Source organism: Rhinolophus hipposideros (genome assembly GCF_964194185.1).
Source record: "Rhinolophus hipposideros genome assembly, chromosome: 5".
NCBI lineage: Eukaryota > Metazoa > Chordata > Mammalia > Chiroptera > Rhinolophidae > Rhinolophus > Rhinolophus hipposideros.
Genome location: NC_138051.1, coordinates 90,539,079 through 91,055,074, shown reverse-complemented (window position 1 = coordinate 91,055,074; position 515,996 = coordinate 90,539,079). Strand labels below are relative to the sequence as shown.

Sequence of the window (515,996 nt, the reverse complement as noted above, 5' to 3'; positions counted from 1 at the left end):
TCACAGATGGTGACATTGAGGCCCAGAAAAGTGTCTGATCCAAGATGACAGAGAAAACTGGTGATAGAACCAGGAGGAGGGTGCTGTTTGCATGACACCTTAATTATTCAGACAGTGTAATAGTTAGAGTAGGCTATCTGCTGTAACAAATAGGCCCAGACATGTAACAGATCACAGAAACAGACATTTTCTGTTCACACTAGTCCTGGATAGGTATTCAGGGTGGTTGGTCAGCTGTCCCCCTCAGTGTCCTTCAGAGACCCAGGCTCCCTCCACCTTGTGGCTCTGCCATTCTGTCGGACCTTGTCATGATCTGCTTCCAGATAACAAAAGGAGAGAGAGCCCTAGCCTGGGAAAATCCTACTTCAACTTTGCTGAAATTAAATGACTTTTTTCTGGCTGTCACTGCTCCCCTCACCCTGCCCTGGAGCCATTCCTCCAGGCTTCTCTTAGCCACTGTATCCTATGCTCAGCCCCTCTACCCATCCGGGAAGGGCCTGGTCTGAAGGCTAGCCAGGTGGGCAGGGCTGCAGTCCAAGTCACCAAGCAGAGGCTGGCTAGGTTAATTGAGCAGCTGGTGCGCATACAGTAATCGTCCATTCTGCAAGGAGGAAAGGGGGCCTGTTTTCCCCATACTGTGGCAGGAGGGAACAAGAAGCAGCAGCTGGCAAGTTCACAATTGGAGTCTGCCTACACAGAATCACAAATCCTTCTCTCTGAATTTACATGTGCCTGGTGCCATGGCACAAGATGCAGTTTTTATCATGAGGAGAATCTTTCAGGCTAAGGTGTCTGCCACCCAGGTCCTCTAAGAGGTGGCCTTCTTTGTCATCTCTGCTGTTGTGGCTGAATAAGATTTTGAACCCCTGGCCCCAATTCTTAAATTCTGTGTCCACCAGACCCTTTCCCTGCTAGTAGATTTGTGGGAAATCTATGCTGGTAAAGTCTGAGCTCTTACTCCTAGCATTCGAAGTCTTATCCTTCTGGCCCACCTGAATCTCTTCTCTTCCTACATCTCCTCTAGCCCTGCTCTTTCCTGAGGCAGCATGGCATCGCAGGTCTTTGGAGTCATGACATTCCTGGTTCTGCCACTTGCCAGTGGTATGGGCAATCTCTCTGTGACTCAGTTTCCTTATCTGTAAAATAGAACCAGTAATAAGTAGTTAGCAGGTATATTGTATCAATTAAGTGAAATAAATATATGTAAAAAAGCCTAGTACAGTGCTCCATAAATATCGGTCTTCTCTGTGCCTTTCTCACCTGCGTTCCCATGGCTTCCTCTTCCTCTCTGCCTAGCCAGCTGTCACTTGCATCTTATGCTCTACCTCCAGCACCTTCCAGTGGTTCTTTGAGGTAGACCTTCTCTGACCAGCCCATTCCCCAGCCACCTCTTTGTTGTAGTACTAGATGATGGGGAGTAGTTATACATGTGTAACCTGAATAAAGGGCTCCATGTGAATTAGTCTTTGCATGAAGTTGCACTCAAAGACAGTCTAGCAACCAAAAGTAATTTTAAGACAGTCAATCTTTATTCTTCATTCTTACAGAACAATGAAATTCATAACCCATAGCAGACTTCTCAGAAGTTCCTTTCCAATTCCTAAGTTCTCACATACTCTGAAGTGGTAGCTCCCACAAGCCCACCCCAGCCTTATTCCCTACAGATTTTTTTTCCATTCTCACTCCTTTAGTTCTTCCTTATATACATTGCTGGGTGAGGGAGGAGAACATGAACACACAATTAGTGCATCTTGTCCTCCTCATATGTGTTTGGGTTTCCAGTGGGTAGCTCCCTCATCTAATTGTAAACTCCAAGAGAAAAAGACTGTGGGTTTACGGGGTTGACTTTTTATTTTATATCATTTCAAACAGAATAATACAAGGTTCTCCCTTCTATCCTTGACCCAAATCATTCTCTCTCTCTCTCTCTCTCTCTCTCTCTCTCTCTCTCTCTCTCTCTCTCTCGCTCTCTCTCTTCTCTCCCCTCTCTCATTCTCTATATATATAATAAATTTTTAAATCATTTGCAAGTAAGTCAGAGATATCATGCCCCTTTTTCTTATAAATAAAGAAACAAACAAACAAACAAAGAAAAAGAAAGAAAGAAAAAAAGAAAGGACATCCTCTTATGTAACTACAGTGTGCTTATAAAAATCAGGAAACTAAACATTCCAACAATACACTATTATCTATTCCACAGTTAGAGAATTTCATCAATTGTCGCAATAATGTCTTTTGTAGTTCTTTTATTTTCCCAGTCCAAGATCCAACGCAGAGTCTCGAATTGCTTTTAGTTGTCATATTTCTTTAGGAGGAAATATTTTATGTTTTTTTCTCCCTGAATCCTTACTCCTACCCAGAAGTGCTTAGCACAATGCTGTGAACTTAATAGCAATTCAGTAATTACTTTGAATTGAATTAGAAACAAAAGATTTAATAATAATAATTGCAGCTTCTCATGTTCTATGGCAAATACTGTTGGTTATGTACCAGACATTCCCCTGGGTTGATGGATGTGGTTCTGGTTGGGAGGAAAGATAGGCAGATGGATGTATGAGTAGATGGATGATGGATAAGATGGTGGGTAAATGGGTGGATAAGGAATAGTTGGATGGATGATGGGTGGATGATAGATGGGTGGGTGGATGAGATCAGGTATATGGTTGGATAAGTGGAGTAATTGGTGGATTTGTGAATGGATAATGGATGGTTAAGTGGTTAAATGGGGGGAATCGGTGGGTGGGTATTATTTGTACCCAATATTCAATATGATGTAATGCATCACAAGTACTCAGATGGGAGTCAGAAGTCCATGGCTCAGGCTCACCTCCTACCAGCTGGGACTCTTGGAGAGCTGCTTCCCCACCTAGGACCTCAGCAGCATCCTCTGTAAAGCGAGGTTGCTGGACTAGTTGGCTTTTCTGATCTCTTCCAGTTTGGACCAATTCCTGTCTCAGAAACATTAAGTAATTTCCGCAAGGTCATGGAGCCAGTTCATGATAGAGCCCAGATTGGAATCTGGGCAATCTGGCTCAAAACTGCATGTTTTTTTAACTATTCTGCTTCATTGCCGCTAGTGGAACATCAGAAGAAAAGCTGGAAGGCCAGCCAGGGGCTCCTCCTACCCCAGTACCAAGCCCCCCATCGCCCATCCCACCAAACCACCGTCCCAGCCAGTCACTCTGAGGCCTTGCATGAGGAAGCACCTGGGTTTGTTCCACATACTCGGCCTCACCCAGAGCCCAAGGGATGACGCAGGGGGCATTTTCCACAGTTCCCTCCCTGCTCGCTTTCCTCCCTGCTCAGCTTCTCCATTCCCAGTCCCCAGCACCCTTTGTCACACCCTCACCCTCACACTAAGCAGTTTGCAAGACTCTGCCTCCCCCAAGCACCAGAGGAACTGGGGAGAGGACACCTGGCTCCTTTCCAGCCACGTGTGAGAGAAGTTTAGCACCTACCCACACAGAGAGGAATGGGGCTCCCCTCCTACGGATGCTGGGGATGCGCAGTTTTCAAGGTGCTTTCAGGTGAGTATAACTTGCCTCCTGGATCCTACAGCAGGGGGCCCAGCAGGTGCTGAACATGACAACAGGAGCACCAAAAATAAATGAAAAAAAAGAAAACATTTTTAAAGATTTTGATAGGTAACATTGTAAAAGCACTATCAAAGTAACAGTCATGAAAAAAATCAGAACTCAGTTGGACTATGGTATTTCCGGTACTGTTTTAATTTTGTCTGACTTGTGGGGTAGTGGCAGCCCCCAGAATCTCTTCCAAATATAGTGCCTCAGAATGCCTCTGTGTGGCTCTGCCTTTGGCAAGTTCGGTGCAGCAAGGCTGACTGGGCTCAGGTGGCCAAGGCAGGTGGAGCTGAGGCCTAGGTCCATGATTGTGACATTTTAGGAGTCTGCTGACATGAGTCACGGGACCTCAGAGAAGCCATAGGGCTACCTCTCCCAGCCTCAGGTCCCTGCAATTCAGCTTCCCTAGGGCCACCTTCAGGTCAGGAGGATCCCCCCCTTCACTCCAAGATACAGCTCTCTGAGCCAGAGCAAAGGTGTGAGGGTGGGGAAGGGGGAGGTGTGTGTGTGTGTGTGTGTGTGTGTGTGTGTGTGTGTGTGTGTGTGTGTCTGTCTGTCTGTCCAAGGCCACATAACCAGTTCCAGATAGAGCCAAGACTTGAACCTTATGTGGTAGGAAATGAAGGTCCCATGCAACTTACGTCATTTGCACCACTGCAAAAACAGGAGCCTTTTCTAAGAGCTGTCCCTGGCTGTGACCCAAAGTTGTAACTAGGCCAACAGTTTGCTTTGAGACTTGAAGTTGGATGAGAAGGTTAATGCGTTATTGCAACACCCTTGTGCAGACATCCAGTCTTTATTAGAACATGTGTTTGATGCATGTGGCTACTGTGCATTCATTCCTCATGCAAACCACTAACCTTGCTGAACACCAGCTCTGAGCTAGTCCTGCAGAAGATGTGTAAACAAAGAATTCACAGCCCAGTTTGTGACTGGGACAGGGTTTGTGCTAAGTGGCCTGGGAGCACAGAAACAGAATGACCCATTCATTTTGCCTGAGGAGGTTGGAGAAAGTCTCTCCAGGGAGCTGGCATTTTGAGCTGGGTCACAAGGGATAAGAAGGGAGGAAAGTAAGAGGAAAAAGTCATGTTTATTGAGTATAGTATTAATTAGGGAAATGCTAGTTGCTGTAACAGGCAAACCCTGCAATAAACAATGGGTCAAACAGGATAGTTTACTATTTATTCATATGAAGTCCCGGATCATGTTTTTGATTAGAGAGGCCTCTCCTCCCCATGCTGATTCAGAGATCCAAACTCCTTCAACCTCGCAGCTCTACCATCTTCACCTTCCTTGTTTGCATCAAAGTAGCAGAAGGATAAAGAACGTGGACAATTACATGTGGGAAGTTTCTTACGGGCCTTAGCTAGAAGTGGCACACATCATTCTTACCACAGTCCATCGGCTAGCACACAGGCACATGGCCACACGTCACTGCAAGGAAGGGTGGAGAATGTTATCTATATCTATGCTCAGGAAGAAGGAACGGGTTTGGCGAGCAGCTACAACAAACACTTGTATAGTCTCTAATTGTGTTACTTATCAATAGCCCCGTGAAGTAAAGCATTATTATCATTCTTATTTTACAGAGAAGAAAGCTAAGGCTGGAAAAAATTCTGCCGTCAGCCCAAAGTCACAAAACGGGTTGGTCTGTGCGAGTCCAGGTCCTGTTCACTTTCCCAATACCATCAAGCTTCATCTATGTCCAAGAAGGAGAAAGAACAGGAAACGAATATGAGGATGAATGGAGGATACTGAAAGAGCCATGGAGCATGAGGCAAAGGAAGCAAAGAGTGGGGGGTGTGGGGAGGGCATATTCTGAAGGCGATAACATCAGCCAGTATGGTGGAAGAAGAGAGGGAAAATGCAAAGTGAAGTTCCTGAGAATCTTCGTAGTTCATGCTCTCACCCACATATAGGTCATGGCTACCACAGAAGGGCTTAAAAACAAGCCCCACCAAGCTCATGAATGATGCAGATAGAAAAACCTTAAGTAAGATATTGGCAAACAAACAAAAATACTACCAAACCAAAACTAACAGTATGTTAAAAAATAGGACGCTGTGACTATTTAATATATGTTGGAGGTAATAGCCAATGCAATTAGATAAGAGAAAGCAAGTAGAGGCATAAGAATCAGAAAGGAAAAGGTGAAAACTATCTTTATTTTCTGGTGATAAGACTATATATGTTTGGAAAAGCCAAAAGGATATGAAAAACTGCTATAAACAATGAGAATTTAGAAAAGTAGTAAACTAAAATTAACATGCAGAAACCAACAGTCTTCATGAATATAAAAAAATTATAAGTTAAAATAAAATGACAGCAGAGCAGACTCCATTTGTAATAGCAAATCTAAAATAAAAAATTCAGACATAAACTTAATAATAAATGTGTGAAGTCTATAGAAGGAATATTTTGAAATTTCCTGAAAAGCAAATATGTACACTTGAGAAAACTGATATATATGCCATGTTCTTGGGTGCAAAAATTCAACATTTTAAAAAATGTCAATGCTCTATAAGTTAATTTGTAAATTTAATAAGATTCCCCCTCCTAAAATGCCTTTTTTTTTTTCCTGGTGATCGGAGGTTAATCATAAAATTCCTATGGAAGAAAGCTTGTATAGATAGCCAGGAACAAAATCCTTAAATAGAAAAACAATAAAGCATCCTAGCCTTAAAAAAATATTAAATACATTTTAAAGCCTTTCTAAGTATAATAGTGTAATATTAGTACACATGGATGAGTACACATTGATGGTGCATGGATTGAAAATACAAAAATAGAGCAAAGTGCATATGGAAATTTAATACATGATGAAGGCAACATTTCAAGTCTGTAGGAGAAAAGAACATTTTAACAAATCATGGAAGGGGGTGGCCGGATGGCTCAGTTGGTTACAGCGCGAACTCTTAACAACCAGGTTGCTGGTTCAATTCCCACCTGGGATGGTGGGCTGCGCCCCCTGTGGCTAGGGATTGAAAACAGAGACTGGACTTGGAGCTGAGTTGCGCCCTTCACAACTGGATTGAAGGACTATGACTTGGAGCTGATGGGCCCTGGAGAAACACACTTTTCCCCAAAATTCCCCAGTAAAAAAAAAAAAAAAATTAAAGTCATGGAGCTACAACTGGACAGCTATAAAGAAAAAGATAAAATTGGATCCTGTCATGTACCATATGCCAGGATAAATTCCATTTGAATCAGAAATTTAATTGTAAAAACTAAAACAATACAAATAATCTTTATGACCTGGGGTTAGAAAAATATTTTCCTACCTATGACTAAAAATGCAGAAGCAATAAGGGAGGAAAATGGTAAATTTACTATATTAAAAAAGTTTTTAAAGTTTTACATTAAAAAAAACCCATAAGCACAGTGAACAATAATAAACTGGGAAAATATTTTTTAACTTTTAACACAGAGTTAATATCCCTAACAACTCAGTAGAAAAACGGATAAAAGTTATTGAATAGACAGTTTCCAGAAAAAAATGCAAAAAGCCACTAAACCTATGAAAATAGAAAAATGTAAATTAAAATTAAACCAAGATACCACTTCGTACCTGTCATATTGCCAAAACTCCAACATTTAACGACATACTCTATTGAGGATATCTTAGGGATATAGGTACTCTCGTACAACACTGATAGGAAAGCAAAAATATATAATCTCTATAGAGAATTTGGCAGTATCTAACAAAATTACATAGCCATTACCCTTTTGATCCAGTGATCTCATTTCTAGGAATCTGTCCCAAAAGTAAACTGAAAGAAATACAAAATGATATAGGTACAAATTCATTCATTGAAAATTTTTTGTAATAGAAAAAAAACAGGAAATAACCCAAACATTTATCAATGAGAAATTGGTTGAATATTTACTTGTAGACTATGCGCATCCAGACAACGGAGTACTATGCAGCTATGTAAAAGAATGAGGGCTATCTCTAAATTGTGCTACAGAGCAATTTCCATGACATGTTGTTATGGGAGGGTGCAGAACAGAGTACATAGTTTGCTGTGTTTTATGTAGAACAGGGGGAAATACACATACACACATATGTGTGTATTTATTTACTTATATTTTTAAAAATAGACAATTGAAGGAATTCTAAAAACTAACAAAAACAAGGGAGTCTGTTAGAACCAGACTTTCCTTAATGTACTTTGATTTATAGTTTTGATTTGGGATCAAGTAAATAAAATGCTTTTGAGAACTTCATGCATTTCTGAGCACGTGTTTATTTAATCAGAAATTACCTGTAGATATTTTTAAATGCTTATTTGATCAACCATAGGTTTAATCTGTGTAAAAATGGCTGAATTGTGTGTAAGAACTCTGGAAAACCACAGAATGTTAATAAACATTAGAGGAGCAAAGAAGTAAACTATTATTTTTTTGCAAAGGCTATATCGTTTGAGAACAAGAAGACAATATTAGAATATTTTTTTTAAGATCTTATGTAAAATTTAGGAAAGAAATGAAGCTTTGTGAAAGTTTCATTTATCAATTAACATCTAGGTCGTCCAAGGTCAGGTGGCCATAGTGTTGGGGGCAGTTAACAGAAGTACCTTTCTCATTAGTGTTTCAGTGTTTGGTAGTTGGGGTTTGCCCAGGCAACTGGGTTTGCAAAGTCTCTATTTTTCATTAAGTCAACTCTCACCAGGTGGGCAGATGGCTTTAAGAGACTCCTGCAAAGAATCTATAGGCTGAAGATAGTAGTAATCACGTAAGCACAGGAGAAAAACAAGCAAATGACCACGCTGACCCGCCTCTCACCTGCCTCTTTTCTGAAGACAACCTTTACTTTCAGCTGCATTGAGATAAAACCAGTGACAAATATAACAAGCAATTATCTTTTGCCCCTAATTTGAAATTCTCAAGGAGACTGTTTGAAAAGTGGGTTTACTTCCATCGTTGTGAATGAAAGCCCTTGCACTAAGTCTCTGTTGGGCCTTGAGATTTTAAGTCCTGTGCAAAAGTCATTGCGGTTTTTGCAATTCTTTATAACCTTTTTTTTTTTAAGATGTTATTGGGGAAGGGGAACAGGACTCTATTGGGGAACAGTGTGCACTTCCAGGACTTTTTTTTTTTCAAGTCAAACCGTCAAACCGTTGTCCTTTCAATCCCAGCTGTGGAGGGTGCCGTTCAGCTTCAAGTTGTTGTCCTTTCAGTCTTAGTTGTGGAGGGCGCAGCTCAGCTCCAGGTCCAGTTGCCGTCGCCAGTCGCAGGGGGTGCAGCCCACCATCCCTTCTGGGAGTCGAACCAGCAACCTTGTGGTTGAGAGGACACACTCCAACCAACTGAGCCATCCGGGAGCTCAGCGGCAGCTCAGCTCAAGGTGCTGTGTTCAATCTTAGTTGCAGGGGGCCTTCAGAGTTAGGAGCATGGAGCTCCAACCTCCTGAGCCACCGGGCCGGCCCCTCTTTTTAACCTTTTAAACTGCAATTACTTTTGCATTGACCTAATAGTTTATAGGCACTTAAAAGTATGTATATTGGGTGGGATGGTGCTCAGATATTTTGACTGGTGGGGGTGCGTGACCAGAAAGTTTGAAAACTACTTTATGATGATCCAGGCAGGCATACAACATCAGAGAATGGGAGGAATGGTTGGATCTGAGACGGCCAGGAAAGTCAGCTTAGCTGAGGGTCGCTTACTAGCAGCTTTACTTAACCTCTCTGTGCTTCAGATTTCTGTAAAATGCGGATAATGGTTGTACTTACTTCAAAGGGCTATTATAGGTTTGGATGAGTTAATAACACTTAAAACAATGTTAGCTCATAGTCAACGCTCCCTGAGAGTTTGTTACAGAAATTGCAAAATCCCATAGGATTTCAAGTGGAAATACTGACTATGAATAAACAATAAGCCACAGCATAACCTAGCATGTCACCAGTGTGAGCTAGTGGGAGCAAGAGTCAAACACGAATAGCAGATGGATGGTAGATACCAGGCTGGGTACGGGGTACTGGAATCATAATCTTTGGGCTCTCCCCTCCTGTGGAATGCGCATGACATCACCTATTCTGTCAAGCCCCACACTGGCTCCTGGGGTGACAGAGATGAAGAAAAATTGGGTATTGCTGGAGCTGCCAGCCTGATGGTGGGGGTACTGATGTCAACAGACATGACAACCCAATGAGACAGGGCTGGGACTGGGGAGGGCCTGGCCTTTGACAAGCCTTTCCATGGTTTATCTGCTTCCTTCACTGTGGCTTGGATAACTCTCCTGCTGACGCGGGCTCCCTCCCCTCTCCCCCGCCTGAATCTCAGGGCATCAGCTTCCATAGCAACCAGGGTCCCTGGGAGAGTTCTGACCTCAGCAGCTGAAATCGCCAGATGAGGCAGGCACCCCATAAGAAAGAGCCCACCTGAAGTCAGGTGAAGGCGGTTGGTTGCCAGGAATAAGGGACACAGGAAACAATGGCAACCCAGTGCGTGCACCCAGGCTTTCCAACGTGCCGATCTATTATTTATCCAGTGGTGTGGTCTGGAAGTCATTTCGTTCTCCAGGAGCCCAGAGGGTGGGTGCCCTGTTCTATCCATCAAAATAACAACTAAGCAATTAGTACATAATAGAATGGAATTGATTTTGTAAAAGGCAGACAGTTATGTGGCCCAGTGGGCTGGGACGAGGAGTTTCAAAGCCTGGAGCAGGAAAGGTCCTAAAGAGGGCTGAAATCCTAAGAGGCTGGGATGGGAGCGGGGGCGGGGAGGAGGTTGTGAGCAGAAAGGGGCAGGGGCCCCAGGCTGCTCTGCCCGCCTCCTGTCCAGAGGCCCATGTACCTTGACCTTCCCTTATCCAGTCACACGCTCGGGCTGGGGCCACATGTTAGGAGCTGCTCATCAACATGGATCTTGCAGGAGGAGCTGGCGTTCCCTGTGGGATGGCCAGACAAACCAGGGGACACTCCAGCTACAAAGCCCTCCAGGTGCCTGTTCAGGGCCCATCTTTGGGCTCTGTCCTGGGCAGTGACACCCTTGTGTTCCCAGCCCCCGACCTTGAGCCTGGCTCAGAACAGGCGCTCACCAAATATTTGGTGAGATGAACAAATAAATGAATGTGTGCCGACTCAGAAACCAGAGGGACAACATGGTGAAGGGGTTAATCACACAGTGTGGAACCAAACTGTCTGGGCTTTGTCATTTTCCTAGATGTGTGGCCTTGGATGTGTTACTTAATTTTGCTGTGCCTGTTTCCTCATCTATAAAATGAGAGGGCGATTAAGTACGTTACTAGAAGTCTAAGTGCCTGGCACATGGTAAGCACGAGCTTTATGATCAGCAGGACCATGGCACCCTGGTGCCACTGCACATACACAAGCACTTCCACCCCCTGCCCACCTCCTGTGTGCCAAGTGTCACCACTTCCTACCCATGCGTCCTCCATGACTGACCTCAAGTATGACCCACCTCCCCACCTCCACTACCTTCCCTCACCCTTCACCCTTCCTTTCTGACCTGCTAGCTTCCAGACCTCCTCCTCCCTCTCGGTGGCAGTGAATGCCAGGCCAGGGATGGGCGAGATCAACTAAGCCCCTTCCACTTAAGCCATGGTCCACGGACCAGCAGTATGTTCATCCCCCAGACCTACTGGATCTGACGATCCCAGGGGATTTCTGGGCACATTTAAAGCCAGAGAAGCACTGAGAGTGGTCTCAACACTGGCTTTGTGTTGGCATCGCCTGGGAACAGTCGAATCAGAATCTCTGGGGGTGGCTCTTGGTCATCGGTAATCTTTACAAGGTTCCCAGGGTGAAGAACCACTGACTAGACAACACTTTCCCTGCACAGAGAGGCTGGCCAGGGCCCAATCTAGCCCAGGCCGAACAGACCATAGAACACAGGCTCCCTTCCTCCTGGCATGACAGTGTGACTGCTTGGCCACTGTTCTGGGCCCCATGGGAATGATCACAGATGCGATATTGTCCTGACCCTAAGGTACTTGCGGTCTGGGGAGGGAGACACTTGAGTAAAGAGCCACCAAGGCCGTGGGGGAAAGGAAGGGATCTGGGTGCAACTCGGGGAGCATAGGAGAGGAGAGAAAGACGGGGACACCTGGAAGGAAAGGATGGGATGGAGGTTTCTGAGCCTCGTCTTGAGGTGCTGGGAATTTGGCAAATGAAAGAAAAGAATAACGTGGCAGAAAGAAGGAACAGTATTGCAACAGCGTGGACTCCCATTTGGGCTCCTTGGTGAGTGAAGGGACTGGTGAGAAGCTCAAAGGGACTGAAGCCTAGAGTGTTAGGAGCCACAGATGGGTAAGAGATAACGATGGAGATGTGGTCAAACAGAATCAGCCTAGAATGCCGAGGAGGGGAGTCTGGACTTTATCCTGTGGGCAACACACAAACACTGGCAAGAAGGTGCAAAGACAGAACCACATTTGACTTTTAAATCACTGGCAGCAGAGGAGAGAGTGGACGGGGCAGGCTAGGAGTGGGGGGCAAGCCAGACTGTTTTCCACAGTGGCTGCACCATTTTACATCCCCACCAACCATGCACGGGGTTCCAATTTCTCCACATCCTCACCGACACTTGTTGTCCGGTTCTTTGACAGTAGGATGTGGCACTGTGCTTTTGACTCGCATTTCCCTAATGATTAGTGATACTGAGCATTTTTTCATGTGCTTATCGGCCATTTGAAGAGAGAACTGGTTTCTTAAGTGCGTGTGTATGTGTGTCTCTGTGTGTAGATATCATTGGACATACCATCAAAGAGGTGAAAACAATCAGATTACAGAAGACTGTGAGAGGCAGATTCAGAAGAATTCTTGAATCGGAGGCACCAAAGAGCATTGGTTGGTTTTGGGGTGAGTGAGGGACCAGGTGACCACTGGACGTGGGGAATCTTGGCTCTGCAGTGCCACGGCAATGTAACCAGCCAGCCCTGTTCAAAGAAATCAGGAGTCTATCCAGACTGGTGTCCCCACTCACAGGGAAGAGTGTCAGGTCATAGTGCAGAAACACATGGGAGGTGGGAGACACTGCGCAGCCATCTTTGGAAAGTATACCTGACACAGGTATATCTCTTCAGCACTTGTCTTGTTAAGAATCCCTTTAGGGTACCGCCTTCTCTCTCTTAGCAGTTCCAGCCTGTTCAGACATATCAGGAGGCCTTCACTGTCTTCTAAATGGGATACACAGTGTGAACCTAAATTATTTATGGAAGTCAACTATATCTTTGGTGGGAATTGTCCAAAAAACAGCTTCTGTTCGTAACTCACCATGCTTCACTCACCCTCTAAACCTCTACTCAAGCTGTGCCCATAACCTGAAAGCCTTCTCCTTGTCTTTTTAGCTATTTCCAATCGTTATTCATTGTACCATTTAAGGTTAGACAGGGCTGCTGTTCAGCTGGTTTTTAGCTGGTCTGCATTGATACACCGTGGACTGGTGGTTAAAATATTAAAATCCTTCCATTCTGGTTGGTAAATATCTGCTTCTCCAAGACCGCTGCTACTTCCAATCCCTTCCTCTGCTGCTCTAACACTATGGCCAGAGTCTGTTCTGATTAGTCAGTTCCTGTGCCATTTGGGTTGTTAAGTATTTTTAATAACACCCCTGGAATTAGGTTCAGCTGCATATAACAGGAAAAGGGGGGACTTAAACAAGATAGAAGTTTACTACTCTTACTCAAAAAAGTAAAGAGACAGGTAGTCCCGGGACGTTATAGTGGCTCCACTGTGTCATCAGAAACCCAGGCTCCTATCATGCTCCATCATCCTCAGTGCACGTTTTCTATCTGCAAGGTCAACTCATACTCCAAAGCGGATGCTGGAGCTCCAACCATCACATCAGCCTTCTAGACCAGCAAAAGAAAGAAACAGACACAAAGGGACTCCTCCCAGCTGAGTCAGATCCTTTTAAGCAGACTTTCCAGAAGTCCCGCCTAACACTTGTGCTTTCATTTCTTTGGCCTGAACTTAGTCACCTGGCTATGTCTAGCAGCAAGGAAGGCTTGGAAATGCTGTCTCAGCTTCATTATTATGGGAAAGGGGTAGAATGAATATTGAGGGGGCAGTTATTAATTTCTGATTCTCTCATCCTTCAAGGGTTAGTACTAGTTTAGTGCAAGGCTTCCCTGTGACACCAGCCTCCTAGATATCTTATGAATCATCAGAACCACATAGTTTATATTCACTGTTAAACACTCAGGGGTTTATGTCAAAATAATAATAGTAGTAGTTACCGTTTATTGAGCCCTACAATGTGCCAGACACAAAGTGCTTGAGCTGCCTTATCCTATTTAATCCTCACAAAATCCCTACGAAGCAGGTATTAACTGTCATTATCCCCAATTTACAGGTAAACTGAGGCCTACATGGAGGTTAAATACTTGCGTAAGGCCACAAAGCTATGAAGAAATGGAGTCAGGATTTGATTCATGAGCTTGTTAAGACAAGAAACTCTGTCACCTAAAGTACGCAGCACAGTGGTGAGCAAAGAGAAGACATTAAAAGCAAACAAATGAAATCTGTTGGTTGGTCAAGTGATTAATTTGTGATGGAGACAGAAATGGGAATTAGAAAGGAACTTAAAGGAATGACCTGGGCCTTATCCAGGTATGGGAAACTACAAGTCTGAAAAATAGGCGGGTTAAATGCCATGGCTGCAAAAGCTGGAAGACTTGCAGAAGCCACAGAAAGAAGTAGGACTGAAGTCCAGGGCCTGCCCCTGTGCCCACTGTGGGGTTTTCTGGCCGACATTCCTCTAGGATAATTTATGCCCCAAGAACACTCGAGTGCCTTCCTCAGCAAGAAGAATTTCCGTTTGATGCCTGGTCTACTGCTTGTTTGGATTCCTTTCATTTTTGGTTACTTATTGAGCAATGAAAACATCAGTGACACCATCTTCTGCAGCTCAAACATGCCCAGGCAAGTTGTTGAGCGTTTGCTGTCAGTGACCAGTAAATTGTTATTATTACTAGTATTACTAGTTCAATAGAAATCATTCACGCCGATGACAGCTGCCTCCCTGAGTTTTCGTCTTTTCCCATGACAGTACTCCAGATGGTAGTGCCAGCCTAGGATACCACTTTCCTGGGGCAGAGACTCCTAGAAAAGCAGGCTTGCACCACTCCTTTTGCTCTAAATAAAGGAATAAATAAATAAATAAACAAATCAATATTTTATTATGAAAAATTTCAACCATACACCAGAGGATTTTATTTGCACCCTAGGAAATTGCCATTTTAAAGGTAAAAAAATGGTCAAAAATCAGCAATTTCATATGAGCCAAATTAATAGCATAGTATAACGACCTCGTGTGTCCATCATCAACCAGCGACAAATATCAGTTCAGGGCCAATCTCCTTTGATCTAAACCTTCACATCCTCCTGTCTACCATAGATCATTTTAAAGCACACTCCAGACGGCTTATTATCTCATCATGAATATTTCAGTGTGTATTCCTCAACAATGAGGGTCTTTCTAAGCATCGTCCCAATACCATTTTAAGGAGGTCAATGAATGCTTTTCAAAAAATTAAAAATCATTCATTGACATCATTAAATATCCAGTCAGTGTTCAAATTCCCCCAACTGTCTCATGAATGTCTTAATTATTGTCATTGTTGTTTTTCACTTTGTTGGTGAGAATCAGGATCCAAATAAAGTTCATTGCTTGATATTTCTCTTGAGCTTCTCTGTGAATGTATAAGTTCCCCTTCTGTGTCATTTGGGTTGTTTTATTTTCTTTCCTTTTATTCTTTCTCCTTGCAATCTTTTGTTGATGAATCCTGTAGCATTTTTCCCTACAGACAAAATCTGGCTACATCCCTGTAACTAGGAGTTACTTCTGGAGGCTTGATCAGATTCAGGTTTGATTTGGGCAGAAATATTTCATAGGGGGTACCATGAGAAAAAACATCATTTCCAGCTGTCTATCATTTTATGATGTTAGCTATCATTGACGATCACTGTCTAGATTCATTGTATTCTAAATGGTTGCAAATTGGCCTTGGTGACAGGCAGGTGGCATATTCAGTTAAAAGACTACCCTTGTCCCTTCATTCCCCCATCCCCTGCTGTGTTGTTTGAGAGAGAGTGATGAGCCTAGATGCTACACTTCCTGCCCACCTCTCCTCTCTTCTCCCCGCCCCGCCCCACCTCCCATCCCTGTGAGAAGCACACCATTAATGGAAGACTAAGGAATTGGAAGGAAACTTGAGTCTGGGCCTAGGACTGTGGACGCCAGCCTGGGCGGTTGCTAGGATACGCAGCTTCCAGTGCCTCCTCAGAACCCATCCTTCTGGAGCAGCTCAGACCCTGGATGTGCTGGTGTGCGGTGGGGAGAGGAAAGGAGAGGTGGCACCCAACAGATAGGCCTGCCAAGAAGGGGGAGGCCCAGGTCTCTCCTGGAGCTCCATGGAGCTGGGGAAATGCCCCCACCAGAAGCATCTCTATATGTAGATTAATTCTGATCCCCCCCCCCCCCGTGATAAAAGCCAATCTAATTTTAAAAGTCCTCAGTCCTATCCTCCCCTGACACTTGCATTTCTTCTACAATATGCCCTTCTATATATACTTCAGAAAATATAACCTGAATGAATAAAATAAATGCCAGCCCTTTCTGCAGCCCCCGTCTGCCTAGCAAACCGCTGATCCACCTTCAGGCTCAATAAAGGGGTGTATCCTCATTCTCAAAGCAGGCTTCAGACTCCCAGATAGACTCAGATACTCTCACCCTGTGCTCACACTCACCTACAGGTTGCAGTTGTTTGTTAAAGTGCTTGTTTCCTCACTAGGTCTCGTTCTCCTCTGTACCCCCACCACTTAGCTCAGTGCCTTGCATACGGTAGCTTAGTTTGGATGCATGAATAAAAGGGATCTGCTTGCATGCCTCTGAAGACAGGGAGCTCACTATCACCAGACAGCTCATTCTGGGCAGCCTCAAAGCTCTTCTTTATACACAGCTGAACTCTACCTACTGGAAACCTCCCCCTGGGACACTTGGTGAGCCTACCAGTGCCACACTGAGCAAACCACCTGCCTCTTTCACAAGATCACTCTTCAGAGTTGGACCTTTCTCCATTCCCCTAGGCAGCACCCACCAAGGAATAGTGGGAAATGGGTCATAAATTCACATTCTAAGTCACTGAACACTTGACTTCACGGAAGCTTTCCCTAAGGTTTGATATGTCCATCCTATTAAGCTCAGAACGTTCACCCTCTCCCTGGTCCCACTGAGACAGCACCCCTCCCCCAGAGCCCCAAACTGTAGGGCACAGACATGGCTGCCAGAAAGCTCAAGAGGATGGCACAGGTTGGGCCCACAAGTTTCCTGGGCGTGAGAATATCCATCCTCACCTTTTCCTGGTGCAGTTAGGGGACACCAAGTCCTAGAGAGGAGGCACAGTTTTCTCAACGTCACTCAGAGAATCTGTACAGAGCTCAAGCTGGTGGGGAGGGGCAGGCAGGCAGCAAAGAGGCTGCGGTGAGCCAGCATTGACTGCCACAGCTGGCCTGATGTGAGCCAGCTCACTGTGATCTAGGCACCACCACCCTTGGGGTGGCAGAAGAGCTGAAATTCTTTCTGACATCTCAGGACCGAACTCCTCAAATCCCTATCATCACACAGGCTCCCTGATGACAGACAGTTCAGCTGAATAGCCTGACCCTGACAAGCAGTCCAGGGAAGGCTCCTGCCAAAGACTGCCCGTCAGGTGGGGGAGCTTGAACCAGGCACGGAGGTGACAGCTGGCTATTCATTCCAGTGGCACTGGGATTCGGGCTCTGGAGCCAGCCTGGGTGAGAATCCTGACTTTCTCATTCGCCAGTTCTATGACCTTGAGCAACCGGTTATCCTCACCCAGCCTCAATGTCAGTGGGAAGCTAACGTTTACAACATGGATAGAATAATATATAAGGCTTAGCAGTGTCTGCCGTTTTGGAAACACTCAGTTAACACTACCCATTAGTATACATGTGCACATCCTGTCAGGCTCTGGGAATGAAAAGGAGAGCGAGCCAGACAAGACCCCTGTCCCCTGAATCTGGTGGCCGGGCGGGGGTGGGGTGGGGAGGTTCAAGGGGGTGAATGTGTGGTGCCAGAAGAACTGGGGCAGAATCTGGTCCAAGGGAGTTTTATAAAATAGTGGCAGTGGGGAGGATGCAGGAGTAGGAGCCCTGTCCTCTGGCACGTGAGGAAGCCGACGCCTGCCAATACCGTGCCTCTCTCTCCTCTAGCTAGGGGCAGAGCCTGGACCTCCAGCTCCTTCTGGCCCAGCGCCCTGCCCCACAAGGGCCTTCTCTGGAAACCTGGCACCAGAGCTTTGGGAGCCCCGGGCGCAGAGAGGCCCATCGTCAAGGCTGGGATGAGGGGGTCCGGGGGTGGGGGGGGGCCTTGCTCCCAACCAATGGGAGCCCACGGTGATTAGGTAATGCTCTAACTCCGCCGTCATTGGCTGCCCTTCCTGCCACTCCAGGGCCTGTTCTGGCGCTGTGTTTTTCACCGCAGGAGGTTTTTCCGCAGAAGGGGTCATAGGTGGGGGGGTTGGGAGGGAATTGGGGAGCTGTTGATTGAGCTGGGAGCCCTGGTTCCACCCTGAGAAGACCAAGGGACTGGCAGCTACCAGCTGCTGCCTTTACGGAGCTCAAAGCTCCTGGGGGAGCGCGGGGAACAGGTTCTAAACACCCCCATTCCAGCACCCCCTGGAGCAGAGCTAGCGTCTTCGCGACTGTGGGCCTGCAAATCCTAGAGAGTTAGGAGGAGAACTGGACACCAGTCCAGCCGCCCGGGGGAACAGCTGGGTGCCCCGAGGGAGGAGAGCTGGGCTGAGAGTGCGGGGTGCGGGTCTGGGCTCAACAGAAATAAAGCATGAGATTCGGATACCTGGGACCTGCTCTGGACATATGGGGAATCACATGTCTGAGTCCAAATTGTGGGACCTGCAGCCTGGAGCTGCCCAGGACTTGGCTTTGCCTTGGAAATCGCTGTGATTTTTGTAAAAGGATCATTCAAATGGCCTGAGGGAGAGGGATTGGGGGAGTTGGGGATGGTCCCCAAAGCAACTTTCACTTCTCTGAAGAGGGGATGAGACACCGACACTAGGAGCACCTGTGGGAGACCCCTGAGGGCCCCCTCTTGTCCTCTGCTCCATGAATCAAAACCATAGCAACCAGCACAGGAGGGCCCTGCTCCTCCCCCCGTCCCGTGAGGTAATCGCTCTCCTTATCCCCATTTCACAGAAGAAGAAACTGAGGCACAGAGAGATGGAGTGACCGAAAGCCAAAACCTGACTCGGGGCTACCTGACTCCAACACCAGTAGTCTTTAGCTCACACAGGTGCCGGACCAAAGTGATCCCGACTGAGGGGAGGGTTCCAAGCTGGGCATGGGGAGCAGCAGTAGGAATCCTGGGATAGGGGGCCAGCTGGGTGGGGAAGGGTGGAGAAGGCAGACCTTGTGAATGTACCTCCAGCTGGAACCCCAAAGTCAAGACACAGGGTGCTTTTCCTCACCCTCCTCAGCAACAGAGCAAAGGCCTAGGACCACTCATTTCTCCCACCCAATTGCACTTCCTGGTGCAGGGAGGGAATAGAGCCTCCCTTCCAAATCCTCCCAGAACCCTGGCCCTGGTCCTCCAGCCTGGGTCTGAAGTAGCCCACTTCCTACCTCTGCTTTTGCCAGAGATGGGTGTGCACAGAGTATACTGTGCGCCCTGAGATTTGGGTTCTGGCCTTGGCCATTTAGTAGCTGTGGGATGTGGGCATGGTCTTGAAGTGTTTCTGGGCCTCCCTCCAGCTCCTGGGGATTGCACCCACAGGGCAGGTGCAAAGGGCTCCTGGCATGCAGTAAGCTCCCCTGGATTCTCTGTGCCCCACTTGACAAATGGAGATCCAGAGCCCCAGAGGGACGGTCTTACCTGCGGTCTGCAGATGTTGAGGCAGTGCCTAGACTGCTCTCTGGACTCCTGCTTAGGCTCTTTCCATGTCCACAGATCTCCCCCTGTCACTGTAACCATGGTGTGAACCAGCTACAGGGACTCCTGTGCAAGGAGTCAGCGAAGGGGCAGGACAGGCTGGAAGGGGAAAAGGGTGAAGATGGACCGTTTGTGGAGGTGGAGGGTGGGGAAGAGGGAAGGAGGGACTCTATCTCTCTCTTCAATGGTCCCTCTTTCTTCTCTAGGGGACAGGCTGCCCCACCCGAGGCCTTCTGAGCAGCCTTAAGACAGAAGTGGGGGTTGGTGGGGAGAGACCAAATAAAGAGAAAGGAGGAGGAGAAAGACTGATGACTATAGTTATGAGTGAAGGGCCTTTGGGGGCGTCCTGAGCTAGCATAAATGAGCTCACCATCTACCAGGCCAGCATGCCAGACTGCCTTCTGTGTGTTCCACTCCCCTCACCCTTAGAAAGGAGCAAAGAAGGGAAGAAGGGGAAGCTGTTTTCTCCTTGTGATCTCACATGGCAGAGAGGGTGAGAGCTCTGTAGGCATCTTTTACAAGGGCACTAACCCCATTCATGAGGGCTCCAGCCTCATGACCTAATCACCCCTCAAAGGCCCCACCTCCTAACACTGTCATATTGGAGGTTAGGATTCCAACATACGAATTTTTTTTTTTGGGGGGGGTGCAAACATTCAGTCCATAACAGAGGGCATGAGTGAGGTGCCTAAAGTTACCAGTGGGCAGAGCTGAGGTGCAGGTTCCAGGACTTTCTGGAACTTCTTACTCAACCTCAGGAAAACACTGTCCTATGAGAAGACCTTCCACCAGGATCCACCGGGAAAGGGGAAGCAGTCTTTTGATAGGAGTTTCAGAAGTCTGGCCATTGGCAGTAGGAACAAACAGGTGGAGGAAACATCCCACAGGCCATCCCGTTTGTCAGTGAACCTGGCAGACGCCCAACCAGTCAGCTCAGAAGACAGCAGTCAGGCTGGTGGCCAGTCAGCTGGGACATTCATCATTTACCAGCTGGCTAGGTCAGCCTGCCCTGTAGACCGCAGGGCCGCTGGCTGGAGGGCACTCTGAGGCTACCCTTTGGAACAGGGCCCTCCCTTTGGAACAATTCTGGGCCACTCCCCCGTCCCCAAGCACCCCTCCCATTCCCACCTCTGCGTCCTTGTCTTTCCCTTCCCTCTGCCTTTTTTAAACACTGAATCGGTTCTCTGTTGTCACAATAATGTTGCATAACAAATGACAAAACCCAGTGGCTTAAGAGTATGCGTTTCTTTAGCCTCGAGGGGGTCAGCAGAGCAGTTCTGCTCTTAGCTGGTCATCTCGCTCATGCGTCTGCATCTGTGGTCAGCTGGCACACAAGCTGGGGGCTGGGCTCTCTCACATGCCAGGGCCTCAGCTGGGACAACTGGGCAACTTGCCTTTGCTCAAGGTGGTGTGTCAACCTTCAAAAGCCTAGCCTGGGCTATTCGCACTGAGAAGGCAGGGGTCCAGGAGAACGAGTGGCAGCACACAAGGCCTCTTACGCCTTGTGCTCAGGACTGGCACGCTTCTGCTGCATTCTATCAGCCAAAGCGGGAAGCTCGGGCATCCCAGAGTTGGGGGTGAGAAGGAGCTACAGAGTCTCATTTCAAAGGGCGAGGGGACAGGGAGGCCATTCACTGGGGCCAGCGATGCAATCAGCAGCAAACACCGTCTCTGCCCCTCTTCCCTCCACTGTGGGCCTATTTCCTTCTCAGTCTCGTTCTTTGAAGACTTTCCGGAATGTCCCCCTCCCCATCCACTCCAGTACTAAAAAGGGGGCTTCTCTTTGCCCTCCTGACATATTTGGGTGCGTATGTTAAAGCCTCCAAGTCTCCCCAAAACTGTGGGGTGACTTTCCCAGCTGCCATCACTAGAAGGCGTTAAGTCCAGGTCTCGTGAGCTGCAGTGGAGTCCCCTTCACACCTCAAAGACAGAGTGGCATCAGGTAGAGACATGAGCTCTCCCATGAGAGCTGGGAGGCCAGCCTGGTGCAGAAGCTCTGTGAGTCCTGAGCAGCCCACCCTCCTCAGAGCAGGATACCATCTGAGACACTTGTGACCTTGGGCAAGTCAGTTCATTTGTCTGAGCCTCTGTAATCCCTACCTCCCAGGGTCACTAAGAGAGTGGCTGCCTCAGGGCAGCAGCAGGCGTAATGCATGGTCGCTCCCTGTCTTCTGCCCTGTTTTTCCAAGCATGATGCAGATCCAGGCAGTGACTGCCTCTCCACACTCTGCTGCTGGGTCTCCCACAGGCTCAGTGCCCACTCACGTGGATGTGTCCTCATTTGAACACACAGCCTGGCTACCACGGGCTCACGCACGCCCGCTTTCCTCCAGCCGGCCCAGCTGCCCCTCATCCTCTCTGCTCCCCTCCCTGCTCCCTTACCTCTCCCCAGGGGATGCCCCTGCGGAAATGCCCAACCAGGCCATCAGGGCCTTCCCTGGGGGTGTCTCCAGAACCCAGAGGCAGCCGAGGGTTCCCACAGGGCGGTCTCGGCAGGCACCACTATATGTGCCCACCGGGTGCTCTTCTCCCAGAGCCTCGCCAGCACTGGGCGCTCCGCCAGGGCTTCCAGGTGGCATCGTGACTTGGACAGGAGGGTCTCAGGCTGGCCCAGATGATGCTCTGCTGCCCACCCTCTCTCTGGGTTTCTATTTCTGCTTCTATTTCTCCTCCTATTCTGCTCTCTCTATTTTTGCTTCTATTTCTGAGGGAGTGCAGTGTCCTGTCCCCCTTCCCCTCAATATGTGTGTGGTCCCTCGAACTCTGAGCTTGTGAAATCTTGACCTACAAAGATCGTGAGTGTGCAGCAGTGAGCAGCACAGGGCTCGGTGCTGAAGAGTGTGAATCCTGAAGTCAGACAGTCTCTGTCACTTTCCAGCTTTGTGACCTTGGGCAAGTTACTTAACCTCTCTGTGCCTTATCTGTAAAACGGGGATGAAAATTAACCACCCTGTAAGTTGTTGGGAGGGTTCAATGAGTTCAGTTTACACTTTGAACAATCTCTGTCTCTTTTTTTCAATTTATTTTTAATTGGAGTTGACATGCAGTATTATATTAGTATCAGGTGTATAACATAGTGATACAACATTTATATACCTTACAAAGTGATCACCATTAATCTAGTGCTCATCTGTCACCATGCATAGTTATTATGATACTACGGACTATAGTCCCTATGCTGTACATTACAACCCCATGACTTATTTGGTAACTCCAAGTTTGCACTTCTTAATCCCCTTCCCTTTTTCTGCCCATCCCCCCACTTTCCTCCCCTCTGGCAACTATCAGTTTGTCCTCTGTATCTAAGACTTTGTGTCTGTTTCATTTCGTTTGTTAGTTTGTTTTGTTTTCTAGATTCCATATACACCGTGTTTCCCAGAAAATAAGACCTAGCCAGACCATCAGCTCTAATGCATCTTTTAGAGCAAAAATTAATATAAGACCCAGTCTTATTTTACTATGAGACCGGGTCTTACATAATATAATAATATAATGTAACGTAACATAATACCAGGTCTTATTTTTTTTTGGGGGGGTGGGAAGGGGAACAGGACTTTATTGGGGAACGGTGTGTACTTCCAGGACTTTTTTCCAAGTCAAGTTGTTGTCTTGTCAATCTTAGTTGTGGAGGGCGTAGCTCAGCTCCAGGTCCAGTTGCCGTTGCTAGTTGCAGGGGGCGCAGCCCACCATCCTTTGCGGGAGGTGAACCCTCAACCTTGTGGTTGAGAGCCCACTGGCCCATGTGGGAATCGAACCGGCAGCCTTCGGCATTAGGAGCCTGGAGCTCTAACCACCTGAGCCACCGGGCCGGCCCAGGTCTTATATTGATTTTTGCTCCAAAAGATGCCTTAGAGCTGATGGTCCAGCGAGGTCTTATTTTCAGGGAAGCACAGTAAGTGAAATCATCCCATATTTCTTTTTCAGTCTCTGTCTCTTAATTCAGGATGCGAGTCCTTTTGTCAATATAACTCTCTAAAAACTTTATGGGTTCCCTGTGCCTTTGATTCCATTCTACTCCATGTGCCAAAGCTATTTCTACACAACAGATTCTAACTTCTCTATAATCCATCTAATGCTACCTGCAAACTGGGCAATTATCTTCTGAGCTCATCTCTTTTTTGTAGTATTTTATCAAATATAGCCATGAAGCCAACTGATGCTTTCAACATTCTGCTTGGAAATCTCTTTGCCCAAGTCCAAGAGTTCATTTGATAAACTTTGTATTTTCCAAGTTACTACAGACAACAGTTTTACAAAATGATTCAGCACTACATAAAGTGGGTTGCCATTTTTCCAGCCTCCAATATGTAGCAGTTTTCTTACTATTTTTCCAGCCTTCCCTAATAGTTTACTATTGCCACCATCCAGTCCCTAAAACCAAAGCTACATATTTTAAGTTTTGTTAATGGTAGCACCCCATTTCTGAATACCAGTTTATGTATCGGTTAGTTATTGATACATAACAAAATATCCCAAATCTCACTGGTTTAAGATGAGAACCATTTATTATTTCTCACATGTCTGTGAGTCAGCAGGAAGTTGGCTTATCCAGGCTGAACTTGACTGGCTCTGCAGGTCTCAGCTGGGCTAACCTATGAGTCTGCAGTTGGCTGGGGCTCAGCTGATCTAGGCTGGGTTCAGTTGGGGACAGCTCTGCTCCCCGTGTCTCTCATCCTCCTCCTGGGACCTACGAGCTAGCTTGGCTATGTCCATCTGAAGGCAATGGTAGCAGCATACGAGAGCAAAATCAACTCTGCAAGCCCTATTCAGGTGTGTGCTTGAGCCAAATCTGCTATCATCCCAATTGGCCAAATCACAGGGCTGAGCTCAGAGTGAAGAGGTAGGGTCATAACTCCCACCTGCAATAAAGAGGGTCTAGGGAGGGGTGACAAATTGGGGCCATGGATGTGACCTGCCACTGTGGTCAAAGACAAACACTCGTTCGTTTCCAATTCTTTACACCTGCTTTTTCCTCTTCCTGGAATGTCATCCTTATAATAGTGGTGCAAGGCAATATCCTCATCCTTCAGATGAGCAAGGTGAAGACCAAATCAGAGAGGGGAAGTCACTTCCTCGGGATCACAACAGCTAATAAGTGGCAGAGCCCACATTTAGCCCAGGCCTGTTTGGGCCCATGTTCGTGCCTATTAAATGTACGTGTATACAAAGTAAAGCAAATCATTTCTGGGATGTTTGTATCTTGAATTGTAGAACTTGATTCTGGCCAACAAGCAGTGGGGGCTAGGGTGGATAGCTCACACTGTGAAAGAAAAGCTGAAGACACGAAGGCGGGTCCAGAGAATTCTGTCAGAAATGGGCTTTGCGGGGGCACCACTGTGAGGGTGACTCAGGGCCCTTTGTCACTCAGCGTAAAAGTCAAATGCCTGGAGAGTCTGATTGGCCCAGCCTGAGCACTGCACCAGCCCTTTGGGTGGGGCCTGGTGACTGACAGGCCTGGGCCTCATGGAATGGGGCAGGGTGGCTTCTTAACAGAAATGCGGAGTGAAATTACCACAGCAAGGAGGGAGGGGTGGCCTGGGTGCAGTGGGTGGGTCCATGGACTTGGGAGCCAGGCTGTCTGGGTTTGCAGTCTTGGTTTTCCCACTTACTAGTGGTTCTTAAAAGTTCACGCAGGGTACTTAACCTTGTTATGCCTCAGTTTTTCTCACTGGTAAATGTCATGGCACAATAAAGGGTCAGCCTCATTGGGTTGTTGTGAAGTGTCAATGAACTCTCACGTGCAATGCGTGTTGGCTGGTTGTATCACGGTGTCAGGGGCCTGGGAGGGTGGAGAGCTCTCCTCAGACAGCCACAGTGGGCAGCTGAGGCCCGTGACACGCTGTGTCCCTCCTGGTCTGGACAGACTCACACTGCTGCTGGCTTCCTACTCCTGGGCTCTGTTTGTAGATGGAGGCACTCTGAGAACTGAGAATGTGGGTTCTGTTGGGTCGCCGTCACAAGAGGCTCCCTTAGAGAACGGGACAAGCTCACTGTCACATTTCTGAGTCTCATGTTTGTTGGCATGGCCTTCTGGGTACAAGTCCATATTAGCAGAGCATATGGCTTCCTGGGCTGGTACCGATGAGAAGGCAGCAAGGTGAAGTGGACCGATCCCTGCACGTGGCCTGGAGAAACCCTGTTGGAATCTTAGCTCCACCCTCCCTCGCAGTGTGAACTTGGGCAAGTTACTCCAAGTGGGTTCCATCAGCTGTCCAGGGAGGGGGAGGTAGCGGGCTCCCAGTGCCATTGCAATTCCCTGATTCTGCCACTCAGAGCTTCACCCCAGAGCTGGGGCCAACTTTGCTCCTCTGACCACGGGGCCTTGTTTGTTTCCAGCAATGACTGGGTAGTTCTTAAGTGCCACCCTCTGTGGCTTATCTTTGCTAGTCTGCTTAAGCAGGCCAAAGAAAGTTGGAAGCAGGCTTCCCAATCCTGTATAGGTGGACCCCATTTTATGACCACCCAGTGTTACCCCACAGGGCAAAGATGAGAGAGGCCTGTCTTCTTCAATCTCCTGCACTGGTCGTACAAGTCGGGCACTGTGCTGAGGTAGCGGGTGGGGTGATGGGAAGAGGTAAGGCCAGCTTGCTCGACATCAGCTGAGCGAGGCAGAGCCGATTGGTCCAGAGAGACACGAAATGCAGGCGAGGTTCGAGGGACCCCTGGCTCATGACCGCTCTCCACAAACTGCTGGGCAGGATGTGCCCCCAGCCTGGCTGTTCTCTCATAATCTCATGATCTCAAGGAAGGAAATTAGGTTAGCCTGACAGGCTCATCTTTTACAAAGCCGCTTGTTTTTTGTAAGCTTTGTTCTGTTGCCCTGTGTGACCCCAGACTCTGCAGTCAAGTTAGCAGAGAAGACCCACTGTTCTGATGGTGGAATGGGAAGGACCATGGACGCCACCCAGTATCATCCCCTCATTTTTTTAAACTTAATAAAGAGAAAAAAATGAAGTCAGACGCCAGTGTTCAAATCCTGGCTCCACCACTCGATGGCTTCAAGCATGTTATTTAACCTCACCGTGCCTCAGTTTCCCCATCTGTCTAAAGGGAAGAGTAATGTTCTCTTTTATGATAAAGTAATGGGATGCCAATCAAATGTGTAAGGTCCTTGTGAGCCTCAAATAAGCTAACACAGGGGCATGCTTAGAGCAGAACCCAGCACACCCGAGGTCTCCCCGACCCCCACACAGTGCTCGCTGCTCTGCCCAAGGCTGGGGGTTCCTGCAGAGAGCTCTGTGCTCTCACGGAAGGGGCCCAGGGAGTCAGTCACAAGCACCCCAGAGGACCTGCCTCAGGCCAGCGGCTGTACCCGACCTTTGTCCTACCACCCTGTCCCTTCCCCAAGCACCGCCACCCCTGCATTGTGATTTTTTATTTTTTATTTTAGTTCCCATACAATATTATCTTAGTTTCAGGTGTACAACATAGTGATTCAACAGTTGGGAATATATACCTCGCATATACCTTACCAAGTGGTCACCATCATAAGTCTCGTACCCATCAGTCACCGTACATTGTTATCACGATATTGACTATATTCCCTACGCTGTTCATTACATCCCCGTGACTTATTTTAGAACTGGAAGTTTGTGTTGTGATTTCTAAGCTGCTCTACGGGGTCTTCACCTCACTGCTTTGCCCCGCGGTGGCAAAACTGAATAAAAAAATGGAAAGGCTCTTCATAAAAGCAAAGCAATGAGTGCCTGGAGGAGAGGGGCGCGCGTGTGAAGGGGAAAGGGCCCTCACGGATGCAGGTTCCTATCATTCGTTCTATCTTGCGCTGGGTCGTTTGTTACACAGGTGTTTGCTTTACAATTATTACAATGATTCGTGACACCTTATATTTGTTTATATCCTTTTCCCTATGTCTGCTATGATGATAATGAAGACGACGCAATGGACAATGTTTTTAAAGAGGCTTATAAACTGTGAAGTATGTGCACATATCAGGGCTCATGCATTCCCTCTCCCTCCTTGTCCTTTTCTTTAGGTTCATAATCTAGAATATTCAAACTAGAAGGGACCATTCTAGTCCTGCCTTCCATATCCACGTACCAAAGGGCAAAGTGAGGCCCCAGAAGGCAAAGGCATTATCTGCTCTCCCTTTTCTCCTACCCTCCCAGGGTTTCCAGCCCTGGGACCCATGCTTGCCTGGAACCTGAGGTTCCCTCCTTATCCTGAGCTGCCGAAGTGTTGTGTGTGAATCCAGCCACATCAGAGCATTTCCTCTCCGTAGAAACCTGTTCCAACACCCTCCATCTCAGCCTGAAAAAAACATTTGCAATTTCCTCCCGCCCACGACTTCCCTCAGATGTGCTCAGCCTCAGGAGTAGTAGGGAACTTTATTATTTATTAAAGGACGCATACACACCCTCCTGAGCTCACAGAAACCCTCTGATCATCCTTCAGCAAATCAATCCAAAGGAATAAAAACCGGCTGGGGAGAGCACCAGGCCTGCTGCAGGTGCAGCTCAGATTCCTGCTCTGACATTACAAGCTTCCAAGAGAGGCTCCCTCATCTCCCCATCACCTCAGCAGATGTGGCCCTTATTTCCCTCTGAGTAAATTGCCTCCAGCTTGGAGCGGCCGTGAACTTTACAAGCAGTCCTGCTACCAAGGCTGGTAATTGGCCAGAAATTAGCAGTGACCAAGCTACATCAGTCTGCCTTTGTTCTGGGCAGTGGGGACCAGCTTGTCCCTCAGTTTAATTTTCAGCATTGGTCAGAGAGCTGTGGACATAACCATACAGAAGCTGCAGGCCTGGGAGTGGGGGGGGGGAGCTGCTCTTTGCCAGACATTTGCCTGTGTCCTCCTTGCCTCGTCCAGGTCGACAAGGAAGTATCATCAACTTTCGGTGACATTTGTTTGTCTTCTTTGTTTCTTTTCCTTCCCCCCCGCCCACCTCCCTCTCACTCATCTTCCAGAATAAGAAAGAAATAGAGTGGGCAGACTGAAGGCCATTTTCACTGCTTTGTCAAAAACAGGCAGTTTTTCCAAGGATTGTGAGATCCTCCAATGCCCTGCCCTCTAAGAGCCGGCGGGAAGGGCCACTCAAATGTGTGGACTTGCAACCTGTCCGTGGTCAGGCCCAGCTGCAGCAACAGGACCACCACCCCATGGAAATGGACTCGATTTAATGGCAGTCCAAGTTGGGGCCTTGTTCTGCAGCTTACATAAGTGAGTAATTTTGTACAACTTATTTCACTTCTGCATGCCTCAGTTTACACATCTGTAGATTAGATATGACAATGCAAAATAGGTGTATTCCACAGGGCTACATGAACAGGCAGTGCTGACTACATAACTTGCAGGACCCAGTACAAAATCAACATGCAGTGTCTGTTGCTCAAAAATCATGAAATGTCAAGATGGCAACAGCAGAGCATTAAACCAAGCATGGGGCCCTATGAGACTGCCCAGGTCACATGCCCGTGACACTGGCCCTCGGTGGGGGTATTCATTCAGCAAATAGGGGGGATTTTGTGTCAGGAACAAGCCATCTGAGCTGACAAGTGTCGAGAGCTCAGATATGGGACCCAGTGGGTCCTCAATAAAAGTGACCCAGTGGGTCCTCAATAAAAGTGCCTTTTGTTTCATGTAAAGAGGGACCCAGTGGGTCCTCAATAAAAGTGCCTTTTGTTTCATGTAAACCTCATAATATAATACAGCATGTAGTATAATCTCCATTTCACATATAAGAAACCCGAGACTGCAAGAAATGAATCCAGGTCCATAGCTACTAAGGAAGAAAAGTACAAGTTGAACCCAGGTCGGACGCCACGGCTGAGGCCGAGGTCATGTCCAGTTCCACAGGCAACTCCAGCAGGCAGCCCCAGTTCCTGCTGCTGGAGAACCTCCTGGAATCACTCACCTGGCTGAGAACCAAATGCTCAGGGACAATTTGAGTGACTGCTTGGCAGCCTGTGGGTCACTAGGGTAAGAAGGGACATCAACAGGGCCCCAGGGAAGCTCTTGGGTATCAACCTCAACATCCCAACCATTCTTAAAGGTGCAACGGCAGGCGACATTGCAAGCCAGACTTGACTACAAAGCTGACTTTTGAATTTTGAAAATGAACCATCTGCCATTGAGAATATAAACATGGTCATTCCATGAATAAACCAAGTAAATTTCTTCCCATTCAAAATGTAGTAGAGATTGCACTGGGAAATGGAGAGGTTTGAATGAGAAAAATTACTTACTGTGAGCTTGCCACTGAATAGGAGCTCAGTATGTATTAGTTAAATCTAAAATTGACTTGGTCACAAAAGTGGACCAAAACCAGCCTTTTGGTTCCCAGAGCCAGGATTTGTTGGTGTCAGGCTGTTTTTGCCTCGACATCAGGTGCTTTGCCTTCACAGACCAGGCTGTCACGCACAGGAGTATAGGTTGTACACTGCACAATAGGAATGGTGTCCCCAGAGTTATGCAGTGCACATCCTGCCAGGGAGGCCAGATGAGATGGACTTGCTTCCTAAAACCACTGGTAGACCCCAGAATAGATAGCAATGGACTAGTGTCTCCACCCGTACCCCATAACCTGCCAAGCCCACCAGCTTCAGCTCCCTAAATAAAAATCTTACTGTGACCCTTCAAAGCTGGCAGTAAAGGGATTTTCCATGTGGGGAGGGTGCCTGCAATTGTTGAGGGCCTCCCCACCCCTCCTCAGGGAGTCCTCACTAGTCACCATTGCACCACGCAGTTCTGTTCTGGGGTGGGGTACTGCTCCCCCTTTACCATCCCTCCTCAGTTCCCCTTAATTCCCCTTTGCCCATCCAAGAGTAGAATGAAACCCTTAACCAAGTCTTTGTCAGAAGCCCTAGGATGACAAAGGGGAAATAAACAGTTGCATGCAGCTGGGCCATCTGTCTGGCTTGTGAGCTACAGCTCTCTCCCTCAGGCCCCGAGAGCCCTCAGGCCACGTCCCAGCCCCTTGGGTCTTACCCACCAACTGCTCCCCTTCTCTCTCGCCTTGGGAACTTTTACACAGGAGGAGGAACCTCTGAGAAGCAATACAACTTTTCTTCATGAGGGAATTTTCTCACCGCAGCCCAGAGAAATAGAGGAGGAAAACAGAGTCAAAATTCTAAGCAACCTGCACCCTGTTCCTCCTATTCTCTCTCTGCCAACATTTTCCCGAAGCTTCCATCTCAACAGGTCTCAGGGAAGGAGCATCGGGGCTTAGGGTCAAGAGTCTTGACTCTATTCTGAACAAGCTGTGTGACTGACCTCCGTTGAGTCACTTACTTACTCTGTTCCTCGGTTTCCCCATCCATAAAATGGGGACAATATTGACCTCTCTCACAGAGCTGCTGGGAAGATCCTGAGAATGCTGAGGGGAAATGGTTTTGTGTCTTAGCGTTAAGGTCACTGAGATACCCTGCCCTGTCCAGTGTGGGTATTTTGGTTCTCTCTGGAATTGGATGTTGTCCCAGAGCAGGCAATTGAGGCTCAGAAAGGTCACCATTAGTTGTCAGCACCTTGTTAATGCTTCCCATGGAGAAACTAGCCACTAATGGCTCCCCTCCTGTTCCTATGGAGAGAGGACTGCAGGCCTGGCCCTGAAATTGGCACAAGGTCTGTTCCCTGTGATTATTGGTCTATTGGTCTATTGATCCTGATGGTGCAAGTAGTAAAAGGGTAGCAACTCTGAATTCAGAGCAGCCAGCTCTGTTCCTATTAATAAAAAAGGAGGAGGAGGGGAGAACATCAGGGGATTTCCTAACCCAGAGAGAGAGATGGAGAAGGCCATAGAGGAAAACTGGGGCGTCAGGGAGACACACAGAGAGACAAAAAGAGACACAGAGAGCGCCTGGAACACTTAGACTAGAAAATGAAGATGAAAAAGAAAAACAGAAATCAAAATTTGCTTTCCAGCAGGCCTGCTGCCTTTCCCCTCCGTGTCTCAGGCAGGATCATTTGTGTGGTCCATGACATTTGCATGGGGCAAAGGTTTCACGAAACATCAATATAACTTAAAAGAGATTCAAGGTTGTCTCCCTCAGAGGGTCGCCCTCACTAACTTCCCTTCCCTAGGATTTCTGGAGCAGGACTCAGTGTGCCAAGAGCAGCACCCCCCGGCAGCCAGGGGGTGCCTATCCTCCCACGCACCCCGTGGAATTCCCCTTCCTCTGAGCTCAGCCCACTCACTGCCTGCCCTTCGTGGTCCTCAGGCAAAGTGCAGCCTTCCTCCCGCCTTGGTCTGACCTCCCCCTCCAGTCTTGGGCTCCCATGAACCCTCCTTACTGGCTATGGTGACATGCAGGCTTGTGGGCCACATGTCTGGGTGTGAACAGGGTTCTGCCTTCCTGCCTGTGGCCCCTGGGCGCGTATCCTCTCTGGGCTGCAGTTCTGTCATCTCTCAACGGGGATCCTAATATTATTATTGTTGCTACCAACATGGGTGGTAGAGACAAAATGACTTCTCATCTAAAGCACTGACTATGCCACCTGGCACCCAGGGAGTGCTCTCAGTAACTGTTAACTCGTCTGTGCTGTGGCTTTGTTTTCCCAAAGGTGAAAGGAAAAGATTGGCAAGTCATAGTGAGAAATAGATTTTTACATCACAGTCCAGTAAACACGTAGGTGCTTATGTAGCAGAAAGAAAACCGATACAAACCAGCCCTCACCCTGACTCTGCGATAATGTAGTCAGTGATTTGTTTCATGACAAGTGGTCTGTCACAACGGCAGTTGGAAGAGCATTGGGCAAGGGTCCTCAGAGATACTTAGAGGCCCACATTCTGGGGCGGAGAGACCCCCATCAGGCGGGACTTTGGGCCTTGTACCACCCACCTCCCCTGCCTTACCCAGAACAACCCTGCTCTTCTGGATTTATTCACTGGGCTTCCCCATAAGGTTTAGCTAGGAAATAGTGTTCTCTGGTTAAACTCCCAAAAAACAACAAAAGAGTAAAACTGACTAGACTGGCAGATGTTGGGTGATTTCGAGCTTTAATGGTCTATGATTCTGTGGTTTGAACTGAATTAAGCAAAGTGAGTAATTGTGAAAACAGAATAAAAATTTCTGGGAAAAGATGGGGTTAGAATTATTTCATCTGGAGAGAAGGATTTGAACTGATTTCAAGTAAATACATGATTATTATGCATTAAATAAAATGATTACCTACATCAAGTGTCTTCTATGTTCCAGACATTTACATTACTCAGTGTGGTCTTCACCACAACCTTGTGAGGAAGGGCTTGTTATGCCCATTTTATAGATAAGGAAACTGAGACTCCGAGACAGTCAGAACTTGCCCAAGATCACACAGCCATAAAGAATATCTCACTCTCCCAATAGGAGATGCTAAGAGGAGATACTCCTGAGCAAGAGAAAGCACCAGGGTAGGCCCCGAAGGGGGCTCAGTTTTCTTATTTGTAAAATGGAGGAATCTTAGCATTTACCTCTCAGGGTTATTATGAGGATTGTTTAATACAAGTGCCTGGCTCATAATAGTTGCTCAATAAATGGTAGCTATTGTGGTTGTGGTCCCTCCATTTGAAAAGCTAAACCCAACCCACAGAATACCACCACCCTAGCAACACACACATACACACCACATGCTGGTGCTAAAATCCTGCCCTATAGCTCAATTTCCATGAGAAAGGGCTACAATAAACATGGTCTCTAGTCAAACAAACATCACAGTATGAAACTGCTCATACTACTTTTAACACAGTTTCTAAAAGGACAAGTCCACTCCTCCTTCACCATACCCCACACTCTACACTCCCCACACTCTACACCATACCCCACACTCTACCCTCTACACTCTACATCTACACTTGCAGATGACAAGAACTAAAAGAAAGACACTTTCCTTCCAAAGCAGGAATCCAAAGCTCCCCGCATCTCTGAAATGGAAGCCACCATAAAGATCACCCAACCTCATCCTCCAGCCCATTTTACTGGTGAGGAGACTGAGGCCCAATGAAGGCAAGGGGTCAACCTAAGGTCGCACCACATGCCTGTGGAAGAGCTGGCCCCAGAACCTCAGAAATTCACTTTCAAGCTTTTAAGACTCCAAAGATGAGGCATTCCTGAACATGCGTGTGTTTCCCAGCATGTTCACTGTCATGATTTGGCACCTCACCATCTGTAACCTCACCATCCCCTGATTTCCTAACAGCCTTCAGCTCAAAGAGCTCTGCCTGCAAAGAAGAGCAAAACAGATTTTCCTACCCAAACCACAAGTCTTCCCTTTTGCTGCCTCACCACAGAACCAAACTTAGCATTAGTCCAGTCACACAGACAGGAACAAGTGTTTGCCATTAACGTGTCCTTCTTTGCCAGACCAAGCTTCCTTAGGGCAGGAACTGGGTCTTCCCAGCCAGATGATCTGTGGCAGGTTGCTTACACTCTCAAAGGCTTAATTCCTTCATTTCTTCACAGAAATGATGGGGAAATGAAATAAGATAAAGAGCTGAGCACGATACCTGGAACCTAGTAAATGCTTACTAAATGTTAGTTATTGTTTTCATTGTATTAATTTCTGTTATTTTTTGTATCCCCACCACCATATCATAGTGCCTGGCAAAAAAGTAAATGTTCAGTACACTTGTAGGAAATAAACATGCCAGAGATGGTACCATTTATTAATCACCTACTATCTCCAGAATTTCTACTAAGTACTTGTATCAGTCAGCTATTGCCATGAAAAGCTGTGTAACAAACTACCCCACAACTCAGAGAATTACAACAGCCATCATTTTTCTCACTGCGGGGGAGGGTCTGCAAGTCAACAGGGGCAACTCTGCCCCCAATGTGCTCATTCTGGGGTCCAGGTTAAAGGGGTAGAAGCAACCAGGGGAAACTTTCCTTGTGGAGACAGCAGAAGTGAAGAAGAACAACTGGAAATATGCACAGGCTGAGAACTGGCCACTGTCTCTTCTGTCTAAAAGCCAGTCATATGGTCAGCCTCAATGTTGTTGGGGTGGGGAAATCTACTCTGCCTCTATGAGGCTATGGCAAGTGGGGGATGTGTTACACAGGGGAGTGAAAAATCGCAGCCAGTCATCCTACCTGCCACCGTGCTGACCCATCAAGTCAATCTCTAACTTGCAGGTGACTGAGGGCAAGTCACCCTACCACTCTTTTCCTCCAATCTATACCCAGGCATCACTAGAAGGATGTGTCCCCACTAGGATCTTGGGGAGAAAAGAAATCTGAGACAGAAAATGAAATGTATTTTGAAGCATTTTGCAACTATAAAATGTAAAGCATTAACAAACAGACAATAATTCCTCTCCTTTTGTCCTCCGCAGTTAGGGATGTTCATACAAACCCTTCCTAACAGAGTGTTTAATTTCCAGAAACTGGAAATCAAGCTGGCAATGTGTTGTTTACAAGCAAATTCCAGAGTCTGGAAGTAAAAAGAAAGCATAGTTCAAGCCCACGGGTTGTTTTGTTCATTAAGATCAAGGCTCCATTTTAACCTAACAACACCCCTCCTTTCAGAAATGTCTCTGCTTCTTTCAGGGCATTGGGCCCAATCTCATGGGAGTGGGGAGAGTCCAGAGGGCAAGAGGCCAAGGGCACTCACTGATAGGGAGACAGAAGCAGCAGGAGCTCCAGGTATCCCCACGGCCAGTCTGTGGGACACCCTCCATCCTTGGAGATTGGTGCTGTCAGGCCTCCCCAGGGGACACTGAACAGTGCTGGAAGGAAGGAAGCAGAAGTGTCGAGGTGAGGGTTATGGAAGGAAGCCTGCATTTGCTCCCTCGCAGCAGCAAAGACTGTTTACCTCCAAGTCTGTGTTTTTCAAGGAAGTGGAGACCAGCAGAGGAAAAACGCCCTTGTGAAAACATTTCCATGAATTTATGTTGTTCATCTGGGGGACACAGCCCCTCAGAGAGGCCTCTGGGATTTGAAGTGGTCAGGATGAGGCTGGTTGCCTCTGGCGGCTTGGAATCCACAGCCATCTGGTACCCGTCTGCTGGGTCCTCGATGGAAGAACACTGGCCAGGCGGTGGGCATACCGGTGTCACCCTGGGCTCTGTGGCCTCCTTCCTAGAACTGGGAGTGGAATTAGCTCTACACAACCACATGCCTGAGACTCGAGGCTGGTGGTCTCCTGTGGACACTCATGGAAACGTCCCCAGAAGGAGAGGACAGCAAGTATGTCCCACAAACTCATCCTGCCAACAGTGGGAAACTGCAGCAAGGGGCCACTGGAGCAGCGTCCTGAGGGCCCACGTGACACCTGACGGCAAAACCTATATTCACAGGACTGGACCCAACATTTAGGCAGTGGCTTAACGGCCTCCACAAAATAGAAAATTAGCTCAGTTTTTACTCACCCGCACCAGCTCCATGCAATACTAGAGATGCCTTCTTCCAGGGGCTTACCTCTCAGGAGTGGGGGTGGGGGATGGGCCAGGGGGCTGGAGTTACGGCCCCGCCCAACACAGGGGTGGGTTCTGGAAGGAGCAGTGGTCCCCTGCCTCCCCCAAGACCAGACGAGACGCCAGCTCCCAGTTGATGCCATCAGCCCCCCCTCGCCCACCCTCATGTCTTCTCTCCCTTTTAATCCAGCAAAAAGCTTTTATCTTTTTTTCATCTGCAGTGGAGCCTGAGGGTGTAGATCTTTCGCATTTCAAATGTTTATTCATGTTTTAATTGAAACCCCTAAAACTAATTCTGGGGACTCCATGCACCACGTGGCCCCTTGAGATCCCGAATCCTTTTCTCATCCTCGTCCCCAGTCTCATCAGACTAATGTGGTACGATGGGATTTGCACGTTAGTGTGTGTTTTTCAGAGAGGGGAAAAAGAAAACAACAAAAGGGTTTTTGAGATCTTAAACTGTTGTTTTAGTCTTTTAAATTTGGGGTGGTTTCCATAGTAACTGGTAAGTTTGCGGCTTTATTCTCTCCAATTTTCTAAAGAAGCCAAGACAGCTCTGATAGCTTCCCAAGTAGGTTTGGATCAAAGTCTAGGCGTCCTGGCGTGGGAGGAGTCCCAGTGGCAAGCAGCTGCTCCCCTGAGGTGCGGTCACTGAGTGCTAGGAAGGCCCCCATGTTGACTCCACTCCCCTTCCCACATCTCGCTGAGGTTCGGCTCTAGCCCATCGAGGTCCAAGAGGTCTGTGTGCTAGAAGCCCAGGTCCGTCCCCTGCAGGCTGCAGTCCCCTGGGGGTGGGGGCGTTGTCATGGGGACTGCCTGCCTCTGCCTTCCCAGGCCCCCCAGCGCCTTCCAGGGGTGCCTATCGCATGCTCAGACAGCCCTACTGCCTGGGCCACAGGAGAGCCATCTGGGGCTCTTCCTCCTGGGAGCCAGGCCAGAGTCACCCTCACTGTGTCTGGGCTCAGCTGGTTGTCCGACCTCAGCCAGGGTCTCTCTGTTGAGTCTGGGCGACCGCGGCGTTCAGAAGTTCTGCTCCCCATTGCAGCCTATCCTGGGGGTGAGCCTCTGAGCCCCCTTCTTGCCTGAGACGCTGGAGTCCCAGTTACTGTCATTTCTGCTTCAGGCCCTTTCCCCTCATCTTCTAGAACTGTGCTTGTCGACTGGGGGTTGTAACACACAGGGTGATGAACCCAGCCAGGGGCCTGGCAGGAGACAGAAGGCCCCTCAAAACAGGAGAGTTGCGACTATTTACAGGGTGTGTGAAGGGTTAAGGAATCCAGCACAGGGTATGGAAGTACCCAGGGCTGGACACAGCACCAGCCCCTAGGCCTCAGAGAGCAGGAGCTGTAGGAAAGGGCTGTTCCACAGAAGCTGTGTCCCCCTACCCCCTTCACAGCCACTGGGACACAGCCACTGCTGACTCGTGGCCCAGCAGCTGCCCTTCAGTCTCCATGGACCCTCCTGTTGGCCAACCTCAACCAGAAGCCAGCTGGCAGGGGGCCCATTGATGCACTAAAGACAGATCAGCCTCATTCCAGGCACTGCGCAGGGCAGAGGAAGGCGGAGATGAGTCGGGAGGTAAATGAAGAGCAGTCAGCACGATAGACCCCCAGGCTCCCCACTGCCCACCCAGGTCAAAGGACTCCTCCATGCCCTGAATCTGGGGCTCTTCACCAGTCGCCAATCTATTCAGAATCAGAATACTCCCAAGGGGTCCTTGAGGCTTTGCTGCAGCTGTGACCAGCACCCAGCCCATCTTCAGCAAGCACTTGCCAGCACCCCACAGCTCTGTAGCCCAGGCAGAGCTGGGTGCCCAGTGGCTGCCCTCCAGGAGCGCTGAGTGGGCCCCGTGAGTCTCAGGCCCCTAAGGCCGCCCTCCACAGGCTGCTCCCCTACCTGCTCCCCTCCATTCTAAGCAGACCGTCTTTTCAGCCTCCTTCAACAAAAGTTCACCAAGTGCCAGCTCTGAGCCTGTCCTGCGCTGGGCTCTGTGAAGAAGAGACCATGGGATGTGCCTGGGTCTCCACGAAGCTCTCAGCCGAGTGTGTTGGGGTGGGCATGGGGGGTGAAATGTAACGGGTTAAGGCCCCCCGACACACCCAGGAGAGGGAATTCATTAAAGTGCACCAGTACGTTTGTCAGCTGGCCAATCAGGTGGACCCATGTGACGTCTGAGCATAGGAGACCTGGCCACAGGACAGGTTAGTTATGGCAGCTGACAGAAGGCCTCCGGAATGGCCATGGAGCAGAGTCTGAGGAGAACACTGAACCAGGTAGGCCGTTTCGCCTGGGGGACGCTGCCTAGGAGGTAATCTGTGTGGGGTATCCAGTCACCTGTGACTTGTTGGGGTAGAAGATGCCCGTTGGGCATTGGGAGGCCTGAGTGCTGCCTTGGTCTTACCACCCTCTCCATGTGTTTGGTTAGTTCTCCTTCTCCGTTTGGGACCAGACCCTTTACCTGTTAAGTAGAGAACCTGAACAGTCAGTCACAGCGCCTTCCCAGGTCCAACTGTCAGGAAAGCCAGCCTCAGTCCAACCCATAGGCCTCTTCCCAAGGAGGACTCTGGAGAAACCCTGCCTAGGGCGGGGTTTTCTCCCTGCAAATGTGTTTGGCAGGAAGGGAGAGCAGGGTGGAACCATAGCCACCTGCTGTGACACCCGGGCCAGGAGGCCTGCAGGCCTGCCGGAGCAGGTGAGAGTTCAGGATGTGCGTGGGTTTTCCCCTGAAACTTCTCAGGCCAGAGCCCAGAGACAGATCAGCAAGTTGGCAGTGTGCCACCTGAGTCAGGCCAGCTCTGACCTCATTTGAGGAAAACTAACTGCAGGAGGTCAGGAAGTCTGGTGTCAAGCAGGGCGTGCGTGCGTGCGTGCGTTATGTGCTTATGGATCGCGAGTGTTCACAGGTGTGCAACACTGACATGCATCTGATGCATGATACCTGACACGTACCTTCATGGTCCCAATAGTCTTGAGGCATTTTAAAATGTTCTTCCCTGCTGGTCAAAAGCCACTCTCCCAAACAGCCCGAGTGCCCTCTTGTTGCCTGGACCCCGGGACATCCCTATGAGCCTCCCATTGAAGGGTTAACTCCTGCTCCTGCTCCAGTGGAGGACAGAGAGTGTTCCGTCGGTGGAGGGAACGGTGACCCTACCTGTTGTCAGTATCTTAAGCATTGGCCTGCATGCATGTGCATATCTGTATGAAGATTTATACCTACAGGCTCACATGGGTTGGTTTTGCAGAGAGCCCATACATCACCTTTCCACAGCAGTTTTATAAAAAGTGTCCCCCTTCCATTACTTCACAGGAAGGAATCTGAAGTTTGGGGCCACGTGAACCAAGTATTCAGCCCAGCTCAGCTCAAGGATCCAGGAAGGGAAAGTAGCTCAGAGATGCTGAAAACCTGCCTAAATCACTGGGCCGGAAAACTGAGGTGCCAGGATTTGGCCCCAGGCAGTCTGGGTCACCTAGGTCTCCTCCCATCTCCCACCATGACAGCAGCCCTGTCACACAGGGGCCACATTGTTAAGAAGTGTCCCCGATGCAGCCCACCTCTGCTGACTGTTTGGCATTTCTGTCCTGTGTAACCTTCTACCACTTCAGTGGTGTATCTTTCACCAAATATTTATTCGATATTCAACAATTACTTATTTATTGAGGACTTCCAACATCCAGGCCTGGAGCTGGAGGCGAGGGATATTTTGATGAACCAGACCAACCTGGTCCCTGCCCCAGTGGGCTTTATCTTGCACAGGAGACAGACAGTAAACAAGGGAGTCATGCCAATTATGCCAGTGTGAAGCAACCAAACAGGTGCTGTGACGGAGGCTAGTGAGTGGGCGTCTTATAGAGGGTGGTCAGGGAAGGCCTCTTGAGAAGGAAACATCAAATTTGAGACCCAGGGGCTAAGGAGGAGCCAGCAGGCCCAGAGCGGAGGGACAAGCATTGTGGCCAGAAAAAACAGCCTGAGCCAAGAGGGAGGCCATGAAATATAAGACTCCTCTTTGTCAAAAAAGACAGAAGCCAGTAAAAGAGAGGCCACAGGGGAGCCCGTGCTGGAATCTAGAAAGAGCCTCACAAATGGGATTTCGAATTCTGGACTCAACACTCACCCTTTCCTAGCCTTGAGTCACTCACCGAATCTCTAAAATTCTCACATTGCTACTTCGTTTGCTGCCCTAAAAACTGTCTTCCCTATGCTGTACATGGGCAATGCATTCTGGAACCTCCGTAAGATGTTACATAAATTGCCTGTTAAATTCCTTGGAGCGCATCTTGCCAGCCTGAACTTTCCATATCCCAATTACGTGATGCAGGATGTTGAGATGTCTTCATCAACACCAAGCATAGAAACATAGACCAGGACAGAGCCCAGTGGCAATCTAGTCAAGACCTTCTGCCACATGGGAGTTGATACCTGACACATTTTTGGAGTACAGCCATATGTACATGCCAGGACTTGGGGATTCCGACATGAGTAAGAAAAGTCTTTGCTCTCAAAAAACTCACATTGAATGGGGCAGGTTGTAGGTGAGGGAATACATGAGCAAGTTGGTTTCGCCACAACGTAATGTGGCAGCGAAGGCAACTGGAGAGGTAAGCATCGCAGCTGATGGAAGCCCTTGAAAATCGTGTTAATGAGGCTGGACTTTTCCACTGGATAATAGGCAAGGAACCCTCAACTTCAGGGTTTCAGCAGGAGTGGCACAGTCAGATGTGCATTTTATGCAGATTAGTGTGGCAAGTGTGTGATGGATAGATTTGAGGGGGACAAGCCAGAGGCAGTTAGACCAGTTAGAAGGTGGTGGCAGTCAACCAAGAGAGACAGAGTGGAAGGTCATAGGATCAAGGAAACAGGTCAGGCCCAGGGGGCTTTTTAAGAGGTAAATTGTCAGGACTTTCAATCACAGTTATCTCAAGGATTAAATAAGGTGGTAGGGAAGAAATACGGTGTTTAGTAAATGCTCAGTTGGCAAAATAAGGAAAAAGATTGAGGTGGCTTACAGGGTGTTTAAGAGTATAATCTCTGCAGCCAGTTTTTCTGGGTTCAAATCTTAGCTCTCAGCTTTCTGGTCGTGGGAACTTGGGCAAGTGTTGGAGCTTCTCTGTGCCATAGATTCCCTTCTGAAAAATGGATCTGATAAGAACTATTTCATGGGGCTGTTGCGAAGCTTATATGAGTGACTCTGTGTCAAGAGTTTAGACCAATGCTTGGCACAGAATAAGTGCTATGTAAGTATTGGTTAAAATAATATAACCAATATTGCACAAGGGGGATGGAAGGAATTGTAAATGACTCCCATGTTTCTAGTTTGGGTGTCCAGTGGATGGCAATACCACTGAAGTGGGAAACTTTCATCCCTTCTGTGCAATGTTCCCATTCTGAGAACTCCCGCATCCCCGTGGTTCCCGTGGGACCTGGCCTGACCTTCCAGTAGCCCAACTTCCTAGTGGTGGTTGATTGGTCCAAAGGTGAACACCTGACCCAAGCTAAGCCGATCACAGGCTGTGGCTAGTTCCTGGAAACTGTGACTATGTCCATTACATGGCAAAGACTTTGCAAGTGTAATTAAGTTAAAGATCTTGTGGTAAAAAAGAGTATCCTGGATTATCCAGGTGGGCCCAATGTCATCACAAGGTTCCTTTTAAGAGGGAGGCAGAAGGGTCACAGTCAGAGGAGAATCAATGGGTGGAAGCTAAAAGGAAGCAGGTTTCAACCTATTAAGAACGTTCTCACTTAGAATAGCTCAAACTGGAATGTGCTAAATGGCCTTTATTAGAGAATGTTAACTAAATTATGCCATGTTGATATAGCCAATGTAAGTATGTGGAGAAATGTTGGATATAAAAAGTGAAAAAAAGGTTTAAAAATTATGAATACATGATTCCACTTATATATATCCAGAACAGGCAAATCCATAGACACAGAAAGTATTCAGTGGTTGCAGGGGGCCCAGGAAGGGGAGAATAGGGAGTGACTACTAATGAGTACAGAGTTTCTTTTCAGGTTGATGAAAACGTTCTAAAATTAGTGTTAATGGGTGCAAAACCATTGTGAATATATTAAACACCACTGAATTGTATACTTTTTAAAGGGTTAATTTTATGGTACATGAATTGTATCAAGAAAAAAGTATAAGGAATAAAAAGATTATAATATATATACATGCACAGTATGTAATTGTATATAATAATGTTATTCTTAATTTTTAAAAAATATACATACAGATCCCAATTTTGTCAACTATATCTCTGTATCCATATGGTGAGAAAAAATTCTGGAAGGAAATTCAAAGTGTTAACTGTATTTTTAGGGTAGTGGGGTCATTTGATATCACAAATTTTATACAACAGTATTTCTTTTAGAATCAGGAAAAACACTTTTGTACAACTATGACCAGGCTGCCTGGGTTTTATATATATAAAACCCAGTCCTATAATATATAACCCAGTCCTTTTAACTAAGATCATTTTACAATTACTTTTTCATTTACTATTATTTTAATAATCCATTATTTCAAATCTTGACTCTAGTACCAATCTATGTGGGGGGGAAAAAAATCCATGTTTTATTATAAAGCACAGTTAACTAAAAATGATCAGTTTGAAGGGTATACGAAGACTCAGAAGAGGAAAAATGGTTTATAAGCAGCCAGGATAAAAAGATTGTTGTTAACAAAATATTTAAGAAATTACCTAACTAGAGGAATGGGATCGTCCCTTTCATCTTTATAAAAATGAAAAATATTAAATGTTTGAAGTACTATCTGAATATGTAAATCCTCACCCCAAAGGTTGCTGACATGCAGGCAGAACATAAAGAATTCCTGAGAATTGCCAGTTTTTTAACCCAAGTTCAGGGATTGTCAGCCATGAGATGGGAAAGACAGCCAGCTCTGGCGGCCTAGTCAGCTTCCCCATGGGAAGCTGAGCATGAGCTAACTCCTCCCACTCTCTGGCAGAGGGTTGGGGGCAGTGGGAGAGGAGATGCACCAAGCTATTTAAAAAAACTTGTTTTATTTCCTTCTAAGGCGTCCTGAGTCACTGGGTACTAAGGCCCTCAGTGCCCGGGGAAGTTCAGTTCAAATCGGAAATTTGTTTTCTTCCTGAGCCAAAGCTGCTGAAAAACCAGATGACACTGTCACTTGGACTGAATCTCTTGCAGGCTGAGTGGTAGGTTCCTACTTCCGTCCTGGGAGGAGGATGGAAGTCCCTTGATGACCAGTTTCTCTGACCCACTCTCCAGTATTACATCACAGTCTTAATAGCAAGCTTACACTCCACACCACCCCCCAACGTGGAGCTGCTCAGACGTTTTAAAAATTCCATTTGTCACCTCAAAGCATACAGCACTCCTACACTATTTTGCCTCCCACCCTTCAGGCTGCAGTTTCAATTTAAACACCACGTGATGCCAAGCTTGAGGTGGTGAGAATCCTAGAAAGCCACAGGTGGAAGGTACCTAGGCTAATCTTATTTTACCAAGGAGGAAACTGAGGCTCGGAGAAGGTAAAGAACCTGCCCACACCTACAGAGGGGACAACCAAAAGTAGGAGTGAGGTCTGAAGTCAGAGCAGAGGGCTCTGTCCCCTTGGTGGTGCCCATCCTTGTTGTCCTAGTTCCTGTATACAGAAGGGGCTACTTAAATGCTCTCTGGAGATATGGCCAAAGCGGGGGGCTGATCTTGTGAATGTTCCCCTCTTCAGTCCTCTCTCTGCTTCTGTGCAGTGGGGAAAAGATCCTTCTGGAAACAGGCAGCCAGGAGGTGGCCTTTCCGGCTGGAGCAGCTTGTCTGGGAACCCAAGTCTGGGACAGGGCTGATGAAGGGGCAAGTTTCAACTCCAAGGTTCTGAATGGAAGTTGCAACCCACTCCATTTTTCTCACCTGCCCTGCTCTTGACATGGCAGAGATATGTGCTTAGGTAATTTAAAATTCCCATCTTGTTTTAAAAAGTGTTTCTTTCCACAATTCCTAACGAGATTTGGATTGAGGTTAAAGAGAAATCAGTCTTTTTTATGGTGTACCTTTACTGAATTAAGCAAGCCTGGCAAGAGATTGTGTTAAAATGTCAGATTACCACCCGAACTACTCTAAAACTAGAGTAAGGCTGCAATGGGGTGTGTCTTATGGTGTTTCTGGCCCCTCACACTCGCCTACCAAACAAACTAGGGCCTAGGTGGAATTACATCCGAGGGCAGGTATATCTTGTTCACTGAGCAGAAGGGATTGAAAGCTATGCAGTCTAAAAACCTACACAGTTCGCAGTTAGAGATGAAAGGCTGCAAGAAATGTTTATTGAATACAGTGCCAGGTTTATAAATAAAACTTATTTACAATTTCCATAGAGTTGGTCCCCCATCAGAGAGGTGGTTAAATCTCCAAACAGTTTATCTCAAGATTTACAGAAACGTTCAAGTACATCTCCTTTGCAAATCGCCACGGTGAAGGGTAACTTCGGTTACAAAAGAACTACCACCATCTTTGCTACAGACGTTGTTTAATGAACATCATAATAGATCTGGAGAAAGAACACACACTCCACCCATGCCACTCACTACCTTCTTACTCCAAGGGATACAGACAGCAAAGAATTTCTGTCTTCTACAGGACAACTTCAAGGGATCAAAAAAAAAAAAAAAAAATAGTAACTGCCAGCTGAAGAGAGAGATTAAGACACATTCGTGGAATCTAGTCACTGCCAAAAGGATCAGTTTAGGATATACAACAAAAGGATTATTTAGGATATACAGTAATTAATTCAAAAATGTTTAAAGTAATTGAAGGAACGAAGAGCAGATTGACCAAATTTACATTCTTTGTTTAGGAAGAAATTCCCGGTGCTGAGGGGCTAATAATATGCTGCTACTCTGACGGGCCACAGCAGCACTAGGCAGACTGGACAGCCACTCATTACAATATGGTTATAAGTACAGTCAGACATGCATTTATAAAGAGAATATAAAAATATGTACAGTAGCTAATTTTCAATGTGTTTTAAGTTGCCAAAAGACACTAATTAAAGTGTGCAAAAATTCACTTGTCAAAAAAATCAGAAAAAGCCTTCCTTGGCAACAGTGCATTAAAAGCCCATCTGAAATATCAAGATGCATTCACCTTGCTCAACACCTATCCCAAACAGATGGAGAACAAAACTATGAAAGTGTTTGCCAAGTACTCAGCAGTTTTTTTATGGCAAGTCTCAGGCTCAAGCAGGATGCCAGTTAAACTAGTCACTTTATATATATATGTATATATATATATATAAATATATATGTATATTTATAGAGCAGTTAGAAGTAGGGGCAAGAGTTTACAGAAGGTGCTAACCACTTAAAGAGTACTGCCACAACATCCAGCTACTTGCTCACCAACTCATGCGTACATTGCGAACCCAACCCCTGGGCTGGTCGTCCCTTCAAATGCCAGAGGACAAAGACGACAGTGGACTCGGCTGCACCTCGGTGCCCAACTGGAACTCAGCATTCCCTGGGGGAAAGATTTCTGGTTCCCATACAGGTTCCTGGCCACATTAAGAATCTGGTTTTAAAGATTAAGTCTTTTAGACAAGACTGGGACCCCTAAAATGGAGTCCACCCAGCTTCTAGAAAAAGACTTCGTTGAAAGGATAAGATAGAAGGCAAAGTTTTCAAGAACAAGTCAAGTCACCCCCAACTGTCTTTGAGCTACGAAGAGGTCATCTACCATAGGCCTGAGACTGGGTCAGCAGTCAGGCCATGGGATGGACCTCCCTGCAAGAGAGACACCCAGGTCGGTAACTTGTTCAAACCAAGAGCCCTCGGTCCTCCTATCTCACCAGGACCCCCAAGGTATTCTTAGGTCTTCCTTCCAGATTCAAGGAATTACAAAAGCCAACCCTAACTCCGGACTTTAATCTCTCTTCTACCAACCACTGAGTCTGAGCACAAGCCGCAGAGGCAGATGGGTGAGCTCCTCTCCACTGCTCTGACCCACCCCTCTGGCAGGAAATCTAACAAGCTGCAAAATGCCAGAAGGACAGGGAGCAGGAGATGGAGAAGCCAAGGGTCTCTGTAAATCAGCCCTTAATGCACCCACTTGGCTGCCAAGAGCTTCTCACTGCCTCGCTAGCAGCCTGCCACTGTTCCCTGGCAAATTAAAACCTCCCACACAAACACTCAACACCCAAATCTCCTTGTTAATAAGATACAAGCAGTGAACACCCTGAAAAATACACATCCATCCTTCACTTCCAAGAGTTCTGCACTAAACGCAATATGCCTTTAAGGGGGCTTTTTAAGTGGACCAATCCCGCTGCAAAGGCCAATACCAGCATCTCTTAGTTTTGACTACAGGTTTATAATTAGATACAAAATTCCCTCAGGGCTACAGTTTGACTTTCAAGCTGAGGGCTACGATTATTTCTACTTGAGGGGAAAAAAGCAAAGTCAAGTCAACTTAAAAAACAAAAAAAAAGTAAAAAGGAGGCTAAGGTTAAGTACAATCCTAAATTAAAAATCGCAAATCAACAAGGTGACTGGTAGTGTCCTTTAGGCATGAAGAGACTGGCTTAGAAAAGTGACTACTGCTTCTAGCACACACAGCGAAGGTTGAATTACAGACACACTAAATCATGTCTCCTGCACAGATGGTCTCAAGTAGTTACATAAAACAGGTAATCAGCAGCACAATTGAGAACCCCTAAATACATGCTTGAGAGAAAGTGTTTTTTTTTCGTTAAGAGCCCTACTGCCTGAATAATCATTAAGTTACCATGATTCACTCTCCCCCTCCCCCCAGTGAAAATACAACAGACCTGCATGTCCACAAACATGACGAAGCGGTCGGTATCTGCCTGGTTTCAGGCGAGGTCTCAGGCTCAGAGGTTGGTGCTTGGATATGGTGGGGGGGGGGAAGAGAGGGAGGGAGAGAGGAAGAGAAACCCAAAGCTGGGCTGGGAGCCTTTCAAAGTGCCTCGTCCCCATTTAGATCTCAGCTTTACAAAGCATTTAACACCACTTTAAGTTAATGGTCTTTTTATTGGAAAAAAATAAAATAAAAAGACTAGCATTTACAACTTGGAATGGACGTAAATTGTAATTTCTTGAACAGCAATGTTGATGGTTGTGCTGATGTCCACAGCCACAGCCTACCTCTGCTGGCTCCAAGTCATGGTTCAGAAGGTTTTAAAAACAGAGAGTCCAAAGATGCTCCCTTGGGGAAAGGGTCTTTAAAAATTTGTGTGACCGGTGACAGCCTGACACCCATTGCGCTCTAGTACAATGCAGACAACGCTAAACCCACATACGTGGCCATGCCACCAGGGTGTGTCACCGTCACCACGGGTCGGGGCCCACAGAAGGACAAGAGGCCCATCCTGTTAGTGGGGCTGCGTCTAGACAGTTTATCCTTCACCCATGTTTCTACACACATCCTGAGGTAAACCAATTCTAAAATGTTTGCTTTCACGAAACCAGTGATGACCATTTGTACTAACAGACTGAACCTAGAACCCATTTGAATAGGTTTTGAAGTTGTTTTTTTCATTTTTCGTTTTTAATACAAATGCCTGACTGTGCTCAATTGTCAAGCTGCATGCATGAAAAACTGGCCAGCCCAAACAGTGTATTAATCGTTAGCAAATGGAACTGCAAGGAGCCCACTAAGTCTTCCCTATCATTAAGGTAGTACAAGTATTGATTCTGTAAAACGGATGTGTAGCTTGATCTTTAGGGGACAGGACCACCAACCAATACATGCAGATTTGTTTGTGTGTGTGGACAGAAGGTACTTTTGACATTCAGTTTTGCTATATAGAAACAGAATGAGTAAATGATTTTTTTTTTTTTTGCAAGAGGTAAGTAAAAGATTCAATTTGATTCTTCTAGAGGGGGGAAAAGGAGTTGAAAGTAGGTCTTCATTTTGCAGTCATCATCTGTACGAATTCTGAAAAGATAAATGACCATAACTCAGTTACATTCAAAAGCAGCTTTAATGAACACAACACCTCTCTACTATGCATAAAAAAATCAATCAGTGAATGTCTGGTGGAGCAGTTAACTTGTTTCTAGATCCTACAAGGAAGACTTAAAAACTGAGCTTAAGAAGCAGTGTTTTACCTTCATAGTTGACTTGTCCATCTCCATCGATATCTGCTTCTCTGATCATCTCATCTACTTCTTCATCTGTTAGTTTTTCTCCTAAGTTTGTCATGACGTGACGTAGTTCCGCCGCACTGATGTAACCATTGCCATCCTGTGAACATTCAGCAATTGTTACTGACAGTGCCTGGTAGGGGCTTGGTGTGGGCATGTAGGTCTCGGACTTCGTTATACCCACTCGCTACTGCCACCTCTGCTCTCCAGTTCCCACCTCTCCCCACTACACACATGCAGTCAGCGAACTCCGAAAACACACAGGCTTTCCAAAAAACGCTAACAAACTGAACTTAACAATCAAGAAACCTGGTTCAAATTTTCTGTTATTTATTACGCTGACCCTCACTCAGCAAGTTTACTGTGACAAGTCAGAGTATTGGAAAGTGAGATTTCGGAGGATCAGGCAGTTAGATAAGCGCTCTAACTAGAACAGATTGTTGAAGCTTTCAGAAACGATGGCAAAACAGCCACACTAACGTACCCTCTGCAAAGCAGAGGCGCGATTACCTTGTCAAAGACTCGGAATGCCTCGCGGATTTCTTCTTCACTGTCTGTGTCTTTCATTTTTCTAGCCATCATAGTCAAAAACTCTGGGAAGTCAATGGTGCCATTGCCTCAAATTAAAAAAACACAAAGCTCATGTAAAGGAAGTGCTCCAGGAAAGCCCCTCTGCAGTGATAAATCTTAGAAGCGCTTTACAGAGTGGTAAGCACTTCTAGGACAAACTGGCAAATCATTTTATTAGGCTCAACCGTTTATAGGTCTAAACTATTGAAATACTTCACAGGGCGATTTCATATGGTTCACAGAACTCAAACTAATAATCAGTGCCCTGGATAGCATTTAACGATGCAAAGGAAAACTGCACACACCGATTCCTGACCACTGAAGGGGGTTATACAGTTCAAGGGAAAAAAAAGCACAGGATACTGCAGGCTGAATCTTTCCACTCCCAAGGGAAGCATTAGAGATTATCTCACCAAGCCCCACTCCAAGTTAGGGCGATCACTCCAGTCTACCTCTGCCTTGGCCAGTGATGCTAGTCAAGGCCTAGATTTGTCCCCCTCCCCGACCCCCCCCCCAGTACAAAATATTTTTAGGGACGAAAATGATCACGATGGGAAAAATTGACCCTAGTCTTAGAAAGTCTTCTTCAGGGGCCATTGCTCAGCCATGTTATCATAAGTTACCTAATCATTTTATCCTCAACTCGGTATCTTTATTTCCCATTAAGGGCAAAGCTCAAAAGTGTTTTCAGAGCTCAGCTCAGACTATTAACATTTATGAAACTGTCAGAAGAATCTGTTCTATGGCCAGCATTCCAAACAACTCCTCCTCTAAAACTAAGAGATAGATGAACACCCCAAAGACAAGCCACCGCTGAATAATGTGATTTAAATTAAATGGAAATACAGTTAAATTAGAAGAAAAAAGCCTTAGGCTAAATTACTCGTTTTCACCAGTACCTTTAAATCAAATTAGTAATTCAGAAATCCTTTCAAGTCCTTCTGGCCTCCAAAACTTGACAGCATTATTGATATTCATGCAAGTCAAAATTCATTATGTGGAGTGCTAGCTCACAGCCACGCAGAGATGTCCTCAGGCATACTTATTCTCTGCAAACACTAGATTCTGTAGCCTGGGACAACCTCTCCCCGCTAATTCCATACAATCTGAGGGCCTCATACATTTTGCCAGTTCCTACGCCATGTCTCCCAGGATTCACACAAAACAGGAGGAAGTCACCCCATGTTCCCAGATGGCTGATCATCTTAGCAAATGAGGGAGAACTATGAACCACCTTTTGTTCCAAAACAATTATTCAGTATGAAAAGCCTTTAGAAGTAGTTTGAATGGACTGAAACCATTGTGAAAGAGATTAACAAAAACCCCTGAATCTATTAGGTTAGTGCAAAAGTAACTGTGGTTTAAAAGGTTAAAAACAACGATACAAACCACAATTACTTTTGCACCAACAAATGTATGTGACCAGACAAGTATAACTCAACTTTACTCCCTTTTGATACCGTAATAGCTTGTAGTAAGGACTACAATCAAGTCAATCTAGAAAGTAGTCTAGATCCAAATTGTTTATTCTTTGCTCACCTTTTAAAAACCCGCTCTGTTCTACGTTATGCAATAAATTTACTAGTGCATATACAGGGTTTCCAAAAATACGTTTCAGCGAGGGAGGGGTACTCAAAAACTGTTTACTGATGGAAGTGAGCAATAATAGGTCTGCTGTCTACTCGAGTCCAGAGGAAAAGATGACCGATTGGTGACCCACTGCTACAGGGGTCACCGCTTCCTCTTTCTTGCTCCATGCCTTATACACCTTCTCCTTCTGTTAGGTTCTTTACATCTATTCCCTGCAGTTATCATGTACCCCACACCTCTAAGCCTCACGTGATCTTCAAAATTCTCTTCAATACACACATGTACAGCTCGCAATGTATCCAATTCTACGTTCACAGCTAAGAGTGCTCTTCACCCACTTCACTTGTGGTTTCTCTTCTCCTCTTAGGAGACAATAAGCTTTTCAAAAAGGTCCACGGCTATTTTGAACTTCCCCGTAGAACTCAGTGTGGACTCACGGGCCAACTGACAAATGATTGAGCTGTAGGTCACAGGAGGTAGAGAAGAACCACACCGTGATCCGATCCAGGAAATGTTAAAGACAGTGGGGGGGGGGGGGGGGGGAGGCAGGCCCATAATCTTCTATTTTAATTGTCAATGGCCGTAATTCTGTCAATGACAGAAAGGCTCTTTGCACATCTGCTTTGCTCTGGGGACCCGAAAGACAATCTTGTGACATGTCTGAACTTGAATTACACAATACTGGCGCTCATTCATAGTTCTAAAGCCCTTACCGTCAGCATCCACCTCATTGATCATATCCTGCAATTCAGCTTCTGTTGGGTTCTGACCCAGTGACCTCATGACAGTTCCAAGTTCCTTTGTTGTAATGGTGCCATCACCATCTTTGTCAAATAGGGAGAAAGCTTCCTTGAATTCTAAAAAGAAAAGTTTACCTTTTAGAATGAATGTCTTTACCCAATCCAGCCACAATCCACACTTCCCTGGGGCTTGCCAAAGCAAGCTGTCCAAGGTGTACAGGTTATCAGAAACTGCCTGATCTTTATCTACTGAAATAAAAACCACAATAGTCCTGTTGGACTGGCCTTTATACAGCAGTCCATAAAGCAAACATTGCTTCTGGTAACCGGCTCCGTAAAACTACAATATTCTCCCTTTTTTAAGGAAGACTAAGCTTGAACACATTTAAATTAGACCTAAATCCAATCTGACAAGTGAAGATTGGTTCATGTATTCCCTTAAGGCCCCTTCCTGCTACATTTCTACAGCCATTAAGAATGCCTTGTTCCACAGCAACATGAAGAGGTTATTACAAATGTCCATTCCCAGGTAACCAGTGTTCTCTCTGCATGGCATTCAGAATTTTCCAAAGGCATTCCTGGTTTCCTAAGGAGAAACCATCTCAAAAAAGTCCTCCAGGGAATACTAAAAGCTAAAATCTAACACAACTCCCTTACCAATTGTAATCGTCCTAACACTCATTTTCACCCATTCCCACTGATTTTAGAATAGCAAGTCCAAGCTTTCATGATGGATTACTGAAAGACCTGTGGCATAAAAATTCTAAACAAAATTTTTGAGTGGCAGACTAAGTGCAATCTCATTATATGCAAAACCTCACACTGAAACAGCTGGCTACTACGGAGTGTAACAAATGGGTCTTCTTACGTTATCTCCAAAATACCGGCAAGGTGTAACATCTGACCTAAATATTTCTGCTTACCTTCATTTATATAGAGTCTTAGAAAATTGTTCAGATTATAGAGGCAAGGGGACAAAGAAGTGATCAAAACTGAGTCATGCCTAGTTCTGGCCTACTGGGGACTTCGTGAAGTCATCAACTTACCCGCAATCTGTTCTTCGGTCAGCTGATCAGCCTACATGGAGAAAAGAAAAGGTTATAATTCAACCTACAACACTCTGAGATCAACATTGCTTTTCCAATTAAACTTTCAATAGTGACCTTTCCAAAATCAATTTAAAACATATATATATATATATATATATATATATATATATATATACACACACATATATATCAACTGTTTGAAAACTCTTGCAGTGTCATTTAATGAAAACAATTAGAATAAAGGGAACTCTTTATGACATTTTAAAAACAAAGGATGACAAGGAAGTGACAACATCTCACTTCAGGTATTCTTTTCTGGGCCTTCGGCTGAGTGCTAAGAGGTCTAACTAGGAAGGGTCAGTTCGTAATTTGAAAAATGGCACCTCTAGTGGCAAAGGGTCCCACAGCATCGGCTGCAGCAGCAGGCTCTGAGAAAGAAGAGCGCCACCTACTGCGCCAGGGAGTCCGCAGTCCCTGCTTCCATCCAAGAAGGGACCCAGCCTGACGCTGCTGTCACCGCAGCTAGGATCTCGTCCAGGGGCAGGCTTTTAGCGCACCTTGCGCATTGCTGCGGGCGCTCCAAATCTCCAACCGGCATTACATAATAGCATTGGGTTGGATTAACAGGCTTTTCTATCCATTTTATGATACAATTAAGTGGGAAAAATATACTGCAATGTGTTACCCCACCGACTTCATTTCCATGTAATAAATGCTTTCAATCATTTAAATTAAGCAGTCATTTGTTAAAAGCCTACCATTTACAATGGCTTATGCCTTGGTCAAATTATCCAGATTCAGAAGCCAGGGGGAAAAAACGGACCCTCCTACAACTGAGCTGTTAACAAAACTGAAAAAACTAAGTACACAGAAAACGGCACAATAATTATGAGCCTATACCCTTTTCTGGAGAGGAGAAACTTTCCTGGAGGATAATGTACTCTACCCACCTTAAAGATGACATAAGAAATGCTCATAATCAACATGCTTTACTGAAAGTGATAACGGCCACGAAGGTAATTCTCACTTGCATTATTTGGTTTCTGCAATACTGAACCTGTGCCTCCAGCCAGGGGAATTAATAGAGATCCCAAGGAGAACTAATATGTATTTTTATTTTAATGGAGAACGCCTAATGAAGCCAGTAACAAAAATCAGTCCTAACAGGAAGCAGAAGGTGTTAAGTTTATTCTAACTCTTAAATGGAAACTTTCACATACAGCAACGGTGCTCCATTATATTGAAAAACTTTCTTTTTCTTCAAATTATAGCTGGGTCTTCCTTCCTTTTTATTTTTACCCCAGTGAGTGCAAGTTGGTTTTCTTTGTATCAAATGAAGGAGACACAATGATTTATGTAACGCCAGGGCTACGTCTGTCTTGCACAACAGAAAGCGCTGCCACATCTCGCAAGAGAAGCAGTCACCTTACCGGGGAGAACAGTCCCACCTCGCTACAAAACTGTCATATTAGAGGGGTTTATCAAGAGCATCAGCCTTCCTCGACAAAGAAACATCTCCCAATCGCGTTGGCCTTGGGGGTAAAGATACTCTGAACCTGATGGAGCCATCTCCCCACCCCGCCAAACCATAAAACGCTGTGGGTGATGTCAGCCCTGCCCGCCGAGAGAGGAAGGGGGCTGTGGAAAACACACCCAGTGAGGCGCACAGGCTCATCTGGCAATCTAGAAGCTGCAGAGAAAGCGGAAACGTGGAGGGCATCTCCCTGCGGACTGGGAAGTGGCGCGGAGTAGGGAAACGCCAAGCGCGAGGTCTGGCAGGGGTGCGTGCCGCGAGGGCAGGCGAGATGCCAGGGGCGAGGCGACCCCAGTGCCGGGATGGGGACGCCGCCCCTCCCAAGCCAAGGCTACCTCCTACTCCTACCCCCACTCCGGGGCCGAGCAGCGGGTTGGGGCCCAGCCCGCCCCGCGCCTCCCACCCGCGTCAGCTCCCCCAGGCGGCGAGCCCGCCGCGCCGCCGCCTCCTCCCGGAGCAGAAACTTTGCGTCTCTAATGGAAACCGAGCCGCGCGCCAGCTCCCTCCTCCCCCGCCCCCCCCGCCCCAATTAGCGCCAGCCCAGTGCCTCCCGCGGGAAGGGGCCTCGGGGCTTATCAAGGCTCAAGCACGCCTTTACTGCCGCACTGAGTAGGGGGCTGCGGAGGTGCAACATGGGGAGACAAGCGCCCCGGCCACACCGCATTGCCCCACCCCGGCGCAGAGCGGCCAGCCCGCCGCTTCCGCCCTCTCCGCCCCCCACCCCTCGCCTTCCTGCCCCCACTCCACCCTTCCCCGGCTCCTTCCTTCCCAGCCCACGCCCGCGCCGCGCCCCCCGAGAGGGAGGAGGGGAGAGCAGCTGAGAGAGGGCGGGGGAGAAGCTGATGGCGACCCCCACGCCGGGGCCGGAGCGATGTGCGCCACCGGCTCGCTGTAACCCATTCATTCTCCCCGGCACGCCAGACCCGACGCCTTCCAGCCTGGGGAGAGGCGGGGGGGATTGGAGGGAGCTAGTGCCCTGCCCCGCCCGACTCCCCCGCCCCCCGGGGCCCCGGCCCAAGCGCAGCGCTGCGGGCAGCCCGGGTGCGGCGCGCTGGATGCAGTGGTGCGGGGTTGGGGGAGGGGGTGGATGCGGAAGCCCCAGTGCAGCTGCAGCCGGAGCCCGTCCCCGGCCAGCCAAGTCCAGCTCCAAGGGGACCAATATTTAAATGAGAATCCCTGGCCGAGAAAACCGAGATGCAAATCCGGAATGCATCCTTAACTGCAACTGCTACGTAATACCCGGAAAACAGGAACCCCCCCCCCCGCCGAAAAAAAAGCACAAAAAGGAAAAACCGGACTGAACTAAAAATGTGTGAAGAAATCATGGGCAGGGAGCTGCTACGCCGGCGTTTTCCACTCCTGACCTACCATGGTGCGAGCGAAGGGTGGCAGAGCAGAGGGATCGAGGGTGGCTGCACCAGCGCAGGGGCTGTGACGGCAGGGTGCCTCCGCTGCTGCTGCTGTTCTGCTGCTACGGCGCGGTGTGCGCTGAGCGATGTGCCGCTGCCACCGCCGCCTGTGCCGCCGACCGAATGCGAGTAACGGCGCCGCGTCCACGAGACTCCCAGCGCCAACGCCGAAGTGCGAGCCTGCGCTCCGTGCAATATATACGGCGCTCCGTATCCCTCCGCCGCGGCCGCCTCGCTCGGAGGCGCTGCGAGGGCCGGGCCTTGCCCGCTTGGCCCCACCCCCCGCGCGCCCGGCCTCCCGCCGCCCTCTGCTCGCCCGCCGCGGCTCGCCCAGGTCCCGGAGGCGGGCGCGAAGCGTTCGGGGAGAGGTGCGGGGTCGCCGAAGCACGCTCCATCCTGGGCGGGAGCGGGGACAGAGCGCCTGCCCGGTCCCGATCCGGCGCGGCCCTGGGCTCCCGCCCCCCCCCCCAGCCCCACCCCACCTGTGAGATCCTGTCTGCTCCCGCTCCTTTGGGGTGGCGGGGTCCTGTGCCGTGAGCTGCGGGAGGTCCTGGGGCTCGGGGAGGCCGCGGGGAGCTGGGGACAGAGGAATTGACCGCACACCTTCAGCTGCCGAGGAGCGGGGTCTGGAAGGGAAGGGGCAAAGCTGTTTTCCTCATGCAAGAAATTGATCGGACATTTTTCTTCTCAAAATTTGAAGCGATATGAGATCAATTATATATGCTCAGTTGCTAAATCTGTCGTGCTCATATGCTTTGCCATTCTTATGTTTTTAAGTTTCCTCTGGGTTGTTTTTTTTTTTTTTTTGTATACTTGAATAATATCTCTCCCCAGCTATTTTGTTCTTTTTCCTATGGAAAACACTATTCAACCTGGCTCCAGTCTTAACTGAAATTAATGCAGCTGTGCATCTTTTATAGCCCTTAAAATGCACGCTTTGACTTTTTTCTCTTAATTTTCCTGGTCCTGAGAGGGATCAGATCTTTATTCAAAAATCCCTAGAAACAAAGAAGGAAAAAATAGGTACTTAGAATCCCCTAGATTACAGTTGGAACACAGAGCTGATTGGCTCTACTCTGAAGCTGGACCCTATTTTACCATACAATCTTGATTATATTCATTTTTAAATAGTATTTTAATCTTTACATTTACTGTTTCCAATTTATTTGTAAACTTAAAAAAAGGACAATCAATTCCAGATACTAAGTGGAAGCCCAAAACTTAAAAGAAAAAAAGTCTTGACAAAGTGCTGTAGTTTCTTTTCTTGCCAAGGCTGCACGCAGAATTTGATGTTTTGTTTACAGGGCCTGGACAACAGTTGCAAGTTATCATTTGCTTCCTCTTTCAGAAAATGTGGCAAAGTGTGTGACTGACAAACTCTGCTAGAAGGGGCTTTGCTTATATTTGTGGCTTTGGTAAAGTCCATAAAAAGACGTTTTAAAAGAATAGAAAATGTTCAGCACATTGCAGATGCCACAGGACTTCTGGGGTCACCTCAGACAATCATCTGTGGAGCTGCTCTTACTATGGTCCTTCTAGAATGCTGTAGAAAAGGTGAACCTGCTGTTCAATTTAAAGAGAGGCTGCAGCAGCAAGCCAGTGAATCTTCCCTCTGCAGATCAGAAAGACATTTCACTTCACAAATCTACCAATCATCATCACCATTCTGTGCTCATGGAGGGAAACCTGAATAGGAGTAAAGTGTATAGATTAATGGGAGAGTTGGAAATAGAGAAATAGAGGAAAGAGGACTAATACAAAATCCATTTAAAGGACATTCAATGATCCAGTGAGTTATAAATGTAAATGGCCAAACAGATCATTAAAATTGTTTCATTCCTAAACGAATTTGTATTCTTTTGTCAGGTTTCTCATATAGTAGTTATGATTAAATACAATTTAAAACATGGTATATACATTGTAAAAGTAGGGAGAAATAATGGCCTAGAAAAGAAATGTGTTTAATTATTAAGGATTCATTAGCTTCCAATATTTTTCCATTTCTTAACATTTTGGTTAAATTGCTACAATCTCTAGTTTCAAAAACCAGGCATTCTGTAAAATAATATTTCTCCCTCTGTCATTTAAGCTATTTCACCCAAATGCTTTCCATGATTTTACCCGCTAAAAACTACATTTCAGAATCATTTTACTTATAGGAAAATTCATTATTCTGATTCTTCATATTTACCAGCTAGAGTTATCTTTTGGTAATTCTTTAATGTATCAAAGCGCATCTTAGATTTCAAGTCTGTTATGTTTATAATGAGGTCATTCTTTATTCAGTTTTATGACTAGTTTGACACACTGAAATATAAGAAGGTCAAGTGACTTGCCCAAGATCTTACTGTGAGTCAGTGATGGAACATCAAATAGAGTGTGAGCCTTTGTTCAGGGCTCTAATCTTAGGTTTATTAGTGAAATCAGTATCTGAAATTTTAAAACATGCAATGTGGGGGATTTGCCTATTTCATGATGCAGATTCCTTTGACTACTTGGATGATCACTGGGTTTTCATTAACGTCAAATAAAGTTGACCCTTGACCAATATAAAGGTCACAGTTGGAACTGCGTAGGTTCACTTATGTATGGATTGTTGTCAATAAATACCTGTACTGTTTTGTTTTGTTTTTCACTTTTTTAATTGATTTATTTGTGTTTTTCCAGGATCCATCAGCTCCAAGACAAGTAGCTGTTTCAATCTAGTTGTGGAGGGTGCAGCTCACAGTGGCCCAGGTGGGGATGAAACCAGCAACCCTGTTGCTAAGAGCACGGCGCTCTAACCAGCTGAGCTATCTGGCTGCCCCCTATCTGTACTGTTTTTGATCCATGTTTGGGAGTCAGCAGATGTGGACAGAGGACGTATATGCATTGTTCTACGCCATTTTATATAGGGGACTTGAGCATCCTCGGATTTTGGTATCTGTAGGGGGTCCTGGAGCCAATCCCCCGCAGATACCGAGGGACAGCTTAAGTTTTTAGGGCATCAAAAATTACACTCGGAAATAAGTCAGACAGAAAAAGCAGAGAACCCTATGATTTCACTGATATGTTGTATATAATCCAAAAACAACAAAAGAACAAGACAAACAAATGAGAAACAAAAACTCATAGACACAGACAATAGTTTAGTGGTTACCAGAGGGTTGGGGGGAGGGGGGAGGGAGATGAGGGTAAGGGAGATCAAATATATGGTGATAGAAGGAGAACTGACTCTGGGTGGTGAGCACACAATGGGATTTATAGATGATGTAATATAGAATTGTACACCTGAAATCTATGTAATTTCACTAACAATTGTCACCCCAATACATTTTTTAAAAATTACACTTGGATTTTTCAGGTGCCTGGCACCCCTAACCTCTGTGTTGTTCAAGGGTCAACTGTACAGTAGCCCCCCTTATCTGCAGTTTTGCTTTCTAGGCTTCAGTTACCTGTGGTCAACTGCGGTGCAAAAATATTAAGTGGAAAATTCCAGAAATAAACAATTCAAAAGTCTTAAATTGCATGCAATTCTGAGTAATGTGATGAAATCTTGCACTCCCACTTTGTCCTGCCTCGACATAAATCATCCCTTTGTCCAGCATATCCATGCTGTATACGCTACTCACGCTTTAGTTACTTAGTAGCCATCTGAATTATCAGATTGACTCACAGTATCACAGTGCTTGTGTTCACGTAACCCTTATTTTAGTTAAAAATGGCCCGAGTGCAAGAGTAGTGATGCTGGCAATTCAGATACACCAATGAGAAGCTGTAATATACTTCCTTTAAGTGAAAAGATATGTATGTATAGGAAAAAACATATATATTATGTTGGTGCAAAAGTAATTGCAGTTTACAAGGTTAAAAATAACTGCAAAGCCCCAATTACTTTTGCACGAACCTAATAGAACTTGGTGCTATCTACAGTTTCATGCATCCACTGGGGGTCTTGGAACAAAATCCCCACAGATAAGGGGGGGTTACGGTACACTCTTTTAAATGAATAAACTTCCTAACTTATGGAGAGATCAGCAATCAGGAAAATAAGCCACATTATTGTGATATCTGAGAACCAAAAGTCTATGGAATATATCATGATATTGAGAGAAAATGGTTATTGTTGTTATCTTAAAAATAATGTCGATCAGAAAAAAAGTAAAAAGAATGCAGCCCAAAAACAGAAATCTCAGATTTGAATATAATTTCTGTTACTAACAAGATCACTCGACCCCTCTGAGTCTGACAGAAAGCCTACAAATGCAATAATTGTACATATTCATGGATACAACAAGAGGTTTGAATTTGATCTATAAATTCCTTCTAGCTGTAAAACCCTGTGCCTGAGATTATAATATATGTAATTATAAAATATACATATATGACATACACATCAAAAATGTCATATACATGTGCATACATACAAGTATATATGTATTGATGATGAAGAGGGCAAATGGAGAAATGGAAATAGTTTAAAATAAAAATAACATTTGCTGGGCTCAGTTGGTTAGAGCGCGGTGCTCTTAGCAACAGGGTTGCCGGTTTGATCCCCACATGGGCCACGGTGAGCTGCGCCCTCCACAACTAGACTGAAACAACTACTTGATTTGGAACTGATGGGTCCTGGAAAGACACACTTAAATAAATAAAAGTTTTAAAAAATAATTTGCTGAACATTGACTATGCTAGGTCCTATGCTAAACATATTATTTCATTCTTCTGCCCATCCTGTGAGGCAAGTATCCTTATGTGGAAACTGAGGCACTGACTCAGTGATTTGCCTAATTTAAGTGGTGGAACCCAAAAATGTAGCTCAGAGGACCAAGCACATAAGAATTACATTATATCTATTATTTAATATAATTTATTTTTAATTTAATTTTTTATTGGGGAAGTGCGAAGAATAAGATTAAAATTTGACTTTAAAGAGATACTTCTTACCCAAGGATTTGAAATTAAAATCAGATCACAGGAATGTAGTAATAGCTCTATCTCCCACACAAGGAGTAGAATGTTTGTGAAAGAAAACTCAAAGCAAAACATTTGCTTTGTGATGTTTTCTAGCAGGACATTTCTCGTTTTGCAGATGAGGCCTGCAGAGTTGAGGAGATGTGCTCACTGTCAACCATTCACCTGATGACACTGTGCTTTCCTCAAAAGAGGTGACGGGGAAGGGGGCGGAGACTTCGGGAATCGTAGTCCTGCTCCATGCTTTATCTCCAGGACTTGGCCTTTCAAATTTCTCTTTTACAAAATTATCTTGGAGCAAAACCTGATTTTAAGGCACCAATTAATACAAAACAGAAGTATAGCTCTGATTTTTATTTATATTCAGAGAATATATTTACATATCTAGATCTGCCTCAGAACAAGGCTCTATTTAAATATTTATTGTATCCCACACTCTTCTAGGCACCACGAATATAGCACAAAGATAGATAGGTAGGTAGGTAGCTAGATCTAGCTCTCCCTTGCCTCTATGGAGCTTACATTCTTTTGAGAAAATGAATGAGTGTGAGAGTGTGTGTGGGGGGGTTTGGGGGGATGTTTGATGGTTTCTACAAAGTAACCTGTCTAAATTCATTAACTGCATATAATCTACAGTCAGTTGTGTATTCATAGATGGATTATCTAGTTAAGAGTATTTTCCTCAAGAAATTGGTGATTCCAAACTGGAGCCCCTCTCCTGAGCTATGTCCCAGGAAAGACATCTGGTCTTCCCACGCTCTGCCATGCCCAACGCCCAGCTCTCTGCCCATGGTCCAACAGCACCTTGATGATTATCCACCATTTGGGATTCTCTACCTCACAAGTCATCTCCAGTAGCAACAGCAGTCTCTTGCTGTTTGTGTGTAGATTTACATTTCATTAAATATTATAGATTTAAAAAGCTTTATTATCTCTCAATAACAAAATACTTCATTATTTTTTCATTTAAAATTCTGCTATTATCTTTTTTTGCCAGTATTTTTGATGAATGACTAATATAGGTAAAGAATAGAGTGGGAATTCTAACATTTAAATTTGAAAACACATTACCATCAGAACATAAGCAAGTGTTAAGCCATGACTTTGTACCATGAGAAAAACATTATCAGTTTTAGCGTATAGGGCGTCTATTTCGTGTCCCATAATTTTAAGTGAATCGTAACCAGACATGTCCAGCTTGTGGTGTTAATCATCTATTTAGTTAACAGTTGAAAGTACAATCTCCCCAAACAATACCATTCAAAGGAAACGTGTGTCCTGTTCTTGTTTTTTTCAAATGCTTTCCTTTGTGTCGTCGAGAACACTTCTTGCCCTCCATTCAGAGAGCTTGTGCTTGTTTTGCTAGTAGCTGTGGTGATGGATTTGCACTATTCCCTCTCTGGCCTGGTCCACCCTTGTGACCAAGGTCATGAATATGCAACACAAAAAGCTGGGGCCAGGGACAGAGAACAGAGCAAAATAATTGGCCATTAATGAGACTGGACCCATGACTTGGGCCTCATTAGCTCTGTGCTTTAACCAACTGAATCCTTAAGTTACAGGCAGCTAATGGTTATTCAGACTTAGGGACCAAGTATGTGAATTCAAATTCTAAATGCCCAATGGGATAAGATCATAGTTTTTGTGCTTTAGTCATTTACACTAAATACAAGCTGATTTTTTTTTAAAAAGCAGCTGACCTACTAAGAAATGGGATCTGTTATATTATTTTAGAAATTCTTGAATCACCATTTCCCTCAATCCAAAAATCAAGTGCAAAAGTAACTTTAATCAACATCAAAACAATAACCAGCAACTTCTCATTTCTATCGTATGTTCTAGAGTGCGGAACAAACCAGAGAGCAGGTCTAAGACATCCAACAATAGGCATTTAGCAGCTTACAAATGATTTAACAGCTATCCAGTTGAAGGATATGTGGTCACAGTGGCAAACTAGAATGGCAGGTTTGAGGGTGACTCAGTTTGCTGAAGAGCAGAGCCACTGAGTGGCACAAATTGATATTTTCACTGAGGTCTTGATATGCAGAAAACTGGACCATAATGATAAATCAGATAAACTGATGTTGATTGTGGATTATGCCAAAAAATGGGACTCACCAGTTCCAACAGAGAGAAAGGCTAGTTTGGTAACTGCTGGTTCTTGGGTGGCTGGTTAGCTCAATTCATTAAGAGCGTGGTGCTGATAACACCACGGTTGCTGGTTTGATCCCCGCATGGGTCACTGTGAGCGGCACCCTCCTTAAAAAAAAAAAAAAGCTAAGTTCTTGTGTCTAGCATTTGAAGCCCTTCAACAGTTTGTTGACCTACTTTTTCAGCATTATTTTTGTTATTCTACAAATATGAATTGTTTCAGACAAATTGGTTTACTCTGTCCCCTGAATATATACTGTGCCCTCTCGTTGCCTATTGCATGCCATTCCCAGTGTCCACATGCCTGCCCACATCTTTACCATCTCCCTAAATCCTACGGGTCTTTCATGCCCAGTTTAAATCCCCCATTTTCAAACATTCCTGATTATCATAGCTCTTTGTGAACGTCTTCTCTCTGAATTCCTATATCTTTTATCCATTTCTACCTGATATTATCTTTTCAAGTATCTTACCTCCTCAACCAGATAGTAGCAGAAGTTACCGTCTTACACTCTTTGAACTCATCATAGGACCTGAGTCAATAAATACCAAAAGATTATGTAATTGATCAGCATTGCGCTCAATTCAATCCTGGGAAAGAAGATATTAGACATGAATTTACCAAAGTAAAGAGAAAAGGAAAAGCAAGTCCTTTCCTTTAATGCTGAACTACCTCCTGAAGCCAGTCTCCCTAGATCTGGGGGCAGGCCACACGTCCTCAGGAACATGCTGGACTGTTCTTGCCTGGATCCCAACCTATACCCTATACGACCTGTAACCTCTGAGCAAGCATATACCTAAGCTGAGCCTTCCTGCTTCGGCAATTCTCTCCCCATTTTCACATAACTGGATCCATTCCCTGCTTCCTATAACAGAGAAAATATGGCCAAAGGCAAGTTGTACTTGAACAGAAAAACTGGGACTCTTTCTAAGCTCAATGGGGCTTTTGGAGTTTTATTCATTCTAAGTAGAGATTGAGTCATTGCATAATAAACCAATTCCAGGCATCACAACAGGATGATTGGATCATTTGGTCAGTGAAAATACTTGTCTCAGGAGAATTTTCAAGTTGTACAACTGAGTATTGGTTTGCCCCCTCCCTTCTCATAATCTCCTCCATAAACCAAGAAGATAGACAGAAATTTTGTTTATTTCAATGAAAGGTTACTCAAGGTTTTGTTGTTTTTATTGTTTTGAAAACATTTATTTCCCAAGAAATCTCTTCCCTAACACTGGAATATCATTTGCTAGGTTAAATGGCTGCTTCTTGGCCACTTAGCCACACAGACTCTGCTATCTCATTTGTAAAATGGTTATAATATACCTCAAGGGCTTGTGTGAAGGTTACATGAGAGGGAAAAAAATGTCCAATTAGTTTGTACACAATAAAACCCTAGACAAATATAAGGTGTCGTTGTTTATAATATTTAAAATATCAGTCAGCTAAATTGGCAAAGGTCAGATCAGATGTCAATTCCGAAGCAGTCAGGGAATCTGAGGCAGTAACTAACGTCTGGCAGTGGCAAGATCCAGAATGGTCTTCCACTGTTCGCGCCCCCAACAGGCTGGTGCCGGGGCAACAAGCCCTCCGCAGCCTCCTTCTTTTCACCACTCCAGCAGAATGCTGCTGAGTCATCACCCTCCTCTACAGCAGCTGAAGAGAGCTGTGACTCAGAGAACTGATTTATAGTTTCATGTTTCACTGCTCTAGCTCTTCCTTGTCACACGAAGTGTCATAACTACTACACCTGTTTTGCACATAGTTTGAAACTTCGGAAATGACCTCAAAACTGAACAAAACATGTAAGCTAGATTTTAAATGGCCTATTGACTGACACAATGATTCTAATACAGGCCATTTCTGATTCTCGAATCCTCAAGAAAGATGGAGAACAGACGCAAGCTATTCAGTACTGTGTACCTGTGCGAACTTTGTATTTTGGGACACTTTGAGGTTGGAGCATATATTAATACTGCAATGATACTTTGTAAGGTGATACCATGGGCTCCCACTGAGCCCTTCTTACTGGCTAAACGCATTTTGCTTGTGAACATTTGCTAGACAGCCAGCTAGGTTACGGGGCTTAGGTGCTGCTGGAGCCATGGAACAAGGTTTTATCTTTGTGAAAGAGCACCATCTCTTAACAAATCCAGTACATACTTGTTTTATCAGCTGAAGAAGAGAATCACATTTTTTAGGAGCAAGTCTGAAAGTTGCATAATTGGAAAATAGAACCATGATCATTTGTCATCAGCACTTTGCAATATCCTAAAAGAAGTACTTTGGAATGTTATAAAAGAATTATAACTGTATAGATACATTCCTTTTCATTTCTTTGTTACCCATCTCCAAACATTAGCTTTTGGGAATAAGAAAGGAAAACACTGCTAGACTGAAGAAGACCTAAGAAAAGAAACTATGATAATGCTTAACAACAAGAAATGTCAGCAATTTAAACGGGAGGTCAAAGATTTTAAACAAGTTGTATAGATAAGGCCTAGCACAGAGAACAATTCAGCACAGCCAAACCCTAAATGGAATAACAAAGTCCAAAGCAAAGTCATCTCAAGATTTTCTAGTCACTGGGAGACCTTGTGGATAGCATTTCTCCACTCCCCTTATTACGATTAATCTTTGATTAAAATGTTTTCAAAGGTCAAAGGAAAGATCAATTTAGTATAATTCCAAAGCCTGCTCTGTCCCTAAACTAGTCACTTAGAACTTACCTGAAAAATGGAAAAGGTAGATCAGATGGACTTTCTCTGGTTCCTCCCAGATTTAGAATGTTATGATCCTAAATATTTTGCTTGTGAATTTTGTGAGGAACTTCTGCAGAATCCCCTAGAAAATAGAAAACCCCTGGAGATGTGGATATAAATAGAGCTATGGTCATAGGGAACTTGACTCACGAATTACATCTTTTTATAAATGGTACAATTTAAGATCATTGTAGCATTCCTACCTTGTTGAATGATACTCAATTAAAATATTTAGAACAGACTAACCCATGGCTACTCAAACTGACTGATCAATCCTGACATTTATTTCCAAAAACTACAAAAAAAAGATCAAAAGCTGGGCAGAGGACATTATCTTTTTACAAAGAGCAGAAAAGCAACAATCGAAGGGGAAAGTGAGCAATTTTGAGTGAGTCAGGTTTTTTTTAATCATTTTCCTCTAAATGTTTGTATTCGTCAAAGAGTGTAATAGAAACCATACAGAGAAAAGCTTGAGGATAAGCCCTGCTATTTAAGAAGACATTATTAATGTCCCATAATGATATTTCCTTAATTTAAAAATAAAAAGTGGAGACAACTCATAGAAAAAAAATTAGTGTTAAAAAAAAACACCTCTACTTTCTACAATGTAGACTCTCAATAAGTATTGATAGGCTTTCTTGGAACTTAAAAGGCTCGTTCAATTCTTCTACCACAGTCCTAATTATTGTTCATTCATTCTTTTAATAAATCTGTTGAGTTCCTGGAATGTAAAATGAAATTTACTAAGCACTGAGAATATAAGGATGAATTGGCTAGGCCCTGTCCTTCAGGAGCTCACAATTACAATAAGCTAATTTGCTGACCACCAGAAAGCAGGTTTGGTATGTACTAGGATGAAAGTAATCAATAAGCCCAAAGGAACGTTTCGTGGTACACTGATTCACATTTTAGATAAATCTGGGACAGACTTTATAGTAAACTTAAGTTCTTTGTATATAAAAACGCTACCTCTAGAAATATTGTGAAGAGTGAACATAAAAATAAACATGAAAGTGACTTTAAAAGCCTAAAGCACTATAAGCAGAGGCAGGTAAGCTTGATTATAATGGCACAATTAAGTGAGAGTCCAAATTCTTCACAGCAGAATCAAATATAAGAGCTGAAAGGGAATCTGGAAATCACCTCACCTACAGACTAGAAAACCGAGGTTTTGAGAACAAAAGGACTTTCCCAAGAATTCCCAACTTCTTAGTGGCCCTGTCAGATCTCTTTTCTTACATCACCATCTGACTTGACCCAAAGAAGTCACAGGACACATGCCCTAGACCGGGTATATGGCAAAAGAAAGAGGATGTATCGTTTCTTTGGGCAGGTGTTTTTTATGGTGAGATGTTCGCGTGGATGTTCAGGTATCTGCTCGCTTGGCAAACACCTTTGGGGATGACTACTAGCCACCTACAGAAAGAAGACCACCGCTTTTGAACAACAAGGCTTTGAGTAAAAGTTAAAGAAGCGGCGGCAATACACAACTGGCAACCATGGCTTTCCCTCCAAGGACAACCTTTGCATGGTCCAGTGCAGTCACCCCTACTGGTTGTAAAACCTCAGGAGAGACCACTACTAGCACAATCTGAGAAACAGGACGTGACTCTAGTTCATTCGATTATCCAAGCTCCGGTTGTGCCAAAATCACAGACACAGGACGCTCAGTGACATGGCGGGTCTAGGAAGTCCACAAGATCTAACTGTCTTCGATTGTTACAGTGGTGAGAATAACCAAGTGACATTTCTGCTCTTCTTTCTCCTTAGGACACTGATTGGAAATTACGTCCAGAGGCAACCATTCCCTTCGCTCCTACACCTTCCTTCGGATTTCAATCAAGTTCCCCAAATGCTTGCGGAATGCCACCGTTGCAGTGCAGCTCTAGAAGATGGGTACTACTACAGTGGGCACACAGCTCTGGGGGACGGCCAGCCTCGACTCTGTTCCGGGCTTTGCCCTCAATTGCAGCGCGACGACGGTCAGCGTGGCGATGGCCTTCCCCGGGTCTCGGATGTTTCCCGGTACCGTTTGGGCTCGCCGGTACCTCCTCGCATCAGACAGACCGTGGCACCAGATCCGGCCCCTTGGAGAAGTTGGGTCACTAAACCTCCACGTCGGAGGGCCTTTCCCCGGTAAAGGCCAGAGGCTTTCCACGCGGGAGGACGCGAGGCGCTTCCCCGCCGCCCACGGAGGGGCGACCCCGGGCCCGGAGCCCCCCGGCCGCGTCTCCTTCGGGCCCCCTTCCGCTCTCCCTGGGCGAAAGCCCCAGCCCAGCGAGGACACGAGGAAACCACAGGGGGAGCTGGGAACGGGCCCTTCTGAAACAACAGTGCCCGTGCGGCTGCTTCTCAGGCGCTGGGCCTGCGCCGGGCAGGGTGGGCTCGGCAGCAGCTCGAGTGGGCTTTCGAGATAAGGGAAGGCTGTCTTACTTCTCCTGCCCGCAACTGTTTTCACCAAACATGCCGGATGCACGGCAACCAGCGCGTCCTCCCTGAGCCAGGGGGCAGGGTAGGGAGGTGAGAGCTCGCCTCTCCGGGCCACGCACCCGGCAAGGGGGCTTCGTATGGTTCCTAAGACAACCGTCGGCCTGCGCGCACTTGGCGTGGGAGACAAGGAGCGAGCCTCGCGCCTCCGCTTTTCAAGCGTGCGCGGGCGGGCGGGGCGCGGGCGCGGGCACTATATCTCCCGGCGGAGGAGCACACGGCAGCTTGCTCAGCACACGCCCCGAAATGCGCTCGGCAGCCCCGTGCTTAGTTGGCGCTGCTGAGGCTGCTTTCCTCGTTCAGTTTGACAAGGGCGCTCTCATAGGCCAGCGCGCCCCTGCAGTGGTTGGCCGGAAAGCGCGGAGCCTCCTGATTGGCCGCTCCGCACCTGCAATGCGTCAAGCCGCGGCTGGCGTGGAGGGCTCCGCGTGAGCCGTGCTGGCTGGCGGGGCGGCCTTGGGAGGGAGCGGCCCCGCCTGTGGCCGCCATCTTTACTAGTGGCAGCGCGGAGGGGCCCTCGGACTCAGAGGGGCTTTTCAGGGCGCGTGTTGACCAGTAGCAAAAGGCTGTGCGACGGAAGTTTTGTTCGGGCTTTCTTTTCTCTTTCTTACTGTGCGGTGGGTTATTTTGTGTTTGCACAGATCCGGAGGAGGTGGTGGGGGGTCGAGTTCGAGGGCTGGCGCCTCGGGGCTCAGGGCAGAGTGCGCCCCCCCCCCCCACCCCCCAGCAGGAGAGGGTCTGACAACAGTTTTAGCTGCTGCTTCAGTAAAACCGCGTGGTTTGCGTTTCCGCGGCGTACACCGAGAGCGCGATTTGACTCCTCTAAACTTGTAGCAGCAAAAATGAGATGTGCTCCCTGGGCGTCTTGCTGGAGCTGGAAGGCAATTGCGGAGAGCTCTGCCGAATACGCCACGGTTCTTGCGCTCGCTGCGCGCGGTCCCATCCGCACGGAATGCGTGGTTTTGTGTTTTTTTTTTTTTCTTTTAGAACTGAAAAATGAGACAGCCGTCTTGGAGACTGTTTTTCGGCTCCAGAAACCGTGGCCTGCAGGGGCAAACCTGAGCTTGCCTGACAGACACGCTACGAGACGTTGCCTGAAAACCTTTTTGATCCTAGCGAACTCGTTTGCCTTTTTAGGCAATGGTTCTGTTTGTGAGTGCATCCGGTTTTCATGCAGTCTCTACCCCCATAACACAGAGGGAGAGAGAGAGAAATCCTCTTACCGGATCGAAAGTGGTCCTGGTTCAGGACTCACTCTCCCTTGGGGGGGACATGGGGGAACAGAATAAAATAATGATTGTGTTCCCTGCATGACTTAGAGATGGGGAAACGGGAAAAGCCCTGGTTGTCTAGGGTTGGCGGGAGGTGATGACTTCGTTGGTTTTATTTGAGCCGTGCAGGTGCCGATTCGGCGGGTTCTGGATGCCCAAGGGTGAATTCTGGCCTCAATGTGGGTGTTGCCATGGCTACAGGGAGCGGTGGTTGGCGAATTGCGGGACCGATACACCCAGCGAGCCAGGCCTCTGGTTTATAAAGCCTTAGCAGTAATTGACTACTAGTTTATGCGTCCTGGCTTTCGCTTTTCCCATCCCCGTCGGAGATTCCGGTATTGATCCAAATCAGGCACACGTGGGCCTGTCGAGTTCTGTATTGACTGTAATGCATGCGCGTTCACTGCCTTGTGTAACTTTTCTGATTAGATGCTGGGTATAGGAGCGCAGTCTTTTGATTTGCAAGTTATTGCTACTCTTTATCTAATTTTACCAATTATGAATATTTAATTATTGGCTTTTCTGCTTTTCCCCATAGGTAAACCATCACTTTGCCTTAGGGTGTGTTCTGCCTACAACTAACACTCCATTTTACTGTGTATCAACACAATGTGAGAACGCTGAGTTCAGGGACTTTGCAAAAGAAAGAAAATTGCAGCTTTGCATGATCTCCATAGAGCAACAACCACTCGTGTTTCTGTGGAACACAAAGTAATTCAGTGTCCTTTGGCAGCCGAGGTGCTGCCTGTGAGATAGAGCAAAGGCCTGAATTTTCCAGAGCCTGGGTTTCTTCTGCAGCATGCAGAGAATCAAATCTATCTCACAGAGTTCTTGTGAAGATTGCATGAGAATTGAATTGTAAAACTATTGACATAATGATATTTGGTTACTAAAGCATTTATTGAGTGCCCATAACTATCTGACCTTGTGAAAGGATGATTTTCTTTCAAGATTTTTCTACTTTGTGGGAAGAACAGATGGACAAACTCAGATCTAAAATAAACCTTAAATGGCATAGTTTTTTCTTAATTGAAGGCATAATATTTACATAGTCTTACTGGCGTGTATCGCCACATTTAGGGGCTCTTGGGATCACTAGCTCACCACAATTTGCATTGGACTTTCCTGGTTTTAAAAAGGCCCGTGTCCTAGAAAGCCCCTCTGTCCTGGGCGAACTGGAACAGTTGGTCATGCTTGGACTGTTTCCAGTGCCACAAGATGGGAGGATGAACAGAATGGGAAATGAAGATTCTTACTGTATAGAGTGATTAGGGTTCACTGCAGCTGGAGGTTACCAGGCACAAGAAAATGGATCCCTGTAGGGAAACATATCCCGACACCTGAAACTCAGCACATCCAAAGTCACAGTGATAATTTTATCCATCTTTAGTCTTCCTTCTCTCAGTCCCCCCATATGGTTCTTTTTTTAAAACAAATATATACATGTATATATTTTAATCTTGATCTCTAGTAAAGGCTTTACCAAACTTTTAGTCACTTTAGAGTACAGAAGTTCTTTTTTTATGCCATGGACCCCTTTGCCAGATGAAGCTTAATGCTGCTATGGTTTGTTGCCCATATTCATAGCTGAAGGTATGCTACATTTCACTTAGAGGTTAGTAAAAACAAAGGTGTTCTACTTTTCCATCCAAGTTCACAGAGCCCACTGAATTCTCTGTAGGGTCCAGGTTGAGAAGCCCTGCTCCTCCATTGCCCCATCACAGTTCTCTTTCTACTCTGTACCCTTTTACATTCTTTCACCTTTACATTCCCACTGCCACCATAATCGTTCAAGACAGTCGCTGTTTTTCTAACTATTGTACAAATCTGTATCGGTTTCCCATGCCTAATTCCACCTTATCCTCAGCTGATGGAATCGTTTTTCTATAGCACATTTCTGACTACATCATTTCCCTATTCAAACCCGTGGCTTTCCCTGGCCTCTGGGATTAAATCCAGATTTTTCAGGACTTCTTTTGGGGCGCTCCATAATCTGGCCTTTTCAGTCCTAATAACCTACTCCCCTTTGCATCTCCTAAATTTCAGCCATATAAATTATTCTTAAATCTTTGCTTCCCCCCCACCCCGCCATCCTTCATTCACATTAGCCTAGATTAGTGATTTCCATCATCTCTGCCCAGCAAAGTTCTAATATCCTCAAAGGCTTTCTTCAGATGCAAAGTCAGCTAAAATAACCTCTTCCTCCACTGGGCTCCCTTAGCACTTTTATTTCACCCTCTTCTGTTACCACATTCTACTTTTATTATGTGTGTTTGATTACTCAATTCCATAAATTTTTATCAAGTACCTGTTATGAATGTGGCCCTGTACTAGGGGCCCGAGGGATATAAAATGAAACAGAGTTGTACCTTGGTTTTGAAGGACATATTTTAAGCTGGGAGAGAATGTGAATCTAAGCAACAATTTTTCCAAGTAAAAGAAACGGTAAGTATTTCAGGAATCCAGAGGGATGGAATCCCTCTCTCTGCCAGAGGGATGAGAGAAGGCTTTGTGGAGTTAGTACATCTGAGCTAGCTTGGATGATCAGTGACCTATATAGATATCTATAGGGAATGCATTCCATGCCAATGGAATACCAGCAACAAGGCAAGGAGGCTGAAAAGAGCAGGGGAAGGGGAAGGAGTTTAGTCCGTTATTAGGAGGTCTCATGAGAGACCTGGCTGATGTCAGGTTGGTTAAGGCTAGGAAGAGTGACCACACATTCTAGGCAACAAGATAAAGACTATACTGTATGCATGGAATCCACCGAAGAGTTTTGAGAAGAGACTTAACAAACTCAAAGGCGATGGGCTGGCTGGTTGGCTCAGTTGATTAGAGCACAGTGCTCATAACATCAATGTTGCCGGTTTAATTCCCACATGGGCTAGTGAGCTGCACCCTCCACAACGACTTGACTTGGAGCTAATGGGTCCTGGAAAAACACACTGTTCCCCAATATTCCCCCCCAAAAAAAGTTTAAAAAAATCAAAGGTGATTTAAGAATAATTATGTCACAGCCAAGTGGAGGGGAATTTTACACGTAGACTGATGAAGGCAATAATAAAATGGCTAATATTTATTGAGCACTTACAGTGTGCTGTGCAATATCTTTACTTATAATATTTATTGCTCACAAAACTCCTGTTATTGTACTCCTTTTCACAAATAAGGAAACTTAAGCTTAGGACAAATAACTTACCCAGGTTCACCTATGGAGACAGAGGTGGAAGTTGAACCCATTTATTGTGTATAGTAGTTTGGTCCACAAATTAGCTATAATCTGAGAGTGTTTGCGGAATTAGAGAAGATCCAAGAAATGATACTCTCTTTCAAAGACAGTAGTTTCGTACTTTATGTGAGAGGTGAAGAATGAAAAAGCAAACATCACTACGATTGGGCTCAATTCCTAGAGCCCAGTACTGGTCTCATCATGTATCTCCTACATACTTTTCTACAGGAAGGAAGACATCAATAAGCAAACTATTGCTCCAGTTGTACCTCACTTTACAAAAACATGTAATACTAAAAATGAGGAAGGATATAGATTCCAGTGGGGCTTGGCCTTCTGGGACTTCTCAGAAACCTCACAGAAGGAAGTGGCAACAGCACTGGCTTGGAGGTGTACCAGGTTTTGCTTCCAAATATTCCTATTGGGGGTATTTCCCAATTCGAATTAGAATTAGAAATTTGCAAGGCATTTGCTTCTGGATGAAAGGCCTTTCTTGGCCTAGTACCCGTTTGAAGATCAGTGGAATGTTTTCAGGGCACTAGAGAAGTGATTTTCCTGTGCTCTGATTAAATCAGCCTCTTCTACTTTCCCCTTGCCAATAACGGAAGGCTGTGAAGAGGAGCAGGGAAGGGAAAAGTCATTTATTACAAGTTCTTCTGTTCTACCTCTCCCTAACCTTTATACTTCTGGTCTGTTCCTGATTGTAGGTGGAAAAGTTAAACTTGTATTTGCCAAAACCTTCAAACCCAGGAAAGACTTTCACCTTTAAAAATTCTAGTATAGGGCGGCTGGATGGTTCAGTTGGTTAGAGTGCAGTGCTCATAACACCCAGGTCGCCGGTTCGATTCCCACGTGGGCCAGTGAGCTGTGCCCTCCACAACTAGATTGAAAGAAAAAAAAAAACTTGACTGGGAGCTGATGGATCCTGGAAAAACACACTGTTCCCCCATTATCCCCCATTAAAAAAAATTCTACTATACATTACATAATACATTGACTACCTTTTTCTCTTTGCTAATATTCTTACATCATTTTGTGTATTTTTCATCATTCTGATTAGACAATAAATTCCTTAAAAGCAGTAAATACCTTAAAAAAAAAAACAAAACCCCAACACCTGCACCACTGTCCTGCATGTAATAGTCTTGATTTGTCATTTTTCTCCTCTTTTTTCTGGTTTATCTTTTCTACTCAATACTTATCTCTGATGACAGCATCAGCAATTTAGTGATATTCTAGAAAAATAATGTATTCATTCAACAATGTTTATTGAACTAGTTCTAAATGTCAGGTACCTTAGAATGTGAGTTCTAATTACTCTTTCTTGGGGTCATGGTTCTTAGTATTTTGGGGTCATCAATGCCTTTAAGAGTGTGATAAAAGCCACAGAAAAACATAACATGCATAAAATAATTCTGCAACCCCTGTCACAGAGTCTAGACTTTCTGACTCCACCAAAACCAAAACAATTTTTTTTAATCCAAAAGATCCTCTTCAGTGTTGTGTGTTTAGTGTTTACACTGTGTAATCATACATAATCTATCTTTATAAGTAACTATATATGTAGGCATTCATATGTAGTTGATCAACCATATAGTGCTAAGGAAACTATTTCAATACTTGAATTGTTTTTTGTTTTTTTTGTTTTGATCATAAGACTTTATATTGAAAAATGGCCATCTTTCTGCTATAGAATTGGAAGGCAAAATACATTATAACATTTTTTTCTTTAAAGTAAGTGTTATAATTATTTACTGATAAAAGCACTTTTCAAATTATAATATGCCATATTGTTAAACCTAGTCTTTGAAAATTTTAAGTTACAGTCTCTTTTGTTTTAAATTTTATGCTACCTGAAACATATAAATAAATTCAACTACGAACTGGAGTACATAAATGAGATTTTTCATAGACTATTTTCCCATGAGATTTAGCACAATTGTTGTTTCAATCAATGTTTGTTTATTATCTGGAAAAAATATTTATTTTCCTTGAAGAGAACGAGTAGTAATTGCATGAGTTGTTATTTTCAGAACATTTACCAGTGGGTTGCTTTGTATTCTTTCCCTTGCATTGTTCTTCCTAATTAACGTCAGCATTTGCTAAATTTTATTGCAGAAAGACTGATAAGAAGGAACCCTGTGTCTGGAACTTGAGATCTCTGAATTTGTGTAAAACTTGTATGTTAAAGGAGACAGAGAGGGAACAAAAGTTGTCATTTGAGAATTTCTTCTCCATGTAAATAATTAATGATGGAATAACTGAACACAGAGCAAAATTTGCAGACATCCACAACTCCTTACCTCTACCTGGAAACCTGTTGCAATGATTGTTATTTCATTTCAGTAAGACAAGGCTGTTGGAGCTCCAAAAAGGATGAGATTCCAAGTAGCTGTTAGGAATCCAGTAGGACAGATTTCTTTGTTGCTGGATGAAGTCTAGTTTAAACAGTAAAATGAGCTGATTACAATGTAAAGCATCTCTGTAGGTGGTACAAGCATCATCAATATCATCAGGAAACATTACTGAGGTTCGTACATGGGCAAGGCACTCTGGGAGGTTCAAGGGTTGCAAAGAATTATACACAGATCTGCCTGCAATGACTTAGATTGTAATCTGCATGAGGGCAGGGACTCTTTTTTTATGTTCTTTTTTGTTACATTTATATTTGCTTACACCGTCAGTATTTACAACTCTGTCTGGCATATAATCATTACTAAATCAGTATACGCTGGACATCTGAATCGCCAACCATTAAATAGTTGGAGAGAAAAAGAGAAGTTACATGAAAGAACGAAAGCTCTCTTTTGTACGGTGGCTTTTAAAAAGAAAATATTATGTTCATGCTCTTTTAAAACACTTTTATTATGGGATATTTGATCCATACAAAATAATGTATGTAGTAAATGTGAAATTTTAAGCATAATAAAATAAGCCACAGTGGACCTACCACCTATTCAGATAACTAGAAAAATTAGCAATACTGTGGAAAATACTTCTGTACTCACCAGTATCATTCTCGGCCTCCTCCCCAGCCCATACGCATTCTCAATTCAGAAGTGTTTCACGTTGAGAGGTATAAATCAGAAACAAGGATGTACAGAAGACAAATCTATGTAATTATTAAGAATTATACATTTAGTAAGTGGCTGAAAAATAAATACATGTAGAAGATCATTTATTAAAGTCCCTTTGACCATGATCAAAAAATATTAAGCAAGGTTACTTCACTCTGCTAAATCCTGGAAACATCAGAACAGCCTATGCACACAGGCACATACTAGAATTCATTTTCTAGTGTCTTCTTTTGCCCTTCCCTTTGTTGGTGTTAAACGATTTTTAAAAAGTCATTTTTTAAAAAATCTGCTTTAAATTGTTTTTCTGTTTGTTATATACAATATTTTCTATTTCATAGTCTCAAAACTGTCTAATCATTTTAGGTACGTTTTCATGTAGATTCTGAGTGAAACTCTTCTGTGAATTGTCTGTGAAGAGACTTTTAAGTTTATAATACTGGCTATCAGTAAAGATTTACTCAAGCAGAACACTAAAGAACAATAAAGACGCAAGCTACAAACACAATGGCATTATAGCAACATTTATCAAATAAGAATTCTCCACCAATGTTTACAGGTGCATTCTTTTATGCAATATACAGCATAGTGTATTGTGTCTAATATCTTAAACTCATAAATTCCCAAGAAATATAATATTGTAAATGACAGGACAATTTAGTTCTTTTCATTAATCTTTCTCCATCTGGTTTCCAGTGCAGTTCTGTATGCAGCCATCAAACAAGTTGTATTTCTGATTTCTTTCTTTTTATTTTTTTATTTTGACATAATTTCACTTTTATAGAAAAGTTATAAGAGTAGTACAAAGAATTCCCCTGTACCCTCTTCACCTATATTTCCAAGTGTTAATGGTGACCACATTGGCATACCTGCCCATGTTCTCTTGGGTCTCTCTCTCTCTCTCTCTGTCTCTCTGTCTCTCTCTCTCTCTCTCTCTCTGTCTCTCTCAGCAGACATGATACCCCTTTTTTCCTAAACATTCCAGTTTATAATTCCAGAAATAAGGTTATTCTATTACATAACTATAGTACAATTATCAAACTCAGGAAAAGGACATAATAACCACTGTTTAATATTGTCTAATCTACAGTCTCTATTTGCATTTTGCAAATTGTCCCAGTACTGTTCTTTAAAGCAGAAAAATTCCCAGGTTATCCATTGCATCCAGGTGCCATGTCTCCAATCTCATTTAATCTGGAATCCTTCCTCAGTCTATCTTTGTTTTTCACAACATTGACTAATTTACTGATTTCTAAGCAATCAATATGCTGAGGATTTTTGAGGAAGGAAGTATATTTCAAGTAATTGAATTCATCACTAACAAGATACACAGGAAAAGTGTTAGGTACTAATTATGTTACATTCATTAAAAAAGCATGACCAAAGAAATGGTAGAGCAAACGGTGAGAAAAAACAATTTAGAATTCTAAACTTCCCCCCCATACTAACCCAATCCACTATTTTTATTAAAGATGAGAAATTAAAAGACAGGTTAGATAATTGATCAAAAGTCTAGCTGTCCTGATTCCTGAGTCTCTGTACTTTTCTCTGTAGTATGTAATGTTTAACGGGAAAAAAGTTATAAAACTCTGGGGGTGGACTGGTGGCTCAGTTGGTTAGAGTGCGGCCTCTCAACCACATGGTTGCCTCGATTCTGGGTCCCCTGCAGCTAACAACAGCAACTGGACCTAGAGCTGAGCTGCGCCCTCCACAACTAAGACTGAAAGGACAACAACTTGAAGCTGAACGGCACCCTCCACAACTAGATTGGAAGGACAACAACTTGACTTGGAAAAGTCCTGGAAGTACACACTGTTCCCCAATAAAGTCCTGTTCCCCTTCCCCAATAAAGTCTTTAAAAAAAAATAGCTCTGAAAGTAGTACGTGGTTTTTTTTTATTAATTCCATCTATTATGTTTGGTTTGCCCATAAGAATTCTGCCTACCAGTAGTCTCTGTTACATACCCTGTACGATAGTTGGTATTTGATACATATTATAATGTTTTTAGTATAATGCTTGTCATATACTCGTATGGCAGTTAAATTTATCTTAGGACCATCTACACAGTATTTAGACAGCAGTGTGACAATTTATCTAGGACACAGTGTAACATGACCTGTGTACTTCACGGAAGACAAGGTGGGCTCCAAGCAGTGTTCTGGAGAGGAACCTTTTAAGCAGATAGTGCTTTAAAATTTCCACTAAAGTATCTGACAGCACAGAGGAAACAAAAAAGGTTTACTGGTGCAGGCAGGAGCTGGTCTACCCTAAGCTACACATGTCTTTGAAACTATGTATTTCATGTTTAAAATTCAGACACATTTATGTTTATTTTAATTAAAAAGATGCTGCCCCCACACACACCCCAACAACAAAGACATAGGACTTATTTTTCGTGTGGCTTCAAATACCTCTGTACATCACCACACCCCAGTTTGAGAAATACATGAACACATTTATGAAAAGAATTGTGTAATTGCATGCTTGAGTCCAGACAGAGCAAGGGTGGTAACTCATGAATGACCCTGTAAAAGGCAGTCTGTGGAGAAGTGCAGACTCGAGAGCAACAAGTTAAGAGGGCAGAGCAGTCCTGTGGGCTTTCATGCCACCATGAGGAGTTAAAGAAACAGTGAAAAACAGGACAACTGCAGATTGGGAGGAAGGAAACCAGGATTCTGGTTCTCTCTGCTACTCCCTTTACCATTTGACCTTGGGCAAAGCACTGAAATGGGGACTCTGGGTTCCTCATATGGAGAAAGGCAGATGGTTGTAACTTTCCTTCTGGCTATAATATTTTGTGATTCATTGTGAATGAATAGGATGGATAACTTGTTAATAGTTCCCATGTTTCATAATTGACAAACTTAAGCTTATAGATGCCCTTAATATTATTACTGGCCACATGCTGCTGATGAAATGCAATGTCCATTCCGAGGCAACCAGTATATTTACGCTTTTGAGAACAGCGCTGTGAAATCTAGGCCTGCCATCTTATGGCTCCTAAAGGGTACTACCGAAATACAGGGTGGAATGTCTGTTAGTCTCAGGAGGTGATTTTTGCACAGAGCAAAAGAATCCCTGCTTATGTATATGTAGCTTATTTTCAAAGGAGTTTATACAGTATTTTGAAATGTATTTTCTTTGATAATTCTTAATTTTAACTCTCTAGGGAAGAATCCAAGTAAATCTAAGAAAACTCCTCCCCCCAATTTTAATTGTTTATGGGTCCCAGTAATTATTTTCTAGGCAACATTTTATTTCTTTGCTTTTGAAATTGTTTGGAACAAGAGAATGGTTCTTTGAAGTGATTGTGCGGCAGTGCTGGAATGCATGTTTTATGAAAGCTGTGATCAGCTACTCAGCATGATTGTGAAATATAACAGTCTTACTTTTTTCTTTTTATGTAGCTGGAAAATGATGAGGCTAGGTGGTTTTCCATTGCGACGAGGATGCGTGTGGAATCCACTCCTTCCATCCCCTGCTAATGCACTTTAACATTTATCTTCTGTCACATAAAGGATCCAAAACACAGAACTTTTGTTCACAGAACATGGGGGAGGTTAGACAGTAGGAAACATTTTTTCAACTTTCAAAATTGTAACTTTAAAATATTGCAAAGAAAAGATGAAGGAAAAAAAGACTGATTCTAAAGTGAATTATGGAACCTGTCTCTAATTAAACTTTGTTGGGTCCAAAACCGATCCAAACACAATTGTTTTGCCTTCTTTCCCACTAATATATTCTAAGGATTGCTTTTGATGGGCATCCTGAAATTTTATCTGGGGCAAAAATGGTAATTCTGTTTAAGGTTGCTGGTTTCATCAAGCTTTTTAAACTACACTCTATTTCCCACTGGTTTTCAATTTATTTTCACTATGCTTCAGTACGTATGGAGGTTTTAATCCCTTTCAAGTTGAGACGTGATGATTATAGTGCAGTAGAAGGTAGCTGTGGACATAAGAGCAGACAGGGCAAGCACTTGCTGTAACTAATTTTCATTGGTACGGATCCTTACAGCTGAATCAAACATCACCGTCTCAATCATAGAGAACTATGGGGACTTTTGTCCAAACCATTTTAGCTTCTTGGGGTTCCCATTTTGCTGAACAGAGGTGTTGACTGAGATTACCTTCTTCCTGATGCCTCTTGGAACGTTAGTACTTCTTCTAATCACCTCACAATTTAATTACCAGATCCCCTTTCTTTAGAATTTTCTCTCCTCTTGATTTGACTAAGTTATTATTATTGCCTTTACAAAACAATGTAAAGTATTATTTCCATATTGAGTTCTATCAGAAGACTGTCACTTCCATGTTTTTTGTTTATTTTGGTCATGTATTTTAAGATTTTTACAAATATTTCAAATGCTTTAAAATTCTGGTCAAAATTTAAAGTATTCTTTTGTAATCTGACTCTAACAGTTTACTTAAAATACATTGGAGATAACTTTTGGTTTTTACTTCCAGTTTGTTCAATTCATGTTTCAAAATTTCTCAATCATCTACATTTGCTTTTACTCTTAAAACACACCATCTTTTAAAGAGTATGTGACGATACCAAGTGTCAACAATATATTTTATAGAAATGAAATAATGAAATTGTTCACCAAAATAAATCACTATTGTAAAGGTATGTCGTGCAGGGTCTCAGCTCCCACTCCCCGCCCAAGAACGCAGGACACGGTAAGGCCAAAAAGGAACACCCACGGAGCCATAAGTAGGGGAGTCAAACCAATATATTCTCGCTGACGGCTGGGCTGGAGACACAGGAAGCAGGATCTACATAATCTGCCTAACAGCAGTCCGCGCTTGCCAGCCACCATCTTCTTGCTAGCCCCCATTCCATTCCTTTCCCTTTCTGCTAGCGTAGCCACAGCCGTTATATTAGTGGCCAATGGCCTACGGGTTACAGCTGACGGCCAACTAGCCACAGCTGCTGGCCATCTGATCACAGTTGATGGCCATTTACTACCCGAGCCAGCACCTTTCTATTGTGAGGCCGAGAGCCTGGAAACTGTTTTTGGGGGCTTTGTCCCCACACTCCACCCCTACAGGGTCTCGCCTCACAATCTACGCGACAAGCGTCTTCTGCGAGGGGCCCTGTGCAAGGAGCCTGGAGGTGAATGCACTATCCTGAACACAGCCAGGCTCTCTGGGCACAGCCAGGGTTTCTCAGGGCACCACCAGTACTTCTGGGCACAGCCAGACTTCCTGGGCTTCTTAGGGTACCACCTGTCTCCCCGGGCACAGAGTTTCTCAGGGCACTGCCACTCTCTCTGGACACAGCCAGACTTCCTGGACACAGCCAGGGCTCTCAGGGCATTGCCACTCTCTCCGGACACAGCCAGACTTCCTGGACACAGCCAGGGCCTCAGGGCACTGCCACTCTCTCTGGGCACAGCCAGACTTCCTGGACACAGCCAGGGCCTCTCAGGGCACTGCCACTCTCTCTGGACACAGCCAGACTTCCTGGACACAGCCAGGGCCTCAGGGCACTGCCACTCTCTCTCTGGGCCTCTCGGGGTACTGTGCTGGAACAACAGCGGCTCACATCAAGGTGCTTACATATTATCAATGGCGGCCAGTCAAGACACAAAAGCAAACATCAAACCAGTCCTACTACATAGTATATTCCCAAACAGTCAAGCGTCCATTAAATCAGGGATAGAAGACAATTACCCATAGTCCATAGTCATTTGCCAGGGCTGTCCTGGGGGTGAGGGATGACCTTGACCTCACCCTCATCTCCCACGGAGGACTCAGCAAGCGTTTCCTCCTGGGACTAAAAGTCCTGCATCCGGGCTGCCTCAGCAAGCAGTTCCCAGCCCACAGGGCGGCAACAACCTTCGCTTTCTCCGCTTTCTTCGGCCTCTGCTGGTTGGGAAACCATCCACATCTTTCCACCCCTCCACGGGGATCGAGCTCTCCGGCAGCTGCTCCTCCTGGTCTTCCTCAGACTGAGCTTTCATACGCACAAACTGCTCCACTGCCCTTCGGAAAGCTTTGGCCAGCACCGTATCCTGCCGGCTACGCCATGTGTCGCAGGGGACCCTGCTCGCTGCGCCATTTGTCGTGCAGGGTCTCAGCTCCCACTCCCCGCCCAAGAACGCAGGACACGGTAAGGCCAAAAAGGAACACCCACGGAGCCATAAGTAGGGGAGTCAAACCAATATATTCTCGCTGACGGCTGGGCTGGAGACACAGGAAGCAGGATCTACATAATCTGCCTAACAGCAGTCCGCGCTTGCCAGCCACCATCTTCTTGCTAGCCCCCATTCCATTCCTTTCCCTTTCTGCTAGCGTAGCCACAGCCGTTATATTAGTGGCCAATGGCCTACGGGTTACAGCTGACGGCCAACTAGCCACAGCTGCTGGCCATCTGATCACAGTTGATGGCCATTTACTACCCGAGCCAGCACCTTTCTATTGTGAAGCCGAGAGCCTGGAAACTGTTTTTGGGGGCTTTGTCCCCACAAGGTACCTCAAAAATAAGTATTTTGTGAGGTTCAAATTTCACTGAAAAAGGTAAAGCTTGAAATGATTCTAATGCTGAAACCTGGTTTGGGGGGAGGAACGTAAATGTGTAATTTACATGTTGAAACATAAGTGTATAGGTATCTATTAAATTTCTAAGTTTAGTTTATTTTCACTTCTGCCACGGGAATATTCAGTGGCCATAAAGCCAAAAAATAAATCATTACCAATTCTGTGCCTTTCACTGAAGTATGCAATCACAATATTTTTCTTTAGGCAATTACTTTTGGAAAAATAAGGTAGTAATGAACATTTAAATTGAGACAACTGGTTTATAGAGTCCTGTAAAAAGATATTTTTTAAAAAGCTTCTTAAGCAGAAATGTTTAATAATGGAATAAGTTGGATAGAAAAGAAGTAAACTAGATAGTTGTTTCTGTGAAAACTCAAGCATAAGTCGGGGTCATTGTTGGGGATTTTGTAGGATATATTTTTTCACTGGAAGGGAGGTTGGAAAAGATAGATACTCCCTTCTAATTCAAAAGTCTAAGATTTCAGTAAGTTTAGACTAATGCTTTATGCAATTAACCTGAACAATTTCAGAGCAGATGAATGGGAGGCATTGGGGCAGGGGGGTGTGTTTAATCATTATTCTTGAAATATATCCTGAGTTGGAGCAACGGAGTAAAATGTTTCCCTTTTTGTTGCCATTAAAGAAAGGTATGTTGACAGTAGAAGAAAACTAACTGAACTCCTGTAGCTCTAAAAGTGTTTAATACAAGCAATTATCCATTTCAATTTTTTCTTTTATTTCTGCAGATCTCCAGCAAGTCTGTTTTAATAGAATGTGAGGATTATTTCCTGTCATTATTGGGTTCTAGAATTTGAGCTCCTCCAAAATTCAACTGTCTTTGCTAACTTGCCGTGTATGGTGCCTTGTACCTTGTAGGATCTGGGATGTTGGGCAAAGTTCAATTCCAGCAGGAGAACCTTGTGATCAGAACCCATCGGCATGATTCTTCCCTTTTGGGAAGACATGATCATATTTGCATTTTGAAAAAAATCACCCTGGCTGCAGTGTACAGAATGGGTGGTAACAGCAAGAATAGATGAAGCAGGTGAACCAGTTAGGACGCCACTGCAGTAGAGCAAGTGAGAGAGGAAGGGATTTGGAATTGGTCATAGAAAGTAAAATCAGTGAGCGGTAATGATAGACCAGATATGGGATGGGAAAGGAATGGTCAAGGATGATTCATTCCTAGATTTCTGACTAATTTGCATGAATGCACGCAGGGGACCCTGAGAAAGAACCAGGTTAGGGGGCAAAATCGTGAATTTAGTTGGGCATGTTTGGCTTGGGTGCTCCTGTGGAACTGTCAAATACACGTTTCTGGATTGGGAGCTTAGAGGAAAGGTCCCAGCTGAAGATGAAAATTGAGTCATTGGCATGTAAGTAATAATTGAAGGTATGTGCCCTGGATGAGAGAGTCTAGAGGGAGAAGAGCAGAGGGTGTAGGGTAGCAGCAGAAAATAGGCCTACAAAGGAGATTGAGCTAGAGAGAAGAGGAGAGTGTGGCTTCACAAAAGCCAGGGGAAGAGGGAGTGTCAGACACAGCTAAGAAATCCATAAATATGGAAATTGGAGGAAGCCAGACTGGGGAGGAAGCCAGATTGAGGAGGCAATGTGGGGGATGGGGTGGGGGAGACAAGGAAATGAAGACAGTCTGTACAGACACTTCCACTTTCCAAAAATTTGGCTGCGAAATGGTAGAAGCAGTGGTTGCTAGAAGCAGGAAGTGGGATTGTCTTAGCTCGGGGTGCCATAACAAAGTGCCATAGATTGGGGGACTTAAACAACAGACATTTATTTTTTTTCAGTTCTAGAGGCTGGAAGTGTAAGATTAAGGTACCAGTATGGTTGGTTTCTGGTGAGAGCTCTCTCCCCGGTTTATAGTGGTCGCTTTCTGTCTGTGTCCTCACACACTTTTGTATTTTTCTTCTGAGGCAGTAAAAAATAGTTATATAAATACTTTCCTGCCATGGTCTTGTCAAGACCCACCTGGAACAAAATCCATCAGGGTGATGATCCATTTTGTTGTATTCATCATTTCTGGCTCCTTTAATTTTTTTTCAAATTCTGGATTCAATTGGTCCTTAATATAAGCATTCTTCGGACTCATCTATGTTTTCCCATTCCAATGTATTCTATTCTGCATTTCCTATATTAAGCTTTCTGTCCCGGGTATGCATGTGTGGGTTAGCATTCAGCTGTGCCTGCTCTGGCTTGTTGAAGCTACTGATAACGAAAGACTGAGGGGGGCCGGATGGCTCAGTTGGTTAGAGCGCGAGCTCTTAACAACAAGGTTGCCTGTTCGATTCCCTCGAGATGGTGGGCTGCGTCCCCTGCAACTAAAGATTGAAAACAGCGACTGGACTTGGAGCTGAGCTGCGCCCTCCACCACTAGACTGAGGGACAATGACTTGATGCTGATGAGCCCTGGAAAAACACACTGTTCCCCAATATTCCCTAATAAAAAACTAAAGCAAAGACTGAGTCCCAGCTGGTAGGTAACTAAGGAACACTAGTTCTTACTGGCCTAAAGGGGGTTAGGGTTTCCATGAAAGTTTTCCATTTATATTTTTATTTTTGTCTTTTACAAAAAAGCGCATGAGCATTTTATATTCTTATTGTAAAAGACTCAAAATACACAGAAGTATTTAGAACAAGACGTACAAGAAAAATTACCTGCCATCTCTCTTCCCAACACTCCATTCACTGTTTCCTAAGTGGGATTTGCATCTTTACAATACCTTTTCTGGGTACGTGTACCTAAATACCTAAATACTGTCTTTTCTCTCTTCTCTCTCTCCTTCTCTCTCTCTCTCTCTCTCTCTCTCTCTCTCTCTCTCTCTCTCTCCATATGTATGTATATGTATACTTATTTATTTTTATATATAGTGTTTACACATATCAATATTCACACATTTTGTATATATTTATATATTATATTACATTTTATATAGGTATATACACATGTATGCACATTCGTAAGATTTTTAACCTTAGCAAGATCATATCATACATAGTATTCTATGACTTGGATTTTCGTTTAATATGTTTTGCATTTTTTCCCTTCCTCCTCCCTCTTATTTTTTTAGTCACTGCAAAGTATTCCGTAACATCGATGTATCATTCTATAACCAAGGTCCTATTGATGGTTTCTGCTGTTATTGATAATGCTGCAGTGAACACAGTTACCTTACATCTTTGTCCATACATGAAAGTATTCTTTAGATTACAGTCAGAGAAGTGGTATCCTGGGCAGAAGCATCAAATTTGGGGAAATACCTGTGTGGAGAGCAGGATGTAAGCTGACAAGGTTCTTGCAGCCTGTGGGGTCATTCCAAGAGACGCCTCGCCTCAGCGTCCTCCCCCAGAAAGACCAAGATAGCACAATCACAGCCACAGACGTACAAGCTTGCAAATACACATAACAGAAAGTTCTACTAATACTTGCTTAAATAGACAATTGTTCTAGACAGTATAAAAACCGTGTGAGAAATAAAAACTGCACCACTGCTCTGCCATCCATGGACAGTGGACCTCCTGATCCCAACTTCTCTGTCTCTGTGTTTTTCTTAATCTCCCACCCTTCCTCCTCAGGCCTAGCCCTCCTGTCTGTGCTGGACGCCGCAGTCTGTGGTACCCTTTCTGCCTCCCCAGTTTCCCCAACTGGTATGGCCCTGGAACTCCAAGTGGCGGAGGGAGGGGGCTGTGAGGGCAACGTGGCAACCACTGCTGCAATATTCCTTTCAGTCAGAGAACCAAGAAAACTTGGAAATGTGGCCAAAGCAAAGGGTCCCAGGAGGGGCTGCTGATACCTGTGTCCCTGGGTGTCCAGGGGCACAGGCAGATTCCTTGCTCTGGAAAGCAGAAATCTAAAATTCTGGGCTTTGAAGGAAGACACAGCACATGTTGCAATTTTAGTTTGCTTAAATACACATTAACATCTTTTAAGGCTTTACTTAATGATGTCAGATGAGATAATTGGCTGACTTGTATTTAGCAAAAAAAAAGTTTGATTTCTGCCCTACATCATACATCAACATGAACTTTCAGATAAATAAAAAAATTAGATGTAAGAAATGAAACTAGAATGTACTAGAAGAAAATTTTGGTGAATATTTATATATTTATATATTCTAATCATGACACGAAAGTCAGAAACCACAAAACAAACTAATTAAACTAGAAGGAAATTATAGAAACTTTCCCATGACAAGGAAATCCCATACAAGCAAAAATTTAAGGTGAACAACAGCCTGAGAAAATATATTTATATACAATAGGCCTATGTAATATCCTGTATACCTATGTATGAAGAATTCTTACAAATAAATAGGAAAAGACAAATTCTCCAATAGGAAAATGGGCAAAGGCCATGACTAAGCCATTAATCAAAGAGAAATACAAAGGACCATACATATTTAAGCATAAATTAGTACATTTCTGGAGCTAGTGTACAGCACGGTGACTATGGTTTACAATTGTATACTTGGGAGTTGCTCACCACACACACAAGTGGTAATTATGTGAAGTAATAGAGGTGTTAACTATTCCTATTGTGGCAAACATTTCACAATGTCAAATCATCACATTGTACGCCTTAAACTTACACTATGTTGTATGTCAATTGTCTTTAAATAAAGGGAAAAGACAGTCTCCAGATCAACAGTTTATATAGTTCATCTTCTCTTTTTTTCATTTTTCAATTATAGTTGACATTCAATATTGTTTTATCTTAGTATCAGGTGTAAAGCATAGTGGTTAGACATAAATTACATAATTTAAGACGTGATCCCCAGGTTAGTCTAGTACCCACCAGCAGTATACATAGTTATTCCCTACGCTGTACTTTACATCCCCATGACTATTTTCTAACTACCAATTTGTACTTCTTAATCCCTTCGCCTTTTTCACTCAGCACCCCCATCGTTCATCCTGCCCTGGTTCTCAACAACTCAGTGTTCTCATCTACCTAAAAGAAGGACTGTATTTTCTTGAGATGTCAGACTTAATTAGTCCCAGTCTTCTCCCAATCATATAATTTTGCATTTGCTGCTTCTCCTGGACAAGTGCCAGGACAGGCCAACTGAGGGACACAAAAAGAACAATTATGACCCACTCAAAACCAGAGTTTGGTGAACGAGTGGATAGCAATGCAGGGGGTGGGGATCTTTAAGTAGTCGTAACAACAATAACAACAGCAAAAATACCTCAAATGACTTCTCAGTAAAGGACACTGTGGTTCCAACAGACCATGGTGCTTTTTAAACTCTTAAATGGCAAACCAACTGATAGGGTCAAATGTTGACAAGCATTCGAAAGGGCTTTTTCTTATCAAATAGAGAACCTTGTTGCAAAATCATTATCTAATCTACAACAGTTGGTAATCTTGTTAGGAACCTAACTAAAAGACCCTCTGGTCTTATTTTTTCCTTAACTTCTCTTCAGAAATGGGTAACGTGGAGCGAGAAGTTACTATGGGATACCATGACTAAGAAATTGGTTCACCCAGCGATAGCTAAAAGGGTTAGGTGTTTGATAACAATTTAGTGCCAACTGCCAGAGTAGTTGAAAATTAGAAGAATGATTTGGTGCAAGCTTATGAAATATCTCCAAACATGATTTGCTCGGGTCCCCTTTCCAAGCAAAGGAGCATGAAAGAAAAATGTCCCTGCACTTCCAAAGTGCCCCATTCAAGAATCCACACCTTGCCTGTCATGAGGAGCCTCAGAGAAAGGAATTTATCCCGAGTGGAAAGGTCATTGAACATGCTGCACTATTTGAAAATTACTTGTTCCAAAAGCTCTTCAGAAACCAGTAATCCTATTAGCTTGGTTTCTGGAACAGTTACCTACCTGCAATAAAAAGTAATTACAACTGTCAGCCAGCAAATAATTGCTCCGGTGTCTATGAATAGGGAATCTTCTCTGGAAGGAATTACTGTTCCTAGGTGAGCAGCTTTGGTTGGTATCCCCCACATCACTAACAGCTGGAAGAACTGGGATTCAGCAGAGCCTACTCTGTAGGGTTTTCAGGTCCAGCCGTGTCATGAACCAGCTGCGCAGTTGGGGTGTACAGCATGGTGGTTCAAAATCCAGCTCTTGGATTTTCCGGGCCTCTGTTTTGTCACTTGTAAAATGAAAGGAGCAGTTATCGTTGAGGGCTGTGGTACTTGGAAATTCTCTGCTGGATTTGGGGCACTGTTCGGTTGTGTGGTCTGAACGCCGGCAGAATGCTGAAGGCAGTCAGTTCTGGAGATGAGGATTTCAGAGCTCTAGGGAGCTTAACTGAGAAGTTTTTAAGGGGCTCGTGTGCATGGAGATCCAACAGGCACAGTTAAGCCCTGGGGGAAACTTACATATATCGGCTACAGATTTGCAAGGGAGTAGATTTGTCAGGTAGAGACCTGGACCCATAGTAGCTGTGTGCCTAGAGGCTGGGGCCTGGTGCAAGTGAGCAAACTTGCTCAGCCTTGATATTCTTACCCATTATCCTCTGAAAAGGAACACTGAAGCGCTGCGGGAATGTTATCTTGGTGAGCACCGCTGATGCAGAGAGCGAGTCCGCCCTCTGAGCCACGAGCTTCCTGCTTGGTCCTTCCATGTCAGTAGCAGCCAATTTGGCAACGCACAGGTGCCTGCGAAAATGACAGACTATAGGGTAGTTACGTAGCTGTACACCAGCCCCTGTGCTTTGTCCTCTCTTTAGCCCCAAGTTTAATATTAATATTGACTCATAATACGCAATGCCTAACTTAACTGCGGACATATTTACTGCTTAGAAACCAACAATATCAGTTTAGAAGGTGTTGCTAAGAAGACATGAATTCTTTCCTAAATAATTGTGCCTTGGGTTAGCTGCATAAGTAACAGTAATTAAGCAAATGCCTGAGATAATTATTTACTAATTGTTAATTCAAAGTGTATTTTCTTTCTATTTGACTTCATTATATCTATGAAAAATGTTAATAGAAAGGTGTATATTTAATGTGTACCTATTAAGGATGTCATTTGATATGTAGGGCACTGCTTATCAACTATAATGGTTTTATAAATACCAATTCCAATGCAAGGACTGGGGAAATAATTCAACTATTTTTTACAAAGCCCTTTGTTCGAAATATTTTGCAGGCAGATTTGACCCTATGAATCTCCCCCTAGCCCGCATCAGATATGTGTTGTTTTCAAGGGAACATTCCCCATCCATTCTGTCAGCATCTCATTGCCAAGGCCTGGGCTGGGCATCTAAGTGCTGTAGAAATTGAGGATGAGCGCTTGACTGCTTTCTGCTTTTGTTTCCCTTGGAGAGCTCTTTTCCTTCTCATTGCTGAAACTTGGAAGCACTGGTCCTTTCTAAAGATTTTGAACTCGATGAAGACTCTCAACTCGACGTTTCCAGCTCTACAGGCTTCCAGGTTCACACCCCCACTCAGGTATTCTGTCATCTGAAACCAAACTACGTCGCGGCTGATCTTCATCTGGATGACTTCTTTTGCTGGGCCTTGCAGTATGAGATGTGGACGGGTGTGGGGAGAGGGATGGGGTGGTGTTCTAGGCAGGGGAGCAGCAAACAGAAGTAGGAATAAAAGTGGTGTGGTGGCGCCACTGTCAGGCGCCTGTGGACACGTCAGACTGGGAGTGGGAGAGAATCGAAGCAGTGAAACCTTGGGTTTGGTTGATGAAACAGTGGGGTCGTGTCAGTGTCCCAAATGGGCTGGAAGGAGGCTAGAAGCAGAGGGTTCAGCCAGGAGACTGTTTTAATATTGCAAGTGTAGCATAATGATAGGATTGATTAAAATGACAGACTATTTCCGGGGTCATGGATCCTTTGAGAATAGAATGAAAGTTAGGGATCTTCTCCTCCCCCAAATACACACACATGTACCAAGTATTATGTGTAATTTTAGGGGGTTCATGGGTCCCAGCGCATGCTGAAATTGATGGATTTGGCATCCCCAAAAGAAATAGGAATATTTGCACAGTGTAACTGGTAGAAGTCAATGGGAGCTTGGAAAAGGAAGCTTTGAGGGTAAACAGGGAACAGGTCTAGTTTCATACAACAGGACACGTGGAGATGTGGAGATGTGCTTTGGAAAATTGGACATGTGACTGAAGCCGTGAGGAGAGACCCAGCTGCATGGCTGCAAGGGGAGATCGGAATCATTAGATTCAATTGCAAGAGTTTTACATTATAAGAATGAATGAGCTCCCTGGGTTAACAAAAAAGCAGAAAGCAAACAAGAATTTCCCAATGTAAATAATGGAGCAATAAATATGTGGGTAATATTTCTAGAAGAGTTGGGGATCACTGTTTTAAAAACCATACATTAAAAAAATAGACACTAGGTGAATTCCTAAGTAACTCATTTCATGAATACTCATTATAAAGCTTAAAAGTTAAGTGTAAGTTGTAAGAATCAAGATCAGAATAGAGGCTGACTATGTAAAGTGATAGTTATTAAAACAAGTTTAAGATGAACAGATACATCAAGATGTTTAAAGTTTTCAGAATTGTTTTCCGGTGTCTGTATGTTGCAGTGTAAATCGTGCTGTTTTTAGCATGCCTCTGCAGTCCCAGGTTCTCTACCTGTACCACCGTGAACAGGCAGCTGAAGTAGCAGCCTCTTTGACTGACCCTGTAACCTGAATTCAAGTGGGGGCCCTTCAGAGACTGATCTCCCGGGAGCCAATGCCAAGAAGTAGATGAGAGAAGGGAAATGATATGGTTGGTTCCCAAAATATCCGGGCTGCTGCCCACTTTATACAAGAAAGCATCACTCTGACATTTGGCTTTGGGAATTCACCAATTCTTCTACCTGCGGCCAGCGTGCCACACCTATTCCAAGTCTGAGGTGGCACACATCCCTGAATCTTCCCTTAGCCAAGCTCCTGGGCTGTTGCCATCTTCCCAACGGGTCTGGTGGTCCTTGGACAGGCCATGAAGGCGACTGCATGGGTCCAGGCCGGGACTGACAACACTATAGCCGTGAAACACCCCGGAATTGAGCACTGGGTATGACTCTATCAGAACCTACACCCTATTCACAGCAACCTACACTAGGTCTCTCTATGTAGGTTCTTCACATAACCTGAAAGCAGAGACTTTAGAATGAATTGTTGGGGTATTTCTGGACAGTGCTTTATTTACCAAAATAATTGTCGATGGCCCCAAATAATTGTGCTTTATTTACCAAAATAATTGTCGATGGCCCAAAATAATTGTGCTTTATTTACCAAAATAATTGTCGATGGCCCAAAATAATTGTGCTTTATTTACCAAAATAATTGTCCATGGCCCAAAATAATTGTTCAGAGGCCCAAAATAATCTTGACTTCCCAGGTGCTATGTAGCTTTTGGGACCCATTGGGGTAGTTATGACATAACAGACCTAAAAGACCTCCGCTCCCCCAGAACTTACAACTACTAGAACCCTGTTGCTTATTTATTTTTATAGCCCTTGTCTCTCATCAGAAAGTGTCAAATGACAAAAGAGGTGACTCCATCCAAGGATTTGTGCCTGGTCCTGTTAGCTGATGAACCATGTCACTGTGTAAACCATAACTCGATGTCACCTTTGCTGACATTTGGAACGAGGCTCCTGAGATACACACCTGCCCTCATCATTGAGGAAAGACCAGGCAACAATCCACTAGGTCTTTAGAGGTGTTATTTACAATAAGAGTTGAAGCAAAAGAAGATTTTCTCATTGGCTCCACAAAGCAAACTATCCAGAACTACCTTGGTCTGCTCAGCTGGAGGAACCAGGGCTGGCTTGTGGGGACCTGTCCTGGGTAAGGCTTATATGGGCCTCATCAAAGGAATGGGTTTAAATCAAGAAGGATGCAGGAAGAAAGGGTGACGGGCCAGAGAAGTGTCCTGAACATCAGGTCCAAGGGTCTCAGAAAAGCTGTAAGCAAGGAACAGGCTGGGTCACAAGATGTGAAGGGTCAGGCCACACAGATTCTTGTATGACAGACAAGTGAAATGGGACTATCCTGTGACAGAGGAGGCAATGGCAATAAGGGGACCTATTCTAACTGGGGGCGTCCAAAGTGGTGAGGGCAGATTGGCCAACTAAGATATGCAGGAACAGACTAACCAGGAAAATTCTAGAAAATTCTAGGAAAATTCTGTTATTTTTTTGGTTCAGAAATAAAATGCCTAAAATTAGAGCTTGAAGTCTCCTCGTGCAATGTGTATTTTGTATAACTTCTCAAAGGATGAATAAATGTTTATTAGTTACACAACTAATCTTCTCAAGCACAGGTTTCCTTCTGGTGTTTTGTGTAGTCTGATCCTGGCCTGAGTAGTCTATGGGCTCCCCAGCCTCTGAGAGATTAATAGTGCAGCACCTTGTCATTGGGCTATTATTATTATTATTTTCTTTTGCAGAAAGGCAACAGGTCTTTCCTTCCTGCATTCATCCATACCATTGAATAGTAGGTACCTTGTGCCAAGTGGAATGCTTCCCTTTCTCTTGGCACATCTGAAATACCTATAGATTTCAGGTCACCATGCAGAGTGTGTTGAGTTGGCTGGAATAAGCTGGGCCTTGCATGGTTGTGTGTTTGCAGCGTCCAGCTGGCTTGCTGGTGCTGAATCTGGACTCCCACTGAGCCCATTTGCTGCTTCTGTCACCTTGCCAACAGCTTCTTCTCACTTCCCACTGTGCTTCTGCTCTTGTGTGATGTGGGAGCAGTTCAGTGAGGCCCCTTCTAACCTTTCTCTTGCCTCCTCCCCACTTCTCTGTGAGTTTTCCAGCAGGGACTATGTTCTACATGGGTGCCCCTCCTGGGAATGACACAGGGTTTCCAGGAGATTAAAAAATACCGTAAGGGAATGTCATCTCTGTGTTAGGTTCCCTCAGTCCTTAGAGCCCAGGACAGTTCTAGGAATCTTGTCAGTGATTACTAAAAGAAATATGAAAAGAAATCAAACACATGGACACATTTGGGTCTTGGTGCAAAGCATCACTAACGATCACTTCTGGCGATTCTAAAAGTCTGTAGGACGATACAATAGGATAGTACTTCCAAAAATCTCAGCTGATTCTTGCTAATACTTGTGCACTAGATTCCAGAGATGTTTGCTTTTTGGTGCTGTAGCTAATGGGGGTTCACTGTGACTTTCACAGTTACTCGAGGGGAAAATACCGGGTTTTCTTGAGCATTCTGATTCTGAAAGATTTGCTTTTAGAAGGTTCTTCACAGCCCACGAACCTAGAGTCCAGTGTCTCTGGCTGGCATATTAGAGAGGTTAATTTAGTCTTCTGTCTTTATTACACGACCCCATTTAAAAGAAAAACTCCCCAGTGCTGTTCATCTGATTGCTCAGGGTCTCATGCCATGATGTATAAAGTTTTACTGTAATTGAAAAAGTAATAAATAACACCCCAGGCAGTAAATAAATCACAAAGTTCATTAATTCAAAGCACCGAACATCGATTTGTAGAACACTATAGCACAATGGAAAATATCATTACCTACAGGGTAAGAATGGAAAAGTGGGAATTCATTTTATTTTAATTTTTAATGTACTTATGACTGCTCAAAAGGTATTAAACATTAACATAATTTAATATATACACAGGCATTTATTGAACCACTGATTCGAGAACAAATTAAGCGTCATGTATTTTTTAAGTATTTAAGAGTCAATAGTGATAATTAACTTGAACGTCAACGAGGAAGCCATTATCAGCCTATTCTGCAGAATCCCCCAGAGATTGTGCAACCATATGCTGAAAGATTGAAAAAGTTGCAATCAGTTTCTTGATAACTTCAGGAGAGGTTGAAAGATGTTATGTCTTCACTTGTTCTGATGAATCAGTGAGCCAAACATCTGAAGGTAGTGAAACATGAGGAGATGAATTCCATCCTTGACGCCATCTTTTTGTCTAACTGGGACAAACCTGTTTCTCATGTTTCGGCAAATCGAGGTGCGTTATGGAGGCTCTGCCCAGGATGCAAGCATCACTAATGATGCAAAATGGAGACCTACACCCGGAATGTTGCTTAGTCTGAGCCACGGTCACCACTGTGTGACATTTCATTGATGAGGTCTTTGAATTTGAGGGACCTACCCTGATCTTTGACCCTGTAAACACAAAAACTACTTCAGAATAAGTAGCAAATTGGGATGGTTTTTCACTAAAAGGAAAGAGTTATCACTCTGGAGACGGCATTAGTTGATAAAACTATCAGGTGCTAAACCAACATATATGGTTGTGTTGGTATTTTTCCCAGTTGTAAAAGTGGGTTGGGTTATCTGTGGAATTCTATTTGGTCGGAGCTGAAATTGTACATAGGATTCCAAGCTGCTAAAAAAAATAATTGACTGTCTTTGAAGTTTGTCAGTGTATATGTCTGCTCTAATAGGACATTTTAGCTTAAATTATCTAGTCTGACAGGCTGCAGTGATCAAATTAACAAAATGATTGCCAAGTATCCACTAAGCACACCCATAAATTCTATTGGTTAACTAATATTTATTTAGGTTCATAGTTTTCCCCCAAATTAATCACTTCCACTCAAGATTGTAAACTGCCTCATCTTACTGGCCTCTTTGCTGGTGAGCCCTGTAGAGCCACTTTGGCTCATGGTTTGCAATGAGTTATGCAAAAAATTAGTGGTCAGAAATTGAAATTTATTTAAATAATCCTGGAAGAAATAAATTTGGGATTGAACTGTCCTTTTGAAAAGAACTCTTACCTCCTTTGTTACAAAGGTAAAAACATTCATTATATATTGTTCATAAAATATAAATTTAAATGTGTGTATTTCCCACAATTTCACTACCCGGATGTTACCTTGTTTACTTTGGGAAACTTTATTTTTCAAATGTGTGTATATATTTATCCCAAAAGCGTGGTCACACTAAGCCTATTTGTTTGAAAGCCTTTTAAGAAACATGTCATATATCATGGCAGCTTTCTATGTGAACAAATACAAATCGACTTTATCACTTTTAAGGCTGCGTGATACTTTACTGTATGGACCTTTAGATTGTTTCTAATTTTTCACTATGTTATGGACAGGACTGTGTTTCCCCCAAATTCGTAGATTGAAGCATTAACCCAAAATGTGACTGTAGTTAGAGACGGAATTTTTAAAGAGGTAATTAAGGTTAAATGAGGTCATGGGGTGGGACTTAATCCAGTATGACTGGTATCTTTATATGAAGAGGAAGAGACACCACAGCAAAGGCCATCTGAGGACACAAGGAAAAGAAGGCTGTCTGCAAGCTAAGAGGCCTCAGGAGAAACCAACCCTGCCGACATCTTGATCTTGACTTCTAGCCTCCAAAACTGTGAGGAAATAAATTTCTGTTGTTTAAGCCACCCAATCTGTGGTGTTTTGTTATGCTAGCCCTAGTAGACTAACACAAACTACTATAAAATACAATAAGATAAATTCCTAGAAAAGGACTTTCTAGTTCAAAAGTGTTCCTTTTACCATCTCCTCTTCGCCTCAACATGCCTTTATATTTTTTTTCTCCTTTGACTTTTTTACACATATTAGCAAATTCCCATCCAGAAGATTTCTACCTAGGTATCTTTCCAACATTGGTGTATTATGTATCTTCCCACCATTGGTGTCTGCTTTCTGCACATACTGGGATTTTCACTATCATTTATTGCAGTGAAATTTGCATTTCTTTGACCATTAATAAGAACAATATTTTTCCACATGATTATTTGCATGTCTTCTTTTGTGAATTGCATTTTCATTTCATGTTCCCATTTTATGGAAGAGAGGCACATTTTTCTTACTCATTTATAAGAGCTTTTGATAATTTTAAGGATATGTGTTCAGATGATGGAGTTTAAAAATTTTTTTGTTGCTTCATTTTTTATATTTACATAAGCTTTACATTTTAATCTAGTAAAATCTATTAACATTTTCTTTTCAGAATTTCTAGCTCTGGTGTCATGTTTAGAAAAATCTTATGTGCCCCAAGATATTAAAAATACCTATATTTTCTTCTAGCTTTTGCATATGTTTTAAAAATATTTAATCTTTGCTCCAACTAGAATTTATTTGATATTAAGGAGAACTAGGGATATAATACATTTTTTCCTCCAAATTAAAATTTATTTCAAGACCATTTATTGAATAATCTATACTCTTTTCACTGATTTGAAATACCATACTTATGATAGACCAAATTCTGTTTCTGTACTCTATATTCTTTTTTATTATGTCTACCTAGTTTTAAACCAGTGCCATACCATTCAAATTAGTATGGATTATTATAGCAATATATTTTAAATCTGATAGAGCAAGTTTACTTGACTATTTCAATGGAATCCTCAGCTCTTATTTATTACAAGGTTATAAACTATAGTTTGGGTGTGATGAAAGGGTGTTGCTATTACCAACTGAGTCTTTAATTTCATCGCTGCTGCAATTATGCTGAAAAAATATCTCTTTCATTGTCCCATCACATCATCTTATGAACATTATATGCTAATGTGTGCGTTTTCCATTCTGAACTATAAGATCCTTGAAGGCATCTTAAATGATATTTCCCTCACCTGGAGATGATATTTTATCACCAGAGTAGAGGACAGTACGTAGCATGCAGTTGAAAGATATTCGTGATTTTTTTTTTTTAATAGAAAATAAGGATCTGTTTTTTGGTCTCCATGTTTTTGGTAGCTTTTACTTATTTTACTTGATTAATGTTTTTGTTTGTTTGTTTTGCATTGAATCACTATTTCAGTATTAACCCAAAATTCTTATTAGGTGATTGTAACACAAAGATCTGTTTATAAAACTATGATTTGAATGAGATCATCTTTCCTTTATAAGCCTACCACCTTTGGTGATTCCAATAGATGTTACTAAATTCATCATATATTCTATAGAAGACTCAACCACGTGATCTTGTAGGATGGACTCCTAGTAGCAGTGTTAGAGGAGACTGAATGAAGGAAGGAATGTTTCTTACACTATGTTTTGGTCAGGGCTGAAGCACGTCTAGCCCTGTGTCTAATCTTATTTCTGGAAATGGTTTTTCACCGTCTTATTTTTCTACCACAGTGAATAAAGGAGAGTAAATAAAGGAGAGTTCAATCTCCTCTCCCATTCTTAGGTGGGAACCTATCCTAGCTTGAGAAGGGGGACAGTACAGACTAAGGGTGATAAGAGGATGAGGGTGTGTGTGTGTGTTTATTTGTGTGTGTGTGTGTAAGATGTAAAACTCTGTCCTTATACCGAATTCATGATAATAGTTGCCTTTGGGGAGAGGGTGGAGGAGACGTGAGTTTGGGTTTGGGGAGGGGTAGAGGGACTTCAATTTTAATCTATAATATTTTATTCCTTTTTTTTTAAATCAAAACTTTTCAGCCTCAATACTCTTGACATTTTCAGCCAGATCATTCGTTGTTGTGGGGCTGTCCTGTGCATTACAGGATGTTAGTGGCATCAATGACCTCTGTCCATTAGATTCAGTACCACTCCCCAGTTATGACAACCAAAAATATTTCCAGACATTGCTAATGTCCCCTGGGGAGAAAAATTGCCCCTCCACCCTTGAGAATCATTGATTTATAATAAAAAACAAATAAGCACAAATAGAACAAATTAAGATAAAAGAAGATATATCAACATGTACTACATTGGGGGCAGGAGTGAGCACACGATAATTTATTGTGTTAGTCTGTATCTTTAAACTCTTCTCAAAGACTCAAAAGGAAAATGTCTCTTTTAATTCTTCCTTTAAAAGGTCTAAATCTTTTAGCTTGGGGATAATTGAAAGTGATCTTTCCAATAAACTGCTATCTTCGTCCCACCACAGGCTGGACACAGCCTTACAGAACCAACCCCTGAGAATGCTGCCCTCTGATCTCCCTCTGCACACACTTAATTCACAGAGATTTGTGGTAATTCATCCTCACTCCTGATGCTGTCTGTTGGCTCAGTTTATTGCTCCTGCCTGACTTCCAGCAACCTGCAGCACACCCTCCTTCCTATTCTTCACTGTCTAATCCATTCTTTATACTGCCACAAAGTGATTTTTCTAAGACACAAATGTTTGACATTCTCTTACTTAATATCCATAAAACAAGGTCCAAATTCCTTAGCATGGGGCAATAAGTGCACTGTGGTTCCTATGCAAATCACCCGGAGGTAGCACAGACTTACAGGTTAAGGGCACTGTCCTAATAAGACTGCTCTCACTTCAGATACTAGCCACAAGTTCAAGGGTCCCCATACTTTTGACCAACTGGCTACAAATTCAAGGATTCCCTCAACCACCTAAGGGATGATGATTTGCTAGAACAACCCACAGAACTCTCAGGAAAGTCCTATGCTTATTATTATAGTTTGATTAGAAAGGAAACACATTAGGACCAGCCAAATGAAGAGACACACAGGGCAAGGTCTGGGAGCAGCCTGAATGTAGAGCTTCTGAGCACTTTCCCTGTGGAGTCAGGATGCCCCACCCTCCCGGCACACTGACGTGTTCACCAACCAGGAAGCTCACTGGAGCCTTGGTGTCTTAAGTTTTATTTAGGTTTCATTATGTATACATGTTTGATCGAATTATTGGCCATGTAATTGAATTCAATCTCTGGCCCGCCTCCACTACCTAGAGGTCAGCTGACTCAAAGCCCCAACCTTCTAATCATGTGATTGATCTTTCCAGCATGTTGGGTCCACATCCTGAGTCATCTCATGAGCATAAACTCAGGTATGGCAGGGACTTATCATGAATAACAAAGAATCACTCAGGAAATTCCAAGGATACAGTGTTTACCTCTGGGAAAGAACCAGGGACAAGGACCAGACAAATCCTTTATTGTACAACACATGACATCAGAGTTCTTCCGGACCTCACCTCAGCCATTCCTCCCAGGCTCACCACAGCCTCTTCACTGCTCTGGTTGAGAGTCCTTGAACACACCTTGCTGTTTCAGAACCAGGACTTCTGCACATGCTATTTCCTCTGCCTCCATTTGTTGTCTCCTTGGTCTATCCAGTGAACTCATTTGTCAAAACCCAAGTAAGCAGCTCCACCTCTGTGAGCCTTCCCAGGCAGTTAACCCCTCTTCCCCAGTACTGGAGTACTCCTTCTTCACTTATTGATTTTCTTTGCACTTGTGTCCTCAGGCCACAGTTGTTTGTTGAGATAGCTGTATGTACAGCTGGCACGCAGTATAGTGACTTTACTGAATAAATGTTTTGTGGAGCTTTGCCTTTATTGTTTGAAGGTATATTTGTCTTTTTTAGCAAGTGTCCTCTTGCCCTCTGGGCTGCCATTTTTGCCACCTCATTCCTCATGGTGTAGCACATCAGCAGATCATCATTACAAATGTCCCTCTTGGCTACTGGTGAATGAGCTACGATGTAAGATGTTGTGGCTGACAACCCTGCGTAGCCATTTGTGTTTGGAGAACTCATGGATGACACAAATACATGTCTAGACACAAGAAATGGTTACGTATACTGTGATCCCGTCTGTTGGATGAAATAGTATACATCTAATGCATGTTTATGAGATTTGTAATAAAACAGAGAGATGCTTGTGAAGAATATTTGGAGGAAAAGTAGTCCCAACTATGATGAAAAATAACCCATAAATTAAGACACTGGAAAAGCATAAAACAAGAAGAGGCCTGCATAGAAATACTCCAAAATCGTATTTGTCTTTGGGTAATGGAAATTGGGTGATTATTCCCCATCTTCTTTATACTTTCTTGTTTTTAAATTTTTTTTCTGTATGAAGCATGCATTGCATGCTTAAAATGGAAGGAGAGTCTACTTCCTCTCTGCGTTTCTAAATGGGTGGGCAAAAGGTGAAATCCATTTAACTTACATACTTCCACTTGCAACTGGAAATTTACAGGTAAAAAAAACTACACTTTTGCTCTTTTTGGCAATGAGAGGAGGCAGTGACAGGGGGAGGAGATAAACCAGCCACTCATGCCCCACTCTTAAGAGATGTGACCACAAGCCAGGAGAATCGCCAGAGAGACAAAATCAACAAGATAATAAAAAAGAGTTTTTAAATGGAGACTGAGACCAGACTAGTTCTCAGACTGTCACTTTCCTCGTCAAAGAAAGGTAGCCTGAATAGTGAGGATTAATTTTTGCTTATTAAAAATTATAAAAAAATAAAAAGTTTATGTTGTTTCATTGATCTCTTTCATTATCAATGTAACTTATAAAACATCCATCACTTTCTGGAAGAGCTCTAATTACAACAAAAGCTGAAAATTCTTTCAGGGCATTTTGGGGAAAAGCGTTAGTTTAAGGGTATACTACCAAGAAAATTCATTTAACCTTTTAAACCTCTGTGGTTAAAATCACTTTTATCCAAGGCTCTTAAGAAATGCCCTCAGCCTGACCACACCACCCTCCTTACAGGAGGTTAAACCTAAGTGAGATTCCTCCTGAAGATTTTCAAGATTGTAAACGGTAACATCATTATCAAATGCTGTGGCTGACATCCTTTAATTTCTGCACAGCGTCTCAAATCCTTATGTACTTTAGATTCTTGAGCATGTGAATTGTGATTAGGCACAAATAGGCTAGTGTAGCTACGATTAAAGAACTAGTATTTGGGATGGTGTCCACATACCAAAGGCATTTCCAACCTAAGACATTCCCACCCTACATATCCCCCTCCAAAAAAAGAAGAAGAAAAAAAAAAGGAAAGCAGATCACCTCAATGAAAGATGAAAGGCTCTTTATTTCCTTGTTGGTATCTCTGGTTTCCAAAAGCACATTTTCTTTCTTTTACTTCACAGGGACTACCAGAAAATTCCTAAGGCTGAGTGAGTTGCTAGACCTGTTTCTCAAGTTTGCCCGAGTTTGTGAGTGGGGATTTTCCTTCTTAAGATGAAAGGAGTTTGCTTTTACAAGTTCTGGGTAGATTCGTTTGAAAGTCTCAGTCAGCCCTGAAACTAGTTGGAACACCTCCAGACTTTGGGATTATGGCCTTGAGCGTGGAAATGGTGTCATTTACTTTCATTCACTTTGTCATTCTGTATTATTGAGGACACTTGGTTGTATATGACAGAAAGTCAGCTTTCATCTGTTTTACTTATGTGGGGAATGTATTATAAGGATATTGGGCTGTTTCCCATAGTGCAGGCAGAGGAATGAGGTTCCAGAAACAACTAGAATTAGAGCTCCAAAATCTCTGGGACCAACTTCTCCAACTCACACCTGCTTTCATCCTTCTCCCTCCACAGACAGGTTTCCTCTGCTCCTCCAATAGCTCCCAGGCTCTTACATCTTGAATCCCAGACACACAGAGAGACCAGCTTCTCTTTCTCAGTTCTAGTTTCAAAAACTCCTGGAAAAGAACTCAGCTTGGCGTGGCTTGGGTCAGAGCTGGGTTGAGTCCCTGAAAACTTGGCCAAGTTGGGTCACATACTTACCCTTACCAATCAGATGGGACCAAGTTAGTGAAGCCACACTGTACTAACATGACCACTTTGTAAATTCAGAAAAGAGGGTGCCAATTAAGCAGAACAAAAGGCATCCACTACCTAGTCTTTTTTCTATAATATCCTTCTCCAAAAGTAAATGGGAATTTGGTAGGTGCCATTCTGCCAACAAACATGTAATGAGCACCTGCCTGCTTTGTGTCTGACTGCCTCTTGGCAATCCTTTTGTTCCTATTGTGTTGCTTTTAAGCAATGGCATTGCCGAAAGGCTGTTTTCTGTAGTTTCCAGCTCCTGCTCGTGCCTACCTCTTTTTCATTCTTCGTGGCCAGTCTGGCTGCCTAATTTACTGAGACCAGGACTGTGCATCTCTCATCCAACTCCTCTGTAACATATTAGAACAAAGCCTCTTTTCACACATCTCCCCAGCACAATTTCTCCCCTTTTCTTTTGCGTATCTTCTCTTCCTCCAGCTTCACAGAAAAGATTCACTCTTGTCAGTGTCCAGAGGTGATCAAGAACGGTGAGAGGGATGCAGTCTAATAAATGAGAATACCCTACAAAGTGACGCTAGAACAGCAACTTACCAATTCAGAGTGAGTAATCTTTGCCACAAAGAACTTAAAAATGGTTGAGTAGTGCAGTCTCTTCCTTTAGGCAAGCTACATACCGAGCCAAATTATCATTTAAAACTGGTTTTGGTTTATTTTAAGAACTCCCTGCCATAGAGGCACTGGAAATACCCAAAGTGTCTGTATGGTGAGATAATAAAGTGAGTTGTTTTCATGCCCTCTGGGGTGATTTTCCCTATACGGAAAAAAAAATTATTCAAAAGTTTACTTTTAGTTTTGTCTAATGGTAAAAAGTTTGCAGGGGTCCTGCAAACGATGGCCCTGGGTCAAATCTCCCACTCCAATTTGTATGGTCCGGGAGGTAGGAAAGGTTTTTACATTTATAAATGTTGGAAAAAATAGAGGGGAGGATAATATTTTGTGACATGTAACCTGAGTGCTGTTAGTTCATCTAATAGAATTAAGAATTACTAGATGTCGTCTAATACTCTGTTCACCTCTTATTATTCCTCCATCTGTCTCCAAAAGATCTTTTTACAATTTGTCCAATCCGGAATCATAATGAAGCCATATACTACTACATTTGGTCTCGAAGGTCTTTTCATGTATTGCAGTCTTCCACTCCCTCAAAGCCACTGATTTGTTGAAGAAACTGGGTTGTTTTCTGTAATTTCCCATACTCTAGATTTGGCTGATTGCTTCTGGGTGGTAAGCATTCTATAAATTGTTTCTTTATCTCCTGTATTTCTGGTAGTAGGCGTGATTAGATTTTTTTTTTTTTTTTTTTTTAGCCAAGTATACTTGATAGGTGGGTAAAGGTATTTTCCAAATAGCCAAGACCTTTGAACTTGATAGGACCTTGCATTCTTTGTCATTTCTAAAATATTTAAAATGGTAAGCTGATTGAAGTTTGGATGGATATCCCACATTGCGTTGAGCTGGACCTGAAGTCACAACTCACATAAAAGCTAACTTTTGCTAAGTGCTTCCCATGGGCCAGGCACAATTCCAATTCAGCCCCTCACTTACATGCTCATTTAATTTTCTAACATTTTGCAGACGAGGACGCTAAAGCTTAGAGAGTTGGATTGATTTGGCCCCGGTAGTAAGAGATGGTGTGAGTTCAGGGGTGGAACTGGAATGTCGACTTCCTAGTATTTTCCGCCCTGAACAAGCCTACCTCCCGGTTTCAGCATTTCCCGGTTCCCACCGACGCGCAGGTACCAACTACGGGGAAGCGGTCCCGCCCCGCCCCGCCCCGCCCCGTCGGGTCTCGGGTCACGCCCGAGTGAGCGCTAGGAAAGCCACACTTCCCAGAGTGCACCGCGATCACGAAGCCCCCCCCCCCCCCACTACCGGCGGCCACTCGCCGCCGCCATTTATGTGGCGGGGAACGGCGGTGCGGCCTGTCATCATGGCGCTGTTCCCGGCCTTTGCTGACGTTAGTGAGGCTCCCGATAGCGGGAGCTCCAGGAAAGGTAAGCGCACAAAAGGGATGGAGAAGGCACTCGGCAAGCTTAAGACGTAGTTCCTCGGTCCCAGGTCTCGGTCGTCGCCTTGGCTTTGTTTATCCACTAGTGTCCCAGAGTCCTCCGCGGCGCTGCAAAGCCTCCTGGGAAGGGCTGCTGGCCTTCCGTGTCCCGGCCTCTTCGGGACTGGAGTTGTAGGATGGGGGAGGGAGAACGAGCTGGGGCTGGCGGCTTCCGTGACACCATCGCGTCTCTGAGCCCATTCCTTCTCTGAGCCTGTTCCTTCACCCGTAACATGGGAGTGATGGTAGTCCACATCTCAAGGGGACTCCTGAGGCGCATATGCCCTCTTCCTTACCTGTTTTACTTAACTTTTGAAATGCTGATTGGGTTGATACCTTTTCGCAGGCTTCAGATCTAGGACCCAGAGTCTAGGCAAACAGTTGCTCTCCCGACAGGCACAGCTGCTGGGAAGGAGAACTAACATTCATTTATGGAGGGCCTACTGTGTGCCGGGGGATGGCATTCCGTATTTTATTTAAATCTTAAGCATTGCCAGAAGATGTGTTGTTGAGCATTGAGACACACGCACAGTTATACCTCGTAGATGTCGTGGGTTTGGTTCCAGGCTGCCACAATCAAGTGAGTTGTATGTAGTCTTTTTGCGGGTGGAGGGGGGGTCTCCCATCTGTAAAAAACGCAACACCTGTGAAGCTCCACAAAGTGCAATAAAACGAGGTATACGTGTAGTTAATTGTAATTTAAAGTAATCCTAAAGCATGCACTTACCGTGTGTCCCCGAAAATAAGACCTAGCTGGACAGTCAGCTCTAATGCGTCATTTGGAGCAAAAATTAATGTAAGACCCGGTCTTATATCACACCCCACCCCACCCCAGCACAGACTGGGTCTTATATTAATTTTTGCTCCAAAAGATGCATTTAAGCTGATTGGCTAGATGTTATTTTCGGGAAACAGGGTAGTATGCAGCAGAGTCCAGTTGTGTCTGACACCTTTCTATCCACTCATGGCTCTTACGCCTGTTGGTAACACTTACCATAATTGTAATTTCTTATATTATTACGTACTATAATTTTGATCATCCTTCACTCACTGTAACCTCCATGTGATCAGGGATAGTGTCTGTTCATTGTAGCATACTTAGCCCCTAGCACAGGCCCAAAATGTTGTTGGCGTTCAATAAAAATTTGCTGGATAAGACCAACAGTAGGTACTTCAAAACAAAATAACAGTCCACGGTAGGATGTTACAGGTGTCACAGGTGAGCTACAGGAATAACGACTTCTGACGGGAGGTTCTAATAAGGCTTTATATAGGAGCTAACTTTTGGGATGGGTCTTCAAGAGGGTAGAATTCAGGCAAATAGAGTTAGTGGGAGGGCGCTCCAGGGCCTTCGTAGGCATGCAGGAAGGGGCTCCTGAGACCTGTGCGGAAAACTGCAAATAGTCCCATTTGTCTGAAAATACAGCGGCATAAAGAGCCATGGGATATATGGTTGGGACTGGTGGTGAGGGAGGATAGTGATTTGAATAACAGTCCAAAGGTTTATCTATTTTGGGAGGTCAAGATGGAGAGTTTACAGGGGAGCGGTGTTCTTGTCATTTATCCTGAATGCTGTTTACCAGACATCTCTGGGTAGCCAGCGTCAGGATAATGTTTGAGAAAAGTGCTCTTTATAAAGCACTGTAGTTCTAAAAATTTAAACACAACATTATCACTCATGATGAAATTAACTATAATTCTTCACTGTCACGTAATTGCTGGTCAGTGTTCAAAAATGGCCTTTTACAGTTGGTTTGTTCAAGTCAGGATCCAAAAAGATCTAATATTGTTCATATGTCTCTGTGATTTATTTTTTTATTTTGTGATTTATTTGCTGAATTTATTTGTTGTGGAAACTGAGTCATTTGTTCTATACACAATTCCCACCATATCCTCATGGTGTCATTTAACATGCTTTTCTATCCCAGTATTTCCTGTAAACAGGTAATTAGATCTAGAGAGTTAATTAGATTCAGGTCTAATTTTTTTTCAGTTGAAAATACCTCATTGGGGGTGCTCTCTACTTGCTGTTGGATCAAATTGGTAGGATCTGCTGTCCAGTGATGTTAAGATTGATTAGCGGACTCATGGACAACCTGATTCATCTATTATGAAGCTGTCAGCCTTTCATCTAACAATTTTTGCAGCCATTTATGATTATTGCTTAGATAATTATTTCTTTGGGGTTACAAAAGGGTTATTTTATAATCTTTGCATTCCTCCTATATTTATTAGCATCAGTTATTTTATAAAGAACTTTTTCTTGAAACTACGCAGTACCTTGAAATACAGTTTAGGCAGAAAAGATATGAAGAATGCTTGATTTGTTCCCTTTGTCGGTTTTCAGAATAATGAGTTGGGGGTCACTTTAGGAGGTGACCAGTGAGGTGTTTCTTTTCTTTTTTCCTTTTTCATTATGAACTCCTGAATTTTTAACATACTTCTGTTTCAGTCCATTGCAGATATAATTTTTCTAATGCTCAAATTGTCCCATCTTTGGCCAGTGGGAGTCTAATGCAGTTGGTGCCTGTGTCTTTTTGACATGGCCCAGTTGTGTCTAATCACTTCCTTTCTGGCCTAAAAGAGGCCCAGAGCTCATTGCTTACATGTTCTGTTATGGCCTGGAATTGGCTAATTCTCCAAGGAACCCTGGTTTCTCTTAGTGGAAAATGGTATGAGTATGTTAAAACCACAAATTGAGTGGGAGGAGTACTCATTGCACTGGGTTGTCACTACTTCCAGGTATTTTCATTCGTCAGAACCAGGAAGAGAAAAATATATCATGAATTCATATTGATATTCCCAGTCCAAATTTAAGATTGTGAGATTTTTAACTTAATTTCTTTGATTTAGTATTTTTCTTTCCTCTTACGCAGAAAAATCTTAGTTCCTGGTGCTGTCAGTACAATTATGTATATGTTCAAAATAACAGTAATATGACTAATACTAAATAATTTAATATTTCTTTATGGTACCATTTGTTTTTAGGACATATTCCATAACAGACGTACAGTCAAATTACTGTTTTAAAATCGCTTGAAATAATACTCTGTGGTTTTGTCACCAATTGATACATAATTATGTATATTTTCAATTTTTAGGGATTGCTTATTTTTCTTTTTGATTTATTTCCTCTTTTACAATGTTTTGAAATATTTACATGGTTCTAAAGTTGAAGATATAAACCAGGTATGTTCAGAGAAGGAAAAGCTTCCATCTCTATACCTCCAACTTGTTAGCTTCCTTCCCTTACAGGTTAGAGTTTTTATTAGTCACTGATACCCTTTCATTTTTCCCCCCTTGATATGAATAACTACATTTTCCTTCTTTCTTAAACATGTACTATTCTGCATTTCACCTTAAATCCCAGAGATCAGTGTTTATTTGCCTTCTGTTCTCACTGCCACTACCTGATTTTTGCCACTGACATCCCCACATTATTACAACAGCCTCCTGAATAGTAGCCCCAGCTTTAGTCCTACCTTTCCTCTCTGAACCACTCTCCACATGGTAGGCAGAATTTTAAAATGTGTTCATGACGTGTGATCAAACAATACGGTGAATTTTTAAATTAAAAAAATGTATTACAATAAAAGACACATTAGTCCTCCTCAAAATACTCCCTCTTGCTTTGAACACACTTATCCCATCATTCTTGCCACTTTCTGAAGCAGCTCTGGAAGTCCTCTTTCATGAGTGTCTTTAGTTGTGCTGTCGTAGCTGCCTCGATGGCCTGAATCAGTTTGACTTTGGAGAACAGCCAGAAGTTGCACGGTGCCAGATTTGGTGAATAAGGTGGATAGTGTTTTTATTTGATAGAAATTGCTGTACAGAAGCAATGTGTGACACTGAGCACTGTCATGATGGAGGGTGATGTATGGCAAACTTTAAAACACACCTTTCAAATGTAGCTCACACTCGACTACACAGAAGAAGTTGAAACTTGTCACACACTGTTACTAAGGTTCAACACAATGCTTTCCATATTGAAGATCCCTGCCTTTCTGTTGGATGACACTCAGCAGTAGCATTTACCGTATCTTTTGATCACAAAGGAAAGGCTCCATGTCACACAACATTTCTGGTACAGCAATTTCTGTCAAATAAAAACATTACGGGAGTGGCCCATGAGCTCAGTTGGTTAGTGTGGTGTTGGTAGCACCAAGGTTGCCAGTTCAATCCCTCCATGGGCCACTGTGAGCTGTGCCCTCCTTAAAAAAATAAAATAAAAGTATTAAATAGATATTTAATAAATAGGTATTAAAAACACACACACATGCACACACATAACGGTGTGTCCTCATCCACCTTATTCACTGGATCTGGCACCGTGCAACTTCGGGCTCTTCCCCAAAGTCAAAGTGATTCAGGACATCGAGGCAGCTATGACAATGCAACTAAAAGCACTCACGAAAGAGGACTTCCAGAACAGCTTCAGAAAGTGGCAAGAACGATGGGATAAGTGTTCAAAGTGAGGAGTATTTTGAGGGGAATTAATGGCAATGTGTCTTTTACTATAATAGTTCTTTACCCCCCTTTCTTTTGCCTCCCCCCCACTCCGGTTCAAGCCGTTGTTTCTCAGTCTAGTTGTGTAGGACACAGCTCCCTGCCCATGCTGGTGTTACGAGCTTTGTGCTCCTTCTGGCTGGGGCAGTTGGTTGCTGGTCCTTGGTTGGCCGCTCACAGCAGCTCTCACCGCCTGCCAGCCACTCACACTGGCCACCGGCCACTCATGGCAGCACACAGCAGCCCACGGCAGCTCACCACTCCAACCTCCGGCTGCTCATGGGCAGCCCACTGCAGCCCAGCTCCGGGGAGAGCTGTTGTTCACAATCTTAGCTGTAAAGGGCACAACTCACTGGCCCATGTGGGAATCGAACCGGCGACCTCAGCATTAGGAGCACGGTGCTCCAACCACTTGAGTCACTGGGCCGGCCCTAATTTTTTTTTTTTAAATTTAAACATTCACTGTATTTTTAAATCACACCTCATATTTAAAAACACTATGCCATTCACTGGTCTAAATCCTTTCAGATACTATCTTATTGAATCCATAACAACCCTATGAAGTCTATACTTACTAGTATCTGCATTTTTAAGGAGGAGGAAACAGGCCCAGAGCTAGTAAGTCACTCACCTACATCACATGGCTAGTGAGACTCAGCCAGGATTTGAGCTCAGGCAAAGTAGCTTAAAAAATGCTTGCTCTTAAACACTATTCCCTGCTGATCTTTCGTACGCTAGATCTGATATTCTCAGTCTTGCTCAAAGTTCTCAAGCATCTTCCCATTACTTAGGGTAAACCCAAACTCAAACATGTTTTTAAAGGCCCCTAACCTTTCCAGCTTTATTTTGCTGCACTTCTCCCTCCCACCCTCCTTCCCTCCTGGTAGTCCAGCCATAATAGCTTCCTGTTGGTTCCCAGAGAGTCATGCTTTCTCCCTTGCAGGCCTTTCTGTAAGCCATTTCTTCTGCCTAGATGCTTCTTAGGGGCATATCTGCCTAAGTCCTTTTCATCCTTCAGGTCTTAACTGAGATGTCCTCCCAGGCAGCTTACTCTGATCCATACCTAGTTTGGATTAGGGAACTAGTTATGTGCTATCATTATACCTTGTATATTTTCTCTATCTTGGCGTTTGTCACATTTTGCATATAAGTGACTGCTAGTGTGTTAGCTCCCTGAGAATCTTGTTGGGTCTATCTTGTTCGTTGTGTATTCCTAGCACTGACAACAGTGCCTGGCTCTCAGTAAAGTGCTGAATGAAAGAAAGAGACTCAGAGAGAAGTATTTTGTTCAGAGTTGCACAGCTAATAAACAGTAAAGCCAGTATTTGAGCTCAAATTTTTCTGACTCCAGCACTTGTGTTATAAACCATGCTGTGATATTAGAATGTTGGGCTTTGGGTTGTTTTTACATTACCTTTGGGATCCTTGGCTCTTTTCAAATTGTAGGTTAACTCTGTGCAAGAGCTGACTCTGCTTAGGTTCTGTGTAATCACCCCCTAAACGCAGTGCTTAGCCATGTTTGCCGCGGCTTTTTGTACGAATGTTTGTGCTCTAAGATTCTCGGTCAGAAAATGAGGACTATGATCAAAGTTAAAAGCTTGGCTCATTCTTTTTAAAGGAACAACCCCTCCCCTAATGTATGTGCCAGTTTATTTATACAATCAGCCTTAGAGATGTCTTTTGAATATCATCCCTGGAGGTGTGGTGCTCACCTGAATTCATTTGAACAAACTAGTAATCAGTGCTATTTTGTTGTAATAGAATGGGGAGTGGGCGTAGAACTTGGATGTTCTACCCAACTGGGATTTGAAATTTGTTTTTAAAAACTTAAATCTATTCATGGCAATTCCTTCCTCCCTTTATCTGTAGTGGAATTGAATTAAAGCATTTTCCCAAGTGATGGAGAAAGAGTTATAGAATAAATTTATCACAAAAAAGCATTTCAGCTTCAAGTATTCAGTGATAATTCATTATATTATTTTCTGTAAAATTACACATGCTGGGGTTCTTCCCAATACCTGCCTGGTTTTTGTTAGGCAGTAGTTCTAAAGTGGTTTTTCTGCCGGATATTTCCACCCTCTTCCTTTCTTAGATGTGTGTATGTGTATAGCAGAGTGCTACTCTCCAGGCGAATTTCAACCTCCGATTTATTTACTAACCTGCAGGGGCAAATGATTTGTCAGCCAGTCAGCTTCTCTATCTTAAGCCCTAGGCACGTGTCTTCTCTGCAATGTGTTACATCCTGCTTAGTATTGATGTTATCTAAATACACATTTGATTTCTATCAAGGGCACTTGTAAATTAGGTGAGGATGTGAGTAAATATAGAAAAGAACTTTGCAATCGGCTTAGTACAGCATCTTTTAGTCTCAGATAACTTTCTCCAGGATTCTGTGTTAACTAAAATTTAGTTTAACCGGCCAAATGTGTTATCTGAACAGTTGCGGTTATGATTAAGCTTAAGCACCATAAGAGCAAAGACTTGATCTATCTTGATCAGCACTGTACCCCCCGAGCCTACTGCTGTGCCCGGACACAGAGTAGATGTTCAATACTCTATTTTTTAGTGATTAAAGAATATTTACCATGAAGACTGGATGAATTGAGTTATAGTAGTTGTACTTTATACCTAGATAATGGCATGCTTTTGATAATCTTAAATTCCTTCAGTTTGTTCAGTAAATCGAGTGGTGGGCATACAAAGATGCAAAGATGTGGTCCAGATCCTTATTCATTTTATTTCTTTGACAAATGTTTATTGAGTCCAGTTACTTCGCGCCAAGGCACTCTGCTAGGAGTTGGGAATACAGGGGTGAGTAGTCATGGCTTTGGCCCTCACATTGATTTTATTTGGGAAGAAAGGAGTGGGGGGGAGAGGGGATGGGCTGGAAACTTGGATGTAAGAGTTGTAAACCAGTTGGTCTGTTCGTTTGGCTGGCAAAATATTTTTGTTTGTCTTTTTCTTTTTTCTGTTGTCACTCCCTATAGTGTCACAGTAATTACTAATCTGGTCCCTGTTAGGACTTGAGTTGTTGGCCTTTGACTTAGAATATCGTGAGAAGACTGACATGCAGATAATGAGATAACAGTATGAAAATTGCCATAGTTGCCGCATGTACTAATTGCAAGGCGACTTAAGGAAGAGCAGCTCCTTAGTTGAGGAAGTGAAGAGCAGCACCCCGGTGGAGAAGACTGGGTGGAGAGTCGCAGATCCAGGTTCTGATGGGTGCCCTGGGCCACGTGACTTAACTTCTCTGGGCCTCCACCTACTGATCTGGAGATGAGGGAGTGGCACCTAGGCCGGGCTCCTGAGAGCTTTCTCAGACCCACTCCCTCCAAATCCCAGCAAAAGACTTTTTGCTTTCTCCGGTTTGCGTTGGACTTCTTGACAGATTTTGTTTGGACAGTGTGTTTCTGGGTTTAAAAAAGTTCTAAAATCTCTGGACTAGATGATCTCCAAAATTCCTCCAGGCCTAACATCCAATGATGAGTACTTCTAATATTCCAGGCATGTTCTCCGCTGATATGCTGCCCAAGAAAACAAGAAGCAACCTTTTTATCAGTTGAAAATACCTTTTGCCCTGACAGAAGGTCATTAGATTGAGATGAAGGTCACAGAGGGTCGGTGATGGCTGGAGTTCCAAACCCGAGTTTTAGTTTCTTTAGAAAGTCCTCCTCCCCCTACCCCACAGTGATCCCATATGGCAAGGCCTTGATGGCGTCCTCAAAAACCCTTTCTTGCATCTTCTGAAGGACTTTGGAAAGTCACACACTTTATGACTTTTTTTGACATCTGCATGTTTTTACCTTTCCTCCAAGCTGTCATCATTGCGAAGAATATTTATGTACAAATATACTGGAATTATTTGAAAGCATCTCTCCTTGCATATTGTTTGTTCCATCTTTTCCCACTTTTCCTTTGTTCATTATAGAATCCAATTATTGTGGAAATAATTGTAATTTCAGCAATAGGAACTATTTTCACATGCCTTCTGCGAGGAATTAGGCCCAAGGGAAAGGAACCACCCTCAGAAGGAAAAAGACAGTAAAAGAAAGATGGTGTAACAGTGGTTTGGCAGTTGACCTTTGACTTAGAATTTTGTGAGATACTGGGTATGACCTTACAAATGACTTAATCCCTTTGAGCCTTAATTTCCTCTTCCATACAGTGGAGATCATAATATATCTCATAGAGGGTTGTTGTGAGGATTAAAAGATACAAGAATGCAAGGTGCTTAACCTGGTGCTTGGCCTGCAGTAAGCACTTAGTAAGTTAGAATCCTTCATTCCCTTTTGCCTGTGCTTGTGAATGTACTTTTCCTCCTTAGGAATTTTCCTTCCTCCCTCGCCTCTTTTCACAAGTATTTATTAAACTCCTTTCTTATGTATGCCAGGCACTGATCTCAGTGCTGGGGAGATAGCAGTGAATAAAACCACGTACCTGTCATCATGGAGCTTGCGTTCTGATACCTCCTCTTCACTAAAATGCACTTACCCTCAGGGACTAGAATACAGAATGTGTAACGAACTGTTACAACTCAATAATAAAGTGACAATCCCATTAAAACATGAGCAAATGGTTTGAATAGTTGTTTCTATTCAAATATGAATGGCCAATAAACATGCGTAGATGCTCAACCTCGTCAGTAGTCACCAAGGAAATGGAAATCAAAATTACAGTGAGAAAGCACATCATACCCACTAGTATGACTGTAATCTAAAGGTAACAGGTTGTCAAAGATGTCAAGAAATTGGAATCCTCATCATTGTTAGTGGGAATGTAACATGGTACAGCAAGTTTGGAAAACATTCTGGCAGTTCCGCAAAACTCTAAACATAGTCCTAGATACCTACCCAAGAGAAACGAAAACACATGTTCATATGAAAACTTGGACGTGAGTGTTCATTGCAGCGTTATTCATAACAGCCCCAAATAGATCATATATTGTACAATCTTGTTTATATTCAATGTCCAAAATGGGCAAATCTATAGAGGAAAAAGATTAGTGGTTGTGCAGGGCTGGGAGGCAGGGAGGGAGAATAGGAGATGGGGGAGGGGTAGTTACTGCTAATGGGCATGGAGTTTCTTTTGGGAATGATGAAAATGTTCTAAAATTATTTTGTGGTGATAGTTGTACAATTCTAAATATTCTAAAAACCACTGAATTATACACTTTATATGGGTGAACCTTACGGTGTATAATGTTCCAGTACAACTTTTAAAAAGTGTAATTACCCTTCTTTCTTCTAACTTTAGCCATTTCCTGGGTGCTTTGTCCTTGGCATATGAATGTGCTTTGGCCTCCCATCCTGAAACAAAACGGGACAAAATATAAATCCCTCCTTGGGCCCCCTTGCTATTACTGCCCAATGTTTTTTCCTTTCCTACATAGCTAAAACCCCTGAAATAAGTAATTTAGAAATAGTTCATTGTAGAAGAGTTAGAAATTAATGGATAAGCAGGAAAAAAAATTCAGATATTTATCTCACCACCCAGAGATAATCATTGTTAACATCTTATGTAATTTCAGCATTAATCAGAAAAGTTGACACCTTGTGTTTTTATTTTCAAAGACGAGTACTGTTTGTTATAAGGAAAGGTTTATGTTAAGTTGCTGTACTAAGATAGAACATTGCAATATTCTTTTAAAGAAAAATATCTTAATCTGCTGTAATAATATTAAACATGGTGGACTTTTATGCATGATTTGATTTTTTTTAACCTTTTGGAATTGTGTAAATCAAATTGGAGGTCATTAAAAACTAATGCTTAGGAAGCCTTCATGCTCATTAGCGTGTGCATGGAATGCATGAAGCCGTGTTGACTTTTAGGCCACACTTGTTATATGGCTTTTGCTTAAGCTGCAGCCTGATATCACAAGAGGATTTCAGCCTTAAATATTTTAGAGTGTGTTAAAACCCCATGCCCTGTGAATAAAAAAATTCATGGATTGATTCCCTTTGGCTTCTATGGACTGTTCTAAGTGTCTGGCTGACATTGGCTGTGAATTAGGATGTCAGCTGGTAAGATGGATTTCCTGCTTTAGAAATCATATTGAGCTAATTGCATTGATCTTTTTTCTCTTTCGCATGTGCAGAATTAGACTGGCTGAGCAACCCAAGCTTTTGTGTGGGAACCATAACATCTCTGAGCCAGCAAACCGAAGGGGCCACAGCTCTTGCTTCTGAAGGGTCACCACTGACAAGGTAGTATTTTGGATAGGTGGATGTTTAGTCTTTGGCAATGTACCGTCTATAGCTTAGCTGGAATGTTGCTCCTTAGAAAAGCCTCTGATAAGAGAGCTAAGTAAAACTCGTCCTTAGAGTATTGCGGTGACCTGTGACTATTTTCCCTTACCTCACTCTTAAGAGATTATTTCTCCCCCCTCCCCCCTATTGCATTGCAGTGACAATGATGTGACACAGGCACTGCCAATAATTAGGCCATGAGGGAGATGGCATCATTGTGATTCTTAAGTAACTTTACTAACCTCATTAGTAACCTTGAGACTACTGATAACTGTAGAATTCAGATTATTTCTTTAGTTGTATTTTCACCACTTTTGTAAAAATAGAAGGAGCTTGTGTAATATAGCATGGGGCAAGGGAGGAATTCCCTGCTCCCTCCTTCTGTTCTTCCTGGCTGGCCAAGTAATCAAATCAGCAGGAGGCAGATTGACAAGAGAAAATCAGATTTAATGTCCTGTGCATGGGAACCCCACATGCATGAGGGAGTCAGAGACCCCGCATACGTGAGAGGTTCAGAGATAGAAAGGGGGATTGAGGGATATAAGACATTCTGAGCTAGGCATGAGGTAATGCACCTCAGGGGCTTCAAAGGGTCATTGCAGGATGATAAGAGGAGCAGACCTTTAGTACATAGACCTTTGTCTTGCCCTATAGATAGGTCAAAAGAAATGATCTCTGATAACCTCTTATGAGCAAGGCCCTAATTCAATTCTTCTAGGTAGTTGTTGGTGATGGGGGGGTGGGTGGGGGTGGGGGCAGAAGTTTCTCTTGAGCCTGAAGCTAAAATTGCCTTTAGCTCAAAGTAATCGGCATACCACTGAGGCACATCTTGGGGTGGATCCTGCTGGACCCCATAGTAACATAGGATAAAATCCCGTGAAAACTTTGTGGAAAGCAAAATGGCGTCCATCTCTACCCAGCTTTGAAAGAATTTTGTTCTAGATCATTGAACTGAGAAATGAGCTCTCTCGCAAATATAGACTAGATGGTCTCATTAATATGATGAACCCCAGCAAGCCATGTACTCTACCAGTGTAAGAAGCCTTTGGATATTGAGAATAGTTGATGCATGTAGATATTTCTGTAATGAGGAAGAGCTCATTGTAACCTTTAAAAGCAAGGACCAGAATTGTTTGCTTTTTGTTTGGGAGATTTTGTGGGGGTTTTTTTTGGCATTAAGGACATGCTAGTGTAATACATAGGACTGAAAATAAACAACGTTGCTTTTAAATACACTATAGTTGATAAAATAACTGATAGATTACATTCATTTTAAACTGTATAAATATGAAGGTATAGGTTTAGAAACTATTAAAATTAGAATTTCTTCACCTGGTTTTATTTTCGATCCAACGCTTACATCTTTCAGGTGAATTGTAATCCAGGGAGATACTGTATAATATATGGGAAAATAGTAAGTCTGTGTGCACATTTCTAGAATTTCCTTTTACGTATTTGTTTATCTGATTACTCATTTACATATTATTTTCCCTAATTCTCTTCTAAAGATTCAAATGTTGATTTTCCCAAACAGGAGTCCTCTGAAGTCAGAGCCTTCAGATGAAAGTGACACTAATGAAAAGCTCAAACAAACAAGCAGAAAAAAGAAGAAAGAGAAAAAGAAAAAAAGGAAGCATCAACACCACAAGAAAACCAAGAGAAAACATGGGCAGTCAAGTAGCAGTAGCTCGGAGCTCGATACTGATTCTGGAAAGGACCAGTCTTCCAGAAGCAGAGACAGTAAAAAAGAACCAGAGAAAGTGAAGTAGGTTTTCTGTTCTCCCATACCTATGATATTTTCAGTCTGTAATTTTCCTCCCTCGATTACTGCCATGAGTTAGAAATTTAAATGATTATTTAACTCATTATTTAATTCCACTCAATCAAAATGTAGTCAATAAAAGTCTCAATAAAGTTGGGAATAAAAATAGAGTTCTACTATTAGGTCAACATAAAAAAAATGAAAAACAAAAAAACTTGCATTAAAAAGGTTAGGGCCATGATTTAATTTGAGAAATGTTAATTAGGCACAGAAATGATTGTGTAGGAATCTGATTTAGACAAAAAATCTTTGGGATTTTTGACAGATGGCAAGTGTGCCACATGTGGTCTATGGGCTAGTTCACGATACAGGTAAAGGTTCCATCTGTGGGGCTATTGGCCTCCACTACAAAGAGTAAGAGAAAGGTCTTCTCTCATGGATGTCTCTTCTTTTCAGTCACTCGCATTACCCCCCACTCTTTGGTTAAGGTTCATATAGTACCTAAAACAGTCATTGTCTTTGTCCTTATTTCACATTTGTTAGAACTGCGGGGCTGAAGGTGTAGACTAGCTTGGAACAACAGTATTTCCTTTCCTTGGGGCCTTTATTTCTCCCCACATTGTGTGCTGCTGTCTACCTGGAGTATATCCCAGTCACTATAGGGGGGTGACAGGTAGGTACTGAGAGAGCTTTTCCTCTGCTCAGTCTGACTTCCTCCTCCATAGGGAGGGAGGTGCTCTGCCCAGGGCTGGGACAGTCGGCATACGATGAAACTGCTTGGATTATTCCTCATTTAACTTTCGTTTTCTTTGTTCATGTGGTCTAGAAGAGAGAAAATTGAAGTACCCGTCCAAGACATACTTAAAACAAATTAGTACTGTTAAGATTTTGGGGGCTTCAGGGGTTGTGTGCTTGGAAGTCCCATTGATGTCAGTGAGAGCTCTGTGTTGGAGAATGTCTGGAATCTTGCCCCGAGAGTGTCCACCGGAGAGGCAGACACCATCATCTCCTGGGTCCTTCTGTGTCTGAGCAGTTGGGAGAATGCTGCAGGCCTCTGGCTCAGAGGATGCAGATTTCTTCAGCTTTCTATATGTCCCAGGTGCTATACCGGTAACCCAGACATGCTCTAGGAGGATAAAATAAAGGGGACGAGCAAAATGGTTCTGAATTAGACTGAATTTATGTGGGCAGGAACCATGTCTGCCTGGCTTGCCATTCATGGTACCCCCAGCCTTGGCACAGGGCCTGATACATAATAACATACACGGGCAACGTTTTTGTGGTGTGAATGAATGAATGAATATATTGACATTGATATTCTTGCTTTTTTGTATGTCTTCAAAGAAGATTATATTAATCGTTATATCTTCTGAAAACTTACCTTAGCTGCTTGTCCTTTTCTATAGCGAGGAAAGTAAGCTTTAAAGGATTTCCTAACCGAGGTAGAAACCACCATTAGAACTTGAAAGACAGTTACTTTCAGCCTGTGCTTAACCACGTCAGAGGTGATCTTTGCAGCCTTTGGGTGGTTTTATGATCCAGACAGCATGTTTCAGTTTGTTGATGTTTTGCAGAGTATCCCCAATAAGATCAAGGTAGAATGTTGTTGCTTTCTCTTTTACTTTCTTAGTATTAACTTCTGAGTCTCTTCCTGGGAAGAGACCTGGAAGACTTGTTTGTTTCCATATTGACCAGGACTAAGATATTAGTGAGTTGTGAGTCCACGATGTCAGGAAAGTGGGTTTATGGTGGGTGATGCACCATGTGGTACTCTTTTTCAGGGTGATGGAAGGACGATTTCCCCAGAGGCTACAGTTTCTAACTGACCTTCCTTTCCTAGGATGACCTCTCTTCATCTTCAGGTGGAGGCAGCTCCTTCCTTGCAAACAGCCCAGACCACATCCGCCTCCTGACCTCAGTACCCAATAGAGAAGGGGTGAGGGCTTGTTTACTCCCCAGGGGATGGTCTGCAGCTGCCCCTTTCTTTTTTCCCCCCAAGTTGGCTTCTCATTTCTTTCTGGAATGTATGGATCTTTCCCTCCCTTCACTGCCCTTTCCTGAGCAGATACCCCTCCACAGGTGTTCTGAAGGGGAATGTGTTAAAGTCCCATGTATTTTAACCTGAGATGTGTCATTCAACAAATATGTATTGAATAGCTACTTTGTGTCCCTGAAATACCATTCCCTTGTATTCCCAACCAAGAATAATTTAGAATCCTGCAGAATTTTTATTTCTACTTGGCCAGAGGTAAAAGATGGAACAACAGTTAATGGCTGTTTTGACCATGTTGGCGGCTTCTTGTGTCAGCAGCATTATGAACTGATTTTCGTTAGACGAGGAAAGATGTTAGATTCCAGAAAATCCTTCCCTCCTGAGGGGAGTAGTTGCATTTGTATCTGGCTAAATAAGGGTCTTGTCTTACTGGGGCTCTCTCTGCCCTTTGTGTAGGAGGTCGATAGATACAGGCAAAACACTGTCCACAGAGCCCAGACTAGGAAAACAAGCTTTAGGCCAGGCCTTAGTGACGTCTGAGACTGAACCATTCAGAACCGTGCTTTTGTTGTTGTTGAGTTGGAATAAATAATCTGAGAACTTTCAAATAAGGTGAAGTAAAGGCAACCCACTTTTTTTTTTTTTTAAGAAAACTTGTTTGTGGATTTATTTGAAATTCAAATTACAATCATTTCAATGAAATTCTTAAAAAGAACACCTGTGTCCCTCAGGTTACTTTCTGAGATGACCTCATTTTTTGGTAATGTGCTGCTTAGTGTCGACAATTTTTGCTTTATATTAAACCTTTTTTTGGAGCAGGGGTCCTCTGCAAAGTGATGCTGTGTGGAGTTTGAAATGTTTAACCTTTATGTTTCTGAAAATGTGAAATATGTAACTGGAAGGTTTCTAAGTGCCGCTCCCTTTTTCTTCTTCACCTTCTTTTGTCCCACAGTCAAGAAAAAGCTGCTGCTGCTGATATTGGACATTGCTTTATTTGGCTTGAGGACATTCAGGCTCTGACAGGAGAAACCTTCAGAACAGATAAGAAACCGGATCCTGCCAACTGGGAGTATAAGTCGCTCTACCGAGGAGATATAGCAAGGTATCCATGTCTATCCCTGGTTTTCACTGGTGGGAAGTAACTTCTCTCTCCTGCACTCTCTGCCTGTCTGTCCCTCCTCCCTTTTATAGATTCCGTTGGGCGTAAATCCATTGCCAAGTTGTTTAGGCATATGTCTTATCTCACATTCTAAAATGAAAATTTAAACCTTGAGAGTAGGATCCAGGTCAGATTAATATTAATCTTATTTACCCATGGTGCTTGGCACAGCCTGGCATAATAGGTGTTCAATAAATATTTGTTGAATGAATGAATCTAAAAATACCTTGAGATAATTGTGACAGAGTATCCGGAAAACATTTTATCTAATCTATATGTAATTTTAAAAAGTTTTGAAAGCCTTTTATTTATCCACTGCCCAGGTATGCCATTTAAAAAATGACATTAAATGGTAGTGACTTTTTCAAAATGTTTCCGTCATCCATCACCAGATTATCATAACAATAGGTGATGGTATTTGTTTCAGTAATGAATTTAAACTTTTCTCCTCTAATCTATGAATCATAAATGTTTGAATACTTATTAAAGCCTTTAGGCACTTAGTACTTTGAAGGATACTGTTGGGAACATAAAGAACAATAATACACAATATCTGTTCCTAAACGACTTACAGCAATGAAAAGGGAAGGTAGAGAATCATGGAATAAAAGGCCGAGAGGAGACCTTGAAGATCATTATTTTTTTATAGACTAATTACCTTTTAAAATAAATTTCAGTTTCCATCACTTTGCTGCACCTCCAAATTGTAATGATGTTTTCACTCATCATGACCTTATACCTCAGCACATAAGCAATTCCAACACAAAATTCCTGTATGATGAGTACTGTTCAAAAATACCAGATACACACCAGTTATTTTTCAGTGCACATTTATATCTATGTACTACCTACTAAAACCTGATGGCTGAAAGTAAATGACTGTCATATTTAAAATTTATTCATATATTTTAAAATTATTGAGTACTCCCTAAAATCTTGTTTGGTTTTCCAGGCCAGCTCAGTATAGTGCTGCAGGTGTGGTAGAAACCCAGTAAAAGATGGGAGGCCAGCAAATGCTGACTGGGCAAGGAGTGTGTGCCACGATCCTGGCTCGTTCTTTCACTTAGGTTCTCACGGCTGCTCCAAGAGGAGGAGAGCACTCCCATTTTCTGAATGAGGAAATAGAACCCCAGGAGGGTTCAGTAATTTCTCAAGGTCATGCAACCAGTGAGCAGCAGAGTGGGGATTTGAACCTGCATTTCTGACTTCAAATATTCTCTCACTGTCCACAGATAAAGATGAGACTGGTGGTGTGGTAGGTAGGACATTTTCTAGATTGGGAAACAGAGGACTCCGGTTGTCATTCTGACTTTGCCATTTATAGGTAACGTAATTCCAGCGAACCACTTAAGCTGTTGGAGCTTCTGTTTCTTCCCTTGCAGGTTGGGAATTGTAACTCTCGCTATGCCGTACTCTCAAATATCAGAATTATTTTATGTGGAGTTAGAAATGGGTGTGCAAATATAAAGGATTATCATTTAGTAATAGATGAGAAAAGGAAGCAATTGTTAATGATGAGTGGCTCTTGAGCTTCTGCTAATGAATGGCCCAGACCTTAGAAAGAAGGATTGGAAACAACTTCGTTATGCTGCAAAGGTGCTGGTCTGAAAGGCTTAGGGCATGAGTGTCATTTCCTAGTAATTTCTAAAGTTTAAGCGAGGTAAGTCTTGCCTGCATTAATACCTCGATGACTGGTCGTGTCCAGGTCTAGGCAGGTATTGGTCCCTGGGCACTCTGAGCTGGTCAGAGCGCAGTGGGGATAGTGTGTCAGGTCTGACTTTTCACCTCTGAAGAGGGACACTGACACACCAAGAGCTTTGAGAGGAGGGTGAACAGGTGACTTGGCTCGCACCCACGTGAGGACTTGAGGCTTACGGATGTTTGGCCCGCAGCAGGGCTGTGGTCATTGTCTTTGAAGCTTTGTCGGGCTGTCCTTTGGAAGGTGGGTTGGCAGCGTCCTGTATAACTGAGGAGCGTGTGTGGCAGTGCTGGGAAGTCAGATTTGGCTCATTGTAAAAGCAGACCTGGGGGCGTGCGCACTCGGCAGTGCTGTGGTGTGTGTGGGAGATTGTGGTAAGCGGGTTAGGTTCTAAAGTTAGTGTGTAATAGTCAGAACGACCTTTGGAAAACTCCTTCGGACTAATACACTATCTGTCTGTGAAGTTCAGCTCCGTCAGTTTTTTCTCCATTTTTGGAATGGATTGTTGTTTCTTTGGCTATCCACCAGATTAAATAGTTGGCTTATGTTTAGGAGCCAAGTTTTAAGATAAGAATAGTTTAAACTTATCTAGCCCTTACTATATGGATAAGGATTTTACATATAATTACTTTTTGGATCATCCCAGCAATTCTGTGACATAGGTACCATTATTATCCCCGTTTTACAGATGAGGAAACCGAGACACACGTGTGTGTGTGTGTGTGTGTGTGTGTGTGTGTGTGTGTGTATGTTTTTTAAATAACTAGATCAAGGTTACAGTCACAGTTAGTAAATGATGGAGTTGGAATTTGGACCCAGGCAGTCTGGCTCCATGAAAGGAATATGTGAATTGAAGTCATTGAAGGAAAGACCATTTTCTGTTCCCAGCTCAGCTCACTGTGGGGTTCAGACCCACTCAGTGGATTCAGAGCAGAATTATGTGCTTGATTGAAATACCCTCTTCTTTTTTTCTTCTTTCTTTGTTTTCTTATCTTAATTTTGGTGACCAAGTGCCTATAGCTGAATTCATTTAAATTAAATGTCCATATGTTATTTACTGAACCTCCGAAGTATGGGTTCCTACTTTTGAAATTAATTAAGTGAAGACTAGCTGATTATTTAATAAGGATTTCATAGGATAAATGCCTTGATTTGGGAGAATGTTACATTCTAGGTCATGTCCAATTATTAAGATTCTATGATAAGTGATAAATTGGCTACAACCTAAATGTCCAACAATAGGGAAATGGTTAAATAAATCATGGCACACTCCCTCTAATGGACCAGTTTGAAGCCAATAAAAATTATATATTTTTAAGACTACTGATATGTGGAAATGCTTAAAAGTAGGGAGGAAAGCCTGACGCTATATATCAACTATTTTAATACAGGATACGTGTGTATACATATAAATATATACATAACACACATACCTGAAAGTAGACGCTTACTAATATAGACCAGTAAGACCAGTCAGGAAACATTTTTTAAGAGATTATATGACTATCTAAACTACTGTTCATTTTTAGTGAAAATAAAATAGTAATTAAAGAGAACAAAACTAATTTTTTTACTTAAAATTTGTTCCCTAGGGAATGAGAGGCTTATTTAGAGTTCTTATAGCACTGTTTTGTCTCATCAGCTGTTTGTTCAAGTTGTTTTTGACCCATAAATGGAATGGAGAGAGATTATCCTGAGGCAGTCTAGGAAGAGTTAGGAGAGAGGATGACGAGAAAGGGCTTGAGAGAAAACTCGTACACATATGTGAGACTCGTACATCCATCAACCCGTCTGATTTTTTGATGCATTTCAAAGTAAATTGCCAACAGCATACAGTACCCCCTAAATACTTCAGCATGCGTGTCATTAACTAGAGTCCAAAATTTTAGTTTTTTTCTTTTGATTTAAAGTTTACATACAATGTAATATGCAAATCTTCATTTGCTGATTTTGACAAAGGCATACACCGAGATAACCCAGACCTCTATGAAAATACAGAACATTACTGTGACCCTAGAAAGTGTCCTCTTGCTCTTTGCCTGTCAGCCCACATCCCAATTCCCAGAGGCAATTACCATCAATTAGTTTGATCTGTTCGAGAACTTGATATAAATGGAATCATGTAATGTGTACCCGTTTATGTGTGTGGCTTCTTTCACTCAGCAGAAGGTACTGCCAGCTTCATCCTTGTGGTGGCATTTATCAGTAGTTTGTTCCTTTTCACGGCTGGCAGTACCCATTGTGTGGCCATCCCACTGTTTGTTTATTCATTCTTCTGTTGATGGACAGATGGACTCTTTCTGGTATTTGGCTGTTATGAATAAAGCTGCTGAGAGCATTTGTGCCCGAGTCTTTGTGTACACACGTGGTTTCCTTTTTCTTGGGTAAATACTTAGGTATAGAATTGCTGGGTCAGAAGGGAGGTCTATGTTTAGTTTTTTTAAGAAATTGCCAGACCTTTTCCCACAGTGATTGTACCAGTTTATATTCCCATCAACAACATATGAGAATCCTGGTTATTCCACAGATTACTCACCAGCATTTGGCATTGTCAGTCTTTTGATTTCAGCGGTTTGGGTGGCTATGTATCTCTTTGTGGTTTTAATTTGCATTTCCTTGGTGGACTAATCATATTGAAGACTTTCTCATGTGCTTTTTTGGACATTCATGTTTTCTTTTGTGAATTCTGTTCAGATCTTTTTCCTATTTTTTAATTGGGTTGTTTATATAATACACATATAGAAAAGTGCGCAGTTTTCCTTAGCTTTTGCGCAGATATTCATTCAGTGGTCATGTGTTTGTAACTCTGGGGACGCCTGCATGTTCCATAAAAGCATTTCAGAACCCAGCCTCTTTTCCTCCAGAGTAGAAAATAGCCAGATGTAATTTTATTTGACATACTTTGTTTCAGGATTAAAAAAAGAATCTTAGACCTATATGTTGTCTTTTGAAGTAGGGACACAGGACACTATTGAGGAAAAGGGACTGCCCTAGGAGACAGATGACTCAGTGTCACCTAAGGTCTCAGTGTCCTTATTCAGGAATGGTCTAAAAGAGTATTCTTTTACTCTTTTGATGATTTCCGCCTTGCCTGTCATATACGCTTGTGATGATCAAATGACGTGAGGTATTATGACAGTACTTTAACTACAAAGCTCCAGGAAAATAGAAATTCTAAGATCTGAAAGATAGGCATGATCTTAAATTCATGAGGCATTAACGAAGACTTGAAGTGCTAGAGGAATAAGTCAAACGGGCAGAAAATGTTAATTGCTTATCCTCCTATTTCTGTAAATAGAAACAGTTTGAAGGTAAGGGGAATTTGAATATGTGCAGTTGTGAGCTTGCGTGACGAAGGTTTAAGTCTGATGAGCCTTCACTCATTCAGAGCTGGTGCACAGTATTCCCTCAGTAACTTACTCTCTTTTTCAAATATCAGATACAAGAGGAAAGGAGACTCCTGCCTTGGCATTAACCCTAAGAAGCAGTGTATATCCTGGGAAGGGGCTTCCGCAGGAAAGAAGCGTTCCCACAAGCACGTTGAGCGCTATTTTACGAAGAAGAACGTGGGATTGATGAAGGTTGACGGAGTTGCCATCAGCAGAAAACCCGACCCTCCCTTATCTGAGCCAGTCTCGTTTATCCCAGTGACGGGCTCCGACGATGTGGTCCCTTCTGTGACAACCTGGTTGAACCCTCTGGGGATCTATGATCAGTCTACCACGCAGTGGTTACAAGGACAGGGTCCTTCAGAGCAAGAGTCAAAGCAGCCGGACTCACAGCCAGACAGAGAGAACGTGCTTCTCAAGGCCAAGGTGGAGGAGTTCAACAGGAGGGTTCGGGAGAATCCGCGGGATATTCAGCTGTGGATGGCGTTTGTTGCTTTCCAGGTAAGGGTGGCTGTCCCAGCTCTCTTACCTTACTCAGCATGACAGCCCTCGTTCTGGGCAAAGCCACATACTCCCTGGCACTTTTTGAGCTACAAGGAACTCTGGCAGTGAGCGTAGAGTATAGCCAGTGCCCTGAGATTGCCCAGAGCTCACTGAGGAAGACTGACGTGTGGGGAATACAAGCAGTGGGCTGCAAATGCTTTAATGTGTGATTTGGGGCTGGACTTGGAAGCGACTTGCCATAGAGAGTCGGAAAGGGTTCCAAGAGAAGGTGACCGCTGAGTAGAATCTGGAAAGAACAGTAGATGCTCACCAGGCATGGAGAGACATTTGTGAAGTACAGACGGAACTGGCAGAATGCACAGAACTGCGAAAGAGAAGGGGCTGCTCGTTAAATTACCTAATTAGAGCTGTGTGCTCCCTTTCTAAAATATGTGGATTTGTCTTAGTTTCACTTACTTTTTTTTTGAACCACTTACACAGCTATATTTTGTCCCACATTAGGTTGTTTTAATGATAAAGTTGACTCTTCAGAAAAGGTTTCCAAGGCATCACATGCCAGGGATACGTAAATCTAAATTTTAAATGACCAAGAATAGACAGGTAAATCAGGTGAAACAAACACGAGATCAAACATACTCAGTGACACAGGCATCTTGGGAATGGAGTTTCCATTAAAAGAAATTGTGATAAACCAATGGTTATCAAGAAAGAAATAGCAATTCATTTCGAGAGGTGGGAAACCCTTTGGGGCTTGCAAGTAACTCTGTGAGCAGTGTTAAAATTCTGAGGCTTCCCCAGTTCCCTTTGCGTTTGTAAATCGGTGTCTTTGTTGTTGAGGATGAGGTCATGAAAAGTCCAGGCCTGTATGCCGTCGAGGAAGAGGGGCAGGAAAAGCGGAAGAAGTCACTGAAGCTCATTCTGGAGAAGAAGCTGGCCATCCTGGAGCGGGCCATTGAAAGCAACCAGAGCAGCGTGGATCTGAAACTCGCCAAGCTGCAGCTCTGCACCGAGTTCTGGGAACCCTCCACGCTGGTCAAGGAGTGGCAGAAACTGATATTCTTGCATCCCAACAACACAGCCCTTTGGCAGAAGTACCTTTTATTTTGCCAGAGCCAGTTTAGCACCTTTTCAGTATCAAAAATTCACAGTCTTTATGGAAAGTGCTTGAGTACTTTGTCTGCTGTGAAGGATGGCAGCATCCTGTCCCACCCTGAGTTGCCTGGCACCGAAGAGGCCATGTTTGGTAAGGAGGAGCTGACCCAGATCCATTTCCGTGGGAGGAATTATACTTTTGGCTTTAGGTGAAAGTGAAGATTTATTTTAGAAAAGTCTAAATTGATAAAACTGGTAAATTGATAAAATTGATTAATCAAGCAAAAAACGATTGTGACTCCTTTTGATCATAACAGTTTCTGCCCACTCCAGCTTCTTGGTGGGGGGTGGGGAGGGAGGCGGGACAGCAGAGCCAGTAGAATTAGGAAAGGACCACGGACCAGAAGTTCCAGCTTCTCTACTTATTAGCCCGGGAAGCACAGGCTTTGGCTGTGGGCATCCTTATCCATTGAGAGGCCTGTACTGCTCTCACACCCACTTCTAAGGTATCAGGTGACATGTTTGTGGGGTGCCCTGACTGACTGGAAATCGTTGCATAGATACATAGGTTAATGATATTATTATCCTGTTAACATTTTGCTTGTTTTTAAGGAGGGTGCAGCTCACAGTGGCCCATGTGGGGATTGAACCTGCAACCGTGGTTCTACCAGCACCACGCTCTAACCAACTGAGCTAACCGTTCACCCCTCTGTTAACATTTTTGATGTGTCCCAAAGGAGCCTAGAATATAAATTTGGTCCGGTAATGAGATACCAGAGGCAGCATGTTATGCAGGAACTGGAGAGTATCATCCTTGGCTTGACTCCTGCCTGGGTGTGCCCTTCGTTGGTTCTGGTATGACTTTGGATAGGTCCCCTAATCTGTTTGAACTCCAGTCTCTCTCTCAGCAGCAATAGTGTAAATAATCCTGATTTACAGGATTATTGTGTGCATTGCAATACTATATGGTGAGTCTAGCTCGGTGCCTGGCACACAGCACACATTTATTTGATCAAAACCCTGCTGTTACTATTAACTTGTAAAGATATAAATATATTGCTCTAGGACTAGTAAGCCTTCACCTCCCTGACATAAAGAGCCTCCTATTTGATAACGTTTGTGATATGCTCAAATAGCTTAATGTTACTAAATGGAATTGTACCACAGTTAAGACAAAGTGAAATTTTCAAACATGGAACCTTGGTTTACAGGCTCAGATGATGAAAATTGCTGGTAAATGATGCCATCTAGTGATCAATTGAGTACAGATCTTTGTTCTGATTTAAAGAAATCTACTACGCCATCCTTTTGCTTAGAATTTTTCTTGTAATAATGAGCTTGTAGTGATAACCAATATCCAGACCAGCGTCTTGCCTTATGTTTATGTAACGTATGTAGTTTTATTGTTAATATTTGTATTCTGTGATGTTCTCATATAAAAGTTAGAGTTGGGGTGGCCAGTTAGCTCAGTTGGTTAGAAACGTGGAGATAATAACACCAAGTTTGCTGGTTCAATCCCCACATGGGCCACTGTGAGCTGCTCCCTCCTTAAAAAAAAAAATAATAATAAAAGTTAGAACACATATGACTTGATTACGTATTGTTGGGAATCCTTTTAAATCAGGACATGGAGGCATCACAGCTTTGAAAAGACAACAGTAATTTCAGGGAGAAGATGTTCTCGGTGTTTCACTGCATGTTTTTAGACGTTACGTTCCTTCCCTTTAATGGTGTTAACCAGGTTTTTCCCCCTTCGCTCCGCTCCCTGCTGTCAGCACTCTTTCTTCAGCAGTGCCACTTCCTGCGCCAGGCTGGCCACTCGGAGAAGGCTGTCTCTCTGTTCCAGGCCATGGTTGACTTCACCTTCTTCAAACCTGACAGCGTGAAAGATTTGCCTACCAAAGGACAGGTACTTCTCTCAGCTCTGCTTGTGTGTGTGCGCTCCCCGTCCTTCCCTCCCTCCGTTCTGTCCCTCCCTTTCCCCCGCTCCCTTCCTCTCACTCTATTCCTCCTTCTCTCTTGGGGAGGGCTGTGGATTATGGGACTTGATGGTATGGTATTTTTAAAATACCATATCCTCCTTTGTATTAGTCCTGCTGAAGATTGTTTCTTAGCAATATTCTGGCTATCCAAGGAAAATTCCATAATAAAAGTAGTGAAACTGGAGAAATCAAAGATTGTCCCCCCACGACCCCTAATATAAACACTCACTTATGTCCTTTTCTTTTTGTTACTTACTGCCCTTGTTTAAATGCTAGTTACCCCCACCAACCAGGGAAATAGTCATACCTTTTAAACCATGTGTCACTCTCCCCTACCTTTGTGCCTTCGAATCTGGGTCTTGTGTCACTTCCCCAGTTAACCTTTCCACTGGCTGAAATCTTTGCTGGAGTCTCAAGTGAAATGACACGTCAGTACTGATCTGAATTGGGGAGGGATTAATCATTTAGATTACAAGTGAACATTGCCAATATTTGTGATGGGAAGCAATAAAAATACCTTATCATAGAGCTGTCCCTGTAAGAAAGCCTTCTTTTCCCTTTTTCCACTAAGAAAACTCAGTTTCCTACTCTGCAGAGAGGGTCTGGTGGAAGATGGGTAGGATATCTGAATTTATGGCCACTTTTAGAGGCCTTTCTTGAGAGGCTAAGGTCTCCATCTTGTGGAATTTTCATGAATTACCTTTATCATTAATTTTCTCTTTTTTATTCTAGACAAAATTGGGTTAAACAGTATGGGTTAATATTGGTGTGACTGATTATTAGTACAATAAGCCAGATAACAAAGTTATTTTGAGATGTGCTTTGCTATCTTAAGAATATGCTGAGCGACAGAACTGATTCTTAGCCAACTCTGTGGAGCCAGGGGAGTATGGTTGGGGCATGAGAAGCAGAATCGCCTGCATGCCCCCCCTTTGCTGACACTCACAGTGTGGTGACAGCAGTTGCTCATGGGGGTGGCATGGCCCAGGCTGCAATCCACACTCTTGGATTGCAGAGTATTTACCTGACAACTTTGAAATAAAGCTTTCTATTCAGTGACATTCCACATCTTTATAATGAGACATTGCTACCATAAACATAGTAGTATAACATAAAACAGGCAGTCTGGTATTACTGGTCTGTGTTTCTGGGGAATAAACAAATTGGTTATAACCATTCATCACACTTTAAAAAAAACCCAAAGCCCTTCTGTTCCTTGAGTGCACTTTCTTCCATCCCTCTTATAAGAGCCAAACCTGTAAAGAGGGAGAACAGTCTTCCCAGTTGCCCTCACTTGGAGTCCAGGGCCCACACGGGACAGTCACCCCGCCCGCCCTTGGCTCTCCTGGACCTTCCTCTTCCTGGCGTGGGAAGCACTCCCAGGGGCTCAGGCTGGATAATCCTGTGGCTCCTGGCCCGTGCTGTGCCCCAGGGCAGCCTGCTCATCCTCCTCAAAAGGGTTCTTACAAAAGCTGTCATTGAGTAAGTTATCGGCTCACTTTTACTGTCCTAATCGTCAGTTGATAACCAGTCCGTTGCTGTGATCGCATTCTGTTCCCACGTGCCATTATTTACTGCCACTGACCTGGTTTCCACACACTGCTGAGCTAATGCCCACACGAATGAGGGAGGGAGTGTGACCAGGGGATCAGGCTGGAACATGCAGACCGTCGTCCCCATTGGGTGGCTGCCGTGTTTGGCTCGGTGCCTACAAGCATGTGCTGCGTCCCTACTGTGTGCTGAGCACTAGGCCAGGTGTAAGGACCGTGTGGTCAGTTGAGATGCACTCATGTCCTCAAGACCTCAGAGTCTGTCCTGTTGAAACATTGAATCCCCTTCCCCTCAAAAGGTCTTGAAAGGAACGTGACTTCAGGTATCAGTCAGGGGTCTCAGTGGCATTAGAGGAGCTGGCAGTGCCCCTGTCCTCTGTTAGACTGGCCTGCCAGGATCAGAACTGGGAATCCATTCCTCTCCTACCCTTCTCGGTGACCTCGGCCAGTCTTGTTGGAACCTAACCTTGGAAGTGTCATCCCATCACTTTTTGCCATATTCTATTTGTTAGAAGTCGTCATGGGGTCCAGTCCACACTCGAGGGTGGGGAGAGTTGGGGGGCTGTCGTGGAAGCTGCCTCTCCCACTAGATAATTTTGTTTTCTGTTTGGAGGTGTGGATCATATATCCACTTCAAGGACTGATGACAGGCAGGATTTCAAGAATCACAGCCCCTCTGAGGCCAGTCAGCACTGATTTTGCCCGGTGACTCAGCAGTCTGGCACAAAGCAAGGCTCATCTCCATGTTTTACACCTGAACAGGTAGAATTCTTTGAGCCGTTTTGGGACAGTGGAGAGCCCCGGGCCGGGGAGAAGGGCGCCCGAGGCTGGAGAGCGTGGATGCACCAGCAGGAGCGGGGCGGCTGGGTGGCCGTCAGTCCAGGTGAGGCGTCCGTCAGCATGCGCATGCCCTTTGCTTCTGGGACTTGGTTTTACAGCTTCATGGTTATTTGTTTATATGTACAGGCCATTTATCAGTAATGTAAGAACTTTGTACAAACATCAAACCGTCAGAAATACATGAAGTAGATGTCCTGGGAGGATAGACTGTTTCTTTTTTCTTAGAGCCTTTAAAATGAATGACCCACCCCCATCCCTTCAGCACGTCACACTTTGAGGGTTTCAGTTTTTTACCAGAGGAAGTTATTTTTCCTTTTTCCTTTTATGGGCTACTCTTGAAGTAATCTTGTTACTAATCCCACCTCTCCCACCTCGTTTTAGTGTGTATTTGAGAGTCTTTTTGTTTTCTTGGCAGTGTCCAGATCCTTTGGGAAATGCTTGCCTTTTTAGAAATACTATAAAATAATTATTAACTAGTATTTATATAACTGTCATTCTAAATAATCCCGATGTATTTTCCAGATTCACACTCTAAAACAGCACGGTCCAATGGAAATATCATTCAAGCCACATATGTAACTTCACATTTTCTGGTAGCCACATTACAAAAGCAAAAAGAAGCAGGTGGAATTAATTTTTCTACTTGTTTGGCCTATCATATCAAAACATTAACATTTCAACACGTAACCAATATTTAAAAACGAATGAAGAATTTTACTTTTTTTTCCACAGGAACTCTTTGAAATCTGGTGTGTATTTTTCCATTCATAGCACATCTCAGTTGAGACGAGCCTGATGGGTACATGACAGTGGCTGCCGCATCGGACGGCGCACCTCTTAGCTGTTCAGGAATTCCTTCACTGACTCAGGAGAAATAAAGTATAGGATATCTTGCGTTGAATATAAGTTACAATCATAAGGCCACTGGCTAAAACTTCTGATGAGTTAAGAAAATCTAAACCAATAGTGTCATTAATGTCATTTAGTATTCTAGAACTGTGTTGTGCAATGCAGTAGCCACTGGCCACTTGTGGCTATTTTAATTAAAATTAATTGAAATGAAATAAAATTGAAAATTCAGTTCCTCTACCAGCTCCATTTCGGGTGCCCAATAAGTCACGTGTGGCTCTGGTGGCTACCACGTTAGACAGAGAGACGGGACATTTCATCGTCACAGAAGATTCTGTTGGGCAGTGCTGTTCTAGAATATGTCATTCCCATTTTAGATGGTGTGATAACATTGAATCATTTGATTCCACCAGCTAATCCGTTTTTTCCCTAGGCATTGACTGTGTTTATAGGAGAGTCCCTAAATGCCACTCAGTGTTCCGGGAGGTCGGGCCTGGGGCCCACCCATTTGCTCTTGCAGGTGTTGCCCACCACAGTAGCTGGCAGGCACGTTGCTTGGGTGTTAGTGGCTTTATTTGCTGGTCACGTGAGCCAGAAGTGTTGTTCTTATCTAGATGACGATGATGACGACCCCGAGGGTGATGAACAGGAAATCAGAGACAAGACGCTGCCCAGGTGGCAGGTGTGGCTTGCTGCTGAGCGGTCCCGAGACCAGAGGCACTGGCGGCCGTGGCGCCCTGATAAGACCAAGAAGCAAACTGAGGAAGACTGTGAGGACCCCGAGCGGCAGGCAAGTACCCAGCCCAAGAGGGAGGCCAGCGGCGTGGGCTTCTTGCCTTCTCCGCATCCCCGCTGGGCTTGGGGGAGCCAGAAGAAGGCTGCTGGGCTCTCTGTACTTGCCTGGCGTGGGAGATGCCAGCCCATTCCTCCCTGTCTATGGAAACTTCCCTCTTACTGAACACCAGTGTGGGATTCTGTTGGCTGCTAGTGATGTGGGCAGTTGGTTCCTGTCCTCAGGCTCTCTCGGTCACCCTTCTGCAGATGGTCCTCCAGGTTATCCAGTTACTTTTCCACATGGAAGCTTGAGGGCTCAGGGTTTAAAAAGGCAGAATTACTGTCCCAGATTCTTTGTGTCCACTTTCCCCGCCCTACTTTTATATTCTCAAAAATGTAGCAGATAGGTTTGACTCCAGAGCACGCGGGACAGGATGTAGAGGCCATACAGGGACAGTCTCGCTGGGGAAGGAACTGGTATTTGTAACCTGTGCACCAGGCACTCAGCTTACATGAGTTACCTGATTCACTGTTGCACTGCATGACCCGGTAGGTACATGCTACTCTGTGTCTGGCGGCCAGCAGCTCGGGAAGCTTTACATTAAAATAAAGGAAGAAATGCTCTTTTGATACCTGGAATTGACCCAGGTCCACTAGCTAACCGACTATGTTGCTTGGCATGTGACATGTTACAGGTACAGACAGAGGTTTTGACAGGAGTGAGGCTTATGAGGCTGGTTGTCTGACCCTCCCTACAAGTTACATGCCTTCAGGGTGGGGATTTTTGTCTGTTTTCTTCAGTGCCTGGACCCTGCTTGCCCTTGGTGAGAGTTCAGTTAATATTCCTGGATGTTGAATGAATATGTGTTTGATGTTAGAGCTTCTGTTGTAGGCAGAGGGGTCAGCGTGAATTAAGGCCTCAGTACCTGGAATGTTTGAGTGGGATGGTCAGACAGGAATTAGGGCAGGAGAATTGGGAAAGAGGTGATCTCGGGGGCAGGAAAGAGGGGCCAACTTCCAGGGAAATCTCAGCTCTCTGGAATGCCCGGTGAGGGCACTGTCACAAGAGAAGTCTGCCTGTGAGCTCCCTTTCCTGGCTGAAGCTCAATGTTTAGGGGAGAGTGGGGTCTTTTTTTGTGGTGTTTGAGAGTTTTAAAGTTCACGACACCCTTCCAGAAGCTAATTCTCAAGGCTCAGAATTTCGGCAGTTTTCCTGGAAGCTCATTTCTGGAGTAAACTACTGCTGTGAGTAGTTTCTTGTCACTTAGCTTTTTCTCTACTCAAAGTCTAGAGGAGAAAAGGTTTCTGATTAATGGATGGTTTTGATTAGTTGAAGCCCAGGTCATCCCTCTGATTAGAGCCACGAAGACCAGTCAGATGAGCAGGACCTTGAGAAAAAGGGTAGTTTCCGTGCCTTACATTTTAAAGTTATTACATGCACTCAGCTACGAACATTTGCAGTTACTATTAGGCTCCCATAATTGCTCTTAACGTGGTCCATTGCTCCTGGAGAATCCTTCTTACCTCGCTGCTGTTTATTTTTGAGCAGATTTGCATTACCTGAAGCAATTTTGGACAAAGAAACCAAAAACTAGTAAAGTTCTTTTTTTCTATCTTGAAAGAAAACAATTTCACAATTGTAACTTATCAAAGTAACTACAAAAGCAATGATAACGTGCTTTCAAAGTGAATATGAGTCTAGGTAGCCTACACTCCATTAGGAGGCTTTGAAAGTTGTGGGCTGGGGCCTCCTCCCAGGCCTCCCTCCTGCAAATTCCCAGGATGGTGAGAAGGCCAATAGCATTGCAGGGCTCTCTCGGGAGGCCTCTAGCTTTTTTGCATCCTGCAGAAACCCTAGCTCCCTCCTATCTGTTTAAAATTTAATTTGAATAATGGTGAAGCATTCTATACTCCTTTGAAAAGAATTGTGGGACAAATTGCGAAGGCTTTTTTGTTTGTTTGTTGAAGTAAATAAATAAACCTCCTGAATAGGTCCCTTTATTTGGTCTTTATCGCAGGTGTTGTTTGATGATATTGGACAATCCCTAATCCGACTTTCCAGCCAAGAGCTTCAGTTTCAGCTGATTGCAGCCTTTCTGCAGTTCTTGGGTGTTCCTTCTGGGTTCGGCCCTCCAGCCTCCTGCCTCTATCTGGCCATGGATGAGAACAGCATCTTTGATAATGAACTTTGTGATGAAAAGCCATTGACTTCTCTCAACCTGTCATATTCTGGCGTCAGCTGTGTTGGCCGCACGGACCAGTTGGGCTGCCGGCGCTGGACCAGGGGTCACAACCGAGAGGGCGAGGAATTCATCCGTAACATTTTCCACCTTGTGATGCCTTTGTTTTCAGGCAAGGAGAAATCTCAGCTGTACTTCTCCTGGTTCCAGTACGAAATGGCAAAGGTAACCCCAGCTGCCTCTTCCCTGTGTGGGGACCTGTTTGCGTCCATGTTTATAAATGGAACCGCAGGCTCTTGGTCTTCAGGGTACTGGGCCACAGGACCTCCTTCTTTGGGGACCCTAAAGGCACCTGGTGTGGCTGCCTGTTCTGAGGGGCCTCAGTGAAGGGGAGAACAACAGGAATGAGTCTAGCTTTTTAGCGATTGGAGTGTTTATTGTGTTGATTTTTGTATTACCAGATGTCTGTGATTATATGAGCAGTTAGTGTTAAGAACCGAGCTTACGCAGGGTTAGAGGACTTAGGGGTTTATTAAAATATTAGATAAAATAAGCTACTTACCCTGCTCTTTATAGCTATCTGCTGGAAATTCATCTAGGATTGACTCTTCTGCCTTCTGCTGGCCACCAGTTAGTATTGGCTCTTAACACTCCAAGTGCTGATGCTTTAACTACAGGTTGCAGACACCAGGTTGTATTATTAAAATAATGTCTGATAAAATTTGGTGACCACCTCTCTTTGGAAAAGAACATTTGGAGTATATAAGCCTTGTTTATAGAAGTTTCAGATGGAAACCTGGATGTGTTAATTGTGGGGTACCTGTGGCCTTGGTAAAATCCTGATTGGTTTCCTGGCTCATGAAGCCTAAGTGTTTACCAGACACGCGATGAAGGAAGGAAATGCAGACTCCACAGTGTGGCTTTCTCAAGTTGGCAGTAGAAAGGGATTGCTTTAAAATCACAGCTCTTGGAGTCATTCTTTTCTTTTTAACCTCTAGGTCATTTGGTGTCTGCACACTAAAAACAAGAAGAGATTAAAGTCACAAGGAAAGAATTGCAAAAAGTTAGCTAAGAATCTCCTTAAGGAACCAGAAAACCGTAATAATTTTTGCCTCTGGAAACAGTATGCACATCTGGAGTGGTTGCTTGGCAACACAGAGGACGCCAGGAAAGTGTTCGACACAGCACTCAGCATGGCAGGGAGCAAGGATCACGAACTCTGTGAACTCAGTCTGCTTTACGCGGAACTGGAGGTGGAGCTGTGGTCAGACCTCAGGGGCGCCCCCCCAGCCCGAGCTGTTCACGTTTTGACCAGACTGACTGAGAACGGCCCCTATGGGCCCTTTACCGGGCCAGTGTTGGCCGTGCACATTCTGAAAGCTCGGAAGGCTTATGAGCACGCACTGCAGGACTGTTGGGATGAGAGCCGCATCTCCGATCCAGCTGCCTGTAGCCGCCTGATCAGCTTGGCCAAATGCTTTATGCTCTTCCAGTACCTGACGGTAGGGATCGAGGCTGCTGCACGTGTGTACGAGCAGGTATTTGCAAAACTGAAGGGCCGCGATGCCCCCGAAGGGCCCGGCCTGGAGGACAGCGCCAGCCCCCCGAGTGTGGGCGGTGTCCTCGAGGCCGTCACACTGATGCACACGAACCTGCTCAGATTCCACTCCAGAGTAAGTGTCTGCCCTCTGGCTCCTCTGCGAGAGGCGCTCTCCCAGGCTTTAAAGTTGTACCCGGACAACCAGGCTCTTTGGAGGTCCTATGTGCAGGTTCAGAGTAAGTCCCATGATGCCAGTAAGACCAGAAGATTCTTCGATGCCATCACCAGGTCTACGAAATCCTTGGAGCCTTGGCTGTTTGCAATTGAAGCTGAGAAAATGAGGAAAAGACTGGTGGAAACGGTCCAGAGGTAATTACAGACCGTCTTGTTCACGTGTTCAGTGCTGACAGAACGCTTGCCGTGCCCCGTGCTGCTAGACCTCAGGAATCAGAAATGAGTGTGGGCTGGTGCCTGGCACACCTGCTGTGGGCGTTTGGGGTTTTATAGGATAATGTATCAAAAGAGGAAGAGGACACTTACAGGTAGCACCATGTTGCAGAGAGGCTTCTGTGGCTCTCTTCGTAGGCCATGCCTTTTGGGATCTTGAGCCTTGCATGGTGCATGGTGGTGGCTGGCAGGCCTTTGGGGGTCTGCGGGGCTGTGCAGTACAAGCGTCATGCTCTGGAGCAGGGTTCCGGACTCAAATCCCAGCGCTTCACTTAGCAGCCGTCTGACCTTGCACAGGTCACTTCACCTCTCTGTAGGTTCCCAAGAAGCAAGGAGTTGGTGTGTGACTTGTAGGCAGACTCAGTGTGATATAGAAGCCCCAGAATCCTGGGCACTGCCTTCCCCGGGCCTTGGAGGAGCCACATCACATCTGCACTCTGCACGCCCAGCGCCCAGAGACCCGAGGGCCAGCGCTGCCTCGGACACACTCTGACACCCGTTATCACGAACGTATCCCTTCCTCCCGCGATGTCGGGGGCGAGGACTTGTCTCAGAGTTACATGGGCCTGTGTCTTGCAGGGTAGATGGCAGAGAGGTCCACACCACAATTCCTGAGACTGGCTTGACACATCGGATCAAAGCCCTGTTTGAAAATGCGATACGGAGTGACAACGGCAGCCAGTGCCCCTTACTGTGGAGGATGTATTTGAATTTTTTGGTAAGAAGATACTTAGCGTTTCTGTTTGTATGCAGCACTGTTTCTTCCTTTGCGAGTGAGAAAGTGCAGGCATCCAGGAGCCACTGTGCGGGAGAGCTGGCCACCGTGAAGGTGCAGGCTGCGGGGCCCATGCCCTCCCATTTGGGAGAGAATTGTCAGCCCCACTCAGATCTGGGCAGCTGGCCCACAGCACGAGGGCTTTCCGTCCTCATGTCATGTGTTCACGAGGGTCTGTGCTCAGTCCTTCGTGTGTGTGAGGCTTCGTTCCCAGGTTAGTTCTGGAGACTTGTTGGCGGGATCGGAGGCCAACTTGGTGACCGCTACCAGCTGTTTTGCTCCTGCATTAGCTGTGTCTTCAGTTCTGTGCGTGGTCCTGGTTGGTGCGCCGAGACGCTCCTGGTCTGCCTGAGGAGACACACTTTCACCCAGTCACCAAAACGGGGTTAGTGGGGTGCCGTGGGAGTTGCCCACTGGTTAGATTTCAGCCCTGACTTGGGGATTTTACAGGGAGTCGTGGTTTGTTAAGATGAGGACATTTAGGAAAGTGAGGAAGGAGGACATAGAGAGCAGGTAGTGGCTCGTGAACTTTTCTTCCCATTTCGGGCTCTGCTCTAGTGAGAGGGAAAAGGTAGCTACAAGGCCATGTCTTAGAATGTGAAATTCTGAACGGAAAAAACCAACGGTCACCACCGAGCTTGCAATGCCGTTGAGCCCCGCTATACCTGATGCAGCGAAGGCGTCTGCTGGTACCAGTTGAGATCTCAGAGCCGTTCTCATGTGAGGCGGCCAATTTACAGGAACCTGGATTTGCTGGGATCTGGGATTGTCTATCTCACAAACACAGTGGTTGAGAAAGTATAGTGATACAGTCCTCCCTCTTTCAAAAACGGGGTGAAGTCCTACGTTTAGTCAGTATTTTCGGCGAGGATGTGGAAGTATTAATATTTTGGTGAGCACAGGAAGGACAGCTCACACTGGCTCATGCCAGTGGGGGAGACGAGGGCCCCGCCATGACCCTGGCTGTGTGTGGCAGGCACTCGGGGGAGGTGGCGAAGGCCTGAACCTTGCCTGAAGCAAGGTTATCCCACATGCTGGTTACAGCCCAAAGATAGTCTTGGTGACTGGGAGTTAACCGGAAAAAGGGGAAAAGGAAGTGAGGCTGACCTTGGTAGATAGAGCTCCAGAGACATAGATTGGCGTCTCTGGACACCATTGCCAGGGTTTCTGGGAAGTCGACCAACAGCCTGACTAGCCCCATGCTAGATGCTGAGCATCAGCCACCTGACAGAGACCTGGCAACCACTAGAAGGTTCTCCTGTGGGAACGGGAAGTCTGGGGGGGTGTGGGTGGAAAGCCCAGAAACACTCAGCTCCGTGAGCTTGGCCTGTGCTAACAGCTGTGGATACTGGCCAGCTGGGGAGCTGCCTGCGTGGGCTGTGAGTGCCTGGAGGGGCCACCAAGCGACCAGTCCCTTCCTGGGACTTGGGAGAGGCCCCAGTGGGCACCGGCTTCCACAGCAGGCGTGGAGAGAGAGCACATGTCTGTGAGTTGAGACTAAGGATTTTATACTTACGGTAGAGAGAAAACCTGCCGAGTATCTGCCCACACTCAGACTAAAAGTCCTGACTGAGTATACTTTCAGTGTTGCAGATTCTGGAGTCCTGGTTCTCTCATTTCTGATAGTTTTCAGACAATGGCAAGTATGAAATACTTTCTGTTTCTGTGACATCATCAGCCTAATCGCACACATGGCCTCGGTCCAAGCACTGTTACTAGTGAAAGGCGTGAGGACCCACAGGAAAGGACATAAAGACGAGTCCAGAAAGGTCCCCACGCTGGGCCCATTGGTGGAGGGAAACCACCCTACTCAACAGTGGCCCCAACAGTGTCCTGTGGGCCATAGACACCCAGTAGCCACGGTCACGGTGCCAGGCTGTCCCCACAGGAGCCCCTGAGGAGCCACCGTGTGGGTCAGTACAGGGGTGGTTTCTATGGCCGTAGCCTCCCCATTTCAGTTACTGACTGGGTTTTTTCCCCTTACCTCAGGTTTCCTTAGGAAATAAAGAAAGAAGTAAAGGTGTGTTCTACAAAGCACTGCAGAATTGTCCTTGGGCAAAGGTAAGTTCTAAAGGCCATAGTACCTTCAGGTTTCCCAGGACCTTCCTGCCAAGTCAGTCCAGCCAGTGTCACCGGGGACAGGGCACATCCCAGGCCTTTTTAGTGAAGCTGCCCCGTGGAGCCTGACCTGTGGGCATGTTTCCTCTCCCTGCCCTGGAGCAGCCGATTTCCCAGATTTGCCCCGCGTTCAGCCTGGATGCTGAGTGTCCCAAGTCTGCCATGCAGAGCGCACGTCAGGAGACATTCAGAAATCAAATCGATGGCGTCTGCAATGTCTGCCAGCAGCTTCTGGTCCCACGTTGGGAAGAGGTGGCCGCACGTGGTCACTCCCTTCCACTCTGCTTTGGGGTTCAGTCCTTCCTGCAGCGTGCCGTTTGTACAGCGGAGGGCATTGCGGGCTGTGGAGGGGGCAGCAGGAGGGTGGGCGCGCTGGGGACCGGAAGTGGCTGGCTGACGGGCGGTGGCCCTCGCTGCCCTAGGTGTTGTACATGGACGCCGTGGACTACTTCCCCGATGAGATGCAGGTGGTCCTGGACCTGATGACCGAGAAGGAGCTCCGAGTGCGCCTGCCCCTGGAGGAGCTGGAGCTTCTGCTTGAGGACTAGGGACCACGGCGGTCGCCTGCCCTGTGGGAGCCAGGATGAGTGAGATGGTGACACACGCATGAGCGTGGTAGCAGACCCGCTTTTTAAGTTTTTCTAGATCATTTGTGTCTGGCTTAGCAGTCTCCCACCTCTTGCATTTTTTGGATGTGACACAAAGCTATCCTTTTACATATTGTATATGTGACTGTGTATATGTACATAAACAAGAATCGGGCCAAGAGAACCTGTTGTGGTTGCTGAGTGTCCTGCTTCCCTCTGCCTCGCTAGTGCCAGCCCCACCGTGGTGAGTGGTCCTGCCAAGTCCTTTGGGTTTTGCAGATAAGGGCTGGTTACTCAGCAGGACCTCCTGCCCCGGGGCTGGTTAGTGGGAGAGCAGATTTTGCCCTTCCAACCAGAACAGTGGGGAGTCATGTAAAACTCGGCATTCTGTCCTGTGTCGAGTGTAGTTTCCTGTTATTCCCTGAGCCCTACTCGGTGGTGCCTGTGGCCCCACAGCATCACATGGGAGCTTGTCAGAAATGCACTCAGGCCCCACCCTGCAGAATCAAAATCTGTGCTCAAACAGGACCCTTGGGGACTTGTGTGCACATTAGGGTGGCGAGCATGACCTGAAGAAACAAGTTTCCTGCCACAGCGGAGCCTGCCAGCGACCACTGACTACGGCGTGGAGAATGGAGCCAGCGGCTTCCCACCACAGCCAGCCGGGCCTGAGATGTGCGTCAGTGCTCAGGTGGGATGGCCCCGCCTGGCCGCCACCTTGTTTTGATTTCTAAGGGTATCCGGCTTCACTTGGGCTTTTAAAAATCATGATCTATAGAGTTGCTGAAGAAAAATTTCTTCGGCACCTCATCCAGGGAAGCCAGTGTTGTGGAATAGGATTTTGGCTAGAAACTGATGGACCCTGGGGAAAAGGAGGGAAGGCGACACAGCTGTAGCACTTGGTCGGGCGGTGTCTCGGAGCATCCAAGCAAGTGGGCCAGCCAAATGGACGCTTGCTGCCCACTCACTGGTGTTAAGACTAAACTCTAAAGCAAGGAAAGTGCAGGAAACATATGGAGAAAAGGGGAGAGGCCCTGACACATTTGTGGGCACTCCTGAGCAAAATGAAGTTTCTGAACCCAAGAACAAGGAGAGGCAGGGCTGATATGAGATTCTTCATCCCTGACCTGTTGAGATTTTTGGGAAACCTCAGTCTCTTAGCACTAATATTCTTTCCTGCCCCCAGAGTGCTGAGAACGCACAGCTCCACAGACCTTCAAGAAGGGAAAGCTGTTTCCTTCTGAAGCCACAGCCACATGAACTCAGCGTTTACTGCTAAAGAACCAAGACAGCTGGTTCTGTCGTTATGGTCATTTCTTTCCCATTAGCTGCTGTTGCACGACTCTACCGCCAGCTCTGGGGCAAGGCACTGAAGTCTCTGCACGCTGTTATCACCTAGAAGCTTCCCTGACTCCCAATCACCCACTGAACTGGGGCTGAGTGGCAGGTGTGGCGGCTCCAGACCAGGATGAACTGCTTGAGAAAGAGCGTGCTTTATTGGGCAGAGATAACTGCACATCATGTTCAGAAAGGTACACAGGATGTTTTGCTAATGAACAGCAACTGGGACGTGGATTCCTCTGGACACCTTCCCCAACTTCATCCCTCTAAGGGATAGGGCACCCCAACCATTTCCTTGAAGGCAACTGCGGTTTGCTAGAGATAGAGCCCCTCAGGGGTGCCTTCCTGTTTTTTATAGAGAACATTTTCTTTAGATTTTTTGAAGTCTTCATTTGTTACTTTCATTCTACGTTCTCTCAAGGCCATCAGACCAGCTTCTGTACAGATTGCCTGTAAGAAAGAGCAGGATATTCAGAAAGTGAAATACTTTTATTCTAATAATTCAGAGAGCTACTGTAAGACTCAGGTTAAATACAAACTGCTCAAATCAATTTGGGGAAAAGGTTAGATTTTTGAAAACATTTTAAGCATTCTAATTATTTTCTCAAAGGATCTGAGGTAGCTTCAACTGGAGTAATTAAGGAAGGGAACTGGCCAGGAATTGAGGCCCTTGTTTCTAGTACTGGCTCAGGTGTGAACAAGCTGTGTGGCCAGGCAGGTCAGTATGTTCTCACAGCTCCACTTTCGTTAAAGGAAGCAATACTTCTAGGAAATAGATGAAATTATACTCAAATTTAGAGGCAACATAAAGTGTACGTCCATTTCATATGCTTATAGTCATAAAAAAACACGTATTATGGTTATATATTGTAAGTTTCAGTATAGTATTCATTCTGATATATTTGTTTTCTCAATAATTACTTGCCAAAAGTAAAACGAAGAATCCATGCACATGAGATAAAAACAAAATGCTGGTACTGAAGTTTCTCTTTGGTTATGGCCATCAGGATATTTATTTCAAGTGGTTTGGCAGAAAACGAAGTGCATAGGAATATAAATGGGCAAAAGGGTAATACTTGGTAAATTAAGATGATGGGTCTACGGGTGTTTACTATTGTTGCAACTTTTCTGAAGGCTTGAGATTTTTCAAAGTAAAACAAGTTGGTGTAAAACTAAATAATTTAAATTTTAAAAAGAGAAGAGAGCTTTTCCTTCCTAACTAAGACACTAATCTAGTTCTATAGATTCCAACAATATGCAGTTCGGCGCCATCCCATCCCTACCGAACCGTGCTATTTATGCCTGATGGAAACCCAGGTCTTGTAAAAGGCAGGATGTACCCATATTCAGTGCGGCCAGGCTTTGCTCTGAACGCTGGTCAGGAGGAACCATCCTAACTTATACACGCATGTGGTAAATCCAAGAGGTACAGTCCAATCCGGGTTCTCACCTTGATGTCAGCACCAGAGAGGTCATCTTTAGCCATGATCAAGTCATCCAGTGTGACGTCATCAGCCAGCGTCATTCTGCTTGTGTGGATCTGAAAGATGCGCTTCTTGGTCTTTTCGTCAGGCAGCGGGAACTCAATCTTCCTGTCGATGCGGCCTGTAGGTTAAAGGTTCTCTCAGCCCCAGCCCTGTGCTGCCCCAGGCTCTGCGACCGGCAGAAGCCTCAGCCCGTCTCCTCACGTGCACTTTCAGTCAGCACTTTGGGAAGGAGGTTCAAATCTTAAAAAGTGAACATTCGTCTTGGGAGTTTGTAAATTTTTACATTTGAATTCATCCCATTTAAAAGAAATCCTCTCTGCTACCTTCAGAAAGAAATGAAAGGAACAGTTCCTGAATAGCACGGTTAGTGCAAAAGAACAGATCAATCCACAATCTAAGTGTCAACCACAATATTTCATAACAATATTATGAAAAAGAGTAAACAAATTAGCTACTGCTGCTTTTGGTGTTACATGGATGTGGACAATGAACCTGAACTATCAGATGAATTCTCCCGAAACAAGTTCTTCAGGCTTAAAAGGGAGTTGTGGGGAAAAAAAAGATCCCAACGTAAGATTGGAATTGAAAGAGCCAAGCTGCACAGACTACATCCCGCTCTTAACTGTAACTGAAGGGGACGTTTGAGTGCACTATTTGCTTTTATATGTGTCATTTTATAATTCTTACACAAATATGCATAAACACATTGATTCTCCATGATGAAACAAAAGCAAATTTGACCTGGTCTGATAAGTGCTGGATCCAGAGTTTCTATTCGGTTTGTAGCCATGATAACTTTTACATCTCCCCTTGAATCAAATCCATCCAATTGGTTCAACAGTTCCAACATTGTTCGCTGAATTTCTCTCTCACCACCGGAATTTGAGTCATATCTTTGGAAAAGAAAGAAGAAATGAAGACCCAAGTGATCTCCTGCTAAAGGGAATTATAATTAAACACCTCACCATTCTTATCTCAACCCATCACACCCTCAGTTATTCTAGCAGAAACATCAGCATACACTCCCAATGGCCAAGTTACACATCATGTTATTTTCTTTGTAGCAGTTTTCATGCCTGAAGTTACATCATTTATTCTGTCTCCACGTTGGTATCCCTCAACCTGACCATGAGCTCCTTGAGGGCACAGCGGGTGCTCAAGGCAAGATTACTGACTGACCAAGCTCCAACATTCACCACTCCTGGGTACTTGTTTCCCAGTACTTGGGAGAGCAGAGCATCGACGGAGAGGCACATATAGTAGGAACTGTGGCAAACCCATGTGCAGGCCACACAGGGAGTGTCCAATGAGCGCTCACTCAGAAGAGCTACGTGGTTTTTACCTCTAAATGATGCAAAACAGGTGAAAGAAAGCCTACCTTTTTGTCCCAATGGCATCAATCTCATCAATAAACACGATGGATGGTGCGTGTTCTTCAGCAACTCGAAACAATTCCCGAACGAGTTTCGGCCCGTCGCCTAGATACTTCTGAATAAGTTCAGAGCCAACCACTCTCAGGAAAGTGGCCGAGGTTTGGTTTGCTACTGCTTTGGCTAATAAGGTTTTACCTATTTTAGATTGAAAAAGACAAAGGGAAAAAGTCTCAAGTGCTGTTTTAATTTAAAAACTCCTCATTACCACATTAAATGGACATAAGCAACAGGCGATTCCTGGGGTGAAAAGTCACGCCACCACTCAGATGTCTGCCGTTCTGTTCTCCCAGGCCCTCCATGTGGGCCATCCCAGCACAGACCCTCTTGTGAACAGGGTTTCAAGTCACTCGTCAAATGACCGCCCTTCCTTTGTAATTTACGTAGCAGTGAAGTGCCAAGTCCTGGACTGCACAACTTCCTCCGCTCCGTTTATTGCATAGTGAGCCAAATACGTCTATGTATTTTTATCTTCATGATATTATATTGGATATTATATTATATTCCGATATTATACTCAGTACCAATGGGCCAGGAGAATGAACCTAATCTGAACACAGGATAGCTCTTAAGTCAGTGGCTGTCCACAATGGCTCTGGTGTTGACCACATTCCAGATGAATCTATGAGAATCTTCAGGGATGGGACCAGGCATCAGTACTGTTAAAGCCGTGATGCGAAATGGACAGCCAAGCTTGAGCACCAGGTGTTTTTCCTATACACTATTTTTAATAGACTCACATTACTCTTATAAACACCTGACAGTATTATGTTCCACAGCCTATACATCTAGTACGTTCACGTACAGAAGAGATCTCGTGAGTTATAAATGCATTCACACTAAGCAGGCATTTTGGGGGGGAGTACTCCGCCCACTGCTGTGTTTTGTTGTAATCCTTACTATTGTTTTTGACACAGTAACTCTGTGCAGTGTACAATTTCAAGTCTAAGTTCAGTTTTTTAGTGCATCTATTACACAGATAAATCTACTTTTACATAATAGGAATATTCCCTGAAGAGTAGCTTATTCAAAAATCCCAAAATGTTGCTTAGAACGCCTGTTTTAAACTAGGGATCCTCCTCAACAGTTAAGTAACTAGCTAATGCTGTTGCTCTGAGATGAGCCTAGTGCCTGCCAAGTGTCAACCACACAGCATACATACCTGTGCCAGGTGGGCCATAGAGAATGACCCCCTTAGGGGGCTTTATACCCATCTCTTCATAGTATTCAGGATGAGTGAGAGGAAGCTCCACAGATTCCTACAGAAAATACTCAGTAAAAATGAAAGCCTTTCTTACCGAAGCCATCATCAGATTCATGAATTGGCATCATAAGTGTATCTCATTTCCAAGAAAAATAAGCTAACATGTCAGTTACTCTTGTTACAGACAATGTACTTGACTTCCACAAGCAGCAAGGACACACTGAAGAGACACCTGGAGCTCCCAGCACCCATTCCCTTTCCTAACAGCACCCAATTTCCTTTGACTTTCCAGCAAAGTCAACCTTGAGCAACATATAAGCCCTTTCTCACAAACAGAACTTTAAAAAGCTAAAATTCACCCTTTGCAAATTTAAACTATAGACAGAAGCTGGCAAGACTTTTCTGCCTGCTGTTACCACCCAGGCCGTCTCCCAGCTGTCTGAGACGTCGGTCACAGTGGAGATCTGTGATAGCTGAATGCCTCCCCTACAGATGAAAAAACCCACAGCCATCCTGAACACCCACTTCCCCCAACCTCAGGATCAGGGCAGGGGCTGGGATTATGTTCCAGACCCCACCACTGTAAGTGCCACTCAGCCTACCCCATACACCACGGGCACTTTCCAGATAGCCACAGCTGAAGTCAACACAATTGGAAATGTTACATATTCACACAGGAAATTATTAAACATGTAAAAAATATTAAGTTGCAGCTGCTGCAAGATCATACAATTTATTATTTATATTACCTAACTGATTATCAACAAATACAAAACACAACTGGCAAGCTCTGAGTAAATTACTGATCTGATCAAAAACGAAAAAACCAAAACATGCAAAGCAAGTCCGATACCATAAATGAGACAGCAGTAAGAAACCAAAAGTTCAAACCCCCAGCACTGGCTCCTAGACATACCTTAATTTCCTGGATTTGGTTGTCCAACCCCCCAATGTCAGCATAGGTCTCCTGTGGGGCCTTTTCCACCTTCATCACTGTGACCAAGGGGTCCGTGTCATCCATCAGCACTCCTATCACGGCATGCACCTAACACGGAACGTTAAGCTTTAACACGGGAATGTGGGGATCACACAATTTGTTCATAGTAAAGCGGTACCGATCACCTGTGGAAGATCTGCTTCACAGGACGGTGGGCAGACAAAAGAGGAAAAAGCTTTCGAGACTCGACTCACCTTGTGGTTGAGCAGGACTGAGCAGCCTGGCTCCAGCAGATCTTTGTCTACAAATGAAAGGATGCTGACATAATGTTCTGAACCCACAGATGTAGACACAATGGCGTGATTGTCATCAATGATCTCTTCCAAGGTTCCTACCGACATTGGGGTCCCCCTAAGATCATCCACCTTTGATCTTTCCTCCTGTGGAAGGATGCGGAAAAGGAAAAGCAGATTAGACCTATAAAATGGACAATGCTGATAGTTCACTAGATTTACAAAGCAACTGGTGCTTTTAAGAGACAGCTAGTAATTCATAAAAGCCCGAAAGTTTCAACTACATGAATTTTGGGTTTAAGTAGAATTCAACTTGTAAAAATAAAACTTATAGTAATTTTTCAATTTACCTCTTGCTTTTCTTCTAAAGGCTTCATTTGTTCCTGATTTCTAATGAATTCTTCCTCCATGAGAAGAAAGTCTTTAATTCTCTCTAACTTCAATAATTTTAACCGGCACTGAGTGTGAGGTGTCACTGCAATTAAAATAAGTTTTATTATACTTGAATCTTGAAGTTAGCAATTAATGCAATTTATTCTCAAGGGGAAAAAAGTTAAGACTTAGTTGGACAGACTCTGAAAAATAAAGGTTGGTGACTCTAAGTATTTAAGAAGGTGCCTAAATGCCAAAGGGAAGGAGAGTTGGGCAGTTACAAGGAAGAATGTAAAAATGGGGATGAGGTCTGTGACCAAAACATAATATATATGAAATATGCTAAATGAATTGCCCATATATATACATATATGTGTGTATATATATATATATATATATATATATATATATATAATAAAAAAGTCATAGATCCAAAAGATAGTTCGCTTTGGCTTATTACTCCCCATAGGAGATAATAAAAATGGGTAGACGTGCTGTTACCTTGTTGCACACTAGCTGTAACACACCCTCCATTTGTAGGAAGATATTAACATATGTGGCAAACATTTTTTTCATACTCTTGTGTTTCTTTTGGCTTGCCTTCTCATGCCACACAGGAATTTTAACATTTATATAGAGCAACCTGTCAATCTTTTCTTTTGAGGTTTCTGGGTTTCTTGATTTCTTCAAAAGGTCTCTCCTTCCCCAACATTAATAAATTTATTTCTACATTTTCATTTATTTACTTATTTTTACGTGTATCTATAATCCATCTGGCAAAAAGCAAGGGGTCCAATTTTATTTTCTTTCAATAGCAAACATTAATAAAAGATGCCAGCTATTTATGTTAAATAACCCATCCTCTTCCCTCTAAAATGTCACCTTTACCATATAGTAATTAACCCTATAACTTGACTATTTTTAGACTTTTTATGCTCTTCTGGGACCTGATTGATCTATTCTTTATCAATACCATATTGCTTCATTACAGTAGATTAATGGCCATGTTGTTTTACTGACTCCATTCTTAACCAAGCAGTATTTTAAAAATTATTTCATTTAAGCAGGAAGGGACTTGTTTAGATAGGGGTGGGGAGGTATTTGAGCTGCAGCCTGAAGGGATGAGCAGCAGGCAGCCATGGGAAGGACTGGGGAAGAACATCTGGAAGCAGTGGGCACGGCCCTGACATGCAGAAGGGTCAAAGAGCACAAGGCAGGGCAGCATGACGGTCCAGCAAGGGCAGTGGTGGGGCTAAGGACGGGGACGGACTGGGTCGGGTCACATGGCCTGAGTTTTAGTCTGTGTTCAGTAGGAAGCCATTGACAAATTTTATGTTCAGGCACCCCATGATGTGACTTCCAATACAATGGCATTCCATTTCTTCATGAAATAAGTGTGTTTCTAAGTTATTCCAGCTCAGCCTGAGTTTTGTAATCTCAAACTGTACTTTTAATACACTAGAGGAGCTGGTTAAAGGAAACTCATGGAGTTTCTTAAAGTGAGACAGTCATATACTGTTAAAACCAAAATATAACCTTTGTTCTAACCTAGAGGAATGCCGCACACAAGAGTTAGAATAATCACACATCAAGTATATGGTGATGGAAGGAGAACCGACTCTGGGTGGTGAACACACAATGTGATATATAGATGATGTATTACAGAATTGTGAACCTGAAATCTATGTAACTACTAACAATTAATTGTCATCCCAATAAACTTAAAAAATATATATCACAGAACTAGAGTTTCAACCCCCGCCCCCCACCCCATTTCTGGTTTCCACATTCCCACCTCTAAGCTACATACACAGAGTGAATAATTAGAAAAACAGCAAGGAAGAACCACGTCATTACCCAGTGGCAGTTTGCTGGCGGCATCTGGCCCCTTTGTTTTCTTCTTCTTTTTCCCCACTCTGGTCGGGACGGGAGGTTCATATTTCTTTTTCTTGTCCTGAGTTATCATAACAGCAGGGGTGGGAGGGGAATCACACAGAAGTCATATTAAAACAAATGTTTTCCTTAGGACCATTACCAGATGATAGGATTTTCCTTTTAGGATGCTATTAAAAACTGTTCTTTCAAAAAATAAAACCTAGTCTTTACATTCCTACAATTCTAATATGTGAATGTAATCGATCTTTTTATTATACACAATGATAGATTTTTCAGGAAGGAATAGAGAGGTCATAATTCAGTTACATGCCAAAACTTTGAGTCGATATAATTTGAGACAATTCTTCACATTTCAGGATATTAAACACTAAAATTACAAGCAAGTTCTTTTCACACCTCTGTAATGTTATTACTTTCGCACATTTAAAAATAATTAGTTCATAAATTCCTTTTTGACAGGTGAATAATTTTTCTAAAACTATCTGTAGGCCAGGCTGGTTAAAGAACTACAGGATCATTTATTTTGCATTTTAAGATTCAGGAGTCCCCCTAGCTGAGATCTATGACATTATCCACAGTTTACTCACATCACAGACATAGCTGCCTTATTTACCTTGTCATCCTTCTTGCCACCTCCAGGACCATGACCACCACTCTGACTTTGACCCTGTAAAAAGGTCAGAGGTACAAATTCAGAATATAATCCCTTCAAAAGAACATCCCTTTGATTTTCCTGTGATTCTAGGATACTTCCCCCTCATTTCAACATTTCTGAACTCAAGGTGTACTTGTGCACACTTAGCATGGTAGAATTTCTTTTTTCCTGAAAAGCTGTTAGTAGAGTAATGGTGTACCTTGTAATTGATTGCATTTTAAATCAAGGACAACTCTATTAAGAAATTGATGTAACTAATGTATCATAATGAGGCTAAGAGTCTAAGATCCACCCCCCTCCTTGAGGGTGATGTATAGAGCGTGGCATTCTTTAATATAAACTACCCGAAGACCACCAAGAGCTTATTTCGTGGAATTAGGCCATCAAAACTAAGTCATTTTACCGATTCAACAATTATTTATCATTCATTTACTCCTTACTAAGATCACACCAAGATACAGGAGACTTTCATTTTAATAGCAACTTATAAACCACCCCCCTCCCATCCCTAAAGCCAGGGGCTCTCAGGCAGGTCTTTTTTCCCCAATCACCTTAAGGGATCAAGAACTTAAGTGTATTAATAATAAACTCAGTGGGATTTCTGGTTTTAGAATACCCTTCAGTATAAGGACAATACTTAACGCAATGTCTCAGAAATGATGGCATTCTAAACGAGTAACAATGAACTTACTTTATTTGGGGGGCTCTCTCAGTACCCTCAAATCACTTCTATACAGGCACCTCTAAATTAATACATTGCCAGCTTCACCATCAAGACAAAACTACCTTATCATGGTTACCTAAAAGAGTTAAGGTCAGTTATATTTCCCCATGAGCAGGATTAACACTTTGCGGTTTATTCTGAAGAAGGTAACTAAGGGCTCAGAAATGTTGGGAAAGTTATACTGCAATAGGCTGTCCAAATTGTAGGCCTTTAACAATTACTTACACCTCTTAGGGAAATACGCTGTTGACTGGGGCGGCTAAGGTTTGTGGGGCACTTACTATGTGCCCAAGTCTGTACTAGGCGTTTTCCTTTACTGTCTCATTAATTCCACATAATCCTTCACGGTAGAGCTCATTATTCCTGCCTGCTAGATGAGGAACACGCGTGTGTTCTCTGTCCTTAAAAACCTCCACCACCTCCCTACTGTAGCACTTACAGTGTAACATCCCGTCTCTTTCGCGTAGCATGCCTGACCCTTGCCAGACCGGCTGCAGGTTCATCTCCTTCCCAGGCGAACTTCCCAGGTTCATCTACCTTTCTCATGATCCGGCAAGTCTCGCCGCACCGGAGGACGCTGTTCTGAACGGGCCGCAAACGTTTTGACGTCTGGGGCATTTTACGTTTCTCAGTCTCCACTAACAAGTACGTCCGTCACTGAGCCCCTACTATATGCCACGCAGTGCACTAAACAGTCTCAGGGTTATCGTCTCATTCTTACGGACTCTGAGGTTGGCAGTACCATCACCTCTAATTCACATAAAAAGCCAAGGCCCGGGGAAGTAACGTCCGCTGTCACAAAGCTTGTTGGAGCTGCGCCGAGAAATCACACTCGTGTACCGGACACCAGTATCTGCGCGTTTCCCTACGGCCTGGGTCTCTAGCACACGACAGCCATGGCTCTAGGGCAGGCGGACAGGGTTGTGTTCTAGCACAGCCCCTCACCGTGTCTTGGTTCCTCCCTCGGTAAAGTGAGGGCTGTTGTGAGGGATACTGAGGCAATGCTGGGAAAGTGCCTGGCACGTGCTCATCCAAAGGCCTTACAAGGCCGCGCGGTCTGACCGTGGTGTTCGCCCCACAGGCTGAGCGCAGTCCCGCCGCAGGCCCTTTGCACCTGCTGTCCCTGCCCGCCCGGCCGCGTGTCCCTCAGAGATTTGCAGAGGCTGCTGTCCCCCTTCCTTCAGCTCCGTGCTCAGACCGCCCCTTCCCAGAGGCATCTCTGCTGCCACCCCCCCCCCCCACGCTATGCTTTTCTATGGAACCGCCGCCGCACGACCACGGCCACCCCGTCCGTCTCCACCCACTCCCCGACGCATCACCTACTTCTCATTTTTTGGTCTGCCCGACCTAGGACGTGAGCTCCGCGAGGGCACAGCCCGTCCATCAGCTCGGCCTCCAGATCCCCTGCCCGTAGCACCTGCAGCGGCCCCTCCCGTCTCTGTCGCTTAGCACGCCGCCCGACCCTCGCCAAGGACAGAAGGGGGCGGCCAGTGCGCCCCACGGGCAGAGCGCAGTGCTCACGGCCCGAAGGCCGCCCCCGGATTCCCCCAGGGGTCGGCGCGCCGCACCCTCCACACCCGGGCCGGAGGCGACGCCTGACCCGGAGCTGCGCTGCCTCCCCCAAAGCTAGACTGAGAAACAGCCACTTGCCATGGGGCTGGGGGGTCCTCCAAAACTACAGGTCCCCAACATTCCCCCCGATAAGTTTTTTCTGAAAAGTGCCGGTGTTCAAAGGCCGGCTGTCCTTAGCACTCCCGCACCGGGGGCCCCTTCGCTCCGAGCTGCTCTAAGAGCGCCAGTCGCCCCGGCCCCACTCGCTGTCCCCCCCCGGGCGGCTCACAAACCCTTCGTCCCAGTAACGAGAGGAGGCTCCCGTCCAAACTCCCCGCGCCGACCAGCAGAAGAGCAAAACCGGGCGACCTGGCCCGCTCTGCAGCCCCAGTGACCCGCCTGGGGGGCCCTTCGCGCCCAACCCCAACCCCAGGCCCGCGGCGGCCCTGAACACCGTCTCCGGGAGCCTCCGTACCCCAAGGAGACCGGGCGGGGGAGCGGGCGGGCCGAGTGCCTCGGGGCAGCCACCGCGTTCCCTCGTCTCGGGCCGCACCGACTCCGTCGCCCCGCGACCACCACCCGAAACCCCTGAGTCACTCACCATCTTGATGCTGCTGCTGGAGCCGCCGCTGCCGGAAGTGCATTCGCCCCGCGGTCCGTCAGAGCGGAAGTTGCGGCGGACGGACGCTACGGGGACCGACAGGAACCAAATCCCGCACGGACGAAGTCGTGCTCCCAGGGTTCGCGCGGGCGGCTTGGGGTAACGTTACCTTGGAAGATGTGAGCCCTATAAATACTTAACTGTTAAAAAAGTTAAATCGCTGTCATTAGACTGTTATAAACAACTTAAGACAACGACCTCGACTGTCAAAGTACTAGCACAATTGTGAAAATATAAAACATTTGAAACATGCAGAATTCACAACTGGGAAGAATTTACTTACGGCTCCAAAAATTGGAAGGGCGTTTGGAAGTGCGAAGTTGACATATACTTTTGCACCAACATTTAAGTTATTATTTGGCCTCGAATTGATCTGCTTATTTGAGACTATTTCTTTGTCTGATGAGTTACCTAAGTTTTGTTTTTTTTGCTTTTTTTCTGCTGACTTGTGATGATGCCAAATGTCTTAAAATCCTCCTCTTGCATCTAGTTGGTAAAGTTTGTCATTTATTACATCCATCAGGACACTGGAAAACCGGCAAGCATCCCTTTGGCCTTTGGAAACTTCCGTAATAGGTGCTCAAAATGCTGCAACTTGCTGAACTGGAGAGAGAGAGATGTTTGATCTTATTTTCTGCTGCTCCAAATTAATTTCGGCATTTTAGTTATGAAACACTAAAAATACTTCACTAATTAACACACAATAGGTGCAAAATACAGGCAATTGCTTCTTACTTTTCATTATCAATAAAATGCTGTAATGGAAAATCTTTTAAAAAAAAGAAAAAGAAAGTCCTGACACCCCATCTCCGCTAACAAATCTGGCATCTCCGTGATGGATGCGATGATATGATGGGTTAGGGGCAAGACAACTCTCCATGAATGCTGAAAGCAATGCCGGGTTTGTGTGGAAGTCTAGGCAACCTGTGTGAAACCTGAAGAAGTGTAGGGTTCCTGAGATTAAGAAACATAGGCTAATTATCAAAACTTAAGAAGGTTTGAATTCTGGAGGACATGCATTAACAGGTGGCTTCTTAATGCACAGCAAACATGTCCCTCTCTTTTCTCCCTATGGCTGACTTTCTTAATATTCTCCACCCAGCGTACAGCATCTCTGCAAGCCTCTCTCTTGCTACTTCCAATCTCCCTAAGTGCCCCCAAATAGTCTTTCTAACCCCCTCCTTGCTTTATCTTAGCAAGTTATGGTGTAGACTTAACTTCCCTGCTCTCCTAAGGTTTAGCTACATTTTATCAATCTCTTGGATTTCCCTGACAAAAGGGGCATAGGCTCTGAGCCAGCCATGGAATATCCTTTTGCCTTAGAAAGAAGGGGTGGGGCTGAGAAGAGGAAGGGAGGTTATGAAGAGTCACATTAATTACTTTTGTCTTGGTTGCATGTGTGGAAGTAATTTTTTTTTTTTTTGTAATTTGCCTAGGCTTTGTTTAGACTATCTAGGAATTTAAACAATGTCGAATTTCCCAATTATGTATATTTATAAATGCATAAGTTGTACATATGTTTGTGTTTGAGTATGTGTATGTATTCTATCTCTGTATGTATGTGTCTATGTCTCTCTATGTGCCTATATATCTACACACATATACACACATTCTACAAGTATCCAAACTGAACTTAGCATCTTCCCTTGGGACGTGTCCTCCCTCACCTATATCTAATTCTGTCTAATGACACCAAGCAGAGATGTAGTCCAGAAGCCTCCCATCTCCCTCTCTCATTCACAGCCAGCTCAGTGGTCAAAGCTCATTGCTTTAACTCCACCACGTTTCAACATCTCACCTCTCTTTCATCGCAGCCTAGTTCAGAGCCCATTATCCCATCTCACAATTCATTCATTAAATAATTTCTGAGCACTTACCACGGGCCAGGCTCTCCTCCAGGGTCTGAGGATACTGCAGTGAACAAGCGGACAAAAATCCTTTCCCTAATCGATGTTACAATAAACAAGTAAAATACATAGACTGCCACACGATGACAAATGTTTTGGGGGAAATTAAACAGAGAAGAAGGATAGGGGTCAGGCAGCGGTGGTGGCGGGAGTTGGGTTTCACTTTACGTAGAATGGTATGTGAGCAAAAACCTGAAGGAATGAGAAAGCTATTCAGATATCTAGGAGTGGAAGGCTGGAGAGAGCTTTCCAGGCAGAGGGAACAACCATGCAAAGGGCCTGAGGTGGGAGCTGTAGTGGATGGAGACTAGAAATACCCCCTGTGGTGAGGAAGTCAAAAGATACGCAATTCCGAATGGATGTTCAGGGGATAGAGTCGAAGCAATATTACCCCGCAATGAAGAGAGTAGCAGGTTTTGGCATCAGAACACCTGGATCTGAATGTGAACTTCATTACTTCCTAGCTGTATTGGTTTCCTATGGATGCTGTAAGAAATTACCACGAATGTAGTGTATTCCTTTCTGGGTGATCCGTTTCCTTGCCTTTTCTAGCTTCAGGAGGGCACCTGGGTCCCTTCTAGCCCCCTTCTTCCATCGTCAAAGCCAGCAACATTGCATCTCCTTGACTCTCCTTCCAAGATCACATCTTTTTCTCTGATTCCCCTTTGACTCCCTCTTCCACGTTTAGAGACCTTGGCAATTACATTAGGCCCACCCAAACAATCCAGGATAATCTCCCTATTTTAAGGTCAATTGATTAGCATCCACAATTCCATCTGCAACCTTAGGTCCCCGTTACCCTGTAACCTAACATATTCACAGGTTCCAAACATTAGGACATGGACGACTCAGTGGGGGTCATTATTCCACCTAACACACTAGCTATTCAAATGCAGGCGTGTCACCTCCCTCTCTGTGCCTCAGTTTCCTCATATGTTCAAGAGAATAATAATAATACCTCAGATTCATTCCTTGTCCTCTTCAGGCCACCATGTCAGCTGGTTAGGTCAACAATCAGCTCTGGTGAGAGAATGGAGGGCAGGAAATGGAAACAGCCTCCCTCTTGGCCTCTGGTGCCTGCGGCAGCAGCTGCATGTCCACTGCGGCTCCCGAGCTCACCAGTCAGGACTAGTGTGGATCCAGCATCCACAGAGTGCCAGGCGCCGGGGCTCCACACTGCCATTGTCCTCCCCCCCAATGGTGACAGTGACTTCTTGCTGTTGTTAATCTCCAGGCTGCCTGCTGTTCTGTATTGGCTTCTCATCACCTGCAATAAGTCAGCTGCAAATGCTCAGAGTGACTTCTGATGTCCTGGCTGGGCCCTGGCGGATACAGCTTCCTCGGGGAGGCAGGACTCCAATCCCAGGAGCACAGCCCTCCAGGCAGGGAGCTACTTCAGAGGTGACCTGCTAGGCACACATTCGGAGCTCCTGAAGTATTTATTGAATTGATTTGGTGGCCAAAATCGTTCCAAGCCAAGCCTAGTACAACAACAAAGGACCTAGTTTGGGGAGGGGTACTACTTGGGGTTAAAAAGCCACAGTCCATCTGTGACTGAATGTCTCTGAGCCAGGCCGAGTGTGGGAGGGCAGGTCCTGAGCCTCACGCCCAGTCTCAGCTGTGTGACCTTGGGAAGGTCCTGAAGACCCCCTCAGCCTCAGTTTTCTCATCTGTATAAATGGGATAATACCCACCTCACAAGTCAAAGACATCAAGAGAGGAGGACGATATGCTATTTTCAAATTCTCAATGTTTTTTTGCCACAAGTAGGCGGAATGAAGGCTGAGGTATGTGGCTAGAGGTCCCCTAGCACAGGCTGTGTTCTTCCTGCTCAGCAGCCCCTCTCAAACCTCAGGGTGCATCAGAACCAGCCAGGCCTCTGGCTGAAAGGCAGATTCTAGGACGACTCCCAGGGACCATGGTTCTGTAGGCTTCGGGCAGGGCCCAGACACCTGCCTTTTAAACCAACACCCCAGGTGACTCAGACAGGGCTGGTCCAGGGCATTGGTCTGCAAAGCAGGATGTGCACACCCCAGCAGCCTGAGGGTCCATCAGCCTGTCAGAAGAAACCATCAGAATGTCTCTTCACAGGATGCTAATTTTGTACTTAAAAAAAAAGCAACTAAATAGGCAATCAACACAGCAGTCAGAGCATGCCCCCCTCCCCCATGTCTCCTTTTTGGCCTTGCACTAAAAAGCTGTGTGGTCCCAGTAAGCTAGCTAGCCCCTTTGTGCCTCAGTTTTATCATCTGTGAAATAGGGGCCTTAATAGTTCCTCCCTCACAGCATCCTTATTTAAGGATGAAAGTGCCTAAAACAGTGTCTGGCATAGAATAATTACCCTACGCATGAGCTATGATTACTAGTAGTATTATTTTTAATACACAAATTGCTCCTGACTCCTTCATTCTGTGCATTTATCAGACGGTCAAATATCCTTCACAAAATATATAATCTATTGATACAGGAATCTTCGAAAACGTTTCCCTCATGTGTGCTCAAACATGTTTTGCAAAACCATGTATTCCATGACACGTATTTAAGTTGGCAGCAAAATTTCACCAGTTTAAATAGCTGCAAACGATCCAATTGCCAGTAAATTGAAAGGTTGACATTTTAACTGTCTACCCAGCGGAATCTATCATGATAGTTTGATCTCTAACATCATTGACGGGTTCTTCTTTAATGTTGAAAACTTGGCTTCCTTGTCTTTTCTTCTTGAATGCACATTTCCATTCCACTTCTCCCACATACTTTTATCCTAATGTCATATATTTTTGTGCTTGAAAGTATTTTTTTTATCCTCCCACCTCCTATACATCTCTGCAAAACTTTTATACATTGGTATTTTAAGATGTATTCTATTTTCTGTCTCCAAGGTGCTATGTGTTAAAAATTGTTTTCTGTATTAAGTTATGATCAATTATTAATAGTACATGCTTGGTCAAAATTATATAGTATGTTACGGTTTGTGATAAATTAATTCTAAGGAATTAAAAAGTAAACCTTTATTGGAAATGCATCTTGTAATAAGCTGGCAGACACATCTCCCACCATTTCATCTATTCATGGATGAATATGACATTGTTAGAATGAGGCAGGGCTTGCCTTCAATTATATTCTTATTTGTCATTTTCGTAGATGTTTGGGCTGAGAAGTCTTGTTTCCAGAAATGGGAAAGGAAAGAATTTAGTAATGAAAATGTCACTCAACCCTTCTGTGTAATATAATCACATAGTGGCCTGTCAGCAAAATCTATTATTAATGATAACTTGAATTGTCTTTCTTCCATGTGATTGCAAAGAACTAGAAAACACTGGAAGTACACAAGGATTTGTTTTCCCAGTCATGAAAGTCATTCACTCTCTCGGTTTCTGGGAAATGCACCCAAAAATCTTAACCATGACATAATCAAAAGATTATCCACTATCAAAAGTTACCCATTACCCCTTCACTCAGAGACACCTTGCGTCAAACAATAGTCTCAAAAAGATTTGGGAAAATTTAGTATAGATTTTATTATACTTTTGAAAATACTGTAATTTTTTTTCTAAGATTTTTTAAATCATATAACCTTTTAAATATACTTTGTGCAAATTGTGGAGCATCAGAGATTTAGAGCATTCTGCTTGTGGAAACTGTCTGACTGGCAAACAGTGCTCAACTTCAAGCCTTTCAGTGATGGTAGGAGAGAGAAGAGGGGGGAGGAAGAGGCAGGATGTGGTAAGTGCTGGAGCAAGTGCTGGAGCTCAGGCGGTCTTGTTGACAATGGCTGAGGCCTCTGGCCCAAGCGACAGCGACAGTGTAGCGCAGTGTGAGGTGCACTGGCCGTCAGTCAGAGACCCTGGGGTCGGATTCTGGCTTTTTCTTTAGTTTTCTGTGTGACCTAGAGAAAGTCCCTTCCCTCACTGGCCCATACTCAGTAGCCTTACCTTAAAAAATATGTCTTTTTTTTTTCAAATAATGAAAGAACAGTCTGGCAGTTCCTCAAAAGGTTAAACAGGGAGTTACCCTATGATCCAGTAATTCCATTGCTAGTTATATACCCAAGAGAAATGAAAACATGTGTCCACATAAAGCTTGTACACGAACGTTCATAGCAGCATTATTCATCATAATCTCCAAAACGGTGTAAACAGCCCAAATATCCATTGACTGATGAATGAATAAATACAATGTGGTCTATCCGTATAATGGAATATTATTCAGACATAAAAGGAACAAAGTACTGACACATATAACATGAATGAACCTTGAAAACATGTTAGGTGAAAGAAGTCCATCACAAAAGACCACATATTATGTGTTTCCATTCCTATGAAATGTCCAGAATGGGTAAATCGGTACAGACAGAAAGTAGATTAGTGGTTTCTTGGGGAAAAGAGAGGGGTGTGGAGGTGACTGCTAATAGGTATGGGATTTCTTTTTGGGGTGATGGAAATGTTCTAAAACTTACTGTGGTGATGGCTGTACATATCTGTGTATACAGGTTCCCTTGCTATCTGAAAGTAGAGCGTTCCTATGAAAAATTTCATAAGCTGAAATGGCATAAGGCATCTATCATCTTAGGACACATCATGCTATTTTCACTTTTTGCCCTTTTTTGTAAAACCAAGAATCCTCTTTGGATTTTTTGTGGTTAGTGAAAACAGATACTAATGTAGGTCTTTTGCAAAAGTGAAGTGGCATAAAGTGAACTTTTGAAAAGCCGGGCATAACTGTATACTAAAAACCACTAAATGGTACACTTTAAATAGGTAAATTGTATGGTTGTGAATTATATCTCAGTAAAGCTTATATTAAGAAATGAGGGGTGATGTAGTCTAATGTGAAGAGCACAGGCTCTGAAGCCAAGCAGCCTGGGTTTGAGCCCCAGTTTGCCACTCACGTCGTATATCAGTGTGTGAACCCAGACATGTTTCCCCACCTGTAAACCAGTTGTACTAATATACCCTATTCACAGTACCACCTGGAATAACACATTAGGTGACATTTGTAAAGTACTTACAGCAGCGCCTGGAACACGTACTAAGCATGACATGTTCGTTAAATAATGTGCATTAAATAATGTTCATTAAATAATTTTTTAAATGAAGCATTTGGGTAAAATGACTTGAAGTTTGATAACCTGCTACCAAAATTAACCCCCAGCTTTAGCGCCCAGGCTGCTTCTTACTGTCTGTGTGTGTCTCCTATGCTTGGTGACTAATAAATGGTGGCCAGTTTCTGGGTGGCTGTTGGGTACATGCAGTTCAGACACTCACCAGCAGAAGGAGCCAAACAACCAAATACTGCGCAGTGGCCCGATTAGAAGTTCCTTGTGGAGCGGGTGTCTCCTAAACGGCCCTGGGCACACTCCCTGAAACTCCTTGCTCACCCACTCCCGGGTTGGCCATCGTTTCTCATCGTGGCCCTTGAGCCCTTTGGCCGGGAAGGCTGGTGTTTGTCCTGTATTAGGTTCAAACCCTGGTCCCTCAGGCATTGCTTCCGGAATCTACTTGCTGGCATCACCGTGGCCACCTTTCTTCCCTCTGTCCAGGCTCCCCCTGGCTGGGCCACCCATGTGGGAGAGATACTGGCACTGCCCGAGCCCCTCTTGGTGCTGGAACCAGACCACTCCATTGTCCCTGGATCCCTAGAACTCCCCGGACCATCTCCCCTCATTTCTGCTCCTGCCCCCCATTCCTCGCCTTGGGCACTTGATCCTCAAAGATGAACTAAAGCTAAAGGCTTCGATTCTACCTGCATTTACCGAGTGCCCACAACCTACCATTTTAGACATGGGCTCAGATGACACAATGCTTTGCGTTTAGTGTATTACCCTCATTTTGCAGATGAGAAATGGGGGCTCAGAGAGGTTAAATGACCTGTTCGCAATTACACAGCTGATGGGCAGTTGGGTCTAACTCAGATACTCGGGCTTCCAAACTGTATTTTTCATCACCTTTTGGTCTCAAGAAAATCCAGAAAGTTTTAGGATGGGATGCACCCTGCAGTTCACTCTGCAGCTTCCTGCCCAGTTGTCCAGTGCCGCAGCCTGCCCCAGGGGGCCCCAGGACCTCTGCTTGGGACAGCTGCCTACTTTCAGGTCTCAGCTTAAATACTGTGGGGACCCATGCAGAACCCTAGAGTTGGTATGAAGATTATTTGAAAACATTTGAGATTCAACAGATAGAGAAAGATGCCTCTCGGAGCTCCCCTTATCTGACTAAAAACAGCGACTTCTGAGAAATGAGGCTGCCATGAATTCCCTCTTTGGGGCGAGTCTATTTCCAGGAGAGAGACCAAAAGTGAACATACCATGAATTCCATCTCTGGGGAGTTTTATGGCCCGAAGAAGACACAAAACCTACTCATACCTGTATAGACAAACATCATCACAAACTTTCTTATCTCCCATTTCTTCTCCTAAAAATCCATTTGTCTTTTCTAAAAACACCTATTTGTTCTTCCCTTAGAAGTCATTTCTCCCTCCTCCCTTTTCCCTACTAAGTTAGGTATATAAGCCTCTAACTTGAACCGCTTATTGGACTATTTCTTTTGCTAGCTCTCATATGCATATGAATAAACCCTTTTCCTCGTGTTAATATGTCATTTGTCAGTTTAATTCGCATGTCATCAATCAATAAACCTAAGAGGGTTGTGTTTCCTCTCCCACAACCACATTCCACACAGGTCATCTTCTCCCTAGCCCTCACATCGGATCCCTGCCCCCACCATACCTTCTCATCCTTTTGTCTGAGGCTTTTTAAGAACAGTAGCTCTTTATTGGTGAGGATGTGGAAAAAAGGGAACCCTTGTGCAGTTGGTGGGAATGTAAATTGGTACAGCCACTAGGGAAAGCAGCATGGAGGTTCCTCAAAAAATTAAAAATAGAACTGCCATATGATCCAGTGATTCCATGTTTAGGTAATTATCCGAAGGAAAGGAAAACTCTAATTTAAAAAGATATCTGTACCTCCATGTGGATTGTAGAATTATTTACAACAGCCAAGATAATGAAAGCAACAGAAGTGTCCATCGGGTGAATAGATAAAGAAAATGTGATATATATCTATATCTATCTATCTATCTATCTATCTATCTATTTATCTATCTACATAATGGAATATTACTTAGCCATAAAAAGGAAATCTTGCCATTTGTGACAACATGGATGGACCTTGAAGGCATTATGCTAAATGAAGTAACTCAGACAGAGAAAGACAAATGTCATATGATCTCACTTATATGTGGAATCTTAAACAAAAAACAAAAAGAACACCCAGACTCATAGAGACAGAGGGAACATTGGTGATTGCCAGAGGCAGCGGGTGGGTGAAATGGGTGAAGGGTGTCAAAAGGTACAAACCCAGTTATACAATAAGTCATGGAGATGTAATGTGCGGACAGCGTGTACTGTATTGTATATTTGAAAGTTGCTAAAAGAGTAGATCTTAAAAATTCTCATTACATACGCAAAAATTATAACTATATGAGGATGGGTACTAACTAGACTTATTGTGGTGATCATTTCTCAATGTATACAAATACAGAATCCTTATGCTGTACAACTGAAACTAGTATGTTATGTGTCAATTATGTCTCAATAAAAAATAAAATGCAACACACTCCCTTGAGGAATGCAGTTCAATAAAAGACTTTTGTAGCATCTCTTCTAATCCCACCTCCCCATGCCCTGATACTGGGGGTGTCAGGAGCAGTAGACTGGGAGGCAGAGAGGGAGTGAAAGGAAAGACTCTGTCCCTTTCCCCACTGTGGGGTCATGAGCCATGAATTGGGTCTGTCACTGTCGCTTGGGCCGAGGCTTCAACCATTGTCAACCAGACCTCCTGAGCTCCAGCACTTGCTCCAGCACTTACCACATCCTGCCTCTTCCTTCCCCCTCTTCCCTCCCCCACCATCACTGAAAGGCTTGAAGTTGAGCACTGTTTGCCAATTAGACAGTTTCCACAGCAGAATGCTCTAAATCTCTGATGCTCCACAATTTTGACAAAGTATATTTAAAAGGTTATATGATAAAAAAAAAAAAAGATTGGGGGATGGGCAATGCTTTGGCTTGGACTGGACTTTTTAATCAGGGTGAGTTTTCCAAAATGTGACTGTTTTTAATACTAGAAATAACCCAAAATGCTGGAATCTGCGTAAGACATGCAGTGCTGAGAAGGAAGATTTCTCAAGGCGTGGGTGAAAACACACGTTGGAGAAAATTAAAACCATTTTCGGTTTGAACTCTCTGAATTTTAGTAAACCAGTCATTCATTGGTTCATTCATTCATTCATTCATTCAATATTCATTGAGCAACTATTATGGGCCTGGCTCTGGACATACTGATGAATAGACAAAGCTCCTGTTCTCATGGAACATGCATTCTAGTTAGTGTTTCATTATACAGGCTGTTCTCTCTACCTGGAATTCCTGGTTCTCTTCATCTCCTTGCACGTGATGAGACTCTTCTTCCAGACTCATATCAGGCTTCACCCTGACCTCCTGGGGAAGCTTTGGGAATCCCTCCTTTCCATTCCCTCAGTTATAACAAGTACCAGCCTGCTCTAATCATAGGCTCCTGTACCAGTTCTTCTCCTAGCCTGGAGTCACCTCACTATCCACAGAGTCTCAATGAAAACATGATTTGAATCATTAAAGAAAACTCTGAAATGACTGTAAGGTAACCAGGAGACTTTGCCTTCCTTTACTCACCATTTGCCAGCACTTTATGAGATCCTAAACTTGTTCTCCACCTCGAAACCCTGGGCCTCACTTTTCCCACCTGTGAAGTGGGCTTATAATCCTTACCTCCTCAGGTGTTGTGAGGGTGGGATGAAATTGGGATGAGTGGAAAGCCCATTATGGGGGCGGGGATGCTGGGTGCTTCAGCCCTGTGGGTGCTGGTGTGCTCTAGCCACAGCCTTAGCTGGACCCTTGCTACGCAATTATCATGCCTTTCTGGGTCATCCATTACATTACAAATCGGGACCCCGATGACCTTGCAGGCATTTTCTAGTGCTTGTGTATTTATACACAAGGAGTGTATTTATACTCAGAGGAGATTATGGTTATGTATCATTTGTCTAATTGTTTCTTCCATAATGTCCTGCTTTTCAGCCAAATTGCACTAGTTCTTGTTTTTTGTACATACCCTGGAATTCCCACCTCCCTGCCTTTACTCATACTTCTAACTCTACCACTAGCTGTTGAACTCCTACTCTACCCTCAAGACCCACTCAGATGCCACCTGTCAATAAAGCTTCTCCTGTCTCCCCTGAAGGTTATCCTCCAGCTCTCCCTTCTTAATGAGGCCTTTTCATCCATTGACTTAATTAGGAAGGTTGTACATCACTCATCCCTTTTCTGGGCCTGGAAGCTTCTAGAGTAGGAACCAAATCTGCTTCCTGGGACCTGTGCCTGGCTTGTGTATGAGGGGAAATGAAAGGGACTTTTCAGAAAATGGAACTGAGATCATGGGGGACGTGGGTGGGTCTGGGGACAGGAGCCAAGCAGCCCATGTCTGAGCTGAGTTCCGCCTCCATCACAGTCTGCCTGAACTTGCCCCCATCATGCCAGCACAGCCACCCGCTCATGGGCATCCAGTGCACACCCATTCACTCCCAAAGCTTCCTCCAACTCCCAGGAGAAATCAGCTTCATGTCCTTGGGGAAGTCCTTGGGGAGATAAGATTAAGTGCAATTTATTAACAAGAGTGTTCACTAAACATCAAAACTTGGCTTTCTCTGTCTCAGCAAAGCCTTCTTGACAGAGCAAGCACCCTGGGGAAATGCAGCAAGCAACAAGTCCCTGTGGCATTTGAACAGCTGAAAAGCCAGCTGCCGGGAAGAGTCCAACCAAGCCGCAGCCAGCATATGTTGACTAATGTATGGAATCCAATCTGCAATATTAACAGTAAACACCAATACCCAGGTGTGTAGGCCCTACCTGCCGGGCAGTGAGCAGGGGGATTAAGAGCCGGTTTTGGACAGCTGAGAGACAGACAGCCACCTCGCGGGGTGAAGGTGGGGAAAATCCTGACAGTCAGAGGACTTGGGGTCCAGGAACCCCAGGTTCCTTCTGCTTCAGCCCAAGTGATCACCGGGCTCCACAGCTGGGTGTGTGCCCACTAGAGCATTTATTGAGCAAATACCATATGCATGGTACATTGGCTCAGGACGTAGGGAACCTGGCTCTGCTGTTTAAGGGATGGCAACCAATTTTGTCTCTCTGGACCTCGTTTCCTCAGCTGTAATGTGGGGACAGTGATGGTGACAGTGGGCATGACTGTTTTGACAGTAAGTCCTCACTTAATGTTGTTGACAGGTTCTGGGAAACGGCGACTTTAAACAAAACAGTGTACAACGAAACCAATTTTACCCTAAGCTAATTGATATAAACGAGTTAAGTTCCTACGACATATTTCTGATCACAAAACCATCACCAAACTTCTAAATAAAGACCCTAGACACTTCTACGATTAAACATTGAAATGAATGTGAACGATACAGACATTTCAGAAAGAGGAATAAAAACAAGCAAGATCATGATTTTCCAACCCACTTATTTTAGTTCAGGTCGTGGGTAGCCAGAGCCTATCCCGGCAGTTCAGGGTGCAACGTGGGAACCCACCCTGGACAGGACGCCCTTCCGTTGCCGGGCCACTCACACCCACCCTCACTCAGACAGTGTAGACACGCCAGCTCACCTCACATGAACAGTTTGGGGATGGGGGAGGCAACCTGAGTACCTGGCGGAAATGCACGCAGACATGGGGAGAACATGCAAACTCCACACAGATAGTGGCCCAGATTGGAATTGGATTTTTTTCCCTCATCAACGTTATAATGAAACAACATTGAACAAGGTGGTATTATTCGAGGACCTGCTGTATTTGATGAGCACTTTCAGGGTGCCTGGCTCTGTGCTCGGAGCTTTACAGCCATGCCTTATTTGATCCTTATAACAACCCCAAATCTAGAAGCTACTAGCAGCAGCATTTTATAGATGAAAAAGGAAAAACAAGGCTTAGAGAGTGTCCTGGTGTGGACAGTGTCCCTTGCCCGCCCTTCTCCTCCAATTCACGTCCTTCCTGGAACCTCACACTGTGACCTCATTTGGTTATTTGGAAACAGGGTCATTGCAGATGTCATTGGTGAAGTTGGGTGGGTTAACACTGGAATTAATATAGGAGAAGAGTGGGTCCTTGCTCCAGTATGACTGGTGTCTTAATAAAAAGAGGGGTTCTAGCCTCCAGAACTGTGAGAGAATACATTTCTGTTGTCTCAAGCCACCAGTTTGTGGAAATTTGTTCCGGTAGCTTTAGGAAACTAACACAGAGAGGTTAAGTAAGTTGCCCAAGACTGCATGGCTGGGGGCAGACAGCCTAGGATTCTGAAGCAGATTCAGAATCTGACTCCAGAGCCCCAGTGACGAGCAATTCTCTTTAATGAAATGAGTCAGTTGTGTAAATCAGTGCCTGGAACATAGCAAGAACTGAAAAAGTGCCATTACTGTTGTTATTAATTATACATGATCATAGGCTCGCTCCCTTCTCCGCACACTTCATGGAGTTGATGTGAGTGCCTTGTAATCTCTCAGGACCCAGACAACAGTGAATTATAGTATCATTAATATTATGAGAGACAATAAGGGGAAGAAAAACTATAGCTAATATTTTTTCACAACCCACTGAAGGGTGTTTCCTCAAAGCAAGACCAGTTCATCCTGATGAGAAGGAGGTGGGACGTCAACAATTCTGTTGTCTTCTGGAGAGAACTTGAGATTTTCCTGCTGCTTCGTTTATATCACCAAGCGCTGCCAGGTACAAGGAAGAGGAAGAGCACAATGACCCCCACATCTTTGGCCAGGTGGCTTTGCAGCTCCCCTCACTGCCGTAGGAGGTGCATATTTTGACGCGCGGTTGACCTTGTGACTTACACTGGTCAATAGAATGAGATGAAGTAACAGTATGCTGTCATGCAAGGGACCCTGCTCGCTCCGCCATTTGTCGTGCGGGGCAGTCTGTGGGGTCTCTAGTCCCACTCCCCACATAAGAACGCAGGACATGGTGAGGCCAAAAAGGAACACCCACGGAGCCATAGGTAGGGGAGTCAGACCACTATAGTCTCACTGGCGGGTGATTAGAAACACAGGAAGCAGGAGCCACACAATCCACAACCCACCATCTGCTTCTCTGCCAACCAACCTCACTTGCTACCTGCAACCCGCACTTGCTAGCTCAGCCACCATCTTCTTGCTAGCCCCCATTTTCCTGCTAGCGTAGCCACAGCAGTTATGTTAGTGGCCAATGGCTCACTGGTTACAGCTGACGGCCAACTAGCCACAGTGGATGGCCATCCAATCACAGCTGGTGGCCATTTACTACCTGAGCCAGCACCTTCCACGTGAGGCTGAGAGCCTGGAAACTGCACTCCTGGCTCTGTCCCCACACTCTACCCCTACAGGGTCTCACCTCACAATCTACGCAACAAGTGTCTTCCGTGAGGGGCCCTGTGCGAGGAGCCTGGAGGTGAATGCAATATCCTGGACACAGCCAGGCTCTCTGAGCACAGCCAGGGTTTCTCAGAGCAGCACCAGTTCTTCTGGGCACAGCCACACTTCCTGGGCTTCCCAGACTCCCCAGACACAGCCAAGGCCTCTCAGGGCACTGCCACCCTCGCTGGGCACAGTCAGACTTCCTGGATACAACCAGGGCCTCTCAGGGCACTGCCACTCTCTCTGGGCTTCCCACATTTTCTCGATGGCAGCCAGTCAAGACAAAAGCAAACATCCGCCAGTTCCACTACATAGTGGTACGTTCCCAAGCAAACATTCAAGTGGTCCATCAAATAAGGAATGGAGCCCATTCCCCATAGTCCACAGTCCTTCGCCAGGGCTGTGCGTCAGCCTCATAATGTGTGCCCCCCCCACAGGGCGAGGGCTCCAAGTCCTCCCCACCTATGGGTGAGGGCCTCAGCAAGCACTTCCCAGCCCACAAGGCGACAAGGACCTTCGCTTTCTCCAGCCTGTGCTGGTTGGGGAACTGTCCACATCTTCCCACCCCTCCACGGGGGTCCAGCTCTCCGGCAGCTGCTCCTCCTGGTGTTCCTGAGACTGAGTGTTCATACGCACAAACTGCTCCACCACCCTTCAGGAAGCTTTGGCCAGCACCGTACCCTGCTCGCTGTGCCATGTGTCATGCAGGGCGGCCTGCAGGGTCTCTGCTCCCGCTCCCCACATAAGAACGCAGGACATGGTGAGTACAAAAAGGAACACCCACGGAGCCATGGATAGGAGTCAGACCACTATAGTCTCGCTGGTGGCTGGGTTAGAGACACAGGAAGCAGGAACCACATGATCCACAACCCACTGTCCGATTCTCTGCCAACCAACATCACTTACTAGCTGCAATCCACCATGCTAACTGCAATCCGCTCTTGCTAGCTCAGGCACCATCTTCTTGCTAGCCCCCATTTTTCTGCTAGCATAGCCACAGCAGTTATATTAGTGGCCAATGGCTCACTGGTTACAGCTGGCAGCCAACTAGCCACAGCAGATGGCCATCCAATTACAGTTGATGGCCATTTACTACCTGAGCCAGCACCTTTCCATGTGAGGCCGAGAGCATGGAAACTGCACTCCTGGCTCTGTCCCCACAATGCTTAATCTTTTGCATTTCTACCTGCCCTCTGTGCTGCTATCATCACTATGAAAAGAGTGTTCCAGGGCAGTTTGCTGCTTCCAGGAGGAGGATGAGAGACCCTGGAGAAGAGCCACTTCCAGTGAGCACAGCCTACATCAGCCAATCCCCAGCTGTAGATGTGAGCAAAATCAACACTCACTGTTGCCATTAAAATTCTGAGGTTGTTTACTGTGCACCATTATTGTAGCTAAAGCAAACTGATATAACCCTCCTCCCCCAGACTTCCTCTTTTACACACTCAGGTCTGCAAATGATGCTACCGTCACCTGGACCCTTGGTCTGCTTGACTCCAGTGCCGGGGCTCTTTCACCATCTCACATAGATCCTTTATCTGGTGAACTCCTACACATCCTTCAAGACCCATTGTAAATGTAACCTCTTGGTGAAGTCATCCCTGATTCTCTGAGGCATCGTTTTCCCACTCCTGTACTCCCATTGTCCCTTTAATGTGATACTAGTTTGTGATTATTTGTTTACTTCTGCATCTTTCTCCCCCCGCAGTGAGCCCTCCAAAGGCGGGGCATGCCTGGCTATACTCTGTTAATAATCTTGCCTCTTCCTTCAGAGATTGGGGCTGTGTATATTTAACTTCACTTCTGATTTTAAACTAATTTAACCTGTTAGCCTATTTGTTCACTTACTGCTGACATTTGTCACTAACCCGATTAGTGTGGAATGAGGATTCAGTCCCAGGGGAGATAAAGGAACAGTGTTCTCAGTGTCAAGTCCAGCTCTTAGCAATATTGTGGACTCTGCCTTCAATCACTGCCTGGCCTTGTTAACACTGCCCCTTCCCCTGGGGGAACTGAAGGCTCTCTGACTATGTATCTTTTCCCTCTTATTCGGAACATTGGCTGATAAACATTCACCCTAAGTTAATGTCCCTGGAACCATCTCTTCAGGGCCCTGCATTCGATTCAGAAATAACTAAGAGTGGATTTTCACTTGCCTGCTCTTAGAGCAGCGCTGTGGTGTGACTTTCATGACTGCTTTGCTCCATGAAACATATTACAAACTATATTTTTTGACCGTATTGGTATAAAAACAAATATAATCCAGGGTGATCTGTATTCATTCCCCTCCCTCCTTTTCTCTTTTGACAGGAGATACAGCTTTATTGTAGAAAAGCTGAGTTGGCAGAAGTCTGAAATAGCAACAGAGGGTTGAACTCATCTAGTTACAATACACAGGGGTTTCCATACACAGCTGTACTGCTCTCCCTCAATCTCAGATGTATTTATCCCCTTCAACAACAATCATTTCCTGCTTCTGGCCCTGGACCCGCCATTGGCCACGAGATAGGCACAACTCTTCATTCAGGGTGACATCCCATCATGTATTTCTCAGGCACCAGCTCCTAAGCCCTCAGGCTTCCTTCCCAGTGTCCGGCCCCTCTAGCACTCTGGGTGTTGGTGACTGTCTCCAGTGGTGTGGTCACTGCAGTGGCGTGGCGGTGGTAGAGGGAGGGGAGAAGGCGAGAGAAGAGGAACTGGCAAAGCAAACCTTGTTTGCGGAAGTGTGGCTCTGAGGGAAGGAAAGACATGAGGTGGCAAATCACAGGATTTGTTTGTTTGTTTCTTTTGTACTTTGTTTTACTGGGAGTGACTTGAACATGGTTCAGTGGTTACACGTGTTACACAGGTGTTTAAAGCTTTGGCATCAACCAGACCTACATCTTCCTTCCTCTAACTTTGGGCACCTGTAACTTCCATGACCTTGGACAAGTCACTTCTCTGAGCTCCAGTTCCTTTGTTGCAAAACAAGGATCCTAATTGTTCCTATGTCATATGGTTATTATGGGGACCGCATAAACTAATGTATATATAATGCACTTGGCAGAGTTCCTGGCACACAGCAGAAACTCAGTAAGTGTTCATGGTCATCACAGAGGGAACTGATCAAAGAGATGAAATGTACAGGAGAGAACAGGGTAATGAGACCCCAGTCCCTGTATGGCCGTGCCTAACACAGAACGTAGATTCTGGTTGCCCGACGCTGACAACTGGCCCATCTGCCTCGTTGAATGTTTTATGCAGAGTGTGGCCAACGAATGTAGAAGGACGAGAGCTGGGACTTCATTGAGCTCACGAAACAGGCTGTATGAATGGGCTTGGGACCTGCACACCATTAAAAGTTTAATACGTGTTGAGACGTCCGGTGGAATTTGGTCTAAGACTTGCTTTCATGACTTCCTGGCAGCAAGATTTGGTGGGGGTAGCTAACTCTCAGCGTTTTCAGTAGTTGGTCACCATCATCTAGCGAACCTGGTCATCATTCTTAGAGAACCTGTTATGGGAAGTCTCGGTTCTTCTTGCCAATGCAGTGAAGAATCAAAGGTCAGCAAGCTGATTAGTATGCAAGCAGGGTTTATTAGTGGTATGTTCTCAGGGAAGAGAACGGGCCTGACTGAGGTGGGGGAGAGGGAGAGAAAGGGAGGGGGAGAGAGAGATAGAGACAGAGAGAGAGAGGGCGAGTGTGGGTGAGGGCCCTTGTCCGGAGGACTTACAGTTGCAGTGACCTCCTGAGATGGGTGGAGGTCGGTTGACTCAGATCCTTATCTTGCTCCAGACCACCTCTTGTCATCTATTGTAAAAACAGATGCCTGGCTAGAGGCAGTTAATCAGTTAGTTATGAGCTTTTCATGTAGGCATTATGGACCCGCTCTACTCTCCTCCTCCTCCTCCATTTTCTAACTTCTACCTAACAAACCTAAGAATTGTAAATGATCAGATTGGCCAAGGTCAGGTCAAACACCAAAAGTGGTCTTTTGAAGTGAGGAGATAAAAGAACTAGGAAATTAAGAGAATGGGAGAAGCGAGGGATCACAGAGATTGAGTAACAAAATGGAGTGTCCAAGGGTGGAAAGGTCGTAACACCTTCAAATCAGTCTCTTCATCTACCTCATAGTGGCAGCCAGAGGTTGCTCAGTGGCTGAAAGGCTACCAATTGACAGGTCTAAAGGGACCGTGGCACCTGTCCTGCAATGCGCTGTCACAGTGACTTCAACTAAGAAACTTATCAAGGAACTTAATTATGACTGTCCGGTGAGTGGCGTCCACACTCCCTGGCCCATTCTTTATACCTTCTGTCCGCGGAACAATTGAGCATTCTAATTAAGGGTCCTTTTATGTAAGGCTTTGAAAATGGAACTGATTGAGGGAACATCTCTTACATTTTGTTTTGGAGAGCCTGTGGGTCAGAAGCATTTCTGTAGCTGAAGAATAACTGTCTCCATACTTCCAGCACTGAGAATGGATACTTGAAACATTCAACAAGAAGCTGCCTGTCTGCTTTACATGAAGGGTTTCAAACCACGATATGATTCGATTCCCAACCCCCATCACTAATTTGAGAAAAAAGTAAAATAGGAAATGTTTTTGGGTCAAAAACAAATTGATATTTGTCACTAGATATTCCCATCCCCAATAACTCCATATTTGAGAAAGATCTTTGACTTTAACATAAAACGACATCCTTATCAGCAATAATTTAGAAGAATTCTCCTTTGTGAGGCTAATTAGAGATATTTGTTAGATTCAGTAACAGACCCTTTTCTCATTGAAGGGTTACAATTCAAAAGGGAAGGACAATGAAGAAAAGGAACTATTATAATTCTTCATAAAAGGTGAGAACTGGTAGTTCACCAGAAAAATGCAGGAGAGGACGAGAAAGTGAGGTGGAAAGGGGTATTAGTCCCAGGACTCTAGAGAACAGAACCAACAGGAGATAGGCAGATATGTAGGTAGATGGTAGGTAGGTAGGTAGGTAGGTAGGTAGGTAGATATGTAGGTAGATGGTAGGTAGGTAGGTAGGTAGATAGATAGATAGATAGATAGATAGATAGATAGATATACATGATAGATAGATTCTGATTAAGAAGGTCTGGAGAAAGGCCTGAAAATCTACATTAAAAACAAGTCTCCCTAGGAGATTCTCATAATTTTGAGGAAGGTGGTAAATACTGGACGCAGCACAGTGCCTTCCGAGAGGTAATTCTGTAATGACTTAAATTCCAAGGCCAGTTGCTAGGAAGGCTAAACAAAATCCAATCAGCAAATGCCCTAGGATGCCATAGAAATCTTCTACCCAACGGCAATCGTGAAGTGATGTTTTAAAAAATGTCCCTTACAAATAAAAAAGCACCACCTTCTGCATAAATCCAGGGTGCTAAATCATGACCTTCATCTAATACCTTAGCGGGAGCATAGTTTCCAGAGTAGTTGTTTTGGCGTCTGGGCAATTTAAGATAATCAGAAATGGCTCTGAGATGCAGAAAATAGATTCAGTTCTTGGAAGCACTGGGATCTGGCAACAGTGGCATAGCCAGATGGGGACACACGCTAGGCTCCAGGGGAGGACCTCTTTCCTCATCCTTCATAGCTCACGTTCAGGACAGCATTCTCTATTGGAAAAAACAAATCCCCTGGAGAACTTGTTAAAATACAGATTGCTAGTTCCTTGTCCTTAAGAGTTTTTGATTCCTTAAGTTGGGTTTGGGGCCTGAGACTTTGCATTTCCAATAAGTTTTCATGTGTTGCTGTTGTTGCTGCCATGTCTGGGGACCACTCAGAACTACAGCTTTAGATCAATGGCCAAGACCTGCTTAGGATGTGAGAACTGAATTGGAATCACAGGTGTATGCTCAAGTCACGGCCCAAGTCAAGGTGTGATTGGCTCTGTGCAATCTTGAGAAAGTCTTGGTGTTTTCCTTTTTCATTTTTTACTTCGAGATTAATTTTAGACTTAGAGTTCAGTTGTAAAAATAGTACAGAGTTCGCATTTACTTTTACCCAACTTCCCTTTATGTTAACACCTTACATAACCATAGAGAAATCATCGAAACTAAGAATTTAACCTTAGTCCATGACAGTTATCTAGACTACAAAAGTTATTGGATTTCACCCCAGTGTTCCCACTAATGTTCTTTTTATGTGCCAAGATCCAATCCAGGATCTCACATTGCATTTAGTTGTCATGCCTCCTTAGTCTCCTTCAATCTATAATAGTTCATCAGTCTTCTTGTCTTTCATGAGCCTGAGGCTTTTAAAGGGTACTTGTCAGTGATTTTGTAGTATGTCCCTCCCTTTATGTCTGTCTGTTGTTTTCTTATGATTAGACTGAAGTCAGGTGTTATTGGGGAGGATGCCACTGAGATGCTGTGCCCTTCTCAGTGCATCATTTCAGGTGTCACGTGATGTTGGTATGGACTACTGGAGATGTTAGCTCACTTGAGTAACGTGATAGCTGTCAGAATTCTACATTGGGAAGTTACCATTTTTCTCTTTGTGATTACTAAATATTTTGGTGAAGTTCCTTTGAGACCACAAATATCCTGATTCTGCTTAAACTTTTACATCACTAATTTTAGCCTCCATCAGTGGATCTCTCCTACAGCACTTGTCACTTTGACGTTCTCATGGTAATTCTCTAGTTCCCTAATTCCTTCTGTGTTTATATTCATTGGAATTCTTCTGTATAAAAAAGTTGTTCCTTCTATGGTTGAAGGTCTCTGACTTTGGAGCTGCACAGCCCTAAGTTCAAAGCCCAGGGCTGCTACTTAAGACACTTCTGTTGTCAGGCACTTCTGGCATTGTAAAGAAAATACTTGGGTTTGTCACATGAAAGAAAAGGCAACTGTTGGGGGAGGGTTCTGTGGTGGTGTGGGGCCTGGATGAAGAGCCCGACTTCTCCATATGGACACTTGGATTCTCCTAGCTGTACACAAATCAACCCTGAGAGCTCAGACAAAGAGCAATCCCTCCATGTTTTTGTTTCCTTGGGTAAAAAACAAGGTGGTTCGATGGGATGGTTCCTAAGGGTCCTCCCATCTCTGATGCTTCCTGATCAACATTTCAGTTTCATTTGGCATAGATTTTCTCCTTTATCTTCTTTGTCGCACCTGTCTTTCCTCATAATTTCTGATAGTGCTGTGTGTACACCACTCTTACCATAGAAAAACAACAGCCATTTCTTTTTAACTCTTCTGTCATCCCCAAAATGTTCTCTCCTGTATATATGAAGAAGAGCAATAGCCCTTGCATGGATGCTTTAACTACCTGGGAGTTTATGTAACTAGACATGTTATAATTCCAGAAGGCAGAACAAAAACTGATTAGACAAGAAAAGTCAAATTTCATTTTCTGGCCTAGAATGTTTCTCCAGCCACGAACCCAAGGTGATGCTCATCTTGAAGCAGGTTAATTTCCTTTTTCTCTGAGAGTAATAAATACCTGTTTAATAAGGCACCCCACCCCCACTATCCACAATGAGCACTCATGTACTCTTCATTAATAAAATGATAATTAATTCAATTTTCAGTTCTAATAAATAATCAGCCATTGTCTTTGCAATGGGCCCCAAGCCCTGGTAAAAATGAAATGGACTCTGTGACCACTCAAAGGGAAAATGTTAAGCTATATTCTTTAGTTTCAAAGGTGAGTCTCCCCAACCACTTTGTTGCAGTTTTAAAGGCCTGCAGCTGAATTCAGTTTTCTTGTCACACTGAGGTCCCACAGACATCTTAGCTAAGCATTAATATCTTAAAAACAAAAGAAAGGAAAAACAAAACATAGAGAGGCAGGTATGAAGAGTAGAACAGATGGTTTTCTCAGCCAGGGCGCCAGGGCATATCTGCTCTGAAGGCAGCCCAGAGCCCAGACACATTTTCAAATATGTTCCCCTGTTTTTTTGAAGGGGTTGGCAAAGGTGGTGAATTCAGAGTTCCAGGGGGAAATTAGGATCTTCAGGATTTTTATTTCCCAATGAAGAACAGAGTAGTGGGAAATCAAGGCTTACTGAAAACCCCCTCCCTTAGGCAGTTAAGAAACCTGGAGCAGGGTGAGTAAAGAAACAGTGCAATGTCTTAGGCTGCTTTCATGATTTGTTTTGAAAAGATTGAATTTAAACTTAAAAGAATAAAGATACTGAGAAAGGCATTGGGTCTTCAAGTTCCCACAGCCTGAAAGCTGCCTGTTTGTTGGTGCCCAATGAGATTTCTAAAGCTGTGCTTGAAAAAGCTAGATGGAATAGCTCCTGAATGAACCCATCCACAAGCAGAGCTGAGCTGGATAACAGTCCTCTTGGTGGCCTCTCTCCCCTCCGCCTTCATGCCTAGCGTCCACTCCTCACTCCTACCTGTCCCCACTCGTCTCTGCCAGCCTATTGTTCATTATCGCAAAGGCTCCTACCCCCCCTGAGAATTCACTGTCCCGAGACAGAGTGTTGGTCTGGTGGGGGCAGCCGTTGGCTGTCTCAGACAGCTGCTTCTGGAGGATGGCCAGCGAGACCTTGTTGGCTGCCAAGAAGTCCTTCATGGAGATCATCTCCCCTGAGGGACGCCGTCCATCCGTGTCGCTCTCCATCACCCCATCTGTCTCTATGGAGATGTTGCACCGGTTCTGGACATTGCCCGGCATTATCACATTCCTTCGTGACCGCGAGAGTCCACTTTGGCACTGCTGGCAGCACCCGCCACCCATTTTCCTCAGGATCCAGTTCATGGACTGTTTGATGAGGATGGAGATGACGTTGAACAAGGAGTAGATGCAGCAGACACCCATGAGGATGAAGGCAAAGTTGGCAAAGCGGTAGAGGCCTTGGCTCTTATACTGGGAGTTCTGGCTGCTGACCAGGTCCCCGAAGCCGATGGTGCTGAAAGCCACAAAGCAGAAGTAGAGCGAGTCGAAGTAGCTCCACCCTTCCATGGAGGTGTACATGGCCGATGCACAGCAGGAGATGAGAACTGAGGCCACACACAAGATCAGCATGACATAGTACACGGAGGGCTTCCAGCCAGCCAGGCCGTCCGCCTCGCGCTTCCCCAGGTTCTTCAGGCCCTCCTGGGGCAGAGCCCTTTGGCTCCGGAGCTGCTGCTGGTGGCACGACTTCATAATGTAGGCGATGATGGTGATCAGACGCTCCAGGAAGAGGTTGAAGAACAAGATGGTACTTGCGCACCCAATGAGGCCATACAAGATCAGAAAGGTTTTCCCTCCTACTGTTGCTGGAGTCGTCATCCCAAACCCTGCAGGAGACAAAAGTCAGAGGAGAGAAGAGTGAGGGAGGTCTTTGCGGTAACTGGCATCAGGGTCATGGCTTTCATGGCTGGCAAAGGACCTAAAGAAACAGTTTCACAAACGCCTGTAGTCCTAGCCTTTCTAAGAATGAGAGGGAAAGTTCTCATTTCCTTTTGGAGATACCAAGGGTTGTTCAGAGCTGGGGCCATTGCACAAATCAGAAAAAGGCACCTCAGCTTGCAGGTGGATACAGCTCATGAAAAATAGCTTGGTGATGAGAATGTGGGCTGCATTTCAGCCTCTCCTCCCCAGCCTGCTAGATGTCTTTGTACAGTACACAACCTGAACAACCATACGTAACAGACATTGTTCAGAGAGATAAACCTCACACAAAGAAAGGCTTATACAGTCTCACTGGGATTCATTTCACCTATAAAGTTATTGAGTGCCATTCCAGAAATGGGGGATATACCTGTGGAAAAGACAGATCTGGTCCCTGACCCCAGGGAGCTCTCGTGTAGTGAGGTGAGTACAGGCTGTGTGGTGAGTGCTGTGGTGGAGGGCATGCAGGAACCCGTGGGAGCTGCTCAGAGGGGAACCCATCTCAGACTCGGGGTTCTGGGAGGACTAAACAGGGAGACCGGACAGCTAAAGAGGAGTCAGGCAGGCAAGGAGGGTGTGTGTGTGTGTGTGTGTGTGTGTGTGTGTGTGGTCATGGTGGTGGTGGTGACAGGGTTGTTCCAGGCAGAGAAATAGCAGGTGCCAGCATAGGTAGAGATGAGAAATTTGCTCAACATAATTTCATTTTTAAGTAAAATTCTCCCAACATACACCTCACACTTTGGGAGTGAAAGCTGAGGTGTTGGTTGATAAAATATAAAATGGTTCTCGCACCTTTGTCTCTTACTGTTCACAATTTCCACCTTCTTGATCTTTCAACCCATGCACACAGACATGTGACTAAGAATACCAACTGTAGGACAATGGATATCACTAAGAAAAAGGACGAATAGAAAAGAGAGCAGTGGTATCCTTGGCAACAATCAGAAGAGAACTTTCTCATGTAGCAAATGGTGTCTTTTCCAAAATCTGCCTTTCTGATCCCAGAGGTGACAATTATTTTCCTCTTGGAGAGCAGAGCAGCAGTTGTTGTTATGAGTAGCTCTCAGCCACAGGTCATAGCAATAATTTATTGAGCACCTGTTAAGTTCAAGGGCCTCTACCAGGTGCTCGAGCCACACAAAACTGACCTGGACCTCAGGAGTCCAGTATCTGGGAGGACACAGGAAACTGCTGTCTACAAAACAAGGCACAGTGATTCAAGGGCCAAAATAAAGGCATGATGGGGCAATCCTGGCTTCAGGGTCCTGAGCACAGACTAATTGGGATGAGTGAGTTGGGTACATACAGGTGTGTGGCTGAAGCCTGCTGACAAGCCTGACAAGCTTAACAAGCTGAATTTTTCCAGTGAATGAGACTTCGGTGATTTTGTGACATGTTCCAGAGATTTACAATTTCTAGAGTCTATCTTGTTTATTTGGTTTTAAAACATTCAGTTTTATTTATTTGTTTGTTTTTAAAAATAAAATTTATTGGGGAATATTGGGGAACAGTGTGTTTCTCCAGGGCCCATTAGCTCCAAGTCATTGTCCTTCAATCTAGTTGTGGAAGGCACAGCTCAGCTCCAATCCCAGTCACCATTTGCAGGAGGTGCAGCCCACCATCCCATGCGGGAATTGAACCTGCAGCTTTGTTGTTGAGAGCTCGCACTCTAACCAGCTGAGCCATCTGGCTGCCCCTCTGGAAGCTCAGCGGCAGCTCATTGTCTTCAATCTAGTTGTGGAGGGCACAGCTCACCGGCCCATGTGGGAATCGAACCGGCAACCCTGTTGTTCAGAGCCCGTGCTCTAAACAACTGAGCCATCCGATGCCCCTACATTCGCTTTTATTAAAGAAAGGATAACCCATGACTTTTGCTTATCTACTGTACTTGGTTGATCACTGCCACCATTTCAATCCACAAAAATAACAGAAAATGGCTCAAGTGGTGGTGGTATCCATGGAGGCAAATGGGGACAGCCTCCTAATGTTTGCAGTTAGAGGTATTTCCATAGCTTTCACCACTCTCAGAACTTAAAAGTCTGTAAGCTAATAACACAGGCTTTTTCATAGAAAGTCTTCTCTTTTTGAACCCCATAATACTGAGTGTTGGATTGTCTTGGATTGAGAATAATCAGCCTCAGGGTTCTCCTGGTGAGGGACAAAGACACAGGCATTCTCAAAGGCCCACTCTCTACCAGGTATTCTTAATTACTCGTCTATTAAGTCCCATGTGACAGATGAGAAGACTACAGAAGCTAAGTAACTTGCTTAAAGGTGTAAAGCTAGAATCAGGACCTAGATTTGTTTTGTCGCCCAGGCATGTGCTTTCCGCGTGCCTATGCTATGTGAGTGCCAACCACTGTTAGGTGTACACATCAGAAGTAGAACTGAGGGAGGGAAATTAACCAAGCATCTATAGTTTCATGCTTTACAAAGACGCCCAGACTGCAGTGGCTGCCAAATCTGGTACCAAAATCAGGGGATTGGCTGGCATCGTAAGCTGAAACTTTACAATCTTCACTTACTACCAACATACGTTTCTGAAGAAATGCATGTCTCTTCCAAAAACTGATGTAAATAAATCAGTTTAAAAACCTGTTATGTCTCATGAATTGCAGTCTCCTTGTATTTCAGGTGGTGCTTTTCAGCATACTATTTATTCCCTGTGCTTCAAGCTTCAGGTCACCTGATTAGTGTCCAACCCAAGTCTGGGCGCAGATGAGTTGGCTGATTGGGGACCAAGGACACAGAAATTTACTTTGGAAGCTAAGGGAGCTCACCTGGCAGTCTACTCCAGTCTAGTTCCCTTGAGCCATGTCAGACCTGACTCAATGTGACTGTAACCACAGGCAGCTCCTGGGACCAAACCAGGCTCGCTGGTGTCTGTGGGGTGAGGAATGAAGCAACCAGGGGCTGCCAGGGTCCCAGTCAGCCCCGACAGAGCCCTTCATTGACACCATGAAGAGAGGGGGCAGGCCTGCAGTCTTTTAGGTATAGTATGTTGTCAACTACATATTCTTTTAAAAATGTAACCAAGATAAAAAATGTAAAAGCTTTGCATTATGGTATTTTCCAACCACACACAAAGAATGCTATAACAAACGCTAATTTCCCAGTTTCGACAACTACGTACCAACATTTTTGCCAAGCATATTTCCGCTATCCTACCCCACCCCCTTAATGGGCTGGAGTGTTTTAAAGTAAATTCCAGAGATCTCCCATTTCATCCGTTAATAACGAGCCATCTGTAACTGACAAGGACGTTATGTTCCCAAAATAACCACTATGCCATTATCACACCTAACAAAATTGACACTAATTTCTTAACACCCAATAATACCCATCCATATTCAAATTTCTCAAAATTATATTTTTACAGATCATCTGTATAAATCAGGATCCTAACAAGCTGCATGTATTTTTATCTTTTAAGTCTCTTTTGTTAACAGTCTCCGCTCTCATTTTTTATGCTATTGATCTGTTGGGTAAGTGTGTCCTGCAGACTTCAATCACATTTTTTTCTAGAAATATTTGAAAACAAACAAACAAGTGTATATTACATGAGTGCCCTCAGGTATGCAGCAAATCTCAAACAATGAGTGGGACGTATAACTTGGCATAAACTGTCTAAAAAGCAATTTGGGAGTATGTGTCAGATATCTTAAAAATATATCTTTCACTATAATTTTTTTGTTTTTAGGAATATATTCGAAAAAGTATCAGAAATGTGACTAATTATGTACACTGCTATTCACCACACCTTTACTTTCAATAATGAAATTCTCAGCAACCTAATAGGTAGATGAAAACCTAAGAAGATAATAGGAAAATGACTAAATAATGTAGTCATTAAAATGAACCCATTAAAATTATATATATATAAAGAGTTTTTAATGATTGGGAAAATGTGAAGTGGAAAAAAGCAGAGCCAAAGTGTGTCTCCAGAATGACTCAAGCCTGGTACTCCTCATCCTCATTAAATATTTGCAGAAGTTATGAGTCCTTCCTAAAGTTAAGAATATTTTTGGAATTTACATTTTTAGGGTTATGACTCCTCATTTTAACAGTAAAGCATCTTTGACAAAAAATTACGAACTCATATGTAGTGAAGATTTAACTGTTTTCCTGGTAACTTCTGAACTAGGGGACATTTATAGACTCTTTAGCAACAGTAGTTTACAAGTTAAAAATAAATTACTGCTATCCTAACTATAAAAGTTGAAAACTTGGGTGTGACAAATAAGAATTCTTTCAATAATGTGCGTAGCTACAAGTCAGTAATTTTTATATTCAGAAGGCAACAAAAATTAGCCTCATGGGAATCAGAATGTCAGCTCCCAAAAAGGAATTTTACAAATTTCACTGCCCTGAGAAATACACTTAGCCACGGGGGCACTTAGCTCTGTGTTTCATGCTTTCTCAAGCCCCTTTCCTCCTCACAAACATCTAGCTAGTATGATGGTTGGAATAAATGCTGTCATTATTTCTGATTTTGCCTTTATTTAAGAGGGGTGGGAATCATTTGATTTACTTATCTCAAATAGGTGTTCCAATTCCAGTGCTATTTAACTTTTAAATCATGAAACTACTCCCTAAAAGCAAGTACTTATAATTATGTTCTCTCTCTTCAGCTAGATTGCCCTTCCCCAGACTACAAAGAAATGGTTCAATTAAGGAGAATGTTACCACAACGCAGGGCACATAACTGATGAAAGGTGCCTTTTCTTCAACATGAATGAGAAGATCAGGCAGTAAGACATTCTGAGGAATTATGAGAATGATCTCTTTATTTTGATGGCTCCCAGCCCCCCTTCTCATCACCCTCCCTTCCCCCACAGCAGCCTCTTAACTCCTTTGTGGAACCATAGTGCTCCCAGAAATCTAGTTGGAAAGCCCAACAACTGGAGAATATCAATGGCTCTCTTGTCTGTTATGGTTTTGCTTAGATGCATGATGTCATAACAAGAACAAAGCAGGGCCTGGGCAAGCTAAATGACAGAATCATATATAAGACTTAAGAGGCCTGGTGGCTCAGGTGGTTGGAGCACCGTGCTCCTAACTCCGAAGATGTATGATGTTGTAACAAGAACAAAGCATGCCTGGGCAAGCTAAATGACAGAATCATATATAAGACTTAAGAGGCCCGGTGGCTCAGGTGGTTGGAGCGCCGTGCTCCTAACTCCGAGGTCGCTGGTTCAATTCCCACATGGGCCAGTGAGCTGCGCCCTCTACAGCTAAGATTGTGAACAAGAGCTCTCCCTGGAGCTGGGCTGCCATGAGCAGCCAGAGTTTGGCGTGAGCTGCCGCTGCTGGCAGCTCTGCCATGAGCTGCTGTGAGCAGCAGACCGATGACTGGCAACTGACTGCCTCAGCCAGTGGGGGGAGCGGAGGTGAAAGGGAAAGAAAAAGACTTAAGAAATGTGTTATTTATAATATCATAATCTATGTTCTTCCCCAGTTTGTATCTCTTCTCTACAAACTCATGAAGACTGAATGTTCATGCTCCCACCGGCCCCCCATTTGTACGTTGAAACCCTCTGTATTAGGAGGTGATGTATTAGGGGGTGGGGCCAATGGGAGGTAATTGGGGTTAGATGAGGCCATGATGGTGGAGCCCTCGTGATGGGATTAGTACCCTTAGAAGAGTCACCAGAGAGGGTTTTCTTCCCCTCTCTGCTCTCTGCCGCGTGGGTACAAGAACTTAGCAGTCTGCAACCCAGATGAGGGCTCTCGGCCAAAACCCCCAAAGCCCCTGATCTCAGACTTCCAGCCTCCCGAGCTGTGAGAAGTAAATTTCTGATTATTAGTCACCCAGTCATGGTATTTGTTACTGCAGCCTGAGTTAAGGCAGTGTGTTACTATTGCACCACTATGTACCCTGCATTACTTAGAATTTCCTAGAAATATTTGGCAAACATCCTCATGTTTCCTATGAAAATTAGCTCTAGGGAACCAAAGCTCTCTACAGAAAATCAAGTTTTCCTTTTCTCCCTTCTTTCCTTCTCGTTTAGTCTCCTCTCCCTCCCTCCTTCTCCTCTTCCCCCCTCCCTCCCTCCCTCCCACCCTGCCTTCCTTCTTTCCATTTCTTCACAACCGTCTTTAGAGACCCACAACTCAAACCTTGTTCTTTTTAGAGGCACCTTCTGAGCTGTGTCTAAATGAATCATTGCTCTGCAATAAACTATTCTTTGAGGGGGCCCTTCTGGGGCGTCTTCTTAAAAAGATTTAATTTTGATATTATTAGTTCCAGAAAGCAGTCATCACGTTCTTTTGCCCAGAGTCAGCAGAGAACCCATTTCAGAGAGCACTGGAGCACTTATGGCACAAATGGAATCGGTAGACTAATTTAACTGCCAGAGGAAATGTTTGAAAATATTGTAACACAATGCTATTTTTTACCTAGTCATGGGGGAAGAAAGGGCTGGTTCATTAGGATTTATTTTCCCGCTGAGAGAACCAACACTGAAGACAAACACCTCCCCTGAACTCAGGCTGTTAACCCAAATGCGAGGGTCTTTAGTAAATGACGTATACAAATGGAAACGTGCAGTTAGAATCAGAGAACAAGTTTGAGGCACCCGGTGCATGTCAAACCCCAGGTTCATCCGAAACCTGACGCGCTTCTCATCAATCATACCGTCTATGCCGAGTGGGGTCAGATTTGGTGGCAAACACGTGTGGCTGGAAAAGGACAGTCACTGTTGTCCTCTGGGGAATGGGAGAGGAATGAGCAGCTGCACACGCAGACCACAGGTTTAAACCCCAAACTTTATCTCAGAGACTCTCCTATCTCAGTGTACTCTCACTGGGAGCTCTTGGGAGTTGACACAAAGGGATTGTCTTCTTTGACGTCATTTCTAGTTTTACTGGCAAAACAGGCTCTCCAATAAAAGTTGACCTCATTTGCCCTTTTCCCCCTTAAGAATGTTCTATATACCTCTACCTTTCCCTTCTCTCTAACGGGCCTCTGAAGTGTTCCTTCTCCTTTTGCAAAACTATAGCCTAATATCACAACCAGGATGATGACATTGATACAATCCATTGGCCTTATATTTCCCGAGTTATTTGTACTCGCTACTCGCGTGCGCGCACTTGTGTGTGTTTAGTTCTATACAATTTGGTCACATGTGTAGGCTCGTCAACATCATTTTAAATAGTCCATTCTTCCTCCACTCTTTGGAAATGTCACTTTAATCAGAGGCAAAATTCTTCCATTTTTTTCTGGATTCTATATTTCATTCCATTGATCTCTCTACGCTGGGACAGGTACCAAAAACAGTTCTCCGATTTAATATCCATGAAGATTTTTTCCTCTTGCATCTCCCCTCTTCTCTACCTCCTCCTTTCTCTTCTTTTGTTTTAAAATGTCCCGAGCTTATTTCATGTTCAATTTTCCCAATGAGTTTTAGAATCCTTTGGTTAAGTTCCAGAAAATATATTTGGATTTTGACTGGGCTTGCCTTATATTTAGAGATTCATTTGTGGAGAAATGACATCCTTTTTCCACCAGGAACACAGTGTAGCTCTCCACTTATAGAACTCTTTTAAAAATGAGCCTTAGAATTTTGTAACTTCTTCATACGAATCCTGCACAAATCTTGTCACACCGATGATTCCTATTTCATGTCTTTTGTAAAAGATGATGCGAATAGAGTCTTTCTCACTACCACACATTTTTTGGTTATTTTATTAATTTTTCAATTGTGATAAAACATACATAACATGAAACTTACCATTTTAACCATTGTAAAGTATGTAATTCAACGGTATTAAATATATTCATATATTGTACAACTATCATCACTATCCATTTCCAGAACTTTTCATCATTCCAAAGAGAAATTCTATACCCATTAAACAACAATAACGTCCTAGCCCCTGGTAACCTGTATCCTATTTTCTGTCTTTAAAATTTGCCTATCACATAAATGGTACCTCATATAAGTACCTCATATAAATGGAATCAGACAACATTCGTCCTTTTATGTTTGGCTTCTTTCATTTAGCAATAATTTTCAGGTTCATGCATGTTGTAGCATGTATCAGATCATCATTCTTTTTTTACAGTTAAATAATATTCCATTGTATGTCTATACCACACTTTGTTTATCCATTCATCGTCGACGAACATTTTGGTTGTTTGTGTTCTGGCTATTGTGAATACTACTTCTATAACATTGGACAGGACAGCTCTAATGGGGTAGAAAGGGCCAGCATGAGTGAGTATTGCAGACTGTTTTTCCAGAATGAGTCTTGGTTCAATTCATATTCTGGTAAACTAAGGATTACAATAGATAGTAGACACACGTGCAATTACAAAGTTCATCAAAATGTGTTTCTCACATAAGTGCTGCCAGATTAAAGTTAAAACTATCTTTGATGGTTCCGGTGGTATTTTGGATTCTTGCAGTACATCACCATCCTCAAAATGAGTGCAAATTCTCTGGAGACAGCCCCGATGGACGTGTCTGATTATATGAGATTTCTTGCTGCTTGATATCCAGTAAATGCGTTTTCTACATTTATTTGTACACAGAATAAACCCTGGTTTGTCCCAAATCCAAACAGACAACATTCATGCAACATGAAAAGGCTGTATTCGACTGGAGCCAAGTACAGCCAACTGGAAAGATGCTCTATTGTGGTCAGCGCGAAAAAGATCCTGCTTGGGGAAAGAGGAGAGGGAGAAATGTCCCACACCAAGAGGCCTTGGAGTGATTTCACTCCATGGTGAAAAGCATGGACTCATTTCTGCCTCTGCCACTCATGTGCAAAGTGACCTGGGACATGCTATTTAACCTCCCTGTGCCTCAGTCTCTGCATCTGTCAAATAGGATAATAATAATACCCCACAGGCTGTTGACTAGATTAAGTAAAATGAAATATATAATGCACCCACCGCTCCTTATTGTAGACCCTTAGGTACCCTCACCCACATTTCTTGAATAGTTTAGTCCCTGGCTCACAGTCAACCTCTTCAACACTTCTGTCACAATTCTAGGTGGTTTCAGTATTCATATAGAATAGAATGCTCCTTGCAACACCCTGAGAGGCATGGCCTCTCAATTCCAGGACCTCCTCCTTTCACATGTTGAATCTCTTTCTTCATTTGGTTTCCAAGACACAAATCTCTTCTGGTTTTCTTCCTCATTCATTGGCTTCTCCTCAATCTCCTTTGCTAGCTCTCCTTCATCTTTCTGTCCTTTAAGTGTCAGAGTGCCCCAGTCCTCAATCCTTGGGCCTCTTCTCCGCTCTATATTCACTGTCAGGATGACATCATCTGATATCATGATTTTAAATACCATCTCCACGCTGTCTTCTAGACTTCATCTCTAGTCTGATCCTTTCTCCTGAACTCTAGACTAATAGATGCAGCCCTATCGTACCTTTCTACTTGGATATATAATAGTGATCTCCAAAATTAACAGGTCCAAAATGGAATTCCTGACCTTCATCTCCAACTTGATCTACCCAGTCTTTCCTATTTCAATAAATAGGAACTATCCTTCCCGTCGCTCAGACCCAAGACAGACATCCGGACTTCTCTCTCTCTGACACCTCTCATCTAAGCTGTCAAGAAATCCTGTTGACTCTGCCTTCCAGAATATAGTCAGAACCTGACCATTTCTCATCACCTTGCCTGCCAGCACCCTGGCCCAAGATATTCTTATGTCTTCCCTGGGTTCTTGTAGTAGCCTCCTCACTGGTCTCCTGCTGCTGTCTCTGCACATCCTACAGCAGCCAGCGCTGCCCTTCTTAAATACATCAGATCACGTACTCAGTGGCCCCAAACCTTGCCCTGGTTCCCATTCATCCGGCATGAAAACCAAAGTTGACCCAATCTCCCCCCTCCCCAATTCCACCTGCAACTTCTCCAACTCCTTTACTGTTCAGTCCCCTGCTCCAGCCACAATGGCCTCCTTGCTGCTCCTATATCCCAGGCCCCGCTCCTGCACCCCTTGTTGCCTTTGCTTTTCCCCTAGATAGCTACAAGCCTCACCTCATCACCTCTTTTGGGTCTTTGCTCAAAAGAAATTCCAACCACCTATTTATAATGGCACTCCCCACCCCAGAACTCCCATCCCTCTTTTCTGCTTATTTTTCCCCCATAGCAATTATTACTGTGTAACATTGTCGTGCAGGGTGTCCGGCGGGGCGGCCTGCGGGGTCTCTGCTCCCGCTCCCCACATAAGAACGCAGGACACGGTAAGGCCAAAAAGGAACACCCATGGAGCCATAAGTAGGGGAGTCAAACCAATATATTCTCGCTGGCGGCTGGGCTGGAGACACAGGAAGCAGGATCTACATAATCTGCCTAACAGCAGTCCGCGCTTACCAGCCACCGTCTTCTTGCTAGCCCCCATTCTTTCTGCTAGTGTAGCCACAGCCGTTTATTAGCGGCCAATGGCTTATGAGTTACAGCTGACGGCCAACTAGCCACAGCTGCTGGCCATCCAATCACAGTTGATGGCCATTTACTACCCGAGCCAGCATCTTTCTATGTGAGGCCGAGAGCCTGGAAACTGTTTTTTGGGGCTTTGTCCCCACAAACATACTGTGTGTTTTATACATTTACTTGTCTATTGTTCGTCTCTCCCCCATTAGAATGAGGACAAGTTTTTTGTTTGTTTGTTTTTAAATCATGATGGTAAAAAACACATAGCATGAAATCTACCCTCTTAACAAAATTTTACATGCACAATAGAGGATTGTTAACAATGTGCAAATTGTTGCACAGTGGATCTCGAGAATTTTTTCATCCTGTGTGGCTGGAACTCTGTCCCCATTGAACAACAACTGCCCATTTCCCCTCTTCCTAGCTCCTGGCAACCACCATTCTACTTTCTGCTTCTATGAGTTTGACTACTTTGGATACCTCATATACGTGGACTCATACAGTATTCGTCTTCTATTACTCAGGACCATTGACACAAGCAGAAAATTCCAGCGGTTTTAGGCCAAACTAAAGAGAAGTTGTGCTACCTAATTAGAGTCGGGTAGAAGCAAAGCACAAGAATCCTGACAGAAGCCAGGGCATAGGGTCAAATCAGAGATGGAGGACCAGGTAGAGGCCAGAATTCAAATGGAACTAATCATACCAGGTGGCACGGCCCATGCCGGGACCCACCCACCATCACCTGGAGATCCCAGGACGGACGCTGTTTGCCCTTCTCTAAGCACCTTCCTTGGTGGGCAGATAAGGGCCGCCAGGTGTCACTGCCCTTGGGAGAAAGGCTGGGCGCACAGACGAGTGCTGGGGCCGCCATACCTGAAGAGGGCTCCCTGCCTCTGAGTCTTCTTCACAACTCAGAGGCCTGCAGGCTGCAGCCTATGTTTTCTTCTCATGAGTCCTTTCTCAGTTCTGATGACATCAGCTGGAAGACCTCCAGTAAACAGGAGCTTTATCTATACCACAATGGTCCCTGAACGCCCACTGCATGCCAGGCTACGTGCTACACCCTGAGATCACAAAGAAATAGTAAATACTGTCCCCACCTGCAGGTGCAGCGGCGAAGTCAGAAACATCAAGTGAAAGTGAACGACGATGACGACGACGACGGTAAGAACAATAGCAACGCAGCATTTATCAGACACTTACTAGGTGCCAGGCTCTGTGCGCTGAGCTTTACACGGATTATTTTACCTAATCTTTAGGAGCCCGTGAGGTACTCACTACTGGTATTCTTATTCCCATGTGACACGTGAGACTTATGGGGGTAAAACAGATTGCCCAGAATCACGCAGCTACGAGAAGAGGTGAAGCCAGTATGAGCCATGAGCCTGGCCTCCTCTCACCATTGCTTCTACTCCTGCTTAGCAATAGATAAACCTGAAAAGTGTTTCCTGACCTCATTTCCCAGCAGTGCACAGCTGTAACACATCACTATGACAGCACTTTTACAGTGTATTCGCAGTTAAATGCAAAATGTTGTTTTCTGTATTTGACTGGAAACTCCTGGAGAGCAAGGACAGTGGGTTGTGATTTATTCACTTGTGTATCTACAGGATCTGACAGAGTTGAGCAGATCAACAACGTTGATAAACTTCTACAGAGACTGACAGAAAAAAAAAAAGACACAGAGCACAAATAGTAGGAATAGGAGAGGGGACGTTGCTACTGATCTAAGGATATTAAATCTAAGGGAATATTATGAACAGCTTATGGACAATACATTCAATAAATTAGATAAAGTGTTCCAATTCCACGAAGGACACAGACTACTAAACGTCATTCAAGAAGAAATAGATAACAGGAATTGAGGTTAAAATTTTCTCACAAAGAGGTCTCAAGCCCAGGTGGCCTCACTGGTGAATTTAAGGAATTGAGAATACCAATTCTAGAAAACTTATAGAAAATCAAAAAGGTAGGAATACTTTCCAACTCAGTCTATGAGTTCAGCATTATTCTAACACTAAAGGGCTGGGGGAAGACATAACAGGAAAACTGCACAGCAATCTCTCTCAAAAACACACATATGATGATTCGTAACATCATTTTAGCAAATCAAACCCAATCAAACATATATAAAAAAATAATGCCTCATGATCAATGGGGATTTATCTCAGGAATGCTCGGTTGATTCGGCATTTTAAAATCAGTGTAATTCACCATATTGATAGACTGAAAAACCAAAACCACATGATTACTTGGTAAATGCAGAAAAATCATTTGACAAAATTCAACATTCATTCATTGTAACAACTCTCAACAACATAGGAATAGATGTGAACTTCCTTAAAGTAATAAAGGGTAGACACACAAAAACGACAGCTAACACTGTAGTTAATAGCGAAAGACATGTTTTCCCCCTACATTCATGAACACGGCTGGGATGACCACTCTCACCGTTCCTCTTCCACATCAGACTGAAGGTTCTAGTGCAATCAGGCAAGGAAAAGAGATAAAAGGCATATTGCAAAGAAAAAAGAAAAACTGTTGTTAGTCACAGAAGACATGGATTGTCTATGTGAAAAAAATCCAACAGAACCTAAAAAAAAATCTAGAACTAACAGACAAGTTTCACAAAGTTTCAGGATACAAATACAACTATTGTACTTCTATATACTGGGTAAGAACATTCAAGGACTGAACTAAAATACCATTTACTGTAATACCAAAAATATAAAATACTTAGGGAAAATCTGACAAAAAAAATATGCAAGACCTATATACTGAAAACTACAACACATTACTGAGAAACAAAGAAGACCTAAAAAAAACGGGGAGAGATACCCCATGTTTATGGATTAAAAGAGTTTATATTGTTAAGATATCAATTATCCCACCAAAGATCTATAGATTCAATGCAATTCTAATCAAAATCCCAGCAGCATTATTTTTTTTTTTGTAGCCACCGACAAGTTAATTTTAAAATTTATATAGAAATGCAAAGGACACGGAATAGCCAAAGTAACTTTGAAAAAGAATAATGTTAGAGACTTGTGCTACTTGATTTCAAGATTTATTACAGTTACAATAATCTACACAATTTGGTATTAGTATAAAGATAGACATACAGATCAATGGAACTCAGTAGAGGGTCTAGAAATAGACCCACACATACATGTACAATTGATTTTTTACAAAGGTGCCTAGGCGATGCAATCGAGAATTGAAAATGTTTTTAACAAATAATGTTAGAAATATGGGACAGCCAATAAAAAGGAACAAATTATTGATATGATATAGATAAATCTCAAAATGATGTTATCCGAGTGAAAGAAGCCAGCCAAAAAAAGAACACAGACTGTGATGAGAAGCAGTGGTTGCCACCCCCAAATATGCCCTTTTCTGGGATACTAATTACTTTAAACAGGTTATTCTTAAGGAACAAAGACTCAGAAAAAAGCTTTGACATTCCCCTAACTTTTAGGTAGTTAAGGGATGGCCGAAGGATTTTTCAGACCTGAATTCTTTTCAGGACCTTCTCCAGGAAGGCAGTGATCATCATAGATAATTATAGTTTAATGTGAACCAGTGTGATAGATGGGGAGGAACCTAGCATGGGCCCTTTGATCAAAGTCCTGTCTGTGTCCCATTGTTAAAGAAGGTCCAGCAATCATTTGTTGACCAAACACTTGCTTTTCCATCTCCCTTAGTCCAGAATGGCACATAAGCCTCAACTGCTCAATATGTCCTCAGTCCCATATTCTTGTGGCCTGTATGTATATACGTAATGAATTTGAGTGTTTTTTTCCTGTTAATCTGTCTCATGCCAATTTGATTATTAGACCAGCCAGAAGAATTTGGAAGGGTAAATGTAAAATTATTTTTCCTCCCCCACAGCAGATGCGTGGTCACCTAGAGATGGGGAAGGGAGGGATGAATTACAAAGGGGCATAAGGAAACGTGTGGGAATGATGGGTGTGTTCATTACCTTAATTGTTTAGATGGTTTCATGGAGGCTTATATATATGGCAAACTCCAGACAACTGTACACCTTAAATATGTGCAGATTATTGTATATCAATTATATTTCAATAAAGCTGTAAAAGATAAAAATCTATGCTTTAAAGCGAATTGCTCTGGTTATGCTGTTCAGCCTTGAAATGCAATGCTCCATTGTTGTATGTGGTTGCTCTGGGGAAAACGCTCCTCGGAATGTGATCAATATTAGAGTCATTTCCTGGGGAAGCAGAAAGGACTGAGAGGGAGGGCCCTGGGAGGGCTGCTAGCAACAGCAAGCCCTCTTGGTTTTGACCCGAAGAAGCTAAGATGTCCAGGAAGACCCCATCGTTGGGGGACGGGGTGGTGGGTGGTGGAGTGGTGTCCTCCCTTTCATTCATGCTTGGTAGGAACTTCAATTGGTCCACTGAGAAACACCATGCCTTCCCCTAATGTGAAAGGTGCGTGGCTGAGAGCTGTGAGGAGTCTCAGCACCCCGACCCCAACCCCACTGCTCTTAAGTTGCCATTATTTACTTATTTCCCAGGAAATGTCAGAGCTCTGCCAAAAGTGACCAAAGAAATGATCATAAAAAATGCACTGCCCCAGGGAGAGAATAATCCTTTACTGATTTGTTTCTCATCACGGAACCTAAAACCTGCAGAATTCACTGGCAAATTTATCTTTTGTTTCCCAACTAGTATCCTTAACCCTCCAACTCTACTAAACATAATTAATCTTCCTCCGACAATTCAGAGGGATCTTACAGGGAATCTTGTGGGATTGTCAAAGGAGCAACATTACAATGAAACGGATTTCAATTTATTCTGTGCTTGTCCAGTTGTAGTAGCAAATTTCTTTCTTTGGAGAGAGGGGTTTGGCATGGAAGGGATAATGATCCCCGTTCCCAGCCGTCCACTGAGGTTTAACAATTAATAGCATCCATCATTCCTCGGCCCCATTTCCCCAGGATCCAAATTACTGCTTCATAGTAAGGTATGTTAAAGTGTTTAAGTTCATTACTTCTTAGTGGGCCTTCTTCAACCACCAGAATGTTCTTAATGGGAGTAGGTCTTCAAGAACCAGAAGTAATGAACAAGTCTGTGCAGCGTTTTTACTCCGTAGGTGAGACCCGGCACTGGAGAACCTAACTCTTACTTAAGAAGACCTACTCCTGACTCAGAGGCTCTGGGGTGTGGTTTCCTGCTTATTCTTATAACCACCCTCTCAGCGGGAACCCCAGTCAGGGGGTCTGTCTTGACCTTGACAGCCCTAGTCTTTCTCATGATAGCCTCCCTGATTCCCCTGAAACTGTGGGTCCTTGTAGTGTTAACCCTGACAGCTGGGTGTTTTTTCTTTTTTTTTTGTAATGCAAGTGACTGACTTAAGCTTTGATGCCCAGGCATCCACTTCAAAGATGGCTATCTTCCAAAAAGCACATTGCCAGCCACATGACTAGATAAAGAGCAAGTTGTCACCCGCCCCCTTACCTAGATCTTGATTTCAATAACTGACCATTTGGGCCATTTGTTTTTTTCTCTCCATGCATTAAATTCCCACTCTTATGTTTTAAATTCACCAACAAAGAGTGAGCCCATGAAACCCTAGGCCCCTATCCTCGACCCCAATAAAAGCAGAACCCCAGGCCCGCGCTCTCTTTCTCTCTCTCTGCCCACGACCTAGCTGTGTGGCTATTTTTTTTCAGTTTCCTGATGTAACCATGAGGAAGCGTGTTTTGCAATCACAAGAACCACAAGGGCTGTTCCAACCACCATATTGGTTATTGACAGGTTGAGACACAAAACAGTCCTGCATCCCTGGCACCTAAAATCTGACCACTGCTCATTTGCACGGCACCCCACAGCCCGGCAGGGAGGACCCCCATGGTCCAGCAGCGAGGCCCCGCCAAGGTGGAACAGCGAGGCCACTGACTGTGGGATGGCCGTGCAGATAGACACCCACCTACAAAGGCATTTTCTCCCAGCATCCAGAGTTAACTGTTAATTTTTCATTAGAACATTATTGTCTAAACATATAAACGGGATGTTGTCACTCCCTTGCTGAAAATCCTTCCATGGCTGGCTATTGCACAAAGGAAAATAGCTCCAACTCCTCACCTTGGCTTCCAGGGGCCCTGCAGGCTCTAAATTTCCTGTCTCCAAACTCCTTTTGTTACACCCTCCCCTTGCTCACTGCACTTGGGCTACCCCGGCTAGCCGCAGGGCCTTGGTACAGTAGTCCCCTCCCCCTGTGGCTTCACTTTCCACGGTTTCAGTTACCTGTGGTCAACTGAAGGCTGAAAATATTAAATGGAAAATTCCAGAAATAAAAAATTCACAAGTTTTACACTGTGTGCCTTTCTGAGGTGTGATGAAATCTCATGGCGTCACACTTGGGACACGAATCATCCCTTTGTCCAGCACATCCATGCTGTGGTTTCAGACACCCCTAGGGGGTTTCGGAACATATCCCAGCAGACACAGGGGATACTGTATCTGCTATTCTCTCTGCGTGGAATGCTCTTCCTCAGCCTCCATTCACACTGCTGACTTCAGGTCTCAGTTTCAATGTCGCCTCCCCAGACCTCTGGTCACCTGAGAATAGTCTGTCCCTCTGCCCATTTGCACACTATCATCTCAGTCTGCTTTTTGTTTATTTTTTTAACAGCACTTGCCCCGGTGTCACATCATCTCCTTATGTACTTGTTACAATAAAGTGAAATCTCCATGAGACGATGAACCTCACCGTCTTACTCTCTGCCATCTCTCCAGGGCCAAGCAGAGGCCTGCACCATTCTATCTCCCGTGAGTGTTTATCCTTCCAGCGTGCTCTGAGCCACACTCTGTGTGATGATGGAACCTAATCCTTATGCCTTGCTGGACCTTGCCAACCTCCCTTCTAAACACTGCCTCTCTGCCCAGATGTGCTTCTTTCTGGCCCACCCTGCCCCCTTCCCCTTCTTCTGGGGCATGTCTAGAATCCAGAGATCTAGGTCCTCCAAGTACTTAACATCTGGCTGCCTGTGCAAATCCATCTTGCAGACGTCGCCCAGCTGCACTCTGGGAAGCCTACTGGAGTGAGCAGGATCCCGTTTAGGGGAGTGCAAAGCTCCGAACCAGCTTCTTCAGGCTGATACTATGTTGTGTCCTAGGATATAACGCATCCTTCTTACTCGTAGTCAGATGGTTGCCAATAGCTGGTAGGGAAATTTGTGTGCCAATCAGAAGGAGGCTCCCCGCTGGGTGCAGGGTGTGGAGTACATGCAGGCTGGGTTTTAGTGCTCCACTCAACTCCTTGGCGGGGGGTCTTTGTGCAGTGTACACGGCACATAGTTGCACATGGCATCTTTCAGTGGTCATCTCAGAAATGCTGTGTCAAGCTCCATAGCACGGATTTCCAGCCTCCTTTCGGTAAGCCTCTCTTCTCTGACATTTTATATGAACTCCCAATTATCCATGGTAAACAGGGAATGGAAATATGAAAGTCAAAAACAACCTCCAAATCTTACTTTCATAAACCTCGCTGCTGACTGAGCTGTACCTGCTCGTATGTGCCGGGTGCTGGGCTAGACACGTTGTCACATTTTATCAACCATACGTCAGCACTTTGTGAAAAGAAAAAAATGAGTTATAGAGTTCAATTGCTATATGATCCTATCAGAAAATCAAAATCAATTATGTATGTATGAATAGATAGAACACTCTTAATAGCAGTTTTTTGGGGAGAGTCGGATTCACAATGGAAATTTACATTTGATGTATTTCCGAATTGTTCATTTTTTTTTTTTTACCATGAACACATAATTACTTTTATAAACAGAAAATAATAATAAAGATATTTCTATTCTGGAAAAGAACAGCAGGGATTAAAAACTATAAATATCAAGTCAAATTAATTGCTTTGAATTTCAGTTTCTTTTATAAACAAAATAAAAGTTAATATAAGTAAAACCTTTTACTTCCCGTCATGGGTACTGATAAGCAGGGAAATGACCCAAGTCAGAGGAGGAGATACTGCGAACGGCTGAATAATCAGGCCTGGAAATCTCCGCAGTCCACCGGGAATGACAGCAACTACTCAGGCAGAACCCAGCCAGTCTTCACACTAACAGTTAAACCGCTTGCCTAGCTAACAGTGAAATCAATCTCTAATTATAAGAAGCTACAGGCTTTTTAAATGCACAATTGTGTGTGTAAGCAGCTCATTACCATTGTGTCAAGTCACTGAGTGAGAAAATAAATTCTGACATTTGCTGTTCTAATGTGGTAAGCACGCAGCTGAGAGTCAATTACATTGTTCATGTTTTTACAACTCATTTATTTCCTCCATTTTTAGGAATAACTTAACAACTAATAGTTTTCTTTCATTTGTTCCCAGTGTGTCATTTTTTGAACAAGAATAGGAGCACTGGCCACAATGCAGAAAGTGGATAAAAAAGAAAATCACACTGTGGAGAGTGTTCCTTGTTACTGGCAGGAAAATCCAAGTGGAATTAAATAGCCAATGATGCCAGTAATCAATGAAGCAGTAAGGAGAAAGGAAACCAAAGGCCAGGAAGGCAGAAGAAGGTTTGCCACGTTCTTGTGTGTTTACTTTGGCTCTTTTTAAATGAGCCCAAACATTAAAAGAAGAAATATGAATCAGAAAAACTCAAGAACTGCTCTATGATCTGTGGATAATTCGTCCTATAAACTGTAGATTTCACTGCCTGTTTCGCTATTTTGTGACTTGTGCTTTGTTCTTCTTTTCATTTCTCTTTCACAGTCCATCTTAGCCAGAGAAATACACACGAAAGTACTAATGAAATTAGCCTTGTGGCTTTAAAAACCTAACTGGTGGTAGCCTTTCACCATCCCAAGAAGTATTTAAGAGCTGACTGGGCCTGCAATCACCCACAGTTCAGCCCGGAATGAGGGGAGCAGAGACTGGAGTACCTTCTCTCTCTCTCCGGCCCCCCTGCCTTCCCCTTCTCACCCCAGTCTATCCTGGAGCCGTCATTCAACGTCTATTCCGGCTGGACACTCAGAAAGGAGATGAAAGACTCCTGCCCTCAGCTCAGAACTTAGATGGACAGACAGCCAAGTAAGAAAGTACATTATTACATAATGCGATGTGCTGTGTTTATTATAATCTCAACCATTGGCATCGACTATTTTATTTCCACTAAAACCTTAGACAGTTCAGATTTTAGCAAAATTAAAACAACACAAAACTAACAACAAAAACCCCTATAATCAGTAAGTTTTTGTCCCTGCTCTAAGGGAGTGGCTTATGGAATGCTTTCTTGTTAAAGGCTATACTCCCTTCTGGGTTCAGCATTTATTTAGTAAGAGTCTCCAGATTCCCTGTCCCTAGACCCCCCACCTCCATCAGTGTCACCTGCTCCCAACTGCCTGTTCCTACTTAGAAGTGACCTGTTGCAAGGGAACCACAAGAGCAGAAGCAAAGCTCTGTGCTGGGCAAATGGGAGACCTGCAGTATAGATCAGGGGCCATGTACGCCATCTAGTCTGTTTGGCAGGAAGTGAGGAAATGGCAGGCTCGGATGTGCAGTGTGCACACCCAGTGCGCACAGACTTCCTTGGTTTCATCCGTTCATCCCCACCCCATCCACTCGCACCCACCTTCCGGTCACTTTTCATGACTCTCAGACCAACCTCCCTCGTGCGTAACACGTTTTTATCGCCAGACACCCCCTGGCTTGTCTGTCCATCCCATGCTGCCCTGGCCTTGGCTTCCTCAGGCCAGGTGTGCAGGTCCTGCAGGTGGCCCGTGCCCTGGCCCTGTACTTCAGTGTCCACGGAGTGGTTCCATTTGTGCCAGGTTATGACAGCTGGATGCATGTTACCTCTCCTAGAGGAAGAAAGTGGCTTATCCGAACCCCCTGCTATCACAGTGACCGTGGACCCTTCTGGTAATTATTTCAGGAACTTCGGGCCACTTCTTTAACACTCTGTGAACAGTGCCAAGTCCCTAAACTCAATTAGAACTTAAACAGGGAATGAAACAACTTCCTTTTCTTGAAGAGGCCATCAGTACAATTCAGAGTGAACTGCCAGCCAAGTACCCTCCAACTTGTCTCACAAGGCCAGACATTCCTCACGCCCACCTGTGACACGGGAGCCACACCCTTCGGAGGACTTAGGCCTTCTCTCGGATCCCATCGGGCGAGCCAGTGAAAATCATCCGCCATAGGTCGGTGAAGGCGGGAAGATCTCTCAGACCTGACACTGGGCAGCCAGTGGTCATCAGACGGAAAACAATGGAACCTCAACAGCTTAATGTTTTAAGTATCTGAGAAATCACTTATGTAGCTGCCTTTATCAGCCTTGATGCAGTGTGAGATGTCAGTGAACCTCAGCACCTCCCTTCCCTTGGTGCTGAGTGAGAAATGTTGACCACATGCCACGGCCGGCGACACGGGCTCTGCAGAGGCCCAAGGAGACGCTGGCTGGCAGCACACTTCCCGTCTTTCCTTTGCCAAGAAGTCATCAAACACATGGAGGGTTTTCTTTCATGAAACCCACTTTATCCTTATCTTTGTTTTCTTTTTGAATGAGTCCCAGTTGTAAGATTAGCATAGATTTGTGTGTTTTTAGTGGAAGACCTGGGTCAGCAGCAGGAAGGTGAGAGCCCCCAAATAAGCCATGTGGCCCAATTCTTCTGTGATTTAACAATGTGTCATGTAATATGCTCACCGATGACTTTAAAGGTACGTTGGGATGCTTTAGTAACAAGCCCTGCAGCTAGGTAAAACTCTCAGGTCAGTCCTGTGCAAGAGTAACAGGCTACCTTAAGCCCCACGACTCCCAACGCAGGTTGGCCCTGTCAGCCAGAAAAGCATTTCTCCTCAGCTGCTGCACATTCTTTGGTTTGTTCTTAATAAGGTTTAATATCAGTTATTCCTAAAAATACATATTCATTGTAGAAAATTCAGAACATGTAGAAAAGCGGAGACGAGAAATGAAACACCACCGTACTCCTGCCCCCAGAAAAGGATTCCCCATCGGTAAAATGGGGACAAACAAGAGTGTGAATCCGATTAAGTTGATAGTGTAAAGAACACAGCACAACTTAAGAGATAATGAATGTGAGCTGCTGTTATTGATAATGCGTCGATTCATTTCCTTTCAGATTTTGCATGTGTGTTTCACAAACTTTGGATCTTTCTGATGGAGAAATTTTTCTTAAAATTCCTACCTGTGCCCAATTTCAGTTGGGTTCTGACTAATGTTTCTAAGGCTATATATTTCATAAACTATAATGGGAAGAAAGATGGAGAGTCAAAATTAAGAAGTGTTACCTCCGTGTACAGAGGAATAATGTTCATGTCTAGCATTTGGAGAAGAGACAACAATGATTGTGCTATGGTGTCACCTATGGTCTGAGGACCTTCTCCAGTTTTCTTCTGGCTACTTGAAATGAACCTACATGACTAACCCATCAGCTCTCCTGACTGGTAAAAGACGTCCCGTTCAAGTTGTAAGAACTGTTCACTGTTTACTTTCCTTGGCAAACCTGTTTGAGTCCATTCTTTTGCTTGTTACGCCCAATGAAACATCCCCAAACAGTGTAAAGATCTCTGTCTTCTTTTTAAAAAGTGGAAAACATGCTTGTCTCAGTGGCTAAATTCTTTGCCTTCCTACAGTTTTAGTCACGTTTAGTGAATGTAGAGAAAGGACATGAATAATACCAAGGATTGGTGAAAATAGCTCAATGGAAGTGTTCTATACTCTCATGAGAAAATAAAATGTTATAAGTATGTAGGAAAACAGTCGGGCAAAAGAAGCACGATATGGAATGTCGTCAACTGCAGCAGCTTTCTCCTGGGCTCCAATATTATGTTTCAAAGAGTCATCTCTAATGTATGGAACCTATAAACGCAGTTCATTGGTTTTGGTTCTACATAGCATGCTATGGTCTGACTGTTGCACAGTTTGCTTAGCCAGTCTCCTGACTGGGGGCATTTGAGTTTCTTCCAGGTTTCTAGCGTGCTGATCAGTGGCACAGCGGACATTCCTGGTGACGTCCCCAGTGCATCACAGGAGTGTTTACTGTGTAGTTCTCAAACGTGAGCGCATGTCGAATTCCCTGGAGGCCTTTGTTAAAACACAGGTTGCACAGGTTGCTGAATCCCCTTCCCAGAGCTTCGGATTCAGCAGGTTTGGGGTGAGGCCAGAGGCTTTACGTTTCTAATATGTTTCCAGGTCATGCTGCTGGTCTGGGACCATTATTTGGGAACCACTGTCCTAGGGTAAATACCTAGGAGTGGGATTTACTCTCGTTACACTCAAAGCCAAAATGAAACAATACATTGCTTAGGGTTACATACTTATGTGATGAAAGCGTAAGTTTTGAAAAACCAGGGGAATGATTAGCACACAGTTCAGGGTGTGGTCACCTCTGGGGAAGGGGAGGTGGGTACATGTAGGTGTTGGTAATTTCCCATTCTGAGGGCAGGTGGGAGGTTCACGCGTGTCTACCTTATTAGGAGGATTTGTAAATTACATTTATGCTACACGTATTTTTCTGTATGTAGCAAATATTAAGTAAAAAAGGGGGGGGGCAGAGGGGATGAATTCTGCCAAGTACCAACCATACTCTCTCTTGCCTGATTAGGAGAATGATGTTCAGGAAAAGCATCCTGTAAGAGAAAGAATGAGAAAATTCTCCAGAGGGGAACCCACTTGGAAGGACTGCTGCCCTCAGCTGACCGGTGGAGAGATGAAGGAGGCCACGGGAATTCCCGCCTCCATCAACCCGTCTCCAGAAGGGGCATGCTGCATGTTGGTGCTCCTCCTGCCCTCATACCTTGTCTGGGTTATCCATTCATAACACACTGGCCCGTCCCCGATGTGCTGGGCAGTGGGAAGTCAGGGGCAGGGGGTGAGCTGAAAGGCAGTGAGGAAAGAGAAATCCAAGGGGCAGCGGCCTAGGAGGCCCAGGCCTGGGTAATGAGGCTTCTGAAATGGCAGGAATTAAATACTACATACAGGTGTTTCTACTGCTCACATTTTTATTTTTTATTTTTTACCACCAGTTAATAAACTGCTGCATGGAAAATTGTCAACCTTTTGGAGAGCTTTCATTTGGAGATAGAGAACTTAACCATCTCATCAAGTACCTGAACATTTGTGCCATCACGTTCGTAAAGATGAGCTACACAGTTCCTGTTCTTCCTCTGAAACAAGAGGGTAAAGAACCTATTTTCTATTCCCATGTGCAGACTGGTTTAAAATCGCCTCCCTATCCCGACGTGGAAAGCTATTCTAAATGCCATGGGCTATAGGGCTGGGTTCCTATGGGCCCAGGATCAAGACAGGTTTGCCTTCAACTCAGGCGATTACCAAACCTCCATCTGTTTTCTGCGAGACATATTTTTCCTTATTTCCCGAAAGCATATTCAAAATGGTCACAGAATGTACTTTGCTAAAGGAAACATACACTGGGAACATCAAATGGTTTTAATATACTAGGAGTGAGTTGTATGAGAAGTAGAAAACGCAGTGTACAAAAAATAATACAGTATGCTGAGTGCTTTTACTTTCAAACTACTTGAACAAATGCTCCTGTCCCCGACCCCCAAATTGTTGCCTCCAGGCCATGCCCAGATACACACACACAACACTGTTTTCTGCTCAGAAAAGGCAGAAAGGTTCTTCGTACTCTATAGCACATGTACGTACTCTGGAAGAAACACTTGTAAAGCATATGATTTTTTGATTTTCTTTCACTTAAAAAATAAGCTTTTAATTTTACAATAGTTTTAGAGTCACAGAAAAATTGAGGGTAGTACAGAGAATTCCCACATCTCCTGCACCTAGTTTTCCCTATTCTTAACTGCCTCTATGAGTGGGGTACATTTGTTACAATTAATGAACCAATATTAATCTATTTTTAATTAAAGTCCATACTTTACTCAGATTTCCTTTGTTTTTACTTAATGTCCCTTTACGGTTGCGGGATTCCCTGTCACATTTAGTCGTCCTGCCTCTGCAGGCACCGCTTGTCTAGGAGACTCACAGACTTTCCTTGTTTTTGGTGACCTTGAGAGTTTGGTGACCTGGTTAGGTATTCTGTAGAAATGTCCCTCAGTTAGGATTTGTGTGAGTTTTCTCGTGATTACACTGGGGTGATATGTTGTAGGGAGGAAGACCACAGAGGAAGTGCTATTCTCATCGCCTCATGTCAAGGGGAATCACTACTGACATGACTTATTGTGGATGAGGCTAAAACTTTGATCACCTGGCTGGGTTTCTCCACAGTAAAGATACCTCCACTCCCTGCTCCGATTTCTCTCCCTCCTGTGCTCTTGGAGGAAGTCACTGTGGGGAGCTGTGCTCCATCCACTCCTCAAGGTGGAGCATCTGCATAACTTATTTGAAATTCTTCAGGGGAGATGAGTCTCCATCATTTGCCTATTGAATCATTTACTTAAATTAGTAAGGACTCATGGACTTCATATTTGGCTTATTATCCAATACTACTTTATTTTATTGCTCAAATTGTTCCAGCTTTGGCCTTTTTCAGTGGGCTCCTGATGTAATCCCCATCAATGTGGGTTTTTGGGTTTTTTTAAATTCTTGAGCATTTGCTTACTTGGTGCATATGATTTTATCATGAGCTTTCATCCTAAAATTAAGGAGATTTGGCGGTTGAGGGTGGGAGAAAATAGGAATTCCTTTGAAGTCTCAGAGCCAATTATAACTATGATTTTTCTTTATAAAAAGCATACCCTTTCTAAATGATCAGTCCTTTCTATATTTTCACCACAAAAATTTCCCTTTTCCTTTAATCTACAGTAACATGTCCCTCGTTCTCCTTTGATCTGAAACTTCCATCAAAAAGTGCAGAATCTGGACCTCACATAGCACATAATTTCCAGGGCCCTCGAATTCAGAAACTTCTTGAGCCTAAGACTTGAGTTACCAAACACTTTGTTTCTCCTTTTAAATTTTGCAAATTTGAGTTGCTAAGCTCCATGACAACAGGGAGAATGTGTTATTTTTCAGAGTTCAGCCGTATTAGTTTTCTACTGCTGCTATAAAAAATTACCATAAATTTAGTGGCTTAAAACAACACAAATTTATTATTTCACTCTTCTCTAGGTCGGAAGTTCAAATAGGGTCTCACCAAGCTAAACTCACAGTGTCTGCAGGGTGCATTTTTTTCTTGGAGCTGCTAGGGGAGACAGTTTCCTTGCTCATTCAAGTTAACAGAATTCAGTTTCTTGTGGTTGCAGAAATGAGGGTCCCACATCCTCGCTGGCTGAGAGCTGACGGCTGTTCCCAGCTGCCCCGTTTTCCGTTTTGTTGAGGCTACCTAGGTTCCCTGGCTGGAGGTGCCTTGTTCCATCTTCAAAGACAGCAATGGTGGGAGAGTCCATCTCATGCTTTGAATCTCTCCTGCTCTTCTTATGTTTGACTTTTGCTAGGACCAGTCTCTGCTTTTAAGAGTTCATATGATTAAATTGAGCCCACGCAGATAATCCAGAATAATCTCCCTATTCAAGGTTCCAGGGGTTAGGGTTTGGCCCTCTTTGAGGGGGCCATTATTCAGTTTATGACATCAGCATACCTACCACAGGCCTTCAAGTAATGACGACCTTAATGAATGGAATGCTGCAAGCTAAATGTGCATGACCTAGAGACTTGAAATTGAGTTGCTGCTGATATTTTGTCAATTAGAATGTATTCTATATATAAAGCCCAGTGTTTGTTGAGCAGAATGCATGACAGTTTAGGATAATGAAAACAGTGCAGGTCTCTTCAGTATTTCAGTTACACAACATTCTCAGTCTTGGATACACATTCAAATCACCAAGGAGCTCTAAAAAAAGAACCACCTTTGCCAGGGCCCTCCACAGACGAATCAACTGAGACTCTCTGAGGGCACTGCTAATTAAAAACCTTTCCAGGTGATTCTAAAGTTCAGCTGGTTGAGAGCCAGTGGTGTAGAATTAGCCATATTTCTTAACTGAGGATTTGCAATCTTCCCGATTCTATTACCTTTTGTTATATTGAAGTCCTAACCCCTGGTACCTCAGAATGTGACTGTATTTGGAGACAGGGTCTTTAATAAGGTAATTAAGTTAAAATAAGGTCATTGGGGGCCCCTATTCCAATATGGCCGGTGTCCCTATAGGAAGAGGAGCTTAGGACAGAGACACACACAGAGGGAAGACCAGATGAGGACAGAGAGAAGGCAGCCATCTATAAGCCAAGGAGAGAGTCTCAGCAGAAACCAACCACTGACACCTTGATGTTGGACTTTGAGCCTCCAGATCTGTAAGAAAATTAATTTCTGTTATGTGCTTCCCCCATCTGTGATGCTTTGCTATGGCAGCCTGAGCAACTAATACATCTTTTGAGCATCTGATGCCTCTGAGCTCCCTTAGTAAGTGCAAGCCCCTGGGAGTGGGCCTTGCCTTTTCACCTTTGTTCTTCCTGAGGCTTATCGTGCTGTTTTGAATATAACAGTAGTGCAATAAATACGATCAAAACAGTCCCAACCCTGGGTTGATGTCCCCGCTCTGCCCCTAAGATCACTGGCTGTGAGCTTGGCTAAATCACTCAGCTTCAGTCTTCAACTGTAACATGACATGACCTTAGGCGACTGCTGTGATGAGAAATCTACCGAGATCTTTCCACAGCCTGTGTATAGGTACCTTACGTACTGAATGGATGGAGTATCACGGCGTTAAGTCCATGCAAACTTTTCCTTCTTTCAGCTCAGCTGCAATTTTAAAATTTAGCTCTAACATCAGTCTCCAAGTTACAGCAGCTTCTTTTCCCCCCACATGTATTAAATGCCTTGGGGCAGTTTGTGAATATCATGTTCCAAATAAAACCCAACAATTTCACACATGATCTCTAAAATATAAATGGATGCAGCCCTTTTGGAAAGCAATGTGAAATTATGGGTGAAGGGCTGTTATATTCATATCCTATTACCCAGAAATTTCATTTCTGTTAATCAATTGAGCAAAAGATGCTAAATACAGAAATAACTTTACTCATAAGTATATTACTCACAGCATTATATGTAACAGTGAAAAATCGGGAACAATCTAAATGCTCAGTAAGAGGATAAATAAAATATAGTACATGACCAAGATAGACTATTATGAAGCTATCAAAATGGTGAGAAAGCTTATATTATGGTGTTTACTTAAGAAAAAGATACAGAATACATAAGTGAGAACTGCATAGACATAAGCCTGAAAGGAAATCCAATGAGGTGCTACTGAAGTGGGTGCCTTAGGCAGTGGGAAGATGTGTGACCTCCCTCCTTCCTTCTGTTTCTCTGGAGTGTCTGACTTTTTTCCATAATGCATATACACTACACTTATCATAGGAGAAAATAAAATAGAGTTAATATAAAACAATCAACGACAAGTAGCAGGAACAGGTCCTGGGAAACCCATGTCGCCTGGGGTTCAGTTATCCTATGACAATGCATGCAAATGGTCGTATGCCTTTGAGCTAATGACATGGCTCTGGCATGATCGTGTCCCTCGCAGAACACAAAGCACATCCTAAGGAAGTCACAGCATTTATAGGAAGGCAAAGGCAGGAGCTGCCAAGTGCTGCCTCAGCAACTTCTCTTCTGTCCCTTTAACAAAACATTCTCCTTAATTAATTTAACAGAAACCTGTCGATGAAAGTCAATATTTACATAAACTTGTGATTCTGATAAGGCTCATGTATTATTCTTACACTGCAGCATGCATGGTGGTGAGCGGGACAGCCACCCACTTGGTTCTTGGTTCTGTTGGCTCATGCCTCCCTTGCCCTCTTTGCTGCACCAATTCTTCAAGTCCTATAGATAAAGGACTCCAAATCTCTGCGCATCAGTCCACTTCTCTGTGGCTAATGCCACCACCATCTCTCCCTGAAGAAATGCAATAACCTCCTGAGCTTTCCTTTTAAATGCATCCTCTCCTTTTCTATAGGAACAGAGCCTCCTATGAGAACTGGGCACATAGCCACTTAGGAAAAAACTCCATTTCCTTGCAATTAGGTGAGGCCAGTGACTAAAAGAAGGGATATGGCAACTTGTGGATTATGTATGTCCTCCTCTTTCCCCATCCCCTTCCCACAGGCTGGAATGAGGACCCAGTAGTCTTCAACTGTAACATGACATGATCTCAGGCGACTGCTGTGATGAGAAATCTACCGAGATCTTTCCACAGCCTGTGTATAGGTACCTTACGTACTGAATGGATGGAGTATCACGGCGTTAAGTCCATGCAAACTTTTCCTTCTTTCAGCTCAGCTGCAATTTTAAAATTTAGCTCTAACATCAGTCTCCAAGTTACAGCAGCTTCTTTTCCCCCCACATGTATTAAATGCCTTGGGCCAGTTTGTGAATATCATGTTCCAAATAAAACCCAACAATTTCGTGGTTTCCAACTGTTTAGTTCCTCAGAGGGTGTAACTAAGCTGTCAACTGATAATGCGTTAGGTTCCTTCTGTTGCCGTAACAAATCACCCCAAACTTAGTGCCTTAAAACAATAGTTCTGGAGGGCATTAGTCTGCAAGTTCCAATGAGCTAAAGTCAAGGTGTGTGCAGGCTGGTCACTTCCAGAGGGTCTAAGGGGAGAAATTTTTTTGTCTTTTTAGCTTCTAGAGCTTCATTCCTTTTCCTTCTTGGTCACGACCTCTGCTCCCATCTTCAGGACAGCATTTTCAAAACTCTTTCTGCTTCCATCCCCACTTCACCTTCTTTTCCTCAAGGGATTCTTCTGGTGTCCCTGTTTTATGGATCCTTGTGATGACATCAGGCCCACGTGGATAAGCCAGGATTCTCTCCCCTTTCAAGATCCCTAACTTAGTCACATCTACGCAGTCCCTTTAGCCACACAAGGTAACATCCACAGGTTCCAAGGGCGAAGAAGAGATATTTGGAGGGCGGGGTATTCTTCTGTCTTCCATAGTCATTAAATATGAGTTTGGATGAAAGTGCACATGTACTCTTTGGCATATAACTCAGAAGGCATTCAGAGAATTGAGTGGCGTTGCTAAACAAAATTTCCTTCCACTCTCATCTGCCTATTTATATAAACAAGGCTTCTTGGATGCTTAGAGTCAAATGAAAAACAAAAATAGAATTTATTTTAGACTCAATTCTTTCTAGTAACAAGTAGCATTCATTCACTGACATATCAATTGGAAAAAATATTATACAGCTCCATTCATCTCATTTAGAGATGTATTTTCAATAAAATTTCACTTCTTGTTTTTTTACCCAAATTTGTTACTTATTCATGTGGTTTTGATAAATTATGTACTATTAATAATTAAAGGATAACTCAATCAGGAAGAAATTTAAAAAAAAATTTAAACCTTATGATTGTAGGAAATTAAAAAGAAATTTCAATTAATCTATAATTTTTGTTGTAGGAGAAGAAAAGACATATACAAAATATGTTGTACTAGTATAAATTCCTTTGGGGAAGCAGAATGGATACACAGATTCCATAAGAAAATGAAACAATATAAAATTTCTGACAGTTAAAGAAAATCTTGTTTATGTATTTTTTAAATGGGTGGTGGTGGGTGGGTATCAAATTGCGATGGCATTTAGATTCCATTGGAAGACTCAGAATCCATTTAGACGACAGATATGATAGTTTTGCTTTAAATATCTACATCTATAACGTATCTAAAAATCTCTTTCCTATTCACATATGAAAAAAATTCAAGACGATGACTTAAAAATGTGTGAGTTTTCCCAAATTCTTTTAGGAGGTATATGAACAAAAAGTTTGAAGACAACTGTTCATGGGGCCTGCTTGTCAGGAGAGCACCATTCCTCTGTCCCTGCTGAGGATCTTTTGTTTGAGCCACAGGGCTGAGAAGCCTCCTTGGGCCCTGGGATTAGGTAAGAGAGTATCTCAACAGCTCTGCCAGCTCCATCAAAATAACAACAGAAAAATACCCAGACTCCTCTATTGCCCAGCTCATCCATTCTGTTCCCTATACTGCCCAGCCAGCGATATTTAATAGGTTGGTGCGAAGGTAACTGTGGTTTAAAAGGTTAAAAATAATTGCAAGAACGCGATTACTTTTGCACCAACCTAATATTTGCAGTTAATCAGACCCAAGAACCTCACACTCTGGTTGCTAGCATAGCGTGCCTAGTGGTAAGAAGAGACCTCCTGATGGCTACAAATGTTAAGTTCTGACCAGACATTACCACAGGGCTGAACAGATGTATTGCCAACTCCACCAGCAGAAAAACAAAGCAAGACTCCAGCGACCCATAATCACAGCTTGTTATGGGACTACTTTTATGAGTGTGAGATATATAAGGAGATTATTTTGAGTAAACGAGGAGTAGATATACTTTGAAGTAAACTCTTAGAGGGGATTACTTCGTTATCTTCACTGGAATGGTGTAAGCATGCACACACACAGCACAACACAACAAAAATGTATACATCTGAAGAAGGAGCAGAATCGAAACCAAGAATCAAAGTGTACCCAGCAAGGGGCCTCTGAGCACACAGTGGAAACACAACGCATACTTGGTTGACTTGAAAAACACATACAACAATGAATGAAAAGAAAACAGATGGCCAGTTATTTCAGTAGGAATAAAAAGGAATAAAGAAAGAGGGTGCAAATTTCCAAGCAAAGATAGACTTTCTGAATCGAACAGACTTCACCACCCACTTGATCAGGAGTGGAAAGGGCCGTGGGGCTCTAAGACAGCCTGTTTAGGCATGTATCTCAGCTCTGTCTTTTATAACCTCTGTGACCTTGGACAAGAAACCTAATTTCCTTATGCCTCAATTTCTTCAGATGTAAAATAGGACCTCTATTTCATAAGGCTGTTGTGAGGAATGAATGAAATAGCACTTAAGGCAACCCTAGTGATTACTAACTATTAGTCTTAAAAATGAATATTTCTTGAACACTGTATTCTCATCAGTGTCTAGGCCTTGGGATAGAGAAACAAAGAAGTGTTGCTACCTCCTACCGCAGGGCTAACCACCCAGCCCAGATGGGCATGTTCCAAAAGGCTTCCCTGAGGAACCTGACATACCTCAGAGGAAGCACAGCCAGGGGTAGGACCCCACTGTAGAGGGGCACAGAGAACACACTGATCAAGGGGCAGTATCTAGGGGTGTGATGGGGTGACAACATCTACCTGGCCAGGTAAGACGTGCATCTGGGGCACGTGATTCAGATGCATCTGGGTCAGGTGATTCAGATGCCCTGTACGGAATCTTACTCAAAGCTGTAAAATCAAGTCTGGCATTGAGCCAGGGAAGACGGTTGGTTGGGGGGAGAGGGAGTATTTTTGCTGCCTCTTGGACATCAGTTATAAGCCAGTTACTGTTACTGAGTTTAGGAAAACTTAGGTGAGCAGAAGACCACAGCTGTACATCACCACACTGCTCAGGACTCAATCATTTACAAGAAATGAACTCCCAATTCAAGCCAGTTTAACTGAAAAGGAAGACTGGCTCATGTGACTAGACCAAGAGAAAACCCAGCCCTTCTCTGGGACAGCTGGGTCTAACCCCTGAACTGGTATAAAGACTGTTTTCATCTACTTCTCTCATCTCAGCCTTCTTCACATGTTGGTCTGTTGGGAGATAATTCTAGTATTTCTGCATACCTTCAGAGCAAAGGGCAGTAACAGCTTTGTTTAAAGATGTGTCCAAAACTGCTCTGGGGCAGGGAGCAGATGGGCTTACATTCTATGATCTGGCAAGGGGATCTTCGATGGGACACCAAAATCATAAGCAAAAAGAAATAAAAGATAAATTAAACTCCATCAGAATTTAAACCCTTGGTGCATCCAAGGACATTATCAGGAAAGAGAAAGGACAGCCTGAAAGTGGGAGAAAATATTTGCAAATCATCTATCTCATGGGGATCTAGTGATTAGGGTTTTGTATCCAGAACATATAAAGACAAATAACTCAATCAAAAAAAGGGCAAAGAACTTGAATAGAACTTCCATAAAGATATATAAGAGGCCAATAAGCACACAAAAAGATGTTCAACATCATTAGTTACTGGGGAAATGCACATTAAAACCCAACGAGATCCCAGTTCATACCCACTCCGATGGCTATAATAAAAAAATGGAAAATAGCCAGTGTAGGTGAAGATGTGGAGAAATGGATTCCTTCTACACGTCTGGTGGAATATAAAATGTTACAGCTGCTGTGGAAAACAGTATATGACTCACCAATTTCACTCCTAGATATGTACCCCCAGAATCGAAAGCACATGGATACTCACAGCAGCACTATTTATAATAGCCCCAATGTGGAAACAACCAAATGCCCATCCACCATGAACACTGATACATTCTACAACATAGAGGAACCTGGAAAGCATTAAGTGAAAGAAGCCAGACCCAAAAGGTCACGAAGTATTCCATTTTTATGAAACAACCTGGGTAGATGAATCCATAGAGACAGAAAAGTAGATTGGAGGCTGCCAGGGACTGAAGGGAGAGGCAGATTGGGGTGACTCTTAAAGGGCACAGAGTTTTCTTTTGGGGTGACAAACATGTTTTAGAACTAGATAGAGGTGGGGTGGCACAACATTGTGAATGGACTAAATGCCACTGAATCGTATACTTGAAAATGGCTGATTTTATGCTATGTAGATTTCATCATAATTACAAATGAAACAAAGCTAATGTCTCCCTCTGGTAGAAAAGTTGAACACATTTGCTTGCAGCCCCTGGTAAGATGGGGGATTTCCTGCCCTCTGGGTTCCTGGTGTGACACAACCCCATGGGGTGTGCTTCATCCACCTGGGTCTGCAACACACTGCTTCCATGGGACGTGGGGACCTATGGGAACAGGAAGCTCATGCTGCCAGCTGTGCTGAAATAAGCTGTCTGAATTCACCTGGGCTTGTTTCCTTTCTGGAAGAATCTATGGACGTGTGGAAAGCTGACCCAGAAGAGGCTGGCTGCTTGCTGCTCGAAAGGCCTCACTGCCCCTGACAAACGTGGACCAACAGAGCAAGCTGAGCGCACTTTCCAAGGGTGCCGTGTGCCCTAGCAACGAACACGCGATAGAACATTCTAGTCACATCCTATGCATGCTTTCACCCTGTAATGCCAAGAATATTCACGGGTAAAACAAATGTCAAATACTCAGTGACTTAGTGACATCTACTCCAAGAGAATATAGATCTAAAAGTAGGCTTCCACAAAACCTCATAAGGCTACTGACTGGGAAGGACAACAAGGGCCGCCGGAGTGTCTTACATTTTGAGCTGAGCGGTGGCTCCATGGATACGATACATGTGAAAAAGAGTGCACAGTAAATGTGAGAATTCATCAAGCTGTACATTCAAGATTTATACACTTGACTGCATATTTGTCATGTCCCGATAAAAACACCTGTTTCTTGCAAGGCAGGTAGAGAACAGTCTTGGAATCCTTCCATTGCATTAAACAAACAACCAAGGCCGGCCCGGTGGCTCAAGCAGTTGGAGCTCCGTGCTCCTAACTCCGAAGGCTGCCGGTTTGATTCCCACATGGGCCAGTGGGCTCTCAACCACAAGGGTGCCAGTTCGATTCCTCAACTCCCACAAGGGATGGTGGGCAGCGCCCCTTCAACTAAAATTGAACACAGCACCTTGAACTGAGCTGCCGCTGAGCTCCTGGATGGCTCGTTGGTTGGAGCGCGTCCTCTTAACCACAAGGTTGCCGGTTTCAACTCCTGCAAGGGATGGTGGGCTGCGCCCCCTACAACTAGCAATGGCAACTGGACCTGGAGCTGAGCTGCGCCCTCCACAACTAAGACTGAAAGGACAACTTGAAGCTGAATGGCACCCTCCACAACTAAGATTGAAAGGACAACAACTTGACTTGGAAAAAAGTCCTGGAAGTACACACTGTTCCCCAATAAAGTCCTGTTCCCCTTCCCCAATAAAATCTTTAAAAAATCAACAACCAAGAGGCAGACTAAACATTTTATCAGAGCAAGACACTGCTCTTTAGAATGAGCTGTGCGACGATAGTCCACTATAGCAGTGGGTAATCCTACCTGACTGAAAACTTACCTGACGAGCTTTAGAAAACACCAATGCCTGGGCGCCACCCACAGAGAATCTAATTGAACTGGCCTGGGGAGAGAAGACAATTTTATAGCTCCCTAGGTGTCTTATCAGGGGTGGACAAACTATGGCTCACGCACTAAAAGCCTGATCTGTTTTTGGAACTAGTGTTATTAGAACCCAGTAATGCACACTTGTCTATTTACGTACTGTCCGCGGCTGCTTTCACACTGCCCTGACCAAAGCAGGCAGCTGTATCAGAGACCATCAGGCCTGCAAGCATGAGATATTTACTAGCTTGTCCTTTAGAGAAAAAGTCTTCCGGTTCCTACATCAGCTCAGGATTACTATCTGAATCACCGGGGAGTTTATAAACCATTCAAACAAATGTCCAGCACCACCTGGAACCTCCCGACACCAACTCTCCAGGAATGGGGCTTGGGCATAACTTCTTTGTCAATTCCTGATTTTTGTGAGGAACGCTGAGTTCTGAACATGTGCCTTTGATGTTGTAGGGTGATGAGGTTGCAGTGGAGCCTGAGAACCAGCAGCAGCGGGCTGGCTCCCCCCGCATCATCTGAGGAACTTGGTAAAACCCATTCCCAACCATCACTCTTCAGAGATTCAGAGTCAGTAGGTCTGGGGGAGGGTCCATCAAGGGATCATTGACATCCAGGGGTTGAGATGAGACCAAGTCCTAGCCCCAGTATTTTAAAGGCACAATTCCACCTGGCCACTGGAATGTGCAGTAGGTTGGTAGAGTCAAGTGATTTTGATCTGACTTTGGCTTTATGTGCAGACAAGAAGTAGGCTCTGCCCAGGCCACTCTGGGAGGGCACCTGAAAGTCTCTGTACAGGAAGTGATCCAGGGAGCACCAACTGCATGCAGAGCTAAGGACACCTAGCGGGAGAAGCCACTGGTGCCGAGGCCGTGCTCACCTAGCAACGAACTCCCCCAGGAAGGTCACGGCCATCTGATTCCAGAAGAGAAACCAGCAATCTAGTCCTCACTCTGGAGCATGACTCATGAAAATACCCCGAGCACCAGGAGTGTGCGCCTCCTGCTGGTGGAGAGTGGGTGCAATATACATATGCAGGCATCTGTCGTGGACCACGTGTGACCTCTGTGGTCCTGAGGACCAGGACATGGTAGGGCTGCTGTGATTAAAGAAGGGCTTAACGAGGCTTTTCAAGGACCAACAGGATTAGTTAGACACTAGCGGTTCTCAAACTTGGCTGCACATTTGAATCCCCTGGGGATGTTTTGAACAGCCAGAAGCCCAGGCCATGCCCCAGATCCTTACATCAGAATCTCTGGGGGTGGCAACCAGGCACCGGGAATTGGTAATACTCCTCTGGGGATTCCAATATGCAGCTGAGTTTGAGCACCCTGTTCCACACACTGGGGAGTCCAAGGGAGCTGATGCCAGGAATGAGCAACAGAAAACTGTTTGGAACCTGGGGAGAGACATGGGGAGATGCCAGTGGCTGGCGGTGCACAGGAATCTCCAAAGGGGTGCAGGTGTGGTAGTATCAGGTATGATTCCCTGGAAATAAATCGATGGGGCACAACCAAGGGGCATCACTGGGAAGTGAGTGAGCCGCAGTGCTCATGGGAGAGTGCAGTGGGAATTTTGGGTTGTTCTTTTTCCTGTGATCCAGGGCATTTTGATGCTACCATATTAGGGGAAATAATTTTAGACTTTCAGAAAAGTTGCAAAGATAATACAGAAAGTTCCTGTACACCCCTCACTCAGTTTGCCCTGATATTAACATTGTATATTACCATATGTTGGGGAAGGTCAACAAGATGTCACTGCTGGTTTGACCCACAAGTGGACCCAGGCCATTGGAGGTTCCCCACTCCTTCCTGTGGGCTATGGAATGTGCTTTCCACTTTCCCTGCTCCCAGAAGCTGCCCAAGGACACAGCCCTGACATAGTAATGCAGTGGTGAGACTATCTGGACTGGCCCCAGTGAAGGCCCCTTGGGTATGTGAATAATCCCAGTTAGGGCCTCCACACCAACTTTTTTTTTTTTAAAGATTTTATTGGGGAAGGGGAACAGGTCTTGAATGGGGAACAGTGTGTACTTCCAGGACTTTTTTTTTCCAAGTCAAGTTGTTGAACTTTCAATCTTAGTTGTGGAGGGTGTCGTTCAGCTTCAAGTTGTTGTCCTTTCAGTCTTAGTTGTGGAGGGCGCAGTTCGGCTACAGGTTCAGTTGCTGTTGCTAGTTGCAGGGGGCGCAGCCCACCATCCCTTGCGGGAGTCGAACTGGCAACCTTGTGGTTGAGAGGACGCACTCCAACCAACTGAGCCATCCGGGAGCTCAGCGGCAGCTCAGTTCAAGGTGCCGTGTTCAATCTTAGTTGCAGGGGGCAGAGCCCACCATCCCTTGCAGGACTCCAGGAATCCAACTGGCAACCTTGTGGTTGAGAGCCCACTGGCCCATGTGGGAATCGAACCGGCAGCCTTCGGAGTTAGGAGCATGGAGCTCCAACTGCTTGAGCCACCGGGCCGGCCCCACACGAACTTTTAAGATTTGGCAGGCAGGTGTAGAAAACTATAGTCATGTGTCACTTAATAACAGGAATACATTCTGAGGAATGTATCATTAGGCGATTTCATGGTTGTGCGAACATCCCAGAGGCCCTCACACAAACCCAGATTACTGTCTACTGCTCACCTAGGCTCTATGGTGTAACCTATTGCTCCTGGGCTACAAACCTGGACAGCAGGTAACTGTACTGAATACTGTAGGCAGCTGTACAACAACAGAATTTGTGTAACTAAAAATAGGAAAGGTACAGTAAAGATATGGTATAGAAGAGAAAACAGGGGACACCTGTGGAGGGCACTTACTGGGAATGGAGCTTGCAGGACTGGAAGTGGTCCTGGTGAGGCAGTGAGTGGTGAGTGAGTGTGAAGACCCAGGACATGACTGGACACTGCTGTGGACTTTATAAACACTGTCCCACAAGCCCTCCCCCTGCTTCCTTCTGACAGGGTCAGAAATAGAACATGGACGCTGCCAATTCTGTTCCATGAACGGGGCTGTGGGCTCGATGGCCTGGGAATGTCGAGGAGAAAATGGCTGGGTCAGGCATGGATCACTATAGCAGGGACTGTCAGAAGGGAGTGAGAGGTGGCCTGAGGCTCAGGAGGAATAAGAATCCAAGATGGAGAGCTGAAGGAATCGTCATGGCAATGTGGTTTGGGCTACTGCATGTTGACGCTGTGGTCAGATTAAGGAGCTTTGTGTTATTCATAAAAAAAGAGAGGGCGTTTCACGGAGAGGGTGTAGAACTGAGGACTGAACATTGTAACTTGGGAAATTTGCTTTGGTTCCATTGATCCTATCTGGCACAAAGGGCTCTCTCTGGCATTGAATCAGAAGAAATAAAACTTATCTATGCTTTACATCATCACAACCTGGTAGTATTTCCAAAGTACAGGGACAGGCTGGCTGCACATGACCACAGGAAGCTTTCACTGAAGTGGCAGTGACACTTAATACGTGTTAAGGGAGCTCCTGTGGCCCTGTGTCCTTGTACAGGGTCTTAGGTCCTCAACAAAGAATTTACAGCCACGCACTCTGAAGACCCGCAGACTAGATCTGGGAGGGCTGCTGTACCCTCTGAATATGTAGCTCTGGGGGCACAGGCTCCTTGGTGCTGAAACAGGCCAAGGGCTGACTGACTGGGGTGTAATCTGTGCACTCAAAATTCAGGTCTGTGAGTGAGAGGGAATCAGTTGCCAAACCCCACAGATTTTGCTTCTATTAGAGAGAAAAAAAATTTCCTGCTAAAACACACATCTTTCCATTTCTTACAGGTTATTCAGCCCCATTACAGTCTTCAGGGACCACCATCCTTTATGTGGTCCGTCACTGACTGAAATGTCATTCTGTACCACCTGACTGTACTTGTCTTGCGGTCCCCTGAGAAAAGCCTTGTAAGTTCCCTTATTAAGCCTGCCACGTACCAAGCTGCAGTGGTCTGCCTCTCTCTTCAGTCTCTCCCCAACCTCCGAGTAAGGGGACCAAATCCAGATTATACCTGGGAGGGTGCAAACCAACACCATTGTACATTTGTCAAAACTAAAAAATCAACATCAGTACATTACTATTCATTGAACTCCAAACTTCATTTGGATTTCACCAATTTTTCCACCAACACGCTTTTTCTGCTCCAGATTCCAATCTAAAATGGCATTTAGTCATCTAGTCATGATTTCTCATTTGGACCCCACCATTTTTTGCAGACTCTTTTTGACCCAGTTGGTGCTTTGTCCTTAAACATTTTTTGTTCTGTCTTGATGAATATATAGATTTTAATCTGAATTTTACCAACACTGAAAACATTTCATTGAGAAAGTATTTTCCTAAGCAAATTCCATTATACACCACTTTAATCCTCAACAATTTTTCCATTCTGTACTGTTAAACTGTTACCATGTTATTCCCATTTTAAAGATTTCTTTTCAATAGGATATTTTTTCTACCAATAAATTACCAAAAATATGATTCATCAATTATTTTTTGTCTGTCCATCATAGCTTCTAATAATCTGAATTTCCTTGATGACCACATTTCTACCAAGATCCAATTTCCAGGGTCAAATTTTGCATATTCAGATTTCGCCAGGTTTATTACAAAAAATTAATTTTACCACATGGCATTTTTCCTTCTGTTGGTTTTACTTTGTGTGGGTTTTTTTTTTCTATCACATCTAATTTTTTCCCAGTATAATTGTTGTACTTTTCAACCTTACCAAGTTTATATTCTTTATAGTTTCTCTTTGTGACAAATTTCATTATGCACATGTTAACTGTGGCCGGTTTCATTTTTCATTGATGATTTGTACTGGTAATATTTACAGATGACTCGGATAAAAGACAGATAATTTGTATTTTATTAGGTAAGCGATGGAAGAAGTGAGTGGTTCTTCTCAGATATTCCAGGAACACTCTACTGTCCAGGATTAATCTATTGTATTGCTCATCTAGTTCTTCTGAATGCTTGAACTCACTTCACATGCCGTGGACTGGCAGAGCAATAACAAATGATAGGTCAAATGCTTATTTTAAAAATAGTTTTGATTTCCTTCCTTCCTTCCTTCCTTCCTTCCTTCCTTCCTTCCTTCCTTCCTTCCTTCCTTCCTTCCTTCCTTCCTCCCTCCCTCCCTCCCTCCCTCCCTCCCTCCCTCCCTCCCTCCCTCCCTCCCTCCCTCATGCCTGTCCATCAGCAGGGCAGCCTTGTCCACAGAACACAATGTAAATGGCACCCTTGGAGTTGTGCAAGATGGCAGCCTGCTGTACACCCAGCTGTGGAAGATCAGCAAAAGCCAAGACACAAGCACAAAGCAGAATAAGCAGAATAGGATGGCGGGTGGAACACCAGGCAGAGACACAGGTACCAGGGCGGAGGCAGAGACTTGGCCCAAGACGTCTTGGAAACAGGGTACAAGGTCATGGTGGGACAAGCCCCAAGCTTGTTTAGCTGCTAAACTACTGACCTAGCTCTTTGGACCCGACCTCCCATGGAGGAATGGAGTCTATTTCAGAGTCTGGGGCAAGGCCCTATGACCCATCAATAAGGGCTACATGAATGCGGTGGAGCCAGGAAGTTTCTAGAGAAGATTCATCGGAGGAAATTAGAAGCCTTATATATGTAAAAATGTTCTCAGAAGGTTTAACTGTAATACTCTCGTGGTAGCCAACTGCTTATACAGAGGTAAGGTGGCTTTATTGCTGCAGCTGAGCCACCTGGGGCTGTGACGCTGTGGTGAGGGAGAAGGGGGACATTCTGTGTCCAGAGAGAGAAGGACTCAGCTACTTCTCCAGATGCCCTCAGATGGCCTTTTCCTGCTTGGTCTCGGAACAAAAGAAAACGTTTCACTGTGTCTTCCACAGCCCCTCTCCCACTCCCACGGGCAGATTAGAATAAATGTAATCAACAGGAAAAGGGCACAGCTAGAAAAGAAAGGACAACTGGGCTTGAGTAGTAAATAACAATTCTCTTCATGTTTTCTCTGGGCTAATTGATCTCATCTACTAGTAAGCTACTGAGGGGAGGTCTTATCTGTGTGTAGGGGAAACGTAACCCACATTCAGAAATAAGCGCATAAATGGCCTTAACATTTAGGCAGCCACCACCCAGTCAAGAAACTGAAAATTCCCAGAACCCTGGATGAGGGGTTCCAAGCTTTCCAACCTTTTTATGATGTTCCAGGAAAGGTTTCTGACTTGATAGCATCTGACATTTGGGTGGAGAAACAGGGCTTTGTTCCAAAAGATCCTTAAGACCCAGAGATATGTAGGTATGTACTTGGGGGTTCTCAGCCTTAGTGGTTTCAGGCTCACGCTCATATATTTCTGACAAGCACCACAGGAGACATGATAGCAGAGGTCTGTCAGAGACACCCCACTCTGGAAAGACACGCCCTGACTCGACAGAAGCTTAGTGCGAGAAGGTGTCATGGGAGTCCTTTAGATCCCTTGTTACTCAAAGTGTGGTCCTGGACCAGCAGTAGCTGGAAGGCTGATGAATGCAGAATCGTGGGTCCGACCCAGAGCTCCTGGATCAGATGGATCTAAATAAGACCCTTCAGGAAATTTGAAAGTTTTAGAACACACCTCTGGATTCACTGAAGACTGCGTTCTCAAGTGGGGCAATGCTGCCCCTCCAGGACATCCAGGAAATAGGAGTTTGACAGGTGGATTGGCTGTCATATGATTTGGCATTTCGTGGGCAGTGGCCAAGGACACTAGACATTCCGTGATGACTGGGCTAGTCAGCGCCTTAAAAGAGCTGTCTTGCATCTTGCACGACTTTCATGTATACAGAAAACCCATAGGTATTAATCCAACCCTAGAACCTAATTCTTGTCTGTTTTACAAACAAGCATATTGTTTTTTGCACGATTTTCATATATACTATTGAAGTTTCCAGGAATGCTATGGCTGTATAAATTGAGGGAAGATTCAACATTTACTTTAAATATTACCAAGGGTCGTTCACCATCTGTGATGGTTCATTTTATGTGGCACCTTGACTGGGCTAAGGGATGCCTAGAGAGCTGGTGAAACATCCTTTCTGGGTGTGTCTGTGACGGTGTCTCTGGAAGAGACTAGCACTTGAATCAATAGACTGAGTAGGGAAGATCCCCTCCCCAGTGTGGTGGGCACATCTAATCAGCTGAGGGCCTAAACAGAACAAGAATGCTAGGGATGAATTTGTTCCCTCTCCCTGATCAGAGACACCCATCTTCTCCTGCTCTGGGACATCGGAGCTGCTGGTTCTCAGGCTTTTGGACTCAGATCAGGAGTCTCTCAATTCTCAGGCCTTCAGACTCCAACTGAATTTCCCCACCGGCTTTGCTGGGTCTCCAGTTTGCAGAGAGCAGATTGTGGGACTTCTCAGACTCCTTAACTGTGTGAGTCCATTCCTACAGTAAATCTCCTCTTGTATGTATTTATCCAAGGAAAAACAAACTTTGGATTTGGAAGGCAATGGATTTTTTAGGTAAAGACCCAAAGCCTGAGATTTTAAGCCCATTAATACACTATCACCCTCAATGACAACAATCTAGGGCCACAGGGTAGGTGGCGCCTAACCTGCACACATAGAGTGTCCCCACGAAGTGTGTAAGAACTTCCATTGCTCAAACATGAGTTGTTCTGCAACCTGCTTTATTCTGCATATGAAAATGAAGTGACACCTTTTGCCTCTAACGTCCATCATTTCGGGTAAGGGCATAGAGGAGATAAACAAGGGGAGGGCTACTTCCCCAGAGGTGGTAAGTGAAGTTCTCATGTCTACAGGGGAGCTGAAGAATGGTGACCCGGTTTCATGAAGAGCCGAGAGAAGGAAAGGATAAGCCCAAAGGGCCTGAAGCAGGAAGAAGTTTGGGGGGTCAGAACAGAAAGGAGAGCAGTGTGGGTGAGAGAGATGGCAATGCTGAATGTCTTAAGAGGTATGGATGGACCTAAACCCAATACCCAACTTGTAAATAGCAAAATGTAATTGGAAAGTAGTCAATCCCCAAGTTTAAGATGACACCACCTAACAAGGGATTCCCTGGGATTACCCCACCTTCCTTGCCAAACCTGGATGGGCTCAACCTGGTCATCCCATGGGGACACGTGGCCCAAGATAGAAACAGAGGAGAGATATCACCCTTGTGAGACAGCTCTGGCAGAATTCTTCATATTCCCACACAAAGGTTTTAAAGAAATAAAAAACAGGATAAAATTATCAAGCAAATCACAAAAGTTCCCAAACACAGTAACGTATGTTGTGACAACGGGCAATGTGTCTTGTTGCCATCTGGGTGCTTACTATGCGAAGGGAGAAAACCGTTTTCAGAGAACTTGTGTTTTCAGTAAGGCTTCCAGAAACTCACCAAAGAACGGCCTATAGAATCATGGACTTAAAATAGTTTCTATAAAAAAATGTTACCACTTTCAGGGAAGTAAGGATCCAGAGAGAAAGCCCCAAAATGACTCAGTTCCTGACACCCAAGAAGAAGGTAGGGAGCGAGCGGCTAGTCAGCATGAAAAGGAGAAGGCATGTGGAGTTGAGCCAGGCTTTCATTCTGCAGTGTCTTTGAGGAGGAACAAAAGTAGGAGATTCAACTGAGAAGAGGAAAATTGATGTAGAAGGAGGAGCGAGGGGAGTTGTCAGAACGGGGAGAAATCAGGAGAGAAAGAGTGGAGGACAACAGCGGCTGACCCCTGCCTACCAGAAACGTGCAGAGACAAAGACGAGGTTGTAAGGGAGCTGACAGACTGGTCTCCAGCCTCTGGATAAGATCCATGCTTCATTTCAGCTAGGGAGAACGGAAGAAGAAAAGAAGTTTTCGGAGGTAGGAGATGCACTTAGAGCTCTCTCGGGCCCAAGGACAGGAAAAGGATCCCTTTCTCTCCTTGGGGTGGAGGGGGTCCTCTAGTTTCCACATACTTTTCAATCTCCAAAAAATACCTGCACTATTTTTCATGGGGAAAAGCTCCTGATGGCAACCCAGGTTGCCATTAAAATTCCCAAAGTGTTACAACGCTCTGACCGTGTCTGGGTGGGGCAGGGACTCTGGAGTCTGGCCATCCAGGATTGAGGTTTCTGCCTTTGCCACCAGACATTTTAGCACATGCAAGAGTTTTCCTTCACCCCTCTGAGCTTCAATTTTCTCATCCATAAATGAACATATTCTAGTAAACGGAAGAGCTATGCGCCAAGTCTGGCAACCAGTGAGCTTTCTCAACATTGGCAGGTATTTTCACCAGTACCACCACAGGTGTTCGTCCCCACCTTTAACCAGAATTAATGGAGCACCCACATACATCCAGGAGTCCATCTCAATGGGCCATTCCTGAATGAGATCCTCACCTCACTGTCTCAGTACTGGTTTTGCCATACGAGGACAAAACACTCTCCTGGGATGACTGATCCAGGGCATGGTACCAGAATGGAGACATGCGGGAACTTCTGATAAAGATCCCAGGAAAACTGTCTCCTGCTTGTTCTCCACTGGTGAGAAAGTGCTATCAGAAGTAATATGGACTGAGTGCCCACTGAGTGCGTGTGGTTCTAAATACCTTGCCTATGTCATTCTTTTACTCCTCAGCTCAATTCTGTGCGGTGTGATTACTACCAACCCGTTACAGATGGAGAAACTGAGGCACAGAAGAGTGAAGCACCTTGCAAGGTAACTCCATTGATAAGCTCCAGCCCACTTACTTGTGAAAAATGTGGAGGCATCCGCCTGAGTCAAATGTCTTACCTCAGAAGCAGGTAAGGATTTTAAAAGATAGGATTTTAAAAGTGGCAGTTCTTCAGAGTATTTTTCAAAATCATTCCACTGTTCCATGAGGATAAATCAAAGCTGTGAAAATAACCACTACTAATTCGATGAAATTACTGTTTTTCTTTGCTCAATCTACCACTTCACCCTTAGAGACCTAATAACCTTGGGCTGATTAGGCCTTTGTCTGCTCTGACGTCCGTAATTTTCTCTCCAGGAAATAGAAAAGCCGTATGTCCTGGAGGTCAACTGTTACAGCCACAAAGTGACTTATTAAGTGTAATTTCATTATGCAGAATCTACTTCCAGGGCAGGTTTCATTAGGCATCAACGATTACTGAAGTTTGAGACTTGGCCAATGACAAAAAGTTAAGTCACAAAAATGCAGCCGTGACATCCATTATGGGGTTTGCAGGGTGGAAAGTGAACTCCCGTCTTTGTATCAGGGTTCCTCCATGAAGCTCTTTTTAATTGCATTTAGTTTATGTTTTTCTTTTTTGCTGTGGCCAATCCTTAATTATCCAGGTGTAGACTGTCTATATTATTTAGAAGAGAGTGGGATTAACTCCAAAGAAACTTTATCCAAGCTGGTAGGTACTTTCTCACATAGAAAAAGCAAATTAATTTTAATATTGAGCTGCGAAGGGAAAGACGGGAGAAACCCAAGCCTTAGGGAACAGTGCTAATAGAACAGCAGCTCAAGAAAATTTGAAACTGCATGATTTGTCAGCTGTGGGTACCTACCAGAGAAGGAAATTTGTCGGCGGGAAGAAACTAATCTTCATGTCAAAGCCAAATATACACAATCTTTGGACCATTTGTACTGCTTGCTTCCCCGGAAGGAAAAAGCATTTGTTATTTTTGTTGTTGTTGTTTTTCTGGTAGGAGAAAATATGTGATCTAGAACTTTCTCCCTTAAGCAGATGTTCCAAACCCTTCTGAATAATTCTGTTAACATGCCCAACCGTTTTCCACTTTCCCGCTCACCGTCAGGTTTCACAAATGTTGACTTGCTGCTGCCATCACCCAGAGTTTACCTTGCTCTGTGACAGCAGCACTTTAAAAACTCTTAACTACAGTTCATCCTAAGCAATGAGGGCAGGAAATCACAGAGGGTGTGTGTGTGTGTGTGTGTGTGTGTGTGTGTGTGTGTGAGAGAGAGAGAGAGAGAGAGAGAGAGAGAGAGAGAGAGGGAGAGAGAGAGAGAGAGAGAGAGAGAGAGAGAGAGAGAAAGAGAGATTGTGTGCTGTTTAAATAAATACAAATTCAAATGAAAGAATAAATGCCAATGAATTACCCATTAAAAATACAGTGTTTCCCATGTATTAACTAAAATTATGTGTATCCCAGTGGCACTTGGAGAACCCTGCAGTAGAAATGTCCTCTGAATCTGTATTTTAAAGCCTACGTGGAGCCCCCAGGCTGGAGCCTGGCACATGGGACAGTGAAGAGGAAAAGGTGAAGGAGACGCAGGAGGCCCAGAGGGAGACCAAGAGACTCATCCCTCCTGAGGATCTCCTGATGCTTCTGTCCTGGCACAGTGAGAAGGCGTTGGCACCTTGTGATGGATTCTCCTTGTCTGCGTAAGTGTGAGTGGGTTTTCATACCTGTGCTTTAAGGAGACCCGTTTCACCTTCCTCTCCCTGGCCCTCAGGACACAGGATATGCTCTGTACCAATGGGTGATAAGTGGACAGCATACCATGGGTATTCCTATCCTATATTCCATTTCTTAAAGGGGAATTCTCTTAATTGCAGTTTTGTCTTGTTTTCCTTCCACTATTGCACATTGGATATGTTGGTGGTAACATACCTAATTAACCTAATAACCTAATTGCTTAGTCCACAGCTGGCAGCTGGAAGGCGGCCATACCTGGTCCAGGCACTGTGCTAGGTGTAGACGCACAGAAGTGAGTGAGATAGTCGTGGAGCTCATGGTTCCATGCAGACAGCAAGTCCCAAGAGGTAGTCCTGCCCTGCTCCACGGAGTGAAAGCTGCAGCAGAAGTTAGGAGGTGATGTAATGAGAGAAAGAAGCAGGGGTGGGGGGGAGAGTGGTACCCACCAAACCCCATCACAACAAACCCCAATACGGCTCAGCCAATTATGTAATAAATCAATATTCCCAAAAGCCAGACACTAGTTCATTTACAGAATAAGCACATTCAAGGTATTAAGATCCCGAACTGTATTCCAGAGTTCCATTACTGAGGATTTGACACAAACCTTCACCTGTGGGTGAGTAGACCTTTGAGTCTTCTGGGAGGTAGGATGGGAGGGACCCCACCCTACAGAACTGAGAGAGCTTACGATGTTCTTGACAAGTGAATGGGAGACAGGGATTCACAGGAAACATCAAACCACCAGCACTATCTGCTCTCCTTGGAGCCCCTGCAGCCTTTTAGCAGTATTCAAGCCAAATCTAATTTAGGCTGGCACATCCAACGGGTCAGGGCTTCTTGGAATACAGCCTCAAAAATCTCCATCATTTTCCCTGACTCACCCTCGATGTGTTGAAAATGCAAAGATGGCAAAGAGAAATCAGAACAATGGTAACAGCTTTTATTTAAAAAAAAAAAAAACTCTCAAGGAAGAATGAAATCAAGTGGAAATGGAGCTGACTTCATTGGTGTTTGGAGTATAGCAATTCTGCACCAGGTTTTTGGGGAGCGTTGTGCTCAACTAATTAATTAGTTCACAATGCAATCTGTTGCTCGTGACACAGCAGTCTAGAAAAAGCATGGGCTCTGGGGCCAAATGGACCTGCTTCCCCTTCGGTGGGCTGTGAGGCAAGGAGCAAGGTTCCTGTGTCTCAGTTTCCTCGCCTGTGGAATGACGACTTCATCGTCTATGTCACTATTGTTCTGAGGATCAGAAGGGAGAATCATAAACCCGCACTTAGTAGGTGCCTGGCGCACTGAAGGGCTCAACAGATTTAATTATTATAATCAGGGTGCCTGCTTGGAGTGTCTGCCCAGTCAGTGCCCAGAGAGTTGGCATGTGGTACAAAGGAGGTCCCTAAGAAATGGTAGCTGTTTCATCTCGCTCCCCTCTTTGAGTGCATCGTGATGCTTCTTTAAAACAAAGAAATAAAACTGCTCAAGCCTGAAAAGCTGGTGTTTGGTATCTTGCCTCCTACTCATCTTCTTTACTCCCTGGCAGGTTTTCCTGCCTCTTAAAAATGCTTCCTTTGACATCTATCTTCCTTATCTTCTGCCCGTAAACTTCAGGAGTTTTCTTTTGAACTGTGGCTTTATTGCATCTGTGTTTAATAAATTCCGTCAATCAGATAAACACCATCTCCTCTCTTCATTTATGTAAACTATTGGAAAGGAGAGCCTGCATGCGTGACTGCCATTTAGTCCTGGGTCCCTATCTTCCTCCCAAACAAACAGGAGGTTCTAAGAACATGGAGAGTTTTTACAGAGGAGTCATTAAACACGTTTTACTGGGTTAATGTTCATGAAAATTGTCTTTAAAAAACGGAGCCCCCTTTCCCAACATGAAAGTGATTTTATTTTTAAATAACACTCTTGCCAATATTTGAGTAAATACATACATAATGCAGTTCTTCATCCCACTGCTTTTCTGACTGACCTTCCCTCACCCTCCAGCACGAGAAACGACAAGACATCCACTTCGCCCTTCATCTGAACTTCATATTCTTAAATCATGTACAGAAGCATCCAACCCCACCCAAAACCAGGGTATTACAAGGTCTAATATCCTTTATGAGTCCCTCGATACCCATAAATAAGGAGGCATTTATGCTACCGTCTCTCTGGCCGGGTCGTTCTGCATTCCAGGTTTCAGAGCAGTCTCTACCCCAGACACTTGGGCATTATCCAAAAGCAACATGGATAATATCCAGCGAGACCTCAGATATGCCATTTTTCTTTTACTGTGTTGTGTCATCTGCCTACACACAAAGCTTGATACGTCTTTAATTACTCACTGAGTTTCCTGTGAACTTGTCACTTTTCACCATTTCCACTCAGTGGTCTTCATTTCCCACAGGAGAACCTTTACCTGCCACAAAGTTCATGCTTTTCTGGTTCACTTCGCATTTATTAAATATCTTAAAGAGAAAATATGTTTGCCTACTGATTTGGGATGACCAAAGGGAAATCAACGAGCATGGAGTAAAATCTTCCAGTATCTCATCAAGGAGAAACTTGACTGCCTCATGATCAAACTGTAAACAATTTTTAAAAACGAAATCATATGGGACCTAGCTCTGCAACTTTTAATTTTTTCATGAAAAGCCAGGGGATGAGATTCCTTGGTTCTTCTATCTCAAAGAGAAAAGAGGAACCTCAGTAGTTAAGCCAGGGGACAGGAAAGAAGTCAAACACAGTGATGAGTGGCAGGTGACACTCAGCTAGGTGGGTAAGACCAGGGTACCAGTGGGCTCTGCAAAGGGAGTAGCCATAGCTCTTCTATGAGGGGTTGGCTTATAGGAATGTGTGCCTCACATGACCAGATTTTCCATTTTTCTAAGAGAAATCAGAAATCTACGTTTTGACTGGGAGGTCTAATTTTCAAAAGTTGACAATTAATTTGAATTTTCTCAAACACTCTGAGGCCCAAGGAGCTGGCTGGTATAGGCTCACAAGAGTTGATTATGCCCATCTTTTCTGTACTCTGCCTCCTCCTGCCTTTGCTGACTTCGTGTTCAGAGCTTGCAACCCGCCATTATCGGGAATAAATACATCGCAGAAATAGATAGGCAAATGCTACAACTCAGGTTTTTCATTTTTTAAACTGGTATTTAAACATTTACCAGCATGTCATCATCTATAGGCCGAATGAAGCACGTTGCCTTTGACCAAAGCTACAGCTTCCGATTTAAATATTAAATAAGTAGTGTTAAATAGGCAGAAAGAGTACTATACATTCCCAAATCAGTATTTACAACAAAGAGTACATGTGGACACCGCAACCACAGGGGAGAGTCAGGGGCTGAGTCCGAGGGACACGGTAACCAGCTGGGAAGGCAGCTCTGAACCAAGTCTACCCCTGTAAGAAGAGCGCTCTGTAAGAAGGACATTTCTAACTGCTTGCTTCTTCTCCACTGCTCTGAAGAGTGCCAACTGAGGCTCCCAATGATGACCCTCCAGACACTGCAATGTTCTGAAATGTCTTCTGAATCATCAGGAAAAGATGAGATTATGCACAGTGATGGAGCAACTAGAAGAGTGTTTCAAGTCAATTCTCCAGAGACAAGTGGATGAATGCCTTTCGCTAATCACACAAGGGGGAGTGACAGCAGCAGTTGTTCCCCTTTCTCTCTTCCGTCACAATCAGCCTAACCGAGGTGTGGTTCTCAGTTCTTGTTTTCTGTTCCATGGAGCCATGGGCAGTGTGGGGAAGCTGATCGCTCCCTTCTCAGAACATTTTTTAAATGAAAGAAACAATATGCACAAAATTAACATAATCATTAAACTACGAAGCAAATGTGTGCTACAGGACTTGGGCTGCTTTACTAAATCATTAAATAACAAGAACGGGTCTAATAACTACCATCATTTTGACGTGGTGAGGCAGGAGGATCATGGTGGCATCTGCCACGCTGTCAAATAACAGGAACACATCTGTGATTTCTACTGTGACAAAGCCACAGGTTCTGCTCAGGCTACCTCTCGGTTGTTGCCTAGATTCATTATTGAAGGAAATGCTACAAGTTGCTTGGTTAGAAGTTAGTAAACATAAAGAGGGAATTATTTTCTCATCCAAATTCAGACTAAATTCTATCCATGGACCTGGGTTAAGAGCCCCTGTAGTCAGGTTGGGCACATAGTAAGAACTCAATAAATTGCGACTGAGCCAAACTGAATTTTATACTTGATATGAGATGGGCGCTGAGTATGGTCCTCGGGAGATAAGAGGGGAGAAAAGACACTGTTCAAACCTAGTGTGGGACACCTAGGTGTCTTTCTTATTGTACAGCCTGGCAGCCCAGTTTCTTCAAAACAATAGCTTATGAAAAATATTCATCAATAACATCAAATAGAAATCCACTGATGGCAAAAATAAACACAAAATTAGGGCCAAAGGTTTTTACTCTAGTTTTCACTAGACTTTTGACTAGGCTAGCTTCTCTCCAAAATTTAAATCATGGCTGAACAAAGTTTGAATCAGTTCTACCACTTCCTAGCCGTGTGACATTGGGTAAGCTATTTAACCTTTTGTGTTTCAGTTTTCTCATCCATAGAATTGAGACAGGTTAGTTAACATGTTGTTAGGTAGACAGGAAGGTCCCTGGTGGAATAAACAAAAGGCAGCCTGAAACTCCAAGTTCTGAAATGGCCCATTCACTCCAAGACAAAATGTAATGGTGTCCTGAGGTTAATAAATTATCTCATAAATCCCTTTTGACCGGACAAACAGAACAGATCTTAAAGACAAGAATGGGTTATTTCACTAATCCCTTCAGGGTGGGCAAACAGAACAAACCTGATAGACGAATTCCATTAAAAGAAGCTAACTCCCTTCTCCAAAGAGGCAAGGGAAGATATAAACGTAAGGACTTCTGTCTCAGTCACTGGGCATCCCATTCGGGAACCCCCTCCCACTTAGGAGCTGTAATCCTTTGCTTTTAATAAACTATCCTTTTTTACAACTCCTCGCCTCTCCTTGGTCCGTGCTTCCATTCTTCGGTTTCACGAGACATGATCCCGTCACTCAGAGAAATTTCCTTCATCATTATGAGGAAAATAATAGTCCTATCATGTAGGATGAAAGATTATGTATCTAGAATGTTTGGTATAGCACCAAGGAAGAGGAAGACTACAGTACACGTTAGCTGTGAGAGTAAGATTCTTGCAAATTGGTTAAGAGAATGTTTAAATTTTTAAACTCTCAAAAGTTTGGCAGTACCTACGCATATTTACAATGAAGGGTTTAAATATTAAAATTAATAATGTGCATTACAGAGCTGTTGTACTGACCAATAATTAGAAACAACCTACATGTCTTGCCATAGGAGGAAGATTTTCATTACCGGACACGCATATCACATGATGGGCAACCTCAGAAGGACACATAAGAACCATAGGTGAACACTTCCCAACTCATTCTATAGGCCAGTATTGTCCTGATGCCAAGCCAAGACAAAGATATCTCAAGAAAGGAAAAAAACAGATGAGTATTTCTTTTGGATATACAATCTAACCGTATAACATTTTGGTTGATGAGGACCGCATACAGAGGGTGGTTTCTTAAGATGATAATGGAGCCGAAAAATTCCTATTGCCTCGTGACCTTGTAGTTGTCGTAACATCCTAGTGCCCTAAATTCAACACTTTCAAAACTCAACTCAGGATCCCTCCAACTGACCCTCCTTGGTACCCTGTTTCTGACGACAACTGCATCGTCCACCAAGTGACCCACACTGGTGTGTGTCTGGGAACAATCCTTCGCCTTCCCAACAGGTCTACCAAGAATCTTGGAAATTCTTCCCTTCTTTACTTTCAATGGCATACCACTCTAACACGTCCCATCCACCCACACCAGGGGTGGGTGTGTGACTTGACCTTTGCTCTAGTTAAGTTTGTCATGCAAACATGACCATGCAGAGCCCTGTAAGGCTCTGTTCAGGGGCTCTGAGAAGACCGGGTCTTCTTCCTTAGATGCTAAGGATCATGCCAACCTGAAGCTGCTGGGGCCAACTTCACTGCTCTGAAGCGGGCTCCGAGACTGGCGCTCATAAGGAAAAGCAAAGCTGAGACAGCTACAGAGAGAGAGAGAGACCTAATGACAGGCTTTGAACCCATAGGTCCAGCTTGTCTGAGGTGGAAATTTCAGTTATATATGTCAATAAATTATCTTTCCATTTCCATTAAATATTTTTGTCAGAGAGCTGACTGTATTAATGACCTTAAGTTTAATAAGAAATAAAGAATTAAATATTCTTTTTCATTTGCATTATTGTTTTTCCTTTGGAGACTAATATTGGTAATAACCTTAGTTAAGAAAAGCAGGAAGGAGGGAAGGGAGAGATGGAAGGGAGGGAGCTATGAATGAGAGGGGTGGGGAGGGAGAAGGGGTGGAGAGGGAAGGGAAGGAAAGGGAAGGCTGGCCAGCCAGGTCCAGATGAAGCAACGGAATCTGCTTGCCCTGAAGGACCCCCATGATCAACTCTGCAGCCGGTTCTGCACCCACCCTGCCTTGGGTAGCTCCCACTGCATGCTGCTCTCACCACACTCTACCCCATTCCCTGTGCGAGACAGAGGCAATTCGGCATCCAGGCTGACCCAGGGGACCTGCCACCTGCCCTTCTCTGGCCCTCCTCTGCTGTTCCCTTGCTCTCCTGGCACTCCTGATCCTGGGCTGTAGTCATAGCCTCCTCACTGCGCTCCCTGCCTCTAGACTCTTCCTCTAAGAGACCCCACACACTTCTGCCGGATTAATCTCCCTGACATCGCACTTCTTATTATGCGATTCTGCCCCAGTCTCTAGCAGCAGGCCAGCCCCCCTGGGAAGAGCTCCCACCTGTGGCCTGACAGGTACGGCTCTTGGTGACTCATCGCTGATCATATGCCTGTGACAGGCACCCCTGGATGCCTCCAGTGTTCTTTCTCTCCTTATTCCTTAGTAATTGTTTCCTGACACATTACAGTCTGAAATAAAGACTTCATTTCCCAGCCACTCTTGGAGCTGGGTATGACCATGTGACAAAAGTCTGGATAATGAACTCTAAGGGAAATATTATGTGGCATTTCTGGGAAGCCCCCTGTTGCAGACACCGTTTGTGCCTCACCTAGATCCCCCTAAACCCCATGACTAGCTGTGTGTGTCCATCCCCAGCTGCTGCAGGACTGACTGCTAACAGCTGACACCTGTGAGCATGGAGAGCCATGTGGCCAGGAGTTTTAGGTCCTACCTCCCACCTGGAGTCATAGCCAATGAGTGACTGGTGTGGGAATGTAAAAGCTCAGTTTCTTTGCCTCAAGATAATTTATGTTCCAGAGCTCCATAAAATGAGCTTGGCTTCTACCTTTTTCTCATCCTTACTTCCCTCACTCTCCTACTAGTCTCTTCTGGAAGCACTTCCTTGATTATTTCCCACCCAAATCCTTAGTCCAGTATCTGCTTCTTAGAGAAACTGACCTAAGACATCTCCTTGAAAGGGAAAGGAGACAGCCTTCCCCTCCCTTTCTCGTACCTCTGGTGTGGATGTGATGGCCAGAGCTCCAACAGCCATATTGAGTCCTGAGGCCCAGGGCAACACCCCAGGGAGAGCAGCGCTGAAAAGGCCTGACTCCCTGCTCACACTGTACAGTCACCATGCCAGCCCTGAGCTGCCTACACGCAGTGCAGACCTATTTTCTGAGACAGAGTGAAGCCTTGTGTGCTTTTCGAGTCTTGTAATTTGAAGCTAAACAAAATTCCTAACCAATATACTCCCTTACTTACCAGCTGTGTGTGCTTGGGAAAGTTACTAACTCTCTCTGAGCCTTGCTTTCCCTAACTCAAAGGACTGTTGAGAGAATGAGCAGGCCATCAACTCTCCCCGACCAGGCCCCAGACCTCATATCCTTCAGGAAATTTGTCTTAATTAATTGAAGGAAAAGTGGTGGCTGTTCCTTTAAGTGATCAACTCTCAGAATTCAGCCTTCATACATCATTCCATTAAATGGAATACAAGTATATCCCTATACGGTCAGAGCTTTTCACACCTGTGTTTTTATAGGTGCTGGTATTGGGTCATAGGCTGTCAAATAAAAACAAACAAACAACTAAGTCTAAAAAATATGGTAGGTCAAGAAATAGTATAGCATTCCTCCATACCAAGTACCCAAAATACAACATCTGGAGCAGAAAACATCAACAGCCAGAATTAATAAAATAGGCGTTAGTGAGGAAAATGCTGAATGTAACATAAATTCAGTTTTAAAATTCTAAGTCCCAAAGAAAGTTCTCAGGATTCTACTGGAATGAGATTGGCTTATAAGAAAATAACCAGCGAAACTAAGAAGGGAGGAACTTCACAAACACACAAGATTGAATGAAGAAAATCTGCCTTAAGAGAGAAAACAGGAGCTTTTTAGTTTGGTATCATCCCATTCATTTATTTTAGCTTTTACTTCCCTTGCCTTTGAAGTCAAATTCATAAAATGCTCTTTGAACCCAAGGTCCATAAATTTAGTACCTATGTTTTCTTCTATGCAGTTTATTGTTTCAGGTCTTATGTTTAGGTCTTTGATCCATTTTGAGTTAATTTTGGTACACAGTGACATATGACCCTGATGTCTTCCTCCTTCATGAGCAAAAATTTTCAGTCTAATAAAATGTAATTAAAGTTTAAAGAGAGAGAGAGAGAGAGAGAGAGAGAGAGAGAGAGAGAGAGAGAGAGAAGAGAGATAGGAATTATAAACCACCAAAAGCAAAGGCAACAAAAGCAAAAATAAACCAAGTGGGATGACATCAAACTAAAAAGCTTCTGCACAGCAAAGGAAACGATCAACAAAATGAAAAAGCAACTTAGCAAATGGGAGAAAATATTTGTAAATCATATGTCAGATAAGAGGTTAATATCCAAAATATATACACAACTCACACAAGTCAATAGCAAAAAAACAAACCCCAAATAATCTGATTTAAAAGCGGGCAGAGGATTTGAATAGACATTTTTCTAAAGAAAACAGATGGACAATGATACATGAACAGGTGTTCAATACCACTAATCATCAGGGAAATGCAAATCAAAACCACAATGAGATATCGCCTCATACCTGTTACAATGGCTATTATCAAAAAGACAAGAAATAGCAAGCACTGGCAAAGGATGTGGAGAAAAGAGAACCCTCATATACTGCTGGGATTGCAAATTGGGACAGCCACTATGGAAAATAGTATGAGGTTCCTAAAAAAGTTAAAACTAGAACTACCTTATGATCCAGCAATTCCACATCTGGGTATTTACCCGAAGGAAATAAAAACACTTACTTGAAAAGATTACCTGCACCCCCATATGCATTGTAGTATTATTTACAATGGCTAAGACATGGAAACCCTAAATGTTCATCAACAGAAATAAAATGTGTACACATACACTTACATATACATACACACAATAGGGAATATTATTCAGCCATAAAAAGAAGGAAATCCTACCATTTGTAAAAAGATGGGTAGATCTTGAGGACATTATGCTAAGTGAAATAAATCAGATAAAGAAATAAGAATACTTATGATCTCACTTATATGTGGAATCTTAAAAAAACGAAAAACGAAAAACAACTCACAGATGCAGAGAGGAGATTGGTGATTGCCAGAAGTGAGGGATGGAGGAATGCATGAAATGGGTGAAGGTGGTCAAAAGGTACAAAGGTTTCCAATAATAAAATAAATAAGTCCTGAGGATGTTAAAAAAACAATTATAAACAAAGAACTATAAAGATGATAATAAAGACAGCAGGAGAATAGCAAAGAGCAACTTTCAATACTTATACCAGTGCCTGACATAGTAGGTCCTTAACAAATATCTTCTGGAAACACAGTTAAAACAGCAGACAGTAAGCAGACAGTGGAAAAAAAAACTAGTGAGCTGGGAGATAAATGCAGCGTCAAATCCAAAACATGCAATTAAGCAAATAGATGAACACAAAACAAAAGTACCTGGTAGACTTTGAAAAACAGGAATATCCAAACTGAGACTAATAAGGGTGCCAAGATAAACAAACAAACAAACAAACAAACAAAGGATCATTAAGAAAACACTTGAAGAAAAAATTCCCAGGATTGGAAAAACTGATCAAGACATCAACTACTCATAGTCTGTCTCCCAAAATAGTCCCCAAAGGAAAGATGCCCAGACAAAATGTGGTTTTAGAGCATACGCCGTTAGGTTGCTCACACAATACTGTTGTCACCAACACTGTCCTTCTCTTCTGCCTCAATAAAGGAACCGTAATTGTGTCCATGATAGTGACGCACGTCCAGGCAGATAGGGGTCAGGGCATTCTGATACGGGCTGGCCGACGAGATATAAACAAAAGTTGAGGCTTCCAAGAAAGTTCTTTTGGAGGGACCAATTCAGTGGGCACACACCATTGCCTTTTCTCTTCTCCCTTTCTTCCTGCCTTGGTGGTGGTCACAACGTGGGGAACTGAAGGAGCTGTTTTGTAAGCATAAGCGAGAGAGCCGCCATCTAAGCCTGTCAGAGCAGAAAGACAGAAAGGGCCAGGACACTGGTGACACTGGACTGCAGAGCTCTCAACTTCTTGCTGTGTGAGAAAAGAACACTTCTAGTTCTTAAGCCATTGTTACTGGGCTTTTCTGCTACACACGCCCAATGCAATCTGTAGTCGATATATTTGTCATTTTCTTTTTCTTTTTAATTACTCAGACAAAGAAACAGTAGTACAGGCAACAGAAAGGAACAATACAATGTCAAGACTGAAGTGCTAATAAAAGTGGTTACAGAATTAGGAAGAAGAGCAGCACCAGAGCACAAAGCACAGAAGAAACAGGTGACAGATTGTTTCCTTTCTTTTTCCCTCTCCACTCAGTGCTAACTAGGGCATTATTGTCGGAAGCCATAGAAATCCCCAGGCCTTGCCTAGGCAGAACTTCCTGGTCACCAAACCCAGAGCCCGCGCGCGCCAAACCCAGAGCCCGCGCGCGCCAAACCCAGAGCCTGCCCATTTCCTTGTACCTCATATGGCATCGCCCTGTCCTAGCCTATCAGCCCGCGACAAGTACCTCGCCACCCTATGACATAGCATATCCCACCCCCATCTGACATAGCTATATATATAACCCGCCATCGTAATAAAATTTTGAGGCTTGATCAGATCCCTGTCTTGCCTCCATTCTTCGCGTCTCCTGTCTCCCCTTTTTTTTTCACCCTCAACAGGTTTCTTCCCCTCGTCCCACGTTGCATTGTCCTGCCGGTCGGGACATTTTGGCGCCCAACGTGGGGCCCGAGGTACGAAGATTCTATGAGGACACCTACTCTGGAAACCGCCGCGGCCCCCCCCCCCTCCCTGAGCCTCCACGGGCTGGCTTCTTTCGAGCCCACGCAGTTTTCACTCGTGGGACAAGACTCGAGGGCCTCCCCGGCGCGAGTGTGGCTTGTTTCGAGCCCGTAAGGGACAAGACTCGACAGCCCCCTCGGCAGTAAAAAGGCTCGTTTGGAGTTCACGAGGTATTCACCCGTAAGAAAAGACTCCAAGTTTGCCCGACGTTGGAGTAGCCGCCCAGCGAAGGACGAGAGATTGGTGAGTAGGTGATTGACATGGGACAGGAGTTGAGTTCACATGAACTCTTCCTTAAGGGTATTAAGGAATCTCTCAAGATGCGGAGAGTTAAGGCTAGAAAAAAAGATTTACGTGAGTTTTTCAGTTTTGTCTCTGATATCTGCCCCTGGTTCCCCCAAGAAGGAACGATTGATCAAAAATATTGGAAGAGAGTTGGAGACTGTTTTAATGATTACTATCGGGTTTTTGGACCCAACAAGGTCCCTGTATCGGCATTCTCATATTGGAATCTGATTAATGATATCCTAAAAATACATTCCTCAGACCCAGATGTTAGAGAGATCTTACAGACAGGGGAAACAGTCCTAAAAGAGAGTTCCCGCCCCCCTTCTGTCTGCCAATCTGTTTCAATAGACATGCCAGAGGAACCTAAAAAACAAGCTGATAATCAGGAAGCCTCTGCCTTAGAGAATCACCCATTAAAAGACCCCCCTAAAATCTACCCTTCCCTTTTGGCCTTTAATAATCAGGACCAGCTCTCCCCAAGAGACCAGATAGATTTAGAGGAACAAGCTGCCCGCTATAATAAAAAAGAAGATCCCTGGGGCCTCGCCGCGCCAACCTTGCGCGCCCCTTCACAAAAAATACATACCCCTCCCCCTTATGTCCCCCCTCAGGAACTCCCAACATTCTATAACCCAGTCTTAAACCCAAACCCACCCCTATTCCCTCAAGACACCCTAGTTCAAAACACCCCATCCTTAACCGATCCCATTAGGCAGGCAAAAATATCTTTAACCCAAGAAATTTCTTCTCTTAGAGAGACACTCCAACAAAAACGCGAACATATGCAACTCCTAAAGGAGCTGCATGCCCTTGAAAAAGAACTTAAAACCTTAATGCCTAACCAAAACCCTGAAAAACCTCAAAAAGGCCCAATACTTAATAAAAAGACCCTAATGACCTTTCCAGTTACCCGCAGCCAAAACCGTGGCCCACCCTCTCAAGAGGATACAATGGAAGAGACTGACAATGAACCCCCCGACTCTCATAATCCCCCCTCGGCCGATGAGGCCTCTGACACAGAAGACCCAGAAGATAACACTCCCAACTCCAATGATCCCACTGGCCAAAAATATCACCGGCTAGGCATCAAACATATTAAAGATTTAAAAGGTGCAGTAAGCTCTTATGGCCCGACAGCGCCCTACACCTTGGCAATTCTTGAAGGTCTCAGTGACCGTTGGCTCACACCCAATGATTGGTTTAAATTAGCTCGTGCCACCCTTTCTGGGGGGGACCACGTCCTCTGGCACACAGAGTTTAAAGAAAACTGCCGAGAGATAGCACAGCGCAATAGTGAAAATAGAACAACAAGATCATGGACTCGGGATAAATTACTAGGAGAAAAACCCTATCATACCAATGAAATCCAGGCAACTTTTCCCCCGGGGCTGTTAGCTCAAATTCAGAACGCTGGTCTCAAGGCGTGGCGCCGCCTACCTCCAAGAGGCTCCGCTACCACCTCCCTGGCAAAGATTCGTCAGGGCCCCGAGGAGCCATATTGTGAGTTTATCAGCAGACTCACCGACGCCGCCGAACGGTTGGTCGGAGAAGGCGAGAACGACAGCGCCTTTGTTAAACATTTAGCCTATGAAAATGCTAACCCCACTTGCCAGGCAACCATTCGCCCCCACCGTGGAGGCAACCTTGCTGACTACATTAAACTATGCTCAGGGGTTGGAGCCTCCCATACCTTGGGACTCGCTATCGGAGCCGCCCTCCGAGACTTTGCCTCAAACAAGCCTCCTAATCAACAATCTAGATTATGTTTCTCCTGTAAACAACCTGGACACTTTAGTCGAGATTGCCCAATAAAAAATAGAGGTCCACAACCCCAAAATTCATCACAGCCCCCACCGACACCCTCCAGACCAATGCCTTCCACCGTGTGCCCAAGATGTCGACGGGGCAAACATTGGGCCTCTGATTGTTATTCTAAAACAGATATTGAAGGTATCCCCCTTTCCAGGAAACCGGGAAACCCCAGTCGGGGCCAGCCCCTGGCCCCTCCATCGGGACACAACCTAGGGGCTGTCAGGTTTGTTCCCCAACAACCAAGTCCTCAGATCCTCCCAGCTCAAGTGTCGGTTCCCTCCACCGGGCTACCCCCGGAAGCGCAGGACTGGACCTCTGTGCCGCCGCCGACTCGATACTAACCCCAGACCAAGGGGTCCAACTCGTTCCCACCACCACGACGGGACCTATGCCCCCGGGAACATTTGGCCTTATATTGGGACGGGGCAGCTCTTCCCTCGCCGGCCTGAATATAATCCCAGGAGTCATAGATAATGATTATACAGGACTCATACAACTCTTAGCCTCGGCCCCTCTGGGTCCTGTATCCATAGTAAAAGGCCAAAGGATAGCACAGCTTGTGCTTCTCCCATTAGACACCTCTAATAAACAATATCTGACACCAAAGAGACGGGAGTCCGCCTTCGGCTCCTCAGATGCCTATTGGATACAACAGGTCACTTTAGAGAGGCCACTTTTAACCCTGTACTTAGATGGAAAAAAATTTCAAGGTTTAATAGACACGGGAGCGGACGCAACAGTCATCTCAGATAGATACTGGCCTTCAACATGGCCCTCTAAAGCCTCATATACCCATCTACAGGGCATAGGACAATCAGCCAATCCCAGACAAAGCTCTAAAATACTCTCATGGGAAGACGAAGAGGGCAATACTGGTAAGGTCCAGCCATATATTATTTCTGGAATTCCCATTAATCTGTGGGGCCGTGATATCCTATCACAACTCAAACTTATCATGTGCAGCCCCAACGAAATAGTTGCTCAACAGATGCTTAACCAAGGCTATCTCCCTGGACAGGGACTGGGAAAAGCTGGTCAAGGGATAAAAAATCCCCTCTCTATAAAGCCCAACCCTAACCGACAAGGATTAGGCAGTCAGGATTTTTCCTAGCGGCCATTGATCCTCCTGCACCCCATGCGGAGAAGATAAAATGGAAAGATAATTCCCCCGTTTGGGTGGACCAATGGCCACTACCTGAGGAAAAGTTGTCCGCAGCTTCTCGGTTAGTGCAGGAACAATTAGCGGCAGGACATATAGAACCAACTACTTCGCCATGGAATACACCCATTTTTGTTATTAAAAAGAAGTCTGGGTCTTGGCGCCTCCTTCAGGATCTCAGAGAAATTAATAAAACCATGTTCTCCATGGGAGCCCTCCAACCAGGCCTCCCTTCCCCGACAGCTATCCCAGCTAACTATCACAAGATTATTATAGACCTTAAAGATTGTTTCTTTACCATTCCTTTACACCCCCTGGACAGAGAGCGTTTCGCATTTAGCCTGCCTGTAACCAACTTCAAGGGTCCTATGCAGCGCTTTCAGTGGAAAGTCCTCCCACAAGGCATGGCCAATAGTCCCACCCTATGCCAAAAATTTGTGGCACAAGCTGTGGATCCTGTTAGAACACAATGGCCCACTATTTATATTATTCATTATATGGACGATATCCTTCTAGCAGGAAAGACCACCACAGAGGTACTCCAATGCTGCCAACACTTAACTCACAATCTTACCACTTATGGACTCCAACTTGCCCCCAATAAGATCCAGCTCAAAGACCCCTACTACTATCTGGGATTTGAGCTACATAATCAGTCCATAACCACCCAAAAAGTCCAACTTAAAACTAGTCATTTATACACTTTACATGACTTTCAAAAATTTTTGGGAGATATTAACTGGCTTCGACCATACTTAAGGCTCACTACAGGAGACCTCAAGCCCCTCTTTGATATTCTTCAGGGAGACTCAGACCCTCTCTCCCCTCGAGAGCTGTCGCCTGAGGCAAAGGGCTCTCTTCAATTACTAGAAAAGGCAATTCAACAACAACAAGTCACCTTCCTATCATACAAACAGCCCTTCTCCCTCATTATTTGTGCAACCCCTCATACACCTACTGGGGTCTTATGGCAAGATAATCCCCTCTTCTGGGTTCATTTACCCTCCTCCCCGTCTAAGGTCCTAGTCACATACCCATCCCTGGTAGTCAAACTTATTAAGATAGGAAGAGAAAAAAGCCGACAACACTTTGGCAGGGACCCTGATCAGCTCATTCTCCCCTACACTAAAGAACAGCTTAATTGGCTAACCCAAAATAACGATGACTGGATCATTTCCCTTACATCATTTCAGGGCAAGATAGATAATCATTATCCCCCTAATAAACTCCTACAGTTCTCCAGACTACATCCCTTTGTTTTTCCAAAGATAACAGCCACTAAACCATTACAAAATGCCGCCTTGGTTTTCACGGATGGGTCTTCTTCTGGCGTAGCAGCATATGTCATTAACTCACAAAGATTTCAGGTGCAGTCTCCATTTCAGTCTGCCCAACTTGTTGAACTTTATGCCGTTATAAAAGTGTTTAAAAAACTACAGGAGTCACCCTTTAACTTGTACACTGATAGTGCCTATATCGCCCTGTCTGTGCCCCAACTAGAAACAGTGCCATATATCAAGCCCTCTACCAGCGCTGCCAAACTTTTTCAACAACTACAACATCTCATACTACAAAGACAGACCCCATTTTTCCTTAGTCATCTTCGGGCTCATACTGACCTCCCTGGACCTCTTTCACAGGGCAATGCTATAGCAGACAATCATACCCGCTTAGTATGTCCCTTAACCTTAGATCCTATAACGCGAGCCACCCAATTCCACAACTTACATCATGTCAATGCCCACACACTTCGCTTGTTATTCAAAATTACCCGAGATCAGGCTAGACACATTGTTAAAAGTTGCTCAGGGTGCATAACCTTTCTGCCTCTTCCTCACCTAGGAGTTAACCCAAGGGGCTTACTCCCTGGACAAATCTGGCAGATGGACATTACACATATTCCTGAATTCGGCCATTTAAAGTATGTACACGTAACTATAGATACCTTCAGCGGCTTCATGGTTGCCACCCTTCATGGGGGCGAGGCTACAAAAAACATCATAGCCCATACCCTCCAATGCCTTACCACACTAGGAAAACCTCAAACTATAAAAACAGACAATGGACCAGGGTATACCTCCCAGGCATTTCAAGCCTTTTGTGCTCAATTCCAAATCAAACACGTCACTGGCATCCCTTACAATCCCCAAGGCCAGGGCATTGTAGAGCGAGCCCACCAGACACTCAAAAACACCATCAACAAGTTAAAAACCACCACTGCCTATCCGACCAAAGGATCTCCTCGTAATGTTCTCAGCCATGCATTGTTTACCCTTAATTTCCTACAACTTGACGCTCAGGGAAAATCGGCTGCCGATCGCTTCTGGCACCAAGAAACAAAAAATCAATATGCTACAGTTATGTGGAAAGATCCATTAACCTCCAAATGGAACGGCCCCGATCCAGTCCTCATTTGGGGACGTGGGTCAGCCTGCATTTATGATTCTCAGGAAGGCGGCGCGCGATGGCTGCCAGAGCGTCTCGTTAAGCCTGTCAACACCCCAAATCCAAATAACACATAAAGACTCCAGGGATATCTTCCCTGAGAAAATCTCTCTCTCTTTTCACAGGACATAAAGTTCTTCATGGAGTCCTTCACTTTGACACTCTTCACATTCCTCATCATCCCCGTTTACGGAGGGTTTGGGCCCCCCGTAAGCCGCGAGCAGCTATACAGACAGCTCTATGGCAACCCATGTGACTGCCCGGGAGGCACAGTGCCCAGTGGATACCTCCGTGCCCACACCGAGGAGCCAGCCCCACAAGGACAGGTAGATTTAGCATACTTAGCATCCACTGATTGCGGTAATAAAGTAGCCTACCTCGCCTATAATCCTAATATAAAGGGGGGATTCGGACTAGGAATAGATGAAACACAATGGACCTGTACCAATAAGCCCCGCATTATTCCCCCCATTGCAGGACTACCACCGCCCTGCCCCAGCGAATGCAGCTATTTTGATCAAATGCATTCTTCCTGCTACACAACCACCCAAATTTGTACTGGCTCAGACAACCAAACTTATCTCACAGCCATGTTATTGAGACGTAGGTCCGCCACATTCGGAGGCGATTGGGACTCCACCTCCCTCTCTGACAATAACAAATATAGTCAGGCGGGCTGCAGTGGTACAATTGGAAATAAAGTCTGTTGGCCAACTAAAATGCCTGTCCACATTTCAGATGGCGGAGGGCCAAATGACATATTAAAAGAGACTCTTGTCACTGAGCACATTCAAAAAATACTCCACCACCTATTCCCCCCTTTAACTTACCACCCCTTGGCTCTCCCAAAATCCCGGGATATGGATTTAGACACACAAACCAACAACATTCTCGAATCCACCTTCTGGGCCTTAAATCATTCCAACCCTTCTCTTGCCCAGGACTGCTGGCTTTGCATGACTATGGGAACTCCCATACCTACTGCAATCCCCTCCAATATCACAGTAAACACACAAATCTCTAACTGTTCCCGTCTCTCCCTTCCTCTTAGAGTTCAACCTGTAGGATTTAATACCTCCCCCTGCTATCAGGGACAATTTCAAAACAACACTTTTGATGTAGATCTAGGGTTTGTCACTTTTACTAACTGTTCTGACATCATTCAAGTTAACGGAACCTTGTGTTCTAGCCCTGGACAAGTTTTCATATGTGGGAACAGCCTCGCTTACACCACGTTACCCACCAACTGGACTGGACTTTGTGTCTCAGCTAGTCTCCTCCCTGATATCTCTATTATCCCAGGAGACACACCTGTCCCTCTCCCCAGCCTAGAATTTGCCACCGGGCGCCACAAGCGTGCTATTACAGCCATTCCCTTACTCGTAGGGCTAGGAATTACTGCTGGAATAGCCTCGGGTACCGCGGGAGTAGGTGTTGCAGTCCAGTCCTACAATAAACTATCACGCCAGCTGATAGATGATGTCCAAACACTTTCTGGGACCATCAATGATCTCCAAGATCAGATTGACTCTTTAGCTGAAGTAGTCTTACAAAACCGTCGAGGCCTAGATCTTCTCACTGCAGAACAGGGAGGTATCTGCTTAGCTTTACAGGAACGCTGCTGCTTCTATGCTAACAAGTCTGGGATCGTCCGAGACAAGATCAAAAAACTACAAGAGGACCTAGTAAAAAGACGCAAAGAACTCTTCGAAAACCCACTCTGGACGGGTCTCAACGGACTTCTCCCCTACCTGCTCCCCACCCTTGGCCCCCTCCTATGCATCCTTCTCTTAATAGCCTTCGGGCCATGGGCTTTTAGGCGCATTACTGACCTCATTAAAAACCAAATCGATGCTGTTTTGGCCAAACCAATCCAAATCCATTATCAGCGGCTAGCAACAGGGGACGGCCTCGAAGAAGGCTATCTTGGCTTCCTCCCCACGGGGACGACATAATACTAAGGGTATGTCTACTGCCCCCACGAGTTGGGGAGGGGTATGGGCACCGAGGTGAGTGCAAAGCAAAGCATTTGCAAGGAAAGGGCTCGACTCACAACGGTCGGCTCCCTTTAACTTTCCTGAGAACATACCTGGTTTGCATAGAGGTTGGTATCAAAAAATCTCTACCTCTCCTCCACAAAAGATACCCAAAACCATCCAATAACGAGCTCTGCTCGTTGGAGGAACCAGGCCTCTGTTCCCTCACTCGGTCAAGGCCCACCTCCTTAAAACAAACAAAAAGGGAGGAGATGTCGGAAGCCATAGAAATCCCCAGGCCTTGCCTAGGCAGAACTTCCTGGTCACCAAACCCAGAGCCCGCGCGCGCCAAACCCAGAGCCCGCGCGCGCCAAACCCAGAGCCTGCCCATTTCCTTGTACCTCATATGGCATCGCCCTGTCCTAGCCTATCAGCCCGCGACAAGTACCTCGCCACCCTATGACATAGCATATCCCACCCCCATCTGACATAGCTATATATATAACCCGCCATCGTAATAAAATTTTGAGGCTTGATCAGATCCCTGTCTTGCCTCCATTCTTCGCGTCTCCTGTCTCCCCTTTTTTTTTCACCCTCAACAGGTTTCTTCCCCTCGTCCCACGTTGCATTGTCCTGCCGGTCGGGACACATTATTTTCAGAACACATAGGAAAATAAATCTCTTCAAGTTTCATTATCTTGCCTTTACTTTCTGTTTGAAAGCAGAAGGCTTGAGATAATGCAATGGTGTTAAGTAAATTATTGACCAAAGCCTAAAGGTCCAGAGGCATGAGAAGAATGGAACTTAAATGAAGAGGAAGATACCAAAAGGAGAAGTGGTAAGATCACTAAAGAAAAAACGTTATGGAGGTGATGTGTACTCAGTTATCTTAGAACACAATGCAGGTTCAAAGATAAAAAAGAAAAGAAAATGTAATTGCAAAAAGCTTTTCCAGAGAACAAGATACAACAACAAGAGACCTTGGAGACAAGGACAGGTAGAAGGAATGGGGCTGAACCCCAAAATGCAAGATTCCATATCATCCAGAGAAAGGGGTCTTAATTTTATTTACAAACATGAAAAATAGTGGCAAAATTGGTTTTTTATGCGCAGGAAGTTTAGATAAATGTCATTCTGATCACACATGTTATAAAATGACAAAAAGGATACTCAATTCACTGTAATAGAAGGCACAGAATTGAAAATAGGAAAACAAGAGAAGTACAGAACAAGAGAGGATGTAATATTAAATGTGCCAAATTCCCCTACAAAGGGAAAAGTCTAAAACTGATTTAAAAATGTATTAAGTGGTTTACTTAAAAAAATTACTAAAAATTACAACTGGAGAGATGATCTAAAGTCAGCAAATATCTGCTAATATATTGCAGGTATTTCGTATGTAAGTTTAAAAATAGATGTTAGCATATAAAGCACTAAGAGGTAAACAACAGTATTAATAAAATGACAAAAGTTACACATGTGATGAAATCAATAATTGGATTTATATGTCCCAAAACACACAACTGAAATGTTATTTTGGGTGTGTTTACTAGGTTTGGAGTGTGTTTGGAGCTTATGTTCTCTCCTGCTCCAAAATTCTATAACATAAGAGAAAACCCAGCTGAACTATATATGGATATCAGGCTACAAAGAAACACTCAAATAGAAAAGAGAATTCTGCAAAATGCATATTCCCAAATAATTATGTGATAATTTTAGATATAAATCAAAGTATAATCATAAAGACAATCACACAAAGCCATTTAAAAAGCAGTCTTTTTGAATAAAATCTGAGATGAGTTAGAGGTAAACAAAGAATGGATGAGACTATTTATCTCAACCATGAAGAGCACCTGAATTTATCAAAAAACATAGAAAACATTGCCAGTCAAAATGACTGCATTTGGCTATATAAAAATCTATTCTAGATACCAAAATAATCAATAAAAAGGTGGCAGAATAAGATCTAATTTTGGACATAAACAAAAATAACAGAGATAAGAACTTGAGGGGTTCCCTTGGCCCTCAAGGCAGCCTTGAGATACCACAGAGAAACCCAGGGATCCTTGGAGCAGAATTTGAAATCCACTGCCCTGGGTGATAAGAGCATCAGACGCTTAATAAGACCCGACTCAGATAACCTTGGCGCTAACATGCCAAGAGCGCACAGGCAGAGTTAGGACGTGACTTCTGGGACCAAATATGTCTGATGTGGACAGACCTCGAGGTTATTATGCTAAGTGAAGTAAGTCAGACTGCGCAAGACAAATACCATATGATCTCTTATATGTGGAATCTAAAGAACAGAATAAATGAATAAACAAAACAGAAATAGACTCATAGATACAGACAACAAACTGATGGTTGCCAGACGGGAGGGGGTTTAGGGGATGGGGGAGAAAGGTGAAGGGATTAGGAAGTACAAATTGGTAGTCACAGGGATGTGAAATACAGTATGGGGAATATAATCAATAACGTTGTAAAAATTACGTATGGTGCCAAATAGGCACTAGACTTACTGGCGGGAATCACTACATGAACTAAATAAATGTCTAACTACTACGCTGTACACCTGAAACTAATATAAAATAATCTTGAATATCAACTATAATTAAAAAAATACATACATAGTCATGGGATGTAAAGTATAGCAAAGGAAATATAGTCAATGGTATTGTAACAGCTACGTATGATGTCAGACGAGCAGTAGACTTGGTGGGGTTATCACTTTGTGAGGGGGGTAAATGTCTAATCATTATGTTGTTTTATACACCTGAAACTAAGAATAATAAAATAGATAAATTGAAATGAATTGAAAGAAAAAAATATGTCTGATTTGGAGATGAAAGTCCTGGGGGCAGGAACATTAGTTGTCATGGTGATGGGAGAAAGGTTGCAACTGTGAGAGGACCGGGAAATATTATAAAAGGAGGTATAAGCCTCCATTTCCATGGACTCCTGGTTGGTAAGCACAACACTACCCAAACCTTTTACCCATGGAATTGTAGACGTTATAATATCACAAAAGTCCTGAGATCTGCTAACCAGACCATCTCTGTCTTCTTAAATTATCCCATGTCACCTAAGGACCACCACAACTGAAGAAAGAGATCATGGTCCTTTAGTTAGCAACTCTTCCCACAACAGGCCCCCAAAGGAAGAAAAATGGCAAAGGAGGGGTGGTTCAAAGTGTTCAGCTTTGAAGGCAGGTTCCACACTACCACCACCTGGGTAACTCCGGACATTGCATGGAAGCTCTTTGGGGCGCAGGATTCTGGTCTGTGACATGAGAATATTAATAGTACCCACCCTCCTGGGGTTGTTAGAGAATTAAACATATATAAAGATGTGTACTGGCTTTAACCACGGTAAATACCCAATATATTTCATAAATTGTATTATACACAAGAGCAAAAAAAATCATATATAATCCGCAAGTCCAACAATTTGAGGTTAAATCAACTATTCCATATTAATAGGAACACACACAATACTTGAAAAGTGTATAGAAAATAATGTAAAAGGAAACAAAAACCCAGAATAGCGTGTACTACGGATTATAATGTGACGACATGAGAATCAGAAGAGTTAAGAGAATCTAACTGCCCTTCGCTCCTTTTATTAATTAGTGGTTACACAAGGACTCAGCTAATATGCTTGGTTCAGAGTCATGCACAAACAGGTAACTAAGTGAACTGAAAAAATCAAGATGCTTCTACTGACCAAGAAGAGTTAAGAGCTTCTTGTTCTTCTCGCTCCAGGGAAAGAAACCTGGATGGAGCTCCCAGATCAAAGCTGTACCTGGGGGACGCCAACTCTAGTTAAGCTGTCATCAGACCTGTCTGGCCAGGACAGTGCTGTGTTACAATTAGAAGCTGAATGTCTGTGGTGGGGCTGCTCTCTCCAGGGCACAGGCCTAGCTGCCCCCTAAGTCCACTCCTCAAGTTACACTCCTTTGAAACATGGCCTGACCTTTGGATTCGCTGACGACAGGGTTTCCCTTCCAAAGCGGGGTGATCAATAGAAGAGACATGGGGATTGATCAGAGAATGGGAACAAGAAAATCTGACCACTTAATTATGCTTCTAAAGGTGGCTCTCTGGCCAAAGGAAGATGCAGTGGCTGTGCTAAAGGTGCGGCATTTCAGAAGAGCGTTATCACGTCTGACAATTCAGACTCAACAGAAGGAGGCAGAGCCTGGAGGATGAAGGGGAAGCAGTGTCATGATGGAGATGCCTCCTGACAAGGTGCATTCCCCGCTGTCCTCAGCAGGAACGTGTGCTTCTGGGGCTGACACAGTCGTGTCCTCCTCCACAGGCTGAGAGTGTCCCCATGCGTGAAGTCACCAATGTACTAGTGATCACAATCTTCCCTGGCGCTTCCTCCTTCCTCCTAAAGGGAAAGAACTGTCGCTTGCTGGGCCAACTCCCAGAGCTATCCTTGACTCTGGAGGAACCAGGTACAGGCTGAATGAGAGAAAGGTAAAGAAGCTGGAGAGGTTAAGTCAATCGTGATAAAAGAGAACAGAGAGAGCTGCGGGTGGGGATGAGGAGGGACAGAAAGACTTTTAGGGCTGCGAGGATTTGGGGAAGGTTTAGTGATGGCAGGCCCCAGAACTCCTTTGAGATATGAGAGACTGGGAGAGAAGAAGAGAGGGAACTTTCCTTTGTTTTATACATTGAAGATTCTTTTAATATGCTTTAGAGATATGCAGGCAAAAATTAGGTTTCCTTTTTCACTGTATTGGGCTAAGGGACCGTGCTTCTTTGAATAGAACACGACCCTTTGGCAGAGTCCCAAGGCGCGCAAGAATGAGTGGGGTCATATTTATACCAAACTCGTCTCTCCTTCCTAGAGAAAGGCACAGAGGGGAAGAGAGAATAGGATGGAGTTTAGGATAAAAAAAGAGGAAATCACCGTGTTCTGTAGTCTAAACAAGAATTTTTAATGAAACAAGCTGAGATTAACATGCCTGTGTACTGGGACGCTAGACGGTGGAGAGTGAGAGCTATGTCCTCCAATAAAGCTCTGATCTCCAGATACTGAAATGTTCCAAGTAGGGAACAAATAGCTCAACAAACCCAGCGTTCACAGAACAGACAGTCTGGGCTTCCCCATGAAATTTTATAAGATAGATCAGAAGAGAGATGGCCCTTTCACCCTACCTCGGGTGAATGCAAATTCCTACTGACCACTCTTGCTGCTTCTCCTTTCCCTGTGACCACGCATGGATCCTTAGCTATAACTTCAACAGCACTCATTCATTGTGCACATGAAACGGCACGTTCAAGTGCTATGAAAACTACCGCTGTATCTGAAAGCATAGACCAGTTGGAAAAACGCTGAACACAAACTAGCACTCTTATAAGAGCTGGATGGGAAAATATTTTCTGAGCACAAAGACAAGGGAAGACACCACAATAGGAAAAGACTGAAACACGACACTGCACAGAAATTTAAAATGTTGCGATAGATAAACAATGAACAGGGACTAAAAAACAATAATGGATGGAAAGTATGACACAAACATGACAAAGCTCTAAAACCCTTTAAAGTCCAAAGCACAAGTACACAATGACTAACACAATATCCCCTTGCTCCCATCAGAAAAACGGGGAGAGGATTAGCTAGTGAATGAGAGAAAATGAGCTGTAGGTAACTCTAATATTTAAAATTAATCAGCTTGAGCATAAATCAAATACATTCTAACTGTAATGAAATTCATTGAGCCTAATGACAACAATAGGCTCATGTTGTAATGGTTATATGGAAAATAATCAAATTTTAAAAAATGACATAGTTCAGTGATTTTTGAGACATACCTTTTCCAACAGTATAGCATCTTTTAAGTCAAGATGATTTCACAATTGCTAGCATATTAGAATTTAATTGGCAGCATTCTTTTCTTTCTTAAGGGTATTTAAAATAATGATGCATCCGATTCAGTAAAATCTTTAGCACCAATTAAATTGATATTATATCAGGTTTAATATAATATGAGGCACCAAATTGTTAATAGCGGTTCTCACTGATTGGTGGAATTATGGGTGATTTCTACTTTCTTCTACTTTCCCAGATAGTCTTCTATAAAGAGTATGTATTTCTTTTAGTAACAGAGGGTAAACAAAACAAAATCTGGTTCTAATCCTGACTTTCCACTTTGTAGCTGTATAGTTCTACATTTAAGATATTTATACTCTCTGTACCTCAGTTTCCTTATTGCTAAAATGGAATTAATAATAACTTCTACCTCAAAAGGTGTGTGTGCAAATGCTTTGTAAAATGTGAAGTGCCTTTTCAATGTGTGATTAAAATCTTGACACACATATGACATCCCCTAATGTGTGACATCCATTAATGTGTCTGTGGGATGTTTTATTCTTTCTGAGTGCCTGTTCTTCATATTTGATGTCAATTTCTAGCTTTACACTGTGAAATGGTGTTTTCCAGTACTTTATTGTTTGAACCTGATACAATTTGATTTCAAAAGCTCTTTCTTTAGTCTTGTTCCCATGCGGGGGTAAAAAAAACAGATCCTGAAAACTATCAGTTCTGAAAAAACTGAAAAAATCAGATTCTGAAATATCAGTTCAATCACACATAGACTTGCACGTTGGCTAGGCTAAATCACATGCCTGTCAGCCCAGCTCCTGAACCCCACAAGAACCGTGAAGAATACTGCTACACAAGCACTAATGGCGAGCCACATCATGGGCCCAAAAGGGGCACCAGTATAATTATTTGCTCCATGAAAACGAATCAAATCTGGTCATCTACTTTGAGCGGTCCCCCACGGAGGAGGGGCTCGGCGTCTCCGTGCCCGAGCTCCTCAGACCCACACGTGGCCAGGTTCACTCTCTCAACCTGAGCCCACTGCGTCCCTGCACCTGGGCAGTGGTGCTCTAGGTCAAGTTGCTCCTCACTTACAGCTTGTAACTACCAGTTGACGAGGAGGTCCACCAAGGCCACAGATGAGCTCATCTGCCCGCCTCTCCGTGCCAGCCTGGCCACCACACGTGTGTCTGGGCTCTAAGCACAGAGGGCTTGCCCTCGTCAGCAACATCCCAAAACAACAGCCTTCTAGACTCCAGGCCTCTCTGCCACGTGCCTAGCACTCGCCTGGGTATTCTGTTCAAGAGCAGATTGATTCGGCTGGTCTGGGGTTGGTCTGAGACTCTGCCTTAGAAAGATGCGCGGCGATGCTGACAACAGATTCATGGACCAGCCTTGAACACCGAGGGTCCTCAAAGGCAGTCTTGATTTTCAGCCCTGTGCCTGTCACACACACCTGCAGCGTGCTCCCTGTCCCGCCTACATCATTCGGGGAAATTTCTTAAAATGCAGCTGTACTGTATTGGGAGCTTTGCAAGGGGGCCCAAACACCTGCATTGTAACAAGCACCACACTCACCTCAGGTGAGTGACACCAAAGGATGGGAACAGCTTGTAGAGAATTTTAAATGTCCTTCCCCGCCCATGCCACCGAGGGCTGTACACTTGCCCTGCATAGCTCTGACCTTTACTGAATTGCACATTGCACTGAGGGACGTAGCGGCACATGATTTTCTTAGTTATGGTCCGGATGCTGTGGAGATTAGTCACCACTTTATCTACTCCTCTTCAGGATAATCTGTAGGAGAAACTTTTATTCAAGACTAAAAAAGTTTGTGTCTTCCAAGCAGCCAGCCTGGCAATTACACAGGCCCTTTTGATATAGTGTATCAATAACTGGTGGCTTAATTGTCCTCTCCTACTCAAGGTTTCTTATCTCCCCTATGTCTTCAATCCATTAGTATCCATTTCTAGTGCATTGTACTCATGTATGCGTAGCAGACATCTGTGCTATTCACCAGGATCCAGTCTCACCCATTTCTGGCTCATGGGAAGAATGTAGTTCCCTAAGTCCTTGAAGTCGGGTGTGCCCATGTGACTTGATTTGGCCGATGAAACATGTGTGGAGGTGACGTATGTCACTTCCAGGTGGTGGCCACGTAATTGCTGGTGTTCCACTCTTCAGCACTTTCTCCCCTTCCTGGGCAGTCCTGGAAGTGTGAGCTAATGAAGAGGAGCCACAAAATAAAAGAAGCCTGGAACACTGGGCCCACCCAGGGGACAACTGCCCTGGGAGTCACTGAGCTCACAGTGGGCCGTGTGTGTTCAAGTACTGAGATCCTGGGGTAACCTAAAGCCTAAGCCTACCCTGACCATATTACATGCAAATGACTTCAAATCCTTTTTTTAAAAAAAATTTTATTGGGGGAATATTGGGGAACAGTGTGTTTCTCCAGGGCCCATCAGCTCCAAGTTGTTGTCCTTCATTCTAGTTGTGGAGGGCGCAGCTCAGCTCCAAGTCCAGTTGCCGTCTTCAATCTTTAGTTGCAGGGGGCCCAGCCCACCATCCCATGGGGGAATTGAACCAGCAACCTTGTGAAGAGCTTGTGCTCTAACCAATTGAGCCATCCAGCCGCCCCCTCAAGTCGTTTGTAAACAGAGTTATAAAAAACCAGGCAAACACAGAAACAAACTCCTAACAAAAGCATATTGAAAAAAAGATATTTACATAAGATCATTTACAGGATAAACTGTCAATCTACTTCTCTGAGTACTCTAAATTTATTTTTGCTTCAAGTCTGATCACCAGCCTCTTTTGGAATTAACATCCCTGAGTTGTGTTTTAATATTCTGCTCTGGTTTTTGAATTGTGGTTAAAAACACGTAAAATTATCATTTTAACCATTCATCAGTGTACAATTCAATGGCATTAAATACATTCACGCTGTTGTTTAAACATCACCACTATGTATATCCCAAAGTTTCTTATCATCCCCAACAAAAATGCCATACCCATTAAACAACCAATCTGTTCTTCTCCCTGGCCCCTGGTAACCTCTATTCTACTTTCCGTCACTATAGAATTTGCCTATTCTAGGTACCTCATAAGTGGAATAATATATTTGTTCTTCTGTGTCTGGCTTATCTCATTAAATAACATGTTTTCAAGGTCCGTCCATGTGATAGCATACATCACACTTTTATTCCTTTTTATGGCTGAATAGTATTCCATTGTATCTACGTATATTTTGTTTATTCATTCATCAGTTGACAGACACTTGGGTTGTTTCCCCCTTCTGGTTATTGGGAATAATGTTTCACTAGCGTTGTGCTTTTTGCAAATGGAAGGGAAGACCCTCTACCAGCGAAAAGATTACAACTTGCTTTACTGCAACACTTGCTCTATTACCGTGGTCTGGAACCAAACCCACAGTATCTCTGAGGTATACCTGTACTCGTTGCCCACTCTGGTTCCTGCCTAATAGCATACCTATACTGACTTACTCTCCCTCCTTGTATCAATTCCTCCTTCATGGGCTTGTACCCCTTGCGCCTGCCAATAAACTGCTTGCACTCAAATTCTGGGCTCCACGTCTGCTTCTGAAGGAACCTGAACTAAGACAGAGCTCCTGTCTAGCAACTTTCTAGATCTTTCTGGTTTCCACTTTTTCTCTTTGTGTTTCCCTGGTTCTGAAGTTTTATTTACATTTTATGATTATTTTACTGTACGCTGTCTTGTTGTTTGTTATCTCAAAGTCTTTTCAGGGTAAAGCAGAGTGGAACTAATTTTTAGAAGAAAAACACCATCATGTAATATTATAATTAAAATACAAGATATACATGGTTTGTAGAATGTGATCCCAATTTTAAAAAAAGACATACACATATGTATGTGTGTGCATAGGGAAAAAAGAACAGAAAGAAATGTACCAAAATGTTAACACTGGTTGACTTTGGGTGATGTCATTATAGACGGCTTAACTTTTTCCTTCTTTACACTTTATTTTACAAAGACCATGAAACCTTAGTTTCCTCATCTATACAATGGGGATAATCAACCCAGCTCAAGAAGATGTGTCAACAAACTGTGTGAATATAATATAGCAGTGAGCTGTATCATGTATTTACAGAGTAAACCCAGTATGTGCCTAATATGTACTCTAATAAAGGGTAGCAAGTGCTGTTATTACAACATCTATTAATGAAATAAATTAAAATGTTAGAAAGGAGAAAGTCAAAAGTAAGCCCATAAGGGCCGGCCCGGTGGCTCAGGCGGTTGGAGCTCCATGCACCTAACTCCGAAGGCTGCTGGTTCGATTCCCACATGGGCCAGTGGTCTCTCAACCACCAGGTTGCCGGTTCAATTCCTAAAGTCCCGCAAGGGATGGTGGTCAGCGCCTCCTGCAACTAAGATTGAACAAGGCACCTTGTGAGCTGAGCTGCTGCTGAGCTCCTGGAATGGCTCAGTTGGTTGGAGTCCGGGCTCTCAACCACAACGTTGCCGGTTCGACTCCTGCAAGGGATGGTGGGCTGTGCCCCCTGCAACTAGCAATGGCAACTGGATGCAACTGGACCTGGAGCTGAGCTGCGCCTTCCACAACTAAGACTGAAAGGACAACAACTTGAAGCTGAATGGCACCCTCCGCAACTAAGATTGAAAGGAGAACAACTTGACTTGGAAAAAAGTCCTGGAAGTACACACTGTTCCCCAATAAGGTCCTGTTCCCCTTCCCCAATAAAATCTTTAAAAACAAATAAGCCCATACTTACATAGTGCCTTGTACTTTTTAAAGAACATATATGACCTCATTGTTCCTCACAAGAGGGACAGGCGCAGGGGGAGGCGGTGGGCAAGAGACAGGACTAATATCGGGGTGCCAAAAAAATGTATACAAGTGGACACTTTGGTCAACGTTGCTCAAGCAGTAGTTCACCATAATCAGAAGTGTCTGGATGCTGATGGTAACCACTTTGAGCACCTCTTGTCATTGCAGAAGTCAATTGGGACTTGTATTCACCTTTTGTTATCAGTATATATTGAGTATTACAGTTTTAATACAGTTTATTTCTTTCTTAAAATGTGTCTACATTTTTTGGGCACCCTCTGTATTTACTAAACAGCTACGGTGTGCCAGACACGAAGGCAAACCCTTTGTAGACATCTCAGATGAGATAGACAGGGCTGAGAAGAGTGAAGATCCTTGCCCAAGTTACACAGGCAGGATCAGTAGCTTCCCCTTCAGACTCTCAGTCCAGATTTCCTCCTATTCCACCAGGCTCCCTTATTATATTTTGCCTCTTACATGCCCACCCATCCATGACAGTCGCAGTTTCTATGGCATTCATGTTCACCCGTCTATAACACCCACTGCTCCTTCCTACCTCTGTGTCCATGGAGAGTACCAAGGAGTGGCTTGTGGGGGTGGTGATGGGGGAGAACTTAGCCCCCTACTCTCCCATAAAAGCCACTCCGCATAAATATTCGATCTAAATAAAACCCGTGTTTGCCATGCACACACAAGATTCAAGGCAAGTCCCGAATTGGTTTGTTCGCCCTTCGTCCTCCCTACATAGAAAGTCTGGAACCATCTTCTGAGACATGGGAGGTGATACAATCAAGAACTTAAGGAATTCTGCTAAGAGAGTCCAGTGGGGAATGTGGGTTGGGGGAGAGAACTTCAGATGGTATGACTCCTTCTCTGTCCCCCTCAGCGTCCAGTGTTCTGGTCATCAGGTTTTTCTTGCCAGATACCCAGTTATTGTGGTATCTTAATGGTTTGCTGATGGGCAGGGCCACCTGGGATGGGATGGGATGGGGCCTGTAAGCCAGGACTCCCTAATAATGCCAGTCCTCTCCACCTGGCCTCCTACTCACCAAATGAAGCCCTGGGCTTCCAGACGAACTTTGGGAAATCTTTCTTGACTAATCAGGCCTAAGGCTGATTTGTTATATTTGTGCTCTTTCTTTTGGCAGAACGTTTACCTAAGACAACCCTGTGTGGGAACTTCAAGGATGCGTCCTGTCATCCCGCCTCACTGACAAGCTCTCTTATCAACACAGGGCCCACAGTTACAGAGCACCTGCCCCCTGTGCCATTTGCCACTCACTGTAAGCCGTGACTGCTCCTGGAGGCTGGTACCTGGGAGCCACTCCCTTTCAGCATAGCCTTCAAAGTGCCCACCTCTGCTCCAGCTCTCTTCTTTCCTCAGAATTTCCACATCTTACCCAAACCCCTTATCGCTCGATTATGTTTCAAGAGTGAACAATCCTTAGGGGTGTGGTGCAAAGACTCCTCACTTTTTCCTTCTGCAGGTAAAAAAGGTGTCACTGACAGCAGCCACGCCACTCTCTTGTTCAAAACCTCTCAATGGCTCCCAGTTGCCTCTACATGCGGTCCAGCTCCTTAGTGTGACAGTAAAAGCCCCCCTCCACCGTTACCAGGGGACCTCCCCAGCCTTCCTTGCACTAATCTATAGATCAGTAGCTCATGGGGCCTGTCAATGCACTTCTCTCCTCCTCCAGAATGCAAACCCAAATCACACCTAACACTAACTGGTTATGCCCAAAGGCCACTTCTCCCCCATTCATCCTGGGAGAAAACAGTTTCCATCCTCATTAGCACTTTTGCCTCCTAACTTCCAACTTGGTTGGAAAATTCAATCTGATTTTCTCCCCGTAAGCTTGAAGTCAAGGACCGGCTCTTTTTAAATTTGTGCCTCCCCATCCGATCAGTGTGCCTTGTGCGTGGTACGACTCCACAAACGTTTACAGGTTCCTGTCCCAATTTGTAAGCTTTCTCCGGAAAGTTCCATGAACTCAAGCAATGGCTCGCTCCTTAACTAGACTGAAAATCTCCCAGAGCAGAGCGCCTCCAATTTATGGATCATTCAAGTCCTCTGGGGAGTTCGTTAGCTGCAGATTCTGACTCAGAAGGCGCGAGGCGGCGGGGGTGGGGGTGGGGGTAGGGGCGCGCGGGAACTGCATTTCTAACAAGCTCCCCGAGGATCCAGGGGCCACATTTAGAGACGCGGGGAGGCAACAGCTCACATCTGTGCAGCCGGGCTGCGCGCGGAGGCGGTGCAGGCAGGGCTGAGAGGCGCCGTTCTGCCCTTGGAGCCCGCGCAGGCAAGTGCCAGGCCATCCTCCCGCCCCTTCGCCCGCCCGTGGGGCTCACTTACCTATGGTGGACACGACGGTGCCCACGAAGTAGAAGGCGCCGGTGAAGTCCCAGCGCTGGCGGGTGTTGTCCACGCGGATGCCGGCCTTGGCGGCCTCCTCGTAGTGGCGGAGGAAGCCGCGGAGCTCGTCGCGGCTCAGGTTGTGGCGGCGGCTGAAGTTGGCCAGGCGCTCCTCCCAGCGCTGCTTGGCCTGGAGCTCGTGCGCCAGCTCCAGCGCGGAGAACACGGCGGCGCCGCCCAGCAGGTAGAGCGCGATGAGCGCGGCGAGCAGCAGGAAGCGCGCGTTGTCCTCGTTCAGGTGGCCCGAGCCGCAGCCGCAAGCCCGGCCGGCCATGGCCCGGCCCCCGGGGTCAGCGCCGCGCCGGACGGCCGTGACCGCGGGCGGAGCGTCGCCCGGGCCCCCGGGACGTCGGGGCTCGCCGGGCGCTCAGCCCGCCCCGGGACGCCCGCCGGCCCGCGAGCCCATGGCCACTGGGTGCGCGCCCGGGCCTCGACCGCTCCCGCGGAGCTAACAGTGCACGTCGGCCTCGACTCCGGGTTTCAAATCGCTTTTTCGCAGACGTCTCCGCTCGCCTTTTAGTTCTCACCCTGAAGGTCCGCGCGACAGGGCGCGGAGTCCGCCGCTGCCGGGCGGGAGGATGCGGGCGCTGATTCCACCGCGGCGCCCGGTCCGGCTCAGGCCGGTTGAGCGGGCGTGGGGCGTCCTCACGGCAACGCCCCGCGGACTTGACTTTCCCCCAGAGCCAAGACCGGGGGCCCTCGGTGGCTGGCGGGGAAGCAGAGCCTCGTGGACCCCGTCTCTTTGACCATCACTTCCCAAGCCGCCGACGGCGAGGACGCGGGGTCGCAGGCGGCTGGCTGCGCTGGTGGCTGCGCTGGTGGCTTCGCTGGGGACGGCTAGCCGGCTGGCTGCGCTGGTGGCTGCGCTGGTGGCTGCGCTGGGGACGGCTAGCCGGCTGGCTGCGCTGGTGGCTTCGCTGGGGACGGCTAGCCGGCTGGCTGCGCTGGTGGCTGCGCTGGTGGCTGCGCTGGGGACGGCTAGCCGGCTGGCTGCGCTGGTGGCTTCGCTGGGGACGGCTAGCCGGCTGGCTGCGCTGGTGGCTGCCCAAGGAGATCCGCGGTGCCGAGTCCCAGTCGCGGCGTCGCGCGAAGCCTCAGGCCCCTGGGGGTCCCGGCCCCGCCGCCGGCGCTGGGCGGCTGGAGCAGGTGCCGGGCGGGCGCACCGTCAGGGCCTGCGCGGAGCGGCGTTCGCACGTGTCCCCCTCCCGCCCGGCCCCCACGCTGCGCGGCTTCCGGCGGGCAGAGCGGCTGGGGGAGGACACCAGAAAGAGATTGGAATAAGGGAGCGACGGAGGTGCGGGCATCTTCCCCGGGCAGCCTCCCTCGTCTGGCCCCAACCGGACGCCCTTGGCCTCTGGCTCCTGCGCGGGGGCGTCTCCTGTCCCCACGTGTCGGCTCCGCGGGCGCGAAGCGCGCGCCGCGAGCCAGCTCCAGGTCCCGAAGGGGCTGCCAAGGACCAGGGGCTGGAGGGGCCCCGCGGCCGGGGGATCGTGACCTCGGAGCGTGCGCTCTCCTCCACCGGGGCTGGGCTGCCTCGGTGCGTTCCGGAGATTCTGCGCCGACTGGGCTCCGCGCGGAGTGCTACCCCCACCCCATGCAGACCCGAGGCAAAGCTCCCCAAACCGCGGGGGACCCCTCCCTGGGACCCGCCTTTCGGGGGTTGATGGCGCCGCAGCCGCGTTCGATCCTCACCTTCCGGGGAGCGCCCCTCCGCTGGGACTGTCCCCAGCTTCCCTCCTCGCCGCGGCCCTGCCTTGCGGAGCGGCTCGGGGAACAGAGGGCTTTGCCTTGCCTGGTCGACGCGCTCCGACACTGCAACAGGTGGAGCTACTCGGCGGCCTGCGGCTGCGACTCCACCCCGTCTCTCGCCCCACGGCCGCGCGGGGCGGCCCCCAGCGCTAGTCTCCGCCCGCAGATGCCCGGTTTTCCCGGGTCCTCAGGGGGCCGCGATACTCCCACCCCCCGCGCGCAGATCCGGGAAGTGGGTGCTGAAGAGGCGGGTCAGGTGCTTAGCGGGCTGTGTGGGCCCCTCCCGGACAAGAGGGTGCTCGGTCCCCTTCAGACACATCTCGCCCCCACCTGTGTACCCAGCCACACACTGCCCCTGCGAATCACCAGCCCCCAGAGTGTAGGAGTGAATAAGAATTCAGAAAGGAATGGATGCGTGGGCATCTTCGAGCTAAGAATTGCCCCGCCTGCCCAGAGAGTGGTCCCAGGCTCCAAGCCCACCCACCCACCTACACTCCCCAGGAGCAGAGAACAAAAAAGCCCCACTCAGCTCTGGATTCCAATATTCAGGCACCAGAAACCCTGATGCTGCTAATCTTCTCAGCTCCGGTCTCCTCCCCCAGTTTCGAATGCCCTCTTTTATGTAGCCTATTGGGGGCCAAGAGTTACAGGGGGTAGTGCATATGGGGCCATGTGAATACATCCACGGTGAGTCCTGCAATTACTCCTCCCCACCATTTTATTATGAAAAATTTCAAACAATGTTGAAATAATATTATTACAGTGAACATTTTACTTGCTTTATTATATATCTATCCCACCCTCTTTCCATCCATCAACCCATTTGGTTTAAATACATGTCAAAGTAAGTTGTAGGCTTTTGTACACTCCCCCTCTCCCCAATACTTCTCCCTTTTTATCATTCACTAGAGTTCAATATTTACAGAGTTTTTTTAGGGTAAAATTTATATACAATGAAATGCGTACATCTTAAGTGAATCATTAGATGCATACAATTTTGCAAATTAAAAAATCTACCTATCCAACCTCTCAACCAAATATCACCAACAGGTCAGAGTTACCACATTCCTTCCCAGCAAATCCATGCCCACACACATTCCTACACAGGAAGTCACTGTTCTTCATTTTTTTGTCACTGATTGGTCTCGCCTTATTATAGCACTGTTTTTTTTTTTTTTGCTTGTTTTAGATCTTGATAAAATTTAATCAGTTATACACATTTTTTTTTGTGTGTGTGTAAAACTTTTTTGTTTGATTGGGGAAAGGAAACGGGACTTTTATTGGGGAACAGTGTGCATTTCCAGTGTGCATTTTTAATTGGGGAACTGTAGTGTGTTTTTCCCAGGACTCATGAGCTCCATCCAAGTCAAGTTGTGCTTTCAATCTTAGTTGGGGAGGGTGCAGCTCGCTGGCCCATGTGGGAATCGAACAGGAAGCCCTATTGCCCAGAGCTCACCCTCTAACCAACTGAGTCACCTGTCTGCCCCTTAAAACATTGTTTTGATATCCATCGATGTTATGTCTTAGAATTTGTTCCTTTTCATTCCTAGTTTTTCACTGTTTGACTACGCTATAGTTTTATTTATTCTCCTCCTATTGATAAAAACTAGGTCTGTCAGAAAATTTTGGCTATCATAAATAATTTAGGAATGTTCTTGTATAAGTACTTGTGGATATGTTTTCCTACCTATTGGGTAAATACCTAGGAATAGAATTGCTGTATAGGGGAGGTGTGAATTTAATTTTATAAGAAACTGCCTAACATTTTCCCAAAATAGCTGTACCAACCAAAAATCCTTGTGAACATGTTACTATCAATCATTTTAACTTTAAACATACTGGTGGATGTGTAGAGGAATGTGCTTTTTGGTCATTTGTATATCTGCCTCTGTAAATTATGTTAAAATATTTTTCCCATTAGAAAAATCAAAATTATTTTCTTTTGAATATAAAGGGGTCCTTTATATTAATATATCCAGGACACCACTCCTTTCTTGTATCTCACAAATATTCACTACCAGTCTCTGGCTTGCCTGTTTATTTTCTTAAAGATTTTTTCTGATGGATATGTTTTAAATTTTGGTGTAGCTCAATTTATCTTTTATGTTTGGTGCTTTTTATGTACTATGAAGTCATTACCTCCCTCAAGGTTGCAAAGGTTTTCTGTTATTTTTTTCCTCCCCTAGAAATTTTTATAGTTTTAGCTTTTATATTTGGGTCTAATTCGAAGTTTGTTTCTGTATGGTGTGAGGTAAGGGTCAAGTTCACTTTACCCATTTGAATATCTCATTATCCCAGTGCCATTTGCTGAAAAGACAAAAAAGAGTGAATTTATTTCAGGAATCTGTAGCTTGCTCATTTGTCCATCCTTATGCTAATACCACAGTGTTTAGTTTACCTGTAGCTTTATTGTAGGTCTTGAACTCAGAAAGTGTGTGTCCTTCAACTTTGCTCTTCTTATCAAGATTGTCTTTGGATATTACAAGACATTTATTTTGATTACAAAATTGTATAATCAGCTTGTTAATTTCATGGGAAAAAGCCTTGTGGGGTCTTGATTAGGATTGTGTTGGATCTGTTTTGGGGAGAACTGATATTTTAATTCGTGAATGAGGCATATCCCTTCATTCCAGTCTTCTTAGCAGGTTTGCATGTAAAGATTTTGCACATCTATTCTACATTCATCTTGAAGTTTGTGGGTTTTTTGGCTATTGTAAATGAAATACCCAAGTTTCATTTTCCAATTGTTTGCTGTAGTATATAAAAATGCAAATAATTTTTGCAAATTAATTTAGTTCCTACAACCTTGCTAAATTCACTCATTAGTTGTAGTAGATGATTCCTTTAGGATTTTCTATGTAAATACTTATGTCATCTGAAATAGGATTTTACTTCTTTCTTTCTTATGTTTATCTTTTCTTGTTCTTGTCTTACTGCAATGGCTAGGACCTCAGTATAACATTGAAGAGAAGAGGTGGAAGCAGATATCTTTGTCTTGTTCAAGATTTTAGCGGAAAGCCTTCAGATTTTCACCATTAAATATGATGTTAATTGTGGGTTTTTCATAGACACCCTTTCTGTTTCCAGTTTTCTGAAGTGTTTTTTTTTTTAAACATGAATGAGTACTGAATTTTGTCAAGTGCTTTTTCTGCATCTAATGCAATGGTCATATAATTTTTTTTTTGACTGTTAATGTTGAATTTTATCAATTGCTTTTCTAATGTTAAGCCAAACTTGGATTTTGGGCATAAATTCCACTTGAGATTTCTACTCTTATTTTTATTCTGCTACTTCCTTTTGGGTTTACTTTCCTTCTTTTTCTAGATTCTCATGTTGGATTCATACATCACTGATTTCAGACTTTTCTTCTAATGTTAGCATTTTAAAGCTTTAAATTTCCCTGTTATCTGTATAATTTGGGTATCTTTTCATATTATTTTGTTCAAAATATTTTTTGTTCTTTGACCCATTAATTATTAAGCAGTGGGTTGCTTAATTTCCAAATATGTTTTCTAAGACAAGTTATTTATTGCTAACATTTTCAATGTGGCCAGAGAACCATATTCAATGTCTCATTCTAAATTTGAGACTTGTTTTATGGTCCAGAATATGGTTGATCTTACTGAAATGTACCACATGTACTTGAAAATAATATGTGTTCTGCAGTTGTTGGGTGTAGCGCTCTATAGGTTTCAATTAGGTCAAGGTGTTTAGAAAATCTAATACAGTGACGACTGAGCCCTTGAAAAAGGTGTTTAGAAAATCTAATACAGTGACGACTGAGCCCTTGAAATGCGGCTAGTGGCTACCATCTTAGCATAAGCTGAGAGCATTTATGCTTAATGTAGTGATTTATGTGGTTGGATTTAGGTCTCCTTTTACCATTTACTTTGTTCCCACTGTTTTTTGTTCCTGTTCTTTCCCATTTCTTTTGGATTGATTTTTTTTTTTTAATTTCACTTTACCTATTGACTTTTTAGCTCTTTGCATTATTTTTTAAGTGGCTGCTCTATGGATTAACTTTTCACAGCCCTCTGAGTTAATATTGTATGACTTTGTGGAAAATATAGAAAGCTTGCAGCTGTAGAGGTTCATATCCCACCTTCTTCTCCACATCTGTTATGCTGTGGTTGTCATTCAAATCACATCTACATATGCTAAAATGCACAACTTTTTTTTACTATTTAAACAGTAATATACATTCTTAAAGAGAAAAATGTCATCTTTTATATTTATAGATATTTGCAATTTCCAATGTTTTTTTTTCCCCTTACTGAATATTGATCTCTCTCTGGTGTACGTTCTCCCTTTAGTCTGAAGCATTTCCTTCAGCATTTCTCGTAATGCAGATCTGCAAATTCTCTTAGTTTCATGAGAAAATGTGGTTATTTCATCTTCATTCTTAAAGGATACTTTCATTGGATATAGATTTCTGAGGTGACATTTTTTTTTTTTTCTCTTAGCATGTGAAAGATGTACTGCCTTCTGGCCTCCAGTTTCTGAGGAGTCAGTGGTCAGTGGACTCATTGCTCCCAGTTCCCTCTAGCTGCTTTTAAGGTTCTCCAAGTTTGGTCTTCAGTAATTTGACTATGATGCACCCAGTGGCATTTCCTTTGAATAATCCTGCTGCTTATTCACTGAACTTCTTGAATCTGTAAGTTTGTCATCAAATTTGGGAAAGTTTTAGTTATTATTTCTTCAAATATTTTCTCTGCGCCACACTTTCTCATCTTCTCCTAGGATTCCAATTACACATTAAACTTTTTTGTATTATCCTACAGGCCTCTAGCCATCACCCCCCTCTTTTCTTCAGTTTTCTTTTTGTTCTTCAGATTGGATAATTTCTAGTGACCTATCTTCAATTTCCCTGACTCCTCTGTCATCTCCATTCTGCTATTAAGCCCATTTAATGAAGTTTATTATACTTTTCATTTCTAAAATTTCCATTTAGTTTTTAAAAAATAATTTCTAAAAATAATTTTCTATTAACCTGAAATTAATGTCTTTTTACTCAATATGAAAATCTGTTCTACACTCTTCAACATAATTTTAATGACTGCTTTAAAATCTTTGGAAATTCTTGGGGTTAGTTTTGTGTCTTTTCTTTTGAGAATGAGCTATGTTCTTCTGTTTATTATTTGTGTATTGAGTAATTTTGGACTCTATCCCAGACATGGTAATTGGTATATAATTTACAATGTATTATAGAAACTTTGGATGCTGTTATGTTCCAATAAAAGTAATTTATCATTATTTTTAAACAGGCAATTAACTTGGCTGAACTTACCTGCAAAACTCTCTCCCCCATAGCAGGAAGTAGCTCAAATTTTAGTTCAGTTCTTTTAGCCTTAGCTGTGTATGCACGGTTCAGTGGTCAGCAGAGATTTGAGCAGAGTTTATACACAGAATTTGGGAATCTACTCTCTGGTTCTTTTCTATTTCCCTCTTCACTCTGAGGCTGTGGTTGCTTCAAACCCTGCACTCTGGATCTTCAAGCCAGCAAGACTGCAGGTTTTTCCACTGGAGGTTTACTTGCCTTGCATGGTGCAGACTGAGACTTGACCTCAGGCTAAAAGTGGTAAAAAACCAAAATAAAACAGGAAACTCACTCACTGTGGTGCCTTTCTTTATTGAAACTCCCCTCCAGTTTCTGCCTGCTTCTGGTCACTTCAATACCTTTAAGCAACTAGTTATTAAAGAAGTTGTTTTCCAGAGCTTTTACTTTTTATTTGTGAAAGAGCTGGTTCAATAGTTCTTTGGCCCTGACAGAAACCTGTTACTTGGTTTCCCCTACATTTTATAATGAAAATTTCATACACACTTTGGTTTTTTTGAAAGAGTTTTATAGTGGCAACCTTGATTATACTTAAATTTTCCTGTTTGCTTTATCATGTCTATCCATTCATTAATGCTTTATTTTAATGCATTTCAAAATAAACTGCAGACATCAATACATGTGTCCCTAGATCCTTCAGTGTACATATTACTAACTAGAGTTCAACAACTGTTTAGTTTTTTCTTTTAATGTAGAATTTATATACAATGAATGCATATTCCAACAGCACATTGAGTTTTTAAAAATCAGCTTTATTGAGCTATACAGCAGATCCCTGAATAACGTTATTTCGTTGTAACGTTGATAAAATGCTATAGGAACTTAACTCTTGCTTACATCAGTTAACCTATGGTGAAATTGGTTTCATTATCCATCGTTTCACTTTAAGTCCCAGAACCTATCGATGTTAAATGAGCACTTACTATAATTTACATACAGTGAAAGTTACCAATTTGGTGTGTAATTCAGAGTTTTATGAAATGTAACCAATGCCACAATCATGATAGGCACATTTCCATCATCCCGAAAGTTCCTTCATGCAGCCAATCCCCTCTCCCCACTTCTGCAATTATTTTTAAGGCCACCCAATTCTGCTTTGAGCAGGTGCCAGGGTGCCACCCAAGAATAGGAATCAGAGACCAAGGGGAGAGGCCCTCTGCTGCCAAGTGTGTTGTGGAGTGCCAGAGAGGAAAGGAATGGAGATGTGGAGCCAAGGCTCAGGGTGGGCTCTTCCGAAGTGTTTACAAGTTGTCTCGAATGGTGTTGAGTGGCTCATTGAGACCACATGGTCCATTCCTGTACCTAAAGGCAGACTCTGCCAATCCAAGTACAAACATGCCCATTTCTTGAGCCCATTATGGTATCAGAGTTTAGGAAGCAGGAACATGCTCTTATCATCTTTAAGAATGCAACTGTATGTAGGTAGGTTCACAAACCTCTTTGAGCCTGTTCCTTCATTTGTAAAATGGACTTCCTCCCAGGGCTGAAGTGTCAGCTCACCCCTGGGGCTCATATTAACATGTACTCCCCAGTCCCATTCCACCACCAGGAGGACCCCTCTCTCCTGGAGGCGGCAGGCACAGCAGCATGTGTGTTCAGGTGTTTTAACACTGGGCCCAGGGATGGAGACTTCTTTGCAAACAGAGACGCCCTTCCTGTGGAATCCAGAGGCCCACTGGCCACCCCGCTGCAGCCAGCACTCGTAAACCTACCTCAGTCTTCTAGAAACAACCTGCAGTTAGAGTGTGGAAGCAATATTTGTGTGAAAACACTAACTTTTCCAAAGACATGGGGTTTATTTTCTACACTTGACTTACCATTCTCTAAGTGCCCCAAAGACAGACTGCCACTTTCAAGCACTTTTACTTACCGAGAATAAAAAGCATTGCCATTTATACCGGCAACAAAATGTATGCACATCACTCGTATTCATTCATCTTTTGTTATTGGTATATATTATTACAATTTTAATGCATATTTTTCCTGTCTTAAAATGTGTTTACATTTTTTTTTGGCATCCTCTGTATTTATGCAGTTCTTGCCAGTGTTTACAAGCACCATTTCATTTGCTTCTTACAACAATCCCACGAGGCAGCAAGGATATTAGCCCCACTTAACAGATGAGAAAATGAAGACTCAGAGACATCACATGACTTGTCTGAGGTCTCAGTGTGGAGGGAGCAGAGCTGGGGAGCTGGGACTAGTTCTGATTCGTGAGTACCCTGGGGCTGAGTCACCTCTCACATTTTGGTCATATCTCCAGCTGTCCCCCAGGTGACCATCTGTTTTCATTCAGGGTAAATAAACTAGCAAACCTGGGATGGAATACATTTTATATTGTAACCCTGACCACACGCATGCAAATTGAAACTAAAATCTCACTTTGTGTTTCACAGACATTTTCTACTATATTTCATTTAAAAGTGCTGGTCATGACCCCCTAAATTAATTTCATGATTCACTGAAGGGTTGTGACTCACAGTTTGAAAAGTCGCTGTTCTAGAATACTTAGACTACAAGGGTTTACTGATTCATGCAGCTTTTCGAGAAACTTGCACTTTAAAATTTCCTTCTTGGTTTCCTTTTGCTTTTCAATAAAATCTGCATGCTTGCACACATTATTCAAGAATGAGGCATAGAAAGGTTCTTCTGGCACAATATTAAGAGTTCACCTAGAGATGCTTCTTTCTCTATAATGAACCACAGGCATTTCCTGCTTGTCTTTGGAGAATTCTGCACCTGACCCCCACTCCTACTCCCACCAGGGGCAGTCCCATGATCTGGACACATGACTCCACCTGGCCAATTTGCTGGAGATTTGCTGGAGCTACTGGGAGAAAAGTACTTTTCTCTGGAATGACAAGGCGGAAGTCATGTGGGATCCTGGGGGTTGGTGGTGGGGAATTTCAGCCTCTAGGTGGAGAGAGCTTGCTTGACAATGATGTCCATATTCCGGAAAGCAGAGCTGAGACTTGGCAACAGACGTTACATTATGACCCTCTGGCTCCAGCATTCGTGATATTTATGTTAAAGCCTCTTTCATTGCTTAAGGCTCATTCATCTCATTTCTGCGACTATAAAAGCATCCTAATGTATTCTTTCATAAAAATATTGATGAAATATTATTGAATAACAAATATTTAGGGGCTTTTAAATTTTAACGTCAATTATCTGGAAAAAACAAAACAAATAAAAACCCCACAAAAAACCCACCCAAATCAGCATTCAGCTGTCATGTTAACTTCTAAAGAACCTGTGAGCAGAGTCACCCAGAGTATACATGCACAGTGGCATTATCTGTGTCCTTGGGGCCAGAAAGGACACACACTAGTTGTGTGACCTTGAACCTTATATTTTTCCCTCCTATATATGAGGTTAGTTGGTATCACATGCCCCATTGTGTGATGATGTGAAGTTACCTACGATCATAACCTATAATAATAATAATAAATTTCCCATGGATGCAATTTCTCCTTTGCTTTTCCTTTCTAAGCTTCTCTTTATTCGGGTGTATTAAAAAGACTGGTCCAGGTACCTTCCAGCTCTTGATAAATTGCAGCGGGGCTCTTGCTACAAAGGCAATAGGAGAGCTGCTGAACCAAGTATCTCAGACCGGCCACACTGAGCGTTCAGGGGAGCTTCTGGTAGGCCCAAAGGGAATAAAATGTAACTTAAATGCAGCAATTGGATGCTGCTTTGAGACGGGCTTGCTTGGAACTCTGTAAAATATGGACTACAGATCATAGCCAGACTTGCAGTGCTGTGGCCCATGTTTGCCTCCCCGTTTCATTATCTCCCGGCACCTCATTTCCTGGGCAACCTCGTCCCCCTCCCCCCACCCCGCAGCATCTTCTGTGCTGCCTTCTCTTCTGACACTCAGCCTGACCCTTTCTGCTCTGCGGTTTAGATCTAGTGTGTTAATGGAAACACCGGGTTTCAGTCAGAGGATTTAACAGAACGTGCTCACCGTGGGAAAGCGTTCAGCCCCCAGTGCTCTCACTTGAAAGGAACCTGCTCCACTCGCAGGTTCTGGCTTTACTGATTCAGTGGCCAGTCCTGCACACGAATGTGACACTTCGTGGTTGATCTCATGTGCCCTTGTTGGTCCTGTCATGCCAACCATGATTTGCTGTGACAGTGGATGGAAGGCACTGGTTTTGCAGCCACAGTTACATATTAATACACACAGGCGTCCTTGGGTGGAGCTTGGGAGTATCTGCTACACTGGCTGTGTGGGTTCAAACCCAGCTCTGCCACTCACCAGCTGTGTGCCTTTGGATCAATACCTTAATTTTACCAATCTGTAAAATGAGAATAGTACCTCCTTCACTGGGCTATTATGAAGATGAAATCAGTGAATATACATTAAACACTCCAATGCATAGCATAGCAAAGACAATTAAAAAAATATCTTTAATATTTTTTAGTGAGAAACGTTAATAATGACTACCACCAATATCCGTGTTCAAAAAAGTGACCTATGCAAAGAGTTAGGGATGCAGACAAAACTTTAAGGGAAGTGAACACCAAATACAAATGAGAACATCAAATATTTGCTGCTCAATGTCTTACAACTTAAGCTTCGTAGAACTTCAGCACTCAGGATGGAACCCACATGTTCCCGTGTGTATCTGGGGCTTTGACATAAGGAATGTTCCAAATCCATGGCCGATCTGGAGGAGGGGGAAACACATTACATATGTATAATACTGATTTGAACAGGATTAGAAAGAATTCACCCACCATACAGAATAAAATCACTCACGTGCTGGAGTCTACAAATTATAAAGAACCTGTTTTGAACCAACCCCAGATAATAGCCCATTTTAGACGATGGTTTTTAGTAAAGGTTCAGTTTGACAGGAGTGATTGAACAGGGAAGCAGGCGAGCAGAAACCTGGGGTGCATTCTGGCTTGCCAGTTACCTGGACAAGTCACTTCACCTCTCTAAGCCTCAGTTTCCTTATCTGTACCTACATCGTGAAGCTGTCAGGAGGACTGAATGAGATAAATCCGTGTGGTGTGTAAGACAGTGTCCAGCACAGAGAGCCTAACCCATGTGCATGACCTGACTCCATCCTTCTCTGCACCCTGCGGAGACATTTGGAATGTGGCCTCAGGTTCCTAATCTGTGAAATGGAACCTGATCGCATTAGCAACCTCCCGAGATTATTGTGAAACATAAACGAGAGAACACAACGTTCCTGGCATGTTGTAAGTACTCAATAAAAGTGAAGTTTTCTTCCTTTTACTGGATGTTTCAGAAACTGAAAAAAATCCATACTACTCACTTTTAGCATGCATTGCTACTATTAGAGTCAAATCATCTCAAAAGAACCATAAGAAGATGGGCAGGGAGTCAATACATGGTGGGGAATAAAAATAAAGCCCCCTAGGACTGTCCTGATGGGTATGAGAAATAACTTAGCCTGAGTGTTGATAGTAAACTGGGCCCGGAGCAGGTCCCTGAGCTGGACCAGCCCATGAAACCCTGTGCTCAGCACAGCCACGGTGCCTGGCGCAGCCTTCTCCTCCTGAACAGAGGCCGATGGCAGCAAACATCAGCCCGGCTTCATCCCCATGGCAGAGGACACCCGATTCGTGCAATACGAGTAGCTTCTACAGCGATTCTTCACCACTGCAGGATTTGTGATGCAAACATTTGCCAGTCAGCAAGTAACGTCAAGACCATACTGCAGTTACTCCTCTCCCTTGAAATTAGGCCAAGCAAGGACCTGGTAACCACCCTACCAGCACATCCCCGATGCAAGTGAGCGAATGTCTGCACCTACAGGCTGTTTCTTGTGCTGGCGGGAAGGGCCTCCACTAGCTTGGGGGAAAGCCACTAAAAAGGCCAACAGTAGGTGAAAAGAGGGTGGTTATGACTCTGCTGTGTCTTTTTTACCCATCACTGCTGGAAATCAGCATTAATACTTACTGCTTAGATGAACGCCTGTTTTAAGCAATCTGCCTAAATTGTCCCTTAAGAGAACAGCTTGCCTCATGATATAGTCGTGCACGTATCTGAAATATTTGTTGAGTGCTGGGTAGATGCCAGGTACTTTGCCAGGCAAAGCTGAGGTCCTCTGACAGTTCACAGTCCGGTGGGGCAGAGAGACAAGCAGGCATGCCATGAGGCTGGAACTCTGAATGTCACCACGTCTGCACAGTAGCTCCCTAACTGGGCTGACGTGAGAAGTGCTCCCCCCAACCCCCAGAAAGCCTGTTTCAGTAGGTCTGGGCTGGGCCTGGTGATATGCATTTTACCAAGTTCTAAAGGTGATCTTCACAATCAGGGTTTGGATCCAAGGCTAAAGGGAATGGGACCTGTCTTTTTTTCTGGAATATGACATGATCGATGTGCATGGCAGCTGTGTAGAGGGTGTCAGTGGGAGGGGGCTAGAGCCAGGGAGCTGAGCAAGCAGTACAGTCCAGGTGACACATGACGAGGCCTACCCTGAGGACGTGGCACGAGGCTGGGGGCGAGCGGCCAGCCCGCGGGGTTTTCTGCGCGTCTCCCTAGCCTGTGGTCAGGGACTGCATGCACCTAGCACGTCTTTGTAACTCCCAAACTTAGCCCTCCATGGGGAGGTGCTATAGTGTAAGGGTCAAGGAGGCATTTATCTGTGAAGTTATACTGGTATAACTTCATGGGGTAGTGAGCATTGAATGACTCAATTCATGTCAAGTGCTCCACAGCAGTTCCTGGCACACTGTTAAGTACTTAGAGTGCTAGGTGCTGTTATAATCTATTATAATTATAATTACCACCACCTTCAATTCATACTGGGTGAAGATCGTCATTATCCTATATGCTGTGTAAGTCCTAACAGGTTTTCCAATAACCAGATAAACCCAAGTAAAGTAAAAAAATCCTGTTCTATTAAGCTAGGAAATAAGCTCTCTCCTCTATTCCTTTAAGAAACGGCCCTTGGGTGAAGGACTTATGACTATACCACTTGCCCCCGGGCCCAAACACCCATATGTACATTTCTCACTGTCTTTTTTCCAGGGGAAGTTGACAGACTACCCCCAGGGGCCACTGTCTCATCTGAGCAATCACTGTCTTCTTTCCTTATATTGGGCGCAAGCAGATTGTGTGTGGTGTGTGATCCCAAAGAGATGAACCAATTATCTTAAGATTTCATTTCACTTTAGCCTACTCTGAAATCAAGGAATGGCTGAAAAGACTTGCCAGCGTGAAATACAAAGGATAGCTCCAAAATATTTTACACTGAGTTACCAGCCTAGTAGAATTGCAATCATTTGTAACTGCAATGTGAAAAATAACAGAAATGGTGCCACTTCAAGATGGAGTCAGAGCTGCCATCCCAGAGGAACTGCCTGGCAAATCTTATTCCTCAGACCTTCGGAATGTTTAAACTGGGCAAAATAACCTTCAGACTGGGCCTAAAGCAGCATGGTACTCCAAAGAACTGTTTGCAAAGCAGATTGAAAATTAAAGGCATTCTTTAGAATTATCATGTTTCCCCGATAGTTTCCCTTATAGTAAAATCAGACCGGGTCTTATATTAATTTTTGCTCCAAAAGACGCATTAGAGATTGACTGTCCGGCTCGGTCTTATTTTCGGGGAAACCCGGTAGCATCACTGTGTTACTTTATTTGCACCTATAGAGATTCCTTACCTTATTAACACCCACAGAAATTCCTTCCTTCTACTTGCGTAATTGTTCCCCTTCCCTTTCTCATAAATACCCCTTGCCTTCACCTCCTAATCAGAACACTCTTTGGGTTTCTGCCTGAATGAGTGCTTCCAGAATAGCTCTTCTATTGGGTGTCAAATAAATACTTGTTGCCTCTCACTTTGGCCTTTTATTTTTAGGTTTACAGCACTACCGGTGTTATCTGAAACCGATTAACACCCTTCTTTGTGAAGAACCCACCCATATTAATCTGTGATTAAATAAAGTAGAACAGAATATTCTTTTTCTTTTTTAATCAAACCAGCAATGTTGTGGTTGAGAGCCCACTGGCCCATGTGGGAATCGAACCGGCAGCCTTCGGCGTTAGGGGCACCGAGCTCCAATAGCCTGAGGCACGAGGCTGGCCCAGAATATTCTAACCTAGTGGGAGGAAGAATAATACAAATTGCTAAAAACCAAGTACTTATTTATTTCAAGGTAATCTGGTAAGTGACTCTTTACTTTGATAATTCTAGATTTCCTCAAACTTTCTGATGATGAAGTCATTTTAAAAGCTAAGCTGGTATATGGCGATGGAAAGAGAACTGACTCTGGCTGGTGAGCACACAATGTGATATATAGATGATGTATTACAGAATTGTACACCTGAAACCTATGTAACTTTACTAACAATTATTCCCCCAATAAACTTTAATTAAAAAAGAAGCTAAGCTGGAAGTTTAATTTCAGCTTTCTGTTTGTGCTATAATATAAAACAAAAACAGATCATCTTAAAGGACATGATCAAAATCATGTCTAAAAAATTTTGGCTGGCTCATTAAAACAAAAAACAGCTCCTTAAAAATTAAAATGAAACATACCAACAATGATTTTCAGTGATTTACCTCTTGTATTTTCTTTGGATTAGAATATTAAATCAACTTCTGTTTCCCTTACAAAGATATGAATCTGGACTCTACTATTCAGCAATAATGCTGATAGGTCTGCACCAAAGTTTATTGCCATGCTGTCTAAATGCAAGAAATTAATCAAACAGTAAGGGGAATGATTAAACCATTGGGAACTGAGGGGGAGCAGAATTTGCCACCCCAAAATATGCCTTTTGGATATTGATTTTAAGCTGGTATTTTTAAGAAACAAAAGACTTGGGGAAAACCTTTGACTTTCCCCCAAACTGCCTCAAAGAATTCACAGAGGACCTGCTCCAGGAAGGGAGGATCGTCACAGATAACTAAAGTTTAATATGAACTAGTGTGATAGACGGGGAGGAACCTAGCACGGGCCCTTTGATCAAAGTCCTGTCTGTGTCCCATTGTTAAAGAAGGTCCAGCAAACATTTGTTGACCAAACATTTGCTTTTCCATCTCCATGTAAATTGTGTTCCTGCTCTTTGAAGTTCAGACACTCACCCCCACCCTCCTTACTCAAGATGGCACATAAGCTTCAACTGCCTAGTTTGTCCTTGGGTCTCAAATTCTCCTACAGCACCCCTCCCATCCCACGTACATACGTAATTAAATTCCCTTATTTTCTCCTGTTAATCTGTCTTACGTCATTTCAAGTATTTGACCAGAAGAACTAAGAGGTGAAGGGGGAAAATTTCCAGTTCCTCACAGTACTCTGGTTATGTAAGAGAATGTCTTTATTTTTAGGAAATATATATTGAAGTGGTTAGAAAAAAAGTGACTTCATGCTTGCAACTGTCTCTCCAATGGGTCAGAAAAAAAATGAACATATGAGCCATAGATAGAACTATGCAAATATGATAAAACATTGATATTTGGGGAACCTGGGTGAAAGGGTATACAGAAATTCATTATACTTTTCTTGTAACTTTTTGTAAATCTGAAGTTATGTAAAAATTTTGAAAGAATACTATACATATACCGTGTGTATTAAAAAAAGATCACTCAATAAAGTAAAACCTTTGAAGCTCGTATGTTTAATTACTTCTTAAACTTGACATATAACTTATTCTTTAAATCCAAATAAGATAGGCTTTACTCTCTCAATAGTGTGTCAGATAATGAAAGAACATAAGCTAAAAAGGGAGTGCAAGCAGATGCCTTTGGTATAGAGCTCAGGAGAGAGTGAACTCTTTAACTATTTCACTTTCTTTTCAGGCTCAAAGTCACACATCAAGTGGGACTTATGGGAATAATTTACGTTAGATTTAAAATGATTATTTTGCTTTATAAAAGTTTTCTTTTAAGAATACAACTCCTATTAGTAAAATGACTTCGGTTAAGTGTAAGCTTACAGCATAAGAGTAAATGTAAAGTCAGCGAGAACAAGGATCTGGGTCTGTCTCATTCACTGACATATTCCAAGCACCTAGGCGGTGTCTGCACACAGTCAGGTTCTCAATATATACTCGTGGAGAGAACGAACAAACAGTGAACATTGGGCGAAGCAAGGTATACCCATAGCCCAGACGTTGTTTCTGCTTTACTTTATTTGACCAGTTTCTTTTCAAGATGTCTGGAAGCCTCTTATACTGAACTGCAACTGTGTTTCCCTGAAAATAAGACCTAGCCAGACGATCAGTTCTAATGCGTCTTTTGGAGCAAAAATTAATATAAGAACGGGTCTTATTTTAACATAAGACCCGATCTCACATAACGCAATACCTATAAAACTGGGTCTTATATTAATTTTTGCTCCAAAAGACGCATTAGAGCTGATTGTCCAGTTAGGTCTTATTTTCGGGGAAATACAGTATTGTATAAGACCTGGTCTTACTGTATTGTATTGTATCACATCGTATCATATCATATTAGACCTGGCCTTATATTACAGTAAAATAAGACCGGTCTCATATTAATTTTTGCTCCAAGACACATTAGAGCTGATGGTCCGGCTAGGTCTTACTTTCGGGAAACACAGAATGTGTTCATAGCAGTCTTTCTTTTTTTTGTTGTCTTCTGAATTAGCAAGATCTTATGTGTGTTACAGTGGCTTGAAAATCACTTTTTCAAATGAAGTGCTTTTGAAATGTTCTTAGCCACTCACTTTTCCAAATCTTGGTAAAACGCCTTTTAATCGGCCGTAGGACTCCCTCGAATGTTGGCTATATAAGAAATGGTGATAATCTGAATCACTGGCATTATTTTACATGCTATTAAGGCAGTGCGGTAGTAGTAATGATTAAAAAATCAGTAGTAGTGATTAAAAATAAAACGCTACAGTCTCTCTTACATGTATCTTTCAAAGGAGATGCAGAAAAAAAAGAAAACTCAGCTAAACCATGGAAAGCATCCTGCTTGCTGGCTAAATAAAAGATTTATCATTACTGGGTCTAAGACACTACCCAGTTGTAAACTTAAATTCTTGGGAATGTCTTTTCTATTGGGCCTCAGGATATTTTTAAGGCTTCTCTATCTCTTCCACTCTGCTTTCACAGTCCTTTGGAAGTTTGGGCTAAAGGGAGGGGGTAGAATTCGGGCTAAGATTCAGGGCTGGGTGTGGGAAATAAAAGGCCCAAGGCCAGATAAAAGCCTAAGGCAGTTATAGGCAGTCCCCAGGTGCAATGTTTCTTCCAGAGAACTCAGGTTAAAAACAAACAAACAAACCAAAGGAACGTGAAGAACAGAGAAAGGGAGGAAAGACAAAGGTGCAGCACAAACCCTAGAGGGAAGGAGAGATGATCAGGGTCAGTCTGTGTTGCTAGCAGGTTGAAAGACGGTCTTGCAGAAGCTTTAGGCTCTTTTCATCATCAGCTCACCAAGGAGCAGTGGAGAGAATGAACACCAATCCCCTGCTATATGCCAGGAGCTAAACAGGACATTTTAGGTAACAGTGTGGATGAAAAAGCGGCCACAAACTAAACCTGATGAGCTCAGAGGAGGCCTGCATGGTGGGTCTTACAAACTCAGAGACCGAAAGTAACCACATGGGACGGTCTGAACATACAAATTCCTAACTAAAAGCAAGTCATGGCAGGTAGTCACGTCCTAGGCCTGTAGCTTCCTTGACAAAGGTCAGTCTTTACCTGAAGTGATGCCTGTCTATTGTCTTTACATCTAAGATAACATACCTTTGAAATGTCAGAGTAATCTCCTTTTCTAGATGCCTCAGGGCCCAACCACTGCACCACAGCCCCTCATTGGCATCTTGTTGCCCACATACCCTCTGTATGTTCTGTAAATGTTAATTATCAACTATCCTGTACCCACTAATGTAAAGGAAGTACATGTCTCCATTTTACCTTTTATCCAATCTCTCCCACCCGCTTTATCTACCACCAATGGTTTTCATGTAACCGCCCCCTTATGTCTCCTCCTTTGCTTCTAATGTATAAAATAAGCCGCAAAACTACACTACTATTCTCTGGAGCATTTTCTCAATCCAAAGAGATTTTGCTTCCTGGCAATCGTCGTCAGTTTGGCTCAAATAAACTCATAAAAATTCTCTACAGGTTTGGACGTTTCTTACCTTGACAACGAAAACAATGGCTAACATTTACTGACTGCTCATTCTGAACTAAAACACTGTGTTAAATGTATTACAGATATCTTAGTTTCAACAACCCTGAGGTAGGCACTCTTATTGTTTTGCAGATAGAAACACCAGGGTCTAGAGATTGCAAATAACTGCCCAAGGTCACTTAACAAGTTATAATGTTGCACTTAAAACAGTCTGGTTCTAAAGCAATGTTTTCCATTTGTTTGTGTGTGTGGGGTGGTCAGATTCCTTGAAATTCTGATAAAACCTATATAATCTTGCTAGTCAAAAATGAATATGCATGAATACACAACAAATTTAGGGCTCAAAAAATAAAAAGTACACAGCTTGAAAAGAAGGGGAGCAAAAATGCCTTTTGACACTTAGTATCAGCACAACTGATCATATACAGAGAGTGCCAAAAAATGTGTACACATTTTAAGAAAGGAAAACTATTAAAATTGTAATACTCAATATATACCGATAATAAAAGATGGATACAAGTCATGTTTGACTTCTGTAATTACAACAGGGGCTCAAAGTGGTTACCATCAGTGTAATTTTAATAGTTTTCTTTCCTTATGTGTATGCATTTTTTGGCACCCTTTGTATATATATAGTCAGCTGTAAGAAACTGGGTGGCGTACCAGACTGCATGAGATAGGATTACATGTGAGATGTGTCAATACAATCAATCTACGGTTATTTCCCCAAAAATAAGACCAGGTCTTATATTAATTTTTGCTCCAAAAGTCGCATTAGGGCTTATTTTCAGGGGATGTCTTTTTTTTTTCATGTACAACAATCTACATTTATTCATGTACAAAAATGTACATTTATTCAAATACAGTCAAGTCATCTTCTGGAACATCATCATAACTCTCCAAACCCCGAATTCCGGCTTGAATTTCTTGCGACTCCATTTCCTGTAGAACCATTGGCCCCAGTCTCTCATGTCCAGCAATAGAGCTCTCCTTAAATGAGCACTTCTTGTCCACGTAGCCTGCTGGCATGCATTGGCAACACAGCTGTCAGTGACTTTATCCCATGAATTCTTCACCCAAGTCACAACCTCTTGCAGGCGAAGCTTCACAAAGTTTCCATGCTGATTTCTCTCCATTCTATTTTCAATGTAGTCATTGATTTCCATGTGCAAATGGTCCTTGAATGGGTTATTTATTGCAATATCAAGAGTCTGGAGATAAGCGGTCATTCCTGTGGGAATCATTATTTGATCTATTCTCTCTGCAAGGAAGTTCTTCATGTCTTTAGCGCGGTGAGTGCTGGCTGAATCCCAGACTAACAGACGTCTTTGGCCACCTCGCAAAACAAGTGGCAGCATTATTACAGTATATATTTCAGTTCTGGATTTTTTTTGAGTGGTTACCGTTAAGTTTATGTAAAAGAAAGTTTGATATTTAGAGTATTCCATTTTCTTCAGCACGCTTACTTTCTCCATTCCCATATTCCGGTTCAGGCCTTTACTCTCCCCCTTTTTATGTTGCCACAAATTGTCCCTGTTGATGGTGGTCGAATAGCCTCCTTTAGTATTTCTCGTAGTGCAGGTCATGTATCAGAAAATTCCCTCAGCTTCTGTATGTCCGGAAAGGTCTTTATTCCTCCTTCATATCTAAAGGATACCTTTGCTGGATATATTATTCTTGGCTCATAATTTCTCTCTTTCAATAGTTTGAATATTTGGTTCCACTCCCTCTTGGCTTGTAGAGTTTCTGCTGAAAAATCTGATGATAATCTAATGGGCTTTCCTTTGTAGGTTACCGTCTTCTTTTCCCTGGCTCCCTTGAGGATTCTTTCTTTGTCGTTGATTTTATACAGCTTCAATACAACGTGCCTTGGAGAAGGCCTGTTGGGATTGAGGTAATTAGGTGTTCTATTTGCTTCTTGGATTCGAGGATCCAGTTCTGTCCACAAGTTTGAGAAGTTCTCATCAACAATTTGTTTGAATATATTCTCTGTTTCCTTCTCTCTTTCTTCTCCTTCTGGTATGCCCATTATTCTTATATTGCTCTTTCTGATAGAGTCAGAAAGTTCTTGTAGAGTTCTTTCATTTCTTTTAAGTCTCAAATCTCTTTCTTCTTCCATCTGTGTAATTTCCAGGTTTCTATCTTCGATGTCACTGATTCTTTCCTCCATCTGGTCAACTCTACTACCTAAGCTGATTATTTCATTCTTAATTTCTTCTACTGAGTTCTTAATCTCCAGAAATTCCATTTGGTTCTTTTTTAAAATTTCAAGCTCTTTCATAAAATGCTCATGTTGTTCTTTGATTGCGTTTCTGAGTTCATTAAATTGCCTTTCTGTGTTTTCTTGCATCTTGTTGTGTTTTTTCAGAACTGCAATCTTGAATTCTCTGTGATTTAAGTCACGTTTCCATATCTTTAAGTTCCTTTTCTGGAGACTTTTCACTTTCTTTCTGAGCTGTCTTGTTGCCTTGGTTATTCATGGCAATTACTGATTTATTATTTCTCTTCCTAGACATCTACAGGAGTGGCTTCTGCAACAGGTTGATAGGAAGAGGTCTTTCTTTTGTTTTCCAATACTTGTTGGTAAAATGTTTTCTCTCCGAATGCAGCCTTTTTTTCCTCTCTCACACAGTAGTGTTATGTTTTCTCTGCACTATTCCAGCTTCTCACACAATGGGGGGGATTTCCTGGGAGACGGGTCTCTCCTCTGTTAACAGTTCGCCAGGGTCATAGGGTGCCATGTCCCTGTGGGGGTGCGGAGAGCTTTTGAAGTTCCAAAGCTCTTTCTGCACCAGATTCAGAGCCCGTATGTTTCAGCAGTTCTGTTTATTCCTGAAGGGATCCGCCCAGATAGGTGGGGCCAGGGGCGGGGTGAGTTGTGAGAGGTGGCCCAGAGCAATGGCCGCGACCACCACCACAGCCGGTCCCGCTTCCACAGCTCCCTCTCCTTTGCCGGAACTAGTTGGGTTGCGAATCTGTGTCTGCGGTCCACAGTTCTCAGAACAGCAAATTTTCTGTTCTTTTGATCTGACACTGCTACTGTTCTGCTCTAGCACCAGGCAGGTGGGGGCGGGGCGCACTCTGGGAGGGTAGGGAGGGGGCGGCTAGTCTCCGTGCCTAAGGCTTCCGTTCTTTGCGGCAGTGAGGGCTTAAACCACCGTTTTTAGCCTTCTTCCCTCAGTCTTTTCTCCGAGGTCTCTGCCGTGAGCATTGGGTTCAGCCGTGTTATATGCTGCCCCTTCAGCCCTGTGGGCTATAAGCGGAGCCCTAGCAGTCCGAGTCCTTCCCTCTCCCGCAGCTGTGGTAGTTCCGGGATGCAGAGAGCTCGGAGCACTGAGCCAGGTCTGCGTCCTGCGTCCGCGTGGCTCCGTCTCCGCACTTCTCCCTTCCTTCCTCCCCGGCTCACGTGATTCTCTCACCTTTAGGTGAATTCAGTAGTGGGCCTCTTCGTCTTGCCTGTCTGCTGTGCAGGGAGTCCTTTGTGGAGTTATTGTTGTTCGATTAGTTGTAAATTCCAGGGGAGCTTTACAGAGGCTCACCTCACGCCGCCATTTTGATGACGTAATCCCCCAAGTGGCAGCATTAAATCAACCCACTTCCTTATAACTGCTTGTATGCACCAGGCTTTTCGATTTCAAGAACATAAATGCCTGAAACACGTTCAATCTTACCTTTCTTGCCCTTAGTGATAATTATAGGTGGGGCTTTCTTTCCATCCAGACGGATTGCCAAAACATAGGTAACACATGCACTTTTGTAACCAATGGAGGAAATGTAGATTGATGAGGCACCCCTCTGATCAATTGTCGTTTGAGATCCTTGGCCCATAAACACTGCAGTTTCATCCACAGCAGTCATGTTGGAGAGGTGATATTTAGAAAAGTCAATGCCATCAACACAGGACTCGAATGCAAGTACACGTTTAATAACTTCAGTACCTTCCAGCTTGAACAGTGTTGTCAATCTTCTTAGAGACAGTTCATATCGTTCAAGGAAGCCATCCAGCCAGTGTTGTGATATAGATATCTTAGTTTCTGGGGATATTTCTTCTTCTGGGGCTATTTCTAACTGTGGTGTCATTGCAAGGGCAAATGCTTGACTACCAGCCCTGCGCACAACCAAAGCCTTTGCTCTCCTGTCAGCAATCCATTCACAGATGATGTCTTCCAGCTCAGGAAATAAAGGTTGCCGACCTGATCCACACTTTTGCTTCTTAGCATTTCCCTTGTCTACCTGTTGATTGAGGTTATCGTTCTCAACGATAAGCCGACAACTTCAGCTCCATTGGGATCATGCTCGCCATTTTAGGACCATTCGGAGATCCAACTTCTTCTGTTTGCAGAAAGCCGTAAGATTCTTGCCCTGGCAGTCTTCCACGATTCCTTTCTCGTACTCGACAGAACAGCTCTTTCTTTTTGCACTCATCTTGTCTGGTTGTCAAAATATCATTCCCTTTCAATCTACCATTATATCAAGTGTTAATTGAAGGCTTACAAGACAAGAGTGGCAAAAAAAAAGATGACAATTAAGAATGATGTCCAGGGCTGGCCCACTGGCTCAGGTGGTTGGAGCGCCATGCTTCTAATGCTGAAGGCCACCGGTTCGATTCCCACATGGGCCAGTGAGCTGTGTCCTATACAGCTAAGACTGTGCATAGCTCTCCCTGGAGCTGGGCTGCCGTGAACAGCCGGAGGTTGGCGTGAGCTGCCACGGGCTGCTGTGTGCTACAGTGTAACACCATGAGCGGCTGGCTGGCAGACAGCATGAGCTGCTGTGTGCTGCTGTGTGCTGCCATGGGCTGCTGTGGGCTACCATGTGCTGCCATGAGTGGCTATGGCCACTGCGGCAACCATCGTGAGTGGCCAGCAGCCGGTGAGAGCTGCCATGAGCTGCTATGAGTGGCCGACTGGTGACTGACTGCCTCAGCCGGGGGGATCGCAAGGCTCATCATACCAGCATGGGCCAGGGAGCTGCATCCTGCACAACCAGACTGAGAAACAATGGCTTGAACCGGAGTGGGAGCTGGGGAAGGTGGGAGGGGGGGTAAAAAAGAATGATGGTCCACATAAAAGCGATGAAAAACTGCAGGCACCAAAAATTCAGAAAACGTTATTTCACACAAGTACATTAAGTATGTACGTTACAATACATGACGTCTTGAATTATGAAGATTCATATTAGACACAAACATGTCCGTTCGTTATCAAGTGCGCATGTTATTCGTGTATTGTGTCTGTACTCCGATTGGTCGTTCGGCAATAAGTCTCAAGTTCATCTGTTTGCATAGACATTTACCTCTCATCCAAAGGCGCCCACTTGGGTATTTACAAATACTTAATTATAATTTATGTTATCATTTATTTTAAGTATTAATGTCAACAATATTTATTTATATTTAATTATATATTAATATTATTTTATAATTTAATATATCCGTCGTGTGTTGCAACGGACGTATTAAATGTGTCTGGCTGATGATCTAAATTGGGGTTTATTTTTGGGGTAGGGCTAATATTACGAGCATCCTGAAAAATCATGCTAGGGCTTATTTTCCTGTTAGGTCTTATTTTGGGGGAAATACGATAAGAAATAGGTTCATCAGAAGGGGCGGTTTGGTTCATCACAAAGCCATAAAGGGCAAGTAAAGGTGGGTAAGTAGCTAGACCCCATCCATCACTGTCTCGGAAACAAAGGGACCCACTGGGCTGACGGTATGGAATCAGATATTTTGGAATTTTAATGGGGTGATGTCAGTAAAACCTTCCAATCAAAAACCAAATTTGCCCTGTTCAGATTCAGCATTCACTCAAAAACTATAGATTATAATTTGGCTATGCATATTGACCTCTGGAGACCTTCCAGGAAAAAATATCCTGGTTGTGGTGATATGAACATTTGCCATTGTAAATTAATAAGGATGGCCTGTGTGAGGGTTTAGTACGAGAGTCACCCCAGATGTGTGTCTGTGGTACGCAGATTGTTGTGAGCTAAAGGCAACTTTAGCCCCAGGCTCAGGAGAAACTTCTGCCCCTCTCTTAACTACCTAGAAAAACTTGAATTAGGGTCCTTGCCCATAATAAGCTATTATCAGCGATAAGCTCTTTTGACCTATCTATAGGGCAGGGCAAACTTTTATTTACTAAGCATCTGATCTTATCATTCTGCAACGATCTTTTTAAGCCCCCAAGGTGTATAACCTCCTCTCTAGCTCAAGATGTCATCTTATACTCCCTTGTTCTCTATCTCTGAACCTCTTACAAGGTGGGATTTCTGACTCTCAAGTCTACGGGCTTCCCATACGTACATATATATTAAATTTGATTATTTTCTCTTGCTAATCTGTCTCCTATCTATTTGATTAGTAGACTAGCCTAAAGAACCTTGAGGGTAGGGGAAAGTTTATTCTTCCTGCAGACCTGATTGAGTCTGATAAGTGTGACTCTCCTGTATGAGTCTGATAAGTGTGAATTCGCCTCAAAGGCAGACAGACATTCAGTCTGTCTGGCTGAGAAAAGCATAACTGCAGCCTGTGGGCCTGGGTACCACCTACACCAGCTAGCAAGCTTTCCTCCAGAAACACCAGGAATCGGAACCAAAATTCCACTGACTTCCTATTATGAAAAATACACGGTCACTGCCCTTAAAAAAGTCATAGCTGAGCCATTTTCAAAGTGTGACTTGGGGTTCTCCCTTTTAAGGGGGGCAGGGCTGTAAAGTCAAAATTATTTTCATCATAATTTTAAGCTATTATTGGTCACTTTCACTTTCTCACTAGTGTACAGAAGCTACGTGACGTGTAATATCATAACAGAGCAGCTATGAGACTCCAGCTATCTTCCGTCAACCAGGATAGAAAGAGGTTTGTAAAAAATATAAACATTACCACTTTCCTCATTAGCTTTTTTTTCGGGTGTCGGGGGTAGTCATAAAAAAAATATATATGTATTATATATATATAATATATATATTATATTTATTATAATGGGTTTATTGCTTTTTTTAAAAGCAAATATATTCGAATTTCTTGGTTTTAATTTCTGATATAGTAACTATCAATGGATATAAAACCCCACATATATAAAAGCTCCTTATGGTCCTCAATAATGATAAGAGCGCAGAGGGGTGCCGAGAACAGCCAGTTTGAGAACTATGGCTCCAGTGGCCCTAAACTGGGCAGTACAAGGGACAGACCCATACTTCCAGAGTGTTCCACGAGCCAGTCTCCCACCAAGAGATCAGTGGCTTTTCCTGGGTTCTGTTTCCGCTCTGGTCCACAAAACCCAAGGTTTTCCTTCATCTGTGTCTCACCTTTACTTCCATACAGTTCTGGAGGCAGATCATATGGCACAGGGAAGGAGGCTGTTGATTCCTGGCTGCCTGAGAAGAATTTCTGTTTCACTTTGAAGCTGTCCAGGCCCTGCAGATACACAGAAGGAATCTATGATTACACCCATGTTTTTGAAAAAGACAGATCTCAGAAGCAGTTTATCTTTATGGCATTCACAACAAAATGCAAGTTATTTCAGAACTACTTTCAGTGTTCAATAGGTCGAATATATTTACACTCCCCCAATTATTTACACTTCCCCAAATTATTCTTTCTCAGGAATAAGAGGTTCAAATTACAGGAATTAAATTATAGCAAAGTTTGCAAAAGTATAATAAAGGATATAAAGATACTAGAGTAAAACAATTTGGGATATTATAGTCCATTTCTACTAATCGCTATGTACGGTAGTTTACAGTGAATATTTAGAAGACTGTATAAAAATATCTCAAAATACTTTCAATATTGCTATAGTAACAGGCTGCTCACTCTGGTCTAACAAGAAACAAAAGTTGCTTTCATGTGCAATGAAAGCATTCCAATATAATGTGATAGGAATATAAAAGTGAGAACACTTCAAGATCCAACAAAACGGAAGGTTTATTCCAAGAACTCCAGAACAGGGTGTTGATTTTGGATCTTAATCAGGGTGCAAATTCGGGTTCTGTATGGAGGCTGATGTCCGAAACTGTGATTTCTTTCTAACATGGCCTCACGGAGTGCAGGTGCTCGACTCGTTAGCTTTGTTCTCCCCCCACCCCCAAACACTGGTCACCCCTGGGTCCCTTTGAGGATTATCCTGGAACTTCGTTCGCGAGTCTGTCCATCTGTCTCTCATTCCTTCTATCTATGCATCCAAACATATATCCACCCTTCATATCCTAAATTCCTACCTATCAAATTGTGCTCGCGTCTTACGAACCCACACAAAGAGCTAGGACTACAGTTCTTAGTCTTGGTGAGCACATAACTTAGGAGGGGAGGTCGCGGCTGCAGCACACGTAGGACATACTAAGAGCTGAAGTCATGCTGACCGTGAATTCTAGCCTTTGGCTATTTACTGAGCTGTGTGAATGGCTCATGGTTGCATTCGCTCATTCAACACATTGTTTCTGAGTCCCTCCTCCGTGTCAGGCAGGGGTGCCAGGCACTGACTATATAGGGGTTACCACAAACGCCACTCTTTCTATACTTGTGAGCTGTACAGTCTAGCTGGGAAACATTAAGCATATACATGTTAAAAGGTAAAGTAACTACAGTTAGTGATAAGCGTGATAAAGAAAAACAGGAGTCCTAGAAGACAGAACAGCAGGCCTGTTTTAGACCAGGGGGAGAGGGTGATCAGCGGAAGCCTCCCTAAAAAATTGACATTTTAATTAAACTCTGAAGGCTGAGTAGGGTTTGGTCAGGTGAGCGTGGAAAAAACAAGTTCTAGGTGGAGGGAAAGCACCTGTAAAGGCCCAGAGGTGGCAAAGAGCATACATGTTTCAGGAACTTACAAAAGATGGTCAGTGGGACACTTGGCCACTTACGTATTAGGCCTCAATTTGCTCGTTTGTAAAACCAAAATGATAAAACGTTTGGATATTATCTACTAATGTTTCTTACTTTAGCACCGAGGACAAGTCTTGGCGTGGAGTTGGTGTTCAAGCAGTGCTGAGCTATAAAAACGGGATTAAAACACCTTCCCTGTTTACTTTATGGGCTTCTGCACTAACGTGAATGACAAGCGGCGTGGAAGTGCTTCCTGCGTGTTAAGCTCTGGAAAGGTGGTGGGTTACAGCACCGACGAAGACAGTGGTTAATAGCATAGTGAAAGGTGGCACGTGATGGATGTCTAGACAAACTCTAGACAGAAAAGGAAGGAATGGCCGTTCACCAATTGCAGAAAAAGGAAAAGCCTAGTAGAAAATATTTCAGCTGGGCTTTGAAAAACTGCTATAATTTTGATAAACAGAGATGGCAGGGGAGAACATCTGGGGAGAGCAGCGTGACCGAGGGCAGAGTTGGAAAAGCACAGAGCAGGCACATGGGGGCGGGGTGGGGACTGAGTGAACTCAGGCAGAGCAGGACCCCTGGGGAACTCTGCGGAGAGTTTCGAATGGGACACAGCATGGACATTTGTAGTTGTACCCATTTAACAGAACCCACCCCCTGGCCAGTGACTCAGGATGGGCACAGGGCCCAAGGCAGAGGTGTCAGGAAAGAGCTATTTCTGCTGGGGAGCTCGTCTGGGAAGGTGTGAGCCCTGAGCTGCTGGGCACCCTCATGTCTATCCAACCCAACTCTGGAATACGGCCCAAGTGCCTGTAGTTAGCCTAGCCTGAAACAAGGGACTTGCCCCTGGGTTTGCCTTTTTTCTCTACCATCACTTACAACCTGAAGCATCTCAGGACCCCAGTGAGAGTGTGGCCTTTCCTGTGATATCCAGGGAAGAGTCGCACGAGATTTTCGAACAGAGAAGTTCCACTGTAAAGGCAGATTGGCACAGACTGGAAAAGGGTCGGACTGGGATTGCTAGGGCCAGAAAATGGGAGCTGGATTAGCAAATGGTAATGAGGACACAAGTGTTAGTATTATCACAACCACAACTGAGATACAACGAGGAGGTGAGTTTGGATGAGAGTTGGGCCAGGCAGTGGAAACAGAAAGAAAGACATGGATTTGAAAGAGACTGAAGGAAAAAGGAATAAAAACCAGGGATATATGAGGGCAGAGGGGGGGTTAGGGAGCAGGGAGGCCAGGACACCTGGAAAAGGACCCTGCAGCCTGTCCTCTCCCCACACTTCCTCCTGCTCAGCGCAGGGCTGCTGGGCCATCTCCTCAACCGTCAGCACTGGTCCCTCCTCACACCTTACCTTCAACATATTCAGGATCTAAGGACAATCTTAATCTCTTACATTTGTGTATTACTGATTTGCTGGTGACTCTAGGTAAGTTACTTAACCTTTCTGGGCCTCAGTTTCCTCATCTACTGAATGGCTATAGTGAACATGAGTCATTTAGAATGATAACTGGCGCGTGGATGTAAATTAGCATAACATAACTATACTCAGGGAGTTCTCTGTGATGTAATTGCTCTTGTTTTACAAGAAGGAAAAACATCTGGAGGTTGAAGAGTTGCCCCAGGCCACACAATATGAAGTGGCAAGGCCGGAAATCAAATCCTATCTTTCAGATGCTTGGTCCTGTGTTCCTTCCACTAAACGAACGGTCTCACATTCACTCACTGGGAGCCATGACAAAGGAAGAATTCCTTGTGGATTTAAGAGGTGATGACACTAAGACAGGCCAAGTCAGGACGGGCCAAATTCTGGAAACCTTAGTTCTTGACATTTTTAAAAAGAAAGAGACCAGAGGTTGTAAAGGATGCCAACTTAATGGCTATTAAATGCTTTATGGAGTTTCAGGTAAAAATGACTTCCTTCTTCCTGGCTTATTTCTGTCATTTTCAAATGCATCACGGTGAAAGATTAAGTGTCTTTATGTCCTCGACCCAGATCTGCTGGCTACACTTTGTGGCAGCCACCCGACTTCACAGACAAGAAGGTTTGAGCCATCCATGTCTGACAGGAAGCAACATGCTTTTTTTGGAATGTCATTTCTGATCCAAATTCTAGGGTATTACATATATATAAAAAAAGTACCACTTTTCCCTTCAATCTGGATGTCAAATAATTTGAGGCTGTCTTCTAATTATCATTATTTATGCATCACAGTGGTATCGTTTGGCATTTTACAAAACAGAGGAAGGCACCCTCCCAGGCACGGTTACTTAGAAGACAGTAAGAACAACACATTTATGAACCACCAGGTGAGAGGGTGGCACACATGAGAAATTACTGGCTTTTCCCTTCATCAGTTTTGGGAGTAAAAGAGCTGGTTAGTTGTCATTGTGACGGGTTAGGTTTAGCAGCTGAGCTCAATCACAGCGAACAAGAAATATGCTCCAAGTTCAGTTAGAGCTGTAATTGATTTTTCAGTTGCATCTACTGTGTTTCCCTGAAAATAAGACCGGTCTTATACTGTATTTCCCAGAAAATAAGACCAGGTCTTACATTAATTTTTGTTCCAAAAGATGCATTAGGGCATATTTTCAGGGGATGTCTTATTTTTTCATGTACAACAATCTACATTTATTCAAATACAGTCATGTCATCTTCTTTTGGAACATCGTCATAACGTACTAAATGTGTCTGTCTGGCTGACGATCTTAACTGGGGCTTATTTTTGGGGAAACACAGTAACTGAGTAGCATTCTCCACATTTTCCTGGGTGAAACAGTAATGGCAGCTGAATCTCCTAGAAAGAGCACACTCAATCAAAGCTGGACTAAGTGACAAGGAAGTGAGTTATAGGAAGGTGGCTGTATGTCCTTCCTGGGAGGCAGTCTAGTTTCCAGCTCGGGGCTTCAGAGAAGCTTCGTTGAAGAGAATAAACGTAACAGGGCCAACAAGGACGGCTCTTGGATGAGCAAAGGGCTGAGAGTGAGTGGAGGAGTGTGCTGCAGGAGGAGAAAAAGCAACTGCAGATCATCGTGGGTGTGACGCCAAGATTTTGTTCACTAGAAATTTAGTGTCTGCTTTCCACCTTCCATTGAACTGCTGCTGCTGCTGCTGCTGCTACTGCTAATACTAACTGCCACCTGTGCCCAGTACTTGCCAAGTACCAGGCACCACTGAAAACAGGTCGCAGGTCACAACTCTTACTTCCCAAATGATCCTGTACTGTCCCCATTCCACATCTGAGAAAAAGGAAGCCTACAGAAGTAAAGTGACAGGCCCAACATCTAACAGCTTGTAAGCAGGATCCCAACTCCCTTCTCTGCCTTTCTGGCTCCTCCAGACCTGAGGTCCCTAAGCCTCGATCTGTGTTGCAGAGAGTTCTTTTTCTTGGTCCTTCGCATCTCTCCAATGTGTCTGTTTATATCCTGTGTCTTTCCGAGTTCTTTCAGAGCCTCTGAGGCAGAGCAGTCGCACAGCATCACACGAGTGAGGTGGCAGTTGCCGCTACAGCCTGCCTCACCTGTCCACTAATAAGCACGCGTGGGTAACAGAGCCCCAGGTGTGTCAGGAAGGGCTGGGAGGCTGTTCCGGTTCACAGTGGACCTGGAGGTCACACAAAGCACTCTGGACATTGTCTTGTGGGCCGAGGGGAGCCCCTGCTCACCTCTAGGGGCAGGGGACCACAGACCCTGACAGGGGAGCAGAGACAGCCTCAGAAGTAGGTTGCAGCCGACAGGAGGAAAGAGGGGCGAGATGGGATCAGTTAGTCCAGAGGACGGAGAAGACCGTGACTGGCAGCAGTAGAAAGAAAATTCTTGATAGGGCAGATGGAACAGGATGTGGCACTGGGTCTGGACAGGTAGGTGAAAGGAAGGAGAGTGAGAGGAGAGAGCAGGATACCAGGGCCTGGCTTCATCAGCTGAATGCGAGAACATAAGAGGCTACGAAGAAACACCACTCGAGACAGTGTCACACGGATGTGGCCTCCTGGGAAACCCTGAGAGCCCCCAACCGATGGGCGGAGTCCAAGGAGGTCCTCAGACGTGGTTCAGGGAAAAGAGGAGAGGGTTCAAGTGTGTGGCTCTTGTAAATTTCATTGGTGCTTCCAGCCAGAGCCATAGTTATAATAACACTGCCATTTTTGGCAACAAAATACTTTAATCAGAACAGAGAAAAAAACATATTAGAGACTTTAAGACTGAAAATTCTTGGGGTTTGGTTGATTTTGATCACAGAAAAGAGAGAATCTGCCATCTTGGGGGCAAGTGAACCTGTGACCCAGAAAGGGGTGAGGTGGCCCTGAGACTGGGGCAGGGGTGCTCAGGCTCCCTTTGTCGGAGAAAATAGTTTTGGACACAGCCCCGTGATTCTCAGATGCTTATGTACATTACTCCGAGAAGTAGGAGGAATTCTAGCCTCAAAGTGTTCAGCAGGCTCACACCTGACGAAGTACGTGCTCAATAAACACCAACATGCATGAAGTTCAAAGAGAGACATACTTGTACCTCCCCGATACACTCACAGATGCCTTAGGGTTTGGACTGCAGCTACTGATCTTTCAAATCACTGGGTCTTTCCTAATGCAGATTTTCAGAAGCTATATGAATTAGTGTAATCTAAGAGTTAAACACAGCTATACTAGAGGCACAACTCCCAAAGTCAGTATATAGTTGTGCGGAGGAGACTGCTCCCTGACGCGACTGCTGTCTGTCCTGGGAGTTGGACCCAGGCCAGAATGGAGGCTGCTTTCTGCAAACCCTCAGAGACTATCTGGTCGTAACTGATGCTCATTCTGACATAAATCAGCATGCCTCCCCTGCCTCCTGCTATGTGCTGGTTTCTGAAGAGGCTGTTATGCTGACCTAGTCAAGCATGCAAAGTAATTTTCTGTACCTGGTAGCACTCCCATGCCCGTCCCCCACGTTACCCCTGTTACTTCATACAATTCTCTGGCACCTGTCAAGGGATCCACTTGGTCTTGCAGCCACCGGAGACATGACTTGCATGTAAGTTTCCCTTAATAAACTCTATTAATTGCCAAACTGGAGTGGTCAGCCTCTCTCTTCGTTCTTTCCCTCCCCTCCGCTTATAGAAGCAGAATTTCAGTCTCAGCTTTTCCCTGGGTCAGCATGTATGAACCTCTTGGTAAGTTAATATTAGTCCTCAAAAGAATAAAGTATTCGGTTTAAATTAACATACATGAAGCACCCACTGGTAGCAACAATTGCTAAGTGCTGGGTACACAGGCAAAGGTACCTTGACACAAAGCCCCAAAGCTCTCGAAAGTGTTCCTCCTCAAAGGAAAAGTTACTGACTCTGCTCTGTGGCAAGTTAGGTTGATCTCCAAACGATGTGTTTACTGATTAATTCATGTCAAAGAAGCAGAAAAAATGGGAACAAATCAATATTTGGCTACCAGGGTTTATCAGCTTCCAGATCAATCCTAGAGATTGCGAATGGCATCTTTTTAATGAGTGGGAAATGCTGGCTGTCCATCCACTAGTTGTTAGGCCCTACAGAGTGTCACTTCATACAGTTCCCGAGTGACGGGTCCTTATCGCGCTGTGGGAAAGTAGAGAGCTGCAGAGCCCCTACTGGGTGTACCTCCATAGTGTCTGAGGCTGTGCCATTCTGGGCACAAAACCGGACCGTTTGCCATGCTGGCCTCCAGTCAACGTTCCGGAACACACTGCCCAGGAAGGCCTACTGGGGAAGGACAAAAGTGGCAACTCCGGTTGCTGATAACTCAGAAATGTGGGTGTTTTGGACAGTGTTCTGCCTAACAAGCACAGAGGTGGGCTGATCTCAAGTGAGGAACAGAGTGAAGAAATAAAATAAAGTCACTCTAGTCAAGCTGCTAAATTACTAAAATTAAGTAGGCTGAGGCATGAGGAAACGATTCTATTCTTGCTTTAACTAGGCTGGGAACTTAAACTTTTGAACTTTGCAGGCCTGCGTCAATGCCTGGATGTACATCAGACCTCCAGAGAGCCCTCTCATTACCCCCCTGAAGGATGGACATGTCCAGTCCATTATCCAGACCACTGATGTGACCGGACCTCCTGGTGCCCACCCTCCACACCCCCTGGCATCCATCATCCAGACCGCCTGACAATCATCCTGGACCACTCTGAGGGCTAAGAATGCACTTTTTATTATAAGAACTCTTAACTTTTCTTTCTGCTCCGGAACACTCTGGGGTTTTTGCCTAGTTGTGTTTCCAGTTTGCAAACCCTAAGACCCTTGAATAAATCTTTATCATTCATTTTCAGCAAAGCCTCCAGACTTTGAGTTTGTTCAACACAAGAAACCAGATTCTGGATGATGTCCAGCCAGAATGACTACAGTACTGAGTATTAAGTCTATTTGGCAAACATGTAACGAAAAACATTAAAAGGCATGTCTTGCTGGTACTGGAGAGAAACCTAAAGAAAGAAATAATACTGGCCTCATTTTACAATAAACTCTGCTCGTCAGTAACTACTTTTAAGATTATGACTGATGCAGAAACTTTTAAGACATCTGTTAAGTGAATATACAGGGATTGGCATTTGTAAGAACTGCAGTAGTGCGTGTGTGTGTATGAGTGAGTGAGTGTGTATTTGTGTGTGTGTACATGCTTGAATTTCAACAAGATGGCTATAGGTGAGCTATTCCACACTGCAAACTGCTTACAAGATGTGTGAACATATTTAAGCACCTCACGCACGCAGCTGGACTAGGTCCACAGTTTCCCCAGCCACTGTGTCGCACATTCGTTCTCCCCACAGCAAGGGCAGAATGTACTCTAGGAACTTCCAGGAAGTGACATCAATCGACAGCTACTCAGCCTCCCTCCCATGTGCCAGCCCTGAGAGAGTAGCTCAGTCTAGTAAAGAGCTACAAAGTCAAGATCACAAATGAGGGGATATGGAATGAGCCCCCATTTCTAGACAGCTATGGGATGCAAAGGAGGGGCACTGAAGTGAAGGCAGGTGGGGTGGGGTTCAGGGTGTCACTCCTAACGTAGTTAGGCTGTTGAGAAGGGTGGGGTGATGGTTAAATGTGTGTCAACTTGCCTGGGCCACGGGATACCAAGATCTGTGGTCTACAAAGACCTTCTGGCAGCAGCGTAGAGCAGCTGGGAGGAGCGCCGGAAGTGGGCGGAGAGGCTGGAGTAGCAGGACTCGCGCCTCAGACACAGTGGCAGCAGGGATGGCCCGAGGTGACAGGTTGTCAACACCATTAAAGAGTTAGGAGGGCCACAACTTGGTGATTGAGTAGAGATGGGGGTCAACGAGGAGTCAGAGGTGATTTTCCACACTTTGAACTAGCACGGTGGGGTGAACGGTAATAGTAATTCACCAACAACCAGAACTTTGTAATAGTACAGTTTAAGTGACTAAGATGCCCTTATCCTCAAGTACCCTTTGAATAATATAAATTAAATTATAATTGGAGAGATGTTTTATAAGATTCTTTGAAAACTGACCTGATGAGACCAGCAACCTCTGCTTAAAAAACAGATGGCTTCCTACTATCTGCGTGGGCCAAGGTCCCACCCCACTGTGTCCTGCCTGTCAGTCTCCTTCAGAAGAGGTTCCAACCTCAGGGCCCACACTCTGGCTCCTCACGTTTGCTGTTTCTCAAATACAACATGCACTATTCTCGCTGGCTGGAAGCCTCATCTCCCTTGGACGATGGGCTAAGTCATACTCGTTTTTCAAGACCCAGGTCAAATGTCACCTTCTTGAAGAAGCCGTCTCCAAGTCCCCAAGCAGATTGCACGGTTCCTCTTCTCAGTGTCCTTGTATTTTGAACGCCCCATACCACAGTTCTCATCACATACTATAGTAACGTTTTCCTTAACTTATCCATGAGCTCCATGAGAACAAACACACCATTCTCATTCCTCCTTCTATTCCCAGGACCTACCAAACAGGAGGCATGGGTGCTTGCAGAGCTGAACCAGGTGTCTATGAGGTCATCCCCGACAAACAGCATGTTCAGTTATGGGCCTGTGATACACCCTGAGGAGGGAACCACCGAGTTGTTCTGCTAAACTGCCTCTTTCACAGGCTAAGTGGCTCATTCTGTCTCGTATAACCTCAGCAAAATGACAGATTACCTCATGAAACACATCTTTGGGTTGCCCTCAAAGTCAAAATCATAAATGTCAATTCAGTGAAGTCACACACAGGTCTACCAGCTGACGTCGTGAGCGACCCTGCCTCCCCACTTGTGCTCATGCCATTCCTCCCACCTAAGATGCCCATCCCTCTCCACTTGCCCTAAATATAAGCACCCTTCGACCCCCACCCCACCCCCACCTCCCGCTTCCAAAGGCACCCTCCAGTCAATCACCCCAGCCTAATACATCTGCACTTGGCTGAGTCACTTACCACCTTGTAATACATTTTCATGTCACGTTGCACAATATGTATTTCAATATTGTTATCAACTTTACCCAAAGCAGTATCTTCGATTGGTCACCAGGTACGCTCCTTGAGAACAGTGGTTCATCAGCGCAGAGCACATGGGTCCTGGGGTACAACTTGGCCATGCTACCTCCCGCCCTCGGGCAGGGCATCCTGATTCTGGGGTACACCCTGGCCACGCGACCTCCCACCCTCGGGCAGGGCATCCTGATTCTGGGGTACACCCTGGCCACGCGACCTCCCGCCCTCGGGCAGGGCATCCTGATTCTGGGGTACACCCTGGCCACGCGACCTCCCACCCTCGGGCAGGGCATCCTGATTCTGGGGTACACCCTGGCCACGCGACCTCCCACCCTCGGGCAGGGCATCCTGATTCTGGGGTACACCCTGGCCACGCGACCTCCCGCCCTCGGGCAGGGCATCCTGATTCTGGGGTACACCCTGGCCACGCGACCTCCCACCCTCGGGCAGGGCATCCTGATTCTGGGGTACACCCTGGCCACGCGACCTCCCACCCTTGGGCAGGGCATCCTGACTAAAGGAAGAGAACATAAAAACCCAATTCATTTCTCATGTGACCAGTCAGGCAGTTCCAAGTGTGAACTTACAAATGCTGAAGGGAGGAAAAGGACCCCGAGCTCATAGGAGCGGATCATCAGCTGGGCGCCATTTTTCTCTAACGCTCCCCAGGCGGCCTTGGACAGATTTGCGCTGCAGGGACAAAGGCACAGAAGTAGGTGACTTAGTGAGGCATTTCAGCACGGGTTAAACTTTCACAGCTGCAAGAGCATCGGTCAAAAACATAGACAACCGCAATCATGTTCATTCAGTTTCTGGCAGACTTGTGTGTTTTGGAAAATGGAATGTAAATCCTGCTGTACTACGATCCTCAAGATTTATCTAATTGCTAATTTATGATCGCTTCACCCTCATCTGCGTTTTCCAGAGGGCAGCTATTAAAATAATTATCCTTCCTAAGAAAGGTTTATTTTCCCCCCGTCCAAAATCTTTCCATGACCCTGGTGTAGCTAGGATGTTGGTTTTGTTGTGTATAAAAGTAGTATTTAAGAGAAAACTGCGTCAATATAATCTTACATGGTAGTAGCTTAAGCTTTGTAGTTTTTGCCCTTTGTTTTTGGCTAGGTAGTGCTCATTTCTACTTTCAATCTAAAGAAAAGCTCTGAGGGCAGTAGATTCAGATTTGTATCCATAAAGAAATGGTGCACTTAGTGTCATGTTTTACACAAAAAGAGTTGTGGATATGGCTAAAAATCACATGATGCAGTGGGAGACAGGAGACTGGAACTCATCAGATGGGAAGTACCAAGATACTATCGGACGCTCAGGATTGAAGATGACTAAGCTCTGAGGCATCTTCTTTATAGAGATTGTCTCTCTTCGGCAGCAAATCAGGCTGAGAACGCTCATCCACCACCTACCTAATGTAAACCCATTGTAAACAAGTTTCTTTCCAGTTAAGTTCACCCAAATTCTATTTCATTTTTTGAATGTGGAGTAAAACCCCCGCTATGAGACCCTGAGAGCCTGATGTCATAGATAACCAAATATTTCAAGGTTCATTCACTGAGGCATCGAGTTTTCTTCTGAACTAAGTGCAGGAGCTAGTGTTGTGGGAATTGGAGAGTCAAAGAAAAACAGTTACCAAGTAAGGTGAAAAGAATGATATCTGTTCCAGGTTCCATGGGAACAGACACGAGGGTGACAGAAATCAGAGCTAAGGAAACTCTTAAAGAACTTTAACTTGAGAAAAGAAGCTGCATTTATAGACCTCCCTGCCTTCTTTAATGGACTACACTGAGGACAGCGCATCTTTGATGCCACACTCAGGAACATCGAGGTCTGTGATGTGTCACAAAGATATGCCCTCGATGACAGCTTCCTTTCAGGTCTCTCACCTGTTAGTAAAATAAAGTGACCTTTGGGCAAAGACACCTGTCTCATTGCAAAACCAACCAGTGAGAGTGAGGTGGACACAGTCTTCTTACAAATATTTTCCCCATTTTCTAGATTATCACCTTCCTGATAACTACCCTGACTTGTCAGCATCTAATCACCACAGGCCAGACGTGCTTTCCAGAAGGGTTGTCCTCATTCCAAGTTGGCAATCAAGTGTTATTATGACTCTAGGAGCGCATGTTTTCTTTCAAGTCCAAGATGACAGCTTCCTTTTAGGTCTCTCACCTGTTAGTAAAATGAGGTGACCTTTGGGCAAAGATACTGGTCAACTTGCGAAACCAACCAGTGAGCATGAGTTTTCCTACAAGTATTTTTCCCATTTGTTAGATTATCACCTTCCTGATAATTACCCTGACTTGTCAGCATCTTATCACCACAGGCCAGAGGTGCTTTCCAGAAGGGTTGTTCTCATCCCTCACTAGTCCCATTTTTCTCAACATTCCAAGACCTGAGGGCTAATTCCAAAATAAAGATCAATGGAGCCCGTGGGAACACTTCTTGAGATGGTTTCCTCCAATCCCTTGGTATTTACCTTCTAATAGAACTTGAAGGAGCTGGAACCTTAAACTCTCACCTTAACAATGAGACTAAAAGTCACCTGTAGGCTGTGTAGGTGCTAAATCAGTAATGTGCGTTGAAAGAGCATCTTTAATGGTGTTTCACCCTCCGATCACCCTTTGGATCAGAGGTTCCCAGGACAGCCAGGACATGGGGTCCAACTTCCAAACTCTGACCCCGCTGGCTGAGTGTGGGGGGTGAGAACGGGCACCTCCAAGAGGCCAGCGGAAGCACAGCTGTCCTTGGTGAGGCAGTGACGCCAGAGCTGCTCACAGAGTTCTTTTGTTCCCGAAACTCCAAAGGAGCTCAGTTTCTTGTCTTCTCCACTCAAGACCTCTGGCCACTACTTGTCCTGGCTTCTAGTGGTGGTCACTGTCACATTCATGCCCAGTGCCACCATATTCCCCATGTTTCCTGCTGGACTGAGCTGCCCCTCCTACCGCCTTCCCCAGTGCTGTGGTTTATTTTGTTGTTGCTGCTGAATGTTGAGCGATGCTTCATCACCAAAGAAGGTTGGGGTGTTTAGTGTATTTTGCGTTCTTTGTGGTATGGAAAGATTCTGTAAGCTGCAGAATTCCAGAGGGTAGGATTCTGGATGTACGAAGTTGCAATGTCCACCAGAAACTCTGCCAAGCCACTAAGAAAGTAATGGTGGGCAAAATAGTGGCTTGTGGTGGACGGAGGTGTGTGTGGCAGCCATGGTTCAACCAGAGAAAAGAACTACTAGCGGGGTATGTATGTGTGTCTGCAGGCTCACACACGTGTGTAGTATGTATACAAGGATAAGTGTTTACAGGAATCTGACGTCACCTAACTGTGGAAGCCAGTAAGGCAGGCTCTGTAACGCCACTGTCTTTGTCCTGGTGCTGGAGCTTGAGGTCTGCGGGGCTGGCAGGGGCCAGGGAAGGATGGAAATAAAGTAGGAGAGCAACATGCTAGAACCACCAGCAACAAGCTGAAACCACACGGCTTCGTACAGACGAAAACCATGTCATTTCAGGCTGCTTCTGGCATTGGGGTGTAGGGGTCCTGCAGAAGCTGGGCGGCTTCGCCATAGAGCTATACACACACACCTGGTGAGGCCCAGGGCTTACAGAAGCTAAAGCAGGACCCGGGGAGCGCTGCCTCACGCCAACAAGGTGAATCAGCAAAGTGACAATGTGTGCGTTGTAACAATGGCCGCTGCTCCATATCCCCCCCTCCACAAGAATCTCCTCTGGGCCCATCTTCACTGAAAACATACAAGAAAGGGGATTGTGGAAAACGTGGGTCAGCCTAGGCAAAATGGACACAATATAAAACCCCCAGTAGGGGTTTTTGCCTGAGCCCCCAGCTAAGTTGACCAAAAGTCAGTTATTCAAACGGGCAGTTCACAGGCCACTTAACAAGGAGCTTAACTGGTGGCAGATTTCTGTCATAGCCATGCGGTGTGGCTGCTTATTAGACACCTGATCTCAGTCATGGAAATTTTGCCCCAAAGATTAAACCTTTAGGAGTCAATTTAAGCTAATAATGTATCACAGAAAGTTCCTAAAAGAAAGCACACATGCCATCTAGGGTATACGGAGAAGAAAGGCAAGCCAATGTTGAGTAAAGATCCCTGAACCCCAAATCGCGAGAGGGGATTTTGTCCTGGCTTCCTCACTAAGTGTGACACCCTACGGCACTCTTCTTCCCAGGTCTTAGTTTCCTGTCTCTAGACTGAGGGGTTTTAGCCGATGAGGCCAAACATCCCTTTCCAGGCTACAGTCTACAATGACTAGGGACGGCCATACTCACATCTAACTTGATGGCTCCCGCCCACCTCTTGTATGCCAACCACAAAGATAAAACCCCCAGTTTTCACTGGGAACTCACCACTGAGGAGTGTTTATTTGAATGTTCATGATAGCGCGTTGGGGGGAATAGCCATGCAAGAAAGGAGAGGAGCAATGAAAGTGGTCTCTGGACCAAATCCTGCAACATGGATCTTTAATTAAAAGTCTAAAATTTGGTAACACAGTATTGTTATCTGCCACCTCCAGCCCTGGACTGAGCACCTGTTTGAGTGGCTGATAGAGTTTACTTTGAAGGTTTTGTTAGAAGGTGCACAATCCGCACGGATGACTGCTGTTAAGGGAACATGTGTCCAGTGATAAAACGTTTCTTTTCATCACTGGTATTTAATCTGGGCAGCAGCTGCACAAAGTGTTGAGAGATGACTAACAGACTCAGCTTCTCGCCACCCATCCTAGAGGATGAGGGGTGGGGGTCGGGAGCAGACATTTCCACAGACAGATGCAATAAACAGAATGTTGACTGTGGATGTGAGAGAAGACGAACACTGAGCAGCTGCGGTGACGAGGACGGAAATGACTAACTAGCTAATGCTGCTGACACCCGCGCCCTAGAACTCCACAGCCTGCCTCTCTCTCTCTCTCTCTCTCACACACACACACGCAGGAGTGACATTGTAAGTTACTGTCCATTTTGCATTTGCTGTAGGTTTTCTTGTACTGCACGTGGGCTGTTTCTTTTCACGCACTGAAAAAGTTTCACAAATAACATGGAAAGATATTCTCACTGTAAAAGATTCCAGTTATACACAGGTACACACAAAATTATAATCTCTAATTTTGATGGATTCTGTTAAATTTCCCTCGAAAACAATCTTTCCTGTTTAGACTATCACCGATGGGTAAGAGCCTCTCTTCTTGGATCTTCGAGAACAGCAGGTAGATAGTGTCTATGAAAATGTCTGCTAACAGGCAAAACAGCTCATTTCAACCGAACTTCTCTGATTGCAAATGGTGCTCAGGATTTTTAACCATATTTACTGGATCATCTATGTTTCTTAATTCTGGTGAATTATCCATTTTAAAATTATGTTATTTGTCTTTTTTACTGATATGTAGTGTGCATCAATTTCCTATTGCTGCTCTAACAAACTGCCACAAATTTAGTGGCTTAAAACACCACCAATTTTTTATGTTCCACTTCTGGAGAGCAGAAGTCTAAAATGGCTCAGTCATTAAAAAGAATGAAATCTTACCATGTGCGACATGGATGGACCTAGACAGTATTAATTAGGCTGAGTGAAATAAGTCAGAGAAAGACAAATACCGTATGATTTCACTTATATGTGGAATCTAAAGAACAAAATAAACGAACGAACAAAACAAAAACAGACCTTACAGATATAGAGAACAAACTGATGGTTGCCAGACGAGAGGGGAGCTGGGTGAAAAAGACAAAGGAATTAAGAAGTACAGATTGGTAGTGACAAAATAGCCAAGGGGATGTAAAGTATAGCACAGGGAATATAGTGAGTAATACCAGTAGTCCTTATTCTTCTAGGCCAGTGGTTCTCAACTGGGGGCAATCTTTGTCCTGAGGGACCAATTAGCAATGTCTGGGGATGTTTTTTCATTGTCACAACTGGAGGGTGGAATGCGACTGGCTGGTGTTTGGTGGGTGGAGGTCAGGATGCTGCCCAACCTCCAACAAAGTACAAGACAATCCCCATAACAAAGAATGACCTGGCCCCAAATGTCATTGGTGCTGAGGTTGAGAAGTCCTGCTCTAGACCTCTCTGCTGTCCTGACAGGGTATTCTCCACCTTCTTCACGTCTCCCTTTCCTGGCTTTCTCTCTACGTGACTATTCAGCTTCTCTCTCACTTGCTATCCTTCCCACCCTGTACCATCTAAATTTATGCTCCGCCCTTGGCTCAATTCCATCTTCTCTTCCTTGGGGACTTTTCCGCTGACCAAGTGTAACCACTACTTTGAAAGGATGACTCCCAGACTTCTCCTGCTTTGACTGCTCATCAAATTTCCAAATGAGCATCTCCAAACACAAGCTGGATTTCTGTTAGGATGTCACACTGTCACCTCAAACCCAATACTCCAGAAAGTGAACCCATTGGCATGCCTTCCCCTCTGAAAACCAGTTCTTTCCTGAATTCCTTCTGCCCAGAGTCTCATTCAGGCAGGCTCAGAAATCCCAGGCGTTTTGGACTTGTCTGCCCCGTAGGCAACTACGGACAACTAGACACCAAGCTATTTTATCGCTGTAACGTCCTTTCTATTTCCAATAAGGTCTCCCTAGTTCAGTCTTTTTCACCCTAGACTCCAGATCCAAATGGGTTGCCCCCTCTGGTTTCTCACTCTACATCTTCCTCCAGTGGTTCTCAGTATCAGTGCGTCCTTTCTATTTCAGCACACACAAAATAAATGCACAGCCTGGCACTTAGGACCCTCTACAATCTGATCAAATGAATGCTTTTCAATCCTATCTTCCATTATGCCTTTTCCTGACCTACTTTTAATTTTCACTGAACTGATTTACTGACTACCTCCACATCTTGCAGACATCATCTCCTCGTCCACATGCCTCCCCCCTACCTGCTCCTGAGGGTATCTGAGCCCTTTCCTCCTCCACAAACCCTGTTTTCTTTCAAGACGCTGTCTGGCTGTTCCAGCCCACAGGTGTCTCCCAAGTGAATCCTGCAGATGTTATGCAGGCAAGAAACATCTCATTAATTCACGAAGGAGACTAATATGCAAAGGCTTAGAAGATACAGTTTATCAAAATGATTTGCTCATTATCATTAGGGAATTGAAAACTTTAAAGTCACGAAACCTAGAGAAAACACCTACTGATTGATGATCAAGTACGAAGGCACAGGGCAGTGGCGAGGAGCAGAATCTGAGCTCGCACGCATTTTATTAGTTAGTGCTAACGTTGCAGAGCCTCCATATGGTAAGGTACCTGCCTCATAAAGGTGATACGCGGATCATATAAGGTCAGGTGCAGAGAGTCCTTGGCACGTAAATGATGCTTAATACTAGTAGATGTCAGCTATTACCATCACTAATACTTTGCTAAATTGGTGGGAGGGTGACTCTGGCCCTTCTCTTTGGTGTGAGTCACCAAGCAATGGATTCTCCAGAGGCAGGTCCATCCAGGCTTCCTGATCCTAGAAAGCATTGGTGGTAGGTGGATCTACAATGATTCACCAGATTGCTTCACTGATTTCACAATCCTTGCACAAGTCCCCACAGCAAAAATATAGTGAGCTTCTATTTTCTACGGGAAGTCAAAAGGATTTTGGTCCCCCTGACACAGATATACGCCCTCATTTTTAATACATATATGAGTGATAAAGTGCCAGGAATTTAATAGCAGGGTTAAAATTAAACCTATTCTGCAGATGTCCAACAATCAAGTCAGATTACGTACCAAAGGGGACGCAACGTGCCAGCTGTATTTGGGGGCTGGTATTAAGTTTTATAGATACAGTGTGTTAACAAAGAAATGCCAGCAGGAAAAGAAAAAGGAAAATGATCACGACATGTTTTCCCACAGATAGCCGAGAGCAGAACACAACAGGAGGTCAGATACTTGGGAGTGTGGGCTTTTGCAAGTAACAATTCTGACAAATCACCAAATAAATTCTGAGAAATCTATCTGCAATCTGGCTTTGTTCCTCAGTCCCAGGCAGATTACGGCCCCAAGCACACTCTTTCCAATCCACACTGAATTTGGACGGCTAGCTTTCATTGCCGGGCACAGTCCAGCCTCGCTGCCAACGTCCCCTTTAAAAGGACCCATCTATACTTGATCCCACAAATGGAATTACACGGCTTTAGAAGCTATCACATCAGCATCCTGAATCCAAAATGACAAAAAATACTGTCAAGCAGGGTCAAGAGTTGCTTTGCAACTATATCAGGTCAAAACCAGTACTGAGAACACCCTATCAAAGAATTTCAGTACGTTTTCAACAGTAACCAATGAGATAACTGAAAACTGCTTAGTCCTTCCGTTTCTACTGATATGTTTGTTCCACTATTTTGGTCCATCTCCTATGATGGACAGGCAATATGAAAACTTGAAAAGCTTTCAATAACAAAACTATGAAATGCTTGTTATTACTTCTTATAATGTGTTTTTTTGTGTGTGTGTGGTTTTTTTTTAAAAAAAACTTGGAGAGTCCTTTGTACAAAAGAAACAGTAAAGCAGACAGAAGGCGAGTATCTCTAAGTAAACCAGAACGGTGCCCTCCTCCCCCATCCACTGATGCAATGGGCTCTGAATGAGGTTTCCAGAACTCCTGAAATGCTGAGGAAAATGGCAGGAAAAGCACTGATTTAGCCCAACCCGTGGCCACGTGCATGGGGAAACAGCCTGGAGAGCTGAAGGAACAGTCTAGAAGCAAAGGTGTGGTTGCAGACAGCGGATGGTTTGTATAGCCAGGAACACTGAAAGGTCCAATGTATAGCCGACATCTGGTCAATTTACCTTAGAGACCTTGAAAGGCTTTCTGAAGAAGAATGCTCCCCTGATCCTCCGCGAAGCCTGTGAAGGAGCTGCCTTGCCTTTGTTTCCCTGGGTCCCACAGAGGTGTGGCCTGCTGGGAACCATGCTTGTCCTTTCGGAGCCTCACTGTGAACAGCAAGTGTTGGTGCTGCACAGCCGACAGTGTTCCCACCAAGACCTCCCGTGACAGCTCAAGGAGTGACCTCCCTGGGGCTAGTGGCCAGCTCCGCAGGCCTGCTGGCGTCTGTAACCCTGCTAGACAGCGTCCGCTCACAGCTTGTTGGGTGACTGGATTCCTCCCGCCCCACTCTAGCCTGCTCTCAGTCCTTCACATTCTTCTGTAAAAAACGTCTCTGTGAACGCCCCTCTGCTTTTCCATTCTACTGCCACCGGATAGTCCCATCTGGAATTTCACATCGGTCTCTCAGTAGGACTTTCTGCTTCTATGCTTCAGTTCCTCTAACCCATCCCATAAGCCAACTCCAGAAAGAGTAGATGACTTGGAAGAAACAAAACATCAGAGTTCAATTTCCACGTCAGCCATTTACTAGATGAGCAGCCTCAACTCTGTCCCTGTTCCTACAGTCTGTTTTTACAGTCGTAAACGGGGTATTATAATACCTGTCCTGTTTAGAGTGCACAGAGCACATGACGGCATTATCATGAAAACAGCACGTCAATTATAAAGTCTTGAACAATAGGCATTATCAGTCATATTAACAAAACACTGTTGATCATCTCACTCTGTTCAAAACACTCCGTGACTCCTACCTGAAAGTCTCAGGTCCTCTGCCCGGCATTCAAAGTCCACAAGCCGGCCCCATCACTGGTTGGGCTTCTCTCCCATCCCTTCCCACACAACACCCCACGCCAGCCCACGCGATGGCTCCATCTCCCCAGCACGCTTTGTCTCAGGACTTCCAGTGCATGATTTCTTCTATGTAAAGCGCCCACCTCGCCTACCACACCCGTTATTTTATGCAGATGTGACCTTTCTCTTCCATGAAGCCCGTCCTGGATGCCCTTCCCTGCTATAGGGTAAGCTCCCCTGAACACATACATACACAGCTAACTACGTAATGATCAAGCTCTCAGCAGATCAGCAGGTCCAGCTATCAAGAGCCCAAGTTCAGGGATATCTGCAGGCCCTTAGGCCCAGCACGGTATCAGAAATAGGTAATGACGGGTATTTGCAAATGGCAGGAGTAAAAGGCTGAATGACGATATGGGCCTTAAAAGCAACAAGACACAGATACATCCTGAAGACCCGGCTCTGGATGGCATTAACCCCTATGCAACGTAGCTGAGTTTGGTCTGAACAGAGTGGACGGGCAGAAGCCGGAGGAATTAGGTGCTCGAGAAATCTGTCAGATGCCTGGATGCTGACTAGAAAATGGGAACTGGATGATCAGAATGAAGAAGTGTTTTAAGAGCCTGAAGCTGTCAGCACTGTACCCTAGCGAAGCCTGGCACAAAACAGATGCTTGATGGACTCAGAAGCAGGGCACACAAAGTCGAAGACAAAGCAGCCTCGGGCTGTTCACTGCCAGCCACACAGTCATCTGCGTTTGCTCAGCAGGGGCCACAAAAGCCATCTTACGGGGAGACACAGCTATGGCAAAGCCATAGGGAGGAAGTCAGGCCATGGGCGAAAGGCCAGGGAAAGTCAAGGAACGGCCCGAGTCAGCAGCATTAAAGGGTGTTAGCAGGGAGGAAGGAAGACCTGGCAAGGTGCTACTGTAGGAAACGGGGGCTCCAGTGGGTTTCTGAGCTGTGGTTTTCTCCAGAGCCTCAGGCAGCAGTGCCAATCCCAGAGCAGGAGGACAAGAAGTTCCTGGTGGCAGGGACCCTGCCTGTCTTGTTCCTCATCCATAGCCAAAGCCTAGGCAGCACCCGGCTCACACACAAGAATTACTCATGCTAGACTACATGGACTTGAATCCCGGCTCTACCACCTTTCCAGTGGGTCACTCGGGGCATGTTAAGCTTCTATGCTTTAGTTTTCACATCTCTGAAATGGGGATAACAGCACTAGCTCCTAATTGGGAAGATTAAATGAGTCAGTACAAACAAGTGCTCTGGCAGCACAGAGTAAGCACCACGTAAGTGCTTGCTATTATTTGTGAGGGATTTCCTTTGGAGGCCAGCTCCGGGTGAAGGGCTCCCAAACAGTACCTCCTCATCTGAAGCCACAGGCACAATTTGTGACTAGCAAACTCAACGTACAAAGGGTCCAGAGACCCTAGGTCAGGGGGTGTCAAGCCTTTCCCCATCAGGAACAATGATGCACGAGACCTGCTCCCTGAGTGTGAACAGGGGCACGCTCTGTCTGTGGTGTACTTGTACCGGAACACATGACCTTGAAACACCTCTAATGCAGAAAGGAAGTCATTCACAGACGTTAGTGCTGATGACCATTATTTGTAACAAAGTACAGGAGGCATATCAACTAACCGCAGAATCTTGGAGCTGGAGCACCAGGCAACCAAGTCTACCCAAAGACATGTACAAAAATTTTTTTGTGTGTGATCCAATTTGATTTTGGACCAAAAAACTCAGACAAAGGAGAGAAAGAGACTATTTGTTTCCGAAACAAAGGAACAGACATCAGAGAAGAAATTTTGCACAGCTATGTTAAAAGCAGAGGAGGCCAGAACGTCTTTTATGTTTCTTCAAAAAGCCACGGTGGTTTGGTAGTCAAGCGCTTATCTCATTCTCCCCAAAGTGGAGCACCAACATTTCTGCTCATCCCAACTATCCCACAATGACTGTCAGTTGCTAGGAAACCTTAAGAGCGACTGCTCTCTGCCCACCCACAATGCACAGCTTTCGTAATTGTTCTCATTGGGTTTGCCAATTACTTGTAGGCACTATCTTTTCAGCCAAGGCTGCTTTGTCCGGCTCATCTTCTTGCCTTGCTTAGTCCTGTGGTACAATTTAAACACTGTATTTGTCATCATGTCCCAGTAATTTCCATAACAACAGGCTGCCCATCAAACACAGGATGATTTCATGGCAGGATCAAAAACTATAAATAGCTTTCCATAAAAGCAACCAGCCAATGGGGAAATTGCCAGCCAACAAAACATTCTAATAAGTTCAAGATGAAGTGCTAGTTTTAAGTTTCTTTGAACATATACTTCTGGCTGAACCTGTATGTCGATCACACAGAATAATTTTGACCCACTTTTAAACATTCAGTTTAGAAAAGGTTATATATTTATGCACAAATTTCTAGGCGGCATATAAACAAAAAAGAAAGGGTTTATAAGCTGCTTTCTCAAATCTCAAGAGGCTTAATGTGTATGAGCACAACATGTGGTTGTTAGCACCTACTGAAATCAAGCAGTTAGCTAATACTTAATACATCATACAGCTTAATAGGTAACCTCTACATATATTTTTTTCTCATCATCCTTGGACTATTTAATAAGTAAAAGCCCAGATTATAAAAATGACTTCCAAAATTTAAGTGACAAGGCCAGTAAGTGGCAATCCCAAATTCGGACATGGACTTCATGGACCTCTGGACTCGACTTCAGTGCTATTTCCTCCAAAGTATGTTGGCTGATTGGTTACTATCCTTATCCGTGGTACCTCGGTTTGAAAATGGCGATGGGGTGAAAGTTATTAAACCTGAGACCCTAGTAGTAATGGTTTGAAGTTGAGGAACAGCACAATTGGGGGCTGGGTGCAGGAAGACGAGCTTTTTCTGCACACCTTTTTCCTATTATGGGCACATATTACAGTGTTGTAAAGGGCCTGACTCAAACATACACTGGTCACTGACCATGAGCCACGCACAGTGTTAGATGCTGAGGGTATAAAGATGGGTAAGATCTGGCCCCTGCTCTCAAGCAGCTCATACTATACTGACAAAAATGGGACTCATACACAACCAACAAGGAAGATGTAAAAGCACCAAGAAAAAGTATACAAAACACACAGGAAAAAACAATGACAGTGTTTCCCCGAAAATAAGACCTAGCCGGACAATCAGTTCTAATGTGTCTTTTGGAGCAAAAATTAATATAAGACCCAGTCTTATTTGACTATAAGACCGACTCTTACATAATATATGATAAGCCCGGGTGTCATATTAATTTTTTGCTCCAAAAGATGCATTAGAGCTGATTTTCTGGCTAGGTCTTATTTTCGGGGAAACGGAGGAGTTATATCTGCTGAACTAGAAAATGTTCTGAAGGGGAACATTTGAGATGGACCTGCATGAAAGAAGGACAAGCATAAAAAGAAAAACATAAACTTAAAACCTGAGAAGCAGTCAGAAAATGAATGGTAGTTAGACTAAGGAGGATATTATTCATTCACTCCTTCATTCATTCAAAATTATCTGAGCCACGATAGACTGTGCATTGTACTAGGCACTACATTTTGTTTTGAAAGAAAATGTGGACATTAAACAAATAATTATCAATAGTCAGGATGAGTCAGGAAAAGAAGTGTGCGCATTACAAACTCATTTTCTCCTAGAGTAGAACAAAAACTTCTAATGCAGAAAGTCCAATAAAACAAAAACTTCATTAAAAATGGTTTTAGTGCCAATTTTACAATGCTTGGTGATGAGGCCACTCTATACTCAAGTATGACCCAGGATCTGTGAAAAATGTTTTGTCAGAATCCCAATCACAATATATGAAAGAGGGGAAATGAAAAACTGTGATTTATGTGTATTTAAAAGGAAAAATAAAATGGAAGATGAAAACGATATTAATTTTTTTATAAGCATTTTTATGAGATGTCAGCCCCTGATCTTCAGTAGGCAGTTTCCACATTTGTGGAGTGTCAATCGGATAAAATAAAGTCCCCGTGACCAGGAAGCCAACGTCCTCTATTTACGATGGGTAGGAAAATGACAGGTAAGAAGACAGGACGTTCACACTATATAGGAAACATGTAAAATACATCTCCAAGGTGATGAGTGGTTTTTTTTCAGATTAGGAAATTAGATCTTTGGGGAGCCTCCTTATCTTTCTATAAGACTTATTATTTTTAGCAACTCCACATACCCAAGTGAATGGCTCTCCCATCAACCGTGCTGCAGTGTTATTCCCTTACTCCAATGTAGCTACCTCCTTTGGCTCCAAATAATTATAGAACTTCATTTCTCAAACAGCCTTTGGAGCCTGAGCTTCACTCTTTGGAGTACATTCAAGGGTAGTTTTGCTTAACTATGGAAGATAAAACTCAGATAAAACTCCATCCCCTATAAAACAGCAGGGAACTATTTCAAATCGAGGTTGGAGAACAAGATGGATGGATCAACCTGGGCAGTAAATACAATGAGGCCTGCGGAAGGCTGAATTCCCACGCCTGTGCTTGGTGTACACTCTGTCTAATCCTCTCCCCTTGAGTATAAGCAAAAATTGTCAATATAATGGGATTTCATTCCCATGGTTAGGCTACCAATCAACTAAGTTGATCAAAAGGTTTGGAATAATCGTGGGTGGGCCTGACCTTATCAGGCGAGACTGTAAAAGAGGGACTGGATGCTTCCTGAGGGAAACTCTCCTTTGGCTTCAAAGGAGCAAACAGCTAATTATCCATGGAGAGGACCACATGACGGCATGGAGGTGGCATTTGGGAGCTGAGATGGCCCCTTACTGACAGCCACCAAGAAAGCAACTGAATTCTGCAAACCAGTGAGCTTAGAGGGCAGCTTGAGCCTCGGAGGAGACTGCAGCCCTGACCAACACTTTGATCCTCTGCTTAAGCCACTCAGTTTGTGGTAACTTATCATGTAGCAACAGAAAACTAATATAAGGCCCCAAACAGAAGTGTATATTTTTAGTAAAAGCACCAAGTTTCAAAAGGTGACCGACTACCTTGAAAAGCAACATTTCTTTGGATGTGCAGATCTGGATTTAAAAAGAAAAAAAAGGAGTAATTTTCATATTGCTTATCATACATCTTATTACTGTTATAATTTTTTCTGGGAAATGTGTTTTAATTTTGTTGCATTTAATAAAGAGGGGTTATTCTTCCCAAACATGAACATTAACATGGATTGGTAATAATAAAAGTAGGAAAGTGTCACAAAAAAAAGGTTAAATTTATGTATTTATCTTTTGCTAAAATCCACTTCTTAAAACATAATACATCTGCCACTTGGTTGATGGACTGTTAGATTTGCTAGGCGTTATCACTACATTTGGACTAGAATCCATGGTTCTCCCTATGACCCGGCCTCATCACTCTAAAGTAGGAAAATGTATTAAACGAAAGAATAGCAGCACTCATCAATCAGTTGTTTAAAGTTCTGAATTTATTCTCAAAAGTGACAACATTCTCCACGAGGACAGACCATCTAGGGGACTGTGTGGTCGCTGGACCTCACCTGCCCCTCACCACCACTGCCCACAGCCACACCACTTTGTTGCTTCTCACACGCGACCCAGGATGCTGCCCGCAGCTATCCATGCACTAGGCTCCTCCCCTGAATGTCACTAAAATGTCAGTCAGGCCTTCCCTAACCACTCTATGTAAGGAACAGCCTCCCGGGCCCTCACTACCCTACAGCATGGGCCTGGAGGGTGTCCCCGGGTTCTTGCTTTACCTCTCCGTGCTTCAGGTCCCCCATTGTGAAGGGGACGAATGGCTACACTGCACCATTATTTTGAGGATTACACGAGAGTGTGTATTTGTGGATGAAATGTGCTTAGAACCGACAGCAAGCACTACATGTTAGCTCTGAGTATCTAAAAACACCCTAAGCCAACTTTGAAATTAAGCTTTTATCCTAACTCATTTCATTTACGGGCAAAGCTTCATCTTCCTGACTCACTGGGTAGCAAAGGTTGACCTAAGCTGACAAGAGGCTATTTGTAACACCACTAAGGATGTTAGTAGATGGCATATGTACCATATTATCTTTCCAAACTTCAAATATTGAACTGTATCTGGGACTAAAAATTTAAAATAAAGGACTGGCACCTAAATTATTATTGGACTTTGTTTTTCTATATAGCACCCATCACCACTTCACATGTATATAAAGAAATGTACTTGTGTTTTGTGTAACTCCCACATAACACAGTCAAGGATTATGTTTTATGGTTGTACTCCCAGGACCTGGAAGAGCGCCTGTTATATAGTAGGTGCTCAATAAATGTTAAAAGAACGGTTAAATTTTATGATGTCTAAAACAGAACGTGAAACATTTCTCTTCAGTAGAAGGAAGATTATTTCAAGGAGGATGGTGACTAGTTGCTCTTTAACTCATGAGGAAAGGCTTGGATCCAATTCATTCATGAAAAGCCCACTTGATATTTATTTCCTGTATGTTCCTTAACTCCCAGGCACCAACCTTGTGCCACACTCTCCCCTGCAAAAGCCACAAAGGCTCAGGGTGTCCATAATCAGTTCTAAAGATAATTCCAAAATATACTTGATGTATGTACAGCTCCAATACAATAGCTCCAACAAACAATCCCACGTGACAATGCCACCACAATAAATCAATCTGTAATCAAACTGACAATTGTCCCACTGAAACCAGCTCCATTCCTGGTTTCTCTATCGATGACACTGACCACCCCCTCTCTACCAGCCGTGCCCCCAGACTACGAATCACCCTTGAAGCATCTCCTGCCTTCAATGTTACAGCCGTCATCCTGACCTTTCTTAGCTTCCTCCTTAATGAATCAGCACTGAGCTCCCCTACATGCCAGGTACTGGGTGTGCTGAATAAGACGGACATAAACTTGACCCAGAGTCTGGAAGGGAAGCCAGTCAATGATCACACAAGCAGGCACACCGAAAGGGGAAGAACACTGAGCATGCAGCAAGCCCACGGTGTTATGGGAGGCCCCAGGCTAAGGAAGAAAGGAGAACTCAGTGACGTTTACGTTGAGAATTTCAACATGGTTAAGGCCTTGCTGGGTGAAAATCTACTAATGCAGAATAGTCAGAAAACTGTTACAATCATAATTAAATCATATGGGGCCAATGAGCTGTCTGATAAAACCATTTTCGTTCTACTGTGAATTCCACGAGAGCAAGAACCTCATCTTTGTTTCTCTCTCTAGCCCTGTGCCTGGACATGGGACAATGAGGAAAATCCATGTCTGAGAAAGAGCAGTGGTCATGGACAGCTAGGCCTGGGAAGAGGCCCACTGTGTGATGGGACAGCAGGTAGAGACATGACCACTTCAGAACTTCAGGTGGTAAGTATCTGACCTGGTGGTAATTTCAGGGATTAGAAAAGAAAGTTTGAGACGTTTCAAGGATGAAAAGGCGTTGACTGCTATGGCTAAAGCATCCCTGTGCCCACCTCAAGCATAGAACAGATGTCTTCCTGTTCTAATTCTTCTCGTGTCTGGCTTCGACTTCTCTGAAACTATGAGCATCTCAAAGGCACTATGTGAATCTTATTTGTTTTCTCCTGTGTGTCCAGCATCCAGAGGAGAAAGGAGTTCTGCAGAATGCTCAAAGGAAGAACTAGGACAAGAGGACAGCCAGGCTGCATGTCTGATGAGAGAGTGGGCAGGTGCCACTAGGGCAGAGAGGGATGTTGGGAAAGAATCTCCTTCTAGATAGGTGAGCTCGGTTTAGAATTCTGACTTTGAGATAAGGTGGCAAACACATCAGAAAAATGAAGGTGGTGTCTCTTATATTTGGGATCTACATCTTCTCTTATATGGAAGCGCCGACAGTGGGTCCCAAGTATTTTCTAAATTGTTATTTAAGTTATGTCTCTCGGGTATCCTTTAATCGTACTGGAATGCCATACGGGTAAAAGCAGGCAATGATTACATGCTCTACAAAGAGATTAGTGATGGGCCTCCTTTAAATAAGGCTCACACAAGACACACACAGAAAACGAAGGACAATTCACAAAATCACTTCTTGGATACCCACTCAATATTCAGAGCAGGCGTTACAAACACATTTTAAAAATCCCTCCCATTAGCAAAGTAAGGACTGTTTACCTTGTGACGAGGAACCAAGCAATCTGACTGAAGTCCGGAGAGGGTCTCATGTATGTCTTAATATGGGGCATGGCATTGCTCCGGCCAGATGTCTCAGCTGACCATTTGCTAGTGACAGGAAGACACAAGTCACTAATGAGAAAGTACAAATGGGTCATAATGCTAATATTAGAAAACTCTGTGAAAAGCAAAATCCTATAATCTAAAAACTATGGAGTAGAGAACTCTCTGTGATATAACCTGTGATAGTTTTGTAAACTGTTCAGTTAACAGAACGCACATTCATTCTAGAAGGTAGGTCTGGAGAAAAAAAATTTACTACCACCGTCAGACAAAGCATGGTAACCTTTTGGCACACAGACTTCCCATCTTCTTTGCCATGAGTACACATACATATGCATATATTATATTATTTCTGTTGTGCTTTTAACAGCACGTGTGCACATCTTGTCTCCTAGCTGGATTGTGAGTTCTCAAACGCTGGAATTGTCCTTCCATAGCACATTACAGAGTAGAGGCCCAGTAAAAGCGTGTTGAATGAAACAAAATACAAAATGGGAAAAATATAAACAGTATGAATGTCAAAATGGAATGTTGAAAAAAAGCTGAGGGAATATTTCAGAAATACTTTAGTCAAATGCTGATGATATTCACATATCCTGAGTTTGGACTATAAGTTTCCAACATTGTCAGACTCAGGTTCCATGGGAAATAAAATGACCTATGTCATGAGGCAATAATCCTTACTTATGAATATACGTAGGGTGATGGTCCCTCATGAGAACAGCCAGCAAGAACAGAATCAGGATTAGGTAGGTCCATCATTAGATTATTAAATTCACTTGAATGAAGACACTACTAGAAGGTCCTCAATTTAAGAAAAGTCCTTTGTAAGGAACAATCTCCAAAAAGCATCAAAGAAAGACTCAAGGTGACATACTGAATTAGACTGAAAGTTACTGAAATGGAATCTGCCTTCATTTCCAGCTGTCCAGCAAAACAAATGCCTGTTGAAGCAAGTATGAAACTGGGATCAGCCTAGAACATACCAGATGTGCAACCGCTGTAGCTGGAGGACAAAGGACATTCCTTTCACTTGTCCATTCAACTGTTTACTGAATTCTTACAAGCCACATACTATCCCATATGCCAGAGATATAGTGGCCAGGATTCTGCCCTCAGCAAGCCTGCCGTCCGTCACACAGCATGTGACTGTATAGACAGAATGATTCTATTTTATATATTGGAAATAGGAACCAGAATGTATTAATGTAAATTCTAAACTACCCAACATGCTATTTTTTGTTTTTTTGCATACCAATACACACACAGAAACGTCACAGAGATAAATTTTACTCTTTGGCATTAAAAACCTATTCCAAAAAAAGTTCAAAACTTTGTTTTCAATTATTTCTATTACTAACATATGTAGATAAAAAATATAGCTATATTATGTAAGGTTGTTTTAAAAACAAGCTAACTGACATAAATAACATTCTTATCCCTAATGAAGCAACAGCAGCATTCTAAACCAATTACTTACTGAAAATAGGAATGAAGCCAATTCTGTTTTTCTGCTGTCTGGATGCCATAGGGAAGAGAGCCCCCAGCTTTCAAAAGAAGAAAAATAAATAACAATTATGGAACATAATTTGCGGATCCTTCGTTAAGAAGAAAATCTTTGGTAAACAGTAAAAAGGTAAAAGGAAAAAGACCAAACAATTTCCACGATGTCATCTTATGGAACAGTTCTTTCACAGCAAATGTCTATACTCGCACTATGTAGGTATGTTTTCTCGATGGGATTTCCTTCCTTAGGGATGCATGTTAAATAGTAAATGTTTACTATCTGAAAAGAAAAAGGTATTTAATCACATAGGGGGTGGCAATTTAATACCTATATTTGAAGTGTTAGAAAAACCAGACAGAATCTTGGCCCATTCAGCCGAACTCATGAAGGTGAGACACCGTTGGCCTCGTTTTTCAAGGTAAGGTCTGGGGTGCTTGTTTTTGACAAGCCCAGGACATCTAGGGCAGAGTAGGAGGAAAACTCCTAGGAGAATTCGGCTCTCTCGCCTCCTTCATCTTTTACACTCTGCTACTTGCAGACAGACTTTATGCTAAACACGTTCTTACAAATGGAAGAGGATGGTCACTATTATGAAGGAAATTAAAATGTTCAGTAAGCGAGTCTTACAAAAGGAATTCTAAAAGCCATATTCTTGCAAATAAATAAACAGATGCAAGTGAAAACACAATTAGAAGCCAATTTTTGTTCATCTTTGAAAGGAGGAAAGTTCCTCTGCAGACCCATCAGTCACTTCCCAAAGACAGGTTGGAAGTTCTCCATAATAATCTGTATCCAAGGAGGGCTTTACACGTCTCCAACTTACCAAAGGCAGCATGCTGTATATCCTACTGCAAGGAACTAAAAACATATTCAGGGTCTCAGGACTAGTTATAAAATAGCTTTATGGAAAATACCATGTTCTGCTCCATTAAAAAGTATGCTTTGAATGGAGCTAACCTATTGGAAAGTGCAAAAGGGTGAAGACAACAAAACAATCTACCACATCTGAGTCTCAGTGAAATAATTTCAGCTTTGCCATTAAAAAGCAACAAATGGGCTAAAACACTCCAAACCTTACGGAGATTTATCTGGCAGGGTTGCATCTAGTATGATAGCAATAATTGGACTAAATTAGTCTAATTCAGAGCATTCTGCTTCTAACCGTAAGCAAATGCCACTCAGACTTCCTTTTCCCCGAGGCATACACTGGGTTTTTGGTTGTTACCTCCTGAATGCACAATCTGGGGGCTGTTGGATTCCAAATAAAAGTTTAGTGTCTGGTATAAGGGGAATAGAGAACAAGGTGAGGTCTACAAAATCACCCTAGGCATTTACAGATGAAGTTCTTGAGAGATTAGTCGTTATCAACTAGGCTATAATCAAAGGTTGAAACTTAAGTCCTGAACCTTAAACATATACTGTATCTGGGAGTCAAATCCACAAGAACCACACAGCACCACAGACCTAGGCAGGGAGGATGGAGACAGAGAGAGATCAGAGAAAGGCGTATTAGAATGCTATGGCAAGGTGCAGAGCAGTAGGGGAAGCTGGATTTATTTGAACATTTTGTCTGGGCACCCAATCCGCTGGCGACAGAGGTGAGCACAGGCTTATGGGCAGAAATCAGAATAACAATCGCTCAGAGGGTTGCTGTGAGGTTACATAACATACAAACTGCCCAACTGTGTGGTTCCATCTTTGGAACATGTCACGGCTCACTAGGACTGATTTTCATGATTCTTCTCCTTTGAAGAGAGAATCATCTGCACATTTCTAACCAATACTTTCCTCATCTCAAGGAGGAAAGCATTCTCATTACTTGTTTTAAAAAAGTTTACCAGGGCCTTTATGAAATATACACAAAAAATGCAATTCTGACAGTCACCTCAACCATTACCTGGATATCCTTCTAAGCTGGTTCGCACATTTTCCACCGATGGATAGATCTAAAAATAAATAAGGAAAAAAAAAAGAACAATAAAACTAGAAGGTACCATGTTGAAGAAACTGTTAAAAAGAATGCTGATTAGTTTTTAAGAAAATGAAAATCTCAATTCAAAATACTTAGAGACTTAGAAAATGTTTTACAATTTAAAATATTCCCGTCTCACTGGAAAAAAAAATTGAACTTCTAGTAATGAAACCACAGGAAGCATATATATTTGATGGCAAAAAACCCCTACACTTCGATTTGAGTATTTTTTCCTCTGAAATGCGAAATTAACATTGAATTGAATGCAAAATTAATTATTAATTCAAAGAGGTCTAAATAAGAAGGCTCGCAACTCTGCTGGCAATGCTTTACCAAGTATTGTTTCCTTGGTTTGCCAACCTGAGGAAGGAAGGGACAACTGCAGGCGAGTCCGCGGCTGGAATGGAGCTCGGCTGAACCAGCACCCTCCCAGCACCAGGTGATGTCAGGGCCACTTGATTACAAATGGCGATGCCATAACAGCTGTTTCCACCCAAACACCACTGAGTAAAACATCGATGACGAGGAGAACTGAGTGTCCAGTCCTCTGCTGGACGAGAGAATCGAAACAATAATTAACTCCAGAAGGCAGAACACTCACCAGGTGAAGAGGAACGACACTTTTCCCGGGGGTCCTGCTTTCCTTCCCCAGAGTCACCAAGGTCTCCTTAAACTCAGAACACAACCACTTCGATTCATCAGCCCCCATGGAGCCAATGCTTGAAAACTGACCTACTATCGGCCAAGCCTCCGCTTTGGGCATGGATGAGCCATGTTCTTTCAGAAGCTGTGGAATGACAGTGAATGCGACAGTCACTCACACATATGGACAATAATGCTGTCATGATTCAGAGCACGGTTTTCTGCCCCTGAATTCCCTAATTAACAAAAAATGCTGAAAGGATTAGTGATTGATTTCTCATACATGTATACATTTTTTTCTTCTTTGGGAAATAGTTTTTAAAATATTTAAAATAAAATATTTCATTTTAATGAAGTAAGTGGGTAGAAGTCCTCTTCTCCCAAAATTCTTGGATTTGTATTCAAAGCAAAACCAGATTAAAAAAAATTTTAAAAGATCCATTTAGTAGAAATGTCAGACAAGCCACCAACCTGCCTTATGATGTGAGATTATGTGCTTTGAAACCATAATTGTTCCATATACCTGCACAGCACATCAAAGGTCAGACTACTGTATAATTTGACTGCTATCACTTGAAAGAGGTTTAACACTTGGGCACTGTTGCCACTCAGCATCCTACCCATCTGTCTCCTCGTACCTGCCCCTAAAGAAAGGCGAGTCTATGAGATGGATCCTTTCAGGGACTTTGCTTCCCCTTTATGCTTACACCTTGTGTCTCCCTGTTTGGCCCCAGAAAGATGGCTGGCTAGTCAAAGATGGGTACGACTCCACACCCATCTTGGGGTGGGGGCAACCCAAGCTAGACACAACCATGTGGGGACCATCTGGGGAATTAGTGGGGTCGATAGAGGTGGGCACACCTCCTCTCCCCAAGGAGAGCCTCTGCCTCTGTGGCTGCATTGCTTCCCACAAACCTGCAGGGGAAGTGACTCAATGACATGCTCTCCATCTATTCATATGCATAAAGGTTTTGTCCCTTGGGGAAGTACTTATCCTGAGACTTAGGGTTCCACTGCCTGCAGGCAAGGGTGATTGGCTTAAATCAGTTTCCTATTGTAATGTACGGGATTCACAGATCTTGAGATTGACAAGCTTTACTTCTTTTACTTCCACTAATAAGAGCCATGTATTGAAACTTGAGTCACTTGGCCCTGCTTGCACTCTAATCTTGTCTATTGTCTTTCTTAACCTTGTGCTGCCCTTCTCACTTCCCACTGCTCTTGTCTTGCAGGACTCGACCCTGCACCAGGTTGCTCTTAAAATGAAAGAATATATTTACATAGATGCATTATACTTTAAGCACTGCAAAAGACAGATCTGAATTTCCTGCTTTGATCCTTATGCAATGCTGCAGAAACAATTCAGGAAACATTCGGAAATCTTATCCACTTAAACATGTACTGAGTGTCTATCCAGAGGCTGGAGACAGCAAGAAAAATGTGCAGCTCCCACCCCAGGGGAGTTCGAATCCTAAATGATGTCTTGTTTAGTTTCACGTGTATTATTATTTTTTTAATGTTTTATTATCTAATATATTATCTAATATTACGGTAGGCATTAATGTTTACAAACACTCTTACCAAAAAGCCCAAACAACTCTCAGCTTCCACTCTGGGTACAGCATGGTGTCGGAAACAGGGCTGAGCTGACCACTACAAGAGCCAGTGTCTATGTTGGTGCTTAGCCTGGGTCGGCTGCATGGCCCTGGACAAGTCTCTGTGCTTCCCTTTACATGTCAGGGAAACAGAAGTCTGATCATCCCAACTTTCCTGGAAGGTAGTTGTGATGCAACATGAACTACTGTGTGTGAAACCTGCTTTTAAAACTTGAGGATGCTATTCGTCTTCCGGTCAGAGTGTGACGCCACACAGCATGTGCTATTATGCAGCCTAACTAAACCTCCAGCCTGGAGACAAGTAACCACTGATGCTTACGGAACACACTATATGTGCCCTGCACTCACTGTTTCATTTCATCCTTACCCAATTCTGTGAGTGAAGTATTATTATTACGTCTATTTTATAGACGTAAGAGAGGCAGGATAAGGAGCAAGCCAAGGTCACATGACTTGTGAATAACAGGTTAGGATTTGAACCCAGTTATGGGCATCTACCTGTGCGCTTAGCTAGTGAGCTCTGCTCTCTCTCTCGGTCAAGGCATGAAGATGTTGGCTTCAAGATCTTGCCTGCTTTCAGCTGTGATCTCATTTTTAAAAAGATAAATTAAATTTTCATTAACCATGGGGAATTCTTAAATAAGCAATTTACAGAAAAAGATATAAGCTTTTCAAGAAAGGCAGTTTCGGGAATTTATTAAGGTCAGTAAACTGTCTCCTAAAAGGAAATGAAGACAACTTTAATCTTTAACTTGCTTACTGTTTTATTTTGTTAAAGACCTTTCTTTGTTATTTTCGTGCCAGCAGCAAATGTTGTTTTTGTAGATAACAATTCTCTTAAGGGCGCTGGTTGAGTAAATAATACATTATAGCTCAGTTGTAACCTTTATTCAACACTATTTTCTGTTCTTTGTTGAATTTGTACTTAAAAGTCCTTGATACGCTGATCAAAAGCTACAAAATGTCTGCATGAATGAGAAGTCCTAATTATCTTTATTACAAGAAATATAAAAACTAGAAGTCCATATACTTTTGTCATTTAGAAAGACTACAAGTATAGCAGAGGCATAACAAAACATCAAGAACTAAAAACTATTAGACAATCAATTTATCATGTGCCTGCTATTCGCTCAGAATTGTGCTGCAAGTACTGTGATGCTGCCATCTAAATATACAACTATCAACAAAAAAGGAGAGAGAATGCACATTGAATTTTTTAAAATATTAAAATAGTAAAAATTCTCTTACCTTCCTAAGCCTAAAATGTCCCCAATTATCTTTCTGACTTCCTTGAAAGCGTCCTGGGGTTGATCCAACGAGGTAAACGCTAAAAAGATATAAAATATAAGTGACAGAACATAGTGATGTCATTTGTTGACCCCCAAATCACAAAATACACATATAAACTAACGTAATCATGCAATAATCAAAGAGCCAACCCATTTTCTTAGGATGCTTCCTCACAGAATTAACTGATACTTAAACTCTTTTTCAAGCCCATCTACAAATGGTGGAACCTACAAGGCGAAAGGTACCAGGCAAAGAACTCACTAATTTTAAGAGTATTCCAGGAGAAGGCTTAGGGAAAGGGGATGATTTACTGGCCTCCACTCCAGTGGCTGATAACTGGAGATACAGATGGTGACGGAATCTTCTGCTTTTATCACCTCAGGAAGGACAGCCAAGTATCACTCAACCTCCTCCCAAGACCCCTGCATGTCAGACCTTGAGCAGCTCTCAGCGTAGTAACCTACTGTAAGCACCCCAGCTTGCTGAGACGACACATACTTCGTTTCAGAAAGGTCGTGCTCGTGGATGATATCTATCCACTCCTTGAGAGCAGGGGCATTATAAGCCATCAGGTAGCTGATGAGATCAGTTTTAAAATGTGTTGTTGATTCTCCAGTTCCGTGGGTTCCATGGGCAATTCGTGGGTACAAAGGGCTCAGCCATATTCTGGAATGGGAAAATGCAACTATTAACAGCCAGGAATGCAACTCTCCATAATACCTCTGTCTTGATTATGCACTCACGCTAAGGAAGAGGTGAGTTCTCACTACCCACCCTCACGTCACCCTTACGAAACATAAATCTGGTCACACGACTCAAAGAGCTTCCATCATATTCAGAATAATTTTTGAATATCGTGAGTTTAACACCCAGTAGATCTCGACTTGCCCACCTCTTCCAGTCCAATCCCTCCAGGCTCCCTCTCATTCATTCACACCTTCCTCCTCCTTCTTTCCTCACCCTCAGTATTGCTTTCTGAGATGTGATGACAAGTTAATAGCTCTCCTCTCAATTGTTACAGCAAACCCACACCACCTGTAGTAACCGCAAGCAAGACTTTGCCCTTGACTATGTCAATGTAGCTCTTTAGCCAAGTGGAAAAGAATACAAGTTATCTATACTAAGAAAAATGTGTGGGTGAAAATGTTTTTAATAAAAGCTCATTTTCATGGTATGTACGCTGTATCATTTTGAGATATTTTCATAATCCTAGATTTTTCTAGTGTCTGGAATGAGTAGATACCACATTTAATGAAATTAGATTAACACTAAAACCTCACACTTTCAAATATAGTAAACAAAATATTAAAGACATCTTTCATCTCATCAGTTCTTTCTCCCCAAAGGACAATGCCCTTTGCCAAAGCTTCTATATTATATATACAAATGGAAAACAATCATATCTAAACCCAATCCTTCTTTGAACTGCTCCATGGTAAATTATAAAAAAGTATACTTTCAAAACTCTTGCGCTCAGTTTCTCCAACTGCAAAATTGGGTTAACCGTCCTGTTTCACAGGGCTTCACACGAGGTAATGAAGTGACCAGTCAAAGGAAGCCCTCAGGGAGTATGAGCTGTTACTGCCTTCCCCCCTTTTGTGGCTACCTCCCCCACAGTCCTACCACTGCCAAGAGAGAAACTGCTGAATTCTGCTTTTCACCTGGTGGCCCTCAAAGGAGGCCAGCAAGACAATCACCACGGGCACGAAGCATCCAGAACCACAAAGATCCTGGCTGTGTGTCTGCTGACCTTTGTACATGTTTCTAGCAGGGTGGCATGTCTCACTTTCCCTTCTCACCTTGAGGAGGCCCCTTGCACACGGAGTAACAACACAGTGGGACAAAGACTGGAGCCCAGATCTAACTGGCTGTCATCTGGGGCAAGCCCAGTAACCTCTCTGATGTCTGCCTCTGTGCGTAAAATGACCGCTGAGCTGGATGGATGTGAAAGGGCTCTCCTCCCACTAGTAACTCGGGGCCCACTGGCTGACTGGGGCTCCTCCTAGATTAGAGGTTCACTCATAAGAGTGGCTCTGGATTAGGAACATGGCAATGACTTTCTAAACCAGGATACTGAGGTGTCAGGCATTTTTAACATTTCACAAAATAAGATGAGAAAATTATCACCATGGGCCAAATAATTTTAAAAGTGAGAAATTAACAGGTGGACCACGAAGCAGCTGAAAGGATGGCTGGAACACCTGTATAAGAGAAAAGGTCAGTAGCACCATGGTAGACCAGTTAGGAAGATTATACAAACGAACTGCTTTTAATTTTTTTTTTTTTTTTTAAATTATAACCAACAATGTGAAACTGCAAAGTCTCAGAAAGAGCAGACTCTAGCCAAACCGGGAGGTACCAATGCCCTACTCTGGGTGGCTGCAAAAAATTGCTGGAGGGAGATTTCATGTCCTTGGTACTTTTTGAGTTTTAAACCAGGTGAAGATACTATCTAGTCAATAATTATTTAAAAGAAACTTAAACAAAATTTTTAAAATAAAGGAAAAGTAATTAACACCCGAGCCCTTACCCTTAACCCCTTGTCCCACAGCAGCCATCCCCAGAGAAGCCCAAGGAAGCATGGCCACTATAAATGCAAGCTTCTGACCACAGAAGGAGCAAGAGGCCGGGGGAGGGATTCTCTGAGGCACGCAAGGCTGAGGACCAACTTGATAAATCCAGTTAGTTACATTAATTATGGTTGCCTTAAGAAAAGCTACAGTAATCGCATTTTCTTTTTGGATGGGGCTACATGTAAGTCACAAACCCAAAACCCAACTCCGTGGCTTAGTAGGTCTAGGGGTAGCAAAGGTGCAGTTAACCAGAGACTCAGGTCAGGAGTCCTGTGATTGAGGCCCTTGACCCTGAACCAGTCGGAATTACACTGCATTTTGAGATGCATGTATTAAGTGGGACACTCAAACAAGAACATGTTTGAAGGAAAACTATCAGGCAGTGGGGATGCGGCTCAAAGCCACCTGCTGGGGTGGGGGAGGGGAGCGCAGAGAGGAAATGAGAAGTCAGGCTCAGGGAACAGACCATCTTTCAAACTGGGGAGGGCTGTCTTACAGAAGACAGGTAACTCTTATTGTACACACACACACTCAGGTCGAAGCAGGCCCAGTGGGTGGAGGCCGGAAGGCTCATCTGTATTTTATTTAGTTCAACCTGAGGTGGGACTTGGGCTTAGTGAGAGCTATTACGCCCCGAATTAGTTCTAGTCCAGGCTCGGCAACGATACGAGGCAAGGTCGGCAAGGGAGGATGACAGTGGAGAAAACCTGGACCCTGAAAGGATGCTAGAAGAATGCCTGAGTTTCTTCTAACACAGGAGACTATTACCCGACTCTTCACCTTCTTTTTAAAAAAGGCAAAGATGTATAAAATGGCATAAATGAAAGAAAGGTAAATTAAAGCTAGTCATGAAGGGCTTACCGGGAGAACAATGGTTAAAGCTTGATTTGAGCAAATCCCTAACATCTCTAAAAATAAACCCAGACCCTCTTAAAAAAAGATCAAAAAGTAGATGTAGCCAATGCGCACCAAGGACAAACAGTAATAAAAACGAAGCATGAAAAACCTTCATGTTCAGTTCTGGAGAGGCCCAACCCTATGAACATACTAAAGACTTCACAAAGACACCAGTGTATGTTTGTTTTATGGGGGACTACACTGATTGGGGGTGAGGGGAAATTTGCAGCCAACAATTAAGCCCCAAGTTGTCCTTTCTACCCAACGGGAAGCGGCAAGCATGAGCACACATGCACACAGGGGCAAGTGGGGCAGAAAGGGTATCTGCGGGGCTCTCACTGGAGAAGTGTGTTCAGACCTTTTATGCTGCATCCTCTTTCCTGCCTCAACTACTTGGAGGTACTTGGCTATAATCGTGTGTATGAGCCCATTTGTGTAAAAACTAGGAAAAAAAACTACTGGGTGTAAATTTTTATCTATGTTTATATGTATAATAGAGACAGTTGTGGATGATTATGTTCTAAACTGGTAACACTGGTTACCTCAAGTGAGAGGAATTGGGGCGGGGGTGAGGGGGCATTTCCTGTTTACCTCTTTTCTATGCCATATGTGTGGGTTTTTTACAATTAAAAAAAAAAAAAGAAAAAGCGAATGTTCTGGCTTTTGACCTTTCTCAACACACAGCCACTGTCTGAAGTGAACAGAACCGCACACACCCTTGGGTTTTCTGGTACCAGTCGGCATGGATGAGGTTGGACGTGTGGATGACAACCCGGAGGCCTTCTTCGTACAGCAGTAGCATCATTTTCCTTGAAAAACAGAAAAGGCATCAAAAGGCATTAACGGTACTGTCAAACTCTGTAATACCTTTGTCGTATAAATGTAATAAAGGAATTGTTCACTCTTACACTCCCCAAACTCTTAACATTTATAAGCTCCCTTTCTTCCACACCTTATCATGATCAAGTCTACATAAGTGACGAGGTAGAAAACCACCTTCCAAAATGCTCCGAGTATCTGGTGGTCCATGTACTTCGGAACCATCCCCATCTACGTGGCCAGTCCTGGCACTTCAGAACCCACGCCCTGTCCCCGCCCCCAATGTGGCCCCTTATCTATTTAGCATCATCTGTCGCTACTGGGGACAATAGGAACCTTCTTGTCCAGTGTTCTTCAAAGTACCAACCTCTTGCTGTACCGCTACCAGCATTTTTCAAAAAGTGCAACAGAATAAATTAAAACCTCAAGACTACGTTGCATATATGAAGCTCAGTACTGGTTCATGAAGCTTCTTTTGGCATATCAGCATGGACATGTGTGGTAGACTGAAATGTCAAATGTATTTCTTCTTGTGGGTTTCAGTTTAAAAAACATTTGAAAGGGCTTCATTTTCATACTCCACAGCCACCATGCTTGTCACCAGCGTGTGCCTGGGCTGGAGGTCAGTCTTCCCCTTTCTTCTCCATGAACTCAAATCAGGCTTGGCTGAGTCCCCTTTCTCACACGTCTCGCCCAGGCCTTCAGTCATCAGGCACATTTCTCTTATTTTACTTCCAGTGAGAGGATATAAACCAGAGCTTTCCATCTGAAGTTGGAAGACCTACATTCCAATCTTCATCGGTTAGAAACCGCGTGACCCTAAGCAAGTCATTTAACATCCCTAAGTCATTCTGGGTCCCAAAGCCTTGGTTTTTCACTTGTAACCTGAAGGATCAACCCCGTTTACTTCACAGGGTAATTGTGAGGATGAAGTACAATATGCATTTTGTTAGATGTAGAACACTCCCAGGTATACATTCCCTTTACTCTTTCAATGCTTTGCTTTACTTTGTCATCAAATATTGGGTGATTTTTGGTCTCCTGATTGCTTTCTAATTATTTCAGAAAGCTAAATTCTCTATCCCCAGCCAGAGATGTACGCCTCCAGGCCGTAACTCTGTCTTGACTTATCTTCTCCATTGAGGCCAAAATGCTACTGAATACTACTGATGTAAGTCAGCTCACATCTGGGGAACAAAGTGAGCCGTGGGGTCTCTCAAGTAAACAGCAGCATGAACACTATTTGGATGGGACCAGGTTGGCATAAAAAGACAGGAAAGAATTTAAGAACAGAGAATGGATTTAGCTCTTGCCAAAATGAGAATTTAACCCAAGCTGGCAAATAGTAAATTAATGCAAAGCTGGAGAAATGACAGCTGTTGAGCCAATCTTGTTTCCATTTATGACATGTGTGCTCTGAAATCTGGGCAAATTTATATACACAGTTACCAAATTAGCAGCTGATTGTAATTAAGCATAAGCCAGTTATGAATTAAGATACGAGTTTTACAAATATTTCCATTAATCAAGGCATCAATTATGAGGAAAATCTCACACTAATATCAGCGAATCCTATCAAACAGAACTGTGAACCAATCTAAGAAGAGTCACAGTGGTCCTTTCATAGACAAAATGCCAAGTGCCAGTAAGGTCACAATTAAAAATGGATAAAAAAGGGGTAAGAAACGGGGTTTCTCTTGAAGAATGCTGACTTTGCATATTATCTGTTGAGTTGTGGGGGCAGCAAAAGGGGACACTTTGCAAGTTTGAAGCTATTTCTGTGTGGGGAGAAAGAAAAGCAACGTCTGCAGAGCACGTATGTGCCAAGCACCATTCCAGAAGCTGTACAGAATGCCAGCAGGTAGAATCCACACAGTGACCCAGAGAGTGTCATCTCTTCCATTTACCACTGCAGAATCTGTGGCTGGGAGAGATTACGGGAATATCCGGGTCACAAAATGAGCCAGAGGAAGAGCTTGTTTGGATCAGACGTGCTCAGATCCTCTCACTGTGCACGGCTTCCGCGGGGCTGGACCGGGCCACGCACATTTCATGCTACTAGGCGTGGGAGTGAGCGAGGTGGGGACGATGCAGTCTAGGTGAGAACGTGGACTCAGATGGGAGCGAAAAGAGGCCTGCCCACCCGTACTGTGGGCGGGTCCCCGTTAGACAGGCACGTTGGATGGACACTGAGCTGCTCTGGCTTCCTCGATGGGTTCTCAGGGCCATCAGAGCTCTGCACAGAGCACACCGTCACGTGCCTGCTAAAGTGCACGCGATCTCACGGCCACTTCCTATTTACTGTGGTGGCTCCCCTCTGTCTAGTCGGGGAGGCGGTTTATGCTCCATCACCAGGAGCTGGAAGATTTTCTTCCTTTTCTAATTCATGTTTGTCTTGCCTCTGTCACCAAAAGACTAAAAGGTGCAAGAACAAAAACTATTAGGTCTCAAAACACTTTATATCCCCCAGAGCTGTGTCTCAAGAATGTAACAGATATTTAATTAATAATTCCTAAAACATTTTAAAATGAGCAATTGCAAGTAATTGCAAGATACGAGTTCAATCTCCTACAAAATATCAGCATTTTAACAAAATGTAAACTACACAGATACGGAGTTGAGAAAAGTTCTATCATAATTACTCCCGTAGGCATTTACAGCTCTGAATGCAGAACTCGGCTGGGTTTAACCTGCAAAGTACGTATGGGGGGGAGGAAAAGGAGGCATGGACTTGCAAAGTGTGTGTGTGCGTGCGTGTGTGTGTTTGTATGTACTGAGAGGCGGGGTGAAGATTGACCACAGGAAACAATGAGTCCATTTCAACAGGGAGCAAACAAAAATAAATTAAAAACAAGTTAAAAATAAATAGGTTCTGGTCCTGTCTCCAACACTGGCCTGAGGAAAACTGCGTAAGTACTCAGGGAACTCTGGTCTCTAAGACAAAAAGGAACAACCAAATATTTTCGAATAGCATTAAAAAAAGACAGCAGCTCTGGGCTCAGTCAAACACCAGTTAGATCCTGGCCAGGCCCAGCACCGTCGGTCCCTCCTGGACAGAGGGACAGAGACGCAGGCGTCCTGATTTGCTAGCACATTAGGTGCAGTGTCACCCTGCCCATGAAATGCTGATTGCTGGCACAGAACGTGTGGCCAGCACAGGAACCAGACACTGGGTTCCAGGAAATCATGCCTAAAACCCAAATAAACGAGAGCACTTGCGAATGTATCTTAGAATTGGTAAGATATTTATGCTAGGGTTCCAGCTGGGGGGGGGTGGCAAAGATTCATTTGGGGTTACCCATTCATTACTGGCAGGTCTACCCATGGCAGGTCGACTACTGCCACCCATCAGTATCTCCCGTGACACAGCTCGGGGAACCCTAAGATGCTGAGCTGCTTTATTCAAGGCCATTTTGTATCCTCTGCCCAAACTGGCATCCTGTGCGCTCAGCGCCATGTATGGAATAATTTACAGTGGAGCTGGGTGCTGGATGGAGTTCATGCTCAACGATCCTCAGAGCCTGTCGTGTTAATTACACTCAAGCTACCAACTGGGGATGGTTGTTGGCAAACGCTGCAACTTTTATCAAGTGCATCTAACACCAGATAATACAGAGCTGATGGGTATCCTTTTATAATATGATGGCTCAACTCTTTCCGCTGTGGGTCCCTCTTTTAAAAGCAGATTGGGAAAATTTAGTTTTAAGTGTATAAAGAGAAAGAAGAAGGGATGGCCTCACTTTAGGTCCCCGTACTATCAGGAAGACAGCAGTCACAGCAAAACTGGGGACGACTTCCCCCCACTCTCCCAGATTCATTTCCGCCCTACCGACAGATGCCTGAAGCAGCAGCTGCCCATCTCCATCACAGTCTACAAGAAACATGAGGTTGTGAAACATTCTTTTCACAAATCCTTTCTAGAGAAGTAGATTTATAAAAATATTGAAACGGGGAGAACCCTGTCTTATTCCTTTTCTCATTTATAGAACCAGTTATGTAAAAGGGCTCAGCGAAAACAGTTGTAAAACTAACCTAAAACGGGAGGCAAGTTGACAATCGGGTATGACGTGTCAAGTAGGAAGTAACAAAAAAGTTTTTCCTGTCTGTGGTTTGCCATGTCTCAGAAAATCATTCTAAAAGAAATTTCTGAGCTGTCTTGAGCAGGGGCAGGCATCAGCCTCTCAAGTTGACAATTTTTTGTAAAATAGTTTTTCTTTCAATCACAGTATAGAGCTGACCTAACAATATTCTTTTTGATGCAACTCAGAATCTTATAAAAATCATAAGACTTTCTTTAAAGTAGTGGAATCCACTGGCACGCGATTAACACATGTACAGTTACCCATAACCATGGACCACACAACTGCTCTATTCTATAAGGAACACCCTAAACAGAAATCAGAAACCACACCAGATTCAGACTTTCAGGTTGAAAGCCAGATCTCAGTACTTTGACTTAAGGCTGTTAGAAAACAACTTCACTTCCTCTGCTTCCTTACTGACAGCTTTCTTTCCCCAGCAAAATCATCACGTGAGTTCTTATAAGGGCACTTTCTAAATTGCGTCCTTTGGTCTATTAAAATCATACCCTCCCCATTTCATAAAAATTGCTTACGTGTGGTGTGTTCCAAATGCAATATCCAACTTTGCCTAGGATGAAAAAGAAGTCAAGTCATTTATTTTAAAAAACCCCTCAGTATCTTTACCTATTGGAAATTAGAAAAGATTCAGGTCAACTTTGTATTTTTTAAACTGCTTTTACTGCCCTCTAGTGGACAAGCCCTTGATCGACATTACAACTTTTATAATAGCATCTAGTAAGGCTCTTTTTTAAAACTTACTTTTTAAACATGTTACTCAATATGATTCAATACATACTGCATTTTTAATTATAGTAATTAGAATCAGATAAACTTAATTTCTTTAGTTGCCAAAAAATGAATGAAAACAAATGAGACTCTAAGCAAAGTTCTAAAAAGAGATATTTGGCTAGCACCGAAATTAACAGAAGCAAAAAGTTTTCAGAGCATATTTAAAAGAAACACTGAATGTCGTGGCAGCAGAAAGACTGGTGTTATGATGTTAAAATAGACTTTTTTTACTTTAATAACATAGCAAGTGCTGAAAATAGAGAGGTAATATGTTAAATCTATTTTTGTGTTATAAAATACCTTTACAAACAAATGGGGAGTTGGGTGAAGAAGTAAAACATTTTATCTAACACCTACTATAGCAAAAATGTGCCCAACGATATGGTTAAGCAGAACATGCCCAAGATTCAGGCTATGAAAGAGTTAAAATAAAATAAAACAGTCAAAATAGCAGTTAGGAACTCACAAATCCTAGCTTCACAACTTTGTATGACTTTGGAAAAAATTTAAATCTGTGTGCCTCACCTTTTTCCTCTTTAAAACGAGTTAGGGGATTCAGTGAGTAGTCAGGAGTAAATGAGAAAAGGTATTTGAAGTGCTGAGGAAAGGGGGCTTAAGGGGGTAAACCCATACTGTACACTCCCCCCCAACCACATGACAGATGTGGGGAGCTGTTTGCTGCGGGCAGTGATGGGCAAACTGGCACACACAGGTATGACTCAGCCCTGTTTTGCGGATGTCAGACAGGTGGGCCAGTTCACTATGCTCTTATACTCTGAGCATGCTCACACACCAGCATGCATTGTGTAGTCTGGGCAGATGAGAGAACAGGGAATTGTATTTTATGTCTTTAAAATTACAAAATCAGAATGAAGACTGCCACTCTGTAAATTGATTATTTGGCTCAGAAAAAGCAATGGTTAAGAGACTTGGCCCAATGTGTGGAAATTTTGCTATAAATTGCAGGCTTTTGGGCAAGTCTAAGCACAAAAACAAGGATGGTAATAACTTCAACTGACAATATTTAACAGGTGCTCCTGGGGGCAAAGGCACAACAACTCTGTGAAGAATAGTATTAACAAGTTTGAAGATGAAGAAATTAGGCTTGAAGAGGGTAAGTGACGAGCCCAGAATGACAGACACATCTAGAAGATGGAGAGCCGGGACCAAATCCCGGCAGTCTGAACCATGACCACCAGAAGGCCTCAATCTGTGGCCTCCCGCCCCACATGTGCAAAACGGGAGAAGTGTTAGCATCCACTGATCCTCTGATCGACGTCAAAGTCAAGAATTCATCTAACAGACAAGATACAAAGATATTTCAAAAGATTAGGACGAGCCACAATCTTCCTGTACCTCAGACCAGATCTGGGAGCTTCTGAACAGCTCTTTGCATAGGTTTGGGGGACAGCAGCTCGTTTCGCCCTCTAGTGGCAGGCCTGGAGCATGCCATCAGGCTCGCCACACCCTCTCAAGTTTTCAGTACAGGTAGTATTTGAAAAATGCTATTTCTATTGATTTAATCACCGTTTTTCAAGATTCCTATTATCTTATTTTCTGCCCACTGTTAGTCTGATGAGAGCTATCCTACTGCAGTTTAACCTCTTGTTTTTTGGAAAACAAAAGCAAAACAATGGAATTTTAAGGAACTGCTAAGCAAAGACATCTCTGTGTAGAAGGTGAGCCATGAACACGTTAGGAAGAGGAAAGTTTTCAAACTCTAACTACGAAAAGCACAGTGGTAAAATCTCAGTGCGGAAACCCAGGTTTAGAGAGGCACACTGACTAGAGGCAACCTGAGGACAAGTAGAGGAGAGGCTGGGAAAGAATGGGAATCCATGTTACATCAAATACAACTGAAGAAAGTGAGAAACCTAAGGGATTCAAATATAAGAATCACTGATACATGCGAGGAGAAGGATTATTCTTTGTGGCTCCAGGGGGGAAAGTTAGGCCCAATGTGTGGAAATTACAAAGAGGCAGACTGGGATGGTTAATGTTATACATCAGCTTGGCTAGGCCACAGGACCCAGGTATTTAGGCAGATGTGGCAGTGAAGGTATTTTTTAGATGAGATTATGATTTACATCGGTAGACTCTGAGTAAAGCAGCTTACCCTCCACAATGGAGGTGGGCCTCATCCAATCAGTTGAAGGCCTTTAGAGGAAAAAGACCGACTTCTCAAAGGAAGAGGGAATTCAGTCTCCAGACTGCCTGTGGGCTCAGAGTGCACCATGGACTCTGTCCCGGGTCTCCAGCCTGCTGGCCCACCCTGTGCATGCTGGACTTGCCAGCAGCCTCCACAACCACATGAGCCAATTCTTTAAAAAAAAAAAAAAAGCCTCTATGGGGGCGGCGGGATAGCTCAGTTGATTAGAGTGTGGTATTCTTCACAAGGTTGCCGGTTCAATCCCCACATGGACCACTGTGAGCTGTGCCCTCCACTAGACTGACACTACTTGACTTGGAGCTGATGGGTCCCAAGAAAACACTTAAAATAAATAAACGTTTAAAAAGAAAAAAGAAAAAATCTCTACATATACATACCTACCCACCCCCCTACTGGTTGTTTCTCTGAAGAATCCTGACTAACATAGAGCTATCAGGTCAATGTAAAGCAAAATCTTTCTAACCACACGGGCTCCGCATCAATAGGGTGGGCTATCTCAGGAAGTATTTGAGCCAAGGCTAGACAAACATCTGCTGGGGATGCTGGAGAGAGGGTTCCTGCACGAGGCAGGTAGAGAGACTAAATGTCTGAATTCCCTTCCAACTCTCAGACCACGCATGATCTCAAACGGCAATACGCAGCTTACCTGGCAAAGGGAGATGTTTTTGTAAGGCTTTGCCTCAGCATGTAAATGAGCCTTAGCTTCTCGTTTATCACCATGCACAAGCAGGATCGGTTTCTTCCTGAAAAGAGACCAGAAGTGTGGGGAGCTGACTCATAAAGAGTTAAACTAAATGAGTCAAGCACAACTTAGCAGTAGTAAATCTCAAGGAGAGCTTATCTAAACAGAAGAAACAGATAGAAAACACCTGTTCAGGGGAGAAGGATTTGTCTAAAGGTGGGAGTACAGTCAGGGCCAAACATCAAAATACTACAAGGTTACTTTGCAATTGCTGTGTCAGCCTTCTGCTGTAATCTTACTGTCTTTGTGAGCATAAAAAAGAACTGTAAAATAAAGCAGGTGCGGCAGTCTAATGAGAACTGCTTGCCCTCCCGATCCCATCTTTGTCTCTTGTCTTCTTTTTTCTCAATCCTCGCTCCCCACTTCAGGACCGTTCGTCTCGTCGGCAGGCTCCGACACAGAAGTATTTAAAATACATTGTTCATAAAGCTGGACTCTTGCCCAGTGAAGGAACGCTAGCTTCCTTGTCACCCAACACGTGCTCCTGGCCTCTGTGGTGACTGAGCACAGGGCTCACACACAGCAGTGATCAGTTAATCTATCTACCCTAACCAGTTACCTTTACAATGAGGCCACGTGGCCCGATCTTAAAGCTCTGCTGGGACCCTGTGGGGCTGTGCCTCAAGAAAGCCCTTGAGTAATGAATTACATTCTTTGGTCCCAAAGGGCATATAGCTAACTCTATGTTAATATGTTTAAATTCAGACAGATTAGAAGATATATAATTACTGTTGTATGAGCATGATGCTCATTTCTTTTCCTTGTTTTGGAACAAGCAGTGAATTACCTTGTTAGGCCTATATTTACCAAGCTCCTACTGTGTGCTGGGTATTGCATTAGACTCCCCAGGATTCCAGAGTCAACAGGCCCAGGACTATGGCACGATGCAGACTCACTAATAGGTAACGTTATATTTTAATGAAACGGAGTCCCAGGTACATGGAAAATGCTGCATTTTTGAATTCCTAAAGACCACTTAAAAACACTCTCCAGGAATAGATCAAAAAGGCTTTTAAGGGAACCATGATCTTCTCATTAATTTAAAGCAAGATAATCCTTAGAAATCAATATACCTTTACAAGAGCTCCCAACAAAACAGAAATTTGGTTTTTTCCTCCAAAGAGCAGTCAAGATGAACAACTGTAGCCACTTCCACATTTATCAGTCACAGTGCAGGATGATTCTCTGCCATACATGAAGGGACAACTACGAAGAAACATCGAAAGTACACTTCCGGTACGAATGCCTGGCTACCTAATGAGCTTTATTCTAACATATTAAGGTGAAATAAAATGAAGAACATGCCTTTCCAACTTTTTTCTATTTGGAAAATGTTTCTATTTTACAACTAGAAAAACGGTACAGAATCATGTAAGAGACACTCACGTATCTATCACCTACGTAGTGTTACCAGATCATCAGGACTTAAAAAAAATAAAAAAGAAAAAATTACACAATATTGCCAGAAGTTAAAGTCTGAATTCCTTCAAATGTATTGGATCTATAAACTATCACAAAAAGGCAGTGTGTGATGGTTAATTTTATGTGTCACCTTGATTTGGGCCAAGGGTTGTCCGAATAAAACATTGTTTCTGGGTCTGTCTGTCTGTCAGTTTCCAGATGAGATTAGCATTTGAATTGGCAGGCTTAATAAAGCAGTCGGCCCTCCCCAATGTGGGTGGGCATCCAATTGTTGAGGGCCTGAGTAGAACAAAAAGTGGGGAATTTGTTCTGTTCCTGCTGCAGCCAATTACTCACAATAAATCTCCCTCTACCTGTGTCCCGTTGGTTGTTTTTCTGGAGAACCTACTACAGGCAGCATCTGAACGACCACGTCAAAAGGTATACACGGTCACGATCTGAATTTTTCTTTATCTAAGTTCTGGACGTTACCTTCACTTGACATATAGGTCATTCCTCCTCCTGACAATGTTCCTGGTGGCATTCCCAAGGTGCCATCAGCAATGAGCGGGTGATGGAACAGGCAGAACTCTTCTGTCCCTTGCTATAGTTACTCAAAGAGTCCTAGTTTGTACTAGGACTACTGTACTAGTTTGCTGGGGTGGCCATAACCAAGTACCACAAACTCGGCGGCTGAAACAACAGAAATCTTTTGTCTCACAGTTCTAGGAGCAAGAAGTCTGTGATCAAGGTGTCGGCAGGGCTGGCTCCTTCTGAGGGCTGGGAAGGAAGGATGTATTCCAGGCCTTTCTCCTCACTTCTGGGAGCCTCGGGCGTTCCCGGACTGGGAGACGGTGTTCTCCCTGTGTCTTCACTCTGTCTGTGTTGGTGTCCAATCTCCCCTTCTTATAAGACCATCTGTCATGTTAGATTAAAACCCACCCTAATGACCTCATTTTAACTTGATTATGTCTTTAAAAAACCTTCTCCAAATAAGGTTCCATTCAGAGGTACTGGGGGTTGGACTCCAACAGAGCTTTTTTGGGGTAAGACAATACAACCCATAACAGATACTAAAGGAATTGCACCCTATACTTTGGCCACACTTGAAAGGAGTGCCAATTTGATTCCAAGGTCTTTGAGAAGCAAAGGGACAGAAACTAAGAGTGCCTATGCAACTCCCAGGGCCGCTTCTGGCCAGGGGCCTGTGGCAGAGACTGCTCGTTGCCTCCCAGTATACAGTCTCCCTTCTTTCCTAAAACAACCCAGATCTTGTTCAGCACAAGGTGTGCTCAGCTAAGACTCCATTTGCAGCCTCTTTCAGAGCTGGTTATAACCGTGACTGAGTTCCACCCAATGAAATATAAGCAGGTGCTGTGCAGGACTTCCAGGAAGGCTGCTCCGAGGGGGGGCACCCCTTTTGCCCTTCTCCCCCTTTCTCCTTAGTGCTACCTGGAACACAGACCAGTGATCTGGAGCTTCAGGTGCCATCCTGGACCATGAGGTGACTCTGAAGTGACACACATACCGGGATGGTGGGAAAGAGGGGTGGCTAAGTCCCTGAGACCGTGGTAGCCCCCAATCCAGACCATGAATGTCTACCACCTGGTCTTCTTGGGCTGGAGAAATTTTTTCCTTTCTTTGTTTGAGCCACTATTATTTTGGGTTTTCTGTCACATGCGGCTAAAACTCATCCTACGTGTGACATGTCAAATACAAGCCCTTCGTGCCAAAGCCACTTGGGAAACTTCACAGCATTTAATCTACCGTTAATGATGCAGGTTCCCACAGAGTGCTCCCTAAATGCACCAAGGCCTTTGAGGGCCCCGACGATCATCTTCCCTGTAGGCGCATTCCTCTTCCTCGTTATGGATTCTGCCATGTACACGCGTCAGAAACCGTGTCGTGCTATCTTCATTGGGTCTGCGTTGCCTAACCTCAGGCTGAGGAACTGCAGGAAACAGGCTGAAAATCCATCCCTCCATAACCTGGATGAGGGAAGGTCCTATGACCCCCTTCATTAACTCCTAAACTACAGGAAGAACCATTTGAGAAAGAGATTCTCAGAACAGCACTGCATGCTAAGTGAAGCGTTCCAGCCTGGCCACAGGTGGCATGCTTACAGATCTGCAAAGCAGGTGGCAGACATCTTTTCCTTCACATTAACCCTGGACATAAAGTTCTCTTATTTGGGTTAGAATTTGTCCTTATATACTTCTGGACACAACAATGGAGGGAAATGCTAAAATCTGTATAAGGAATGCATCGGATTAGTTAGAATAGATCAAAAAATGCTGTTTTCCCAATAGACCTTAACATTTGTATGATTTCGATGGTTTCAAAAGACATACTCATAAAAATGGTCAGCAGCTGCCTGAGAAGCACAAATCTTTGGTTTAAAGTCCCTTTACAGTTACGATGCCACCTATCATCCTGTGGAACTCACCTGAACTCGGGTGGATACTGTTTTATGAGCCAGTCCACGTCAAAGCAGTAGTTAAACTAGATGGAGGGGAGAGAAAAGGAACTAAGTCACGGGTAATTTAGCCAAGCAGTCAATAAGGAGAACTGTCTGGCTATTAAATTGAAAGAAACTCTAAAATAACGATGAACTACATATCTAATTTATAAACCAGAAGAGTGATGCTGCAATACTCGTAAACAAACCTAAAATACATCGTGAAGGGAATACACGGTTCAAGGAATTGGAATCAGTGCAGTGCATGAGAAAACAGGCGCTAAGGAAATGCTCTCTGCGTGCTTTGGCAGCATTTGTTTTTGTTATTTCTGAGGGCTCTCTGATTAATTTAAATACAAGGAATTATAAATGTATCCTTTCCCCAGGTGATTATAAAAAGGACTCTGAGAAAAGAACATTTCTTTTCAGCCTAACTTATGAGCTAGCTTTATAAAAAGGCATCTTGACCGGACATTCACTAGGCGTAGAACAATTACATCTTGGCTCCCAGTTCTATACTGGGCTCACCTATGGGGGATCCTCCCCACACCTGGGTAACCCCGACCCTCCTCCTGGACACAGTGACTCCATGTAGCTAAGAGAACTCACACAGCCACACCACCTTCCACCTGGAGACCAGGGTTCCCGAGGCCAGGTGGAACGTGAAAGGTACAGAAAGGTTTGCGTGCTTTCTTTAGGGACATGGCCTTTTTTTTGACTAGTTACTGAGAGCCTGGAACCTTAATGTGATTTATCAACACAAAGGCACCAGCTCTGTCAGGCAGGAGCAAACATGCAGAAGTAGCCATAACTGATACTCACTTCTTTTTGGTTGGCGCTAGAAATTTCTTACTTTTCTAAATCAAATCAAATTTGACTTGGTTACACCACCGGGGGGGAAGGGAGGGGGCGGGGATTGCAGCAGAGTCCTATAAGATGATCAGTGTCCCAAATAGAAGTCCTTCAGGCTGTAATTTCCAAAGAGATTTCTTAGCCAGTCCTTGTAGCCTAATCCAGAGGCAGGAAGTCCACTGATAGGGGCATCCATGCTCCACGCTGATGGCTGCGGATCCCACAGTGGTGGCTGTGCTACGTGCTGTCTTGGGGACCCCGCACAGGACTGAGACACAGGTCCCCAGCACTCACCTTTTCTTACACAGTTGTTTAATTATTTGTCCCCTTTCATCCAAGAAAAAAACAAACAATAATAAAACCACAGTGTAAACTCACCTGTGCTGAAGATACAAGCGTCCCAAATAGAGGAGATAAAATATCTGAGAAGACAAAACATTTAAATCTAATTCGTATTTTGACAAAAATTCTCTAGTAATAACAATCACAACTGACTTATTAAATAGTCCCTGATGACCAAAGTTTGGCTTAGCAAACAGTGAACTGAGAAGTTACAAAGCTAGACTTTAATGTTCCATAAATTTTAAGAGAAAATTCCTCTGTGCTGTTTAATGATACTTATAATGTATTCTTTAACAAAATATAATGTGAAACTAAAACCTACAACTTCAATACTGGATGACTACTCCATTTTAGAAATCGCCAGAAAAAGACAATGATACATGTTCTTCTTTCCGGATCGCTTACTGTCTATCTCCTTCAAGTACTCATTTAAGTCCCTCTCCAGGAAACCTCCCTGAGCCCGGACAAGATGGTTCTCCCCTGGAGCCTGAGAGCACTTGCTTCCTGAGGAGAGGGCAGAGGCACCATAGCTCTAAGCTCCCATTTCTAGCACCCAGGTCATCTGTAAGGAGGCCCAACCTCACGCGCATTCAAGCTTGACTTCAGGTAGGTGAGAAAGCTCCCTTCTCATAAGCTACCCCGTGAGCACACGCTCATTCTCACCGTCCTGGGTTCTCACAGCCGCACTTGTGCAGGACCTACGAGGTGCCAGGCACCGTTCTGGGCACTTCCCATGTATTATCTCCTACTCCCCACAGCCATCCTCTGATGGGGTCTGTCATTCCCATTTTGTTGACGATGGTCTCTCCTTAGGAGGCCGCCCATGGCCACACAGCTAGGAAGGGGGTGACTGGATCTGAACCCAGGCTGTGTGACTCCCGCACTTCTGCTCTTAACACCACAGTGTCTCTAAGGATTCAGAATGGACTCATTCATTCATTTGACCTATCTTCCTGACAAGAGCCAGACGCCCGGTACAAAGTTAAAAGAACAAAGAAATCCTCTTAAAGAAACTATCTTTAAGGAGAGTTGCATCCTTTTATCTCATTTTATCATGAGATAAAATGCAATACAATCCTTGATGGTGTCTTCTACTTTGCCTCCACTGGCCACTCTTTCTACCTCTCTAAATTTCACCTATCTTTTTTGGCCTATTTGAAGTCCCTCTTCCTCCATGAGATCTTCTAAACAATCTACAGTTTTGTAGATACCACATGCACCACTCCGTATGTTGGAGCAGTGTATCAGTTAAGAGCATAGACTCTGATGCCGAATGTCAGGATTCAAATCCCAGCTCTATCATTTACCAGCTCTGTGACCTTGGGTAGGTTACGCAACTTCTCTAGACTGCAGATCTGTCACCTATCCAAGGCGGGCAATTGTAACATCTACTCATAAGGCTGTTGTGCGGATTAAAGTAAGTAATCTATATGAAAGCTCCTATCTTAATGTTACCTCCCCTTCCTCAATATCTTGGTGCTAATAGTCGGTCTTTAACATTTTATTATACAGAACAAAACCTTGCATAGTTCTCTAATGATTTCCTGTCAATCTCAAATAAAACAATACAAAAACATTGAGATTTAATTTTCTTCCGAGAACCTAGACAAGAGATTCTCAAAGTGAAAAACAAAAAACAAAAACCATACTCCCTTACAGCAGGTAATTAAATACACCAACAGTTATACACCACAGAGAAGATATGTAATATACAATTATATATTTGATATGTAATTAAAACACTATCGATAGTGAACATATGCTATTCTTGAGTGTGGGCTAAAAAAAAGGTCATCTGAAATAAGGGTAATGTTTATTTTGTGTATATGCCATGTGAGTATATTATGCTGATCACTTCATGTATTTTTCTCCCTTTTTATTGAATCCCCAGTTTAAAGATGAGTAAACTGAAATTGGAAGAATGTTCGGTCCTGTGTTAATTACCCACACAGCAAGTGAATGGTGAGGCCAGAATTCGAATCCTGTGTCTTGGATTCTAGAGCACTTGCTGTTCTCCTTTAAAGGAAAACTTTCTCATCACCTGATACTTCTGACACCAATTGTATAGGGTTTTGCACACAGACCGATTCTCTAATTCTCGGCAGACAGCAGCTGGGTGTCCTACAATTTCATTCAATTCTGACACATCCACCTGGAGTTGGCATCAGATCCCACAGGTTAAGGGCTCAATCCCACAAAAATGCTCCCACCTCAGACACCAATCACGAGTCCAAGGCCAGACCTCCTCTACTTCTATGAAGCTGTAACTTGGGGGTTCCCCCGATCTCCTCCTTGGGTTCGATAACTTGCTAGAAAGCCTCACAGAATGCAGGAAAGCACTTTACTTACTACATTACTAGTTATTATACTATATAAAATACACATATTATATTAATATAAAAGGATACAACTCAGGAAGAGCCAATGGAAGAGGTGCGTGGGCAAGGTGTGGGGACAGGGGTACGGACCTTCCATGCCCTCTCCAGGTGCGGCACCTCCGCGTGTTCACCAACCTGGAATCTCTCTGATCCCGAGTTAGGGATTTTTTTTTTTAAAGGTTTCATTACAAGGGTATGCTCAATTAAAACATTGGCCATTAGTGATTAACTCAACCTCTAGCCCCTTTCCCCTCCATGAAGGTGAAGGGTCAGGCTTAAAGTTCCAACTTTAATCAATAATTGGTTCCCCTGGCAACCAATCCCTCATTCTTAGGGGCTTTCCAAAAGTCACCTCATTAACATAAACCCGTGTGTGGTTGAAAGGGGCTTGTTATGAATAACAAAATATACTTCTTTGACCATTATTACTGTAGAGCCGTTTCAAGAGCCTGGGACAAAAACCAAATATAACCAGAGATGGAGGTCAAATATATAGAATATCACACAGACACCCCTGGGAAATAACCCAAACCACCGAAGACCACCTTTCGGTTCAGAACTGAAACATCTATTTGCATGCTGGCATTCTTTTTTTTTGCTCTTCACCAGGAACCAAAACCAGGCTTCCAAATAGTGGTTCTCAAATTTACTTGGACATTAGAATCCCCTAAAAGGATTGTTGGGGGTCTCTGTTCCCAGAGTTTGATTCAATGAATCTGGGTGGTGACCAAGAATGTGCATTTTTAACAAGTTTTAGGTGATGCTCTGATCAAGTATTTGCTACCATTAATAAATTGTTATGGATCATATTTAATCTTTAACTTAAAAGTTAAACAATTCTAAACATTGCACTAAGTGTGCAACTGCTTGGTTGGTCTGTGGGGCTGAGAAAAATACGCTCTGATTTCCTGACCTAAGTCAAGTTTGCTGTCCAACTCATGCATTTGGTTCCTTAAAGCGGTATTTTTCTTTTTCCTGGGGAGTTAAAACCGCGAAGAAGGGCTCTTGGAGATCATTCCAGGCTACCTGGTTTCTCCAGGGAATGCCAGCATCACTTACCCTTGATGTGGAGGGCTCCCGAGTTATACTTCGGCTTAATTCCCGAGACTCTAGTGAGGTAAAATTGGAAGGGGTTCCCTTCATCCAACATGTCCCAAATGTCCTGGCCCTCCCCTGATGTTTCATACTCTTCTTCCTCCTCTTTGAGCCCCTGGCGGACGTGATTTCCATCTCTTGGGGTAGCACTGTCTTTGGGAGGGGAGCGGTCTCTTTCCTCTTTGATCACCACTTCCTTAGCTGGTTTCTGCTGCGTCTCTGGTGGCAGTTCATCGTCGCTGCTGGAGAGACACCAACCTAGGTCTTCCTGGGAACCACTCTTCTGCCTTTTGGGAGGTGAAACTTCTGGAACTGCATCTGTATTGTTGAATTTCAAGGGAGACCTCTTCCTCCGGTGGGCGGCTTTCCGAGCTTCGGAACAGGTGTACCTTGGCTCATATGCTGCTTCCTGCCCAGCATGGGGGAGAAGAGAGGTAGATGGCTTGTCCACTTTGGGCTTTTCCTCCTCACTTTCATCGCTACTGGATATTGTCCACCTCCCATAATCACCTTCCTGAGACATTATATTTCCTCTGGAAACAAAAGATAGAAATATCATTATTTTCCATTCTTCTAGTTGCCACTGGCAAACTTTATTGCTCTCCAATTCCCTTCATATGAACGTACACAACACATACCGTGCACCTGATACCTACCAGATGTTAAACCACATAACCAACATCAGTGACTTTATAGGGGTTAGGAAGCGTGTTATCAGAACCTGCCATAGGAACTTGGCAAATACAGTGATAGCAAAAATCCTGGTCACCTTCTCCTCCTCTCCCTTAGTCTTTCCATCTAGACCTTATTCTTAGATGCCCCAGGAAAGGGGGTTGAGGCAAAGTCCAAAACAATACAAAATGTTTATTCTTGACCCTGAAGCTTCCCATAGGTGTTTGGGATTAAGGCCAATTTAAAGAATATCAAGAGTCATTCTGATTATGCTCAAATTTTAAGTGACAGTCTGTCCCTCACCAAAGCATGGGACTTCAGTAACTATTTCTTACTTCCCCAAAGACAAGCTCCTTACCATAAAGCTTAACAAAGTCCTTGACAGTGTCAAATGATCAATTCTGTACATACATTTTAGCAGTCCCTCCCTGAGGACCCAACTAACTTAATCATTATCTTACTGGCCTGCTCCCGAACCTAACTACTGAAACCTGCAGAGGAGAACTTGCACGGAAGCAAATCGCTCTTTTATTTTCCAAACCACACAGTTTAATTTCCACTTGCTTGATCTCAGAAGAGGAAAACGGATGCCAAGGAGGATGAAAACCTGAAGAAATCCTCCCACAAACGCCAACTTGGAATGTGAGAGCTTTTATCAAGGAGTTAAGAGAAAATCTGTGGCTGCAAGTGATGACTCCTTAAAGCCGCCAGCTCTTCCTCTCCCGCATTATATCACAAGCAGCCGGGTGGGGCAATTCTTTCCCACCCCCAGCCGCTTATGGAGCTCGCAGACCGTCAGTGGGACAAGGGAGCCAGGTTCCTCAGCGGAGACCCTGTGTGGCCAGCAGTGGGCAGAAGTAAGTCCCAATCTCAGTTCCAGTCATCACTAGGTGGTAAATGTACACTTGGGCGGGTTACGTAACTGCTGAGCCTCAGTTTCCTCCTCTGTAAAAGGGGTATCATTCCTACCTCCCGAAGCTCATGCATTCAACAGTTACTTACTCAGCAGCTACTACGTGCCGAGCACGGGGAACAAACAGTTAACAATACAGAAGCAGTTTCTGCCCTAGAAGAGCTTATATTTTAGGTGGTGGGGGGGGGAACCAGACCAACACAAAAACAAACGACACCAACGAAAGCCAAGGTATCTTGATTGACACTCCTTACAGTTTACAGGTATGAGACAGAATAATCCCCAGGGACGCCTCCTGCAGGGACTCGGGGAGCTGACCAAGGCGGTGGGGACGGAGTGAAGAGAGCGGACTGAGGAAGGACGGCTGCTGACTGTCCTGGGCGCTCACCTCGGGCCAGGCACAATGCGAAGCGCTTCCCGGGGTACAAACTCACTTGACTCTCACAAGTCTACACTGAGTACCACGACCGTTCCCATCTGCGGGGAAACAACACGGAAAGGCGAAGTGCCCGGCACAGGGGAAACGCTCCACGTGCGCTCGCCGTCCCTCCTTAGAGCCGAGAGCACCCACCTACTACGTGGAGAAGCCCGAATACGAACCAGCGCAGGGGGACCGCGCACGCCCACAGGCCCGGCAGGACGCGATGCCCGCAGCGCCCGCTGCTCGCGCCGAAGACGTAGCCGAGGCCCCAGAGGGAACCCCACCTAGTGTCGTCACAAGATGCTCCCCTTCCCTTAGGATGCGCCTCCAGCCCCACCTGGTTACTCACGACTGCGCGGGACGCGGCGCTCCGCGACCGAGCCGGAAGAAGCAGGGTCGCGAGCCGGCGTCCTCAGCCACAGGACGCACACCTGAGGATCCCAGAGCCGGGGGCCGCCCGCGCCTGCGCGCAGTTCAAAGTCTCCCGGCCGCGGCGCGCTCCTCCCGGCCCCGCCTCTTCCCCTTCCGGGACGCTCGCCGCTGGGTCCTAAACACCGCCACATCCGGAGGGGCTGCGGGGGGTTTTCCCAGGAGGGGGCTCACCTCCTGACCGCTTCTACTAAGAGGGAAAGAGGAAAAAGAAGCGTTACCTCCTTTCTCCCTTAGTAAATGAGCAAAAGTCATCCCATTGAACAGGGATTTTCATAGACCGCTTCAGGCTCCTGGGGCTCGATGCTGCGGGGGTTTGTTTTAAAGGCAGAGACGGGATCCACTGAGCTTCGAGGCAGCCGAGGGCTGAGACGAGTCCTCTGTCCCGAGAGCAGCGGGCTCGCCTGGGGCGCACCCTGTAAAACCTGCTGTGAAATAAAAGGTTAAATGAGCTCCCCTCGGATTCGACCTGGAATGCCTGTTTGAAACAGGTGTGTTTTAATCTGACGGAAGGGTCTGAGATAAACTGCTTTGTCAAACGGAGCCCTCTCCAGATTCCTTGCCTTTAATAAGGATGTTTGCTGTGGAATTTAGGCTCAGTGCTATTTATGCTATTTGTTCTCGGAGTTTCTTTCATCCCAGGTTCCTCTCCCAGAGGATTGAACGAAATAACTTGCCATAAACGTTCTAAGGGCTCAGTCGGTTTGCTTTGTGCCAGGCATCGTGCTAGGTGTTGGGGTTACCCGGGGGACAAAACAGACCCCGGAGGGTTGGACCCCAACCCTGATCTGTACGTGAATCCTGCACTTGGTTCGTTTTGTTTGGTTCCTTTTATGCTTTGTTCACACTCTCTTTGTGTCTCCCATCATATCACAGTGCCGTAGATCAAAAGTATCAAAAGTAATGTATTGAGAGGTGTGGGCAGAGAAAATGAATCACGCAGGAGACATTGCAGCAGCACCTAGCTCAGCTGGATCCCCAGCCGCGCGCAAGCAGTTAAAGGGACTAGACGGGGCGGAGCCCGGCGCTGGGGGCGGACCTGGGAGCCTCCTCGCCATAGGCTGTTCCAAGGAAACGTTGTTAAACAAAGCCTCTGGCCAATAGGACTGCGGGATCAACGCCAGTGGCTCTCAGGTCGGCCAATGGGAGAAGACGTTGGAAGTGCCCGGCCAAGTTCAGCGTCCTGAGGCGCGGTGAGCGTGGGCCGTGGGCCGCTGCACTTCAGGTTTTGGCCGCTGAGATCTCGGGTTCCGTTGTATTGACTTGGTTGTGGCGGTCGCGATGTTTTTCTCCCAGGCTGGGGCCCGGACGCGGACGTGGGAAGCCAGCCCCTCCGAACACAAGAAGTGGGTGGAAGTAGGTGTCTGGGGGACTGAGTCTCGGATTTTAACGTGACTCGGGGCTCCCACTTTGGTCTCCCCGCCTGGGTCTTACCCAGCGTCGTTGCACAGAGAAGGGTTGGACTGCGCTTCTCAAGTGTCCCGGTTAATGACTGAGCCTAGGGCTGCAAGGCTTCTGGCTCCCTGTCCAGTGTTCTGGCCACTTCTAAGTTTCGCATCTTCTCCGCTCTCCAGCCGCCTTTGCCTAAACTTCCTAATTCTGCGACCGAATTTTGGGTGGAATGTAACCCAGTGGTTTGAAGGACTTAATTTGCGTCAGTTTAGCGATTAACTCGTTGGAGCTTTTGAGGGGTAAATTTTAGCCCATCAATAATATTTCTTGAGAATTAAAAATAGGATAATGAAAGTCTAGTTTTGATCCTTTCTGTTGGTCTGAGTTTTAGAGTTTTGAGATTCAAATCTAATATAAACGATTCATAAAAATAACAGAAGAGATGGTTTCTGTGTTAACTAAAGATATTTTAATGTTCCTCAGGTGTTCAAAGCATGTGACGAAGATAACAAAGGCTATCTAAGCAGAGAGGACTTTAAAGTCGCTGTTGTAATGCTGTTTGGGTACAAGCCCTCCAAGGTAGAGCTTTCTTTATGTATTGGGGAATGGGGCAGACCATACAGTGATCCTAATGATGAATGGATCCTACGTATTTATAGTTAATCACTGCCTTATAAACAATTTCAGAGATGTGCGCAGTGTTGAATTTTACTGTTTCACCTTATGCACCCAACTCAGGGATGAACGAGAACGCTGTCTTGTTAGAGCCCATGAAGCCTATCTCACCGCCAGGCTGCTAATAATTATAATAAATAACAGATGCTAGAGAGGTATCTAGAGGTAAGGCTGGGAGGGAGTGTTGGTGGCAGGAAGAATTCACAGAGGAAGTGACATGCAGAGTTTTTTTTATTTAAATTAAGCAAAAAAAAATTGCTTCGTTTAAATTACAGAAGAATACATTTACATACAGAAAAATTCAAACAGTGCAGAAAGGTATAAAGTTGAATGTAAACTCCCCTCCCTCCCTACCAGAGCATAAAAACATACACTACCACCACCACTACCACCGTTAAAAAAAACAAACAGTTGCATAGTATGAGCATTATCCAGTTTCCTGTTTTTGGTCATTTAGATTTTTATTGGGTAACTGTGTTTTTTCCAGGACCATCAGCTCCAAGTCAAGTCGTTGTTCTTCAATCTAGTTGTGGAGGGCGCAGCTCACAGTGGCCCATGTGGGAATTGAATTGGCAACCTTGTTGTTAAGAGCTCACAATCTAACCAACTGAGCCATCTGGCCTCCCCTCCCCTTATTTTTCATCCCTACAGTCACTGCTGCAATGAGCATCTTTTTATATTACAGCCTTGTGGATGTATATCTGTGGAATACCTAAAAGTACAATTCCTAGGTACATTTGAAATTTTGTTGGATATGGTTCTCCAGGAGAGGTTGCACTAATTCACTGATAATGAGAGTTGAACTGAGCTTCAAGGAACCTCCTACTTTATAGTAGGACAAGTTTCCTGTTATCCCCATCTTTGTGCTGCTTCCCTTGCCTGTTATATCACATTCTAGAAATGGATCCCTTTTGTTAAGCTGCTGAACTGGAATGAATCAGAGGCTAGATTTTGTCCAGGTTTAAGAACTTCATCTGTAGTCATTGAGCAGAAGGGGCACTCAGGGCTCTGCCTGGAATGCCCTCCCTCGTGCCCTCATTAGACCGAACAGGTTGGCCATCACTTTGGCCCATTGTTGTTCATGAGTGGTCTCTACCTGTCAGATTGCAAGCTCAGCGAAGCCAGGGACTACGTGATGTCCCACTTCTCCATCCTTCGTTATGCTCAAATGCATCACAGCATCATGGTAAATATGGTCTGTTGACTTAAATAGGTACCATGAACACCCCAGGTAGGTTCAGAGTGATTCGACTAAACTACTAGGGGATGTTAGTTAACTGAGAGGCTGATTGTGCGGCTCAGGGCTGGCTCCCAGAAATAACAGCTTTCCTGTTAACATGCAATTATTTCAGCTGAAATTCCAAAGCAGGTCAGCGAAGTGGACTGGGCCTTTGAAGCATTGTATTGAACCTGGGTTCAGCTGGAAAGATATCTGGTCTCCTGCCTTTATCACCCTTGAGTCTCCTTAGTTGGTTTTCATTTTAGAATATAAGTGAGGAATTTAATGACAGATATAGGGATGTGGTAACTTATGTGTGCACATTCCATTAAATTTAACAGATTTCTCCTTTTCATGCTTGGTTGAGGGTTTGGATTTTAGTTTTTAATCAAATGAAATGTTTATTGACTGCAAATCACCGAACAGTAAAGTGCTGATCCAGCAAATCACCTATACACTTCACAGTCATTTGTACAACGAACTTAAATAAGTAACACTTAATGTGTGAAATTTAACAGATTTTTACTTTTATACTCGGCTGAGGTTTGGGGTTGTAATTTTGAATATTGCTTTTGAGCAAATGAAATATTTACTGAATGCAGGTCATGAAGCAGTAAAGCACGCCTGTAATAAATCACTTATACACTTATGCCCTTGTTGACAATGAAATTTATTAAGTGTTCCTATTTAATAAAAAGAACACTTTGTAGTTGCTAGAGATATAAAGATGAGTACAACAGGGACTCTACTTTGAAGCAGTTCACAATTGAGTGTAGAGAGACTTATAAAACTCTGGGATAAACACTAAGCTATAGAAGAACAGAAGGAACAGAAAGTGAGAGGGACAAGGAGGGTCTGAGTCTCGCGGTAACTGTCCTCGGGCCCGGGTGTCATTTGTAGACGAAAGGAGCTAGACTCCTCTGATAGGAAGAGTCTGGGCTTGCTTTGTGGTGATGGAAGTTACGCCTTAGTGACTGATTCGAGGTAGTGGCGGTAAGACAGTGTGTGACACCAGGACTGAAGCAATAGTGATCCCACCAAGGAAGAAAATTCCGAAGGAGCGGGTTCATGGCAACGTCAGTAAGTTGAGATGGGAGCACATTAAGTTTGAGGAGGCTGTGAGCCCACCAAGTGCGTTCACTTGTTAAATTCTGTGCTGCTGTCCAGGTTAGGGTGGAAAAGATCTGCTCCCAGATCGTGCTGCTTCTCTTAGGTACGGGAATCTGTAAATGGGTGGACAGGTGAGGGCGGGAGACAGATGTGGGACTCCTCAGTTTACAGGTGGAAGCTCAAAACGGGGGACTGGATGGCACTGCCCAAGAAGAGTATGCAGAGTGTGAAGGGCAGTAGCCTGAGGGTAGAACACTGAGGAGTACCAACATTTAAGGGCAGGCAGGGACTCCATGAAGAAGATGTAGTGGGAATCAGCTGGGGGAGGCAAGAGGAACTGGGAAAGTGCTGGGCACGGAATCTAATGGGGGAGAAACTCTGTCAGGTGCTGCTGAGGTTCTAATTCCATGATGTTTGGAATGCCCTTGTAACAGTATGGAAATGCATCTATTTTACTATTTAGTGAAGGCAGTTCCCCAAACGTCATATACAGTCTGTTCTCAAATATGTTTAAAATGCATAGGGGAGAAAAAAGGCAGGCCCAAATGTTAATGGTTTTCATTGAAGGCTGGCTTAAAATTTTTTCTTCATAATTTAAAAACATTTTTTGTGTTTTCTACATCATGTTACTTTTACAATAGAAAAACAAAAAAGGCCATAGAGTCCCTGTCTGTATTTGTCTAAAATGGAATGTTACCTTTTAGGTTATGCTACATATGTGACAACCAAATTGGTTTTACTTGCTTAAACTGTTTTGGTCAATGGAGTAGAGTTTTAGGGGGCATTAGAGTCTCTTACAGATTTGCATCTGGTATCTTACAGATGTTGATGGAAGACTAAAATGACTATTATAGGTGTTCTGTGATACTGCTTGTCTGCTGGGCTCAACAACATTGGTTTCTCATAAAACACATCACTCCCCTCACCCCAGGAATTAAGAATGTGCACCGTGAAAACATACGATGACATCATATGTCCATGTTTTTCTTTCTTCTTTCTAGATAGAAGCCGATTCTGTGATGTCTTCAGTAAATCCCAACACTTCTGGTAATTAATAAAGTTAATACTAATTTTTAGTACCCTTATTTAGACATTCATAAGACTGAAATTAAGAGCCAATGTGTAAGCACATCTTGTTTTGTTCTGTTTCAAAGAAAGAAGTTTTGGTTCTTTTAATTTTGATTAATTCATATATTCATAAGTATAATATATATTATAGGAAAAATTTAAACCATTACAAAGCATAAAGAAAAAAGCATTGCTTATAATTTCAACATCCAATGGATGACCTAGGTTTTCTGACTTGAGTAGCTGAACAGACAGAAGTAGCACTTCCTGAAATGGGAAGACGGGAGAGATTTGGCTTTGGAGGAAACCAGGAGTTCAATTTTGAATATGTTCAATTTGAGAAGATTCAAGCAATGAGATCAAGGCAGTCGGGCTGTATGAATATTGAATTCAGACAAAGCTCTGGGCTGAAGAAATAAATTTGGGAGTCATCTGCGTCTAGATGGTGTTTGAAGCTGTGGGAATGGATGAGACCACCTAGCAAAACAGAATGGACTTTTTTGAACTTTAGGAACTGTAGCCATTAGAAGTCAGGTAGAGGATGAGGAAATGGAAAAGGAGACTTAGGAGGGGCTGAGGGGCAAGAGGAAAACCAAGAATTTTGAATCAAAAGCCAAGAGAAGTGGATATTTCAAGGAAGAGGTTATGGTCAACACTATCAGATACGCTGTGGAGAAGTCAAGTAGCCTAAGAACTGAAGAGGAGCCATTGGCGTTAACAGCTGTGGGGCTTTCAGTGACTTCAGCGAGAGCAGTTTCAATGTGTGGTGATCGCTGAGGCCATGCAGGAATGGGTTGAAGATAGATGGCAAGTGACAAAGTGTGACAATGTGAGTAGATAAGTCTCAGTAGGACCAGAGTGGCTGTTAGCTTTTTTTTTTGGAACATGAAGAAGTCTCTAAGCTTAGCAGAATGATCTAGTGAAGAGGGAAAAGGAAGATGACAGAGAGAAAGAGAGATGCGTACTGTTTGAGGAGACAGGGCCTAGAGCATGCTGGTTTGACCTTTTAAAAATTACCTTTTTAAGAAATAATTTATAATAGTACAGAGAATAGCTGTATACTCTTTACCCAGATTCACTTATTGTCAACATTTTCCTCCGTTTGCCTTCTCATTTGTACTTTCTACCACCACCCCCCCTCTTGCCACACTGTACATCGCCACAGCACACTTATCAACTTCATAAATTTATATTGATACAGTATTTTAATCTAATTTCCCGTCTATATTCCATTATTGTCACTTGATCTAATAATATCCATTGCAGCATCTTTCCTTATTTATTACAGGAATTTTTCTTTGATGTCGTGTCTCTTTAGCGTCCATTACTCTGGAATATCTCTGTAGACTTTTTTTTTTTTTTTTTTTTTACCTTTTTGTAACTTTGGTATTTTGGGGGAAATAGCCCACTCCTTACTGGTTTTTTTTTTTGTGTTTTTTTGTTTTTTTGTTTTGTTTTTAAGAACAGTCCTCATTTTGAGTTCGCTTGATGTTTCTCTGTAATTCGGTTGAAGTTTAGCATTCTCAGCCACAATACTATTTATGTGATATGTTGTTCTCATGGTGCCACATCTGGAGGCACACAATGTCCGTCTGTCTTTCCTAGATAATCATTTTTCTCACTGGTGGAGATGTTGTTCAGTTTCTCCATTGTATTATTTCTTTTTATGTTTTCTTCCCTTGCAACTAATAAGTAATCCGTGGAAGGACACATTTAAGATATTGCAAATATTCTGCTTCTTAACCAAGTTTCCCCCTAGATTTGTTATCCATTTATGATTCTTATTTGATCCAGTTTTTGCTATAATGGTTGCAAAGTAATGATTCTCTAATATCAGTGCTTCTTTCAGTTAACTCTTGGTACTTTACCATAATCAAGAGACTGCCTTTCTTCCCGATTGATTCATCTATCTGTCTATCTACCTATGAGTCTATCTATATCTATCTTATCAGTATGGACTCATTAATTTGTATGTTTTTAATGATTTAAAATCCTTTACTGTATAGTGCTCAACGTGACCCAGGTTTGGCCATTGAGTGCGTCCTCAAGCTGGCTCCTCTGTTCTTTTGACTGGTTTGACTTTTTCTTTTAAAAAAACAACATGGCTTTATAAATGTTAGATTTACAAAAGAGTTTACTGGATTGTTTTTCTATATACAAGGCTTAGTATCACATAAGAAACATGAATTTTAGAACAATACTATTGCTAGGTGAACATGTTGTTTGCTTCCTCTTTACCTTGATGGAATTTCCACGGGTTATTCAAATATTGTTTCTTTAATGTTCAGTTAGGTGGAACTTCTTGGTCAAGCCTCCCCTACGTTTTTTTCTTTGGGTACCTAAGTGAATATTCTAATCTACAAAGGTTTCTGTCTTCTGGACATTTCCAACACTTTTTGCATTGATACGGTTTCTCTCCTGTAGGAGTCCCCTGAAAGCCAGTGATTCTGTCTAGATGAAGGTCTTTCTGCACTCATTGTATTTATGTAGCGTTTCTCCATTTTGTGACTTGTCTGATACAGCAAGAGTGACTGTTGCTGAAGGCACCCTTACATTCATTATTCTCATAGATTTTCTCCCTTATGTATTATCTCTGATTCTGAGTTAAGGATTTGACTTCACACAGGTTTTCTTTCCTTAACCAGTTTTTTGATGTACAGAGAGGTGTTATCCTGGAAGAAAGATTTCCCACGTTCTTTATAGGGGTAGTAACTTCTCTGATGTAGAGTAAAGGTTAATTTCCAGCAGAACTTCCCACATTCTGTATCCTAAATTCCCCCACACACACATGTATTATCTCATGTTTAGTAAGATCTGACTTCATAAAATGGTTTTTCCACATGTGTTCCATTCATATGGTTTTTCTCCTGTATGGTTCTTTTGATATACAGTGAAGGGTGAATTCTGGCATTAGGGTTTCCCACCTTCTCCCCCCGAGTGCTCTGGTATAAAGTAAGGGCTGATTTGTGGCCAAAGGATGTTCCAAGAGTCTATTGTTATTTTCCTCCCATATGTTTTCGTCTGACGTTTGAGAGAGGGTTGACTTGTGGCTTAAAATATGCTCATGAAATTTATGAAATGTTGTCTCTTTTATGAGTTCTCTAATTCTTGAATTTTGACTGTGTGCAGACATACTTCGCATATTTGTTGCAGTGCTAGAGCTTCCATTTGATGGGGGTTCTGATGTACATTGGAGCTTTAGCTTTTGGAGAGAGCTCCTCTATGGTCATGTGGCCTGTCCCATGCCTGAATTCTCTCAGAGATTACCAAGCTGCCTTATGATGAAACATTTTCTCAAATTCATTGTGGCCTAGCGATTGCTTCCTAACTGCAATTTTTTGATACTGAAAATTGTCTTCCCACTGAGGGCTTTCCGACTTTGATGATATGCCCCTGGACCTGCTCCCATATGCATTTCCTTGCAATTAACATCAAGGCTATGACATCTACTCTCACATCCACTTCTCAATCAAATCATTAGGATGCTTCCTTTCACAGCATCTTTTCCTAGTAATTAATTTTAAAATGTATTTCAAAAGGTTACAAAGTAAATTAGTCATCTGAGAAATTCAGGGGAAGATTGGGTTGGAGGAATGAGATCAAAGTGTAGGTAGGTGTTTAGCACCTTGCTCCAAAATTACCGTGAAAGGACTCTTCTTAGTCTACAAGCTTCAGTCTTCTACCTTCCTCTCCTGGTCTTGATACCAGTGTCGAATTAACTTTCTCAAAGCGTCTCTTCATGATTTAAAGGAATAGACTTATAGCCAGGGCACCAACTCTCTAACTAGCTTCAATTCGTGTTCCCTTGAAAGGGCAGACTCAAGACCACAAACATCCAAGAGAGAGAGTAAAATAGCCATCCTAGCAAGAAATTGCTGCTGAACTCTGGTTACCGCTAACATAATTTTTTGCTACTAGGACTTTTCAATACTGAACCAATTTCAGAACATCAACTCCCTCTTATCTCCTTTTCCGTGACATGAGTCATATTTATATGTTCTTTTTCTTGCAGGAAGAGGCTTTCTGTACAGATTAAATGTTTTTTCCAAATATGCATAATCTCTCTCTCCTTAACGTTTTGATCTTGAAGGAGAACTGAAATGTTGGCCTTGGCTTTCTGAGAGCTATTTATTCAGGTAATCAACTTTTCAAAGTTATTCTGGGTAGCTGTGACCTGGGAATTCTGCTAGCGGTAGCTCTTCTTCCATCCAAAGTCGTGCCAGGTGTCCAGCATGCCAGGATTCTATGTATGGTGCCCAGTTCCCGCCTGGCTTCCCGGGTGAAGTCCAAACTCACGTCCTGACTTGGCAGAGTCCTGACAATGCACATGCTTCATGGTACCTAAACTTGGATGCCCAGATCCTAATTCCCAAGAGCTTCTGGTCTCTCTAAAAGTGGGTCATTTCTGTAGAGGTTCCTTGTGAGAATTAAGAGTGAAAAGTTTAAGTCAAAGCTATTAGAAATAAGAGTAAAACGTCTCAAGGAAAGTCACACTGGGAGAATTTGAGGGCAGCCAGAATGAGTAGCAAAAAGGTGCTAATAACCTTTGTATAGGTTCCTATAACCTAACAAGCAAATGAGTGTTAGCAAAAATAGTTTAGGCACCAGAAGCTAGGAATTATATATGTGAGAGAAAAAACTCAAGCCACTATTTTAAGGAAGCAGCAGATCACTGTTGGGGTTAGTTCCAATACACACTATTGCTGCCTCCTTTATAGGGTTTTATTTCATTACAACCCTGGTCCTCTGTGACAAATTTTATATCTTCTCTAAGTGCAGAGAATGAAAGAAGTTTGTAAGTAGAAGAGACCTAGAAGCTTAAAGAGGCTAAGTAATTTGCCAAAGCTAGTAAGTAGCACACCCCAGGGTTCTGATCGCCATGCTTACCCCCTCAACCATTTGATAAACCCTTCCCTCGATTGTAATAGTGCCATGGGTCTTATTAGTTACTGGGACGGAGCTGAGGCCCGTGTCCATTCCCCCAGGAACTTAATTAATCAGTGAGTTGAAGTTAGGAGTGGGTCGTTAAACAAAAGACTGGTTCTGTGCAGTTGCCAGAAGTTGATGCCGACTTTGGTTCAGAGCTACCTACCATTCACAGCAAATAGGGAATCACAACCAACAACAGTGGTCAGTATCCATACAGTAGAAACTCCTTTTCTAGAGAGACGCAATTTTGCGTGGCTTGGGTTCGCTCTTCCACAGTGTCTCATAGAGAGGAGACTGACGAGTGGACGTTGACACCCACAAACTGTTCTGTAAACACATCAGTGAGTGTTGTAAGGCTATTCCTTATACTTTCTTCACCGTAGGCCAGTGTTGAACACCATCCACGTCTGGCCGTTTCCATGAAGGGCAAAGACTGTGTGATCGCAGATGATTGACTTCATTGTGGGATAAATTGTAGAGTATTTTATAGGAATCACAGTAGCTGAGAATGGCGTGAACATTGCCCCACTGAATCCTCCCACAGCTGTCTGTGTGTTTTTATCCCAGATCCATGTAAAATGTGCCTACGGGGGAAACCAGCATAAAGTACATCAGAATTTTCTTTTAACTGGGTGATGAGATAGATTTTCCTTTTTTTATTTCTGTTTCCTTACATTATTGCCCTTTTAGAACAACGAACATATTTTACTTTCATGCTTAAAAAAGAAAAAGCTTCCTAGGAACTTTTAACCCTTAATTTTGAATGATGGGAAAATCAAAGAGATTGATTCATCGTAAAGGTGATTATGGACTGTTTGGCTCAGTCATGCTATTCAGTGTCAGTTCAATTGAAAAGTAATTTATGGAGGCTGAGGTTAATGGCCAGTTGGCTTGTGTGCTTTTAGTTATTACTTTCTTATCTGACTTGTTTTGAACCAGACAGTTGACTATTATATACTTTCCCTAAATTTAAATTTCTATTTTCTAGTCTTTCAAATTCTACGTAAACACCTTTTGTTGTCGTGTATGTTTTGTTGTTTTGGGCTCCTGCCTAAGTAACTAAGACCACAGTATAGCAAAGTTTTGTTTGTTGGACTTCAGATTTCAATTGTCCTCTTAGTTCTTTTCTATAGTCAGGAAACAGTATACACATTAAGGTTACTTACCTGTCCTTGAAATCATAACCCTAGGACCATTTTGTGGTATCACCCAGATATCCACCCCCAAATTTATTTCTTTACCTATTTAGAGAATGCTGAATAAGTTTCATTGTAAGGATAGAAAAGTTTAGGAGACACAGACACTGACCTAAAGACATTTAAAAAAATAAAAATAGGGAATAAGGAAGATGAAAGAAGTATTGTCGCTTCTATTATGGCCGGATGTCACATGGATACTATAGACAAGAAAACCTCTAGCAGTTCCGTGGAGGCTGGCACTCCCTTCCTGCACATGTGTGGGCTGGAGCTGGATGTGGAAGGGTGAGTGGAATGTGCAAAGGTGGAGGAGCAAAAAGAGAACATAGTAAATGAACGAATGCAGTGCGATGCCAGCTGCGAGCTTGTCCTCCAGCTCCTGGGGCGCTCTGCTCTGCCCGTGCCAGTGCTGATGCAGAACTCAGCTTGAATTTAGACTTAACCCATACCCTCCAATCCCATAAAAACATTGCCTGTCAGGTAGGCTTTGCTGAGGCATTTTGTTAAGTACAGAGAAGCGGCTTTATCACTCACTCTCCACAGCTAGCAATCGAAAAGGCCAGATTAGGGCTTCCTCTTCTGTAGGGGCTCTTTCTGCATGCCACCCCTGCGGAGTTTCTCTCACAGATCTCTTCCCCTACCATGTCCAGTGTCTGCCTCAGTGGCTGAAATTCTTTCTCCCAGAACCCTGTCCCTCATTTTACAGTACCCCCTCTTCCCTACCCCACCTCAGCTTTGCATACGCAAAGCTATCAGCTATCATACTGTTAATGAATCTACCGTAAACAGTATCCACTTTCCTTGGAATATTGTTAGCCCCTGAACCAGCCAGGAGTGTAGCGCCTACCTACAAACAAACTGTTCAGAGTAAGCTGCCCTGATGGAAGCTGAGAGTTGGGAAGAGAGGGTTGAGGACCAGTTTGCCTAGAAGGCATAATGAAGCTTGAAATTCCAGAATATGGTATCAGGACTTTGTACTGTTAATACTGAGGAACCTTCGAAGGTTTATGAGCAGGAGATGTACATAATAAAAAAGGTAACGATTCTTGTCCATTTCTTACAGAAATAAAGTAGGTTTTATTGGTTCAGCTTTCTCAATTCTGCTCTAACCTCTTTTACTCTTCCTCTTCATTTCCTTCCCAATGATATAGTAAAAACTTGATTTCTTCCATGAAAGAAGATTCTTTTGTCTTTATTTCCCTACTCTTATGTAAGAAGCTGGAAGAAAATATTAGTCCTCTGAATTTACTTATCCATCTTCCTGTGATGATTTACCATCATCAATGCCACTTTTTTTTTACCTTCTGTCCTTACAGTATTTTTATGTGAACACATTTCACCCTTTTTTTCCCCTCATGGCCTCCGGAAAGACATAATCTGAATTTTATTTCTCAAACTAGAGAAGACTTGCATTATTCCTTTTAAAAGGTCACTTAATCCTTTTTAAGCCCTCATTTTTAGGCATTTTCAATCCTTGGAAAACTTATTATGTGGCACAATGAACGTGATCCCTCCCTTTTGTACTAAATCTAGGAGCAGACTTACAGTCTAAATAACTTGGCATTTTGATTGTTTTCTCCTTCACTCTCCCCGGGCTTATTGCAGTTTCTAATTTAAGCTCACTGTGATAGCTAGAAACTAGACTAGTACTTCATTTTCAGGAGGATTTCTCTGTGTGCACTCACCCTGAAGCTTCGAACTGTGAACCACCAAAAAATAATATACATAATGAAACTTTCAAGGAAAATATTTATATAGTTTTCTTGGACTTGCTGAATATATCCACCCTTGTAGTGAAAGATGATTATCCTCCTAGGAAACTGCTTCAAAACAAAAAAACAGAAAAGATAACATTGCTAGTATGTCTCTCTATATGACATATCTATGTCACATGTATTAAGTTATTTGGAAAGTAAAATACATGTATTCATTATAGAACACAAAAAGGGTCCATCTTGCCAAGAGTGGATTATAAAATGGAAGGAAATGTTTCCAGTGGTATGAAAAGTGCACAGACTTGCAGAAGTCTAGAAGGATTTGTAAAGATCATTGGTCCCCGTGGTCTTTCAGGCATGATCCTCCATCCTGGGTCCTGTGGGGGCACTTCCAGGGGCACTGCTGGTCAGGCAATGGTGGGGAGCCCACCTCTCCCCAAACCGAATAGCTCTGCCTCATCTCTACAACGCATTAGGCGTCCCTACAGCTGAAGAAAAAAAAAAAAAAGCCTGCAAATTACTGACAGTCCAACTCCCCAGACAATTTCTGAACATCTTCTGTAGACAGATGAATAATACACTCCGATATTTATTCAGGTCTGTGTGGTTCCTGACGTTTTGTGATCCTCATCAGAAAAGCGTGTTTAGGTAACTGATGAGTGGAACAATGTACAGAGAAGACCCAATGTTGTATTTAAAATTAGAATGTTCTGAACATATTCTTTCCCTCCAGGGGTGGACACAGGTAATGCACGTCTCATTGGGTATGAAATCTGATGGCAACAGAATTACCATGCATGATGTGCTTCCGTGTATAATGCGCACCACATTTTGGGCCCAAACTTTCAGAATTACAAAACACAAGAACACACAAGATAGAAGAAATTTTGTGTACTGGTAAATTTATGATATGCGCACATCATACAGCTCTTTGTTGTGAGTTCCTGGTAAGTTCAAAACTGATTATCGTATTCCAGGGTATTATTTTGCATATGAATATCGTTATTGATATTCAAAAGAGTTACATTTTTGACTCACAAGCATAAATAAAGGAACTAAAAACATTTATTATATATAAGATATGGAATTGTACTACCCATGTATAATGTGCATCCTTATTTTTCCCTCCCAAATTTGGGCAAAAAGTATGCATTATACACAGCAAAATACAGTATTGCAAGTTTTTGTGAAGTGGTAATTTTAAGTTTGAATATTGTGACAGCAGGTGGAGCTAGTAAGAGGACCTCTATTTCTTTGCAGCTTAAAGAACAGCAAGATTCATAAAACTTACGTCATGTGTTTACCTTTCAGAGCTTCAGGAATCGCAAGCCATTACGCATTGGCTTTGGGAAGAGGTCATGCTGCTCCAGTGTGAGAGCCAAGCTGAAGAAAACCTCTGTCCTTTTTAGGAAAGGGGCTTGATGTATTGCTATGGAACATTAGAACAAGTTGAGGGCGTGTGGGGCAGGGGGACAGCGGGGATGTTGGCATGGTTCAATATTACCTAATGACCTTTAGAGTATTGACTTCAAAAAATAAGATGTATGATCCTCTGGGAAAATAGTATCAAAGATTTGATTACATATATACAGTTATTTGTGTTACTAGGTTGTTTCTCATAAGTGATGATAAACATACAGTTGAAATCCACATACATTTTCACTTAGGAAAAACCAAAGAACATTTGCTTTTTATCCCACAAGATTATGAAATAGAGACCTGAGGCCTTTATAGCTCCAAATCCCAATGAGTTTTTTGAATATGTAATTTAAAAGATATCAGCACTCATGTACTTTTTGTCTTGTGAATCACACAAGGAACCATGGAATTGTGCTTTTTATTCTTACCATTTCCCTAAATCAGATGCAATGATAAGTAAAGAGAAAATATAATCCATGCTTTTCCTTTACCTCTGTTTTTTGTTTGTTTTTTACTATATCATATGTAATTGGGGTTTATGAAATGATGATTTATTTTGCTGGCTATGGGAATAAAAAGTGACCTGCCTTTTGGTATTACCATGTTTTGCCGTGTATAATGGGCACTTTTTTGCCCAAATTTGTGAGGGAAAAATAAGGGTGCACATTGTATAATACGTGGGTAGTACGAATTCTGTATCTATATAAATGTTTTTAATTCTTTTATTTATGCTTGTGACTTAAAAGTGTAACTCTAGAAATCAATAACGATATCTGTATGCAAAATAATACCCTGGAATATGATCATTGTTTTTGTTGAACTTACGACCAACTTGCAACAACGAAGAGTTCTTGGCTTTCTATGATGCGTAAATACCGTAAATTTCTTACCAGTATATAAATTTCTTGAACCTTGTATTTGTTCTTGTGTTTTGTCATTATTTTTATCAAAAATTGCTTATACCATAATATGTTAGAAAAGAAATGCTAAAGTTCCTTTATAATACAAAAAACAAGCACCTAAATGTAAACAAATACAAATTTGAATTAAACAATTGAAATGAAAGCTTTTTTCCCCCCTGAAAGTTTGGGCCCAAAACATGGGTGTACATTATACATGGGAACGCATTATACATAGCAAAATATGGTAGCTTACAGAGTTTTAAGAGTTTTAAGATCACTTAAACTATTTTTATGCTTTTTTGCTGAAAACTAGAAATAATATCTTCCTATTATTTATTCAACAAACATTAATGAATGCCTTCTTATATGCAAAGTATCATGCTAAGCACTGGGGCTAAAATTTTGAACAACATACAGTGTTTTTCCTCAGTGCGTCTCAGGCAGATGTGTGACCAAATAATGACCAAAGGACCCAGTAGATTCTATGATTATGTTGTGAACAGAGGGCTGTTAAGTCACAGGAAAGAGACTCGACTGAAAGAAATCAGGGTAGCCTTCAAAGAGGAGGTTAAATCGTTGCCTCTGAGAGGAGATCTTAAAATTCACTAGGAGGAAAAGGAGAGCGCACATTCCAGGCCAAGTATCCAATGCATGCAATGGTATGGAGGCCTGAAGAGAGCCTGTTGTCTTGCGGAAATGTTGGGAAGTTTGCTAGGGAGGCTAGAAAGGTCGGCTGGGGCTAGATTTGAAGGGCCTTATAAGATATGCTTTGGTCATTGAACATATTTAAGAATTTCAACTAATCTAGATGCTATTTAATTGATTAGCTTTGGTGTTCATGAACTAAAGTTAGGGGTTGGATTCTGTGGGAACATGGCCTGATGACTTCAGTTTGAAGCTCAGCTAGCAGTTTTAAATATGTTCTCCAGTCCCAACGGTGGTGAGCTGAGACTGGAGCTGCACCAATACACACTCTAACTACTATGGGGGAAAATGTTACATACACTAGTTCTATGCAATGCATATTTATTGAGCACATGCCAAGCACTGTGGTAGGTGCTGGGAGGTAGGTCTTGTTGCCTAGAATATATCCAGTTGCTTACTTGACTTTTGCTCTTGGTTGTCTCCAAAGCATCGAACATTTAAGTCCAAATCACAACTCTCATCTCACTCCCAACTCCTGTTCTTTCCCTAGCCTTTCTCATCTCTTTAAAATGACTCCTCAAACCACTGGGTACTCAAGTCAGAACGCAGGGGTTATTCTTGACATCTTCTTTCTCACCTGCCTCATCTAGCCCTTCATGTGTTCCGAAACTTCTGGAAACCTTCCCCTCCTCTATTCTCACTGCCAGGACCCTAGCCACCACATCTGCCAATAGGCTCCCCACGGGTCTCCCTTTTTACATTTTGCTTTCTCCCAGTCCTTTTTCGAGGCAACAGCCAGAAAGATCTTTTAAGAAATCTAAATCAGATCATGTCGCTTCCGAATTCAAACCTTTTATTGACTTCCTGTTGTAACTTATAAATGAAAGCCAAATTACTTCCTGTGGCACACAGGCCTGTGCGTGCTGAACCCTGCCCCCCACCAGCCCTGCCTTGTATCGCTGTCTTGCTCACTACATGCACCCACAGTGGCCTTTTCCCACCCCATGGTTTTGGCATCAGCTGTTTCCTCTGCCTGGAATGCTCTTCTTTCCATCCTTTACCAGGTGGTATCTTCTTATCACTTAGTTCTTAGCTTAATTATTAACTCCTCTGAGAACTCTCGTTCACCAGAGCCCTCTCTGCAGAAGGATTCCTGTGACTTAGAACCTCCCATTTTTCCCCTCATTGTACATGCCACGATTTATATTGCATATTTGCTCAATTGTAATTAACCCTGTATGAGCACTGTTTCCACCACTAGACCAGTAAGTCTCATGGGACTGAAATCCTGTGTGTTCTCTTTTCCCCTCTGTTTCCAGAGTTTGACACAGTGACTGGCACACAGTGAGTCCTAAACAGTTGTATGAATCATTTAAATACCAAGATAGATTGATTTTTTTAGTTTCTAAATCTTTAACTACAAATAAGAAAAATGTGGAAAATTACGAAAACTGTCTCCTGGTTTTTACCCCCAACCATTGGAACTATTTTAGGAAAAGTATGCAGCTCAGTATCACCTCACCAAAAGGAAAAGGGTATGAGTTTTTAGAAATTAGCACGTGGTTATTATTGTATCTATTGGGGCTATTTTTAAGACAGTGATACAGATTTTTAAAGGAACTCCTGAGTTACAAAAATGAACTGCTCTTTTTGTATATTTAGGGGTCAGGTCACTAAAATGTTTAAATTCTTGTCTCCGCTCTTTAAATCTCCTACAAAGATCACATTAGAATTCATTTTGATAGACTTTGTAAGCACAGTATCCAATCTCATATGATCATGCTGGGCTCTTTTATTATGAGAATCACAGGAAGCAGAGCCCGAGGCTGCAGAACAGTCATGGGGTGTACCCAAGGCTGGGGACGGTGCCAGCTCTATTGTTTATGGAACATTCTCTCCACCTTTATCTGTGGTGCGCAATTGGTATTGACTTTTGAAAAACTGCTTCTTCGCCCTGATCTCCCAGTTGGAAAAAAACCCCGCGGTAATGACATCTGGCTAGGAAAAAAGGGGATCAAAGAGGCAGAAGGAAAGAAAAATTATGAGACCTTGTTTAGTATGTAGTTTTGGGCCCGTCTGTTAGATCTGTTGTAGGGCGGAGTGTTACACTTTTTTTGAGGTCACCATTCCTTTATCCCCTGGAAACACCAGTGAACTACAACAGTCTATTGCGTTTGGCTATCGCCTGATAGTGTCAGGCCTACTAAGCATTTAGCAAAATGTCTTTTCGGTATAGATCTTAAGGAATACATAGTTGTTCACCAAAATTAAGGCAAAATTTGTTCATGATAGGTATCACTTTATATTTATGTTTTGTTTTTTCTTAAAGAGGAAGACAATTTTTCCCCCCAACTTTTAGGTATATTACTTGAGGAGTTTTTAAATGTTATAAGGAAAAAGAGGGAAGCTCAACTATATCGGAACGAAGTAAGACACATCTTCACAGCTTTTGACAGGCACTGTAAGTCTCTTTAAAATGTTTTGATATTAGAAATTGCTGTTAAGGCATTAACTGTGAATGGGAACATATACTCAGTAAATCCTATAAATGTCCTTGGAAATTTATTTTACTCTACTCATTAGCTATTACCTTAGATGTTGGTGCGAACGCTTTTCCCATCATGATCTTCAGTTCTTGACATTTGCCATGGATGAAATAATATTTACAGTTATACAGTCGTACTTAAGATTATAATGGGGACAGCGAAAGAGCTGGCCATGTGCGGTATAGGTCATGAGCCACCTACGGACATGTAGGAGACGTGTGGCTTCTCCTTCAACTCCTGCTTGGACCCACACTGGGTGTGGCTGGGATTGAGGGGCTTCAGACCCTCTGCATCCCACAGATCACACACAGGACAAAAATACTTGTGGAGTCCAGGGTCAGTATCTTGGTTGCTGTTATAGTTTCCCTCTAAATATTGCTATATTGTAATTCTAATACCAAGCAAGAAAAGAAAGCGAATTTTGAAGAATAAACCATTTTGGCAATTTATAAAGACTGGAAGCCTTATGCTGTTGTTGCATGGTGTATGTCTTTGTAGTCCTGTTCCTGGGACTCAGAGCATCAGCAAATGATAGGACCAGAAGTGGCCTTTGAGATTACCTGGTACTGCACTGAAGGAGAGTATTACTAGATTCTTAAATTCTTCCAATGAGAATCTGAGATTACCTTATGTGTAAAATCAACTATAAATTACTGCTCCTCTCCTAATAATATATATTAAAGTATGCACATTTTATGGCTAAATTAACAATTCGTAGGGTTAATAGAAGTAAGCGAATGTTTTATATTTTATTTTCAATTAGATCGTGGATATTTAACTTTGGAAGATTTCCAAAAAGCATTTAAGCAGGTGGCTCCCAAGTTACCAGAAAGGATTATTCTCGAAGTTTTCAGGTAAGCACCAAAACCTTCACATACACCCACCCCCTGATTTACATTTCTTTTTACAAGTTTTAAGTTTCGGGGACAACACTTCTTTACGCTGATGTTCCTTTCCATGAATGAACATTTTCATCTCAGCATATTTTCATGATCTGGGAGAGAAATTTACAGTTAGCTATTAATGCACACTTATCCTTGTTAGTGGGGTGCTTGCACACGAAGGAGGTGCATAAAAACATTTGTCGGTAGGGTGGGAGAGGAACAGGAAGGAAGTAGAAGGTCTTTGTATTTTTATTATATTTATTAACTGAAAAAAAGGAATGAAGCTTCACTATTGAACATGGATACTGGTGTTCTCCCGTGATCATGAGATGCAGGTTAAACATAGTTCTTGAGTTGTCTGGAGAGAAGAGATGGCATTGCTTAATGGTGGCCCCCTCGTTCATTTGTTTTCAAAGTTACTGATACACATAGGCTGCAGCACACACATGCCTGATACAGTAGCTTTAAGACTGTATTATATCATCTTTATGAACTATTCCTGGCTAAGTGGCCACATGGCTTAAAAGCAGTTTGTGTTAGAAAACTGCAGGTTGAAGGTGGAATGAAAACTGAGCCAGCACATGTTGACATGATAAGATGGTGGAGCTGCCTCTTCTCTGACTGCTAGTGTGAGCTCTTCATCAACCCTGTCACCTGATGTGTTAGTTAGGGTTCGGTATTGCAGCGAGAGCCAGAAACCCCAAAATAACGAAGCTCAAGGAAGATAGCAGTGTGCTTCTCTCTCACATAAACATGGGCAGTGCCAGGCTGAGCTGATGGCAGCGCAGTCACATGTGGATTCCTCCTTTCTTGTTTGGGCTGCCTCAGCACCTGGCTTCTCCCTCTTGCTTCAAGGCTTGCTTCAACTTCAGCCCTCAGACTTGAATTCCAGCTGGATAGGAAAAGGAACAGAGGATGCGCTCCTCCTTTTGAGGCTCTGTTATTTCTACTTACGTCTCAGTGACCCAAACTCAGTTCCAAGGACATGTGTCGCTGCAAGGTGGGGACAGGGATGGAAAATGTCATCTTTGCTCTAGGCAGTCACATGCTCTCTGAGTTTCTGATATTGAGGAAGAAGGAGAGAATGGATTTAGGGGGGACTTCTGGGAGTTACCCATTTGGGATAAAAGTAGTTTCATGAAATCTGACCAGTAGTCAGCCTTACCCACTAGAAATGATCAGGCAGGTTATTTGAAGTAAGGATTCGCACTCACTGTTACTAACAGTGACACATATGAAATTCTTTAGCTGCATCACAAGCAAGTTATTGAGCACATGATAGAAGGAGAGCAAAGGCGTTAAAGCCACGTGTAGACCAAGTGCCATAGGACAGTATTACTTAGAACTGGCACAACCAGTTCTTTAAAATATAGTAGCATCTTTGTACTCACTTTTTGATGAGGTGAGTAATGAACGGCAGTGTATTTATACCACCCAGGGGTTGTGTTTAACAAAAGAACAAAGAATTGTTACTTCACTTTCCTTTTACAAAAAGACAAGTGTCAAAATTTGCTGACCTTTATGTGTGAAGTGGTTTCAATAGGAGTGGTTTCATAGAAATTTTTGAAAACACACTTAAATATAGAAGCAATGTTTTAACAATGAGTGAGAAAGTCACTGCTCAAGAGAAACCTGTGCTACTGGGAGAGCATTTTGAAAAATGGGGGTTTGGAAATGTGTTTTTTGTTGTTTTTTTTAAAATGATATGTGTCACCTAAAACCCTTCATATCTGCATGTTCAATAAGTTGAAAATGGAACGTCATAATCTGGTAAAAAAAAAGAACTTGCAAAGTTTCAGTGATTTTTAGTTTTTATCTTTACTTTTTAAAGATAGAAAAATGTAATAGCTTTAATAAGTTTTGAAGAGCAACTAATATCAGGAGGGATGGACATTTACTAGCGGAATGTCAGTTAGCAATAACAAAATAATAATTAAAAAAACCCCACCCTAAACCTTTTCCTTATCAGAGATGGAATTAAAACCCGAGGGACTTGGTGCCATGATTCCCTTGTTCCATTCTTATCTACGTATCCTCATGACATATCTCTGACAGCCATTAAAACCAAGTATAAAAACAAATTGTTCAGTCACAAAGGATTAAGATGAGATGTTCAGAAATAATGAAACATATTAAATCATGTTCCTGATAAATATGATTAATAATTTCTAGTGACAGCAAAAAGTCATTTGCTATTAACAAATAAAATATCCGTATCTTTAATTTTGAGAATTTCTGTATTATGCTTTATAATGTACACAACATATTAATATAGTAGCACATGTGTATATAACCTATACATAAATATATACCACTGCAGTATACAAAACAAGGCATTTTAGTTCATTGAACATGCTCTGTTTAAAGTGAAATTTGTATTATTATTATTATTGCACCACAATCCGTAAATCAGAATAAATGATGCATAATAAGTATTAAATGAAATTGTGGAACCAAAAGAGAGAAGAATATTTTCTCTAACTGTAAATTGAAGTAGTCCGAAGAAACAGAGGTGTTTAACTTCCACACATCTCTCTGTTTTCGTGGTGCAAAGAATTTTCAAGAATAAGAAGAAACTCAGCTGCTGAGGCTGTTAGTGATGCCGAATTATGTAATGTTTCTAAAGTTAGAGGCTCCCTTTTTGAGAAGCTTGATTAGCGTAACCTTTGACATAATTGACCAGGGTGAATGGAGTCCATTACCCAGGTCCACAGTTACCCTGAAGAATGCTGGTATCTGAAGATCACTAAAAGAGGGCACCTAGAAAGGGAGCCTTCTGATTAGACCAGAGTTATCTGTGGTTTTAATGATTGAAGAAGTTTTCATAATCTTCCATTCATTGACTGCCAGATTCTTCCCAAAGAAACTTCTAAAGCATCAGAGTAGTCTCTTTCAGAAGTACTTGCCCTTATTACACTTTCATTTTACATGCCAAACCAGCCAACCATAACAATAAAACCAACCAACCAAACAAAACAATTCAAAAAGACAGACTTGGAGCCTAAGGCATCAATGAATCATTTCATTTTATAACTTGATAGAAACACTAGTGTGTCATTCATTAAATCTGAGGGTGTTCCAAGAACTAAATGAGATATTTTTATAAGGTTTGTGAATTGTTGCCTAACTACTAGTGGTGTTTACTTTAGTGATTTTATCGTAAATAAAAGCAATGTGGTTTTTAAATCGTATATATGTGTTGTCAGAGCTGATAACATTCACATTCTATTTTACGATCATAATCTCTTAGGTTTTAGTCTTTGTTCTACAGTTAAATGGATTCAAAGCTCACCTCCAGGCCTTGTGCCATAGTTTCTGCCTTGCTGAAGTTGATCCTCTAGGAGGGATCTAAGAATCCTGGTGTCTGTCATATTCAAAAATGTTCATCTGGGCCATTGTCCTTGAATAAAAATACTTACTGGAGTGAACATTAACATAATTGAGTCACTTTCTTTTTCTTTGAGAGTGTTGATTATGCTTATGTTGAGAGTCCTTTTAAAGTTTTTGTTGGTTTATATTTCATTTGCTTGCTTTGCTCACCATGTTTCTTAGTGTCTTTTCAGTAATACCTGTTCTCCTTTGCGCTATATCCAATATAGCTTTTTTTCCCCCTATTATAGTTTTATTTTTCTCTTACATTTCTTCCTTGAGCGCTATCTGCTGATGTTTCATTTCCTTTTGTTATTTTTCTGTATGTTGTTATTTTCTAATATCTCCTCTTAGCCTTTTTATATCTGCTTCCAACTCTTGTTTTATGGAGGTGTTTGCTTTATTGGGGGAAACAATGATTTCTGAGATTTTATTTTTAATGGATAATTTTTTGGGGGCTGCTAATTATAGCTTTTTTTCATATAAATTAAGGAAAGTAAGTTTTCTACTGAGGGAAGGGTTTTGAGGAACAAATTACTTTCCTAAACCAAGCGATAATTATCTTGTGTAAAAAAAAAAATTGGTACTAGTTTATATTATTTCTAAAGGTATCGTAAAATCTTTTTACTATTTGTATTTCAAAATTTGAGATTCCTTTCAGTATTTAAAATTTATAACTTTGCTTTCCACTTAGAGCTGATACTCACGATTTGTATAATGTGTTCTAAAATAACTGAGTGTATTTGTGTAACTAAACTAACTTTTCTCTACCCACTGCAAATTGCAAAAGTTCAAGAGGTATGATAACTGAAAATACTGTTTATGCAATGGAGTTAATGTGAGATAATAACGCTCTTTCTTGCACAAAAGATTAAGGCAAACAAACAAAAAATCTTTCCTTTTTAATGTGACTGTAACTTACTGAAAACTTTGTAATGCTATCTTTAAAAAAAAAACAACAAAAGAAAACTTTCAAAAAATCTTCAATGACTCTAACAGGTAAAGTTAAGACTGTTTAACCTGGCTCTCCAACATCTGGTTAGCTTTCCACACTCATCTTTCATTAGTCCCAAATTCCTGTGTTTCCCTTGGCATAGTGTTTGTTCCTTTGAATGTGTGATGGGTATTTAAACGTCATTCTGTTTCCCTTGCTGGCAATGCCTTCCTCTACTCCATAGCTGTCTACCTTAGTCCTATCTTTCATGGTCCTGCTCGATATAGCCTTTTTTCTTCACATCGAACAGCCTTGTCTCCTAGCTCTAAAGTTTGACAATACTTACGGTTGTGGATTCTTTTCAGTCACTTACTTGATAAACAAAAGTACAGTCTTTAGGAGTATCTCCATAAAATACTACAAACTCTTTGAATTTATGAGCTTATCTACAACTTCCACTGTCTCCAGCCTATTGCTTTATGCATTGTAGTCACTTAATAAATAAGTGTTGGTCCATTGTCACTCTAAATGCCCAGTGACGGTAAAATTCTAACTTAAAGTTTTCTTCATGGTTTTTATTTACTTCTTATAAACTAGGAAAGAATACATTAAAATGTAGTCAAGAGCTTTATAACCACATGTGGCTTTGCTTTCCATTTTTGTCTTTCTCCATGTGATTTTCATGAATTAATCTCTAATGGCCTCTCTTTGCTTTATTTTGGGGGCATTTTCAGCTCATGATTTAGCTTCTGCCATCATCAGGAAGCTGGCTTAATGTTCTTCCTTGACTTTGCCCGTCATCAGCACCCTGTAGTGTCTCTGGCTGGTGTTTTTCTCTGCGTGGATGTGTTTACTTCCCTATGCCTAGGAGCCTTCTCCATCTCGTCGTAAGCACTGAGATCTGCACATTTGCACCACCTGTCTGCTGGCAAAAAGCTCTGGGAAGCTTCTTCTGTTTCCCAGACATGAAATGAAATGTAGATGTACAGAAAGCCGTCTCCCTGACCCAGTGTGCAATGTTCTGAGTGCACAGGCGGGTTGTCAGATATTAATGTAATGTGGAAATACTGAGGCAGCATTTGGGGACATCAAAATGCTCTCCAGTCACAATAGGCGCTGTTTAAAGTTATATCTTATATTTCTGGTGTTAGAATCCCATTCTTCACATTGCATAGGGAATATCAAGAAATACAGAACATCTGATTCTCTTTTTTGAGGTATTAAAAATTGGTTGACAGTAAGAGCATCATGACTTGTTGACTAAAAGTTTTCAGTGTCAGAGTGTCGATGGGGGTAGGGGCTTAGGAATGCATTTTTTAAAGGGCGTAATGGGTATTCTTTTGGCAGAAAAATCATATATGCCTACATCACAGCCATTATAGAGGGAAAGGTCGTTATGAGCTTGGGTAAAATGAAGTAACAGACTCTTCTGTTAAGCTGAATGGAAGAGCGTCTTACAGAGCCGAGGGTCCTATAGGAAAGTGACTTAAGATAACAGTTGTTTTTGCAAATCATTTGCATCTCTTTTACAGTATTATTTTTCATTGTGTTCTTTAGCTTCCTGTAATTCCTTTCTACCAGCAGCCAACTTGTTACATACCATTTTCTTGGACAATCTCTATGAAGAGAATTTCCCAGTCATTATTTTGGGCATCAGAAGGATTCTCTTATAAATGTAGTCATGTGACCTCAACAAGATCACAGTTATTATAGTGAGTGTCTACTTGGGTGCATATGGTTATTGATCTGTAAGTATCTACATGCTGCTGTGTATAGAAAAGTATAAAAAAAGACTAGAAATCCTATCTCAATTCTTTGTAACCATACATAGATGTGCACGCCTGGTGTGTGAGTGTAACGGCCAAAGAAGGAGACATCTTGAGTTTCCAGCTCTTATTTCACAAATTTTTGTATCTCCTCTGCAGTTGTCATGCTTTAGTTTTCATGTCAATTTTTTGTTTCAAAATTTTATGATCAGAGATCCCCTTTTCTGATTAACCTTTTGTATGTGATCGCTGTGGGGAGTATGGATGTGTGTAAGCTTTACAAGTGACCTCACATTTCCTCTGGGGACTTTCACATGTAATATATGGAATAAAATATTCCATATATTTTTGTACTTTAAAAATCCAGCTATAGAAATAATCATAGTCTAATCATTTTAAGAAAATGCCTGTTTTTCAGAGTATTCTTAATCGATTTTGCTCCATGGACAAAAATTATATCCTTGCATTTGAGGATAGTCCGTTACCAGCATAAACTTTATAGTGGTGACACAGGAATTGAAGCTCAGAAATGCACCAGAAAAGAAGTACAGGAGAGTATTGACTTTATTACAGAGACTTTCTTCAGTTAAACTAATTTAGTTCATGTTATCAAGGATATATTATTTAACTGGAAGGAATATTTAATCTCTTTCACATGTAAGTTGTCCAGATTTTGTAGTCCTCTCATGTTAAACCGCTCCAGATACAAATTCTATTTATCCTTCAAGGCCCAGCTGTTAAGATATTTATCTTGAAATCTAACCTTACTCTACACCCTACCTACCATCTTCCAACCCCCCAAAAGGAAGTAGTCTCCACCTTCTGCTTTAAACTCCTAATCTGTCATAAATATCTTTCTTGTTTATGTTTATACATAGTTATTGCTGTACATACATTATTCCCAGTATTAGAACGTGAGCTCGACATGAGCAGTCACACTAAGCTATTCATCGTCACGCTCCCCACAGCACAGTTTTGTACACGTTGAATAGATGCCTACATTTTATGTAAATGAATGGCTTATGTAGTGAGCAGACTTTTTGTTATGCATTTTGTTTGCCTCTCCCAATGCCACACTGGTGCCATATTAGGGTTGGGTAATATAGTCAGCGCCAGGGCTGGGAATCAGGAGACTTGAGTTCCAGTCCCAGCCCTGCCGCTTACCTGACTTCCCACAAATCACCGAACCTCTGTGGCCTGCACTCTCCTCATCACAGAAATGAAGGTATTGTGTGATATGACCTGGCAGGCTTCTTCTAGCTCTGAAACTCACTGATGGGTTTATCTATCATGGAGAGAGGACTGGCAGTCGCCTTTATTTTCTCTGTGTATCACAGATATTATTCAGAATCCACCCCAGCATGAATACAGATGTGGTCTGTCAGTGTGACAAAGACTGCTCTCGAGAGGAAATTACTGGGTTTGACAGCTACCCAACCCAGGGTTTAGTTTTTGAGATGTCACTATAACAAGTGTGGTGGCCAACGTATCCAATTTCTCATCTACATATATGGTTGAATACACTGTTCTTGCTGTAATAGCACGAGGGCTGTTTTTCTTTTAATCCAACTGTCACATAAGAAACTGCTGCCATGGTTTCTTTCTTTTGACCAAATGTTGCTAACCCTTTCACTCATCCTTGAAAGTTATTAATGGCTGCATATCATGAATGTATTCATGCCATTTTCCTTTATAGAAAAAGGAATGCATTTCTTAATGTTTTTCTTTTGTAGTAAATAGCTAACTTCTGGGTGAAATTTTTGATAATATTGTGTGTTGTGTTTATAAAGTAAGAAAACTTGTTCTTAATAAAAGAAAATTATATTTTATATGCGATATGTAAATGAGCATTGTTTTAAGATGTCAGGAGAAAAATAGGCTTAGAATTAAGAACTGCACTTTCAAGTTTCGATTGTCTTCCTCATATATAGCCTAAAATCAGAAGCACATTTCCAGTACTGTGTTTTTATCTATGAACCTCTGAGTTTGTTACCTCATGTCCAGCCATCTTGTTACCCACCTCCTGTGCAGTCATTCTCCTCCATCAGGCTGCTTTGAATAGATATATTCTTGTCATGCAAAGAGTGCTCCAAAGACCAGCAGTATCAACATTAGAGAGCTTGCTAGGAAAGCTTAATCTCAGACCTCACTCAAATGTACTGACTCAAATGTGTTTAATATGATCTCTGGGTCATCCATAGTTTGAAAATCATTGGCTACCCTCTAGCTAAATTTTGGATAATGAGAGTAAACTAGCATCACTTTTTGACTTTAATAGCTTTTCATTGCCTACCAGATAATGTCTAGATTCCTTAGCCTGTCATACAAAGCCCCTGCACACACAGAGAGACCTGACGTGCCTTTTTAGCACATCTCCCAGCATTTCCCAAATCCAAAATTCTACTCCACCATTCTGATGTACTTGCTATATCCTGATCCTGTCTCATTTCTCTTCTAGCATTTGTGCTCATACCAGGTTCATGGTCCTCTATCTCCTCTGACTCTCTCAGCTAGATGTCTAAATGGTATCCATTCCTTAGCGAACTTAGCTGAACTCTGTCTTCTGTGCAGTCTTCCCTGATCACTGCAGCCCACAAAAATTTCTTCTTCCTTAGAACTCCTGTAGCACTTGCCACATCAGTGCATCTTATAATGGTAACCACAGTAACATTGGCAACTAACATTTAGTGAGTAGTATGTACCAGACATTGTGCTGAATGGATCCTCACAGGAACCCCGAGGATTAGGCTCTATTCCCATTTTGCAGATGAGGGGAAAGTTTGGCGAATTCAAGGGACTGGCCCAGGGTCACCAACTGCTGAGGAATGGAACCAAGATCCATACTCAGGCAGCCTGGCTTCCGGGCTTGTGCTCTGTCACTGTTCTGTTCCCTTCTCAATTCTTTAACAATATAAATGTCCCGAGGGTAGAAACCATGCCTTTTATCACCACAGTGTCTGGCATCAACCTGAGGAAGAAGGCACGTTCTCTCTGCCCAGAAATGTTCCTAGTAAACCAGTTGTGTCATTATATAGCTTTTCCCTTTCATATGAATTGCTTTGGTTTGGCCTGTTATGCTTGACATTTCATTTGGTTACCTGCAATATAAACAAAAGGAACTGTTTACAAAAATGTACAAAAGAAAGCTGATACAGCATTTTATCACAGGAAACTGTAGCGGGCATTCCAGGTCAGTTTGCTTTGATAGGAACCCATGCGTTGTATGCGTTGCCTTTGGAAGTCTATCACAATAGCCAAGTATTTTGCCAAATAAACTGGGAAAGCAAAATATTTAAAATCAACAAATGGGGTTTTATAATTTTAATTGGGTCAAGTGCTAAACTAAATTCGTGATTATCTCTTCATAAGGCAGGGTTATACTCTGATTCACTCGGAAACGCTTTTAATCAGTTGCTGCGAGTTCGGTGTTGTGTTTTGTCATTTCCAGCTTGCCCACATTATCTGCTTGTCTTCCCTCCTCGGTTGCAACCTGCTGCTGGAGAAAATCAGGGTGAAATAGTAATTAAATGCACCACAGACTTCGTGTGGCGCCTGTTGGTTCCTGCTCTTTCCCTCGCGTCTCTGCCTGTCACCAGAAGAGGCAGGACAGGCACCGATACTAATAACCTGTCCCTTTCCGTCCCCTCTCTCCTGCTGACCACTCACATCTACCCCTCTCCCATCCACGGGGCTTGGAATTATACAAGCCCAGAACTGGTTACTGGTGGCTAAACATGGCTGCCAGACTCATGTTGGACCTCATCATCCTTCTTACTCCCCTGGCTGTATCTTCTGCACCCTCACTGTCTTCTCCTTGACTGTGACTCAGCCCCCAGTATGTTTATACCTCGTTCCCCTCCTCATCTCCACTTATAACCCAGGCCTCAGGCTGAGCCTCTGTCCAGGCGCCCTACCTCGGCTCGGACCAGCCTGCAGTCCTGCTCTGCGGGGCCCGAGCCGACTGTGCTCTGGAACCTGGGCCTGTTCCGTGCCAGTCTGAGACCTGGAGTGAGCTTACCACGTGCCTCTTCCTGCGTGCTTCTGCCCCCTGCCCAAACACACAGAGCACAGTCAGTGTCCCCTTCTCTCTCATCAGGTGTAATGTCTGACCGCTGTGAGTCTGTACCCATCTTACCTTCCTGCATCCTGTTCCTTAGGTCCCCTGCGGCCAGCCTTGGTCTTCCGACTGCCTGATCCTCCCAGAACAGAACTTCGGTCTCAGCTCCGGCAGAAACTGTTGTGCCTGCCTGACTGAAGCTTTTGGACTGCCCGAGTCCATCTTCTGTACGCGGTTCCCCAGCCCCAGTCCCATGTAATTCCGGAATGCTTTCCTTTTAGTGCCAAGGTCTGTTAGACCTGTCACTCAAGTCATGTCATACTCTGTTGCCCTCCAGGAGAATTTTAACTCGTCTGTCTTCGATTCCCTATTTCTGGGATGGCAAAGAGTTGGCACGTATACTGTCACCTTCCCATCCTGTACCCGTTGCTTGCACTCTCTGATGAGCCTCAGATTCCTTCTCGGTGTCATACCCCAAGCCTGTTCCTTAGCCTTGTCACACAGGATGAGAGCGACTCACTGTCATGGTTGTGCCGAGCCATTCCCACTGCTGTGTGTTGGAAGTGGCCGTGCCTTCTGCATCATGGACAGGATCACGTCTCTGCCTGGGTTCCATTACTTCCTCCTCTTCACCTCCTGAGTTCTCCATTATCCTTCCATTCTTTTCCTAAGGAATTTGGGTCTTTTTTTTCTTTCTAATTTCTCTCCTTTGTTCTGATCTCATCCCCTGCCCTTCTTCTGATCTAAGACCTTTCTCCATCATCCATTCCCTCCCCTGTCTGTAACTCCCATCCCCTGCCTGCAGGTCTACTCCAATTCCCTCCAGCCTAGAAAGCTGCTCCCCCGACCAGTTCCCTCCAGGTAGCCCCCTGTCCTTTTTCTCAGTGTTCATTCTTGTCAGCTTCTCACGACACTCAGCACTGTACCTGGGGACCCTGTCCTTGGTGCTTACCTCCCCAGCTTTCCTGGCATTGTGTCATCCCCGTGCCAGTGCTGACAGTTCCCATCCACTCACACCTGCTAGTATTGCCTGCATCCATGCAGTGACCCTACACGTCAACTGGTATTCATACCCATTCTACAGATGAAGCTGAGGTCCTTTACTGCTAATTCCAAGCCAGACTGGACTGGCTTCTTAGTTATATGTCTTTTGGTTAAAGAAGAAAAGGCACAGGAAATTGACAAATAATCTGTTTCTTTATCTGATGTCAGTCATGGCGCTGGTGCTTGTCATGGTCAAGTGTTTTTGTTACACCTTAAAATTGTATCTTTTCATTTCAGAATACCACTGCCTAATCACAATGGGAGAGTAGACTGAAGTTACAGTTAAAATGTGTACACGCACTTAGGTTAAGTATCATTCAGGGTTCATGTTAAAGAACATATTTAGAAAGAAAAATACAAGTTACAAAATGCCTCTCTTAACCCGTCTTCTTATTGTTAAGGTTCCCGGTAATCCTTTCATGATTTCAAATAGAAATCATCCCTGCCTCAGAGGTGGCGTCGTGAGGCTCTCATCCAAGGGGGAGAGAGGGCAGTAGAAGAGTCTCACTCTAGTTCCCTTTTTGCAGAAATTTAACTGTGTTTGCTGGAGAGAGAGTATTCAATGAATACACGAGTGAATGAGTGAATGAATAAATAAATGAGCAAAAGAATACAATGAAGTTGATCAAAATTTGCATGTTCAAATTATGTGTTAAATTGGGTAGAGCAGCTGCTGGTCCTTAATTTTTTCTGGGCCTATGGCAAATTGTCTTCTTTACTGGTTTTCAATTGTAGATTAGACCACACATTTGTATAGACATTTAAATGGCTATCATCATAAAATTATTATAGTAGTTTTAAACTCTATGAGAAAACGTTTAACAGAACCCTGCCATCAGAGTCAAATTCAATTAACCAGATAAAACCTTTTTTCTTTTTCTTTTGTTCACTGTCTAGCAGATAAGTTTCTGCTGTGACCAAATTTGTTATAGTGTGGTGCCATTCATTCTGCTGGTTACAAATTTGTCGTGACAACAAGTGGCTGGATGAACTTTTCATAGACAACTTGTATCCACAAATTGGTTGTTTTGGGGAAAAAAATTGGACGAACTTCTTCGGAAATACTTATTCTCATAGATTGGCTTATTGTGTAGCGATCAGATTTGAACCTCAAGGGCCCAGTTGTGCTGTCTGTATACTGCTATCCGTTACTAGCTATGGTTCAATTAAACAGGAAGGAAGGATAAATGGCAGCATCTATCCACATGTCGATGGCAGAATCCATCTTTGAATCAGAAGTCTTGGTGGAAAAAGCTCAAATTTTTTTAACATATGAAATTACCTCCTCATTTTTATTTACAATTAAATTCATGTCTTATATAGACACTGTAGGCTGGCATAGTATTCAATACCATTTAGTTTGCGCTCTCTCTTAGGTTCTAATTTTCATCATGGTTCTTAGTTTTGGCTTTTGCTAGAATAAATCAAATTAGCTTTACTGGATAGATTTAGTTTTCTCTAATGACTTACTCACCAAAGTATGCCTTCTTATGTGAAAAAGCCAAAGTGGATTATTATTTATTTGACTGACAAGGAAAGTCATTTCTAATTTTATTTAGTGACTGAAATAAATTACTTTGCTGTAAGTTAAATGTGAAATAAATGTATGATCCTCTCTTAATGAACAAAGCAGATTGAGCCAAGCAAGTTTGTAGTAGATCTCTTTAACCAGTTGGTGGTGCTAAAAACTCTAATAAGAAACTAATTAGAAGAAGAGATTGTTAACCTGGAGCCTTTCCTGATAAATATCATCTTATTCGTTTTTTGAAAAATTAGTACCAAAAATAAAATGCCCAAATTATTGCATCTTCTAAACTTAAGAACCAAACCAAATCTCTTTGGTGGACAGCAAAATACGTTTCTAGTAAACTCATGTAAAGCTGTCATTGGCTCCCATAGTATTCACATTTTGGAAATTGCATCTTGTGTAACATCTGGCTCCATCCCGGAAATGGCCTTTAGACTGCTCTCTGGGGAATGGAGATGCGGGTGGTAAGGTGTGCTAGAGTGGTATTCCTGGTTCTATTTGGCTGCTGTTTTTAGATTTAAGAAACAATGATTTGTGTCATCACTGCTAATTTTTTAGTAATAACATGTTTTTTAGGGGCTAGATTTGTTCCTTTAACCTTTTTGAACCCTGTGTTTGTAGCACCCAGGAAGGCCAATAGAGTAATAGTCTATTGCTTGAATGTGTTCTGAGAGGCGGTCAGAAGCACATAGAGGCCTAGATGGGAGTCGGGGAGAGCAAGTTTTGACTGTCCTTACACATTTCATCACCTCCCCTTAGTCACATATATACATTCTTTATAGCTCAGTTTCCCCAACTTGTAAAACGGGGATAATAACATCTTTTCTCCGGAGTTGGTATGAGCACTAACCGAGATAATGCATGCTCTTTTTGTTGTTTACCCTCCATTCCCTTGTTTGAGACAGAGGCTGTGACTCAGTTATTTCTGAGCCCGCGCTGTACCTCCAGATGTAGCCAGCACCTTAGGACAGGAGGTCCTCTTTGGGTCTCAGAATGCCTCATGCTTCACGAAGAAGATCTTTCTAGGTTGTAAAGTTCCACGAGGATTTTGTAAAAACTCAGACTCACAAAAGAGATACTCACTTAGTTACTTACATCTGGTTCTCAGGCATGTGACCGTCTATCCTGGGGATATTTGTGTGTTGGTCTGAATCTGCCTAAACATTTGAGATTGAGGAAGGGAAGACAAGATTGCTGAAAGGTGGGGCAAAGGTAGCGCTCAGAGTTTGTTTATCCACTTATTTGTTCCACAAGCCTTTATTGAGTAATACTGCTCCAAAGATGAGCTCTCGGAGAGCCACGGCATGCACATCTTCGAGAGCTGCAGACTCCCAGAAGTGCGATGCTTCTTGCTTGGCATTGATAGGTGACCCTTATCTACTAACGGGACAATTATTTAAATTTAAATATTTTTATAATATTATAAAACTAGTGTGGAATTATCTGTAAAAACATTTTTAAAAACTTTTTAAAACTCTGCTTTATTAAATTTTCCACAGCATACTCAGAACGCTACAGTAGATGGCAAAATCATAAAACACTATTAATTAGGTGCTTTAGCAGTCTGGGATTTGAAAGTGTAACAGTGTAAGGTGTACCTAGGAATAGCACATCTTTGGTTTGGTCTGCCTGATAGATTCAGATCTCTGAGATTTAGAGATTACAGAATCATGGAGTCAGATGGTGGCGGAGTCTAGTGGTCACCTACACTATCTCTCTCATTTCTGTCAGAAAATGGAGGCTCGGTGAGCTTCATGGCTTCCCCACGGTTACACAGACCTGGATTCACACTCAGGTCTCCTGATTCCCAGTTCAGTGCCAGTGCATTATTTCTCCATCCTAACTTCTCCATGATGAGCCATTTTAGTTGTAAACAAAAACAAGTGCATTCTTGTTCAGCCTCTAGTCAACTTTCATATGTTCGTGGCGTGTCAGTTCTGCCCAATTATCAGAATAGAAACCTCGACTGAATCCAAGGCAATCGTTGAAGGTGTTCCTACACACATTTCAGAGCAGAACCAAGGGAGGTGAACACAGCAGGCACGTAACGTGCAGTCTTCAGCCAGAGCAGACGAGGGCCTACTTCTCGTTCCTTGCTAGGTGAATGGCGTCCTGTGCCGCAGGTGTGTTAGCAATTTCTGAGTTTGTTCCCCACTGAAAGTGACCTCATTGTTTTGTGCTTCTTTTCCATAATTATACAGTAACAGGAAAATAAACCAGCTCTGAGTACAGCCCACAGCAGAAATCTTGTGCTCTTTATGCAAGTTTGATTTATAGACGTGCACTGCAGAGCGGAGTGACTATGAAACATTCATCTTCCCATTGCCGGCTGCCATGGCAATCAAGTACACAGAGCAGTGTCGTTCCAGCCCTGGCGATGCCTGCAGTAGTTTATTCCTTTGTTGTTCTCGTTTCTTAAGCAACTGCCTAGCATTCTCTCATCATTACAATTAATCATGCACACGAGTTTTTTTTTAAATCGCTTTTATCTGAAATAGAAAACTAAAAATTATGAAAAAAATAGGGAGAATATAGATATTTTTGTGGCTTTAAATATGCATGTGTGATTTTTTTTTTACCCTCTCAGTCCCATTGGAAAATAGGTCATGTAAAAAAAAAAGGAAAATCACATATTAATGTACAGAAATTTCAATAAAGAGAGCAATATAGAGTTTGAGGAAAAAGCAATCCTACGCTAAGGAAATTTTAAGGAACTTCGATTCTTAGGTCTGCCAGCATTTGGAGCTAAGTCTGCATTTTGGATAACGCCAACCCAAAAACTCCCCTGAGCTATATATTATCAACTCTCCTTTTGTTTTCTTTTGAGCAACCTATTTGCCGGATAGATATGGTAGATATTATAAAGTAGGGGTCCTTTTTTCTTTAAAGGCTAATAAAGTTCAAGAATTATTTTTAGAGTATAAGTAAAAGGAATTCTAGTTAGTCTTCCTTATTATTTTTTAAGAAGAAACCATCTTACCCCAGTTTCACTTAGCATAGTTCATAGTACATACTATGCCAACAAATAATAAATGCTTGTTGATGATCTGCCTTCTTTTCCTGGGCTTCTGGCCAGGTCTGTTGGTTAAGAGAGTTGTTCTAGAATAACCCTGTCTGTGTCTGAATCCCAGATCCTTTGCTTATTGGCCCCTTTGAAAAGGGGCTCCACTTGCCTTGGTTTCCTTATCTGTGGAGTGAGCAGCTATAAAATGAAGGTAATGATGGTTTGTTTGTGGGGGAGGGGTCTCGAGGATAATTCATGCAAAGGGCCTCGCCCTGTGCCTGGCACAGGGTAAATGCCTGGCACAGGGGGACTGCTGGCACAGGGGGACTGCTGTGGTGGGGATGGTTATTACTCCTAGAATTGCTGCGCTTACCACTATGGCTACGCCAGGCCGAAACTGAGTGGAGAGCTGAGCCCTGACCCAGGAGGCGAGTCCAGCACCAAAGCCCAGGACCCTGTCCTCTCATCCACGTTCACAGGTAATTGCCCATGCTTTGTTTTACTTGGGCTGCATGGACTCCGTTCATCTCAACCCTTTAGATCCTAGGATGGTGACCTGGAGGTAGGTGCAGTGGTCTTTTCATCTGCAAATCGAGAAGGGAAGGCTGCTGCAAATTTCTCATCTGTGACCCGGGCTTATGTCTTGCAACTGGCTGTATGTGCTAGAAGGAGTGAGCTGCCTGACTGTGAGTGTCTTGCTGGGGGAAGGTGATAGTGTTTGTCTACAGAGTCTGAAATAGCATCTGATCTGCCTCTCTGTTCTATGTTCCCTGTATCAGCAGTGGCTGGAGCCTTCCTTCAGCCTTTCTGGAATTGAAGTTTTCCGAACTGGTGGCAGAAGCATTCTTTGCTGAAATTCACTCTCCTTGGCAGCCCTCCAGGGCAAACGGCAATGCCTCTTTATTGGATTTAGCTTTTGTTTGGTTAGCCTTGTATTTTGTCTGTTTTGCTTTGTGCAGTTCTTCTTCCCCCCACCCCCAATTTTCATGTTTAAGGTCCTTGGACTTCATTTCTGTTTATTTTACTAGTTTGCTTTACAGTGTTGCTAAAAGTTGTTTGCTTTAAGCTATCACAAAATAAGTAGCCTTAGATTAATCTGTATTTTTTCTCCCCAAGCCTGATCCATAGCATGTGAACTAGATGCGTTTTTGTGAATGAAAAACGAGATAGCCTTGATGGTTTCCCCTTTGTGACACTCTGACATTATACCACAGGGTCCCCAGTTCTTGTTATGTCGCTCTTTGTTTTACCCTGTACTGTAATCAGTTGGCTCGTGTCACTTCTAAAGAGGTAGTAGTGTAACCTTTCTGAATCCTTGCATTCTCTGTCTTTCTTCCTTTCTCTCCCCACGAGATAAAAACCCTAGAGTCAGACTCTCATGTCTCCTAGGTGAAGCTCCCGATACCCGAAGTGACCTGGGTGCCCAGTAGGCACCTATATTCTTGTGACTGCTTTGGACACAGATTGTGTAGTTTTCCAATCAGTGCCCAAAATGTAGACCTTCTCTAGATACGTGGTCATGTTTGCAAATCCTCCCTGGACGACTGATTGTATATGCCACTTGCATTCCTGTCATCTGTTTGACCCCTGTTGCTGTAGGAGGTGGCGCTGCCCTATGCACTTCTACCCTCAGCCTTAGGTCTTGCTTTGTTTTAGAAACAAATATTTGTTAACATCTACTGCATTGCAGACATTGGGAATATATGAAAGTAAACAAGACAGACACTGCCCTGCCCTGTAGGAGCTTATAGTCTAGTTGGGGAGGTAGGTAGGAAGACTCCAAGATGGTTAATCCTGCAAGGTGACCACAGAGCACTGTGAGGATATAGAGGAAGGATGTTTAATACAGGCTGGGGAGAGGGCACTGGGAAAGTGCTAGCCAGCATGAGACCTGCAGGATGGAAATAACCAGTCAAAGAGAGGGGGAGTGTGTTCCAGACAAAGGGTGCCTGCCTGGAGATCAGCAGGAGGGCGTGGCACTTTGGGTAACTGAGAGTTGATCAGTATACTAGCTACTCTGCTATCGAATACACTTGTTTCCCTTTGTCTGGGTGGGTGGGTGGGGCCAGAAGCATAAATACAGGATGACGAGACTGGGGAGGTAGGCAGGGGCCAGATAATGAAGGGTATTGTAAATTGTTGAGAAGTTTGAACTTCATCCTGAGGACAATGGGAAGCCATTGAAATGTCAGTAGGGAAGTGACATGATCAGATCTGTGGTTTACCTGATGTCACTTATTATAGTGTGGAAAATGGATTAAAACGTGGCAAGAATCACCTGTATCTGGATTGGTCCCAGGGGTCATCTTCCCAAGCTCACCTTGTCCTCATCCCTACCGTGTGTCCACCTCAGCATGTCCAGCTTCCTGCATCTTCCTGATTACCACAAAGGCTTGTCCCAAACTCTGACTCCCCTTTCTAGCTTCCTGTATTGAATGCTAGCACTCTGCCTCCTCCCAAGCTCCTGTCTGGCTCTCGCCCTAAAATGAATGTGTATTCTGGAACACCCTGGGTCCTCCATATTACCATTGCCCACCAGCCTGGATCCCCGAGGATTTGGGAGCCAGTTTGAATCCAGCCTGAGCAACATTGACCCCAGAAATTCATGGCAATTCATATACTTGGCCCTTCCCATGCTGCCAGACAGCAGACCTGCACCTGAGCCCTCTTTTTCCCACTAGCAGTTGAGTATCCCAGATATTCCACACTGACCTTCACTGCACCCCCATATAGGACAATACATGTGGGAAGATGGATTGAAATAAGATGAGTTGAGCTAGCTAGTAGATTTCGGGAAAGTTACTTCTCTGTGCCTCAGTTTCCTTACCTGTAAACTACGGATATTAAGAGAATCTATAGCATAGAGTTGTTTAGAGGATTAAATGAGTGAATACATAGGAAAACACCATGCCTAGCCTATAGTCAGCACTCACTGTTCATTGTTTTTATGAAGGTGTCTAGACTGTCCTAAAGAAAGAAGCAGGAGAACATAAAAGGTTTCTGACTGCTAGAATAGCCAACTGGGTATTAATCTTGAAAGGTTCACGCTGCTCACTGTAGATAACTGAGAGATGACAGCCATACCGGGGGGTGGGGATGGGGGTGAGGCGGTAATGACCAAATCGGGTTTATTTTAAATCTGAGGTTTTATTCTGTGCTGATTTTGTTCTATACAGTCCCTTAGTTTTCATGAAATTAAATTAGCTTTGCGTTTCATAAATTATGCTTGATTCCGAAAGGCAGTCATGATGTTTGCCTCCACTTTATAGTCTGGGCATGCTAAGACCAGCCTTTCTTCCTTAATAAGAACCATGATAACAGCTGTTGGTTGATAAGGCAATGGAAGGCAACTCGCTATTGGTTTATCCCACAGATAGTGACTGAGTGAGTGTCACATGCCAGGCACTGAGAAGGGTACTTTTAGGGCTACAAGAACAAATCAGGCAGCGGCCGTCTCACAAAATGACCGTAACATAAGGTAGAAAACGGTACCTGCTAGGGAAGAACAAAGAGGTAAGAGGGTTGAATTCTAGCCAGGGCAACCCAGGAACTTAAGAACTGAATTAGAGTTTGAAGAATCCTTGGAAAGAAAGACATTCAGGGAGAGACAGCAACATGGACAGAGTGGAGAAGGGGAGACGATGGAGCTGGTGATGAAGTACATATGAAGAAATGATCAGAATAGCTAACACCTATCGAGTGCTTGCTGCATGCCAGGCCCTGTTCTAAATGCTTGCTTGTCTCAACTCGTGTGATCCACACAACAACCCTTTGAAGTGGCTACTGTTATCTCCCCCATTTTATAGATGAGGAAACTGAGGCACAGGGTGGCTGAGTAACTTGGCTAAGATCCCATTACCTGATAGAATTTGGCATTGACCCAGACAGTCTGACTCCAGATTGGGAACACAAATAAGCAGACCCATCATGCACGGGGAACCTTTGCCTCTCACTTTTATGCCTTTTTCCATGTGCACCCTTGAAAGGGGTTTTGAATCTCTTTATCAGTCAGATCTACTACAGTTTACAGATTTCGAAAGAATGATTTTTATTTAAGGGCCTTTTTCAGTTCAGTTTCAATAGAATAAAGATCTGGACAGCATATAAATTTTCACAGTCAAAAATAGAGCTAGAGAATCTATGGCTGTAACCCTTTTCATAGACCCAAGGCTGTGGATATATGAAAACACTAGCTGAATTGTATATTTTTCTCCCTGATTTCTGACAATTTGGTCATAAAATCTTTTGATAAAAATATTTTAAAAGCTCACCCTGCAATACTGGAAAATGTGACTGTGTTAATGGCAAAAAATATCGTATTTTAGACTGTCATGAACTGTTTAAACATCATAATGGGAAACTTTATGGCTTAAATAATTAAAGTCCACATTTCTCCATCTACTCATCTCAACCTCATGTTAGATCTCCAAACAAATCAGAAATTGACTGGCTTGAGCTTTTCCGTAGCTCTTCCATCTCCATGGTGGGGTAGTGGGGTATGCATGGGAGTGTTTGGTCGGTGTTCAGGCCCGGATCCCACATTAAGGGGGAACGGACTTAGGCAAGTCTGTTAACCTCCTTGGACTTCAGTCTCCTTTTCTAAAGGGCGTCTAGCTCTAAATATCTTGATTCTCTGTTTCCATACCTTTTGTCTAATTACTCTTCAAAGAAAATTGTAACTAATAGTATATGTGATCTAATGGCAGGAAGTGAAGAAGAAAAGAAAAAGCAAATAATTTGGTTTCATCAATTTAATTCAGCATTATTTAACAAATTTTATTAAGCACCTACTGTGTGCATGATAAGCATTTGTGTTTATCGCTCCAGTATTGCTGATAATTACAGTGTTAACTTCTCAGATTTACCTTCTCTCAGTTTCCCCATCTATGGCTATATTATTACTATCGAATCTTATACTATTTAATCTCATTTTTTTTATATATCCAAAACAAGCAAAGCAAGACAGAAACCTTTCATCTCAAAGGAAACCCTTAACATTACAAATTATTATTAAATCATGTACAATATTTTTCTTTCAATTTTTTCAATGTAAAGAAGCTCCATTTAAACCCACTGGGTTATGCTTCTTAGGAAAAACCATAGCCATCAAATGTACACATCTAATCCAGATGGGTCAGCTGACTTACTAGTTTTAATGGTTTGCAGTGATAAATTTGTCGTAGAATTGGAGCCTTCTCCAGGTTATAAATTGCCCAGACCCAAATGCTGTGGAAAATTTATAAGGACTGCCATTAGAATAGAATGTTTTAAATTATCTGTTGTATTGAGAGAAAAAAAGGAGAGACCTGATAAGAGGTTTATCAGATAGTCATGAGTTCATGTGACAAAAAGGAGTTATTGGGCTATTTGTCAAATGATAAACTGGATAATGATGATGGCAAAAGTATCTGTCATTTTTTTTTTTAGTCCTTTAATGAGTGCCAGGTACCACCATTATTTCATTCAATCTCACAGTAACCTAATGAGTTGTACACTATTATTATTCCTATTTTACAGATAAGAAAACTGAGCTTAGAGAGGTTAAATAATGTTCCCAAAGTCACACAGTTAATAAATGACTGAACATGTTTCGAGTTGCTTGTTGTCACCTTCCGTTCATCATATTTAAGGTGAAACTCATTATCCTTGTCCCCAAGTCAGCTCTCTTTCTATTTCTGTCAGTGATACCATGATTTTCTCAGATTTATTCTTGCAGTCATCATTGATTTTTTTTCTTCCCTGTCTTTGCTCTGATGCATTCAATCACCAAGTCCCTTTACTTGTTCAGGGTCTTTCTCTGTCAGCCCTCTTCTCATCTGGTCTCATCTAGTCCAGGCAGCTAAGCCTCACACCTAAGTGTACAAGCTCAAGGCCAAACTCTTTACTCAGTATTCAAGTTTGGCTACCGTCTGGCTCCCACACTCTTAGGTTCTTCTCCTAACTTCTCTCCTGATGAGCCAGTTACCTAAACACATCACGCCCTTTCCCCACGTGCATGATAACTCCTCTCTGGGAGGTACCTTCACTGCACCCTGTGTGTGGGCGCTGGCCCTTCCTCAGGATGAGACCGGGTCCCCTCCTCTATGACACGCTGTGATCAGCCCATTCCTGTGACCGTTCCCTCCTCTCAGCACTTATGACCATAGATTCCGTCTCTCGTTTTGCACTAAGCACGCGTCGTCTGCCTGCCTTGCGACTCCGGGCTGCCTGGGCGTGGGGCGCGGGGACTAGACTCCTCACCAACGCCTGGAACGTTGCTGTGCGGAGGTTTCCATACCCTGTGTGCACGTATAAGGCTCAATATTTTTATGGTAGCTGTCGTAAATCTCTCCCACTGAGCTCACTGAATTAAGAGCACAGCCGTTCGGACCCTAAACCTTCTTTATTCAGAGACCCACTTCACCGGAAAAGGAACACTCCCATTCATAGGCTGTGCGGGTAGGTTGTTTGTAATGAGGGCCACAATGCCCCATCTCTGTGGTTAAGCCCCTTTGCGTGCTGGCTGGGCCCTCCTCCCGACAAGAGGCAGAGTTTACTTCGCCACTCTGAATCTGAGCTGACCTTGGGACTTGCATTGACCAAAGAACGTAGCATAAGGTAGCCAATCACGACACCTGAGGGTGATCTTGGGAACCCACAAAGGATCCCATCTAAAGCCATCCATGCCTTTTGCTCCATCAGCTGCTGAGTTGTTGTCCCACTGTGTGCAAACAGGAGATACGGTTTGCTTCAGATGCTTCTTGAATCATAGTCAATGCATTTTAAAGTTCTGCATTTCTATAGAAATGGTCTTGACAATAGATAACAAATTGTGATTATTTTCATCCCCTAACATTATATTTCTGGGTTGTCTCATAATTTCCTAATCATAATCCAAAGCTAACATTTGTTTTTAAAATGCTAGTATTTTCACAACTCTAAGCTTTAAGAAAAACCCTTGTATTCTTGGTTTGTAAATACCTGGAATTTTCTCTCCCCTTTTCTCCTACCCATTATATGGAAACAAGCTCTATATTTGCCAAATAACAAAACAGCCTATATATTTGACAAGTGTATATTTCATTTTTGTGCTACTGCTGTATCCTGGTAACATTTTCTTTTCTGGAAAATGACCACGGCTTCCAGGAGTATATGTGGTTTTTGTTTTGTTTTTTTTTCTTTCAAATGCATGAAGTTTTAAAAAATGAAACTTCATTTCAGACAGAATGATCTTTGGTTTTATAAACGTGGACTATTTTTTACGGTTCTGGGGTTGTTCATCATTTTAAAACCTATTAGTTGTAGCAGGTCAGCTTGAAAAATGAGGAGTTTTACATTTAACTTAGACAAAATACCTCAGGATAGACTTGGAAACTATGCCGGTAAAATTGGGTTTGAATGATTCTTGAATTTGTTTTTTAAGGGATAGCTTTCTCTTTTAAATGTGTGTTCAGTAAAAACAGTTATTCAAATTCTAGCAGACGTGTAGGAGCGTCAAGTTCATGCACAATGCAGACATGGCTCCGTTCGAGGGGCTTTTAGTCCTAACGACTGACCTAATGTCATGTCTCTTTTTCTGGCTGAGGGAAGGAATCCCATCTCATAGGCACTTTATTCAGTAATATGTTCATATTGCATTTCACCTCTTACTGTTTCTCAGACTACAAGAATACGTGCGACATATTGAGATAGCTCATATCATTGCTAGAAAAGTGCATAGTAATTTGGATAGAAAATAATGTAATAGCTTTAGTAACAGAATATAATTAAATTAGTGCCTAGTGTAAAAATCAAGAAAGGATTTATATTTAGTTTTTAATGGATCAGATTAGTGTGATTAAAATATATAAATTAAATAACAGCATTTACCTCAATGATCTTCTCAGTGACATCAGCTCTCTCTAATACTCGTTTGTAGGTAGTCCATTTTCTTCTACTCTCCCCCATTTTTCAGTAAATCCAGTATGAAAGGTTTCGAATTTGCTAAAACAGGGAATGCATTTGTTAATAGTCTTAGAAGCCTTGAAATTGAGGAACTTTAAATTGGGCAGGCATATATTCATGAATTCACTCAGTAAATGGTTATTGAGCACCTATTGTGTGCCCAGTACCTTTCTGGATGCGGTAGGTAGGGCTATGAACAAAGCAGACAAGGTCTCTGCTCTCAAGGAGTTCTCAGGTCAGTTGTAAGAAGGCATGCGATAGCTGTAAACAGGGTGACTTCAGATGGGGACAGCAAGCTCTATAAGGAAAGTAAACGAGTAAGTGAGAGGAGGGCTGATAGTGGGGGGCATTTGTAGATGGGGAGGTGAGGAAAGGTGTTTTTGAGAGGTGACATTGGAATAAGACTGAAAGGATGAAAAGCTGTCTGCCATCTGGGAGAAAGGCCACCCAGAAAGAAGAAAAGCAGTTGAAAAGTCTCTGAAGTGGGTACAAGCTTGGCAGGATTGCCAGAGGAAAAGAAAACCAGGAAGACAGGATTGTAATGCGCGAGAGGAAGGTGTGAGGTGAGATTTGAAAGGTAGACAGGCATGCTGATGCATTCATTTTTCATGGATGCGACCCCACATTACACTGGTATGTTATATTACATTATATTATAATCATATACTATATGTTGTATGAATATTATTTATGGAACCTGGAAGGTTGCAAACCTCATAAACAGTGAGATAAAGGGTTAAAGAGAGGTGTTAGGGTCCTCAAGACGCGCTCGTTTTCTGAGCATTCTCAGTATACAAAGTCATGCTAGTGAGTTGTATTATCCTTTCTTGGATCTCCACCATCTCTCCGTGTTTGTTTCTAGTTATCGGTTAAATTCAGTTGAACAGATATTTCCTGAGTCCATGCTGGGCCCAAGAAATTGATGAGTCCACTGGGCTGTTATAGATGAATGCAGCAGAAAATGTGATAGATTTTCATTGGAAAGCGACTTTCCTGGATTGTATCTATTATTTCAGTCAAGGGTCAGCTACCTTTTCTAAGATCTTATGTATCCTTAGGTTACAAATTGTGAAATGATTTTAAGGACCAAATATCTAATCTAAATGTTAGTGATTTGTAATGTTAATGTTGTCTTCATTTGTTCCTTTTCATTGGAGATAAAGGACATGAAAAAACTGATTTTAAGGCTTAAGTATGCGCCTGTCCAAAAAGGGTTTATCATTTGAGTACCTCTCTTCTGAAGGAAGTTGTTAAAAATGAACAATTTAGAAAAAATACACAAAAGTTTTAAAAATATATATTCTTTTAAATGAAGCAACACAGATTTGTAGACTCTTCCATTATTATGGTTATGATTCAGGGTGTCTGATTTAGACAACGGAATCAAGAAATAATAGAGACTATCTCCTTTCTGTGTGTCTTCAGATCGTATGTAGTCATAACATACTGACAAAATTTCCACTGAATTAAGCTTTCTAGTGATTTATAAGACATTGAAATGCATTCCTAGGAGCACTTATTGAATCTTCGTTCAGAGATAATTAATAAAAAGGTTTTATTTTTAAACAGGCAATAGAGTAGGTTTCATTCTGGCAAAAGTAAGTTCAAGAAGCCTTTCCCTGGTTTGCTGCTAGTAATTCCACTCTTTGGCTGCTTGTTTTGTTTTATTCTTCCTAACTCGCTCTGATTCTGTGGTTTAATAGGTTTCCCTCCTGTTTAGAATAAAACTGTAGAAGCCAGTGCTACATGAAGTGTGTATCTCTAGGCATGGCCAGCACCTCTTCCATTGGCTTTGTTCCAGGGTTCTGGAAAAGAGCTGACAGCCTGACTGTGACAGGGCACATAGCCCTCAGAGCTTTGTTAGCTCTGCTGTTTTTCTGTACGTGTGGGGTGTGTGTGTGTGTGTGTGTGTGTGTGTGTGTGTGTGTGTGTGTGTGAAATATTTGAGGCAGGGGAAAAAACCCACATATGTTCCTCCCAGGTTAAGAAACAAAACATTCCATTCCAAACATGGTTGAAACCCCTTGGCTAGCCCTGCCTGGTTGCCTTTCCCTTCGTCTCCCCCAGAGAGAATCACTACCCAGAATTTTTTAAATCATTCATGTGTGTCTTTATATTTTGTGGCACAGGTTTATGTATTTTAAATAATACATAGTATTGTTTGGTATATTTTTAAACCTTCTATCAATGCAAATTACTTTTTCTGTTATCATTGTATTTTTAAGACTTATCCACATTACTACTACTTGTATCTTTATTTTCCCTGCTGGGCAGTGTTCTGTTGGGGCTCAGAGGGCACAGTAAGTAGCAGCCTCTTTTACCACCTAGAATAAACTGAGAAATAGATGCGAGTGTTACAGAGTGGTGGACAGAAATACTAGCTTTATTTGTGAGATAGCTGTTTCAGAAGGAGGGGCTTGCTAAACACTGCCAGAACTGAATAGGTTTATCCCTCCGGTCATAGGCTATGTGGTTAGCCTGGGACTCCCCCATAAGGGCTGCCCCTGTGACATTGGGGAGCAGAGCACTGTGTAAGCCCCCACAGTCAGGTGGCTCTCAGAGAGAAGAGGAGGAGTGGCACCAATCAGATAAGTCACCTCTCTAGGAGGAATGAGTGAGGAGGTGGACAGAGGCTGGGCATGTTACTTTGGAAGAAGTTCCTCTGCATGGAAGTGTAAAGACAGGAAAGGAAAGTTTTTCTCAGAACATTGTTTTCCATTATATAAGTATCCCATAATTGATATATCCATTCTCCTATTGATGGATTCTTTGTTGTTATTGTAAATGGTACTGTAGTGATGACTCTTGTCCACAAATGGGAGAGATTCTGTAGGGCACATATACACAGGAGTGGAATGGCACGGTTATAGCATTGCATATCGGCAGCCTGACTTGCTTCCTAAGTGATCCTTCACATTCTCACTTATCAGTGCATTAGAATTCTTTTTCATCCCTATTCTCATCAACACTTGTTTTCAAGCTCTTTAGGTTTTGCAAATCTGCTGGGTATGAAATGACATCTTATTGTAATTTTAATTTCCCTGATGAGTGGCAAATTTCAGCATCATGTCTGCTAGCCACTTGGGTCTCCTGTTCTGTCAATTTCCTATTTATATTAGTATTGGCCCACGTAAAAATATTGAGTTATTTCTTTTTCATATTGATTTATAGGGGTTCTTTATATATTCTAGATACTAATCCTTTCTCATTTGTGAGTCACAAAAAAATCTTCACCTATTTGTGGCTTGTCTTTTCATTTTTTAAAATAGGTACCGTTTGGATAAATATCTGATACACACACACACACACACACACACACAATTTGGAAATACCATTTGACATTTTATATATAACTTTAAAAAAGAGAAAGTATGGGACTCTTTGACATGTCCAAAGTCTAAAATTATGCAGCAAATGTGTGAAGTATCACTTGAACATACCAATAGGGTCTATCTTGTGATTGTTCTGCCTGTTGGAATGTTCGTATTATCTTTGAACAATTGCTAACCTTTCTTTCCTATGTCATATTAGGCAGTTTGGATAATATTTCTGCAAGATTTACCCTACTTTTTAAATTCTTTGGCGTTATAGAATTTAATGCTTAACGTGTAAATCATAATGTTTAAATTATGAGTTTTTGCCTCAGTGTTGTCTCATGAAAGTGCTATACCACTAAATATCTCTGATCTACCAAAAACCAAATTTATCTACCACTTGGAAATAAAACTTTTCCATTTTAACTAGTCGCGTGGTAATGCTGTATTGATGCTTCATGGTCTCCTCAGAGCTTGTGGACATTGTCATCATTGAAAGACACTAAAGTACTAAATTACTAAATTACATGTCATGCTTTAAGGAAATTGCGTCATGATTTTGCTAATTCTTGATAAGAAGAGTTTCTTACAGGGTCGTAGACTTTCATCAGTAAAAAGATCCTTAAAGAGCAATTGCTACAGTCTCTTCTTTTACACTGGAGGTTAAATGACCCACTCGAGGCCTCACATCTGGTTGGGCACAGGTCAAGGTCACGATTAGGACCCAGGTCCCTCAGCCCCGGCACAGGCTGCTCTCCATTACAGTGTGTCTCAGTCTGTTCGGGCTGCCAAAACAGAAGACCATAGCCTGGGTTCCGAAGCAACCGAAATGTATTTCTCCCAGTTCTGGAGGCTGGAAGTCCAGGATCTCAGTGCTGACACGCTCGGTGTCTGGTGAGGGCCCACTTCCTGGTTCATAGCCTCTTCTCCATCTGTCCTCACGTGGTGGAAGAGGCAAGGGAGCTTCATGGGTCCCTTTTATAAGGGCACTAAGGAGCTCCTAAAGCCTCCACTTCCCAATGCCATCACATTGGGGATTGGGTTTCAGTATGTGAATTTGGGGGGAGGACAAACATTCAGTCTGTAGCAAATGGAGTCATAGCTTTATTTGCAGTTTTTAAAACAAATAAAATATGTGCATTTTTACAGCAAAATGTCCTTGACTGATAGGTTTCAACGCATTTGGCTTTTTGTCGCTGGCATCGTTTTAGTTCCTTAGTACTGAAGGAATCATTTATCATACTTCCTTAAGTTAGCTTTATGAAAATGATGTATACTGTTTTCCTTCCTCATTTTCGACTGGTGTTTACATGCTAGTCTTTCTAACAGGTTGTATAAATAAGTTAAATGTTATGGGAAATTATTCCAAAATGGCATATTAATAGTTTACATAAATTAAAACTATGGTGCAATAGTTCAGATCGGATCGTAACAAGATACAAATTTGTTAATGTGTGTAGTTAATTTTTTAAATATAATTTTTTCATGCATGACTATTTTTTGGTTTATATAAGTTAGCATGTTTAACATTCCAAAGAGTACATTTAATCCAAGAATTAAAATATTACTGTTTACTCATACACACCCATGTGCTCGTCCATCCTGTCTTCCTGCTTTCTTTTCCTGCAGTAGGAACCACTATCCAGAATTCAGTGATTACTTCCTTCCTTTAAAAATACATACATAGGGGCGGCCGGATGGCTCAGTTGGTTAGAGCCAACAACAAGGTTGCCAGTACAGTTTCCGCATGGGATGGTGGGCTGTGCCCCCTGCAACTAAGATTGAAAACGGCGACTGGACTTGGAGCTGAGCTGCGCCCTCCACAACTACATCGAAGGACAATGACTTGGAGCTGATGGGCCCTGGAAAACCACACTGTTCCCCAATATTCCCCAGTAAAATAAAATTTAAAAATGTTTTTAAGAAATCATATATACATGCAAACACACATACACACATACACACATGTGTGTATATAGACACATGCCTATTTCCCTAATGTTTCATCTTTTTCATTTTGAAACTATATAAATGTGTCAAGTGTATGTAGTCTTTTGTGACTTACTTTTTTCACTCGGTAATGTTTCTAATATTTATCTCTTATATAAAATTAAATTCACTCATCTTAAATGTGTATAACATTCCATTGTATGACATTACCATAATTTATTCTCCTGTTGATGGGTATTTAGTGTTTTTCTCCCCAAATTCTGTTTGTTTCTGGTCTTACTGCTATTACTGTATGAACAGTCTTGGATCTTAACTCTTGGTGCCCAGGTGCAAGTGTTTGTCTTAGGAGTAGAATTCCTGGGTTATAATATATGCAAATGTTTACTTAGATAGTGCCAAAATATTAAAATGCCAAATAATATTTCTAAATCATTTGTGTTAATTTGCATTCCAAATGATCTCTGTTGGGCAAGCCCAGAAGCTTGAGTCCTGGTCTCTTCTCCCGTGAAGCCACCCGACCAAACCTCCAGTGCTTGTATGGACCCCACGCGCCGGGCAAAAGTGGCTTTGGCATGCCCACTTACCACTAACCTCTTTGGGTTTGGCCAATCCCAAGAATGTGGCTTCGCCCCACTATGTTTTTAACTCAGTGCCTTTAAGGTAGTTTTGTTTTAGTGTCTTGTCCAGCATTTCTTTTTACCTGTGGGGGTATCGATCTGACAATCCAAAAACAGAAATTCACATGAATGATTAAATACTTTCTTTCTCAAATTTTTCTTTCTAAATTCTCTTTTCTAGATATTGATTTATTGAGCAGCACATTAGATGTATTAAGTGTTGGAAAACACTAACCACTCATTTGTAAGAGGTGTAGAAAATATATAAAATTAGTGATGAATTTCTAAAGTTTTGTGATTCTGGCATTTTCATTGTGCTATATCTTCTCTTTCTATTTGAAGGATATGCCCACTTGCTGTTTTTCTCTTGAATATCATTTAAAGGTATAAGCTAAATATTTGTTTTTCATGTGACATAAAAGCATATTATCAGGAAATAGTGATATAATTTCAATGAACATGCCATTGAATCTCAACTTTTTAAATTTCATCCATAATTTATGGGAAGAAACTATTCAATGTTTTCTGTTTTCATCAAGGTATTATATCTTAAAATCACTTTTCTTGAATTTGACTTCAAGATTTATTAAAATGCATTTTTTACTATATTTATGCCTAGCATAAAATACTTAACTATGTCTGAGTATGTTGGTGGGTCCCCAAGGTTTGGTGATTTGATGAAAGGACTCAGCATATAATTGTACTTAAAGCTCCAATTTGTCACAGTGAAAGGATAGGAAGCAAAATTAGCAAAGGGAAAAGTACATGGGGTGCAGTCCAAGGGAAATTGGGTGCAAGCTTCTAAGGACCCTCTCTCAGGGAAGTCACACAGGATATGCTTAATTCCTCCAACAAGTGTGACAACACCTGTGAAATGTTGCCAGCCACGGAAGCTAATTAGAGACTCAGCACCCAGGGATGGTCATCCTGTCATGTACCAAAATTCCAGACTCCCAGAAGAAAAGCGGGTGTGCAACATAAACCAGATTTGTTAGGCACAGTGATCCATTCCTATGAGTTGATGGGAAACTTCCAGAAATCCACGTTCCCAGAGGCCAGCCAAGGGCCATCCTTGTAAGCAGGATAGTCAGGCCTGCTATGTGGACTCTTTTCTGCACGTGGAATTATGGCTCAAGTTTCGAAAGCACTTACTGTGTGGCAAGTACTGTTCTTTATTTATTTCATCCTCACAGCAACCATTTCACAGATGAAGAACTGAGGCACGTAGAGATTAAGAAGGTTTTCCAAGGTTGCACAGCCAATAAATAGTAAATCAGAGTTCAAACTCAAGCTTCAGAATCTGTGACTTATCAAATGCTTTACTGGTGCTTTTGTTTTCTTTTTTCATTTTGTTTCTCCTCATGGATGTTTCATACATTTCTGTAAAACTGTGATGAAAAGAAATTGTCTTCATGTAACTTCTTCTAATGTTCGATGTTTCATGGCTCTTAATTTTCAAGTTTGGAAAAATCATTCTAATTTTCCTATGCAAACCTTTCCTGATCTCATAGGCTTTTCTCAGCCTTTCAGTTTCTGGATTAGAGGATCTGAATTGTTTATTTCCATCTGCCTACAGAAGGCTTATCTGGTCTTGGACCACAGTTTAGTTTCACTATTCCTTCTATGCCTCCTTTTGGTCTCTTCTGAGATACAGCAATTAGAACTGCAAACACAGATGGTATCCTCACTGCACTATGGTTTATAAACAAAGACAGGACAGCATTTCCTGTGTTAGTTCCTTCCTTGTGATTATCATCATCATCGTGTTAGCCATGTTGTCTACCTCAGTACGTGGGACCATGACTTAGGGTCTTTAAATGCTTCTAGACGGCCATTGGGGTGTAGGTGGTAACTACTGTAGCTGGTTGAGCTTGCCTCTCTATTACTGTGCTTTAGACTGTTTTTCTGATTGAAATGAAGAGATGAACCATTTGCTATCTTCATTATCAAGAAAACACATTATAGCTTCAAGAAAAGTTTGAGTATTAAGACATGTGCTGAAATCTGATACAGATGTTTAATGTCTTACTCTAATATTATCTTTTTGTTCGTAGTCACCTGTTTTGATCCCTGTCTAAGCTTGCTTGCTTTATTCCATTAACACCTGTTCCCAAGAATATATTTACAGTCTGTTTTCTTTTCTAAATGGATGGTACATATGTTAGAAAAAGATTGATTTTTGCTAGTGTCATTCAGTAAATACCTTAAGGAGTCCTTGTTATTTTATTTGCAGTGTTATTTTATTTCAGTATAATACCATAATACTGCTTTTAGTTAAGTACCATAGAAGAAGACATGCTATATGACTGAGGTGTGATACTTATTTAAATGTTCCTGAATAGGAAACAAGTTATTTCTAGCTTTATGTTTTCAAAAAGAATTGTATGATGACACATGTCCTTGCATTTCTATAGGCTTAGATAGCTTCTGTCTAATTCATTATGCTTGTGGGTTCCTGGGCATCTAGTTGTTCGAGACATTTGCTACCTTCTATTCTGGGTCTTTGCATTTTTGGTTCCCTGTTTAAACATTGCATCATCAGAGAGGCCTTTCCTGTCCAAAGGGACTTCATCCTATCACCCGTCCCCCAACAGTATATCTCTGCTACCCGGGTTTATGTCATTCATGCCATTTGCCAATCTCTGAGATGATCTTTTGTCTTTGTTTGTTTATTCCTGTTTCTCACACTTGACTCTAAAGCTCCCCGAGAGAAGCGATGTTATCTGTTCCATCTTAATTACCTCTAGATGAGCAGGTTAGCACAAAGCACATTGTCATTTAGTTCTTGTTGACTGAATCAATGAATTAACTTATTAAAGACTGCCAGAAAAATAAGTTATGTATGTTAGCTATGACATTTGATCTTTAATGATTCAAATGTATCAGATTTTCTTTGGGTTTCTTAGAACTTGAAGAGGTTATCCAGAATGACGTTGGGTTTAGGTTCCAAAAACAAGCTAACTAAAAAGTTAATAATATGTATATTTAATCTCCAGGCTTGACTAATTTTTCTGATTCTTTGGGCTCTGAGAATTGTGTACCTGCCATAAATCATCAAATCTACAATAAACCAGGGCTCCTGCCAAATTTAAAGATAACAAATGCATACTTTTATCTTTTTGTGTCCACTAGAAATATTTTATACACAAAAAGTGTAAATAGTAATATAATGTAACACTTGCATTTCAACTGCCTAGCTTTAGCCAGTCTTAACATTTGCCATATTTACTTCAGACTTTTAAAGAAAGAAAACATTACCTGCAGAGTTGAAAAGCCCTACGCATCCTTCCCCAATTCCTTACCCTCTTTCTCTAGAGACAACCATGAGGATCTACATTTTGTTCTTTATCAATCTTGTGCATGTTTTAGTATGACTGCTCAGATATTATCCATAAATAATTGGTTGCCTTGTTTTGCATATTTTCAAATGTTATATACGTGTTACCATCTTGTCCATAACCAGGACCTTGATTTTTTTTTCAAACTTAGTAGTTTTTGAGATTCATTCATAGTGATACATGTAGTTCTTACAGTTCATTCGTTTTCATTGCTATGTAAAATCTCATTGAAAGATAATGCTGCTTATTATGTATCCAGTTGCCTGTGGATGGACATTTAAGTTGTTTTTAGTCATTCACTATTTCGGTTACTGCTGCAGTTTTCTTATACCTTTCCGTTTGTATGTTATGTGCAAGAATTTCTCGAGGGCAGTGCTTTCCAATCTTTTTCGCCTTATTGCATCCATAGACAATGAGGATATTTGTCAAGCACATTTAGGTAAATAGACAAGTTGCTTTTGGCTGAAAGTAAACTGCCTGCCTGCACAAGAGACTTTGGGGTTCAATTTTTTGACCCACCTATAAACCATCTGTGGCAAGAGTTTTGGGAAGCCGTGTTCAAGGGTAGTGGTCTTTGTATTTTCCTAAAAGGATTCTTAAAAACTGTGTACTTCCTTGTGCATTTTCAGCCTGATAGCTAAAACTTTTCAAAGGTAAGTTTAAATGGCTGCAAAGCATACAATTTCCAGTGTATTACAAATATTGACATTTAAAAATAAAAGTTACATCACTTCCTAAATTTCCAGTAGAATCTAAATACCATTACTGATTTGATACTTAATCATTTTTCTTTCAAAAATATGTGAACAAGCATTTAAATGATGTGAACAAATTCTTCTTTAACAATTTGAATTACATCCTTTCTTTTTGAACTCATATTTCTATTCTTGACTAAGTTTTGTCTTAATGTAATAGTTTTTTCATCTTTTTGGCTTTCACTGACAATATTTAAAATTAGTTTACTGAGGCATAATTTGCATATCGAGAATTCGCAGTTAATAGGTATACAGCCATATGAATTTGAGTTATACAGTGGGTAAGTAGCACCACACGCAACATATGAAATATTTCTATCCCTTTCAATTCCCTCTCTCTACTCCCAGGATCTTGCACCACTGATCTTATTTCCTCCCCTATATTGTTGCCTTTTCCAGAATGTCATGTAAACGGAATCATACAGTTTGTAATCTTTGATTTTGGGTTTCTTTCACTTCGCGTTATGCATTTGAAATTCATCCATGTTGTTGCATGTATCAGTGGTCATTTCCTTCTAACTGCTGAGTTGTATTTTATCATGTGGATGTCCCATAGTTTATCTATTCACCAGTTGATGGACATTTGGGTTGTTTCTAGTTTGGGGCAATTATGAATAATGCTGCTATAATCACTTGTGTTTGGGTTTTTGTTTGGATAGTTGTCTTCATTTCTTTGGGGATAATAAGTGTGATTTCTGGGTCACATGGCCAATGTATATTTTAATTTTATAAGAAACTGGCAAACATTTTTTCTGAAGTGCCTGTACCCTTTTGCATTCTCACTAGCAAAATATGAGACTGCCAGATGCTGCTCATTGTTGCTGGCACTTGGGGTATTGTTAATTTTTTTGTTTTGTTTTAAGCTATTTCTAATAGGTGTATAGTAAGCGGTATCTCATTGTGTTTTTAATTTATACTTCCCTAATGATTGACTTAAATAATTGTCTCTTGTCCTTATTAGTCATCCATATCTCTCGTGATGAAGTATATGTTCATATCTTTTGCCTGTATTTTTATTTTTATTTTTATTTGTTTAAGTACTGAGTTGTAAGAGAGTTTTACACATTCCAGATACATATTCCAGGTTCCAGTCTGTGACTTTTACTTTCATTTTCTTTTAGAGACAGTTTTTTATTTTGACGATGTCCAATTTATCAATTTTTTTACGATTCATGCTTTTTTAATCTTAGAAATCTTTGCCTAATGCAAGTGTGGTGGTTAATTTTATGTGTGAACTTGGTTAAGTCACAGTACCCAGTTTTTGATCAAACACCAGTCTAGATATTGTTGTGAAGATATTTTTAAGGTGTTGTTGATATTTAAGTCAGGAGACTTCCAGTAGAGCAGAGGACCCTCCATAATGTGGGTGGGCTTTGTCTGATTACTTAAATGCCATAAGAAAGAAGAGTGAGGTCCCCTGAGGAGGAAGGAATTCTGCCACTAGACTGCCTTTCGACTTGAGAGACTGTAACATCAGCTCTTCCCTGGATTCTCTGGTACTTTGCGTTAGTCCATTTGTCTACCCTGGGCAAATACGACACGCTCTTAATGATAGTACTTTATAATAAGTCTTGATATCTAGTAGTGTAAGTCCTAGAGCTTTATAATTTCTTCAGAATTTTCTTGACTGCTCTTAACTCATTGCATTTCCTTATAAATTTTTGAGTTTCGCATTCTTAACCGCTATATTCTACTGCCCTATAAGTACTACTACTTTTCATTTTAGTGAAATAGCCAAGATTACCAAGCCAGCTAACTCAAAAGCCTGTACTCTTATCTACCTGCCTCACAAAAACCATAGAGTTTATAGACAGACATACCTGGCACATTTTTATCATTTATTTTAAGTCATTATCATTTATTTTTTCCATTTTATTATTTAGTTTCCATTATCATTTTTTGACTTATTATAACCCACCTTCAAAAGAAGAAAATGGGAGTAAATTCTCAGTTTAGGATCAATTTGGAATATGCGAAGAACCTTTGCGTATGAGGTCAGTTAATCTGAGCCCTTCATCTGGTTATGCAGCTCAGTGTTCAAGAGAAAGGAGTCACACAATAAATATTAAGAAAGCTATATTTGCGAAACCTAGAAGAAGTGGAAACTGAAAAATTATTAATAGACCAGATGTGAAAAGAGGGTATAGGAATACTGCTGTGTATCCATACACGTCTGACTTTTCTGATAGACCACCTGTGTTCCAGGGAGTTTATACATAATGAATCTTGGTTAAAATCCTCCTAAAACTCTGTAACATCCCTGAGTTGTAATAACGTGAAGAATCATCACGTTTCTCTTGTAATTAGAAAAAGCAAGACCATGTAAGGTTATGGCCAGAGTGAGCAAGCTGAGTGTGAGGTAATCCCGAATCATAAACCCATCCACATTCTATCTAGAAATCATTATCTACAAGAACAGCGAGAGGAACAAGAGCCCATATGATTCCTTAGCATACAAAGGAGAGTTGGTAAAGGTAAAGTGTGTTCTTTGTGTTCTTCAAAAATATTTATTCAGACATGTAAATAAAATATAATTATGGTATATGTTTGTAAGTAATTGAGGTATTCGTTTTTTTTATTTTGATGCTTGGTTTTTTTCTGGGAACTTTTTTTGGGCAGCTTACCATAACTCAATACATGCATTGTAGCTCATTGAAAAATTGAACAAATTTCAGTTGAGTAAGTAATATGGTTTTATAGGGTTATACCATAGTTAATATTATAATCACTAAAGTAAATAAGTGAGATGAGGAAGAGAGCAATAACAGGTATTATGGTACTGAAAGAAACCAACATCCAGAACAACAAAAGCGATAAAAGGAAAATAATAAGAAGTGACCTAAATTTCATAAAAGATGAGGTGTCTTTTGAATGTATTTAAATACAAATGAAAGAAGTAAGCTAAGGAAAGTAGACTAAAAATAAAAATAGTCACATGATATGAGTCTGTCCACCAGAGCTTAACAGAAACAATGGAGAATAGAAAAAATGAAGCTAAATATTGAATACAACAGCTATTAAATAACAATCAAAGGATAGGAAAATGGGGGAATGTGTTTTGGCAAAAGGAACAGTCAAAAAGAAAGCAGAAAATACAGTTTAGGTCAATTCCAATGAGGTGAAGGAATAGAAGAAGATAAAACCAAGTGGACAACGTTCAAAGGTGATAATGTATAACCTAATGTTATGCACATTGCTTAGCAACAAGCAACTTTGTTTTTAAAAAGGGATGAAAAAGGAAGTACAATAACCAATTAAAGGAAGAGACACAGGTCTTGTAAAGTAGTTGAGTACAAGGTGAAAATGAGAAAAGCCAAGATGAAAAGTGAATTTAGACCTCAAAGAAGGTTAAGATAAATATTCACATTTGTTAATTGTCTCTTAGATCAATTTAAAAAAAAATGCTTAGACACTGAGTTGTTAATAGTCATTATAATAACTGCCCAAAGTAGATATATTGATTGCTATCAAAAATTTACTTCATAGTCTGTATAAAGCTTTGAAAATGGATCTAGATATTCATGTTTTAATATTTTAAGAAAACATTTTAATTCAGTATGATAAAAACAAAGCTGTGAAAATAATTATTTTTAAAATATGATTTAGGAAAGCATTTGGCAATGATTTCCATCTTTCATTTTCTTATTTTGGATATAGATTGTTGCTTTGTACATATCTAACACTTTATTTAAAATGTTTGGACAGCAGGTAGCATCCAACATGTTTGTAAAGTTCAAAAGTACTTTTATGTAAATAATAGCTTCTAAAGGCCAGTAGACACATTTAAAAATAAGCAAATAAATCGATTCATCCCATACTCAGCAGTGAAAATAGAACACATTTACAATATATGAATTTAGATTTGACCTTGTAAACACTTGAAAATGTTGAAACCTTGAAAGCAATACAAACACCAAATACCACAGTTACCACAGGATTCATCTGGTAAAAGATTGCTGTCTCAAAATATTCTTTGGAACCATCTTTTAGTATGTCCCTATTGCAAGCTAGAATTTTCCTTCTGTCTTTTGACCTAGTAAAGTCTCCAAGTCTGTTTCCCCCTCCCATGTAGTAAGGGATCGATATTCCACAGTGTTTGAATGAAAGCACAAACTTAATTACAAACATAGAAACAATTGAACAAAAAATGATAATCAGGCTCTTTTTATTACTGAGTTTTGGGACCTGCATGTCATTACTCATGGTACAGAATAACAGTGCTTTCTGCCAATTAGAGCTCTTACTGGTCATTGTTTTGAGAGTGGTAAATTGGCTCTCAGAATAGTTCCTCAGTGTCTTACTGTATGAAGGGGTACCTTTTGAGACACTCTGTTTTTAGGATAGTATAATACTTAGAATTTGTTTGTGTTATGTGCCGTTGAGTCGGCTCTGAGTCCAGGCAACCCTGTGAATGAGTGATGTGCACAGTACCCTCTCCTCCACAGCCCTAGAATTTACCCTCTGCCAAAGCTGGGTACTATTCATTAAAACAGCGGATCAAAACAAGTGCCACACCCTTTTCTAGATTAAAATACTCTATCGTTAAGTCTGAGACACCATTGATTCCAGGGTACCGTCATATTATGTGTCACCAATGAAAGAAAAAATTCTGCCCGTTAAACTATGACACGATGCTAAGGCAGCAGAGATTTTAAATTGTGGGTAAGGTGTCCTGAGAATCAATGAAATAAGGTAACGTGCACCTTAAGCCCAAACAAACATTTCATAGCCACCTAGTTCTGAATTGTTTTCAGGCTTCATCTGTTAAATACTATCCTCATCCAGTTTGCTTTAGTTTGCCTTTTAAAACCCTTCTTACTGTTATTTCCCTGGGTGTAACGACATTGCTCAAAAATGGCGTTGATCATCCACCCAGTGAGTTGGTCTCTGGCCGTCTCAATTGCACATCCCTCCCTGATCTGTCCCAGTCTCATGAGAGGGTGTAGACATCAGGCGTGGATACTTGCTGGGCTCGTTCTCCCCTTGTAAGCAGGACCTGGGCAGCAGGGCATCGAGACCTGGCTCTAGGGCATGATCTCGGCACAGCCCTGGGAGGGCTTTCATTCAGGATTGGCTGAGCTCCTAGGTGCCTGACATTGTGTGGGTGCTCTAGGTTACAATACTGATGTATTGCTGCAGGCAGGACGCTTGCAGTCTGGGAGGAGAGTAAATGTGTAGCAAGGGACTAGAATTCACCTAACTTGAGCCATGGCAGACAGCTCTGTCGGGATAAAGTTCCTTTCCACTTCCGTCTTGATCCGCTGTTCTCCCTTTTCCTGACCCTACTTATCCCTTAATGATATCAAATGAATATAATCTACCTCACATTGCATAGAAGCCTATGAGGAGTTACCCTGTGAGCATACTTTGAACAGGAATTTGCTGTACTCCAAAATCAGGCACTTGCAGATGGGGGCAAGAACAACTCCTTGTAAAGGATGATGTTTGATTTCGTCTTGGAGAGAGGACATATCAGAGAGGCCCAGCCCCCTCTGACCTTCGGAGATGACCGCTGCAGCCCCATCTGTTTTCCCCTCCTTCCTCCACCAGCACCAGCAGCACCACTGCTACTGATAATAACAGAACACACTCTGGACCCTGCATCACCTCCAACTCCAGTTCAGCCAAACTTCTTGCAAGAGTAACCTTACTATTTTCATTTACCCCCAATCTCTTCACTTCTCAACTCAGCATGGCTTTCACCTCTGACAGTACTGCTGAATAATTTTGCTGAGTTCACCAATAATCTCCTAATTGTCAAATTCAGTGGACACTCTTTAGTCTCCAACCTCTTTTCAACGTTCAACCCTGACGAACACTCCCTCCTGGAACACCCTTTTCTCTCAGTGTCTGTGACAGTACTCGTTCCGGGGTCTGGTCCTATCTATGACAGCCATTTCTTTCCATCTCCTTCGGTGGACAGCCGTCTGCCTGCGTGCCCCTTCCAACATTCTCTTCACCAATAAGCTTTCTCTGGGAGATCTCACTCACAGCAACTCCCAGTTCCATGCCTTTACCCCAGTTCTGTTTTCTGAATTTCACACCCATGCCTTCATCTCCTACGTACCATTTCTGGGTGTCTCTGGTAACCCCTCAGCCTCCACCTGTAGGAAATACTTGATGTTGTCTTTTACCTCCGAGCTGCTGCTATTTCTCTGTTTTCTTGCATTACTTCTCTTGGTTCACGATATTACCATCGACCAAGTAACCCCTACCACAATCCTCTAAGGCAACTTCTTTGCTGGACTACTCACGACCAACTGGTCGCCCGATGTTATCTGCTCTGCCACCCAGGTCTGTCTCAGGTTTCCCTCCTCGCCACCCTTCATCCATGCTGTATGAGTTTGCCATAACACATAACAGACTGGGTGGCTTGAATGACAGAAATGTGTTATCTTAGAATTCTGGATGCTAGAAGTCTGAGAGCGAGGTGTCGGCAGAGCTGGCTTTTTCTGAGGCTTCTGTCCTTGGCTTGCAGAGGGCCCTGTGTCTTCTGGTCTTCTCTCTGTGTGTTTGTCCTAATTTTCTTATAAGGACACCAGTCATATTGGATTAGGGCCCACCCTAATACCTCACTTCAACTTAGTTAATTCTTTAGAGACCTTGTCTCCAGATAAATTCGTGTTCTGCAGTGCTAGGGGTTAGTACTTCAGCATGTAAATGTGAAGGGGACACAATTCAGCCCACAACCTGTGCTTTCATTATCTCCTTACTAGCTAATCGTGTGCTCTCCTAATTTGTTTTCCTACTTTCAGTATCCTCTCCGTTCTACCGTATCCTCCCTACCACCATCTGAAAGATTATTCTGATTTCAAATATAAGCACATTCCTCTCCTGCTTAAAACTCTTTGATGGCTCCCAGTGAGATTGCGTATAACATCCAGATTCCTTCAGGTGGCACTTTTGTGATCTGCGTCAGCACCCAACTGGGCTCCAACCATTCCGAAATATTTTAAGTTCCCTAAAGGTTTTAGACCTGCACCTCTGTGCCGTCCACACATAGCATTTTGTGTCTGGAATTTTCTTAACACTACCTTCTTTTGTCTCATCAACCCTCCGTCATAACTCAATGGAGGTAGCACATTCTGTGGGAAATCTCACCTCAGAATAGCCAGGAGGAAATATGGCCAATAGCAAGTAGTACACACTGAGAGAAATTGTCAACATGAAAAAGCATCTCTTTCGTATGGATGCAATAAAAGAGAATATGAAAAAATGTAAATTACCTTACTTGTTAGACATTTCTCATTCTGTGGAGCCCCTGAAGCTTTCTTAAAGGACACATTAGAAAATTGCTATCTTCCTTTCGTCACTTCCTTAGCCATCAGCTCAGGGCACAGCTCATCATATCTAATCACGTCCTAACCCCTTCCTAAATCGGGAGCCTGTCCAAAGGCCTGAAGTCCCAAGCACTCACTCAGCAGTCTCTGTTCTTTAGCCCTGGACACACAGTAACAATTCAGCTTTCCCCCAGCTTTTCTGGAAAAAAAAAATGAGTGCAAATTGCAAGAAATGCAGCCCAAATTGTGAGCCGTCAGTACATTAGTAGCCACATGGGAAATCTGATGGAGTTGAGGAGAAAAGGTGTAAATTACAGGATAACAGAAAGGGGATGTCAGCCCGTTAGTACTGCAAGGAATGTGATGGATTTAAACAAAAGGTACAAATGACGGGGTAATGTACAGAGGAGGTCAGTACATTAGGAACGTGGGAAAACTGACAATTTGAGAGGAAAAGGTGCAAATTGTAGGATAATGTAAAGGAGGGGCTTAACTGTAAAGATGAGCTTCCATGAGACCAAGGAGGCTTGCCGGCCGTACAGACACTGGCTAGAACTTTCTGCATTTTTCTGGTTCTATCTCATAGCAGATCTTTATGTCTCTTAGAATTACTAAATCTCAAGCTCATATTACAGAGCAAAATGACTGTTCTCGTCTAACAGAGGAAAAAACTGAGTCAGAAAGATTTGCTTCAAACTTCTGAATGCCTGAACCTAGAAACCTCGTATTTGTCGACCCTGATAAATAAACACACATTTTTTGGGGAACCCTTTGCTGCACACAGACACACATTCCCTCCAAGAGGCTCTGTAAATAGGACTGTCATGTCTGGACTCGAGATAGAATTTAAAACAATTATACGATAAAAAATGTTTGTAATAAAAATTTTGAAGGATAACAGAAGATGGGAGACTCTGGGGACTCAATGGACCCCTTTTGTTTCCACACACATTGGGAGTGAGGCACTGACCGCCCTTTGTTCCAGAATGTCTTTTCAAGGATATTTGTGTAGTGAACAGCCTTAGGAGACAGTTAGTGTCTCCCTCTACTACAAAAGGCAGGCATGCTTACCAACCGTTTTAAAAGATCTGGGCTCCCTAAACTCAAGTTTCCAGTGCTGTAACGCAACCCTTGGATGTGCAGGCATCTGGCTGAGCCCCTAGAGTGGGGCAAGGGGAGCTGATCCAAGGGTGTCGACCCTCATGCTACTTGCTGTGCCACCAGTAACGAAGTGCTTTGTCTGTGACCCAGTGGTCCTGGGTCTTCTGCCAGCATCTGTGAGGCCATGTGGTATGCCACCTTGGTAACTTGCAAGGAGGCTGAATCCTCAGATTCTTCACAGTTTTACCAATGAGGATGGGTTGCTGACAGTGACGTGGCTTTCTGGAAGAAGGATTAGGAAATCATGGTCCCTAACAGGATTTGAAGGAAGTCAATGGGAATTAGTAACGAATACGTTGACCAAATTAAATGGTCAACGAGGCAATTGTAGTCCTCTGCTTTGTTACTTGTTAATGACGAAGAATTAGGGGTGTAGTGGCCATAGATGCAGACAGCATCGGGGATGTTGCCCCTCTCCTCCTTACCGAGGTGGCGGTCAGCCTCGAGTCCACTCTGTGGTGACGACCAGTATAAAGGTTCATATTGGGTGGGCAGAAAGCTCTCGCTCCATTTCAGACAAGAGCTATACAGACAGACACCTATCCTGAGTGAGAATGAAGGGAAATTTGTGACCGCTATGGGTGCAAACCAGGAGAATCCTTAGGACTTTGGCTGGTTCTCTTGGGAGAAGAGGAGCAGGGCAGGCACATGATGTGTGTGAAAGAAGAATGGCAACAGCTGAGCCATCTTATGGCCCAGCCCGTCCTTCCCTCTCTGGTGCAAACTTCAGATCCATTTGGAGATAAGGTCTCAAAGTTTTTACAGTGTTTAGCCAAACTAAACAATATACATTTAAAGGTCCATGTTTTGAAAATAATTATTTTGAAAAGCAAGGGAGTTATAAATTCAAAATTCATGAGTGATTTTGAGAGTGATTACTTCTGAAGATGAGGCCCAGGGTGCAGATCTGGAAGGAACACACAAGGAGGTGAAGTCATGTTGGTCATTTTCTAGTTCTTAAGCGGAGGGTGGGTTCACCAGTTCTGGTTTTACTATCGTGCTTTCTACTGTAGCTACTTGTTACATATAGTCTTTCTTTTGCATGTATCAACTATTACATAATAAATGTTTATGACCAGCTTTGGAAAATTTAGTTTAGAATTATTGGAATTGCTATGAATTGTATAACATCTGTTTGATTCCTATGTGGATTTCCGTGGAATAGAGGATAATCTTTTGTCTTTACCCTCCAGTATCCAACAGGAAAATGGTATATCTGCATACCTTCATGCAAGAAATCCTGGAAAGGTTCAGTGTTTGACCGTAGATAGTAGATATGTCATGAAATTATTGCAATTTAAGGGCTCTTGTATTTGCCTAAGCTAAGATTAATTAAAAATTATTTTAGCGTGACATCTTATTCTAGATAGTTCATTTTCTTCATTCCTAAAAACACGCTGTGAACACTTTCTATATAATGCTGAGGGGACATTATCCAGGTATTTGAGAAATTTGGGGAAATATTATGCGTATTCTACAAACTTCATTGTCTGTGGGGATGGGGAAGCCCATTTTATTTCCTTTCCTAATTCCACCTTCTATCAAGGGAGGTGGGGTGGGGGGAGAGAGAGACAGAGACAGAGACGGAGACAGAGAGAGAGAGAAGGATTCTTCAAACCTTTCTCAGGTAGCAAAACTCTAAGGAGAATTTTATGCTTTTTGTGTCCCCCGAGAATGACTGCTTGGCCCAAAACAATGCCTCTAGGAGGTCTCCAACCCTTATCCCGTGTGGAAGGATAGCACACACCTTGGTCTGGCTGACCTTGAGAGTTCAGACACCAGATTCTTTGTCAAGTCACCCTTAGGTTGTTGTCATCCTGCTACTAGCTAAATTTTTTTTAATCACCTACTGGAGACCAGACATTTTCCATGCTTTGTTTCATTTACTCTTTACACCATCCCCAAGGTGGTTATTTTCATCACCCCCATTTTGTATTGAAGCAGGGCTTAGAGAGAGGTGAATTAACTTTTCATGTTTTCCTCGTCAGAATTCAAACTTGTTTCTGCAGATCCTAAAACTCATGCTTTTAGCAATGCCAGAGGCTTGCCATTTCATCCATTTTTTCGAATAACACCGTGTGAACGTATAGATTTTTTTTTTAACTAATGGAAGTCAGAATGCTACAAGGTTGTAGCCATCAGAAGGTATGTAGTAAGGACAAGTGGACCAAGCTCTGTGGCCTCCTGGATGGAGACTACATCGGCCGTTTTTGAGATCCTGTTACCCCCTAATGAATTGCATACTTTTTCTTCTCACCGAAACTGTAATTGTCAGTATCTGGGTGGTTAATGTTTTTGGATAAGCTGGATTTAAGATTTCTGAAGTATGACGAGGAGGGAAGAAGCACATGAGAGAGATTTTTGTTTTGCTGAATGTGGTTACAGTTCTTTTCCATGCTGGAATGAGACCAAGTGCACGTACATTTGTTTCTAGAAGACGGCAAGCAGGGTGTGAATCGCGTTTTGGTCTCTGGTATTCTTGTGAACGATATGAATGTTATTTTCCTTCTGATTTATAATTGGTCTCTATGAGGGAAGTCAATGACTTAATGTGTAACAGGCTTCAGAGGAAGAGTTTGAAGTGTCTTTATCCTTAGCTTGCAAATATATCTTTATTCGGCTACAGAAAAAAAGTAAACAAATACATACTTGAATCTGACTAACAGAGCACTTAAAACAAGGAACTGCAGTCTAAAGAGAGTAAGAGGGAGCCTCCCTCGGAGGTACCTCAGACGGCATTGAAAGTAAGTGCTCAGTGCTCGAGAACCCAGGAAGAGAACCCCCCGGTGCAGTGTCTCCTGAAGAGCCTTTTACAGAAGACAGTTCACTGCTCAACTCTGTGGAGTACTTTTTTCTTGATGAATACTTATGCAGGCCTTATTTTGGTGGGGCTTGATGCGAAATCAAAGTATCTTTCCTTGTGAGGACCACACAATCTCCTGGCTGTCGTGGCTGAATGCATCATTTGAAATGTAGGCCACTCCAAATGACAAACTACATGAAGATCTTAGAAGAGAATCAAAAAGAAACCTTTGTTTTTGTTTAGTCCTTCTGGGTTTCTTCTCAGGGGCCAGGTTCTCTGATTCCGTGATCCGATTGCACACTGTGGATCCATCACTTTAACAGGTGTTTATTGCTCAGTTGTTATGGGCTTATTTCAGAGTTTTCCCCTTTGGAAAAAAAAAGCAAGTATAGTCCCTAGCTAAGAGTAGATTGGTTTCCAATGATTGGGAAAGTTGCATCTGGAACCTGGAATGTAATGCCTCAACAAGGTAGTGAAACAGTGCTTACTCTCCCAAGCTAGCCCATCAGGCATCTTTAATCCTTAATGTGGTTGACTCATAGCTTCATGCTTGTGGGTCCTGTTACAGTTCAAATACAGCAAGAAAAGGAGGGGGAGGGAGACTTTGCCTAAAGACTCACCCTTTCTTCAGTGCGCTTCTGTCTCATAGTTTCCCATGTCCATGTATCTCACCAGCCGTTTCTTCCCCCTCTCTCCACTCCATCCAAACGCTCATTTCCTAAGTGTAGCGGACCTCAGGTAAGTGTCAGTGGGGAAGCATTTTGATTTAACTAATTCATAATACAGTGTACATAACTGGCATTTATATGAAAAGAAAATGCTTATTGAATGCTTATTATATCAAACAAGTATAGATTATTCAGGGCCGAGAATACAGTGAAATAAGAGAAGTTATGTTGAGGGGCAGGATGGTCACCATGGAGACAGAATAGCCCCATGTGGAGTTTGTTTCCTCCGAAGCCAGTTCTGCTTTTCATCACTTTTTTCCTTGTGCAGTTTCTGAACTTGTTAGTTCTAGAAAAGGCCAAATGTGGACGTGGTGAGACAACTCCATTAGTGGAGGTGAGGTTTGGGGACCCAGGGTTGGCTGAGGACATCAATGACCAGTTGTAGGTGTGAGTTAATGCAAAAGCCAACTAGTAAGTGGCATGGACACTGGCTAAGGAAGGAGATCAAGGAATCTCATGAAATAGAGAGCAGAAATCATGACATCATTAAGCAAATTCAGACTTGTAAACTCCTGCCTTCATACTTAGGTTCAGTTGAGTCAGGAAAGATTTAAGTAAACCATTACACTAAAACTAGATCATCACAAATCTCTCTATCTGCTCATTAGAAAAACAAAGGATATCATGATTGATAACCAGAGCCCTGAGTGAGATGGGGGTCAGCTGGCTTCTCTGAGGGAGAGACATTTTAGCGAAGACCTGGAGATCAAGTCAGGTCAGCCAAATGAAGAGGGTGGGGAAGGCCAGGCCACGTGGAGAGCATTTGAGGCAGAATGCAATGTGTGCAAAACCCAGGGAGCAAAGATTCTTGGTGCTTCTGAGGAGTTGCCAGGGAGGCTTGAAGAAGGAAAACCTGTGGGCCAGGGAGAGACACCGCTCTGTCCCCTAGGTGTTGTAGGCCAGGTCAGGGGCTTGGAACCTCAAAGGCTTGGGGCCTGACTTTAAGAATTTAAAGCAAAAGAGTGACAGGTTATACTGTGTAGCTCTGACTATATGTGTAATTGGGGTTTAGAGGAGGGAACTCTATTAGTGAGGGCCCCTCAGATCTGAAGGTGGCATACAGGGGGCCGTTGTTGCCTTCTATGTGTAATTTGAAGGGTGTTCAGCAAGGCTTCTGCTCAAAAATATCTTTTCAGTCACCCCTGAAACAGTGTCTAAAATCCTGTAATTGAAGAATTCATCTCTTCTAAAACTCAGATTCCCTCACAACCAAGGCTTAGGCAAAATTATGCATACGAGGCCTGAAAGTTAAGTTGGCGAACTTGTTGCAGCAATGTAGCTAACCATTTCTTGATATCAGAGGGATTATTCACTATGAATTTGTACCAACCTGACAGTTAGCCAAGTTTACTATTTGGAAGTTCTGAAAAGGCTGCATGAAAAAGTTAGATGACCTGAACTTTTATCCAACAGTTCATGACTCTTGCATCACGACAATGCACCAGCTCACACGACACTGTCTGTGAGGGAGTTTTTAGCCAGTAAACAAGTAACTGTATTGGAACACCCTCCCTACTCACCTGATCTGGCCCCCAATGACTTCTTTCTTTACCTGAAGATAAAGGAAATATTGAAAGGAAGACATTTTGATGACATTCAGGACATCAAGGGTAATACGACCACAGCTCTGATGGCCATTCCAGAAAAAGAGTTCCAAAATTGCTTTGAAGGGTGGACTAGGCACTGGCATGGGTGCATAGCTTACCCAGGGGAATACTTTGAAGGTGACTGTAGTGATATTCAGCAATGAGGTATGTAGCACTTTTTCTAGGATGAGTTCGCAAACTTAACTGACCTCGTAAGTAACATTTAAAATATTTTCCAGACCCTCTTCCTCCATGCCTTTCTAAATTGCCTTTTCCCTTTCTACACGGTATCTTTTCTCCCTTCAGATGCCCTAGCTCAGTCTCTAAAGCAACACCTGATTTCAAGAAAGACTCCGTCTGATATGTCTTATATGAACTTTATGATGTAATTTTGAATGGGTCTGTGAGATGTAACCATGATTGTAGCTCAGATGCCTTAAGTGATAAAGATTTGTTGCTCTCACAGATGAGTGCTGGAGAGGTGGGGTCGCGTTAGATGTTACTCCTCAGCTCCGTATCTCTGGTAGGTTCTCTCTGCCTTACCATCGCCCGGTGTCGCCTGTGATCTTGGCAGATGCCCATTATGGCTGCGACACTAACTACAGCAGTTCCAGGCCTCATACCCACAATGTCTAGGAGAGTTAGAGGTCTTGAGCTTCTCTCTGAGGTCGTGGGACACCCTTGAACCAATGATGAGCGCCAGGAATGTCTGCTAATCCAAGAACCAGTCACTGTGGATAAGGGGGCGTGTCCTACTGATTGGCAGAGCACAGCCCCAGAACTGTGGGTGTGGCTGGAGTCCTTCTCTCTCAGATCAGGGGGATCCTGGACACTGTCAATGCGGGTGGAGTTGAGTGGGTTCTAGGGAAGCACCAAACAACATAGGGGTATTTATATGTTAAGCCTAGGTCTACTTGCAGAATGTTAAACAGATGTGGGCACCAACAAGCAGATAGGAAAGGCATTGTTTTCAATTGTTTTCATAGTGGACAGTGGGGCCATCTAAGGGTCCCTAAAACTTATGCTCCCCACACCAGCCCACCCCCCCACTCCACCCTCACACATGCACACACTCAGTCACTTATCTGATTATCCACGGATTTTTGTCTCTGACACTCCTATGCCATAAACATTTCAACCTGGGAGTCTGTGAAATTTAAATAGGCTAAGCGTGTAGGTATGTATGGGGGGGGGACTCAAAAAAGATATAAATGGTATTTGCATAGGACCATTACGCATTATTTAAAAAGATTTGTTATTTCAAAAAATTTAAACAGTGTTCCTCGTTGGATGTATTAGAATAACTTTAGAATAAGTTTGGCAGGAGAGGAAGGAGATGCAAATAGAGGTTACTGGTTAATTAGAATAAATGAATCTTCATTTTTTTAAATGGGAGTTGTTTCATTTATTACAGTTTTTACTTGCCTAATTAATACAAGGCTATATTGAATTCTTCAGAAATCTTGCTAAATAAGGCAAAATGTATAGCATTTAAAAATTTTAACCCCAGATCCTTTCCTTTCAACCATCTATATTTTGTTAATATTCACATAAATATTAAAATCAGAATGAGCATATTTGTCCTCATCAACAAACATTTGTCATGGGCAGGGTGCTTCCTAGTTGCTGGGGATACAAAGAAATAGAAAGCACACTTCCTGTCCTCAGGGAACAAACAGCATATGATCTATTTGGGAAAAAAGGCAAAAACATGGAAAATAAATAGGTCACTCACTGCCTAGTTCCACCAGGTGAGATGAAACAAGGAGTTCAGAAAAGGGAACAATTATTGGGGTGGGAGGTGGGGGTAGGTCTGTGGGGGATGGGAATAGCGTAGATATTGGCAAGGAAGAGGAGAGGTCCCAGGCCACCAAGTAAGTTTGCTTTTGCGGTTGCATTTCATTCTGTTTTTCCTAGAGTCATATTAGAGCATTTTGTTTAATTTCAAGATTTTCTTTGTTGTCCATTTCCTGTATAATTGTTAGGATTTAGTCATATGGATCAGTTCCAACCATTCGTGTGTTTCCAGCATTTCTGTAATGATTCCCTATTACTATTTCAGAATTGTTTTGTGATATAATAATGATGAAGAAAGTATTGCCAAAAGCAAACTAGAAAATAAAAGTATCAGCAGTTATATTTCTTACGAAATAAGTGTGGGGACAATTTCTTACTTGTAGTTGCTAAAAACTGTTCCATCTATACAGTCACTATTTTGCAACATCTTAAAATGTTGAGGGGACTGTTACTCACTGTGGTCTTGGCCTGACACATTCAGACATGAAAATTTCAGAAAACTGAGTCTGTGATCAAGTTGGCAGAGTTTTTCACCAGCTTTGTTTAAAATTGAGTTGTTGGATTATTCTTCATTTAATAAATTTAGGACTAAACCTAAAATTTTCCATTTAGTATTCTTTCATCCCTTGCAGTTATTTGCTGTCCTTTACTCTTCATTTCTTTCTAGCAAGCCTGTGAGCTCTCGTATTTGGCTGTGAATTCCTTTTGGACAGGGATCATTGAATCCTTGGAGCTTCGTACAGTGCTCCATAAATGCTTAGTGAATGAATGAGAATAATAGTCCACATGTGATTAGAAGGAAATAATGCAGAGGAAATTAAATACAAGTACACATGTGTGGTTTTCATTTTCACACATGATTTTGAAGAATCTCTTATGATAGCAACTTCCTGCCAGTTTTACCCTGCCAGGAGCTAACCTTGACATGAAGGTTGTACGATTTATAAGCCTAGCAAAGAACTCTTGAAAGTCAGTTATTTTGTAAAATAGACCTGTTACCGGTGACATATTAACACATTTGACAATGTGGATGCTCAAATTGTGAAAGATCTTTGGCTTCCTCTTCTGCATAATTAAGTTCTTCTTAGAACAGCTTACATATTATAGATTCCACACGTGGATTTCAGACTAGTCAACTAATATTTGATTGTGATTACCAGCTTTTCAAAGTCTTCCTTCATTTCCCAGCAGGCAGCTTCCTGTCAGAATTCATTTCCTATTTGGAAAATATCTCTCTGACCCACGGTTTTTTGGACACAAGTCATCCTTCACATATTCGAGTCTACCCGTTGTCGTAAATCCTGAGCTCCTCTGATGCCAGAAGACCCCTCTATATTCAGAGTGATAAGATCTGTCTAAAACATCAGAGGAGAGAAAACTAAGAATATTTAAAGATTTTTAAAAACATGCTTTCCGTGTGTATCTATGTTTTTACAGTTTAAGAAATTAAAGTAATAGCTGTTACAGTTGGAGCAAGATGTGCTTTCTGTTTTCCCTCAATCTTTATAGAATTAAAATTAAGATTTGGCAGAGCTGTGGTATACTTAAGTTAAATGTAGCAAACACTTATGGAGACCCTTTTGCTGGGCCCTCATTACCAGGACCTCTACAAGAACTGCCCTTTGGTTGCAGACAGCGAGAGTGAGAGACCGTGATCCGGATGTGACTGCAAAGGATATGAAAATTCACTGTGGAGGGGGCTTAATTGGGAAGGCATCACGGGAGAAGCAATTTCTTGTTGGATGTTGGAGAAAGTACTAGGTTTGACTTGCAAAGGGGCAAGTCGTTCCAGGTAAGGGGAGCAACGATTGGATTCAGCAGGGCATGTACTGATTCTTGAGCAAGGGAGGGACATGGTGACAAAGGTCTCCATCTGGCTTCAGTCTGCAGGATGTACCAGAGAATGGAAAGGCTGGTCCACAGGAAGCATTGTAACTGACTATGGTTTAATTGATGAGGTCCTGTTTCGAGGACATATGATAGGAAGGTCAAATCGTATAAATGTTACACAGAAAGAATCTGATAGCCTCAAAAGCTGGTTGGATATTAGAAAGTAATGCAAAGAGAACTGTCAAGGTTAGTTCCAAGGCTGGAAGCCTAGACAAATAGGGGAATTGTGGTGCCATGTTAGCATAAATGGCAGATCAGAAAAAGAAGTGGACCAGACCGAGCCTTGAGATGGTACCCTTGGTTAGGAGGGAAGCCAGACAAGGAGGGGTCAGAGCAGAGCCAGGCACCTACAGTTTCGCAGCAACAAAGGGAAGACAGTGTTTCAAGACAGGTGAACAAAGAAGTCAAGAAATCAGAGGTCTGAGTTTGTTTTTAGACTGAAGGACAAGTGTTGACCTTCGAGAACTTCAGGAAGGTGGTGGAAGTGGATGCCAGATGGTAAAGACTCTGAAAAGGGAGAAGAGTTCGTGTCATTGGTGAGACTATAATACAAGATCTTTCAGATATTTCCAGTACCAAATGCCTTTGAAGGAAACCCACTCCTTACCCACCTAGTGTTATATAACAGAATGCCAGGATATTATTAGTACCTGTAGATTTAAAATGTACCTATTTCTACGTTGTAACCCAAAAGCATTAGTTTTACAAACCATTTGGAAATAACATTTTTTATTTTCTTTGATTCTACTCTTTCAAAATTGCTCTTATCCCTCTCTGAGATTTATTTCTAGGTCATTGATTTGGATTCCAAAACTAGTGTTTTCTATAAGCTTATTTTATGCTTACTAGAGTTTAAATTCAGACATTTTTCTGACAGTAGCAACTGACACAGCTTCAGAGACATTTTTTACAACTACCTTGCTTTTTTTTCATTGATTGTATCTTTCCAAAAATGCCCCAGATTGATAGGTCCTGAGATAGTATGCCTACAGTAACAACACAAAAATTGTGTTGTGCTTTTTAGAACTGACAAATACACTTTGGCCTTCTTCTGCTTCTTGAACACATCCTTTACTCCTCACAGGAGCTGATCAAGAAAAAAGTACATTAGAACCCAAGTCATGGGATCTAGTTTCTGTTCCCTTTGTTACATGACCTTGGGGAGGTCAACCGCTAGAGTTTTTCAGCTATGATGTGAGAGGATTTTTCAGAGGATCAGTTAGGTCTCTTTCAAATAAAAACTCTCGGAACTCGTAGAAATACTCCTTTATTCTTTAACTTTATCATCAAGTGTCCCATATGGTATGATCCACATTTGAAGATGTAGTTGTGTTCCTCGAGCATGTGCCCCTCTGTGTTCCCTAAAAGCACTGCATGCTGTGCCTGTGTTGGACCATCGTCTCCCCTTCATGTGGCTGACTCTCTTGTCCTTCTCACCTCATGTTGCTGACTGTCGAGCATCTGATGGTACCTCCAGCACCCAACCCCTGCTGTACGCATCTGATGCTCAGTAAAGATTTGACGATCAAGTAAATGGGCTGTATTGTATTATTGTCCACCCTGGACATCAGGATCAATTATAAGTTAAAAACATGGCGATCTCCAGGTCCCCCGACCCCCACTACATTTGGTATTTGAATTTCTAGAAATGGGCCTGTGCATCCATATTTTAAAATATCTCCATAGGTCGTGCTCATGTGAGAAGCTCTAGTCCATCCTCTGTGAGTTCCTGGAGGTCACAGACCATAGTTTCTCTCAGTTCATTCCCAAGCCCTGTGTAATTCCTGGCAGAAATTAGGTGTATAATAAATGTTTGTAAATAAGTGAATGGAAATGTTGAGATAAATATAAATGAGAATAAAATGCCTTTTCTTTTGGTTGCAGATATAAACACTTAGAAACTTTAAATACTAATTCACACTACCCGTAAAAATTTTGTATTTTTAAATAAAGGAAATAAATGATTTAAGTGATAAAATTAAAAGCTTGTGGCCTGTTACCTAATAATTGTGGCTAGGACTATTTTGCTTTATTTGCCCAGTTCCTATAATTTTGTGCTATTTCTGAGTAACAAATTACCCTGACACTTAAGCAGACGAAAGCAGTGACCTTTTGGTACCCCACCTGTGGGTCAGGAATCTGGGCGTGGCCTAGCCAATGGTTCTGGCCCATGTCCTCTCCGGAGGTTACACTCGGGACATTGGCCGGGGCTGCACTCATCTGAAGGCTTGGTTGGGGCTGGAGGACTCGCGTCTGCCTTGGCTCACTCAGACGCCTGGCACGTTAGTGCCTGTTGTTTGCAGAAGGCCTCAATTTCTCACCATATCTTGCCAAAGACTTTCCTCTCTGAGTTCCAGGTGCTTATTGTCAGGACTACTTGAGTGTCTCCTGGGTCACCAGCAAGCGAGAGGAGAGGGAGAGGGAGAACGTGGAGGAAGCCTCAGGTACCCATCCTCAGGCTCCACTCCTGAGGGAGGAACATCAAAGAACGTGTGGACATATTTTAAAACCACCACAGCCTATGGCATAAAATACTGTTTGCTACCTTCGGTGCTTTGTCTAGGATCTGAAAGCGTCAGTGATCCAAGTGATTTATTTCATTTCTTATCCATGAATAGAAGGTGGCTGTCAGAATTTCTGGTTTCTACTTCATTGTTTCCCGTGTCAACTTCCTTTTTATTTCCTTGTATACGATCATGAGTCGCGGTGGTAAAAATCATGAAGTGTTGGAATCAAAAGATGTCATTTTCTCTCCGTGTTCCAGGCCAAAAATATTTCCTGTCTAGAATGCAATTTAGAACTTATCCTCTCTGAGCCTTCTTACTGGAGGTGGGAAGGAGTTTAAAAACTCGGCTCGATTTCCCGAGGAACCAGTGGGCACCACTTACCTGGCACTCACGGATGATTAGAACGAGTGCCCCAAATAACAAGCCTGCAGAGGAGCACCTTACAATTAAAGGAGAGCGTCTCCAAAAATGGAACCAATGACCATCCGGTATTCTTTTGATGATTTTATATGTGAACTTTAAGGAAGACAAGAGATCAGTCAGGTCAGTAACAGCTGTAAGCCCAAATGGTGGGGTTAAAAAAAAAAAATCAACCGAAAAGCCTTTATTACGTGATCATCCCAGGTATCAGGCACCGGCGTTTTTATGTAGTTATCTCATTTCAAATAAGTTCTCTTTCAATTCTTCTCCATCATCCCTAGTCAGTCATCGTGCCTGCATGTACTTCCTCACACATCTTGAGTCTACACTCAGGAATATTGTCACATTTCAGGGTCTGTGTCTATCTGCCCCAGTAGACTGGGAAGTGCCTAAGGGGCAGAGCTGTCACTTTCGTCTTTGAATCCCAGGGGCTCAGGGCAGTGCCTGGCTTTTAGTTGATCTTGATTGCTTGTTACTGAATCTAACCAGCCTTGTTTATAAGTAAATATCACTATCTCCTTTTTCTCCATAAGACTGTATAACTTGACTGAAGCTGCACAGTACGAGACAGGGTTTGAGATTCAGAGCCACGTCTGTATTTTGTGCTTCAGCACAGAGCTCTCTGGAAGACTCTAGGTGGCGACTGTGTTGGGAGGTCCAAGTAGCTTCCTTACAGATCTTACCTGGGGGAGATTCCTCAAGAGGTATTTCTCTGTGTTTATCCAGAATGAATCACTGTAATTTGAGAGACTGCCAAAAGGAGACAGCTTGCTGATCAGATAAAAGGGTCTTAAGAATAAGCTGGCCTATTGTATTCGGGCTACAAAGGGATTTTTAGTGCTCCCTGATGTTCTTCCATCTCTAAGTGGGATGCTGAAAGCTCCTTACACCTAAAGTGCTAAGGGAAGGCCCCTTTCTCTTTCCATTTTTCCCAGGCATTTTATGTTGGTCGATGAAAGAATTGAACATGGTATTTAGATATGAAGTGGGATGGGAGCTCAGGAAATGAGAAGATCGTGTATCAGACACCCCCTACCCCCATCCCTGCCCAAACTCATCATGACTAAGAAGAGGCCTCATTGCAAGAGTCTAGGCCCCAGACAGGGAGTGATAGAAGAGCAGATGCATTCAAATGATGTTTTAGGTCTTAATCCACAGGACCCCGGTGACAGGATATGCAGTGGAGGGACATCGAGTTGGTGAGGGGACTCGTAGCCCTCTGGCCGGGGAGTCCGAGTGAATGGTGTCTCCATTCCCTCCAGTATGACAGGACACGGGAAAAGGAGCAGTGCGGGAGGTTTGATGACAACACTACTTTGGGATGTGTCTGTGGGACAACAGGGAAAGCGTTCTATCTAGAAATGGGCATGAAAGTCACATGGTCCCATGAAAGAGTTGTCCCAGGATATCCTGGAGAGAGCCTGAGCTTTAGGTGTGTGTCTGATGACGGCCACTTAGGGATGGTCTGATAGAAAAGAGGCAAATGGCCTTCCTTGGCTGTGCTGTTGTGTTGGGAATCCCTCGCTGTCTTTGTATCTCAGTGTCCTGGATGAGGAGGGAGCGGTGAGTGGCCTCTTGTGTGCGGATGCAGAAGGGAGCCTTGTCTGCGGGATCAGGGCCCTGCTCTCTGCCGAGTCCCGAGTCCCCTCTCCCGTAGGCTGCCATAGGCTTGCTTCTGCTCGTTAGGATTCCACAATCTTCCACACCTCCTTTTATGGGGGGGGGGGGTTGCTTTCAATGTTGTCTGTATCTGTTTTGAAATGTCGTTCATTTTTCTTTGTAACAGACAACCACAAATTCATGCTTTTGTTATACTCTACAAACTTTCCAGCTGATTCACTTTATTGTGCTAATCTGAGAACATGATGAAAACGTCTGACTTCAGTTCTTTCCTTACAAATACTTACTCTTCTGTCTTTAATTAACTGAAATCGTTCCTATGTAAACAAATAACCACTGCAGATTGTGCTTCCTACACGCCTTTCTTGTGGAGATTTAAGTGTATCCCTTGTTTGTTCAATTATAGTCTTTTAAAAATACTAGATGTGACATATTTTGTCATTTTGTATGATGCCAATAGAAAACAAAGGATCGTGACTGTAATTTTATTCTTGTTCCACCTTTTATTTAACGTTTACTTGAAGAACCAGGGTGGCAGGTGGAGTGAGGACAGCTTTGGATTCGCACCAGCTTGAAAATCTCAACCCTGCCACTTCTCAGTGGTGTGGCTGTGGATATGTTGTTTGAGTCCCCTCTCTGTGCCTCAGTTTCCTGTACATAAAATGAAGGCAGATAATATTTGCCTCATGGATTATGCAGATTAAGTGACATAATGCAAGTTATGTGCTCAGCACAGTGCCCGGCACACAGTAGGTGCTCAACAAATGCTATTTGTATACAGTAGAAGAAGCTCTCTCAACCAGTCCACCAGCTTAAAGGAAGCTTCAGTCCCCATGCAGAGCAATCTGATGATAGCACCGCCTGGCGAACACTTGAACTTGGATGGCTCTCTCCTGTGCACTCACGTGCTTCTCCTCCAGCCTAGAGAGGTGTATTTGCTCCCAACCCTGTTCATGTTGTTGCTCTCAAACCTAGTTATGCCGGTTGAACTTGTTGTTATGTAATTTAATTTAATATTAGGTGAAGAGAATGTAAAAATTAAGTTTTGAAAGCTTTGGGAAGACTTACTAAAGGTTAGTAAGCAAATTAAATAAAATTCTGAGGTATTTTCAGAGACAGAAAGTAGAGTAGTGGTTGCTAGGAGCTCAGAGGAAAGGGGGAACCCGGAGTTAGTATTTAATAGGAATGGAGTTTCAGTTTTGTGACATAAAAAGTTTGGAGGATGGTGATGGTTGCACAACAATGTGAATATTCTTCATATGGTTCAACAGTACAGTTAAAAATGGTTATGGTAAATATTATGTTATATGTATTTTGTTACAATTTTATAATTTTTTAATCCGTCACATTAGCTGTGGGTGAGACAACGTAAAGCTTGGCGGGGAGATAAAAAAAAATTTAGAGGGATTCCACATCCAGGTAGTTTTCATACTTTCAGGAAACCAAAATAGGAAATCATAGGTATTGTGTTTTAGGTGTAGTTTTTGCGAGGAGAACAAAGCATGCTCATCCATGGGCCAGTTCTCAAAGATGAAGGCTTTCACATAGGTCCAAATATCAGGGAATACATGCATGTTTATATTTTAAGTTTTAAATGTGACATTTAAGTTAAGTACGTGCCTAAGAACCAGACTTTGAGTCAGATCTGCGTGCAGGAAGTTTGTTGGAGAGCTCTCGGAACCAGGCTGTGTGGGGATGAGGGTAAGCAGGACCGACAGGGGGAATTGCCACAGCCCTCAGCCAATCCCCGAGGAGCACTGATACCAAGCCCCCTTCAGTGATGTGACAGAGACAATCTGTAGTTTTTCTCCTGCTTTGGGAGAACAAAACACAGGGTGTGGGCTTTCCCTGGGGAGGGGCCATCACCTCCAGCAAGGCAACTTCCTTTGGCTGAGCGTGAGGCCTGCAGGTTGTCAACAGTGGACTCACAGCAGTTGACACTTCCAGTTGGGGGATCTGATGGCACGCCACAGCAGCCACAACCGCGCGTGTCCATGTTTTGAGTGTTTCCCCTTCCAACAGACTTTAAAAAATTAACTGATTGACTATAGATCCAGAGTGCTTCAGATACGAGCATTTTCAGTTTATGCGTAGTCTCCTGTAGGTGCCCTTGGTTTGGTCTTCCTTCCATATGCCAGTTGTCCCATTTGGGATAAAACAAGACTGTGTAGCTTAATGACAACTAATAAGCGTGTGTGATGTGTTTGAAGCTCAGCTGACTGTAGGACTCTGTTAACTTTTAAATACTTTGCAGCATATATTTTGAGATTCGTGAAACTTCAGATTTTTGCTTCTTAAATTTCCAGTCCTTTTTGGCATTAGATAATTTTATTTTATTTTTGGTCCATTTTTATGCTATAGGCCATCTTCCTCTCATGCCCTATGACCTCTGGGTCTGATTCTGTGTATTCCTCAGTTACTCTTCCATCTGCCACAATTGACTGTTTACTCTTGTTCCTTTTACTGTGACATTTCCACTTCAGACCTGCATCTCTTTGTCCTGATCCACAAGCTCTCAATGCGAATGATGGCCAGTCTCCAGGATGTACAAATTTCATTTTTAGATATACTCCTTTGATTCTGAAAACAGGAGTGCTGTTTATGTGATTGCTTTGTTTCTACCATCTTAGCCACTTTTCAGTATACAGTGCAGTAGGGTTAACAATATTCATATAGTTGTATAACCAATCTCTAGAACTTTTTCATCTTGCAAAACTGAAACTCCATATCCATTAAACAACTCCCATTCCACCCCTACTTCCCCCCAGACTCTGGCAATTACCATTCTACTTTCTGTTTCTGAGTTAGACTACTCGTGGTACTTCATGTGAAATCCTACAGTACTTATTTATTTTTTGAGTGACTTTCATTTAGCATAATGTTCTCAAGATTCGTCCACTTTGTGTTGGAATTTCCTTTCTTTTAAAGCCTGAATGATATTCCATTGTATGTGTACACCACATTTTGTTTATCCATTCATCTGTTGGTGGACATTGGGTTGCTTCCATCTTTTGACTATTGCAAATAATGCTGCTATGAACATGGGTGTGCAAGTTTTTGTTTATTTTTGAATACATTTTGTTTGTTTCTATCACCTTGTAAACGCGAAAGAGGAAGTCTGAATCCCTTTGCAAGTGTGACCACAAATGTAACACAAAGAAAGATACCCCACAGTGTCTATTTTCCTTTCTCTTTTTGGCATGTTCTGACCCTATAGTAGGAATACTGTGCAGTCTGATTTAGACCTAGCCCTTCATTTAGCCATGTTTTGTTGTTTCCTTGGTTTCAAATTTTATCTCTTTAGACGAACTGGGATATGAAGCCTTTCATTTGACTTGTGATCTTGTACATTTTGGAAGTGCATACATGTAATCGTGGAACAAATAAAGCAGCTGGAAGAAATCTTTCCTGAACAAAACCCAAGTGGGGCATTTGAGTGCGAGCCAAGATTTCAGCAGCTACAGAGGGAGATGTAAAAAGACTGCCTATATTACAACACCAACAAATCACTTCTGGCCCGATAGGAATGTCCTTTAGGTAATGATCAAACAGAGGGTAGAGACCTTTACACATTTAATTGCCTGCCCACAAAATAAAGTGTTTACTGTAACCTTCCAAGGTCTCTCCACCAAGTTAATTACTGTGATATACCTGACGGGAGGGCAGCACTGTGACTCAGTGGACTGAGCAATGCAAGGAAATTCTGAGGCTGCTCGTTCTGCACCTGGCCTCCCGCTAAACTGCTGCACGGTTCTCGGCAAAACACTGCGTGTTCAGCTTCCTTGGGTTCTGTTCCTCCAACTAAAATCCTGAACGGTAATGCAAATTTAGCTACTACACAGCTAATCATAAATGAAGCCCTGTATTAATGGCCTCTTTTTTAGGGGAAAAACTTAATGTCCTATCATGATCAAATTAAGTAAAATTTCCCTGGACATTTTGACAAGATTGGATAGGTCTTTTTTTTTTTTTTAATGTATATGCATATGCATACGTCTGGACTGACACATACAAAATCGAAAGCTTGGAATGGAGGTAGGTTTAGAAATACATAAAGGAGTGTGCCAAGTTTTTCATCATTCGTTAGTTTATTCAGCCAACTTCAATGATCACTTAGAGTCGTGCTTCTAAACCACAGGAGCATAAGAATCACCTAGAGGGCTTTTTAAACACCCTTTCTGGGGCCTATGCTCAGAGTTTCTGATTCACTGGATAGTGTGCGCCCTTCCAACTTAATTCCCATTGTTTGACATTTAGTCTGTCTGGAGTAACTTCCTATGGCTGATGCCCAAACTGAAAGTCGAGAAACAGAAGTCAGCCAGGCAAAGACAGTTTGGTGGAGGGATAGACGCTGCCGGCTGAGGGTACTTCTGGGCAGGCCCGGAAGTGAGGGGACCATAGCATCTGAGAGGAGTGGAAAGATGTGCGCTCAGGCCTGGGCAGGGAGGGAAAGCTGAGGGGAGTGGAGGCTGGAGAAATGAAAGCTCTGCCATTAACAGCCTGTAGTTGGACATGCTAGGGAATAATTGGCCAAAATTAAGTTAGTCAGGAAAAAAGTTGAGGGGAAGTAAAAAGCAAAAAGAAAAATTCTGCAGACTACCATTGAACAGTGTTTGTTTTCCACCAGATTGTTTTAACGCATTGTTGTTTTCACTAACTTGATTCTAAGTTGCTTTTGGCAGATGGCTTTCATTCACATTATCTAGATCCAAATTAATAGGATTTGGGGGCTTACTGGATCCAGTGTTGTGTTAAAGCTGCCTGTGCAGGCTGTCAACCCAGTTCTGCCTGTCTTTCCCCATCTGGCATTCAGTGGTATCACCTTGGTAGGTTTAACTCAGCAAATTCTACAACCAGGGAACTTTCCTTCCTCCCGCGCCCCCCATGAGAGCCGGGTCCCCAGCACACTACTAGATGTAACTGATTGAGATGGAAGAAGTCCAGATGTCCTGGGTTTTGGCTTGAGACTTGAAAGTGGAAGGCGTATACCAGTGCTAGGGTGCATGAACTTTGGAGTCAGAGGGTCAGGGTTTGAATCCTAACTGTCATTTTCCTGCCAGTTTCAGCAGAGTAGTTAACTTCTCTAAGCCTCAGTTTCCTGCTATGTGAAATGGGGTCGCTAATATTTAACTTATAGATTAGTTTTAATAATTAATCCTTGAGAGATAGAAGCTGTTATCATTATGTAATGAAGGAAGAGCATAAGGACATTCGATTGATTTTATTTTTAATTTGTGAAGTTTGAGATACTTTTTGAGTTTTAGGTAAAGAGAATCCTATGATAACAACTGCAATAGCTAACGTTATTGAGTATTAACTATGTGCTTCTACATGCATTATTTCATTTAATCCTCACAAGAATCCTAGAGGCAGATATCGGTGATGTGATTACCCCATAGCAGAGGAGACTGAGGTTTAAGTGGATAACTGGCCATTAAGTGGATAAATGGCCAGACAGCTGGTAAGAGCAGACACAGGAGTTGGAATGAGAGTTTGTCTGAATTCAGGCTCTACATTCTTAACCAATGTGCCTATGGGATCTCCACTCAACAGAGACATCTAAGCTGCATGGTATAAGTTTATGAATCTCATGAGTGGTTGAAGTCGTAGGTCTAAATGAGGTCACGCTGGAGAGGTCTGTTGAGTGAGAATCATAGAGGACATGATGCAGCCCTAGGTAACACTGGTATTTAGAAGGTGGGATGAGTTCAGAGAAGGAAGGAATGGCCAACAATTTCAGAGGCCACAAGGAAGTAACCAAAGATCAGAATTAAAGAGAATCCCTTGGATTTGGCGATATGAAAAACATTGATGATCTTAACAAAAGCAGTTTGGGTAGGATAATGGGGACAGAGGCCAGATTGCTTTGGGTAGAGGAGTCCATTGATGAAGAGCTAGAGAGAACTGGTGTAAGCCGCTTTTAAAAAATAAGATGCTAGAGAAGTGACTCGGAATCTAGGGAGAGATTTAACAGCATACATGTGTTGGGGAGAAATAGTGGGTAGAGTGAAGGTACAGGAACATGATTTCTCCAAGTCCCTTAGGAGGTGGGAGGAATGGGATCCAAAGCCTGATCAAAGAATGACTGGATTGATGTGGGGTTGGGTTTTGTAGGGTGGTACCATGGGCTCTAGACTAGGCAGAGAAGAAGTAACACCAGACAGACATTCAAAGACAGAGAACGAAGAGCGGTCAGGGTCCTGAAAGTCTCAAAGATGTTGAAGGGAAGTTGGGCATAAATGAGCAATAGAGTTGTAAGAATAGAGTCATGCACAGTGAGTGAGAGCTTGACATTGGCCAGTTTATACAAAGAGAAGTTCTGGGTGGTTGACAAGATCCTTGGTCTAGCCATTGAAGGTCAGTTTCTGAAGCGAAATGGAATTGAAGGTCATCAGAATTGAGGAGATCAAGGGACTCGAGGCCTAGAATTGAGGTTGAGACCTTACACCGGTATCCTTTTGAGTCTTCACCTACTAAGAATACATCTTTTTAGAAGACTTGTTATTAATCCAAATGTTTATGTCTAGAGAGATACCTCCCAATAAGGGTGGAAACTCTCCTGATGGGCAGTGACATATTCTTTAATTGGTGTCTGAGAAATCTGATAGAATCCTCAACTTTTTCTCAGGACCTTCTTCCTGGGATCAGTAGGAGAAGAATGTCAAAGTTCTAGATTCATTTCTTCCCCTTCTAGGAGATGTACAGCTTACACTTTCAGAAGTTAATGTTAATAAGAATGGCTGTCATTTGTTAAGCTCTTGCTACAGCCACTTTATATAGATTATGTCTTTACAAAACAACTCCACGAGATGGGTACACTTTCCGTCTCTCTTTTATAGATGAGGACTCTGCAGATTAGCGTTGTTAAGCCCCTTGTGAAGGTCACTCATCTTGTAAGTGACGCAGCTAGTATTCAAACCCAGGCAATCTGCCTCCCAAATTCAAGATCTATGAAAACCTGCCTGTCAGTGACTGGGGAGACCTCGGCCAGCGTCATGTTGGACGTCAGGGTATTCCTGTTTGTGAAGGAAGAGGATGCAATGTCTAGAGACGTACCGTTGGGCCTGGCCCCTGACTGGACTCCCTCTCCCCACCGCCCGTCTTCATCCTGTTTCTAGGCACAGACTTACCGTGCCTGTGAGCGCCCATCACCCCACACAGCGCTGCTTTTCCGGGACACTGCCCCTCACTGCCACGGGCAGCGTGAGACGTTTTCCTGAAGCCTCCCACAAGTTAAACCTCCTCTACTGCAGAGTGGCATGAAAGGCATCTCACTGTGTCATTGGCTCTTGGAAATATTGGAAGGTTTTCCCATACAGACACTGTGCCTGTATTGGAGCTCAGCTATTCAAAGTGCAAGAAAACCTTAGTTTCCTTGATGTGGACACCTTCGTTCACAAATGCTCAGGAAAGTAATAGAAGAGGAATGCAAGGAGTCAAAAGCATTTATTCTGTAATGATAAAAATGAGTAATTCAATGAGAAGGAGCTCTTTGAAAATCACATTAATTTGCTTCTAAATTAATTTGCTATTTGCTGAAAGCTGCTTTCAGGAAATGATACTTTGTCCTGTGGATGCCCAGTTCCAGCGTTCACATTTCAAAGATGCATTTACCAAGGTCTCGTACTTGGATGAACTCCTGTTGCATATTCAGAAAGTAGTGATGGAAGAGAAATGATGAGCACATGCTTTTAAAATGACAACATGTTGGGCATTTTTTTCAGCTTATGTTCATTGACCAGATGAAGATTTTTATTTTGACCCTTATTTGCAAGAGTAAAAGAATATTGCATACTAGCTTGCAAGAAGAAACACAGCAAAACAGTTTTGTTTTACTTCTAAAAGTTAGTTTTCACCAAATCCCTAATCCCCATGACCTCCCTGCCCTACACATACAATGCAAGACACAACGCTGGTGAGAGGCAAACCTGGCCAGTCTGAATCGTCCAGAAAAAAACACTAAGGAGGGTTTGCCTTACTCCTGATCATGGGCCCTGAGGCCAGAGGCCAGATACCTAAAGCCAGGTCCCAGAAATAATAACAAAAATGAAGCCAGGAAATTGAGTTCCAACCAGGACTCACATTAAGTTCCAGGTGTCAATACCCATGGTGGAGCCAACACCAGGTGTTGAGGGAGGAGACAATGGGGAAACCCAAGAGCAGAGAGCAGGGGACCTGGCCCTGCAGAAGGTGCTCAGGATGGATTTCAGGGTGAGTGGGCCGGTGCCCCAGCTGCCTTGTGACCTCATTCCCGTATTTCTCCATCTAGCCCAGAGGTTCTATACGTGTGATTTATGCTCCCAAGGGCTCGGTGAGGTCGAAAATGTTTTCCTGATGCTAAAGTCACTGCTTGCCTTGCTTCATTCCTTTGATGTTTGCGTCGATGATACAAAGACTGCAGTGGGTTAAATGGCACGAATCGTTTTACCTGTGAATCAAGGAAGAAGCACCAACCTGTACTAGCCGTCATTGTATTCTCCACCACACTTCCCTTTGCTGTTAAAAAGAAAACGGAGTTTCACGTAAGAATATCCTTGATGAAGCAATAAGAATGATTTTATTAAATCTCAATGCTCAAGTGCACATCTTTTTAATACTCCGGGAGGTATCCATACAGCGTCTCTGCTACGAGCCGAATCACGATGGTTGTCTCCAGGTGAAGCACTGGCACAGCTGACATCTGAACTGGCCACTGTTTTAATGGAACACTGATTTTATTTGAAAGAATGACTGACAGACAAACTACCGTTATTCAGACGTGAGTATTTGGTGAACATTTTCTCAAAAAATGAACGAAGTAAGCCTGTCATTTCAAGGAAAACAACTGACAGACAGTATTTGTTGCCAATTATAAAATTCGAGCTTTCAAGTGAAAATTAGAATTTGGGAAACTTGTACCCACCACCATGAACTTGACAGTTTCTCAGTACTTAAAGACTTTTCCGATGAATTCAGTGGTGATATTAATAAATTTGATTTTTTTAATATTGTATAATGAAATGTGTTAACATTTAGAAGATCTGTATAACTCAGTGAATTAATATTTTTCTGATAACCGATGCATGATGTTACAAAATCATGCTTGGGTAAAAGATCTATTGAAACTACAAGATACACCAGTGGGTTTTAATGTAACATGATGTGAAAAATTAATTGATATGGTTTCAAATTCTATATTGCAGCTAGGCTTTTAGAAATTGCCACTCATTGAGTTATAATATTGAAAAAGAATATCTGCAGTTACCTGAAAAGACTATTAAAATACTACTCTCCTTTTAGCTACATATCTGCGTGAGGCTGTATTTTCCTTTCCATACTATACAAAGGGCATTCAGAAGCAGATATGAGAATCTAGTTGTAATTTATTAAGCAATACATTTAAAAGACTTGCAAAAATGTAAAATGATTCTCACTATTTTTTTGCTTTGGAAAATTGACTTAGTTTTCAAAAACAATGCTTAGTCAAAAGGCAAAGGACTTGTTATTTTTAAATGAATTAACATTTTGTAGTTTTCTCAGTTTTAATTTCTAGTATAGTAAATATTGATAGGTACAACCCACATAAACAGAAGCTCTTTAGGGTTCTCAATTTTTAAGAGCGTAAAGGAATCCTGAAGCCAAAAAGTTCGAGACTCAGTGACTTCGTATATATTGAGTGGGCCCAGGCTGGTGCAGAGATAGTGTGGTGTACTGGACAGGTATGGGCCTTGCCCTCAGAGCTAAGTCTCCTACAGTCAAACAGACCATTCCCACAGAGGGTGGGAAGTGTATTGATAGGAGAAGCACCAGGTGATAGGGGAGCACATTGCAGGGGCACTTGGCCTTGGGTAGGGAAGACTTCTAGGAGAAATCACTGTCTATACTGATTCTTCAAGAATGAATAAGAGTTAGCCAGGCAAAGAGGAGAGGTTGATTGCTTTGGGTATGTGGAGAAGCATATAGAAAGGTCTGCATGCAAGAGATTATGGCTTCACTGCCGAAGTAGAAGAGGTAGAGTGTAACTGGAGCACAGAGCGGAGGAGATGGTGAGACATGAAGCTAGACTAGAGGACAGCAGCTAGGTTATGAATGGCTTTGTGAGTTCAGGAGTTAGGACCTCCTCCTAGGGGAAATGGAGGATCCTGGAAGGATTCAAGGCAGGAGAGTGACGTCAAATTGCATTTTAGACAGATGTCTCTGGCAGTAGAAAATGGATATCCAGAGGCAGGGAGACCCGTTAGGGTCTCATAAAGAGATGATGGAACCTGGGTGAGGGTATAGCTCAGGTGTCAGAGAGCTTTGGGTAGATTTATGAGATATTTTTGTGGAGAAGTTTACATATCTAGGTGAATAGATTGGGTGTGGTTAAAGAAGGAAGGGTGGGCATCGACATTGAAGCCAGGTTTCAGGTTTAGACCTGAATGATGGGAATGATGGTAATGTTCGCTGGCAGAGGGAACACAGAAGGTGCAGGTTTACAACGGAGAAGGATGAATTCCGTGTGGGTTACCTGTGGCTATCCAAGAGTGATGCCCCATCAGCATTGGGGTTGTGGTTCTGAAACTGAGGCGAGAGATCTGGAGTATTGACACATCAGCATACAAATCATAACTGTAGCCATGGGCTGAATGAGATCTTTCAGAGAGAGGATTTAAACAAGGGAAGACTGTCTAAGAGAGCACCATGGGGAGTACCAACATTTAGAGGATAAGCCAAGAAAGGAGAGTGTGCAGAGATAGCTGAGAAAAGTGCCCAGAGAATTAAGAGAATCCAAAAACTATGTGATCATTGAAGGAAGGAGGTGTCAGTTTCTAGAAGGAAGAAGGAGTGGGAAGGAGAGAGGGAGGGAGGGGGAAGAGAGAGAATGAGATGAGATTATTGCCTTTCTCTGGGAAGGAGCCCATTAGAGAAGTTTCCATATATACAAAAGAGAAGGGGAAATCAATAAAGTGAGATTTTAATAGAATCAAGAGGGGAGGGGATTTGGGGACTGGATGGAGGAAAGCCATGTCTCCAATAGAGAACCAAATTCCAATCAAGGCATGAGGTGGAGAGAGCATTAGCTGAAGAAGTTGAGAATGTAGGATAGTTTAATTATAAATGGAAGTGTGCAAGGGAAAGGTTTAAGAGAAGTGTGGAGGTTTAGATTAAAGGGAATAAAACAGAGCAGTGTGAGGAAGAAGATAGGGGAGACTGGAAGTCCAGAGGGGCTCCCCAGAACGACCAAGCATAACCGTTACACGAGGAGACAGAAAGGATGTACAGAAAACTGTTATCTTATTGTAGATAGTGGTGATTTAATTACAGCAATCTTATCCTTTTACTCAATAATGTATTTACATCACAACCTAAAAATTGCCCGCAAAGATAGTGATTCCTTTTTTTTTTCTTTAACCACCAAAACATCATTTTCTGGCCAATTCAAATCATCTTTATGTGTTGTTTCCTTTTATGTTCACCAGGTTAAATCTTCAGTTATGCTCCTGCCATTAAGAATTCCCTATGTAGAAAAATCTATTCATTATGAGCACATTTATTGCTTCATTGAGTTGCCTATTTAAAATGCAGAGAACCACAAATTAATTGTAGTGTTTTTCCATTTTGAAAAAAGCGGATGAATGGACGCTATTTTCTTGAATACATCGTGTTTTTCTTCTAGTCCAGATTCATGGTTTACCAGATGCCAGTCCTTCTGTGGTTTGATATTTGTTCCTTATTGAAAGGGGTGCTTCCTAAGACTTACGTGTGCCACTTTCTGCATCAGGGGAAATGACAAGGCAGATGTAATGGAGACAGTTGCTTTTGGGGGGCAGTTCAATGGTCAACATAGAGGTCGGTCTGCAAATCTCTTTCTCTGAGGTTAATTGTGCAAAGTATAAACCAATTTCATTGAAATTGTAAAATAAAGTATTTCAAGTAGTTTCCGTATAAGATTAACCTATTAAGTACTTTCAGATTTCAAGTCTTAGAGCCCTCTGCTAAACATTGTATTTAAGACTTTGGTGTTTGTTCTAGCTAGATACATTCTTTCATGACATATTCTAATTTCTCTCAATTTCTAATTTGGTAAATGTGACTATACCTGTGTGGAATATGTGTAAGTGTGGACTGCCACAGAGTACCAGGGCACTAAGTGAGAAAGTTTAGTGGATCTGATCTGGAGGTCAGAGTTTTGTTTTTTGTTTTGTTGTTTTTTTCTCTTTTTTAGTTTAGTTTTGTTTTTATTTCTTTCCATTGTGACTCCAAAGAGGGATTGTGTTTCATTTCTTATCATTTCTTATCTCATATAATGGATTCTCCTGCAGGTGTCAAACCTGTGGCAGACTAACTGAGAGCTTTGTCTTTGAGGCCACCTAATCCCACAAGAGTCACAATACCACCATCGCTATTAAAAACAGAAGCCTCTCTCTTTCTGGTTGTCTCATTCCCACTCCACTTTGATCTTCATTTGTTTTGATGAGCTTCCAGTCTTCTCTTCTCTTCGCTTCGCTTCGCTTCGCTTCGCTTCGCTTCGCTTCGCTTCGCTTCGCTTCGCTTCTCTTCTCTTCTCTTCTCTTCTCTTCTCTTCTCTTCTCTTCTCTTCTCTTCTCTTCTCTTCTCTTCTCTTCTCTTCTCTTCTCTTCTCTTCTCTTCTCTTCAGACTTTCCAAGGACATCTCTGGAATCCTTTTTCCATGGTAGATGAACTTTCCTACATCCTTCACCGAAGGATGGAACATTGCATCTGTCTTCTTGCTTTAACTGACATTTGGCTCTTTCCTGAGAGCTCCAGAAACACAAGGCCATTTGGAGACCATCATTTTCCGTCCCATGGGAGACCCTGTTCGTTTGATCATCCTGCCATCTGACTGATTTACCCTGGTACTGTCCATTGCTTGTCCACTGTCATACACCAATCTTCAGGCCACCTGCATGCAGCACATACGGCTTCCATGCAGACTCAAAGCCCTGACCTCATCTGGGGCGCCCCCCCAGCACTTTAAATTCTCACTTCCTTCTCTCTCTGTGCTAGTAACCTTCATCTCCATTACGTTACCTGTCTGCTCCCTTAGTGATCCTTTGGACCATTACCAGGAAATGCACCATCTCTAAAATCTCACGTTCAGTGAACTCTATTCCATGAGTCAGGACCTCTGACACAATATTGGGTAGCAGGGATGGTCGTGGCCATGTATACTACGTTTCTAGCTTTTTATAGGAATACTTCTCAAGTCTTATCATTTAGTGTGATGCTGCTATAGGGTTTTGGTGGGAGGGAAAAATCTGTTATATTCCAAATCTCCTAAATTTGTCCATTGTAAATAGGTGTTGGCCTTCTTTGAGTATTTTTCCTACACATGTGAGATGCTCATATTGTTTTTCTCTTTTAACCTGATATTTACAGCATTAAATATTTTCTCTCATCCATTTTTATTTTCTCTTTTCTTCTGAAATCTCTTTTAGTTTAACATCAGTGCTTTCCCTTACATCTTCTGTATCTCTTTAATTTTCCTTTTAGATTTTTTCTCCTCCCTTTTAAAAATCTCTCTGTACTACATTCTGAGAGATTTCCTCAGTTCTGCCTTCCAGTTCATTAAATATCTCTTAAGCATTGTCATACTTGCCAATTATATCTTTTCATTCCCATATTTTCAACTGGTTCTTTTTTATTTTTCCCTCTTCTTACCTTACAACCTTCTTTCAAATTTTTTAAAAAATTGAAGTGTAATTGAAAAATAACATCATATTTATTTCATGGATTTGATATTTGTGTACATTACAAAATGATTACCAGAGTAAGTCTAGTTCCATCCATCACCTTACATAGCTAAAGAAATTTTTTTCTTGTGATGAGGACTTTTAAGTCGCCTTCCTTAGCAATTTTCAAATATGCAATAAAGCAGCTATAGTCACCATGCTGTACTTTACGTCCCCATGACTTATTTATTTTATATACAACCTTCTAATTTCACAGTCTTGTTTGATGACTATTAATGTTCCATTATGACTTTGAAGATTTTAAAAGTCTTCGTCAGAGTATTCTGTTACACATATTTCCTCAGATGTGAATCGTCTCATGCATTGGCCTGCCTTTAATCAGACTGCACCGTCTCGGCTGGTTTGTAATTTTCCTTTTCTTGAGAGCACAATTTCCCTATACATTTACTCTCCAGGGGTGGTTTTGAGATTGCCTCCATCCCAGGTCCATGAGTTCCTTGGCTCTGAAACAAGCCATAAATTAAGCACGGCTGGGGAATCCTGCTGCGGGGAGGTAACAATTTCTGTGCCCACGTGCAGTGCAGACACAGCTGCCAGTGAAGTATTGGCATCTTATCTTCATTTCTAGTTGCGGGTCTTGACTCTAACTGAAAAAATGGAACTAATATCAGCCCATCCCCCCTCTGTCATTTGTGGGGCATATTCAGTCCCTTTCATTTTGCAGACACAGAGACCTCAGACCCAAGTCTTGCTGGCACCTGCCCCACCTGCCATCTCAGTGACCGCAGGGACTTAGTCATCACTTCCACCGTGGGCATATGACCCTTTTTATTCACAGGCTCTCTTTTCTGGGTTTGAAAAATGAGTGAGTCAAGTGAGTCAGTGAGTCAAGGCCCCAGCATAAAATAGAATACCATTCAGATACTTAACTTCAAAGGTTTTCATAACGGAACTATTTACAGAAGAATGGACAGGAATAAAGAATGCACCAGGGTCATTTGAGGTCCCCAGAGACTAAGCACAGCAGCTGGCTGTTACCAGGCTTCATCCTGAAGGGGCCCAGGAGGAAATGTTGTTCCTGGAGCCCAGGGAGAGCTGGCACTGGGGTGGGGGCGGGGGTGAGGGGAGGGTTTGTTCTGGTAGAAGCTGAGTTTGGAGGGCAGTAGAGTAGCCAGTGCCAAAAGGCAGGCCTGAAGCAGGGAGGGAGCAGGAAGAAATGTCCTGTCCTCTCTTCTCCTACCCTCCTATCTCTTGTTGGTGCCTGCTGTTGGCCAAACCCAAAAGGAAGGCAGCCAGCAAGGGAGCCCAGGTAATGGGGTCCAGTGGGGTGCAGAGGAAGGCAGAGAATGGATTGAGAGGATATGCAAATAGAGAATAAATAAAACAAGGCTTACGTGGTTTTTTTTTTTATTGTATCTGTTATTTCTATATGTTACAGTGCGCTGAAAATTTTCAGCAAGTGTTTTACTCTGCCATCTTGACTCAGAGTCTAACATTAGGTTGGTGCAAAAGTAATTGCGGTTTAAAAGGTTAAAAATTGCAAATACCGCAATTACTGTTGCACCAACCTAATACTAATGCCTACCCCCACCCCTCACCAAGCTGCCTCCCTCATCAGACACACCCCCTAACATTGGCACAGCTTGGAGCAAGAATACAAATGGAAGCCCACACGCTATATGTTTGTATGTAAAAATTATAAATCAAGGTAAACTATTAAATAAAATATGTTTCCTCTTCCTACTTTGACAAATAATACTTTCATAACAAGCTAGAAGGCAAAGTTCCAATTTAGAAGTCATCAATCCCTGGGAGGTCCAGGTGGGACATGGGCCTTGGCCTTGGGGGAGTGCTGGCCTCTGGTTTCTGGTTCTGCTCCATGTGGTCAGGAGCCTTCCACACACTTGTGTGGACACCGAGCTCTCCATCTGAGCTTAATCCACATCTCCTGTAAACAGCCACCCTTTGGGCAGACCCTCAGGAAGAGGCCTGCACAGGTGCTGAAAGTGGGCGTAGGGATGATTAGGCAGAGACTTCTAGGGTCCCAGGTACCTAAAATGTGGTCTAAGAGGTGGGGGGGGTCTGTGTAGGCTTGGGGTGATCCCATGTTCTCGGTCCTGCAGACTCCTCACTCTATGGAGAGGGATGCAGCTGGAGAAGGGCGAGAGTGAAGCCCTGTTACAAAGCAGGGTCCTCTCTGGCCGGGGTGCTGGGCTCACACAATGAAGCCAAGAAAGCCGATTGACATTACACCTGATCTTCACCTACATCAAGACCTGCAGTCCTTTGACCCTCACTTTTTCTCAGACCACGAACCTATTGCACGACTCCCGTCTTTCCTGTTTAGACTGGAGCATCTGGTCCATCATACTCTCAGCAGTGCCTTCAACCTCCTGGCCCCTCGTTTTTCCATCACACCTACCGAGCAAAGCCTCAACCCTGGATCAATCCCACTCTCTATCCTCCCACTTACGCTCCGGTTGTTGAGTGCCTGCACTATAAATAATGTAAGCAGTATACACGCGTCCATCCCAGTGGGACCTCTGTGCCACCAGAGCTCCTTCAGTTTCTCCCAGGCAGCTCTTCCTGGTTCCCACTGAAGCCCTTTCCACCTTCGCCACTTTTCTCGGGCTCCTGCCCCACCATCTTCCCTGTCACTCTCAGCAGATGGCCTGGCTTCCTACTTCTCTAAGGTAATACAAGTCATCAAAGCAACAATACCTCTTACTTCCCACACCCCTCTCCAATTTTACTGTACACTGTTGATGGCGACGGGTAAGATGAGGAGGGTAATGGATAACATTATTTCCCCCCCGTAACCCTTGCCCTGCCACTATGACTCTTTCCCTCCTGTCACCGTAGTGAGGTGCTGTGTCCCTGCCCCCCAGTCTCTGACATAGCCTTCCGTCACAGCTTTGGATTCGGCCCTGTTTTGCTTCCTCTGGACCTAACTTGGTCACTTCTCTATCTAAAGCTCTATGTTCCAGGTGCAGTCACTCCTCTACTTCTCAAATCAAATCCTGGCCAGTCCACAGTGGTCTTATTTCTGCTCCAATAACTCAGCTGAAACCACTCTGACCAGGTTCCATAACGACATCTTTGTCGCCAGTGGGTACTTTAGTCCTTGACGGTGATATCCGACACAAGGGAGCATGCCTTCTAAACATGCTCTTTGCCCTTGACGGCCGTGCTCTTCCTGCTTTCCCAACTGACTTCCCAAGTCTCCTTCCCCAGAACTTTGTCTGCCTCAGAGTTCTGCCCTCGGCTGCATCTCTTCTTTTTATACTCAGTGCCTGGCCTGCAGAAGGTGTTCAATCAATATCAAATGACATATGCAAATTAAGCTGCTGGTTTCAAATTCAAGCAACATACGCAAAAATCTTTAAAAATTTGAACAAGAAAGAACAAACTTTTTTTGGAGTGATACACATTTCCCATTATAAATGATGTATTACTCACTGCAACTGGAGCCCACTGAAAGAAAAAAAAAACACATAATAGCTTGTCTCAGAACTAATATGGCTGGCTATACGTTAGCAACAGAAATGATGTAGCTATCTTATTAGAAATACAACAAAGAGATTACTGAGCAGCTGTCTCCCCACACTGTCATTTCATTTTGCTCTGTAGTACATTGGCAGAGAATCTAGAAAAGCAAAAAATTATTAAGTCACTTTGTGTTCTCGTAGAGTAAATGATTTCTGCTCTTTTGAGAAACAAATCTTAAAAGGCAATGTATCTCCCATGTTTATTGGAAATAGAACATTTTCAAAGTTTTTTTTTTCTCTTCTCAAGAGATAAGTGATTAAACATTATGGCCTTTCCCCTTCCATATCTTGTGGTAAAGTTTCTCTTAACTCCTTATTCCACACTCAGAACTTGAGGGCCATAATGAGACCTTGAAACCCCACTTTGCAACAAGAATTCTGTTGAGAACTATTTAGTGCTCTCTTTTCATTGAGATAAAAAGATGCTACATGTAGAGCATTCATTTGTTTATTCATTCATCATTCATTCAACAAGTAATTATGTTAATAGCCACTTAGAGTCATCTTAGAATGGGTAGTATTTCATATGTGGAAAGATGCTTGGCAAACAAGATGCTGAGTTTATTTTTCACCTTATTAGGCCTTGGCCTGCCAAGGTTTCTTTTTCCCACCTTCAGACTATTAGTCAGCAGGGCTTACTTTGCATAGTCACTTGTGTCACGTTGTTACTATTCCATCTGTCTCTGCCACAGTCATTTTATAATGATCCGGGTCATGTTTTCTTTGTGCTACTCTATGCTTAAGCAGAGGGGGAAAACTCTTATCAGTCAGGAAAAGAAGGAATTGATAAAATTAAATCAGAGGTCAGTGTTCCATTCCCTGTTGATTTGTATAGCTCACATTTTTACAACATAAGTATGAACTGAAAAAGTGATATGGTGACCACTTTACTTTTTATTTACATGTCCAAGAAAATGAATATGGCTGTAAGAGAGCTAGATGAGATGTGTGGACTTCATGGGGAAAATTATTAATGTTCTTAATCTTCTGGGGTTACCTACCATGTTTCCCCGAAAATAAGACCTAGCCAGACCATCAGCTCTAATGTATCTTTTGGAGCAAAAATGAATATAAGACCCGGTATTATATTATATCATATCATATTATATAAGACTGGGTCTTATATTCATTTTTGCTCCAAAAGACACATTAGAGCTGATGATCCAGCTAGCTAGGTCTTATTTTCAGGGAAACACGGTAGGTGCCAAAGACAGCACAAGGCAGAATTGAACACGGTGCCTAACCCAGGGCAAGAGCTCATGCGTTTTGGTAGAGGAGTGTAAAATCATGCCCTACAGTAACACAAATGTGCAACTTAGGCTGTGTGCGAGGTGACAAGGAGTGGTGGGGCTTGTGGCAAAGTGGAGTGCTCCCTGCTTAAAATGGCATGCATGCTTTAAACATTGGAAAACGCTGTGCTAGCCAAACAAAACCATGTCTAGGGGTTCAGTACTTCTCCTAGCTTGAGTTTTAGATCTCTGAATTATGCCTGTCCTTTGCTTCATTTTCTGTCATTCACTTTTCTTCTTCCTATCACCAACCGCCCCGTATCTCCGGCTGTTTGCTGCCTCAGACAAAAGCTGCAAACTTTCTACCTCATTTCAAAGAATAACTTTGACAAAATGTGCCCGTGTTTGAAAGTGTTTGCTTACATCTGAACCAAGCATCATTTAAAACACTTTTTAAAACTCTTCAATCTTTGTTAGTTTTTATATCACACACACACACACACACACACACACACACATATATGACACATGTTCTTTATTTAAAACTTCTAACAATGTAGAAGTAAATAAAGTACAATGTGTTTCTTTCATTCTCCCCTCTGCCGATCCCATTCCCCAGATAACCTGTATTTACTGTGTATACATCCAGCTTTTTCGTGAGTGTATACACACACACATACTTAAGTACTTAGATTATACGTAAATATAATCTTATTCAAATGCTACCATACCATTCTGTAACTTGCCTTTTCATATGATATATGATTGACAAATTTTCCTAATAGTTTAATTGTATCACATTTTTGTTCATTGCTATCCTTTCAATGACTTACTTCGCCAGTCCCTTTTGGTGACATTTAAATTGTTCCTCGCTTTTTGCTATTTTCTGCTCTTACTCAACTCTCTACATGCATGTGTGTTCGGCATCTCCATGTTCAAAGCCAAACTCCTGATCTTCTCCCCCAAACCTGCTGCTCTTACAGTTTTCCCATATGAATTAATGGGAACTCTATCCTTTGTGTTGCTTCTGCCAAAGACCTTGGTGTCACTCCAAGCTCCTTTTTTTACTTCCACTCCACATCCACTGTGCAGCACCTCTCGGCACCTCCACTACTCACCCCATCCAAGCCGCCATCTCCCAACCGGGCTCCAAGCTTGCTGCCTTTGCTCAACAGTCTGCTCTCACCCTGAGGGATGCTATTCAAATGTGTGTCAGGTCAGGCCACTCCTCCACTGCCTACCCTCCAGTGGCTTCTAATCTCCCTTGCATAAAAGCCCACGGCCTTACAGTCCTTACAGTAGTCATCGAGGCCTTAATTGATCTATCCCCTTATTCTCCCCCCACCTACCTCATCCTCATCTATAGCTCTCCTGGCCATAATAGGTGCAGAATAGCTACTTATTGAGTGAGCAGATGTTACGAAAGTGTCGGCAGTGAACATCCATGTCCCCATGTAGTTGCTCACATGTGGGGCTGTATTTTCAAGGTGAATTAGAGGTGGAATTGCTGGAACAAGGGGTATGACTATTTTAATAAACATTGCCAAATTGCTTTCCACACAGTTTGTACTATTTGGTATTTTTGATTTTTCTTGTAAAAAAGATACAGTGTTAAAAAGAACTTAACCTGGATGTGGGGCTGAGGGTACAAGTGAAAGGGACCTTTTCATTCAGGGATTCTTCATCTGGGGTCTGTGAACACAGACCCCTAAATGGATATTTAGCATCTTTTTAAACTAGAAATTTTGGTAACAAAACACAGACAGTTTAGCAGTATCTGTGACTTTGTCACCAACAGGAATCACAAATATCTCTGTATCATAATACAAATGTAGCTGCCTTGAATTTCTGTTCTCTCTCTTCACTGCTTTGAAATGACCATGACCCCTCCCTCCCTGGATCCTCCCTTTCCTTTACTCACCACTACTTACGTTTTGTACCACTAGATCTTGGTATTTAAGGAGTGAATAGAGAAGCGCCTGTGATACATTATTGCTAATTTATTTTTTAAAAATACTGTGATACCTATTTCGATACAGTTGGTTTCATTTTATCCCTTTAAAATCAGGATCTTTATCAGATTACCACAAGGATCCATGGTACAAAAACACTTAAGAACCCTGTTCACTGACAGTGCCATTATTGGTTGGGAAGGAGTAACTTACTCCTACAGATAATCATAGGGTATTTTATAAAATTAAAGTGGCACGAAGTGTCAGTACCAGAATAACCGGGACAGTCGTCCTCATAGCTCTCATGTCTTGCACTCATTCACCCGGTGTGTATTTATTACGTACTTCTGTATGCGATGCACTGTGTAAGAGGCCCTGGGGAATCAAAGGTGAAGGTGTGCTTGCTGCAGTGTAGTGTGGGACATTTACAGTTACTCTAACCCAAGGCTCTTTATCAGTGTTGCCCATCAAAGTCTCCTACCCTGAGCCTTTCCTCCCTGTACTCACTCTTCCTCCTCTGTTTCCACCCCAGCATGTTAGAGGGCTCAGGCCTTGCTCCTGGCTTTTTCCTCTCTCCACAGTTTCTCCCTGGGTGGTCTCATGCACAGTGGTAACATTTAAATGCTGGTAATTTCCAGAGTTACACTTCAGACCAGACCTCTCCAGAAGTCCCGGACTCAGCCATACTTAACCATCTCTACTTGTGTGACTCATAGCATCCCAGACTTAACATATCCAAACTTATTTGTCCCTACTATTTTACTAAGTGGACTCACCACCCACCCTTTGACTCAAGCTAAAAATTGTCCAAGGGTCTTCCTTGAGACTTGCCTTTACTCACCTCTCCTTATCCCACAACCCGAATGCCATTCATCAGCAAATACCATTGGTTCTACAATATATTCAAAATACTTTATGACATGCTGCTCAGAGTGGGGTCTGCAGGTTGGTGCTAGTCCATGACCAGTTTGTTATTGGCTCATGACAAGTTAGGTATAGAACTTGAGAGTAAGCATTAGCAGCTTTTGTAGCAGCTTGAAATTGTCATGATGGCCAATCTCACAATGGTAAACGCATCTCATCGGAGAGGGTGTAGACCACTTGGGTATTAGCAAGCTCAAATGGTGAGTCATAGGTGGTATAAGTCATGTGATAAATAACCACGTTACAATATGTGCTATTTTATGACTGGTTTGTCAACTACACCCTAAAAGTATAGAAAAAAATCTGCGAAAATGTAAGCATTTATTATAACGTATTTACACATTTTCATTTTTAATCAAAAATTTTCCATTTTATTTAACATTAGTAGTTTCTTAGGGAAACACATTTACATTAGTTGTTTTCACCTTCAATTTCCTGAAGGTAGAACAAGCCTCACTGGAATTTTTGTTGTTGCTTTTATTGTTTTGGTGAGAAAATTCTTAGCTGTTTTGAATGTGGCAAGAATATAAACCAAATGGTGAAGGTAGAAATGAGACTGGAGAAACCCATGAGTACGTATCTACTTGTTTTCCTTGAAACTGCGACCCCTCCACATACTGAGTTCAGTTTATATCATTTATGTCGACATCCTAGAAATAGTGTGTAGTTATTTATAGAGATGGGCTGGCTGTGAAGCAACGGAACCATCAAAACGTATGGGGCATTTACTTACAAAAATTAAGGGTAAAGCCACAAGAATGTTTTGAAAGAAAGATTATTGGATTAAAAAGCTGATTGAAACAGATGTTCAGTATTTCACATATAAACGTTAGGGCTTTAAGGGCTTCTTAATAAGTAGCATTTTAGCTCGCTAGGACTGACATCCACACACCGTTGCTGAGACCTTGGTGAAAAACTGTATCAAAGGTATTGTCTTGGAAAAGTTGGGTGAATCCACAGCAAAAGAAGGTAACTTGATGCTACTTCCAGGGCCCCCTGCTCAGCATTTTCAGGACCCAGCTAATGACGTGGAAGGCTGACTGACTCACAGAGCAGCGTTAAAGCTGGCACTGTACTTTTTCATTGCAACCTCATAATTTCTCTCGCGTTCCTGTTTATGTGCGATTTGACCATGATGGTGATATGAAGGAAGAATTCCTTTTTAAAGCTCAGTGGCAGCCAGTCCTGAGTCTAATGGTACAAAATGAGGGAGAAGTCCATTGTCAACAAATGTGGTTTGGAGTTTACATTTTGTGGAGGCGGGTGTTCTGATGGCGAAAAAAACATCCTGGGGTTTAAAACCCAGCTTAAGGGGCTTGCACCAGAATGTAAATCACTGTGCTGATTCTCTCAGGAGAAATTCCTGCTAGGAAGAAGGTTGGTGGAGCTAAGCAGTTTAGTGTCATGCTAAAAATCATGACTTACGTAAAAGCTAGTGTTAAATTCTGGATTATTCTCTTATGTTATGTGATACTGTGGAAATGGGTCTTAAACAGCTGTTACTGCATACTGAGGTATGATGATAATCAAGAAGACAAATGTTTGAGAACGTTTGATCTACAAACAACACACCCAAAGACAATTTGGTCTGGGCTTGTTGAAGAAATGAATTGGGACAAGCACGATTGCTTATGTATAGCTAAGATCTTCAGTACTTTTCATGATCTCAGGACTTTCATACAAGGAAAAAATGCAACATGGCTTTTCAACGGCAGATAAGATGAAAGGGCAAAAACGAAAGTTAGAACGTTGAGAGAACGGTTTCTACAGATTATTCTGACACACGTTCTATAGATTAACAATGATCAATATAGGTGATGATCTTGATATTGTAAAAAGCTATCACAAAACACCTTAAAAGTTTCATACAGCATTTTGAATTTTGTTTTCCAACAAAAGAAGATATATGCCTTAAAAATGCATGGATCCAGAATCCATTTCTATCATCAAAAGGTAATTTAAATTTGACTGGAATTTATAGGATACATTGCTGGAACTGATTTCTAGTGGAAGGATCTAAAGGATTCTGAAAACATAGTAGCACTTTCTCCATTTTAAAATTTAAAAATGAATAAACTGAGCTCGCTGAAATTGCTCCAAAATCTTTTTTCCATTTCATTCTGTGAAACTGGTTTCTTATTTATTATTCTTATTAATTATTATTATTTAAATAAAACACAGAAACTGTTTTGATATACGTTATCCCCTACAAATAGCCTTGTTGGCAATCCCACCTAGATTAGATAAATTATCAAGCAAGAAGTAAGTCATTTTGTCACATTAAAAACTTTAAAGATTTATATGCACTGTGTGTCTATAGACATTTACTACGGGGATTCATTTTTTTCCCTCAAAATGAAAAAAAAGTTACATCTGTAATAGTGAGCCTATATATTAGTTGCCTGTGTGCATACTTTTGATGAATAAACAACATGTACAATTTCATACTTTATTCCTATATTATGTTTACCCTGGTAATATTTATTGCAGCATAATTTCCTGTTTGTTAAACTAATAATAATACAAAATTACAGCTTTTATCTTGTGTGTCTTTTTTTTCCATTTTGTTTTTCTAGTAATTCATTTTTATTAATTTTTACAAAGTATCGGTTTGCAACAGACTGGAAAAATTTTAAAAGGGTCCTTTACCACAGAGAATTTAAGCAGCACTGCCTTGTGGGACTGAATATAAAATGAGGCTTTTCTTCAAAACATTCTCCTCTGGAAAGAATTAGTTCTCTTACAAAGTCTGTCAGACGACAGCACATGCTCTCAGTTACTGTATTTTGAAGCAGAAAGTAGTAGTTGAGCCTGAAACAGCCTCAGTCAGTGAGAGGTTTTGATGCGTACAGAGGTCACCTGATGAAACTGGCAAATAAAGGAGGAAAGAAAGTTAACGCAGATCTAGTTTCTATGCCTGGTGTTATAAAATCAGAACTGTAAATATTGGCTATCAGCGTCAGCAAGCCTTTAAAAATCATTTTAAAAGCAATACAATAAGCGGTTACATATTGGAGATCACAAATATATATATCAGGTGAAATGGGGAAAAATGCAAAACACCCCTTTTATAATGTTATGCAAACAGCTACTATGTGGCTTTAGATACAAATTTCTAGTGTCAGTACTGGGCATAGAATTACAAAGTCCTTTGCTCTAGACTGCTTTAAGAGGTGTGATGATGACGTGCCCTGGAAAACAGAGTGATCATCTCAGAAGTGGCTCTGGTGATCGTACAAACATTCATGTGACATAGATACGTGCCAAGAATGAGTGAAATGGCTTCATAAGACACGATCATGGAAGCAGCAGCGTGTGTTGGTGGTTAAGCTATGGTCTCAGCCCCAAACCCACCCTTCCATACCCTGCATGTGAGGCTGGGACTGACAGTCTCACATCCACGTCGTTTCTGTACCAGCTGCCTCCTCAGGTTCCGTCCTCTCCGGGTGCAGATACCAGATGGCTGGAGGAGAGAGAAGCAATGGCTCCTTCCTGTCAACTCAGTTCCCGTGAGGGTCGTCCCAGCACCTGCTGGTGGTTCTAGCTTCCCATTGTTCCCTCCCTGGACCCCTTAGATATACCAGCCGTAGCCTCCAGCACTATCCCCAGAGGCCTGGGCTCAGTTTCCCGGGACCTCCCACCAGCCTTTTAGGTCCTCATAACCCATCTCTTCCCTCTGTTTCTTCAGCCCTGATGATGATTTCCTGACTGGATCCTGTCTGGTACCAGCTTGGTACCATGATCCCAACTTGGTACCAGGCGTGGTCCCCGGTGTCTTGGGGATGGTTTGATTGTGTCTCTGGCCCTGAATGCATCACTGAGCAGCTTGTCAGTACCAAGTGGAGTGTTAGGAAACTGTGTCATGCAGTGGTACCGTGAGTAATCAGGCTGTCCCCCGAAGTTGATGGTGATGAAGCGAGTAAGTCGAGGCTGCTGCACTTAACCACTGTAGCTGGTAATGACCGACCCCTTAGAGTGCAGGATGGGATGGCGTGTTTATAGGAGAAAATGACAAGCTTAGAGTCTTTAAACACTCAAGTCACATGTGGGCACTCGGAAATGATTCCACTTCTCTTCACCTCCATTGCTGCCATCCTACTACATAAGCCATCCTCATCTCTCCCCAACAGTCTCCCTTCTTCCAATCCACTTTTTCATACAGTGACCAAAATACCTTAAAACCAGCCCCTCTGCTGAAAACCTTCAATGATATCTTACTTTTAAAATAAAATCTAACCTCTTCAACCTCATCTCAAATCCCTTTCTTCCTCTCAGTGTTTTAGTCTTTCTAGTTCTTTCTGGCCTTGGGGCCTCCCAGATTTATAGTTCCCTCTTGTTGGAATTCACTTCACTGTCATGTATTTTTAAGCTCTCTGGCTCTCTGTATGCCTGACTGCTTTTCATCATTCATATCTCGTATTCCCCAATTTCCCAAGCTTTCTTCTATAAAGCAAACCTTCAACCGTTTCTTCTCGTAAATATGCCTTCATGAATTCATTTCTTTCATAGCACTTACCAAATCTATGTACATCCTGTTCATTTCCTTGTTTGTCTCCCCCCACCAAACTACACTCCATTAGGGTAGAGACCTACCTGTCTCTGTACCCTACTGGCTGTTGTGTTCCCAGGACTCTGCTCCAACACCTGTCACATAATGGATGATCAAAAATTACATGTTGATTGAATGAGTTTTGGAAGTCATTTTCCTTCAGTTAATTTAAAATTTTAGTTTTGAAGCATTTCAAGCGTGCAGAAAATACCATAATCAACCCAGGTACCAGCCAACCAAATTGAACAGATTTTGACATTTTCCATGTTTACTTCACATTGCACTTTCTTCTCCCTCTCTCATTTATTCAAGAAATGTTAAACATAACAGAAACTTGTCCATTTTATTTAAGTTCTAAATTATTAGCATACAGTATGCATAATATTATCTTATGATATTTCTAGTGATTGTGGGATCTCCCTCCATCCATCCTGATATAGATAATTTGTGGGTTATTTTTTTATTTCGATGAGTCTATAATAGCTAGAGGTTTACGGAGCTACATTCCTTTTGGCAGACATTTAGGTCCTACTGGGTTGTTGCCATTTATAAAAGATGATCGTGTAAATGATTTTCTACCAAGAGCACTTTTTGGACATCTTTTTGCATTATAATTGACATGCAATAAACTGCACATATTTAAAGTGTACAATTCAATAATTTTTGACATGTATACACTCACTCGATATCACCACAGTCAAATAATGAAGATACCCATCCCCACCAAAGTTTCCTTGTGTCCCTTTGCCATTACTTCTTCCCAGCTGCCCCTTTGCACCTCCCTGCCTCCCCTTTCCAGGGAACCACCAAGCTGTTTTCTGTCACTACAAATTTGTTCCCATTTTCTAGAATATTATATAAATGAAATTACACAAAATGTACTCATTTTTGTCTGGCTTCTTTGACTCAGCATAATTATTTTGAGATTTATCCATGTGATAGCATGTATCAGTAGTTCATTCCCATTTGATTGCCAAGTAGTAGTCCATTGTATGAATATACCACAGTTAATTTATCCATTCACATGTTGATGGACATTTGGGTTGTTTTGGGGGTTTTGGCTTTTGCAAACAAAGCTGCTGTGACCATTTGAGTATAAGTCTTTGAATGTATATGTGCTTTCTTTTCTCATGGATATGGCTAGATTATAGGGTAGGTGTGTGTTTAATTTTTTAAGAAACTGCTTAACTTCTCTAAAGTGTTTTAATTCCTGCCAGCAGCAAATGAGAATTCCCGTTGCTCTACATCTTCACCAGCACTTGGTCTTTGTAAATTTAGCCATTCTTACGGGTATGCAGTGGTTCTTTCATTGTTGTTTCCCGTTGTATTTTCCTAATGACTAATGACGTTGAAAATCTTTCCAGGTGCTTATTTTCCTTCTGTATATTTTCTTTAGGGAAGTGTCTGTTCAAGTAGTTTGCCCATTTTTATTGTGTTGTTTGCTTTCTTATTATTGAATTTTGAGAATTCTCTTTGTATTGTGTTATCAGGTATATATGCTCTGCAAAGATTTTCCTCTCATCTATGGCTAGATTTTCATTCTCTTAACTGTCTTTTGACGAGCAGAAGTTTTTAAAATGCACTTTCTTTGGATACATTTTCAGAAGTAGGACTAAATGGTCAAAAATATAATCTTGTGTATGTGTGATTGTAGCTACCTCTGAGGCGTCAGGCTGCCTTTCAGAGGGTCTGAAACACTGTCGTTGAATAGTATTATGTTCTGGGGCCTTGCCAATCCTGTAGTCTTTATCACTTGTCTTTAGAGTATAAAGTGTTACATTACAGTTTTATTTCACTCCACTCACCTGGAAAATTGAACATTTACTTAAATTCGGTGCATTTAAAAAAATTCCTTTTATAACTTTTGACCATTTATCATTGGAAATTTCGAGTTCTTACTGATTTGTAAGAGCTTTTTATATGAGTATAATTTAGAAGTCAAAATTTGCATGTAATTTATCACAAATATTTTCATGTCAATATTTACCTTTCATCTTAATTTTATACCCCCCTCCCCGCCAACAAACTAACACTTATTATTTGTAATTTCTCCTGTTTTTGAAACAGTAATTCTAAATGGCCACTTGGGATAAATATATTATTCTGTTTTATTCTAAATTTGGGAAATTGTACGTTAATTTTTTCTGTACTATCATTTTCTTACGGTTTGTGGTATAAAGTAAGAGTCTAAGTTTATATTTCTTAGTATTATTAACAAATAACCACAGCAGTTCTCCCTTCTGTTGCACTCAGATTGTCATATATTAAATGCTCGTATAACTTATGTCCTATTTCTAAATTCTTTATATTGTTTCATGAATTTCTGAAGTCAGCAACATGATTTTAATGTGCGTTGCTTTATGATACAATCTGATATTTCCTAAAGCATGTTCTCCCTTATTGTCCAAATTAATCTCTGATGATTTTTATAGTTTTTATGTAACAATTATCCTATTATTATTTGAAAATATATTAAATATATAAATTAACTTGAAATTTTGCCATGTTTGTAATATTTTTGTTTATTTCTTCTTCTATAAAATATTTGTAATTTTATTTATATTGGGCTGATATATCCCACCTTAGGTTAGTTACCATGTAGGTACCTAATAAATGTGCATTAAGTACAGGTATATTTTGTCATTGTTATAAGGGGAATCTATTTTCAAAACAAAAATTTTAATAGTTAATTATTTAAAATGCTACTGTTATTTTGGAATATGTTTTATATGATAAATATTCTTGAACTATTTTATTTCTAAAATTCTTTGTAGATTTCCTGGGTTCTCTAATCCTGACTGCAGCAGTTAGTGATGCTTCTTTCCTATTAATTTCTTACTTGTTTTTCCTGCCTTATCACCATAGCAAGATCTTCTAATAGTTTATTAAATAACATATGCGACAAAGAACTTATTTGTTTTGACTTTGCTTTTTAGAAACATGCCACTAATTACTATGTCTCCACTCAAAACAACATTGGCTTTTTATTTTAAACTTTGTTTTGTTTAGTTTTCAGAAATTAAAAATCAAGAATGTATGTTATATTTTATAAAATTTTCTTTTAAGCCTTCTAATATACAAATAATTATGAGTGCCTACCAAGTATGCTAAGGGCGAATTAACTATATTATAAAAAGAACATATTTCTTTTTTGATTATTTTCCATTTGGGTTCACAAATTTTTCACCTTTTGCTCAGTATTTTCCAAGGTATTCTTTTTGAGGACACTAACGCTCATTTGTCTTGTATCTAAGATTCACGTAGACTTCATGTTCTCTTCTTATCTCAGCCCTGTCTCTAATCTGCTCATTCGACTTTCCCCTTGATACTCATTGTTTTTTATTTTAACAATGCACTGTTAAATTAATCAAAACTGTAAAAACTTTAGGTTGTTCCAAGAACGCTTTGCTCCTCTAACAGTTTATTTCCTCACTATTGCTCAAAGTTCAAGTTTATTGCTAAGTAGTACTAATTAAAAATGATTTTATAATGAAATTCCTTGAATGAAATTTTGATACTTGTGCTTCTGTTAAATTCAAGTTTTGCTAAGGGCTCTTTTCTTAAAAGCACAACCCAGCATCTGTGGGAGAAAAACGTAATTAAGAACTCTAATGGAAAATTTTCAAATATACACTTACTACATAATTATGAAGTACTAATATTTTGAAATGTTTTTGTACTTTTTTTCCCACCCCCAAATTATTGGAATGTTCTCTGTGTATTCTGTGGAGCTCTGGGGAGGACATTTGACATGAAATCGTGATTAGGGTATTTTGGGTCCAGGTCGTAATCTGCATGGCCCCCCATAATTCTGCATGGCTATGAAAAGCTTTGGACTGACTGCACAACACAGTGATCCTAATCCCTTTCCCCCCACACGAGAATGATGGAGGAGTTGGAAGTGAGGAATCCTGAAGTCTTGTTCCCAGTACTGCATGCAGTGGGTGCATAGCTTTGAGCTGGCCGTATTCTGCAGCTTGGCTTTTCTCTCTATGTAATATGGGACCAACATGGATTTTTTTGTTTAAGCCTCAAAATACTGAGGTTTTTATTATATGCACACACTTTTCAGTATTTTGGTATGAGTTTCTTCTATATAGGCATATTCTATTTATTGTGAGAAACGGTTCCTCAACATTGGAATATGTATTAGTTTCCTGTTGCTGCTGTAACAAATTACTACAAATTTAGTGGCTTAAAACCACATTAATTCTTTTACAGTTCTGGAGGCCAGAAGTCCAAAATCAGTTTTACTAAAGGCAAGATGTCTGCAGGGCTAGTTCCTTTTCCAGGGTCCAAGGGTAGAATCCATTCCTTGCCTTTTTCAGCTTCTCATGGCCACCATGTTCTTTGCCCTGTGGCCCCTTCCTCCATCTTCAAAGCAGGTCAGCACTTCAGTCTCTGCTTCCGTCCTCACATCACTGTCTCCTATGCTGTCCAACGTGGGTTTTTGACAAAGATCCTTGTGATCTCAGAAAGCCCAGAATTGTTATTAGCGGGGCAGGGGGCTGTGCTATGAATCAAGAGACCTGGCTTTCTATGCTGGTTCTGTTGCTAACTGTAACTTTAGGAAAGTTGCTTTATGCTTCTGAGCTTCAATATCCTCGTCTGTAAAATGAAAAGAACAGGCCAGGTGGCTTCTAAAGTCCCTTGAAGGAAAAAGTGACGAGTGCTATTATTCTGGGAGAGGGTCAGAATTTGGAAACGGGGTGGGCAGGTTAGAAGTGGCCTTTGTCCCGCGTACCAGCGCGTTGGGGCTGACAGGTGGCAGGTCTGAAGCCCTCAGCACAGCAGGTCACTTAGCTATGCAGGGGGTGGTCCTGAGTTGGGATTCAGAGAAGCCTAGGGGAAGAAAAGACGTGAAAAGTTCCTGTCTCAGGGTGTTTGTTCTGTACAGTGCTCCAACGGTTGTAACACCAAGGGCGAAGTTCAGGGTTGTTTTATCCCTGTGGTTTGATTCAAACTAAGAAAAAAGCTTTGTTTTGTTTTCTCTCCCCGCCTCCCCGTCCCCTACTGGGAGGTGTTTTCACTAAAACTTCCCTGCGGGAAAATATTTCTTACTAAAGAGTGCCAAGTGAGCCAAATAGACCACGTAGTCACAGAAAGGAAGGTCCCGCTGAGGAATGTGTGTCCAGACAGGGCACCCCGAAACCCATTCGAGCACACTTGTTTCCTGCAAAGTCCTATCCTGACATCTTGCTTTCATTACTTTCTTATAAACTCATATTATGTAAGCCCTCAAAGTGCTAAATGTTTTTCCTTTGTTGGCCTTCGCTCTCAAGATGATTTTTATCAAACATGAATTTTCTCTCCAGTATCAACCGCATGCCAGGGGGAGCTGGCAAAATCGAGACGAGTTGGTTGTGTGCATGGGAGGCTGGGGCATTTTGCTCTGTGTGCCCACCCATGTGTGTACATGTATGTGGGGTGAAGATGATCTGGTTACCATAGGTAAGAAAAAGAAACTAAAAACCAACCAAAGATAATCATTCTTTCTTTTTCTTTTCCTGTTTCTCCATGTCGTTGTTAAAATAAATGATTTTTATAGCCCATGCTTTTCAATTATTTTCTTATGTTGACTTTATAAATAACCCTACAATATTTGTCTCCACTTTGAAGTTGTTTCCTTAGGAGAGGTTCCTGGAGAGTAAGAATTTATTTTATCATTTTTATGACTCCTGATTCTTCTTGTCAAGTCACCTAGTTAACAAATTACACTCCCTCTTACATCTACCCTTTTCACCATGTTCTTGCTAGTGATTGAATGTTAACTTACTTTTCAAATACCAGTATTTTCTAGTCTAATAGATGAAAATAGTGTCTCATTTTTTGTTTTATTTCACTGATTGCTAGTAATATTGAACATTTTCATGTGTTTATTAGCTCTATTTCCTCTTCTGTGAATTATCTATTCATTGCATTTGCCCATTTTCTCTTCTATATGAGAATATTTACCTATTATTTTTATTGTAACTATTTTACCAGTTTATTGTTTTATTTTTATGATTTTTTGATATGCAGGAATTTTAAGTTTCAATGTATTCAAATCTGTGATCTTTTCCATCACAATTTCTTCCATTATTTTTATATTAAGACATTTTTCTTCATCTAGAGACTAAGTTAATATTCACTTCCATTTTTTTGATTGGTTTGAATCTGTGGTTTGAATTGTAAGACTATTTAGCCCTTTAATGTATTTGGGATTTATTTTGGTGTATAACATGGGGGTGATGATCTAAACATTTTTGTTCCAAAAAGCTACCTAGTTTTTCCATTATTGTTTCCATTATCCCTTGAACAATAATGAATAATCATTTATTTTTTACATACTATGGGACCTATGCAGGCTATTCTGTTCCCTCGGTCTCCTTATTCTTACATCAAGGACACATGTTTTTTCTCCCAGTTCTTATATGTTCTAAAACCTGGTATTTCTTGTTTTCAAATTGTCCTCGGCCCTTCTTGCCTGTTTATTTTCCAGATGAATGGTGGAATCATTTTTGTGGAGTTCCAAGAACCTCCCTTTGGGGTTTTGATGAAAATTGCATTCAACCCATAAATTAATTGGGAAGAATTTGGCATCTTTACAGTGTTCAGTCTTCCCATCCAGGAATACACATATGGCACGTCCCTCCACATTTTCAAATATCCTTTTGTATGTCTCAATGGAATTTTATAGTTTTCTTTATATAAATTCAACACATTTCTTATGAAGGTATTCCCAGATAATTTTATACTTTGGGTACTTTTTTAATGGAATCATTTCCCCCTTTAGTTTAGATCCACTATTTAAAATTTTTTTTATTTATTTTTATATTTATTTTTATACTTGACATACAATATTAGTTTCAAATGTACAATATAGTAATTCAACATTTATATATCTTACAAAGTGATCACAATAAGTCTAGTAACCGTCTGTCACCATACAGTTGTTAAGATATTATTGACTATATTCCCTATACTGACTATATTCCCTATTCCCACATCTCCGTGACTAATTTTATAACTGAAAAGTTTGTACTTCTTCATCCCTTTCTCCTTTTCTACTCTCATCCCCTATCCCCAGCAACAATCAGTTTGTTCTCTGTACCTATGAGTTTGTTTCTATTTTTAATATCACTTTTTCCCCCGAAGATTGCCAAGTACTGACAGGGATTTGAGTGAAAAGCGTATTTGTTTCTTTCCAAGCTTATAGTTCAAAGATTTAGAACTAGAACTAACCTTAAACATATTTTCTTTTTATATATGATCAACTTGAGGGCATGAAAGGTAAAATAATTTATGTGAATACCACATAACTTGTTCAGAGAGTAGTTAAATAGATGAATACTTCCAAATGTCCATATTCTTTGTCTCAAGGACATGTACAGCTTAAATATCCAAAACCCTGTCGCTCTTTGGATTACAGCCAGAATCCTTCAGTGGCTCATGAGGTCCTGAAGAGATCATTCTCGTTCGCCCTCTAACCTCATCCTCACTCTGCATTCTGACCCTATGGCCTTCTTTCAGTTCCTTGAATGTCCCTGGCTCTCTCCTGCCACGAGCCCCTTGCACATGCTGTTCCCTCTGCCCGGAAAGCTCTTCCCCGACCTACCCCTCCAATTAACTCTCTGCTCATCCTTCAGTTTTCAGCGCCATTCTACTCTCAGGGGATTGCTTCCCTGCCAACCATGGCCAGCCCCTTTATCCTGCCCTCTCATAGTACCTCTGTCCCTCCTCCAGGGCACTTAGCACACTGGTCATTTTACTTTGCTTGTAGAGTGATTTCATTTTCTCCCCGGCTGGACTAAAAGCTACAGGGAACTCTGTTCTTTTCTGCTTAACCCTCCATGTTCAGAACCTGATGCAGCTCGCCCATCGTCGCCTCTTAGTGTGTCTGAGGAATGAGTAAGTGAACTCAAGAATCTATTTCTAAGAGTGAAAAAGCATTATTGATGAATGTGTTCTGTCGTGAGCAGGACGCATGGCTATCAAAGTCGCAGTCTCACATACGTACGTGCCTTTCCACAATGTCAGACTTTGTTAGAATAGAGCCATGGATCTAGTCCTACTGACTCGGTTTATCACGGGTGTTAACCAAGGCTCCTTCCAAAGGACAGCCTCCAATAGTCGATGTAGAGCAGTTTCACACAAGAGGGTCATACATGTTTGCAAGCAATAGGGTTAGGCAAGGCGAACAGAGTCTTATGAGAAAGAAGGATGAGAGAATCCGGTGTTCAGCAAGAGTCCCTACGGCCGGCCGTGCGTAGCTTCGGGCGTCAGGCCGGGCTGCTCAGATGGTCAGGAGGCAGGGCTTCAAGCGCTCCGTCTGGGATGCGTGCAGGTGCGGCTGTCAGCTCATCAGTTGTGGCCTGAGCCGATGAGCCGTCAGAGGTCAGACTTTATACTCAATACGGTGCAATGCACCCATCAGCAGTTTGATAAAGCCGTGCAGATGGTCACACTCCACCCTGCGTCTGGAGTTACCTGGTCAGGGCGTTCACTGGGTACGCCTTTCACGGGATGCTCGGGCATGGCTGTCTCTTTGTGACTGACACAGCTATCAGAATTATTAGAGTCCATTTTGTGTTCATAATCGATGCTCTCTATACAGTTCACTGACACATTTATAAAAGCAAAAAGACTGGGGTATTTTAAAAGTCCAACAAACAAACTCATTTGATAAACTTATATAGCGCCATGAAAGAATGGAAATAATGAAGACTACAACAGTGGGGGCACGTTTATATTATGTTTAGAATACCAAGATACAAAATGTTCTTGTGTTAGTCAGAAGTGCCCAAATGATCATAGCAATTGGTTTAAGATCATGGGGTGGTGAGAGATGTTTCTCCCACCCCCAATCTTTTCCTGTTCACATGCGCACATATTCAGCACATGTGTCTTGAATGCCAGTGTGTGACAAGCTCTGTGTCAAGTGCTAAGAAAGGCACAGTGAACCAGGGGTATGTGGTTTCTGCCCACTGCAAGTTTACAGCCAAGTGAGGAAGAATAAGCGTCATAACACAGATGGCTCAATATTCATGGACTGTCCTATTTGAGAAAATATGGGTTCCTTTATCATAGTGTGCGCCATAGGCTAAAGAAAATACTTTTGGGATCAGTTCCATTATTTTTTTTTTTAAAGAGTTTTTATTGGGGAAGGGGAACAGGACTTTATTGGGGTACAGTGTGTACTTCCAGGACTTTTTTTCCAAGTCAAGTTGTTGTCCTTTCAGTCTTAGTTGTGGAGGGCACAGCTCAGCTCCAGGTCCAGTTACCATTGCTAGTTGCAGGGGGCACAGCCCACCATTCTTTGCGGGAGTCGAACTGGTGGTTGAGAGGACGCACTCCAACCAATTGAACCATCCGGGAGCTCAGCGGCAGCTCAGCTCAAGGTGCCATGTTCAATCTTAGTTGCAGGGAGCATAGCCCACCATCCCTTGCGGTTCTTGAGGAGTTGAACTGGCAACCTTGTGGTTGAGAGCCCACTGGCCCATGAGGGAATCGAACCAGCAGCCTTCGGAGTTAGGAGCACAGAGCTCCAACCGCCTGAGCCACCGGGCCGGCCCGGATCAGTTCCATTATTATTGAGGTAAAATTTTAAATTGTGGGGGAAATTGTAGGAGTACTATACCCATTTTCTTTATTTTGTAGGCTTTGAAGGAGACTTCCTAAATTGTCTCTCCAATCCTTGACCACTGCTGTACACTCTAGAAGGAAACCGTCCAGGGTCAGGACGCACTTTTCCTGGTTACCTTAGTTCAACTGTATTAAAAACATGTGTGTAGGTGATCATTAGGGTGCCACTGATGCCTGCCCAACTCAGACTCATTCCCAGTCGGTGTGTCCTCAGCTCCCACTTCTAGGAAACTGAAAAGGCAGTCATCCCAACACACATTCTCTTGGTTTCTCACACTTAGGTACTCAATGGCTGTGCCTCTGTGCTTGGGCATAATGTAAATGCTTAATTTGTTTAATAAATATCCTGAAATAGCCTCTTTGAGTTGTTACTAGAAGGGCACAAACCTCTTAACTCGCTTAGCCAGCACAGATCAACACTTAATGTCTTTAATGATGATCCAGATCTTTCTTAGTGGCAGAGATGCTTTGTAATCGATGCTGTGGCCCTGCCTGGAGGCACGGGACACTAGAAAATCGGCAGAAAATGTCACATGGGATGGGGCCAGTAATTTGACTCCCTGAAATTGGTGTAAGTGTGGCCATTGCTGAGAGAGCACAGTTTCTCCCCAAGGCTAGGAAGAGCCCCCTTACCCCTCTAATGTCCCTCAGTGATTTACGTAGTATGGAAACCCCTTATGGCCAGTTTCTGTTCTCAACCTGAAACCTCTGAAGATTCTTCTCCCCTCCCCCCAACCCACCCACTAAAGCAAATGCCAGTTTCTGGCACAGTAGGCACCCACCTTGAGACTAATTCTCATTGCTGGGCAGGAGGGGAGAGGCCTGTCAGGGTTGGGGCAGAGGGGTGTCACATGCAATTTGTGAGACCTCATTAAGGGGGTACGCCCCCTTTTCTTCCTTTATCTCCATACCAACCATAAGAATTATTATTTCAGGGATAGAAAACAAATCATGTTTTCTAGCTGTTGTACAAAGAAGCACTTCCAGGTTTCAGCCCCAGAATATCCCCTTTGAACTTGTACTTGGAGTCTCTTGGTCTTAGTCTAGGGTTTGATAAATTTAACCGTGTTCACTCTTTGTTCATTTCATAATTTTCTAAACACTTGTCATGTGCCCTCTGAACCTTCATCTCTTTCAACTTAAATTCTCATATTAAAAGCCCTCATAGTCATTCCATTTGGCATGACTTTGTGATTATTGGTGGCCTTTTATTAATAGAGTGCTTCTGATAATCTGAGGGAATTGTTTCATTATGAAATGTTCATTTTCTTTTTACGTTATTTATCATTGTCCACAGACCCAGAGGTTTTAAATGCTGGGAGCATGTTGTAAACGAAAACATAAATAATTTATTATGATTATGCTGAACTAAGGCCAGATTTTCTATTGGTTCAATGATGCACATCAATGAGAAATGGGCTGGGATATAAAAATCTTATTTTCCCAAATGGATTATTTAAAGTGAAAGTGTAAACAGAAAAAAAAAACAACAATTTTTGTAAATTCCTGCATCCTCATTTAATGAAAAAAACAAAACAAAACAAAAAAAGTGACCTGATAGAATTTTAAAATAATGTTCTTCTAACCAAGTGGTATAGAGTTAATCCCGTGGATTACTGGTGAGTCTCTGCTAACATGGTGTGAGAGTGTCTCTCAGGATTTGGCCATGGCAGAGCCCTAGAACTCATGGCAGAGCCCTAGAACTGCAATCGTGTCTGATTGCAGGGGAGGCAGGAAAATGGGCTTTAGCTCTGTCTTGGGGAAGGGAAGGAAGTACATTTTGTCACACACACAACAGGCTCTGCTAAGGACTCAAACTCCAACACCCGTCCCAAAATGGACAGCCAGTTATCCTAGCTCCTGTCCCCCCAGCCTGTTTCATCCCCACCAATTTGAAATGCCTCTTTTGACCTTTGCTGAATTCCTGTATACACATGTTCTCATTCATTGAGTCCTGGGTCATAATCACACTGCTTTAATTAGTGAGGCTTTATATCCTGTTTTTGTTCTGATATTACTATTTTTTGAAAAATATTCTGAATCTTCTGGTGTATTTATTTTTTTCAGATAAACTCTCGATTCAATTTATCAAATTTCTTTTAAAAAGGTAAAACCAAATCAACAAAAACTCTACAACCCCCTATCATATATTACTAAAAGTAGTATATTCCACTTGAAAATACTAAATATTGTTAGAGAAAATAAGCATTATTTGACAATTGGTGTTTTCTCGCTCCAAGGAAATATGCTTTTGAAAATAGCAAGTGTCCCATCAAACAATGACTAACAATGTTATTAGCAGGGCATTTATAAATGGCTTGATGTTTGTGGTTCATATTTCAACTTCAACTCTATTTGTTGCATTAGCAAAATGAAGCTCATTAAGCCTCATTCCTTTAGTCCATCTCTTCAAGCCTCTGAACCCACTAATACTCAGCTTTCCTGTCTGGAAGTATGTAATCTTTCCTACCTTACACTTGAAAGTTCAGCTCATTCCTAAACCTCCAGTCAAGGATATGAACTTGTTGCTTTCAGAGAGGCCACATCTGTGCACTGAGCCATTACACCATCTGTTAAAGTGGTCAGAGTTCATTTTATTGCCTCCTTTGTGGAAGGACTTGTACTGTAAAAGTGTGTGTTATTGAAAACATAATTTTCCTCATCATTATGCTTTCTTTCTAGCCAGATCACAACCTGCCAGAAATCTATTGAGCATACAGTGAAAAGCTCTTCAGAATAGCTGTTCTTAAGAGATTAAATGATTGCCATCTCTGTCCCATTTCTTTTATCTCATAATCAAGTTCAAGATGATACTAGATATCTCAGCTGCAGTGATTATATATTTGAACTAGAAATGGCTTTATCTCCATTTTTCACACTGTTGAAGGAAGGATCGTTCCCCCCCCCTTTTTACATTTATATACGCTGATGGTTCTAACCACCGTCCACAGGCTTAAAGACTCAACTACTTTTTAAAGTCTAAAAATGGCCTATGGGAGTTGGGTTGCTTTTTAAAATTTTTTTGTTTACAGAGACACTAGTTGTATGTTAAGATTCAGCTTAGACGCATCAAAATGTCAAGCTGTATCGAATCCTAGCCCAGTCATTCAACCTGACAAGTGAGGAGCTTGAGATTCATAGCAGCTAAGAGACTTGCCCTGGGTCACACAGCTCGACAACAGTCTGGCTGAGAGGAAAGCTCATGACGGGGCTGTTTCTGGTGGCCTGTACTGCCTGCCGTCATTCGAGTAGACCCGTTACACAGACATGGCATTGGGAACAAGTGGAAGGACTAGTCACCCAAAAGTACAAGCAGCAGACTTTTATGATTGGTTCAAAGGTGTTCACTTGGCTTTTGTTCTTTATCCTTAAAGCTGTCTGATCTGTGCTATTATCTTACATCACAATTTCTCTTCCAGAGATTCAAACTGAGGAAAAGGTCATGTCACTATTAGAGAAGAAATATGAAAATTTGCTGAAAATGAGACTTTGGGCTATCTGGTGATTGGATTTATCCACGTGCCCACAAGTAGTCAACAGTCAGGCATTCTTTCCTCCTTTTAAAATATTTCTAACTTTAACTAAGACTCCTCATTTTTAAAACCTAGTAAATAGGAAAAAGTGAGTCATTATTTATGGTTGATCACTTTTGCCAGCTGTGACTGCATTTCACATCCATTTTTTCTTTTTTTTCTTGGACTAGAGAATCTATCCTGTCATACTTTATAGAGACAAAACCATATTGGTCCCATCAGTAGCCTCTTTTTAGGACATAATCACAGTTAAGGCACTGTGAACAGAGATTTTTTCTTCGCTACAGCAAGGAAGTTACTTCTTTAGAATGCAGAACTATGGAGAATAATCCAGAATCTTGGGATAGCACTTAAAAAGAAGTCTGACTTATTTTAGAATCCCTTTCAAAATGGAATAATTGTTTCAAAACTACAATATTTATTGAGTGTCTGCTGTATGTCTACCAAATGCCTGATACTGCAAGGCTTAGGAAAGATTTCAGAGAGGATACCTGTTATATCAGGATACTTTTATTAGCAAGTAGCAGGAAATCCATTTAAGACTGCTATAAACAACCCAGGGAATTTATTGGGCCAGGTGACTAAGAGTTTTGACATAGAGCATGCTTCAGGCATGGTTTGCTTAGGCTCCACTCACTCCACTGTTCTTTTGACTCTCCCCCTCACTGTGTGTGGCTCTGTTCTCAGGCTGATAATTGGCATTTAAAAGCATGTGCATAAATATTTGAATCAATGCACCATTGGAGTACAGAACTGCTGTCGAGATTGCTCCCTTATGGTAGGAAAAGGACTACTGTAATACCAAGCCTCACCTGTGCATACCAGCTGTCCAAAGAAAGAGCTTCTCCTTTCTCAACTCCCAAACAGAACTCTGAGGCTTCATTATGGTTGGTCCAGCCCTCTACCAATCAGTTGTGCCAGGTGGAGGAATGCCATGTCCTAACTAGCTTAAGCCAATCAATCCTTGAACCATCACTGTGGTCAGGAGGGTGGGATTATAAGGATTGGCTTAATGCCAGTCAGAACCCACTTCCTAAACTTGAGAAGATCCGCCTACCCAAACCACACAGCTCCTGCATGGCCCATGGGGTGGGATGATTGCTGGGGAAGTAACCAAAAACGTCCACTGCATCTTTCATCTAATAGGCTGAGCCTCGTCTTAATGAGGCCAAAGTCTTGCCTGGCTTGTGTCATTCCCTGTTCCTGGACTGGTCTGGTCGTCCTTTTATCCTTCACAGTTTATCCTAAACAGCCAAGTCCGCTACCTGCTTACTGCCAGTCTATAGCTGTACCTCTGCGTCCAAAAAGCCAAAGAACCCTCTTATATTCAGGAATATAATGTCCTCGTGCTGAAGGGATACTGAAAGTCTAATAATACTATTTATTGTTGAAGACTAAATATTATGAAATAAGACATGTGTAGTAGACAGAAGAGAAGACTGCTGCTTTCTTTTTCCGGTTAACTCTGACATTTCAATTGCCTAGAGCTTCAAACATCAGAGCTCTTCTTACAGGAAATATTTAAGTTGCTCTTAAAATCATTTTCCAAACAGAAGAACACTCTAGATCAGAGAACAGATCGTTTCAACTAGTGAGATCCCTTTCACTTGAAAGAGAATCTGACATGCCATGCTATTGCTGATGGCAATTTAAAATGAGGGCGTCATCTCACAAAAGAAACTTTCCACTGTGTGTCAGGCTGGGTTCTTCCTTGAAAGCAGAGCTTTAGATCAGGGCTTGCGTGTTGGTTGTTTGGAAAATAACCCCAGTGAGCAACAGCACGACAGCAGGAGGGGAAGCCAAGGCGAGGGTCTCTTACCCAGTTTGGTATTTCCGTGAGCAACTGGAGCTCAGTCTCACCAGAACCACAAGCCAAGAGATGACCTCGGAGGTATGTACCTGCGGGACTGAAGGAGAAAGCGGTTCTCCACTGACTCCTGTTCCCTCATTGGTCAGCGGCTGCCTCTGTGTGAGGGCCACCCCTGGGTGTTAGCACAGTCCCCGCAAACCGCCCCCCTCCCGGGACTTGGTGCAGGGCACCGCCAAGGGGAGGCGCTCCCAGCAGTGGCTGGAGTGGAAGACGCTGGGAAGCGTGAGAGGTGGCGCACGAAGGGAATCCCACGCACACTGAACAGCCCAACTCGCGTGGGAGCCTAGAAAAGGCCGGAAATCGTCTACATCTCTCTTTAATCTTTCCTGTGTGTCTGAATGGCTTTTCTTAACACATGTCTTTAAAAAGGTAAAATTAATAAACACATTACCAGCTGAATTGGGTAGAGCCCTGCGGACTTTCATCAACAAAGAGGCAAGCATGCCAGTGGGAAGAACCAGCGGGTTCCTCAGAAGAGAAGGCTGCTGGCGGGAGAAGCTGTCATCATCATATCTTCAATTGGCGGTGCTTCTCATCCCCAGCAGGGGCTCCTTGCTTGGAGGGTAATTTTTACTTTCAGCGTTCAGTCAGTCTGACAGCTTTGTCCCTAATGTAATGGCAGTTTTGACTTTAGTTTAAATTATTCCATAAAGAATCAAAGAGAAAGAGAGCCTCTCTCCCTTTTCTCCACCCCAAAAATTCCACTAAGAAAACTTTTCTCATTTCAATCTTTCCCTCCACATTAAATTTCTCGTTCATGTTTCGGGTAAATCAGTACGGTGTCAACTTTCAAAACCCTGTGTGACTATCACAGTGACTCAGAATAATTGCTGTCTGTCAGTGGATTTGCTGGGAACACAGATATGCCTGTCACTGGCTCTGTTATCACCACCAGGAGCTGGCCTCTCGAGTGGGGTCTTTTCTGGGCTCCATTCAAAACCTTAGTGATGGCAAGGCAGAATGCTGAGGCAATTATCTGCATAATCCATCCAAGACACATGTATGCCTCGGCTGCCCCTGAAATCACTTGTTAAAAAAAAAGTCTTTAAAGCAATTATTTTAGTAAGTGCAGATGTAGCTAGAATGTTCCAAAGAATTGCCTCCAACTTTGGTTCCTCTGGCCCAGTGGTTTTCAACCTGGGATGATTTTGTCCCCCAGGAGACACTTGGCAATATCTGGCTGTCACAGCTGAGAAGGGGGGAGGATACAACTGACATCTAGTGGGTAGAAACCAGGGGCTCTGCTAAACATTCCACAGTGCACAGGACAGCCCCCGACAATAAACAGTTCTCCCGCCCAAAATGCCAATAATGCTGAGAAATAAGTTCATTTGTTTAGAAAATTCAGATTAAAAAGAAAGCAAATATTCCTTCAGTTGAAAAAGGTATAATAACGTAAAGAATAACTTAAGACAAAGTCACTCATACAACAAGTTTCTGTTTAGCATATTATCTTCACTGCTGCCCAAGTGAATATAGATATGTATAAGATTGCAATTATAATAAAGAAGGTGCCAAAAAAATGCACACACATTTTAAGAAAGGGAAACTATTAAAATTGTAATACTGAGTATATACTGCTCACAAGATGAATGTAAGTCATGTTTGACTTCTGCAATTACAAGAGGTGCTTAAAGTGGTTACCATCAGCGTCCAGATACTTCTGATTACAGCGAACTACTGCTTGAGCAACGTTGACCAAAGTGTCCACTTGTGTACACTTTTTTAGCGCCACCAGTGTATGCACTAGTTTGTATTCACTTAAAAATGTCACTTTTATAGTCTTTAAATCATTTTAATAGAGAATAGTTCATTCTTTCAATGTAATGAAATTAAACTATCCCTCTTTTCTTCTTCCCCTCCCTTTTTTCCCCTCCTCCCCCCTTCTCGTCTCCCCCTCTTCTTCCCCTCCCTCTCCTCCTTCCCATTCTCCTCCTCTTCCTTCTCTTCCTTTTGCAAAAACAAGTATTCCAGTCTGAAGTCTAGTTTTAGAGAGTTGGCCATGGAGTGCTCTCAAATAATTTTACGATAAAAACTCTTTTCCAAGAAATGACTACTTTCAAAACATTACAAGAAATTGTTATGATGTAAATATTTTCATACAAAAAAGCATTTACTACTTGCGAGAAACTGTTTACATATTTTTTTAAATTAAAAAAACAACTTATGTTTCTCCAGGCTGCATTAGAGCAACATGATGGCCTAGCTTAATAAAAGATTCACCGTGTGAAACCCTGGTTCCTTTGGGTGTAGACCACTTAGCTTCTGTGTCACAGGAGCACATCCAGTCTGGGCTGCCGAAGTCCCCACAGCATCACAAAAAAGGGGGAACACAATCTTGCCTAACAAATCAGGATGTAAAAGATGCAAATGATAAAGCTCATGCTGATGAACGTAATTATAATCGCTTATGCAATGAGTCAGAAAACATATTTTAACAGATATGAAAACTGTCAGAACTCAGCTGAATGAACTGAGTCTACCCTGTTTTCCTGAACATAAGATCTAGCCGAACAATCAGCTCTAATGCGTCTTTTGAAGCAAAAATTAATGTAAGATCCAGTCTTATTTTACTATAAGACCCGGGTCTTATTTTAATTTTTGCTCCAAAAGATGCATTAGAGCTGATGGTCCGGCTAGGTCTTATTTTTAGGGAAACACGGTAGTCCTGCTTTAAATTCTCAATGAGTGCCAGGGTCAACTGGGGTCTTCCTACACTTCATAGTCCACGTAGTATTGCCTGGAACCCCCATTCCATACCCTGTGGAATTTTAAAGCACTTCCCAGACTTTTGTGAATTTCAGGAAGGCTTATGGCTCTGAGTTCTCATTTCTCTGAATTCATTCAGTTGGTGGATTGTCTTACTGTTCCCCACTTGCTCTGCTTTACCTCCTGCACCCGCTCTGACTAAACTCATTGCCTCACTCAATATTCAGCCCCTAACTTAACGCAGACACCCCAGACACCCCATCCCTCCTTAGAGTGTCTGTTTGTTGCACCCATTGATGAAGATAGGGAAGAAGTTATACCAAGTGATACAAATAACTTGGAAATACACAGTAAACGCAGCAGATAACTAAAGGACTTCTGATCACTGCTCCACTGGGGACATTTTTCTGGGCCAGCTTCCCTCATATAGAACCAGCCTCCCCCCTCCCAGTAGCTCCCTCTTCCTGCACCCTCTCTTATCTTGCTTGTCATCCCCTTCTGCCCAAATGGTCTAAATTGTTCATACTGAGTTATACAGAGCGTTTTCGCTCTTTTTGAGTCCCTACTCTCAAAATTAATTCCAGGTCTTTCTTTTGCATCTAAGAAACAAGCAAACCAAAGTCCTTAACTGGACCTACGTTTCTAAAAGCAGTTATTATTAATAACAATTCTTGTTTCTCTTGTACATCTATACAAGCTTTCTGAATCCCTTTGAAAAGTCATTTCTGAACTCGAAGCCTGTGTGTATGTCTACAGTCGACCCTTGAGCAACACGTTTTCAACTGCATGGGTCCACTTAGATGTGGATTTTTTTCAATAAATATGCAGTACTGTAAGTGTATTTTCTCTTCCGTATGATTTTCTTAATAACATTTTCTTTTTTTTACTTACATTATTGTGAGTATACCATATATAATACGTATGACATACAACATATGTGTTAATTAATCAGCTGTTTATGTTATCGGTAAGGCTTCCACTCAACAGTAGGCTATTAGTCGTTATGTTTTTGGGGAGTCAGGTTATTCGTGGATTCTCAATTGCGTGGGGGTGCCAGTACCCCTAATCCCCGTATTGTTCAAGGGTCAGCTGCGTATCTACGTTCACGTGTTTGTTAAAAGAGCAGCTACTTAACTGGATTGAAATTCTCAGGCTTCAACCATAAAGCAAGTTAGTCCAGTTCTACTTTGGTGTGCAGTTTCCTGCTCTTTATCTCTAAACTGCTCAGCCTGCCACTCAAGGGCTTCCTTCCATCCATTGCTTAACTCTACAGCCTCATTTTCCAGAGTTCATCTATCACTTGGTCTCTCTTGTACCTGGTGTCTGTTTACAAAACATAGTTGGACGTGGAGACCATAATTGACTATTACTTACAGGTCCCTGAGTGATGGACCCTAGGTGCCTTCTTTAGTGTGCATTATTGCTATCCGGCTAGTAATTAGACTTCAGAAAAACAGTGGTGATATACTCTCTCCGTCTTTAATCCCCCAATACCTCCTGGGAGGCAGCAGATATTCCATAATGTTGTCAACTGTATCCCCAGATTCGTATATTCCACAGATTTCATTCACTCTGCCAACATTTGTTGCCTGCTATGGACTAAGGACAGCAGTGAACAAGAGAAAGTCCTTACCTTCCTAGAGTTTATTTATAGTGATGTTGAGGGGTAGCAGACTGTTTTAGTGCTGAACGTGTTTTTCGTGACACCAAAACACACTCTAGTTTCTTCACTAGAGTATAACTCCTCTTAGGGTTAAATGCTGTAAATGGAAACAATGAAACTTTTTTACCTAGTGACGTTTTCTTCATCGTAGCACACCACTGATCCAACCCACCAGCCACATCTGCTCTTTGATCACACAATGATTTGAGTGTGGGTGCTGTGAAACCTTCCTTCTCCAGAATAATTCCATCTGCAATGAAAAACAGAATATTTTTGCTTTTGAAATTATAGCTCTGAAATGTGAATTTCCTCTTCATACTTCTTGCAGCGATCAGATCTGCTCGTATGTATGTGTATGATGAGGAAGAAAAGTCGGAAGACAAAAAGCATTTTACTATGTGTCATTCAAAATATAAACATCACGTTCCTCCATTCGTTATGTGAATAAAATGCCACCCCGCACCTTATGAATAAACCTTTCCATTTTTAACACCTCTCAGCTAGACTCGGTCCATTTAATGATGGGAAGCTTTGGCTAAGACAGCAAGAAAAATAAAAAGTTAATGCAATTTCAGTAAAGGTTAGTTGCTGAGAAAATCAGCATGCAGCATCTCAATAAGTGAATAAACACACCAAAAGTAATCTTATCAGAAGCAGTTTATTCTAAACATTACTCTTCTAGGTTGTCCACTTAGCTCATCCTCTGAGATGTAGAGTTCAACCATATCAGTTCAGAGAGGAAAGAAAAAAGGCCATGTATTTAATCCAGTTGCTTGGGGAAGAAATATTTAGGCAATATTAAGAATCTTCAATTATCTAATTTAATAAAAGGGATGAGTTCTATTCTGTAGGCAGTAACATGTGATACTGGTTATGTCTAATCCTTTAGAAGAGATCTGACATTCTGCTTTTGGTCTTGTAGAGCATGAAATTGTCATATATATTTTACCAAAAGAAGTAACAAGAGCAATGGCCTTCGCAGTCTGCAATCATTTTATGCTAACACACTGCAACATGGTTTTGCCCTGGGGCAGAAAAGGGGGGATTTTTCTCTACTTCAAAAGAATAAAAAATTATCATCGCTCTATCCAGAACCATTATAGACTTCAGAGACTTTGGCATGAAATATTCAGAAAGTTGATTTTAGAATTCAATATTTTAAAAGCCTGCTTTAAAACTATTACAGTGATTAGTGGCTCTGCTACTTGGGCCAGTCTTTGCTTTCAAAAGCCCTATGTCATGGTTGATACCATTTGTTGTTTCAATGAAATATAATTTGCATAAGGCATGCAATGCATTGTTTTCGAGTGCCCCCCAAAGAGGAATTGTGACCACTACTCATCAGTTATGCTTTCAAATACACTTTTTAAAGAAACATTACTTTTACTGGTAATGGTTGAATGTGTTGCTTATGCCATGATTTTGTCCTTCTGACATGCTTTATCCTACCTATGTGGAGTGGGTGCCATTTCTCTGCTCTCTGTTGGGGGTTGGGGGCAATGCTACTGGCTCAGAAGTTCTAGGGATACACAGGGCCACCCCAGCTGAGGCCACCCACACCCTCAGCCTTCAGCCGACCAGCCAGAGGCTCACATCTTCACCACTCTTTATAGGAGTCAGGAAAGTTGATTGGGTGTTTGTGAGGATTTAACAGAGCTTACAAGGCCATGAATGAAGCCAGCGAGAACTTCTGGAGCTAGAGTTAGCCATGTGGGAATTGCCATACAACCACTTTTCTCCAGAATATTCTATTTATGTAGGGAGGCAATGTGCTGCAGAGTACAGAGCCCTGGTTTTGGAGTTTAATGATCCTGATTTGAGTTCCAGGTCTGCTACTTACCAGCAGTGAGATCTTGTGAAACTGCTGAATCTCTTTAAGCTCAATGTCTGTTTGTAAAATGGACCCATCCTAGCATCGGTGCGCAGATTCACTGAGACAAGGAAAATGTAATGCAGGATGTCAGTCATTGTTCGCATTCTTATTTATTCCCTAAAGTTCTGTTCTCTTAGTGGTTTAGTCCTCAATTCCGTCGGGCAATGCATATATATTTATTGACATATCACAGAAAGAATTTGCAGGATGACGAAAAACCGTCTTTCCTGCTTTTCTTTTATAACTTGTGCATTTGGTTTCATTCCTTTAAATGTGTGGAATATATTATTTCTGTAGCTTTTAATAAATACTTTTCCTTTTCCTTCCCACTTATCCATGTAAAAAATAAAATAAAATAGGCATCAGCCTTAGCCTTTAAGCAGATAAAATAGGTGCCTCTCACATAGATGTGCAAAGAAATAAAGATTCTGATGTGCTCTTGATGTATAAGTGTGATGAAAATAACCTGTAAGTAACTTCTTGCTTCATTTTCCAGGGAAGTAGATCAAGACTCAGATGGTCATGTCAGCTTCAAAGACTTCGAATATGCCACGAACTATGGACAAAATGAAGCTTAACCATGTGAACTGCTTTTGGCAACTTCTGGGGAGACCCATAGATTGTAATGTATTTAAATGTCAAACTTCACTCTACTAATGATGTAGTGCTGCCTACCCGGGGTTAAACTCTTCATCTTGGTTTTCAGGTGCTGATAATTGCTAGCATCTCCGAATCCTAGAGGTAGTCTCCCTCCATGTGGCTAGCAACCCTAGCATCATTCTAACACAAGTTATTAGCAGAGAATCTTAATAAAAATAAGGTCTTAAACCATCAAAAAGCAAAGGAGCCTAAAGAGACATAATAGCTAAATGTAATTTGGTATTCTGGATGGTACCCTGGAACAGAAAAAGGATATTAGGTAAACACTAATAAAGTATGGACTTTAGTTAATAATACTGTATTGGTGGTGGTTTATTAATTGTGACAAATATGCCAGCTGATACCGTGTTTCCCCGAAAATATGACCTAGCCGGACAATCAGCTCTAATGCGTCTTTTGGAGCAAAAATTAATATAAGACCTGGTATTATATTATATTATATTATATTATATCACATTACATTATGTTATATTATATAAGACTCAGTCTTGTGTTGTGTTGTGTTATGTTATGTTATGTTATGTTATGTTATGTTATGTTATGTTATTTATGTTACGTTATGTTATGTTATATACTACCGGGTCTTATTTTACTATAAGACCAGGAGTCTTACATTAATATTTGCTCTAAAAGACGCATTAGAGCTGATTTGTCTGGCTAGGTCTTATTTTCTGGGGAACACAGTAGAAAAGGTTAATAGCAGGGGAAGCTGGGTGAGGAGTATATGGGAACTCTCTGTCCTATTTTCTCAATTTTTCTGTGCATCTAAAACTAATCTAAATCTAAAACTATTAAATTTACACAATTTTTCTGTAACTCTAAAACTATCCCAAAATTAAAAGTTTATTAAAAAATGAAGCCTTATTCAAAAATTAGCAAATTGAACTTTACCTAAAATGAAGAGAACTGAAAATCATTAAGAAATACAAATGAAATATTATTCCAGAAACAAAATGGATCAGTGGTGTCATGTGTGTTTTAGTGCAAATTGTTCCAGCTGATGAAAAGCCCTTTCTGACTTTGAGTAGAGTTTTGTTCAGCATGTATTCTCATCATAAATTGAATAATTGAGTTATTGAGTCTCATCTCAATACATAAATGATACTGATTTTCGATTTTTAAAATATAAAAATTAGAATAACATATCAATAAAGTGCCATTGTATTTCAGTAATTGCCAGAATGCCAGAACCTCATATTGCAATCACTACATGGACCTCATTTCTTTCATGGAAAGATGACAAGATAAAGGGAGGGGTCACTTCCTCTAGTTGATGTGGGAGGCTAGAGGCCAGCTATGAACAGTTATTAGGCAACTAAATCCCTTGACATTAGATTAGTCCAAGTTCTTTTTGGTTTCGATGACAGAAACTTACTCAAATCTAGATTAGACAGAAAGGAAATCACTGGGAAAGAGTGGGTTAGCTTGTGGAGTCTAACATAGGAGGGCAGTGGTGCAGCTGGGTTTCCAGGATAGCTAGAAGCAGCATCTCCAGACTGCCTCTGTCCCATTGTCACTGCCAGCATCACGCCGTTCTAAAACAGAATTGGCCCACAATCTGTCCAGTTCCAAGTTCAAAAACCCCAGAAAGAGACTTTGATTGGATCCTGAATCAGTCAACTCTGGTTCACCGAGAGGGTCTAGACACAGCCACGGGTACTCACTCAGGTGTACTCGGGCTGGTTACGGGGAGGGGAAGTTGATGAGAGCTGGGCAGCCATTCCATTTTCATTCTTAGAAGAAAACAATATTGCTGGCGCCTGGTCTAGGCAGGAGAGCACCCCAAGGATTTGCTGCTTAGTAGAGCTCAGGCTCTCAGAGCATAGACCAAAAAGAAAGAGAGGAGATGAGAAGCCGCTCATGTCACCGTCTCCTCCTTATCACTTCCCCAAGCCCAGTCCAAATCCTCATCCTGTAAACGTTATTCTGCAGCTTCTCACTTCCAGGTCCCTGTCCCTACCCTCAAGCCACATGATGCTGTCTGTACATTATGACCTTGTTAGTCTGCCCTCAGTTGAATGGCCCAAGGGTGGATTGATCAACTGAGTCCCTTCTCTTGGAAGACTTTCAGAATGAGAGTGAGACATAGCAGCGCTCCTGAGAGTGGCTGAGTGAGTGGGTATGACTCAGGAGTGAGTGGCAGACATGTTTTCCACCACATGGCCTGGATATCCGAGACAGCTGGTTTGTAATGAGAGCAGAAAATGAAATAGACACCGAGAGGGAAACAAGAAAGAAGCTGGAGAAACCCTATGGTACTTGATTTCTAGTTAAAGCTTGTGTGCAAAGCCCAGTCCTTACCCTTTGGGTCCTGTGAGGTAACCTGTATCCTTGCAATAAATCTTTCTGCTCAAGCCAGCTGGAGTTGCTTTCTGTTATTTGAAACCAAGAGAACCCTAACTGTTATGAGCTTAGAGCCAAAGGACAGAGTCCTAGGTAACATAAACATTTACTGGGCAGCAGAGAAAAGAGTCCTCTAAAGAAAATAAGAAGTAGCTGCAGATGGAAGAAGAAGCTGATACCACTCCTCCTTCCCATACCCCAGCCTCTACTTGACCTCTCACTATAATCAGCTCCCCTTTCCCCTGTGGCTACAGCTCTTAAAGAGATCACCAGTGATCTGCTAAAGGCCGAACCCACCAGCCCCTCTCAGACTTTGTCACACTTGTCCCTTCTCCTGGGTCCCTCTCTCTTTAACCTCCACTACACTGGTCTGTCTCACGGTATTTCTGTGCCCATTTCCCTGCACTATCTTTTCCATTTGTCCTCTCCTAGAACCACCCCGGAAGTGTCAGTGTTCTCCAAGTTCTTGTAATTGGCCAATTTTCTGGATCAACACATCTTCTAAGGATGATTTCATCCCAAGACTTCAGCTATCACCTTTATGGGTATGACTCCACACAAAAATCTTCATCTTTAGTCTTTTAGTACTCAACCCCAGACCTGTTTTTTTGGATTTTTTTTTTGTGTGTGTGGGGAGGCAGTTGTGGAAGGGTGCTTTGTTTTGTTCATTTGTTTGTTTTGAATCTGGAACATCTTGTAGTGCCAGAAAGTGAGGAAGTACTGAAATAAACAAACAAATAACAACAACAATTAAACCCTATGCCAATGGGGGCAATGTCAAAAGGTCACAAGAACCAACAGAAAGAGCTCCCAGTAGCCAAAGCTGGAACAAGTTGGACAACAAAATAAACACAGTAGTATTGGATATTAACCCAAAGTAGGAAATGAATTCCTATAAGTCCATACTGCTTCAAATAAATGATTGATTGAATAAATACATAAATGGAAGAGTAGAGACAAATCTCCCTTGCAGAAGAATTCCAAATAATTTATGTAGATACTCTAACCACAAAGAGAGGAAGCGCAGCCCTCCGTTCCTTCAGTGTGGACTGCCAGTAGTGACTTTCTTCCAAAGAGTACAGTATGGAATCGGAGGGCACAATAACAGTGGAAACACCTGACAGTCACTACCTTAGCCAGGTGACCAAGGTCAATATTAATAGTAGCCAATCATATTGATACTATGTATCCTTACGTGAGGGATGAAAGTGGTTTTCCTCCCCAAAACCCACAACCCCATTCTAATCAGAGAAAAACATCGACAAATCCCAATTCAGAGACATTCTATAAATGCCTGACAAGGACTCCTCAAAGTTGTCTCAAGGTCACCAAAGGAAAGTCTGAGAAACTGTCACAGTCAAGAGGAGCCAAAGGAGACATGGCAACTAACTGTAATGTGATAGCCAGGATGAGATCCTAGAACAGTAAAAAGACATCAGGTAAAAACCTAGAAAATCTGAACAAAGCATGGACTTCAGTTAATGATGTAGCAATATTATTTCATTAATTATAATAAATGTACCATATGAATGTAAGATCTTAGTAATAGAGGAAACTCTGTGTGAGGTGTACGGGAACTCCACAGTTACGATTTTTCTGTAAATCTAAAAGTTCTAAAAAGTTTATATTTTTTTAATTTTATACCTTTATGATGGCAATTATATCCCTTGCCACTATTTAAATTTACAATAAAAGTTTAGATGTCAATTAAAAATGTGTTAAGGGGTACATAGCTTTTCAAAGTAATGTTATGGGATACATTAGAGAAAACTGAAGACCACCACTTTATGGCACCTTTGTTGGACTCTCTAAACTCTCAGTGATAACCCACTGGGGTCAGACCTTTGCCACAGGGTAGTCTATTCACAGCCTGCTCTATAGTATGGGTTGGTTTCTGACAAAGAAGAGACCTCATATAGTTTAAAGTATCTGCTTTTGAATTACATTTGGAGAACCTTCAAAAAGCCAAAAGAAAAGTCTCCAGCTTTCCTATTATACTGCTTTCAATATACATTTCAAGGAAAGAAATCCCTTAGCTTTGGATGTATTGAAAAGAAAGCGCTTTATACTTCTTTTGAACTTCCTATTTCCTCACAGCACTGAGAAAACTGTAAGGTGCCATCCACCCACGGGTGTGCTTCCTACATTCTTCCTGTGTCCAGTCTTAAAAGGCCTATTACTGTAGCCAAGACATGAAAACCAGGTAAGCATCCATTGATGGAGGAATGGATAAAGATATATCCTTCTTTCAATACATACAGAACGGAATATTATTCAGCCATAAAAATGAAGGAAATCCTGCCATTTGTGATAACATGGATGAAGCTTGAGGGCATTATGCTAAGTGAAATAAGTCAGTGAAAGACAAATACTATATGTTATCACTTCTATGTGGAATGCAAAAAAGCCGAATGTGTAGAAACAGAAGAATGGTGGTTCCAGGGGCTGGGCCAGGGTGGTGGTGATGGTGGTGGAGGAAATGGGGAGATTTGGGTCAAAGGGTACAAACTTCCAGTTGTAAGATGAGTAAGTTCTGGGGACCTAATATATAGCATGGTGACTGTAATTAACAATACTGGATTGTATACTTGAAAGTTTCTATGAGAGTAAATGTTCTCACCACAATAAAAAATAAAGGAATTATATGAAATGATGCAGGCGTTAACTAATCTTACTGTGGTAATAACTTTGTAATACATACATGCATCAAATCATCACATTGCATACCTTAAACTTATACAATGTTATATGTCAATTACATCCCTGCAAAGCTGGGGAGAGCAGGGCTGGACATGCCCGCTAATGGATGGAGCACAATAGCATGTGGTGACAAACTGTACTCTACAGTCATGGCGGCTCGGCCTCAGCTCTGCGTCATAGCCATGGAAGCCAGCACCGTCACATGAGATTATTCAGGGACAAGTTTGGTTTTACAAAGTTTGTATTGTATTCATTAAAGTTATAATGGTGTATTAGTCTGTTCAAGCTGCTATACCAAAATTACCACAGACTGGGTGGCTTGTGAATAACAGACATTTATTTCTCACAGTCCTGAAGACTGTAAGTCTGAGATCGTGGAGCTGGCAGAGCTGGTGTCTGCATCCTCATAGATGCCTTTTTCTTCATTGTCACCTCACATGACAAAAAGAAGCAAGGGAGCTTTCTTGAGCCTCTTTGATAAAGGCACCATTCCCATTCATGAAATCTCTGCCCTCCAGACTAAATCTTCTTCCGAGGGCCCCACCTCCTAATACCATCACTTTCGGGGTTTGTATTTCCACATATGAACTTTAAGGGGGCCACAGACGTTCAGACCACTGCCAACGGTAATAAGCCTAGTTCTTCCTGATATTTTCATCTGACATACAGATCATATTGTTTTGTTTATAAGTCCTGAAATTTTATTAATCACTGTAAGGTGGTTTTTATAATTCTGTTAAAATTCCTGAAGTTGTAACTGCATGTATAAATAGTTGGTGCAAAAGTAATTGCGGTTTAAGAGGTTAAGAATAGCAAAAACCGCAATTATTTTTGCACCAACCTCAGAAGATATTCAGTTATCTTTTCTCGATTGGTCTTTCTAGGGGTTTATCAATTTTATTAATCTTTTCAACGTAAAACGTCACCTTTTGGGCTTGTTGCTTTATTTTCTGATTCGTTATTTCTGCCCTTATTATTATTATTTCCTTCTTTCTCTTTTGCTTTTTACTTTTAGCTACTTGAGAGGCTAAGATCATTGATTTTCAGCCTCTTTTCTAATACTTATATTTAAGGCTATAAATATCCTCTCAGCACTGCTTTAGCTGTATCTTACAAGTTTTGATATGTCTTACGTTCGTTATTATTATCTTCAAAATATCCTCTAATTTCTGTTGTGATTTGTGCTTTGATACAAGGGGTATTCAGAAGTGAATTGTTAAATTTTCCCTTTTTTTAAATTTTCTAGTTTTCATTATTGATTTCTAGCTAATTCCATTGTGGTCAGAGGACTTATTTTGAATGTTTTCAAACCCTTGAATCAATTCTCTTTTAAGTCCTTCAATTCTCCCATGAAAAATATATCTTCCCATGTATTTAAATACATTTTTAAGTGTAAATAATCAAACTCTATAATCTGATAAGTTTTAATTCTCTTGAATGTTTCAATACTACTTTTAAACTTGGATATCAACATAAAAGCCTAGCTCTAAACCAACTTGCAGCTTAAATTGGAATCACAAATCTACTCGTCAGTCTAAAATTGCTGTCCAGGATGGTAGCCACCAATACATGTGACTATTTAAATTTAATTTTTAACTAATCAAAATTAAATAAAATTAAAAATTCAGTTCCTCACTGCATAGTCATATTCAGTAGCCATATTATAAGTGTGCAGCAGCTAGCTGATTGGCAGCTACCATATTGAACAGTGCCCAATAGAACATTTCCATCATTGCACAAAGTTCTATTGGACAGAGCCCCCTAGACACTCCTGTAGGTACTGGCCAGCCTTTGGATTGGCTGCTCTGGGTAACTGATCCGGATCCAATCAGGTGAGAAAGTCATGTGGCACCAGCATGGTGATTTATGCAAACAATTACCCCCTACAAGGGATCCATACAAGGGAACTCCTTAGAAAGGGATTGAGGGAAAGGACAAATAAATGAGGTAAACTCCTGGTCACCCTTGAAGGCCCCATGCCAACATCACCTCCTGTGTGACCACTCTCCTAACTCCTTTAATTAATAGAGATTAGTCATACTTTCTTCTGGACTCCCACAGCCATCTCTTCGGTGTTCTCCCACGTTGTCGTGTGGTTGGTACAGTTCCGTATATCTGTCTCCAACTCTGGATTATGAGCTTCCTGAAGCCAGGACTAGGTGTCTTTTTTATTTTTGCATCCATAGTGTCTGACACCATGCCTGGTGTAAGGCAGGTCTGGGTTACACTGATGAATGAGAGGGAAATTTCTCTGAGAGGCAGGATTATGAATGAGGCAGAGCTGAGACTCAGTGCACCTGAATCCTACTCTCCACTCAGTCCCTACCTCTTCTGCTCTTCGGCAAGTCAACCTCTCTTCTGGGGCCTCAGTTTCCTCCTGCTCAGCGATTTCAGTAAGGAGGCAGACTTAGATAAGGTTTGTGTATAAACCTCATTGCCTGTTATACATTAATAAGTGTTATACGAACAAAGGGTGTCATGGCCAAGGAAGCTCGGGAAATTCTTGGTCAAAGATGATAAATGGGTATTTTCTTTTTTTTTTACTGTAGGCGTTCACAGAACCTTTAAATGCTAAAGTTCATTACAGCACTCTAAGAAACAGGTAAAATGTATAGAGTTTCTCACACTTGTTTGATGGACCATAGAAAGGTGTGTGTGTGTGTGTGTATGTGTGTGTGTGTGTGTGTTTGCATGCGCTTCGAGAGTGAAAGCCATCTTAAAGAATTGGTGTTTCATGAATTATTCCTTGGGAAATGGCTGATCAGCTAATCTCTAAGGGATCTTCCAGTTCCATGTTTTTATGACTTTTATGAAGGCACTGCCCAGTCTTACCATCCTGGTGCCTGACTAGGATAGTTTTGTGGCTGTGAGCTCATAGAGCCACACGCTTAACCTTCCACTCCATCTGCCCCTGCTTCCTCAGCTCTTCTTACACCACCTGCCCGACCCAAGAAAAGGAATTGGAGCAATTTTACTTGAAATGCCTTTCAGTGGGTAAGGGGCTGGAGTGCATGCACTTAACTTTAGACCTCTGATGGTAGGTCAGTACTAATCTAAAAGAGCAGCTGCTTTGAAAATTGAAGCATAAGACAAAGAAAAAGATTTTATTTTAATTTAAAATTGATTTTCTCCGATTTACCATATTTCTTTTACATCATGGGTGTCACTGGTTAACATATCTAATTTGAGCCATAACTTCATATATCAGGCTTTTGTGCCCATGGATTCTTAAAGCAGCAACAGATTATTAATGTTATGTTAATAAGAAAGCAATAATGAAATGTTATACAGAGTTTCTATTCCATATATTATTAATGTAGACCTTTTGTGTTTTAATTGGCCTGATACTTTACAATGTGGTTGCCAAATAGATTAGAAAATATTTTTGCCTTCTTAGCAAAATGGCCCCAAATTAGGTTACGTGACTAGAAAATATTTGCAACAGGTAACAAAAATGGCCATAAGGCATTGTGTGATAGGACGAGATGGACTTATTTTAATCTGAGATTCCCAGAATAACAACATTCTTGTTGCTCAAGAGTGAAACAAACAGTTCTATCAGATGCCTTAGAAATAAAAAGTATTAGGTTGGTGCAAAAGTAATTGTGGTTTTTGCAATTATTTTTAACCTTTTAAACCATAATTACTTTTGCACCAACCTAATAGAACAAAACAGGATTTTCACAAAGCTTAGTCCTGTCCTGTGCTAAATTGCCATACGCACTGGAACTTACTAGCACTGAATGTAAAAACCAATGTTTTTTGTATGTCTGCCATTGGCTGGCACTGTTCTAAGCACTTTACATGCATGGTTGCATTTAATGCTTGTGGCAACTCTAAGAGGGAGGTATTATCTTTATTCTGAGGAGAGGGAATAAGCATGGAGATGTGAAGGGCCTTAGTGGTAAGTGGCAGACTCGGGATTTGATCCTGGCCAAGCTGAGTCCTGAGCCCATCCTTATAAGCTCAACACTGAGAATGGAGGCCCCTGGCCTTTCACACGTGAGCTTTGGGTTTGGGGAGGCGCTGTAGGCCCCTGGCCTATCCAGCAGAGCTTCAAGTGTTTCCAGTAACGGACTCACCTGCCTACAGCTCACAGGTCACCACAGGTCTCACAGTGCCCCCCTGTGAACTGTCCCGTGGGTATGGGTGTAGTGGCCTAGCAGTTACACTGTGACTCTATTAGAGGTGACTCCAATCACACACTCATCTAAAAGGCCACCTCGTCCTTCGAGAGGCTAATACCACACCCAAAGATTGGTGACCTGTAAACACTTACACACTGACACCCCACCCTCTCCACACACCCTCCTCCTCCCCACACACCCACACACGTCTTCCATCCCAGCAGTCAGGCCTGCACTGCCCTTAACTGTGGTCCTCTCTGCACCCCAACCATTTCTCAGAGGAGACTGGCCCCCCTTTCCCTTGGCCGGTGACCTGGGCTCTGCGGACTTTGCTCAGAGCGCATGGGCTGCATGTTCACCCCCGTGAGCGGTCCCAGTCATGTAGTCAGGGAGGGGGCATGCACACCGCCTCGCCCCCCTCGGTCATGAGGAGGAAGACGTTCTGTAACCCATGGGTTCCAAGACCTCAACAATGTGTCGCCGTCTTGGCTTCTGCTCTGGGCTTTGCCAAACATTGAAATTCTGAAAAGCGAAACGTCATCTTCTTCAATCATTTGATTTTGAAAATGCGAGAAATGATACAAAGTTGACTTAGCCAGTGCCCTTTCTGGGCAGGTATGAAGTTCATGCTAGCTGTGATTTAAATACTAATTTTATGCCAGTTTTAGTTTTAAGGGTGTTTTTTTTTGTTGTTGTTCCTTTGCAGAAGCAGTCAGGGGAGTGACTAAAAGCTTGTTCATTTGCAGGGTTTTTCTCTTGGAATTGAACATGCTGGCACAATTTTAATTGGGTTTTAGTTGTTGTTGTTTTAATTCTCACAGTGATGGCTTGGCTGTGTCTTTTGGGACTGCGGAGGGAAGCTGGCATCTGGTGTTTGAGGATTCTGGGGATTTGCACCATATTTATATGTAATAACTATACAGTAAATAAACAGAATGAATAATTAAGTGAATAATGAGTTTCTCGGAAAAGAGGACTCCTCTGAAGACAGAAATTCTCACGTGTGTTCCATCCTCGCTCCCGTGTAGCAGCTCCTCTCTGTCCTCACTGTCATTGCCCCCATGGAAACCAGAAAGGACATTTTCCAAACCAAAATCAAGCATGACTTTAATCAATGTGGTTTGATACAAACAATATATTTTTCTTCCAATTGCAAGGATGTTGGATTTATGTCTCTTGGAATTCTCTTTTTTACCCTAGAGAGAGATATTTGCCTCTTTAAAAATAAAATCCATGAGATTAAATTATATTGAACAGTGTTTCTCTGAGGGACTAAAAACGTGAAATTCTAGGAATTTGCTCTATCTAGCAAAATTACATAAATGCATGTTAATACCCATATTAGCCAATACAAGGTGCCCTTGCTTCTAGATGCAACCCAGGCCCAAAGTAAACCTTCCCAAAGGGAAAAACCACTGTACAATGACTGTTTCTCTTATGCATGTGTTCATCCATTTACTCATATGTTTTATTCATTCATACAGCATTTAATAAGCGTCTCCTACATGCCAGGTACTGTGCCAGGCTCTGGTGATAGATACCTAGGTGAGCAAAACCAGGCCCGATTCCTGTTCTCGTGGAGCTTGCATTCTTATCAGGGAGCTAGCAATCAAATAATGAAACAAAAGTTAAAGTGCAACTGTGACCATTTCTATGAAGGAGAAGGTATTAGTTTGCTAGGGCTTCCATAACAAAATACCACAGACGGGGTGGCTTAAACAACAGACATATATTTTCTCATGGTTCTGGAGGCTGGAAGTCCAAGATCAAGGTATAAGCAGATTTGGTTCACCCGAGGCCTCTCTCCTTGGCTTGCAACGGGCACCTTCTCAGGGTGTCCTCACGTGTGTGTGTGTGTGTGTGTGTGTGTGTGTGTGTGTGTGTGTGAACGTCTGCGTCTAAATTCCCTCTTCTTAGAAGGACAGCCTAACTACGTCCGTTTAATTTAGTCTTCTCTTTAAAGGCCCTATCTCCAAATACAGTCACATTCTGGGGGTTAGGGCTTCAACATATGAATCTGGGGGGGGGGCACAAGTCAGCCATAACAAAGAGGTGTCTCATACAGAGATATGAAAGGAGGCAGGTCAGGTATCCGAGCAGGACACGGGGTGGGCTTGCTGAGGATGTGGGGACCTAAAGGATGACTAGGAGCCAACCAACCAAAGAGGAGGGAAGGGCATTGCCAAAGCCCCCCAGTGGGAGGGGCCTGGTCAGTAGCAGAGACCAAAGGGAGCCCGACCATGTACTGGGGGGCTGTGAGGCACAACATGGGGCTAGGGTGGGACTGTAGAGGGGCCAGGCCAGGCAGCGCTTTGTAGACTGGGCAGGGAGTTTTATCTTTTTCCCCAAGGCAATGGGAGACCATTGGAGGTTTTTAAGTGATGGCAGAAGCGGCAGGTCTAGATTTGCCTTTTGGAAATATCAGTCTGGCTGGAGTGTGAAGGACAGACGGGAGGGGTTCCACAGTGCACCCTGGCAGAGTGTTGGATACAGGAAAACGCTGCAGGCATCCAAGTAAGAAATGAAAGTGGCTTGGATTCAGGAGGTGGGGTGTGATCAGAAAGAAACGAGTGGATTTGACAGCTCTATGGGGAGCAACAGATTAGATATGGTGCAGTACTGGATGGCAGGAGCTGGTGATAACACAGGTTAGCTATGCTGGGCCCTGGGTGAGGGAGAAGAAGACGAGTTGTCTCCTGGATTTCTGACTTCCATAACGGGGTAAACAGTACAGTCAGTGGGATGGAGAACACTGGAAGACGCCCACGTTGGGGTTGAGTTTCGATCATATTGACATCAATGGATACCAAAGGCCCCTTGGTCCCTTTTTGGTCCTCAACACAGGTACCTCTTTTCCCTGCACATACTGTCCTGCCTGGAACATGACTTCCTGCTTGTACTTCACCAACCATTTGCCTTCTCTCAGTCTGGGGGCCCGCTTCCTCAGCAGCCAGGCCTTCCTGAATTCCTCAGGCTAGCCTACTTCTCCCTTTCACATACTTTTCCTCCAAAGCCATTGTCACAGTTAAAATTACATAATTATTTGTCACAGTTAAAATTACATAATTATCTGTTTCTTCCACTAGAATGTGAAGCCTGTGAAGGCCCAGACCATATCTATCTAACTAGTACAGTAGACTGGTGGCTCTAGAGTCAGACTCTCTGAGTTCTAATCTCAACTCCCGTTCTTCCACGTGGTGCGAACTTGGGCAACGTATTCTTGGGCAAATATTGCGGTGCTTCAGTTGTTTTGCGTGTAAAGCATGGATTATGATAATATATCTTTCATAGAATTGTTGGAATGATTAAATGAATTAGCATAAAGTGTTTATAACAGTGCTTGACATATAATAAGCTCTCAATAAATGTTAGCTATTGTTGTTGTTATTATTATTAAGCATTATTGTATCCTTAAGTATTTCATGTTCAGATGATCAGATAGAAGAATGGACCAATGAATGGGTAGATTGAAAAATGGAAGGATAGGTACGGTGGCAGGCAATAAAACACAATATTTTTAAAGCTGTATATTGAGTGAGCACAGTGAAAAAGCAAGGAAGCCCAAATGGGTATTGTGAAAAGGGGGGCTGGCGCCATACATCAAGACACAGCTAAATTCCGAGACACTGGGTCTCAGTAAGATAAACTCCTTTATGGTTACTTTCAGACAGGGCCTTAAGGAATCTCCATCAAGCCTTCTTCAATGATAAACCAAGTTATTTGTTTCTTGGCTTTGGTAGAGAGAAAAAAAATATCCCCACAATCCAGCCCTTTCCTCTTTAATTGAACTGACGGCGTATTTCCCAACTTAACAGTGAATTTTTTTAAAAGGTATAATTTTAAAAATTAAGTTTAATCTCATGTAAACAACACATTGATTCATTTATTCATTCTTGTGTTCCTTCTTTAAGCATTGATGGGATCCCTACTATGTGCCAGGTTCTGTGATAGGTTTGGGGCAGTTCCCCAGTCAAATAAGATATTGTCTCTATTCTCCAGGAGCTTAAGAGTCCTAATAAACTTCATCAAGACAGCTTAAATAAGTATTTATGATCGATATCCCTGATCAAAATAAAGCAAACCCAGAAGCAAAAGCTGGTTTCTAACTACAGGGCAGCACTCTGTGGTTCGCCCTGGTTCTATCTACCCTGCCTTGGGTGGTGAAGCCACCACACGGGAACTGAGGCCACTCAGCTCCAGCTGGAAGGTATTTTCATTGTTGTCACTCTATTTATGAAAGCAACTCCTGTCTGGTACCTTCTTTTTGCCCAAAGGATTCTCTGTCTATAATTTATTACAAAATTCAAGGCCATTTCATTAGGGAGAAATGTGCCATATCATTATTATAACAACTCCCCCTATTTTTGTTCAATTTTGAAACTGACAATCTAAGGACTATTTTTAGCTCAGTCATGTGAGATTATTTGTTTCCTTATTATGAGTTTTTCCTTTGGACTAGTTAACATGAATTTTATGCTCACTTATTATGTCACATGCTCCAATTCAATTTATTTTAAAGCAGATTCTTTGGGGAAAACTGTAAAGCTAATTTGAATTGATTCTTCAGAGATTCCATTTTAAATGAAGTGCTATAAAATTGGCAGACAAAGTGAAAAAATGGAATTGAATTTTCTTCTTCAGCTACTCATTGGATTCAGAAATCTTGCTTTTCGACACTGCCAAGGGTTTTGATATAATGTTTTATGCCATTTTCATAACATTTATCTTAAACTCCACTGCTTTTAGTTTGGTTGTTCAACTCAAAATGGTTGCCTGATACTTCCATGGGAAAAAGTAGAGTTCTTGTGAAAGGACGAATTGGGTGCTTTGATACACACTTCCTACTATCCACGGTGGTGCCCGGCTATAAAACATCTGATATAAAAAGCACGTGTTTTAATTGCAAAGTGAATATTAAACATTTGTGGACAAACTTGCTGAAGGAGTTGTGGAATAAAATTGCACCCCCAACTTCCTCCGACTTTGCCCAATTTATAATTTCCCCTTTCACTGTTTGTGCATTTACAGCTTGAGGAAAGCATAGGAATAATATTAATAGGTAAGATGCCTGATGGCTTAATTTCCTGTCCTCCCAGACCCCAAGAGATGCCCATTGTTCGTCAGGGCAGCAGGCTCCAAGCTAATCAGAAACAGCCATCCCTGGGTGGGGAATGGGACCCCAGGATCGGCCCATATGATTCCATTCAATGGTTTATATCTGATTATTAACAATCTAATGTAAAATACATAGAAAACACATGTTTGTAGTTTTACCTTGAGTCACACTTGTTTTCTTTGATGTGTGTTTAAAAAGGGGGTTTCATTTCATGCTCATCTTTTCTCCTGAATTCCCTAACTAGCACCTGTCATTCCTATTGACCCACATAGTCGACTGAACACGCAGGCGCATGGAAGGTCTGGGGCCAAATCTGCCATGCTACCATTGAGCTCAACAACACGTACTTGGAGTTATTCCCCTCAACTCAGGTTGGTCTTAAAAGAAGCGAATCACTGCTGCCTGTGTTTTTGTTCTGATCACAAAAAAGATAATGTGTGAAGTGAATGCACCTGCCAGCCAGGGTTTGGAGGAAGAAGCAGGCCCAGGGCCAGCTTCTCCATTAGACATACAATGGCTAGGGTTCCCCCTCCTTGTAGGGGCCCACAAAAGCTTTACTTTTCATGAAAATGAGTATAATAATGAATCCAGCCTAGACAGTATTTGTTTTTTATACCAAAATAGCCTTAAAATATCAATTAAAAAAATTTTTTTAATGGAGGAAGGGACCAGCCCATGAAGGTGATGTCTCGGGTCCTGAAATGCAGCCCTGAGCAGGACTGCTGTGAGGGACACGGGATAAGGGATGACTGTGGGGTGAGACTCTGAGCGACTGTGGGAGCTGGCGGAGCTGTCTCAGCCCGTGCTATAGGGCTCTGCGTGGCCTGAGTTTACCATAGGTCACAGGCCTGCAGTTGGGAAGAAAAGCTGGATGTGAATGAAGGCAGCCATTCTCAACAGGAGCTAATTTTGCCCCCTCCCCCCCCCAGAAGACATCTGGAGAGTTTGGCCTGGCACAACTGGGGTGACGGGGTGCTCCTAACATTGAGGGAGTCGAGTCTCTGACACAGCCAAGCATCCCACAATGCACAGGACAGCCCCCACACAACAAAGAATTGTCCGGCTCAAAACAGCTACAGTGCCGAGGCTGAGAAAACCTGAGGTTAAGGTTAAGAAAGACTGGGACCAGCGAGGTCAGCTGGAGCCCAGGTCAGTCTCTGCAGAAGTTGCCTATGCCCTTCACCATGGAGCTACGCTAGCACCTGGACGAGACCTTGGAGAAGCTGAAGGAGGGGATTGGGCATTTACTGAGAAGCTGCAGGCTGCTGCCCCATGCAGCTGATGAGCAGCAGTGCACGTGAGCTGCAGCCATGCGTGGTGCCTGCACCAGCCTTCCGGGTGTAAAGGCTGCTGCCTCACTGCCACCTCCCCAATCTCCTGCTAATTTCTGTGGTGGCCAACCCTAATTTGGAACATAACAGAGAAGGGGACGCTAGGTAATATCATTCCAGCTTAGCTAAATTGACAGAGTACACACCCTCCCCAGTAGACCACGTGGAGCTCTGCTCACTAGCACTTTTTACTTAGGAAACGGCTTTCCTTACCTCACTCTCAACCTTGCCTGCACTTACATTGAACTTGGTATTTCAATTGCTTTAATCTGCAAACGCCAGGTGTGACTCAGATTGACAGTTGTGCACCAACATCTGTTCTTTCCTTCAGAAATAGAGTCATGGCTGGACAGACCACGTGTCCCTGAGTTAGATCTGGATGGGTCACTAGTTACTGTCAATATGACTGCAAGGACTAGCAGCTGTGCCAGCTCCAGCGCCAGGCCCTCAGACACGGGCTGGGCACTGTTCCGTGTGCTCCTTCCCACTTCCAGCTGGAACCCAAACATGGAGCCAGTTTCAACCATACACTGACAAGAGCTGAGTACAAGATGGTAAGATTCTGGAGGCTTTGAGGTGCAGAGAACCTTTATTTCAAGCATCTTTTTCCTTAAGGAGTTTTGAGTGAGCACATTAGTCACTTAGGTTGTCGATGATAAAGGCCAACCCAAATTCACATAAGCAGAAAAGGGACAACATATGCTCACATAATTGGTAAGTTTGGAGACATAGTTTCAGGCGTAGCTGGATGTAGGGGTTCAAATGATGTCATTGGGGCTCTCCAACTCCAGGGGCTTTCTGCAGAAGTCTAGGGAAGATGGCCTTGAGAAATTCCAGGCTCACAATTTCCTTATAGCTCATGATCCAGAAGACAGAAGTTTCTCTTTTCTACGTGTTTTTTTAATTATGCAGAGCAAATGCTGAATGATCCTGCTAGGGTCACAGGCTCACCCCTGAATCCATTGCTATGAACCCCAGAAGAAGAGAGATTGGAATAGGCCTGTAAAATTAGTAACTGCTACCGTCCAGTCAGGAATTTAAACAATAATGTCACTGGGGGCCAGAGGAAGGAAAATCATGCTCAATTGGGATAGTTATAAAAGGCTTCCCAGCAGAGGTGAGCTTTGAGCTGGGCATCGAAAGATTTAGAATTTAAAAATGGATAAAGAAGAAAATATGGTACTTTCATTCCTGACCATTTTCAAAGGCTCAAGCAGACTCACTAGCCCCGTGGGATGGACGGGATCCTGTTGTGTTGTTTTTCCCCCTTTGTCATTGGTTCAGGATGAGAAGCGTTTTGCTTTGAGCACCCAGTTCTTCCAGAGACTGACAAAAGAGGGGAAGAGTCTGGTTGTCAGGACACAAGTCTCCAACAACAGGCGCTCCCACCCACATGAAGCAAGAAGAAACACTGTGCTTCTCCATAACCTGAAGAAAGGTTGGTAAGCGTAATTGGCAGTTCCCTTAATCCGTGCAGAAAGCCTTGTTACATAAATAAATGATTCAAATACGAAGTGACTTACTGTAGGAAACAGGCATTTCTCCTTTTCGTTTTTCATGTTCCTAGGAAGCTTTCTTTCAGTTTGGAGTGGAATAGGCTTGTAATTTTAATACACATTTATTAATTCCAAAACTTTCCAGTGTTAGGATTTTAGGAATACGGTTTTTTGTGAAGTTTCAAATAGCTGAGTGGTTTTTCAAGCAATCAGGCAACCAGAGCATGGCTCATTTCTTCAGTACAGGGGTCAGTTCTTTGGGATGGAAATGTCCCTTTGGCCACGCAGGGTGCTCTTGACATTAAAGGATGGTGGTGATGATGACAATGTCATGAGCAGCCACCTCCACAGCAATCCAATAGCCCCTGTAAGAAATTAACCTTTCTGTTTGTTTCTGTTTGTTGTTTATATTATATTGTTTGCTTTACTCTTTTATTTGGTTGTTTATGGGTATCAGAGAAAAGTAGGGTTGTAGGTGTAGTTCTTCAAGAAACAGACTTTGAGGCAGATATTTATTGGGGTGTGCTATTGGCAACAACACCTGTAAGAGAGTGAAGGAAAGATGGGGCACAGAAAAAAGTTGAAGTTCAAAGCAGTTGCAAAAGAGACCTCAGCCCATCTCATGGGAAACTCTGAAGAGGAGATGGCCCTTCAGAGATTTATCGAACTGAGGCAAGAGGCGGAATGTCTTAGTCCTTTGGGTGTCTCGGCAACACATCACAGTAACCACCAAAGATGAACTGAAAGATTTGGGCTGATTGTGCTGAGACTCTCGGGATAGTTGAATGGCTACACCCAGGGTCTGGTAGTTAATCTCTGAGACCCAGAACCTACATTTTCTTTATTATATGTCCATAGAAATGAGCTTTTCTATGACAAAGCCACAAAGAACTAAATTCAGACAAGACTGATGAATACCTGGCAAATTGATTTGTTTACTATGAGACTATCCTTTTGCAGTGATTAAAATATTTGTGTTATTTACCTCTAGCATCTCTTTCCCCACGTCCAAGTTAAAACAGAAAGTGAGTGGGCTCCAAGAAATCTCTCTGTAAGAAAAATTTAAGGCATTCCACGTATTAGATGGAATGAGGAAGAAGCCGGAAATGTTTGTGATATGGTGAAGACAAATGTTTCTTCTCTCAACAACAAAAAAAGAGAAGTCTAGGAAAAACTCAAAAAGATACAAGAAAATCATGGTCTAAATAGCAGCAAACTAAAAGGAACCATGATTTTCAGTCATTGATGGAGTGTAATAAACAAAGAATTAATTAACCATGCTTCTGGGAACACTCTCCTTTGAGTCACCCAGGCGTTGTGTGACATCAGACTCAAGGGGAAGAAATGTGGTGCTAACAGAGTCCTTGGCTCCCCAGGGAACAAATCTGCCTACTCTAAATAATTTACACTCAATTTTTGGTTTTCAGCTCAGAATTAACCTGGAGACCAAGCAGAGAGACTTGTCATGGTTACAGAACAGAATGTAAAGCTGTCAATCAGAACAATGGAAAAGCATAGATCAAACTGACAGAACTGGAAAAGGGAACGTGGGGAAGCTGGTATCTTTATCTCACATTGTGTGGAGTTGAGAAATATTGTGTCAAGTTCATGGAATGAGAAATAGAATTCTAAGGACATTAGCCGAAGTTGTAACCAAAACAAGAATTAAACGTAATAGTATGACTGTCAAACTTTGGAAGAGAGAAGAAAAGTGAACGCAAAGTAAGTAAACTTTCATTTTCAGTATTGATAGACAATGTACAGTATTTACAAATTATGAAAGAGGGGAGTAAGCATATTATTTATGGTTATGGGGTAACCACCAGCAGACACAAAAACAAATGGTCAAGCGGTTGGCTTTGGGATGTGGTTGTGGGTGGCGGCAGTTTGAGGAGAGAAAATGTTATTTCTTCAGTATTTTATTTTTTTATCCAATATATGTATTCTTTTAAAATTTTGAAAAATGTACATAATTTAAAATCAGATAAAGCTCAATTATTAATCAGAAGGATGTTTGGCAGATATAGACTCAGCATGAGTCTCTTATATTCTAGGAAAACCCAGTGCAATTCCCCTCACCAGCAATGGAGAACACAGCTTCGGTGATCCCTCATTTCAGGACTTGTCTCCACCGAAAAGAGCTGGGTCCACACAGACACACTTAATTCAGTGGATTCCGTTTGTTTTTACCTACCACTCTTCTGTGTCCCAACAACATGAAGCAGTTTGAGTCATCTGACTTCTCCCACAGTAACCTGTTTTAATCCTCTGCTGTTCAAAATAGGGAATAATTGTGGCCACACATTAGGCTTTCTTGAAGAGCTTTAAAAATATATGAGTATCCTTGCCCAGACCCTACACCAGACCAATTAAATCAATGGCCCAGGCTTTGATATTAAAAACATAAATTCCTCAGGTGTTTCTATTGTATGCTTAGAGTGGAGAATCCTTGACCCAGTTGTCCAGTGTGTCACTCATCAGAGTATAGAAAACAATTCATGTCATGGTAACTCGCATCTCCTTCATCATTGCAGTCCTTGCAAGAGTGGTCATATTTCTTCACAACACAGCATTTGAACCTCCTGGCAAGTCCTCCGATCTTAAAACTCTCTCTCTTTGTTTCCCTGATCCGCCCTCTCCCTGGTTCTCTCCCTCTCTGCTCAGCCATCTCAGTCTACTTCATGGGACAGCCCTCTCTTGCCTTCTTGGGACTGTATTTTCTGTATTATTCAGGTTCTCTCAGGGATTTTAACTGCTTTCTAGGCCATAATTATCATCACACTGAGGATAGCTCCCACGTCTCACCTCTGTCCCCGATGTCCTTTCTGAACTCTACGACTGGGTCCTAATTGCCTACCAGACATTGCCACTTTGATATCTCACAGGTACTTCAAACAAAAGCTGCCCCCAAAGGGAACTCATCATCTATTGCCCAAAACCCTTTCTGCCGTATTTCTTGCTGTGTTGAATGGCACCAGTGATCTAACCCCATTCCATTACACAAACCCAAACTCCAGGAATTCCCTAGACACTTCCTGTTTCCTCCTCAGACCAACATCCATTTCATTCTGAGTCAATCCCCTTCTGCTTTATGTCCATGGCCCAGCTTGGGTCAGTCCCTCATCATCTCTTCCTTGGATGTCTGCAATGATCTCCTACCCAGTCACCCTGCATTAATCTTGTCCCCTTTCGATCCTTACTTTGATCCTTCCAAAGCACAAATATGACTGTGTCAATCTCCTGCTTAAAACCCTTCAATCGCTTCCTTATGGCCTTCCAAGTCCAAACTTAGAAAGGCCTACCAGGCACATAATAATGCAATCCTCCCTGCCTCTCCAGTTTCTGCACCTGTTCAGCACCACAAACAGATGCCTGTATATCTCACCACACTGAGCCCTGCCACCTCCACTCTCCATCCCTCTAACCTGCCTGCCTGCTTTCCCCTCAGTCTCCTGGGCATGGAATGCCCTCCCTCACTCAGCTATCTCCTACTCACACTTTAAAACTTTGCTCAGCCTTCACCATCTCCAAGTCACTTCCTGCTCCTCGGTGCCTACCCCATGGCTAGGGAAACAGTAGGGGTGCTCAAGAATACAATGCTTTGAATTTTGGAGAGGGAATAGAATTACTACATGAAGAAAGTGAAATAGAAAATTATAACTTATCTCTAATTCTCAAATACATTGACTTTAAAGGGAGCTTTAGAATGTACTCTAAAGAGCTCTGGGGGTCTCACAGAGCCCCTTCAAATACCCGCAGTGGGGATCTCTATTTTAAATGACTACGGTATACTTCCATTTCATCTATTTTATATGTTGGTCTTCTGAGAAAGGTCTAGTTTAAACAAAGTGTTTTGTGGCTAAGAAATATGTGAAAACCAATTATCTCAATTATTTAAATAATTAAAGGGAAGTGTAATTTTTATTTGATCCCCCCTACCTCAAAAAAGTTGTCAGGAATCTGTTTCTTTTTTAAGCAGAATAGCACAGAGATGTTTTCTAGTGGTTTTACTTAGTGTGTCTCAGTGACATACTGCCTTTTAAAATTTTTTTGGCTTTACAAAGAAATTATTATTATTTTCAATTGATAATACATGCTTATGGTAAAAAAAAGAAAAAGAAAAAAGAAATTCAGTGAAATATTAACTTCCCCACAAACACCCAACCCCCATCCTCCAGAGACAATACTGTAGCCGTCTCCAGTGTGTCATTCCAGAGATTTCCATGCAGGGGTCACTGCTCTGGTGCGCAGGAGACACATTGCCTAACTAGGGACAAGGGAAGGGCAAGCCTTCTAAACGCCACTGATGGTTTAATCATTACAAACTCAGAGTGGTCCCGGAAAGACACCTGACACTGCTATCCAATGACTGACAGGAAGAAGGGCTTCCCCTCAACTCTTCCAATGTCAAAATCATTTTTGGCAGACAACCTATCGCACTTCCTTGGCTCATATCCAAATACCCATTTAGGTCAGCTTTAATTTATTTACTTAATGTAGGGGGACATTTTTCTCCTAGTACTTTTATTTTGGAGGTGTTATCAGGAAATTACACTACTTCAAATGAGACGGTCTATAGGTACTTTCTGACTTTTTTTTTTAAACATCATTAATAGGTTTTATTTGTCACCATGAAAAGTCTGAACTTTAAACAGATTCTTGGATTGGGGTCTCATATCCATTAGTTTGTTCAGCTTTAGCACCTGCCTCATCCCCGGGAGCTTTTCCAGAACTGCTACCTTCACCACGAAGTTCCATGAGTTTTCCCAACTCAAACCTGGGCTTCTTCAGCGTTTTGACTTTTCTTACAAAGACATTGTGGAGCAGGTAAATAGATTGGCAAGCCTTTTCTGTCTTTTCCAATGCTGTCTGGAATTAATTTATTGACCACTTCTTTCAAGTTGTTCGTCTGCACCTCTCGGGTCATAATTTCCATCATCTTCTTCTAGATTTGGTGGACCTGTTGTATAAGGTCTTTGGAATGAGTATAAGGTCTTTGGAATCTGATTGTTGTGGGGTTTTTTGTGTTTTTTTTTTTTTGCAAAATCAACCCAGAACAGATGAAGCAAATACCCATCGGTAGTCTTGACATCAACATGAGCTTTCCTCACGGTCTGCCATTTTTTGACCATGGAGCACATTTTATCATGGGTAAGAACCATGCTGAGGAAATTCGGCAGGCAGTTTTTGCCCTGAGCATCCTCAGTAATTAGCTTGAATTTTCTAAAAGCAACTTCATCATTCTGCAGATCAGCTAGGCTCACTTCAAACACACGACCCTTGAGACCATCAGATGCGATTTTGTTTCTTTGAGTTCTCATGACTAGTGTTTTCCCAATATTTCTTATATTGAACAAAGTTGGTGCTTTCACAGCATACCAATATTTCTTAGCAAATAGGTCAACCACTTTCTGCTTGGCTCCCTTGTTGCCATCTTTCATGAGGCACTTGTTCCTGCTGATCACCAAAAGGGCCGGATTTTTTTTTTTTTTAAAGATGATTAGAGTAGGTAGTTGATATTTCAATAGATGGTGTTGGGACAATTGACTCTCAAATGGGAAATAAAAGAAAATTCCTACCTATCACCATCACAGAAATGAATTAAATATGTACTGAAGATCTAAATGGAGGGAGGGGGGAGTACTCTAAAATTATTAAAAGAAAATATGAGAACACCTTTATGAATTTTGGAGAGGAAAGGCTTTCTTTAAAAAAAAAATAAGACACACACACACAAAAAAAACTATAAATAAAGGTACATCTGATTACACCTAATTAAAAACCTTTTGTCAAAATAATACCATGAACAAGATTAAAAGACAAGAGATAGCCTGGGAGAAGATATTTACAAAACAGCTAGCAGACAGAGGATTATTATCTGGAATGTGTATAATTACCACAGAGCAGGTAGAAAAAGACATAGGACCCAAAGGAAAAAAGGCAAAGGATATGAACTGTGAATTTACCGAAGAGGAAATAAGAATAGGCAATGCATGTATGAAAACATATTCAACTTCATATACAATTAGGGAAGTGCAATTAAAACAATAATAAGATTTTTTTCTTTTGCCAGGTGTTATTGGCACAAATTTTTAAGTTTGAAAATATCAAATGTTGGCTAGGATGTGGGAAAACTGGTATTCTCATCCACTGTTGTCGAGAACATAAGTTGATACAGATGCTTTAGAGAGCAATTTGGCAGCATCTTGAAAATTTGAAAATGTGCCGCCCCTGCAACACAGCGATTTCATTTCTAGGTATTATTCTAGAGTTACTCCCACATGTGTGCACAAAGAGCCATGTGAAAAGATGTGTATTTGTGCGTAGTTTCCATGTAAATGTCCGCCACTAAGGTGAGTGGCTAAAAATACTGTTATCTGTAGTCAGTGGAATATTTGCTGCCTGTATTCGTTTGCTCAGGCTGCATGACAAAGGACCACAGACCGGGTGGCTGAAACCACAGATATATGTTGTCTCAGAGACTTGGAGCCTAGAAGTCCAAGATCAAGGTGTTTGGCAGGGTTGGTGTCTTCTGAGGCCTCTCTCGTTGGCTTGTAGATGGCCGTCTTCTCTCGGTGTCTTCTTCCAGCCGTCCCTCTGTGTGTGTCTGGGTCTTCATCTCTTCTGTAAGGACAGCAATCTTGTTGGATCAGAGCCCACCCTAATGGCCTTGTTTTAACCGAAGTGTCTCTTTAATGACCCTATCTCCAAATAGTCATATTCTGTGGCACCGAGGATTAGGACTTTAACGCGTGGATTGGGCTGTGTGGGGGCAAAAGGGGTACTATTCACTCCACAGCACTGCCCCTACAAGGATCGGGTGAGATCCACGCGGGACAACGCAGCCTCATCTCAGAAAACAATGCTGAGCTGAGAGGGCACGAGGCATAATGGTACATTCCACAGGTCACTGGTCAACACTGCGGGCGTGAAACACACTCAACACCTGCACAAATACCTTACGTATGCACAGTAGTCCCTCCTTAGCCAGGTCAATCATGGTCTGAAAATCTTAGATGGAAAATTCCAGAAATAAACAATTCATACGTTTTAAACTGTGTGCCGTTCTGAGTCCCACGAGGAAATCTCGCGAGTCCTGCGCAGTCCCACCCCAGAGCCCTGCGGCCCGTTAGTTACTTAGTAGCCATTTGGATGGTCCGATTGGCCGTGGGGGTATCGCAGTGCTTATGTTGCAGTAACCCTTCTTTTACTGAATAACACACCCAAAGCGCCAGAGTGGTGATGCCGGCAATTTGGCTCCGCCAAAGAGAAGCCGTGAAGTGTTTCCTCCCAGTGAACAGGTAAGCACGGATGTTTTAAGAGAGAAAGAGAGACCACCAAATTCACCTAATTTTTATTACGTTGTTTTAAAACACTGTTTTGTTTTATTCTTAGTTGTTGTCAGGCTCTTCCTGGGCCTGATTTATAACTTTACCTTTATCATAGCCATGTGTGTATAGTACACAATATAGTACCGTGTTTCCCCCGAAATAAGACCTAGCTGGACCATCATTTCTAATGCGTCTTTTAGAGCAAAAATTAACATAAGACCGGGTCTTATATAATATAATTTAACATAAGATAGGATCTTATATTAATTTTTGTTCCAAAAGACCCATTGGAGCTGATGGTCGGCTAGGTCTTATTTTGGGGGAAACACGGTGTATGTATAAGGTTTAGTGCTAGCTGTGGTCTCAGGCAGCCACTGGGGGTCTTGGAACGTAATGCCTGTGGATAAGGGGGAGACTACAATTCAATGTTCTGGGAGGGTCAGTTCAAACGCATGGGAGGTTGCCTCTATGTTGCTTGGTTAAACATGACTTTTGCTATCGTGTTTTATTTCTTTAAAAAATATTGGCAGAAATTACGGTAAATATGAATGGTTTCTAATTCTGAGTAGTAGAATATGGGAGTTTGGTTATTATATTCTTCGTATGTTTGTATATTCTTTGTATATTTTTCTCTATTATCTTAAAGAAGCTAAAAAAAAAAAGCAAAAGAATGACCAACTCATCCATTCCTCAGGATACTTTAAATTGATTTTTGGGTGAAGTCAAACCGTGAAGGAGCTGCAAAGTAGGACTCTACCTCCCTAGAAAAACATTGCTCCTTCTCCCTGCATGTTGGGGTCGTGCTACTGCAGGATGGGTTGGGGATCATTTCTGTGAACTTCCTTCTGAATTTATTATAGGAAGGTGGTTGGTGACCTTGGAGGCTGCCTCACATTCTTTCTCCCTTATGAGGACTCATCTATTCTGGAAATGTTGTCACGAGCTGACTAAAATCTTTTTAGATTGAAGAGGGGCATAAATAAATAAACGAGTACTATATCAAATGCAGTAGATTATTTCTCTGCTGGTGGATAACAGGCTCGTGCCTTTAGAAGGATGGCAACAACCTTTACTGAACTCCTACCATATGCCAGACACTCTGCTAGAGGCTTTAAATAGTTGTCATTTGAATTTGAATTTTCATAACCTATGAAGCAGGCTAAAAGGAACAATGACTTTAAGTAACTCATCCAAAGTCACATAGTAAGTGACTAAACCAGGCTAACTTCCAATTATGATAGAATATTTTGAGGACAAAATATGTGGGAAGCCGTAGTGTTTTATGATTGTACAGGGAATGAAAGAGGAGAGGAGACAAGTTTCTGTTAATTTGTTGAGAATCTACTTCCAGGGCAATAATCCTATGGGCCAAAGATTTTTCATCCCAATTTTGACATGAAGAGACTATAGAACTCAGAGACATGAAAAAAAAAAAAAGTTTGCTCAAGATGACACAATAAATGAATCTATGAGGCAAGTCTATTTTTAGAATGAGAGAAAAGGTTCAAGGTAGTGTCCCGTAGTATTAGTTTGTAGGGCTGTCACAACAAAGTACCACAGACTGGGGGCTTAAAAACAGAAACTTGTTCTCTCATAGTCTGGAGGCTGGAAGTCTGGGGTCAAGGTTTTGTTAGGGTTGGTTTCTTTCTTTTTTTTTTTTTTTCTTTTGCGGCCTCTCTCCTCGGTTTGTAGATGATTGTCTCTTCCCTGTGTCTTCCCATAAGCTTGTTTATAAGGACACAAGTCATATTGGATTACAGCCCACACTAATGACCTTTTTAAATTTTTTTTAACTTAATTACTTCTTCAAAGACTCTGTCTCCAAATACAGTCACATTCTGAGGTACTGGGGCTTAGGACTTCAACATATGAATTTCAGGGGGACACAAGTCAGCCCCTAACACCCATCATTCATGGTTGGGTTAAGCCCACACTACAGAGGAACAAGATGTTTTTAGGAAGCTTCTGTGATCTGGAGAGCTGGTAGTCAAAGAAAAAGAGAGAGAGAAGAGAAGAGAAGAAAAAAGAAAGAGAGAGAGAGAGAGAGAGAGAGAGAGAGAGAGAGAGAGAGAGAGAGAGAAAGAGCCCGAAGTCATAGATCTCTAGAGGGATGATTAGGGCAAAAGCTGCCCTTTTCCTAATGAATAATTCCTTATGAAGTAGTCTTCATTTCAATTAATTCACATTGCATCCAACTTTAGTTATGCCACTGTTAAAGTGTTCAAACACAGCTGAGAAAAGAGAAACTATTTCTTCACTACATGAATGAAATCATCGAATACTCAGATAAAAACAACTTGTGTCTCCTACGCAAATTTAACACCAGACTTGAAAAGGACAATCAAGTGTCAGCTTGAATTGGTGATTCTCTTTGTCATAAAGTGATCTATTTGGGGTGGTGGGAGTGGTCTTCCCTCTTCCCCAAACTAAATGGAATGATTTCTTATTTCCTGGGTATATAAATCTTACAGGAAAACTCTTCTACTTTGCTAAACAATCAAGTGATTCAGTGACTATTTGCAAAGGACGAGAGTCTTTCTTGCAAGTGATCTATGTCTCTTTTGAGATCATTCAGCAGGAAAGAAAATCTTGCCCCCACCACTTCATTTAAAAAAAAAATCTCCATTTCGGAAGTAACACGTGGCTTGGGACACTGTTGTTCCTCACTTCTATTGAGTTTCTTTCTTGGCGCGTATTGAGTCTCACAGTTTTAATTATCACTTATATACAGATGATATTCAAATTTACACTTCATTTCCAGCCCTTTCAGATGATGTCACCCTTTGCCTTGCCCCAAATTTGGCTCATGTTTTGTCTTGGATGAGCCACAATTTTCTCTGATTGAATATGGATGAGATGGAGGATTTGCTGTCTAGTTGTAAATAAACTCTAAACACATTGGAGTTAATTTACCTCATTGATATCCTGCCCCTCCAGTTAAGAGCAAGGGTGTTCAGTGACTGACTCTGTATTATTCTCCTTCTTTCATCAGAGATGACTTGGCCAAGGGATTAATCTTTACAAAATTATCTAAAGATATGTGACAGTTTCATCACTCCCAATTTTGGCCAGAATTCTGGTTATCTCACAGCTGAAATTCTGCCATGATCTTTGCAAAGGCCTCCAATAAACCTCCTGTTCACGGTCTACTTGGAATATGGTTGCCCTTTGGCCTTGCTCTGTGTACACAATCCCAGGACACATTTCCCTTCAGGCAGCTGTGCTAGTTTCTTGTGCACTGAATAAAATGTTATTTGTCAAGATCTTGGCCGGATTCTCTGCTTTCACATAAACTAGCTTTTGAAATGATTTAAAATTATGGTCTCTCCTTTTCAAGACGTGCTTGCTGTTTTGTTTGGGGATGTGGTTGAAGATGTACCCTGCAGAGTACCTTGATACTTATAGAATGTGCTATCTTAAACAAAAATTGTATTTGAAAACACTCAGAATATTTCATTATAATCATTAGCCTATGAGAACCTGGCACATAATAAACGAAAAGCACTCAATAAATACTCATCGGAATAAAGACTGGGTAAATGAATTTATAATCCTTTGACCCATTTGTGGGTTTTGCTGCTGTAGTTATTTATAATGTATTTTATCTACCTCTTAGATTATTATGTAACTGTGTCTGTGTCATTATTATTTCAACTAGAACATATTAGAAGTCTCCATTAACATAACTGAAAGGTATAAAATAGAATGTTTGGAGTTGTCAATTAGCCAATTTGTCTTGTGTTGCTTTTTTCATTATTTCAGTGCAGCTAACAGTTCATTCAGCACATTTTAATTAAAAACAAACATATGTGGGTCTGCTAAGAACTCTAGTGTCTAGTAGTGTAGTTAGACAGCGATAGCAAATATTTCTAGCAGTGACCATATGATATCTTCCATTCATCTCAGCAATAATGCTCCAAATCTAATTATTGGAAGGATGGCAGCTGCACTCAGTTAGGCTTTTCTTTATTTTTACCGAGGTGTATTTTTTCAGCCTGTTATATTGTAGAAAATCAGCTGCTGCTGGAGTCTTTTCCAAGGCTGAAATCTCAGCATCTATAGGACTTTCTCCAGTTGCTTTCCATGTGACACTACCCATTTGTTCCTGCCATGTACCTTCTGGCCTGAAGATGTTCCAAGGAAAAGTATAGTCTACTGACAAGATCTCCTTGTCTGTTTATACAAATATGTTAGGTACATTATTGTGCTGAAGGTATAACCATGGAGCAGGAGTCGCCAGGGAAGCTTTGTAGAATGATGTGGTATTATTCGCGTGAAGTCCCATTTCCAAGGTCTGGTCTCGGCTTGGCGGACTCAGAAGCGTGATTCTATCAGTGTCAATAGAGTAGCTCAGTTTCTTACTAACTGAGGACACAGAGGAGAATGTATTCATTTAAAATGAGAATTATAACAACTAAAAAATATTCACTTATACCAAATGTTCCTCTAGTGAAATATTTGAGAACAGGGAGGCTGGAGTCTGACCATTGGGATTAAATCCTGTTGGTGCTGCTCACTAGCTATGTGACCTAAGTGTGGCAGCCAGACTTTAATGGGCTCCGTGAGCCCTGCCTCCTAGCAGTTACAGCTTGGTGTCACTCCCGTCTCGACAGGTGGGTGGGACCTGTGATGTGAATCTAACCCATGGAAGGTAGCAAAGGGTCACTTGTAATTTTGCTGAGCCATGAATTTGAGTCATAGGCTTGTGGGTAGGAGTGAGTGTCTCAGCTAGTGAGTGATCCTAGCTGACCACCAGCTGAACAAGCACTGCTTTGTTCTCTACTAATAGTTCCTCAGGCAGTGAATTTTAGGATGTGATTTTTTAAAATGTTTTTCTCCTTTGTAAACACACACAGAGCTCTGAAAAATATCAACTGATTGCTAGTCTTAGTGATAGAAATGAAGAGAAAACAAAGAGGCCTGAGAAAGAGATCCCCCACCCAGTAATAGAAATTTCAAAGAACGGAATGTCATAGGCTCTGACAGGATGGCTTTATAAAGTGAGAACAGTCAGCAGATGCAGTCCCAAAACCAGGGAGCCCAATTGATTAAGCTATTTTGGTGAGGACTCTGACCAGACATGGTAGTCTGTGAAGTCATTAAAGCCTTAGGCATCCTTCATATTTTTCAGTTTAAATATACTGCATTTTGGGAGGAAAGACAAGTTCACACATAAAAGTAACCATCATAGGAAGATACTCAGGTTCTCATAGGAAGATACTCAGTCTCTCAGTGCGTCACTTTCCTCATCTGTGGAATGTAGATAATAAAAGAACCTATCTTATTCCGTGAACATGAAGACTAAGTGAATCAGTGCATGTGTTTAGAACAGTGTCTGCACATAGTACTCAGTAAGTGTTTGCTCTTGACTATTATTATTGTTTATTATTATTATTATTATTAATTACTATTGTCATAGGCTTTGGTTGTATTCTTCACTCTGATGAAAATGCTAAGAAAAAGTTTAAACAAGGTCACCAAGAGTAACCGGGTGTTTGGTTGGGAACACTGCTCATATGATAAGAGACTTCATCCATTAGAATTCTTATAGTGTAGAAACTGGAGACTTGCATACTAGCATTTGCAGTCTATATTGGCCTGTGCTCCATTAGTCAGTGGCTATTTTTTTTTCTTGTTATTTCACGAATAAATTTTAATGTATTCAATTTTCCCCATAAACTGTTTATTTACTGCATTCATATGAATGCAATATGGCAAAAACATTTACATGGCTGGAATCTTTTGAAATCTACTAGTGCATTTCTCTTGCTTTTCATTCTCTTCATTTCTGGTGAGAAAATTCATTTTTTCTCTACGTGCTTTTGAATTTACTCTTACTTCTCAGGCATGCAGCATCAGCCTCAGTCAAAAGGCTGATGTAGAGTGATTAAGAATCTGGCCTGGGGTTGGCCAGAATAGGTGTGAGCATTTCCAAGCCCTTCACAAAGGGTTACTTTGCAATTTGGATGGGGAGTCTCAGCACTATGCCTGGCACTCAGGAAGCACTCAGTGAGCGGGAACTGGGATGATTCCTTTCATTAGTATTTCTCTATATTGTTGTTACAATGTTCCTTCTCGAGCTGAGAGATTTAGCCTCCTGGGTCCCTGAATGACTGTGTGGAGGAAGCCACTTAGCAACCAGGATCACCCCTGTCAAACTGTTTCCTAGGCAAGAAGTAAACTTCTATTGTGGTTAACCTTTAAACCTGGGATTTCCGTATTGTAGCAGCTAGCTTGTTAGGCACCGTGTATCATCACCTTAACCAATATGGTCAGTCAATATTGCAAGAAGGTCACTAACCTTCATGCTGTCCTTTCCACTTCTGCAGACTTCAGAGGCCTTGAACTATGGTAGAAAGTATCTGCTACATAGCTTATTTACTCTCTATATCTACCAGTCTGTCAATTCTTCTCCTTTCATGGAAATGTCCTGCTTCCCCTGTCAGACAATATCATTGGTATTAATTTAAGGGTGCAAGAAACATGACTTTCTTTTATTTAATTTCTTTCTTGAGTACCCATGTTACTGCCATAGCAGAAAAGGATTCTAGTTAATGTGGGGTTTCCCTAATTTATTTTGGAGTTGCATCTAAGTTCTGGGTTGTGGGGATGGGCCTCTGGTTTTCAATGTCATCATCTGATGTAGGTATCCTCATTTCTGTTTGGTATTTCATTGTCAGTTAACTGTAGGGTTTTTCACTCATTCTTTACTGTAAGGAGGCCTCCCTCCATTGGTCCAAGTCTCAGTATTTTCATGACCCTTATATGTACATACGGATAAAGAAGCTTTTGTGACAGTCCAAGGCATATGGGAATCTGTCTGTGGGTCAAAAAGAAAGCTACAAAAAGAAAGCCTCTTGAGGGCAGGAACTGTATCCTGACCATATCCTGATACCCTGTACAGCAAATCCAGTTTTCCTTTTTAAGTACTGTATTTGTTGCTGCCATTAAATGATAAAGAATAGTCAATGGGCCCTAGAAACAGGAAGAAAAGATTCCCAATCACTTTTGAAACAGTAACTTCAAGTATGGAAAGGCACTGTTATGGGCTAAATTGTGTCTCCTCCAAATTCAAGTCTTGAAGCCCGAACCCCCAGTACCTCAGAATGGGACTGCATTTAGAGATAGGGTCTTTAAAGAGGTAAGTTAGACCGCGGTTACTAGGGTGGGCCCCACTCCAGTATAATAGGTGTTCTTAAAAGAAGAGATTGGGATAGACACACACAGAGGGAAGATCATGTGAAGACATAGGGAGTCCCTTTAATCTCCGGCAGTGGCTGCCAAGACCAAAAGAAGGCAGCGCTATATTTTGTCAGTGTAGAACTGAGATGCATCTTCAATTCTATCCTGAAGAAAGCTTTTTAAAAAGTCACAGTATGTAAATTTGTTTCTCAATATGCAAATTTGAACACATTACTTCTGCTTCGAGCCATATTGGAATAACCAGGACTACTTGTTTTCTTCCTGCTGTAAACAATTAAAAGACTGACCAAAAATATATATACAATTATTTTTAGACATTGAACAGAAAGAGTATAATCCCTGAGAGAAGGGAAATGAAACAAGGTGAAAGAACCAACAGGGCGCTACAAACTAAAATATTCGCAGCATTCACAATTATTTGGAAGACAATGGAGTTCCACTTAGTCAGTGTGGAGAAATCTTTCTGAGCCCAGTATTAGTTATCCACGTCTGCTGTGACAATTTACTAGACATTTCACGGTTTAAAACAACATGTATTGTCTTACAGTTCTGTAGGTCAGAAGTCTGACACAGGTTTCACTGGGCTGAGGTCAAGGTATTGGCATGGTGCATTCCTTTATGGAAGCTCCAGGACATAAATGGTTTCTTTGCTTTTTTCACCTTCTAGAGGCCACCCATTTTCCTTGGACTCATGGCCCCTTTCCTCCCCCTTGAAAGCCAACAAAACTGAGCTGAGTCCTTTTCATGCTCGAATTTCCTGGTTCTCTCTTCTGCCTCCCTCTTCAGTTTAAGGATCCTTGGGCCCACCTGGATAATCCAGGGTAATCTTCCTATTTTAAAATCAGCTGATTGACCCCTTTAATTTCAGCGGCTACCTTAATTCCCCTTTGTAACCTAATAAATTCCTACATTCCAGAGATTAGGATGTGAACATTTTGGGGAGGCCATTATTCTGCTTACTAAAACCACTGAGGCCTTTAGTAAATACCTCAGAACAGTGATTCCATAGTGGTAGAGATAAACTAGACCTAAAGTAATGGATACTCTAGGCCCAGCCAGCACAGTTTGAAAATAAATGCAAGAAAATTAAACTGATCCACAGTATATTAATGCTTGCCAAAATAAACTTCTATATGCTTTAAAGGAAGACCACAAAATCCAGACACAAAACAGTGTGAGGTTTATAATCACAATCAAAAGTTACGAGACATTCAAAGAAGCAGGAAGCCATGATTCATAACTAGGATGAAAATTGATCAATAGACACAGAACCAAAAATGACAGCGATAATTGAATTATCAAACAAAGACTTTAAAGAGCTCCTATAAATATGCTCAAGAAATCAAAAGAAATTATGATCGTCACGAGGAGAGAAATGCGATCTATAAAAAAAGAAATGAAGGAATTACAATAGAACCAAATGAAATGAAAAATTCACAGGATAAATTTAACAAGAGATTGGACACTACAGAAGAAAAGGTGAGTGAACTTGAGGAAATTGCAAAAGAAACTGTTTAGACTGAAACGCATAAGGGAAAAAAAGAAGATGAAAAGAGTTTTAGACTTGTGGGACAAGATCAAGTGGTCTAATGAATATGAAACGGGAGACTCAGAAAAGGGGGAAGAGAAAATCTATTTGAAGAAATAATGGCCAAAATTCCCCCAAATTTAAGGAAAACTGTCAAGTATAGATCCAAGAGGCTTTAATGAATCCCAAGCAGAAAAAAATACAAATAAAACACATCGCAGTACCTCATAATCACATTGCTGAAAAACGGGGATTAAAAAAAAAGTCCTTATGAGTAGCCAGAGAGGGAAAGACACATTACATTACAAAGACAAGGATTTCAACAGACTTCTTGTCAAGAACAACACAAGTCAGAAAATAAAAATGCTCTGTCATCATGTCGAAGGGGAAAAAATTGTTAAAGTAGAATTCTATACCCAGAAAAAAAGAACTTTCAAAAATGAAAGCAAAACAAGACTTTCCATCCAGGAAACCTACCCTATAAGAAATGTTAAAAGAAGCTTTACAGGCTGAAATAAAATGATTCCAATTGGAAATTTGAATGCACATAAAGGAAAGAACACTGGAAGTGGTGAATGGGCGTGTAAATATAAAGTATGTTTTTGTTTAATATTTTCTTTTAAAAGGAATTGAATATTTAAGGCAAAAATAATAACAAAGTATTGTGAAGCTTAACTATGTATATAGAAGTAAAATGTATGGCAACAATTGCGTAAAGGACCTAAGGGGAGAAATGGAAGTATACTATCGCAGGGTTCTTAGGTTATATATTAAGATAGATGTTATTTGAAAGTAGACCGTGATGTTAAAGATGCATGTTGTGAACTCTATGTTTCACCAAAAAATAAAGCAGGTGGATATAGATAATAAGCCAGCAGAGAGAAAATAAAATCTAAAAAATACTGCATCCAAAGGAAAGCATGAAATGGGGGTGTGGGGGGAGCAGATAACAAAGTAGGAAACAAAATGTAAGGTGGTAGACTTAAATCCAAGCATATCAGTTACTACCTTAAATAAAAACACTTTAATTAAAAGCCAGAGACTTTTAATTGAAGTCAGACTGGCTAAGAAAGCAAGATCCAATTAAACATTGCCTATAAGAAATCTAATTTAAATGTAAAGACACAGTTAGGTTAAAATAAAGGAATGGAAGAAGGTATGCTATACAAACATGAATCACAAGAAAGCTGGAGTGGCTATATTCATGTCAGAAAAGGTGAATTTTGTGATAAAGAATATAACCAGAGATAAAGAAAGACAATTCGCAATGATAAAAAAAATCCATTCGTTAAGAAAATAAAGCAGTCCTAAATGTGTAGCTACCTATTCATAGAACTTCAAAATACAGAAAGCAAGCACTGAAAGAACTGAGAAAAAAATTTCAAATCCACAGTTATGAGTGATTTCAAAGCTAAACATGTGTTTTTCTTTCAACAAATAGTGTTGGGAAAACTGAATATCCACATGTAAAAGAACCACGTTAGACCCTAATTTTATACCATATACAAAAATTAACTCAAAATGGATGAAAGACCTATACTTAAGAGCTAAAAACTATAAAACGCTAAAGAAAACATAGAGAAAATACTTCATGGCGTTGGATTAGATGGTGATTTTATGGATATAACATCTAAAGCACAGGCAAAAAAAAAAGGGAAAAAATAGATAAATAGGTCTACATCAAAATTAAAAAGTTCTGTGCATGAAAGGATACTACCTATCAACAGAGTGAAATGTCAATGCACGATATGGAAGAAAATGTTGCAAATCATATATTTGATAAGGGATTACTATCCAGAATATATAAAGAGCTCTTACAACTCAACAGTAAAAAACAAACAACCAGATCGATTCTTTTAACATGAGGTTCCTAGAGCAGGAAAATTCATAGAGACAGAAAGAGGTTGCCAAGGGCTCGGGGTGTGGGAATGGGGAGTTAGTGATTAATGGGGATCGAGTTTCCTATGAGGAAGACAGAGAGTCTAGGGATGGTTGTTGGTCATGGTTGCACAACAATGAGAATGGACTCAGTGCCACTGAACTGTGCACTTTAAAATGGGTAAGACGGTCAATCTTGTATTTCGTGTATGTTACCTCAATTAAAAGAAACAGAGGAGGAGGAGGCAGAGAAGGAGGAGAAAGATAAAAGGATTGGGAAGAAAACCTCAGTATGTTTTTGAGATGATTCCATTTTCTTTCTTTTTCTCGTATTGCAGCCTGGCCCAGGGCCTTGCAAGAGCGCTCCTGTGTGCTAGCACTCAGTGGCCAAGTGGGCCTGTGGGTGTGTAGGCTGCCATGTGAACGAGTTTTGTCCTACTTCCCAGTTTGATTGAGGGGAAGGCACTTCAGCAAAGTGTTTAAGCAGGAAGGAGAAATTACCAGCACTGTTATTTTCTCTTCACACAGCCTCAAGATTCAAGCTAAGCTATCGTGATCCTTTTCCCTCAGTTCCTCTAAAAATACTCATTTCCCTTGTGGGTGCCATGGAGAAAGGACTTGGGCTGGTTCCTGATGGAGCCACTGGCATCCTGGTCTGTCCAGGCTCTTGCAGTGATAAAGGACCCTCCCTCCAGAGCCTCTGTTAATCCTCGGGTGCTCCTCGCCAAGGCAGGGGTCGGGCCAGATCCCACTCGTGGACACGGACTTGCTTTCTGAATGACTGAATACGTTATTAATTGCTCCAATCACTAACAGACCCCATGGAGAGTCAATTCACCGTGGTCACGATGCAAATCCGACACCAAAGTGGTGCTTCACATAGAGCGACAGAACTCGGGCATTCACATAATAAATTTTTAAATGAGAATAACAATAAAAATGACAACCACCATTTGGCTGATATTTGAGGTACTTTTCACATATTGACTTATTTAATTCTCACAATAATGCTCTGAGGCAGGTTTTATGACTATTCTCATTTCACAGGTGAGGAAACGCAAGCTCAGAGAGGCAAAGTAACTTTCCCAGGCACCCTTGTCCGTACATTTTTTTATTCCTTTCTCTTGACAACTACTTTTACCACAGGGTGTTCCACTGAGAAGCAGACTAATTTGAGACTTGCTCTGTGTTGCTATAGTATTCAAATTATTTTGCTAGCAAGCCACGGGAAACCAACTCAAAATTTGCTGAAGCAAGTATGGGAATTTATTAGCGGTATAACCAAGACAATCAGACGTATTCTGTTTCAGGCACAGCTGTATCCCAGGGACCAAATGGTGGCACAAGTTGTCCCTCTCTCCCTCCTTTTCTTACACACACACACAAACACACACACACACACACACACACACACACTTTTCCACCTCTAGAGTTTGTTTGCCTCTCTGCTGACATGGCTAAACTAACTAGCATCAGGCCTTCATCCAAAAGTTTAAAGTCTGGAAGAAAGAGAGGACTTCTTTATTCCTCAAGAATCCCAGCCTGAATCCTGGGATTGAGTCTTACGGACCTGCCTTGAATCACCTAACATCCCGAAACCAATCACTGGGGTCAAGTGGCAGGGAGCCTTCGAATGACCTGGCCTGAGCCAACTGCCCATCTTCAGGTCCGGGAGTCTGCCTCCACTTCAACCATGAATCAAGAGTGAGAAAAACAAATTGAGATTATCTGTTATTATCTGAAGGAACAAGAGTACATGCAGGACAGACAAAAATAACAGACATTCACTGCTGCTGCCAGGAAAGCAGTCAACAGCGGACATTGGATATCACCTGACCTCAAGGTGGGAATATAGCGAATCTCTGTGTCCTTGAATGGGATGTCCAGTGGCCTGTATTTTCCCTAGAAAGCTGGCCAAGCAAAGTCCTTGTAAAGATTGTAACAGCTTTGAATTCATGACTCATGCATCACTCAAGAAACTGAATCACTGCCATATTTTCACTTTTATTTTGATCTTCATTTATTCATTCAAGAACTATTAATGGAGCGCCAACTACTACATGTGAGAACCGTGGAATACAGAGGTGGATTGGCATCATGACCCTAGCTCACCTTCCAGAGAGGGGCTTAATGTCCATTGCCATTTAATATCGATTTACATGACTATGTAAATCATATGAAGCTTTTGCATATAACGTTGGATTTTCCTGTAACACTATGGATAGAATTTCAAAAAGTAGCAAGTAGTCAATGCATGTTTGCTGATTGATTATATAATGGTAGAGATTATTCTTCTGTATTATTATTTTTTCTCTATTGTTTACCTGTTCCTAGACCAGTCAGATCACTAGGGAGGGAAACTTAACCAGCTGTGTTCCCAAGAATAATGACGTGATGCTGTTCCTTGTACATGGTGGAAATTGAAATTATTTGCTATGGGAACCCCATGTCTATTAATCATTTGTGTGGTGCTGAGCGTGTGTGAGAAAGGGAAGTCTCGAAACTGCCTTTCTTCCCTTTCTGTATTTTTGCTCCCTTTGATCTAGAATTTTAATCTTATTGGGTTAAATTATTTCTGGAAAGGTGTTCAAAGACTTTCAAGCATCTCTGCTTTTTTTAATGTTAGCTTCTTTGTGTTGTTTTTTTCCTAATTATTCCAAATATAGTATAACCGTGAAAGCAGGAAAAAAAACATTTTATGTTCTTGAATTTGATTTCGTATTCACAGCTTCCACTTAGTACCTCACTTGATATTAGGTTAATTTCGATGTCATTTTCAAGGTGCCCACCAGGATTATAGTCATTTCAATACAATTTAGGAAATAAGCTGGTTCATTTGACTTAAACACAGGACCTCAACATCTGTTTATACGCTGCTCAAAGCTCCTATGATAGTTATTGTAGAGCTGGGCTACTGTGCATTATTTAATATATTAATTCATTGATCAAATATTTATTGAACACTTACTATGTGTCAGGTACTACATTAGACATCAGAATACTGCACAAACCAGATAAAGTTCTGCTCTCGAGGAGTTTTCATTGTAGAGGGGGAAATAGATAATTAATACATAAATAGGTTTGTATTACCATGTGCTATGAAAAGATGTAAAGCAGGGTATGGGGTAGAGTCAGAGCAGGGATTCTTAGATTGGGGGAAGGTGTATTAGTCTTCTCAGGCTGCCGTAACAAAATACCACAGACAAGGTGACTGGAACAGCAGAAATTTATTTTCTCTCAACTCTGGAGGTGAGAAGTCCAAACTCAAGGTGTCAGCAGGTGTGATTTCTTCTGAAGCCTCTGTCTGTGGCTTGCAGATGGCCTCTTCTTGCTGTGTGTTTGCCTAGTTGTCTCTCTGTACATGCACACGTCTGGTCTCTCTCTCTCCCCTAATCTTCTATTCTTATAAGGATACCAGTTGTATCAGATTAGGGCCCATCCAAACGAGCCCATTTCAATTTAGTCATCTCTTTAAAGGCCTTATCTCCGAATACAGTCACATTCTGAGGTACTGAGGGTTAGAACTTCAACATCTGGATTTGGGAGGACGTAGTTTAGTTCCTAACGGGGTCAGAGTAACAGGGGATAAGAGAAGGTCTCTCTGAGGAGGGGTGACATCTGAACAGAGATCTGAATAAGGGAACACGTCACCTGGGGCAAGAGTGCTTCTGGCAGCGAGAACAGTGAGTACAGGGTTGGGCTGAAGTATGGAGGAGATCTTGGTGGTCGGAGTCCGGTACGGTAGGCAAGGATGGCACAGCTTGAGGCGAGGCCAGCTCATGGGGAACGGTGGAGGCATGGGGGCACTGAACTTTCTTCTGAATGTCAGAGGAAGTCATAGGAGTATTTTGAGGAAGGCAGGGACATAGTCTCCCATGTTTTTAAAGGATAATTTTTAATTTTACAACATATTTTGGGTAGGCTCCCAAGAATTCAGGGGGAAGATCATACTGATGATGAAACCCAGAAAAGTTTCTTGGAATAGTTAAAATGCAGACCCCAGAAATTATTCTCCAATGATTTTCTAGGAATTCATTCCCTGGAAAGTTCAGGTATCAGCTAAGAATTATTTGGAATACTGGATTACTGCTGAGGTTTCTCCTGCCAAATTCAATGACGCTGAGTTTATGACAAGAGAAATATCTGGCTCAATTTGCATATGTGGAAGAACACCCTTTTCTTGAAGAAAAGGTTATGATGATTTGGTCTGTCGTAATTTATTTATAAGGAGTAATGTTAAATGACATCACTTGGGACAACTTGAGTCAGGGCAAACTCTGAGGTGGCTTTTCTATCTTTGACAAATGCCATCTCTAGACTTACATAAAGTAACAAGAGAGTGAATAATGATCACTTTGTGAGTTTTGAGCAACTTGTGTCAAAGGATAGGGATCTCCACAAAGCGGTTCATATGCTTCCTACCTAGACCCCTTTCTGAGTTGACCAAAGTCTGGGCTTTCTAAATCCCCACTGCAGGAAGCCTGCACTGCATTGGATCATACCACCAACCATCAAGATATTTCTTAAGTTGCTGAAAACGATCATGTCCATTTTGACAGAGTAATTACACTCAGATGCAAGCAACATACTCAATAGAAAACAGTCATTGACTAGATTGGTAGTCATTTTTATGGGAACTTGTAAACACAAGCCATCAATTTTTCCCTCTTGAATCTCCATTAAATGTTACTGAGGGCTGCCTTCCAGCATCTGTAAAGAGTTTCCTCATATAGAAGAATACTATAATGATCTCTCTCTCTCTCTCTCTCTCTCTCTCTCTCTCTCTCTCTCTCTCTCTCTCTCTCTCTCTCTCTCTCACACACACACACACACACACACACACAGAGAAATTTTCAACTGTAACATCTTGATTAGAGTTAGTAAAATGTTAGATCAGTTACATTTGAAAAATAATAAAGACTTTTTCAGTCTTCTTTTTGAAACATAGTATCTGTTTTATGAAGGAGGAGATGGTAAATAGAAAATACATTTAACTTCTATATGCCACAGAAATCGTTTAGAGATAACTGAAAACAACTTTAAAATGAATATGAAAGCTTCCCTTACCCCCACAGGGAGAGAAATGGACTAACCTATTCTGGTAAAATAATTAGAATTATACATGCAGGAATAAAGTCTTATATCTTATATCTTACTAAAAGATATAATCTAATATGGATTTCTGAATCTAAACAGTGTTTAGACCGTTCCTCTAAAGATTGTCTTCAGGCACCTGAAGAAACCAAATGCCCTCGCATGACAACATGTTTTTCGAGTTTTGTCACTGAAGGATAGAATGCAAAGCATAAGCCAGACTGTCTGAGTCAAGTTCTCAGTATTTTGAAGCTATCCTTGATGGCTGAATTAAAAGGGTAGCGCAGCAGTAATGTTGTTTCATTTGCTTTAATAAGCAAAGTTAGAGATTATTTATGATAACACAGTCATCAGCGGAATGAGTTCCTGTGCATTCTGAAAGCGTGAAGCCTCACTTTGAGTCTTACTATTAAGTCCTTGCTGTGAAGGGGTGGCAAGTGTTATTAAGTTGTTAGATTAGCAAGGTTCTACTGCATTTTCGCTTTAAGCCAGAGTGCTTTCACAGCTGAGCTGTAATGCTCTGAAAATGCCTACATAACAAGATCCAGACGTGGAGTTGAATCCCAAATGGTAAACGGCCAAAGGCATTTATACACCATTACTTTGCTGAAGCCATAAAAAGTCAGCACGTCTGAAAAGACACTATGCCTAAATCCAAAAGCATAGAGGAAGCCGACACAGGAAATAGGTGGCTCTTTCAATAATAACACACCTCTACAGGGTAGAAAGGTAGTTCTGTCTGCTAGAGAATACCAGCATGAACCCAATGCCTTCTTAGGAAGACAAATAGAAAGAATGAACCTAAATTATCCTATTGATGACTAAATGTTACCTTTAGCTCTCCAGAGTCCATGCTTGGAACAGAATTTCAAGGAATCACATTTAGTTAGCCTGCTGGCCAAGAGGGACTTGCATACTTGAGTAAACACAAGGTTTCCTAATAAACTGCCTTTCTTAGAAATCTCAAGTACTAACATCCTTAAATTCAGGAAAATTTGAATTTCTCAGAGAGGCAGGAAAAGGGATCAAGTTGCAGAACAATAGAGCTAGAAAGAAAACCCTCATGCACCTTAGGGCAGAGAGCTAAAGGAGTTAGAGAAATTACATTTCAGAGAAAATACATTTCAGTTGCCAACCTATGCTCTAGTTTTCAAAGGTGCCTGGACCCATGACTAGGTTGAATCTTGTACAAGGCCAGATTGCCTGGCTCGATTCAAAGTAGTCTGTGATGTTCATTTGTTATGTGATTGAAGCCTTTGACAGAGGTGCAGAGAACTGTTAAGACCTGGCCCTTAGCTTGAAGAGGCAGGGAGTGACCACGCACACCGGCAGCAAAGGGACAGCATGGTGGTGGGGGTTTAGGGATAGGTTTTAATGAAGTTAGGAAGGGTTTAGTGATTTGTGACTGGGATCAGAAAGGTCATTTTTCCCTTTGCTTGGTTACTCAAGGTAGCTTATCAGAAAGGTTTGGTGCAGGGCCAGTGATGCAAAAACTCTTGAAGTTACAGTATCAAGAGTGTGGGTTCTAGAAAGATGAATGAAACTGATTCGCAACTACCTTAGCAGAATCCAGAGTCATACAGTGGGGAAGGGGCTACTGTTTCCTAGAAGGATGAATGGTGACATTTGATTGACTATTGTTGCAAGCTTCTAGATGTAAAAATGAAATGAAACCTTTACCCGTGACCCAAAGTAGCAATCATTGTTTTAATAATACATATAAGCTCCATGACTCCTTTTGGTGCTAACGGTTCTGCTGTTTCACAGACCAAACATTAGTACATTGATGTCCTTCAATATTACATATAATTTTTTTTTAATGAGAAAGTTCCAAAAAATAAGATAGATTTTATCTTATAAATAGAATAAATAAAAATAAGTTTCTGACTGTGTACCTGTTAGTGCATCACTTAAGAATGACTGGGTAGATTTTCACTGTATTGGAAGACACGTTTGGAATTATTTGACTTAAAATAAGAGCTCTGTGGCTAGCACAAAATTCACTTGGAGTTAGGTACTGGAGCGCTACCTCGAAGAGAATGACAGTCATCACTCAAAGAGGTGGGCACTGACAGGATGGGGTGGGATGGGGGCATGTGTGACTGCCAATGCCCAATGAAGAGATGTGCGTTGTGTGTTATCTTAGGTCAGTTTCTCCCAGGAAGGACTTGGATATGAGGATTCATGTGCAAGGATTTTTAGAGAAACTGTGCCCTGGGGGAAATCAATGGAGTGGGAGGGCTTGGCAAGGACCGACAAGAGGGACAGAGAAGCCAGGGCCAAGTCCCAGCTTCGGCCTGACCCGCTGGCGAGCCATGGAGTGTAAGTGACACCTGAGACGGTCCCAACTCCAGGCCGAGAGCTGAGCTTTCATACTGGGCATCAGCCAGTCTTTGACTAAGCATCCCCTGGCCCCCACCCCCCCCACCCCCATCTGCCAGGAGGATCTAAATGCCCAGGCTCTTCTGGCTCCAGTCTTCTGAAAAGAGTTACTGGTGCTGACCAATGGACGCAAACATACTAGAAGCCAAGGGCAGGGCATCCGGAATGGAAGAAGGATTTTGAGGGGATCAGGTAGAGCCCAATAGAGTTCACCACAACCTGTGGACAGGACAAGAAACAGATATTTCAGATATGAATCCAAAATTCCAAGGGTAGACATTTCAAACTGCAGAAGCTGGTTTACAATTGAGCTGCTTCTCACACGGACAACTCTGTGCAGCTGGCAGCAGTCAAGATCTGTCTATCTAGTCATGATTTTAAACCATGGCTGGTGATTCCCCTGGGCAGTGCTGGGAGGCCAGCTGCTGTATAATCTTCTGTGCCTACTGAGCTTGTTCCTCTCCTCCTGCTGCCCTTACAGGGCTGGGTGCCCAACCTGTGTCTGGCAGAACGCTTTTCTCTTTGACTAACAATTGGAGAGTGTGAGAACGTTCTCATCCAAAAAGACTACCTATTCAAGGGCTAGATTCTGTGATACAAACACTGTAAAAGTGTCATGAAAATGAAGGTTAATTAGGACTAGAGGAGCCATGAAAGACATCTTGGAGGGGATGAGACTTCATTTTGGCCTCAAACTTCAGCAGAATTGAGACAGGTGGAAGAGAGAAGGGAGGGCATCCTGACAGAGGGGAACAAATTGGGCAAAGATGCAGAGGTGAGGCCTGACGTGCCCTTTCGTGGCACAAGTCGAAGCCAGGCTTCGCTGAAGTGAGGAATCAGAGCAGAAGGGTGACTGTTGGCTGCCCCGGACCTGATAACTGGGTCATGGGTCTTAGGTCGTCTTCCCTTCTCCTGCTTATTCCAGCTTCTTTCTGATTCTCTGCCCAATTCCCCACTCAGCTTGCTTTCCATCAGGCTGTGTCGTGGGCTGGACCGTCCTCCTCATTAATACACGCCGGGTTCCATGAGCTGACACACTTCCAATACAAAGAAGCAAATGTTACAAGCGAGGATGAAAGACAGAACAACATAAAGACAGCAGAGGGTGTTCTGAGTAAACAGCGCCACGGAACGGGGGAATTTTGGAGAATTTTTTGGAAAATGGGAAACCTGATGTGTTAATTAGGAGTCTATTTCTGTAATAAGACTGCTCAGTGGAGGGTAATGAAAGAAACAAAAGGGGCAGTGGAGGGGACTGTTCAGGCAGAATGGTGGAGACAAGTGTAAGGAAAGGAGACAGTTTACTATTCTCTGTTGACTTATGTGTGTCTGTGGTCTGTTGGCTCCATATGACAGAGGCCGTAGCCTTCTGTGTTTTGTAAAGCACCATGAATAAAGAGCTTCAGGTATAAACAACAGTGTGGTTTCTGCCCCCAAGACCCAGTTCAACAGGAAGCATGGCCGCTTCACCAGCTCCAGATGGTGGTGGAGTTGGGCTTTTTAGAGGACGTTCTACTCAGAGGAACTGTCTGCTGCTTAGATGGGCCAGTACAAGGGTTCCAAACAAGAGGAAGTGCAGCAAGGAAGTGAGCTGCCAAAGCACCACCAAAGGGGGCTTGTTGGGCCAAAAGCCTTCATCCAGCTTCAGCCTGCCTGGCTTAGGGGATTTGAGTGTGAGCACCGAAATCAGATGGGCCTCGTTCTAACCCCAGCTCTGCCACTTGCTGGCTTCATGGGCAAGTCTTCCAGCTGGTGCTGCTGCACTGAGAAAAGACAGTCGATCTTCTACCCTGCTGCCAGATTCATTTCCCAAAGCACAGCTTCCAACATATCTTTCTGCTGTTCGGCGCTGGCAGTGGCTCCCCTCTGCTTAGCAGAGTCAGGCCACTGCAGGCTTTGCAGACTGCGTGAATTAGTGAACCCTCCTATACCTCACTCTCTTCTTCTCTGTAGTACGGAGTATGAGGGTCACTGCATACGTGTAGGCCGGGATAGGGTACAGGCATTCAATAACTGTTCAATGAGTAAGTCTTCACAAACGCTGTCTACCTGGTGGTGACATAGGGAAGTGCCTTAGTCATTAGAAGTCGGGCTGCAAATAGACACTAGGAGTTGTGTGAGTCCAGTGGTCCATGCACAAGACCTGGACAGCGCTCCCCTGTTTGGGACTTGGGAACGGAAAAGCGAAAAAAATTCCCGAGAAAGGTTGGGAATTCCCGCCTGGAAACTCTAGCGATAAATAGGAAAAATGTCTAAGAGATACATTGTAAGTAGTACATTTATTTCCCATTGTGGGTATTACTGGATTCAAGGAGCCAATTTTCCCAATTTCCCGACCACCTTTTCTCAGGATTTGGGAACACGAAAGCGAAAACAATTCCTGAGAATGGGTGGGAATTCCCATCTGGAAACCCTACCTGCAGTAATAGAAGAAGCCCCACCTGTCCATGGGATCTTAGGAGAGCCTGCCGCCCTCTCTAGGGTTCTCTTTCATGGTTTGTAAAATTAGAAAGTTAGACCAGGTGATCTGTGTGGTTTCTTCCAGCTCTCACATCTACAGAAAGATCATCCAGTTAGGGACCAAACTCCAGGACATGGTGTGTGGAATTCATGGCAGGAAAAGGAGATTCAGGGAAAGATGCTAGCTGACTCCTGTTCCGCCTTCTCTACTTGATTTCAGAGCAATTGCCTCTTGGAAAGGCCAGCCCAAGTGAACAATTCTTTGCCATCCTGGGCTCTCATTAACTTTTAATAAACTATTAGTTGTAATGTTTAGAGGTGTTTTTAAATTACCTAAAATTATAACCTATAAATATACATAAGGAAGATATTTTAGATTCCATAGTCCCAAAACCCAGTGATTACCTCTGTTAATTTTTTGTATATATCTTTCCAGATGTTTTCTATGAACTTATATGCAGATTTTTTGTGTGTGTCAAAAAATGGAACCACGTTATATATCATTAGTTCTAAATTTTGACTGCTTAGATTTTTAGGACCAGTTTTCCTTCCTTGTTTGTTTCCTGATTATTTTTCTCTTTTTCAATCTTCAATGTCTCTTCACAATAGTATCTCAGATTCTGGTTTTGTAAGTACTGCAGCAAAGAGGCAGGGGTTTGCCTCAGTGGCTGGAGGAGAAAATTCAGAGAGTCCAAACAGAGAGCTCTTAGGAAGGTCAAAGCAGGAAGGATTTTTACCTAGGTGAACTCTCCCTTGGTAGTGGGTTGAATTGTGTCTCCCCAAAAGCTATGTGCATGTCCCAGCCCCAGGGACCTGTGCATGTCACCTTATTTGGAAATGGGGTCCTTGCAAATGTAACTAAGGTAAGGATCCAAGTGTCATCCTGGAGAAGATATTTACAGAAGGATGGGCCCTAAATCCAGTGACTGCCGTCCTTCTAAGGGAAAGGAAAGGGAGATTTGAGACAAAGACCAGAAACACACAGAAGGAAAGGTCATGTGAAGATGGAGTAGAGATCAGAATGAGGCATCTGCAAACCAAAATGCTGCAAGGATTGCCAGCAACCAGCAGAAGCTAGGAGAGGGTAAGGCTTCCCCTCAGAGCTTCCAGAAGGGATCCGAGAGAACCTGCTGACATCTTGATGTTGGACTTCTTGCCTCCAGAATCGTGAGAGAACAGGTTTCTGTTGTAAGGCGCCAAGTGTGGGGTAGTTTCTCATGGCAGCCCTGGGAAGCTAATGTACCCTCTATAGCTCATGCTCTCTTTCCCTTTTGTTCTTGTTTCCTGACTTGCTGACTGAGCCACTGAATGCCTTTTCAGCAAACCTAAGAAGTCAGTTCCTTAAGTGAGGTCAGGGCTACTTCAGTTTCCTGAACAAGAATGTCACTGGAGTTTTTCCCAGCATGAGAACTACATGATGTACAAATTGGGCCGCCTGGCTCTAAAAAGTCAAACCGATAAAGGCAGTTGAAGACTCTATAGCACCCCAGTAGTAATTTATAGTTTGCAAAGTATTTAGACCAAAGCCTATCCAGCTTCAAAATAAAAATAAAGCCAAGACTTCGTCAGCTCCTAGTTCCAGTTGTAAAGCCACTGAGGTCCAATCAGGACCATGACTAAATGATTGAGTCTCATCTCTTCTCTTTGGTCAGACTGTCATTGCTGCGGCTCATAGCTGAGGAGATACCAAAGAAAATAGTGTGCTCTGCATGGAGAGAATTCTGTGCTAAATAAAAATCAGTGTCGCTCATAAACACTCTATTTTAGAAGAGATCTTTAGATCTTCTTAGCTATTTTTCTCTCCTGTACTAACACTACGTGAAAGAAATCTTACTGTGTTTACCCTTTCTTTTATTATTATGGCAGCGGGGAAAAAATGCCTGTCATACTTTCTAAGAAAAATTGCAAGGGAGGGTGAGAAACACATCATCTGTGTGGGCTGATCCCCAGATAATGATTGAAAATAGATTGATTTGGAAGTCGTACTAGGGTCTAATGTTTGAGAAACTTATTTTCAAATTTGTGCTTTAAATTATAGAAATGAATTTCATGGGGTTTAAATTTCAAAAATTAGTTTTGTTCTCAGGAAATTTTCTATTGTGCTAATAGCTTTGATTTTACTCAAACTGTCATTCATTCTGAATGCAATTTACAAACCGTACTAATTGCAATTTAGATCCACCCAAAGCAAAGAAATGAAGGTTACAGGAGAGTAATGACAACGTTCAACAGATTTTTTTATTGTATGTGTTTGTCGTTTCTTCCGTGAACCAGGCCCCTGTGCTGGGTTCTGAGGGTGCCAGCCCTCGGAGTTCACAGTCCAGCAAGAGAAGCAGACAGTTCTAATGAAGGGGGACCTTGGTGGGGTGTGCCCTGGTAGCCATAGCAACCCTGAGGTGGGCAGCCAACCTCAGGGCTGCTATGGCTTCAGAGGCTGTGGTATCTGAGTAGGAATCTGAAGAGTCAGTCAGGGCAGGCGGTGTGGGGTGGGACAGGAAGGTGAACAAGACAGAGGGAACCACATACACAAAGGCCTAGGGCTTTGGAGATCAGAGAACATTTGAGAAACTGAAAATAGAGCAGCAGGGTGGAAATATGGAGACTGGGGAGTGGGGAAAACCTGTGAAAGTTGACGTCAGTCAGAAGAGTAGGGACTGGATGACAAAGCTTGGATCATCAGGTCAAGAAGAGTGCTCTTTGTCTTGAGGGGACTGGGAGAGTCATACAAAGTTTTAAGCAAAGTGTGATGTGACTAGCCTTGGGTGGCACAGCTGGGATGGCAGTAAAAGGAGAAAAGCTAAGGAAATAAAGTTCAGTTTCACCAACCAGTCTTACTCGGGGAGGAAAAATGCACTGAAGTAAACGATGACCACATAGTTAGTGGAATTCTCTCGTACGCATTTTGTCTGTGTTGAGAAACCAAAGCAACTTAATCATAAAACCTGTGACTGAACTATTATTCTGAATCTAGTACCTGAAAACAATGAAATATGAGACCAGACTTTAGCTTCTTTCCTTGCTCTGAAAACATAGTGTGGCGAAGGCACTTGGCATTTCAAGGAACCGTCTTTCATTTCATGTGATGTAGGCAGGCCTAATGAAGGGTGACGTTTGAACATTGCAAACCAAATTCTCAGTTGAGGGTGTTAAGCAACTTGTTATTTTAAACAATTTGGACAGATATTTGCATATGCGAGCAGCACGTTCTTCGAACCAGCCCATTATATAACCTCACTTATCCCTGCAGGTAATAAACTGCTGTAAATGCAGAATTAGACAAAATCCAGGGTTCTCCGAGTGTGCATGTCTAGTCAGATCAATAAGAAATAAACACACTTGTTAGGGACAATAGCTGCTTTCCACTTTACTTACCTCTTATGAATTATTTCTGCTCTCAATTCCAAATCAAGAAAAAACACATCCTATGTCCTAACTCGTGCTCTCAGATAAGTGCCAGAAGACCTAATGTTGATGGCAACTGTACAGAAATGTGTTGGAGTGGGACATGTCTGCTGGTGTAATATCTAGGAATAGAGCATTCTCTATGTTCCCCTTCCTTTTCTCCCCACATCCTATTCAAGGTATCTCATTTATTCATTCATTCAGTCAGTCAGTCAGTCAGTCATTCGACCAGCTTTTTAAGGCTCCTACTCTAGCTATGTTTTTGCTATTAAAGGAGAGATTTCATGTCAAACAAATTGCATTTCTGACCTCCAGCTGCTGACAACTCCCACAGAGGAGCTGGAACTGTTAACAGTGCATCAGAAAAGGACAGGTCTGTGTGGCACTGACCCCTATCTCTTCTCAATTCTGAGAGAGGCAGCAGCAGCTCTCACTCAAGCCAGGCTTTCCAGGGAATGAATCCCAGTTCTGCCTCTCACATGTGTCAGACTTTGGCAAGTTATTTGTCCCCTGTGAGCCTCTTTCTCATCTGAAATGGAAATCCTACTAGAGACTACCTGATATGATTGTGGTAAGGATAAATAAATTAAAATTTGTACAGTGCCTAGAACAAGGCCTGACATAGTAAGGACTTAAGTCAACTTTTATCATCATAAATACCTAGAGTTCCTGCCTAGGGAGAATTTACTGTGTGACTGCTATGGGCAGGGCCATACCCTTGCTGCTGCCTGGGGACCCAAAGGTGGGCATTGCATTCTAGCAAGTAGATACAACCTGTACACCAATAATCATACATAAGGTGGATGTCCTCAAGCCTACGGGCCAGTTGAAGAATTCTAGTATTAGTTACTATTACTGCATAACAAATTGCCACAAACTTAGTGGTTTGAAACAATGTGCAATTATCTCACAGTTTCTGTGGGTCAGGGATCTGGGCTTGGCTTGGCTGGGTCCTCTTTCAGATTGTCACAGGCTGCTATCAAGGTGTTGGCCAGGGCTGGGTTCTCATCCGAAGGCTCAACTGGGAAAGGATCTCCTTCAAAACTCAGGTTGGCAAAATTGAGTTCCTTGAGGGCTGTAGGCCTCTCTCAGTTTCTTGCCATGTGAGCCTCTCCAACACAGCAGCCTGCTTTATAAAAACACAAAATCCAAACACACAGTGGAGACAGTCTACTAACCAGATGAAAGTCACAGCCTTACAGAACGTAATCACAGAAGGCAGTGGTCTGCTCAGGGCAGTGAGGGAAGCAAAACGCTCCACAGTGCCTTCTCTCTGGTGCTCTGCGTTTCCATGCACTGTGCTCCCCCATCAACACACATGGGGACCTCATCTTTCTGTCTCCCTATTGGTTTGTTCTGAGTTAGATTTTGGGAAGAGGCAGAAGCTCAACTTCACTTACCATCTTGTCAGCAACCAGAACTCCATGCCAGTCGTTCATACCGGTATGTTAATCTTGACTCCTTTAGCAGTTGTGGTCCTCTGTCTAGATGCCTGTAATTCCCCCTTATTGGTTTAGTGTACCCATTCCCCAGTTTCTACAGGCTTTGCTCCAAAGAGTTCATATCCACAACTTTCTTCGGAGAGCTACCCTCGGTCCCCTGGAACCACTTCACTCAGATGACTCCAGAATCAAAAGAGCCTGGGAACTTACAAATCCCCATGGTGGCCTGTAGCTAATGACTAACTGGTGTAGACGTGTAAGAACCTCGCTCCCTTACTTTCAGGCAGTATAAACTCTGCGGGGTAATTTATTCTCGAAAGTTCCTCAGGGGTTCAGTTTGAAGCTGGAACTTTACTTTAATATCACAACCTTGCCTGGCTAATTTTTGTTCCCTAATCTGCTTTTCCTACTCCCTTACCAATTTCTCCTGGGGTAACGTGCTTAATAAATTGCTTGCACACAAATCTTCTCCTCAGGGTCTGCATCTGTGGAACCTGCTTAAGACAGCTGGTGCCACAAGTAGTCCCAGGAAGCTGACTTTAAAGATGGGATTCTGGATGTAGCTCATTCACCAGCAAGATGAAAAGATGAAAACTGGGAATCCCATCCCTGGTGGTAAGTAGCATTTTGTGTGTGTGTTTGTGTGTGTGTGTGTGTGTGTGTGTGTGTGTGTGTATATATATATATGTTTGTATATATATCTGTATATATACATATATATGTATATATGTATATATATTTATATATAATATATATGTATATATATTTATACTATATAAAATATTATATAGTATGTTTTAGAAAGTCAGCATATATTCCCTATATACTGGGGTTGCGAAAAAAATGTGGACACTTTAGTCAACGTTGCTCAAGCAGTAGTTCGCCGTAATCAGAAGTGTCTGGACACTTTGAGTACCTCTTGTAACTAGTTGCAGAAGTCAAATGTGACTTGTATTCACCTTTTATTATTGGTATATATTGAGTATTACAATTTTAATACAGTTTTCCTTTCTTAAAATATGTATGCATTTTTTGGCACCCTTTGTATATAAAGGAAAATTCATATAATAATGTCTCATTTTATTTAAGAACATATATACAAAGAAAACGTCAATTAGTACTGTATGATAAAGTATCAAGAAAGCAGACTTTTTTACATACATGACATTAATTGTGGCATTCTGCATCTTTGTATCAATGTAGTTACTAAAACTTTCACTCTTGGTGAGCTGTGATGGGACACAAATGAAAGACGATGCACTGGCTTGTGCAATGTCTCTACTTTTGCGAAATACAAAGGAAATAACAATTATAAGAACTATGTAATTGGGTGGAATTGGACTTGAGCAGTTCTAGAACACATGAGTAAAATGCACAAAGAGGGGCTCAGACCTCTATATTATCACGAACCAATGCACTTATAGCAGCTTACAACTGTGGCTTGACAGCTTACCTCTTATGACCAGCTGATAGAGGCAAGATCTCAAGTTTGGTTCATACATAGGTTGACTCGGTTTATTGGTATAAACTAAAAACACACAGTTATGCACGATAGCCCCTCCCAGAGGTGGCTCTGAAAAGACCAATAAGGCTAGATCATTGTAATAAGCAGAGCTTTGGGCATTGCACCTGGTCACCCACTTTGCATGGAGAGAGAGGTGGCCCAACCTAAGGATACAGATAGATTCATGGGCAGTGGCAAATGACCCTACTGGTTGGCCATGAGACTGGAAGGAGCACAACTGAAAGACAGGGCATAAAGAGGTTTGGGGGAAGAGGACCAATGGGAGGGAAGATCTTTGAGCTGCACATTTCTGTCTACCAGAAAGCATTCACTGCACGAGAAGCATCCAGCAACCAGATGGACAGGATGACTCATCCAAAAGATGCAGCCTTTGTCCTGAGCTCCCATAACCTTGTCCAGTAGGCATAAGCCTATGTATGCAGTAGCTTCCGTGACAGAGATGAAGGCTATGAACGAGTCCAAAAGCACAGGCTCCTTCTCACCACAGCTGGTCTAGCTGCTGCCACTGCTGACTGTTGGACCTATCAGCAACAGAGATGGACTCTGAGTCCCCAGCAGAGTGCTGTTCCTTGAGGAGACCAGAGACTTGGTGGCAAATTAATTATGGAAGACCCCTTTCACCATGGAAGTGGCAGCATTTTGTTTTGCCTGGAACTGATACAAATTCAGCGTATGAATTTGCCTTTCCCACCTGCAGGGTCTTGGCAAGATTCACTATTTGAGGACACAGAACGTCTGCTTTACTGACACAGGATCCCACAAAACATTTGCTGCCCATTTTTTGTCAAAGGACGTATGGCAATGGGCAGATGACGAGGAGATCAACTGATCCCACAACATACCACACCGTTCAGAAGCCTCTAGCATGAAATATTACAATCACCTTTTAAAGGCAGTAGATTAGGAATGATACCCTGTGAGGACGCGGCACCATCCTTCAGGGTGGAGTGTAAGCCTAAACCAACAGCCATTATATTGTGTTGTGTCTCCGGTGAGTCGAATCTGGGAACCAAGTGAGTCTGGGAACCAAGGAGTGGACGGAAGGCTAGTCTGGCTCCCCTTCTTGGGGGATACATCCTTCTTATCGTCACAGCCCTGGCATTGGGTCTATGGCTCCCAGAGGGTGACTGCTTCACACCAGGGGACACAGGAAGAGTCCCACTAAACTTCGAGCTACAGCTGCAGTTCTATCATTTTGGACTCCACGTAGTGAAAGAAAGTGGTTCCTACAATGGCAAAGGTACTTGACCCCGAGTTTCATGAGACAGTAAGGCCGCTGCTACATAATAGGCTCAGGGAAGAATATTGGGCACTCAGCTGATCCACTGGAGTCTCCCTGACTGTTTTAACTGATAGCAGCCATTACATGATAAAGACATGGTAGTAAGAAGCTCAGACCTCTCACAGATGAAAATTTGGGCCACTCCACCAGGCAAGCCATCTGAGGATGAAGGGAATCAATGGTAGAGAGGAGAGATGATCAGTATTCGTTACACCCTTAGGACTGGGTGCAGCAGCGTGGGCTGTGGTTTGTCCCACTAGGTCTGTGACCAATAGAATCCTGAGTAAGTCGGGAAGAGATGGAGTAGACTTACTGTGAAAAGCATGTGGATCTGAGTGGTACAAGGGGAGGACTATGGTGGATGCTTTTGGTGCTCTACCCACATCCCTTCAGACCCCCCTTACTGGTTCAGTGTACCCCATCCCATGGCTTTGGGTGCTCCTCTCCGAATGGCTCACATCTCCGACCTGTATAGAACTACCTTCCCTTCATCTGCAGGAGCGCTTCACCCAGGCTCACCCCAGAACCAGAAGTGCTGGGTATTTATATCCCCCACCACCTCCAGGGCGGCCTGCAAGCCAATGGCTGGCTGGTGCAGGATCAACTCCCTGTGTCATTTGTGCTCCCAAGCTGCCTTTGGGTCAAGCTGAGGCTGGAACTTGACCTTCAGTCGCTCCCTTGCTTGCCCTTTTCTCCTGCCCTATTCTGCTTCCCTTACTCCCTTGCAAGTGTCTCCTGGAAACACTTCCTTAATAAATTGCTTGCACACAAATCCTGGACAACACAAGACAGTTCCCTAGTGGAATATAAATTCTTTGTGGACAGACACTGTTTAGGAAAAGAAGGTATTTTAATCTCTCACAGTTTCTAGCACAAGTATGGGATACCTACAGGAGTCAATATGGGTTTGGGCAAATTCTTTGGTTTATATTCTGTTTCTTTGGTAAAAATCTTAGGATTCTAAGTGGTGATTGCAGTCCTACATTACAGACTGGGACATCAGGAAATTATCAATGATACAGCAATGTAAACCGTTTGTCCCAGGGTTTTGTGTTTTATTTTTTGATAATCCTGATTTCAGATTTTCAATCCCCTTGTCAGACCACTTCCAGACAGTGTGTCCCGGTTGGTGTGGGAGCACGTGTTTCCACGGTAAAAGGGATGAAGTGGAGGGCTAGCCAAGACGCAGCTGTGGGAGGAGACGTACGTGTTATAGAAAGGCAGGGACCTTGAAGCTAAGCAAGACTGGACCTCAAATCCTGGCTCCGCCCCAACCAGCTGTAAGACCTTGGCCACATTTTGTTCCCGTGCAAATGAAGTTACTACCCTACAGAATGGAAAATGAGTTAATGTATGAAAAGCATTTAGCACGGCGCCTTGACACAGGAAAGCTCAAGACACGGTTCCTTTCGGAGTGGGGAGAACCCCAGGAGTCTGGGAACTGCCGTCCTGATAGAGCCAGCGTGGGGCGAGGCAATGCCAAAGTGTTTCCATTCATTTCTCCTCCCAGGACACGGGACACAATACTTGTTAGCCGAAGGGAAAGAGGACGTCATCCGGGCCGGAAGGGCCGGCCTCAGCGGGGAAAGGGCCCGAGCCCCTCGGCCACCACGTGGCTTCGCCGCCGCCCTCCCCCACCTCCCTCTCCCCGGACGGATGTAGGTGAAGGGTGGCCGCGGAGACGCCCTCCGCCAGTTTCCTAGCAACACCCGCCCCGCCCCGCCCCGTCCCGCGGGGCTCGAGGCGCCGGCGCCGGGAGGGGGGTGGGGGGAGGAGACATGGGCCTCGGTTGCCATGGCGGCGCGGCCGCCGCGCCCGACGCCAGTGGTGCCTTGGGGGAGCTCGGGCTCCCGGCCGCGCGTGGGCTCCGGGCCCCGCGTGGGCTGCGTGGGCTGCGGGACCGCGTCCCTGCCTGGCTCCTGTTCGGGTCGGGACCAACCCACGCGTCAGCCGGTAGCCGCTGGGGACCCACGAGGGCGCTGGCCCCCACTCACTTCCCCGCGCCGGGCCCTTCAAAGGCCTAGAGACTTTTCATCTTGTCGGGTGGGGGCGGAGTGGGCCATCCGGCCTGGTCTAGGCTGCGTGAAGTGTTTGGGTTTGGGACTCTCGTCGGACGTCTTTCCCCCCGACACAAGAGACGTGTACAGACAGACACACAACACGTTCTCTCCATCTGACGTCCCGGCCTTTTCTCTCAAGTGTTTCATCCGACGGATCTTTAATCTTGGAAAGAGGATATGCAGGAAAAGGAGCGGCTTCCAAAATCAGCCTTTTCAACCAACGCTGAAAATAAGTATCATATTTCTCAAGGGCCTTTTTAAATTGAAAACGTCCATGCCTGAGACGGTATTCTGGAGTCGGGACTTAAGTCCGCATTCTTCTAAATCCCTCTCTGCAATGAGGGCGTTTGGTGGAGAATTCAGTTATGGGGTATTAAATTTAAACCTGTACCCCTCTAGCTAGTGTTACGATTGCTCTGCTAAAGGACCCACTAACAAAGACAAAGACACACGGATCTCAGTTATTCTCTGGCTTGAGAGTATTTTTAACAGAGGCGGAGGCAGTCACGTGTTTGTGAGTTTAATCAAATTGACAAGGGCTCTGAGCGAGAACGGCGATCTAATGCCCGAGACAGCGCTCGGTGCATAGAGATGCGTTCTATTTGGACTTAATTGAACCAGAGCTTTTCAAATAGAATCTTCTCTTGCATATATTTTTCTCAATCTGCTGCAACTGGAAAATTTAAATCAAAATCCCGTTTCTTAGATTCATTTTTATGGTAAATATGTCTAAGCTGAGATTATGCATTTTCTTGATCAACAAGGAAAATGTGCTGCAATCACTGAATTGAGCACCTTGCTGACTGAGCAACACTCGGACCCGGAGGCAAGAACGACCATAATCTTAGAATAAGAATCCTCCACAGTAAATTTCACAAGCACATTCTCAGCTAACCTTTTTCCACTCCAAAGGATGGTTCACTTGGAACTTTTTATTCTTCACTTTGTCAGAGTATTTAATCTCTTAGAAAACCACTTTCACGTACTTT

The 515,996-nt window shown here is 43.0% G+C and overlaps 6 protein-coding genes and 1 pseudogene across 27 annotated transcripts; 2 read left to right on the top strand and 5 right to left on the bottom strand.

Moving 5' to 3' along the window:
* Positions 1–46,858: 46,858 nt before the first annotated feature.
* CALM1 (calmodulin 1) lies at positions 46,859–55,116 on the bottom strand. The gene is made up of 6 exons (XM_081049167.1): positions 54,846–55,116; positions 51,941–51,971; positions 50,868–51,011; positions 48,505–48,611; positions 47,959–48,094; positions 46,859–47,785 (listed from the first exon to the last, which is right to left on the bottom strand). Exons 1-6 carry the CDS (start codon positions 54,846–54,848, stop codon positions 47,757–47,759), a joined length of 450 nt encoding a protein of 149 aa, XP_080905293.1. The 5' UTR covers positions 54,849–55,116; the 3' UTR covers positions 46,859–47,756.
* A 47,581-nt stretch (positions 55,117–102,697) lies between these two features.
* On the top strand, positions 102,698–140,329 carry NRDE2 (NRDE-2, necessary for RNA interference, domain containing). The gene is made up of 14 exons (XM_081047935.1): positions 102,698–102,801; positions 113,458–113,566; positions 115,143–115,373; positions 118,316–118,465; positions 123,661–124,111; positions 124,952–125,357; positions 126,982–127,115; positions 129,501–129,621; positions 131,042–131,217; positions 133,220–133,606; positions 134,380–135,290; positions 135,948–136,086; positions 138,133–138,204; positions 138,684–140,329. The coding sequence occupies exons 1-14, from the start codon at positions 102,705–102,707 to the stop codon at positions 138,807–138,809; spliced, it is 3,510 nt and encodes a 1,169-aa protein (XP_080904061.1). The 5' UTR covers positions 102,698–102,704; the 3' UTR covers positions 138,810–140,329.
* On the bottom strand, positions 140,326–151,400 carry PSMC1 (proteasome 26S subunit, ATPase 1). Of its 2 annotated transcripts, none has more exons than XM_081047936.1 (11): positions 151,340–151,400; positions 148,422–148,475; positions 147,770–147,866; positions 145,891–146,015; positions 145,502–145,687; positions 145,227–145,355; positions 144,269–144,365; positions 143,055–143,244; positions 142,418–142,569; positions 141,640–141,794; positions 140,326–140,639 (listed from the first exon to the last, which is right to left on the bottom strand). In XM_081047936.1, exons 1-11 carry the CDS (start codon positions 151,340–151,342, stop codon positions 140,505–140,507), a joined length of 1,323 nt encoding a protein of 440 aa, XP_080904062.1. In that variant the 5' UTR covers positions 151,343–151,400; the 3' UTR covers positions 140,326–140,504. The 2 variants fall into 2 exon arrangements, with proteins under 2 accessions (XP_080904062.1, XP_080904063.1); XM_081047937.1 differs by having other exon boundaries at positions 149,627–151,351.
* A 22,108-nt stretch (positions 151,401–173,508) lies between these two features.
* On the bottom strand, positions 173,509–253,347 carry KCNK13 (potassium two pore domain channel subfamily K member 13; the record flags this gene model as incomplete). Its single annotated transcript, XM_081050210.1, has 2 exons — positions 173,509–175,020; positions 253,014–253,347. 2 exons carry the CDS (start codon positions 253,345–253,347, stop codon positions 174,128–174,130), a joined length of 1,227 nt encoding a protein of 408 aa, XP_080906336.1. The 3' UTR covers positions 173,509–174,127.
* An 11,193-nt stretch (positions 253,348–264,540) lies between these two features.
* Positions 264,541–337,467, bottom strand: TDP1 (tyrosyl-DNA phosphodiesterase 1). 4 transcript variants are annotated; one of them, XM_081049004.1, is made up of 16 exons: positions 337,315–337,467; positions 334,936–335,504; positions 331,535–331,578; positions 330,293–330,348; positions 326,350–326,446; positions 323,278–323,312; positions 318,560–318,652; positions 314,872–315,039; positions 314,332–314,410; positions 311,427–311,612; positions 310,751–310,799; positions 308,827–308,893; positions 307,284–307,391; positions 290,107–290,209; positions 279,558–279,666; positions 264,541–264,830 (listed from the first exon to the last, which is right to left on the bottom strand). In XM_081049004.1, the coding sequence occupies exons 2-16, from the start codon at positions 335,492–335,494 to the stop codon at positions 264,757–264,759; spliced, it is 1,827 nt and encodes a 608-aa protein (XP_080905130.1). In that variant the 5' UTR covers positions 335,495–335,504; positions 337,315–337,467; the 3' UTR covers positions 264,541–264,756. The 4 variants fall into 4 exon arrangements, with proteins under 4 accessions (XP_080905130.1, XP_080905131.1, XP_080905132.1 ...); XM_081049005.1 differs by having other exon boundaries at positions 337,327–337,459; XM_081049006.1 differs by lacking the exon at positions 337,315–337,467 and adding an exon at positions 337,128–337,250.
* Positions 337,468–337,779: 312 nt separating this feature from the next.
* Positions 337,780–465,302, top strand: EFCAB11 (EF-hand calcium binding domain 11). 17 transcript variants are annotated; one of them, XR_013993291.1, is made up of 8 exons: positions 338,592–338,752; positions 339,282–339,377; positions 342,804–342,849; positions 356,036–356,137; positions 356,986–357,076; positions 460,144–460,269; positions 463,083–463,195; positions 464,748–465,302. XR_013993291.1 is itself a non-coding variant. In XM_081047514.1 (7 exons), the coding sequence occupies exons 1-6, from the start codon at positions 338,688–338,690 to the stop codon at positions 460,223–460,225; spliced, it is 522 nt and encodes a 173-aa protein (XP_080903640.1). In that variant the 5' UTR covers positions 338,584–338,687; the 3' UTR covers positions 460,226–460,269; positions 463,083–463,178. The 17 variants fall into 17 exon arrangements, 16 of the variants coding, with proteins under 16 accessions (XP_080903632.1, XP_080903635.1, XP_080903631.1 ...); XM_081047514.1 differs by lacking the exon at positions 464,748–465,302 and having other exon boundaries at positions 338,584–338,762; positions 356,006–356,137; positions 463,083–463,178; XM_081047506.1 differs by lacking the exons at positions 338,592–338,752; positions 460,144–460,269; positions 463,083–463,195; positions 464,748–465,302 and adding exons at positions 337,780–337,897; positions 407,662–409,480 and having other exon boundaries at positions 356,006–356,137.
* Positions 465,303–482,067: 16,765 nt separating this feature from the next.
* Positions 482,068–514,743, bottom strand: LOC308497921 (small ribosomal subunit protein eS1-like; annotated as a pseudogene). Its single transcript has 2 exons — positions 514,475–514,743; positions 482,068–482,874 (listed from the first exon to the last, which is right to left on the bottom strand). The product of its transcript is annotated as a small ribosomal subunit protein eS1-like (transcript).
* Between the last annotated feature and the right edge of the window lie 1,253 nt (positions 514,744–515,996).

Coding starts and splice junctions, on each gene's coding strand:
- EFCAB11 (XM_081047504.1), top strand. CDS start 338,688: ATGTTTTTCTCCCAGGCTGGGGCCCGGACGCGGACGTGGGAAGCCAGC. Junction 342,850..356,005: donor AGTAAATCCCAACACTTCTG/GTAATTAATAAA, acceptor TTTTTCTTAAAG/AGGAAGACAATTTTTCCCCC. Junction 357,077..407,661: donor ATTATTCTCGAAGTTTTCAG/GTAAGCACCAAA, acceptor CCTCATTACCAG/GACCTCTACAAGAACTGCCC.
- NRDE2 (XM_081047935.1), top strand. CDS start 102,705: ATGTGGCGGGGAACGGCGGTGCGGCCTGTCATCATGGCGCTGTTCCCG. Junction 125,358..126,981: donor CACCGAAGAGGCCATGTTTG/GTAAGGAGGAGC, acceptor CCCTGCTGTCAG/CACTCTTTCTTCAGCAGTGC. Junction 136,087..138,132: donor GGATGTATTTGAATTTTTTG/GTAAGAAGATAC, acceptor CCCTTACCTCAG/GTTTCCTTAGGAAATAAAGA.
- TDP1 (XM_081049004.1), bottom strand. CDS start 335,494: ATGTCTCAGGAAGGTGATTATGGGAGGTGGACAATATCCAGTAGCGAT. Junction 307,392..308,826: donor TGGCTTCATTCCTATTTTCA/GTAAGTAATTGG, acceptor TCCTGTCACTAG/CAAATGGTCAGCTGAGACAT. Junction 290,210..307,283: donor GCTTGGTTCCTCGTCACAAG/GTAAACAGTCCT, acceptor TTGTCCCTGCAG/CGCAAATCTGTCCAAGGCCG.
- PSMC1 (XM_081047936.1), bottom strand. Junction 143,245..144,268: donor CTATGGCCCACCTGGCACAG/GTATGTATGCTG, acceptor AATCTAAAATAG/GTAAAACCTTATTAGCCAAA. Junction 141,795..142,417: donor TCCAGCACTTATCAGACCAG/GTCAAATTTGCT, acceptor TTTAACCTACAG/GCCGCATCGACAGGAAGATT.
- CALM1 (XM_081049167.1), bottom strand. Junction 48,612..50,867: donor CAATGAGGTGGATGCTGACG/GTAAGGGCTTTA, acceptor TTTTAATTTGAG/GCAATGGCACCATTGACTTC. Junction 47,786..47,958: donor TGGACAAGTCAACTATGAAG/GTAAAACACTGC, acceptor TTATCTTTTCAG/AATTCGTACAGATGATGACT.